Raw genomic sequence first — 486,271 nt, forward strand, 5'->3', positions numbered from 1 at the left:
GCCAAGCCATTTGAGAAAACAATCCCCCCATGTGTTTTTCCTGCTTTTTGAGTCCTTCTGTGCCCAGAGCTTTACTGGAGTAACTGGACCACAGCTGCTGCCATTCCAAGTGAAACACTCTGCTTTAGGTTTGAAAGAAGGAGGTTTTGGGAGCAATAAAAACCCCTGGTAAAATAGCCAGAACCATCATGAACTCAGGACTAGGAAGAAGGGGACAAAGAAAACATGTAAGAATAGAGCTCTAGTTTTAATGTTGATGGCATTTCCATCTGGACACTGTACCCAATGCTGTTCCAGGTAATCCCTGCCTAGTACTGCTGTTCTTGCTGTAGCTGAAAAGATTAGGAAATTCATTTAAAAATACCATTTATGTAGTCTGTTTACCTCATATATGTGACAGCAGTTTGGGAAACATGATCAGTGCTGTGGTTTATTGAGTACTCAGGGGAAGAATTCAGCAGGAACAGGAGAGCTAATCCCAAGTGAGCAACAGTGGAAGTAAGAGGAGAGAAAAGGTGAATGTGTTTAGTGGAATTGTTCTCTGACTTGTCTTAAAACCCCTTCTGAAGTGCCAGAAACTCCATTTATTTACATTTCCAAATGAGGTTGGGCTCTCTTCTCTGAAACTGTAGTGTCTCAAAGTGTTCAACACTCCAGAATCACTGCATGAGCTGAAGGAGGGAGTTTTTCCCTGCTGCATTTGCTGGTCTTGTGCTATATAAGTATATATAAGTATATATATATATAAGTATATGTTATAATATATATAAGTAGGAATGTTGTATAACAGAAGGACTGTCTGAATGCAGAGCTCCAAGACAAAACCCTACCCCATATCAGATAGCTGTTTTAAAGTCTCTCCTCTCCTTTGCTGATATGGCTTGGCATGTCTGTAGTACAGTTATAGGGACACTCTTTGGGGTCAATATGTGCTGTTTCTAATCTCAGTATTTCATGCAAATTCTCTTCTCCTTCAGCAATTTACACCTTGTCCCACAGTGCATCTGCCTGTACCATCATGCATGACCACCTGCTTTTGTTTCTTTGTTTAAGGGCTTTCTTAAGTGTCTCTCTGAAGCTCTGTACCTTGCCATGATGATCCTACACGTGCTCTGCACAAACTGAGGTGCCTAACTTATAATCCAGAGTCTTCTGAAGAGCCAGCTTGTGAAAGCAGGTGAGGTCCTTGGAGAGAAAACGTGCTCTGCTGAATGTGAATTAAGTGTGGAAGAATGAACTGTTGGAAGTGCCCACTCTGTCTGGTGACCTCATTGGAATCTGGAGAATGGACATCTCTGAGGTGCTGGAAGGGCTGATGCAAATCTGAACTGATTCTGGTGCTTCCCCCCTGCCCTCCAGTCCTCACAGTGTTCCTGGAAAGCCAATGGATGAACAGGACAATGATTTTAAAGAGTTGTGGGCAAATATTTTGAGTGGGGCAAAGAAAAAGGCTGGGGATGCTGAGGCAACAAAGAGGGGTCAGAACAGGCCAAAGAGCACCACAACACGAAGCAAATTGAGAAGAGGCAAAGCTGCTGCTAAGAGCCAAACCCATCATCACTCACCAGCAGTGAAGGAGAAAAACTTCCTTCAAAATCTGGGTCCAAAGGAGCAAACATTGGTGCATGAAGAAGATGGTGATGCTGCAGCCTGTAGTGGTGAGACTGCACAGGGGGATGGAGCAAGGAGCCCTCTCCCTGCCAGCCAGCTGAGCACAGGGACCTCTGAGGGTAGCCAGAGGTCTCTGGCAGGTAAGTGACCCTGAACAGTTCAAACAGAAGATAGGCAAGGACTGGGAGGACTCTGTAGCTCAGGGAAGGTTCTGAGAAATCCATCCAGAGGGGATGCAGCAGCACTGTTGGATGGTTTGCACCTTACACAGGTTTAACCTAGCAGTGTGTCCCTCAGCAGGGTAAAGCCTTGGTACAAAGTGATTCGTTGGCCAGTGGTTATTTATTGTTTTTTGCAGTATCAGAGCTGAGAAAAGTACTCTCAGATCATCTAGAAGCAAGCTCAGAGTATATTGTGGTGCTTTTTTGCTTTTTCACTCAGTGCTTCATTGTGTGGTGACATCCCTCACTGGATGTTTTCAAGGGCAAAAATATGAATGAGTTAAAAAAGGTGTTGGATTAATTCATAAAGGATTAGTCCTTCAGTAGCTGTTACACATGATGGCCACAATGCAGTCACCAGTGGGGAAGTCCTTAAACTGATAAATTGGGTCAGTCAGGAATGGGACATTGTGTGGTGGGAATGCTGGGAGAGCAGAGCTGTGGGACAGCCTTCCATGTCCCTGCTGGAGACCATGCAAGGCTTCCTTAATATTCCTGCCTATAAAAGGATTACAAAAGTCTCTAAATGCCCCTGTAGCACAGAACCCCAGTGTTGTTACTGTGGCTACACAAATTGTTCACTTCTCCAAGAGTGGCTGTTGCAGAACTGAGCCTGGCCCAGGCTGCTGGCAGGGAGGGGCCTCCCAGCAGCTCAGTGTCTTTAAAACTGCCTGCTAAAAGTGGTGTTTTCTCCCCCTCTAGTAAATCCTCCAAGTGGCTGTTCCCAGACTACCTTCCCCTTCCTTCCTGCTACTCCTCCAGGATCCTGCTCCTCGCCCACCCCCAAGGTGAGGGTGGCAGAGCTGGTGGTGGAGAGAATGCAGCAGTTCAAGAGGGTGGCACCCGAGCAGCTGAAGCACAGCTCAGATGGGAGCGTGCCAAAGGCTGCAGCCAGCTGGGATTTCCCTGCCAGGAGCCAGGAGCAGGAGCCTCCTGAGGATGGTACGTGTCTCCTCTTGGCTCTGGTGTGTGCAGAATGAGTGCCTGGTGAGAATGGTTGCCTCAGGAGCAGTCCTGGATCCCAGGGCTTTGTTCCTTGCTGGCCTAGTGGCTTGCTGTGCAAATCACTCCAGATCCCTGAGAGGACTTTGTTTATCCTTTTTTCCCAGCTCTTCTCTAAGGCTGAATTAACCTCATGTAAATTCTAAAGAAATAATTGTCTTTTTGGAAACAGGTTGAAATTCCAACAGGATCAGTGAACTTGGTCATCCTTCCCTTGGGACAGTGTCAGGCAGCTCTTAGGTAGCCCCATCCAAGCACTCTCTAAGGTGATATGTTCTGTGTTGATAAATGGAATTCACAGCAAATTTACTCTGCTTGGTTCTTTATAGATCAAGTCCCTGTTGGTTCTGTATGGACATGAAAATCTGCTGTGTTATTTGATGTACAAAATTCCCTATTTTCCACAGAAACTTCAGCCAAAACTGTCCCTTCATTGTCCCTGACATGTGATGCACTGTGAGCAAATTGTCACCTCCTGCTCCTGGGCTGGTCCAGTCTTGGAGTGTTTGAAGGGAGCAGGTTGTACCTTTCCTGGTGGAGATCAGGTGTGAAGATGCAAGGGAAAGATTGCAATGAATTTTTCTGTGTCTGGTTTAATAATGACAAGTGTACCAGTTTCTCACCTTCCATACAGGATTTAGTTTTCCATCTCACATCATCTCTGCCTTCTTTGCCAGATACCCAGCATCTCCCATCCGTGGAACACGACAGTGCTCTGGCTTTGGCTCTCCAGCAGGAATCCAAGCAGGAAGGCCTGGCAAGCCTGGAGGATGCAGGTTTGTTCTTCTGTCAGATCTGCCAGAAGGATCTCACAGCCATGAACAGCCTGCGGCGAGAGCAGCACGTCAACAGGTCAGACACCAGCAGGACCTGTCTGTCCTTCCATCCAGCCCCCAGAGACTGCTCACTCAGCCCAGCCAGGGGAGAAAGTGGGAGCAGGGATTCTGCATAAGGGTCTTTACCTTTAAGGCTTGAATTAAGGAGTCATTTTGGTGTGAAAGCAGAGGCTGATTGCCTTGCCCTGCAGGGCTTCTGTGTGTGTGTGGCCAGGCCAAATCTGCTTTCAGTAGCAGTGTGGCAGAGGAGCTGCCATTGTAAAGGAACTTGGTGATCTTAAAGGTCTTTTCCAACCATAGTAATTCCATTAGTGATGACTCCCTAATGCAAACGTTGAGATCTACTGATTTCAGCCAACAAAGTTGTGTTTGCTCTGTTTTGATAAAATTCATCTAAGGACAAATATGAAAGCAGTGGCTGCTTTCCCAATCAAATGGAAGCCAGGATCAGGTATGTCACTGTATCTGAGCTGTTTGCTGAGGGAAATATGATGCTGCTCAGAGAGATGATTCAGTTGAAATTACTGCCCTTCATTTAACAATTTCCTTAGTGATAAAAATCAAACACAATATATTATGTACAGGCAACTCTCTGGAAATTGAAACTGTGCTTTTCTGTTGACAAAGTATCAGAAACAACACTTTTGAATGACTGTAAATTCTTAATTCAAGCACTTCCAGATAGCAGGAGTGATGTAAATTGTCCAGTCCTACATCATGTTACTGACTGGCTCCCATTGATCAGGAGTTTGCACCTGCAGCTTTCTAGGTGTTATTGTTGTTTCTGTTTTCAGACAACTTGTGCTGCTTGAGAGACAAAAACTAGAAAACAGTGAGAGTGCTAGATATGTTTTTTGGAAAGTCAGGCTTTCTAAACTATTCACATGTAATCATGTGTTGAGATTACAAGGTTATATTAGCCAGGGATTTTTGATAGCAGCCTTCATCCCAAGAGTGGAGCTGTAGATGGACAGATGCACTGACACACCAGTAATCACCAGTGCGGAATGGTCTCTTAGCACAGCCCTGTGTGTGTGATTACCTAACCAGGGAGTGACTTTTGTAATAGGTCCTGCAGATCCAGGATTTCATACCCTGAATCTCTTTGGAAAGAACAGAAAAAGAACAAGTACAAATTTTTACCTTGTTGTGGCCTGCCAGAAGTGATTTGAAGTTCATTGTACTGCATTCTGGAGCATGGTGTCAATTCAGCTGCTCCCTTTTCTGTTAACAGGGGTTTATAAATGAGCTGGAATGTTAAAATGAATGCAGGAAGAGGGATTGGGTGATGGAATGAATGAAGTGTGTTGTTCAGAGAGGCTGTGGACTCCTTATCCAAGAGATGTTCAAGGCAGGGCTGGAGTAACCTGTTCTAGTGAAGGTGTCCCTGCCTATGGCAGGGACATGGATCAAGATATCCTTTAAGGACATGGATCAAGATGTCCTTTAAGGTCCCTTCCACCCCAAACCATGTGGGATTTTATTATTCTAAAGTTATTCACTGCACTTGCCTTTGAGCAATATGTTTTTAATGTGCCTCTGAGACCATTATGTCCATGTAACTGTTCCATATTGTGTTCATCACAGCAGTGGGCACATATTTCTTGTTTCTTTAGTTCATGGTTGTTACTGATATTAGAAGTGATTGTGCTTTCTATTAATAATACCAGTGTAATATTAATATTAATATATTAATGGCTTCAGTCTTAGCATGGACCCTTGCAAGTCTCCATAGGTAAGCTTTGCCACTGTCTCCCAGGTGTCTGGATGAGATGGAAGAAGCACAGGTGTCATCCTGCAGCAAACCAGTGGTCCCTGAGTGTCCCATCTGTGGGAAGCAGTTCCAAACCCCCCAGAGCAGAGTCAGCCACCTGAAACGCTGTGCTGTGGAGATGGAAGTGCCTCCTAACCTGCTGCTGCAGGCAGTGCAGCTGCAGGTGGCCACACTTGGTGATGCAGCTCTTCAGTGTCCCAGGTAAGCTGGTAAAGAAAAAAAAAAAGATGCTGATTGCTTCCTTTGGCCTGAGAGGTGTTGGAGGTTGGGAAGAGCAGTAAATGCAAGGCTGGCTCACACACTGGGTGAGCCCTGAGCCATGACTCAGTGAGGAGGATGTGGCAGTCAGTTAGAGAAATCATCTGAATTTCCCTCAGAAGAGGTCAGGTAGTGGATGACTTTAAAAGCCAGCAGGCAGGAGCAAAATGGGGTGTAAATAACCTTGCAGTGGTTTGTCAGAATGATTTGTGCTGTGTGAGGCAGTTGCTCAGTAAAGCTGAATGGGTGTGTTTGAGCTTATTGAGTGAGCCACAGAGTATGAGTGTGGAGCCCTTCCTGAGATCTGTGGTGCCAGTGCCTCAGCTCCTCAGTTCATGGCTGTCCTGGGAATATCCTTTCATCCTGAGCCAAAGAGGAAGCAGATGTGATGGTTTGGAATGTGCTTGGTACAGAGCTGCTCGCTTGAATTTGAGCAGAATCTTCAGAATGCTCCAAGTGGTGCCTGAGTGAGTTTGTGGAGGGGCTCATAAGTCCTGTTGTGCCTAGGAGGGACCATTGCCTGTTCCCTGTGCAAGCAGAGGGGTGGGAAAACATTTTCTGGTGATCTGGTTTGCTCCCTGCTTCAACTTGTTTGTTCCCCTTTGATAGAAAAAGTCATTCAAGGTAGAGATAACAGATGCTTACATCCCAAAATAAGACTTCTCTAAATTGCTCTAAATTCCATGAATGATAAATCCTTTGCTCTTTGCTAGGAAAGAAAGTACTGAATGGTTTTTATTATGCTTGACATGGGAATCTCTGTGAGCAAATGGAACAGCTGCTGTGGAGTACTCAGTGGTTGTTGTCTCTGATCCAGCCACATTAACTGGGGCTTCCTGCTGCATTCTTGGATTTCAGCAATCAGCCCAGCAGGGCAAAGAGGAAAGGCCCCTCCAACGAGGACTTGAGGAGAACACAGAAGAGGGCCAAAATGGAGCCCAAGGATGAAGATTTGCAGGTTGCCATGGCAATGTCACGCTCTCTCTTGGAGCAAGAAAAGCAGGAACAAGCAAAATCAGTCACAAATGTGAAAGCAGTGGCTGCTTTCCCAATCAAATGGAAACCAGGGTCAGGTATGTGTTACAGGAAGTTGGTGTCAGGCTGTGGTATTGCAGGAGTAACAGGGCTGCTCTCCACCTAAGCTTCCCTGTTGGATACAGGAGGGATGAGAGCCCTGTTCTGCTTTGTTTAAGCTGTCAGAGCTTCCACAATATGCAGTATCCAGATGCAGTCTAGAATGACAGCAGGATGTCAATGGGTTTCAGAAATCTTGTGGTTTTTTTCACTGATATGTTCTTTTGAATCTGTAAAATAGTCTTAAGCTGTTGTTTCTTGTGAACTGTGGAAGTGAGGAGAAATAATATGAAAATATGATTGCTATTTCTCCTGTAGTAGATTCTTTTCCTGTTCCTCCTGCTGCAGCCTGGATTAATGCAGCTTTTTCAGCATTATCTGATATCATTTTGTCCTTTCTGCAGTGCCATGTGTGTCCAGTACATGCTGCTGAGCAGGGCCTCACCATTCCAGAGTGCAGAAGGGTTTAGAAAGGCAGACAGCTGCCTCTGGGGAGAGAGGGGAGAGAGCTGAGAGCTGTCCAGAGGGGAGACTTCACTCTTCACAGCCCTGCTCCTGCCCATAGGTGCTCCCAGCTGATTTGGGGCTGGGCATTAGTAAGGCAAAGGTAGTAAGACACAGCATTTCCAAATGGAGCCTGCCCAGTGTTTGTGTGAGCTGTGGTTTGATCTCACCCATGACCAGAACACAAGGAAAGGACCCTTCATGGGGGTGTTGTGGAGTTCCTTTCTCCTGTAAGGGCCATGTGAGGTTTTGCACTACCTGCACAATCTTGAGTTGTGTTCCCATGCCTTTTGGTTGTCACTGGTTACAGCACTGAAGAAGCTGCTGTGCTGATCTCCTCTGCCCTGTGTGTTCAGCTGTTCACTTACTTGGGTTCCTTTTCTTTTTAAAGAGAAAAAAAGGCGTAGGAAAGGCACCAGTGCCCCTCCACCTCTGCTGCTCCAGGATCCAGAGAAGGTCCACAAGAGGATCCAGGAGAGAGTAGCCATGATGCTGACAGAAGAGGTGGAATTCCCTCCCACCCCTCAGCTGCCCATCAGTAGGATTCTGGAGGATGAATCTGGAGAAGCAGCCTGGCTCATGCCATTGTGCAAAGCCCAGAAATGCTTTTTATGGAACATCAGTGCTCTGACAGGACCCTGTGACCCTGAATCATTCTACACTGCAGCCTTAACCCCTCCAATTGAACCCTGGAAGCCTGTGCAGGTGGGGCTCTGTTGTCCTTGCTCTGATATGTGTTTGCCCTAGTTCTTGATACTTGCCCTGTATCCCTTCTGTTTCCTGATTTGGAATGTAAACCAGTGATCCCCTCTCTCTGCACACTCACTGCCTGTGACCTGTTCTCCCCTGCTTATACCCAGTCAGGTTTGAGGATCCTGAACTTTCATTTCTGCCTTTTGGAGAGGAGAACAAGGTTCATGTTACGGGGGTTTTTGGGCTTTCAGAAAGTGAAAGGGATGGGAACAGAGAGTACTGAGGAAAGGGATCCCATCCTGCTCATTGTGCCATTAGTTTGTCCATATTTACAGCAGCTTGGCTCTTGTTTTTGTACTTGGTCATTTCTAGTGTGAACTTTGCTCATGTTGCACTCAAAAATGACTGGGGTGAAAAATCTAAACTGAAACCTGATATTTGCTAGCTCAGAGAAGGTGGGAATGAATGCCTGGAGTTGTACAGCAAAGCATTTGCACTCAGGCTCCCCTGTGCATCCCTCCTGCTGCATGTGAGCTTTGGTCCAGGTCTCAGTTCCCCTCTTTCCTTTTGCTTCCACCCAGATCTGCCTCTTCCAGTGCTCTGTATTTTTATAAAAAGTGCCCACAGAAACAGACAAAGCACTTTCAGTCTATTTTTTCCAAGAAGGATAACACTTCTCTTTCTTCCCTTTTTCTTCTCTTGAAGAAGTGTTTGGTGCTCTTGTTCAAAATCTACTGTGCATATTTAGGTGCTTTATTTAATATTTCTTCCCTAGTCAAAGCCCAATGTTTCTCTGGCTTGTTGCAGGTTGAGGCTGGAGAGGAGGGACTCCACTCTAGGAAGTTTTGACCTTTCATTCAAGCCAGAAACTGCCAGAGAAGTTTAAAAATAAAAAGCAGGAATATGTTAAAAATCATGGCAAGAGTGTGTTTTTCCTCTGATTCTTTCCATTCACAGAAATGGCTGAACTATTTTTACTTAGAAATAAATGAGCAAAATTATTTTTTGGGAAACAAAGACCAAATCTGGAAAATACCCACTCCAAGGTGAAAGTTTGATTTAGTTCCATTAAAATGTAAAAATGCAAAAGCATTTCAGAACTCAGAACAGAAGAGAGAGAGAGCACAGCTGGAGAGCTTCAGCTGTGACTTTTGCCAGGAACTCCAGCTATAATTAAATATTTAGATGTTGAATTGGGAGCATTTCCCCCATCCTTTCTGTCTGCTTGGCAGTTGCCTGCACAGACATGCTCCTGGACAAACCAACTTTTCTGCATTTTCCATGGTAGTTTTCTTTCCTCTGTTCAGAGCTGTCTCATCTCTGGAGAGTCCTTCATAGAACTGCAGAGATGTTCCTCAGGATCCCCTGTACCTGGGCAATGCTCTGTGATCCTTCAGAGATCTTTCAGGAGTATGAAACTGTACTCTGAGCTTTGCAAATACATGAAACAAGATCTAATTTCTTGGTGTCTTTTTTCCCTCCTCACTTGATCAGAATAATTCAGAGAACCTTCAGCCATCAGTGGGATCTCATCAGCCAAAAGTATCCCAGCAACCTCAGCCTGACCTCAGTTCTCAGGAACCCACTTGCACAAAGGTTGGAGGCCAAACTTGTGATGGATCCAAGCCAGGCCCTGAAGGTGATGGGCAGCTTTTATCCCCAAGCCAGGACATTCAGACCCTGCAGGACCTGGTGGACTTGGCCAGGGAAGGACTCACCCTTACCCAGTGGAACCTTGACACTGGCCACGTTCAGGCAGCAGAGCAGCCAGGTGAGTTCTGGCAGCTTGTGAGCCCTGCCTCTGGTTCCTTCAGCTACACAGAGCCAGGCTGGGGCTGGGCTGACTCAGAGAGAGACAGCAGCACCCACAGGTTGTTGGTGTTGATCCAAGAGGTGATGTTGTGGGGGCACATTTTCCTGCAGTGAGATGTAGATACAATCAACCTGATCTTTCTGAAATGATTCATAAATCCCAGCTTTTAAGAGAATTTCTGGACAGCAGATATTAAATTTTATTTTAAAATTAAAGGAATCAAAGTATTTTCTGCCAGGAGGGAGCCTGGATGTGTTCAACAGCTGGAACAAAATTTTCATTCCTGCTTATCTTGGGCATACAAGAGAGCTGGAGAGGGACTTTTCACAAGGACATGGGGGATTGGCTTCAAACTGAAGTAGGTTATATTTAGATTAGATACTGGGAAGAAATTTTTCCCTATGAGGAAATTTTTCCCTATGCTGAGGAAGCTGTGGCTGCCCCTGGATCCCTGGCAGTGCCCAGGGCCAGGCTGGGCAGGGCTGGGAGCAGCCTGGGGCAGTGGGAGGTGTCCCTGCCATGGCAGGGGTGGCACTGGATGGGCTTTAAAGTCCCTTCCAACCCAAACCAGTCTGAGATTCCATGATTCTGCCTGGACAGCCTTTCTGTTCTGTGCACTGTCTTTTCAGGTCTTGAGACAGTTGGATGAGAGATGCACAAAGAGGGATGATTTTGTGTTGGACATCGATTACACAAACCTGGAGTTTATCTGTGCCTACTCAGGGTTGAAAAAATACAACACCTGGAATTCCTCTGTGGGCAGCTCTCTAAGGTCCCCAGTCACAGTTGCATGTGGTGCACAACTGCACATTTTGAGGGCACTGGTACCCCTTAAAGGGCTCTGCCTCTTCAGCAGAATCTGTTGTGTCTCCTTGTCATCTGTGAAAGAGAGCACAGTTTCTGAGCTCACCTGTCTGCATTTGCACTTGGATATAATACTCCTCATTTCCCTGCTAAACTGCAGCAAATGGTGCCTGGCCCTTTAATGTACATAAATAACAGTGAAATGGTGCTTAGGTACCTCAGCCTGTCACAACCCAGAGCCAAACCCTGCAGAAAGCCATGAGGGAGAGGCTGAGCCTCACACCCAGCCAGCCTGGTCACAGCAGCTGTCACAGCAAGGATCCTCTTAGGAGTTCTTAGGTCATTCTGTCTCACAAGGAGGTTGTGTGTGATTTGTGATGTGCATTTTCTTCCCTGAGGAGAAGAACTGACTTCCAGTGATCCTCCACTTAGTGGCTTTGTGCCCCCATCCAAGAAGAAGAGCCTCCTCAGGAGCAGCACTAAAAGAGTAAGGATAACCTTTTTTTTCCACTCTTTATATATTCATCTATAACAATTAAAAACTGTTCCCTTTGTACAATTCAAAGAAGTGTGGAATATTTCCCATTCCTGTCTGTGGAAACAAAGTGGTGCTTAAGGTTCACAGTGACTTGAGGATTCCTCATGGGCACAGGTGAGATCAGCACACCTGGGATGTTCCATCCATGCCCACGAGAGCCTGGGGATTTTTCAGTACTTGTCCTACCTGATGAGAGATGATTTAAATGCCAGGGAGCAGAAGGCCAGGCTGTGCAGGTCAGGGAGCTGTAGCACTGAGAGTGTTTGGGGGTAGGAAGCAGGGATGCAGCTGCAGAATGTTATGCAGTACTCTTTAATGCCCAGGTTATCCAGGAGAAAACTGGCAGCAGCCCAGGAGAGACAGAGCTGCTGCTGCTCCCTCTGGGCTCACACACCCAGCTCTGGCTGGTTCTGAATGGAGCTCCTTCCTCCCCACACTGTGTCCTGCACTGCAAGGACTGCTTGACTTGTACTAAATCCTGGCATAAAGGCCTGGTAGGTGATGGAATGTTGTGAGGGCCATGGAAGATGAGCAGATTTTGCTGCTAATTGAGCTTTTAAAGCATTTGGTGTAGAAAACCCTCAGCTGTGGGAACACAGAGGATCTAGTTTGAAAATCTGTGCGTGCTCTGTGGTGACTGAGTGAGAAACACAGCCTAGTAAGTCACAGATGATTTTTTTATGTGGTATTCTGTAGATGTCATCTTGTCCCACATGCACCAGGGGATGTGTAATTTTCCATGAATGTATAATCAGTTTTATTCAATTGAAGTTTATACAAAGTAAAACTAATTCATTTTCTTACCAAGGTCATCCACTTTATCTGATGAAACTTATTATCTTTTGTTTGATAATAAATAATCATGCCCTGAAAGGAAGTACGTTTTGGTGCTCTGACAACATACTTTCATATTGTGCTTAAAGGATTAAGATACTTCTAAAAGGAGACAATTCCTTGAGGTGAGAATTGGTATTAAACTTGAGGATCCCAGCTACTTGGTACAGAAACTCTAGATATTCTTTGGGAGTATTAAACAGATTTATCCTTAGCAGGAAAAGGCCTTGTTTTGTTTTTCTATTAAACCAGAGGCCTTTAGCAATACAGAAACTGTTCTCACATTGTGTTGAAACTCAGTTGCTCCCAGCAAAACAAGTATGGTCATTTTTTCAGTCTGTTTGTTTCCATTATAGTTTTCCTGAGCCAGTGAAGTGTTGTTGAAGAGCTGGATTGCCAGTGGGAGAGATTTGTGCTTTATATGAGCACAAACAGTGTAACCATGGAGAGGAAATGCACTCATTGCATTGGTAGCATGTCCCTGTGCTGGAGACCCTTGGTCACATCAGTGGGGTCCAGTCTCAGTGGCCTCCTCAGCAGGAGAGAACGTTCTGGTGTGTTCCCCAGCACAGCTCATACCTGCTCAGAGCTGCCTTCTGGCCAGTTTCTTTGCCTTGGACAGAGAATGGAGCAGCCAGGAGGTTTCTGGCCTTGTTTAATTTCCCCATTCTTGATTGATAATTTTAGCACCAGCAGGAAAGCTGTTCTGGGCTCACTGCCTGGAACATCACATCTGGAGCCTGTGTTTGCTGGCAGCCCCAGAGCAGCCTCACAGGTATCCCACCTGCCAAAAAGAAGAAAACAAGAGGAGTCAGATTAATTTCCAGACTGAGTTTCCTGCCTTCCCTTTGGAGATCAGTCCAGAGCACTGCCACAACATGCAGAATGTTCCCTAGCCCACCTCTGAAGGCTGGGAGAAGTGTTCTGGTGTGTGCTGCTAATTCCTGCTGGCTGGAGCAAGTTGAAAGGTTGGCTCTCCACAGCCCAGTGCTAATGTAGAAACCTGCTAAGAAAATGAAGAGCTGTGTTTTTCCAGGTGGAACTGCATGTCCTGCAGATGTTCCCTGGAATAAAACTTGCAGTAGGTTTGAAAAGCACAAGGTCAATGATTAGGGTGTTAACCATAAACTGCTTTTCACGTGCAGTTAGGCAGTTTCTCCACCCAGCTGTGATCTGAGGGTGTTTCAAACTTCTCTGAAGCACTCCAGAGCTGCAGCACCAGGAGGGATCTGAGTCTTCAGGAGATTGCCTGGGAGCAGCTCCAGAGGAGCTGTCTTGCCATCCTTGCTGTCTTTGGCAGCATACCCCAAGCCTGACCTTACTGTCACCATAACCAGCCACAGGTAACTCAGCCCTCCCCAGAATTCTAGCCAGGAGTTCTGGAATGGTAATAAAAGTTGTGTTTCTTTTTTAAAATGGAGTGGAATTTACAAAAGAGGTTTCAGTAGCATGCTCATAAATTCCTTTGAACTGGATGCCTACATCAGTTTTATTCTGTGGGGGCCCCTTGTTGCAGAGCTGCTCTTCTCAGCTGTCATTGACAGACAGTAAAAAGAGAGAAGAAATTCATTACCCCTTCCTGAGTCATCCTCTTTCCTCTTATCCTGATTATAGTGAATTGAGTTCAAATCTGTTGAAGTGGAAGTTACAGTTTGCTAAAATTGTGGTGGGAGCAGTAGATCAAGAGGCCAACTATAGGCTGTGGCTAGACCACAGAGGAAACGTGTGATGAGATCTGAGGGTGATAATGTGCTGTGACACAAATACAGCAGAATACAACACAACTGCCCTTTCTCCACAATGGGCAGGCTGTGGAAAAGTAGAGGAAAACAAAGCAGGAATGTTTGTTAGACCTGTCTGCTTGTCCTGTGGAAGACCTGAAGTTCATAAAGCTGATGATTGCCCTCAGGAGGCAGAGGTGGTATGTCCAGGCTGGGCCCACCCTTCTTATTTTTCTGGGAAAATGTTTGACATCTAACACCTGTCTTTGTGTTCCTTCTGTGTCCTAGGCCTCTCTCGGGCTGCTGGCTCAAGATTTTGGTGCCATGGTCAACAACCCCCACCTGAGTGATGTGCAGTTCCAGGTGGACAGCGGGGACGTTCTCTACGCTCACCTGTTCGTGCTGTACGCGCGGTGTCCGGCGGCGGCTCAGGCTGTGAGTGCTGCTGCCATCCCTCCTGCTCCTGCTCAGGAGAGCCCAGACTGCCCCACCCCACAGACAGCCAGTGCCCCAAGCCAGCACACAGCACTGCTGGCCTAATGGCAACTGCCTCAGGACCTGCAGTGGTGCTTCAGCTTAGGAAAGCAGAATAGATCCTGACAAGGTGGTGAAACTTTTGGCTACTTAATCCTGGCCAGGGAGGCTATGGGGAGTCAAGGATCCTTGCATTCCACCCATGAGCAATGAAGGATGTGGTGTTGTGAGGTTTTTAGGACGAGGTGAGAGATGAGAATTTGACTTTATGTTATCAGAAGGTTGATTTATTATTTTATGACATTTTATTAAAAGAAATTATGTACGGTCACTATAGGGCACAAAACAACACAAGCACACACACCGCTGCTCTCAAATTGAAGAAAAGGGAACTTTATTTTCTGACTCTAACATTTATAGATTTCCAAAAGAGACAGTGGATTGGAGGGTGAAAGTGCCACCTCCAATGACACTGGACAAACTAACAGTCCATCAAATTTCTCTTCTTCTATAAAAGAATGCAAAACAATCAGTTATTTACAGAAAGTGTGTGAGAAAGTTTGATACAAGAATGTAAACATCAGAAGGCTTAGAAAATCTTAAAAAATCAGGGTGACAATATACTAAAACTATACCAAAGAAAGAGAAAGGATATATCAGAAGGTTAAACAAGAATGATAATGAAAGCTTGACTGACTCCTCAGAGTCTGACACAGCTGATGGTGATTGGTCATTAATTAAAAACAATTCACGTGGAACTAATCAAAGATGTACCTGTTGGTAAACGGTCTCCAGACCACATTCCCAAACAATCAGGTTATTATTGTTCACATTTCTTTCTTGAGGCTTCTCAGCTTCTCAGGAGAAAAATCCCTAGCAAAGGGGTTTTTCAAAAAATATCATAATAACAGAAGGAACCTTTCAAAGTGCTTCCTGCCCTTGCATTTTTGTCCCTGTGCAAGCACAGACTGCCTTGTCCATCTTGGTGTGTCCTGCCTGTCACCCAGGCTGGGAAGTGTGAGCAGGGAATAGGAAGTTTCTGGGAAGTACTTTAAAATAATCTACACAGAGGTTTTGTCACTCTTGCTTTGGAGGTACCTGCACTGACTGTACTTTTTACAAGGCTAGTGAGGGAGTTCTTATGCTCCCAGAGCCTGCTCCTGTGCAGCTTCCAAGTAAATTCAAAACAGACCAGATGAAGCTCATACAGAGAGTTGTAGATGGAAATTGGGCTGGGAAGTAATTTGATTGCAAAACTAAGTGGAGAACTCTAAGACCACCTTTTATATATGTGACTAAGGCAAGTAGTTAAACAAAGTTAACAGCCACAGAGTCAGGAAGGACATGGCGTGTTCCACAGGGAGCTCTGCATAACTGCCCCACCTTGGCCTCCTGGTCCCGGGGCTGGGCACGAGGGAAGGGATGGGAGCAAGGATGAATGCAGGTGTTGTGTTGCTTTGTCAGCAAACAGGCTGTGCTTTCCCTGCCCCAGGTGCACAGCGAGGGGCTGCTGGTGGAGGAGGACGGGGCGGCGCCGGCGCGCCGGGCGCTGCTCAGCGATGTGTCCGCCCAGGCCGTGGCTGCCTTCCTGCGCTACCTCTACGCTGCTGACACCGACTTCCCTGCTGGGCTGCGGCCCCAGCTGCAGGCCCTGGCTGCCAGGTGTGTACCCTGAGCATCTCTTGGAGCCCCTCAGGCTTTCAGGCACACAGATCCCAGTTTGAGATCTTCCGTTGCAGTTTTAGGGGCTTACAAATTCCATGGGCCTTTGCTACATCTTAAATGGAGCTTGCCTGTAAGGACACCCTGCCCTCAGTTAAAAAACTGTATGAGAGTTTCTGTGTTCAGTATATGCTCAGCAGATAGTGAATGTCTTCCAGTTTGAGATCTTCCATTGCAGTTTTAAGGCCTTACTAATTCCATGGGCCTTTGCTACATCTTAAATGGAGCTTGCCTGTAAAGACATCCTGCCCTCAGTTGAAAAACTGTGAGAGTTTCTGTGTTCAGTATATGCTCAGCAGACTTGGGCTGAGTTTTGTCTCAGAATGTCTGTTGGCAGGGATGTTGAAGATGATGAGCACAACTTCTGTTATGTGATTCTCACTTCATCTGAACAGCACTTGTAGAATGTATTGGATGCTCAGGCTTTGATGTGTTGTGTCAGCCATGCTCTCAGTCGTGATCCTAGGCATGCACTGAGAGCTTGAAACAGGAGCAGTTGCTGAGATATGGGTGGACATGGTTGGGGTTTGCCATATGTATATAGAGAGGTGCCCTGTCACTCAGAAAAGCCAGGAATTTAGCCCCAGCCATTCCATGGGACTTTCCCATTGCCAAGAGGATTTAGTGTAATCAGCCTCAAACACAGAAAAGGAAGAATGTGCCTGATACTTTCATATGAGTGACACCTGGGAAAGAGTATTTGGAATTTTAGGAGTAGACTGCAACTCAACATCCTCCTGTAAATTCCTTACAAAGCTCACAAAAGTGATCTGACAGCCAAATGGTGAAGAAATACTGGAGGAAATTCTAATGTTAGTATTGTATCCCTGTAGGTTTGGTGTGAGGGAACTGATGGCAGAGTGTGAAAGCAGCACTGGAGAGAGCCCGGTGTCCTCCGGAGTGGATTCAGAAGAAGATCTTATCTCTGTGAGGGATGATGAAGATTGTGAGGACAGAGCTGAGAACTTCCAAGACCTCTTGAAGTCAGTGTGGGTGGGTGAAGATGAGGAAGAAGTAGCTATGCTGAGCCCTGAGTGCCAGAAGGAGGATGACAGTGAGGTGGGAGAACAAGAGCTGGAGGAAATCTATGAGTTTGCTGCAACTCAGAGAAAGATGGCTCAGGGTGAAAGAGAGGTGAGCGAGGGAACAGACTGCAGCATCTGCAGTGACACTGAGGCAGTCCAAGGTACAAACCAGCAAACTGAGCAGGAAGAGGTAAAGAGACCTGAATCTGCCTCAGTAAGCAGCAGCCTCAAAGATCTGAGGGATGGCAACGGTGTGGAAAGATCTAAATGTGACTTGTCTGCACAAGAAGAGAAGATGCAGAATATAAATGGGTGCAAGAGCATGAGTGATCCACAGACCTCTATTGTGCCTCACCACAGTGAACCTCAGAAATGGGATGGAACTTCCCATGGTGCTAATGAAGGAGGGGCTCTTGGGGGATGTGAGGATGTGAAGGATTCCAGGTCACCTCAGGTCTCACAGGACAAGGCAGATCACTGTGAAGAGCAGATTCCTGGTTTCCAGGGTGATACTGGTATAAATGACAGCTATGAACATTTGTTTTCTGCCTCTCAGGGGTATCACTGTGAACCTTCCCCGGTGAAAGAAGTTACCAAAGAATCAGGAAAGTTCCCTAGTGAAAAACATGTTGGTCTTAATGATTCACTTGTGTTCAGCAAGTCACAAAAAGACCTCTCTCCATGTAAGAATGGATTTTGTAGGAGTCCAACTCCCCAGCCTTATGTGTCCCTTTTTCCTGCTCTTGGCTCTTCACCTGCATCTCCAAAATCAGAGAGAAAGTTTGCCAGGGAACATGTGTCAACACCAAAGCAAAACAAAAAGGAAAGATCATTCCCATCTTATGAAATAGAGTCCCAGAAAGCCAAGGAGCTGGGTGCTGCATCAAAAAATGAGATCACAGTTTCTCCAGCAGAGCTTCCTCACAGTGAATCCAACAAGCACACACATGTCCCAGTGTTGTCATCACCAGGCAGGACTCAGGATGCTGCAGCTCAGGGGATCAAGGAGGGTGATGTTATTGTTTTATCTTCTTCTGATGATGAAATGGAGTTACAAGAAGGCAAGAAGTTGCCAGAGTCTGACTCTGCTCTGAAGGAAATGGAAGTCCCTGGGCACCTGAAGTGTACAGACACGGAACAAGGTCCTGAGATAGCAGAACCTGACCATAACTCATCAGTCCCTGGAGCAGAGCAGGGATCAGCCCAGGTCTCATGTGGCAATACAGACACAGTGTGTGTAAGTGGTGATGTAAAGGTGTCCCCTGAATTTCCTCTCAGCAGACAAACAGGTGCTTGTACAGAGATCAAACAGAGTCCAAACCCAAGCCCTGGGAAGAAGCTCAGTAATGAAATGTCTCCAGGCACAGACAGCTCCTGGCTTGTGCCAGGAACACCAGTTCTGAGCAAAAGCAGAAGCTTCTCAACACCGACTCTGGTCACAAGTATTAATTCTTTAAAGGGTCCAGGATCTAAACTCAGCACAAAGAACTTAGCAGCAGGTAATAGTAACCATGAAATGGCTGGAAATGTAATAAAAGTTCATGAAACAACACTGTCAGACAAACATTTGCCTATGGAGGACTTGGCCAGTGGAAGGAGCCTACCCAGTAGCCCAGCAGCAGAATCCTCTTCCAAGAACCCCCTTCCAGTTTCTCCAGTAGCTCCAGTTCTCCTCTCCCCTGGCCACACCAACAGGGAAGGCAAATGTGCCAATATCTCAGGTTTACCCACACTGGAAGATAAAGTCAACATCAGTGTGGTTGAGCTGGAGGACAGTGACAGGGAAGTAAGTCTGCCTTCCCTGGGCAGCAGTGTCCTGCTGTGTGAGGAGCCCCCAGTCCCTGTTGATGACTGCTGGCACGTTGGGTATCTGTCCCCAGCCAGAGGTGACAGCCATGACTCTGGCCAGGTCAGCCCTGCAAAGAGCAGCATGGCCAGCAGCCCCAGCCCTGGCTCCTGGCAGGAGCAGGGGGAGAGCCCAGCCCAGGTGCAGGGAATTCAGGGCAGCACCCCTCTCCAAGGAAGTCCTGCTGGCAGGAGAGCAGCCTTACCCTGCCCTGAGAAGAGCCCTAATGAGCCATGCTCATCAGTGGGCAGCAGAGCCAGTTACCTGGACTCCAAAATCTGGGAGGACTGGAATGGAGAAGAGAAGGAAGATGAACTTCCAGAGATTCTTCCTCTGTCTCAGAGGTTGGCAGCTGCAGCCGGGGCCGGTGGGACAGATCCTGTCAAGACTCCTGGTGAGAGCTTGTATTGATACTGGATTTATTGGGCTAGGTTAAACTGCTTTTATTTTAGTGATTATCTTACCTGTGATGCACTTGATACACTGAAAGGGCCTTTGGGTTTTCTGATGCAAAGCAGTTGGCAGGGCCAGGCTAAATGTGGGATTCCTGGAGTGTTTCATTGTCACCAGTCCTTTGGTAGTGGCAGTACTCCTTGCAGAAGCTGTGGGTTCATGGATAGAGAAAAAACAACGAAAGCAGAATAAAACACAGGCCTGCTTGCCAGTGGATTGATGTAACTGATGTTGCAGTATGTAATTAAATAATTATGCCATACTAAATGATTAGTTTAAGGGGTGATTAGAACATGATGTGTGAGACTGGCTATGCTTCACATCATCAGTAAACTGGAATCATTAAATCAGTATCTAACTCCAGACCTCAGTAGCTTTGATTTGCTCAATTTTTTTATGCATCAAGACTCGGTTAGGAAATTTTCTTCCTGGGAGAAGGACCACTGCACAGAATTCAGTAAACATGGTTTTAACTGCTCTCTAAATGTTGCCTGTTCTAACAAAGCCCTGAATGGCCTCATTTTCAGATGTGACATATGTCCCAGTTTAAACTGTTTTCTGATGTAAAGTCAGTGAAAACCAAGTATCCTGATTAAGGGGGGTAAAAAAGTGCTGACTATTCTATCCAATATGAATCTGAGTAATAACTAAAGCAGCTTATAAGGAAGTATTAAACAATTATTAGATAATAATGGATTTATACCACTAAGAGGAGAAGTTACCAGCCATTTTAAGTACTTTCTATACTGATTCTCATCACAGTAATTTCATTCTGCTGCAGAACCTTCCTGTCAGGAGAACAACAGGTCCCCCAGCACTCCAGTGACACCCATGCCAGCTTATTCCATCATGGAGACCCCACAGCTGAAGAAGGAGCTGAGCAGGTGAGCATTACCTCCCCCAGGATGGCTCTTTACAAGAGGTCCCTGCTGGCAGGCAGTGGGAAAGAAGGGGAGCCCTGGTGAAGCTCCAGCCAGGGCTTTCTGAGGTCACATCACACTTTTCCAGCTGCACTTCCTGGCCTGAGCCTCTTGCTGAGCTGTGACGATGGAAGGTGCTGTGTTACTGTAACCTAAACTGCCACCTTCTCTCTCAGATTCGGTGTCCGTGCTCTCCCAAAGCGCCAGATGGTGATGAAGCTGAAGGAGATATTCCAGTACACTCATCAGGATGAGGACTCTGACTTTGAGGATGAAATCTCCTATTCCCAGCCCCTGCCCCAGAAGTCCCCAAGGCAGCCCAAGGCAGGCCGGGCTGCGGGCAGGAACCGCGCCGGTGCCCCGAGGGCTGGGGGCAAGAGAAAGCAGCTTGCCAAGGCTGATGATGCATCCCATGGAGCAGGCTGTGCCATACCCAAGGACAGAACTGAAGTGACACATCACCCAGAAGGAGCCAAAGAGCAGGAAAGGCCATCTGTGTCCCTGGCAGCTGATGGTGTGGAGCTCCCGGCATCCCAGGAGTCGGCACGTTCTTCGCTGGATGGAAGCGACATCTCCTTTGGTTCACAGAGGTGAGGCAGAGAAATCCTACACAAAACACTCAGGAGTGCAGGACAGAGATGAGGTAGGAATGAGGCAAACAGAGGTGACTGTCCCTGTGGCCTGTAGTTGCCCTGCCACCTCCTTGAGTGTGTCACGTGGAGGTCAGCACACTCCTACAAAAGAAACAGGATTTGGATTTTCAGTCTAATTCCCACTGAACTATTCTCAGAACATAAAGGGCTGCTTATGGGCAAGGCTCAAATCTGATATGCCTGGTCTGCAGGTCAGTGACATGGAGCACTCCATGCTGCCTGAGAACCTGCAAGCTGGAGTTGGGAGAGGACAGCACAGCACCCCTTGGCAGAGCCTGCCAGGAGGGAAGGGCCAGGAGCCAGAAATTCCATACAGCTCTGGGCTGGGTGAGTTGGACCAGCGCTGTCCTGGCTGGGATGGGAAGTTTGCAGAAGCCCTGCCATGTTCTGCCTCATTCATTTTGTGGGTGCTGGTAGTGCAGGGTCTGTGATCCTATAGAGGGAAATCATAGGGCTTCACCATCAGGCATTTGGGGAGCTGTGACCGTGGTCACAAGGGTTTTCAGGGTGAAGAAGAGATGAGAATGTTGACTCCATGATCAGAAGGCTTGATTTATTATTTTATATGTTACATTAAGACTATACTAAAAAGAAATAGAAAGGAAAAGGTTTCTTGAGAAGCTAGCTAAGCTAAGAATAGACAAGAATGAATAACAAAGATCTGTGTCTCAGACAGAGCATGAGCCAGCTCTGCTATGAGTGGTCAGTAAATCCAAACACCCACAGGAGACCAATCACGGGTCTACCTGTTGCATTCCACAGCAGCAGATAACCATTGGTTACTTTTGGTTGCTGAAACTGCAGCTTCTCACAAAGAAAAATCTTAAGAAAGGATTTTTCATGAAAGATGTCTGCGACAGGGAGCTCTGGTCCTGTCCTTGTTGAGCTGTTCTTTAATTCACCTCTGGTCTGTTTTGTCCTGCTTTTAGTTCCTTTGTGAATGGCTTTGAAACCTGTGCTTTTACATCTGAGGAGGAGGAGGAAGAGGAGTTTCCAGCATCTCAAGCAGCAGCTCGGGAAGAGGAGAAGCTGGAGGCAGTCAGGTGCTACATCCGCTCAAACACGGCCCTGTACAACAGGATTCTGTTCTACGAGCCCATCGAGCTGGCTGATCTGCACGCAGAGCTCAAACAGAATGGCATTAAAATCTCCAAGGCAAAGCTGCTGGACTTCCTGGATTCTCAGTGCATCACAACCACCATGGCCAGAGCCCGGAAAGAGCAGGTGCAGAAAAGGAAGGAGAGCAGGAAACAGAGGAGGAGATACCGAGTGAAGCCCGCCCCTACTCGCTGAAACTCCTGCACGCGGATTGCTGCCAAGCTGGAGAGCCCCGTTCCTTCCCAGCTGGTGCTCCGGCAGCCGGCGATGGGTGGAGCACTGCTGCTCCTGGTGGCCCGATCCCAGGTGACATCCTGGAGAGCTCCCATTGCCAGCCCTCTGCTCCGATTGCACAAAATGCCCCGTGGCTGCCCTGCCTTCAGCACACAGCTCACCTGCAACCTCTTTTCACCCAGTTTGACTCTTGTGCCTTTTCTTTCCGTTTTTCCAATACATCTTAGATCCCCCAACTTTTCTTTGTGCTGGTGCTTCCCTCAGTGCCAGAACCCATTCCCTGGATTTGGGCTGAGAAATGCTTCACCCTTCACATTCCAGGATTCAATCCACTCTGTCAAGTGCTGCCTGTTTACACTCCTGTGACTTCCATCTTCACTTCTTCAGCACAGTTTGCACTGCTGATTTTTAAGGCAGGGAATGCTGTGGAAATACATAAAAGGCTTTTTTTTTCTTGCTTCACTTGGCAATCTCTACTAAAACTCCTAAATATGTGTTTCTGAAATGGCTGCAGAACAGGGCAGGGGTTTGTTCTGTTTGCTTTGTGACACCTCCCACAAGTGCCCCTGATACCCCATGTCATGGGAAAGCCCCCAGCAGAGATGTCTTTAAGAAAATATTTAAGCAATTTTGAGCACTGGAACTCTTCAGCACTTCTCACAGCTTGAGCTAAACCCACTGCCTGGATTAGTCCCATTGCCAAACTGGACTGGTCCCAGTTGTAAAGTGTCTGGGACTCCGAGAGAAGTCTTGGACCCTAAATTGTTGTATTTTATATATTGACCTTCATAACAACTTCTGATTTCTGTCTGTTCTGGCAGTTCTGAGTGTGCAAAGGCTCACTGAAGAACAGGGACAGAACACAAAAAGAGGGCAGATTTCTAGATATCTTTGTATATGTTGGACATATTTTTTTTTAATACAGAATTTGATTTTGATTTATATTATATACAATAAACAATTTAAATCCTGTCCATTCTCATATGGAACAGTAAACAAACACAGGATTGTATAGAAAACTTGAACTTTATTGAACTAGACTACTCTTCCCATCTTCGACTAGGGAGTGAGAACATGACTGGGAAGCCTATGCCTAAAAAACCTAAACTTGAACTCTGAAAACTTCAACTGGTGGTGAAGAAGACTTGGGGCAACCTATTTTGCTAATAACAAAGGGGTTCCTAACACCTGTGGGCGGGAATGTCCCAGTAGCCAGGCTCAGCTGGGCCAACAGATCCACACTTACAGTGCCAGCGTTTCTATATGGAAGGGACAAATCAGAGAGCAATCCTTCCTGCTGGTTTGCTTTCCATATCGTTCCAGTATAAAATTTCTTCTGGAGGATTTTATGTCAGGTGTCTAATGGAACACAAAGTGTCTGGGAGAGGTGATGCAGCCTTTGGCAGAACCATCCCTGTGATTACCCAGGGAAGATGTGGACTCCAAATCCCTGCAAACGTTCAAGGCTGAGCTGGACGGGGCTTGGAGCAACCTGGGATAGTGGAAAGTGTCCCTGCCCATGGCATGGGGTCAGACGGGATGGGTTTTAAGGTCCCGTCCAACCCAAACCATGCGTGATTGCTAAGAATTCAGATTCATGCCCAAGATCAGCACAATCTCACTGCTCCCTTCACAAGACTTTCCAGACTTGGGCAGCTCCAGCCCCTGAGAGTGCCCAGATTGGGCACCGATGTCCTGGAAGGACATGGAGCCCAGGTACAGATCTCCAGAGTTCTGCTCTGGTGTCCTCTGGAAATGTTCTTCTCTCAGAAGGCGCTGGCTGCCATCGCGTCTGGTTCCTTGAGCCTCTGCACTGGAGGCTCCGTGTTCCCCGGGGCGGGCATTCCCTTCCCGCCTGAAGCCGAGCTTTGGGAAACCCCGGGCGGCCGTGGCGGCTCGGCCGGCACACGGGGAAAGGCTCGGGACGGAGCGGGCAGCGGGGGACGGGTCCGGAGCCCTCAGGGGGGCCAAGCCCGCCGCCACCTCAGCCCTGTCACCACCTCAGCCCCGCCGCCATCATCCCGGGCCCCTTCACAGCCCGCGGGGCCGCCATTGGCCACCGTTGGCCGTCACGTGACCGCGCCTCAGCGGCCGCGGAGCCGCCGAGCGGAGCCGAGCGCCGGTGAGGGACCGGGACGGGGACACGGCGGGGCTGGATCGGGGACAGCTCCGGGACCGGGACACGGCGGGGCTGGATCGGACACAGCTGAGAGACCGGGACACGGCGGGGCTGGATCGGGGACAGCTCAGGGACCGGGACGGGGACAGCTGCGGGAGCGGGACGAGGACACGGCGGGACCGGGACACGGCGGCGCTGAGACCGGGGACATCACAGGGTTGGGACGGGACCCTCGGTGGGACCAGGACCGGACACCCTCACCTGGGCGTCCCCGACTTTCCCTCCCCGGCCCCCCCAGCCCCGCGGGTCCGCAGCGGTTCCGGGGCTCTGCTGCATCCCCGCAGAGCCAGCCCCTGCTCGGTCGGGTGAATCCCGGCCCGTCTGACCGGCCCTGTCTTCCCCCCGGAGCAGATCCCCTGAAAGCAGCTGGAGATGATCTCCCACATGGATCAGAAGGAGGAACTGTGGTTCTCCCACCTCTGCGCCTACCGAGGGAAGTCCGAGAGCAGCCCTTGTGCAGGTAAGGGGATGGTACAGCCGTACAGTCACTGAGGTTGGGAAAAACTCACTAAGATCGTGGAGTCTGAGCGTTAACCCAGCACATCTGTGAACCTGTTGGTAAGAAAAACTGCTCCAGGATTCCCATACGCTACCAGCATGCATAGGATTGGTGATACCAGGATGGACCACTGTCCTCCCACTGGTCCCTAGCAGCAGCCAGTGCTGGGTCCCACAGAAGGCACAGGCAGTGCCTGGTGTGTTCCTGGATGCTCTCCCAGGCCCTGGCACTCTGTGACTTCAGAAACTACTGAAGCAGACATGCAATGTCTCAGTATCTCACAGCTCTCTCTGTATTTTCTTGCTGTGTGAAGTTGTGCATGTTTTAGCATCCATGACAGCTTGCAGCCAGTAGTTCCACAGCCTATTCAGCTGCTTTCTGAGTTGCTGCCTTCTTTAGTTTGCTTTGAAGCTGCCTTCTAATAGCTCACTTCATGTCAGTTGTTCTTAACTCAGAGCAGATGGTGCAGGAGGGATCCCCACCCACTCCATGGGCCACTTGTGGTTTCATAGTCCTCTGCAATACCCCTGTCAGCTGCACCCTTTATCCCCAATGCAGAAGCTGTTCTGTGCCTTTTATTATTCATGTCATGCTCTGTATCTCCCTCAGCTCTACTGGAATTTCTCTTAAATGGAGGATCCATCCCTGCCCTTGCACACAGTCAGGTTGTGGGGTTTGAGCTGCAAGGGCACAATTACATTTTCTTTATTCTCTGTTTTTCCCTGAAAATCATTAACATTTGATGAGCTGTTTTGTCTGCCTGGGAGCTGCAGTTTTTGTCCACCTGCTCCAAGGGGCTATTCCAGAATGATGTCAAGAACATCCTAGGCCCATCCATGGAGGCGCCCTCTATAGCAGCTCCTGGTACAGAGGCTGTTCCCCTCTGCACTTCTTTGTTTACCTGCAGTGCATGTCCTCTGTCATTCCCCTGTCACCTGGTTGGGCAGCATCACCAGGCCCTGACACAGTTCATAGTCAGCCTTTGTGTCTGAATAGCAGAATCATAAACACCTCCCTTTGCCTTCCTCCCCACCTCATGAAGGTCATTCATCCCACAGCAGCTGAGTTTCCTTACCAGGTTTGGTGAAGGATTAATGTCTTTGAGAATGCCTTTGGACTCCAGAGCTTCCTTCTGCTAGAATTGGTGCCATCTCTGAAGAACTCAAGGTGGATTCTCTTGAGAAAGAGATCCAAGGGTACATTTAAGGTGATAGTTAGGTTTTTTCCCAATGTCTGCACTTACTCTGCTTGCCTGGAGCTTGGCTCAGATCGTAGCACTGGCACTCTTGGGTGCATCAGAGGCTTGAGATCAACCCAAATTGCATGGGCTGAGGAAGAACCACACTCTCCCTTGCTTGCTTATTAATTTTTTTGCCAGTTCAGCCTTATACTTCCAATATGAATTCCTGAGCATTGTGAACTTATTCTCCTCTCACCTAAAACACTTCCAGTGAGGTCCTGTCATTGTGATTTTGATCAAACCCTTTACAGGCACCATCAAACATCAAACCCTTTACAGTTGCTCCACAGAGCAACTTCCCAAGCTCCACTGTCTGCTCAGTAAGTTTGACCCACAGGGCAAGGGCACCAGGCTGGGCTGCCAGCAATGTCCTTATCCTGTCTCTGGATGTCCCTCTTCTCTTTTCCTCCAGATCCCACCTGGATGGAGTAGCTGCAGACACATGGCTGTCAAAGTTCCACTTTCTGTTGCTCTCATGGAACAATTTGAAGGAAAACTATATCAAGTGTCAATGCCACACCAAGCTACTGTAAAAGGCATCTCAGGAGTCACTGTGAAATCACATTGTGGTGTTTTCTTACACTGCCCAGAAAGAGGAAGATCAGATGTGATCTTAGATCATCTGGGCTGTAATTCTGGACTCTCCTTTCTTAGTTCTGCAGTGCCTCTCCTGCTCCAAGACAGCACTTTCTCATCCCAGTTCTGTGTGCTCTCCCATGCATCCATGGGAGCACAAAGTTGCCTTTCTTCTGCCTCTGTCTGGCATAAGCCATGTTTGAGGTGTCTGATTTCATTCCTTAGGGCCTCTGCAGCACCAGCAGCAGCAGATCAGGGATGCTGCCTTTGTTCTGCTGAGTAGGACAGTTCTTTGTGGCACTTCCATGACTCTCAATTCAGCTTTTAATAACTTTTCAGACATCCTAGAAGAGCAGCCATCCTTCCCATTCAAGCACTGAACTTTTACCTCTACTATGCCAATAATTTCAGTGGATTCAGGTTCTGTCAGAGCACACAGGGCTGTTCCTAGGATTTGTTCCTGTGAACACACTGAGAAATCCACTGTGTAGTTTGAAGGGAAGTATCAGACCTTTCTGTAAGAGTCAATCTGGTGAATCTTTAGAATTTGATCCCTCTTGATTTCCCCTCTTTAAAGTTTCCTGTCTGTGACTTCTATCTAGATTCTCATTTTATTGCAGCTGAAGATGGGATTGTGAGCAAAAAAGAGAATAATCCCCACCAAGGCATCCCTGGGCCAGCAGAGCTGGAGGTTTCACTCTCGGGTCTCTCCAAGGAGAACAATTCCCAGAGTCCTGTACAGGACCCAGTCATCCCATGGAGCTCAGGAAGGGTTCAGAGGCCTCTGGAGAAGAGGCAAAGCCGAGTGATGCTGCGTGGGAAAAGTTTCAGGAAGCTGCCAGATGTCATCCAGCAGAGAAATTCCTCTGTGGGGAGGCCGATGATATGTGGGGACTGCGGGAAGAGCTTCCGTGTGAGTTCCAACCTCGTCCAGCACCGGAGGATCCACACTGGAGAGAAACCCTTCCTGTGCACCGAGTGTGGGGAGCGTTTCCGGCAGCTCTCCCATCTGACCCAGCACCAGAGGATGCACTCGGGGCAGAGACCCTGCGAGTGCTCCGAGTGCGGCAACAAGAGCTTCAGCGTCAGCTCCAAGCTGCTCCGCCACCAGGGCACGCACAGCGGGGATCAGCCCTTCGGGTGTGCCGAGTGCGGGAAGAGCTTCAGCCAGAGCTCCGAGCTCACCTAGCACCAGCGGCTGCACACCGGGGAGAAGCCGTACAAGTGCTCCGAGTGCGCGAAGAGCTTCACCGTGAGTTCGGCTCTCATCCAGCACCACCGCCTCCACACGGGCGAGCGCCCGTTCGGGTGCTCCGAGTGCGGGAAGAGCTTCACGGTGAGCTCCCACCTCATCCAGCACCGCCGCTTCCACACCGGGGAGCGCCCCTTCGAGTGCACCGAGCGCGGGAAGAGCTTCCTGTGGCGGCCGGCCCTGCTGCGGCACCGGCGGGTGCACAGCGGGGAGCGGCCGTACGCCTGTACCGACTGCGGGCACAGCTTCAGGCAGACCCCCCACCTCAGCCAGCACCGCCGCACCCACAACGGGGACCGGCCCCACCGCTGTACCGACTGCGGGAGGGGCTTCGCCGTGAGCTCCGCGCTCCTGCGGCACCGGCACCTCCACAGCGCCGGGCAGCCCTAGGCTCGGATCCCCCCGGTCCCGGTGTCTCCGTTCGCTCCACTGACTGCCTGCTCACGGAGCGGAAGGCTCTTTGTTTGATGAGAACGAGTCCTAAAGGAGAGAAATGCAAATGGGGGAGAGCCAGTGCGAGGAGCTCCTCTCTGGAGAGGAGCGGGGACACGGCAGGGGCAGTCGGTGGTGTTCGGAGGGAAAGCTCTTGGGAGAGAAAGGACGTGCTTTGAAAAGGCTGGAATGTGCTTCGTGTATTTCAGAGGAAGGTAAATGACTCTGTGGCAATTAATAGACTGAAGCACACGGACCATCTTAGAGCCTGCAACACTCGCTCAAGAAAAGCTCCTGATGTGTGTTCAGAGGCGCTGAGCTCCCTCACGCAGCCCAAAGAAGCCCAAGGCCTGGTGCCCTGGGCCCCGTGCGCTGGCTATCCGTGTGTCCCCGCGGCCCTGCAGGGGCTGTGGGACGGCAGCTGCGCTGGGTGCCGTTGCTGCAGCCGCCAATAAAGCCGCCGGTACCGCAGCGCTGCCGCCACGTTCCCTTCTTGGCCGCCCTTTCCGGTTGCCGGGACGCGGCGCCACTTGCGCATGCGCGGATTTGCTCTCCAGCCCCCCTTCAGGGGCGGGGCCTTGGGCGGGGCCGTCCAGGTGAGCGTGGGGGCGGGGTCATGGGCATCACGTGACTCCCCGTCCACCTCCCACCCATCGGCGGCTTCTGCGCGTGCGCAGTTCCTCGCCCCGCCCGCCTCCGGAGCCAGGGGGGTCCTCGCGCGGCGCCTCGGCCGCCTTCGCCAATCGCGGGCGCGTGCCGTGCGCGGCTCCTGATTGGCCGCGCGGAGCCCCCGGGGCCATAAAGCCGGGCCGGCGGCACGGGGCCTTTGTCTGTCCCTGCCGGGAACCGAGGGCGGCGGCGGCAGCAGCAGCGGTGAGTGCGCGGCGCGTCCCCATGGCAACGCGGCCGGGCCCGCGGGCCGGGCCCTTCCCGGGGCTCACACGGCCCCGGGCCGGCCCCTTCCCCCGGGGCTCACTCGGCGGGGCTCTGCCCGCTCCCGGCGGCGGGTGGGCCGGGAAGCCCCCCGGGCCGCCTCAGAGCCGTGCTTCCGCGCCGCTGCCCGCCGGGGCCCGCGGCTGGCGCGGCCGACGTGACCGCCGTGACGCGGCCGGGCCGCTCGGGCCCACAGCTCCCGCCCGCGAACCGTGTGCCCGGGCGGGGCAGGGCCGTCCGCAGCCCTCCCTGCTCCTGCCGTGCGTCCCCAGGAGCGAGCGAGCGCCTGCCCAGCGGCCGGCAGCGTGTGCCAGCCCCGGGCCCTCAGAGCCCCGCCGTGACTCTGCACGGCCGCTCGGGAGCGGGAGCTGGGGGATCGGAGCCCTGCGCTGCCCGTGGCCATGGGGCCGCTTGCCTTTCCTCGGCCCCGCGGCGCTCAGAGAAGCGCCTGGAGAGCGAAGGCCTCCTGCTATTCCTCCTTTTCCATTATTGGCCATTGTCCTGTTCAGGCCTCAGCACCCACACACAGCACTGCAGTGCACATAGCAGCCCCAAGTGCCTGTCACTGGCCCTGCTTGGCTGTCCCGGGCACAGCTGGCAGCCGACATGACCGCTAGGGCAGGCACTGGCTGCCTCTCTGCTCAACAAAGGCTGTTTGGTATAACTGTGTGTGTCTGATACAATGTTTTCTTTCTCTGCCCACATCCAGCCCTGACTTATCCCTTGTCTGTTCCTATAGCCAGAGTGAGAAAATAATGATGGGCTGACACAAGTGCCACCACCACAGGGCAGCACTGGACAAGGTCTTTGAGGTCACCAGGACCTTCCTTTGATCAGTTTGTTGAGGTGCTGAGCTGCTGCTCTAGAAGACAAAAGTAGCATTTTTGTGGGCCTTGCTAGAAGTGTCTGGGACTTGAATTTAGGCTAAATTTAGGCTGTGTCCAGGTGAAATCTTCAATTTACCTGGGATCAGATAATGTGGTAATTCAGTCTATGAGGTTCCATTTCCAGCAGCAGCCAGTGCCAAATCCCTCACCAGAAGGAGATGGAGATGACAATCTCTCCTGCTGGGATTGCCAGGTAACCTCTGGGACGATTCTTCAAGCCTCTAGGCCTGGGGTTCTGAGGTTTGTTTCCACTGCAAGGTCCCACCACACTGAGCTCTGTGTGTGGGGAAATGCCTTGAAGCTGCATGCAAATTCAACAGCAGATATGAACTCTGTACTGCCTGTGAGTTACCAAACTTCTCCCAGAGTGCCCAAGCAAATCTGGGGCTTCCAGTGCTCTTTCCCTGCAGCAGCAGTGTCTTCTTCCTTCAAAAGGCTTGGGATTATTAGGATTTAATGTTTTCCTACCCTGAGAAGAACAGCTGTGCATCTGGGGTGTGCAGCTTGGTGAGGAGACGTGTGTGGGGACAAACTGTACTCATCTAGATGAGGTGGAGGTGTTTTCTCAGGGGGTTTGAACACTGTCATTAGGAAAGAAAGGTTTGGAATGCTGGGGTGTCCTGTACCAAACCTCCTCCCCACTCTCCAGCCCTGCTATCCCAATGGTGGCTGCTGGATTGCTCCAGGCAGGCTCTGTCTGGGCACTGGAAGGTGCCCTGAACATCAGCCAGGTCCTGGATGAGCAGAGCTCCCTGCAGCAAATGAAATGGCATTCCAGCCTCTGCAGAGGAGGTGGCACTGCCTGAGCCTCCCCCTTGGCCTGTGGGACGTGCCCCCTTTCAGAGAAACCAGGGCTGTGACCACAAAGTGGGGCTTGCAGTTGCCAGTTTTTGAGTAAAGGCACCAGTGTGTGGAGGTGTGAGAGCCAGTGAGGGCCTTTCCTGCCAGCTCTCAGTGCCCCAGCACAGGGGAGGATGGGCTTTGTGCTGACTTGTCCTGTTGGGATGTGTCTGTGCTAGAGACTGTATCAGGAGAAAGCTCAGCTTCCACATCTTCCTGCACGAGTTCTGCCCTCACCTGGGGCTACAGGGACTGGTGTAGGCACTGCCATGGAGATGAACTTGTGAGGCTGAACCCTGCAAAACATGCCAGGGGAAACACGGGTCTGACAATGCACCAAGGCCTTCAGTGACTTTGGACATGGTACCCCCTGCTCCCAGCAGCAGCCTGTGCTCCTGGGACAGTGACTCCCCCTGCCCATGAGCTGTGCTTCTGCAGCAGCAGTGACAGGGCTGGGGGGAGGCTGCTGAGACCCCCTGGGTGCCCTGTGTGAACAGGAGAGTGCTCAGGCTGTGCCACTGGAGGCTCTGGTGAGTGTGATGATCTCAGGGCCATCTTTGGGGAACCTTGAGCCATGGCTGCTGTTAACCACTGATTTTGAGGCCTGGCCTGGTGTGTTCCTTTGGGCTGGATTTGCTGTCAGCCTTCAGGCCTCTCCCAAGGGATGAGTGTGGCTCAGGTGCTCTGTAGCTCTGCTCTCAGCAGTGCCTGTTTCAGGCATGTGGAGACAGCACACCTCCCCTCCAGGACTCTGGCTTTCTGGGAATATAAGATAAATTGGAACTAGTTTGTCTACTTTCATTTTGGAATCTGCATCTCCTGGGAAGGTCCTGGGCTGCCATGAGCAGGGCAGGCAGGGTGTCACAGAGCTGGTGACATTGGCAGGTGACAAGTGCACTGTTCCTCCTGTGCCCAGGCTCCTGGCTGAGCTCAGCTGGCTCATTTGCCTTTGTGCTTTGTTTCCCCTGCCCACAGTGGGCATTTCCCACTCTGAGGCTGGGTGAGGAGTGAGGGTGGGTCCCTGGCTTGAGCTGCCTGGTGAGCGATCACACACACAGCACCTGGGCTGGTTTCTGGCCTGACCTTTATCCTGGGCAGGGGAGGGGTGGTGACACTGGGGCTGCCATCCTTTGTGACCCTGAATGACTTCTGTCCCAGCCCTGGGCTCCTGGCATCCCAAAACAATCCACTTGGTCAGCCTTCCCCTGGGGAAGCCTCTCTCCCAGGAAAGGATTCTGTGATTACAGGGGAGCCTTGGGCTGCACCTGAGGATGGGCTCCTGGTTGGAGTGTGAAGGGCACTGAGAAACAGGGCTGTGAAACAGGGCTGAAGGCTTTGTTGGCCTCTTTCACAATCCTTTCCTTGGTGTTCTTGTCCAAGTCCAGAGCATTCATTCTTGCTCTGTAAAGCTGCTTGAACTGCTGTGAAACAGGGCTTAGAAATCTGGGGTGAGGAACTGGAGAGCAATTAATTTCTAAGTGGTGTGCTCGTGTGAGCTGCTGTGCCAGTGCTGAGCAGCTGCTTGTTGGCTCTGCCAGTCCCCTGCTGGGGCTGAGCAGGGAATCCATGGGTGCAGCCCAGCAAGGGGGGCTGAACTGAAGTGGGGAGCACGAGGATGGTTCCCTTGGTGGGTGTTTTCTCATCAGCTCCTTGCTCCTCTCCAAGGCTGCCTGGAAGCTGCTGGTGCTGTTGCTCTGCACAAAGCTGATTACAGCTCCATTTTATAAATGAGGGGCCTGGATTTCTGTGCCCAGCCAATGTAATCCAGGTGTGTTGTGTTCCTGCTCCTGGGTAAAGCTTGTGCATCCTGTTACATCCAAGGAGATTTTATTTCCTTTTGCAAATGAGGAGGAGGAACCCAGTTACTTATGGGATTTGAAGTGAATTCTGCCAGGCAGGGGAGGAGGCTGTGAGTGGGAGCAGGAGCTGTCTGCAGCTCACTCTGCTTGGAGAGTGGCCCAGGAAAGGCAGAGCAGTGAAATCTGCCCCTGCTTTGGAAGTTCCTCTTCCCCTATTTCTGTCACAGGGAATGTTCTTGTTTCCCCTGGGAGCTGCCTGACTTCAGAGCTCAGCTGGCCTAATTCACCACTGCTTTCTCCAGGGAAGCTTTGTACTTGCACATGAGGCTTGTTCTTCCTCTTGAGTGAAGGAGAGGGGCTTCCCTTTCCAGTTACTCTGCTCAGTGTGACACTGGGGGAAATGTTTGGTAGCACCAGGGGAAGGCAGCCTGCTCACAGGTCCAGTGCAGACTGCCACCACAGAGCTCTCATCTTCAGCCAGGAGCCATCCTGAAGGGGGAAATGGAGTGCAGGCTGCTGTGTTCAATGCTTTGTGAACTGGGTGTCAGTGCTGAGGTTCACCTGAACTGAACAGGCAAATCTGCATCCTTGGAAGTGCCTGGTGGGAGGTGGAAACAGCCAGAGGCTGCTGCTCACTGCCCTGCCTGGTAGGGCTGCTCAGAGAACTCCTGGTTGGACTGTTCAGCATTTCACACCCATCCCTTTGCTAAGGCAGCTTCCCCTGACAGCCCCTCTCTGCTTTTGCTTTTCAGACTGATCCCAGCAGTGGCCACAATGCCATCAGCCCAGGAGAGCCCAGAGGGGGGAGAGGAAGACATTTTGCACTATGAGGAAATAGAAGATGATGCTGTCAGGTGAGTTCTGACACACAATGGCACAGGCACAGCCTTGGGCAAGGCAAGAGATCTTCCAGGTAAAGGAGTGATCCTCTCATCTGAAGAAGTGGGGGACCCCAATAGGTGATTAATTAAATACATGTGCTATGAAATCTTTAATCAAACTGTACTGTAAGGGTGGAAGGGATGGGAAAGAGGGACCTGGCAGGGCTGACAACAAACACTTGACTGTGAAAGTCACATTTCAGAAACACTCTTGACTATTTGGCAGCTGTGTTTGTGTCTTCCTGGCCAAGGGGAGCCTGTGTTTCCATGGCTTGCTGGGCAGGCTTCTTGTTTTGAAAACTGACTCTAGAGGTGAACTCTGCTCTGGTGAGCTCTTGCCTTTGCAGAATACCCAGGCCTAGGCAAGGACATTTTCTAGGAGGTTACTTTAAAAAACAAATTCACACACATGTTCTAAAAGCCAAGGCTTCAGACTTGGAAAACAGGAAGGGTGACTAGGGTGCTTTCTAGAAGATTTAGACAGGCTGGTTGATTTCTTTGACTTGACAGGCTCAGCTTCATGAGAAGTGAGTGTTTGCTGGCTCTGCTGGCACACTCAGTGGGTCTGGAGTGTTCACAGCCTCTCTCAGAGCTAACATGAGTGTGCTAGCTGGGGCAAAGTAGTGATAAAACTGTGGGGTGCACTTTGGCAAGATTTGAGTGTGTGTTGATACTGTACCAGTGTCCTGATGCTGTACCTGAAGGTGGCTGGAGCCAGAGGGGCCTGGGCTCTCCTCCCAGGCAACCACTGACAGAATGAGAGGACACAGCCTTGAGCTGCACCAGGGGAAGTTTGAGGTGGACATCAGGAAAAAAATTCTTCACTGAAAGAATGATTGGGCACTGGAATTGTCTGCCCAGGGAGGTGCTGGGGTCTCTGTCCCTGGATGTGTTTAAGAACAGCCTGGACGTGGCACTCGGTGCTGTGGTTCAGGTGATGAGGAGGTGTTAGGTCATAGGTTGGACTTGATGATCTCAAAGGTCTTTTTCAGCCCAGTTCATTCTGTGATTCTGTGTCCAGGTAGGTGCAGTGCCTGGGGCCTAAAATCATAGATTTTAATGTTTTGGGTCTTTTTTAAAACAAGACACCATGTCGAAAATTGAAAAACCAGTGTAATGCAGGAGAAATAAACTTTTTAAGGGTGTTTTTTGCCCTGCTTTGCCATTCAGCTCTCATCTCTTCACCAACAGTTGATATCCAAGTTGGGAAAGCTGGGGGACCTACCTGAGCCTTTTTTGTTCTCCAGCAGAAGGTACCAGCAAGGCCCCCATGCCCTTTAGCCTGCCCTGATGCTCCCCATAAGCTCAAGGCTTCCTTGTGTGGTGGTGTTGGGCTCACATGGATGAGAAGCAGAAGTTAAGGTGCAGGGATCAGCAGGTCCTTGGCAGTTGCTTCAGCATCCTGGGCCAGAGCTCCTGGTAACCCCCCTGGAGGGGCAGCTGTGGTTGGCACAGGGGCTGCTGCCGCCCTGCTGCTTCCTCCAGCAGCTGCCAGCTCAGCCTGAGGGGCGGCCTGGGGGTCCCACCTTGTACCTTCTCCAAACTGGGATGGTGGATGGTGGGGGATCCCTCCAGACACAGCAGGGACAAGCTGTGTGAGGCTGTGGGGTGGAAGGAGCTCTGTGTTTGCCTGCAGCCCCATGGACCTTTCGGAGCTGCTGAAGGAGGGGACGAAGGAATCGCACGACCGCGCCGAGAACACTCAGTTTGTCAAGGACTTCCTCAAGGGCCGCATCAAGAAGGAGCTCTTCAAGGTGGGTGTGGCTCTGCTCCCCAGCTCTTTGGTGCAGACTCCAAGGCAGAGCCCCACAGCCCTGGGGGTGCTGTGGTGGTGGTGGGCAGAGCAGAGCAGAGCCTTGGCTCCTTCAAGCAGTGCCTGCCTGGTACAGGCTCTCCAGGCTGCTTCTGTGCCAGGCCTGGGGTTTGCTCTTGAGATGAGTTGTGCCCATCTAGTGAGCAGCTTCTCACATGAGCTGTGTTCTGTCTGTAGCTGGCCACCGTGGCCCTTTACTTCACCTACTCTGCTCTGGAAGAGGAGATGGATCACAACAAGGACAATCCCCTCTTTGCTCCTCTGTATTTCCCTGTGGAGCTCCACCGGAGAGAAGCTTTGGCCAAAGACCTCAAATATTTTTATGGGGAAGACTGGAAAGAAAAGATCCAGTGTTCAGAGGCAACTCAGCAGTATGTGGACAGAATCCATCATGTGGGACAACACGAGCCAGAGCTGCTGGTGGCTCATGCTTACACACGCTACATGGGGGACCTCTCAGGTGGCCAGGTGCTGAAGAAGGTAGCCCAGAGGGCCCTGAAGTTGCCCAGTACTGAGGAAGGGATCCAGTTCTACGTGTTTGACAACATTTCCAACGCACAGCAGTTCAAGCAGCTTTACAGAGCAAGAATGAATGCTCTGGACTTGGACAAGAACACCAAGGAAAGGATTGTGGAAGAGGCCAACAAAGCCTTCAGATTTAACATGCAGGTACTAAACAAAGCCCTTGATCTGTATGTGTAGGTGCTGCAGCTTTTAGGTCTGGCCCAGGTTAATTCAGTCACACCACTCACCCAGTCAGTGTGAGTGAGACCACCACAGCCCCTCCTTGAGGGGTTGGGGTTCTAGCTGAACTAGTTTTCTCTAGCTTCAGGCAGGAATTCCTCCCATGCTCCACCGCCACAGCCAAATGCTTTGATTAAGGCAAAATTAATGATTTGAAGATTCCCACAAGCTGTGTGGCTGTGAATCAGTGAGGGGAGCAGAGCTCTTGTGCCAAGACAGCCTCAAACAGTTTGAGTGTGCTGCACCACCCTGGTTACAATTCATCTCCTGTCTCAGGTCTGACTTGTTGCCCATGGTCAGAAATGTCTGGAGCTTCCTGTCCCTCCCATAGCATTTGCCTCTCATCAAACCTGACTGAGCTGCTGCTTGCCCCAGGGGATGAACACAGATTTAGCTACTGGATGGAAGTTTTAATCTTGTGCTTGTAGCAGGTCAGTGTGATTTAAACTGGCCAGAAACATGGTGAGGTGTGGTTGGCTCCTTTGTCAGGATCCTTATGGAATCCCATGGCAGTGAGAGGCTGCCTGAGCACTGCAGGAGCTGGGATCCTCCAGGGCTCTGCAGCAGGGAGGGGAGAGCCTGTTGCCCCACACTCCCACCCACAGCAGGGTGGTGCTGCCTGGCTCCTGGCTCTGACTGAATGCTCTTGGGATGGGCTGTACCTTCCTGGAGCTGCAGCGTGTGCCAGGTGTCACCCCAGCTGTGCAGTGGATGCCCAAAAAGGCAGCTGGGGACGGGGAAGCAGGAGTGGTGCTTGCCTGCTCCCCAGATGACTGCAGGGATCTGGCTGAGAGCTGCCTGGCTCTGCCTGCTCACGTGCTCACTGTGGCCACTTGCAGGTGTTTGATGAGCTGGACAAGGTGGGCAGGTCGCTGGGAGAAGAAGCCCAAGATGGAGGCGTTCCAGTCCACGATGGAAAGGGAGACATCCGCAAGTGCCCGTACTATGCAGACAAACTGGGTAGGTGGTGCCAACGTGGGGGCTGCCGTGGCTGTGTGGCACAGAGGGACAGTGCTAACGGTGCTTTCTGTGTCCTGCAGGCACAGCAAGCCCCAGCTGCCCCTTCCATGCTGCTGTGGGCCTGGCCAGGCAGCCCCTGGTGCAGCTGGTGCTGGCAGCCTGCATGGCCGTGGCAGCGGGAGCTGCAGCCTGGTACATCCTGTGACGGGCACAGGCAGGTGTGGCTCTGCCTGGGGGCAAGGGCAGAGATGTGCCCTGCCTGCTTTCCGACCCTTCCCTTGCTGCTGGTGAGTTGGCTGCAGAGTGGAGTAAGGAAATAAACAGGAATCCTGTGGGACTGTCCAAGCCTCCTTGCACACCTCTTTAGCTGAATATTGCACAGGACTCGTCAGTGCCAGGGGGTGAGGACTCCACTGCAGCACTGCCCTGCCCAGGCTGGGCTTTTTAAGGCTAGAGATGTCCTGTCCTGGCAAAGGCTTCACATGCTTGGCTTTTCATCTCCATCCCTGAAGCAGTGTCTGGAGGGGGTTTCCTGCCCTGGGTTGCATCTGCAGAATGTGTCATCAGCCTTTCAAACAACGAGCACTTGTTTTCCTACCCTGAGAAGCTGAGGCTGTGCCATGGGGCTGTTAGCTCAGAGAAGTGTCCTGTTTGGTGCAATGTCTGAGGAACCAAGTCTGACTCCTGTTGGAAGGAGCTCCCTGGGGATGGGGGCAGGACCATGGTGGGGTATGGAGGTGACAAATCTGTACTGTGCAACTTCGGGGTTGAGGGTTGGTTGTTGGTTATTTCTCCTGAAGCCTTGACTGGAATAAAAAGTTGCAATGCCATAGCTGGAGGAAGCCAAAAGCACATCATTGTGAGAATGGAGAGGCTGGGGACTGAGGGGGGCAAAGGGAGTGCAGTCCCACCCTGTTTCACTTGTCTCTGACTCATGCAGTCCCTGAGAAACTCCTGCCCTGGCACCCCAGTGTCCCTGCTATTTTCCCTGGGCTTTCCATGTGGGGAGGATCATTGCCCTGCTGAGGACACAGCCAGGTGCTGGCAGGCCTTGGGGCTTTCCTGTGTGAGGGGGTTCCTGGCAGGGTAGAGAAGCTGCTGCTCTTCCTCCTGTGCTTGGTACCACTGTACCCCCACCCTGCCCTCATCCTCAGCTCCCCTGCAGGCACAGCTGCTGCGAATTTTGAGCAGGAGAGAAGAACAGATGCACACGAGTTCAGGGTCTGTTATTTATTTACATAAAAACACTGACTAGTGCCACAGTTCCAGCCCTGAGCAAACAGCAGCTGCCTGTGCAGGCCAGGCTGTGTTTGCAGACCTGTGTACTGAGAGACCCCCCCCACTTTGCTCTGGGAGCTGCAGGGGCAGGGGAGGGAGCAGAGGCTGAACTCGGCTCCCAGCCCCTCTCACCCCTGCCGTGGGAGCGCTGCTGGCAGCTCCTGTCGCTGCCTGCTTGCCCCTTCCTTCTGCCTCAGGTGAGTGAGCTAAAAACACCCCCTACACCACATGCAAGGAGACCCTGCCGGGCCCAGGGCGGCTCTGGAGCTGCAGCCTGGTTACAAACTCCTCTACTCTACGTGCCGGGCAGCCGGGACATGCCGGGTGTGCTTTGGTTCTCAGGGGGCCGGGGCTGCCTGGGGCTGTCCCTGCCCCCGGAGCTGGGCGGGGCTGGGAGGAGGAGGAGGAGGAGGAGGCGCATGCAGCTGGAGCGGCCGCCGGGCAGGACGGAGGTGCTGATAAGGGTGCGGTGCTGCTGCCGGGCCCCTCTCTGTGCTTAGAGACAGCTCTGCCTCCCCTCGGGAAGAGGCTTTGAACCACACGGAAACCTGGTGAGTGGCACTGCCCCGTGTCCTTGTCACTGAGCCCCTTCCTGAAAGCGCCACAAAGGCTCTGCTGCATCCCCTGAGGGCACCGTGGGCCGCTTGGCTCCCCTCCTGGGCTCCCATCCCAGCACCTCCCTGCAGCCAGGCACCCCCTGCACTGGGGGACTGGGCTGGGCACCTCCAGCAGCTGCTGCTCCTGCCAGGGGTGCTCCAGGTGAGAGGGGCCTCGCTCACACCTGGAGCCTCTTGGGTGCAGAGCGATGCCCCCCACGCCTGTGCACTGCAGGGCAGCCCCCACACAGCATCTGGGGCCAGCAGCCACCTCCCCCGTGCCCCAGCGTCACCAACCCAACTATGCCCAGTGAGGAGCAGAGCTGGGGGCAGTGGTGGCAGCTCTGCGGGAGGAGCCGGGGATAACACATACACACCACCGGCGGGAAGCGAGGGGAGGGGCGATGCACACGCGGAGACGGACGGACGGACGGACGGCAGCGGGGCGAGGCCGGCGGCGTTCCAGAGGCTCCCGGGTGCCGTTAGCACATGCGCTTGTACGTGTAGATGTAGGCCTTGCAGTTGGGACACGTGTGTGTCACGTCCTTGAAGTCATCGAACAGGCAGGGGATCAGGCAGCAGCAGAGATCGCACCTGGAGCACAGGGAGAGGCAGAGATGCTGAGCTGGGGCAGCCCCTGGGCACGGGGGCAAGAGATGCAATTGGAGGGGCTGTCACCCAGGAACCCCTCTGCTGCTCCAGTGCCACCCCTGTGCCAAGGTCCCCACCGTGCCCAACAGCTCAGCCAAGGCCACCAGCACTGGGTCACCCAGGCTGAGCACCCAGCACGAGGCCCCAGCTCTGCTTGCAGCACCTACCCCACGAAGCAGCAGAAGAAGCCCAGAAGGAAGCTCATGAGCCCAATCTCGTAGGAGATCTTGGTGGTGATGGCTTGCTGGCAGTGGGGACACACTGTCTGCACAGGGGCTCCCTGGAAGATCTCTCCCTGCAGCACTGTCACTGTGGTGGCAGCTCCCGGGGGCACCAGCACTGTGGCCGTGTGGCCACCAGGAGAGGGGTAGGGGCCTGGGGCAGGATAGTAGCCCATGGGGGGGTGGGGGCCTGGGGGTGGGTAATATCCTGCTGTGAATGAGAAACACAAACAAGTGAGCACCTTTGTACATGGTGGGAGAGCCCAGGTCCTTACTGGGGAGGCCCCCACCCTGCTGCAACGCCTCCCTTTGAGTACAGCCTTGGGGCCAGCCCTGCCACAGGCACTGTGCCCCCCACCCCATCCCAAGGAGCCTCCTGCAAGCTCCAAAAGGCAGCCCCAACCCCCTCCTGGGGGGTGCTGCTGCTGCCAATCCCCACCCCCTGTCCCCCAGCCCCTGCAGGACTCACCTGGTGGCACGTAGGGCCCAGAGCCATCCGTGGGCATGTGGGGGGGTATGAACCCCGGCTGAGAGGGGGGCTCATATGGGGGGGGTCCGAACTCAGGAGGGGGTATAGGAACCCCCTGGGGCTGTCCCACCACTGGGGTGACACCCTCTGAAAGGAAACACAGTCAGCAGCCAAGGAGGCAGGGAAGGGAGACAGGGAGACAAGACAGGGGACAACCCCTTAAGCCACATCCTCCTCTGGGCCACAAGAAACCCAAATTCTCCCCACAGCAGGGAGCAGTGCCAGGCTTTGAGCTGGGTCATTGCCCCTAGGAGCCCTCCTGCCTCCCCCAAGGGTACCATGGGCACAGAGGGAGCCAGGCAGTGCCAGGCACCCCCAGCTGGGTGCTGTGTGTGTGGCAGTGTCCCCCCAGTACCTGGTGCCGAGGGGGGGCCGTGCTTCTCCTCTATCAGCGGTGCCGAGGGGCCCCCCGGGTACGGAGGGGGGGGATCGTTGGACATGGCTCAGGCAGCCCTGCAGGGACAGAGACCTTCAGGTGACAGCAGCCCTTGGTGCCACAGGCACATGGAGCTGGGGATGGAGGTGACAGGTAACGGAGGGGCCAGGGCTGGTGCCAGCACTGCAGAAGCCTCAGCTTCCCCCAGGCAGAACCAGGGCTATGGCCCCAAAGCTGGACGGGCTCTGAGCAGGCAGCAACTCCAAGGTGTAAAATCTTCCTGCAGCTCCATGTAAAGCCCCCCTGGTGCACAGCAGCTCATCAGGGCAGCTCTGGGCTGCGTGGCCACACTCCAGGGCAGGGCTGGGCTGGAATGTGCTGTGCCAAGACTTGGCTGCATCACTGGGGTGCCAAAGGTGGGGAAGAGCTGCCCACAGCCCCAATGGACACAATGTGTGCCCTGAGGGATGGCAGGACCCCTGCCCTGAGCCTGAAGCAAAACCTCCAGGACAGAGGGTGCAAACCCACAGAGCATTTCCAAATAAATCTCTCAATAAACCCAGTGAGTGAAGGCAACACCATATTTAACAGCTGGAGCTGTTACTTTACAAGGGGTAGAATTTACCTGTCCTCTTCCCTGCAGCAACAGCTGAGAGAAGCAGCTCCTCTGAGCAGTGTAGTTGGGAAGGTGACTTCTTCCACTGGGTCTGTGTCAAAGGAATTACAAGTGAATTACAGAGATGGAGAGGAGGCACAGCTGCAGCATTGTCCTGGCTGCCACACCAAACCCCTTCTCTCCCCATGTGCCCCCTCAATGGCAGGCATGAGGCTCTGTGTCCCTGGCACGTGGCAAAGCTCCACTGACATGCTCTGAGATCCAAGCAAGTGCAACAACATCCAGAAACCTGATTTCCCCATTTCCAGTGGCTCAGTTATAGCTGGTAGGATGTGACTAAATTGGGAAATACAAGTGAGAGGCTGCTCACTCAGTGCTTGGGACAGCTGCCATCAGGCATGGCACAGGGTGACACTGCTGTCAGAGCCCAGGGAGCAGTGCTGGGAGCTCCATCCTTCACCCCAACGGGCCAGGAGCAAATGTGACTCTGCTTGTCCCGTTTGCTGTCACCAGAGCCACGTGCTGGGCAGCCAGCCCAGAGCATGCCAGCCTGCCCAGCATGGCACAGCCTGCACAGGCAGCCAGTGCTGCCCCAGCCCTGCATTGCAGCTGTGCCCACAGAGGTGCCCCTGGGGCTCAGCCACCTCCAGCTGCAGCTGCCAGGTCAAGCAGAGCCAAAGACTTGGCAAGCAAGGCAGGAAGACCCATCCCTCCCTCACCTGCATGGCTTTGCTTCATTTGACTCCTTTTTTCCTGGTTCACCCCCCTGCCCCCAGCAGCCTCCTCTAGGCAGCAGGAAATGGAATCAGTCCCTGGAGCAGCACCTGGCCTGCTGCTGCTCACTGATCCCCCCAGGAGCTGATTCCTGACAGCACAGGGTCTCCCCCAGGGTGTCCAGATTTCCTCACTAGAATTTCTCCCCCCGAAGTTGAAGCCAGGCAGCTTCAAAGAGTAACACCAGGGCAGCTAGGGGTCATCTTCCTCCTGCTTCTCACTCCAGTTTCTTCCTTAAGAGCCAGGCGAGCAGAGTTGCCATGGCACAGAGCATTTCCAGGCACACTGCAGAGCCTGCCTTCTCCTTCAGTGACCTACAAAGCTCAAACTGGGCCGTGCTCCTTTTAGCTCAGTGGGGATGTGAAGAAAAGGAGGATTTATTCTTCTCCAAGTAGCCAAGCCTGCACATCCAGGAGCCTCAGAGCTTCCTGTGCCCGTGCCTGCAGGGGTTCTGGGTGAGCCCAGCCCAAGCAGAGCAGCCCAGAGTCCTTACCTGGGGACCAGCCTGCCAGGGAGCTTTCCTTCCCTCACAGCCAACTGTGCCCACAACAGATCTCCTCCCATTCCTGCTCACATGCTGCTTTCCCATAATAATCTTTCAACACTCCCCAGCCTCACTCCCCCCATCAAAGCAGCTGGCAAGAAAAGGCAGGAGAGGAGGAGGCCTCCAGCAGCCACTCCATCAACACCCATGAGATGAAGCCACAGCCCCAGGGTGAGCCATGAACGCTGCCACCCTGCCCAGGAGGGAGCCAGCCCTGGCTCCAGAGCCACACGTGCCCTGGGATGAGGGAAGCTCAGGGATGCAGGGCCCTTCTGCTCACACTTGGCAGCCTCAGTTGCTCCTAATGCAATATTCTGCTTATTAAGAGAGATCTGTACAAAGCAAGATGTTGGCTGTGTGCCCTTCCCAGGAGGAAAATAAAGCCTGTTGCTTTTAAGCCTCTTAGAAGCTGTTTCTTTCCTGTGCTTTCTTTCATCTTAATGTGAGCAGCACAAAACTCAGCCCATTTCTGACAGAGAGCTCTGTAGGATACCAGGGGGCACTGGGCTTCCCCCTGGCACTGAGCTGCCCCAGAGCATCCATCCCTCACCATTGACAGCCTGCAGTATTCCAAAATTACCATCCAAAATTACCAGGTTTAAGTTCTGATGGAATCACCAATGTCTTGTGCGGGTCCTTTGGAGCAAGGACACACTGCAAGATCCTGAGACTCAAAAGGAGCTGGTTATCATAGCAGGATGGAGAGAGGAGATGCTATTTCCAGCTACAAATGCAGATTAGCTCTTCTCAACTGAAAGAACAGCTTTTACTGGCTTCCTCTGCAAACTAACTACAGAGGATAAATCCACTATGGAACCAGAACCAGCACAATCAGTTAAACACACAGATAGGCAAAGAACCCCCATGTCCCCCAGGGAATTGATATTTGCTAAAGAAAATGGAAAAGATTCCCATTAACCTGCTGGGGCACAGCAGTGTGACAGACAGAGCCAGGACAGCTCCATCACAGCCTCACACAGAAAGGGCTTGGCCCACCCTGGCCATGGCCTCAATCCGTGTGTCCTCCCCTGGCTCTGTGCTCCCTGACCTCATTCCAGGCAGCTCCTGGGTGAGAAGATGACAGCAGATTTCCAGGTCCTCTGTTCAGATCACAGCTCTCAGCCCCAGGAGTTCTGTCTGAGGTTCTCACACAGCCAAACCCCGTGGGGCAGCACCAGCCCTGCCTGTGGAACACAGGGCTTTATAACCCACCTCCTTCCTGTGCTCAGCAGCCCCCAGCTCAGCTAATGAGGGATTGTAGGATCCCAGAATGGTTTGGTTGGAAAGCACCTTAAAGCCCATCTCATTACAACATCTTGCCATGGCAGGGGCACCTCCCACTGTCCCAGGCTGCTCCAAGCCCTGCCCAGCCTGGCCTTGGGCACTGCCAGGGATCCAGGGGCAGCCCCAGCTGCTCTGGGCACCCTGTGCCAGGGCCTGCCCACCCTCCCAGGGAACAATTCCTAATTCCCAATATCCCATCCAGCCCTGCCCTCTGGCAGTGGGAGCCATTCCCTGTGTCCTGTCCCTCCTTCCCTTGTCCAGAGGGCATTGATCAATACCCCAAAGCTCTGGTTCCCATCACTGACATGCTCAAAACTGATACAAAGCAACTTCCAGCAGTGATGAGAGGAGCTGATGTCAGGGTCCAGCATCCCATGCTGGCTGTATTTCCCTCTGTTACATCCCTGCAGAAAGAGATTGGGATTCAAACATGGAAAGGTCTGCACATCCCACCTGCTTTCCAAACAGATAAGGTGGGCACCACTCACCAAAAACAACTGGTGTGCAGTGGGACCAGGGAATATTGTGCCACCAGAACAGATAAAACCATAAACCAGATAATGCCACAAAGTGGATGGACACAGATAATTCAGATTTGGTCTGCTCATGCCATTCTTCCCCAGCAGCAGCTGTTTGTGCCTCAGGCTGCCTCCTCACAGATGAAATCTCCACGGCTGAGACAAACCTGGCAAGGGCAGAGCAGATGCTGGCAGGTCCAGCTCACGTGTGAGCCCTGCTGGTGCAGTGCTGGCCCCAGCAGCTCTGAGTCAGCCTCACAGCAGCTCTGAGATCCATCCCACACTGAAACAGCCTGTGCTGTCCTTGCTGCTGCACTTGTGACTGAGATGCACAGCAATTCAGCTTTGCTTCCTCCATGGGAGCAGTGGCTCCAGCCCTGAGACAGGAAGCAGCATTTGTTCATACTCAGCCACGTTCAGTGACGTTGACACTTCAAAAGCTGCTGCTGCACATTTTTGGAGCTTCTTCCTCCATGATAAAAAAACCCAAACTTCTGATATTTGAAAAAGGAAAAAAACCACACTAAAATTCAATGAATAAATAAGAGAAAATATACAAGCACTTCCAGCTTCACTGCACAGATACAGATTGCAGCTTCCAGGCTTTTGGAAACACAGCTTTACCAGCCAAGAGTCCTGAAGATGCTGGGCCCTCACTGAGCCCAGCACTTAGAAATGCTTTAGAAATAGGAACAGCATTGTGGCCAACACCATCCCAGGTTTCCTGGCCCCATGAAAGACACCTGTGTGCCACAGGTTACGTGCTCCAGAAACTGGGAAATACTGAGACTAGGAAGGGTATGGGCACAAAAGGTCAATTAGATGCTGGCAAAATGTCATTTGAGCCAAGGTCTGTTACTCTTCAAAAGGAGTTTTAGGAGCAGCAAGGAGGGAGAACCGAGCAGGGTGTGCTGAGGGGGACAGAGCCATACCCTGACTGTGGCAATCCCAATTGCCCTCCTCCACAATGGCATTTCTGAACAGCACCTCCAAACCCAGCCTGGAGCTGCACATTCCCTGTGTTACACCTGTGCCCAGAGCTCACAGGCTCTGCCCCTGCTGTGCCCAGAGCTCCCAGGCTTTGCCCTCTGCCCATGCTGTGCCCAGAGCTCCCAGGCTCTGCCCATGCTGTGCCCAGAGCTCACAGGCTTTGCCCTCCCTGTGCTGTGCCCAGAGCTCACAGGGATGTTCTTCTCTGCCCCTGCTGTGCCCAGAGCTCACAGGCTTTGCCCTCTGCCCATGCTGTGCCCAGAGCTCCCAGGCTCTACCCATGCTGTGCCCAGAGCTCCCAGGCTTTGCCCTCCCTGTGCTGTGCCCAGAGCTCACAGGGATGTTCTTCTCTGCCCGTGCTGTGCCCAGAGTTCCCAGGCTCTACCCATGCTGTGCCCAGAGCTCCCAGGCTTTGCCCTCTGCCCATGCTGTGCCCAGAGCTCCCAGGGATGTTGCCCTCCGCCCATACTGTGCCCAGAGCTCCAAGGGATGTTCTTCTCTGCCCATGCTGTGCCCAGAGCTCCCAGGCTTTGCCCCTGCTGTGCCCAGAGCTCACAGGCTTTGCCCTCTGCCCATGCTGTGCCCAGAGCTCCCAGGCTCTGTCCTCTCCGTGCTGTGCCCTCTGGCACAGCATGCAGGGACGTGGCTCAGCTCCCACCACGTGCAATCCCACCAGACAGCTCTTACCTCCAAAGGAAAGGCAGCATCAATCTCTGCTGAGCAAGCACTATCAGTGGTTATTTCTGCCTGGTTTTTATGCAGAACAACAAAAAGATGTTTTTCATGCAAACAAGCCAAAGCTCCCCCTCAGCTTTGCCTCTTCCCATGCGCAGTTGCTGCCCCCAGCCTGCACATCACCTCCCCAGAACCAGGAGGAGGAATAAACAGCACAGAGTGCTCCAGTCTCCTTCAGAGAGGATGTCCTGGCAATCCTTGACCATGTACCCGCTCCTTTACCCACTGCTAACCTTGGCAGCACCTCCTCAACTCCTCATCCTGCTCTCAGCCAAGGCAGCCAGAGGGCGCATGCCTGCAACGCTCTGCAAGGCGCCGATGGAAACAGAAACCCAAGTGAAGGACTGAAGGAAAGGTCTGTTCTTTTTCTGAGCAACTCAGCTGCGTTTTCCCAAGTCCAAGTCACTGCCAGGGAGCACAAACCCACTGTTCAAGAACAGCCAGGCTGCTCCCAGAACAGCAGATTTCTTCCACACTTCTGCACTAAGATTTCAGCTGCAGAAAATTGCTTCTTCCAGAAGGGTCAGGCTGTTCCTTCAGTGCAGGCACAGAAAGCTCAGCTGGCAAGGCAGGCCAGCAGCTCTCCTTTAAAACAAAGGAATGCTGGAGAAGAAGGTTTTTCATCATTTGCAGCAGGTATGTCAGACAGCCAAAGCTCCCTGCTCTGCTCTCCAGTAGGTGAATCTCCAGAGGAGCTTCCCCATTGCAGTTGTTTACCTGGGGACCTTGCACGTATCCTTTGACCTTCTGTGTGCCACCAGCACCCAGCAGACAAATCACCTCAGAGCAGGATCCTCACTGCCAGCCAGGTGCTGTATCCAAAGCAAGATTTCTCAGGGCATTAAATCCAAAGCACAATCAGATAAATCTCCACAGCACAGCCTGGCTCAGCTGTCCTTGGCCAGAGATTCAAATTACCACATCCAGCAGCTCCTCCTCATGGATATCAGGAAAACCAGACACAAAATCCTCCCTGCTTAAAACAAGGAGGCTTCGGGTGCAACTCCCACGAAGGGTTAAGTGCGGGAGGAGCGCCTGCAGGACCTGCGGCCGCCTCTGGGATTCTCTCCAGTGCTGCTGCCTCCGGATGGGCTGACCGAGCGCTCTTGGCTCTTCACACCGGGGCTGCAGAAACAGCCTTGCCAGGACCTGCTTAACCTGGATATTTAAAGAAAAACCAGCCAAAATGAAAAGAACAAACCGAGGTGGCTCGTTCTCTCTGCTGTTGGCTCCCAGGATGTGGCACAGGGCTGTGGGAAGCATCACGGGCTGGCAAGAGCTCACGGTGACATCCAGGAGGGGCTGCAAGGGAGGAGGGGTCACAACCCCACACTTCAAAACTGGACCCCAGCTCTTCCACGTGTCAGGACAGTGGGGAAAGCTGAGGTGTAGACAGAGCACTCTGCACCACCAGGACAGCTGAATTTGGCCCCCAGAAGCCAGTTTTGTGAACATGGAGCAAGCAGGGAGCACACTGCAGCCCCACAGGAGATGCTCACTGTTCAGACCCTTCCAGCAGGTTCCTGGCTGCACGGGAGAGACAGGCTGCAAAACACCAGGTGTGCTCATGGATGTGATTAAAGCAACACTAAAGATAAAGCTGAGCTCCTCTGCATCCTACCAATGTGCTCCAGAGAGATGAGAAAAGGAGGGTGCAAGCCAAATCCCTGGGGAAGCAGAGCTCTTTCACTGCAGTTCACAAAGAATCCAAGCTAACACTTGATAACATCCATGGGAAAGCATCCAGTGATAGCAGCAGCTGTTGCCTCCAGTCCTCTGTATCTACTTAATTTCCCCCCTGAGAGGATACATCCTGCATTACATCATCCCTTTGATATCTGTTAATAATGGTGATAACACAACCTGCCAGAATCTCAAGCAACTAAACCCAACATCTACTCCAAGAGTGTGTTTTAATGGAGCATGAAACACAACTGTGCCACAAGAATAGCTGTTCATTTAAACAAGCAAACAAAAATACCCCAGCTCAAGAAGCTTAACAGCAAGCAGAGCCTCAGGAGGTCGGGAGAAGATCCACAGCTCTTAAGCACAGTCACAGATCCGAGCTCACCTCTGACAGCAGCCCAGAACAGAGGCTTAAGGATGAGTTAGGAAGGGATCAAAGGCAGAACTGTCAGTCCCTCTCACTCCCAGCACTCATGGTTTGGAGGCTGGGCAGCCTGGAGGTTCTCCATGGAGCACCCCAGGTCACTCCCAAGCACCAAGTATTGCTCTTCAGTTACCTACACAAAAAAGCATCTCCTGCTGTCAGCATCTGCTGCCTCCCATTTGGGGGACAGCAGTACAGAGAAGCTGAATATACAACGAGTACCCACTATGTCTCACAGCAAACCCCAGGGTTTTATAGATTCCCTTTCCAACATCAAACGAAAAAGATTTTATTTCTTTAAACACTCACTCTTTCATTTCTCCCTCCTTCTACAGAATTTTTTGAGAGAAAGTCAAATAGCACAGCTACATCATTGCTGAATCAGACTGAGGACATGTGTGACGTCCATTAAATGACACAGAGAGCTCCAAGGGAGGAAGAAATTAGAATCAGAGCTGATCAGCAGTTTTGCATTTCAGTTTCAGAATTAATCAGAGCCCAAGAGCGTGTTCAGAATTCCCTTGCAGATTTTGCAACACAATGAAATAATTTTGAATACATTGGTGGTGATTCCAGATCCATTTTCGGGTGCTGTACAGAACATTTGCCAGGCACTGATGTTCCCTCAGCCGAGGAGAGCAGCGGTCACTGTAGCACTGCTCCAGTCTCCAGCAGGAGCGTTTCCCACGCTCACAGCTCCCCTGCCTTGGTGCCACAGAAGCTGCTGACACTCAGATTTAACTGGTACAATGTCACCTTGCACTTTTTCTGAGGACTAGTGCGAAGTGCTCTGTGTCCCTCGGTTTTATGTAAGGCCAAGGCTCACTCTTTGCAAAGGAGAGGGGTTTGGGGTTCAGCAGGATCGTGTGTGTGAGGTCTGAGATGTCTCCTGAGTCCCACTGCCAGCAAGGAGAAGCCACACACATCCCAAGACATCCACAGGAGGAACTCTTCCATGCTGAGGCCATTCCTGTTACCACAGTCACTGCCTTGCTCCCACAGAACTCCCCAGTTCAGACTGAGACCTCTCCTGGAGCTGTCCAGAGCCACCAGCATGGGGCTGGATTGTCTCCTGGCACTGGGACAGGAGGAGGGTACCTGGCACTGCCCTGCTCCCAAGCCCAACTCATTTGGGCTGCTCAAAGATGTCCATGTCCCAGACAATGTCCCAGAGGGAAAACCCCTTGGATTAATCAACAGCCACTGAGTGTAGCCAGTGCTGGGCACCCCCAAGTTACACAGAGCTCCTGCCATCCCCAATTCTTCCCCCAGTTCCCACCTGACCTGGCTAGTCCAGTATAGCAATCTTCACTCCTCCATGACTGTGGTTTCAATTTGCAGCACCAGTTCCTGCCAACTCCTTCATAACCCCTTCCCCAAAGCTCCTACTGAAAATCTAGGACAGAGCTGGACTCCAAGCAGCCCTAACACACGGCACACCCCTCCCCAGGTCCCTGCTCTGGGCTCTTCCAAACCCTTTCTGTCACAGAACACCTCCCTGCCTTGCTGCTCCATCTCTGGTCAGGGGTTTGGAGCAGTCCTGAGGCAGGGTCACTGCTCCCCCAGCAGAGGATGGGACAGGGGAGATTCAAGCCCATAATAGCAGGATGCCCTCGGGGCAGGTGAACAGCTCAGCTGCTCAAATCCTCTCCTGAGCCTGAGGAAGGCAGAGCAGCTGCCACAGTTACCACACTAAACCGCCTGGGAACTGTTTTCTCTCACATCAGAACAGCTCAGCAGGCAGCTCCAAACTGAGCTCCCACCACGCTAAACCATCCTGAATCATGACAAGGAGAGTCTGAAAGGCTAAATTAACACCCCCTGTGGCAGCCACCAACTCTGGGGGAAACCTCTGCTCCCAAAACACAAAATATGCTCCAGATGACATCTCTGTGAAGACCTGCAACAAGCCCAGGGGAAGAGCTGATATTTAACACCAGGAAAGGGAACCTATTCCCCTTTTGCTCAAAGCCTAAGTGAAGATTTTGGAGGAGCTGAGTGGTCCCAGCAGTGCAGGTGGGAAGGACAAGCTGAGGCTTCAGCACAGGCCCAGCCTCCTGCAAGCACTTCCTGATCAAGCACAAAGCAGAATAAAGGCATTCAGTTAATCAGCAGACAAACCAAAGACGCCTCTTAGAAAAGGGCAGCATGCACACACCAGCAGCAGCTTTTTATCCAGTGCTCAGCTAAAAACACAAACCCAGAAGAGTGGGCAGCAGCCAAAATCCCATCCCCTACTCCATATTCCAGGCTTTATCCTCCCCTCCAACACATGGATCCAGCTCCTCTCCTGCCATGAGCTGGGTGACTGGCACTCCTGAGGACCTCAAAAGCATCTCAGCTTGGAGTCACTGCAGCAGGGGTGCAGCTTTGGCTCTAGTCCATGATTTCCTCCCAAGATGGAGCTGCACTGAATTCCATGGGTTCCTTTCCCTCCTTTTTGAAATAAAATGCTTTAAAATTAAATGCTTTAAAAGGAAATGCTTCTCATTTGAAGAAATAATCAATAAAATCTAACAGGCTGCTTTTCATTCATCCCCAGCCAGAAATGTAATCTCCTGTTAACAGCAGAGCCCTGAACACATCATTTATCTGCTGCGGGTACCAGCATGCACAGATTTTACAGCTGGAGAGAGTGGGGCTGCCTGCATCACAACCACTAATTTATTCTCAGAAAGGCTAATTTAATCTGGCAGTGAATGTTCTCAAAGACTCCTCACACAGAGCAGCTTTTCTCTTGGTTGGCTTAACAACAATACAGCATATCCAAAAACGTGGAGGGATGCTAAGGAAGAACACTGCCCCTGTGTTTTGAGCCCTCTAGTCTGAGAAATTTCTCTTGGTAACTACAGGCTTTGAGAAAACAAGAGTCCCTCTGGTTTTTCAAAAAGCCAACTATATTTTCAAGGCAAATATACAACAGTTTAGGCTATTTCTCCCTCACATACAACTGTGGTTTGACAGAAAGAGCTGGGCTCATAATAAAACTAAACTCCAGCAAAGGTTGTTCAGTATTAGACAACTCCTTCACTTCCAACTGCACATCAAGAGCAGCAGCCAGCACACCTGGCCTGGGGGTGCTCCCTGCCACAGCAGGTGACTTTCCCCAGCCCACACTACAGAGGAACAAACTTCAGAACAAATCCAAAAGCTTTTTGTTTGAAAAGGCTGGGTAACTGCACCATGAAGTGTTTCAGAGAGAGCATCCTTCAGCTTCTAACCTCTGCCATCTGCAGGGGGGCAATAAATAAGCCATCAGAAAGGGTTTTTTCATTGGTTTTAAATTCTAGATGGTATTTTCCCTTTAGTTGTGACAGTACACACAAAGGCAGCGTGGCACCACGTGCTGGTCCTCACCTGTATCTACCCCTTGGCCAGGAGATCACTGGAGAGCCAAGCTCAGCTCCTTGGAGGGGCTACACCAAGGCAGATTGAAGCTTCAGAACAGACAGAGCTGTAGCATCTCACCCTCCATGCTCAGGACTGTCCCCACCATCCTGCTGGGAAAGAAAAGCTGCTGCTGTGCAAGCCCGGGTCATGTCTGAGAGGGCTCCTTTGCTACAAGGGCAAAAACGTGCCCCAGATGACATCCAACAATTTAGGAGGATTCAGTAATGTGGGAAAAAGGCAAAAATCAGAGGGAAGCAGAGCATTTTCACAGGCCACAGAAGAAATAGAGAAGAAAACAACACAACACTTGCCTTGTTCCTATCTGTCAGGAATTGCTGTCCCAAGAATAGCCTATTCAGAAACCAGGAAACTCAGAGAGCAGCAGGGAAGGGCTGAGTCATGGCCATTTGGAAAAAAAAGAAACAACCCACAACAAACCAACCCAAAAGGAAGGAGAAAAACCATGGGACAGCAGCTGTTCTGGGTCTTGGAGATATGAGCAAGTCAATCCAGAACATATTAGTCAATCTTCATTTTCAAAAGCTCTGCAAACAAATGGCACTGCCATTAAATTCATCTGACCCTCCCTCTGCTTGTGGGAAGCAAATTGTTGTACCAGGAAAAGTTGCTGGTGCTTCCCAGCACCAGCCCCTGGCTGCCAGGACACAAATTGCTCCCAGTTTGTGCCCTGATTTTTGTTCCTCTGCAGCATTAGCATCCAAAAGATTTACAGGCTGTGCAGGAGCTTTCCCTTTGGAAAAGCACATCCATCTCAGGATGCCATTAGCAGAGGGTGAGCAGCCATTTCCCTCCCCCACAGTGGAAGGGCACGAGGTAAAACACACTTGGATGGGCTTCCCACAACTCTGTGAACAGAGGAGCCAAGCCAAGTGCTCCCATCTCACAACCAGCCTCAGCACAGCCTGTCTGGCCCCCAGCTAAACTCTTCCCACATGACAATCTTTGTTCTGTGACCTAAATCAAATCAATTGGACAATAATTCTCCCCAGGACAGTAATCTTGTTCACTCACCCATCATCTGAGAGATTACACCTGCTCTCCAGCTGTGGGGCTCTGGGAGGAAGAGATTTCTGAGCAATGAGGGGCTTATTTTTCATACAATTCCTTGATGATCCCTCACAAATCAGGGAAGGGGAGGGTGTTGTAACATGGCATCCCAGAGGGGTAATAATCAACATTGACTCCATGCTTCTCAGAAGGCTGATCAATCACTTTATTTTACTGTTCTTATTAAGAAACCCATCAGCCTTACAGACAGTCATGGAACAGGTGGAGCCAATTGGTCCTTGAATCCAAACACCATCACCATTGGCCAGTTAAGAAACCACCCTTTGGTAAACAAATCTCCATAACACATTGCACATGTTCACAACAACAGCTGCAGCAAGTGAAGATAAGAATTGTTTCTCATTCTTTTCTCTGATTTTCTCACAGCCTCCCCCAGGACAATGCCTGGGAAAGTTGTGTGTTGCTGCCATATCTATCTTTTCAAGCAAACAGCTGTGTTTGAAAACATACCTGGAAAACACCCTTTAATTCATTTTCTCTTGCCCTGTGAGGTACTGCCAGATTGAAGTTGCAAAGGTGGGAAGTGGGAAGAGCTGCTGCTTGTGGGGAATGGGTCCCCAGAGGACAAAGCCTGCTGTCCCCAGCCTGTGGCAGATCACCTGGGCTCAGCTGTAACTGCTCACCTCTTCCAGCTCTGGGAATGGCTGGGAAAACCACAAGCCCTTCATACATAGAGGCAACCTTGACACAAACTCCAGAATGACAGCTCAAGGAAACTGTCCCAAAGCAAACAGGCTCTCATGGTTCCAACTGTGAGTGAAATTTGTTTCTCTGCAAAATGCAAGGAGCAAAGAAAGTTGAAACACAGCTACAGCATGGGCTGATGTGCATGAGTCACAGTAAGGTGTGATGGAATTTAGGACTGTAAGACAAAATGCAGGATGGAACAGTAAATGTGTAAGCTTGAAGCAGAATATTTCTTCCAAAAACATCTTCCAAAAGTGTTAATAGGGAGCCAGGCTGTTAGTGCAAGGTAGGGAAGATTTTCCTTCTAAATGCAGAGACTGGGTAACAAAGAAGGTTCAGGAACATACACAGGAGTTCAGGGCAGTGGGACCCCCATCTCAGCACAAATGCTTTATCCTAATGATGCCTCAGGTTTTAGCTTTTATATTTTTCAGATTATGCACTGCTTTAGTGTTGCACTTCTGAGCTTCATATTAAGGGATGGTGAGCTCTCTTCATAGAGTAGGGAGCCAAAACAATTCCTTCTCCAGCTGGGGACCAAGGACAAATAATGAAAATCTCAGGCCCAAGAGCACAAACAACATGGGCTGAAGAGAGTAAAACAAGGAGGATGAGACTTCATAACCTAAAGCTGTAATTGGACAATTAACTCAAATATACAAATGGACCAGAACTCATAAAAGCGTGAGATCCCGTGACCAGTCATGCATTTTGTGCCCATTTTGGTTCATCTTGGGTGCAGCCCTGGCTGGGCTGCCCAAGGTGGATCCACTGAGGCCTTCTAATAAATCCCTGCTTCATTCTTTAACTCTGTCCAGCCTCTGTTCTAGGTCAGCCTGCACAAGACATCACTAAAATCTACAGGAGAACTGGGTATTATTCCATTTTCTTATGTATAAAGGAGGCAAAGGATAGAACTATTACTAATGCACAGTAATCACAGTAAAAATGAAATCTATTACTTAATTTGCACAGAAAGCCCCAGGTCAGCTCTTCATTTCTGATGATCTCAGGTTCCATCATGCCAAGTGGTACCAAGTCAAACATGCACTGCCAGCACCTGCTCTGCACAGTTCCTAAGATGTTAATGCCATTGCCACCTTTTGAAGCTATTTATTTTATTTTCTTACCCTCAGTGCAGGCCTGCTAAGAGAGCCCAGATTAAATACAGCTGCACTGAAGAGCCCCACGTGGAGATGTGCAGCATGCAGCACTTTGCTCCTGCTTCCATCCTCCACCCAGACCAATGACCAGAACAGGGCTGCTCTCAAACAGCTGTTTCTCAGCACCACAAACACACAAATTTAAGACTGAAGCCACAAGGCAGCTGAGAACTAAGGGGCCCAAAGCAAAACTAACAGCACCTTGAGAGTTCCATGCCAGAAATAAAATCTGAGCTCCCCTTGCCTCAGAGACTTTATTCTGGTGAGAAGATTGATTGTGGTTTCCTATGGCAGCTGCTCCAATTGCATCCCCTTTGATCAGAGGAGGAGACAGGTCCTATGCAGAGCATGTAAAGATCTGACACTGCTTATAAAGTGGCACTGCTCCTCTCCAGCTGTAAGATGGATACCCAGTGCTGCTTGGGAACAGCAGGAAAACAGCAAGTGAACATCACATCCCAAGGCAGAAGTTGCTCATTGTGTGTTTTTGAAGGAAAAAGTGTACACAGACCTCTGTGTTTGCACACTGGTGTGCTCAGGTGCCTTGCTCTGAAACCTTCAGGAGAGTTGATTGGCTCCAGGCTGGAGTCCTTTGCCTGCATAAGAGCTGCAAAATCAGGTCCTGGAAGCAAAACCAACCAAAAACCTCCAGTGTCCTGCAGAACTACTAAAGTTCCCACTAGAAACCATTACTGTTCTTGTATCAGGGAAAAGGGAAGAGTAATGCACAATTCGAGTCCTTTTGGGACATCCCTGACTGCTGCTGAGAGCCACCAGGCATATCAGCATCTGTTTGCTGACTCTCCTGCCCACCCTGTGCTCAGCACCTTTGCACAGCCCACTCTGGGAGAACACCTTCTGAGACACACCTGTCTAGAAGCTCAGCTATACTCAGTCCTGGTGGCTTTGTCATTATTTTAATCTCCTTATTATGCAAATGCTATTTATTGCCTCTGGCTCAGCTGGCAGCCACCAGCCTTTCCTGGAAAGGTACAGGAAAGCTGTCACATGGCACAGAGCCCTGCTCATAGTGGCAGGAGTGAAGCACCAGCTCCACTGCAGACCCCACAAAACCCACTATTTAAAAAAAAAATTAGTTTCTTTCAGTCCAGCATAGTCTCTCCTGATTAAAGCAATCATAAGAAATCACATATAGGGCTGTACAATGTAGCACAAACAGATATAGAACTCTGAATTTCATACTTCTCTTTACCCACAAGCAGAAAACAAGTCTTGGATCAGAGCAGACACTAACAAGTTTGTGAATTTCCTTCCAAAACCACTCATCCTCATACTGGAAGATCAACACCATCTTTTAAACACATGCATTTATCTGCTAAATTCACAGCCAAAAGGGAAAAAAATATATTCTTTTACATAATAAAATTACTTTCATCCCTTTTTTGGCTGTGTTAGTGAGTAAGACTGGCAGTGGCAACACTTCTGCAGGTGCCAACACTGTGACAAGGACCCAAACTCCCCCAAAACAAACAGATGTTGTGGACAGGCTTTAGTCTGAGCATTTGAACATCCCTCAGCTACAGGAGCCCCTTAGCTGTGCTCCCAGGATGTGTGTGTGCTCCATCCAGAAGGAAAGAAGTGCCCATTGTGGCTTCCCAGGCACAGAAAGAGCTGATTTAGAAGCAACATACACAAAGATGCTCATAAACCAACACCAGGTGCTGAGGGAGACATTCTCCCTCCCTTGGTAACTGCAGCTGAGACAGAGCAGAGCAGGAACACAAGGAAGCGAGTTTCAGAACTGAATTTGAGGTGCAAGACCCACTGAGGGAACACAAGAAGCTCAGCACGGTCTTCCATCTAATTAGGAAGGTTCTGAAATCAGAGAAGCCCCCTCAGTGTGACCTGTCCCTGTCACACCTGTGGCAGGACGTTTTGGTTCTCAGCAGGAACACACACATCCCATTCCCAGCACCACCCTGAGCACACACAGCCACCACAGCTCCACCACCCTGTAAGGGCAGCTGGGCACGACTGACCACGTTTGCTCCACTTGGCATTGCCCAGGGACATCTGGGGACACTGCTCCAGCCCCCTGCCCTTGTCACAGCCATGAAGTCACCACCTGCCTGCCTCCAAGCAGGAATTAGCTCCTCATGGAACACCTGAGGAGAACAGAGCAGGTACAAGGCTGAACACTTCCAGGGATTTCCTGGGACACATCATGTCACCACAACACTGACACAGAGAAGCCTTTGGGAGAGGGAAGTTTGCAGCCTGTGCTTCCACAGGAGTTTGTGTAGCTCCTGAACATGAATTACTGTGGTTATACACCATGCTATGTCTGTGTAATACTCACTGTAGTTTTCCCTGCTGCCTACTCTGGTCACACTCTGAAATCAGCAGGGTCCCTGCTGAAATTAAAGCCCCATTTTAAGTACTTTGAGTGAAGGGAACAAACAGGAGGCTCTTGTGCATATTCCCAAAGAGTTTCTCAGAGAGTTCTACACTCAGCCCAAACCCCCTAAAATTATAATTTAAGCATGGCTACTTAAAATCACTGTGCCTGGATCTCATCTCTACCACCTGATATTTTAGGCTCAGCCTAGAACTGACAACTGCCAGTCCCCTCCCCAGTTCTCACTGGTGCAAGGAGACCACCTCAGAGCAGCTTTTCCTCTGGCCAAGGGGCAGAAACCTACATTTGCAGGGACCTGGAGAAGTTTAACCTTGAGCATGGCTCGTGTGCAGGATGCAGAGGCCTCTGGCATGGCAGTGTCCATCCCAGCCTGCATGTTCCCACTCCTCTACACAGCCCTGGAGCTCTCCCCAGGATCCCAACCTCATTCCTCTGTTTAGCAGCAACTACCACCCCCTGGGCTTTTCCTAAAGCAAGCAAACACTGCCTTACAGCTGCTACCCTCAGCCTTTCCAGGCCCCTTGTGAGGGAGAACCCAGATCTCACCATTCTAATGGTTAAAAACCCCACAACTTCCCAATAATGTTTATTCCTTGGTGTTTGTTGCTGTGCCACACTATGCCTTAACTGAAGGAGCTCTCTTCATTTCACACTGCCAATGTGCCAATATTATCCTCACCATCATCATTTCTCTTCCTGCTTGTCAAGACACCTCAGCTTCTTTCTGCTCCTCTAAAATGGGCTCATCATCGCTGACCACTGGGCGAGCTGGTCTCTCAGAGCAGGGCTAACTGGAAACACACACACACACTCGTTCCTAGGCCCGCTTCCCTGCTCTCCCGGGATGTGTCCGGATCACATTTGCTCCTCTCTCCCAGGATCTGTCCGGATCACATTTGCTCCTCTCTCCCAGGATCTGTCCGGATCACATTTGCTCCTCTCTCCCAGGATCTGTCTGGATCACATTTGCTCCTCTCAGCTGTGCCCTCCCTGCAGCCCCCGCCGTTCTCAGCTCATGACCTCGGCCGGGCAGCAGCGCTCGCCTTACACCGGGAAGTCTTTTCCCAAGTACGCGACCTCGCTTTCCACCCGATTAAATTTCATCCCAGCCCTCCCGTCCCAACCCTTCCCGGCAGTGCTGAGGGCACAGAGCCGGAGCTCTGTAAGATTTTACAGCGCCTGCGACACTTGGTCAGCGGTAAAGGCCCGTGCGAGGCCAGGGCTGCCTCCCGCGGCTCTCCGGGCCCACGGCCCCATCCAGCCGGACCTCCCCGGCCCCGCAGCGAGCGAACCGAGCACCGAGCACCCACGGCCGAGCACCGAGCCCTTCCCTCGGCCTGCTTCCCCCTCACTGAGTTAACCAGGGCTTGATTTCCATCCTTTTTCTTTCCAAAAGCGTAGTGCTGGTCTTCTCCTGCCTGCGTCCCCGTCTGCGCTCAGTGTCCCCCCAGTGCCGAGTGTTCTCCCGTGCTCGGTATCTCCCCTCCGGTTCTCGGTGTCCCCCCATGCCTGGTGTCCCCTCCGGTGCTCGGTGTCACCCCCGGTTCTCAGTTTCTCCCTCCGGTGCGTCCAGCCGGCCCCGCTGCCGGGCGGCCGCCGCGGCCTGTCCGGGGCTGAGGGGGCCTGGGCCGCCTTCCCACCGCAGCCCCCCGGATCCCCCCGGCTCCCGCCGGTCCCGCACCGATCCCCATCGCCCACAGGCACCTACCGGCTCCCGGCGGCGGCTCCGGCACCTGGCGGCGGCGGGCGGGGCGGGCCGGACTGGGCGGGCGGTGCCGCGGCGGGGCGGGCCTGGGGCGCGCTGGGCCAGCCGGGGGCCGGGCCGGGCCTGCTGCGCTGGGCAGCTCCGGGGAGCCGCGGCTCAGGGAATCACAGCGCGGTTTGTGCCGGAAGGGACCGTAAAAATCATCCCGTTCCACCCCCTGCCATGGCAGGGACACCTGCCACCAGACCAGGCTGCTCCAAGCCCTGTCCAGCCTGGCCTTGGGCACTGCCAGGGATCCACAGCTTCTCTGGGCACCCTGTGCCAGGGCCTCCCCACCCTCACAGGGAAGAGTTTCTTCTATATATCTAACTTTAATTTCCCCTCTTGCAGTTCGTAGCCGTTCCCCCTTGTTCTGTCACTCCATGCCCTTGTCCCTAGTCCCTCTCAGTTCTTTTGGAGCCCCTTTAGGTCCTGGAAGGGGCTCTGAGGTCTCCCCGGCACCATCTCCTCCTTGTCCCTCTGCCTCATGCAGTGACATGGCTGGGGGGGACATGGTCACTGTCCTCTGTGGCACCCCAGTGCTGGCCATGCCCTGCCAGCAGTACTGGGGGTCTCCACTATAAGCCCATCCAGGTTTGGGATGTTGCTTTGCTGGGGGCCTGCAGGAGCTGGAGCTGCCCAGAGCAAAGCTTTGGTGTCTGTTTTCAGCCAGCTCAGAGACCTGGAGGACATGGCTGCCTGTCTGGAGAAGGTGCTGGGTGAGAATAAAGCAGCTGCAGGATGTAGAAGGTGCCCAGCTGCCCATGGTCTCGGGAGGTTTGAGCTTTGAACAAGCTCAGAAGCCTGGGGGCTGCAACCCCAGATCCAACTCGCCAGGAACACATTGGGGCATCTCCGGATGTTCTCACCAGCCACTCTCTGGGGCTACCATAAACACACCTGTCTGCCTTGCCTGGGTTCTGCAGCCACCCAGGCTCACACATTCTCCCTGGGGGCTGGGCTTTGGCAGAGAGGGGCTGGGCCAGCTGCAGGAGCAATGCATGAGGCTGCAGGAAGCTGTGGGGTGACACCAAGGCGAGGACAATCTCTGGGCACAGCTCAGGAGCTGCTTGTGCCATGGCTGGTGCCAGGATTTTGTCACCATGCCATGCTGGTGGAGCTGGGGACAAACAATGGTGGGTGGCTCTGAGGAGGATGAGGGGAGGTCAGGGGATGGTGGGATGGTGAAGCACCCAGGTATGAACAAGGTGCTGATGGAACAGGGCTTGGGTGTTGTGAACAAGCACTGGGGTGGTGGCAGGGCAGGGCTCTGCAGGGGATGGCTGTCTCCCTGTACTGTTTCTGCTTCTCCCCCTTCAGCAATGAAGATCCCCCCCAGCTCTGCTCCTGTCACACCACAGGGATTTGCTGCATCCCCCAGGACTCACCCGGGTGCCTGTCCTGAGTGTCCCCTGCCACACCAGCAGTGCTGCTGCTGAGGCTGTCGTGTCCCACCAGGGCTGTTTGTCCTTGTGCATTGCAGGTGCAGGTGACAAAGCCAGGCTCCTTGGGGGCTGGTGCAAAGCTCAGGGGTGTCTAGGCTGGCCACAGGGCTGTGAAATGGCATGGGGGGGATGGGGAGGGGCAATGCACCAAGGCTGTGCTGCCTGGCCTTGAGGGACTGGTGGAGTTGGGGTCACACTGCCCTGGCACCCACTCATTGCAGTGGGGTAACACCACAGGCCAGAGATGTTCCCTCCTCTGCTGCCTCCCCTAAGCTCCTGGGGACACACAGGACAGCCAGTCTGACACTTTTGGGCTGTGCCATGTCCCCATCATCTCTCTGATCAGTCAGATCACCAGGTCTGTGATCTGGCACATGATTTTCCAATCCTGTGGCTCCTGGTGATCCTGGGATGGTCACAGGCACGTTCCCCTTCTCACCACCCAAGTCTCCTTGTGGTTTCACCTGTGTTTCTCAGGCAGTTGTCTCTCTTCAAGGCTGGGGACAAATCCCTTCTCTGTGTGCCCTAGGTGGCTCTGTGCTGCACCCCCTCACCTCACAGACCCAGCCCCAGCCCCAGTCCCAGCAAGAGTGGATGTGACCTGGATGTGCCCACACTGGCCTGGATGTGGCCACCACAGCTGGGACAGAGGGTGCACAGACCTGGCTCACTCCAGGGCCCACTAGCTTGGCCCATTTCATCTCAGTGGGGCAGGACTGAGGGTGGCAGCTCCAGCAGAACTCCATGCAGGGAAGCTCACAAGGGCCAGCCCCAGCTCCAGGCCCTGCCCAGGCTGTCCAAGAGGCACCCCCGATGAAACCATCCCTCCTACATTGTTTATTTTAGCAACACAAACAAGAGACTGAAATTAATTATTGACTGGGGAGTGCAGGGGCACAGCCTTGCTGGGAAAGGGTCTGGCAAGGATAGCAACCTCCAAGGGACCTGGGGAAGAGGGGATAGGAGCCAGGTCACAGCAAAACACTCAGGACCTGTGGATGTCACAAGGGATCCTGAGGACTCAGCACAGCCCTGCCTGCTGGGGTCTCACACCACAGCTGATGTGGCAGAGCGGGGCTTCTGGGGCTGAGCCCTAGATGCACCTGGCAGTCACTGCATGGCTGGAATGGGGTGTTTGCAGGAGCTGGAGATGCAGCCAGCCCTCCTGGGATGCACTGAGCCACTGGGAGAGGGGATCCTGAAACACTCCAGGCTCAGGGCAGCTCTGCCTGCGTCCTGCCACTGCTGCAAACGAAGCAAAGACACGGGGTTCAAAGCAGAAGAGCGTGTATTGCAAGCGGCTGCGGCGCATCCGGAGAGACTTCCAGCCGCCGGGAGAAAAGAACAGAGGGGTTAAAAACGATCCCAGTCTCTAGGGTTACACTGTGTCATGCAAAACAGCCCTGGGGCAAACCCCATCCTGGGAGGTTGGAGGGGAGGGTGTGCTGGCCCAGCCGGACTGCCAGTGCTCACCCCCTGCTCCGGGCGAGTGGCCAGATGCCTCCCCGAGGGCCGGTGTCCCCCAGCCCTGCTCGCCAGTGAGGACAGTGTGTGCGGGGTGGAGGCTGTGGTGGTGCAGGAACAGCCTTTGCTCTCTCAACCCCTTACAAAAAACAAGCCTCACGGGGTGTCTGCCCCCCACCCAGTTGATCGGGGGCCAAGGGATGGGGGAAAACACTCAGGCACAACCCCCGCTGCCCAGTGGGGTGGCCCGGGGGACTCTGAGGAAGGGACCTCCTCCATAAATGTCACTGGCATGCAAACTCCGGTGTCCCAGGAGAGGAGGGGGTGCTCCCTCCCCAAGAGTCTGGCAGCGGCAGGGTCCCAGGCAGAGGCCAGCACCGGTCCCACGCAGCCTCCCGCTGTCTCTGGGGAGCTCCATTCAGCTCGAGAACAAGTAAAAACTACTTCAAACCAAACCCATGCAAGGCAGCTATTTGCTCATGTGTCTCGGCGGCTGCCAGACGCCCTGGCAGCGGAGTTCCTCTCCTCTTTGGGGAGGGGGGGAGAGAGAAAAAATATATATATACATATATTTATACGCAGGGGTCCCCGCCGCGGCCGCTCTCCACCGCAGCCTCATCTCTCTGCCTCCATGGTCACGTTGGCCTTCTGTTCTGCGCTGGCCTGCTGGGAGACGGCGGCGGGCCAGCCCGCGGGCTGCGCCGGCGCGGCCGGAGTCCACATGCTCTGCTGCTGCTGCTGCCCGGGAGGAGAGGCCGTGGGCCAGGCAGGGTTGAAGGCCCCGTGCTGGGGCAGCGGCGGGGCCGGGGGCGGCGGGGAAGTCGCCATGGAGGCCACGGGGCTACTGCTGTTGAAGCTTTCGGAAGCCTTGAGGCGGGAGAACATGGTGAGGGCGTCGGGGAAGTTGGGCGGCGTGGCCGGCGTGTTGGCAGGAGTGCACATCTGTGGGAAAGGAGACACGGGGTCAGGGGGGTCCCCACCTTCTGCCTCCCACCGGGCTGTGGCACGGGACCCCTGTGCCCCCCTGCTGTGGCACGTGAAGCCCCCAGACCTGTGCTCTGCTGGCTGTGCTGCCCACTAGCAGCTCTATTTAAGGATCTGCAGGCTCATGCTCTCCTGGCAGAGGGCCCAGACAGGACCCCCTGTGCCCAGCCAAGTCGGGGATCCCCTCTGCTCCACAACCCACTGGTGCCACCCTGGGCCTGCAGCTTTCTGGCTTTGCAGGCACAAGGCTCAGGCTCAGCTCCCATCCCCCGGGAGACTGGGCATGCTCCAGCCCTGCTGGGCACTTGCTTTGCATGCTCCAAATCCCCAATTGTCCCAGAGAGTCAAACAAGGCCGCAGCAGCCAGTAAATCCTTAAGACACATCTGCCCAAGCAGATTACGGGCTGCTGGGGCATGAGAGTTAAGGGACTGAGTCTGGGGACAGCTGGAAGAGAGCAGAGGCAGGCAGCACCCACGTGTGGGTGTTTACACACTTCCAGACACTCCTCACCAGAGCCACGCTCCAGCCATGCTCCAGTGAGCACACAAGGACCTGTGTGTGTGGCTGCTGCAGGAAGGGAAGCACCATGTATCTGTGAGTGTGTTTATGCAGCTCAGTGCTTCAGGCTCCTCCAGGCTCTCTCTGCCATGCTGGGCTGCTGTGGACCACTGGCTATGCCCAAAACATCCTCCCTCAGACTGCCCCTTTTGGAAGAGGAGCCCCAAACCATCTGCAGGGCTCTGCTGTCCCACTGTCCCACCAGCTGCTCTCCAGGAAAACCTTCCTTGGCAGGCAGCTCTGGCAGTGCCCAGCCAGACCTCCCTGCCTGCACTCCTGGAGCTGGGGAGCAGCAAGCTGGACATAAGCACCAGCCTGAAGCACCCGCCAGCTGGTGCTCTGCCCTAGGAGAGCACTGGGGAGCTGGGAAAGCACTTACCATCTGATGGTGGTGGCTGTAGGGGATGTTTGTTTCTTGGAAAAAAGCACTGAGAGCAGTCTGAAAGGAAGGAAAAACAAAAAGGGAAAGATGATGTTACTACCTGCATCCAAACTGGGCACCCACCTCACCCCTGCACACTACTAGACCCGAAAGAAGATCCAAAACAGGCCCTGGGGGGCCTTGAGGGCACAGCTGCTCCCTGTCCCCAAGCAGGGACCTGTGCCTGCCATCTGCTCACACCAGGGCAGGTGGTAACCATGTGTATTTGGGACCACCATCCTTGCAAGGAGCAGCTACTGCTGAGGCAGAGCCCAGCAGGTGTTTCACAACTCACCATGACACTCTGCAACCACCATGTGCTGGGAAACAAAGGAAACCAAATCCAACCCCAGCAGGAACCAGTTAAAGGCATGTCTTCAACAGGACACAATCACAGTCCCCATATTCCCACCAGGAGATGCCCAGGGCAGGGGCTGCAGCAGGTGCCCACCCCATATGCCAGAACATTTCCAATTCAGTAGCAGACAGAGCATGATGGGGACTGACATTGTTTTGTAGCTTCCAGTTAAAACCAGTAATAGTCTGGTAAATATGTCACATGCCACAGGCATGTGAGAGGACAAGAAGGGTTGCAGGTAGGGAAGGCCAGGGGAAGAGGATGGTCAGGAGGGCAGACACCCAGCCCAGGTCTGGGGGTGCACAGCACTGAGCTGATGCAGGAATGGTGAGAAGTTCTTTACTCAAGAGAGTGGTGAGGCCCTGGCACAGAGAAGCTGGGGCTGCCCCATCCGTGAAGTGTCCAAGGCCAGGTTAGATGGGGCTTGGAGCAACCTGAAATAGTGGAAGGTGTCTCTGCCCATGGCAGGGGGGTGCAATGAGATGACCTTCAAGGGCCCTTCCATCCCAAACCATTCTGTGATTTCATGATGGTGACTCCTGTTCTGCACCAGGCTTCAACTGAGTCAGGGCTAGAAAACAATGGTTTGATTCAGTTGAGGATGAGACTTGATGCAAAACTGGTTTGGATTTATTTCTGGTTGAAGGAAAAACCCCCTTCAAGTCCTATTCAGGCCTCTCCTCAGGGCCTTCAGGTCTCCACTCTGGGGTGTGAGGTGTAGGGCTGTGGCTGGGTGCTGCCAACTCTACCCAAGACTCTGCTCCCTTCCTGAGAGCCAGGGATTGAAGGTACCCAAGCTGCTGGGAAAAAAAAGGCAGAAAAGCCTGGAAAGAGCACAGGGAGGTTGTACCAAACACCGCCCAACTGCAGCAGCCACAGTCCTGCCACCACCCATGCTCCTCATCCCAGTGTCCACATGCTCCTGTGTCATTCCCAGGGCCAGCATGAATGACAGCAAGTCAGCTCAGCTCATTGATCCAATGGGAAAACTAATTTTGTCCCAAACATCCAGGCTGGCAGGCCCTGGGAAGGCAAAGAGGTTTATGGTTTCCTGACTAAACAGCAGAAAACTATTGGTACGACCAGGTGGCAGCCAGAGCAATGTCTGCAAACAATGATCCAGACCTGGGTGGGGGAAGCAATTCCTGCTGCAGAGTCTGGCAGCTCCCAGACCACGGGGGGAGTGTGCAATAGCTGGGCTGGCAAGGCTCTTCCCTGCAATAGCTGCATTTAATAACACAGCACCTGAACTCTGCACCCGGCCACGCTGTGAGCTCTGAGCCCTCAGCTCCTGCAGGCAGGACCCAGCAGATCCCAGAGATGGCCATGCAGCAGGAATGGGGTCTGTGGCCCTGCAGAGAGCTCTGCAAAGGACAGCACATAGCTCTGAATTAGGGAAATGTCTGACACATACACTTCTGCAGCAGTGACACCCCCTGCCACGCTACCCTTTGTCCTGGGTGAGGTTGGACGTCAGCAGCCCGAGGCCCTAACACTGACAGATCGTGATAAGAGAGGGGTAACACCAAACGGGAAACACAGGCAGAGGTGTGGGCACAGCCAGATACCATAAGCTGATTAAATCTGCTCTGTGCTCCTGTTTTCCAAGTGGCCTCATATCTGGGACTGTGCCACTGGCAGACAGTGGCAGAGAAGGTCCCTGCTGTCCCCCTGAGCTGCCCACCAATCCCTGCCAGTGCTGGGATGAAAGCTGTGACTGGGCAGAGGAAGCAGCCCACCAGGGCAGGCCCCTCTGCCTAAAACCCTAAAACAGTCTCTCCCCCTCCATCTGCCCCTTTCCGAGCATGGCAGAAACAGCCCCTGTGCCCAGCACAAAGCCCAGGACCTGCAGTCACCTCCCAAGGGACCTGCAGAGGCCCAGCCTGGTGAGGGAGGGCCCCACGCTCCCCTTGGTGCCACAGGGGCCAGGGACACACACAGGGACCAGGGACACACACAGGGACCAAAGCTCCTGATGCCACCTGCTCTCCAGACAGCGTCACAAGTGCCACCGTGACTGCTGCAACAGCAAAGCCAATTAAGGCTCCTCTGCTGGAGCAGGAGCCCAAGCCCAGCTCAGCTCTGACCCTGGAGCCAAAGCCCCGCTGCCTGTGTCACCCTGGAGTGCATGGGAGCAGGGCAGCCACGGCCTGGCCACGCTCAGCAGGTGACCAGGCCACTGTTACCCCTGCCAGAATGCAAAACCAGGAGCTTCCCAGGAGAGGGATCACACAGGGACCCTGCCAGGGTGCCAAGAGCACCTGTGGTGAGTCACAGAGAGGGTGGCTGGAGGTGTGAGCCCTGCCAGCACGGAGCACACAGCAGCAGGGGCAGCTCTGGCAGCACCCTGTCCTTGAACCACCAAGGAAGGGGCATCATGAAATGTAAATACATAGGAGGAAGTGAAATCCAGCCATAGACACAGCAAGTGAAGCCAGACACCTGCTCCTCGTTTTGTTCCCCACACACAGCCTCTCTACACTGAACAGAGGCTCTTAGCACCAGGATAAGGAAGGAATGGGTGGGTTTTTTTTAGAAGAAGTTTCTTCTTATCCTCCCCAAATAGCCCCAAGGGCAATGAGCACATAAAGCCAAATAATATCTTTCTACCAATGAACAAGCCTGATCCACTGCCCAGCCCCATGTGAGACTCTGCAAACTCTGAAATGTCTGCCTGGTAACCTGCTGGGTTCCAGCCACAGAGGAGCTGCTCTCCCTGGCTTCTCCCAAAAAGCCAGGCTCTGGAGCTGAGTGCCAGCCTTCACCCAGAGACACTCCAAGCTGCTTTCTTGGGCCTGTAAACCTCTCCCTGGGATCAGCCATGGCACTGCTCCAGCTGCTGGAGGGCTGGGCTGGCAGTGCCATTCCAGCTGGCACCCACAGCAGCCATCCCTGGAGGCATGGAAGGGCCCACAGAGCTGCAAGAGCTGCAAATTAAACGGGGCACAAGAGGATAAAGCCTGCCCAGGGTCCCTAGGAAACAGAAGAGCAGTTACAGCGAGTGGGAGAGGCAATCCACACCCTACCCATGAACTGCCCTGTTCCCAAGGGATAGATAGGATGAAAAAAAAAATGGCTCCTTAATCAACCCTGAGTATGGGACAGACTCTGATCAGCTCACAGCACAGCCAAAGATGACTGTATCCCAAATGTTTTCCTGACCTCCGACCCTGCCCACTGTCCTGGATCATGGGTCTTGGATCCTGGATCACTGTCCTGGATCATGGTTTCCAGCCTCTGGGTCTACCAGGGCTGGAAAGACACACACAGAGCAAATCCTCTCTGCAGCCCTCACTTCATCCTCCTACACACAATGGCCCCTGAGCAGCCAGCCTCAAAAGCAGCCCAAGCCCAGGGAAGTGGTCCCAAAACACCAGCATCCCAAAGCTGTCCGTGCTACACAGCAGCCTCCCTCTCCCTCCTGCTGGTGACAAACACCCCAGGGACTGTCACAGGCAGCAAGTGGGACACTGGCCCACAAAGGAAAGGTCCTGGGCAGGGCAGATGGATGCCAGGAGTGCCCTGGCCAGCGCAGAGGCACAGAGCTGGGACAACCCAGCTCCCGCTGTGTGTCACTGGGCCACTGAGCTAGCCTGGCTCAGTGCAGAACACCTCTCTGTCCCCGTGGTGGCCTTACAGGCAGGAGCAGAACGCTGAGGTACAAGCAGGCTGATTGCATTCACACGTGCCCCTGGAGGAACGTTTGACTCCAAGGAGATGGTTAATTTATGCTGCCTTCCCTCGTGCTGAACTTGCCTGAACTCCCCCGATTTATACTCACTGCAGATGCACACCAGCCAGCAAACGGGTGCTGCACTGGAATAACAAAAGCCTCGGGAGTACTCCAGAAAAGAGGTGAGAGTAGGCTGGAGCGGTCGGGAGGTGATCCCTCCCCAGCGTGGCTCCCAGAAGGAGCCGTGCCCAGCGGCCATTTTGCAAAGGGAATTATCTGACCGTTGCACCAAAAGTGAGTGGGAACATGGTAACGGCAGCGTTTGTTTACAGCCCAGCTTCCTCTGAGTCATGTGAGTGCCCAGCCGGCAGGAGACGGCTGTTTCTACTTGTGCAACTCGCCAAACGGTGGCAAAGTTCTGCAAAAAAAAAGCCTTTTGAAAGACACGTTAAAACTTCTGTCATCCCTCCCCGGCTCTTTTGCGACACGCACGGAGGTGGTGGAAGAGGATCCCGCCTGTCCCAGAGGGCCACAGTCAGGCTGTGTTAGTAAACAAACGCCGGAGCACGTTACACATGCAACAACACATCCCACGCCAGCGGTGCTCCCGTTCACCGGGCACGGCGGTGGGATCGCCGGCCCGCTCCTCCGCACATCCCTGCGAGCCCACCCCGCGCTCCCCGGCCACGCACGGCTCGCTCTGGGATCCCTCCTGGCCTGTGATAATGTGGGAATGCTGTGCCCGTACGGCGATGGGCGCCGTCCGTACCGGGTCCGCCCGGCCGCTGTGCCGTTACGGAACGGCTCCGGGACAGCCCGGGCAGGGAGGAGAGGTGCTCCAGCCACCGAGAGGAACCAACGGAGCCTGCTGCTCCCCAGCCCTGACTCCGAGCTGCTCCCGCAGCACTGCACAGACATTTCAATTACCGAGGTGCCATTAGCGTCAAATCCATCAGCTCCAACCTAGGGAGCTGCAGAAGAGAAGGAAAAATCCTATTTAGAAAGCAATTTATTGGTGACGGCCACTGCACTGCTCTTTGCTCCCTGGGCTTCGGATCCGGGGATCTCCGCAGGAGCTGAGCGCCCTGAAAGGCACCGCGGAGCTCCCGCGGCGCCCCCCGCCCCACGCGCGGCCTTAACCCCTGTCAATGTCACGGAGTATCCCGCCCGCGAGCGAGAGGAAAAAGCGCCTGGAGCCAGGAAAGCTTTGACCTACAAAGTCTCCTCTCCCACGGCTGCCCGAGAGCTCAACCTCCCCAGGGTAGGGCCGTGGGAAAGGCTGCGCTGGGGTTTTCCAGCCCACGGCCACGCGGGAGGGCTGCGGCGGGGGCGGGGGGGAACAGGAGGAGGCTTCGGCGGATTCGGCGCTCCCGGCCCGGCCGCGGTCCGGCGTGGGGCCCCGGGAGGCTGCGAGCCCCTCTCTGCGCACCCCCCGCGCAACGTGGCCTCCCGATCGCCCGCCCCGCGTGGCGCCCACGCTCCCCCGGGCACCGCTGGGGGCCCGGCCCGCGCCCCGCCGCCGCGCGTGTGGGCGGGCAGAGGAGCGGCGGCGTGTCCGTAGGGCCGGGCACCGATCCACGCTGCCCAAATACGCCGCGATGCCCCCGCGCGGGGACCCGCCCGGGACCGGTACCGGGGCGGCGGCCTCACCTCGAACTGCCAGTGGGCCGCCTGCAGCAGCTGCTTGGCCTGGTCGGCGGCGCATCCGGCCGCCAGCACGAACTGGTTGATCATCACCTGGTGCTTGAGCTCGTCCATGGCCCCGGCCCCGGCCCCCGCCGCCCTCAGGGCGCCGCCAGCACGGCGGGGCCGGCGCCTCACGCCAATGTTTACCGGGCACTGACTCACGGCGCCCGCCCAGCCCCGCCCACGGCCGCCCGGGGCGGGGCGGCCCGGCCCGGCCCGCGCGGCGCCCCTGGGACTTGTAGTTCCTGTTCACCACGTCGCCCGCCGCCCTGCCCCCGCTTGGACCACAACTCCCAGCAAGCCCCGCTCTGTTTGCGGAGCGCTCGGCGCCCGTTGAGTGACGCACGGGGCCGGCCAACCGCCGCCCGCGGCTTGGTAGTACCTGACCGTATATGGTCAACAACGGCGCGGCCCCCAATGGGAGGGCGGCGGGGGCGGGCCGCGCGCGGGGCGGGGCCGGGGCGGGGCCGCGGGGTCACGTGGGCGCGGGCGGTGTTTACAGTCGGCCGCGTGCGGTTTCCTGTTGACGTGAGGGAGCGCCGGGGCCGCGCCGGGACTGCGCCGTGGCCGGCCCTCCCGGGGGCAGCGCTGCCGCCCCTCGGTACCGCGAACCGCCACAGGCCCCGCCGTTGCCCCCCTGCAGCCTACGGGGTTTGCTGGAGACCCCTTGGCTTGCAGCTGCCCTGCAGTTCCGCGGCCCGGGAGGCGGTGGGGCAGCAGCCCCTTGGCCCCCGCGCCCTCCATCCGCGCTAATAAACTGCGGGCGCGTTGCCCCCCCCCCCCCGTCTGGTCCCGTTTTCCCTCAGCCGCAGCGTGTCCGTGCATCGCTGAGGCGCCTAACGGGAGAAGCGGCAGCGAGGGAAGGTTCTGGAAGGTGCGGGGGGCTCCCGGCGCTCTGAAAGGCTCCTTTGAGAGCCACAGCCGATGGAAGCCCGCGGGCAGGCCGGTGCTGCAGGGCCCGGCAGGGCGGATAGTGGTGGTGCTCAGGGTAAGCAGGCACAGCCCCGCGGTTCAGTGGCCGGGGCTAAGAACACCAGGGAAAAGATGAAGGGAGCTGCCGGCTCCGCCTTTCCTGAGCGGAGGTTCTGGGCTGTTTCCTGCAGTTTGGAGAGGTTTGCCTGGCCTTGAGTGGATTGTTCACTAACTCCTCTGACCCTGGCTGGCATTTTGCTGGTGTTTCTGAGCCTTGAGGATTAAATGGCTGAAGCTCGGGCAGGTAATGCACTTGATCAGTGGGGTTTGCAGCCTATGCCGTGTGGACAGGAATTGCTCTGGTATTGTCCAAAGCTAATCACCATTTTCCATGTGTTCTTTAGTAACCATTCTGGAGTTACACAACCATTCAGCCTCTCCAAGCCTTGGAGAATTTCAGGGCCAAGGGGTTTCCCTTCTCATTCTACAAATCTCACTGTCTAAATCCAAGTGAGGGCACAGCTGTACGTGGCAGTGGGACATAGCAAGAGCTGACTGCTCGTTTCTTACAAGGTCAAGACAATCCCCAGAGAGAGGTGACACAGGGAGATTTGTAGCCACCACGGTGTAAATACAGCAGGAAAAACTAATCTCCTGAATGATTAATCAGAAAGAGCCAGGCATGTTTAGAAACCTTGCAGTTTGGTGTTTGGAGGGAGAAGGGTTGGGCCTGGCCTGGCAGGGCTTTCGGGAAGGGTTGTAAACCCTCAGAGCAGGGCAGTGTTTAGGGAGGCAAAGTTCATGGGCTCACCACTCCTTCTGGTGAGCTGTAACTCCGTGTGTGTAGAGCAACCTTGTTGTTCTACACGTACCTGACAAACACAGTGAGTGGCAGTGGGAACAACAGAGACAAAGCACTGGGTAATAAACCCCAAGCAGCTGGACTTTGGATGAGCTGCTCTGGTGACCGGGAGCTTTGCAGGGAAACATATTTCCTTGTTTACATGGGTGTGCTTGTAGCTGCCTTCCCCCAACATGTCCAAGGAGGCTCCTGAAGGGCAGCTGGGGGTGGCTGGAGAAATGTGGCAGTGGGAGGGTGGGTGTCCCTCTGGCCCATCTGCCTCCTCTGGGCTGCAGCTCTGTGGATTCTTCTTCCTGGGGTTCAAAGGATCCCCCATCTTTTCCTGGATGCGTTTTGCTGAGCAAAACCACTGCAGGAGCTGAGGTCTCCTCACCACCCCTGGGGCTCTGCAGGCTCCTGGTGGCAGGAGCCCTGGCCCAGTTTCACCCTGGTCCTCCCCAGTTTGACCACTCTCTCCCCACACCATGATGACACTCAGGGTCTCAGGTCCCTTGAACCTTGTGAAAGTGTTTTCATCCCTTTCTCACAGAGGACTTCCCATCTTTGTGTCTTTCCTCACTCATGGTGCAAGCAGACCCTGGGGCTGGCAGCACCAAAATGGGGACAAACACATCTCAGGGAACCCAGAGGTGAAGGTGCAAAACTCTCTGGGGTGGCACCACCAGCGTTTGCGGGGCAGTTGCTGCTTCTTGCAGCTTCCACAGTGCCCTGGGCTGGGTGAGTGCTGCTCCTGCAGTCCACAGGACCCACCTGAGGAGCTGTGGGACCCTAGTGTGAAAAATGCATATTTTATGATTGGCTTTTTGCAAATATTAAAATGAATATTATATGTGTTGTGTTAGAAAGTAATGCTGTATTAATTCTCTTAAGTAGTGTGTTAAATATAGTTTTGGGTTACAAAAAAATGTTAAAAGAGAAACTCTGCTATGTAGGATATTTTTTTTTAAAGAAAGGACTTGTAGCAAAATAGCAGCCACAGGACACCTCAGTCTTTCAGAGAAAAAGAATTTATTGCTCTCTTATCAGAAGAAACAAACTTCTTCCCGCCTGGAAGGCGCTGTTAGGATTCAGAGGAAGAAGTTGATGATGACCTGACAGAATCCTGTATTTGAATGGAATTTATGCATCATGTATGAAGTGTATGAATAGGCAACAGGCTGTTGTTTTTAAGGGTTAATCCTCTGTTAATGTGGGTCCTTTTTCAGGCTCGTGCTGCCCAGAAAAGGTACCCGGATGTCCGTAACTCTTTGTCTCTATTGTCTCATATTGTCCTAATTCAAATTGTCCAAATTATTATTACTCTAATTGTATTACTATTTTTATAACCATTTTATTACTATTAAACTTTAAAAATTTTAAAAACAAGTGATAGGCGTTTTTCACAGTGCTGAGGGCTGGCAGGGCAGCCCTGCTCCCTGCCCCGAGGCCTCCACTCTCCTTCCCGTGCTGCTGGCAGTGATGGGATGGAGGAGGCCGTGGTGCAATATCCTGCCTTTGTGTCCCACGGGCCGGCTGGGGGCAAAGGAGCAAAGGAGCTGCTGCCCTCCAGCTCTGCTCGCTGGGGCCCTGGGATTTGGGGAGGAAGGGCTGAGCCCCGCCCTGGCACACCGCTGCTATTGGCACTGTGTGTCACACACGGCTCACGGAGCAGGGCCCTCCGGGACTGATTCCCCAGCAAAAGCCCCTGCCCTCCTCTCGGGAGTTTGCAGTTTATTGCAGCCCTGAGATACGTGAACAGTCTCTGTTTCAGCCTGCACGTTCGAAGAATGACTTGGAGTTCTTCAGTTCTCGGTCTCAGAGTTGTTTATTGTATCTTATCTGTAAAAATTTTTCTCCTGTCCAGCCGAGGTCTGCTCAGCAGGACAGACAGAGGCACTCTGACTGCCCCCAGGGTAGTGTTAGCTCTTTATACTACAAACTATGTATAACATGTTTACAATTACTTTCCAATACCTATCACCTATGTTAGACAGTGAGCCTCTACTCTAAACCAATCCCAAAGTGCCAACATCACAGCAGAAGATGGAGGTAGAGAAGAAGAAGAAGAAGAAAGGCTGGACATGCCCAAGTCCCTCAATCTTGTCCCCAAAACCCCTATTCTAAGAACCCCAAAATCTACTTTTTCACCTAGTGATAATTTTATTATTACACTACTTAAACTTCTGTGGCTTTCAGGTCTTCATACAAAGCTGGTAATTTGCTCCATGGGTCATAATCAAACCCACAGGTGTTCTGGGCTGCGTGCCAGGGTCTCTGAGCCCTCTGGCAGGGGGCTCAGCAACTCTGGACACCCAGAGGGATTTAGTGAGTTCCGACACCCTTCCAGATGGCAGCAACCCCCACGGGGCCCGACGGCTTCCTCGGAGTGCTCCGGAGAGCTGGGCAGCCCTGGAGGGACCTTCCCACTGCCAGAGGAACAAAAGCCCTCCTGCTGCAGCTCCCCGGGCAGAGCCAACGCCCCCAGCAGCGGGACCGGGCTCTCCCTGCTTAATTCACATGGCACCGAGCTCGTAGCTGCTCAGGGAGTGTGGGTTTGCAGTGAGATGATCTTTAATGTCCCTTCCAACCTAAGCCATTCTAGGATTCCACTATTCTGTCCCAAAAAAAGCTCTGGGGCAGCTGCCTCTGCATGCCTCTTTGAGCTGGAAAAGGCAGGTGCTTAGGTTGTGGGAGGAAAGGGAGATTTGCCCAAATGCAAATTCCCCTCCTCGCCTACTTCATGGTGCAAACACTACTCTGCTTTGCCCCCAGGATGTGGCCAGCTGGCCACCAGTTCTCAGGACAGCACAGGGAGATGGACCCACTGATCCTTGCTGTGCCCAGTCTGCTCCAGCACTGAGCCCCAAATCAGCTGCTGGGCTGCAGAGTGAGGCCTTGGGGGTTGTGGATTCACCCTGCTCAGTTTGGGGCTGCTGGTGGCTGTTCACATCATCCCACTGCTGCCAGGGCACTGCCCAGAGCTTGTTCCTGTGGCTGTGCAGGCAGGGAGCCCTGGACATGCTCTGGGCCAGTACACATGTCACTCTGATGGTCAACAGGCTCCATCCCTGTCCCTGTGATGGTCAGCAGGCTCCATCCCTCCCTGTTCATGTTGTGAGAAACCCTTGCTGCTTATGAGAAAGGGTTATGAGAAATGGAGAGGCTGCTTGAGCAAGAGGCACTGGCACTCCAGGTGCCAGGAGGATCCTGGGGGACACAGCAGAGAGTTCCCAGGCACAGTTACTGCCAAGGCACTGCCAGAGCCTCAGGCTCCCCTGTGCCAGGTGCAGGGTATTCATCTCTTGTGGTTGGCCAGCAGGACTTGTTGCTCATTCCCTGCTTTATCCCTGTCCTCCTTCCCAGCCCTGCTGCACAATGGGATGCAGAAGAGCAGGGTCTGCTCCTGTCCTCACCCCCAGCATGTGTTGCCCTGCATCCCGTGCCTCTTCCAGCCCCTCTGGCTGTGTTTGTGTGGCCACGGCAGCTGCAAGGATAATAACTGTCCGGAAGCACGTTTCGCCTGGGGATTGTTTGCTTATTCCTGCTGGGCGTGTTTTAGTTTGTGTTTACAGCCAGCAAATTCCACCCACTGCCTGCTCACTTGCTATCACAAAATCCTCCTGTGCTGGCAGGCTCTGCTCCCTGCTCCATCCCATTTCCCTAAATCCCAGCCCTCTTCCCTGCTCTCAAGGCCAATTTAAGGGATTTCACATGTGCCACCTCAGCTCCTTCATGTCTCTCAGTGATTCCCAACTCCACTGCCGGGAATTTGGGTGCCCAGTTCCTTTGCAGTGTGTGTGCAGGGAGGTACTTCCCATCACAGGGAGTGGCTTTTCTCTGTTCTCTGTGCCAGAGGGCACTTTGGGACTCAGTCTTGGGCCACTGGTGGCTTTTTCGTGCCTCTTCCTCCACACCATCCTCCTGACTGTTTTGTCCCACATGTGAGGCAGCCTGTGGCCATTCCCTGTCCTCACATCCAAACCTCAGGCATCTCCAATTGCTTTCATGTGTGGATTACCTGTGAGGGAGGAACCCAGAAAGCAGAGGCTTTCCCCTGGGAGGCAGATCACCTCCTTTCCTGCTGGCTTTAAGCCTCAGCCAGTAGCAGGTCCCACCTCTGGGACCTGCCCTGGATAATTCTCCCTGGGTATCCCTGTGTATGATGTGTCCCTGGAGAGCCCTGGGCATCCCTGTGCAGGCTGTGTCCCTCTGGGCATCTCCCCTGTGCTTCTCTGTGCCAGATGTGTCCCTGGGAACCCCTCCTTCCCGTGCATCCCTGTGCAGAGCATGACCTTGGGCACTCTCCCTCTGCATCCCTGTGCAAGGTGTGTCCCTGGGCATCCATCCTCCCCGTGCTTCCCTGTACAGGATGTGTCCTCGAGCATCCCTGTCTGAGCTCCCAAGGGCTTCTCCATCTAAGGTGTGCCCTGGTGATCTCCGTGTCCATGCCCGGGTCCTTCCCATGCAAAGTGCCCCATGCCCATCCCTGGGCCCACTCCTATTCCCATCCTTGTTTTTCTACCCCGTCCCCATTCCCCATTCCCATTCCCATCCCTATTCCCATTCTCCCATTCCCGTCCCCATCCCTATTCCTATTCCCATTCCCCATTCTCCCATTCCCATTCCCATTCCCCATTCTCCCATTCCCATCCCCATTCTCCCATTCCCCATTCTCCCATTCCCTATTCCCCATCCCCATTCCCGTACCCGCCGCAGCGCCTTCTGCCGGCGGAGCTCACGGCACCGCCCCCCCCCCGCTGCCCCCCCCCGCCGCCCCCCATTGGTAGATGCCGCCCCTCCCCGCCCCACCGTTGGTAGGCGCCGCCGCGGTGGCTGCCGGGAGCTGTAGTCCCGGGCCGTGAGGACTCGCTGTCCCGGCGTGCCCCGCGCCGCCGCCGTGGGTGCGGGTCCCGGTGCCGGTGCCGCCGCCGCCGCTCTGCGCCCCCGGGCCGCCCGCCCTGTCCGCGGCCGCCATGGGCTCCCTGCTCAGCCGGCGCATCGCGGGCGTGGAGGACATCGACATCCAGGCCAACTCGGCCTACCGCTACCCGCCCAAGTCCGGTGAGGGCCGCGGGGACCGGGGAGGGGGACAGGCCGTGGCGGGCCCGGTGCCCCCCGGGCCGGGCGGGGAGGCTGGGGAAAGGGCTGCCTGTCACCGGTCTGGGCTGTCACCGACTCTGGCTCTGCCCGCGGCCCTGCCCGGCCGCGCTGGCGGACAGGCCGTGGGTGGATGGCTGTCAGTGGGCACAGCGGTGGCACCGGGCCGGCTCTGCCCGGGGGTCGGTGCCCTGCTCTGACCGTGTCCCCGTGCCCGGCATCCAGGCCTCATCGAGCTGTCCGCGCCGCCTGGCACCGTGACCGCCCGTCATCCCGGGGTGCTGAGGGTGCTCAGGGACCGCTCCCCACGGTGGAGGTGCGGCCTCAGCGAGCTGCTGGTCCCGGGCTAGTGCGGCGGCTCTGCCGGTAAAGGGCAGCGCGGCGGAGTTCGCTGGGACAGGGAGCAGAATGGGGTCTGGTTGAATACACGATGGCCAAATTTCCCTTTAACTCCTTAAAATGGCAGTGGCTGTCACCTCGGACCTGTTGGGCTGACGCAGCCTACTGGGCGTCTGTTTTGCACAGGGAATTGTTCTGAGGGCTTGGAGAGTTGGGTGCCACTTGTGTGCAGGTGGGATGAGCCCATGACTCACCTTTTCTTGGGCTGGCTTTTGAGATTAACCAGGTTTAACTTGTTTAAACAGTTTTACTTATTCTTCTCAGAAAACAAGTGGTCAGGGAAATTCAGGTACTCTTTTCCCCTGCAATATCCATTTGCTTACAATTTTTCTAGGTTTCGGTTCTGTCAGGGCTTTTCCAGGCAGGCTGAAGAATTTGCAGAGCAGCAGTTTGGGTCCCCTCACTCTGAAATACAAAGACTTGTCATTCAGAGATTCAAGTCCTGTGTGTGTCCATGACCTGCTGGCTGTGACATCCTCAGAGGGGACCAGGACCCTTGTTTAATTTGGAGGGGATGCAGGATCATCTCAAACAGATTCCTGTCATCATTACACCTTGTCTTGTTGCAGGTTGGCCCTCAGCAGGAATGGTGGCATGGAGGAGGTGGAAGGGGGAAACCTGCCTAGAAAAGTCCAACAGCTGTGTTGGCTCTTTTAGGAAATTTAACTGCTTTTTTAGGGGGTTTGGGAGCTGGGTTTTTGGGCAGCTGGGAAAGGCAAGTGTCACAGTTTGGCCGCAGCTGGATCTGTGTGTGACAGCATTTTAGATAAAGAGTGGATTAATTATAACCACCATATGCAATGGACATTAAACTTCTTTCACATCACCATCCTGTTGTTCCTGTGCTGCTGAACTGGAAGTTAATGATGTGTTGGGTTTGGGGCTTGGCAAGGTAACCCCATCCCACTCCTGAGGTTGGGTTTGTGTGTTACCAAGCTCCCTGGAAGGGGATCTGTGGACCATAATGCTCCCAAAGAGTGTTCCACATGTGATATCTCCCTTGTAGAACTGAACAGCCAATGCTTTCAAGCAGCTGGTTAAATAAAAATATTTGTATTTCCTACAAAGGCTCTGGGTGCAATTAAAGGCTTGTAAATTAATTCTCTGTGGCATTTTATTGTGCTCTTTCTGAAAGCTGGTGTTAAGCCAGAGCTTTCTCTTCACATACTTTGGGTTTATCTAACAAGGATCCTCTTGACTTTGGGGAGAGAGCAGAGCTGTTCAAGCTCTAGGCAGAAGAAGAGGTGGTGAACACCTCTGAGGTGGAGGTTCAAAGCCCAGAACAGTGAGGGCTGTTAGGATGGCAGCTCCCCTCCCTCCTTCAGTGTGTTAGAGGGACAGTGTCCTTTGAGGTCCTGCCATCTCCAGAGTGATTGTCTTGGAGATGGGAAGGTTGGGACCAAACCTGGCAGTGAGGGTGACTGGAAGTGAGTGGGTATGGTTTGGATTTCAGGAAGCAAGCTGCAAGTAGTACAAAATGTTCTTGGGCCAAATGTTTGCTAATTATTTCTAACTGGACCCTGCTGCTGTGGGCCCTGTGTGGGAGAAGCTGGTTTTCCATGGGCTGTGTTGGGTGTGTGTGCTGGTGAGTGAGCCTGACTCTCACTCCTGGCTCTGAGATTACCCCTGATGGTCTGGAACAAGTGGAGATGGAGCATTACCTGAGGTCACCCTTCCTGTGTGCAGCCCTGTCCTTCTCCTTTTCCATTCCATCCCTCCTTGTCTCTGGTTTCAGCAGATCTTGACTTAACTACAAATGTCTGCTCAGCTGCTGTCCATGGTGGGCATCAGTTGGGTTTGATGAGGGAGCAAATACCCCCTGCCAAGGACACACTGTGCAAGGAAACAAACCCTAAATCCAGGTAAATACCTAAATCCAGGTGTTCTGGCTGTGATTTCAGCCTGCCTGTGGAGAGGGACACGGTGGCTGAGCCTTGGTGAGTCCCAGCTGGTTGCAAAGGCAGGGGGGAATATTCACTTCTCCTTTATTGCCTTTTGATGTGGCTGTTGCTGGGTCAGTCACATGCCCTGGGGAGGATGCAGGAGGTTGCTGAGGAATCCACCTTGGTCTGCATGAGCCAGTCCTCAGTGAAGCAGGGTGTTTAACAGCTTTGTTGGAAATTGTGTGCAGTTTTGTAGTCAGAAATCCTCAGAAAATGCCCTGCTTCTTCCTCCAAGGCTCTGGGTGGGTATCACCTACATTTTTCCTCCTCCATCTGGGTGACTGAGGCTGCTGTAAGGTGATACCCAATTTCCTTGTCTGAACCCTCTTTGCTGGTACCTTTTAACCAAAATTTCTTGCTTTAGGCATTGTGCCTGCCTGACGGGTTGGGAGGAAGGCCTGGTTTGTACAGAAGAGTAAGTGCCTCTGTGAAACAGGCTAAAAATGGTTATTTTTTCCCCTTTTTAGAGTTGTGATCTCTGTGGTGTTTCAGTGCTTGGAGCAGTGGAAGGATGTGCCATGCCCCTGTTGCTTTGGGGCAGTGAGCAGTGCCCCAGTGCTCCCCACAGCTCTGCTCCTGTTCCATAAGCTCCTCTGCAGCACGGAGCACGTGCCCTTGGGATGGCTCTTCTCCTCTGGAGTAGGCTCTTGAAGAGGATTCCCTGGAGATTCCTGGGAGGAAGAAAAGGAAGTGGATTGCTCCTCTCTGAAGCTGAACTGCTTTGTTGTTTGGGATTGAGGCTTTAATCAAAGCAAGAGCAATTTTAAATAGGAGAAGAGTATCCAGAGTCACAGCCAGTCCATCTCTGTGCTGCTGGGTACCATGACAGTGTCACTGTCCCTGTGTGCTGGTTCAGGCTGTGCCTGGGACTATGCTGCCATGGTGGTGACTGTCTGGCTGAGTAATTAAACAGAACCCAATTTCTATCACTTCACTGTTAATTGCATTAATGGTGAGAAGCCTAAATGGGCACCTAAATGCTTTCTGTTAATGAACATTGTGACACAGCCATGCTGTGATGGGATTACAGCTGTGCTCAGCCTCCTGTAGGTTGTGTCCCTTCTCAGCTTGTCTCTTGTGCATCACATCCATGTGGTGCATGGATATGGGATTAGGGAGAGGTAATTATGACTGGACAATCTGGTGCTTAATGCTGGTGCAATTATGATAATAAACCCCCAGCACTATGCTGTACTAAATATAAAGTATTTTGCTGTCATTTGATGCCTTGAAGGAGCCTTGGGTTCCAGTTTGGTTTTTTGCATAGGACAAATGAATGAGTCAGACTTGGCTGTTCTGTCCCAGTGGTCCCAGTTTTTCCAGCCACTGTAAAGTTTTCCACCACAACAATTCCTCTTACAACCACTGCTTGGGCTTCATCTGCCTCACTTGGTCATGTTCTCTTTTATCTCATGCTGCTCTGTGCTTTGTGCTGATTTACTCTGGGGAAGTGAAGCCACAGTTTTTCTTTGTTATGGCATTTCTATCCTATTCCATCCTTTTTTATTTATGTGTGATTTTTTCCTGGTCAGCGTGTCACTGCATTTTCCTGGAGGGTTTCTGTTTGTAGCAGTTCTGTGGAGGATCAGTCCAAGGATTTTTTGCTTTTTCTTTTTCCTGCCAAAGAGAATGGCACTTAGCATCCTCCTTGTGCCCGTAGCTACAGAGCTGTGTGTAAAGCTGGCCTTGGAACACCTGCTTAAGGTGGTTTTATAGCCTGGGGGAACATATGGGAACAAGGTTCCAGAGCCATGATAGCCTGGCTAAAGTTCTAAAGCTGTCTTTGTACTGGATTTGGAAATGGAACCTAGGATTCCAATGCATAGAATATATATATATATGCACGCCTGCTAGAGCCACTAAAAATCCTAAATGTCACAGTGACTGCCAAAGAGGATGCCTCATATTTTCCATCTGGAATTTTCCTTTTCATTTCAGTCCCTGGTGTGGTATTTAAGAAATGTTTTCTTAAAATGTTCTGCCTTCAACTTGGGCAAACTCTGAGATGGTTGTGATCGTGGTTGAGAGGATTCATCCGTAACTTTGGTCTCACTTGAGAGCTCTGAACTTGGGTGTCATTGTAGCAAGAGCTTTCTGAAAGCTTGCAACAGAATATCTTTTTATAGCTGCTGAAAACCGTGTTGTAAATTTGTGGAGACAGTTTGCTGCCGTTCTGGTTTGTTTGTCTGTTGAGACCTCGTGTGTGTGGCAGTTTCTGTGTGTGCAGCAGCCTCAGGGTTGTTCTGTGTGTTCCCTCTGAGAACCTCAGAGTGGTTTTCCCTGTGCTCCTCGTGCCTGGCACTGCGTTTCTTGTTTGCTTATAAAGGAAGTGCCTCGGGGGGAAAACCTCTCCTTCACATTGCAGGAGGTGACTTAGCAGGAAGATGAAGAGAGTTCAGTCTGAATGTGGAACTGAAGCTGTGATTCCAGCTACTGTATTTGTGAGAAATCCCAACAATTGGGTAGAGATGTCAAAAGCAGTTCTTAGTGGAGCAGTGACAGTGTGGCAGGTGCCTTGAACGTGCTGGTTTTGTGTCTGGGTGTTGTTCCAGTTGAGCAAGAGAGACTTTTTCATCTCTGGAGACGCTTTCAAGCCATGTCCTGGGCTGATCCCACAGCGTGGGCAGAAGGAGAGGGGGGATTCTGTCCCTCTGCTCAGGTGAGACCCCACCTGCAGAGCTGCCTCCAGCACAGGAAGGATGTGGAGCTGCTGGAGAGAGTCCAGAGGAGGCACCAGGATGATCCCAGGGATGGAGCAGCTCTGCTGGGAGAGTTGGGATTGTTCAGCCTGGAAAAGAGAAGCTTTGGGGTGACCTCACTGTGGCCTTGCAGTATCTGGAGGGAGCTTAGAGAAAAGATGGGGCAAGGTTATCTACAAGGGCCTGGAGTGACAGGACAAGGGGGAATGGCTTCAAACTGGCAGAGAGTAGGGTTATATTGGATAATAGGAAGAAATCCTTCCCTGTGAGGGTGAAAAGGCCCTGACACGGGTCTGCCCAGAGAAGCTGTGGCTTTGTCATCCCTGGAAGGGGCCAAGGCCAGGCTGGACAGAGCTTGGAGCAGCCTAGTGTCATGGAAGGTGTCCAGGGCAGGGAGTTGGATCTGTGTGGTCTTTAAGGCAATTCTATGATTGTGTAATTGTGTCTCATCACTGGATAAGAGGGAGTTCTCTGATCCCAGATAACCAGCTGCTGTGCTACTGAGACATCCTGCACAAGCATTGTCTTCTCAGCTGATCGAATAAAATGTTCCAAAGCATAATCCTGCTTGACCCACATAAAATGTGGAATCTATTCCAGCCTTCAGTGTGGTTTTCTGAACCTCAGTGCATACACAAACCTGCATGGTGTATCTCTGATGGAGAGGCAGTGTCAGGCCGGCTGTGCTTGGACATTATATACAGATTAGGTTTTTAATTTTGTTGCTTCTGGGAGGAATGGGAAAAGATTCCCTGTCATTTGGGGCACCTACATTTGTGTCCAGGAAATGACTGGATGTGGCACTCAGTGCTCTGATCTGGTTCACAAGGTGATGATAGGTCAGAGGTTGGACTTGATGATCTTGGAGGGCTTTTCCAACCTAAATGATTCTGTAGGACAGATTCTAAGTAGCTGCTGGACCTGTGCTGAAGGTGATTGTTGGATCTGGAAAGAAGGATGTGTTTCAGTACTACAAACATCTGGGTGCTTGTTAGCTGAGCTCAGCAGTAGCTGAGCCCTCCCATCATCATTAAGGCACTGCCATCTGTGCAGAGTGAAAAGAGCCTTTCTTGAAGCATAAAGGGAGAAAGCCTTAATGGAAAAAACAGAGCCATTCATGAAAACCCTTCAATTTCTGAGTAAATCCTGCTTGCTCCTAACTAGAGGGACTGCAGATCCCTCCAGAATGCCTCCACAGCCATTCAGATGATTAGTTACTGCTTCTGGAATGACTCATTTGAACACAAATTTATGCTGTCTATGCATTGCACCCAGGGAAGCAAGTGTACATTTGGCTCAGTCCTCTCATCCCCCACTCTGAAACTTGAAGAGAAGTGGCTTGGATGGAGCCTTTTATTTCAGTTCTCTCCTGATACTTATTTCTCTGAAACTGTACCTCTGTGAAGTTCACATGGGAGAGTATTTTCCTGAAGTCTTTCTAGGAGGGAGCTACTTTGTGGTGCTCTCACACACCTGAATTAATTCTGTGCATTTTACACTCAATTCCATGCTCCAGAATCCCAGGGACCTTGCACATACTTTGTGTCCTGAATTTTTCACTGTAGTGCATCACCTTAAAGATGAATGAAACAAATTCATGGTGAAACTTTCAGAGCTGACTTTCACTTTAGTCAGTCCCTGACATCCATGTTTCTGCATTTAGAACTGTCAGCATTATTCATTAAATCAGATCAGGGTGTACAGTCTCCAGCACTCCCAGTAAAGGTTTGGAGTGGTTCTTGTGTGGGATATGGGAGTCAAAGAGGGGATGAAAGGTGACAGGAGACCTCTGGCTGTGCTGAACTTTGCAGTGGGAGAAGCCTCATCCTTCTCTGAGCAGGCCTGTGGTGTTTGTGGGACTGGACTTCACACTGGGAACTGGAGGAAACAGGAAGAATTGACCAGAACGGAGCAATATTGGAAAGAGCTGACTTTTCCTGCTTCCTGTTCCTTCTCTGGAAAACAAGTTGAAGTGGAATTATGTCCACTGTAATACTTATTCTAGGTTTTTGTTTCATTTGTTTGGTTTTTTTCCTTTCTTCTCCTACTGTTGGCACTGGTGGTGAGTACTACAGCAAAGGGGTGAATAAGCAAGTCTTTTCTGTGTCTTGTGGCTCTTTTATACTTGTGAATTTAAAACTGCACTGACTTTTCCAGGAAGCACTCATTTAGAGAGTTTTTTTCCCATTCTCTTGTGTTTTTTATTTCTAGGAAACTACTTTGCAAGTCACTTCTTTATGGGAGGTGAGAAGTTTGACACCCCTCACCCTGAGGGTTACCTTTTTGGTGAGAACATGGACTTAAACTTCCTTGGAAATAGACCAGTTCAGGCAAGTTCCTATGTTCTGTCTGTTTTACTCTTTTTTGTTTCCTGCCTATTTTGGAAAATCTTGGGTAGGGTTTGTAGAGGAGAGTGGCACAGACCTGAGAGGTCCTCACTGCTTGGGGAATGTCATTCCAGTCTGTTCAGATGCAAACTGAGTTTTCCTGAGAGGCTGAATTCACCTTGGAGGCTTATTTTCACTGAGGACAGAAGGAATTAGTGGTGGGGGAGGAGGAACAGGGACTGAGGAGCACAGAATTTGGGACTGATTCTGCCTGCCTGCCTGAACAAGTGTAAAACCTGCTGCAGAGAGGGCTGGGAAGCAGAGCCTGAACTTCCCAAGGCTCCTGGGCAGGTTTTGTGTTCAACACGTGCTGTTTGCTGTGTCTGAGTGACCTGACTGGGTGTGGGGCAGTGTTAAGACAGACCTTGACATTTTGTGGGGTTTATACCTAGATGGGCTGCTCAGAAAATCCCTCCTTCTCTTTTCCTAGCTGGAACATAAATGTAATTTTGGGCCCACAGATGTCTGTGAGAGTGTGAAAAGCAACTTGCTCAAGTGATTGGCTTGTTCTTGAAAAGGGAATAATGTTGTTTTGAGGGAAAGACAGGAATTTTATGCAAAGTGTTATGTTTTGGATTTCTCTTGCATCTCAGAACTGCTTAAAAGAACTAAAAGGTGACAGAGGAGGAGCCATTTGGAGATCTTTTCTGAGTGCTGGAGAGGAAAGGGAAGAGCTGCTTGCTTTGTTCACTATTTTCCTAGTTGTTTCTGCAGCTTCCAAACATGAAAATGAGAACTAGAAGTCATGATTCTAGTTTAATTAATTATTTAATTTAACTACCTGCATGTCTCATCAGAAAAGCTGTGACCATTAATTAATTAATTCATGTTTGTAATGCTTGGTGGCAGTTTGGGATCACCCTGGTTTTACAGAAGAGGGAAACTGAGGCAAGTTGGAGTTGGAACAGTTACAAGCACGTTCTGCTTTCTGAGTTTCTCCTCAGGCTGTGCCATTGGTCATTTTAGAGCCACACTCAGGTCACAGGATGGACAAGGAGGAATCTGGAAAGTCTTTGTTTAACCAGGAAATGCAGTTGGGAAACAGAATTAGGAGGAGGGAGTTGAGCTGGAGCTCTGTGGTTGTGTCAGTGCTGGGCAGGCCTGGGGGTGCTCACCACATCCCCTGGGCCACTCTGCACACAGGGCCCTCCCTGCAGGGGCTGAGCTGGCACCGTTCAATCACCTGCATGTCCCAGCCTGGGCTTCCTTGCTGACATCCCAGCTCTGGGTTTCATCATTTCTCCAGAGGGGAGTGGGTGAGAGCCCATTAACACCGTGGGACATTTGCCAAGTGGGTTTAAGAGAAGGAGGCTGTTGTGGAATATAGTTTGCCTATGTAAAGTTAAAGCCCTTTGGCAGCTCTGATTAATCTTCAAGGAAAAAGAAAAAAAAACCCACTCAAGCACTGAGCAGCAGCACTGTTTTCTGGACATGGGCCCAGTTCTTGCTTTGGAGTAAGGGAGGCTTTGCCTCATTTCTAAGGAAATGTGTTGGTGGTCCCTGGTGCCCAGCAGGCAGCTCTGCAGCTGCACAGGTTGTGATCATCACAATAAGCAGTTTCCTTTGCATTTCTCACTGGAGATCCTGTGCCCACTAAGGAGAATTACAGTCTGAAGCATTATTGTCCCTATTTAAAGGACAATCTGTGAGAGAAGATTTCTTGACTGTAGAATAGAATGAGGCCCCCTATCCCTGTCTCTTTTCTTTTCCAGAACATTTGCCCCATTGTTTCAGAATAAAAAGAGTTTCCCCCAGTAATCCAGGGTTTCAGCATGCTGATTAGCAGTCAGATCACTGCTTGCATGCTGCAATACACATGAAAGAGCTGCATTTCTTCTGCTCAAGCTGAAGGTGGATTCTTTAGTGGAAATAAAAGCTTGGGAGAGCAAGGCTTTCCTGACTGAGAATTCAGGGTTGAGAGAAAGGGCATTTTCATGAGGTCTTTCTTAAAGTGTGCATTTCCAGTATGAGCTGTTGCTGGGCCAGAGCAGGATTTTCACCCTGAAACACACTTGATTTATCAGTAAATAAAATTTGCTATTGCTGTTCCTTGTGGCTGCTGTACTGAATACCCTGAAAGCTACATGCTTCTTGATTTGGGTAAATTGGATGCTAGGTAACATGCTGCTACCCTTTATAGTGTAATAACAGAAGAATGATTTGCCTCTTTGTTGCAGTTTCCCTACATAACTCCAGCTCCACACGAGCCAGTGAAGACACTGAGGAGTTTGGTGAACATCCGCAAGGATTCTCTCCGCCTTGTCAGGTAGTGCCCTTACCTGAACCTTTCATTTTACTCATCCCAGGGATCTCTCAGCCACAGCCAAGCTGTACTGCTAAGCTTTTGGAGAATGGCTGACATCAAGATCCTTGTTGCTAGGTCCAGAGGTTTCTGTGTTCTCTTTTGAGCTTTCAAGTGGTTTATATGCTCCTTATCCAAACAATCTGTGTTTCCAAACAGGACCAGTGATGTGTCTGTTTCTGCAGGACAGACTGGAGTGGTAAACAAAGCCATGAAATCATTAGCACGAGCGGAAGGTATTAGTCAGGTCAATAAACTTTACAGACAGATTCCTTCCTGCATTCCTGTGCAAGGAGAAGCCAGAAGGGAGCTGATTCTGGTTCGAGTTATGGGCCTGGAAGGCTGATGGGTCTTGAGTGAAACTTCCTCAGTTTTCTCCTGCTGCCAGGATGAAGATTGGTCCCAGTGTTATGCATTTGTTGAGATGGCTTGTGTGCCATGCATGGGGGAAGGACAGCCATGGGGATGGTAGCTCTCACTGCTCCACACTGAGATCTGACCCAGCAGAGCTGCATTAAAGCACTGGCTCACACTCAGACCTGCAGCTGTCCCCTTTCCAACAGATGGCTGAGGTACAGGGCCCAGCATTCAGTGCTTTGTTTGGGTCTGAGCTCTGGGCAGATGTCCAGGCAGAGCCTTTCCCAACCATCCTGGCTGGAGTCACTCTGGATTCTGTGTCTGGGGCTGGAGCTCTGGCAGGGCTCCAGCTGCAGCTCCCAGCCAAGGTGGCTCTGAGAGCCTGGTGTAACATGAGCACTTGGAGTCATAACTAAAAATCCTCAGTTTGTTTTTATGTGAAAACAGATGTGGGTTTTTTTGTTTGTTTTGTTTTGTTTTAAATGAGCAAAACCTGTGGTTTCAAAGCTGATGGAGCTTCCAAATAAGTGACCATTGGTAAACTGCTCTGAAAGCTCTTTGGTTTTTCAGCATAAGGGTGAAGTACTTCTCTAGGAAAAAAGAGAAGGAACATAAGCCAAATGGGAAATGGCTTTTTCCCTGAGAGAGGCCTGGCTGTGAATGGAGCAGTTGGTGTGGTTTAGTACATATAGTTCTGTCATTCTGCTTTCTGTGCTCACACGTCCCATTTCCCAGAGCTGCAGCTCTGGACTATTTGGAATGCTATTTGGAATGTAGTGTCCATGCACGTTGTCAGTATCTAGGTTTTCATCCCTCTAATTCCTGCTACTAGCAGTTCTTTTTCTGCCTCATGAGCTCTCACAGGCTCTTGTGCTGCTGCTGTGTCAGTGCTGACGACAACACTGCCAACATGACTTTATTGAATTTTGCACTGATGTAGACCCAAAATGAGGTTTTAATTGACAGTCCCCAAGGGTACATTCTGTCTTGTGCTCTTCTGGCCCAGAGGCTTTGTCTTCCTCCCTCTGTGCACGTAAAGGACACTTTGTGCCCTCTCCAGCCTGGCTTATTCACAACCAGTGGCTGAGGTTTGCACGTTCTTTCCAGAGCTGATCAATTTACCACATCCTCCACCAAATACAGTGATACTGAGCCAAGTGTCCAGGTGTGAAGTTCTAAGTGGATATTCTGCTGGTAACATCCCCATAAGCTTTTTCATAGAATCCCAGACTGGTTTGGGTTGGAAGGGACCTTGTTCCACCCACTGTCCCATGGGCAGGGACACCTTCCACTGTCCCAGGCTGCTTCATGCCCTGTCCAACCTGGCCTTGGACATTTCAGGGATTCAGGAGCAGCCACAGCTGCTCTGGGCACCCTGTGCCAGGGCCTCACCACCCTCACAGGGAAGAATTTCTTCCCAATATCCCATCCAGCCCTGCCCTCTGGCAGTGAGAAGCCATTGCCCCTTGTCCTGTTAGTCCAGGCCCCTCTTGAAAGTCCCTCTCCAGCTCTCCTGGAGCCCCTTTAAGCACTGGAAGGGCTCTGAGTTCTCCCTGGAACCTTCTCTTCTCCAGACTGGACAATACCAACTGTCCAGCTTGTCCTCACAGGAGAGGTGCCATAGAGGAATACAGGGAAATGTTCCACTCTGGCCTTCCTGCTCAGCTCTGACCAGACAAAATTCTGAGCTTTGCCAGATCCTGAATTTTTTCAGGATAAACAATAAACCTGTGGATATTGGTGTTGAAGTTCTGAGTCTTCAATGTCACGTGTGAGTGTTTGATCTCTGGCAGGAGGAGACTGTGAACCTCAGAGCAGGGTAGCAGGAATTGTGCTGTAAACCACTAACAGAGAAAGCCTTTCTTCTATTTTTCTTGTGTCCCACATTTGGCCTTGGATTGGAAGCTTTGTTTTGGAGCTCCAGTACCTGTTGTGCTGGTATTGGCTGTTCCTTCTTCTCCTGAAAGCACTTCCAGCTGCAGGAGGAAGACCAGCTCAGGAGACAAGGGCTGTTGTTGCACCCTGGGGCAGCTTCTCTGCTTCAGCTTCTGGGCTTTGGACAGCATTGAAGGAATCAGCAGCTGTGGTGGTTTGGGAATGTGTCTGGAGCATCAGGAGTGTCATGGAGAATAGTCATGGAGTGTTTTGATAAGGGCCTGAGAGAGGTGGATGAGGGGGCTGAGGGGAGACAGGTGAGTTGCAGGGAGTGAGAGAAAGGAAATCCCTTCTCATCCCTCTGCAGCACAGGGGGCTGACCTTGGTCCTTGGATCTGTTCATCCTGTGCTGGAGGTGGTGAGGGGCTGGGACTGCCTGCTCTGCAGCCTGGATGGTGTTAAACTGGACAGATCTTTGCAGAAACCCCAAATAGGAGACAAACACCCCTGTGTCTGGTGATGCTGTCCCCTGTGGAAGTCAGTGCTGACAGAGGTGTCACTAATTCTCATTTATTGCCTGCTCAAACACTGGGTAAGTGCAGATCTCACAGCACTCAGTCAAGGGATACTTAACATTTATCCTGCATGTCTCCTGTGTTGGTCAGACTTTTGAATCTCCTCAAAGCATAAAATTTGGTTCAGCTCAACCTAGTTCTATAAAACTGTCATGGCTGCTGTTAATTATATTTTTATCTTTTAATTCTTTAACAGACAATAAAAAGCTCCAGCCTTTCCATTGTTTTATCCAGGAGTGATGTCAGACCAGGTGGCCTCAGCTCCCTTGGTCATCCTGCTTTGCCTTTTGCATCAAAATGTTGGATCAGCTGTTTGTTCTCAAAGGTGGTCAGTCTCTTTCCTCTGTACCTGTGATTGTGAAGGCTCTGATGCACCTCTGTGCATGACCCAAAGGCACACCCAGCAAAGTCACTGGTTCCCAAATCTGTGCATGCATCTGTGACCACCCCACGTGGACACTGTCTGTAGGATTTGGCTAAATGGGCACTGTAAAATTCAAGTGCAGGTGGAGACAGATGAGCTCTTGAAGCACCTGAACCACCTCCTTGTCTGCCACGACTCCTTCAAAGAAAGAGAAATGCAAAATGTGTGATTTTTGTCTTGTTACTTCCCTGATGTTACATCCCACCATTCCTGCACCTTAAGGTGGCACATGAGATGTCTCTGCCTCTCAAAGTATGCACCATGTTAGGCTTTGCTTGTTCCTCAGGCCAGCTACCATCTGTGCACTCTTTGCTCTGGGGCAGATCATAGAATCCCAGACTGGTTTGGGTTGGAGGGACCTCAAAGCCCATCACCTTCCACCCCTGCCATGGCAGGGACACCTTCCAGTGTCCCAGGCTGCTCCAAGCCCTGTCCAACCTGGCCTTGGACACTCCAGGGACCCAGGGGCAGCCACAGCTGCTCTGGGCACCCTGTGCCAGGGACTCAGCCTCCTCACTGGGAAGAATTTCTCCCTCATGTCTAATCTAACCCTGCCTTCTGTCAGTGTGAAGCCATTGCCCCTTGCCTTATCAATCCAGGCCCTTGTAAATAGTCTCTCTGCATCTTTCTGTACTGTTCAGGTACTGAAGGTTGTGAATGATTTTCTGTGCCTCCAGCAGCAGGGGTGTGACAGCAGGAGGGCACAGCCTTGCTGTGACTGTCACCTTTTAGGCACTTGCACCTTGCCCTCTGCTCCAGTGGTGCTGTTCCAGGCAGGCAAGGCTCAGCCTCTCCTCCCTGCATCCCTCACAAACCTTCCCTCCAGGCACTGCAGTGGCCCCTCAGTGGTTTCCCAGGGCAACAGATCTAGTCTAGCTTTAACCCCTTATCTCCTTGGAAGGATGGAAGCACATTCTGAGTGCTGGCAGGGAGCTGCAGGGTGAGGTTGGGAGCAGGAGGATGATCTGAGGTGCTTTTTGTGACTTCCCTGAGAAGACGAAGCAGGCAGTGGTTGTGCCAGGGATGTGTTTGTGTGTGAGCTGCCCCACACCCAGGTGTCCCCATTGTTACTTGGTGCTGTCACAGGTATCCCAGTCTGTGCTGGGCATCTCTGTTTAGTACCTACCTGTGCATGAGGTGAGGCTGAAGGAGCCTGTGCCTGCCAGAGGTGCTGGTTCTCCCACCCTGCTGCTTCTGGCAGAAGTGCCAGGTCTGTCATAGCCTGGATCCTTCACTGAACCTCAGATCCACAGAGTGCAGCACAGCCAGAGGTGACTTGTGCTCCTTCTCTCTTGGACACACACAACACTTGTGAGTGGATTGTTGCTGTCTGTGTTCTTGGGTCAGTCCAGCACAAAATGTTGATGGTTCCTGTGTTCTCTAGGTAAATCTGCCCTTCTGCCCAGTATTTCTTCTTTACAGCCTCCAATGCCATGATTTTCATTTTCAGTGCAACTAGTTTGTGTGAAAATACCCTTTTGCTCTGTACTGTGTATTGTATCCAGGTTTCTGCAGATGTTAACACTCCAGTTCTTGGGATTTGTTTTTTTTTTATACTGGCATGTTGGGTGTTTTTAGCTTGATTTGCTGCCCTGACCTAGGTGAACCTCTGGCAAAAGCCTCTCCAAGCCCTTCAGACAGGAATGTGGGTGTGTGCCATTAGTTAGGGGTTACATTAGTACAAGTACATGTGTTGTTGGGTATTTGATTTTACTGCTCTTAAATTTTATTTTGCACCTTCTGTATCAAATTACTGAAACTGAACATTTCATTCTTGTTCGGTGTGCTGTTAAATAAAATTCAAGAACCCTCTTAATTAGGCAGCAGTTGTTATATGTCAGTGAACTTGGTAAATAAGGATTGACAGTTTTAGATTGAATTGTAGAGCTATGTCTGACCCATTTCTGGGTATTTTTGACAGTACAGTGTATTCATCAAGGCTGTTTAGCGAGGGGAGAGGCTGATACTGTGAAGATAAAGAGGATGCCAAGCTTTTCCTGAATAGTTCAGCTGCTTGGCTGTGACCCAGCCATCATAGCAATTAAGGTATTACTGATGAACAAGTGAGGCTGGAGCTGGGTGACAAGTCAGTGCTGTTACACCTCTCCAAGGCAGCCTTGCTGCCCTCACCATTCCCACACAGTGCCTGAGCTCACAGTGGTACCTGTGGTCATGGGATTTGAATTTATGGAGAATCTGCTGCTGCCCTGCCAGTGAATCACATCCATTTCTCTGTCACTTTGCTCTTTGAGGCAGGGCGGGCTTGGACAGCTCAGGAGAGGAGGACACTGAGGGCAGAGCTCAGGGGGGGCTGCAGCTCCTCCCCAGGGCAGCTCTGATCTCTGGGACAGGGACAGGGAATGGCTGGAGCTGGGCCAGGGCAGGTCAGGCTGGATTTTGGGAAAGGTTCATCCCCAGAGGGTGCTGGCACTGCCCAGGCTCCCCAGGGAATGGGCACAGCCCCGAGGCTGCCAGAGCTCCAGGAGAGCTTGGACAATGCCTAGGCACAGGGTGGGAGTGTTGGGGGGTCTGTGCAGGGCCAGGGGTGGGACTGAGTGATCCCTGGGGGTCCCTCCCCACTCAGGAAATTCCATCATTCTGTAATTTTCTTGTGGTGTGTTGTGTTGGCTGCTTGTTCCAAGATCTGCTGGTTTCTCTGGCCACTCCTGGCACTCTCTAAGTCCCCCTGGCCCATGGCCACAGCTGACTGCCCCAGAGCTGGCCTCAGACCTCTTCTTCAATGGATTTGTGCTTTTTCCTGCAGAAGGGGAAAGGAGTAACCCTGGCAGTGGTGATCACACAGTGGGATCCAGCTATGCAGGAGCCTGTAGCCAAATTAGGCTTTTACATTAATTGAAATAACTTCTAAGCTCATTCTATTGGTTATCATGTGTCTGTTTGCAGCTGGATGTGTTAATTTTTGTTCATACAATGAATGCATATGAGCTCCCTCACAGCACCAGAGTTTTAGTTGATCATTTGTACATTTAAAAGTGTTTGAAGTTCTTATATCTGGATGTTTTCTGAGCTAAATGTCACCTTCTGTGTGATACTGGAGGTACCTTTTGTTGAGCTTCAGGAGTTCTTTGTGTTACAGAAACCTTGGGTTTTTTGCCTGTCTCTCACCATTTCATTGCAGAGTTAAAAGAATTACACTTCAGATTTCTCAAGTCCATGCAGGATTTCTTTAGCCCAAATACTAAGCCTAATGTGAAGATTTAAAAGATTTAAAAGGAAGGAGAATGTTTCTTCTCCTCGGCATTTGAGACAAGAAAGGGAGGTCCTGAATGTCATCCTCTGTCCTGGCACTGTAGGGCTGGCTGAGATCCCTCACCACCAGCATTAGTTCACTTCAATAACTTCAGTCACATCTTGGAAGCACCTTCCTCAGGGGAAAGAATGGAAATCTGGGAAGCCCAAGGTGGAAGCCCAGGCTGCTTTGCCTGCCTGGAGCACCAAGGCTGGAGTACTCTTGTCTCTATTTCCAGAGTGATCTTGTTGATATCTCATAAGATGTGTTCTAATCCTGTGGCATTGCCTTTCAGGTACAAAGATGATGTTGACAGCCCTACTGAGGAGAATGGGAAGCAGAAGGTGCTGTACAGCCTGGAGTTCACCTTTGATGCAGATGCCCGTGTTGCCATCACAATCTACTGCCAGGCTACAGAGGAGTTTGTTGGTGGCATGGCCGTGTAAGTCCTGGGCTGGTGGGCACAGGAGGGGCACAGGAGCTGGGATGATGAGCTCTCAAACATCTCATTAATCACCCCTGAGGCAGGGCTGCCACACATGGTAGAGTGGGAAATTTCGTTTTTTTTTTTCCTGATGACTTTGAATATTACTTTCAATTCCTTCACATAGCCAATATCTTCTCTTGTTTCCTTTTTAGTTTAGGTATAGGGAAACCATTCTGTCTGCAACAAAGGAGAGGAACTCACAGCTGTATGTTTTGTCAGGGAAGTGTTCTGTGAAATTAAAAAACCAACCACCCTTCCCTTCAAATACTGCCTATTTTTTTCCCCCAGATCACCCAACTGACTGCCTTTCTGTGTTCCCTGTGACAGGAGCATCTGGGCCACCAAAGTAAAGTTCAGTCTGACATTTACAGAGTGAGTCTGTGGCATTGAGGCCCACCCAAAGCCCATTTTGGGATAAATGCCCAGCTCAGCACTGGCTGTTGGGAGATGGGAGAGGATTTACTTCCTGCAGCCCTGTCTGTGTGTGTTTCCTGCCATGTACACATTAGTCTGTGGTTAGCTGTGGAAAGAATGACCAAAATGACATCTGTGGGAACCTTCTCATATCCTGATAGTACATCCCTCCAGAATTGAAAACCTTTTTATCTAAATCAGCACATTTAAACCATTCCAGTCAACACTGTATCCCACAAGACTATGACAATTTCCTCTCTATGTTCAGACAAAGGTGGCTGGAATGTGCTCTGCTGATGTGAGCTGGGTACACGTGAGCTGCTGCTATGGTATGGTGCACTTCCAATGCCATGGGACAAAGAATTCCTTCTGCTCCAGGGGTAAAGGAAGATTAAGGCTGCAGAAGCTCTTGGCTTCCTCTAGCAGAGGCTTTTGGCTGACCAGAGGCTCCTGGACATAGTGCTGATGGCTTCTGCAGTGATGCTCTGGAGCTGGGGCTGAACTTTGCCTTGGTTGAAGGGACCTGCAGAGGCTTCAGCAGGGAGAAATATCTATGGCAAACCATAATAGGGCTTATTTGTTTTATGCAAAGCATAAACATCCCACTAATGATCAATGAATAGTGCATTTTTAGGAATGAGAGTGGCTCAATTCTCCAATCCAGATATGCATTCCTTCAAACTGGAGGATATCCTGATCCAGAATTTTTGTTCAGGCCCCTTTCCCTTCTTCTGTTGAATCCTATGGCTGCCTTTATTTTGGGGAGGTAATAAATGAGCTCCTTTTTAAAGTGCTTGAAAATTATCTCTCAACAAACTGAATACACTTTCTGTTTAGATCCAGCTTTTCCAGAGCAGAGCTGAATGCAGCTTTAGAAATCCTGATGAAGTTTCCATGTTCTGTCTCTTAGGTCCTTAGGTTTCCTGTGAATTTAGTGCTAGTGAAGGTGTTGGAATGGCAGCCTTGGAGATTGAAGTCCTCTTTCCCTACCACAGGTACAACGTGGAGAGGTGGCCAGTGTCCCTGGTGCTGCCCTGCAGTGTTCCTTGGGTTTTGACCTCAGAAGGAAACCATCCATGGGCTGATGGGGAGAGCTAAGGGCCTCTATGGCCAGGGTGGATGTATTTACATTGTTAGACTTAAGCCATGGCATAAATCTGTAAGGCTTGGTTTAAATAATTGATTTTAATCTTGTTTTCCCTGTTGGTTTACCCTGAAGGAGAATTTCATTGTCACTGCTCAGTAGCAATGAAACATCTGCATCTACAGCACAGGGAGCTTCATATCAAACCTTTTGCTATATTTTTATTCCACAGTCTGTAAAGAATATCCATATAATTTAAAATCTATTTTTCAGACTCCCACTTTTACATTTTATGCCAAAATGGCAATAAAAAGAAATATTTTAATTTTTTTTCAGCCCATGTCTTGAACCAGGCTGTGTTGGGCTGGAATTGTACCTGAGTGACCCAAGAGCAGCAGTGTTTGTTCTTGCTGGTTAAACTGCTCATGTTGGACTCTTAAGAGACTCTCTTGTCAAATTGTGCCTTGAAGAATAATTGCTTAATACAATTGTTTTAGTTACCAAATATAACCAACTGTTTCTGCACAGAGAGTGTTTTCAGTCCTCTGTAACTTACAGTTGCTCTCCTCTTGGGTGGTTGGTTGGAGGAAGAAAACACAGGTTTTGGTTCACTTAAAACCACTTTTTTCTGAAATTTAGTGCCATTCACTGAGCCAGTGACTGTCACCAGTGCTGTTATCTGTCCTTTAAAACTTGTGCAGCAAACATGAGCTACCCAATGGCTTTTAAATTAATTTTGAACAATTCCTAGGTAGAGTTTCTGAACATGAACAGAGCTGTTGACTTCAAATATTTTTTAAAAAATATGAGTTATTTTAATCCACCCTGTCCATGGTTCAGTGAGAGAGGGATCTCTGTTAGATGGCAGAATTGAAGCCTGTGTTCCTGAACCCTCTGCATGAAACCAGGATCAGCAGTGATTTCCCCACTAATGAAAAATTGGCCAGTGGTTCTGTGCTGTCCTGCTGGGGTGGCAGCAGTCCCTGGTGCACTAAACCTTCTAAAAGGTCAAAGCGCCCACATTCAGCTCTTTCTTCCACTTGTGACCTTTCATTTAATAAATCATACTTCCATTCTCCAAAATACAGGAATGAGGAACTGCCTGTGCCTGCTCTGGGCTGCTTGAACAATAAATGTTATGTAAATGTGGGTGCAGGGGCTGCACCAGAAGCCAGGGAACTTTTTGGAAGTCATGATCCTGATTTCGTGCAGATGTGTAGGGGGGAAGTCAGATACAAATATAGACTTTATAAGCTGCTTTAATTCAACCCAGGCTATTTTTCCATGTGGAAGTGGCTCCTGAAGCACGTCTTGGGGCCAGTGCAGCTGCCCAAGTAGGCATCTCTGCTTCTCTGGATTTGCTGGCTGCTAGTAAAAACCTTTTGAAGCTCTGATTTCAGCTTTGCAAAGCAGTTCTGTAAGGGCAATGCTGCAATTACTTTGATTTATTCTTTTCAAAATCTTGTGGAAAAAAAAAATCTGGGCTGCATTCTTAGAGCTCTGAGTGGAGCAGTGCATTTCAGTGCACTAACAGGAATGCAGCTTTCCCTGCCTGGGCTGGTGGATTTTCCTTTTCCTCAATCTCTTTTGGTGCTAACAGCTGCATTCATGGAACAAGCATGTGCAAAAGCTGTCCTGTGTATAAATTCAACACTTCTTCTATTGCACTTGATTGGGATGAAGATGCTCTTTAAAACAAAACACCTTTTTTTTTTTTCCACTCTCCTAAATCAATGCTGAATCTTAAAATGGGAGAAACTTTCTGGCCCCCTGTGAAAAGCAGGAATTTTCTCCCAGCTCTCAGCCTGCAGCATGGCTCCTTAGAAGTGCTAAACAAGTTATTCCTGCTTCCCTGCTGGAACAGCCACTGATCCTGATAGTATCAGCACTCCTGCAAAACTCCTGCCAGCAACGTGGTTGTGGTCATGCACTTTGGGGTGAGAGCAGGGAGGGGAGGGGAGGGAAGGGAAGGGAAGGGAAGGTGGCTCTCCCTGAGCAGTGGCTTTGCTTGTTGTGGAGCCTCTGCTCACCTTAGAGCCACAGCACTGTGTCTTGGGCCTGGCTTTGGGATTAGCTGGTTTCCATGACCAAGGGGAGCCTTTCTGCAAGCCAAGGAGCTTCCTCCTAGAGTTATTTGGGCTCCATTTAAAAGCTGGTGGCTTTGTCAGTCCTGTCCTGACCTGTCTCAAAGTAAGTTCAGCAGACTTTCCCAGGTAATTGTGCTGGGAGATACACTCAGCTGCAGTATTTCCTAGCCATGGGAACACATAGCTGCCAACAGCTGCCTGCCTCTTGTCCTGAACTGCTGAACTCACAGGGAGCTGTGTCATCACTTTTGTGGGACCAGAGATGACCAGCAAGGTCTGGTGAAGGTGATTGTGTTGGTGATTTAAAGGTGTGTTCACCTCTGCAGCCCCATGCACAGGGGAAGGTACCTTGCACTTTCTGGTGCTAGTGCAGATATGTGTAGAAGCCTTTTGGATGAAACAGAAATTAGTTTGAATCTGGAGAGGACTGCTTCTCTCACCTTTGAAATGCCTTTTGCTTGGTTACTTTGTGGTGAGATCAGTTCTCAGAGGATGAGCTAGTGCATCACCCCAAGGGTAACAGATCTACCAGTGTCCAAGTCTCTTTAGTGGCAAGGAATTAGCACTGACCTGCCTCTGAACAGCTCAAGACCCCCCCTCAGTATCTTCAATTTTATTTCTTTTTCTGGCTGTGTCAATTTTCTCTAGTTTTGGAAATCAGGAGAAACATGGAGATGTGTGAGCTGTGCCTCAGCTGCTCACTAGTGTTTGCCCATAATGTAATTTTCCTCCAGATAAAGGAGAGGGTACTCTGCATTGCATTTCCATGGTGGGGCTGGCAGCAGCTCACAGAGAATAGTTAAAAGACTCCCAGTTGTAGCCTGCCTCCTCCTGCAGTAACTGCTTCATGTGTTTGTACCTTAGATACCCTGGTTTGGGAGACAAGTGTGTTTTTGGAGCAGGCTGCAGGGATATTTGTATTCTCTTTTTATGAGTGCATCCCTGCCTTGTGTGGCAGAATCCTGGATGTGCACACCATTAGCCTTCTCCTGGGAGGGCCCCTGGGACTGTTCCAGCTGTAGGTGTCCTGCTGACTAGCAGGAAGGATTGTGCAGTTCAAACATGACAGCAGCAGTTCTTTCCTCAGGGGAAGAAGTCAAACCAAGCCTGGAGCTGGAAGCACTTAAAAGAGCCAGTTCTGAAAGCATGAGCAATCCAGGCAGATCAGGAGCTCATGATAAATATGACGTGAGAGCTTGGAGCCTTGCAGCCCATTCTTATGAAAAAGATCTTCCTTTTTGGACACAAAAGATTCTCTCCCATATCCCAGTGCTGTTCCCAAGTTCTATTTTCTCAGTATAAAGAGAAAACAGAATGAAAATAGGTCAGTCTAGCTCTGCAATCCTTGCCCTTTCTGGGGCTGTGCTGTTTGTGTTGCTGATGTGCAAATGGATTTATTAAAAAAATAAACCCCATTTCCTTGTTTGTTTTGCAATGCCCACTACAGTCATCCCAAACCTCCTCCCACAGTTTCCTGAGCTGATGGGAGACATGACCCTGCAATGATTCCCTGCTCTGCCTGGTGTGAAAGTTGGAAGAGTTGGGTCCCAAAATGAAATCCAAATCAGCACACGGCTGTTTTCATTCAAGCCTGCGTAGGAGACAGAGGCACTCAGCTATCCCTTTGGTTATTTAATAGCCTCTGTCTGCTCAGGGCCTTTGAAAGGTGCTCTTGCTGCTTTTGGCTGTGGTGATTAATATGAATTCTTTGTGCAGAGGTTTCTTCTGTGTGAAGAAATCAGAGGCAGTGCTGGGTTTTGCTAGGAACAAGCCTTTGTGGCTTTGATCCAGGCACACACCAGGCCCCAAGGGAACACTGGAGTGTGCAGAGTTCACAGGCTGGAGAGCCAAATTCTATAGATTGCAACAAGCAGACAAACCCTCTGTCTTTCTTAAGAGTTGTAGCCTTTGTGGCTCTGTTTGTAGCTGTTGTGTGAGTTCTGAAGCCTGGCTGGAGCTGGGAGGGTGGTGCTCCCAGCAGCTGCAGACAGAGCTCTGCAGGGGCTGGGGGGGAATGTGGGCACTGGGGTTTCAGCTGCGTGGGGAGGGGGTTGTCTTTGCCTGGCTTGGAGTGGAAACAGTCCTGGAGGAAGTAGGAGGGAAGGAGAAGACTCTCAGAGATTGCAATGCCCTAGCACCTGGTTAACCTCCAGACTCCTTGTGGGAGCCTCTGTGGGGTGGATCTTGTCTAACTCTTACTGAGACCCAGGGCTATGGCCTTCCTGTAGTTTGATAGTGTTTCTATTATCAGTAAAAGTCACTTAGAGTGGAAACATTTGTTCAGCTTCCCTCTTCCCCAAAAGCTGACCTGTGGGATCCTCCTCAAAATGAAGGGGAAATGAGCAGGTGGGAGAGAGGAGCAGAGGATGCTTGTTCAACATCACCTCCTGTCCCCTCTGAACACCAGCAGAGCTTGACTGACTCCTTCCTCATCACCTGTAAGAGGACATGGAGCCTGCCAGGCAGTCACAGCCTGTGGCAGTGATAGAATTGTTTCCTGAGTACCCTCTGGATTGTTTCCTGAGTAGCCTCTGGAGCTCCCCTGGTCCTTGGTTCACTACAGATTGCCATGAAACATGTTTAGCTGCTGCTAAAGAAAGAGAACTCTTGTCTACAGGCTCTTCAAAGCACAGATTCCCTCAGCCATTTCTAGTCAAAAGTGTTACCTAAGGGCAACATTGCTCCATGCATCCTGCTTTTCCTGAGGAATGGGGTCTGGGCAGTGTTCTGGGTAAGTCAGGCAGCCTGGCAAGGATCCCTGTGTGGCTTTCTCAGGCAGGGGTCCCAGTGGGAGCAGGAACAGGAGCTGCCCTTTGCCTGCCCAGGACAGCCCCAGTGCCAGGCACAGCTGAGTGGGAGCACAGCAGTGGAGAGATCTGCAGGAGCTGGGACTGGTGCCCTGCTGAGAACTTCCCCAGGCACAGGCCAGGGATGAGGGAAGGAGCAAACACCCCAGTGAGCATGTAGCAACAGAAGTTTAATTCTGCTTAGCCAAACTCTAGCATGGCACTTCTGTCTAGGGAGCTGCTTAGGGTCTGCAGGTGCCACAGACTGAGTTTCTCTGTGCAGGCAGTGGGTGCTTCTCTGCTGACAGAGGAAAAGTGAGACTGGGAAATAATTTTAGTTTGTTCCAGTTCTCTCAGAAGTCACTGGGATATGGTTACAGCCCTCTCATCTGCTGGTTCTCTGCTGGCTTTGGAGGGTGTGACATGAGGGAAGAAGGAGTCAGTACAGAGTGTAGTTTGCTTTTTGTGAGTAAAGGTGTTTCACAGAGCTCACAGGAGGAGATGGGCTGCATGAACCCTGAGGACAGAGCTGGGGGCTGCTGCTGCAGCCAGCAGTGCGGTGCCTCAGGCTGCTTGTGGTTCTCGTGCTGTCAGGGGTACCTGAGCAAACAAACAGGGTTAAAATAATGTGACCAAGGATTTCTGTGTGCTCCTGACCTTATAGGACAGACCCCCCTCACTTCTCCACTGTCCTGAGCTGCCAGTGGTCACAAGGTGGTTTTGTCCTCCTCTGGAGGAGGCCTGGCCCAGTACAGTCTGAGCAACAGCAGCTCAAACATTCAGCTTTCATTCTTCCTGCAGAGAGAGGCAGCGGGTTGCTTCTCTGCTGTCCTTTATTCTTTGATACATGTTCTTTTTTACTGTAACACATCTGCACAGCTCTACAGAGCTTCCCTGCTGTTGTTTGCTGTGAGCCCCCAGCAGCACAGGCAGGGAATAGATAACTGTGAATAGAGCAGATGCCAGCCAGAGGAGTAGGGGATGGGTAGAGGCCCCTTAGACCCTGATATGCAGGATATCTGCTTTGAAACAGCTTGTCTAGTTTCCCTCCTGTGTAGCACAGGGAGTGTTGTCTTGTGCAGAGAACCTTTGCATCCCAAAGGATGATCCATTTCTGTGAGGCAGTCAGGGGCCATCAGACTTGCAGGGAATTCACCAGGCCACTGGCTGGAGGTGCTCTGAGTTATCTGGGTGTTCAGATCCAAGTCTGATGTGTTTTGGCAGTGGGGGCCAGGCAGTCACACAGTCTGAGGCATAAAGCTCACTTGGGGAAGCCTCCTTAATAATTTTGTCCTACTCTTCAGCTCAGAAAATCTATGTGCCTGGTTTATTTCTTTTCCCAGGGACGGTGAGAGCAGCGAGTCAATGTGAGTATTATTCTGCCCTGTCCTTCTTGGAAGAGTGTTATTTGTTTTCCTGTTGCAGCCTAGTTTGGGTTTCTGGTGCTGTAAATGCAGGTCCTCCAGCATTCCTGGCACTCAGCAGCATCATGTTTACACCCCTTTCCCACCTCCACTCTCTCCTCTGCACTTTATTTCCAGTAAGTTCCTGACTTGCTGTCACCTTAGATAAGTCACTCTTCCATCTCCTGCTTTCCCAGCTGTGGAGGGAGAATTGTGCCTCTCTGCAGAGCTGGGAAGCTTTGAGAGCACCACAAAAGGAGCTAGATACAGGCTTGCTCTATTCATTGTGCTTGACAACTCAGTAAATAAAACTTCACTCAATTGCTCACTCTGTAATTCACATATAAAAGACCTGTCACTCTGATCTCCCCCACACCATGCTTGAAATGCAAAGGATGGAGTGAGACCTTCTAGTAAAGCAGCACAATTTCAGCACAGTACAGGATGGGCTCTGAGGGTATTGTCATAAATAACTTAATGCACCTGCCTTGGCAGGAAGAGCAGAGTGCATATGGTGAACCTGCCCTTTGTCACAACCTTCCAGCATTTAACATGGATCTTGTGACACTTGACCTTCTGGATCCTTAGAGGGTGCAAGAACTGTTGGGGCTTTCCAGAGAAAGGCAGAGGATTTTCTTGTGGGGCTGGAGCCTGTCTTGTCACTGTGCTGAGGGAGGATGTTGCTGCAGTGTCTCTTGGGCAGGGGATCTCTCACCTTCTCTCCAGCTTTGTCAGTGTGCTCTGAGCATACAGTTGGTCATTTGACAAGAAAGGCTTTGGTGGTAAAGGCAGCTTCAGCTGTTCCCACCCTGCTTTGGGGTTCACTGCCTCATCTCCTGTGCCAGAACTGGGAGAGCCTGTGCACATCCAGCTCAAGACATCACCCTCCAGAAAGGGGGAGTGGGCAGGGAAATGTCTCCTGGGGAGGACAGCACCAGGTGGGCTCAGGGTGCAGAAGATGGTGGATGGCAGCTGTGGTCCCATTCCAGATGTTATTCCAGCCTGGCAGTGCTGGTCTTTCAGTGACAAGCTTTGAGACAGTGGAAGAATTGTGACTCTCCTCTGGGTGGCTGGGTTGGAGGATGGTTGATATCTCTCAGGTGGTGTTGGTAGCCCTGCATCACCCCTGGGGAAGCACAGGAGGGAGTGAGGAGTGGATTGAAGGCTTAGCAGGATGGTGGAAGCCAAGCAGCATTTCCCACTGTGGAGCTGTCTCACGGAGGCACAGGAGAGCTTTCAGCACCGTGCTGGGCTGTCTGTTCCCAGTGTTAGGTCATGGCCAGCTTAAAGCTAGGCCATGGATTTAGGGAGCAGGCCTTTGCCAAGCTGCTGCACCCCCTGTACTCAGCACCCAGGCAGGTCAGTATGGACACGATCAGACCTTGCCTGTCTGCGCTGCTTTCTCTTTCCTATGCTCACCTTCTTGCTTTGACCTTTCCCTCCCCTCTTTGTGTCCCCACTGAATGGCTGCCAGCCCCTGCCAGCTCTGCCCTTAGAGCTGCCACTTGTGATTCCTGAGAGGCCGACGGGCGGGAGTGAGCGAGAGCCGCGCAGGGAGCAGTCCTTGGTCACACTGAGTTTTCTTTTCCCCTTCCCTCAGATACAGCACAAAGAATCCCTCTCTGCAGTCTGAGACAGTTCACTACAAGAGAGGGGTAAGCCAGCAATTCTCCCTGCCTTCCTTCAAGATTGATTTCTCAGAGTGGAAGGATGATGAGGTAAGTGTCTTCTCAGTGTCCCCTTCTTTCCACACCCTGTTGTCCCATTGCACTGGGCTCTGTTTAGTGCTGTCCCCCACTATGGCTGGGGGGCACTTTCTCCCAGCTCCTCCAGTGTGTTTTGTGGGTACTGCCCTGAGAGGAGCAGTATGGGAACTTGGCAGGCAGATCAGGCCAACTGGGAGGAAATCCAGAGAAGTGACTTTTGATATCAGTGATCAGCTGATTTAGGAGGGAGGCTGCAGAGATTGCTACTGGTGCTTTTCCTGGAAAACCTGCTTTCCTTGTCCTTCCTCTCTCTGCCAGCCAAAGAGCTTGTGGGAACAAATGTCTGTCGTGATCTCTGTTTTTGTGGGTTTTAGTTGTAAAATTTTGGGGTTTTTTGGGTGGGCCTCTGGAACAGTGGTCTCCAAAGTGAGGTGCAGGCAATAAAATTCATTGGGGTGGGGCAAGGACTTCAGAACTACATGTACATAACCCACAGATGATAAGCACACATATCTTGGGAATATGTACTCAAAACACATTACTGATGGGATGAATAGTGTGGAGACCACTGCTCTGCAAGAGTCCTGTTCTGTTGAAGGACCACATCCTGCACTATTGTCTGTATCAGTACAGTGTTGTGAAGGGATATTCTCCTTCTGGGGCAGATTTACACTGGTGCATCAATGCTGAATAAGGGAATGTTTTCCTCTTCATAATTTAACCCATAACTGCAAACAGACCAGGGCTTGGTTTTAATTAAGGTTTGTGGCTTTTCTGCATACTAAGACTTGTGAAGTCCTGTTAATTTTGGTATCTTTGGTATCTGCAAAATTCCAACATGGGCAGTAAGCCTCTCATTTCTGAGCTTTAAAACTTTCACCCAGAGGCTTCCCCTGCACATGGCATAGGGAAGGAAAGCCTTGGTCTTTCACCTGCTCTGTGCAGAATTGTGGTAAGATGTTTCAAAGGCAGAATAGTTGTTCTGTAGCCATTGCTAATATATTTGTTCCTCTCCCAGGAAGTGCACACTGATAATGGTGCTCATTTCCTGACCCAAGCCTGTGCAAATGTATTGTGTATGTGAACCTTGGTAGATAACTCTACCTATTAAAAAAAAAAAAAGAAAAAAGGGAAAAAAAGGAAAAAAGTAATCTTTCATGTATTTGAAAGATTGAATAGCTATTGTCCTGAAGTTACAGTTACAGCTATAATCAGTCCCGTGCCTTAACAAATGCTGTGGTGGTTACCAAGAGCCTGCAGAGTCTGGTCTCCTGATGTCTTGGCTTCTCTGCCAATAGATGATTTCACAAGTTCAGCCTACAAAAGCCTGGAAGAGCTGCTTTTCAATCCCTTCTGTTGTCTGAGAGAGCTCAGTTCCCTTTCTTCTAAAAGAATTGAGAAGCTTAATTTTTACTTTTGTTCCTGTCAGCAAGATTTTAACTCAAGTACTAAAGTCATATTCCTTTGACAGCTTAAAAGAAAAATGAGTTTCCAGCTCTCTTTGGTTGTTCTGCTGCATCCTCTGTTTCCTCTTTTTACATTGGTGTTACTGGGAGCTGGAAAAAATGTGGAACAAGCACTGTGATTCCAAAGAGTTTCCCCTCCCATGTCAGCTCTGTGTTACATATTGGTCCTTGTCCTAAATCTTCCCAACTGGCCACCAAAATGCAGCACTTTTATCTGAGACAGCTGGCAGTGTCTTAGCTGTGTGCAATTGACATTTCAGATTTCTTTCCAGCTTTGTTATTGGTGTTGTTCAAAACCCCCAGATTTATTTCATATTTTTGCTTAGTGTAATACTCGGATATGACGTAGATCTTGGCTGGGGAAGAAGGGAGACTGATGTTATGTTGGGTTGTTCTGTGAAAAGCTTTATAAAAGTTTATTTTATCTTCTTCATTTACTGATTTGCTTGGAAATTACAGAGTATGGCTATTGTTGAGTGAGTTGTGTTCAGGGCCCTAAAAATGAATGTGAAATGGTACCTTAAAGAGGCCTTTTGTTCAAGAGCACTGGAATTTATATGGTGAAGCAATCTCAGTTCTGTGATGTGACTTTCCCTTCAAATGGTTTCTCTTTTGAGGAACTGGAGCAAATCAGGCTGCAGATGATGTTGGGGCTGTGGCAAAGTGATGGAAACCCCAAAGCACTGTCTGAACTGCTGCAGCACCTGGAATTGGGTCTCAGTTTTCATAGAGAAACTGAAAACAGATTACCTGGAGCATCAGGGTGAAATGACATCTTTTTTTCAGTCTTGGCAAGAGATGAGACAAAACCACCCAAGTTGGTAATTAACAAAAACAACAGAAATCCAGTCTCTGAGCCACTTCCTTTCGTGGCTTAGGACAGTGTTTGTAAGGTTGCCTTTTCCTTGTATTTCTAAGATGACACAGAGCTTTTGATGTGCTTTAATGAAGTGTAGGGCAAAGGGAGAAACTGAGACTGTTTCCTTGCGCTCAAATTTTCACTCTCACCAATTAGAAACTTAAGGACCTGCATTTCATGACATGCCAAGAGATGAAAATCAGTCCTGTGTTTCCTTAAAGTGTTGTGTGAGCTTGAAGTTTTGCAGATTTTTCTCTTATGTCTTCAGGAACTTCATAGCAGAGCCAGGGTCTCTTGGTGGTGTTGGGAGCACAATGTGCTGCTGTGCTGAGGCCAATATATCCTGTTGTATGGAGGCAAAATTGTGGCACTGGATATGTTTTGAGAAACTTGTCCTACTACAAATCACTCAGAAGACTTTTAGAATCCATGAATTAATGAGAATTAAATACTATTTGGAATTCCAAGTGAGGTCCTTTGCCTTGCTTTGCTGGTGTTTAGTGCCACGTCAGTGTGTGTATGTTGGAGTTGACTCCCTTTTAAAGTTGGTGCCTGGAATTTTAAATCCTCCTGTATTGATGTAGGATGATCCCCATCTAGGGAATAATGTGCTCTGACTCCATGATTTCAGAAGGCTGAAGAAAAGCTTTATTAAGCTATACTATGCTATATTACACTACATACTCCACTATATCAAACTGTACTGAAGAAAACCCTTGACCCTTACAGACAGTCATGACACAGCTTTGACCTGATTGGTCACTCAATCTAAACAACCATCACCAGTGTCCAATTAAGAAATCTTTCTTTGGTAAACAGTCTTCATAACACGTTCTACATGTGCTGAAGAACAGATGCAGCAAGTAGAGATAAGAATTGTTTTTCTTCTTCTCTGAGTTTTCTCACTGCCTTCCTCAGGAAAAATCCTGGGAAAGTTGTGCCTGATGCTCTCTTTGAAGGGAGCTGTGGCCACACTTCTGCTCTGTTGTGTCCTTTTGAGACCAGGAGCTGGGGGTGTGTCAGAAGGATCCCTCACTGAGCTGACATGATCTCAGGCAGGTTTGCTGTGTTGTCTTCAGGCAGGTTTGCTGTGACTGTGTAACCTCAGCTCATTTCTTTTCCTCAGCTGAACTTTGACTTGGACCGTGGCGTGTTCCCTGTGGTCATCAGAGCAGTGGTGGATGAAGGAGATGGTAAGAGTTGATGTTCTGTTCCCATGGTCTTCTCCTGGCTCTCTCTGAGCTTATGTGACCCCTTTCAGGACTGGCTTCCTTGGGGAGCCTTTCCAGAGTAAAAATATTTCAGGAGTTCACCATAACTTCCCTTTATTAAAAGGGCCAAGCTAACCACATAAAAACCATACTTTTAAAAATAGCCTTCATTGTTTTGCAGGAAAAATGGCCAGGTATTTAGTGTTGGGATAGTGTTTAGGAGAGCTCCTGGCTCTGCCACCAGTGCCAGGCACACAAATCAGAGCAAATGACATCCTTGCTTGTTGGGTTTTGCTTTTGCAGTTTATGGGTCAAGGAGGGTGGAGCTGGTCTTTTCTCCCTCTTGGAGGGGTCAGTTGTCTTCCTAAAAACCTGGAAATGGGCAGGGAAAAGGAAATGGCTTTAAAGTACTCAGGTCACTCTTCAGCCAAATGCAGCTTCATTCAGCAGTTTGAAATTATGCTTTTTCTGAGGATGTTGAATGGTTATAATAAAAGAGCATAACCTTTCAGGAGAAATAATTATTGATTAAAGTTTAAAAATAATTAATAACTAATCATAATTTGAAATTATGATTAATTGATGATTATTTTTTAAAGCACGCTGCTCTTTTGGAGAGGGTAGTCCAGTGAATATTTAGACTGTTATTTTTAGATTATTATTCACCATACATGGTATTTCCCTTAGGGGATGTGTGCTTTTGGGCTCATCTGGAGTGTCAGCAATGAACAGGGCACAAGGAAGTCACATTTTCTTTGAAATTGGGGGCTTTTATGGACAGGAGGACCAGCATTTCACTTCTGTAACATTTTGTACAAACTTTAAGATAATTAGAAAAGAAAAGAAAAATCCATTGTTGGTCACATTGTTCGGGTCAGTCACTTGCTAAGTTTCTTATGTTGTAAATGTGAAAAAGCTCAAAAACTCATTACATTGTTTTACAGTCTTCCAAGCAGACAGAAATAGAACTGAATAAGCCAATTTAAAGTGTGACTAACAAAGCACAGTGCAACATAAAGGAAATTACTTCCAAAGTGCATCTATTTTTAGTGATTTCAGGCACTGTTAGTAAAATCGACATATATGTGTATTTCTTGACCCTAAATATAAAACAGCTTCCTCTGTTTATGGAACTTCTGGCAAGGTGTTTATACTCTCTAATGTTGGGCATGTCTAGAAGGATCAAAAATAGAACAGGAGGCAGTATGGGAAGCATACATTTATGCACATACCATGCCCAGCCTTAGCCAATCATCTACTCCCATCTATTTTAATAACCTAGAAAAACCAACTGCTTTTAAATCCCTTCCTGGAAAGAATATCAGCACAAAAATGTGTGACATTTGAGCGAGATTTGAGGAAATTGTGTATTTTGGTTCTTTTTTTAACTGATGGGACTGGAAGGAGCTGGCGTGGTGTGTTTGGAGCACCTGGAAAATGACAGCTGTTAAATGAAGTTGAATGGTAAATTAAAATAGCAGTCAGGGAGATGCTGGTTTGGACTGAACTCTGCCATGGCTTGCAGTGACAGCCCTGCCAGTGGGATTGTTCCCAGGGAGGGGCACAGAACAGGAAGGAAAGGTGCTGCACAGAGCAGATCTCACCACTCTGAGCTGTTACCTCTTCCTTGGCCATTCACACTGGGGGAAGGGACCTGAATTTTGCTTACTCTGAGACACAGAGCAGTCTTGCTCTTGGCTGGCAGTGAAGGCAGCAAGCAGATGAATTCTCAGTTTTAACCCCCTTTTCTGCATTGTGTTGTGTTCCTGATTCCACCCAAATTGCCTTGACCAACCTCAATTACCCAGCAAATCTGCAGGCAAATCTCCCCTCTCTCCATACAGCTGTTTCCAAACATGGACCGAGTGCCACAGTCCAGGGAATTGTTCCTCTGTTGTCCCTGCTGTTCTGGGAGCTCAAAGGAAGCTGTGGAGCTCCTTTCCCTTTTAGACAGAGCAGAAGTTGCTTCCTTGAGCTGCTCCTTCCAGGCAGAGCTCTCCTGCCTGTGCTGAGCACAGCCCTCATCACTCCAAGCTGCATGAGAGCTTCCATGCTTTCCTTCCCTCTGTGACTCCTTCACAAGCTCTGTCTCCCACTTCCATATGAGGAGTCTGAACAGGATTCAGGAAAAGGATCCAACCAGCTGGAGCTGAACAGAACCTCAGAGTCAGAGTGAGAGAGGCTGGGATTGTACCTTGCCTCCTCTCTATTTGCTGAAGTAGCCAGGAATGCAGTACTGAAACCTCTGACAGCCCCTTCCCATTGCTGTGGAATTAAAAAGGAACCCTCAAGTTTGGAAGAGGGAAAATGCTTGTCTTTGGGGAAGGCTGGACAGAGATGTTTCAGTGTCTGAAGTTGGTATGAGAAATAAATGTTTTATAAGCATATCTGACCAGACTGAAATAAAATGATAAGTAACAGGGCTGGAAGTGCTGCCAATTGCTATTAAACCAGATAGATCTGTGATAAATTCAGGTAATTAAGCCCAGGAATTTCAGGGGACAGGAGAATCCCACTGAGTGCTTTGTTTTACTGTCCCTTTCCAAGCTCTGCTAACAAAGTGGGATCTTGGAGCACCCAGGACAATGAAAGCATGGTTGTGTAGGGCTCAGCAGGGTTTTGTTCTGAACCCACCTGATGACAAGATAAGAGAAGTTCTAAATGCAGGAGAAGGTTAAAATAGAACAGATGGAAGCTCAGAAATTGTAAGTGGACTAAAATTCAGCTCAGGATACCTTTATGCTGGTACTGCTTGAGAAGTTTAACCAGTTTTGCCCTTTCTCTTTTTGCAGTGGTGGTTGAGGTCACTGGTCATGCCCATGTTCTTCTGGCTGCATTTGAAAAGGTAAATGTGGGTTTTTTTCATCCCTCTGTCCCTGTTCTTGTGAATGTAAACATTTCCATGGGTCATTAGTTTGTATTTATATAACACTTGGCACAGTAGAGTCCTGGCCTGTGCCTGGGGTTCCTGGCTGCTGCTGTAGTACAAGCAATCATTTGCAGCAGCTCCTGTGCAGCCTGTAATTATCATTTGTACCTGAGCTGGTCACTCAGGGAATGGCAGGGGTGTTTCCTGTGCTCCCATGGAGGGGGGAAGGTGTTGGCCATGGCTGCTACCATACAGTTTAACAGGGCTTCACAAGTTTTGCAGAACTGGGTCTGCTGTGTCCAGACCCTGTTGCACTATTGTTAGGCCTGAGTTTACACTCAGGACCAAGGATTGGAGTATATCCTGTATAAAGGCTGAGTTCCACTGCTTTTGAGTGGGGTGTTTGATGTAGCTGACCCCTGCCTACATGGTAAGGCCAAGCTGTGTGCACAAGCTTTGATAACAAACTCTTCCCTTGGTAACTGGACCCTGAAAACAGTTGCAATATCCATAACTGGACCTAACCCTCTTGTGTCTGGTAGTGGTAACACTGCAGACACATTTTTTTGGGCAGGTGATACTTGCAGTGACATGCTGAGGTGAGGCAAAAGCTGCTGGAGCAGAGCTGGGAATGTAGAGTGGAGCAGCATCAGTGCTGTGCTGTTGGAAATTCCCCATTTCCCAGCTGGCAGGTGGCTGACTTGTGTATCTCAGTGTGCCTGGTCCCTGCCAGGTCCTAAATCTGTTCCTCTGAGGTGGATAATGGGGATGGTGACAGGCTGAGTCAGAGGGCATGGCAAGCACAGTCAGTCCTAAGGAAGCATATGGCTGGGAGATGCTCTCAGTGTTCTAGGTTGCTTTTTTTGTTGGACATGGTCTGTGAAGGAAGTGAGTTTTCCCTGTTAGAAAGGCTGCTCTGAGCACTGGCTTTGTAGGTAGAGCTTCACTCCTGGCAATTGGGCATTTGTCAGAAATGAGATGGAGTCAGCTGCAGCACCCCTAGGACCAGGGCAGGGATGTTATTGTAGTTTCCTCTGGCTGATGTAAAAAAACAGCACACTGGAATCCTTCAGTCATATTTCAGCCACTTCTTATCTCTCATCTTCCACTGAATGCTTAAAACAAGATTAAAATCTCCCTTTTAATAAAAAGTCACAAGGCAAAGTACATGTTGAGTTCTTCATCCTCCCTGTTTGGTTAAAATATATTCCCCATCCTTAAAGTAATTGCAGCTTTTGAAGTGTAGGTCCATAAATCCAGGGGAGGTCCTTGATAAATGAGCACTGCTGATCCCCAGAGCTTGTTCAGAGGAAAAACAGACCAGCAGGACTTGGTAACTTGCTATTTGTATGTATCTTTAAGATCAGAGAAATAACCTTGATCCTGTGTGTAGTCTGACCTTGCAGCTCCTCCAAAGGCAGAACTTTTTTGCCTGAAAACAGGGCTGTTTTGTCTGGGGTGTGATGTTGTTCCTTCCTTCTGAGACTCCTCCTGCAGGCCTGCAGATGTTCCCAGGACCTGCTGGAGCATCCCCTGAGTCTCCTTTGCTGCTCTCTAGGCTGTGGCAGGGGAGTTGGTTTCTTTCAGTTTAGTGGCCCTTGTGGATGATGGGGAAAGTAGAACTGGCACACTACTCCCACCACTAATTCTGGCACCAGGCATGCACAGGATTGTTCCAGCTGTGCCTGCTGCCACTGAGCAAATGAAAGGCTCACAGCTCTGAGGATGTGGAGCACATGGGACTTGTTTCTGACTCCATCCAGTGGACAAACCTTGTCCTCAGCCTCATGGCAGCCCCTTGCTCTGTCAGGGCTCTGCCCTCGAGTGGCTCTGTCATTTGGTGTTAGGGTGTAAACAAATATTCCCCCCAAGTCTTGCTGGACTGGCTGAAAGTGTCTGCACCCAGTTGGACTGCTTGCAGCCTGAAAGCATCCAGTGTGCCAGGGGAGTTTTGTGTGGGCTCTGACCCACTTCAGCCAGGTTTAACTTGAGCCAAGCCCACCTGGCTCTGCTCTGGAGCAGAGCAGTAGCTCCCCAATACCCTGTTCCACTAACTGTGCTGGGAGGGACTGCTGCCATCCAGGCTGATACACACCCCACTGTCCCCTTAGCTAGCAAACACCAGCTCTGAAACGAGCCCATTCTGATTTGTACACTGCAGCTATTTCATGCTTTAATGTCTTTTTTTTCCCTGCTAGCACGTTGATGGCAGTTTTTCTGTGAAACCACTAAAACAGAAGCAGATTGTAAGTACCTGTTTCCTTTCTACTCTTAAAGCCTTGGTGGTGTCCTTCAGGTGCCTGGCTGTACCCAGAGGGAGGGTTTGGTGTTCACTGAGAGCCTGAGTCTCACCTCCTTAGCTCTGATATTGTAAGCAAAGGCAGCAAGCTGCTGCCAACCCTTCATTTTGCCATTTTGTCCCCCATGCTGTTGTGGTGTGATGTGCAGAAGCTGGGTAGTGTCTTATCAGGATTGAGGTTGCATCCAGTCCTGCACAGCCAGAAATACATAACCAGCTGGTAAGGTTGTCAAGAATTTCAGCTTCTGAAAAGAAATCTGGTAGTGATTCTGCTGCAAGGATCAGCTTGAAATGTCTTCAAGAAAGAGATGAAATTTTGGTGGTTGATCCTTTCAGCTTTAGCTGTGTGCTGTGTTTTAGCTTTAAATGAGTTTCACTTCATCTGCTTACTTGATAGCTAGGGGTTTCTGATTTGAATTAAGTCCCTTTTGCTACCAAGAAGGTCTTTAAGTGCCTTAATAAGACACTTTTTGCTCTAAAGATGGTCATTCCATTCCAGTCCCTGGGTCAGAAAAGATCTACAAGCATTGTCAGTAATCATAGCTCAAGATGGCATTTGGGAAAACACACAGCACCACTGAATCTGAGATAGCATCTGCACCCTTAGGAGAGCAGAGCAGAGGTGTAGAGCCTGTGTCAGGAATAAACCATCTGTATAACATTGTACATTCTTTGCCATCCCTGCTTTTCTTTTGCCTTCCCCTCCCTGCCACTGCCAGGGTTGTGGGTACCTTTTGTGGGCATTGATCAGGAAGCAGCAGTGCATGAGCTGATCAACTGTAGTGTAAGCACCAATCTGTCTGAAGAAAGTCAGCATGGATGAATACAAACAGTTGGGTCAGCAGAAAACCATGACCTGGACTTGGCCAGTGACTCCATGTGCATCTGCTGAGGCTGTAAATGGCAGCAGAAGCCTTTGGAAGGATGATGTGGTGTGGGATGGGTTGGAGAAGCATGAAGGTGAAGAATTGTGTACAACCACCTGCTCCTTCTGAATTACTCCCACTCTGAAAACCTAGAATTCTTCCCAGGAAGAGCTTTGTTGCACTGCTCACCCTTTCCCTACTGGGACAGAAGCTCCTTAGGATTTTTAGAGGGAAGAAGTCAAAAGGAACACAGACTCCTGCAGAGACTTGGGTCTCTTTCTTCCTGACCTCTTCTGTGCTTTGAGCTGACTTCTGCACTTACAGTTGCTCATCATGATCCTCTGAGGAGTCAGGATGCTGGAACAAGGCTCTCTTTGAAATGCCAAGTTACAAAAGAACATCTCCCACATAATTGTTCCCAAACTTCCTGGGTGAGTTGTGACCGCTGCAGAGGGTTTTGCTCAGCAGTCCAACAGCTGATCTCATTGCCATGAAATGCAGGCCTAGAACAGATTGTCTGTGAGCTGCACACTGAGTTACACAGGGACACTCTGGAATTAGTTTGTTATCACTGCTGTGTCCCAGCTCAGAGCATTTCTGAACTGGCAAACGGGTACAGCCAGCTCCTGCCCCCACCTTGCCGTGTGTCACCCTCTGCAGCACTGGGTGCCATGGCAAAGCCACTCCTCTGCTGAGTGGTGACAAGAGAGAGGAGAGAGGCCAGTTTGACATGGAAACTACAGAGGCCCTGGATTGATGATCTCTTCTCACATGGGGTGCTGGTGGCTTGGCTTCACTACGTGCTGGGAGCTGGACAGCTACTGGAGATAGCAGGAAAGTGTTTCCTCCCACTGTTTGGTACCTTGCAACCCCCTCAGCCTTTTACCTGTTATGAGGGTTTCTGTGCAGGAACACATCCTGCTCTGGGGAAGCTGCTGTGTAGCACCAGATCACAGAATCACAGAATCATTTAGGTTGGGAAAGAGCTGCAAGATCATTGAGTCCAACCTGTGAGTGGTCACCACCATGCCACCCAGCCTAGTCATTCCTTGAAAACCTCCAGGGATGATGACTCCGTCACCTCCTGGGCAGCCCCTTCCAATGTTTGACAACCCCTTCTGTGAAGAAATTCCTCCTGGTGTCCAACCTGAGCCTCCCCTGTTGTTACAGATCCTTCTGCAGAGCCTTCCTGCCATCCAGCAGATAAACACTCCCACCAAACTTTGTGTTGTCTGTGACCTTACTGAGAGTACATCTGATCCCCTCATCCAGATCTTCAATGAAGATGCTAAACAGGACTGAATCTTGACTGAATCAACCTCAGTGCTGAAATTCAGCTGCTCAGTGGGGTTTGCAGGCAGCTGCCAGTTTGCAGAAGTCATGGCTTGGAGTTGTCCCAGGCTGGGGCTCTGAGCAGCTTCCACCTGTGCCTTAAGCACCTTCTGCCACCACACCCCCAATTTAGAGATGCCACCAAGGGCCTGGGCATGGCAGTAAATGACATTGCACTAACACAGAGTTATTCCTTGAGTGCTCCTCCTGCTAAGGGACACCGTTTGTCTGTCCTCAGTAACTTAACCTTATGCTCCCAGGGGATGAGCAGGGAGGTGATGTGCTGCCACTGGTGTGCCAGGAAGGAGCTGTTGGCACAACTCTGAGGTTGCAAAAATGGGTGGAAGTTCATCTTGGTTGAAGTTAAGCAGGACCTCAGAGAGGAGAGGAGTGTAGAAGGCTGATTGCCTCTGGATTATTTGAGCTGTATTCCCAATGTCTGGGACAAGCAGAGTTCTTGTTTTCAGATGATTTTGATAGCCCAGCTAGCCACTTCTGTTACTCTCTGCTCAGACCAGGCAGGATGGGCTCTACTTTTTGAGCAAGGAGAGGCTCATTCTCCCAGCTGTCCTTTGCAGTATTTGTTTGTTACCTTTTTCATGTCACTATAGGGGAGTTCTGGGTGTAACATTTGACACAGGGAGGGAGGGAAGGTGGTCCTGAACCAGTAAGGCCAGAGCAGCTGTCACTCCAGCTGTGGTGTTCTCCCCTAGGTTGACCGGGTGAGCTACCTGCTTCAGGAGATCTACGGCATCGAGAACAAAAACAACCAGGAGACCAAGGTAAAGGTGCCCAGCAGCTCCCTCAGCTGGGAGTTCCCAGCCTGCACCTTCTGCTTTTGAGCCTAACAATGGGGATTGGCAGGGCAGTGTGGAGCTGCTTCCCACAGTCCAGGCTGTGTGATTCCTGCAGGCACCCAAGAAGCCCAAGGATGACAGACCATCCCTGGTGTCAGGCCCGAGCAGTCAGTGGAGTTGTGCTGAGGTAATTTTAGGCAACATGAGGCTCTTGAGGATGTTCCCTGTGGCTGGGATTGCTAGGAGAGAAGGGGATCAATGCCCATGGGATGTGTCAGAGCACTGATTTTTAGGGCTTGTAGAGAGCCAGTGTTGCTGTCTCTCTGCAGTCAAGGCAGTCGTGCCTGGTGTCTGTGCTTTGTTCTTGTATCTCCTTTGTGTTCTGGCTGGGGGTTCTGCATGTTCCTTTAGTGTTTCAGAGAACTCTCTGGGGTTTGCCAGTGTCCAGAGACATTCCTCTTGCATTTCTCTTGCATTCCCCAGCAGGAGGGAGCACAGCACCCCTAAGGGATGTGTATGCAAATGCCATAACCAGAAACTTGAGGCAGGAGCTGCTGCTGGATCCCAGCCTGCTGCACAGCCCTGCACAGGTTGTGTGACTGATTTATTCTTTGTGGAGCCTTTGTAGAGCTGCCCTTTGCTGCCACCTGGGCTGTGGAGTGTACCCAGTGCTGGCCTTGGGATCACACAGCTCTGGGGTGTGGAGTGAGCTGTTTGCACACATGGAGTAAGACAAGCAGGATTTCCTCTGCAGTGCCCTGCCCAGAGCACCCTGTGGTTCTTGTCTGCCAACAGCACCTGAAGAGGCAAGAGGGAGAAGTGTTTGCTAAGATTTTTCTTGCACAGGATTGAGGGAGAGAATTAACAGGATTGAGGGCCTCTTTTTGGGTCTTGTGATGATTCTAGTGATCCAGCAATCCTGGCCCATCAGACAAGTGGCCTGGGGCCATTTTTATTCTTCCTTATTCAGCAAACCATGTGAGTGGGACAGCAAAGAGCCTGCTCTCCCTCCAAAAAAAGGCTGGGTGAGGATGTGGCAGCAGCACAAATGCTGTTGACACTGAGGTTGCCCCTGGTCTGGCACATGTTAGCCCTGGTGACCAAAGGGGCCCCAGGTGAAGGTGGAAGGTACCCCATCCTGGGTCATCGTGGTGAGCTCTGGCACAACTTCTGTGACATCAGTGGGGAGACTGTGGAGTTTTCTGGTGTCAGTCTTGTGGTTGGAGAGAGAGTTTCTCTCCCAGCTTGATCAGTGGCTGTGAGCCAATTTGTGGGGCTCTGAGAAAGATGGGTGTGAAACACGCTCATGTCGAATGGGTGCACACTGAGCCTTTTACCAGGGTAGCTGTGGGCAGCTGAGTGCCCTGTGCTGGTTCTCCTGCAGCTGCATCAGAGCTTGTGCCAGCAGAGGGGATGCAGGAGAATCACTCACCTGCTCGGGGGACCTGTGGAAGCTGGGCTAGACATGACTGGAACAACATGCAGCACACAGCTCCTTTTGGGGCTGCTCTGTCTGTGGGGAAGAAAGGCCAGAGTTCCAAAGAGTTCACTTCCCTATTGACCCTGGAGCCACCAGGATGGGAGGCAGGAGCTTGTTCCTGGTCAGCCTCAGTCAAGGAGATCCCTGCCCCAAAATGGGCCCCCTCTGAACAGAACATGGCTGTGGGGAAGGACAACTCTGCCACGAATTCCCAGTGCCCTGAGAGGAAGGAGTGTGAGCAGGGCTGTGTGGGCTACAGTTTGCTCTCCTTGAGGAACCCCTGCTGAGAGCTGCAAAAAGAGAATTTCCAGACTTTTGGGTGGGAAATTCCCCCAGGCTCCTGTCCCTTGGCAGCTTGGCACAGCCCCCAGCACTGCCATGCCAACCCTTTGCCTCTCCTTGCAGCCTTCAGACGACGAGAACAGCGACAACAGCAACGAGTGCGTGGTGTGCCTGTCGGACCTGCGGGACACCCTGATCCTGCCCTGCCGCCACCTCTGCCTCTGCAACTCCTGCGCCGACACGCTGCGCTACCAGGCCAACAACTGCCCCATCTGCAGGCTGCGTGAGTGCCCCAAACACCAGGCCAGCAACTGCCCCATCTGTGGGGTCTGAGTGCCCCAAACACCAGGCCAGCAACTGCCCCATCTGCGGGGTCTGAGTGCCCAGCCACAGGCCAGCAACTGCCCCATCTGCAGGGTCTGAGTGCCCCAAACACCAGGCCAGCAACTGCCCCATCTGCGGGGTCTGAGTGCCCCAAACACCAGGCCAGCAACTGCCCCATCTGTGGAGTCTGAGTGCCCCAAACACCAGGCCAGCAACTGCCCCATCTGCGGGGTCTGAGTGCCCCAAACACCAGGCCAGCAACTGCCCCATCTGCGGGGTCTGAGTGCCCCAAACACCAGGCCAGCAACTGCCCCATCTGCGGGGTCTGAGTGCCCCAAACACCAGGCCAACAACTGCCCCATCTGCAGGGTCTGAGTGCCCCAAACACCAGGCCAGCAACTGCCCCATCTGCGGGGTCTGAGTGCCCCAAACACCAGGCCAGCAACTGCCCCATCTGTGGAGTCTGAGTGCCCCAAACACCAGGCCAGCAACTGCCCCATCTGCGGGGTCTGAGTGCCCCAAACACCAGGCCAGCAACTGCCCCATCTGCGGGGTCTGAGTGCCCCAAACACCAGGCCAGCAACTGCCCCATCTGCGGGGTCTGAGTGCCCCAAACACCAGGCCAACAACTGCCCCATCTGCAGGGTCTGAGTGCCCCAAACACCAGGCCAGCAACTGCCCCATCTGCAGGCTGCGTGAGTGCCCCAAACACCAGGCCAGCAACTGCCCCATCTGTGGGGTCTGAGTGCCCCAAACACCAGGCCAGCAACTGCCCCATCTGCAGGCTCCCTGAGTGCCCTGATGTCGTGGTTTGAACAGACAGGTGTCTGCTAAGGAAGGCAGGAGCCTCCCCTGAACTGGAAAATGTAAACGCCTTCCCTCTGAGTAAACGCCTTCCCTCTGAATTGTTCTAATTTTGAATTTAAGAGGGCTCTCAGCAAAGATATGGGAGCAGGAATAACAGTTCTTTATTAGGGAAGAAAGTAAAAATAAAATAAAGATGCAATAATACAAAACAACACTGGCAGAGTCAGAATAGGAGCTGACCCCCTGTGTGTCAGGGTGGTGGCACAGCCCCATCCCATGGGGGCTCAGCCCTCCTGCAGTGCCAGCTGTGGTTCTGTCAGAGCAGTGATCCTGTAGAAGGGGGGAGTTTTCCTCTGAAGGTCCAGGGGTCGGGTAGATGGGCCTGGTCTTCCTCAGAATGCAGTGGGCAAAGGCTGCTGTGCTGTGCCAGGCTCAGATTGGATCCAGGTAGGAATGCTTGGCTCCTCCCCTGGGCGCAGCATCTCCCCATGGGATGATGGGATTGGATCAGCCCTGCAGGGACACTCAGTGGCCATGGACAGCAGAGATCTCCTGCAGGGAGGATTGGCTGTAGGAGAGATAAAGAAAACTGCCCCATGAACAGCAGAGAACTGCCCCAGCTCTGACAGATGGGGATAGAACACACACCCCCATTTCCAGCCTAAGACACCTGGCCCTGCCCTGGCTCCTGGGAGGATGAGCCTCTTTTCAGTACCCCACCCCAAGGCTCAGCATTGTGCTGCTGCTCTCACTGGAACCCAGAATAAATGTCCTCAGTCAGGAGAGGAGAATGGCTCTGGCCAGTGCCTCCCTGGCCACTCAGCCTCTCCCGGGGTGGATGTGAAGGTACAGGTGCTCTGGGCTGTGCCATGTCAGGAGTTTTTGTGTTTTGGTGAAGATGATGGAAAATCCCCAAAGGAAGGGCTGCAGAAGCTTTATCCTGAGGGTATCTAGCTGAGAGAGCAGCCAGCACCACTGGAGGGGTGTCCAAGTACACAGCATGATTTTTTTTTAATCTTCTGGCAACCTTACCTGGATTTCACCAGGAGGCAGGGATGAGGTAACAGTCAGTTTGGAGTCTTTTGCTCTGCCAGGACTTAGGAGGATTTGCTTAACCCCTGCATTGCTCAGCTCCCAAAAGATGGAAAAAACTTAAATACATGTTTTGGCACTCAGGCAGCATTTGCTGAATTCTGTGTTTTTTCTCAAAAGCACAGGAGGCCCTTGAGAATTTTGTGTTTCTGCTGGAAGGGGCAGAGTGTGTGTTTTACCCCCTGGTCTCTGAGGTATTTGATTGTTTCTAAGTGACAATTCTCAGGGAAAGAAATAAAGAGCCTAAGACGGATGTTTGGCCTGAGAAATTAAGTCCAAACAGTCCAAACATGGCAAAGAGCAGTAACCAAAAGCAAGATCTCACCAGAGGAAGTGCCAGACAGCTTTGACTATAAGTAGCACATCATAAAACAGAGGAACAGCATTGTCTCATCTGCAGGCTGGAGGGGAGTAGGTTGTATTTGTTTGGAAAATGTCCCCATATCTCAGACTTCCTGGGAATCTGCTTCTGGGGAGTGCAGAGGCAGCAAGGATAGATTTGTACCTCTGTTCTCTGGCTCTAGGCTGATCTTGAAGGGGTTTGGTGCAACAAGAACTAGGAGGATGCCTGGCAGGTGCTCACAGCTGCATCAGAACAGATGTCTGGATCGTTTGTGTGTGCCCTTGGCACAGAGGAACAAGCAATATTCAAGATCTGCAGGGAGTGGAGATCAAAGCTCTGCTGGTGTTAGGACTGAGGGGTGGCTGTGCTGGAGACAAGAGTGCAGCCACTAACCCACTCCTAAAAGCTGGAGCCTTTCACCACCACAGCTGGACCCCAGGGCTGAGGTTTGTGGCGTCTGAAGGAACCCAGAGGGGATTTAATGAGTTCCCCACCCAACCTGTAGCATGCAGTTCACTCCTGAGGGCAAGCTCACGGTTTTCTTACTGTGTTGTTGTGACCTACCCTTAAGGAGAACTTCTCTGGGCCTCTGCACTTGCAGAGTAGCTGAAGCACCCTGTCCATGACTGTCCTGGGGCAGGCAGTGCCTGTTCTCCACAAGGGCTCTGTGCACCCAGACTTTCAGCCAGCAGATCCCTTCCCTGTGTAGATCAATGGGAGCCTGACCCCATCACTTGGCTTTGGGGCGCTCCATGGCCCCACTCCCCACACTCAGGGGAGCTCCTTCATGCCCACAGTGTGTCTGTGGCAGGGCAGGAGCCCTGGCCTGGCCTGGCCCTGCTGGGCTGTGCAGTGACCACCTCCTGTTCTCTCCTAGCCTTCCGTGCCCTGCTGCAGATCCGGGCGGTGAGGAAGAAGCCGGGGGCTCTGTCACCAGTGTCCTTCAGCCCTGTCCTAGCACAGAGTGTGGACCATGATGAGCACTCTGTAAGTACCTCTGACCCCTGTACAAAGCCTGCCTGCTGCTCTCAGCCTCAGCAAGCAGCTGCTGGGTGCATGAGTTGCTTGGGCTGATGGCTGGGACCTCAGGAGGTTTGGTCACACCTTTCACTGAGGGCTTCCCAAGCAGTGCTGCCTTTTCTTATCAACACAACTGGATTAGAGGAAACAAACCCACAGAAATCTCAGGATGAGAAGGTTTCTTGTTGCCTGGCCCAACAGAAAAGTGGCAAACTCTGGGCATGACAGGGTGGGAGCTGTGAAAACAGGGCAGAGGGGTTCCAGTTTGACTTGCACACACATCTCTGTGGCAGCACACAGATAAAATACCCTTGGCACTGGGGTTCCCAGCATGGGAGTAGAAAGGCCTCCTTGTGGCAGCTTCCCTGGGTGTCTTGGCATGCATCTGAGGGAGTGTGGGATGGGAAGTGTCGTGCTGGTGGCCTCAGGGCCCAGTTGCATGTCCCAGTGTGTGAAGGGCAGCTGCTCTCTGCCTGACCAGTGCTGTTGCACATCTGGCTCTGGTGAGACACCAAGATCAGAATGAAGAGAAGGACAAGTGCATCTAGATCATCCTACAGGCTTTCATGGGAACAGATACTGTCACAGAAAAAGGTTGGGTTTATCCATCTGCCCTCTGCTGCCTCCAGCTGGGGCTGAGAAATAGGGGGGTGAAGGCCTGAGGGTTGTGAAGCAGAGTGTGGTGTGTGGAGGACACGGGTGCTGTCACCTGCAGCGAGGTGAGGAGATGCTGTGTGTCTCTTCCTGTCACTTAACCTCAAGAAACAACTTCTTTAAAACATGGTTTTCTCTTGACAGCACCCCTTTAAACCCCTTAAGGTGAGCTCTGTCTCCCTGCCCAGCAGGAAGCCTAGGAGGGAAGTAAGAACAGTAAGTGGACTTGGCTGGTTGCACTTGGCAGCTCTCTGCCAGCAGTGTCACCTGCACGTGGCAGTGTCACCCACGAGGGCTTGCTGACACGCTGGGTTTGGCCTGTGCCCCTGCCAGGCTGTGACACTCCACGTCCCTCACATTGGCAGTGAGATGCTCACACCCTGCACAGATGATCACTGACATCCCTGGTTTGCCTGTGGAGGAACGAGCCAGAAGGAAGCAGCTTGGCACAGGGCTCTGGTGCTGACTCTCAGGGACTGTCCCCTGGCTGATTTATGGTTCCTGGCCAAGATGTTTTCACAGCTTCATAGGACTGTGGGCAAGCTGCAGTCCCCACAGCTCACCCAAAAGCTTCCTTGCACTTACATCATCCCCTTGGCAGTTTGGTGTGGGCACATCTTGGTGTGGTTTGTGGTGCTGGCATGTAGAGGTGCAGCTGGAGCTGGTCTTGCATTCAGGCTGGTTTGCTTTTACAGGAACAGGAAGGATGGAGCTTGTCTTGGCTGGGGAGCCTCTGAGTGGGTTTGGCAGTGTGTAACTGGAGTGCTGTGCTGGGGACAGCATGAATGGCAATTGTGGGGCTCCAGGAGTGGGAAGGGGAAACCTGAGGGAGCCCCCAGGCCAGGCAGGCTGTTTGTGCCCTCTTTGTTTACTCCCATCAAATGCAGCCATGGCTGTCATCTCTATCAAGGACGTTGCAGTTTTCTTTTGCTCAAGCCAGCTCAGATGCTCAACCTTGTAGGAACACAACTTGCTGGGCTTGAGGGTCTGGAGAAAACCTGGTGCTGGTTCAGGTTTGAACCCATTCTGGCTTGACCTGGCTCTCTGCAAGGCTCCCACAGGCACTGGCAGTGTTCCTGGGGTCGTGGTGTGAGTGTCCCACAAGGGAGTGGTGTCCCAGTGAGGGTGTCCTAGCCATTGGTGGGAAATCCTCCTCCAGCCTCTGAGCTGTGTTGTGCAACCTGAACTTTTACCAAAGCAACAGGCAGCCTTTGAGCCCTCAGGGCCTGCTCTGCACAGCCAGGAGAAAATGCCCCAAACAGGAATCCAGGGGGGTTTGTCTCCCTGACTTTTCTCTACACAGAATAGCACAGCTGGGCTGCTGTCTGCAGATGAAAAGATTTTGGAGATGGCTTTTGGCCCCACCACCTACAGCTGGCAGCAGCTGGGAACCCATTTCTTGTTTAGCTGAGCTGTTTATCTTCAAAGCTCATAACCCTCACAGGACCAGTCCTGGGATGTGGGTTGGGGTTTGACCCCACTCATTCTTCCCTCCCCATCAGACCCAACTCCTCCTGTGAGCACAGGTGAGTCAGTTCAGCACTCAGCTCTCACCAAACAGGGGCTGTGTTGGACCAGGCTGCTGGGCAGGTTCATCTGCAGGTGTGACTGGGACATGGGACACACAAGCTGTGGAGGTTCATGGCCAGCCTTAGCAGCATGGTGCCATCCTCTGTACAACTTAGAACCACCTCCTTGAGGACACAGGGCTGAAACATCTCAATTTAATGTAGCCTCAACTGTGGGAGTGTCACCTCTTGATTTGCATCAGACTGGGCTGAGCTGCCTGTGGCCTCCTGGGCTGCAGCATAAACCTCATTTTTCTCTGGGTCCACAGGGTCTTTATGATCAGGAGGATTTTTGGAGTTAAACCTGTGTTGATTTGCAAGGGTCCCTTTGAGAGGCAGCTTTGTGATTTACAGAGGGAATGGGAATTGGTGTGGTTTTCCTTCTTCCTTACAAGGTCAGTGGTTCTGTGATCCCTTTCCTGCCTTTTAGCAGAGGTGACTGTGCATGGAGCCAGTGTTAGCAGCTGAGAGCACGTGGGAGAAGTGGGGTAGGCTTCAAGAACCATCTCTCAGCTGGTGCACACATGCTCCCCTCCTTCAGCTCTGCCTTGGTGACACTGGTGGTGCTGTGAAACAGCTGCATGTTCCATGGCTGGGAGCACAAGTGGGATGTTCATTGAGCTGGAAAGGTCTCTGAACCACTGGAGGAGCTTTCAGGGGAAAAAAAAAATCCAAACATATTTTATAGCAGCTTTTTAGGAGCCTGCTGCCTCACCCTCCTTGCCCAGCTCTTGAAAGCACATCAGGGGGATGCCCAATCTCTCAAGCACTGCTCTGGGAACTTGCCTGGAGCATCACCAGCATTCCCTGAGGGGATTTTGTGGCTGTCCAGGGAAGGAGCCGAGGTGGCTGTGGGGATGGGCTGCCTGGGGGGCAGGGGGCTTTCCATCCTGGTGGTATTTCCCTAACATCTCCCCTGTTTCTCACGTGCAGAGCTCTGACAACATCCCTGCAGGCTACGAGCCCATCTCGCTGCTGGAGGCGCTGAACGGGCTGCGCTCGGTGTCGCCCTCGCTGCCCTCGGCCCCTCTCTACGACGAGATCTCCTACTCAGGGGTGGTGGATGGGATGGCCCCTGCCAGCCGCCCCCTCGGGGCCATGGACAGAGCCCTGGAGGGTGCCCACCAAAAGGGCAAGCGCAGCAAGTCTCCAGACAGGTCAGCAGGGCATGGGGTCACTCCTCTTGCAGGCCCTGAGGTTTGGTGGCCACACGCGCTGGGAGCCAGGAGAGGGCTCTGGCTGGTCCTGTCACTGCTAGCACAGCTAACTCAGAGTTTTAGGAGGACAGCAGGTACTTGTGCCAGGGAGGGAATGGGGACATTGTCCCTGTGTTCAGCCTGAGGTTACAGCTCGTGTGTCCTGAGGGCTGGCTCTGTCACCGAAAGAAAGAGGATTTTTAACAAGGAGAACTTAATCATAGAATCACAAAATGGTTTGCATTGGGAAGGGCCATAAAGCTCATCTCACTGCATCTCCCCACTGTGGACAGACAACTTCCACTATCCCAGGCTCCAAGCTCTCTCCAGCTTGGCCTTGGACACTTCCAGGGATGGAGCAGCCACAGCTTCTCTGGGCAATCTGTGGCAGGGCCTCACCACCCCCAGAGTAAAGACTTCAGATGGAAATGTCTCCTTTCCAATGCACTTAGTTCTAGAATTTACATTTGATGTCCAAACCTCATTGGATTTCAGCTTTCCATGGGGCTCCTCAGGAGCAAAGGAATGGGGGGTGACCTGGATTTCAGAGCACAAAGTGCTGAATGGAGATCTGTAGTTCTTGTCTGAAGGCTCCTCTGTTGGCCCTGTGATGGAGGGGTTAGGTGAGGATATGGGGCTGCTCAGATCAGACTGGGTTTGCTCCTGGCACTCCTCACTGTGCTCCAGCCCAGATTTTCACCTGGGAACGGGGCCCTGAAAGTGTGAGAAGCAGTGTGGGACCTGGGCTCTTGTTGCTGTGCTGGAGTTTGGCACTCTTGGCTCTGTCCCACCCTGCTGCTGCTGTTCTCTGTGTGGCCAGTACTGGAGGCCCTGGTGAATTCAGCTCCCCAGTCTGAGCTCCTGCTCATGAGAGTTGGCTTGTGCTGCCCCCATGTCCTCCAGGCCCCAGGGTGCTGGGAACTCCCTGCAAATGGAGTTTCTCTTGCTGCAGCACACTACGGTCTCCCTCATCCCCAATCCACGAGGAGGATGAGGAGAAGCTCTCCGAGGACTCCGACTCGCAGGCGGTGCTGAGCGGGGGTGAGCTGGTCCTGAGGGAGACCAGCTCTCCAGAGGTAAGAGTGTGCTCTGCTGGGGGGGCTTCTGAGCCCCAGCTCTTCTGGGGGGCTTCTGGGACATGGAAGTGCCTCCTGAAGAACCATTGCCCCGAGCCAAGAGCTGCTTTGTTTACCCCTAAGGCTCCATGGGGAAGGATGTAGCCACTCCCTGTGCTCCTGACACCTCTTGGGGAGTGGAAAACCACTCAGCTGGAGCCATGGCAGAGCTCACCTTCCCCAGCATCCTGGGCAAGCCCAGCAGTGTTTGGGGCAGGGTGGGAGCTGGGCATTAGGAGCTTCCAGTGCCCACTGCTGGTAAGACCCCTCCATCCCAGCCTGTGGTGCTACAGCACTGGGGCAGCCCCCTGCTCCTGCCCTGGAACCAGCCCTGGCCCTGAGCACAGCTCCCTGGAGGAAGCCAGAGCAGGAGAATGGCACAGCAAAGGCTCCAGCTGCAGAAATAACCTGTGCTGTCCCTCCTTACAGAGTGTGGCAGGAGAAGAGATGGAGGAGGCCTCATCGGTGCAGCAGGGTAGGTGTGGGTGCAGCCAGACCTCAGCTCGGTGTTCAGCTGTTGTGGTGGGACAGGGACAACTGGGGAATGAACAAATGAGTTCAGAAACATCCAGCCCCCTAAGTCCATCTCTGAGGCTCTGTTCTTCACCAGGGAAGGGTGCCAGGGTGTTTTCTTGGAGGTGAGGGAGTGAAATCCACAGGTCTCCCTGGTTTATTTGCCAAGCATCCCACCTTGCTCTGAGCTTTACTCGAGTAGAGCTTTCCGTGCTATGAGCTCTCCTTGCACTGTGGAGAACACCACTGGGGTCCTGGGGACAGCACATCCACGGTACTGGGCACACAGGATGGGTCTCTGGGTCCTTGGGATGGGTCTCTGGTGCTCAGTCAGCACCCAGAGAGGAGTGGTGGGCACGGTTTGGGCCATGAGGCTGCACGTGAGGAGGTGGCCCTGTGGCACTGTGACCCGGGCCAATGTCACCAGCACTCCTGGCACATCAGTGGGGCTGGGGGGGGGCCTGGGGAGCTTCCTCACATCAAGATCTGGACCCGCCCTGGCTGCGAGCGCCCTGGCCCGTGCTGGGGGCTGAGGGGCCGCGCTCTGGGCTGGTTCCAGGTAGCCGCCCGCCCTCGGTGGAAGATGTGCTGCAGGACGGCGGCTGCGAGAGCCGGAGCCTGACGCGCTCCGAGAGCGACGCCCCGGTCGATGTCTTCCTGCCAGGTAATGGCCGCGCCGTTGGGGCCGGGGCTGCCCCCAGGGCCGGGGGGTCTGTGCAGCTATGTCCCACAGCCCTGGCACGGGACTGGAACGGGTCTGGAACGCTCCTGCACCAACAGTGGGCAGGGTGGGTGGTGGGCAAGGGGGGCTTACACAGAGGTGACTTGGCCCCCTTCTCTCTCCTCCTCCTCCCTCACCCTCGTGTCTCTGTCCTTCCCCTCTTTCTTCTCTTTGGGCCACAGCTGCTCCCAGCACAGCTCTGTGTGACAAAGGCCTCCTGTGTGCTCCCGAGTGTGCTCCTGCTTTGGGGTGAGGGAGGGGAGCAGTCTGGGCCAGCAGCTGGGGGCGGGGCAGTGTTGTCACGGCAGGGAGGGTCCCAGGGTGCCGTGGGACCCTGCGCTGGCCTCACCTCTGACTGTTGTCGTTGCAGCCTGTTTTCTTCCGTAGAGTCGCAGTCTGTTCTGAGTTACCTCTCTAATGTCTCCTTCCCTCTCTGTCTGCCTTCCTCCCTCCTGTCTTGGGCAGCACTTGGTCCTGATTCCTGCTCTGTTGGTATAGAGGAGTAAGCTGGTACGTCTTCTCGTTCTTCTTATGCATCCCTGTTGTGTGGGGCAGCAGGGCCCTCCTGGGAGTGCTGGCAGAGAGCGGGGACGGGGCTGGTTCTGGCCATCGGGGCAGGGAAGGAGGGGCAGCAAACCAGCCAGGCTGCACTGCTGCCTCTGCCCTCGCTACCTTCCCATTCCTGGCACAGCATTCCTGCTGCCCCTGAGTGCCAGGACACCAGGCTGGGCAGCAGAAACCCCTTCCCGCTGCTGAGCGCGGGCTCTGCTGCCTCCTGGACACCACCAACATCCAGGCCCTGCTGGCTTCTCCCAGGCTGTGGCAGTGTCCCCCCTCAGTGTCCTGTGTCACTCAGCCTGCAGCTGAGGGGATGAGCGGTTGGCTCCAGCCCTATCTCCTGTGCTCAGTGTAGGGTGGGAGGGATGCTGAGCCCCGCCAGGGCTCCCATTGCTGGGACTGAACTCCCTGTCCTCACCCAGGCTCGTCCGACTTCACCAAGACGCTCCCCGTCCGCGGCACCGGCAGCCCCACGCAGCCCCTTCTCTTCGAGCAGACCCGTCTGCACCTGGAGGACGAGCAGAGCCTTTCGTGAGCGGGGCCGGGCCCTGCCCGTGCCGCCGGGCCCGCCGGGCTCTCCGGGACGCAGCGCGGGGTGTCTGTGGCACGGACGCGGTTTCGGCACAGCCTGTGCATGTTTCCTGGCGGTGGGTAGGGGCTGGTGTCGTGTTTGTCCGTGGGAGGTGTCTGTGGGGCCGGGGCGGGGTTTTTGGTCCGAGTCGGCTGATGAAGGACACTACCGATGTATATTTTGTACTTACCGAGCACAGCCCTTTGCTGTCACTGCCCTGTACATAGCTGTGGCCCTCCCTGCCTTGCCGGGCTGCAGGGCTCCGCGGCAGCGGGGGAATGCGGGGGTCAGCCCCGGCCCGGCCCGAGGCAGTCGCGGGGGGGACGGGGGGGGTCAGCCCCGCCCCGGCCCGTTCGGGGTGACCCCCACGCCCCCCGTTCCCGCAGAGCCCGGCGCTGCCCACGCCGTGTGCCTTGTTCTGCTTCTGCGGGGGGTCCCGGGGCACGTCCCCCCCCCCCTCCCCGTCTATGTTTGTAGTAATAAACCCGTGGAGCAGCCACGCGAGTCCGTGTGCACCGGGGGCACCGAGGGGGAGCGGGGGAAAGAAGCGCGGCTCCGGCCGGGGGGCGGGACTGAGGGGCGGGACTAATGGGAAGGGGGCGGGAATTGGGGTGGGGCCAAGGCGGGGGGAGGTCTCGTTCGTTCCCGCCCCCGCCTCCTTCCCGGCATGCCCTTCGGCGCCCCTCCTTCCCCCCGCGCTTCGCTGCGATTGGCCGCGCGCGCCGCCGGCCCCCGTGCGCGGCGCTGCCCTAATAAGGCGAGCGGCGCGCGCAGCCCGCCCGCCCCTCATTGACGGCCCGCCGCCTGCCCCGCCTCTGGCGCGCGCGGCGATTGGCGGGAGCCGCCGAGAGCCCATTGGCCCTGCGGCGCGCGGCGCGCTCCCATTGGCCGAAGCGAGCGGCGGTCCCGCCCCCGCGGCGTCGTGGGCGCGGCGCGTGCGCGGAGCGGGCGGCGGTGGCGCGAGGCGATGGCGGCCGTGGGGACGATGGCGGCCATGGGCCCGCTGCCCGCCATGGGCGCGCTGCCGCCCCTACCCACTCTCGGCGTGCCCGGCGTGCCCGAGCTGAAACCGCTGACGCGCTACGAAGCGATGCGGCTCGGCCCGGGCTGGAGCCACTCGTGCCACGCCATGCTATACGCGCCCAACCCGGGCATGCTGTTCGGCCGCATCCCGCTGCGCTACGCCGTCCTGGTGAGGGGGGGGCGAGGCCGGGCCGGGGCCGGGAGCAGGGCGGCGGCGGGCGGGCCCTCGGGCTGGGTCGGGGCCCACGGGGCTGGGTCGGGCCGCGGGCTCCGGGGGCGGCGGGCTGAGGGGCGGTGGCTCCGCGGTAGTTCCCGTTCAGGGCGGTAGAATCAGGCTGGGCCCGAGGGTTTGTGCGGCCGGGGCGCGGAGCCCCGACGGCCGGGCCGCTGTCGGTGAATGGTCCTGGATGCGCCGGAGCCGGTAGTGCCGCGACGGAGCGGCCGCGACGCCTCCCGCGCTCCTCCGAAGGCCTCCGTGACGCCCCCTCGCCCCCCGCCGGGGGCCGCGCCGTGCCCCATTAACACCCTGCGCCTCTATTGCAGATGCAGATGCGATTTGACGGACTGCTGGGCTTTCCCGGGGGGTTCGTGGATCGCCGTTACTGGTCCCTGGAGGACGGTCTGAATCGGGTGCTGGGCTTGGGTTTAGGCTGTGTGCGCCTGACGGAAGCTGACTATCTGTGCTCGCACCTGACAGAGGGGCCACATCGCGTGGTGGCACACTTCTACGCCAGGCAGCTCACCCTGGAGGAGCTGCACACCATCGAGATCAGCGCGGTGCATTCCCGAGACCACGGGATGGAGGTGGGACACCCGGGAGGGGTGTGCGAGCTCTCACTTAGCCCAGGGAAGGCGCCGCTTCCCTCCTGGGTCTGCCGGGCTGCCCTTGCCAGCCCGGCCGGGGAATGCACCGCAGGTAGAGCTGCCGGGGCAGGTGCCCGCACCGCCCGTGGCATCGGCGTTAGGGACCGTGGCCGGGGTCGTGCCGCAGGCTCCAGAGCGTAGCGAGCTTGAGCTCCAGCTTTTCCCGGTGTCCACCCACGCAGGGATGAGCCCCGTGTTACCGCTCGGCCTCAGGATGTGGGCGAGGGCCGTTTGCAGCTGGGGGGATCTCCCCCTGCCCCGGGCTGAGTGCCCCGGACTGGACCGTGACCTCGGTTGGTGATGTCGCTGTGACCCGAGTTCCTCCCCTGCGGGGGGCGCCTTCCTGCTCGCGGGCAGCCAGGTCCGGCTGGTGGCCGGGGCAGAGCGGGAGAGCCAGGGCCTCCCCCCGCGCCCCCGGGGCGCTCGGTGGGTGTCGGCAGCCGTGCGAGCTGCAGAGGCAGCGGGCTCGGGGTTGTGGCCTGGTAGAGGGGGACTCGTGGGTCAGTCGTGGTGTCCCCACGCAGGGCACGGCTGGAGGGGCAAGTGGGACTCCCCATAGTGGCCTGGGGCAGCGGGATCCCTCCAAAGGGGCAGCAGGGGGAGCAGAGCCAGGGCTGGGCTGAGGGGCTGGGCAAGGGAGAGCAGGGCCCTGGGGGTTTGGGAAGGGGCAGTGAAGGGGCTCAGAGGGGCTGAGGGCAGCAAGGGCAGGGGCTGGTGTGGGAGGGAGGGGCAGGACCTGGCGCAGGGGCAGGGTGAGCCTGGGCCGAGGGCTGGCGGGCACTGGGTGCGGGTGTGGGGCAGAGGGGGTGCGGGGCAGGGGGGGCTGGTGCTGCTGAGGCCCCTGCTGAGCTGTGCCCGTGCTGTTGCAGGTGATGGGCATGGTCCGTGTGCCCCTCTACACCCAGAAGGATCGCATGGGCGGGCTGCCCAACTTCCTGGCCAACTCCTTCGTAGGAACGGCCAAGTTCCAGCTCCTGTTTGCCCTGAAGATCCTGAACATGGTGCCGGAGGAGAAGCTGGCCGAGGCCGTGGCTGCCACGCAGAGGCCGAAGAAGGGGGCCCTCGACCACGCCGGAGGGGCAGCAGGACACCACCACAAGGCGGGCAACGAGCTGGCTCGAGCGGGCAATGAGCTGGGAGAGAGGGCAGAGCACCCGGGCATGCTGCACGGGGGGGCTGAGCAGCACCTGGTGGGGCTGGAGGGCGAGGCTGAGGCGCTGGAGCAGCAGGTGGGGCTGGGCGCTGACGAGCAGGGCGAGGGGATGGAGTGACGGCGCCGTGGTGGTGCTCCATTAAAAGTGGGTGAGCTGAGAGACTTCTAACTTTGCGACCCGTGGCTGGCTGCAGTGGCTGCCCACGAGATCCCACTGCCCAGCCGGGAGGGGTTGGGTTTGTCTAAAGCAGGGAAAAGCGATTTTATTTTTATGGCCATTAAACTCTTAGCGAGCTTCCCAGATCAACCTGCACAGCCCCTGCAGAGAGTTCATGTGCTTACGTGAGGGCGCCAGAGCCTTAGAATAACGCTTTGATTTCAGGGACACACTGCTGCTGTCAGGTCCCCCTTTCATTTGTAAGGAACAAAACATCCAATTTTTTAAATGCCCCGTCTTGACTTGGACGTGGCCGTGTTGGCACTGGGCACAGCTGAGGCCTGGGGCTTCTGGTCAAGCACCTCTGCCCATGTTAGTGGCCAGGGTGCTGGCACAATGGGGCAGCTGTGCCATGAATTCCCTCTGGGGCGTTGGGGATGCTCATATGGGTCCCTACCTGGAGATCTGTGGGAGCAGGAAAGTGGAATAAATGGCTTTGCTGAAAGTTTAACACTTGGGATCATTCTTGAGGGCTGGTGCAGAGCTGGAGAGGTGCAGGGTGTGGGGGAGCACAGAGGGCAGAGATGAGGGGCTGGAGCTGGGGCTGGCAGGGGAGGTGTGGGCTGGCTCAGGTACTGCACCACTACAGCCCTTGAGAGTTTGGGTTGCTGCAGAAGGGCTTGTGCTCCCCAGGGCTCCAGGCAGGGGCTGGAAGCAGCTTGTCCCAGGTGCAGGAGCACCTGCCCAGCACAGGCTGTGCCTGAGGGGCCTCGGGCCTGGCTGAAGTGGGCACAGCCAGCGAGGAGCCCAGTACTGCAGCTGCACAGGGCTACAAGGAAAACCCACCCATCCTGCAGCCCTGTTGGAAGGGCAGGCTCAGCCCTGGTGGAGCTGCTTCCCCTTCCTTGTCCCCCCTCTCCCTGGCTTGGAGCAGCAGCAGCTCCCCCAGGATGCTCCCAGCCCCACAGAAAAGGGTCTGTGCTCACCCTGCTGTGGGGCAGAGCACAAGCAGCTGGCCAGAGGTGGAGGCTCTGCAAGGACAGACAACTCAAAAAAGAGGTTTGGTTTAATTGAAGATGTTTAGAGAGAGGTTCTTCAATAAATAACGGGCTAAGGTGGGGACAGGGCTGACACCTCAGGACAGGGTGGTAGGAGGACACACAGACCAGTCACAGCTCCCTTGGGACGTGCTCGAGTAGTGGAGTTGGGTTGTGTAAGGGGCAGGGGAGAAACTGGGGACACAGACACACATCAGCCCCAGGCAGTCAGGAGAGAAGAGCTTCATTCTGGTCCAGAGAAAGCAAGAGCTGAGAAAAAACGGGCTTGGGCTGCTAAAGAAACTCAACCAACAGATGTGATAAGTAATAGTGGATAAGCAAAAATACCCCAAACTGGTAACAAGTGAGGCTGGAAGGGTGTCAGGGGCCCTGAGGAGGCACTGGGGCTGGGGAGGAGCTGCCTGCCCAGTGCCACTGGCACTGCTGAACTAGAGGGGAGCCAGAGATGACGTGGGATGGGAGAGGCCTACAAGGGCAGCAGCCCTGGCACCTTGGATCTTGAAGGTCTCACAGGCTGGGCTTTCCATCACTGCCCCGTTTGACTCCTCATAAACACCCCTTTACCTTGTCTTTGAGCCCCAGAAGGACCAGCACCTCCCAGAAGAGCCTGGTGCTGCTCCCAGACACCCAACGTGCCAGCCCCTGAGGCTGCCTGCTCTCCAGCCTGGCACCACTCACAGCAGCTCCTGCATCCTTTTTATTAATAAGCTCCCACCCCAGAGCTGGTCACTGACAGGGCTTTCTGTGCCCATCCAGCCAGGCTGCAAGGTGCTTGTTGGCTCTTCTAAGGCCCAGCCTGAGCCATGTGTCACCCCCAGGGCCTGCCACAGCTGGCAGTGCCAGCCCATCCAGGCCCTGCGCTGGCATGGATCCCTCTGCTCCAGTCCCAGTTAAAAAATGAGGTTGGAATAAGGAACGTGGTGCTGAGCAGAGGAAGAGCCTTGGCCAGGGAAGGGGGATTTGCTATGGGAATATAGCAGGGTCCCTGGCCTGGCTGCACATGAGCCACTCAGTTCAGCCAGAGGCTCCTGGACAGGACAGGGAGAGACTGAGAGCCTGCCCAGCACAGCCCAGAGCACAGCCCAAGGCAGGACACAAAGCAGCTGGGACACCTTCCTCAGCAAGGGAAAGCTGCTGTGAGCTCTGCACACATCCCATCCCATCCCATCCCATCCCTCCAGATCCTGCAAAGTCCAGCCTGGTGCCAAGGAAAGGGAGAAGGGCTCTGGACCAGACTCTAAGCTCCCCTCCCCTGCTACATTCGATCCTGGACAAAGGCAGAAAGATCTATACAGTATAATACATATATATTTCACTATGAAATAGCAATTTCATTCCCTGCCTTCTACTTTATGCATCCTGAATTATATGCTTCTTTTTACATCACTCCAGAGGGCTGGTGGGGCTGGGTGGGTTCTCATGCGAGGCAGTTGCTCTCCCTGGAAGTTACCACAGGACGCACCAGCAGCTGATGTGGCAGGACCTAAACATGATTCCCATCCCTCCCTTTCCCCTGCCCCAGATGCCCCCTTCCCCAGCAGCAGGGGCAGCCTCTACCCTGGCAGCCAGGGCTCTCCCAGTCCATTTAAGTGGTTCCTCAGTGCAGATCCATGAACCCCCCTCAGCTGCTCTCAGCAGCTGTGGATGGAGCGGGAGCAGCAGCTGAGCCCCCGACATCGCGGGTATGGGAGGAGCAGACCGAGGCGAGGGGAGAGGCGGGGACAGTGCAGCATGCACACCGAGTGGTGACACCGGGGCACACCGAGTGGTGACACCGGGGCACACCGAGCGAGTGGTGACACCCAGGGCCCGTCTCGCCCACGGGGGGAGCCGGGGCTGCAGCCCCAGGGTGAAGTTCTACCAAAGGTCAGGCCCTGAGGAACAGGGAGTCCCATCCGGGGCCTGGGTCACTGGCCAAGAGCTGTCATCGCTGGAACCAGTGCAGAGCCGGGTGTCAGGTGGAAGGAGAAACAATCCTGTGGAAAGAAAAGAGATGTTTTAGGGAAAGAGAAAAAAGATGTTTTAGGGAAACACTTAGGGAAGGTGTGCAGGGGAGCCACTGTCCTGGACACTTGCAACGGCACTGGCAGCACTGGGGCTTCCAGTGCTGGGACTCTGTGGGTCCTGCACGCTGCTCCAGCAGCTGGTTAGAGGAAAGGGACAGCAGGTTCCACCTGCTGCTGGGTTTGGGCTCCAGTAAACAAGGTCAGGATTTTATATCCCTTTAAATGAAACCTGCAGGAGTTCAGCTGCTGGCTGAGCTGGAGCACAGCCATGCCCAGACCCCTTGCACAGCAGCAGATGAGCTCACCCCAGGACCTGTCACAGCACAGTGGCCGTGGCAGGGACGGGAGCTGTCCCCAGCACCCACCTGCGCTTCCCGTGCGCCCCCCGTCCGTCACATGGTCCGGCTGTACTCGATGCTGCTCTTGGCAGAAATGCCAGACCAGGGCAGGAGGCTGCAGAGGAGGCTCTGGGCTTGTCTGTATATCCTCTGGGGGATGGAGCACGGGCTCAGGCTGGCCAGTGTGGAGCCAATGTGCTGTAGGTAGTCAGTGGCCACCTGTTAAGGACAGCAACACTTACACTGTAACTTAGCAAAGAACATAAAGCACTCCTGGAGCTGCCCTGCCTGCAGGGACCCTGACACAGTGGAAGCTGCTCAGCTCAGTCAGGTCTGCTCCTTGCAATCACTGCCTCCACCTTTCTATCAAAAGCAGCTCTGCTCTGCCCTGTAAAGGATGGCACTTTGGGAATGGCAGCTCCAGCTTGTGTAGGAAATACCTCCTCTAAGCAGTTCCCTTAGCACTCCACAGAAGATCCTGTGAGGAGAGCAATCCATCCCCCTGCCCAGGGAGGTTGGAACTGACCAGCTACACCCAGGAAGGATCAAGTTTCTTCTCCGTGATCCGTTGACCTGAAACAAATCCCCTAAGTCAGTGTGGGAGCAGCCTGCTGAGATCCAGGCCAGCCCAGGCTCACAGGGGATCCCAGGTCACAGGAAGAAAGACCAAGGGTTTCTCTGCCCTGTTCATGGCTAAATCCTGCACCCTACAAGCCAAAGCACACCCAGAACTTTGGCCTAACACCAGCACTTGCTCTCACTGGCATTCAATTTGCTCCAACCATCCTACATCAAATAACTCTGACATCTCCTTCCTTCCAGCTTCAGATTAAACCCACATCTGAGCAGGTTTCAGTTCCACATCTACCCACACTCTGCTGTTAACCCAAAGCAGGGTCTGGCCTCTCTCAGCAGCCTGCAGGGAAAGGATATAAGATTGTCCAGGGTGGGTGCCCGCCGTTGATGTACAGGACGTAGGTGAAGCCATCTTTGAGGACCCCTCGGATGGAATAGTAATAGGGCAGGTAGTGGTGCTGTTTAAAGTCTCTGTTCTCATAGAAGTTTATTGCTGTGTTGTTGGTGGTGAGCACGTGCAGGTAGATGGCTTTGCAGTGGTCCTGGGCAGTGGTGGAGATGTGATCTTTCAAACTCTCAAGCAAGAGGGAACCTGTTGAAGGGAAGGCAACAGGATCACAGTGGGTGTGGGGCCCAGCTGAGCCCTCCTGCACCAGGGATTGCTAATCAGGGATTGCTGCACACACCTGGAGACCCAAACCCCACCCAGTTCTCACAGGACCTTCTACATGGTTTTCTTACATGGTCTCACCTATGAGCATGGCTTCAAAACCCTGAGGTTTTAAAGACACAAACCTCTGACTCAATAACCACAAGGATGAGGCAGAACTTTGTCAATACTGCTCATCCCCAGCAGATAACTGGCTTTGGGGAAGGTCAGTGACTCATTCTCAATGGTATCAGTTGCACCCCATACATGTATTTATTTTAAAGCCATCTCATACAGCAGAGTGTCAAAACAGGACTTCACAAGCAGGTTATTGTCTTGTGTCTGCTGAGCTTGAATCAAAATCTTAAGAACTGCTGGGATTTTTTAAGACACCTCCTAAGGAGGAGTGGAGACAGCCTCATCCAACCTGGATTTGCTGCAGCCAGCAGGAAAAACCAGAGAAGGGTACAGAGGATACTCCAGCCCCAAGAGACAAAACCTGGGGTTCATCCACACCACCTCAACATGAAGGACCCAGCAGAACCTGCATGGGAGCTTCTTCCAGCAGGTGTGGCAACACCAGGCTAAAGAATCAGCCTGATTAACACCCAGGGGAGATGGCTGCTGCTGTTTCACAAACCCCAGGGCCTGCAGGACTCCCTGGAGGACCCACAGGATTTCAGAGCAGAAGTCAACAGCACTGACTTCATGTTCTCTTGATACTTAGTGAGAATCAATGTCAGCCAAGACCAAAAAACCACTGAGACATCAACAACAGAGCAGTTCTATTTTGTTATGAGATATTCCAATCTTCTACCTCAGAGAAATCCAGCTGTCCTGTGGTTTGAGAACAGCAGAGAACTAGAAACCAAACCCTTTTACAAAAATCAGAGCAAATCAGAGCTTTAGTGCTCAGAAGCATGGCTGGAGTGAAGAGCCACCTGCATGAAAGGCTACAGCTTCAAACACCACTAGGAAAACTCAAGAGAAAAGGCTCAGAAAAAGCAGCAGCAGCTTTTTATAGGTTGTGTTGCTACAGGTGCAAGCTCAAAGTTTTTGAGAGTGCACAGCAACATGCTGTGCAGATGGAATGGATACAGGAAATACTGACTCTGAAAGGGGAAAATTCCAGCATGATAGAACTGGGGGGGGGGAAAATAGGATTTGGAAATTAGGAGGAGACTGAAAACCACCATAATTTTACAGAAGGATCTCTTTACCAGCTTCTGTGATCATTCTGTGCTACCACTTTCTTCTTTGTATTGGAAAATCCCCTCCAGTGGCATTTTAATGCTCTCACCAATGACTCTGTGGTTTTTCTTTATGTATCCTTGAAATTTGTACCTCTCTAAACATGCCTGGGGGAGAAGGGAGGACTTGGAGGTGCTGAGTTATACCCATATCCTCTGCCAAACCTGGCCCATTCCCTTCTGCAGATCAGAGATCCACATCCTGCCTGAAATGGCACCACAAGGGCAGCACCTGGTGACAGAACACAACTGCTCTAAACAGAGGAAAACCCTTCTGACTCCAGGATTTCAAATGGCTGCAGGAAAGCTGCATGTGGCAGCAGACATTCAGAGCTGACTTGTACATTGGAGATCTAATCAGGCACAAGTTACACTATTTTCCAGTTCCCTTTGTAGTTTCCTCACAGTTTGTTCTATCTGTTGAAGATGAAAGATTAAAAGCAGCTCTGTTTTCTGCCTCAGGGATCAGACTGCTGAGACCCAGAAAGAAAATAATTTCAAACCCTGCTTCTGGGTGAAGTCCTTACACTTTCAGACACTCTCAGCAGCACCAGTGTGAGTTTATGGTGTGCTCAGCTGGCCCCTGGGAACAAGACAAAGGCCTGTGCTCTGTGGAAATATTTGCACATTGTGTTGTGCCCACACCAGCAAAAACCTCCCAGTGCACCTGCACTGTCCCACCTGCTGGTACCAGTCACAGGTAACCCTTTCCCATTCCCTCAGGGATCCTGCAGGGAGGTACTGGAGCTCCTTCAGTCACACCTGGCAAATGCACCAACAGCAGGCACTGAGCAGCATCTTACCTATTCCATGTTTTCTGAACTCCTTCACCACTCCAAGGCTTAGGATGTAAGCAACTTGAGTGTCCACAGGAAAATTAGAAGCTAGGATATCTCCATCCTGCATAGAGATAGGACAGGTTTTTTAATAGGGCACCTGGGGAGGCACAGGAGAAAGCAAGAACCCTGCACTGGAACACCTGAAAACAAGGCTGAAGCAGGAAACTTCTCTTAACTGAACACTGTTAGCTGAAGTTTTTGGGATAGAAGTTAAAATATCCAAGCATGGGGCTATTCCTGTTTTCACATCATCCTCCCAGAGGCAGAACACAAACCATGCTATTTCCTACCCATGTACATGATTTGTGGGTTTAGGGACAGAACCTGCTTGCTTTCTTTACCAGAAGGATTCAAAGTGCCAGTTCTGGAGCCACCCAGCAGGGTTTAGATCAACCCAGCAAGTCCTTGTGCCCTGCAAGCTGCACCTGAGCTGTGTCAGCTGGGGAGGACAAGGAGCACATTCCACAGCCCCAGTTGCCCAGAGCAGTGCCTGAATAAGCCCTTGGCTTTCAGCTGCTCTGGAACAAGAGCCTTTTGTAGAAGTTGCTGAAGATGCAGCTCCTGACTGTGATGAGCTTTGAGATGAAGCCAGACAGCTGAGGTGAAGAGACTCATGTGCTGCTCTGTGCATGTTGGGTTATTGTTTAACCACATCACTGAGGGCCTTCCAGGAGTTAGGCACTCCCTGCGCTGCCCCTGCTTTTTATTTAGTGCTCTTCTCCCATGCTGTCTTCATTGACCATCTCTTCTTTCCCTCTCTCCTGGCCTCCCAGCTCTGTTATCTCTGAAGTCCAAGCTCTCTGCAGACAGGTTAGCTCCCCCTCAGGGCTTGGGACAGGGACTGTGCAAAGGGAGGAGTTTCTGGGAAGTCACCAGAGTGACTCACCCAGAACAGCCAAGGAAGCTTTTATGAAAAAAAAAAGAGTTTTGTGCTCTCACAGCTACACCAGCCATGGCCAGGGATTATCCTGCAGGATCTGATCCCTCAGCTCCCCGTGGGGGCCATGCTCCAGCAGGAAGAGCCTCTGTGGTTCCACACAGCCCCTCAGCCCTGCTCCATTAGCTGGAAATCAGCATGGGCTTCACTCCTGGCATGAACTCACACCAAGTGTCTGAACAGGGCAGGAAAAGCCCATCCCAAAGAGGTCCATGCCCATTCCCCAGAGCAGGGGGTGGGTTCTGTGCTGGGTAGGGTCAGCACAGAAGGGTCAGGGTATCACAGGCCAGGGTGTCACATACCTCCTTGTGCACCTTGGTCCTGCTCTTGATCTCTGCCACGATCATCCCCACGATGGAGCCTCTGTAGGTGGCTGCGAGGGAAAAGAACTTCTTGTTGGAAGTGATATCTCGGTACCATGAGTCAGGGTACCTGCAAGGAACCACAAACACCAATGTCTGTGCAAGCAAAGCCCATGGCAACAGGCATTGCAACCCCTTTAGTGGGTTCTCTCATGTAATGGCCTCCTGCCTTGCTAAGAGAATCACATTTTCATCTCACAGTCTTTGCCCAGAGCTTTCACATCCATCTTTAGCAAGTTATTTTTAAATGCAAGATCAACCTGCCCTCATCTAAGAGTGTAAGGATCTCATTAATTTGATACACATGTAAAAAAAATGCTGCATATTGATAGGAAAAAAAAATCATCACACCACCAGCCTCCAGTTCTCCTCCTCCTTCTGCAGCTACTAAAGGGAAACTACTGTATGTTCATTTATTTTCATTATTTCAGCATGTCTTGCCTTTAAAAGAAATCTACAAACTCAAAATATTATGAATGCTTTTGCTGATTTGTTACATTTTATTCAATCTTAATTGTAATCTGCTAGAATTCTCTATGAAGGCAAAGTTAAAAATCCATGAATTCTAGAGCTGTATGGATGCTTTAGGCCAGACATCTGTCAGTGTCCCCCAGAAAAGCTCCTGTGCTTGTGCAGCCATGGGCATTGACCAAATGTGGGTCTGGGAGCTCCCTGGGGCAGGCTGAGATCAGCAGCACGGGAGGAGCAGTGCTCAGATCCCCAGGACATTCAGGGAGCCCTCAGGAACAGCTCTGTGCCAGCTCAGCTCAGCTCAGCTCTGAGGGGGCTGCCCCAGCCCCAGCCCCAGGACACAACTTCTTTCCCAAGCACAGGGATCCTTCTTCCTGCAGCTGTTGTCCTTCCCCACCTCATTCAGTCTTTCTCAAGAAGCTGATCCATCCCTTTCATGACAGAACCCATTTTCCTGCCCCAATGTGCACACTGGATGTTTCTGATGACTCCTGTAGGCTGCGGGACAGGCAGCAAAGGACCTTTGGATCAAAGGACCCACATTGGGCACCAATAGATGTATTTGTTTTGGTTTAGGGTAAATTTTGGAGAGAATTTTTAAGGGTTTTTTTTTTAGGAAAGTAGATTTTTTTTTTTGGTTTTTTGGTTTTTTTTAATTGGCTTGGGAGAAAATATTTTTTGGAGAAAAGTGGGAAAATAATTTTATTAATTATAAATTTAATGTAATATTTAATATTTAAATTAAATTTCAATATTTAATTTTAAATATCAATTAAATACTAAAATTTAAATTATTATATTAAATTCACTATACATTTAATATAATAATAATTTATAAATAAATTTATTCAATAATAATATTTAAATGATATTAAATAATAAAACTTTTTGTTGTTTTAAAAGAGATGATAAATTTAGAAAGTTTGGTTTTTGGGTTGTAGTTTGGTTTCTTTAGTTTTTTATTAGTTTTTTTGGTGTTGGAAATGTTGTGGTTTAGATTTGGTCTGGTGGGTTATAGGTGTGAGTTGCTGTTGTTATTTTGGGTGTTTAGTTTAGAATAGGTTTAAATAGGTTTAAAGAAAAAGAAAAAAAGAAAAAAAATTATAGTTTAGGGATTTTTTTTGTTTTAGTTATTTAACCACAGTGCACAGAAGATTCCCCCCCTGCTGCTGTCCTGGCAACAGCCCTGAGGCTGCACAGAGCTGGAGCAGTGCAGATTCAGCCCCTCTGCCCCCAGAGCAGGCACATACACATACTCTACACATACTCTACACATACTCTACACATACTCTACACATACTCTACACATACTCTATTGGGAACCAGTCTCCACAGAGCTGTTTCACCGTGTCTATGTCATCGTGGCACAGCAGGCGCAGCGTCACATCCGTCAGTGCACTCGGGGGCACCTCCTCTGTCATTCACGCCTGCAGGGAGGAAACACAGGCAGAGCTGGAACACGGGGCTGAACCACAGCACCCGAACCACAGCACCCGAACCACAGCACCCGAACCACAGCACCCGAACCACAGCACCCGAACCACAGCACCTGAACCACAGCACCTGAACCACAGCACCTCCAGGGGCTGAACCAAAACCAGGGGCTGAACCAAAACCAGGGGCTGAAACACAGCACCTCCAGGGCCTGATCCCACAGCACCTCCAGGGCCTGATCCCACAGCACCTCCAGGGCCTGATCCCACAGCCCCTCCAGGGCCTGATCCCACAGCACCTCCAGGGCCTGATCCCACAGCACCTCCAGGGCCTGATCCCACAGCCCCTCCAGGGCCTGATCCCACAGCCCCTCCAGGGCCTGATCCCACAGCCCCTCCAGGGCCTGAACCAAAACCAGGGCCTGATCCACAGCACCTGATCCACAGTACCTCCAGGGCCTGATCCACAGCACCTCCAGGGATCAGCACCTCCAGGGGCTCTCATGGAGAAAGGGATTTCCCAGGAAAGTGAGTTTTCAGGGGAGATGAAGCAAAACACAGAAACATTGACCCGAGAAGGAAATCAAAGCTGTGTAAAAGTGGCAAGCCCAGCTCCCAGCTGAGCCTGACCATCCCTCCAGCCCCAGATCCAGGCACATCCTGACCCCTGGGAGCACAGCCTGGTGGCTCTGTGTGTGTGAGGAGCACGTGGCCACCAGCCCTTCCAAAAAGAGCATTAAATGAGCCAACAGCCTGCCAAGTGTACCTTATGTTGCATGGAGCTCTTCAAATGTCCATGCAGGACCAACATTTTGTTAAAACAAACCTGAACAAACAGCTTAAAAAGGAAGCACTGCTAGGGGAACGTTTAGAGAGTCCTCTTGCACAACCCTGCCATCTCCAGTGAGTACATATGCAGAGGATTCCAACTCTAAAATGTTCATTTTGTTTAACCTGTGCTGGTGAAATGAGATCTCGTTTCACTTCCCCTCATTCTGAGTGCCACAGCTCCTCCCAGCCCAGCACAGAGCACTCACATACAGGAATCCCAGGACACCTTTTCTCCACAGTCCTGCCACCATGTGCTGAGCACAAACAGAACGCTTGCTGCAATGCCTTCAGCCTTTTTTAACAAGCACCAGAGGGAAAAAAGCAAGTGATAGCTAAAGTGGTTGTAAAAGCATTTGTAGCACTGAGGGATGACTGGAGAACACATTTTAGGCATGGCAGAGCCCCACGTGAGACAGACAAGGTGAGTGGAGACAGGAGGAGTCGTTTCCTTCATCCCTCTCACCCCGACCCTCCCTGGTAAAAGAACCAGACCAGGATGCAAATTTAAAAAAACCAAAGCCACCGCCCTTAACAAAAATAAATCACTTAAATTTTTTACTTTCTTTTCCTAATTTTTAGAGTCTCAAGTCTTGGTTTCAAAGTGCCAAGTTTAAGGGAAAAGCTGCACAGAGCAGTGTCTGTCTATGCCCTCCTGTGAAAAGGGATGCTCAGCTCTCCAGTGCTCTTGATTTACAGCTCAGAGCTCAAGGAGGAGCAGATTTAAACACACTCCCCTTTGGACTGCATATGCCATTTGAGCAGCTTCTACACAAATATTGTAACTGGCAAAGTTACAACTGCCAGTTTGGCAATTTTACATTGCCAAACTTACAATTTAGCAATTAATTATAAATTTTACAAAGTTACTAAACTTACTTGGACAAGCTCTCAAGCACATGGTGAGATTCCCTGGGTGTCCTGTGCAGGGCCAGGAGTTGGACTCAGTGATCCTGATGGGTCCTTTCCCCTCAGCATATCCTGTGATTCTACTCTGGCAGTTACAGTCACTCTGTACAGAAAGGGATCACTTGTTCCTCTCCAAAGAATTCCTTAAAAAGCATCACAGCTGTTCTAGGGCTGTGGCTGCCTGTTTACTGAGCAGCCCACAGCATTCACACTCAGTCCAGGTGCCAGTTTCAAAACAACTTAAACCCCTACAAAACCTGCACTCCTTGCTGCCTTTACAACTTCTTTTACACTCCCAGAATTGGCTCGAGCCCTCAGAAGCCAGACTTGGAATCTGTGTCCTGTCACAGTGGTGAACACACTCCCCACCCCAGCCTCTGGTGACCTTTTAATATCCTCAGCTTCACCCCATGGGACCCTGAAGGAAGAAGGACAAACATTTGCTGGCTGAGGCTCATCTGACCCACACCACTGGTTCTGGATGCTGTGGACCCCAGTCTCAGCCCTGCTGAGCCATTGCAGAGCTGTGACACCACAGGATCGTTTTCCTTGCAAAGTTTCAGTGCTCCTGTAAGGGAACACCCCTTCTCAGCATTAATAAATCAGAGAGAAATGAAACCACCATGCCAGAGCCATGGTTTTGCTAATGAGTAGAAAAGGCAGGGCAGCACAGGACACATTCCTGCGAGGATTAGTCCATGTGTATTTAACACCATGTTCTCAAAGAGCTGGGCAAGCATTACACATTATCCTGGAGCTGAAGCCAGCCTCCATCAAGTAATCCATGGTTGTTTTGTTGAACAGGATAATCCCCCTCCCCTCAAATTCAGACACCCACGGCTGGTTGTGTTTGCAGGGACTCAGCCAGATGCTCCAGCACATTTAAAGGACATTTGGAACACTCATCTGGCACTGTGTCCTGCCCTGGGGTTCAGGAGAGCAGAGCTGTGTCCCTTCCTCCTGGCCAGGTGTCACTGCTGCTGGAGGAGCTGGGGGAAGGGGCTGCTCTGAGCAAGAGAGAAGAAATTCCAGGCAAATCAATTCCCTTCATAGCCAGGTGACAGCCTCTGGGTCTGCTGGGACACCTAGAAAAACCCCCAGGAAAAAAGAGCAGATCCTGGCCCTGGGTACAGCCTGTGGCAATGCTGTCCTCAGCACAGCCAAACTCCTGAACTCAAGTCTCAGCCAACACAGTGACCTAGGGAGCATCTTTAGAGTCAGCTTAAGAGGACAAAATACATGTTTGAAAGCACAAAATAAGCCAGAAACAGTATCAGTGTAAAACAAAACCCTGGAAGTTAAAAGGGCCTTTAGGGGTTTAGAGGCAGCAACACTGAAAACACAAGTTGTGACCTTGGAGACCAAAGGGTGGCTCCTGTGAAGCCAAATGCAGGCTCCAGGGGCATGTGGTTAATTCAAGGCTGTCCATGGCCACTTGGGAAAGCCAAAGTGAAATTATCTTATTTCTTTTAATATCTTTTTCTCAGGGGTCAGCCTTTGGTTGACATGCTGGCCCTGGTCTGGGAGGACGTGGCCAACATCACCCACTGTCCCCTGCTGGGGACACAGTGACCTCACCTTCTGTCCAAACAGGGAGCACTTGTTCAGGAGGATTAGAAAATGAGCCAACATTTCATATTTTATTTAATATTTCATGCTTACAAAGGGATAGGGCAGATAAACATTTGAAAAAGCTCTGAGGACACTCTCTTACAAAATACTGCAGTCAAGAGCAAGTAGAACTAAAAACTGAGCATTAATTCCCTTTCTTACCTAAAACCTGCAGATATTAATGCATAACACATTCATTTCAAAAATACAGGAAAGCATACAAGTTGTAAGCATTTTGATTAGTTTTCTGCCTTGCTCTATTGAAACAAACCTAGCAAAATGTTTTGGCCTCAAGTGTATTGGGTAGCTCAGAGGAACTTGGGAAATTCTTATGACAAATATTTAGCAGTAATGGAAGCTGGATGAAAAGAAATAGAAAATGCATCACTAAATAAGCCAACTTGACATATAATTTTAAATTAAAGTACATTGTGAGGCCTGAACTTGCTATTTAAAAATGATGTCATGAATCTTTGGCATCAATAAGCTATAATGAGCCAAAGAACAGCATTTCACAGTTGTGTCTAAAAGGCAGCAGAGCCATGGCTGGGCCTCCAGGGGCTGTCCCTGCTCACTCAGCAGATGGAGCCAGGCACAGGCACTGCCATTCCCACCACCAGCACCTCCTGAGCCTATGGAGAAGGAGCAGCTCTTGTTTAGAGCCAGGTGCAGGAGCAGTTTATTTACATGGACCAGACGCTTCACAGCTAAGACACCTCAGCTCAAGCTTTTCTCAAGAGCAGGAGGAGGTTTTCACTCCCTCTTAGAGCTCCTGTATTAAAAAAAAATCATAATAAAACGTACATAAGATCACACTTCTAGAGAGACAGGCAGCCATACAGAACCAGCACAGTGTTCAATGAAGGATAAAGCCTGATGCTTTGGCAGACAGCTGCTTAAACGTGTTTGAAAATCCCTTCAGCACTTCCATACCTACAAACACCTGGCCAAGTGGTTCCACAAGTTGAGATTTCCCTTGTTTAGCACTGTTAGACATGTTTTAACAATGTTTTTGCCTTGTGCACCCTGCAAAAATGAGCTGGATTTCACCAGCAAACAAGATGCTGGTTTCATTAATTTTTATTTTGACTTCAGCTTCCAAGCAGATAAACTCATGAAATTCCCACGTAAAAATTTTATCATCTAGCAATAAATATCACTGAATTTCCTAGCAGAATAAAAGCCAGGTAATCTTGATTTGACTAAAGTCAAACAAATTATAACTAGGATTGTTTACAACTCTAATTCCCAGTTAGGGATGGATTGACTTTAAATTTAGTGTTCACACAAAAACCAAAGTGAAGGAATCTTCTTCACTTGCAGAAACAAAGCTGGATCGAAGTCCATCAATACCTTTTACTTTACCTAAAAGCTAATTGAGATCAATTCATCCTACAGAAAGCAGCAGAGCTGCAGGGAAGAGTAAAGAGGAGCCCTGGCAGGCTGTGGGTGTTTATAAATGGGTGCCATAATTCCGGGTGCCAATAATTGTCCCTAAGGCACCCCCAGGCAGCCCTGTGTCCCAGCACCCCCAATATTAAACAGTGCAGATCCTCAAAGACTCAGGATGAAGATTTTCACCCTCAGGAATTCAAAGCATTCACTTTGAGCACACGCTTGCTGGATTATTAAGGATTATCTGCTATCCTTCCACAGAAGGAAAAGATTAGGTGTCTGCAGTGACTCCCAAGGACACCCCACAAAGGGCTGTGCCACAGGAAGGGCAGTGACCCCAAACAACGCACGGGGCACAGGAGGGGCCGGCCTGTCCTGGCAGCCCCTGCCCAGCACTGCAGGACATGTCACAGGGCCTCTGTTTCACTTCTCAGACATTCCCTGGGAGATCTGCACACAGGGACAGAGATGGAGTCCCTGTGCCTGGATCCCTCACAGCAGAGGTGCTGCTGCAGTGTCACCACCAAATCCTTATTTGTGGCTCCAGGCGCCATCTGGACAGTCCTCAAATCCCGGTAACACAACATTTCCAGGAAAGAAAAATTAATAACATTTGACATCCTCTCTCACTTGTAAGTAATTAGGATCAAACAAAGCCCAGAGAGCTACCAAAATGCAGGATTTTAGCTGTGACTGAGCACCACAGTACCCAAACCAGCCACAACCTGCTGTTATCTTCCAGAACACGAGCAGGAATTTTCACAGCTCTAAGTCTCTCTACCTTGCGCCGTCTGGCACTGGGGATTTGATTTACATGAAACCATTCAGTCTGAAGCAGTCTAATTCCACAAAGCAGTAGAGATTTCCCTGCTGCATTTCATTTTCAGCTTGCTGTGTTTTTAGGTTACTGGTCTCGCAGGGAATGTTCCACACAGACACCTCTGTCACCAAGCTCCTTTCAATTAATACAATGAAAGTGCAACTGCATTTCAAAACATCCTGGATTCATTACCAAGAATCTCAAAGAGGCACTTCCAGGACTTAGGGCAATGTTATCCAAGCAACAGGAGCCAAATTTTTAAAGATATTTAAATACTTGGCTTGACAGCTTCTCAGTACTACTTCAAGTTTGGTCATAGAATAAAAAAATGTAGGTTGGAAAGACCCTTTGGGGTTTAACCCAACTTAGATCAGGTTGCTCAGACCCACACAATGTCAGTGAGGAGCAAATCTCTTCACTCTGCCTGGAATCAGAGCAGTCCCTTTGGATCTAAAGGCACAACTGGAAGCTGGGACATCAAATGTGCTGCCTGCACCAGCACGCCCAGCCCTGCCAGTGTGCAATGGAAACACACCTGACAGGGCATTTGTGACACTCTGCTCATCCATGGAATGCTCCTGCTCCTTCTAGAAGTGCCCATGGGTTCATTTGGGGCAGGCAGCACACAAACCCACAAGGCAGAGATCCCCTCATCCCCAGTTTGTTAAGCAAACCCACAGAGCCTGGAGCCCATGGTCACACACTGAGCACTGATTGTTTCACCTCCATCCCTGTGCACTCAGCACATCCCACAGGAGTGCTGCCCTACACTGCCAGCACTTCATTCCCTGCTCTAGCAAAAGCTTGGAGTGAGTGAGATTCTTAATGAGAAATCTGGGACAAGATTCTGTGCCTTGGTCTGAAAAACAAACACCCAGTACTGTGGGGGAAGCAGGCTCTGATTATGGGACTTCACAAGAGCCCAGAACACCTTTTGATCCCTGTTTCTCTGCCTTTTCCACTAGAATCAAAAGCACTGAGCCTCAAAGCCCCTCATGGACCCCAGGTCACTCAGGGGTGTGCACCAGCTCAATATTGGAGCTCCTCAATATTTAAATTCCTTCAATAGCAGCTTCTTTCTGTGGAGAAAAATGAGGAACACAGCAGGTTAATCCAGCCCTGCCATGTGGATCCCATCTGCCCCCAAAGCACATCTCAAGCACTAATGGGATTCTCTTGGGGACATCACTCTGGAGAAAGGAGTTTGCCAGTGCCTGGACTTTCTTGTCCAGTAAATGCATCCAGGGCAGTGTGCTTGAATAGCACCCCACAGTGGAGGATGGAAACACCCAGTGAGCTCAGGGTGTTGTAAGGAAAGCTGAACTCACCTCAGCCCCAGGGAGGCTGCAGGGTAACCCTGGCCTGAGATGAGACATGTGCACCAGTGAATTGTCAGGTGTCCTGAGCCAATTAATAAAGAATCAAATCTTCTGAGAGAGCCAGACCAGCATGGCAGGAACACACACAGAGCTGAGCCCAAAGTGTAACAACTGGACAATTTTACTCTACAAATTTACTTTAAAAAAGTAAATTTTGAAGGAAGCAAAGCAGGCTTCAATCTGTGTACTCCTTCCTGAGCACACAGGGACCAGGAACAGGCACCTGGATTTGGATCCATCCATACACTGCCATCACTGTGCTCAGCTTCTGCTGTGATTTCAGACTCCCACCTAACACCAAATACAGTTGGATTTTATACCCTCCTCGTGTGGAACAGCTACAAGAGCTTGGCCAGAGCACATTGAACTCTGACAGCCAGGAAGGCAGCGCTGTCACACACAGCCTGGCAAAACCATCCTGGCAATCAGCCCTCCTCCTAAAGATTCACCCCAGATAGCTCAGACTATTTTTCCTCAGCTCTGAAATTCTGAAAACACCATTCTAAGAACAGATTTGTGCCTTGTTTAGAGCTCCACACAATTTTCCACTCTGCCCTCATCGAGCTGTGCACAGCACAGCACTGAAAGCCTCCAAGCCAAACACCCAGAATCACTGTCATTAACACTTTGGCCTCCTGCCATGAAGGATCAGGATTTGAAACAGTCCCCAAAAGGATATTAAAAGGTGAGAAGGCAAAATGTACTTCTATCTGTGTAGCAAGCAGTGGTTATTTATTAGAAATAAAGAACACTTACTGTTAGTGAAAATCCTGTTATACCCCTGATCTTCTGCACACTCAGAGCTGGACTTGTCAGACTTCCAGCAGCAGAAATCATTAATGTTTTGTATGTGGGTCACTTTCTGGGCTGTTCTTTCACCTTACATCTCTGGAAACATTACTGGAGCCGTGGATTTCACAGGAGCCAGTCCCCAAAGGAAGTGTCTCTAAAGCACACTGCACAAGGCCTGGCTTCCTGCTGCCCCAGATCCAGCAATTCCTCTGGGCAATGGCAAACAAGAATCTCTAAGAGGGTTTTGCTGTTAAATCTTTTCTTGTTAAGAAGAGGAAGAGAAAATCTGCTTTGAGACAGTGGCACTGTGGGGAGTTCAAACCCAGGGATCACAAAAGAGGCACACTGACAACAAGCTCCTGGCTGGTGGGGAGATTTAATACACAGCAAGTTTCCTCTTCCTCCAAAAAACAAACAAAAAATCCCCAAACAATCCATCACACCTGCAGGCCCGCTGCCCTTTCTGAATTAGAATAAAGACCACACAGAAAATGTGTGTGGTGACTGAAAAACCAGCCAGAAACGCAGCCTGCAAACCCCTGGGGAAGGGAATTTGAGGCTGCCTCCATTTCCTGCACACTGTCCTCATTATGGAGCAGCACTGACAAAACCCAGCCCCTCCACCCTCACAGGAGACACCAACACAACTGCCCAGAGGTTACTGCAAACAAGGGGCCTTCAAATAAAACCTATTTTGAAAAAGCTTGAAAAGAACATTCCTTCCTCAGGTGTCACACAAGTGCCCCAAAGTGAACACCTCTCCAAGATCCCAACTTTAAAATGTGAGCCAAAATGGCTTCCTTTCCTTTCCTTTCCTTTCCTTTCCTTTCCTTTCCTTTCCTTTCCTTTCCTTTCCTTTCCTTTCCTTTCCTTTCCTTTCCTTTCCTTTCCTTTCCTTTCCTTTCCTCTTTCAGGTTCAACTCAAAAACCCCACTGCTGCTGTTTTAAACTAGTAACATTTAAAATGGATTCTGGCACAGCTGTCTGCTCTGACAGCCACAGCAATAAGCTGAAAAGCAGAAATTAAAAACTTTCAATAAGGTTGATGTTGGAAAACTGAGCAGCTCCTGTTCCTACCTCTCTGCAGGGAGGAAAGTGGGTGAGGAGACAGAGTGAAACTTGAAGATTCTTTTTGCAACACTTTTTGAAGTGTTTTTTTGAAAAGTCTTTTTGAAGCCGCCAGACAGGTCAGACATGGGGAGGGAGGAGTGATCCCACTCTGAGAGTTTTGGTTTGGACAGCACTTGGCTTCCCAGTTTGTAGGCAAGGTGCAGATCTAAGGCAGATTTTTCTCCTGTCACCCTGAACAGGAATTGGTTCTCTCAAAGCACCTGAGCAGGTCAGAGAAGGGAATCCCTGCCCAGCCCAGGCTGGGAGCAGCAGCAGGGCAGAGCTGCAGGATTTCTGGATCAGCCCTGCCAGGAAGTGCCCGAGTTTGCAGCTGGAATTCCTCAGGTATTTCCAGCAGTGCTGGCACCTGAGTCAGGCACAGCTTCCTCATGGATCACACTGGGAGTGCCTGGGGAGGGGGCAGAGAGGGGGAACAGAGGCAGGAAATGACAGCATGGCTTTGGGGTGGCAGGACCAGCTCCCATCAGCTGCAGGCTCTGAGCCCAGCACTGACTCACACACCACACTGGCCCAACCCCTGCACTCAGAACAGCCCCCAAAATCCCTCCACCAGGAGAAAAACCCCACATGCAAATAAAGATCATCCTTATTGGGAAATAAATAACACTAGACACGAGAGAAGCAGCTGACTTTGTCAATAAAAATAAATGCAGATGCTCTGTTAAATGCTAAAGAGCATTTTCTGAATTCCACTGGCAGCTCCCACAAAGTTTCATCACATCCAACTCCAGTGTGGACACCAGGAGTCAGGATGGGTGACACTGGTTTGGGAAAAGAAGTGAAAATTAAGAATGCCACAGGTTTTAAGAGGCATTCCCAGCACAGCCACTTCCCAACGAGTCAGACACAAGAAGTCAATTTGCCTTAAGCACATCAAACAATCTGCTGAGAGGAACAGCAGCAGCTTCAAAGAGCAAAAAAATATTGTCTCAGCAGCACTAAGAAATGGTTCTTCCTTTGCCACCAGGTGTGGAAACACTAATTAGAGCAGTTTATATAATGTAAAAGAATAACTTTGTAGTAATTTTTTAGCAAAAGAAAACCACCTGCTTTAAAAGCCTGGTCCCTGTCAGGGCTGCTGAGGGGGGCGAGGCTGCTCAGGTTTATCAGATTTATCTTACAAATGCTCAGGTTTATCTTGTAAATGAGCTCACACATGAATTATCACACTCTAGGGCACACCCAGCAGTGAGGTTTTGGGGTTTTTTTGGTTTGTTTTCTTTTTCACTTCACTTGTGAGAGATCTGCTAGAGTTTATTCCAACAGACAATTGGATAATCTGGAAACACACCAAGCTCTAGTGCTCCCAAAATGCTCCCATAAAGACTTCTGAGGACACTAACCTAGACTAAGGGGAGTCTGTGGCAGATTAAAATAAATTAATTACAAGAATTAATTAGATTAAAATCATTTAGGATGAATCCATAGTGAACAGAGAGTCCATTCAGCAGGTTCATAACAACTCGATGGAAGAGAAGAGGAACAGAAATACAAAAGTGGCTGAGGATCCTTTGGGACAGGGCACAGATCTCCAGGATGGTAAAATCTAAAATATTGACAGCTGCAGAAAGCTCCCACAATGCCAAAAGCCAAGTAAAACTGTAGGCTGGTAGATAAGACAAGGAATGGAGCTTGAAGGAAAGCAAACATTTCCAATTTGTGTTGAGCACTGCAAGGGGGAAAAGCATCCATGCTCACAGTGAGAACATCTGTGCCCAGCAGCAAAGGAGGACACTGAGAATTATCAGAACAAACAGAGGGGGACAAGATCCATCTAAAAGAGTCTGGCCTGAGGTAGGTGCAGGTTTTACTGCCTCTGTGTCTGTGAATTAAACACCAGGGCGGAAGGAAACGTGGCCAAGGGTCAGGAGCTTAGCAAGATCACCCAGAACGGGCTGGGAGCTGCTGTAGCACAACAGAATCGGGATAAACCAACAGGCAGGGAGCAGGCCGAGCTCAAACTCGGTTATATCGCTACCACAATTAAACATTTACACAGCGGGCAGGGGAATACAGAAATAATCTGATGCCTGTGACAGAGAGTGGATTGTCCATGACTCGTGTTAGCTCCTGGCTGGACACAGCAATGCCGGTGGGCTCCACACAGCCCCAGCCGAGCCAACAAACCAACCGGAGCAAGGCCGAGAAGCTCCGTTCCGCCGCGGGGAGCACCGGGCCCGCCGTACGGGGCACCCCGGCCTTTCCCGGGAAACCCGGCCGCGAGGGACGGAAATGGGGACGGACAGGCGACAACAACGGCACCGGACTCTCCGTTACCGGGAAGGACGGGAACGCGTCCCCAGGGCCCCGCACCCGACGGGCGGGGGGGCCGGGTTGCCATGGCGACTGCGCCGGGCCCGGCCCGTCCCGGGAGAAACCGCCATGACAAGGCCAGCCCCCTTCCCCAGCACAGAGACGCCCCCCAAGCCCTTCCCCGCTGACCTGGGAGGGGCGGCGGACGCGCCCTCAGCACATCCCGGGCGGCGGAACCGGACGGAGAGCGGCGGGCACGGACACCGGCGGCACTTCCTCAACCGGGCACCGCGCAGTAACGCGCCTCCCCATTGGCTGGCCGCGGGACACGTGACCGCGGGTACTGCGCATGCGCAGTGAGGCGCGCAGGTCTCCTGAGGTCACGTGGGCGGCGCCGAGCGGGGAACGCGGTCCGTAATTTGGGGGGGGGGGGGTAATTAAAGGAGTCCTCAAATAGCTCCGGGACCTCCAAAATCCCCTCAAGGACCCCCAGAATTCCCCCCGGCACCCTTAAAATCCCCTCAGGATCCCCGAAATCAACCCCGGGACCCCAAAAGCTCCACTCATGACCCCCAAAATCCACCCCCCAAAACCCCTCAGGGACTCCCCCGATCTCCTCATCTCCTCACAGACCCTTCTGGAGGATCTGAGACCCACAAAATCCCCCCATGGGACCCAAAAATCCACTCGGGACCCCCAAAATCCACCCGAGACCCCTAAAATCCCACCCAGGACCCCCAAAACCCCTCAGGGAGCCCCCCCCGATCTCATCACAGACTCTTCAGGAGGATTCAAGACCTCCAAAATCCCCCCAGGACCCCCAAAAATCCCCTCAGGCGCTTGGGAAACAGGAGATGGCCCCTGGGGCACCTGGCTGGAAGTTGCCTCAACCCTTCAAAGGGAAAGGAGGCAGGGGAACTGTCACAGTGTAAGGACTTGGTGCTATTCATGGGTCTAATCCTGAAGTCAGAAGTTCTGAAGGGTTTTTCCTTGTTGTTGAAGATCTAAAAAGTGAGATGAGGCAGGATCTCTGAGTTGGAAAGCACCTACAATGGTTGCCTAGTCCAACTGCCTGACCAAAAGTTAAAGATCCTGTTTTTATTATGGGTTCAGCTGAACTGGAGGTTGAACTAGGGCATCTCCAGAGGTCCCTTCCAACCCTAACTACTCTATGATTATTATTAATAATAATAATTAATAACTTCTTTCCACAGTCTCCTTGCCAGCTGTTCCATTCAAATCAGATTTTCCCACCTTAATTTGCCTTTTTTTTTGCAGCCAGTGTGGAACCACAGGTGCCACATCTCACACAGGACAGCAGCAGCAGCAGAGATCTTTGTCACCCCTCTGATGTGTAGGAAGAGACCCTTTTCTCCTGCTTTTCCATCCTGCAGAGGGGGCTCAGAGAAGCACAGCAGGACAGTAGAGGGCTGGACACACCTTTGGCCAGCTCTGCTGTCCATCCCAGGATGGTTCCATGCATTCCTGTGCTGCACTCAGAGCTGCCCAGCACAGCCCTGCCAGCCTTTGGCCAGTTTTCCAGCCAGCATTAACAAAACAGCCCAAATCTCACCCCAAATTCTCAAGAAGCACTGAGTGAGGTGTGTACAGGGTATTTCCCCAGCATGAAAATCCTAGCATGAAAATCCTAGACAGATCTTCAAACAATCTCTTTTAGTTTCTGTTGGTATTAGTTTCTCTGGGCTTCTGCTATAATACCTGGAGCCATTGGAAACATCTTCCATCAGATCTGCTGTTCTGTACCACACACCCAATATACCAAGGCTGGTGAAATTCCATTTCAACAAAAATTCATTTTCCCATGCTATAACATGTCTGGTCTTTGCAGAAACCAGGTGCTCTTGTGCAGTTTAAAAATCTGACACTCTTCACTGGCAAGAATACATCCCAGCAAAGTTATGCAGCTGATCAAAATGCAGAGCACATACCAATGGGTCACTGCAGCCCCACATGGGTTTTGTCCCCACCCCAGCACAAGCCTGACAAGTGGGACCTTCTAATCACTGGAAAGAGAAGAATCCAATTGTTTGAAATTGTTCTAATTCTTCAAAAAAGAAAGCAGCAGATTTTTTTTGATGCTTCTTAAATTGTTTCCTTTAATAGGAAGTGCTGCTTTACTCTACCTTGTGCTTCAGAAACAAACGTTTGCCTTCCAAAAATATACAGTGTACACATCCTCTGTAGCTATAGATACAAACATTTACAAAGAAACAAGCAGGCTGGAGTGGAATAGCTTGGGGAAAAAAAAAATAAATCACAGAAGGCCTTCCCAGAGCCAGAGCAGCCGGGCTCACCCTGCTGTAAACAGCTCCAAAACCCCATGGAGGAACATCAGAAAAACCTCCACACCCTGCAGAGGTTTAGGAACATCAGAAAAACTTCCAGAGCCCGCAGAGGTTTGGATGGAGGAATTGCAGAGGAATTGATGTTGTCCATTCCCATCCCCTCCTTTTGTCCCGGGATGTGCATCCCGCCCCCAGCCCCAGCGCGGCGCTGCCCGGGGCCGCGGGCGGAGCTCGGCTCTGCTGCTCCCAAGAGGAAAAGGCGCTTCCCAGGCGCTTGTTTTTTGTCTCTGGGGCTTGCCGGCACTCAGGGCTAGCGGATGGGCCGGTAGGGGAAGGCCACGCCCGGGATGAAGGTCTGCACGGGGTGCGCGGGCAGCGCGGGGTAGCCCAGGGGAGGCGTGTGGATGTGCGGGTAGAAGCCGGGGGGCAGAGCCCCGTGCGTCGGCTGCTGCACCGGGCCCGAAATCACCAGCTGGAGCAGGCTGTGGGAAGAAATTCAGACAGGAGAGACGTGATTAGAGGAGCTTTTGTTGTGGCTCTAAGGATAATTCACAACCAACTCACAGCGCTGCTGTGAAAAGTGCATATTACATGGCTCTACGCAGATATTTACCATATGAATTCTGATTAGTAGTGCTGTATTAACATTTTACTAATAAATGTAGTCTTGTAATTAAAAGGTAACTTTTGTAGTTAAAATAAGAACTATGTTAGTGGGAGTTTTTTAAGAAAGGAATGAGGCACTTGCACCAGATAGCAGCCACAGGACACCTGAATCTTTCAGAGAAAAATAATTATATTGCCCTCTTATCAGAAGAAATGAACTTCTTCCCGCCTTGAAGGTGCTGTTAGGATTAAAAGGAAGAAGTTGATGATGACCAGACAGAATCCTGTATTTGACTGGAATTTATGCATCATGTATGAAGTGTATGAATAGGCAACAGGCTGTTGTTTTTAAGGGTTAATCCTCTGTTAATGTGGGTCCTTTTTTGGGCTCACCCAGAAAAGCTACCTGGACTATCCATAACTCTTTGTCTCTATTGTCTCATATTGTCCTAATTCAAATTGTCCAAATTATTATTACTCTAATTGTATTACTATTTTTATAACCCTTTTATTACTATTAAACTTTAAAAATTTTAAAAACAAGTGATCGGCGTTTTTCACACTGCTGAGCACCAGGAGAACAGTGACACAATTCTGTTCTTTACAGCTGCCAGGAGAATTTTTTTTCCCCCTTTTCCCCCCCTTTTTGTTAAGCCCTGCTCTTTTAGCAAAAAGGCAAGAAGCAATTGCAAAGATAGAAGCAATTGCAAAGGCAAGAGCTTAGAGTCAGGTAAAACCAGTGGGGAATTAGAGATGGGATAATTTAGGGGCAGGTTCCTTGCTGGAATTTCATTTCCCTTTCCTGTGGCTTTGTTGTAACACACAATGGGAAAGATCACCCACAGGTGGGAGCATTGAAGGCCCTTTCTGTCAGGAATCAGGGAAGAAGCAGCCAGCACTGTGTCACCTTCATTCTCGTGCTAAAGTGCACATGAATAAAGGCCAAATTCCACAAGGATAAACTTTTAGAGGAGATTTTGTCTCAGCAGCCCTTGAGTGTCTTGGAACATGCATCAAAGCCAACACAGCTGTAAAAAGTTTCTTACTTGTTATGTGGTAGCCTGGAGCACACAGTCCTCAAGTCATCTGAAAGAGGACACAAGATGAACAATAAGGATAAAGCAGAAATTAGAGTGGTTTTCCTCTCTGCTGTCCTTTCTAGGAAGGTCAGATCACTGAATAATCATTAATTTTACTGATTAATTAGTGATTACTGAATCTGTCAGTAACCTGTCATCATCATCAGTCAGCAAGAGATCCAGAATTGCTCTCTCAGACCCAAAACCTTCATAGCAGAGAAAATGTTTCTCCATTTCACCAACTCTCCCCACCAGCCCCTTCACTGTTATAAATGTTTGATATTTAAGAGAGATAAGCCTTAGGGTGGATTTTACAATAGCAATACATCAACAAGAAGTAACTCAGACATAGGAAGCACAAGGTGTGACTCTGCCCAGTACCTGTTTTGTATTGGTTTTGGGTTTTTAACCACTGCAACTGTAAGGAATGGGTTGGGGTTTTCTTGCTGGAAACTATCAACTAGAAATTGCACAATTTTTACCATCTCCAAACTTCTGCTAAAGCAGAATAGCTAGAACCAAGGAATTTAACAACATATCCCATTGATAAAGTGTTTTCAGGAATAGCTTAAGAACAATCTCCTGCCTTTGCAGACACACACAACCCCAAAACACTGAAATATCTGGCATTTCAGCAGCCCCTTACACTGAACTACCTTCCACAGAAAGAGCAATGCTCAGAATGTTCCAGCTAAGAACAAACACAGCTAAAATCAGCCCTCAGATCAAAAAACTCTGATTCCTGTTTGTTCTTATAACACTCAGAGTTACTTTATAAAAGATGAGCAGGAAGAACAGTGAAATTTGACCAGCAGCACTGGTTCAGCCAGGACAAAAGGATCAGATCCCTGCTTAGGCAGAGGCAGTTGTGGTCTGCACTTAATGCCCCAGCTGTTAGAGAGCTTCAAGCCCTCTGGTATAACCTAAAATTGTCTGGTTTTAAAGAGAATATCACAAGAAAAGAGTCTGTGTGGCTGACCCTGCCCTGTGTTGAGCCACTTCCCTTTTATCTCTCTGCATGTCTTTTGGAGACAGGAAAGCCAGACAAAAGCCATGCTAGCAGCCCTTTTTTACTGAGTTTAGCTGAATTTGGACACCCTGTAATGGGGTCTCATTATAGGTGAGCTGAAGTCACAAAAGTTTCAGTTGAAGATAAATTCTTTGCTTTTCACATTCTTTGTCTAGCACACCCACCCAGGGGTTCATGTGCTTCATGGCCTCTCCTCCAGCTGCAGACTCAGAGAACTTAAACTGAAGAAAATCAAACAATGCTTTTTAAATAGCTACAGGCAATTCTGAGGGGAACAAAGTGTCCCCATGCCAGACACCAGATACAACCCCTGGTGCAGAGTGCAGGGCTGTGGACCAGTGCCCACTCTGCAAAGCAAGGCCTGACCCACCAACAGCAGTGAACTCTCCTTTCTTACTCTCCATCCAGCTATTTTTTCTGAACTATTTTGTGCACTATCACTTTCTAACAAAGGCAAACTACTGATTATGGTGTGAACACCTTGATCTTTATTCCCTCACCCCTAAACTGCCTCTTACAACTTCTGGAGGAGAAGAATCCCATGCCAGGTCTCTGCCAGCCCCACAGACAACTCACCTCTGGTGCACAGGAGAGCTCCTGATGCCATGGCCACTTGCAAAGCCTGAGCCAGCCTGTCCAGAGCAAGTTCAATCTCTTTGGATGCATTGAGAGGATTGAGTTCATCAGACAGTCTGTTAATGTCCTCCACCAGAGGAACCACGTGGTCAAAGGGTACCAGCCCCAGGCGCCCATAAAGGTTTTTCTCCGTTAAATGCCCCTGGAGCATCATAAGAACCTGCAGGACACTCAGATGCAGCTTGGAATAGAGCTGGTGGCAATCCCTGTCTTCTCCTGAAGCTGAGTCCTTGGCAATTTTGTTGGGAGGGTGTCCATTGGAGAGAGAGGCTTTTTTCTTCCTGGTGTAGGCCAGGGGGGCCTTGACGCACCAGCGGATGAGGCCGGTGAGCGGGGTGAGCTCCAGGAATCCCATGGGCAGGTTGGCTGCGATGGGAGTGTTCAGGAAGGTGATCAGGATCAAACGAGGGTCCTCAAAGATCCAGGAGACAATCAGCTCCAGCAGGTCTGAGGGAGGGATCAGGTCATCTGCAGATAGGAGAGTTAATGGTGGGTAAGCTGAGCCTTTGTTACTTTATTTATTAATTCAGGTTCTAATCAGGCTCTCACACCCACCCATCCTACGCTGTCCCAATTACAATCTCTGAACCTCCCCAGTTCTGCTGTTTTTCCCAAGACACAACCATGTTCCTGTCAGCTTCCCCACCTATTCCAAAGACACCACCAAACACTGATATTTATCCCCTTTCCCAGCCAAGATTCTCTTGTCATTTTCTTCTTGCCACCCATCATCTGCTCATTTTTTCCCTAATTTAAGTCTCCATTTATTCCTTGCCACAGGAAGTACAATGGGCAAGGCAAATAGCAAAGGATTGTTGGGTGAAGAGAAGGAAGTGCAAATAACTCATTTCTTTTAATACTTACATACCTAAACAAACGTGTCTTGCGGAAAAACACAATGCAACAACACAATTACACGACATATAAAGGATTATAAGATTATGTAAAGCTTCAGGTGAGAAGTGAAAGATGGTCATGAACTTGACTACAGACAAGAGAAACCCTGACACATCATCCTCTCACAGGGGGAATGCTGCATTGGAAGAACAAGCTCCCTTTTCCTGTGTCACCAAAAACATCTCAAATAAAATAAGGAATTTCAAAATTACTTCCTATGACTCAAGTTATTTCCTTTCTAACATGTCTTTCTGACATGATGATGGGATATAAAATATGCTCTGAGCTCTACCAAATACTTTATAAAAACAACATAAAGGCTAAGCCTGAACCTCTCTTTCACCCTCAGTAATGCCAAGCTGTTTATCTGGAGAAGAGTGTGCAAAGCATTTCCTTTATCAATAACAGCATTTGCTTTTCTGGATTATAGGTGGTGTTGGTACTTAGTGTATGGCTGTTCTCTGGTCTACCATGAGCTTTCTGTGGCTGAGTAGAGCTAAATCAATCTTATTTTAGACACCTAAAAGTGTCTGAGCAACAACCTGAGGCAGGCTGTACCGCTGGCAGGTCACACACACAGGTAAAGAGTGCACTGGAGTTATGTTGATTGTGTTTCTCACCACTGCTCCATAGAAATCCTGGTCCAGCCTGCCAACATTCAGAACTTGTTTAACCCCTTTTTGGAAGGGATCAGACTGACAGGCAGCCCTGAGTCTCTCTCAGGGCTGACTGAGCCCAGACAGATCAACTTTCACTCCCAGAGCTGCTCAGTCAACAAGGTCCCATGTCCTTTGCCCCCTGTGGAGGACAACGCCCTTTGTGTCAGGTGTTCCTGCCTCCTTCTCCAGCACAGACTCTCCCTTGTTTGGCTGTGGACTCCAAATCCCTGGAAGGGTCCAAGGCCAGGCTGGACAGGGCTTGGAGCAACCTGGTCTAGTGGAAGGTGTCCCTGTCCACAGCAGGGCATGGAACAAGCTGAGCTTTAAGGTCCATTCCAACCCAAACCAGGCTGGAATTCTAAATCAGCCACAGAGGGGTTATTTTTATTCTCAGTGCCCAGTGCCAGATGAGGCAACAGCCACACCCCTGAGCTTCCTCTGGCAATAATTACATGGTAACACCTCTTTAGCATTCGAGCAGTTACATCTCTTGCAACAGTTCACTCGTGGTGCATTACACTGCACCTCTCACTAGGAAAGAGGCACTTTTACCTGAGGAGAGGTCGTAGAGAGCTGTGACTGATGTGATGAACTGGCAGCAGAAGCGAGGGCTGGCAGTGAAGATCTGCTTCAGGGTCTGGATGGAGCCTGGCACCAGGTTGCAGTAATCATCCACCAGGGCTCGGGCCAGCCTCACACAGAACACAGCTGGGGTCCTCTGCAGGGACAGCACACAGGGGACACAGATCACACCTGTCACTGTGTCCCCACCTGCCCCTCGTGGCACTGCCTTGCTGTGGGTGCTCTCTCTCAGCTCATCAAACACCCACTCTCACAGAAATAAAATCACTGTATTGCAATGTCAAAATAGATGGTGGTATCTTGAGTTTATGTCGCAGACATCTTTTATGAAAAATCCTTTCCTTAGGATTTTTCCTCCTGAGAAGCTGAGAGGCCTCAGGAACAAAATGTAAACATTGATTATCTGCTGCTGTGGAATGCAACAGGGGCATCTGGGATTGGCCCATGTTGGATGTTTCCAATTAATGGCCAGTCAAAGCCCAGCTGGCTTAGACAGATTGTCATCTATTCTATTCTATTCTATTCTATTCTATTCTATTCTATTCTATTCTATTCTATTCTATTCTTAGCTAGCCTTCTGATGAAATCCTTTCTTCTATTCTTTTAGTATAGTTTTAATGTAATATATATAATAAAATAATAAATCAAGCCTTCTGAAACATGGAGTCAGATCCTCATCTCTTCCCTCAACCTGAGACCCCTGTGAACCCCATCACAAGTTTACAGTAGCTGTGGCTTAAAATCGAAACCTTTTAGATCAATATTTTGACTTAGAGGTTTTTTTTACTACTTCAGCAACATTTCTTCCCTGTGAGGGCAGTGAGGCCCTGGCACAAGTTGCCCAGAGAAGCTGTGGCCTCTCCAACCTGGTCTAGAAGAGCTCAAGGCCACACTGGACAGGGCTTGGAGCAATCTGGGATAGTGGAAGGTGTCTCTGCAGTGGGTGGAATGGGATGAGATTTAAGGTCCCTTCCATCACAATCCATTCTGTGATTCCATGATTCTAACACAGGTCTGTAGTTTAAATGGTTCAGCTGCCATGCCTGATATTTTTAATGTGGAAAATACTCTGTGAAATTCTTCTGTCACTTAAAAGCTGCCATCTGAAATAAAAATACACTTTGTCCTGCTGTCCAGGTTATGTCCCATCCTGCCCTCCCAAAAACTCACCACGTGGGAGAAAAGGGACCCTCAGCAAACAGGAGATCTGCCTCCTCCCCCCTTCCCTCCCAGCACAGCCTTCCTGCTCTTGCCCCTGTGTCAGCTGTGACTCCTGAACATCCCACAAGGGCAGCAGGAACAAGGTGCACTTCCCAAAGCCCTCAGTGGGGAAGGAGAAGATCTCCAACCTACTGCATTCACAGAAGATAAACACAGGTATTTTGTGCCCAAATTTCAAGACAGGGGTTTGCCTCTTCCACACCCAAACCTGCACATCAGGAAGAGTTTATTTCCCACACTCCAGAGTCAGCTTCTTCAGGCAAGGTTTGCTCCCTGCTTTGGTCAAACCCTCCACTGAGCCCTTTCAATATGCAGGGTTTGGAGGGATTATTAAAACTTTCACCCACCCAAATAATTTTTTTCTTCCATTGCAGCACATGAATGGATTGGCAAAGCTCTCCCTGATGCCAGAGCACAGGAATGGACATGAGCACAGACATGGGGCCACTGAAATTGCCAGAGAGGAGGAGCTGACTGTGACCAGCTGTGCCCCAGCTCACTGTGCCCACCCTGGAGCACGCCCTGACCCCTTCCCGCACAGGAGCTGTACCTGCAGCCAGAAGGCAGCACACTCCAGCACAGGCACCCTGCAGACAGCCACTGCCATGGAGACCAGCTTCCCCAGCAGGGCCATCCTGCTGTCATCTGCTTTGTTCCCCTGGGGGCTGAAGAGAGATGAAAAGATGACCTGCCGGACTGAATCCTTGGTCTGCTCTTGGAAATAATTGCACATGATCTCAAGGAGCTGAAGTTCCTGAAGTGGGGTCAGTCTCTGAAAGAAAATAAAAGCAAAGCTGTAAAATACACTGAGCCTCTTGAAGGACCATAAAAAAGTGAAAAGACAGAAACAGCAAAGGCTGAGAGCTTCCTTTTGGGCTGAGGGACTCAATCTTTATGCACAGCACACACATCTAAGCTTCTTGAACTACCAGTGCATTTATCTGGTGACATTGAAGAGCTCCAGATTTCATCTGAACACCAAAGACTGTGCTTACTGCACCTGCAAGTGCTGCCTACCAAGTGAGAGATGAGACTGACATTGGTGGGGGAGGAAATATTTCCTCCCTCTGCAAATAGCAGCACTGAGGGCCCTGCAGGGCAGCTGGGGGCAGAGCTGGCCTCAGCAGCACTGAGAGCTGCAGGGCCACGTACCCCAACAGCCACCAGCAGCTGTGGCTTCTCACTGCTCGTCTCTGAGCCCCAGCTCCATCCCAAACCCCCCAAACACCCTGGCAGGGCCCAGCTGCAGCACTCAGGGGCTGTGAGCAGTGCCCAGGGCCTCCATCACACCCGGAATCCTGGGCAACCATCAGGGAGACTGGCCAGCAGCCCCCTCCCTGCCAAAAACCTCAGTCACCAGCACCCCAGGGACCCCGGGCTGAAGTCTTGGGGCCTCAGCCTCCAGGAGCAGAGCCTCAGGGAACCAGTGCTGCCCATCTGAGCCCTCAGCCTCCAGCAGCAGAGCCTCATAGACCCCGTCCTGCCCATCTCAGCCCTCAATATCCAGTAACAGAGCCTCAGGGACCCAGTGCTGCCCATCTCAGCCCTCAATATCCAGTAACAGAGCCTCAGGGACCCAGTGCTGCCCATCTCAGCCCTCAGCCCGCAGCAGCAGCCCGCGCCGCAGGGACCCTGTCCCGTTCTGAGGCCTGAGGCTCCAGCAGGGATCCTGTCCTGAGCTCCTGGGCGTGCCCTCCTTGTCCCCCGTGCCTGCCGGGCCCGTCCCGCTCCGCCCGGGGTGTCGGTGCCGCACCTTGGGCGGCGCTCCGCGCTCCTTGGGGACCTGGAAGAGGAACTCCTCGAGCAGATCCGTGGGGCCCTTGTCCACGAGCGGCAGCGGCGAGTTCTGCAGCTGGCTGCTGAAGTAGATGTCCAGGTGGTAGAGCACCTCCTTGGCGGCGCTCAGCGCGTCCCGCCGCAGCAGCGAGTGCCGGATGTCGCTCATGGCTCCGCTCCGGTCCCAGTCCCCCTCCGCTCCCGGCCCCGCTCGGCGCGGCCTCCCCTCGGCGGCGCGGACGGGCGGGCGCTACGGCGGCCCGGCCAGGACAAAAATGGTCACGCGCTGCCGCCGGCGGCGGCGCCCCCTGGCGGGCCCGCCCGCGGGGGTAACGGGGGCTCGGCCGTGAGGGAACCGGGCCCGGGATGGGCGGGGAGCACCTGGGCATGGGGACAGCTTGTCCTGGGGGACTCAGGCTTCCCAACCCTGGGAGGAGCCTGGCCCTGAGGAGATCTTGGCCCCGGGGGCTGGTGCTGGGGTTGAGTCAAGGGGTCTCAGCATGGAGGGGTCTGGGGGTGAGGGGATATCGGCCCTGGGGGCTGCTCCTTGGGCTGGCTCAGGGGCTCCTGGCTTGGGAGAAGCTTGGCTCTTGGCTGTGGGCTTTGGGAAGTGCACCTTTGTTCCTGCTGCCCTTGTGGGATGTGCAGAAGTGGGGTTTAGCCCTGGGGGGAGTATTGGCCCTGAGGGTGGTCCAGCCCTGGGGGTGTTGGCATGAAAGGGCTCTGATCTTTGTGGGGTCTTGGCCCAGAAGTGGTGTTAAACCCTGGGACTTTGAGGGGATCTTAGCCTGGTGAGACAGTTTCTGGGGGGACCTTGGCTCAGGAGAGTCTTGGTCCTGGGTCTGGCCCCTGGGGGGGTTCCTGACCTGAAGAGGGATTGACCATAGAGGGTTTTGCTGAGGAAACCTGGGTCCAACCTGGGGAGCCTGTTGGGGGGGTCTAGGTCCAGCCCTGATCCCACTGTGGGGAGCACCCATTCTCTGGAGGGTGTCTGGCTCCAGGGGAGAGGCTGGCAGGGCCCCCAGCCCCCTAAGGATCACTGCACACCTTCTGGGAACCATGGCAGCTGCCTTTGGAGGCAGGGACATCAGCCAAGGCCGCTGTGTGAGTGGCTAGGGTGGAGGGCTGCCACCCCCCAGCACTGCATGGCCCTCCCAGGGACAGGGCCTGAGGCAGGGCACCGCCTGGGGAGGGTCTGGCGGTGGGCACCATGGCAGGGATTTGTTATTCTTTTGTAGCTTTTGGCTTCACACCCAAAGACCACACTGGGATGGCTCCTGCTGGCCCCAGCACACTCACAGCTTGTTGGAAATGTGGGGTGCTGGGTGGGAATGATTTGTGTTGGTGAAATAAACGCTTTTTAAGAGAATTTGTATCTGGTGATGAGTGAGAGCTGCCCATGCCATGTATTGGGAAGCTGCTGATCCCCACAAGAGATCTCTGACATTCATTCCACCTTGCAGAGCTCTTGTTAGCATTTTAATCCCTCTCGGCCTTACCTGTGGTGGGAGGCATTGGCAGAGGTTGAAAGAGCTCTTTTTTCACTGAGCAGACCTTTGCTTCCGTGAAAAATGCCATATGGAGCCTGCGGCCTCACATGATCCTTGGCTGGGCACTCACCTGGCAAGGAGAGAGTGTCCCTCTCCATAAATGCAGGTGCAGATCCTTCCCCCTCCAGAGTCCTCGGACGACATCAAAGGTAGGTCCTGCTCTCCTCTCTTCCCACCCCCTCAGGAGCTTCCCTTGACAGTGTCACCTCCTCCAGCCCAATTCTACCACAATGCTCTGCTGGGCCAAACCTGGGTTCAGCTCGGGGGTGAACATGCCCCTTGCAGGTGCTTCTGCCTGGGAGGTTCAGAGGCTGCTGTGGTCTCCAGGAGTGGGGAGGATTTATGGGGCTTTGGGCAATTTTTGGCATGACCAAATCATGGCATTGCCAAATGGCTGCATTATCAACTCAAGGGACTGTGGTGTTAGAGGGAAGAGTTTGGAGCAGGAATGCCAGTGGGAAAAGTGAGGATTTAACTAGAGCAGCTGCCCCAGAAGGAAAAGTGAGCTTGAGGCCAGCAAATCCTTCCTCAGGCACAGATTTGGTGTACCAAAGGCTGGAGCATTTGCCTGTTCTCTCAGCCCGTTTATCAGGCACTCAGGAGCCCAGGCTGGTGAAACATTACCCCAAGGCAGTCGAGTGCCAGGGGAAATCCTTCCCAAACACCTTCCCCGCGGGTGGGAGCTGCAGCACTGCCTTTGCAGAGGGTCCTGAGGGAGCCAGCTGGGTGGGGATGGGGCAGGGGCACTGCTGGGTGAGGATGGGGGGCAGGGGAGGGGCAGGTTACCCAGGTGAGGATGCTCCAGGCAGTGAGGAAGGTGGGGTGTCAGGAGGAGCTATCCCTTGCTCTGTCCCAGCACAGCTGCTGTAGGGTCTTTGGGGTCTCTGGCACTGATCCAGGGAAAGGTGGGAGAGGCACAAGCCAAGGGATTTTGGGCTCCCTGGCCACTGCTATCAATCGAGGGCCAGAAGAGGTGTCCAGGCTGAGCTCTTCCTCATGGGGAATGAGGAAGTGACTGCTCTGTGTCACCATGAAATGACACTTACTCGCTGGCCAGGGAATTTTCCACTCCAGCCTTGTGAGTGACCTGGCCTCCTTCCAGGAGGGACAGGTAGGATGAGGCCCCATGCAACAGAGGTACAACCCCTGCATCCTGGTGGTTCCCCAGAAAACAGATGGCTCCCAGTGAAACCAGTATGGCCAGCAGGAATACCCTGGCTATCCCTGTTGTCTGTCCCAAATCCCCCTCTCAGCCAGGAGGGCTGAGCCCCTCCTGCACCTCTGCACAGGATGGCAGCCTCGAGGCCGGTGCTGTCGCTGCTGGTCACAGCTCTCCTGCTGCACGTGGCCACCACACTGAAGATTGGTGCCTTCAACATCAGAGCCTTTGGGGACACCAAGATGGCCAACCAGACCATCGCAAACATCATTGTCTCTGTGAGTGTGGGGAGGAGCAGGCCTGGACATGCTCTGCTCTCTGGGATGCAGCCAGCTTGGGCAGTGGGACACCTGCTTCCTACAGCCTTCCTTCCATCCATCCATCCATCCATCCATCCATCCATCCATCCATCCATCCATCCATCCATCCATCCATCCATCCATCCATCATCCATCCATCCGTTCATCTACCCACACATCTTCTCTTCCCCCATCACCATCTCCCACCTCAGGCCATCTCCACCCTTGCAGGTCCCCAGTCAAGGCTGGGTGAATTTGATGCTGCCCAGGTTCCTCCCCTGGAGCAGCTGCTGGGTAGGTGGTGGTGGACACAAAGGGCACACCAGCACCGGGGTCCCTCCCTGGCCCGGAGGTCCCTGCTGCCCTCCCATTGCCAGCCTGGGAGCCTTTGCAGCTCAGAAGAGCAACCCCAGAGCAGCTCCTGGCCAGGGGAGAGCAGCTCTGAGCTTGTCCCCCCAGATCCTGTCGGAGTACGACATCGCGCTGGTGCAGGAGGTGCGGGATGCCGACCTGAGTGCCGTCCATGACCTCATGGACCAGCTCAACAGGTGACCCAATGGCTTGGTGTGGGAGTGTCTGCAAAGGGGACTCTGGGGTGGATTCCAGCCCTGCCAGGGCACCTCTGGCTCAGCTGGAGAGAGTCTGGTGGATGCTGGGGAGCACCAGGAGCCTCCTCTCACCTTCTCCATAACTTGCTCCCAGTGCTGGGGAGCGCCCATACGAGTTTTTGATCAGCGTCCCCCTGGGTCGGGGCACCTACAAGGAGCAGTACCTCTTCATCTACAGGTAAGGGATGCTGCCAGGTGTCACCTGCCACCTTCCTCAGCAGCCCCCAAAGGGGATGGGTACCTCTGGGGGCCTGGGCTGTGCGGGAGCAGTGCTGGGGGCTGCCCTGCTCTCCTCCCTCAGGTCAGACATGGTCTCCGTGCTGGGAAGCTACTACTACGATGATGGCTGTGAGCCCTGTGGGAACGACACCTTCAGCAGGGAGCCCTTCATTGTGAAGTTCTCCTCACCCACCACACGTGAGCAGAGCCCACCTTGGGGGATGCCCAGACCTGGCACAGGGTCCCCTCCACGCAGGGCTGAGCCCAGAGCTGTGCCTGCCAAGCACAGGGGGGTTGCAATCCTTCACCAGGGTCCCACCCATGGGTGCCCAGGGGTCCTATGTCCCTGCCCAGCATGGCCAGTAACCCCTGCTGTTTCCCACCATGTACCATCTCCTACCAATCACCTGTCATCTCCCACCATGAGCTCTCTCCAGTTGTGTGCCATCTTCCATCTCCAGCTGCTTCCCATCGTGTCCTACATCCCCTTATGTGCTACCTCCCATCATGTGCCATATCCCACCACCTGCTTACTCTGGCTGGGTGCCATCTCCCATCATGTACCATCTCCTATCACCTGTCATCCCCCATCCCTTATATCTCCCATCATGTCCCATTTCCCACTTCATTCCACTGCCTACCCCATGCCATCACCTCCACCTCCTGGGAACCTCCTCAGGGCACACACACTATCCCATCTCCTGCCCAAAACCATATTGGCTTGCAAATGCTAATGGGAAACAAGAAGCAAACCCCAAACAATGCACAAAGGCATGCAGCTCCCCACTGGAATTTCCAGTCTGAGGGACAGGCAGAGCACCAAACTCATCACACCCTTTCCCTTCAACTACTTTTCCTGGCCATTAGCTGGGGCTTGGTCTGGGGTGGTTTCCTGGGGTTCCCATTCCCTGCTCAGGAGATGCACCACGCCAGGGGCTGATGGCCAGCTGTCCTGCAGAGGTGCAGGAGTTCGTGTTGGTGCCTTTGCATTCGGAGCCCAGCCACGCAGTACAGGAGATCGATGCGCTCTACGACGTCTACACCGATGTCATCAACAAGTGGGGGACTAATGTAAGCAGCGTTGGGGAGCTTGGCTCCTCCCCAGGGCAGCAAGGGGATGAACAGGTCCCACAGGAGGCCTCTTGTACCCATCAGAGCAGGGGCCACCCCAGCAGTCTCAGGCAGGGAGCTGCTGGATGGCCCTCCTGCCATTCCTGGGGGCTTGTCCCTGCACAATGGGTCACCTCAGGGGGATTTGTAGATTAAGAAATCTCACTTAAGATTTTAGGGAGTCCTTGCTCCCTAAAGGGACAGGGACTCAGTGCAGTGCCCTGCAGGACATGATGTTCCTGGGTGATTTCAACGCTGACTGCTCGTACGTGCCCAGCTCCCAGTGGCCATCCATCCGCCTGCGCTCCCTGCGCGCCTGCGAGTGGCTGATCCCTGACAGTGCCGACACCACCGTGGCCGACACCGACTGTGCCTACGACCGGTGGGTGCCGTGCCAGGGGGCACGGGGGGCTGGCATGGGGAGCACTGAAGGGCACTGACACCCCCCGATGCCTTGGCAGCATCGTCGCCTGCGGCACTGCCCTGCGCCAAGACATTGAACCTGGCTCTGCCACTGTCAACAACTTCCAGAAGAAATTCCAGCTCCAGATGAAGGATGTGAGTGAGGGGCTGGGTGGGGCATGAGCCCACCAGCATTGGGATGTGCCCCACCATAGCTCCTGGGAGCATGGGAGGGCTCCCTGTTCCCAAGGGTGCCCCTAAGGGTGGCCTAACCCCAGCTGTTGTACCGAATCAACCCTCCACATCAAGCATTTTGGGGTATGGTCTAAAATTTGAGGGTTGGAGTGGAAGGCTGGGGTCTCAGCCAGCCATGACAGTGGCAGTGGGTCCAGATGAGCTCAGGATTTATGAGCTGACTGTGGTCAGGGTGACTCTGCTCTCCCTCACACGCAGGCTTTGGCTGTCAGCGACCATTTCCCAGTGGAGGTGACCCTGAAAGCCCTCTGAGCCTGTTCCCACTCCAGTGGCTACCAGGACACCTCAGCAAACACCTGCATCCCTCGTGGGAGCCCACGCGCCACTGCTGCCAGCCAAGCTGCCCACTGTTCCTGCAAGGAGTCCTTGACCTCCTGTGGAAGTTTTTTGCTTTCTGCTTCCATTAAAAATGAGCCTTTTCCTGCATCTGCAGCTCTGGAAGAGAGGTCCCTTCAGTATCCCCAGAAGCCCCTGAGCCCCCTGCCGGAGAACCAGGGAGGCTCCAAGTGAGCTCTGCTTCCTTCTCAGCTGATGGTGGCAAAGCCAGGACTCTGGGAAGGGGCTGGGGGGCTCCAGCCTTTCCAGGGTGCAGGATGCTCTGCTGCCAGCTCACAGGGCCACATCCTGGCAGAGCCTGCCTGGCTCTGACTGCAGGGCTGCTGACAGGGCACTGACAGGGTGCAGGGAGGATGTGAGTCAGCTCCTAGGGGGCTTGGGGCTTCCCAGGGGTTTCGGTGCCGATGCAGCACCGAGGGACAGGGGACTCATCCCGAGACTGGGTGTGAGGATACAAAACCTGGAGGTGCACATGAGAGCCTGGCAAGTCCTGGCATGAGCAGCCACCAGAGCCAGCTCTGTTGTCATCCTAGGGCAATGCCATGGGCCATGGGAATGCCATGGATTGGCATGGGGAATGCCAGCCCTCCTGGGGCTACTTTGGGTCACCAGTGGGGCTGTTCTGGGTGACACTGGGGCTGCTGCAGGGATTTGCAGCCATCCCCTCTTGCCATGGCTGGTGGTGCTCACCTGCCTGACCCACACACTGGCCATTTCCTTCTCTTCCCTCTAATTACACTGTCTGAATCACCCAATTAAGGCCAGCGCCCTTCACCTCCTGCCTGGCCACCGTGCCCACTCTATAGTCCAGGTGCCACCCCAGATGGCAGCCCCCAAGTCCCACACACCCACCCAGTCCCACAGGGATGCCCCAGCATTTCCAAGTCTCCCTGTGTGTCCTTTGCTGCGTCAGCACAGGGATGGCTGTGCTGGCCCCACCCTGTCACCCTGTGGGATTTTTGGTTTCTCAATGTGGGAAGGAGCTCAAAGTTATGTCAAAACCCCCAGGGGGTGTCAGACTCATCCTGCTTTGCCGGGAATAAAGCTGCCCTTCCTGCTGCCGGCAGGGCAGAGGTGCTGCACCTTCAGCCAGGTAAGGACGGCTCCGGGATCAGCACCTTCAACTGCAACCAGGTGGGACTGGGATGAACTGGGATGAGTTGGGATGAGGCTCCTTACCCCAGCAGTGGGGGCTGTGGTGAAGTTTAAGGATGTGGAACAGCCTGGGGTGCCTGGAATGCTGGCAGTGGTGGATGGGGCTGGTGGGCAGTGAAGACACCCTGGTGGGGTAGTGGAGCTGGGTGATCGCTGGAGCTGGAAGAGGCAGGCTCACAGTGGTGAGATAGGATTTATCTTCTTTGGGAGTGGTGAGCTGGCAGACTGCCCACACCAGCTCTGCAACCTGCTCTGGGCAATGCCCACCATGACACACTGTCACACACCAGGACTTCGGAAGGATCTATATGTTTTTTTCCTCCACCTCAAACTCAAAATAGTGTTCCGAGTTCATCTCCCATCCCTGCACCCCTGTGACCCAGCATCAATCCTGGAAGAATGGGGACTGTGACACTGGAATTGTCCCTGCTGGCTGTGGCTCTCCTCCTGTGCCCAGCCACTGCCATGCTGCGCATCGGTGCCTTCAACATCCAGTCCTTCGGTGACACCAAGATGTCCAACAAGGAAGTGGCAGAGATCATCATCAATGTGAGTGCAGCCAGTGGACCATGGGTTTGTGTGCTGGGACAGACCCCAACAGGGCTCCTGTGTCAGAGACATGGGGATGTGGCTGAGGATGGGATGGCATCGCAGTGCTGGGGATGGCCTGGGTGGATGAAGGCTTGCTGGGGTGTCAGGCACAACTTACAGTCCCTCTGAGCCCTCCTTGGGGGCATCTGCCCTGGCTCCAAGGGACATGCAAGTCCCCATGGTGTTGAAGCCATGTCCCTGGCTGGGAGGTGGCTGGGAGAGTGGCCCTGAGCTGTGGCCCTCGGCCCCGCAGGTCCTGCGCCGCTACGACGTGGTGCTGGTGCAGGAGGTGCGCGACTCCGACCTCAGCGCCGTCACCCAGCTCATGGAGCAGCTCAACAGGTACAACAGGGGCTGGGACTGGGATGGCAGCACCAGCAGGGAAAGCCAGGTTGCCTGAGCAGTGAGAGGAAAAAAGTTACCCATCAACAGAGAGTTTATTTTTGGGAAAAAAAATAGGATATTAGGAGAAATGTGCTGGGGCAAGGAGGAGGCACTGAAAACAACACTGGGGATAACCCAGTGAAGGGAATGGGGATACAAGTGATACAAATCCCTTCTGAAAGCTGTAAGCTCACCAGAGCATGCAGGATGGAAAGGAACTACAGCTCTGACAAGCTCTGTCTCCAAAATTCAACAGGACAGGGCAGAAGCAAGAGAGGGGGAGGAAGGGACAGGCAGACCTTGCACCCCAACACACTGTGAGTGGCCAGGGCACCCCAGGATGGGCCCAGCAGTGGATGGTGCTTTGAGGGGGTGGTTCTGGTACCCTGGGAGGAAAAGGGGCTGCTGAGGTGGGCTAAAACTGGCCACAGCAGGGTGGCAGCCCCTCCACCAGCTGGGTGCTGACCCAGTTTTGGGAGAGGGCACGGCTCAGGACCATGCGGAAGCTGCTGCTGCTGCCGTGTCGAAAGGCAGCTAATGCTCCTGAGCAGGTGTGCCCAGCCCATGTCCTCACCCCGTGTCCCCTCCAGCATGGTCACAAAGCAGCCAGGGCAGGGAGGGTGACGCTGGGTGCTGCAGAGCCCCAGGCTACTCACTGACCTAATTTAGCTCTGCTGCAAATGAAGGTAAGGAATGTATCTGCAGAGAAAGGGTGACAGGAGCCGCCCCACATCATGCTGTGCCCAAGGAGCCTCTGGGGGAGAGGCTTTGGGGGCTTCAGAGCTGCTCTATCTCATGTCACCCCACAACCAGGGCACTGTGAACCATGGGGACTCCAGAGCAGGACCAGCTGGTGCAAACCCTGGGGCCACCCAGCTCCCTGACATGCCAAAGCCAATCCAGGACGGTCCCAGCCACGTCACTGTCCTGCCTTTGTGTCTCTGCAGTGCATCCACATCCCAGTATGACTACGAGATCAGCGGCCCCCTGGGACGGGAGAACTACAAGGAGATGTACCTGTTTATCTACAGGTAATGGGGCTGGCAGTGCTGCAGCCTGTGACATGGCACTGCAGGGCCACCAGCACCACGGAGGGGACACAGGGGCTGTGCCAAGTCCCAGGGTCACCATCCTTTTGTTGCCACAGGACAGATGTTGTGTCTGTGGTGGACACCTACCAGTATGAGGACCCCCAGGATGTCTTCAGCAGGGAGCCATTCATCCTGAGGGTCTCAGCACCCAGCACCAGTAAGTGGGGAAACAAGTGGCCCTCATGGGTTGTGGCATGGGGTGGCTGTAGGGCTGACATCCCTCTCTCCCCTGGCAGAGGTGAAGGAGTTTGTGCTGGTGCCCCTGCACTCAGCCCCACACGATGCTGTTGCTGAGATTGATGCACTCTACGATGTCTACCTGGCCATCATCAACAAGTGGGGGACTGATGTGAGTGTCACCAGCACTGGGGGGGACACAGAGGTTGGGGGACTGATGTGAGTGTCACCAGCACTGGGGGGGACACAGAGGTTGGGCACTGAGCCTCAGGGACTGTCTGACCCACACTGGGACCCTGATTCGAGGCGGGCGCAGCCAGTGCAGGAGTGGTGGGGTGAGAACCCTGTTCCTGCTCCGTGACAGGGTGGTCCCTGCCACCCCCATGGGAGGGCTGGTGGCAGGAACAGCCCATCACCACATCTCACATCTCTCCTGCAGAACATGATGTTCCTGGGGGACTTCAATGCCGACTGCTCCTACGTGCAGCCCGGTGACTGGCCATCCATCCGCCTGCGCACCAGCGACATCTTCAAATGGCTGATCCCCGACAGCACCGACACCACCGTGGGCAAGTCAGACTGTGCCTATGACAGGTCAGCACTGCCACCACGGCACCACTGTCCCCTTCCCTGGCACCCCAGGGACCCCCTGCACTGCCAGCAGAGGCAGCAGGGGCACCCACCATCCACGCACATCTCCCCTGCAGGATCGTGGTGTGTGGCAGCAAGCTGAAGAGAAGCGTCCTGTCCAACTCGGCTGGTATCTACAATTTCCAGCGTGCTTTCCATCTGGACCAGGAGGAGGTGAGCCAGGATCACACATCTGGGGCTCTAGCAGGCACCAAAGCTGAGCTGGCCCAGCCTGCAGGGCTGTCCTTGTCTCTTTGAGGGGCTCAAGGTGACAAGGGACCCAAACGTAGAAACAGGACAAGGGATTTGGGGTCATTGCCTGTCCCCATTGGGAAGAGAGGAGATGCACAGGGCTTTTTATTGTCTTCCATGGGCAAGACTCAAGGTATGGGGTAACTCAAGCCAACCTTCAACAACCCATCACTGGCACAGAGCCCCTAGATGAGACATGGGGGCTTGGAGGGGAGGTGGCCCCCTGCCAGTGCCCACCCCAAGCCACAGCTGGCCACCTCTCCATGAGAGCCTTGTGTGTTGAGTGACTTGGGGCTGGGGACAGTGTGCCCCCTCCAGCACACAGAAGGTTCTGGCAGGGCAATTGACTGCCCTGTGAGCCCCAGTAGCAGAGTGTGGGGTGAGTGGCTCACTGAACATCTCCCACCTCTTGTCCTCCTCCAGGCCCTGGCAGTCAGTGACCACTACCCAGTCGAGGTGAAGCTGGCAGCCTGAGCTCCTCCTGCAGCCACAGACCAGGATCCAGCTCCAGCTCCCACCACCAATCCCCATGAAGGTGTTCCACTCAGCCCCATCCACAAGTCCTATGCATGGGCTGCCCCAGATCCCAGTCTGGAAAAGGATAGCAGCTGGCTATGCCCAGAGCCCACCACGAACCAGAGCCTGGGGACAGGCCACCAGCCAGGACACTGTGACCACAGACAAGCCATGGAACAAAGCATCCATCTCCTACCTCATTGAAGATTTATTGACAAACCTCATTTCACGATTAACTGTTGGACAGGAGGGAGGACATCCAAGGACCGTCAGGCTCGGGCCACGGCGTGTTGAGACCCTGTCCCTGTCCATTCCTTGGGGGGCTGGGTGGGCTCTCCCTGCCCTTGGGGAAGGCAGCAGTGGTGTCAGGCACTCTACAGGCACAAAGGGAAGGGGCAGCTGGCTGGCTGGGGGAGCAGGTGGCACGTCACCGACTGCTGGCACTGCGGGTGGCTTCGCTGTGAGACCAACAGCTCCTGCAGCGGTTCAGAGGGTGACTCGACCTCCCAGGGACCAGCTGGACCCTCAGCTCTTCCTCTTCTTCAGCATCTCCATGTACATGCGAAGGGACTTCTGGATGGACTCTTTTGAGACGAAGCTGATGAAGTTCTTGATGTCTTCCTCCCGGTGAGCTACCAGGCGGTCCAACACCGCCTTCCTCATCATGGTCTTGGTGAGCTGGCGGGCATGGTCTGCAGAGAGGACAGCAAGGATGAGCAACATCCTGGTCTCACCCCTGACCAGCTCTCAATGCCACCAAATGCAGGTCTAATGGGATAGTTCACACAGCAAAGTGCTCTTGAAAGCAGCAGGGAAAGGAGTAAGAAAAAAAACCATCAGCTGGGAGCTGAACTGGATAAATTCTCACACAATAAATTATGGTTGTACTGCTCAGTGGGGAAATGACTGATCTACTGGCAAAGATGACAAAAGTTTCATACCTCCTTCTCTCTGTGCTCTCCAGAGCCCAATATCCACCTCCAATACATACCAGCAACCAAACAAAAGTCCTTCTTATTTGAAACTGCTGTGGCTCTAAGTTCCCCTGAACCAACCCCTTCAATCCCTGCAAGACAGTTCTGCTCCTGCCAACCATGCTGTACAAAGCCAGCAACACTTCCCTTGAGCTCATCCCTGGGCCTGTGCCGCTCCACATGGAGATGTGGATGCTGCTGGAGCAGCAGGGGCTGGTGGAGCTGGCTGAGGCCTTGAGCACATATCTGCTCACACCCTCACAGAGCCAGGTGCACACACCCCTCACAGAGCCAGGAGCAGTGATGTGCAGCACATCTGGGGCACAGATGTTTTATTCATGCACTTTGTGACAATGAAATAAGGACTGACCCCCTCCATCCGCACACTGGGAACCCTGAATTGCTCCAGCACCCAGGTGCTGAAGCCTCCTCCAACCAGACACGGGTCTGATTTAGAGGAAAGATCCTCACGGGACCTCCTGGAAGTCAGGAGAGGGCACAGCTGAGATTTGCTCCCTAGTCTGGGGGGTGAGGTGTCACTCTAACACCAGGACAGCAGGGAGGAGAGGTGGCATGGGCAGATCTGTGGAGAGCCCTCTCCCAGCCCAGGAGCCTTGTGCTGCAGCCGTGGAGCAGCCCAAACACACGATGCCTGTGCTGTCTGCCTGTCCTCATCCACAGCCCCATCACTGCCATCCAGAGTGCCAAGAGTTGATTCAGACCATGAACCAGCCTGGCAGCCACCCAGGAGCTCTCACCCAGCCTGTTCACTCAGCTCCATGGCAGCTTTCCTGGGCTAACACCTCCACTGACAGACAGAGATTCAGTTTGTCTGTGGAGCTCAGACACCTCCAGACTGACTCAGCAGGGCTGGCAGGTTGAGCTGAGCTGGAGACACGTGCCCTGAACATTAGCACAGTGTCCCTCTCTTTTAGCCCAAGGCTGCTGGGCTGAGCTTTCCTACCTCCCAGCCATCCAAACTTCACCTTTCAATGGAAACTGTTACACTGTTAGCTCCCAGGCACCAGCACTTCCCGCTCAGACCAGGTCCCCTCCTGTTCTGCCAGAGCTTTACCAGGAAGGGCCAGCCACTGTGCCATGACAGCTGCAGCCTTCTCCATGAGCTTCTCCTCTGGCACCAGCTCATCCACGAGGCCCAGCTTGTGGGCTTCAGGTGCAGGGTGGAGGGAGCCCAGCTGGAGGGAGCGTTCAGCAATTCGGTGTCCCACAACATTCACAAACGTGTCCTTAAACCTGCAAGAGATGGGAGGGAAAGCCATGCTCAGGGGCAGCTCACCTGGACACCAAGAGCTGACAGCACCCTGGTCCCACTCCCCAGGCTCAGGGCTCTGAACAGCAGCTGTGGGCTCAGTCATGATGTGAAAATGGTGTGAGAAGAGCCATTTTTGGGAGTACCCTGAGAGAGTTCTCTCTCCTCTGTAAGAAAGCTGCTCTTTTTACTCTCAGTGCCTGTGGGTACCCACTTGCTGTGACTGAAAGCTCCTTCCCAACAGTACATTTACACATTCCTAGGGCAAACAAGGGCCTGTGTGTCAGTGTCTTGGTGCCTCTATGCTTTCAGAGACCTCCACACTGTGGGATTTTGCAGGTACACAGTGTGTACTCAGAGAAAAGCCTATTCCCAGACTGAGCCTGACCCATGAGACCTCCCAGCACCAGTTCTGGAGCTAATTGCAGGGCCAGAACTGGGGTCCTTGGTGCAGGATGTGAGAACATTCTGCAGCCTGAAAGCTTTTCAGATACCTGCAGGACAGGACAGAAATGAGGTGTCATCTCCTGCAGCTGCAAATACCTGACCCCTGACACACAAACCACACCACCATGACCAGCCAAACTGACTAATTAACGACTTGGAGATGAATTCTTTCTAGAGATCTACACATGATATTACAAGTGGGAGGCAGTGTCCTACCAGAAGGGAGCCACAATGCCCAGCTGGGCCTCGTTCAGGCCGATGCTGAATTTGGGGTTCTCTGCCATGATCCTGTAGTCACACGACAGGGCCATAAGGCAGCCCCCGGCCGGGCTGGACCCCTGGCAGAGAGAAGGACACAGTGAGACCAGGACATGGTTACAAACACCCCCAGCCCTGCTGATCACTCCAGAGCACAGAAGACACCAGGAAGACAGAGCAGATGTCCCCCAAATTTCTGATCACCTGATTCAAAACAGTTCTAAAGAAGGTTTCTGATGTTTATCAGGGTTTCATAGAGCCACAGGAGGGTTTGGGTTGGAAGGCACCTTAAAGCTCATTTCATTCCCAGCCCCTGCTACAGGCAGGGACACCTTCCACTAGATCAGGTTGCTCAGAACTCCATCCAGCCTGGCCTTGGACACTTCCAGGGATGGAGCAGCCACAGCTTCTCTGGGCAACATGTTCTAGGGCCTCACCCCCCTCACAGGGAAGATTTCCCTTCCATCTTTTCCACGGCTCAGTGCTGCTCAGCCCTGCACAGGATGCCTGAGAGAAAACCCAAGTGCCTTCAGGGGGGGCTGTGGACAGACACCACCGTGAGCTGCCAGGGCAGCACCTCCCTGGAAAATGAAAACAAGACACCAAAAATGTAATGACCCATCCATGGGCATGGGCATGGAGACTCCAGCAGCACTTTCCTGTTGGCCAAGAACCCCAGCTGGAGGAGCAAAACCTGCTGGAAATGCTGAAATGTAACCCAGCAGTGCCTGCAGCTTACACAGAGCCTGCAGCATCCCACGCTCCCATACCTTCCCACACCCCACAGAACTGACAGACACCAGTTTTGCCTGAACACCCCAACAGACACATCCCTGGATGAATTCCAGCCTGGTTTTTCAGCTGTCCCTGCCCACACAGCCCAGAGCAGCCACAGCAGGTGACAATGCCACCCTGAGGAAGGTGGGCACAAGGGACCTACGTTGACTGCAGCCACTGTGACCATGTTGGAGCCGTAGAGCCGCAGCCACATCTCCTGCACTGCTCTCCAGAACTCAGTGTAGTGCTCCATGCTCTTCCCACACATCTCAGTGATGTCCAGGCCAGAGGAGAATATTTTGGGAACAGCCTGGAATTGGGAAAAGACAGAGGTCACAGCCTGGAATTGGGAAAAGACTGAGAGTCACAGGGAAGGAAGGACCCATTAGCTCTCAGCCTGGCAGTTGGAGGAAGGGAAGGTGATGAATATGTGCTATAAATCAGGGTCTTTTGGGGTTCTGAAAATATCTCCCCAGTGCTCCCACAGCCTGCATTATCCCATTACCATGGCATGCAGTGCTGGGACCCTGCTTGCAACACAATTTGTTATTGTCATGGTGCCTGTGTGAGTACATCACCCACACAGCACAAAACTCGTCCTGTCCCATTGCCAGGCATCACCTTGTCCCCACACCACATCTGAAAATAAGCACTGGCATCTCCCAGCAGCTCCCTGTGGGTGAGCCAGGAGACGTCACAGGATGTGTCAGGTTGGCAGATAACCAGATTTGATTTGATTTTCATGACAAAGCACAACACTTGGTTGTCATTCCCCTGCTAGAAAAGGGCACAGAAGAAAGATCATGGCCCTTCCAAGAGCCCCCTCCCCTCCTCCCTGAGCCAATCCAAGGTGCCTGGGGCCCTCCCTTGCCAGTGACCCTTACAGAGGTGATGATCACACCACGGCAGGCCCGGTTGTTCTCCAACTTCTCCAGGCTTATGGAAAACTCTGTGAGGAACTCCAGGCTGAGGCTGTTCACTGGGGGACTCTTGAACTTCATCATGGCAACACCTGAGCAGGATAAGCACAGAGACATCAGACTCCTCCCCAGCTGCTCACACTGCCCTGCCCAGGGAAGCTTCACCCACCTCCCTGTCTCCTTCACCAAACTGTGGCTTCCTACTCCCACTCAACAACATTCCTGGCTGTTTAAAAGTTTCCAGAGCAGCAGAGCCAAGGGCAAGGTCCTATCTTTGCCCAAATCCACCCACAAGCCAGGGTCGCTCAGGGGGTGGTGGACTGGAGCACAGACCAGACCATGCATGGTGGCACCCCACGTGTCCCAAAGTCCAGTCACCTTCTGGGTCACGGTGCCCAGCAGTTCCCTTCTCTCTGGCCTCAGTGGGGAAGGTCGAGCCTGTGGCTTCTGTCACAGCAAGCAGCCTGTGTCCAGGGGTCACACACCTGCTGTGAGCCTGTCAGCACCAGGGAAGGGCTCTGAGCCCTTGTCCCTGCCCACACTGCACTACCCTACCCAAGATGTTCTCCTTGACTGCTGCAGCCATGGCCACCTGGGAACAGCAGAAGGACACATCCAGACACCTGAAAGCAGGAGCTGGGAAGCCACAGGAAGAGGCCTGGACACCTTTATTCAGTGCAAGGACATAAGCACGTGACAGCTATTCCTGGTAGCCAGGCCACAGAAATTCCCAACAGCTCTTCCCTGATGGAGCACTGCCACTCAACCAGGTGCCCAAAACAGGGACCCCCAGAGAGGGGACAATGCACAGGCAGGGAACAATGACAGCCAGGATTTGTCTGTAGCACCAACCACCTGAAGTGCCCACAACTGGCGCGACTCCCAACCCCAAGTGCTTCTCCCTGAGCCCCCAAAGCAGCTGCAACACCTGGGGCTTTGGTGACTTTCCATGCCCAGAGCCGCACATGCCACGGGACAGGGGTGGAAGGGATGTCCCCACAGTGCCCGTGGGTCGAGGGTGACTCCGCGGCCGTGCCCCCCGCCGTACCTGAGCTCTCGTCCAGCTCCACCTGGATCTTGTTGTTGCTGAAGGAGCGGCACGGGGCGAGCGGGAGGCCCGGGGGCTGCAGGGGGCTGGGGGACGGCCGGCTGGCCCTGTCCCACGCTGGGAGGCGGCAGCACAGGGGCAGCACACCTGGGGACACAGACAGGTAAGGACGGGAAGAGCACAGCCCCCACAGGTGTGAGGGGCGCTCCCCAAAACCGCTCTGCACGGACACGGAGGGACACGGGGACACCCTGACCCGCTCAGGGAGGGTACAGGGACACCCCACCCCACGGCAGGGGGACACGTGGAACACCCTGACGGTAAGGGAGGGACACAGAGAGGAGCGAGGGCTCGGGGACAGCCGAGCCCGCCGCAGGAGCGGTCGGGGCAGGGTCCAGGCGCACCTGTGCGGCCGATCCTACGGGCGAGGGCTGCAGCCGCCATCTTGTGAGGGCTCAAGGGTACGGGGCGGGGCTAAGGAGAAGGCGGGGCCCGCGGCGGCACCTGAAGTCACGCCCACTGCTGTAAAGCTCCGCCTACTTGGGGCGCTGCTGCGCACGCGTGCTGCCCCCTCGTGGTGGCTCTGCGGCAGGGCCCTGTCCTGCGGACACTGACCGCTCCGTACGACCTGTCCTGTCCTGTCCTGTCCTGTCCTGTCCTGTCCTGTCCTGTCCTGTCCTGTCCTGTCCTGTCCTGTCCTGCTGGCACTGACCGCTCCATGCAGCCTGTCCTGTCCTGCGGACACTGACCGCTCCGTGCGACCTGTCCTGTCCTGTCCTGCCGGCACTGACCGCTCCGTCCGACCTGTCCTGCCAGCACTGACCACTCCGTCCTGTCCTGTCCTGCCCTGCCCTGTCCTGTCCTGCCAGCACTGATCTCTCCATCTGACCTGCTCTGTCCCGTCCTGTGGTGTCCTGCCCTGCCCTGCCGTGCCCTGTCCTGTCCAGTCCTGCCCTGTTCTGTCCTGCTAGCACTGATCACTCCATCCCCCCTGTCCTGTCCTATCCTGCCGGCACTGACCACTCCGTCCGACCTCCCCTGTCCTGTCCTGCCGGCCCTGCCCAGCCTGTCCCCCCTGCCCCACATCCAGCCGCGTGCCCAGGATCCCCCGCACACCTTTCCTTTCACAGCCGAGCACCCCCGGCCCGGCCCCAGCCGCGGAGCCCCGGGAGCTCTGGGCCGGGGCCAGCCGCCCCCGCAGAGCGCCGGGAGCCCCGGTGCGGGGCCGTGCCAGCGGTGCCTGTGAATCTCATCAGCGGTGGAGGCTGCCCGGGGGGACACCAGGGGGGCCAGGGCCGGCCTTGCCGTGCAGGCAGAAAGCGTCCGGCGGCAGGATGGCGGGGATGGCACTGCCCCTCTGCCTGATCCTCGCTGCTGCCCTGCAGGGCGGCCTGACCCGGGCCCCGGCGCCCCTGGCCCGCCCCGGCCCCCTGCTCCTGCGGCTGCGGCGCCTGGAGGAGCAGGTGGGTGCCCGGCGCGGGGACGGGGTGCTGCTAGCCTGTGCCAGGGGGACACCCAGCATTTTGGGCAGGGCAGGGACTCGGCACGAGGCCGTGGGTTCGCCCCACATCATCCCACTCCCTTGCAGTTTCTCCGGCTCCAGGAACTGACAGTGAACCATCTCCAGAGCATCGCCAGCAACTACAACATCTCCTACAACATCGATGGACGTTTCCAGGCTCTGGCCGAGCAGGCGGAGGCGGCCGACGCTGCCCGGGCCGCCCTGGGTGCCGAGCTGGCCCGCCTGGCCACTGCTGGCCGGCGGCTACGCCGCAGGCTGAAGAGGCTGGAGGGGACGGTGGGTGCCCTGAGCCCCCCACAACCCCTGCTCACCCACCCCCCGGCCGCGCTGGTGGAGGCTGGCACCAACCCGCACGGTGTGCCAAACACCGCCCGGAGCCGGGGCAGGCGGCCGGAGCAGCAGCCCCCGGGCCAGGCTGTCCTCAGCACCCCCAGCCCTCGCCCCCCGAAGACGCGGCGGTGGCAGCAGCACCGGCAGGAGGAAGGGCACTGGCTGCCCGCTGCTGCCGGGCCTGGGGGAGCGCCCCGGGAGGATGAGGAGAGCCCTGAGGATGCAGCACCAGCACCCCCGACCGTGGTATCGATGCTCCCCACCGTCACCACGGCTCCCCAGGAGCAGCCCCCAGCCCTCCGGCAGCCGGGACAGGGCAGGCACAGCCCCCCCGCCGCGGTGCCCGCCTCCCCCGCCTGTCGCACCGGAGCCGTCCTGCTCTTCCCCGACCCCTCCGCTGGGCACGGGGCCGTCCTGGGGCTGGGCCCGCACCGGGGGCTGCGGTCGGTGTCGCTCTGTGTCTGGCTGGCCACCCCAGCCCCTCGCCTCGGTGCTCTCCTCTCCTACGCCACCGGGGACGGGCACAGCGAGCTGGCCGTGCTTGGCCACGGTGGGGATCGCCCCGGCTCTGCACGGTTCATCCTGGGGCACGGGCAGTTTCGGGAGCTGCCGGTGGCACCGCTCCTGGACGGCAAATGGCACCACCTGTGCCTCACCTGGTCCTCGGGCCAGGGCCGGTACCGCTTCTACGTGGACAGGAGGCTGCTGGCTGCCGGCTCCGGCTTCCAGCAGGGCTATGGAATCCCCGCTGGTGGCTCGCTGGTGCTGGGCTGGGGGCAGCACGGCCCCAACATGGACCTGGGCACTGAAGAAGCTTTTGTGGGTCACCTGGCTGGCTTCGCTCTCTGGAGACGGGCTCTCCTGCCCGGGGAGGTGGCCAGAATGGCGACAGGGCGGGGGCTGCCCCGAGGCCCCCTCCTCACGCTGGCCGATGCCTCCTTGCGGGGCGGGGTGCGGAGGGTGGCGTGTCCGTGCCTCCAGCGCTGCCTCTGACGAGGCTGACAGTGGGAATGGTCACGGCTGGCTCACGGTGCCGCTCCCGACACGAGCTGAACCCTCCCGGGGTGAGGGGACACCCAGCAGGGAGCGCGTCTCAGAACCGCCACCACCGAGGGAGGAAAAGGGTCTTGGCAGCCAGAGGTGGGACCAAAGGCAGAGGTCACCTGCTCCTAGAGGATGCACAGCTCATGGTTCCTATTAAAACGCTCCGAACGTTAGAGAAACCCAATTTATCTCTGTGCTGCTCATTCACTGCCGCCCTCGGTGCCGCTCACAGCCGGGCAGGAGCTGCTCAGCCCGGGCAGCCCGAGCGGGTGGCGCTGCTCGTTCCCTGCCGCTGATCAGAGCAGGGGAAGCGGAGCACGGGACAGCCGTGACCGGGGGGAGCCAGCGCCGCCGCCGCCGGCGGTGCCGTGAGCTACCCGTGCCCGCGGGGCTCCTGGCGGGGCAGGGCTTCGGCCCGAGCTGTGCTGCTCCATAAGGCCAAGCACACTCTGGGGAATTCTGTGCCTGGAGAGCTGGAGCAGCGTCGGCTCTGGCCGTTCCCGGAGCGCCGTGTTCCCGGAGGGCTGGGTGTGCGTGGGGCAAAGCCTCGCAACCTCTCGGGCCGCCGCCACTGGGGTCCCGCTCAGCATCCTATCCTATCCTATCCTATCCTATCCTATCCTATCCTGTCCTGTCCTGTCCTGTCCTGTCCTGTCCTATCCTGTCCTGTCCTGTCCTGTCCTGTCCTGTCCTGTCCTGTCCCGTCCTGTCCCGTCCTGTCCTAATCCTATCCTATCCCATCCCGTTCCGTTCCGTTCCGTCCCGTCCCGCCGCGGCTCCGGGCGCGGCCTCCCCACCGAAACTACAACTCCCATGGTGCCTCGGGGCGCCTCCGGCCGCCCTGACGGGCACGTGATGGCGGCGGTCACATGACCGCGCGGCGGGGCAGGCCCGGCGGAGCAGCCGCTGCCGCCGCCGCCCCCGCCCCGCATGGCCAACGTCGCCAAGAAGGTGTCCTGGTCCGGCCGCGACCGCGACGACGACGAGGACGGGCGTGCAGGCGAAACCACCCCGCTGCTCAACGGTAGCGGCCCGGGTGCGGCGGGCAGCGGCCGGCAGGTGGGTCCCGCCCCCGAGAGCGGGGGCTCCGCGCCGGAGGGAGCACGGAGAGGGCCGGGCCGGGGCTGTGGGCCGAGTGTGCGCCCCCTCCCCTGTCGTGTTCAACCGCGTTCGTTGCCCCGGGGCTGGGCGGGGGCGGTCGGGGTCGCTCCGGGCTGGGAAAGCAGAACCGGCCGGGCCGGGGGGAGCCATGGCCGGGGCACGGGGCACTCACGGGGGAAAAACTGAGCTGGGGCTGAGTCAGTGCCCAGCCGGCTCCATCCCTGCTGCTCCCCCGCCCTGGGACGGTCCCTGGCAGCAGCACCGTACACTGAGCAGGGCCCTGCTCCTGCCCGCTGGGGCTGCTCCTCATTCAGGGAATCACGGCGTGGATTAGGTTAGAAAAGGTCTTAAAACCCATCCTGTTCTACCCCTGCCATGGGCAGGGACACCTTCCACTAGACCAGGGTGCTCCAAGCCCCATCCAGTGTGGCTTTGAACACTTCCAGGGATCCAGGGGCAGCCACAGCTTCTCTGGGCACCCTGTGCCAGGGCCTGCCCACCCCCATTTCCTACTGATATCTAATCTAATCTTCTTTTGTTTCATTTGAAGCCATTCCCCCTTGTCCTGTCTGTATCTGTCCATGTAAAATTAATTTGTGCTAAATGAATTTCTGTTAAAAATGTCTTTCTGTGAGAGCCTGATGCCTGACATGCTGCTGATCACCAGGTAGGACTCAGACACGAGAGCCTCCAACACTGCAGTGGTGCAGGGTGTCCTGTGGGATGGATGGAGCTACTCTGGCAAAAAGCAGGTCCGAGGTGGGCCTGTCACAGAGGGAGGCCAGTTCCTTCCAAGTTCTCCTTCCAGTTTTCCTTCCAAGTTAATTTGGGGTAATTAAGTGAGGAGAACTTCTCTCCAGTGTGCCCTCAGGCCACCTGCCTGGTGTTCTCTCCCCCTCTTGCAGCTCAGTGAAGAAAACTGAGGCACTCAGCAGCTGTTCCAGAGTGAAGCTGAGGGTGCTGGGCTGTGCTGGGCTGGGCTGTGGATGGGAGGGCAGAGTGGGACCATGGAGCACTTTGTGCCAGCACCAGGTGGGACAGGCATTGCTTCCAGGTGACATCCTAGAATTCCCTGTGGAAAGTTTTCTGGGAGGCCTGAGCTTAGATAGGGAGGAGCAGTGCCAGACTGTGGCAGCTGTGAGCAGGGTTGTCTGGCCCAGCACGATTCTGTGCTGCCCTGCTCCTGGGCAAGTCAGAACATCGGGCTAATTAGAGGGAAATGCAGGGCTCGTTAGGCTGGGAGAGCCTTGTGAGTGCTCTGGGAGCAGGGAATGGCAGCTGCAAGGAGGCAGCTGTGCCATGGCAGCTGTTCTGGGGTGAAAATAAAAGGAATTCTGCTTGGCAGTGCAACAGGACCTCGTATATTTACAGTACATGGGGAGTTCTGGGGGTTTGGAGGGTGTTAGAGCAGGGATTAACCAGATCTCATGGCTGGGGGTCATTGGAGAAGGCTTTTCCTGGTGGTTTGGAAGAAGTGCCTGAGGCCTGCTGCAGCAGGGGCAGTTGGAGGTGGACGCCCAGCCCTGCCAATGTCATTTATTGTCACAGTGCAGGCAGCTCAGGTGCCAGCTGTGACATGGCACTAGCGGCATTTTCCTTGGCCAGGAGGAGAGGGAGCACCTTGCTGGAGCTCCAGAGCACAGGTGCCCCTGGCAGTGGCAGCTGGGGTGTCTCTGCAGGGCTGGGGCTGTATTTTGGTGTTGGGCAGTGCCTTTCCCTGTGCCCCAGATGACTTTCAGTTGTGTGGATTGAAGCAGGAAGGCAGGACAGCTTTGGGGGAGAGATAAAGAGAGGCTGGGGCTGCTTAGCTCAGGGGAGATTTAAACCTGGGTTGTGGTAATAAAATAAAAACGTCCCCTAACATCACTCGTTCCCTTTGTCACGTGCTTGTTAAATGGAAATGAAAGTGATCTTAAGGCACCCAGAGGAAACACGGGGCTGCAGCTCCAAGCTGAGAGGGACTGAGATGGAATTCTGCTGGGTGGGAGGTGAGGAGAGGCTGGATAAACACCCCTGTGGCTGTGGAGGGGTGTGAGGGGCCTGTCCCTGAGGTCTGCTCTGCTTGGGGCCAGCTGGGCTGGCCAAGCCTTCATCCTCTCACAGGGTTTTCTGGTGCCTGGAGCACAGCAAGGGGTGAGAGGCAGTTGTGTCTCTGAGCATTGTGCCTGCTGGGGGCTGTCCCTCTCCTCAGCCACGTGTGGTGGTTCTCAGGCTGGGAAGTGGGTGGAAAATGTTAGTAAGAGCAGCCAATTTCCATCATGAGCCATTTTTTGTGAAGGAACGTTTCTCCTTCGCTACCATCAAAGATATTTGTGCTGAAGTGCCTTGACTTTGGGGTTGGTTTGAAGCTCCTGCTTCAAAGGGTGCCTGCAGCAAGGGCTCACCATCACGAAAACCAGGCTGCTGCTGGGCAGGGTGTCCTTCTTAGCCCCTGTGTGTTTATCCTGCATCTCTGGATGTTGCTGGTCTCATTTTCTTCCATCTCAAGTAACGAGGTGCACAAAAGTGGCCAGTCAAGAAATCTTGGTGGGAGGAGGCAGAAAAAGGGAAGTGTGAGTGCTGGGTGAGCCCTGATTCCTGGCAGATGGGCTGCAGATTGCACACCCCAGGTTGCTGGCAGAGAGGCTGCTTGTGCCTGCCCTTGTGAGCCTGGAGGTGACTGCCCTGGGGTGGTGGCAGGAGCCTCCCCCAGCACGGGAACTTCAGGAAGTTTTCTGCAGGTTGCTCAAGCTATCGGGGGCTGTGGCAGTGCCTCATCCTTGTGTGCTCCTGTGCCAGGGGAAAGGCCAGGGCAATGCCAGCATTTCCCATCCTGGTGGAGGTGAGGGTCAAGCAGGAGCTGTGCCCTGGCAGTGGCAGCAGGAGCCTGGAAGCAAAAGCCGAGTGGTGACACCTTGGGGAGAGTCTGGGTGTTTTCTCCCCTGTTGTGAGCCTGGAGGTGAGGAGCCCTGTTCTGTCCTGCTGTGAGGCATTTTGGGGATGATGCTGGGTGTGTTTGAAGCCTGTCCCAGCTGTGGCTGTGTGTCAGAGGAGGGGGGTTCAAAAGCCCTGCAGCTCATCTCCACTGTTCCCTGACAGAGCCAGTGACAGGGTCCTCGTGCTGGTGACACACCAGTGACACAGCCTGGAGTCTTCCACCCAGGCTGGTACGAGGGGCAGAGTGTTCTGAAGCCAAGAGGGGCCCTGGGGGCTGGAAATCCTCCTCCTTCCCTCCCACAGCTTCTGTGGTCTGTGCTGGGCTTTATCTCATCGATAACGCAAAGTCACGTGCTGCCAGTTCCTTACTGAGCACGGGGTGGTGACAAGGGACAGTGTCCAGGGGCCTCTCCTCATGCTGGGTCCTGTCCTGCAGGCTCATCCCTGTGGAAATGGGCTGTGGAGCAGAGGCAGACACTCCCTGTTGATGGCTCTCCAGAGCAATGTTTGGGGGCCTGGCTTGGTCACTGTGCACACAGCTGGGGTTGGATCCTGGGGAACCCTCAGCCTGGCCTGGGTCATGGAGATCATGCATCCAGGGCATGACTGGAAGGTGGTGGTTGAGATCTTCTGCTAGATTTTTTTCATGTTGAGGTTGATCCTCAGTTTGCTCTTGCTGGTCTCAGAGTGGGTGCCAGCATGACAAAGGGGAAGAGGAGCTCAGGAGTCCCTGAGGGGGCCACAGCCACGAGCTCCAGTCCAGCCCCTGCTCAGAGCAGATCCCTGAGGGACACACCCCGAGGAGCTTTGGGAACTACTCTGCACCGTTTGGTCCCAAGTTCAGTGTGTCACCAGCCACAGGGTGAATGTTTGGCTCTGATATCTGAGCAGAAGTTCCCTTACTGCAGTTTATCCACTGCTCCTTGTCCCATCAATGCAAAGCTTCAGGGAAGTCTGGCTTTGTCCTGTCTGTAACCCCTTGTTGGGTGTCTGGAGATGCCATGAAGAACTCCCTGAGAAGCACCAGCTTCTCCTTGTGTATCTTGCCATGTTCTCCAGCCCCTAACTCTCTTGCTGAGGTCACTTTCTGTGCCTTTTCTGTCCCAGGAAGCCCAAACTGGATGCCAAGTCCCAGGTGTGCTATTGCAGGTGCCAGGTGGAGGTGTGGGATCCCTTCCCCAGACCTTCTGGCAGTGCTTTGGCACCCCCCAGGAGGGGGTTGGCCACCTCCCCTCCAGGTCTGACACCTCTTCCCTCACCCACCAGGTCACTGCAAGACTTTCTCAACTAAGCTACTTCCTGACCATTGGGACTCCTCCATTCCAGGTGCAGGGCTTTGTATTTGCCTCTCTTGCATTTGAGGGCTTCCCTGCAGCCTGGTGAGGTCCCTTGGAGGAGCAGCCCTGCCTGCCAACATTCCTGCCCACTAACACTGATGATAACTAATTTTAATTCAGACCAAGGCTCCAGACATCTCTTTGCAGAGCTCAGGATGAAAGGATGAAATTACCTTTACCACCCAAATGGGCTGAGGGCTGGGTGCTCGTGTGCCACTGGCAGAGTGAGGCTCAGAGTGTCCCAGAGCCTCTCCTGGGGCAGGAGAGCTGTTAACCCCTCTGTGCCCTCTGGGTTTTGGCAGCAGTGCATGCTTTTATGTGCAGATAATCACAGCACAGTCACACCAACATCACACGTCCCCAGGATCAGCAGCTGCCTTGGCTGAGTTTGAAAACATCCCAAGGAGGGCATTGCTCAGTGAGTCTTTGAGCTGTGCACAAATAACCTTTTCTCTTGGCTCCAGGCTGCCTGAATCTCTCCTTTTTCTCTTGTCTTTCTTGGGTGCTGCTGGAAGTAGCTCTTTCCTGCCCTCCTGGCATGTGATCCCTGTGGTGGTGAGACAGGAGCCAGGCCTCTGCTTGCAGATGCCACAGGGGTGCCCGGACTCAGGGGGAGGATATTAAAAATGTGCTGCTTGTCTAAGTTCAGCTTCAGGTTCCACTGCACCTCCTTTCCCTGCATCTGTCCTTGTGTCCTGCTGATGCTCAGTCAATGGGGAGTTGAGCTGCTGTGCCCTGACTGCTCTGTGCACAGGGAAGGAGGGAACAGGGTGGGATGTCACTGGTTCAGCCACATTTGGTGTGTCTGCAGACCCCCTTGCTAAGAGAAGGAGAATTTTCCCTGAAGGGCTGGTCCTGCCTGAGGGACACAAGGACATGGCATGAGTGACATTTTCCATCTCCTTGATCTTGCCTGGATGTGTGGCACCTACAGGAGCCTTAAATCCTTGTGCTTCCTCAGTCCCAGTGCAGGTGTGTTCTTTTGCAATGTGTCCTTCCCTCTCCCTGGGCTGGTGAGGGCCTGGCTGGAACCTCAGCTGCCTCCAGAGCAGCTGGGCACTGGCAGGCACTGGAACAGGCAGTTCTTGTATCCAGCTCATGACCCTAAATTCAGGGAGGTGACAGCACCTCCCAGCTTCCCAGCTCTTAGAAATCCACTGTGGTCTGCTCTGATTGCTGGGAAAAGGCTCCACCTGGATCCTTTCCACTGGGAGTGTGGAGCTATGAGGGACCAGAAGCAAAGCCCAGGCTGGTTTTGCCAAACCAGTGTGTGGCAATGGCAGCATGGAGCACTGGGGGCTGGAACTGCTGGGGGCTAAAGGGCACCAGAGAGGGCTTGAGAAGCTGGGGCAGAACCCATCTGCAGGTCAGGGAGTGAAGGGGAATGTGGAGCAGAGGGAAAAATGGGAAAATAGGTCAGACTGCAAACACAAAGGGATATTCTTCCTCTGCAGTGAGTGCAGGGCTCCCAGCAGCTCTGGCCTCACGTTCCAGACGGGATCGTGGGGATTAAAGCAGCGAGGGGCTGGGTCTGGGACCTGCCAGCAGAGAGACACCAACAGGCCAGAGCCCTGCTCTTGCTCTCACCATCCCTCTTTTATCCTCCAGTTCTTTAACCTGGCAGCTGGGGAGGGGTGAGGCACTGGAGGGGAAGATCTTAATGCTGAGGAATGGTGTTTGGGCTGTTCTTGGGGACAGTGCTCAGATCCTTGTGCATCCCTGTGGGGCTGGAGGGGTGACAGCAGCCTGCCTGCTCCAGCTGGGTCCCCCTGTGGCACTGCTCAGCTGCAGCCCAAGCCCCTGCTTGCCTCATCCAGGAGACAGAGGTGTCATCCAGGAGACAGAGGTGCCCAAAAAGTCAAAAAACTCCCGTGCTGTGCAACTGCACTGGCAGTAAAAACCCCGAGTGATCACCAGTGAAAGGAGAAGCTGCTCTCCGGAGGGAGATGCAATTGCTGCTTCCCAGCATCACACCAGGGCTGGCTCAGAGAGACACCAGAGTCCCCAGGGTTGTGCAGGAGCAGTGTGCCCACTTCCTGCTGTGTCTCCTGGCTGGCAGCCAGCCTGGCTGTCACTCTGGTCCCAGCTGCTCAGGGGGTGACAAACTGACAAGCTGACGTGATGTGCTCCTCTCCTGGCTGGTCACCACTGCTGTGGAGCAGATGGCAGAGCCAGACGTGTCCTCAGCTGTCCCTTGCTGCTGGCTGGGCCTGGCAGCTGAGGGCACGTCGTGGTGAGCTTGTGGCTGTGCAGGTGACAGGTTGTGCAGGGGCTCTGTCCCTCCCCAGCCCCAGGGCAGTGTGGAACGTGCTGCTCAGCACAGGATTGTCAGCACGGCTCCGTGCCAGGGGCTGGTGGTGGCCAGTCCCCAGTGAGCCACTGCTGCTGGCACCTCCCCAGGTGAGCTGGCTCTGCCTCCTGACAGGTTGGAGCAGCTCACCCAAACCCTGGCAGGCTGCTGCTGCCTCTGGTTCCCTCCAGGGTGTTGGATGCCACCTCCTCGGTGTGTCCTCTGAGTGCAGGGTGCTGCGTTTTGGGGGGCAGGCAGAGCTCAGTGAGGGAGGCAGAGCACGAGCATCTTGCAGCCCTGCTCCATCCTCCTGAGAGATTTGAAGAGCTTTCAGGAGTTGACCTCATTTCCCCTTCTCTCCTCAGTTCACTCCTTCCTCCTTCCTGCGCATCGGGCAGCTGAGCAATGTGGACCTCAATGAGGACACCCATGAGCTGGTGAGTGGCACAGAGAGGGGCCCCCTGTTACTGGGACCCCTTCCCTTCCTCCAGTAACAGCTGCTGCTGTTCCCTCCTTCACATTCAGCTTGTTCAGGTCTTCCTGGGCTGGGTGACCTCAGCTGATTCTGGCCCAGGGGCCCCTCTGGGATCCTCAGGAAATGCCCTAATTCGGAGCTGGGAACGGTCAAAGGCGTTTGGGAAACAGAATTTGGTTTCTGCCCAAAAACATGGGTTTGCTTGAAATAGCTCCTTGCTTTTGGCCTAAGGAATTTCCTGCTGAGGTGAAAGGTTGCCCTCCACCAGGGCATGGAGTTGCTTGTGTTCAGTGCCAGTCAGTGTGGCAATGGTGCTTGGTGAGGGTGCACCCCTGGTCCAGCTGCCTTAAATCCCACACATCCACCAAGTGGTGGAAAAGCATCCCACATCCCTGCCTGCCAGGCGGCTTGCACCTGCACTCCTCTGTGCATCTCCTGAGCATCAGAAGGAGTTAAACCAACAGTTGCATGTGGATGGGAGGGCTGGACTCTGACCTGACCATCCTGAGCTGTGCATCACATCCCACAGGAGACAGAGGTCCCTCGGCAGCGTCCCAACGAGATCCCCCACAATGAGAAGCTGCTGTCACTCAAGTATGAGGTAGGTGCCCATCTGCCACATCTTCTGTCTGCCCTCTGGGGTGCAGCAGGTGAGTTGTGAGGGCCAGGGCTCACAGCTGCCCCATGAGGGTGGTTTCAGTGCAGAAGGAGTGGAATGGTGGAAGGAAAATGATAACAAGAGCAGGGTGAGGGGCAGAGGGCAGCACTCCTCAACATGGGGGTCTCTTCACCTGGTCTTAGACAATAACAGCATCTCCCCTTCCCAAACTAGAGCTTGGACTATGACAACAGTGAAAACCAGCTATTCCTGGAGGAGGAGAGGAGGATAAACCATGCGGTGAGTCTTGCTGGGCTGCCCACAGATCATCTCAGCTGGGGTGGACAAGGGAAGCTGTTCCCCCTGCCTGGCTGCTGGGGGCTTCTCTGGACCAGAGGAGGTTGTGCTTAAAGCCTAGGTAAGGCTTTAAGCACAACCTGGGGATGGGTTTATGGGCACTGGATGGGTTTATGGGCACTGACCAGCTGGTGACAAGCTGTGAAACCCCAGGATCAAGGACCAGCATGAGGGGGTTGGAATGGGAGCTAATCTGGGTGCACATGGTGGCATTGCCTGGTGGCATGGGGCAGGTCCCTGAGCAGAGGAACTTCTGGAATCATGTGAAACATCTGCCCTGGGGGCTTTGGGAATCAGTGCCACAGCAGGAACCCCAGGAGGATGGGCCTAACGGAGGCAGTCAAGCTGGAAAAGCACCTTAGGGATCCCACAGAGGAACAAGAGCACTGCTTAAAATGAGTAAATTGTGTCCAGGCTTCGCTGGGTCAGCCAGCATTGGTGCTCCCTGGCTCTCCTCAGAGCTTCCCAGGCTTGGGAGCGTGCTGGGGAAGGTGGCAGGTGTGCTGGGGTGCCCTGGGTGCCAGGCTGGCTGGCAGCAGGCTGTGAGGGCTCCTGCCCCTCAGGCTTTCCGCACGGTGGAGATCAAGCGCTGGGTGATCTGCGCCATGATCGGCATCCTCACCGGCCTCGTCGCCTGCTTCATCGACATCGTGGTGGAGAACCTGGCTGGCCTCAAGTACCGGGTGGTGAAGGACAGTATCCTCACAGAGCATGGCCAGCTGGGACCTCTGGCATCTCCTGGGAGCTGTGACACAGGGGTCCTGGGGGCAGAGGGCAGCGCTCCCTCGCTCCAGTTTGGTGGCACAGACTCTGCTGCTCTGCAGGGCTGAGCTGTGCCTGGGCACTGCTGTGACAGAGGAGGCTCATTTCAGCTGCTCTGGGTCCTCCAAGTGACAGGGGCTTGGAGCAACATGGTCTAGTGAATGGCATCCCTGCCCATGGCAGGGGGGTGGAGCTGGATGGTTTTTAAGGTGGCACCCAGCCCAAAGCACCCTGTGATTCTGTGAGGTGCTGTGGTGGGAGGGGTGGTACCCAAGCAATACTGGATTTTCCTTGAGCTGCTGCCCCAGACATTGACAAGTTCACAGCCAAAGGAGGCCTCTCTTTCTCCCTGTTACTCTGGGCCACCCTGAATGCCAGTGTGGTGATGGTGGGCTCTCTGATCGTTGCCTTCATAGAGGTAAGAGTCTGGAACTGCTCTGGGTTCTTTACATGGGCAAAGCAGGGTCATGTTTCCACAAAAAATGTGAAATTGTGTGACCAGTGAATGTGTTTCTGCCAGTTTGGCTCCTGGTAGCCCCAGCTCCTCGGTGTTGGCTCCAGCTGTGCTGGGGGGTTCTGTGGGGCTGGCAGGCTGCTGGGATGTGCTGGCAGCCTGGGACAGAGGCTGTGCTCCAGCTTTGGGCGGGGGTGCAGCTCTCCCAAGCCTTGGCCCTAGCTCAGCCTCTCTGTGTTGGGTGTACCTGAGCACCAGCACTGACCAGTCTGGCTGGGTGCCTCTGGAGGACAAGCCAGGGTCTGGGACTCCCTGTTGATCACTCTAATCCACACTGCCTTCCTTGTGGCTTTGCCTTTGTTCTCCCTGGCCACCAAGTGTGACCTTTCTGTAGCTGTGACTGGGTGGGGAACACCTCAGTGTCCCCAGGAACCCATCCAGCTCCTTTTCCTTGGCACATTTGCCCTTAGGGAGTGGGTGTCTCCCTCAAGCCCATCTCCAGAGCCTGTTGATAAGCTTTGGCCTCATTTCAGAGCCACCCTGAGGGTGTGCTGTGTGACAGGGGTAAGGTGGCTGCTGTGTCCCCATCCTGTGTGTGACAGCTCTCCCTGCTCCCTGCAGCCCGTGGCAGCTGGCAGTGGCATTCCCCAGATCAAATGTTACCTCAATGGCGTGAAGATTCCACATGTTGTCCGGCTCAAGGTAGGAAGCAGGAGGTGTTGGGATGGCCTGGGCACACTGTGTGGTCCTGGAGTGGTCCCTGCCCACCCTGTGGCACAGCAGGAGCTGGCAGGAACTCCCAGCTCCACAGCTGTTCCTCCCCAGTGTCCAGAGGTTAAATCTCCTGCCCTGGCACCAGCAGATGGCACTGGGAAGAGCAGCTTTGGGTAGACTTTTGCTCTGGCCAAGAAGAAAATTGACCAACCCTGTTTGCCACAGTGGGGGGGATGAGAATCACAAATTCCCTGGGCTCATTGGCTCCTCCCATGCCTGGGGCCCGCTGGGTCTGTGTCCCCTGTGGCTGCCATGGCCCTGTTCCTCTGCCACCCCTGTGACATGCTGTGTCCTTCTCTGTTGTGTGGCACCCCTGTGACATGCTGTGTCCTTCTCTGTTCCTCTGCCACCCCTGTGACATGCTGTGTCCTTCTCTGTTGTGCAGACCCTGGTGATCAAAGTCTGCGGGGTCATCCTCTCGGTGGTCGGCGGCCTGGCTGTTGGGAAGGTGATGTGCACAAAGTGCTGCTGATCTGTTGGTCCCTGCTGCTGGCACTTGTGTCACAGCCTGACACCGGTCCTGTGCTGGGGACGGGGTGCTGGGGGCGCTGTGGTGACTTCCCAGTGTTATTCCCTGGCCAAGGTGACTGGCACTGCCAGGCTTGGGGAGCCCCTATGGCATGTGGTGCCACCGTGCCAGCCTGTGTGTGGCTTGGCTGAGGGCAGAGAGCAGCAGCCCCTGTCCATCAGTGGCTGTCCCTGCAAAGAGTAGATGGGGGAGAGTTGGGTGCCCCATTGGGACCTTTCTGGCAGGCTGGGATTGAAGGCAGGCAAGGGAAACACTTGTTTCCACAGGAGGTGGGTAAGGGAGGCAGATGCTAGGATAAGGATTTCATAAAACCATGGAATGGTTTGGGTTGGAAGAGATCCTAAAGATCATCTCATTCCAAACCCCTGCCATGGGCAGAAACACCTTTCACCAGACCAGGTTGCTCAGAGTTCTGTCCAACCTGTCTTGAACACCTCCAGGATGGGAAGGGGGAAAATCTCAAGGTCTGTATTTCCCTGAGAGAAATGCTCCCAATCCAGCTTCAGGACTGCAAGCTGGTGAGCAGCATCCAGCAATGCCTGTTCTTCCTTCCCCAGTCTGACTGTGCTCTCTGGCCCTTAGGAAGGACCCATGATTCACTCTGGATCCGTGATTGCTGCTGGCATCTCCCAGGGAAGATCCACGTCCTTAAAGCGAGACTTCAAGGTTGGTGTGGAGCTCCCAGGGGCTGTGCTGCAGGTGCCCCTCTGTGCTGCTCCCACTGGTGGCTTGGCATCATCCCTGTCATGCCCTGGCTCAGCCCTGAAGGTGCCCTCTGTCCTGTTTCAGATCTTCGAGTACTTCCGCAGGGACACAGAGAAGAGGGATTTTGTGTCAGCTGGAGCTGCCGCTGGCGTCTCAGCCGCCTTCGGTGCCCCCGTGGGTGCGTGTCTTATTTTATTATTTACAAGGGATTTTTTAATATTCTTTTTATTTTTATATTATTTTTATTTTATATCAACAAGGGGTTTTTTTACAGAAGAGTCTTGCTGAAATATGAGATTGTAAAGGTGTATTTTTTTTAACACTGTGAGGGAAAAGGGTTTTTTTGGAGTACAGCGATGTGTTTGGGGTTTTTTTGAAGAGTTTCAGTGATTTTTTTAAGGTTTTTTGAGTTTTAAAGGTCAAAGTTCTTGAAGATTTGATGTTATAGTCTTCTCTTAGGTATGTTCAAAAGTGGAGTAAGTTTATAATTTGTAATTCTTAAAACAGATTGAACTTAAATGATATCTTTTAAAAGCTGCTGTAATTTTGTAAGGTGTTGACTTTGCTTTGCAGCTGTATATTTTGTGGTTTGATTTTTTGTTCTGTCATCTTCTATTTTAGATATTTCTAGGGTGAGATTGCTTGTATTTTTGATGTTGAAATTTCTAGTCTAGTATTTTGAACTTCACTGATGACATTGTCCTGAGTCTGTTCAATTTCAATTTGAGTTGATGCTTTCTGGCACTGAGCAGTGCCTGGACATGGATTTCCTCAGGAGGTTGTTCCCACCTGCTTGGAGGCAGCTGTTGGGATCTGCATGGGGCACTGCAGGGGCCTTCCAAGTTTTCCTGCCAGGCCGTGCAGGTGTTGGCCCTGCCCAGATCCCAAATGTTGCCTCCCTGGGGTGGAGAATGGCAGTGGGGGGCTTTGCTGTGGTCAGTGCCTCAGTGATGGCTTGGTGAGCCTGCCTGTGACAGGGTCTGGGCAGTGTGGACACATGGCCTGGGTGCTTGGCTGGTGCTGGAGCCAAGGGGCTGTGGCATGTGCCCCTTGTGTAGATGTTGTATCTTGTGTTTGCAGGGGGTGTCCTGTTCAGCTTGGAGGAAGGGGCTTCCTTCTGGAACCAGTTCCTGACATGGAGAATTGTAAGTGCTGGAAAACAGTGGAGAGCTGCTGGGTCTGGTGTGAGGCGTTGCCTTTTCTGGGTGCCCTGCAGCCCCAGGCCTCCTGACACCCCTGCTCCAGGAGCAGCATCCCAGCTCCCCTCCTGTGCCCTCTCCTCAGGGGCTGGATTTGGGCCTGGCTGAGCTCCTTTCCAAGGGAGCTGCCTTGGGCTGTGCCCCAGGGCAACAGAGAGGCAAAAGGAGAAGCCAGACTCTGGTCAGTGTGAGCTGCCCAGAGTGCCACTATGGGGAATGTGACCTCCTGTCCCCAGCACACCGTGGGCACCAAGCCCTGCCCAAGGGCCTTGGAGGTTGTTTGGGGTAGTGTATGGAGCATGTGGTGAGGAATTGGGGCTGGGGGAACTTGGCAGTGACTCTGGGCTGCATCTCCTTCCAGTTCTTTGCCTCCATGATCTCCACCTTCACTCTAAACTCTGTCCTGAGCGTTTACCACGGCAATGCCTGGGATCTCTCCAGCCCTGGGCTCATCAACTTTGGCAGATTTGACAGTGAGGTAGGCACAAGTATTCCCCATGCAGGGCTCTGGGGAGGGGTTGGACACAGCCCTCAGCAGCTTTGGGGACATCAATTTGTCTATAATCTCACCCAGGGGCTGAGGCAGGCTCTGCCTTAGCAGCCAGTGGGGTCTGGCCAGATCTCAGCTCCACCAGCCCCAGCAGAAGGAATTTCTGGAGGCTGTGGGATGTTCAGGGGACACTTTGGGGCAGCTCTGGGGCAGAGTTGTGCTGTCCCAGCAGTCAGTCACTGACTGTGGGACTGCAGATGGGCTAGGAGATGTGAAACCCACTTCTTTCTTGCTTGTAGAAAATGGGATACACAATCCAGGAAATTCCTATCTTCATCTTTATGGGAGTGGTTGGTAAGAGAATGCTGCTCTTTCCATTTGATTTGTCTGAATAATTTCCTCTGTTCTCTGTCTGGGTCTAAAGAGCTTTGGTGTCCAGTTTCCTGGGGAAAATGGGGAATCCATTAAATTCTGGAACAGAGGCTGCTTGTGGGGCTTATGCAGGGATGAGAGCTGGATCCTGGCCCAGCCCTAGGAGCAAGTCAAGCCCCTTTAACCCATGTTGAGCAGGGTCAGTGTGTTGCAGTCCTGGGCAGCCCCTTGCTGCCATGTGAGCTGCCCTTATCCCCATGGATTTGGCCTGTCCTCTGCCTGCCTGGTGCCAGCACTGTGACATTGGCCCCTGTGCTGGTGCCAGGCTCCTCTTGGTGACAGGTCCTGCAGGGACAGCACTCACATGTGCTGCTGGTCACTCTGGATGGGTTGTGGATGATCTTCAGAGGTTCCCTGTGTGGTGGGCAGCCTGGGCCCTGTATGCTGAGCTTTTCCTCTCTCCCATTTGCAGGTGGGATCCTCGGGGCCCTGTTCAATGCCCTCAATTACTGGCTGACAATGTTCCGGATCAGGTAAGAGCCCACAGGTAATGAAGGGGATTGATGTGGGTTCTGCATTCCCTCAAAGTGGCATTCCCACATGAAGCAAGGCTGTAATCTCTCATTTAATGTGAGCAACAACAGTTCCTGAAAGGTGCCACGTGCCTCTCACTGCCTGTGGCTGTGACCTGCACTGCTCTGACCCTGCCAAATATTTCCCTCCAGTGACTGGAGGGCCCAGAGAGGTGCAGACACTGCAGACCTGACTGTCATGTGCTCTGAAAGGACTAAGAAAAGGGAGAGAGCTGCTAAAGCCTACTGAGACCAGTCTGACCCAGCCATTTTCAAGCAGCAGGACAGCGTGGCAGGGTCTGGGCAGGGAGCAGAGGCAGCCAGACTGTCATGTGCCTGATGTGACATGCCCAGCCAGGCTGTGCTGGTGCTGCCCACACCCCTGGGTGCCACTGTCACTCCTGTGTTCACAGGTACATCCACAGGCCCTGCCTGCAGGTGGTAGAGGCCATGCTGGTGGCAGCAGTGACAGCGACTGTGGGCTTTGTCATGATTTACTGCTCCAGAGATTGCCAGCCCATCCAGGGGAGCTCTGTGGCATATCCCCTGCAGGTAGGACATGATGTAGAATGCATTCAGGGTGGGGGCACCCTGAACCTGGGGGCTCAGCAGGGAGACAAGGCCCTGCTGGATTTGGGACACTGCGCCTCGCAGTTGATGCCCTCCAGTGCAGGCAGAGCTGGAGACCCAAGGATGCTGTAGGTGTCCTCCCTGCCCAGAGCTGCCTCCTCGCTGGCACACGTGCCCCAGCCTTCCCTGCCACTTCTAACCCTTTCTTATCTTGCCTTTTCAGCTTTTCTGTGCTGATGGAGAGTACAACTCCATGGCCACTGCCTTCTTCAACACACCTGAGAAGAGCGTTGTCAGCCTCTTCCATGACCCTCCAGGTCAGTGCACCCAGCAGGGAGGCCTTGAACGTCAGCAGAGAGGGTCCATGTGTGCCTTGGCCACTGCTGGGTCAAGGCAGAGCATGATCAGCCCCTGAGGCCTTCACAAAACACTGTGCTAGGGTGGGGGAAGGAGGAGGGATGGGTGCTGTGCCTGGTGGCACCTCGGAGCTCAGCCTAAGGGCTGTGGGGCCAAGGACCTGGTTTTGGTCGTGCACATTTGCAGGCTGTGCTGCTTCTGAATTGTGTGAGAGCATGTCTGACCCTTGCTGTCTGTCTGAAGTCTGTTCTGGAAATGTCACTGGGATGTTTTCTTAATTAGTAGGGCCACTTGCCCCATAATGACTTTACCCTCTGGGCAGGTTGTGGAGGTGGATCTTGGGCTTTGGATTTGCTTGGGAAATGCAGTTTGGTTCCCAGGTTCTAGCTCCACTTTCCTTGGACCTGGTGTAACCCCAGCATCTCCTCTGCCTGCTGTGGAATCTGAGTTCTGTGCCCAGCTGCACATTGGGTGGGGAGCAGAGATCCTCAGCCCAGGGGGTGCAGCTTGGCCACCTGCAGCCAGGAGATGACCAAGATGACCATCCAGTGTCTTGGGGCTGCTCCTGCAGTGCTGGCTCCTCCCTGGCTCAAGGCTTCTGTCTGAAGGAGGGGTTGCAAAGTACTTGTTTAAACCAGATTGAGCTGCTCAGCAATCCCAAAATAGCACTTAGCAGGGTTGTGGGGTCAGCAGGGTCTCACTGAGGTGGCACAGCCTGTGCTGTGGGACAGCGTGGCACTGGCTGGAGCTGCTGTGGGAGCTGCAAGATGGGAGGGACTTTGCAGGACATGCCCTGCTCAGTTAATCCCAAAGCTGGCAGTGGGATTCTGTCCTCCCAACCTTGTCCTTCAGCCCTGGCTGTCCCTCCCTTGGGGCTTTGAAATTCATCATGGGAGTCCGGGAACCACAGGGCTGGGAGGGGACGAGTCATGAAATGGGGGAATGGGATGTGAGGGCTTGGGATGGCCCTGGCTGGGTGGGGGGTGCTGAATGTGAGCAACAACAGTTGCTGGTGGAGGGGGGTGGTGGAGGGGGCAGAAATAACCTGAACAGCCAGTTTGAAAGGCTGTACCTGTGCTGCCAGGGCCGGAGGTGCTGCCCAAGAAGAGAGGCTCTCTCTGCTGGGAGTGAATTGTGGGGCTGCTGCTGCCTGATCCATGGCCACAGCCCATCACAGTGTCCCCTGGGCTGTGGGACCAGCACTGACTCTGTTCTGTCCCCACCCCAGGTTCCTACAACCCCATGACACTGGGCATGTTCACACTGATGTATTTCTTCCTGGCCTGCTGGACCTATGGCCTGACAGTGTCTGCAGGGGTCTTCATCCCCTCCCTGCTGATCGGGGCAGCCTGGGGGAGGCTCTTTGGCATCTCCCTGTCCTACCTGACCAAGGGCTCGGTGAGTCCTGCCTGGGCAGCCCTGGCACCCTGCCCTCCTCCCTCGCTGCTGGGCTGGTGGCATGCTCAGACAGCGTGCCTGGAGCTGGCTGAAAGCTCTGAACTGGGCTGGCTCCTTGCTTGATGTCTTCATGAGCTGGGTCTGGACCTCTCCACCTCCCAGTGGAGCCCTGCCAGCAGCTGGGTTGTTCAGGCAGCCTCAGGCAGCTCTCCCCACTTTGGAGGGGGTTTGGGGACCAGGACTCTGCTGACTATCTCTGAATGCCCTGGAGCCAGCAGGTGACTTGGCTCCTTTTCTTTCCTGTGCTCAGATCTGGGCTGATCCTGGGAAATACGCCCTGATGGGAGCTGCTGCACAGCTGGGTGAGTTCCCCATGGCACAGTGTTGGTTGGGGGAAAGATGTCATGGGAAGAAGCACTCCCTGCTTCCCTGACAGCTTCCTTCCCAGCTGAAGCCTGGCTGTCAGCTTCCTCATCACCCTGCCAAGCACAGTGAGGGCTGGGCTCACCCCTGGAGGGGCAGTCCTGGATCACTGGGAGATTCAGGGCCCTCAGGTGCTCTGTGATGCCCTCTGTCACTGTGTTCACAGGGGTCTTAGGATGAGGGAAGAGATGAGGATCTGACTCCATGTTTCAGAAGGCTGATTTATTATTTTATGATATGTATTATATTAAAACTATACTAAAAAGATAAAAGAAAATATTTCATCAGAAAGCTAGCAAAGAATAGAAAAAGAAAGAATAATAACAAAAGCTTGTGTCTCAGACAAAGAATCTGAGCTAGTTGACTGTTATTGGCCATTAATTAGAAACAGCTACATGAGACTAATCACAAATCCACTTGTTCCATTCCACAGCAGCAGATAACCATTGTTTACATTTTGTTCCTGAAGCCTCTCAGCTTCTCAAGAGAAAAAATCCTAAAGAAAGGATTTTTCAGAAAATATCATGGCTACAGCCCTCACTCTGTGTGGGTCACTTGGGGGTCACTGGGAGATTCAGGGCCCTCAGGTGCTCTGTGATGCCCTCACTCTGTGTTTCCTTGCCCTTCTAAACCCCCTGGGTGCCTCTGGCAGGCGGGATCGTGCGGATGACCCTGAGTCTCACTGTCATCATGATGGAGGCAACAGGCAACGTCACCTATGGCTTCCCCATCATGCTGGTGCTGATGACGGCAAAGATTGTGGGAGACTACTTTGTGGAGGTGAGGGCTGCTGTGCTCCCCAGGGCTGGGGGGCCATGGGGGCCAGGACAGGCATGTGCTCGCTCTAAGGGATGAGCTGCTGCCTGGCTGTGGCCTTTGCCACCTCACCAGGCTTCTCCTGATGGCTTGTCTCTTGTTGCAGGGGCTGTATGACATGCACATCCAGCTGCAAAGTGTCCCCTTCCTGCACTGGGAGGCCCCAGTGACATCCCACTCCCTCACAGCCAGGTAGGTGGGCTGGGCATGGCTGTGGCAGCAGCCTTTGGAGCCCAATGTTGGCCTGAGCTGGGAGTGGAGGTTGCAGGAACCTGCTGTCCCCTGGTAGCCAGTCAGCTTCTTCCCCAGCAGGGATGTGATCTGCAGTGTGTTCCTTCCTCTCTCCTGGCAGCTTCTGGGGACAGAGGAAGCAGCAGCACTGAGGAGTTATGTGTGTTAGGGAGGATATTTAGGGTGTGAGGGTGCTGAGGCCCTGGCACAGGTTGCCCAGAGCAGCTGTGGCTGCCCCTGGGTCCCTGGAATTGTCCAAGGCCAGGTTGGATGGTGCTTGGAGCCACCTGGGACAGTAGAAAGTGCCCCTGCCCATGGAAAGGGTTTGGAATGAGAGGAGCTTATAGGTCCCTTCCCAGCAAGCCAGTGTGTGATTGCAGGATTCAGCGTGTGCTGCCTTGAGCTCACCCAGAGCTTTCCCTGCAGGGAGGTGATGAGCACTCCTGTCACCTGCCTGCGGAGGATCGAGCGCGTGGGCACGGTCGTGGACATCCTCAGTGACACCTCCTCCAACCACAACGGCTTCCCCGTGGTGGAGAGCAACCCTGACACCACACAGGCAGGCTGGGTGTCCCTGGGGAGGGGCTGCAGCTGGGGTGGCCCCCGAGGGCTGGCTGCAGTGGGGACCCTCACACACAGTGCCTGTTGCAGGTTGCCGGGCTGCGGGGTCTGATCCTGCGTTCCCAGCTCATCGTCCTGCTGAAGCACAAGGTGGGTGATGCTGCCTGGAGACTCTGGGCTGTGTCTGCTGTCCAAATCCTGTCTCAGGCCCCTTGCTGCCTGCCTTGCTCAGCTGGCAGAGAGTCCCTGTCATCTCCCTCAGCTCACCCGGGGGGATGGTGGGTGCTGCCATTCGGTGGTGGGGTTACCCCACACCATCCTGCACCCTTCTGGGCTCACAAACCCTGAGTGAGTGGGCAACAGGCTGTGCTTCTGCAGATGGTCCATCTGTCCCACCCTTCTGCCCTTTTCCCTCCCTGGCCCTGTGCATTGTCTTGGTGCCTGTGAGCTCCGTGGGACAGTCCCCAGCCCTCTCTTTCCTGCCCAGGTTTTTGTGGAAAGGGCCAACCTGAGCCTGGTGCAGCGGCGGCTGAAGCTGAAGGATTTCCGGGACGCCTACCCCCGCTTCCCCCCCATCCAGTCCATCCACGTCTCCCAGGACGAGCGCGAGTGCATGATTGACCTCAGCGAGTTCATGAACCCCTCGCCCTACACCGTGCCCCAGGTAACGCCCAGGGACCCCTGTGACAGCCCCCCAGGGGTCAGGGTGGCCAGTGGGGGCTGCCTGGGGGTGCTGCAGCCCCCCCAGCCCGTTCTGCCTTGCAGGAGGCGTCCCTGCCCCGGGTGTTCAAGCTCTTCCGAGCTCTGGGCCTGCGGCACTTGGTGGTCGTGGACAATCGCAACGAGGTGAGTCCCTGCTCGCTGTGTCCCAGCAGCCTGGGCTCCTCCAGGGGACAGGCACACGCTGTCCCCAGGCTCTGTGTGAGCCTGTGAGCTCCCTGTCCACATCAGGCTGACCCTGTCCCTGTTCTGGCAGGTGGTGGGAATGGTGACCCGCAAGGACCTCGCCAGGTACCGGCTGGGGAAGGAGGGCCTGGAGGAGCTCTCTCTGGCACAGACGTGAGGCAGCGTGGCCCAGCAGAGATGTGCCCCAGCCCCTGGGAGCTGGGGTCCCCCTTTTGCAGGAGGTGGGGAGAGGACTGGGCCAGTCCCTGCAGGTGTCACAGTGCCTGGAGCACTGCCATGGCTGTGCTGCCCTGGCCCTCCTGCCTGCTGCTGCCTTCCCACGTCTACTGCCTCCTCTTGTCACCCCTTCCTCTGCTTCCCTGAGGGATCAAAATTCACCCTTGGCTCTGTTAGCTCCTGGAATAGGCTCTCCTTGATGGTTGGGTGAAGGCTGGAGTGTTCCATGGGGAGCAGGGCTGCCCTACTGAGCTGGGCACGGTTCTCTGACACCGCACGTGGCCTCTGTTGCCTCATCCACCCAGTCTGGGCTGTCTGGGACTTGTCCCTGCCCAAGCTTTGGCTGCAGGGCCTATGAGAGGAGCAGAGGGGACACCTTGGGGCTCCTTCCTGCCCCCCAGGCCCCCATTCCCTGCTGCCCTGTGGTCCTGCTTGCTGGGTTGGGCTGAGCTCTGGGGTTGCCTCCCTGCTCCTTGGCACTGAGGAGGGGGACGTGCCCTGCTTGGCTGTGCAATAAAAGGGCTCCCCTGGTTCTGCAGCTGCTGCCTCTGGCTCTTTCTTGGCTCCCTCAGGCACTCTGACCCCAACCCATGTGTGGGGAGACACCCCTGGGATTTGGGGCAGGGATGGGGAGGGGAGAGCTGCCTGCACGGGGGAGATGTTGGTCCTGCAGCCTGTGCCCTTCTGCCACTCCTGCAGTCCTCCCACCACTGCTGCTCCCACACCGGGAGCTAGAGTCACTCCTGGGGTATGTTCTGGCCCCTTCCAGCAGCCTGGGCCCTTCCAGGCACCCCAAACTCACCACCAGTCCTGGATTTGGCCGGGGGTGGGAGCAAAGCCAGCCCTGGCACCTCACTTTTCCTGTCTTCCCCCATCCTTGCTCCTCTCCTTAGCATTGCCCTGCCCCCTGCCCTGGGACTGCCCCTTCCTCACCTGGTGCCTGGAGAGGCTTTTGACTGCAGGATCTGTGCTGAAATAAAGTCTGTTTGTACTTTTAGTGTGGTGCTGCCTGTCTCTTGCTTCCCTTAGGGCTGAACTGAGCCCTGTCCCCACTCCTGCTGCTGGGAGGGCACAGGCTGGGGGGTGGGGGTGGCTGCATCCTGGGCTCAAGGCAGGGGCTGGCTGCCCCTTCCCAGCTTCTTTTCCCTTTCAACATCAATACAAAGCAGAGGATGCCTCAGCTGGGCCCTGGTAACAACCAGGCCATGGGGAAGAAGAGCCAGCCCTGCTCTGGGGCAGGGGCGCTGTAGGGCACAGCGGGTCCCCAGGGCAGCGCTGGGTCCCCCGTGTGCTGACTGCCGGGTGCTTTATGAGGCCCCGCTCGCCCTTTGCCCTGGCGCGGCCGAGATAAGGGATGGGATCCACCGCCTTGGGCCCAGAGTAAACACGGGCTGCTGGCTCCCGCCGGCTCCGCGCTGCCCTGCTCCTCCCGCTGCTGCCAAGCCGTGGTGGCCCTTTGTCTCTGCCAGCAGGGACGCACAGTGGCGGGTGGCAAAGGACACCGCACACGCTGCTGCCTGGCGGGAGTCATTTATTCACTCGTCCCATCACCGGCTTCGAGCCGGCCGCTCCGAGTGCCCCGGTGCTGGTACTGGGGCCACCGGGTTTATCATTAACCGGGTGGCACGTGGCGGCACCGGGGCCACGCTGGGGTCACAGCCCCGCAAAGGGCTCTGCCTCCAGCCCCGGGCGGCCCAGCAGCTCCCGCCCAGCGCCCGGCAGCTCCGGCCCTGGCTCCACTGTCCAGGTGGCCAGGAGGTCGCTGAAGTCGGGGGTGCCGGTGTGGAGCAGCCCGGCGGGGCCCGGCTCTTTCCAGAAGGAGGGCGGCAGCTTCCTGCGGTGCATGGGGGTGATGTGGCCGTACTTCCTCTCCAGCCGCTGGCTCTTGCCGCCGGGCAGGCAGCGGTGCACGCCGTACTCGAAGAGCTCGGCCAGCGGGCCCAGCCTGTGCACGGCCCCCGCGCTGCCCCGCGGGGCCTCGGGCACGGCCGGGGCGCTCGGGGCCGAGCCGCAGTCCCCGGGCACCGGGCGGCTCCCGGCCGCCTCCTCCCGGCCCCGCCGCCCGAAGTAGCGCTGGATGTCGCAGCTGATGAGCTCCGAAAACTTGAGGAGACGCAGAGTGGTCTCGGCAGTGCTGGAGACACCGGCCAGCTCCGGCCGCACGCTCTCCTCCACCGCTTCCACGTCCTCCTCCTCTTCTTCTTCCTCCTCTTCTTCTTCCTCCTCCTCCTCCTCCTCCTCGGAGAGGTCGGGGAAGTCGGGCTCAGGGTGCGTGGGCAGCAGGAGGCCGTGCGGGAAGGGCGAGGGCAGCCGCAGCTCGGCCAGGGGCTGGATGACACCCGCGGCCATGCCAGCGCTCGGAGGCACCCCCGGGAGTCACCCTGCGGCAGGGACAGCGGGGTCAGGGTGACACAGCCTGGCACCAGCCCTGACACACCGCCCAGGGGACCGTGCTGTGCCACACCATGGCCAAGGTGGGGCCACAGGGACAGCGGGGTCAGGGTGACACAGCCTGGCACCAACCCTGGCCCAGCAGCCCTGGGAGCCCAGCAGCCCGTGCTGTGCCACACCATGGTCAAGGTGGGGCCACAGGGCAGCAGGGATGTCCCCCACAAATAACGGGGTGTGGGATGTACCCACCAAGCTGTGGGAAAGAGGGCAGTGGGGGTATTCCCCCTGGGACAGCCCCACTCAGCCCTGGGACAGCAGGCAGCAGGGGTGTCCCCACCAAAACATGGGATATGGGGCAATGGAAGCATAACCCTGAGTCGTGGGATATGGAGTAGCAGAGATGGCATCCCTCTACAAGCAACAGGACATGGGACAGTGAGGATAGTCTAACTGAACCCTGGGACATCAAGCAACAGAGATGTCCCCACCAAACCATGGGGTGTGGGACAGTGGGGATGTCCCTAAGTCATGGGGCAGCAAGGATGTTTGCACTGACCTGTGGGACATGGATGTCCACACTAAGTCATGGGATGCAGGGCAGTGGGGATGTGGGGCAGAGGGATGCTCCCCTTCACCCTGGGGCTGTGGATGGAGGTGAATGGGGGCTCAGCACCCACCCTGCAGCTCAGGGCCCCAGAGCCCCATGCCCTGCCCACACAATGGCCCCTTGGCTTTCCTGGTGACAGAGTCCTGTCTCAGGCCCCTTGCTGCCTGCTCAGCTGGCAGAGGGTCCCTGTCATTTCCCTCAGCTCACCCAGGGGGATGGTGGGTGCTGCCATTCGTGGTGGGGTTACCCCACACCATCCTGCACCCCTCTTGGGCTCACAAACTCTGAGTGAGTGGGAAACTGGCCATGCTTCTGCAGATGGTCCATCTGTCCCACCCTTCTGCCCTTTTCCCTCCCTGGCCCTGTGCATTGTCTTGGTGCCTGTGAGCTCCGTGGGACAGTCCCCAGCCCTCTCTTTCCTGCCCAGGTTTTTGTGGAAAGGGCCAACCTGAGCCTGGTGCAGCGTCCCTGCCTCCCTGCCTCCCTGCCCTGCCCTGCCCTGCCCTGGCCTGGTGGGCTCTGACCACAGCTGGGTTTAGCAGAGCTGGATGTGGCCCCTTTGCAGCTCGTGCTACCTGTGCTGAAGGGTCCCCAGCCCTGCCTTGCTGCACGACACCCCAGGCCATGCTGAGAGGGTCTCAAGGCAGGACCAAAGCCTGAAATCCTGGGGAGCCAGACCTGCCCCTGCCACACCAAGCACGGTGCCGGGACCTGCACCCAGCCTAAGATCGTCCTTGCCATCTCTGCGTGTCCCTCTTTGTGCCGTCCCCACCCCGGTACCCCCGGTGCTGCCCCGGGCTGGGCTGTGGGGGCTCAGCCTCACCTCCGGGCTGCGGGGAGGGGGCAGCAGGGCCACCCCAGCCTGTCCTGCCGCCACCCTCGGCCGGAGGAACCCGCGGGACCGGAGGGCATCGCCCGGAGCGGCTCCGCACTCACCTTGGCGCTGCCGCCCGGCCATGCATAGGCTCCCGCGCCGCTCCCCCTGCCCGGCCCTCCACCTGGGCCTGAAGTATTTATAGCGGAGCAGCGAGCTGACGGCTGGCAAATATTTGGTAGCCGTATTGTAATAGTAGACTCGGTAAACAGAGCTGGGGTTTGCTTTAGCGCCCAGCAACGGGAGAGCGGCGCGGGGAGGGACGCGGGGACGGAAGGCAGGGCTCACCTTAATGGTTCACTCGCCAGGGGATTTTCAAGTGTTGTCCCTGTAAATTCACCTATTAAATCGGCAGCCCCAGCTGCCAAACTGCCCGCACACTTGTGCCGAGGGCTCTTATCTCCCTGCTGATTGGAGGTGAAATCAAGCTTTGTCAAATAGGCGTAAAATTAAATTTCATGCTATTTTGACTCCTGGAGTAGGGATCTTCTGAAGAACATACTGCGTATCGAGCCGTGCCTCTGCAAACAGGGGCTGCCACTGCAGTGGGCAAAGCTTTTTCTGGGGTACCTCCCAGTGCTGCAGCACCCCCGTGCAGGTTCAGGGCACTCATCTCCAGCCTTGTGCCCTTTTGAGATGGATGTTGGGCTCCCTGACCAGCCCTGGGAGGGGTTTTGGAACCTGTGGATGCAAAGGTGGGCATGCCATGTGGAGAGTGTCTGGGCCAGTCCCCTGGCAGGGACAGAGCTGGGTGACAGCATTTTCACCCCACAGTATGGCCCGTGGCTCCCCTGTGAGGACAGTGACAATGGCACTCAGCCAGCTCACGGACAGGCTGTGCCAAAGGTGCCATTTCTGCCCTGGCAGCAGGATGTGCCAGCAGGGTCATCTGGGGCAGCACAGAACAGGGCCAGGGGACACAGATGGCTGGGGATGCAGGGTGACCAGGACACAGGATGGCCAGAGGACATGGGACAGCCTGAAGGGATGGCAGGGGCCTGGCACAGCACCAGACCCTGTCACAGGTGTTGGGGACACTCAGGGAGTGGGACACCGGCCACTGGGCTTGGGGACAGCCACAGCCCTGCTCCAGAGCTGCCGTGCTCTCCTGTTTTTGGGGTGACCACAGCTCCTGGTCTCTCCCTCGGAGCCTCCCTGCCCTGAGCACCGTGTTCTGAGGTGTCTGCAGTGCTGAGAGGGGTCCCCAGCTCCTGGCAGGGTGCAGAGCCCTGGCGAGAGGAGTGTCCCCGCCTGGGCAGGGCTGTCACCCACCCGCTCCCCGGGCCCTGGGGCTCCCTGCGGGGGCAGGGCTGGGAACCGGCTCCGCAGAGCTCCCTCTCCTCTCTCCAAACACTCCCAGCGGCGGAGCGGGGCGTGAGCAGCGGCCACCCGGGCCCTGCTGGGCAAACACGGCGGATGGGAGCTGATTAACCACGGGCACCCTTCGCTCTGCTCCCTGACGTCAGCCATTGTCACCCACCCGCCCGGCACGGCTCGGCACTGGCACGGCTTGGCATGGCTACCGACAGCCACCCTGATCCCCGGGGAAAGGCAGCTCCCTCTGCTGTCCCCAGGCACCTCTGCCCCAGGCAGTGCAGGAGATGGGGAGAGCTCCCACAGGGTCAGTCCGGCCGGAGGAAAGGGCTGCGCTGACCCTTTGGGCAGCTGGGGAGGGTCTGGCCATGCTGGCGAACAGGTCCAGGTGTGGGACAAGGTGTGGGGAGCCCGTGACTTGGCTGCTGGCTCACAGAGCTGGGAGCGATGAGGTGTCTGTCCTTCGTGGGGAGGAATCACGCACTTAAGGAACACTCGGGGCTCAGCAGGACTGCTCCAAGGGCGGGCAGTGGGGAGAGACAACTCCACTGCTCCTGCAGCAGCCGTGGGCATGTGGCTTTGCACCCCTTGGAGTGCCCAGGGTGGCCATCCCTGCTCCAAACTTTGCCCGGGCCGGGCATGAGGAGCTCCTGTCCCACAGTGCAGGGGTCTCCTGCCTGCAGAGCCCCCCGCAGACCCCGCTCTGACCCTGCTCAGCCGGGATGCCGCACCGGGGCGGGCCGGCGGCAAAGCCCTGCCCGGGGCTGGCTCACGCTGCCGTTCCCTGAAAGCCAGCAGAGCTTCAAAGCTGGGGGAAAAACAGGCATGGCTGTGGCAAATCCTGCACCGGGGCTCCGGCTCTAACCCTCGCTGCCTTTGGAGCTTTGTGCCGGTAAAGAGATGGGTGGCATTTCTTCGGTACGGGGAGGGAGCATCCAGAGAGCAGCCGGCGCCGGGAGCTCAAGGTGAAGAGACAAGAGGTAAAACTCACGGGAGTGGTGCGAGCTGGAGCTCATAGAGCCAGGAAGGGAACGCAGCTCACGGCAGAGCTTCGCAACGGCCCAAGCTCCTGCAAAACCACGGCCCCGTGCTCCCGCCAGCAGCTGGGGGAGCAGCCACGGACCGCGCAGTGCTGCCCTGTCCTGTCCATTCTCACCGGGCTGTGCCCGTGGCCAGAGGGGTTCGTCCGTGCGCCCACCGTGCCTCGTGGTGCTTCCGCCTGCCCCGGCCACGTATCACCCCCACCCCAGCAGGGGCTTTCCCTGCCCCGCATTCCCCTCCCCGCATTCCCCACGGTGGCCCCGAGCTGCCGCAGCGCGGTGGGGACGGCAGCCAGCGCAGCCCGGCCCTGCTCCGGGCGGGCACCAGCCTGTCCCCGGGGCGCCACTGCAGCCTGGCCACCGTGCCCACGGCCGGCTAGTCCCGGGGCGGCTGCCACAGCGGTGCTGAGATCCGGCCCCACCGCGGCGGGGCCGGGACCGGTACCGGGATGGGGCTGCCCCCGCCCGACCCCGCCCCTTCGACATGACCACGCCCATCGACCCGACCCCGCCCCTCTGCCATCACCGCCCTCTGTCAGACCACGCCCCCCCAATCAGACCACGCCCCTCTGACAGCATAGCTTCCTCTCTCAGGCCACGCCCACCAGACACGCCCCTCGGACTCCGCCCCCTGGCGGACTACCCTTCCCGTCATGCAGCGCGGCGCAGGGCGGGGCCGCTTCCGCTCAGCGCTCGCCGCGCGTCGCCGCTACTGAGGCCGCTGAGCCGCCGCCGCCCCAGGCCCCTGTACCGGTCTCGGTCGGAGCCGCCGCCTCCGGACCGGCCTCGCCATGTCGGCCCAGGCACAGATGCGGGCCCTGCTGGACCAGCTCATGGGCACGGCCCGGGACGGTGAGTAGGGGCGGGCGGGGCCTGCAGGAAACGCCGCGGCCTGGCGGCCGCCTCACCGCGCGAGGCCCAGCCCGGCCCGGCCCGGCCCGGCCCGGCTCGGCTCGGCCCGGCTCGGCTGCTGCCGCCGCTCCGGACCTGCGGCGCGATCCACCCCCGCCCTCCCGGCTCCGGCCTCGGGGCGGCGGAGCGGGCTGGGCCTGTCCGCGCCCGGCCGGCGGTGATCCCGCCGTGCCCCCGGCCCCACAGAGCGCCCGACGCCGCCCCGCCGCCCCGGGCCCCGCTGCCGCGGACAGGCATGGGGCCGGCTCGGTGCCCCACGTCCGGAGGCGCGTAGGTAGGTGTGCCCGCAGCGCCGGGTGCTGTCCGGGACGAGAAATGTGACAGCCCGTGCAAAATACGGTCCCGCTGCGGTTTGTGTCTCCCTTCTGCGACTCGCTGGGTACTTAAATTCCCTTTGGCACGTTAACAGGGCTGTCCAGGCACTTTGCACTTTGTTTCGTAAGTGAATAAGTGCTTTTCTTTCTCTGTGTATTGAGTTGCTATTGAATTGCTTCCCATATTTTTATTTCATACAAACTGAACAATTGTGGCCCCTCTATTTTATTTATAAAGGTTCAGTGTATCTTTGCCTGCCTACATCAATCTGCAAGGGAGTTGCAGAAAAGCCTCATGTTCATCGAGCCGTGAGTCACAACCAATTTTTAAAGCTGTTATAACAAAAAAAAAAGTGTTTGCTTTTTTTCACAAGTAACTTTAAAAGTGTAGCTTAGAAAGAAAAAAAAATTAAAAAAAATTTCAGTAGACACGACATTATTCCTGGATGCTTGTGAATCCTAAACTATATTCATACTTTAGTATTACACATACCTGTGTCATATGCACAGATGAGCTTTAAAATTGTCACATACCATTACCACTTTGCCTTTACTTTTATGTATCATTCCCCTGACTTCCTTACTGCAGGTGTGGGCAAGAAAGCTTTTCCTTTAAAACTTTTCAACAATGGGCATAAAATTCTGCAGCTGAGGTCTTGAAGAATGCAGATGGGTATAGTATGTGTTGGAGCTCGCAGTGTGTATTGACTAACTTTGTTTCTTTTTTTATTATTTATTTTTTGCTTTTCTGATATTGTCTCGTTTAAGTGGCTCCTGAGTGTAAAATGTCCTCTGAGGGTGGGCTGGGGGTGGGCAGCACGTGGTGTGTTCTAGGCCAGGACCTGCCAGCTCCTTCCTTGCAGGGCCTTGGAGAGCACACCCTGCATAGCTGGGTTCCAAACAAACGGACTGATGATGGCTCAATTATCACCTGAGCAAAGAGCAGTTGCCTGTAAATTTTGCCCAGCACAGCCCTGTTTTGTGATCTGATAGCGTGGGGTTTGGTATCTCCTGCCCCTTCTTCACACTAAGAGAAAGAAAGGGTGGAAAAAAATAAACAGGTTTTGGCTGGGAGCCAGCCTGTCTGTCTCCTTTTTTCCTCTGGCTGTGCTGCTTCTTTATGTGGATGACAGGCCTTGGACATTGCTTGGCTCGCCAGCACTGTGTTTAACATGGTGTCCTGGATGAATAAATGCTAAAATAGTGTTTGTTGCCAATTATAAATGTTCCAGAATATCCTGTTACCCTCTAAGCTTTTTTTTTTTGGAGTAATTTTGGGGAGCAGGAGCACCAAATATTTTAATCTGCATATTGAGGTGAAATGTTCATGCTGATGCCTGTGTTCTCTTGGTGTTCTAATGTCTCCTTATTTAAACCAACATGAATTTCAGGAGATGAAACCAGACAAAGGGTGAAGTTTACAGACGATCGTGTGTGCAAGAGCCACCTTCTGGATTGCTGTCCCCACGATATCCTGGCTGGAACAGTAAGTGTGTCCTCTGGAATGAGGAGTTCTGTTGAGGAGGATGTTGGCACAACTCTTGTCTGTGCAGGGTGGGTGACTTCTAGGAGAGATCAGGCTTTCTGTGCTCTGGGGGCAGTCACAATCCTAATGCCACTTCCTGTGACCTGTGTATGGAACTGTTCTCACTTCTCAAAAAAAAAACCAAACTAACAAAAAACCAAACCAGGAGCTCTCAGAGTTCACCTGAAATGCTTTTTCTTTCACAATCCTGTGGGAAATTGCAAAATTATTTCTGTTTTAGCAGTTTGAGGTAGTCACAGCTTGCAACTTACCCTGTGGTGGTCCCAAGGCTGTAGCTGGGCTGCTGCCCTGGTTCACTGCTGCATCTTCAGGTTAGCAGGTGTCTGCTGCACAAATCCTTGGAGATTTTCAGTCTCCTCTCCCCAGCCCCGATGGAAGAGCAGCTTTTCTATTGTTACTGTGATGATGGTGGCAGGTCACATCTCTGGCTGAGTGTTGGTTGTTTGAGCTGCTTGGTGTTTGTGTCACTCTGCCTGACTGGTTTCAAACAGTTGTCTCAGCTCCTTTGCAGTTCCCTCTGTGGGAACAGAGCTGGCCAGTGTTCAAAGGTTTGGCTCACGTGCTGCCTCTGAGAGCCGAAGGTGATGTGGGCTTTTAGCAGTGAGCTCTTGTGAAGGAAGTGTTCATTTGAGGCTCCCAGATGAAAGCTGCAGCCTGACTTTGGAAAGAAAACTGTGTCTTTTGTCACCATCACTGTGCAGCAGTCACAGGCTGGAGGTGAATATGGATGTTTGAAATCCATCTTTGCTGTTTGTATGAAATACTGTGGCAATTCAGTGTCTGTCCTCTTAAACCAGATTGTTGGGAGATGCTGTGGTTGTTTATAGCCCTTCCTGCTGCTCCTGAGGGAGCTGGCTGGACACAGTGGCTCTCCAGCAAAGGGAGGGCTGGTGCTGCTGCCCCTGCTTGTGTCACCCCCATAGCAGCAGTGTGGCAGCACTGGTAGAAGGAGCTCTAGCAAAAGCTGCCTCTGCTCTGAGCACTCAGACTTTAGCTTCTCAGTGTCTGCCTTTGCAGAATAAGATTGGAAAAGCTGAATACCAAGCTCTGTACCTCTGTTTTTTAAAATTCATTTGAAGCTCAGATGTGTTTTGCAGTGATTACTCCATCAGCCTCCATCTGACTTCACCTCCATTTCAGAATTTTAAACTTCCATCCTTTGTAGAGATCACTGTGGTCAGGGTATGTTTTTTGACATTAAATTCTACAACAGTTTCTTGGGACCCAAAGGGTGTTTTGAAGATGAAGGCTGCCTTCTGCCTCTTCTGGCAGGTTTTCAGCAAGGGGGTAAATGGTGAGTTGAAGGGCTAGTTCAGCATAAGTGATGTGTGTGAGCTGGTGCCAAAGCATGCAGGAAGTCTGAAGTGTTTCAGGTGGGTCCTGAGTCTCCTGGGGCAGAGAAGCACCTTGAGGAATTTGTTTCTTCTGCTTTTGTTGTTACTTGTCTTGATTGAGTTGTCCTTTCCCTCTCACTGTGGAGTTTGTGCTCAGAAATTGCCGGAGCATTCAGAAAGACTGCTCCTGCACAAGTGATCTGTGGCTCGCTCACATGATTGTGTGGTGGCCTGGCAGTGGGCGTGGAGCTCTGCACCTCTCTCAGCAGGTTACTGGGGGCCAGAGCAAGTGTTTGTGCTGCAGATCTGTGTTGAAGGAACATGTGATGTCCAGAACAGGAAGAGCATTTCAGCTGTCACTGCTGCCAGTACAGAGTGAAACTTAGCTGGAATATGCAGCTCCCTCGTGATCTCAGGCAGCTTCACTGGCAGCTCACAGTGCTCTGCTAGGGAAGAGCTCTATGGGTGAATCTGTCTCAGCTGGGTGGGGTATAATCCATCTCTGGGTGTATTACTGCAGAAATCAGGACCTTTTGGAAACTTCCAACAGATGCTCCAAGCCTTCTGGTGCTTGCTGTGTTGTGCCCTCCCCTAAGGCATTGTTGCTGCTGCATCCTTCATGTGTGCAGATACTCCTTAGTGGGAAGCTGATTGAAGGCAGCAGGAAGCTGATCCCTTGGGGAGCTGTGCTCAGTGAAATGTGATGGAGTCCCACTCACTGACCTTCAGGTGCAGAGTAAGAAAAGGAGTCCAGACTGCAAGCAAAGCTCTGGAATATTCCTGAGAGCTGTAGGAGGCCTGTTGATGTTTGCTTTGTTTAGGTGCACGAGTGCTCCTGATTGTAAGAGTTGTCATTTTAAGTTGGTTTGTTCCTGTGATTATTCTCTTTTTGGCTTTAGAAACCTGTCTAAACTTGCCACTAAATAACCTACAGTGGTTCTCTTTGGTCTCTGTGGGTAAGGAGGAACATTCTGGGAGAGCAGAATTTAGTGAGGGTTTAGTGAGCCCATGGGCTGTTACCTTGTCATCCACATCCTCTGTGGTGAGTGCTGAGTTCTCTCTGCAGCTCATGGTGAGTGTATTTCTGTCAGTGAAAGTATTGCAGCACATTGAGAGATGGCATCAGCTGGCAATTGTCCTGAATCTCAGCTCCACTAAGAGGTGGACAGATGAGCCTCAAAGCTGCCCAGACTGAACATACCTTGGAAATTACATCCAGGGAATTAATTGTGTACCCTGCTGGGGAATATGAGTTGAAATCTGTAGATTCTAGAAATGTTTTTTGTGGGTTGAGAGGGAGAGTCTGTGCTTTCCTTTTTCACTTGGATGAAACTCTCCATCTCTGATCACTGTTAAAGCAATTTTGTGGAAATTTCATTTTGTGGTGAGTTACCAGTTCCGTGGAGATCATAGGAGATACCTCAGCATGTGGATTTCTCAGCAGATGTGAGCAGGACTAATTATCAGTGACATCTAAATGTCATCAATCTTCGTGTGTATGTGGAGTGAAATCTTTGCTCAGGCTCTGCCTGTCTCGCATACCTGTGTTATAATTTAATCACATACCTGTGTTATAATTTATAATCACTAATTATCAGTGACATCTAAATGTCTTCAATCTTCGTGTGTATGTGGAGTGAAGTCTTTGCTCAGGCTCTGCCTGTCTCACATACCTGTGTTATGACCCAGCCAGTGTTGAGTGGAGCAGGTTGTGGTCTCTGTAGAAAGGGTGAGTGTTCTAGGACAGCCTTCCTTGGCATGAGGGGAGGCTTTGAGGCAGGAGGGCTGGTGGTCCTACCCCGAGTGAGCAATACCTGTGGAATTATCCTTGCACTTGAACATCTCAAAGGATGTGGAGGTAGATTTGAGGTTCATAAGCTAGGGAGAACTGAATATTCTTCCCTGAGGAAGGTTGAGGGATTTGTTAACAAGCAGGGAGAGGAATAGGGAGCTTCAGAACAAGCGTTGTTGGCTGTTCTAAAGTGGTGAGAGCCCCTTCTCTGAAGTGGGGTTATTGGCTCAGCTTGCAGGAAGAGCTCAGATAAGAATATTTATAATGTCTGACAATCACAGCCAATACCATTATTTTCTCCCTATCTTGGAAAGTGATCTCAGTAGCATGACCAGAAGAATGAAAGATGTGTCACATCACAGAAAGTTATTTTTGTGGTAAAATAACAGGAACTCTCTAGCATTCTTTGAAGTGGCTTGCCTGAAGTTGAACATGATCAAGCTCTAAAAGTACCAAAGTGCTTTTTTTGCAGGCATTACATTTCTATCATTAGAGAGCTCAGCAGGAGTATTCTGGATGCAGTGTCTGTTTCTGTGGCCTGCTGCCTCTGGCTTCCTGCTTCTGGTAAATCCGCGCAAAATGAGGAAGGCTAAATAGTGGCAAGTCATCTGGATTTTTTCATTTTCCAGAAGAGAAAATCCAGTAATAGGCACCTGCTGAAAACCTGAGCATAAACTGGTAGAGTTTGCTTTAGTTGCTTTGCTTCATTCTAAACACTGCTGTGTTGAGTGCATTGTTTCATGTGAGCATCCCCAGCTTTAGTTTGTGATTTTCCACAGGGATTCAGTTTTATCCTAGCTCAGCTTTCTCTGCAGTTCACTGAGCTGACACCTGTTGTGCATTTTGAGGTTTGGGCTCCTGGGGACTGGTGGTGACAGTGAGAGAAGAGGGTGGTGAGTTGGGGTGTTCCTTCATGCAATGACATGTACCCTGCCATTCCTACAGTGGCTCACAATTAGGGCTTTTATTATTTTGGCTTTCAAAATGTCATTTTCTACTTTAGGAGTAAGAGGAAGGTTCTTTGTTACAAATTGATAATGCTGAAATGCAGCTTCCATGTCTTGAGAGCATAATTGACTGGGGTTCATGTGGCTGCTAACTGTTAGGTGGGAGAAAAAATAACAAATTCCAATAGTGGAGTGCAGTGGGAGGGAAGGGCAGCTTTCTGGGAAGGGAGATGCTCTTAAGTCTCTCATTAAATGGGTCTGTGTGTTGGACTTTGCTTTGCTGGGCAGGTTTTCAAATTCCAGGCTGCAGCTGGATATGGGAAGGGTCTGGCTGTGGAATTAACACTGTCTGTTGTTGCTGAGTGTGGGGTTGTGCATTGCTGCTGGCTGTAGCCCTTAATCCTTTTAAGTCCTTTTGTTGTTGATAGGGAGCATTCTGTGTGTATCCTACAATTTGGTATGCCTTGTGTTACTGGGGCTCATCCTAACACAGATGTGCATTTCCAGAGGAGCTTTCAACAGGGTGCAGGTATGTTTTCCTGGGCTGTGGCTCCAGGATAGGAGGCATTTGCTGTTGGTGCCTGTTGAAGGGGACCCATCTCCCTCCCAGCCATTTCTGAGGCTGTCTTGGGACTTAAAGCAGGAGTAAGACTGGACTTAAAGCATTTGGGCTGTTTTAATGTTGCCAGAACATCTACAAAACAAGTTCTGGCAAGCATGTGGTTCTTCTGGCTGGTTCTGGTACCAAGAGGTTAAGAGAAAGCTGCTTTTCTGAAAATACTTTATTTTGATACGATGCAGTTGGCAAGAGACATCTTCTGCTTGTTGCTGTAATGAAGGGTTCTTATGTAGGTTCTCCTTTTTCTTCTAACAGAGAATGGACCTGGGAGAATGTACAAAGATCCATGACTTGGCTCTGAGAGCAGATTATGAGATTGCAAGTAAAGAGAGAGACCTGTTTTTTGAGCTGGATGTAAGTATGGAGAAATTTTAGTTACTTCTGGGGAAACTGCTTCTTGAATTTACTGGGCTGAAAAGTAGAACTCAGTGGCCATTTCAGCTCATCATGCTGCTTGATGTGCTACCTGTCCAGAATGTGCAGCCCCTCCCTGAATGTCAGCCTGACTGCTGACTGGAGAATGCAGAATTAATTATGGCCTTTGCCACCCCATTAGCCCAGCGAGCTGGGAGGCTCCTGGCATTCCTTGGATCCCACAGCTGCTGCTCTGTACCACGTTCTTGTAACCTGCTGCCCTGTCCCAGAAAGAGATTTAACATTAAAAATGTTCTGCTCAGTAACTTTTGTCAGATTTAGCTTTCATTTAATCTTTCTGTGGTGGAACAGATCAAGGGGAAGCACAATTCTGTCTTTCCCTTTCACGTTATTCTAGTGCTTTTGTCTTTGTGCCTGGTGCTCCTGCATAGGAAGGAAGTTCCAGTGCAAAGCAATGTTGATGTGTCAGAATAAAGGAACTGGGTCAGGTTTACAGAGCAAGGGTCAAATGTAACTTGTTCTGCAAAGTGTCATTTGGTTTTTTCTCAAAGCATCTGTTCTTGAGGTTGTTTGTGCATTATACAGGATTGCAGCTGTTGGCTGTCAAAGCTACATCTGGCACAGAGAGCAGCTTCATTCATAATTCTTTGTCTGATCATGCAGGCCATGGATCACCTGGAATCCTTCATTGCAGAGTGTGACAGGAGAACAGAGCTGGCCAAGAAACGCCTGGCTGAGACACAGGAAGAGATCAGTGCTGAAGTGTCTGCAAAGGTATTGGCCTCTCACTGAACATTGGTTCTGAAAGTCTCACTGGGAGCCCTGGGGCTCTGTTTCTCTGACACCAGTGATACTGGGGAATAAGGCTCCACGAGGATTTGGGGATTCCAGTCATCCTCCCCAAATGGCTGCTCTGGCCATTCTGGAGACAAAGAGCACCACGGACTCTAAAAGAGATTGCTTTAGCATGGAAATAAAGCATATTGATTTCTTCCCCATGCTATGAAATGTTACCATAATAATTTAGAATAGTAAATCCATCATCCTGTTATTTTTCTTTCATTTAACAAGTGCTCATGGAGTTTCCTTTTTGGAAACTCACCTAATTGGGCCAATACAAGACATTTCTGAAGCTGATTTTGTGGCCTCTATGCTGACCTGTCAGCCAGAAATGACTGGCAGATCATGATCTCTCCACATGTCTGTGACTACGTTGACATTGGTCCACCAGTCCCTTTTGTTGGGGACTTTTGAGGATTCATGGTCATCTTCCAACAACAGATTTCATTGCACAGTATTTCTTTAAAAAAATGAAAAGTTGGCCTGCAATTTTTATCACATTTTTGTCTTACTAAAAACTACCTATTCTCTTCAGGCAGAGAAAGTCCATGAGCTGAATGAAGATATTGGAAAACTCCTAGCTAAAGCAGAACAGCTGGGAGCTGAAGGAAATGTTGATGAGTCTCAGAAGATCCTGATGGAAGTGGAGAAAGTCCGGGCGAAAAAGAAAGAGGCAGAGGTAGTGTTGGTTCTCCTGTGAGTTGTCACAGGAGCCTGGGCCAGGTTGGGTGGTTTCTGCCTCTGTTCCTGTGTGCCAGCACCTCCTTTTCAGTTCCAGCCATGTGCCAGCAAACAGGTGGCAGTGTGGTGTGGTCGATGAAAAGATTTTTAGAAACTTTTAGTGCAGGGAGCTGGCTGGGGTGGGGAAGGCTTCATCCTCTGAAATATTTGGTCACCTTGCAGGGATAGAGTTTGGGTTAGCTGTGCCCACAAAGCATTTGTGTGGCACCTCCTTTGTGTGAGGGTGGGTTTTGATTCTTCAAAGCAATTCTTTGCAGGGGTTTCCCTGGAGGGTTGTGTCTATGTAAGGGTTCCCTGACATTTGTGTGGGTTTTCTTGCCTCCCTGTAGGAAGAATACCGAAATTCAATGCCTGCCTCCAGTTTCCAGCAGCAGAAGCTGCGTGTGTGTGAAGTCTGTTCAGCATATCTGGGTCTCCATGACAACGACCGGCGTCTTGCTGACCACTTTGGAGGCAAATTACACTTGGGTTTCATTCAGATTCGTGAGAAACTGGATCAGCTGAGGGTAATCCTCTCTGTTTTAAACCACCTCTTTGTAGTTCTGAAGACCTTGAACACTTCTATTAAATTAATACAGAATTCTTTGCAGAGGGCTTGTAAAAGCTCAGAAATTTCCGACTGCAGAATCCCTAAAGCATCAAACAGAGCTTTGTTTAGCCTTGTCTTGGGTTCTCTTCTTTCTTTTCTGGGTAACTAAATGTGTTGCCTCAGAATCAGTCACTGCTATAATTTATTCCTTGGAGCTTTGGTACAGTCATTTTCATTAACATGACAGAAATTTGTTACTCTGGGTACTTTTTTGACTTTGAATCTTCTTAGTGCAATGTTTGAACTGAAGTTTCACATGGTTCTGTCAGTGAGAAGATCTTGACTAGCTGAAGCCATTAGGAGTTTGCTGAAATTATTCATAATGGGTTGTGGTATTGGCCTTGCTTGCACACAGAGACCTTTAGCTGAGTCAGAGTTGTGATTCCTGTGCCTCACTCACAGTGGATTGAGGTCAGTGCCTCAACTGAGAAAAATGAGAACCTCGACAGAGGTCTTAACTCAGCACATAAAATGCAGTGCAATGGTTCTTTGTCTTGCTATTGGAATGGTCTTCCTGCAGATCTGACCTGTTACTGTATGGCTGTAAATAATGGCTGTTACTGCAGGGCTGAAATATGATGTGGATTTATTTTTTTTCCCCCTAGAAAACAGTGGCAGAAAAGCAAGAGAAGAGAAACCAGGATCGTTTGAGACGGAGAGAGGAGAGAGAACGAGAGGAGAGGATGGGCAGACGGTGAGTGGGACCTGGGAACTGGCCTGTGAAGTTTAGAAATATCAGATTCCTTGTACATGAGCACTGCAGGAGTTCAGCATCTGCTTCTGGAGTGGCTGTTGGATGTGCTCCAGATGCTGTGTGAGCATCCTGGGGTTCAGTTAAAGATTAAAGCAATGCACAAGTCCTCTACTCCTCCATCTTAGGGTGATTGTACATGTATTTTGACCTCCATTGTGTGTCTGAAAGGTGGGAGTTCCCTGTAGTCTTCAGGCTTATATTGGTCTAGTCCCGTCTTAGGGAATCTGAATCTGGATACAATGCCCTCATCCAGAGCACCTGAGTGGGAAAGTTTAGGATAAGTGAGGACTAGGCTTTCTCAAAAGGCAGAAATTCCCTGGACAGCCCTCCTCACTGCTTTGGGATTTGGAGGTGACAACAGGCTGGTGTCTATGTGCCAAACAGTGGACTGCATGTAACTTTCCTACAATAAGTGAGGTGTTTTGGCAAGCATTTCCTAAGGAAGCTGAGGGATCCCAAGGAGTGGCTGCTTCTGGTGCTTGTAGCTATGTGTGTCACCTTCTGCTCAGATGTCTGTAATTCCTGAGCAGTGGGAGGGGCTGGAACATTGGTTTTCTCAGGACAAGCTCTTCTGCATCTTGCCAGCTGAACTGGACAAACAATTTGTACTTAAACTGAAGTGGCATCTTGTGTTTAAACAGCTCAGTTAGGCAGCCTGGTGTGGGGAGGGTGGTTATTTGCTGGGCTCAGGCAGAGGAAGTGGCTGGGTAGGAATGCTGTTCTGATTGTCACAGCATCTCCCTGCTTGTTTACCTTGTGTGTTTCTCCTCGTGTACTTCTTGCATCAAAAAGACCCCAACCTTGCTGCCTTTGCAGAGCTATTTTTGAAACTCAGAGTCAGCTGAAGAGTGACTTTGTCTGAGGAACATGAGATTTATAACTGCAGTGTACTCTAAGATGGTGCTGGCTCTGGCTATACATTGCTGGAATTGCTGACAAATACCAACATGGTCATTTTTGTGTATTATGAAGATGGGAGCCCCAAACTGTTACTCATTATCCATATAATTTTATACATGTTATGCATAACTCCAGTTAGGGTGTTTAATGTGGGTTTTCCCTGGGGATTTCCTGGTGTGTTTTGAAGGAGCAGGTCATGCTACAGCTTTCTGTGGAACTGCAGCACTTCATGGACAGCCTCACAACTTTCTGTTACCCATGCAACTGTAATGGAGTTGAGTTTGGGAGCTGCAGGATCTGGCAGTAGCTTTTGAGTGCAGGAGTTAATCAGAAGGGGCTGCTGTTGCTGCTGTTGTGGTCAGGGATGTGGAAGTGAAATAGGAAGTGTCTTCTCATGCAGCTGCTTCAAGGCAGACCCACAGCAGGACCCTGCCTAACATGGGCTCAGTTTGTCTCCATGGTGCCTCTTCTTCCTGGAGGTCATTTCTCTGTAAAAGTTGCTCAGCAGATTTGTTCAGGAAGAACCCTCTGGATCTCTTTGTTGATCTTCTCAAAATGCTGGTTTTCTTCCTCCTGTGGTGTGGCTGTGCTTTTGTTTTAGTGGTTTTTAAAACAAAAAACCTCAAGCCCTCAATTCTTGAGAGCTAAAGAGCCTCTAGTGTTCACAGGTAGTCCATATGTGGATGCATCTGATGAGGGGGTTTGAAAGCTGCTTTTGAATGTTTATTTAAGGCTTAAAATAGGAAAGCTTTAAGAACTGCATGGAGCTGGCCTAAGTTCTTGCTGTTACCATATGTGACAGTACTTAGAGACTGTGGCCTTTGCTCTGGCTCTGTGCAGAGGCACCTGTGTGCTCCACAGGAAAACTGGTTATGAAGGAGTCAGGAGTGCCCTACAGAAGAGGTCAAATCAATTGCCTCTCCAAAATGAGAACTTGACCTGAGGGAGGACAGTGGCTCTCCCAGTGGACACTGAGTGTCAGAACTGAGGTTAGAGTCCAGAATTCTTGGTCACTTATCAGCTGGGAGCTGTGCACACCATGCTCACAGAGGCATTTTTCCATCAAAACCAAATTGGTGATGTCTACCACCTTCCAGCCAGCCTGTCTTACCCAGAGTTTGGTACTTTAAGGAACCACAGGAAAAATGTTTCCTTCAGAACTCTTCTTGTCAGCTCCTATACAGCACCTTCATGGTGTTACTTCAGTAGGAGGAAGAGTATGGCTTGACTTGGGGAGTCTGTGACTGACAGGCACTGTGGCATCCCTGCAAACCTGTGCATTCCCTTGTCAAACCCTGCCTCTCAATTAATCAGTTAATTAATTTGTCAATAAGCTGTGATTCCACATAGGAATGAATGAACTGGATTCCACCCTAGTGCTAATAAACACAAGTCCTGTGTGATATTCCTGGTGGCTGATTACCCAGTAATCTCTTGAGACTGGAATTCTGTGGAGAGGTGGCATGCTGGGAGTGCAGACCTCAGTGTTTGCTTCCACAGTACACCAGCAAACAAGGGGAGGTGCCACATGGATTTCCTTTGTGTTAAGCTGGACGAAAGACAGGTTATGAAACTCAGCAGAAAGTCTCTGTGATACAGGGACAAAAAAAAAAAAAAGAGGAAAAAATAAATAAAATAGACTTGCTCAGTCCTCTTGCTCCTATGGAGAACAGTCTTCTCTGTCTCCTGCAATGATTCAGGCTAGTAAGGACAATGCTGTTTTGTTGGATATTTCCTGAATCCTGAAGTTTGGTTCTAGGGAGTGATTATCAGATGTTTTTTGTGCATGCCCCTGCTTGGATGATAGGCATGGAAGGGCAGCCAGGCTTTTCAGGGGATGTGGAAGGGCTTTTGTGGATGTGTGCATTGGTGGTTCAGAATAAAGTGATCAGGAGGAAAAAGAACAGTAAGAACTTGGAGTAATTACAACCACCAAAAAAATCCAGCTGCCTGCCAGGTATCTGCAGGAGGTCCTGCTGCTCTGTCAGGTTCTGTTACATGGGAATGGAGGTGTGTGGTTACTGCCTTCCTCTCCAGGTTCATCAGCTTCTTCAGCTGCTCATGTGTGTTGCCACAGTGCATGTTTCATTTGCAGACTCCCAAGTTCAGCTCCACTTTGTTTACACTCCTTACCTGAATTCCCTTCTAAATTTGGGGGCTTTTTAAACTTTCTACCATGACTGAACAATCCCATTTCACTAAAGAAATGTCAGTGCACATACATTTTCTTAATCTTGACTTATCCAGGCATGGTTTTAAATTATGTTATTAAAACAGATGCTTCTCTGTTGCTTCTTAAATTCTTGTCTGTGTGTAACTTTCATGTCAGGGTGCCAGAACAACTCTGTGGGGTATAAATGGAACTTACTGTGTGTGAGTCTGTGTGCAGTGGGGAGCAGTTACAGGAGTGAGACTCTTAAGTCACTAAACAGGGAGAGGAGCCACTTCTTAATTAAAGCAAAACAAGACTGTTCAGACAGTGTGTGATGTTCAGCTGGCTCTGAAATGTGGCCACAGAGGAAGAGGGAGGGTGCAGCTTCCATGTGCAGAGGTATTTTAAGTGGTGCTGAGTAATGGTGCTGCTGAAGTTGAAAGAATTCTGCTGCTGTTATTTACAAACTGTCAGGAGCTAATGCTGACAGCAGTAAGCTCAGAGTGCCACACATGAGCTCTGAAGCTCGTGGAATGTGAGAAAGAAGAGCAAGGCCTGGATCATTCTTCTCAAGTGCTTTCTAAGGATTCTCAGTTTATCTCTGTCACTTGTCAGTAATAGTTCTTCCCTTGTGGCTGTCCCCCCTTTTTTTTCCTAGTTATCTTTCCCGAAAAGGAAAAAAATACTGATGCAAATTTCCTTCTTATGTTTGGTTAACAAATACAAGGAGTGAGAAAAGGCTGGTTTTTTTTAATTAAAAAAAAAAAAACCAAAACAGCCTTTAGCATGCAACTTCCTCAAAGGAACCAAAATCAGAAAAGTGGCAGGTGTCTTTCTGATTGGAGAGTGGCACTTCTTGAAAATGTTAGAGTTGATCCAGCTGGTGTTAGACTGCAGGGAGTAAAGAGTATGTAACAAATATGCACCTGGAGAAAATTAGTTGGAAAGGTTCATTGGGGTGCTTTATTAATAGTATCTGATTTCTAGACTTTTCTGTAGTGACAGGAAGCTCAGTGTGCAGAAATTAATGTTTTCCTTTTTTTTGACAAATTCTTGATCCTAAAATTGAAGCTAACTAAAAATGTTTTATTTGCAAGCTTTTTTTTTTTTTTTTTTTAAAGTAATATATCACTTGAGGTATTGATTATTCCTGTGAAGAGCTGCCAGGGTGGATGAATTTTCCTCCTTAAAACCCACTGGCTGTATCATAACTTCTCTCACTTAACTCTCCTCTCCTTTCTAGGTCTGGATCAAGAAATAGAGATCGTCGAAGGTGAGTGCCCAGTTCTGCACTTCTCCCAAATGCCTCTTTGTGTTTCTCTCTAGCTGCTGAGGTTTTTCCTGGGTCTCACCAGTAGAGTTCACTCAGTGCCTCAGTGTCAGGTTTGCTGCTCCCTAGTGCTGCTCAGTTGGGGTGGCTCATGGGGCTGTAGAGCAGGTGCTGAGTAGCCTGGCCAGGATGGGCTCTGTGTGCTCCAGTGTGAGCCCATGGATGTCCCCAAGGCTTCTTTCCATAAATACTGATATACTTCCATGATTCTAATGTCTGAAGTATCTGTTTTAAATATATAATACCTCAGATGTGAAAATAGATTTGAGATTAAAGAGAGAGATTTGAGATTAAAACCCCCACATCTCTGGGAAGAGCTTGCCTTAATGCTATGGCAACATTCTCTGTGATAATGGACCTGGAGATTTTCCTGCCTACTGCTTTGGCATCTTTCTTATTTTGAGAGGAGGGTGAAATAAATCTGCTTCTAAAGTGCAGGAATTTCACAAGGAAGATTCTCTTAGAGTTATGGTAGTATCACAGGCCATTTCCTTTGGGCTCTCTTCTACTTACACCGGCCTCACTTGTGAGCAATGCAGCGTTGTAAGCTCTGCTCTGGCCCTTGCCACATGCTTACAATAACGGCGGGAGCTTTTTCTATAAGCTTTCCAACAAACTGAATAACCCACTGGCATTCTGTGGGTAGCACAAGGCCCAGGAGGAGGCAGCTGCCCACTGTGTGGGTGTGGGCAGGGATGTGGGGAGCAGGGGCTGGACTATGATGATGCTTTGGGTATTTGTTACTCAGGAGAGGCTGAGAGGCCCTGAGGGCGCAGGCGTGAGGCAGCTGAGGGGGCGCAGGCGTGAGGCAGCTGAGGGGGCGCAGGCGTGAGGCAGCTGAGGGGGCGCAGGCGTGAGGCAGCTGAGGGGGCGCAGGCGTGAGGCAGCTGAGGGGGCGCAGGCGTGAGGCAGCTGAGGGGGCGCAGGCGTGAGGCAGCTGAGGGGGCGCAGAGGTGAGGCAGCTGAGGGGGCGCAGAGGTGAGGCAGCTGAGGGGGCGCAGAGGTGAGGCCGCAGAGGGCGCAGGTGTGAGGTACTGAGGGCACAGAGGTGAGGCCGCAGAGGGCGCAGGTGTGAGGTACTGAGGGCACAGAGGTGAGGCACTGAGCCCATGTGTGTTCTCTGCAGATCGCGCTCCCGGGAGCGGAGGCGGAGACGCTCCAGATCAGCCTCCCGGGAGCGGCGGAAGTCGCGCTCGCGCTCCCGGGACCGACACCGGCGCCACCGGAGCCGCTCCCGCAGCCACAGCAGAGGGCACCGCCGGGGCTCCAGAGACAGGAGCTCAAAACACAAGTAAGTGTTCCCCAGTGGAGTGCTTCTGAAAGGGGAGTCCTTGGCTCACAGTGCTCTCCCTGGCCCGTAGAGCGAGCAGGAGCATGGCAGGGTTCTCCAGAGTAGCCGTGCTGGCCTGTGCCAGCTCCTGGGCCAAAGCAGGATTCTCCAGGGGTCTCAGCTGTACAGCAAGATGCCAGCTGAGAGGAGAGTCTAGGAGATAGAACAGGTTCCCTGGTTTGCAGTGCTGAGGCCTTGAGATGCTCCTTGGATGGGAAGCAGCATGAAGCCTCCGTGAGCTAACTGGGCCTGCGGAAGCCAAGTGCCTGAGAGGCAGTTTGGATATTTTCTGCTTCCCAGATTCCTTCTCTCAGTGCTGGCATTGGGAAGGAGTCTATGATTTGAGATCTGAGGGGAGTCTTCTGTTCGAAGGCTGCTTGAGAGAGACAGAATTCTTTAGGAATCAGCACTTTTTCCTCCTGAAAAAGAAGTACAGGAGGAGTATACCATTCTTCTGTCTCTGAGGAGAAGCACTATAGTCCAAAGAAGGGCTTAAAGTCTTTCTGTAATTCAGCAAAACAGCCTCTGTGTTGGAGGAAGGATGAGGCAAGTGTGTGTAGGGTATTAGAAAAGTTGACTGGAATCATTGTGTTCCCTTACAACCCTTCTAAGCCCAGGAACAAGTCTGCCTCCAGGTGCTTGCTTAGGTTAGACCTGCATTTTCTTAAAGCCTCCTGGTTAACAGGGGAGTGCTTTAGCACTGTCACCTGATAAGCCACCAGCACTCAAGTACAATTCTAGAAACAAACCTATTGTTGTGTGTCTTGTGTCAGTTTAGCTAAGGGGTAAGAACAGCTTTTCTTTTAAAGACACCTGGTGAAGGGGAGGGAAATAATGGTCTGAAAAATAAGTCTTGTTAATAATTGAGGGGGGGTGTAAATACTGTTGATTCTCCAATGGCTGAGATACTAAAGTGCTTTTTTAAATCTGTCTTGAACATGAAAAATAAAGAAAAGAAGTTTGGACAATTAGGAAGTGAGGAAGATCCTGTAATAACTATTACTAAAGAGCAGGTAAGGGATTACTTCGGAACCCCTGAACACATCCAAACCAGCCCATTGAGACTGCAGGGGGATTGGCCAGCTCACACACCTGCACAAAATTGCTGAGAGCTGGGGACAGGCCAGATCAGTCTAAGAAAACATGACAAAAACAAGAGAACAAACAGCAAAACCCTGTTTCCTGAAAGAGAGTTAATGAACTCTGCCCTCAGGTTCTGCTGGGCTGAGGTCTCACTTGCTGAAAGAGAGTGTCACAGGATGTGGAGAGCTCAGGGTAGGAGGTGTGCAGGCAGCAGGAATTGTTGTGGAAAAGGTAGAGAGTTAATGTCATCTGACAGCCTGATGTTAAATGACACAGTTTAATGAAAATGAAATGGCTGCTGGGTTTTGATGTATCAATTTTGCAGTATTTTCAAGCCTTAAAACCAACAAGAATGAAAGTGAAACCTTTAAGGTACCTTCTGTTGTGACTGTAAAAAAAACCCTGTGTACTGAGCCTTGAAGTAAAATGTGGGAGCCTCTGCTGAGCTCCCTCAGGGTCAGCTCCTTTTGAATCCTGCTATTCCCTAAGCTGGCAGGAGTCACACAAGGAACAGCCTTTCAGGTTAGACCTAATGTGAAGCCTCCTGTTTAATTCTGCGTGGGCTGACACAGGGAAGCGCTGCTGAAAATCTGGGGCTGTGAAAAGATGTGCTGTGGGCTGGGAATATAAATCTGTACCTTCCTGACTTTGAACCCAGGATGCTGCCAAAGCCAGCATTTGTCAGGATGCAAAGTGAGAAGCCCAGGGCTGAGCCAGCAAAGAATCCAGTTGGTATTTAAAGCAGTTGAGCAGAAAGCCAGTAGCTTAGGGCATAATGAAAAACTGCTCTGGAAGCCATGAAATGAGCTGAGTCGGAGACAAGGAAGAAGAGATTGTAGGCACTTCAGGATGGCCCAGAAAATTAATAAGGGGCACAGGGAAGACCTGAGAGAGAGCCCCTGTGGCAACAGCTTGGAAGGATCACTCAGAGGAAGGAGGAACAAAGGCTGTGCAGTGCATGGAAACCTCGCAGAGGGCCCAGAGCTGCTCTCATGGGGGACCTGCTCCCCCTGGCACAGCAGCTAGGCACGTTCCTGTAGGGAACCTGCATCCCACAGCCCTGCCAGGGAAAGAAAGGTGCTGCTTGGTGGGTATCTGACAGTGTTTAGTTGTGAAGCTGATAGCAATGGTTTACTTTGTACTGCAGATCTTCTAGAGATCGATCTTCAAGAGAAAAGTCCCGAGACAGAGAGAGGAAAGAGAAGAGCTCTTCTGAGAGGAGGCACGAGAGCACAAATGGCAAATCTCGTTCCAAGAGGTCAGAAGAGAGAGAAGCTGGCGAGATCTGAACTCAAACGATCTGTGTTGCACTGTAAATAGTCTGATAAACATTCTACACAAAGCCTAAATTTCCCATTTATATTTACTGAATACAACTCATCTTTTGTAGTTTGGGATTTTTATTGTTTGGCAGATAGCTGTGAGTTTGTAGAGACACAAGAGTTACGTACTGTTTAACAGGATTTTGTTTTAGTAGGAATAAATAAATCTGGATGGATGGTTTTCAGTCCAGGCCAGCGTGGACACCCCGTGTTTGTCCTGACTCAGTGGTCAGGGCCACGCTGTGCCTGGAGCCCTGAGCTGCCCTGACCTTTGTAACGCTTCAGCCCTTTCCAAAAAACCCTCCTGACCCTCTGTGAGCACACCAGTACCACTGGTTCTCAATTATATTTTTTCCTTCTGTTTATATATGTTAAAAAAAAAAAAAATCAGATTTCTTTTTTTTCTTCCTTTTAGTACTTAGCCATCTCATTTTTTTGTCTCCAGCACTTGAAAGTTGCCTCACTTGCCCAGCTAAGGCAAAAAAGATGAAATTTGGCCCTGATCTATTCTGAAAGCTGTTTGTCATTGAGGATGACCAGATGAGCTGAACCATGTTCCTAAGCTGGGCTCAAGTCTGGTTTTAGTACCTTTACAGTTCAGATAGCTGAGTTGGTGTGAGCAAAGCAGTGGAAACCTGGCTGCTTTCCTCTCTAGAGAGGCACAGCCACAGCTCCTCTGCCTCTTTACTGTGCTCTCTGCAGTCAGAGCTTCCCGCGGGGCTTTCTGACCTGCAGCCCAAAGCGTTGCTGTGTTCCAAGGCCAGTCAGGCAGACTGTGCTGAGGTGACCGGGGCTGGAGCCCGTGTCCCTCCCGGGAGAGCGGCACCGGCCGTGTCCCCTCGGCGTGGGAGCTGCTGCCGTTGTCACTCGCTAATTGTACCTCGGCTCTTGTTCCCCACGAGGGGCTGTGCCAGCCCCAGCCGCGACCCCGGGCTCGGCATTTTGTGGGATCGGTGCTAGCGCAGCCGCTGTCACCCGCCGAGGCAGGAGCCGGGCAGCTGCTCGTTAGCGCGGTTAATTACCGCCGGTAATTGCCGTTCCCAGGGCCGGGCTCCGGCCCGCGCTCCCCCCTCCCTCCATTCTCTGCCTCCCCCCGAACGCGGCTCCGGTTCCGCCGCGGTGCTGCCCCGGTGTCGGTCCCTAGTGCATGCCCCCCTTCCCTGTCCGTTTTTACGATGAATTCCGCGGTTTCACGTGTTGTTTTTGTAACCTCCGTGTGGGGCGCGGGGGGCGGCGGGCGCGCGCTCGGGGTGCCTGTACGTGCCCGTGCTGTTCTCCCGCGGTCTGAGCGCATTAAAGATCTGTGTTTGTGGCTCCCGCTGCTGCCCGGACTCGTTCTTTGCGGGCTCTCCGCCCGCGCCGCCGCCCGAGCCGGGCCAGGCCCCGCCGCACCGAGCGGAAGCGCTCCCTGCGCAGTGACGTCACCTCCGCCGGGCGGGGCGGGGATGGAGGCGGAAGTGACGGCGGCGGCGGCGGCGCGGGGTGAGTGCAGAGCGGGGCGGGCGGGGGCCGGGGGGGACCCGGGGGGTGCCCTGGGCCGCTCCCGCCGCACCATGGGCTCCTGGCGCCTCCGTGGGGGCGCACCGAGAACGCGGCAATGTCCCCGGGCCGCGTCCCCGCGCTGGCACCGGGCGATCGGCAACGGAGCCGGCTGCCGAAGCGTCCGCGCTGCCCGCGCGCTGCCGCCGGCTCCGGGAGCGCGGGGCTGGCAGCGGCAGCGCTGGGCTCGGTGCAGCCGCGGGGCCGGGGCCGGGCCGGTGAGACCCGCGGCTGTCAGCGCTTGCAGCCCGGCCCTGGGCCTGCCCTGCCCGCTCGGAGGGGTTTGCTGTCCCCAGAAGTGCCCCCACACCATAGCGAGAGGCCTGGCAAAGAATTCAGTCCTTTCTTCCAAAGCCCAAGGTGCTCCCTGTGATCCGAACTCCTTTATCCCGAGGCTGGGCGGCTGTGAGGGCTCCTGGGGAGCTGCTGACGCAGCAGCTGGGACTGCGGGGCTGGGCTTCAGTCAGAGCAAGAGCGAGCCCCTCACCTCCGCAGAGCCCAGCACAGCCAAAATCATCTCCTGGACAGGTTCAGAGCGAGCCCCTCACCTCTGCAGAGCCCAGCACAGCCAAAATCTCCTCCTGGACAGGTTCAGAGTGAGCCCCTCACCTCTGCAGAGCCCAGCACAGCCACACTCTCCTCCTGGACAGGTTCAGAGCGAGCCCCTCACCTCTGCAGAGCCCAGCACAGCCAAAATCATCTCCTGGACAGGTTCAGAGCGAGCCCCTCACCTCTGCAGAGCCCAGCACAGCCAAAATCTCCTCCTGGACAGGTTCAGAGTGAGCCCCTCACCTCTGCAGAGCCCAGCACAGCCACACTCTCCTCCTGGACAGGGTTAAAGCCCTGTTCCTCTTTCCCTCGGGAGCCCACAAGCCTGGTTTGCAGGTGTGAATTACAGGGCTTCTTGCTGGAAGAAAAACACTGCAATGTGTTCAACTCCAGCCTCATTTCCAGCCTTTTCTCCTTATTTTGTAAGGCAGAAACATCTTGTGTAACAGCTGGGAGAGAGAGGGGCAGTCTGTCCAGCAGGGAGGGACTGGAGCCAACCCTTGCCTGTACCAGGGCAGGATTGGGCTGCCTGTGGAGCTCAGGGGCTCCCCAGGGATGGATGTGTGATGAGGGAGCTTTGCTCTGTGTGTAAGTGACAGAAAGAAAAATTCCATTTCTGGGGGAAGAAAAGTGGTTTCTCTTGAAGGTATCTGTGAAGGACAGCAGCATCTGGAGGAAGGCTGTTATTTCATAGAATCATCGAATGGTTTTGCTTAGAAGGGACCATAAAGATTATCTTGCCCCACAGACCAGGTTGCTCCAAGCCCCATCCAGCCCAGCCTTTGAACACTCCTTTCACCCTGCCATAAATCTCTCCAGGCTGTGCAGGAGGCAGCATGGAATTCTGACCTGTGGAGTGAGTGCCCCACCTAAAAATGGTACTTTTTTTTGTCTTTTGAATAAATCCACATGAAATGACCAAATTCCAGGAGGTTTTCATGCACAGAGATCTCTGCAGAGTCCCTTGTGTGCTCAGTCTCTGGCAGTGAGGGATGTCACTGTGCTTCTGAGCAAGAGGGGAGCCCTGTGGGTGAGCTGGGGGTGTCTCAGTGAGAGCTAGGGGTGTTTCAGTGTAAGCTGGGAGTGTCTCAGTGAGATCTGGGGATGTCTCAGAGCTGGAGGTGTCTCAGTGAGAGCTGGGGGTGTCTCAGTGTGAGCTGGGGGTGTCTCAGTGTGAGCTGGGGGTGCCTCAGTGAGATCTGGGGGTGCCTCAGTGAGATCTGGGGGTGTCTCAGTGAGAGCTGGGGGTGTCTCAGTGTGAGCTGGGGGTGTCTCAGTGTGCGGGGGTGTCTCAGTGAGATCTGGGGGTGTCTCAGTGTGAGCTGGGGGTGTCTCAGTGAGATCTGGGGGTGTCTCAGTGTGGGGGGGTGTCTCAGTGTGTGTGGGGGTGTCTCAGTGAGAGATGAGGCTGTCTGTGATTTGGGAGGTTCAAGCACCCCACTGACAGCTGCCCTTGGAGTTGGCACAAGGGATCAACAACAGTTGGTGAGAGGAGTGGCTTGGGTGCAGTGGAGCTTGTAAGCCCAGGGATAATAAATGGCTGCTGTTTCTTCAGCACAGTTGTTATTACTGCCCTGACCTGTAATCAGTCTCATGCAGCTTTAATGCTCTTCTTCATCTGAGAATTTTGATCTTCCCATTACTCTCATGGAAATAATGCTGGGTTTTGTTTTGCTCTTCCCTGAACAGTTTGAGTTTCTGTATTTGAACTCCTGTCTGTAGTGGAAACTGCCTTGGATAAGAGTTTTCTCCTACAAATGACAGATGTGAAGGTGGTTGTGCTCTGGAGGAGTTTCTCATTCCCTTGCTGTGAGTGCTGTGTGGCACCTGCTGTGTCTGCACTGGAGGGTTAAATGTCATTTCAGAAGAACTGAGGACAGCTCCAGCAGGAGAATCCCAGAATGGTTTAATTTGGAAGGACCTTAAGGCTCATCTCGTTCCACCCCTGCCATGGGCAGGGACACCTTCCACTATCCCAGGCTGCTCCAAGCCCTGTCCAACCCAGCCTTGGACACTTCCAGGAATGGGGCAGCCACAGCTTCTCTGGGAAACCTGTGCCAGGGCCTCACCAGTCTCATTGGTGGGGTTTGGATTACAAGCTGTGTCCTCAGAAAGGCCTTAGGGGCATGCCAGGAGCAGAGGTGCCCTGTCACACAGGGAAGGTCTCCTCAGGTCAGTGTCCCCAGCCAGCCCTGGCTGTGACCTGGTGTCAGGAGGGAGCTGTGAGCTGCAGATGACCCAGCAAAATGATAGGCTTGAGTGCAGCATGCAGCCTGAGTGTCTTTGGGAGAGCAGAGCTCGTTTTGGGAAATCTTACATGTTATTTCTTCTTGTCCTGATGTAAGCGGGACTGCAGGAAAAGGAGCAGATGACCCAAGGCTGAATTCACAGCAGGTGAGTGTGACTAAATGTCACAGCCCAGTGAGTTGGCTGCAGTGTCACAGTGTGCATGGGATCAAACCCCAACAGTCTGCTCATGGAAAATAGCTGTGATGGGAATGTTGCATCTTATTCAGAGCAAAACCTGGCTGTTTTGTCTTTATTGGTTGCAGCTTGGGGCTTCAGCCATTTCTGGCTGACAGGAAGGAAACCTCTGCCGTGCTTGCACTAACCAACCAAACAGAACTAAACCAGCCAAATGCTGTGTTTGTGTTCCTAAAATGTCCAGTCAGAACCTGATTTCATCATTCTGTGAAAGATAAAAAAATGTGTTGAACATCAAATCTAAGTTACAGTACATTGCTAGAAATTTTCTGGGAAGAACTGCTGCCTGGTGACATTCCAGATGTTGTGGTTTGGTGTTTTATGAGTGGAAAATGAGTTAAACCTTTCCAATGCACGGATCCTTAAATGATTTCTGTCACCAGTCTCCATCCACCTGACTGTCTGTGGTTCTCTGTGCTTGTCAGGCAGTTCTGTCTGACTGCTGCTGATGGTTTGCCCCTTGGGTTTAGCTATGCAAGAGTCTCTGGTTTGAGGCAGATCAGATCTGTAAATCTGCACTGTGGCTTCAGGAAACAGGACAGTGGAGGTGAGTACAGCTGTGTTTGTCCTGCCCCTGTTGTTGCTGTGGTACAGGAAGGGGTGTTTGTTTCCCCTCAGCTTGGGCTGGGGACTGCTCCCAGCTCATCCCATGGCTGGGGGGAAGCAGCCTTTAAAGGTGAGTCTGAGATGCAGATCCTGGCTGTGCTGCCACACTTCCTGGCCTGTGTGGGTTCAGTTTGGGTTTGTCACATGTGTTTTCTAATTATTTCTCATTCTGCAAGGTCTTTCTCCCATGTTTTCTCCTGTCCCCAGATCTGCTGCAGGTGGTGTGTTGTCACACTGCAGCAACACAGAATCCAGTCATGCCTGCTCCCCTGAAAGGAATGTGTTGAACTTCCCAGCTGAGTTATTTTGTGTCCTCTACCAGCAGGAGACAAGATGTCAGCTGCTAGAGGACAGTAAAACCATCTCAGATGCATACTATAATTTTCTGCTTGTCTTCAATTAAACTGATTAGCAGCCCTCTTTGTTGTTGAGCTCAGGCCATTCCACATGCTGCCAGCATGTACTTTGGCAGCACAGGCCCTGGGATTTCCTGCATTGTTTGAGTCTTGGCCATTGACCTTCGTGGTCCTCGTTCTGGCACTGCCTCTGCTCTGGCAGGGGTGCAGGGGGCATTATTCAAACCCTGCAAGAAAAGAGAGAGAATTGCTTTAAAGGCATTGAGGGCTCTTTGTGCTCAGTGTCTCTGTGGGGTCATCACTGCAGAAAAGAGGGGAATTACTGGGGTTGTCAGGATAATTACTGCTTTTTTAGTGTTCTCAGCCCAGGCTAGATGACAGATTTATAGTGAGTCATAAAAAGATGCCATCAGTGCTGTGTTAGGTGGTGTCCCTTTTGGACAGAGTGGGGAGAAACCTGGGTTTGGTTTGTTTTGGGAAGTCTCATGGGCGCTGGTGTGCCCTGGATCTTTCCCAGCTCTGTACTGGGAGGCTGTGGAGGTTCTGCTGGAGAGGCTGGTGGGATTGTGCTGGAGCCCTGTTGCAGCCCATGCTGTGGGTGCTGGTTGTGAGAAGATCCCTCTCCCCATCTGCTGGAGTTGCAGGGACACACAAGCCACTTGCCCCAGCACAGGGGAGGTCACATAACTCACTCCTGCCACTGTCCCCATCTCTGTGGCCGTGGCTGCTCCTTGCCAGTAAATCATTTGCTCAGCCTGAGCCTGGAGTCTTGTACCTTGAACCTGCTCAAGGCCTGGTGCACTAAAGGAGCAATGCTCAGCTCAGGGCAGAGGCTGAAAGCACCACTTGATCTCTTGTTCCCCTTTCCATCTGGAGCCTTCCCACCCATCAGGTTCCTGCTGCTGGTCTGGGAACAGCCAGGCTCGTGTAGCTGTCCCTGGTGTGGCTGGTGGGCTGATGAGAAGGGCAGATGAAGTCCTTGGAGTAAGATCTTTGGAATAAGATGCAACTTCTGCATTATTGATTTGTTTGCATGGTATTGTGCAGGTTGAATTAAATTATCTGGAGTGAGATCCTATACTTGATGTAGAACAAATGCCAGAGTGCTCAGGTGGGAGTAAGTGCTTTTAAGTCCAGCAGGCTTTGAGGTTAAGGGGTTGGCAGTGCCAGGCTGACCTGCTGATTCTGTCCCTCAGGGCTGCCTTGCCATGGATCTGTCCCCCTGTGATTTGTCCCCAGAATAGACGAGGCCTCTGCAGTGGGACAGGGACAGCCTGGGGAGCCACAGCTGCTTGAATGAGCTGAGCCTCCCCAGGGTGACTCATCTTGTGTTTCACAGAACCTGTAAATGAGCTTGGGTAGAAACATGAGACACATGAGCCCTGTTGCTGTTGAAGTCCCATGCTCTGCACTGTGTTGGTGCTGACTTTAAAGCTCTTTTCTGCTGGGGAAGTAAATGGCTGCAGTGGACAACCCAGACACGTGACTGCTGGGGCACAGTCATGGAAAATTGGCTCGGTTGTTGTGGTTATTTGCTCTGATAGAACTTTTCATAACACTGTCAAGCAGCTTTTTCCAAGCCTACTGGAATGTGTTATTCTTTATTTCTTCCCTTGTGGTATTTTTTTTAAGAAGCACTATCAGAGAATCTGTATAAAACATGGATTTTTTACTGTTGTTGTGGGTAATGACTTACAGGCTCCTCTAACTGACTAGGGCTCTTTCCCCCACTTTTTATAGCAAATTAGAACAGAACCCCTCTGTTTATTTTAGTTGTAGCCCAAGGTTATGATTTATAGCAGGAGAAGCTAAAATAGCAGTTGTTAACTCTTCCAGTCTGATGAAATCAGATTTGCCTGATTTTAGTCTCAGCTCCTGCCTTGTTTTTTCTCTGGGGAGGGAAGTCATCACTCTTTTGCCTTCTGCAGCTCTGGGTTGCTGAACTTACCCAGTGGTTTCTCATGTAAGCAGGTGTTGAAGAGCTTTGGTTTGCTCCTATACAGAAAACTCTGGTGTTTGTTTCTCTCTCTCTGGGGAAGCTCAAGTGCACATTACAGTGGAGAACAGCCTTATGTTGGGATATAAAGGTCACAAGTGTTTCCTTTCACCTCTCCAGCTGGGAGCCAGGCTGACATACACGGGAGGTGGCAACAAGTCTTTGCAACAAAAGGAGCTTTTGGGGTGTTTTTCTTGAGGGAGACCTGCAGACCAGTCAGTCCTTTCTGTGTGGGCTCTGTACCTTCCTTGTCCAGCTCTAGCAGAGTTGATTTCCTCCTCTGGGGAAGAATTGGTGCTGTTCCTACATTCCATGAACTCTGTGTGGGAGACCTCCAGCACCAGCAGTGTGTTGTATCCAGCTCTGTGACAGTACACTGCTTTGCTTACCTCCCATTAAATGTTTCCAGAGTGAATATCAGGTAGTAACAGAATATTTAAATTGGTGTTTTTAAAATATATTTCAAAATGTGTTTTGACTTCTTTTTCCATTGTTGCAGGTGAAGGAGGAGAAGGGTGTGTGAACACCCATGAATGAGCTGTGATGGATAACAAGGACTCAGAAGCTGAGATCCACCCTCTGAAGACTGAGGATGTAAAAGCTCAGGAGAACCATGAACACTATGTGGAGAGGAGGATTATCAAGTCCTCGGGGCTGTCCCGGCTGTCCCGGTGGCGCACTGCTGCCTTCTTCATCTCCCTCTTCCTCTGCCTGATCATTGTGTTTGCTTTCTCCTTCATCATTCCCTGCCCAGAGAGGCCAGTTTCAGAAAGAACATGGTTCCAATACTACAACAAAACAGGTGAGCTTGCTGCAGCAGGATAAATACTTACCTAGAGTCCTTTTCCTTTCTGTGCCATGGATTTGGGTTGTGGACCTCTGCCTAAGCCCAGACCTGCAGGGATGCAACCCTTGGGAGCCAGAGCTGTGAATACCTGACCTGGATAAGCAATGGCCCATCATAATTGGAGTGGCCTTCCAGGAGGTGTTTACAGGATCTAGTGGAGAAATTAGATTCTGCTCTGAAGTGGTAACAAGGTAGCAGGCTGGCCTCAATCACAAAAAAAAAAAAAAAAGAGAAAGGATATCTGGGAATAAACCTCTGTTGAAGCTTGCTCTTTAAAATGTTCCTTTGGAGTTCATGCTGAGGTTGAAGGCAATTGGGCATTTTTTCCCCTGTCATTTTGACTTTCTCCCTTTTCCCCATGGCCAACATGAAGGAAAGAAGAATAATACAATCTTGTTTTTTTAATAAATTGCTCTGTAGTTATTATAGCTATTTTTATTCTGGCTGTTTTAGTTGGCTCTTCAGCCTGGGTCCTGCTCCCCAGTGGCTCTGCAGTCGTTTCTGGGAGAGCTTTTCTTTAACCTTGTGTGCAGTAGGTTGTGCTGGCTGTGCTGTAAATGCAGAGATAGTGCTCACAGCAGGGACTGAGCTGCGTGTGGTGCTGCAGGCACCCCAGGTGCTGCTACTCTCAGCTTAGGAAAGCTGCTTTTAGCTGCTAAAAATATGGAGTATCTGGGTTTTGTGGGGCTTGGGTGGGGCTTCTTTGTACTTTGAGAATAGCAGCCCCACTCCAAGATCACAGTTGTTCTTTTTTCAGCATAGTTCAAATTCTGGCTGCTTGCCTCTTAAAAAAAGACATCCTCTGGGGAACAGCAAATTGAAAAAATTGTTTGGCACTAACTTCCTGTCCTTGGTACTTGTGTATGTGATTTTTTTTTCATATAAAAGCCAATTTGTCCTGATGTTACACTGTCCAGGATGGAGGCAGTGAGTAGGTCTCTAGGAATTTGTGTTCTGCTCCAACTTTCTCTGCTGTGGGCTAAGGAAATCCTCACCAGAGCCTGGCTTGTGTTCTCTTGCAGTGCCCTACCCATTCCTTGCTATAGCAGATGTGAGTGAAGACAAAGTACAGGATGTGCTCTTTGCATTCAAATCTGGCAACAGCAGCAGATTCAACATGTCCTGTCTGGATGAAGGTACCTGATCCACAAAGGGCTGTCCTTTCTCTTCCAGTTCCAGTCGGTGACTGGGAGAGAAAGCTGGGTGGGAGGAGGAGCTGGGTGAGTCCCAGCTCCTGGGCGGTGCAGGGGCAGCTCCCTCTGACCCCTCTTGTCCCCAGGGCTGCCATCTCCCTGTGCCTTCGTCGCTGCAGTGTCTGGCAGGAACGGCAGCGTGCTCTGGGAGAGCCCAGCTGCAGAGGAGGTGCAGTGGCTGCAGTGTGACATCCAGCAGCTGGGCACAGCAGCAACCCCGGGCTGCCTCGTGGTGGAGAAGCCACTGGCCCTTACAGCACTCAGCCTGAACACAGGTGAGTGCCAGCAGAGCCCTGCTGCCACACAGGGCATGGGCCTTTTGCTTTCCTCACCTGGTGGCCTCCAGGGGGGATGTCAGTGTGACATGAACAATGAGCATTGGGTATTTGTTGTTTGGAAGCCTTGCCAGAGCCGCTTGCTGGGCGTTGAGGAGCGCGTGCTCTCAGCCCCGCTGTTCCAGAGGTTTGTGGGGGTTTGTGCCAGCCACTGTTTCATAAGACCTGTGTTCCAAGAGCTTTTGAAACAGGAGGAGCAGTCACTAGCTGTGTTAGTTTATACTCCCCAGGGTTAGGCACAAACCTGCACCTGCAATGTTTCCCAGTTATTTGTGTGTGCGTGCCAGCAGTGCCTGCTGTGGCAGGAGGAGTGGGAGTTCCAGGCATTTATGATTTTAAAGTTGTCAAGGAGAGCACTTAGGATAAGTGTTTGCCAGTCTGTTTCAGTAGTCTACAATTCTGCCTTGTTCCTCTGGAAAGGTTTTTTCCTTTCCAAACTTAGAGGTGGAGAAATTCATCATCATCATCTTGCCTGACATGGGTGGGGGTAAGGAGTGCCTGTACTACTTTAGGAACAGTGATCATCTGCTGCACCTTGAACCCTCCTTGCTGGTGAAGCCTAAAATATATTTCCATCTTGGAGGTCACTATTTCAAAGATCTAAACAATATATATTCTCCCTAGGATCCCATTCTTTGTATCACATGCTGTTTTCCAAAATGTGGAAAAAAGAAATAGCAAGAGATACAGCTCTAAGGAATCTGAGGAAAATCAGGTGTAGCTTTTCATTTCTAGTGTATAGTTGGAAGTGTAGATACACACAGAGCTAGAAAGTTTCTGTACCAGCAGAGACCTCTTATCACCATTTCCCTCATGTGTAGGCTTTAGCACAGGTTATTTTTAGACTATTAATGAAGTAGGTACTTTCAGGTCAAAGTGTAGAAAGTTGGCTGTAGAGCCAAAGGCTTGTAACTAAAGACAGCCATAAAGGCAAGTGTGGAGAGGAGGAGCCAGGCTAAGCTACAGGTCACAGCAACACAGGGAAGAAAACATTCCATAGATAACTTCAAAGCAAGAGAGGAAAAAATGCATCAGAAAAGTGAGTAACCCAGGAGTTTATGTATTTAATGCCTTTTTGCTATTAAGTAGGTTAAAAATGGTTTCTGAGCTTAGCTGACTGGGGGTTAGGAGGGCAGAGCAGAATAAAATGTATTTAAATAGGCTAAATGTATTCGAAGAGGCAAAGTCCAACTTACATCACAGTGTGCTAAAAACAGTAGCTAGCACAATCTTTAGCTGTTAATGATTCATCATCGTGGAGGATTTGGTGAGATTCCAGGGCTCTCAGGCTGTCTAGCCCCTGCCTGTAGGAAGATTGAAGGAGAGATAGGCAGATTATCATCTGAATGTGTCTGATGTGGTTTTGATCTTTAAATGCTGATAAAGTTAGTGGGTTTTTTATCAGTTGAAGTTGTTCGAAGTCCTGCTTTCTTCATTGCCACAAGGAGTGACCAGGGTGGGCAGGAAGGGAAGTGTAGGAGTGTATGCTCCTGTTTGTGTGGGACATCTAACATTCCTGCATGTTTATCTTCCCAGCAAACTGGGACACATAGGAGCTTAAGATTAACTGTTCCAGGTCAAAGCAAAAGTCTTTGTAGCTGTGTATTATTCCATCTCTGCCATGGCCTGAGGCAGAGTCTCAAGAAAGAGGACAGGAGTAAGAGTTTTGTTACATCTTCTCTCTTCATCTGATCCTCCAGCAGCCTGAACTGTGAGCCCTGTGGGTGGTTCTGGTCTCCTGAGGGATTGGGCAGAAAGGACATCATGATGATCAGATGATGGAACTGCTTCTGTGTGAAAAATCATGAAATAAATAAACCAGAACTCCAACCTGGAGAACATCTGACAGGGAGAAAACTCCCTGTGTCCTCTGCGTCTGCTTGAAGTGAGAGCTGAGCTCAGTTTTCTGAGTTCTGATTTTATTATTCCTTCCAGACCAAAACAATCCAGCCCTTTCACCCAGGTTAGATTTGCAGTCTGGGCACTTGCCTGATTTCCATCTTGGCTCCTCTTGCTGTGACCCTGGGCTCTGAGGAAGCACCGTGGCACTGCAGATGTCAGAGATGACAGTCCCATCTCCTGCTGATGGAGCAGGAGAGAGCTGCTTCCTGTGCTCTCTCTGGGCTGGGTTACAGCATGGAAAACTTCTCAAGTGCTTGGTGTTGAATCCAGCTCAGTGTCACCTGTTCCTATTAACTCAGACTGTTCTTTTAAGAGAATAAGATATTTTCTCCCAAGCTCTGTCAGCTGTCTAACCACCAAAGATTAGAGCCTGGAAAATTAGAGCCTAGAAATTCACTGGCAAGTGAATTTCATTAGCCTGGTCTTACTCTTGTACCTTTGGACAGTCCTGGAGCTAGAATGTGGTAATTTAAAACTTCTCTTCTTCCTCTGCTTGCTTATTTTCTTCGAGGGCAAAATTCTTTGCCTGGCCATGATTTCCTAAGGAAACTAGGAAATCTGCTCTCTTCACTTCACATCTGTTGTCATAGTAACAAATCCGTGGTTTTTTTCAGCTTTGCAGTAAAAGCTTTGGAGCAATTCTACTAGAAATACAGCCTGCCTTAAATTATTGCAGACAGCATCAAGTAGTAATTCCTTGGCTTTCAGTCCAGCTGCCTTCCTGACAAAGAACAGATGATTACTTTGCATTCCCGAAATGCTAATTGCTGTGTGTGATGCTGGGTAAAGGGGAGGGTAAACATTTGCCCTGGGAGCACCTAATCAGACACTGAAATGTTCATTAGAAAGAAAACCCCCCAGCAGTGTCCTCCCTGCCAGATTCCACTACAAATTCCACTGGTCAGTGACTGGAAAGTGGCCCACAGCTGTGGACAGTGGATGGATAGAGCCACTCAACTGGTCTGGAGCTGTTGAAGAGAAACAAACACCAGCCACCCCCTGTTTGTTGAAAAGCAAATCTTTGTTACCTCAATGTAGAAACAAGTTTGGGGTGTGTGTTCTTCAAACAAGGGAGAGGTGGGATGTGGCCTGAGCGGTGGCTGGTCATGTCAGTGGGGAAACATCTGCAGGAACATCTGCAGAGGGCAAGTTGCAGCAAAGAAGGTTCTGCCAGGAGTTGCAGCAGCCCTGGTCAGAATTCAGCTGTTTTATGGTCTCAATATGTCTGTGCAGATTTAAGTGCACAGCAGCAGGGATTTAGATCACAGCAAAGGCTTCTCCATGCCATGAACGTGCTGGGAAGCTTGTTAACCAAAGGCACAAGGGAAGCAAGCTGTTCTTTGTGCCAGGGTGCATTCCTGCAGGCAGCTGGGATTGCTTTCCAATGTAAGATGAAACTGTGGATGCTGGGATTCATTGGGAATGCAGAAAAGCAAGGAAGTACCCCATGATCAGCATAAATGTGGTTGGTTTGTGGTGCTGATGGGCTGGGACAGGAGCATTAATAACCTTTCAACCTAAGAATGAATGCCTTTTAATGACTGTTTCCCACTGTGTTCCAGGGGAAGTTCTGTGGAGGCAATCCCGTGACTTTGGAGCTAATTACACTGTGCTGACTCCTTTATCAGTGATTCCAGATGTGGATAATGATAGAGTTCAGGACCTGATGATCTTTATTACTAAAGAAGGCCAGGTATGTCATGCTGAAGCTCTGATAAGCCTGGTGGCTGCCACAGAGGATGGCAGGAATGCTGCTTATTTCCACCTTGTAGTCTCAGAGGAAGTGTCCAGAGGCCTCTGGTTTCTGTGGGTTTGGGGTGGGTTCTTTCCCACCCTCCAGAGATGTACTCCCAAATCAGCACAAGTGTTTTATGGTTTAAAAAAATGAAATAAATCAAAGAGCTGGGCAGTAATCCCTCCCCCTTCTCAATGTGCTCTCCTCACTGCATGTTCCTGTGCTGTCTGGGGAGTGAGCTGGGGCAAGATGAGCTTGCAGTTTTCTGCTTCTCTGCTTAGAGAAGTGGAAGTGAACAAGCCCTGACAGCTTTGGCTCTTAGATCAAAGCACAGCTGACAGTCAGTGCTTTTGTACCAGCACTGCCCTTTTCTGATCCCTTCCCTCTCTCTGCCTGTGGTCTGCTTTTCACTGCTCTTCCCAGTGTCACTGTGCTGGTTAATTCTGATCTGAGTTCATTTAGTGAAACAGCTGCTGGTGGTGTTAGATATCTCCCTCCAAATACTGCTTCTCCCATTTCTGAGAGGGGGAAAGTCATGTACCCAGAGCAGTTTTTCTGCTAAAACATCTGCATCCATGATGGAGTGGCACAGCACTGCCTGCATGCCCAATCTGTCTTGTTCAAAGCACACAAGTTCCAGCTCCCTCTGGGTCTGATGGGAGCAGTGGGAGCCCCATGTCCTCATAGCAGAGCCATGGAGTCATTGAGGTTGGAAAAGACCTCTGAGATCATCGAGTCCAACCTGTGACTGCTCCCTGCCTTGTCACCACCCCAGAGCACTGAGTGCCACCCCCAGGCTTTCCTGGGACACCTCCCACAGTGGTGACTCCACCACCTCACTGGGCTGCCTCTTCCAATGTTTAACAACCCATTCTGGGAAGAAATTCCTCCTGGTGTCCAACCTGAACCTCCCCTGGCACAGCTTGAGCCCATTTCACCTTGTCCTATCCCTTTTTCCCTGAGAGCAGAGCCTGATTCCCACCTGGCTGCCCCCTCCTGTCAGGGAATTATGGAGAGTGAGAAGGTCCCCACTGAGTCTCCTTTTCTCCAAGCTGAGCCCCTGCAGCTCCCTCAGTTCCACCTCAGAGGACATGTGCTCCAGACCCTTCCCCAGCTCTGTTCCCCTCCCTGGACCTGCTCCAGCACCTCAGTGTCCTTTTGGAATTGAGTGGCCCGGAACTGGACACAGCAGTCAGGTGTGGCCTCACCAATGCCCAGTACAAGGAAAGGCAGAAGCATTTCCTTGGCCCTGCTGGCCACCCTGTGGCTGGTACAAGCCAGGTGCCATTGGCCTTCTTAGCCAATGTCCTACATAAGAAAATAGAGTTTTGCTGTCCAAGGCATTGTTGTTGCCAGAGTCATCAGAAATTCCATCTTCTCCACCTCCTACAATTCTCTCTGTTTTCTTTCCTCCTTGCTTTTGCTATCCCAGTTATCTCAAGACTTTTGTTTTTTTAATCTTAGGCAGCCAAGAAAAGTTTGAATGTAGCCTCTGTTCTGCAAGACTGCCTTTTGATCTGTTTTCCATTTTAGCTCTCTTGCTATCTTGGTATGAAATCCCTTCCTCCCTCTGGATTTGGCAAGCACTTTCCCAACTTAAGGAAAAGTATGTTCTCTTTTGAGAATCACGCAAATGTAGGAGCTGGAGTGGAGCTCTGCAGCTTGGAAAGGGCTGGTCAGAAGGGAGATTCAGCACTCAAGTAGAGGAGCTTTGTTGCTATCCAGGGCTGCAGTTGAAAGGAGAGAGCTGTGAGCAGTCTGTGGAAGGGTTTGTGTGCAGGGGCTGAGGTGGCAGCGTTTCCAGAGAGTCCATTGACCCCTACCTGCTGCAAGCTTCAGCACAAACACATCCCAGAAAATGTGATGGTTTTTGGGATCCATCTCCTGTGGCAACACAGAGGGGTTGCCAGTGCAGCGAGGAAAATGTGTTTCTCACTCCCTGTGTAAATAAATACCCCTGGCTGTCACTGCCCAGGGCAGCCACTGGAGCAGTAAAGGTACAGCTGACCTACCAGAGCTGGTGTGTGTCCTCTCCCAGTGCAGGAGGCTGGGAATAGCTGGTGGATGTGTGGTGTTCTCCCTCTCCAGGTGTGTTCTCATTCTCCCTTTTTCACCTGCCAGACTCTCCAGATTTGCTTTGGATTTCCTTTGCTTTCCAGTCCCTCCCTCTCAAGGTAGAGGGAAGGGTTCCTGCCTGACTCAGCATCTCTGATGGATGCTGTTTCTCCTGGTCAGATGTTTCATTTGTCCCTAAAGTCCATTGCACTCCCCAGACTCTGACTGTTGCTCAGACATTTAAATCTGATCCTGCCTTTAACCTTTATTCTCCTGGGTGAAATGTTTTTAGTGGATTTTGTTACCCTGCACAAAGAATAGAAAGAAACCTATCAGCTTTTTTATCTTCTTGGACTCACATGAGCCTGAGGAGGAGTAGATTAAGGCACTTAAAACATTTAGCAGAGCTGCCATGTGAATCCAAATTCCCCATGTCCATATGCTGCATTGTTGCTGACATAGGTCATCTCCATCTTAAGCTTGCTGGATCTTGGATCTTTGCTGTTCCACAGTCCCAGTCTGTAAGGAGGGTGGGTAGCAAATTCTCAGAGCAGGTGGCTGTGCTGGAAGTGGTTTTCAAACTTCCAGAAGAATTCAGAGCAGAGGTGTCACCAAACTCACGCCCACTCCTCCAAAACCAGGGAGAGACTTCCCATCCAAGCCTGTGCTGCTCCCATTCAGTTGCTGTTTGGTACCAGCTTTAACCTTGTTGCTTGTTGTCTGTAATCCCTTCCCTGTGTAGGTGAAGGTCTTCATCTATTCAGGAAAAACTGGCCAGCAGCTTGGCTCCACGGGCAGCCTGAGGGTGGATGGAGCCGCTCGCTACGTCAGGCTGCAGCTGCACTCCTCCTCCTCCTACTTCCTTTTCTACACAGGTACAGCTCTGCTGGGGAATTCAGTCTGAAAGAGTGATTGTAGCTGAGATCAGGGTTAGTAAACATCATCTGACAGTGTGTTTTGCATTCTTACAAGCTGTGTGGAGCTTTCACCTAGTCAGAGAGCTGTTCGGAGGGGGGGGCTTCTGCTTAAACTGCAGTTTGTTATGCACTGTAGTGATTTTATTTAACAAATGTCAAGCATGAAAGGATTAGGCAGTCATTTATAGCAAATGATTACTGTGGAACACTTGGATTATAAACAGATAAAATGTTAAAAGCATTCAATAGCAGGCTTGAGTCTCAAAATACCACTACAACTCTATGATGCAAGCCCTAAAAATATAGTTGATCTGGCAGATCTGGAAAATCATAGAGTTCAGAGCAAGGGCAGGATAACTTATCTCTCTCATTCTTGTCTTTTTTTTTTTTTCCCCACAGAGAAGTCTGTCTATGCATATTCCCTGAAAGATCTGTGCAGTACAGTAGTTGGGGTGGAAGTTAAGCTTTCCAGCTTCCAGGTGGATTCTCATTTGGAGAAGAACATTGACCGTGCCACGCACCTCTTATCCCCTCTCAGGTGTGAGGTTATGTCTTGGAGGCTGGTGGAGTGGGGAGGGGGCTGGTGATCCTGACAGGGTGGCCTGGTGGGACTTTGTTCTCTCCTGGCTGTGTGGTTTTTGGACTAGGAGCACATCCAGAGTTCAGGACAAGGGTTGGTGTCAATGTTGGCTTCATCAGGGATTCAAAGAAAAGCAAAGAAAGCACATTGGGGTTTCCTATTTGGATTTACTGTGCAGGGAAAAAAACCTCCAAACCTCACAGTAAAACCATCCATGGCCTAAAAAGCTTAATAATTTCTCTGTCCTTGTTCAGATTCGAAGACATTCGCTACCTGACAAAAGTTCCTGGGCACTCACGGGACAACATCTTGGTTGTGGACTCAGAGATGGCCAAACTGATCAACACAAAAGATCTCCACCCTGTGTGGACCCTCAATGTGTCCCGTGTTTTGAGGTAGTGTTCTCACTGTGGGCTACATGTGGCATTTCCAGGTTCCCAGCAACAGCAATGGGAAGATGGATGTCCTGGCAGATTCAATTCTTTTTTTGCCTGGGTCATATCTTGATCTTGCTTATTGTGTTGTGTCCCCTCAAATGCTGGGAGCTGCTTCAGGATGGAGGAGCTCAGAGCTTTGCTTGCTCATTTTGTGCCTGCTGTGATGTGGCTGGGCTCAGAGTTGGGGTGGTACCAGGCCAACCCAGTGTTATCCAGTCAAGTCCCTTAGCAGGGCAGGTGTGGGAGGATGGAGGCAGCTGGGAAAGCAAAGTGTGCCCAACCATCAGGGTGGGTTCAGGTCTGTCCCTGCTCTTTCTCTCCCTCAGTGAGCCACTGCTCGGTTACTACAAACCTGATGCCCATGGTGTTGTCCTGGAGAGTGAAATTGGACCCAACAGGAAGAAGGTTTGAAATTTCTTCCTTTTAACTTCCCATTTCTCTGTATGTCACAGCTCAAGCAGGAATTGAGCCAAGGACAGTTGGTGGGATGTGTTCCCTCTGGCTGATTTTAGGAAGCTTTAAGCTGTGAAAGGATCTCTTTCAACAGGTTATTGAAGCCAGCTCAGGCACTTTAATTCTCTTCCCAGCAAGAGGCTTCAATGACAGAACTTTGAACCCCTTGAAGTAGCTGCAGAACTTGTGATTTTACTCAAACATGGCCAACCCCAGGTCTCACATCTCTGTGATGCTCTGCTTCAAATATTTCCCCATCTTCCCATGTGTCACATACTCGTTCCCATAGACAGTGTGAGGAGAGACAGCTGACCTGACTTCTCTCTCATGGCTTGTGAGCTGCCTTTGTCATGAGTTCCTTTTCTTTCTTCCCTGCTAGGTTATGATTGTTGAGAGTGAATCTGGAGCAGTCCAGTGGGAGCTGAAGCTGAACTCAGGACCAGGGAGCCCTGGCCCAGCCACCCTTCCCACTGCAGATCACCGCTCTGCCTTCCTCATGTGGGGGGACTTCCAGGAGCCAGGCAATGACACAGTGAGTGCTGCTGCTGGGGGCTGCTCTTCTCCAGGCTTTGGGCCAGAATTGGGTGGAATTACCCTTTTCTCAGTGTTGATATTCCCATCTGTCTGTGCCACTGACCCTGCAGCCTCATGCAGTGGGTGTGGGGTCCGTGTCCACAGCCACATCCCTGCAGGTGGTGGTGGCACTGGCAGCTTTTGTCATCCTCAGCCTAGTTATGCAGAGAAAATGAAATTGGTGGCTCTGTGAGCAAAGTCACTGCCCTGCCTTGGTGTGGCACTGTCTATGAGGTGGGAGGCTTCTGGCCTGGCACCTCTGGAGTTGCTGCTGTTTTCCTGGGAGCCTCCCATGGCAGCATTGCTTGCAGTGATCTCTGTGGCCACGTGAATATCCTCTCTGCGCCCCAGGCAGCCTCAGACAGCCTCGGTGCACAGCTCAGCTGCTTGCAGAGTGCTCGGGGCAGTGACAGGCAGCACTGGTGACAGTTTGTGTCTCAGAGGCTGCTGAAGCACCAGCTGAACTTCCTCTGCTTTCCTTGCTTGCTCTGCCAGCCCTGAGGCAGAAATCTGTCTCCTGCCTGCAGCAGACAGGCCAGCTATTTGCAGGAAGCTTGGGGTGGGAAGGAGAGCAGTAAGCAAAATTCCAGCACTTGTCCTGATGGCGTCAGTCAGGCTGAGCTGGGCTGACACGGACAAGTGTCTGGCTGGGTGTATCCTGTCCAGTGTGAGTAATAGCTGAGCCTGGTGCTGCTGCTGTCTCTGGAATAAGGTGTGAGTGTGTCCTGATCGTGTCCTGTTGGTTGCAGAGACCCAGAGCTCCTCTCCAGAAGCTTTACCTTTTCCATCCTTCCTACACTAATGTCGTGTTGGAGCTCCGCAACAGCACTGACCAAATCATTGCATTCACTGGTGAGTCCTCTCCTTGCAGCCCTCCAGCCAGGAGCTGCAGGAGGACCCTGGTCCCTCCTGGTCCCTCCTGGTCCCTCCTGGTCCCTGTGGGGTGGTGGGTGTGGTGGCCAGCCCAGCACACGAGGCTCAGGCTGTGTTTCCGTGTGCTCCTGTTGCAGCGGCGCTGTTTGAGCGGAGCCGTCACGCCTGCTACGTGCTGCTGCGGGGCCCCCAGCCTGGAGAGGGGCCAGGCCCCGTGTCCCTGATGAAGAGGAAGCTGAAGGAGGACGTGGCAGTGAGCAGGGTGCTCTGGCTGCGCCGCACACCCGGGGATGAGGAGCAGCACATCCGGGACCGCCTGTACAGGATGCGATTCCAGAGCCGAGATTGAGCTGAACGGGAACGGGAGAGGCTGCCCTGCTCTGCAGCCCTGCTCTCAACAAGCCCAGAGCCTGCAGTCCCATGGGAAGCTGCTTTTCTTGATCCACAAACCAAAGTGTGGCTGGCAGGGAAGCACCCCCAGTGTCTAGGGACAGCCAGGCTGTGGGGGCAGCCTCCAGAGTGTCCGTCCTCAGAGCTGATGGGACTTCAGTGCTTGGCCACCACTGAAGTGTCATCAGCTCGGGGAGGAGGGCTTTCCCCTCCATCCCTCTGTGCCCACAGAAATGTGCTGACTCAGGAGTGTGTCTGGAGGAAAACCATGTGCTTGCTGAGGTGCCAGAATTGATGATTTCTGGGATGCCTGAGAAGTGGAGTTGGATGTCTGGGAAGTGGAGTTTGCTGTGTGGTGTTAGATTTCCTTTCTGAGTCAGCTCTCCTGGCTGGGGAGAGGTGCTTGGCTGCAAGTTGATTTGCAATTACCCTCTCCTGGATTTGGGCCATGCTTCATTAGTGAGGGGGGAGTGTGGTGACCCCAGCCATGGCTGTGGTGTGTCTGGTGTCACTTGGCCAGCAAAGCACAGGTTAAAGTGTCATTCTACTTAGCAAATGGCCTTTTCTTCCAAGAACAGCCCCCTGTGTCCTTCTCTGCAGTCACCAGCCTGCCTGTGTCTGTGTCCTCTGTTGCTTCCTGCCCAGCCAGGCTGTGGAGAGTTGGTGGCACCAGGAGGGAGCTGGTTTTCCCCCTGATGGGTGCATCAATGCTCCTCCCTTCCCTCAGCCTGCTTATAGGTGGTGAGAGATCCACCCTGAGCCCAGGATGGCTGGTCCATGGAGGTACCACCACCACCTCTCCAGCTTTAAGGAACCAGAGGATCTGGCTTGAGTAGAATTGCACTTTAACCTTTTCTGGGAGCTGGGATTGCTGCTCTGGGAAGCCCTGGCAGTGCCAGCACCCTGCTCATTCAGCCTTGCAGCTGCTGAGGAGCCTTCTCCAAGCACTGTTCCTGCTGCCAGGAGGTGGGCAGGAGCTCTGTGCTGCCTCCCTGCCCTTGGAATTGAAGTGATGCTGGGTGAGGATCCTCGAGCACTCTCCTCTCTGCTCAGCCTGCTATCCTGAGGGGATGGGACAGGTTGCTGTGTGAAGATGACATGTTTCTCCTGGAGATCCATGTAGCACCATGAGGTGTTTGCTCTGCCCTGCCCTGATGGGTGCCAGTGCAGGCTGTAGAAACAAGGTGCAGAGCCTTGAAAACAGTTTGAACCAGCTACTCAGTCCTGAAAATAAAAAATAGACCTAAAAATAACCTCTCTCAGGCTCTGCAGTGCTGGAGGAGGTTTGGCCAGTGCCTCCCTCCCTTGCTGAGTCTGACCCTGGGGGATGTGTAGAAACACTGTAGGATGGGAATGTGCAGCATCAGGCATCAGCTCTTCCCTTCAGGCACTGCTGGGCTGAATGTGCCCCTGGGCAGCTGCTGTCACCAGCTCACAGCACAGCCCCAGCCCTCCCAGGCTGCCTGGGCACCTCCTGCTTCCAGCCCTGTCTCCCTGTGCCCCATACCCTGGGCAGTCAGGGGAGCCAGCCCTGGGCTGTCTGGCTGTGCAGGAGTGCTCCACAACCTTCAGAGCACCCTGGACTCAAAATGATGAGCTTGCCCCTCTGCCTCTCTTCCCAGCTGTTTCCTGAGGGAGTCCAGGAGTGCAGGGAGGTTCCTCAGCTGTGTCCCCCAGCTTGAGTTTCCTCTTTGCTCAGCACCTTAGGCCCGACAGCCCCCCAGGTCTCTGTGCCAGTGTTGCAGCCATGAGAGGGCTGGATTGAGGCTGCCCTTCAGCCAGCTGGGGCAGGGCACAGGGCAGGGCACCCCAGGCTTGCACTGCAGCCCAGCCTGAGTGCTGGGTGTGGATTGTTTCCTGCTGAGATTCCCCTGGCCGGGAGCAAGGGGAGTGCCTGGGCTGTGTTCTCATCACACTCTCCCTCCTCAGATCCCTACCCAGACCTGACCTTCCCATAGGCACACTGAATGTTCCTTGAGGAGAGCTGGATTTTCAGCTTTGAGGAGCTTTCCTGGCTTTAAGTTGTCCAGAAATGTTTCTGAACACTTTGGAAACACAGATTTCGCTGTGGCAGCTCAACTAAATGCATCAGTGCCAAACTAGCACCTTCTTAACAAAACCAGTCTGTTTCCAGCTTGTTTCCTGTGTAATTGTTTTGGGTTTTTTGGGTTTTTTTGTTGGTTTTTTTGTTGGTTTTTTTTTTGCAGTATTTGATGAATGACTTTGTGCCTTGATTCAATAACTCAGCTGGGTGGCAATGGCTATATCACTGTGTTATGTGTTAGTGTGGTTTTTAACACTGAGACTGTTTGGTTTGGTTCTTTAACTTATTGCAAATTGTGCCGTACAGGACTCGCTCTAACCAGAAGGGTTTCAATAAATCCTCTTTTGCATTGTTTGTAAATGGTGCCCTGCTTTGATGTTGCAGGTTCTACAAGATTTGGGATTTCTTTGTCAGCCCTTTGAGTGACCTCCCCGAGGCAGAGCCCCCCTCCTTGGGCGGGATTCAGGAGTCCTGGTGATGCTTTGATGGCTGAGGTGCTGCCTGCTGCCCTGTCCTGCTGTGGGCAGGTGACGGACCAGGAAAAGGGAGAAGCCAGCATGTGGAAAGAGGCTGGAGTTAGATAACAAGGCCGGGCCAGCCCGTCCCTGCCCCCCCGGGGCTCTGTGACCTGGTTTTACACCCCAGATTCCCTCTGCAGTCCATCAGCACGAAAATCTCATGCCAGGGTTTGGATTTGGATCAAGCCGGAGCGTGGCGGGCGCTGTCTCCTGGAGCGCGGGGCCATCTGTCACTGCCCCAGGGCCCCAGCTCCACCCTGTGACCGGGGCTCCAGCAGCTTCCCCTGCCCCGGGGCTCTGTCTGCCCAGAACAGAGCTGAGAATGCCCCTCGCTCTGTGCCAGGCTCTGCGGCAGAGCAGGATCATCCCCAGCATCCCAACCTCCCGTGTGTGTCAGCCAGGATACGGGACGGCCCCTCCTTGTCCGTTTGGGGCTGGAGCTGTGCCCAGCTCTGCTCTGTGGGTACGTGTGGAGCAGGCTGGGCTCCAGGGCTGAGCACTGCTGGGCATCAGCCCCCCTCTCCTTTATGTAACCACCAGCGATAATCCTCTGCAGCTGGGGCTGTGCTCCCGGCAGGGGAATAATCCTGCCCTGCGATGCTCAGCCTTGCTCGGATTAACAGCCCATGGGCAGGAGAGTGGCTCAGCTGCCAGCCCACAGGGCCAGCCCCATTCCAGAGGCCTTTTTGTCCCTGTCAGGGTATGGGTGGCACACCCTGAGTGCCAGCTGGGCCGTGCCAGGCTGGTGCTGCCCCTCGGAGCCCGAGATCGGTGGGTGCTCGCTGTGCCGTGGGGGAGCTGGTCCCCTCCCGGCCCTGCACCCTGGCTGGCATGGGAGGACATCGCTTCCAGCCTGGAGAGCAGCTCACAATCCAGCCCGGAGAAATGGGCAGCGCTTTGTGCCCCTCCCACCCTGCCAACGCCGCCCTGGCCCCGCTCCCCAAGAACCACGGGAGCCTCCGGTGTTTCCGCGGGGGTTTTACTGTGCCCGGGCTGGGGCGGGAGCAGGGGGTGACCCCGCACCAGGCCGGCTGGGTGCGGCTCCCCGAGGGACAGGGGCTGTGGGGATGTGAGCGGGGTCAGCCTGGCTCCGGGGGGGTTTATGGGGTTTATGGCTTCTCTCCTTCAGTGCTACTGCCGGCAGGGGCTGGCTGTGCTGGGTCGGGGCGCTCCGCTGCTGCCGGGGGCTCTCAGCTCTCCTCCTCGGGCACCGGGGCGGTGGAAGGGCTCCTGCTCCTCTCCTCGGCATCGCCCGCGGGCAGCAGCAGCGCCGGGCTGGGGCTGGAATGCCGCTGTTTGCGCATGAAGGGGAAAACCCTGCGGGCAGAACGGGGTCAGAACCGGCGGGGATCACCCGTGGTGGCCCCAGGGACAGTCCCTGCCCTCACCGCTTCTTGGTCTCCGGGGGAATGATGGCCTCGGCCAGGAGGTTCTTGTAGAGGTCCGACTTGAGGAAGCGTGGGTAGGAGTCCTGGGCGAGCAGAGAGGTCAGGATCCTGCCCAGCCCTGCTCTGCCCAGCCCCGCCCTCACCCACCTTCTTCATCAGCATGTAGATGTGCATCTGGGCATCGTCCATCACGTAGCGATGGGGCGTCTTGATGCCCTCCAGGGTTCTCTCCATCGTCTTGCTGTCGATGTTCACCCAGCGTGTGGCCCCGGGCGCCAGGAACTGCCTGGGGAGTCACAGGCAGCGCTGAGCCCGGCCCTGCCCTGGGGCAGAGCGCCGCGATGGCCTGACCAGCCCCAAAGCTTCCTCCCGAAGCCAGTGGCACTCACTGGTAGATGGAGTCCACGATCTCGGCGATGCGGGACTGCTCCCCATAGCGCAGCTCCTCACACGCTTCCCAGAAGCTCAGGTTCTCAGCTGGGGAGGGGGACATGGTGCTGGGAATGGGGACACTGGGCACCCCTCATGGGCAACCCCCAAAGGCCACCATGGCTGGGCATGTGTCCCCTGGGACAGGGAGAGCCAGCTGGGGCAGGGAAACTGGGGCAGATTAGCTGGGAGGTACTGGGATGTGGTGGGGCTGAGGAATGGCAGGATGCAGTAATGGGATTGAGCAGTAGATTAGGCAATAATGGGTTTGATGGTGCTGGGATTGGGCAGTGGATTGGGCACTACTGGGACATGGTGGGTTTGGTGGTGCTGGGTCAGAGTGGTGGGTGTGGGGTGCCAAAACTGAGGTGTTTCAGGGTTGGGGCTGGGCCCCCTCACCACTGAACTCCTTCTTGAGGAATTCCAGGAGCTGTGTCCGGCCCAGGGGGTCGTTGATGAGCTCACTGAAGTTGAAGCCCCAGCGCTCCACACGCAGCTTTGTGGGGGTTGTCACTCTGTGGGTGACAGCGGCATTGGGGCTGGCAGCCCATGGCAGCCTGCATGACCCCACAGACCCCACAGCCCTGTCCTGCAGATTGGGGTTCTGGGGGCCCTGGGGCACTTACGTGGGGGCATTCATGGCCCAGTACGTGGTGTCATCCGTGATCCAGGGGTTGCTGGGCAGGCAGCCGGACATGATGGGGTCGTGGGGCACATACTGCTCGTTGAACTTGATGTACCTGCCAGGAGTGGTGGCTGGAGGAGACCAGGGCCACCAACACCAGCCACCGTGGGGACATGATGGGGACGTGGTGGGGATGTGCCCAAGCTGTGCAGAGCCTCAGCTCCACTCCCTGCTCAGGGCTGGGGTGCAGTGGTGCCAGCACCAGCTGCTGGGATGTGGGTGCCCCTGTCACCCTGACAGGGACCCAGCCGTGGCTGGGGCAGCTGCTGCCACTCACCCCTCAAGGCAGATGGAGGATTTCACCCTGGTCCTGGCCATGGCCTTCCTGCAGTACTCGATCTGGGGCCAGGCGCAGGGGAGATGTTGGGGTGCCTGGCAGCTCGTGCCCCCCAGAGCTGCCCCCACCCCTCGCCCCACTCACCTCTCGCTTGTAGTAATCCATGTTCTTGGTCTGCAAGAGACGCACGGGGCTGGGTGAGGGCACGGTGGGGCCGGGACATTGTCCTGCCCCACTACCATGGACAATCCAGGCACCCACTCCCCCACCCTGGGACTCTGTATCCCATCCCCGTGGCCTCCAGCCTCATTCCCCCAGCCCTCCTGGGGCCAGCACAGCCCATGGAATGAACCCTGCCTTCCCCCCTCCACACCCCAGTGTGACACCATCCCTGGGTTAGTGACACTTACGTGGGCAGAGGACACGGCACATGGCGCAGAGAAGAGAAAGTGGGTGGTTAGTGAGGGCAGCCTGGGGGTGCTGGGGCAGCATTAGTGGGGTCACAACACTGGGAAGGGCTTGGTGGCTGCTGCTGGCACCCCAGGGCACGAGGGCTCCCTGCAGCACAGCTGCCCTGCAGGGATCAGAGGTGCTGGCACAGAGGGGTGCTGGGTGCAAGGACAGACACACGGAGCCTCCATGCTCAGGGTGGGGGGCACACGGATGTTAGCAGAGCTGGGGCTCACCCCTCACCCCAAAATGTGGGCACAGCCTGGGCTGAGATGGATGGGCACCCACCAGGGCAGCTCTTCACCCCAGCACAGGCACTGGGTGTGCCCTGTGCCTGCTGGGGTGCCTGGACACCCCCACTCACCAGCTGGACACGGGTGGTGTGGCAGTTCCTGCGCTCGGGACCCTGCTCCAGCACGTTAGGGGCTCCTGGCTGCAAGGACAGCACCATGCTGGGGGCTGGGGGGACCCCCTGCACCTCAGCCCCGCTGCTCGGGCCGGGGCCGTGCTTGGTGCCAGGGCTGCACCCCCAGCCCGACCCCCCCGCCCCGCGCTCACCGGGGGCCGGTTGACGAGCCAGTACGCCTGTTCCTGGCAGTCGATGACGATGCGGTCGCCCTTGCGCCGCTGCTTGGCTGCCCTGGCCGTGCAGAGGCAGCGGGGAGGTGCTGGCACCCTGCCTGCCCGGCACCCAGGCTGCTCCATCCCGGCCGCTCCCCGGGCGCAGCGGGGCCGGCCGTGCCCGCACTCACCGGAGCTGCTCCCGCGCCTGCATCACCACGAAGTCCCACGTGTGGTTGATCCGCTTGTGCAGGAGGTTGTAGTTGTCCTGGGGAGCGACAGGCAGGCACGGTGTGGCCCTGTCCCCTTCCTTGCCTGGCTCCAGCACAGGCACAGCCGCTGTCCCCCGCCCGCTCCTGGGTGAGCCGGGACTCCCCCAGCTCACGGCAGCTGCGGGGAGGACACCGCTCACCTTCTCGTGCTCGATCAGATCACCCTGCTTGCGGATGTTCTTCTTGGCCAGGTAAATGGCTGCAAGAGAAGCGGCGGCGCTCAGGGGAGCTGGAAGGGGCTGGAAGGGGCCGCAGCCCGCGCCGGTGCCGGCGGCACGGTGGTTCCTACCGTAGTCCAGCTCCGTCGCCGGCCACTTGGTGCTGGTCCAGAAATAGGGGGTCTGCGGGGAGGAAGAGGCTGAGGAGCTGCCCTGGGGTGCCCAGGCGGGGCAGCCCTGGCGTTCGGGCCGTACCTGGAAGCGGTAGGGCGACTCGTCTGCCCGCAGCACCAGCGAGCGCGGGTCCTTGAGCGGGTAGATGTAGCCGTGCTTCACGATGAGGTTGCCGAGGTGCAGCGACTCTGCGGGAGTGGGATTGGGGGGCTGCGTGGAGGCTCGACAGCCTCAGTCGCCCCCCCCGTGCCAGGGCACTCACCCTCCTCGGAGATGCCGTACTTCTGGATGAGCCACTCCACGATGTCGTTCCCTGGGGATGGAGGCTGAGTTAGTGGGGTGCAGGCGGGTTCCCCAGGCTGGATACGGGGGGGTTCTTGGCCGAGACACCTGGCACAGCATGGCAGTGCCAGGGGTCACACGGGGTGACGGGGCCTTGCCAAGGACGTGCGAGCGCCCGCCCCGCGCAGCCGATGCGTAATCGATCCCAGCTGCAGCGCTGAGCGAGGGGTGAGGAGCGGCGCGGGGCCGGCGGTGGCCGCTGCTGCCGGGCTGGGGACACCCGGGGAGCTCCCACACGCCTTCCCCACGCGCCTCGCGGGGACCCCATCGCGGGGACCCACCTGTCATGGCGTGGGGGATGACGGTGATGAGCAAGCGCTGGTTCCTCATCTTGATGCCCATGTCGGGGTCCTGCATGCTGACGATCATCCGCTCCATCTGCCGGGCAAAGAACCGCTGTGCTCAGCCCCGCGACGGCAGCTCCGGGCCTGGGCACAGCCTGGCTCCCCTCGCTGTGACCCCGGGCACCCTGTGACCTGGACACAACCCTGGTCCCGGCAACCCGACAGGGGCACCCAGTGCCCAGCCTGGGGACAGCCTGGCATGCCACAGCCTGACCGAGGCACCCAACAGCCGATGCTGGAGCTGCAGACCCTCATCCTCCGGGCATCCCCGGCCCGGGAACCCCGGTTTTGGGGAGCGAGCTCTGCCGAGGCTCTGGCAGCAGCCCAGCCCGGCGTGCGGAGCAGAGCACGCAGCTCCGGGGCGCTGCCCGCGGGTATTCCCTCGTGGGGCGGTTCCCGGTGCCCGTGGCGGCGCCGGGGCCGGGCTGTGCCCGCTGTCCCGCGTACGCTGGGCGGTGCTGCTCCCCTGCTCCCCGCCATCCCATGCCCGCTCCGCCGGCGGCCCCCGATGCCCGCGTAACCCAGCGCAGTGTCAGTGCCCGGTCCCCACAGTCCCCGCGCCCCGTCTCCGGTCCACACGGTGCCGATGCCCCGGTCTGCACAGTTCCAGACCCCGGTACCCGGTCCACACGGTGCCGGTGCCCTCGGTACCCCCACCCGCGATGCCGGTGCCCGATCCCCACAGTCCCAACACCGGGTGCCCGCGGTGCCCGCTCCCCACGTTGGCGGCGCCCCGTTTCCGCCGTGCCCCGGCGCGGTGCCCGCTCCCCGCGGGGCGGCTGCCGGTGCCGGTGCCGGTGCCGGTGCCGGTGCCGGTGCCGGTGCCGGTGCCGGTGTGGCTCACCTTGCGCAGACAGGGCATCTGGAGGCGGGGGTGCCGGCCGCGGGGGCCGCCGATGGTCATCGCGGGTGCGCGCCCCGCTCCGCGCCTCCCTGCCCGGTCCCGCCCCGGCCCCGCCCGGTCCCGCCCGGTCCCGCCCCGCTGCCCCCCCGCGCCTGCCGCCGTCTCCACCGGGAGCCCCAAACCCCGGTCCCGACCCCCGGGGCCAATCTGCCCCCTGCCCGTGGCAACCCCGGCACCCTCGGCCCCCGCCGCCCCCGCAGCCTCCCGGGGGTGCCCGGGCTGGGCCGGTGCCCGAGAGGGGACCCGCACCGCTGTGGCTGCGGGATGGCGGTGCGGGCAGGGCGCGGACGGGGCGCTGAGGGGACAGGAGGGATGCTCGAGGGGTGCGGGCAGGGTGGGACAACGCGCCGGGAGCGTGCGGGGCTGCGGACAGCGCGGTCAGGGTGCGGGCGCTGTGAGCGAGGCGCTGGGCAGGGTGCGGGCGGTGCGGGCATGGCGGGGGCAGAGCCCTGGGGGCACCGAGAGGATGCTCCAGGATGCAGGCAGAGCCCTGGGGGTACAGAGAGGATGCTCCGGGATGCAGGCAGAGCCCTGGGGGTACAGAGAGGATGCTCCGGGATGCAGGCAGAGCCCTGGGGGTACAGAGAGGATGCTCTGAGATGCAGACAGTGCACTGAGGGTACCGAGAGGATGCTCTGGGATGCAGGCAGTGCACTGAGGGTACCGAGAGGATGCTCTGGGATGCAGGCAGTGCTCTGAGGGTACAGAGAGGATGCTCTGGGAGGCACGCAGTGCACTGAGGGTACCGAGAGGATGCTCTGGGAGGCACGCAGTGCACTGAGGGTACAGGCAGGAGGCTCGCGGGGTGCGGGCAGCGCGGGGCGGGCGCGCCCGGCGATGAGCTCACTGCAGTCTCGCCGCCCACGAGCGGCGGGGCTGGAGCCGCCGAGGGGCGGGGGCGGGCGGGGGCGGGCAGCGGAGCCGCCGCGTCTGCGGGAGCCGCCGCCGCCCCGCCGGGCCGCGCCGGGCAGCGCCGGGAAGCGCAGCGGGGAGCGCTCGGGAGCAGCCGGCACCGCCGAGCGCGGCGGCAGCGGGCGGGAGGAGCCGCCGGCACCGGCAGAGCCGCGCCCCGGGCCCCGCCAGCGGCCGCCCCGCCCGGCCCCGGGGGCGGCGGGCCCGGCACGGCTCGGCCATGCTCGGCCTGGACGTGTGCGAGGCCGGCGGGCAGCTGCTGGAGCTGCTCTGGCTGGCGCTCTGCTACCGAGGTGAGCGGCGGCGGCCGGGGGGCAGCGCCCGGGGGCGGCGGGGGGCAGTGCCCGGGGAGGGAGGCGAGCGTCGCTCCGAGTCCTCGGTCAGTGAGCATCTCTCGGGCGCCCGGTGCATCCATGAGAGAGCAGCACCCCGGGCCCGGGGGAACCGGAGCGTCCCACGGGGGACATCCCCGCTGTCCCCTCGCAGCCTGTGGCACCTGGCACAGGCCACCCTGCCCTGCCACCCGCGGGCAGCCAGCGAGTCCCGAGGTGGGCGCATCCCTGGGCTGGGAGTGCCCCCATGCTGCCGTGACAGCCGAGGGGCAGGGCCTCGCTGGGGGTCAGAGGGGCAGCAGGGCCACTGCTGTGTCCCCATCACTGCCACTGCTGTGTCCCCATCACTGCCACTGCCCTGGGACCCACAGCTTGGCCAGACTGACCCAGAGTTTTGGCCCTGCAGCCCCGGGGCTGAGCAGGCACTGTCCTCTGCCCCATGCTGTATTCCCAGCGTGTCCCCAGGGATGGAGTTCCAGGGGTTTTGGGGAGCTCAGTGCTTGCAGTCACAAGAGTGGGGTGGTGATGCAGCGGGCAGGGAGAGTCAGGGGCTGTGGGGACATCACCCATGCTTGAGCCCCCCATGCAGTCTGGCAGCACCAGAGCCACTGGAGCCACCATCCCAGTGATGCCTCTTTGCCCTGCAGCTGCTGCTGGTTTGGGTTTGGGGTGGGAGATGGGGATGGAGGGTGCCCAGTGGGGTTGGAGGGGGCTGCGGGGCAGTGACAGGGATTTCTCCGGGTGACACGAAGGGGCCCTGGGGGCTGGAGGGGTCTGCAAGCGCCCTCCAGAGCGAGCCCACGGCGCAGGCACCAGCTCGCCCTGCTCCATGACCGTGCGGAAATGCAGCCGGCGGCGACACCGCTGCTCTCAGCTGTGCCACCAGGCCCGGGGACACCGAGCCCGGCAGCCTTGCCTCGGCTCCGGCAGGGGACCGGCTTGGCCTCCCCACGGGATTTCCCCTGTCACAGCCCAGCCGCCCCCAGCCCACCGGTGCCTTCGTGTCGGGGGCAGGGGGTGTCCCCTGGGGTGTCCCCGGAGCTGCCACTGCCTGTCCCCCGCAGACATCATGGCTGACAAGGAGGGGGTGACGCTATCGCTGGAGGAGGAGGAGGAGGATGCCGACGTGGCCCTGGCGTACAAGACGCCGGAGAAGAAGAGCCTGCGGGAGATCCAGGAGCTGGACCCAGGGGATGAGAGCCTGCGGAAGTACAAGCAGGCACTGCTGGGTGCCATCCCCGCTGCCGTGGGTAAGGCTGGGGCTGCAGGCGGGTTTGGGCACCTCGGCAGCCTCAGAGGGCTCGGGGAGCTCGGGCGGGCTCGAGCAGGGGGCGTCCCGTGGGGCATCCCCGGCGGGGAGGGCACATCCCGGCTGGAATCGCCCGTGGGTGTCGCCTGTGCCCCCCACCCGCGCAGAGACCCCGGCATTCCCTGCCGACAGTGCCGGTGCCCGGGGACCCCGGCAGTTGCCGTGGTTACGGGATCACCGCCGCAGTTTCCATAGGAACGGCTACAGGGAACCGGGAAATTCATGGGGATGACTGAGAGGAGCGAACGGCGGGGGCGGGGGGGAGGAACACCGGGGCAGCACTGCCGGGGACAGACCGTGCCCCCATGGCCCCCACGGGCTCCCCCACCCCAGGCTGGTGCTGGTCTGCACTGGAGGTCCCCGGGGAGCCCCACGGGCCCAGCACCAGTGTCCATCCATGAACGCATCGAGGAGGGTGCAAACTGTGGGGGGGGAGGGCTGGCAGAGCAGTGGGGCCATGGGGGTGCACTGTGGTGTGTGTGAAAGGTTGGGCTGGTGGCGTGAATGCGACCAGTGCCCACCTCAAGGGATGCATTCATTGGCTGCACGTGGTGCATCCTCCTCCTCTGCTTCCCCTTGTTCTGCTCCTGAGCCAGGGAGTGGTACCCCCTGGGAAATACCCGTGTCTGGGTCCTTTAAACGTGATCTTACCCCAAAAGGCACTGCTGCCAGTGGTGGAGTGACCTGAGGTGCACCTGCTCTCCTGTGCCCTGGCTGGCACTCACTCACTTTAACATCCCCACCATGGACACCGTGGCCCTTCCCTCCATCACAGGGCCATGGGCAGCCCCTTGGGATGGAGGTGATGGTGGGGCTGGCCACGGTGGGTAAGGTCTGGGCCCTGCTCCTTGTCCCCAGATGCCAGTGTGCCCAACGTGCAGGTGACAAAGCTGACACTGATGTGCGAGCAGGCGCCAGGGCCCATCACTATGGACCTGACAGGTGAGCCTGGGGACACCTGGGGGGGGGGGGGGAGGAGGAGGAGGAGGGGGAGGAGGAAGGGGTACCGGGCTGATGGATCATCTGCCTGTGCAGGAGACCTGGAGGAGCTGAGAGGCCGGGCCTTTGTGCTGAAGGAAGGGGTGGACTACAGAGTGAAGGTGTCCTTCAAGGTGAGGGGAGTGCCTGGTGCCCTGTGCCCGCTGGCTGGGCATGGCCCTGCTGCCCTCACACCACGGGGTCCCCACCCTAAGGGGTCCTTGTTACCCTGGGACCCTACTCCACTGGGTCCCTCTTGCTGCCCATGGGTCCCTGCCTGTCCCAGGGTCTCTGCCTTGGCACATCTGCCTCCACCCTTTACCCCTGGGCTCTGTGCCCCTCTGGGAGTCTCTGCCCACCCTGAGTTCCCTCCTGAGTCACTGCCACCCTGGGGGTCCTTGTTGTCCCCATGGTTCCTGCCACCCCAGCATCCTCGCTTCTCCCAGAGATCCCAGCAGTGCTGCCTATCCAAGGGTCTCCTAGAGGTCCCTGCCCCTCCTGAGGGGGATCCCTTCCATCTCTGAGTCCCTGCCCCTCTTGGAGTTACCTGCCAGCCTGGAGTCCCTGCCACCTTTGATGCTGCTGAATTCTGACACCCTGGAAGCCGTGGATGTCAGGGTGCCAGGGGTCCCCATGCCGTGGGGGCAGTCCCCAGGTCCCCCCTGCCTTGTGCCCGCAGGTGAACAGGGAGATCGTCTGCGGGCTGCGGTGCCTGCACCTCACCTACCGCCGGGGCCGGCCCGGTGAGTGGGGCTGGGGGCTGGGGGCGGGGGCTGGGGGTCCCCACGCCACCCTGGCCCCACTCACCCGTCCCTCCTGTCCCCTCCTGGCCCAGTGGATCGCGACGTGTTCATGGTGGGCAGCTATGCGCCGCGGGCCGAGGAGTACGAGGTGGTGACGCCGGCGGAGGAGGCGCCGCGGGGATGGCTGGCCCGGGGCTCCTACCGCGTCCGCTCCCTCGTCACCGACGACGACAAGACCGAGCACCTCTGCTGGGAGTGGGGCCTGTGCATAAAGAAGGCTTGGGAGGACTGAGCCCGCCCCGCACCCCGGCTCCCCCCGGCGCTCGGGGCCGAGGTCCCGGGGAGCCCCCGCCGGCACCGCCGCGCTTGCCCCAGTCGCGTCAAGGGTTCAGGGGGGTCCCTTAGCGAGTGAGAGCCCGTGGTCGTGGTCTTCGCAACCAAAGTTATTTTTAATTGCTCTTTTTTTTTAAATATCGACGCCCGCCTGGTCCTCACGGCGTCCCCATCGCTGGGGCCGGGGCTGTGACCCTGCCGTGGTGGTGCCGTGCCCGGTACCCGCCCGGTCGCAGGCTGTGCTCTTCCATCGCCATTAAACCCTACAGACTGGTCTCTTACTGGTGTCTCTGTGTCCCCACCGCCTATGCCTGTCCCCTGCTCCCCGTCCCCCTGCTCCCTGTCCCCATCCCGCCGGCAGGGCCAGGTCTCCCTGCGGCGACGAGCTCTGGAAAACGGCCACCTGGTCCCGCTGCCTTATCGGCCGGGCCGGGCAGCCAGTAGCGGAGGGCCACGAGCCCCAGGGGACCGGCACAACCCGCCCCCAGGTCCCTTATCTTGGTCCTCCTCCCTGGACAACATCTTCAGCGCCGGCACCATGCGCGGCTGCGGGTCCCGGCTGGTTTGGCTGCTGGTGCTGTCGCTGGCCTGGCTGGGCCCGGCTTTGGGGGGCGAGGATGAGGATGAAGAGGTGATAGAAGAGGAGGAAAAGGAGAAGAAAGAGGATGAAGTGCTCTCAGATGAGATCAAGGAGGAGGACAATGTCCTGGTGCTCCACGAGCACAACTTTGCCCGTGCCCTGAGTGAGCACCAGCTGCTGCTGGTGGAGTTCTGTGAGTGCCCCCAGGGCGGGCAGGGCTGTGGGCAGGGCAGAGGTGGGGCAGGGAATATTGGCAGGGGGGACTGGCCTGGCTGAGTGTGGGCAGAACAGGGACATGGACACAGGCACAGCAGGGTACAGGACACAGGAGGTGGGGTGGGCAGGGGCAAGGCTGTGGGACAGAGGGACGAGAGCACAGGCCATGTGCCAGGGCATGGGAGGGGGACAGACACACGGAGCAGGGACACAGGCAGAGCGTGGGTGAGGGTGCTTAGCACGGGCGTGGGACACAAGGCAAGGACACCTGGTGTGGGTGTGGGACAGGGGCACAGGCTGGGGCCCAGTGGGCTCACACAGCCATTGGGCTGTCCCCACACCTGTCCCCGTTATCAATGCTGTCCCCTACCCACAGACGCGCCGTGGTGTGGGCACTGCCGGCGGCTGGCTCCTGCCTTTGCCCAGGCAGCCACTGAGCTGAGGAATGAGTCCAGCCCAGCCCGGCTGGGCAAGGTGGATGCCACGGCACAGACAGCCCTGGCCACTGAGTTTGGCATCACCTCCTACCCCACGCTCAAGCTCTTCCGTGATGGCAACCGCACCCACCCCCTGGAATACACCGGTAGGGCTGCGGCACCACACAGTGTCCCTGACACACATCGAAGGGGACACTGCCATGAGGCTGGGGCGGGTGGCAGGGGCTGATGGTCGATGGTGGGTGGCACTGTCCTTGTGAGGGTCACAGGGTGGTGATGGTGAGAAGGGTGGCCATGTCCTGGTGGTGATAACAGACAGGTGACAGTGTGATGGATGAGGTGATGATGGTGAGCAGTGGCACGGTGCTGTGGTGGGTGGCTGAGGTTGGTGGCACAGGGAGGGGTGGCACCCTGGAGAGGGGTGTCAGGTGACATCTGTGTGCCAGGCCGCATGGACAGCCGGAGCATTGTGCTCTGGATGCAGCGCCGGGCTGGCCCCAGCGCCACGCTGCTGCAGGACACCGACACCACCGCAGCCTTCATCAACTCCCGGGACCTGGTGGCCATCGGCTTCTTCAAGGTGGGCTGGGGCTGGCTGGGGCTGGACCATGGCCATGGCCCGGCTGTGGCTGTGGCACTCACGGGTGGCTGTGCAGGACCTGAAGGCTGAGGCAGCCCAGGCGTTCTTCGAGGTGGCTGCTGAGATGGTGGACCTGACGTTCGGCGTGGCAGAGGCAGCTGAGCTCTTCCAGGCATATGGGCTGTCAGCTGACACCGTCTGCCTGTTCAAGAAGGTGAGGGAGTGGCAGGGGAGTGGTGGGGCCATCCTGTCCTCCCCTCAGCCCTCACAGGCCCCTGCCCTGGCAGTTTGATGAGAGACAGACAAACTTCCCTGTGGACCCGGCACGGGGGCTGGACACGGCTGAGCTCACGCGGCTGCTCCGCGTCCACAGCCTGCAGCTGGTGATGGAGTTCACCAACGAGGTACAGCCCGTCCCCAGCCCTGCCACTGTCCCCTGAGGGCCACGGCTGCCCTGCCCTCATTCTCCTCCTCCTCCCCAGACCTCCAACCAGATCTTCAGTGCCAAGATCCCCCATCACATGCTGCTCTTCCTCAACAAGTCCTCACCGGAGCAGCTGTCGCTGCAGGAAGGCTTCAGGGCAGCTGCCGGTGGCTTCAGGGGTGAGGTGAGGTGGCCCCAGGGAAGGGACACCGAGGGTGGCTTTGGGACTCCCCAGGCTCAGTGTCCCCTGTTCCCTGCCCAGGTGCTCTTCGTGGTGGTGGATGTAACCGGCCATGGCGCCGATGTGCTGCCCTTCTTTGGCATGACCGCTGCTGATGCCCCCACCCTGCGCCTGGTGAGGATGAAGAACAACCGCAAGTACCAGATGGAGCAGGACAACTTCTCGGAGTCGGCCATTCGCACCTTCATCCAGGCGGTGCTGGACGGCAAGGTCAAGGTGAGGGCTCTGCCCTGTGGGGAGAGATGGGCTGTTGGCTCAGGAGCCTAAGGATGATGGATGGTTGTGTGGTGAACAGCAGGGACCTGTTTGCTGATGCTCCTGCTGCCAGGCTTGAGGATTTGGGGGTTTTTTATGGGCAAGGGGGGCAGGAGATTGCTGCCGTGGAGACACACAGAGCTGGGATGGCAGCAGAGGGGAAGGTGTGGTCCAAAAGGCAGCACAGGAACACATCCCAGCCTGCACTGTGCCCCAGGGGCCTCTGGCACTGCTCAGCCCAGGCTGTGGCTGTCCTGACTGTCCCCACAGCCTCGCCTGCTGAGTGCAGAGCCCCCTGAGGACTGGGACACACGGCCTGTTAAAGTCCTGGTGGGGAAGACCTTCGAGCAGGTGGCTTTCGATGAGACCAAGAACGTCTTTGTCAAGTTCTGTAAGTGCCACCCACATCCGTCTCAGAGCTCTGCCGTGGGGCTCAGCCCCTCCAGGAGAGCCCCAGCCCTGTCCCAGCCCCCTGCTCAATGTGCCCACCCCACAGATGCACCGTGGTGCCCCCACTGCCAGGCCATGGAGGCTGCCTGGGAGGAGCTGGCCGAGCGCTACAAGGACCGCGAGGACATCGTCATCGCCGAGATGGACTCCACGGCCAACGAGCTGGAGAACATCACCATCCACGGCTACCCCACCCTGCACTACTTCCCTGCAGGGCCGGGCAGGAAGGTACGTGTGGGCACTTGTGGGGTCACCAGCACCTGGGGGATGGTGGCATCCTCAGTGCCTTCCACTCCCATGGCTCCAGATGGTTGAGTATAAGAGCACCCGAGATGTGGAGACCTTCTCCAAGTTCCTGGAAAACGGGGGCACACTGCCCGAGGAGCCTCCGGTGAGTGAGGTCAGGGGCTGGGGGATGGATCCTGCAGGATGGGGACAGGGACAGGGAGTGTGTGTCCCTCCGTGCCTCACTGCTGCCTTCTCCAGGTGACCAAGGCCCCTGGGAACGGCACGGGCAAGGAGGACCCGAGTGTGCCGCGGACGGATGAACCCCGGGATGAGCTGTGAGCCCTGTCCTACTCAGGCATGTGCCATAAACCACCTGGAAACAATGTAGGCTCTGGTCTGTGTCTGTGTCTATGTGCTGGGAGCAGCCACCTGTCCTGGGCACACAGCAGGGCCTGTGTCCCCCTGGGGCAGCCGTGCCACTGCACTGATCCTGGCAACCCTGCAATGGCACCAGGTGGCCAAGGAGCTCCCCATGCTGGCCCTCGTGCTGCACTGGTGGGGCTCAGGTGATGGAAAACCAGCTGGGGTCTCTCCTTCATGACATACCAGACCCAGGCAATCCCCAGGAGCTGCTGCCACAGCCAAGGCAGGCAACATGGGGTTCTACTGGCATGTAGGCCTGGCTTGTAGCCTCTGGCAACTCCAGCACTGTCCCCTCTCTGCTGAGCCATTCCTTCAGGGGCAACATGCTGGTCCTGTTGGGCCTGGATGTGCTCAGCCACCCCTCCAGGGAGCTCAGAGCAGCCCCAGTCCCACCCTGTGCCCTTCACCAATCCTTCCTCATCCTCTGTCCATCCCAGAGGCTGCTGAGGGCCTGGGCCTGCTCCACAGGGAAGGAAAAAAAGCAGCAGGAAGTGGGATGTGGGGTTTTATTTCATTTTATCCAAGTACCTTTGAAAAGATCATTGTACAAGTCAGCACATGAGAATGCAGAGGAAATGCCGGGGCTGCACGGCCACTGTACATATTTACAGGGACCCCCCAAAAAAAAGGGGGGGACGGAAATGCCGGGCACGCCAACAACCCCACCAGACACACCACCATCAGAACCTCAAAAAACGGAGTCAAACCCCTCGTGACACTGTTCCCGGGCTGAAAACATTTGCAGATTTTGCTGGACTTCACCCAGTGCTTTGGGCAAGTCCAGCCCGTGTTTAAAGGCACTCGGTGAGGTGTACAAGAGGCACAGCCCATCCTGGCACGGTGCCATGGGCTCCCGGCAGCTCCACGCTGCTGGGGCTGGCTCTGAGCAGGGCAGTGCCACCCTGGGCCCCCTGGCTTTGGGGCCACCCCCGGGTGGGTGGGCAAGGGCTCCCTAAAGGGGCTGGCACAGAGCTATGGCTGTGCTGGAGCAGCAGGGCCTGGGCTGGGTGAGGACAGGATGGGGGAGCACCAGCACTGCCCCAGCTTCCTTGCAGCTGAGTAAGGCCAGGAGGCTTCCCAGGGCTGGAAACTGGCATCAACGACCCCCATGGTGCACTGCCCTCCTGCTGCCTCCCGAGACACAGAGGCTGACAAAAGATGCAGGAACTCATAAAAAGATGTATATTGTCTTCAGCTTTAATGTCTGCTTCCCCATTATGGCTCTCCTAAAGAGAGCCCTGCCTAAAGCCAGAGCTTGGCCCAGGGGTCTGGGAATGTCTGCACCAGGCACGCAGGAGCCAGAACTGCAGCACCCTCCTGGGAAGCAATCCCTTCTCCACGGGGACACAGGGGACACACAGGAGTGTGCAAGCTGTGGGATGCCAGCACCCAGCCTGCCACCCCGGCTCTGAGCTGCTCCTTGCTCTGTGGGAAGCCCCCAACAGGCACTGACCCTTCTGTCCCCTGGGGATTACTCGGCTGCAAGGAAACTCAGGAGGAGAAAAAAAGACCCATCCTACCACGTCCAGCAGCTGAGCCTGCCGAGGGGGCCACAGGTGACTCCTTCCAAATGGCTCAATGATCTTCACAGCCCCTTTGGAGCAGGGTCACCCCTTCCACGCTGGTGGGGTGAGGGCAGCTCTACCCTGTGGTGCTCCAGAGCCATCCATGCCAGGAGAATGGGGCAGGGTGCCAGGAAAGCACGGAGCAGCCGAGTCTGATGGATGGCTGTACACTTTGGGTGAGTTCTGCAGTACCTGTATGTTTTACATTTACATAAGAGCACTGTGACATTGGAAATATTTTCCTTTTATTACAATATATCAAAAATATGCAGCTTTAGTAAACAAGGTCATATTACACTTTCTAATGCACTGTACAATGCTACATTACACTTATATTCGGTATGGAGAGGGAGCCCAGGCTCCCACTGGCAGGTTTGTGGGGTGGAAGGGCATCCACTGGCATCCTGGAGCTTGCCCAGATCCGTGCTGAAGGCGGAGCTGCCGCCCTCTGCCCTGGGCTCGCCTGGTGCCCGTGGTGGCAGCTCTGCCCCAGGCCTTCTCCTCCGGTCCCAGAGTCCTTCACAGTCCTGTCCTCTCTGCCCTGGAGCCTAATCAATCTTCTCCACCTTCCCAATGATCTTCTCTTCAAAGATGGGCAGGATGGTGTCATCCTCCCGCACCTCCTCGAAGACCACACCACAGTCGAACTCGTCGCTCACTTTCTTAAAGTAATACCTGAAAGAAACAGAAATGGGGAAGAGGGAGAGGGGAAAAAAAAGCAGGTGAATGGTCATAGGGCACCATGATCCCCAAACCTGGGTACAGCCCTTCCATGGCTCTGAGCTCGTGGAGAACAGGAAGCTACTCCCCCATTGGCATTGAGGCCACACTCCTGCCCCTGCCCTCAACAGTGACCACAAGAAGTGGTCAGGATCCATGTTAGCATGGTCAGGAGCTCCAGCCCTGAATCCAAGCCCATTCACAGCTCTCCCAAAAGCAGTGGTTGAGGCACTTGTGTGGATGGAGCATTTCTAGGCAGGCTTTCCCATGGCAGCTTCTACTTGGAAGTGGGAACTTGGAGAGCTCCACACCCCACATCTGACCACTTTAGGACTCTGGAAAGACCCAACCTCCCTGTCCTCACCCAAAGGGAACTTTGAGAGGAGCAAAACCAGCTCTGAATTAAAGAGGGTCCCCACAGCATCACTGAGCATTGACTGCACCTGCCCAGGAACCTGCAGCTCAGCAGCTCCTGCTGGAGGTGCAAACCATGATGCAGGACATTTCTGCTACAAAACCCAACCTCCCTCTCCCCTGCTCACCTGCCACATCCCCAGCACAGCATGTCCCGAGGAATCCCTCCTGACCCACCTGCACCCACCCTCCCCTTTGTGGGGACACCACCGCTCTGTCCTGGCACTGGCATCTGCCAGGGGTCACCAAAAGCTGCTGGCAGGCTGGGAGCAGCCCTTACCTGTAGTTCCCTTTCTTGGTCAGCAACTCCTTGAACTGTCCCAGGGTGACCACGCGGCCCTTGACGAGGGTGCGGTAGGGGATGGGCTCCCCACAGAAGTAATAGGCCACCACGATGTTCTCGCAGGGCTGCGCCGCGCCGCTGCCCGGCCTCTTCTGGGGCTTCAACCTGCTGAGCACACACACAGGGGACCTGCTCAGGGCCAGCCAGGGGGCTCACAACCATCCTGCTGGGCACCTGGCAGGGCTCAGGGCTGCTGGGTGAAGGAGCAGGTCAGGAATGCAGTGCAGTCCCTGCTCCCAGCAGCAGCAGCTCTCTGGGCACACACACACACACACCAAGATTGGTCAAGGAGCACTTGGAAAGGCTGAACGAGGCCAGGACAAAGCTACAAGGAGGGTACAGGCTCTAACTCAGCCCCCTTGTGCTGTCTCCAGGCTGTGGGACGGTATGGCCCTCCTCACATACCAGAGCAGCCCAGGCCAAGGCAGCAGAGCCAGGTCACCATCATCTCCATCACCATCTCACCATGCTCCTGGTGCCCACCAGCACACAGGGCTGGAGCACCATCCCACAGGGCATGACCATGCAGACAGTGCCCAGACTGCTTGGGATTATTGTCCCTATGGCCAGAACAGCCCAGCAGGACATTCCAGTGGCCCACATCTGCAGGCAGGATGTTCCTGCACCCCACAGCTCCCCATGGCACCTGTCCCAGAGTACCTGGAGGTCTGAGGGGATGGAGATCCCAGCATGGCATGTCCTGGAGACTCTGCTGCCTGCCCTGTCCATGCAGGGTGCCAAGGCAGCTGCCATCCCCAAAACCTCAGTGACTTTACACCTCCTGTGTTTTCCTAGCTCTCAAAATGCCGGTCTGGTCTTTGCTTCCAGCCCACACACCAGGTTCAGCTTTGTGGTGCCATCACTAGACTGAAACTGTCAGCCCAGCCCTCACCCCATTTTCAGAGACAGACAAAAGCAACAGTAATTCAGCTCAGGGTACTTTGCCCTTCTCAGAGCCTTTCATCTTGGGTGCTGAAAACGCTGCACAAACATTGGAGCAGCCTACACAAATTGGTACCTTGGCATGCGTGGTCTGAGCCAGAGGCAGCCTTCCCTTTCAAAGTCACATAAAACACATTTGGCAGCTTTAAAAAAAATATTTTAAAAGCACACTGGATAAAAAAAGATGATTTTGTATTTACATGACTGGAAAGTTGCTGTAAAAACCATAGAATCTGCCAAGCACATGAGGTAATCGCAGTTTTGGAAATGACTCTGACCTTAACCTTTAAACAGTGGCTGGCGGGCAGAGCACCTTTTCATGGTGTGCCCACATAAACACTGGCACTGCAAACCAACACCAGACACAGCCTTTCCACCTCTTCCTACAGGCATGAGAGGTCTAAAGTTCAGCTGAACAATCTTCCGGGTGCCTGCTCTGCCTGTGAGACCTTGGGAGAAGATGCAGCACTCTGAGAGGGAAGGGTCTGCTCCTGGTGCCAGCAGGGCTCCCCGAGCCTCTCCCATCCCTGTATCAAAATACAGGATGCCCTTTAGCTAGAAAAACATTAAGGAATTGAGTCATCCTTGGGAAAAAAAAATAAGGCATTTAAAGGGAAAATGGGTCATAAATTCAGGCAAATTCAGTGAATCCTGTGAGCCAGAAGTTAATTGAAGGGGTTTGGAAAACCTCAAAGTCCCTAAGCTTCTCTTAATCCTGGTAGAGACAAGTCATGACTAAGAGAGGGCTGCTGTGTGCCTGGGGACATGGTGACAAGCCTGGAGCAGGAGCAGAGCTGCTTCCTCAGGGCTGCTGTTCTTCTTTGCCTGGGGAGATGGAGAGGACAGGACATCCCTGAGCTCTGCTGTGGCAGAAGCAAGAGGGGGTCTGTGCCACTGTCCTTCCTCCTGCTGTGCACTTCACACCTGAAAGGCCATTCCTGAACGTACTCAGCCTGACTCCAGTGAGATGTGCCCTGAAAATGATGCCTGAAGCGATGCCCAACAATGATCCTGACAGACAAAGAGGGGAGACTGACCAGCCTTTAGCTCCCTAAGCCTTCCTTTTTTCCCTTTTTGAAAATGGGGGCTATGCTTTCCCTTTTCCACTCAGTGGAAACTTGTCCAGACTGCCATGACTTCTCAAATATGATGGACAGTGGCTCAGACACTTCATCCACCAGTGCCCTCAGGCCCTGTGGGTGGATTTCATCAGGTCCCATGGACTTGTGCACCTTCAGGTTCTTTAGATGGTCTCAAACCTCATCTTCTCCTACTGTGGGTGGCTTTTTTCCTCCCAGTCCCTGCCTTTGTCTCTGACTCGGGTGCTGTGGTTGGAGCACTCACTGCTGAAGACCAAGCAGAAAAGCCATTGAGTACCTCAGCCTTATGCATGCCCCAAGTAAGCAGCTCTGCCATTTCCTCCCAGACAGAGCCCACATTTTCCCCAGTCTCCCTTTTATCACCAATGAACCAAGAGAAGATTCTCCTGTTGCTTTAATTCTCTCAGCAGAACTCACACACACCCCAAACTGTAGCCATGGAGCTCTAGCAGGCTGAAGCAGAGCTGATGAATATGGAATCACTGACACAGTGATTACATTGTACATCCACTGACAATGTAATTTTCCAAGAGCTCCCCTAAGGAGAATGAAACAACACAACTGTCTCCACTTTTGTCATTGCCAAGAGATCTCCTGAGACTTTGGCTTGCACATAAAGGCCATCAGAGCGACTCTGAGCCCTGCCTCATTAAATCTGCCACCTGCACCCATCTCCTGGGTGTCAGTGTGACCCAGAAATACTGCCAGGTACCACACCCTGCCCCTTCTGAGATCACCTCCCATTGCTGTGTTTGTCACAAGCACAAAATACCATCCAGCAGGGAAACAGCAGCACTCATCTCCCTCACTGCATCTGCATCCCAGTCCTGACCCAAGCTGGGAATCCCACCAGTGCTGGGACAGGGAACCCATGTCTGGTTTGCAGCACCAATCCAACCTTGCTGTGATGCAAAGGTATTCAGCTGGCTCCAACTCAGCCCTGGGGCTGAAGAGCTCTGGAAAGCCCAAAATGCACCCAGCAGATGTTACCAACCACCAGTTCTGCTCCTCTTCCAATCCTGGGCCAACACAATTAATTCCAAAGTGATCTCACGCTAAATGTTCTCCCTGCTTGCAAAAAATCCCTTCTCTGAGGAGCTGGTATTAATTACTACAATCCAGCTGTGAAATGTGAGAGTGAGCTATAGGAAATGGCTCAAAACCTGTCTGTCCATGGAACAACCTGATGGTCACTGGGACACCAATGCTGGGCCCTGGTGTGCTGCTGGATCTGCAGGTCATTAGCACTGCATGGTCAATCCTGAATTGCTTGCCAGCAGCAGCCAGGTTGCTATCTCAGAGATCAGGGTCATTGCAAATGCTGTGAAATAGGGAGTGCAATGCTTTTTCTGGAAGAGTATTTACAATTCCCAGCACAGTCACTGCAGGTGCCTCACTGATTTTCAGTGGGGCAGTGCTGGGGTGGGAGCAGGGCTGCTGGCAGGGGGCAGTTTGGTGGGGAAGGCCACTGCTGGGAGGGCTGTGCCAGAGGGGAGTGGCTGCAGAGCTGGAGAACCCTGCTGGCAAGGCCAGTCTGGCTGTAGAAAGCTGGCACAGTGTGCTCTCCACCCACAGCCAGCTCAACTGGAGCCTCAAGGACACCCCTGGGCTCACCTCCACCTCTCTGTGCTTCCCCAAGGCTATTGACAAACCTGGGACACTGGCTCCAATTTCCCAGAGCTCTCCAAAGCTCCTGACTGAAATAAATGGTGTTTTCATGGGAGCTCCTCTCTGTTTCAGCTTTGTTCTCACTGAGCTGTGGGATCTATTTGAAGGTGGGCTCCTGGGCTAACCAGAGCAGGAGCTTTCTAAGAGCTGCCAGCTCAGGTGTGCTTCAGCTGTAGCAGTCAATCCTACCAAAATCCAGCAGAGAGATTTCAACATCCAGAAATCTTTGGCTCCCTGGGGGAGCTCCACTGCATCCACTTTTGCCTGCTACTGGACACAGACACATCTACTTTTCATAAGCAGTTCCCCACTGGTGAATGTCACTCTGGTTTTCCAGGCATGGGGCAGGGCTGGGGGATCACTGCATCACTGGGAGAAGAGCCAGAGCTCACGGAGAGGCAGTGCAATCAGAGCAGCCCAGCACTGGGACTGCTCAGCCCATCCTGCTGCTGGCATGCCTGGCATTTACCACACATCATGGGTTTCCTCTGTAAGCCACTCCTATAATACAGGCCAAATTAGTGTCAGAATATTAATTGCATAGCCCAAGCTGCTCTTTTCAAAGTGTGTACAGACATTTCTGGGGAAGGTGCATGAGTTTAGTACAACTATAAATGGCTCTACCAATAAACCCTATCCAATTACACACGCCAAAGGTAGATCACATAAACTTGGCTTAACCTGGCTTGGGAAAGCCCTCTAATTACCTGGCCTTCAAACAATGCTCTGACATGAATACACAGAAATCTGCTACGTGGTCACTGCAAGCAAAAATAACTGGGGCCTGTCAATTAAGAGCTTCTTTTTTAAATTACATTTGTGTTTCTACGAGTCAGACCACAAAGTGTCAAGTTTTCAGAGGACAGCTGGAGAGCTGTGAAAGGTTTTTAATGGACAAAGCGCTTTTAGCTGTTAACAGTAATTATCTGGCACTTCCAAAACGCTTTTCACCAGAGAGCTCCATGTGCCTTGCAAATGATGCCTCCTGAAAGATAACACAGAGCAGGAAAATGAGCTCTGCAACAGCCATTAAGCTGAGTCACAGGAAGATGCAGTGACTTGGATATGGTCACGCAGAGTCAGAGCTGCTGCAGGAGGGCTCCAGCACAGAGCTCTCATCCAGAGGCCACCAGCAGCCTTTGCTGGAAGCTTGTGTGAGATGGAGATAAAGAGCAGAGACAGACTTGTCTTCTGCACTTAATTCTGCTGCATCCTGATGAATTCTGCTCCTGCAGCAAGCTCTGAAGTCATTGTGTGACTGTGAATGAGTGGAGAGCCAGCGAGCACCAGGGCAGAGCTGTCCCAGCCTCTCTAGATGTGCTCCCTCTTCCCAGCCCCTTCCCATCCTGCCAGGAGCATTTCCAGCCTCTCCAGCCACAGATCACAAGCCCACGGCCTCAAGGGGGGTTTTGCCATTAGCACCACCACGTCAGAAGGACAGAGGAAGACTCCTCTGACCTCTCTGCATGCTGCAGACCAGAGCAGAGGACATGGCCACCCCTCAGAGCAGTCCCTCACACACAGAATCAGACCATATCATCCTACCTTTGCTTAAGGGGGAGCTTTCCAGCCCTTTTTTCCTCCTCTTCCAACCTCCTGCGAGCTTCCTCCAGCTGGGTGAGAGGGTTGGGGGCCGGGTTGGGTGGCATGGTGGGATCCTGGATGAAGGGGTGGGAAGGCTGGACGACGTTGCGGAGCTGGGCGCTGACCCAGGGGTGCACCGTCACCGGCCGCTCGATGGACAGGGGCCGCACCAGGTCGTGGGACAGCTGCTTCTTAGCACCTGAAGAGCTGCACACAAACACCAAGGGTTCACATGGAGCACTCAGATGCTCTGCACAGACACGCAGCCATTCCCAGATGGACCTGCTGCTGGATACAGGCACCACTGGGAAGCTCCTCACAGCACTGCTTTCGAGGGTGCAGCGGCAAAATCTAAAGGAGATTTTGAGCAAGTCCTGAGACAAACCCTGAAACAAACCCTGACACAAATCCCACAGATAAATGTGAGGGCTCCCATCAATCCCATACATAAAAATGAACTCAGGAAAAGGCAGCTCCATCTTTTGTGGCATTCTCCCACAGGATGCCCTCCCCTGCCTACCATGTGCCATGTTATCCACCTTGGAACCACAGCAGCAATTTCCAAGATTCCCCTGAGTTATCCTTCAGAAACAACAGCCCTCACAGCCCCCGAGTAATCCTCAGTCTCCCAAGGGTCTGAAGAACCCACCACATGAGGGTCTCCACCCCTGTGTGGTGGATTCTTGCCTTCCCAAGATGTCTGGGAGGAAGGCAGCCTGCTGACACATCTCCATTGTGCAGGGGGTGCAATACAAGAGTGTTGTTGTTATCCCTTGTTCTGCCAGCCCTTACCCATGGTTTGTTTTCTTATGCCTGCTGATCTCCTTCTCTCCTTCTATGATCCACTGAAGGATCTTCTGGTTTTTCTCCACATCTTCAGGAGATCCTGGCATCTCATAGTTGGCACCATCACTTTTCCCTGAATCAGTCTTCTTAACATTCCTTTTTGAGAGCAGACTTGCTTTCCCACTGCAAGAACAAAGACTGGGACATTAGTGCTTTGCTTATGCCAACCACCAGAGGGGCAGAGGATGGACACATCTATCTCCAAGCATGTTCCACAGCTCTCTGCTCTACCAAAGCTCGAGCCACCCATACCACAAGTGGTTTGTGGCACAAACTGGGAGTTCTTAGCTCAGGCCAAGAGTAAGACTGCCTAGACCTGGGCACAGCAACTTCTCTGCCCAACAACCTGGGGGGAGAGGGAGGTTCTCCTCTGGTCAAATGAGCCATGGCAAAATCTCCTGCCATGAGAAGTGCTGTGTTAAATCCCCAGCTCTTTGCTCAGAGCAGGAGGTTATCCATTGTCTGTCTCTCCATGCCTGACCACTGCTTGAAACCTGGGTCCTTCCTATCACCCCCAGATTCAGTGATACCCCAAACTCTGACTTGCCATGCCCAGAGTTTGCTTCTCACCCTCAACTGAACGAGGCTTCACCTCATGGTGGAAGATCACACACCAGCAGGGTGGGCTCCCTCCCAGGGGGAAGCCCAGCCACCTCAACCACCACATCCAGAGGGAAGCCAGGCAGTGGCCAACACTCTGGCTACACCTGTGGCTGCAGCAAGGGCTCCTGCAGGAACAGTGGCACACATGGCCACGTGCCCAGCCAAGCTGCACCATGCTCAGGAGGCCATGCGGAATTCTCCTGTGCTGGCTGTCGTTCCATGAGATTCCCTCTGTCCTAATCATCCTCTTGCTTTACTGCACAGGACCTTGCTCCTGCACGGTCACTAAAAATACAGGAAAAACAATCTGAACTCCACTGAGGAGCAGCAATCCCTCGGTAACTTTGCTGTGTTTTTTTGGAAAAAGCCTGGGGAGGAATTGCTGCAGATCTACAAAGGCAGGGCAAGCTGACAACTTCTCTGCTTCTCCTAACATGAGGACTACTGGGTATCAAATGCAACTCCACAGCATCAGGTTCAGTGCAAACAAAATAATGTTGTTTTCTGCAGATTGTCATTGACCCACAGACACAGTCGTGGGGGGCTGAACACCAGCTGGGTTCAACAAAGAGTGAGAGAAGTCATCACAAGAGACTGCTGGCTGCCAAACAAGACCATTTGGATGCAAATCCTTGTCTTGTGAAGCTTCTAATTCAGGGACTGCCAGGAACTGGGAGTTTGTGCCAGAGGAAGGACAGCTCTGAGTGTGTCCTTTAAAAATCTCATTAAATATATGCTGTAGCTGCTGTTAGGAGGAAATCTTGTGTCTAGATGGGGCTTTGGGTTGGCCCAGCATAGCCATGCTCACCTCTGTTGAAGCAACAACCCTTTCCCTATACAAGCATGGTGGATTTAAGTGCCTCTACCTCCTGAAGGTTTGCTTTGGCTGCTCTGCACTCTGCCTCCCTCCTGCCACCCAGAAAGCTGATCCTGACTGCTGCAGACCCAGCCAACCTGCCTTCACTAACTGTCCCACCCCTGGTACACTGCAAAGAAACATCCCAAAGCCTCAGGCCTGGGGAGCCAGACACCCTCAGGGTGAGCACAGCTTTCCCCTGTGGCTGCTCCATCCCCATCCCTCACCATGGGCAGCCCTGAGCTGCACTCCCACCTTTGCAGTCACCCAGTAACAGGACCAGCAAAACCTGCCACAGAAAAGGAGCTCCCCCCTCTGCCTGCAGCATGGAAGGGATGGAGGAATTCAAATGGCCAAAGAAAGACAGACAACAGCCAGCAATGCAGCCAAATGGCTTTTCTGGGCAGAGGGTGCTCGACCCTGGAGAACATCCCCTTGGGACTGGCTGCAAGGGCAGCACTGCAGTGTCCACTGCTTTGCCAGGAAGAGAAAGGAGCCCTCCTGGTGAATGGGTTCAGCCTTGCAACAAATAAGGTGGGAGTTTTGTCCTCTCATAAACACCGTAAGAGATCTGTTTCTATTACCCAGACCTTGAGACACAGCCCCAACATCCAACTCCAGGTGCATGGAGAAGCAGACCAGCACCTGCAATTTCTAAGCATCTCCACTGCTTTAAGGAGCAGAAAATCTATTTTAGAACGAAGGCAAATAAAAATCCTGGTTAGAGGGTGTCTTTCAGTACCAGATCAGAGATAAAAATGGCATATCCATTTCTGAAGGGAAAGAGCCCTCAAATGACCTCCCAGCATAAGCTCACACAGGAAAAGGCTGAACTGCTGTTTCCCTGACATGCTACAGCCTCTTCATGGAAGAGCTTCCTACAGAAGTCATGGCTTTGGGAATCCCACTGGGTGTTCCTTGACTCACCTGTAGCCTAAAGAGTCCATGGGGACAGGGGCCATGCCCAAGTTTTCACTGTAGTTTCGTGACTTTGTTGCATAGTTATGAGAATCTACATTCCAAGCAAAGCTGTTCTGCACTCGCTGCGTGGCCTCAGCCTCAATCTGCTCTTTTGGTTTCATCATGCTGTGGTGGTGGATGTGGTGGTAGACATGTTTATGGTGGTATAAGTTAGCTGCATCCAGTTTCATTCCTGATTTTGTAGCGTGCTTGCCATGCCCTGGAGGAATTGTTCCTAGTGTCCCTGACAGCTTCCCTAAGTGGCCACTTTCTGGGGACCGTGGCTTAGGAGAGTGGCGGCCAGGTCCTGGAGATTGGCAGCCTGGAGTTTTCATCACACGCTGCACGTGCTCATCCAGGATGCTCTCGGGGTTTTCCTCATGGGCATCTCTCATCTGCATCCCAGCACAGCCCATCTCAGCATAACGAGGAGCAAAGTGATGGAAGGCTTGGGCAGAAGGCATCTTGTGGCTCATGACTGAGGGACCAGAAGAGATATCTGCATCCTCACCTTCTTCTTCCTGCAAGAAACACAGGGACAATCAGAGAATGACAGCAGAGTGGTGGAAGGGGTCCCTAGTCCCCCCTTCTGCGTGCAGCAGGACTGCTGCTAACCCTTAGGCCAGGCCTGCTTTAGGCCACTCAGATCTTGAAAACCTTTAAGATGATGGAGATTCACCATCCCTCTGGAGACCTGTCCCAGACTGACAGGATGCTCAAGCCAAGCCTGTGCAGTCTGGGTGCCACTGAGCAGAGCAGCTCAGGTCTCTGTATCTGCTTCTGGAGCCACCATTAGCAATGTTCTCCACACACCACCCAAGGAGCTGTGCCAGGCAGCCCACACATCACAACCAGGCTTACAAACACAGCTGACAAGCCTAACAACTCAACTGGAGCAGGCACAGCCTTACTCCAAGTCCCCTGAAGGTGGTTCTGCAACCACCAGCAGCATAAACAAAACTTACCACAGAGTACCTTCAGCTTCCTACGTGCCTTTGGTGAGGCACTGCTTCAAAGCCCATCAGATAAAGCCCACAGCTACAGGATATGCAGCAAATCAGTTCTGAGTCAGGTGAGACCAGGGGGGTTTTCTCACCCAAATGACTGTTTCACAAGGCAAAGCCAAGAGAAGGCTTGAAACAGGAGGGAGCAAGTGAAGGTCGACAGCTGCATGAATGGTTTTGGAAATCAAACATTGATTTCTCCCGGGCATGCTAAGGCTGGAGTGAAACACTTGGTGCAGATAAAGAAATGGGTTGGAACTAACTGCTTGTTCTTGCAGCTCACACTGGTCTAGGACATGGTGTTAGTGACTCTTAAGTCCTTGCCAGGAAGAATTAAACTCCTCCATGCTGACAGCCACAGTTTTGATGCTGACAGACTACTTTACGCTCCAACACAAACTCAGGTATTTATGAAGTTTCTTTATTGGAAGTCAGGATTCCTATTTGTTTTAATTACATAAGCAGGATTCCAGTGAGTCCTTTAATCCTACTCTTTTCCTCCTTTGGCACAGTAAAGAAATCAGTTGCAGCCCAGGGTATCTCTGCCCTGCCAGATAAATGCATCTACTGGAAAACACTGACTCCCATCAGCTCTGCCTGTCAGATGCCATCACCCACCACTTGCTAACCAGCTTCAAAGTCTCAGCTGCCAACCACACAGCAAGAAAGCAAATAACAAACTTCCTCCCAGTGTCACACCTGGGGGTTCAGGCCTGAAGCAGGGACAATGCCAGGCTTTGTAAGCCTGGGGGTGTGACACGATGCTGGTGTCTGGAGGGGACACAGCACTTACAGATCACTCTGAGGAGCTTCAGAGGCACCTTTCATCTACAGCCACAGGCCACAGCTTGCCAGCCACCAGCCCTGGGCACTGAGCTCAGGGACAAGGCACGGTGAGGGATGTGCTGATTACATCCCTGCCACTGAGGAGAGCATTTATTAGCAGTCTGTGATACCCAGTGACACCCTCAGCACTTGGGAAGCTTTAGGAGCTGGTACCTCCCAGGTTTAAACATCAACTGATGTGCAGGGCAGGACCTGACCTTGGCACAGATCCCTGAGGAATGGCAGCATGTCCTTTCTGCTCAGCCCAGAACTCTGGCAGTGCTGAGACACCTGAGCAGGGTGGCATGAGAGTGAGAGCCTGGCTGGTCCACCCAAATGGGTGCCTGGGATTTGGGAAATCCTCTGGCTGCCCAGAACTTCATTTTGCAGGTAATGTGGACTTTTGCTTCAAGACTGAGATCAGGATGGGCTAAAGGGAGACAAGGCTCTCTCAGTTCATGTTAGCTCAGCTCATCTGTGTCACTGAGCAGATCTGGACCCCAAACAGGACCACAGGGAGGAGAAGTTGCTCTTGGGGTGGGTCTGTGGGGACCCCCAGCACTGGCTTCAACCTCCCATCAAGCAGAACACCCCAACAGTGACACAACAGCAGTGAGTGAAGGAATTGGGGTGCTTATCCCAACTTGCTGTCTTTCCTTGAGGACAACAGTTTGAGTCAAGGTTGTAGGAACCAATTCTGCTGAATCTTTTCACTGTGCTCAGGCTGCAGTGAAAAAAACAACACACATGGTGTGGGCTCCAGAGCTGTGTTCTGGGACCTCGCTGTGGTGAGCTGGGCAAGGCCTGGCAATGAGCTGGGCAAGGCCTGGCAATGAGCCTGGTGGAGATCTGGCCATAGCTTGACAGTGAGCTGGGCAAGACTAGGCAATGGGCAAAGCTTGGCAGTGAGCTGGACAAGGCCTGGCAAGAAGGTGGGAAGAGCTTGGCAGGGAGTTGGGCACAGCCAGGCACTGACGCTGGCACAGCCAGGCACTGACCCTGGCACAGCCGGGCAGTGACCCTGGCACAGCCGGGCAGTGACCCTGGCACAGCCTGGGTAGTGATGCTGCCTGGCACAGCCTGGGCAGTGGTGCTGGCACAGTCTGGCAGTGGTGCTGGCACAGCTGGGCAGTGATGCTGGCACAGCTGGGCAGTGGTGCTGGCACAGCCTGGCAGTGGTGCTGGCACAGCTGAGCAGTGGTGCTGGCTGGCACAGCTGGGCAGTGATGCTGGCACAGCTGGGCAGTGGTGCTGGCACAGCCTGGCAGTGACCCTGGCACAGTCTGGCAGTGGTGCTGGCACAGCCAGGCACTGACCCTGGCACAGTCTGGCAGTGGTGCTGGCACAGCTGGGCAGTGGTGCTGGCACAGCCTGGCAGTGACCCTGGCACAGCCGGGCAGTGACCCGGGCGGGCAGGCGGCACTCGGGGCGGGCAGGCGGCACTCGGGGCGGGCACGGAGCCCCGCTGCCATCGCCACTAGATGGTGCTTTGTTGACGCGCTATTGTCACAGAGCTCCTCCAGCAGCTCCCACAGGCAGCCGCAGGCAGAGCTGCAGCTCCAACTTCGCTGAGTGCTGAGCTATTTTTACTCCCCAGCAGGGCTGGGGGTGCCCTTCCCTCTGAACGAGGAGCTGAGAGCTGCACTGATGAGCCACGGGCAGCGATTCCTCGCTGGAAATCTCCTGCTCTGCCTCCCCCCGGTCCCACCCATCAGGCTGCTGCTGCTGGGAAGGGAAAACAGCTCTGCTAAGCACCAGAGCCTCTTCCATCATCATGCAAATGATCTCTAGTCAGGCAATGTTTCATGTTCAAATACTGAGAATCTCACTGGTGGCTTTGCTTCCCCCTGGCTTATTTCCCATTTGTTCATTTCAGAGTGATCTGTATGATCCAATACTGATCTCTGTGACAGCAGATTCCATTCATGGACACGAGGCTGAAGTGTCTCAAAAACTAATATGGGAACATGCACATCCTCTAATCTTCTCCCACGTTTCTCACAATAATTAGTGAATTCAGCATTTGCTTTTTTGTAAAGCAAAAACCTGACAGGCTTTTCAGTAAAAGGCATTTGGCTTCAAATCAGATGCCTCCTCTCAATGTTACTGCATGATGAGGCTTTGAAAGGGAACCTGCAGGCTGCTCGTTAGAGGGGAGAAAAATTCTTTTCCTCTGGCTTTTGCAAAATATTTCCAGCTTCTCTGTTATGCTGGTAACTGCCCAGTGTGACTAATGCTCCTGGTTTTCTCTGTGCTGCTGTGCAGTGAGCCATGCAGACCTGGGAAGAGGTTACCCTGCAGCCCTGGTGTTCAGGTCACACAAAAAAGCCCTTGTGATCTATCAGGATTCCAGTTCTCCCTCTTGCTGATACCAGCAGCTCTTGCACCTTGAGTGCTGACCTAAAAAAGCTACAATTGCTTACTCTGAGTTTTTCCTGAATGGCTAATGCCAGATGCCAGCCAGTCAATGAAATACATTCTGGAGACAGCAAAGAGGTTTAATATATAGCATTAGTGGGAGTCCTGGGTTTAAAAATAGATTAAGTCACACAAAAATGTGTTTAAACAGACTTAAATATATTCTCTGGCACATAGGTATTTGCTGATTTTATGGTATTGCTACTGGCAGCTTCTTCAAGGAGGCAGAGGGCTGGGATAATGTAATTTAGTGCAGGTGGGGGCTGCAACAGAGCCATGGGAGGAGGAGGAGGAGGAGGAAGTTTGTTCTAGGACTGTGTTAGCAGAAAATGCTGCTGATTACACTGCCTTTGTCTAGAAAGCAATAACCAGACAGGAGAACAGTGTAATTCCAGAAGAACAGGAATCTAATCCCAAAATAGCACCTGGCTGGCCTTTTCTGGCTGGATGCAGAGGTGGAGGGAGTTTGCTGGAAAACACCTGCAGATGGATGGGACCTTCTGCCTTCCTCTGTTCTCTGCATTTGAAATGCAGATGCAGTTTAAAGCCAAGACTACAACCTACAGCTTTTTCCTGTTCAAAGAGCTACCAGATGAGCATTTTAAAATACTCCAACGGGGCTGAAGATTCTTGGAGCCCCAGAAGCTCAACCTCCCTGAAAGCACAGAGCCAGCTGAGCCAGGCACCAACACCTCTGCTTTAAGGGAGGGCTGCAGGTTACAGAGCAGGTTACACTGAACTAGTGATGCTCAGTAAGACCATGGTGTCCTCTGGGATGTCTCCTCTATCCCCACCACAAGATTGCAGGTACCCATGAGATGCAGTGTCTCAGAAGAAAAGCTATGGTGTGAACACTGCTGAAGAGGGGTCTCACACAGGGAATACCACAGGACCGGGACCTCACTCTCTCCCTCTTGGAGCTTGTTGTGGAGCTAAAGGCCTTGCACATTTCCCATGGTTCATCTAACAAATCCTCAGGCTCTGGGGCCCCAGCAGCAGCAGGGCTCAGCACTCAGTGCCACTGGTTAGGCATCCCAGTGGAGTCAGTGTGCTTATTCTGCCCAGGAATGTTTTTCAACGCCACACCTGACCACTTCCAAAATGTCTAGGGTGTGCTAGGCACTGATGGACAGAACCCTTTTGGCTGTGGTAGAAATGGCCTGATAGCAGACACAAACACCCCCAAGCATAACATCATCTGTCATCTGGTTACTGTTTGTGGGGGAAACAGAGATCACACAAAACCTCCTACGGGAAGGTGAACCCCTCTTACACAGTCCCCAGGGATTCCTCACAAACTCAGGAGAGCCAGGGTACCAAAGAAGGTGATGGAGAGCATCCACAGCCCCTGAGTGACGGCAGAAATGGGCACTGCTGTGCCATGGCTGGGATTTTACACAAGGAGGAAGCATTGGAGCTCACAGAGCCCTCCATGGATGGGGGAACAGCACTGTGGAAGCTGCAGGGGCTACAGGAGCCTCCAGGAGCCCTGTGCCACTGATGCCCACAGCAGTGGAGCTGGGAATTGGCCACCCCAGTTGCTTGCCCAGCAGCTGGAAGCTCTCTGTGGTGGAGGGTGAGCAGAGTGCCAGGCTGGCAGAGGAGATGAGAAGATCACTGACCGCTCGAACGCGTTTAAGGCGCTCCTCTAACTTCTCCTCTGCTTCACGTTCCTTCTGCACCTCCTCCAAACGGTTGATCAGCTCTGCAGCAAACTTCTCTGGCTCCACGTGGATATCCTTTGGCATTCGGTAGGTTCGCTGCAGGGAGAGCACAGCACAGGATCAATGAGAAATCCCACATTTCTGGGGAGCCTCTGAGAACTGGAAATGCCTGTTGCTCTGCTGGGAGCTGGGGGAGGACAGGCTGGCAGGCACTCAGCTGCAGCTCAGCACCTGGGGGCTTGGAAGCTGAGCCACCACTTCCACCAGTTCCTCAGCTGGCACCAGCTCCACACACCACCCTGTCACAGACATGTTTTATGAAAAATCCTTTCTTTAGGATTTTTTTCTCTTGAAAAGCTGAGAAGCTTCAAGAACAAAATGTAAACAATGATTATCTGTTGCTGTGGAATGCAACAGGTTCATCTTTGATTAGTCCATGTTACTTGTTTCTAATTAATGGCCAATTACAGTCAGCTGGCTCGGACTCTCTGAGAGTCAGGAGCTTTTGTTATCATTCCATTCTTTCTCCTTTGCTTGCTAGCCTTCTGATGAAATCCTTTCTTCTATTCTTTTAGTATAGTTTTAATATGTATATATCATAAAATAATAAGTCAAGCCTTCTGAAACATAGGAATCCTAGGTTTAAAAATAGATTAAGTCACACAAAAATGTGTTTAAACAGACTTAAATATATTCTCTGGCACATAGGTATTTGCTGATTTTATGGTAGAGTCAGATCCTTGTCTCCTCCCTAGTCCTAAGACCCCTGTGAACACCACCACACCACCCCATCTAAGGGAAAGGTTTTCTGGAGCTGCAATTCAAAAAGCTCTTTTGGCACCAAATTCCACTCAGGGACAGAAGTGCTTGCTTTTCTCCTAGTGGACACATGGTCAGCAGGAATATCCTGGTCTCAAAGGGTGGCAAAAGAATGTATAGACCTTTCAACCTCTCAAACCTCCTGTTTATAGCAGTTATGGCTTCAGTTTGGTAGAAGGGAGGACTCTGGTGCACAGTTACTCAGTTTATTACAGGAGGATTAGTGTGTGCCAGCCAATCTCTGCAAATCCAGCCCACAGCCCAAGGTCCCAATTCCCACAAAGCATCCTCTCCTGCTGGAGGATCCTACAGGATTGCATCTCAGCTTTTCAGAGCTGTGCAATGATTCCCTGCTTGCTTTATCAATACAGCACTCTTACAAGCACAGAGGTGCCATTTTTTTTGCCTGCTCTGGGTGAATAAATGAATATTTATGGCAGTTCAAGGACATTCTAGATTCCTTATGCTGAGTTACTTTGTCTCTAAATTTCTGGGTTCTGGGATAAGAAGTTTGTGTAGTGAAGTATGAAGCTATCAGCTGCTGCATTCTCCCCCTCATTTTTATCCTTTCTGTGTTATTTTTTTAAAAGAGTAGAAAAAGTTAAATGACACAGCAGAGATAAAAAATTTAATTTGGAGGAAAAATATTTGGAAATTCAACAGCATAAAACTCTGCATTTAAATATTTCAATCCTAACATGGGAGAAATATACATTCTGTAGGACCAGAGACAAAATTAAATGTGAAGATGTGAGATAATTCATAGCAAAAGAACAAATGCAGCATCAGAAGCAGACACTGAGCTTGAAAACTTTAAAGGAGGATGAGAGACCACCCGAATTTATCCCAGGCCAGCCAGAAGATCAAAGCAGAACACTAAAATGCTGCTTTGCCTCAAAACCTGACAAAAGTATGCAAATCACATTGGCTTTTCTGTCTCTGCCAGCTGGAAGGCAGGGAAGAAAAGCAGAGGCAGCAAGAACCCACGGATGGCACTGAGGAGCTGAAGACTTTTTCATGACACCCCAGTTGGGTTGCAGAAGTCCCAGTTAAAGCACTGCTTGTTTTGTGTGCCAGGAGGGATGGGTCTTCCTCAGCCTGCCAGCAAATCTCAATCCCACTGACCCATCCGAGCTGGGAACAGCCCCAGGCAACCATTCCCTTCATCCTTGCAGCCACTGGAGAGGGCACAACTTGTGGGAAGTGATGTCACCACCCCGGGATGATGTCTTTAGTGCCACCAGGACCTCCAGCTCTGCAAACCAAAGGCCTGTATCACAAAAAGCTAAACTGCAAAAAAATTTATTAACAAAAATTATGTTCTGTCTTAAAATATTGGCAGAGGGGCCAAAGCAGCATGTTTCACCTTTGTGTAGTGCAGAAACAGGCTCCAGATGTGCTCCAGCACGGGGGAAAATGTGGCAGAGCTGGTTCCTGCTCTGTTACTCCCTGAGGAGCTTCTCAGGATGTCTCCCTGCTACCCTGCATAGCCCTGGGAAGCCCTTCTGGCTAAGGGATCCTGTTTCCTTCAGAAACCCCAATCCCGTGACCACCACCACCACCACCCTTCCTCATGAGGCCATGGCAGCAATTCCCAAGGAGGGAATTCTCTCCCTTGCCTGACAAGTCCCAACCTGCTGGGTGATGTGTTCCCTCCCTCCTGCCACCTCAGATGCCAACTCTGCACCCTGTGGTTGTTTATGGATGGAACTACCAAGCCCTGCTCCGTTAGACATTAATGAGCCAGCTCAGAGGCAGCTCAGAGCTCAGCACTCACAGTCTTGGGTCTCCCTGGTGCAGCTACCACAGACAAGCACAACTGGGAAAGAATTACCCTTTGTTTCCCTAGCCTTTGATGCAGGGCAGCACCCCAAACCAAAGTCTCTCCTAAGCCTGTGGTAGCAGTGGGTGCAAGGGCTGAAGTTTGCTCACCTGAATGTCCAAGTCCTGTCACCACAAGGTGGTTCCCTGCTGTATCCAGGGAACTCAAAATAAGGTGATTCTGGGTCTTTTACAACTGATACCTCAGCATGTTTATCCACAGTCTCTCAAAGTCTGGAGGTGACTGAAGCTCAACTACAGAAATTACAATAACTGAACCCAAGAATCTTTAGGATGAACTTGTTTTCTTCTCTCAGTTGCAGCTGCAAAACCCACTGCCCTGTCCTTGGAGCTTCCCACTCAGCACAACAACTTACAGAGGGTCTCAGCAACCTGTTTGAGGGTGCAAGATGCAGCCCCCTCTGCAAGAGTCTCCCTGAGCATCCACGATCAGTGCAACTGAAATAAACCTCACTTCACCCCATGGATACCAGCTGCACACACCCTGTGCTGTCCTGGTGGGTTCCTGTAAGGGTAACTCAGAGAGCTGGAGACAGGATGATGCTCTGAACATCACCATGGGTCTGACTTTATTCCTAGCTCAAAGGATGGGCTACACAGACTTCCCCAAAACTAACAGTATAGCAGAATAATGAATGCAAATTCCTTGTGCTGAAACAATACAGAAAACTGCTGAGAGCTCTCTCTGCCTCCCTAGACAGCAAACATGGATTGCACTGACCTGGTTCAAAAGACTTAAGACAACAAAGTATTTGAAGCCTTTATCAAATGATGGGTCTGACTTCAGAAGGGAGACAGGGGAAATATGCTCCATCAAAGACCAGCCAGGCTGAGCCTGTATCCAGAGCAGGATCCTTCAGGGCTTCAGGATTTTGAACCTGCCCCCAGCTTCCCATGGGCATTCAGAGTCCTGCCAAGGGACTTGTAAATAAGCTGCTTATTGTTCTGAAATCAGAAGGGCTCCAAATGCCTTTGTTCCAAGTAAAGGGTGCAGCACTGTCCAAGAGCTGGCTGGTTTTTGAGGATCCAGCCCTTCAGTCTGGACCAGAATGAGGTCTCTGGACATTCTACATCAAAAACTCAGAAATGAAGTGCTTAATTTTAAAGTACTGTTTGTCTAATGTTTTATTTAATTACCTACCTACTTTTATTCAATGGCACTAGTTACATAGGTCTGTCCAGAACCAAACCATGTGGAGCTGGGGAGGCTGCAGAGGACAACAGAGAGGAGGCTGAATGCCAGGTGGATTGGGAAAAATAGAAATTGCTTGACCTGCTTTAGATGGAGCAATCTTTCCTTGTGACAGCTCTGAAGAAGGATTTCTTGGGGTACCTATCACTAGAACATTGTCCTTGACACATGAAGTGTCTGAAGCTCTGGTACCTTTGTGAAGAAGCAGCCTGCTAAGAGAATGTGGGACACACAAGCTCTCCAGTAGCTCCACTAGGCAGCTGCCCTCACGTTTCCCCCTTCTTTTCTTGGAGCTGGTGGAGTGGGAATTCCATGGATTTTGCTCCATGAGGCAGATGCAGCTCTTGGGTTTTGATGGATTTCACCTTCCTTGAGAAATACAGGTTTAAGGACCATGCTGCACATCAGAACACACTGGCATGTGAAATGTGAAAAGGCTGAAAGGGAAGAATCTCACTGCAGTTTGCAGGTTCCCCATGGGAAGCATCAGCCTCAACTGCTCTAAGATGAAACAGGAAGCTTTTCAACATTACACTGGGGAGAGGTTCCTTGAGCAGCTCCAGGGATCTGTGATTTGGGCTGAACTGTTTCTGACAGATGTGACTGGGCCCAGGAATTCTGTGCTGGTAAATTTCCCTCTTCTACAAGAGGTTTGATGCCTCCATGATGCCTGAGGGGCTGCTGTTAGATCACAAGTCAGTCTTGGAAATGAAAGGAAGATGACAGGCTAGAGAAGCCAAGAGAAAAGAACTTCTGAACCTCCATGTTTCTTAGATTAATGCATTCCTCTGTGACATAAATTTTTAATGGATAAATGGTGTTTCCATACCAGAAACACCAGTGGCAGAGCTCACAGATAGCTGGATTTCAGCATCCAGGGATTAGCAAGGAGTCCTGCTGCGGGAAGGTGTTTGAGGAAAATGGCATAAAACAGCTGATGGGAATTCCGAGCAGGTTCCCAACTCACAGGAGCAGAAAGCTCATTGAGCTGCAGTTATCCAGGCAGCACGAGACCAGGCTCCTCCTGTGCACTCCTCACTTGTACAGCACAGCACAGTGGTCACTCACAACCTTCTGCTCCACTCAGGAACGCTGCAGAATCCACCCTGCAGCACCCTTGATTGTGCGGCAGGACAGGAGAGCTCCCACCCCATGACCAAGCTACAGCAAGAACATCACAAAATGGATTCTTTATGCAGTTAACAAACCAATCAAACACCAGCTCTTAATGCTTGAGGTCAGATTTTTCTGAATTTGCTGTGGAAAAGGAGGATCTCCCATCCTCTCCTGGGAAGGGACGAATGCCAGAGCCAGGTACAGCCCTGAGTGCTCTGGGCTTTCTCCCTTTCTTTGGGAACTTGCTTGCTCTTTCCTTCCTTGGTGCTCCAAGACTGCTCAAATCCAAGAGAGAGATGGAAAACCACATGAAAGCAACACTCACTCTCTGTGTAATGTGTTCCTGCCAGAGGCACAAACCAGAGGTCTCCCTGCTTGCTGGAGAGTCTCCCCCACTGCATTCCTGGGCAGAGCGCCACTTCACAGAACACAACTTTTCCAAACTTAGAGCACTGGTGACTGGCTAAGTGTGGAAGACGTGAGCTGCTAAGTGTGGAAGATGCAGATCAGGGCCATCCACACACATCCTGCTGCTCAAGAGGGTGTTCCACATAGCTAGCACATGCTGTCACTACTTGGAGGCAGCACGGCTGCTGGGACCAGCAGGCAGCCTCCTCTGAACATATAATCACTGCAGTTTATAGCTTCTGGACTTAACTACAAGTGCTGCTATTAAAAGCAATGTAAGTCCTTTCAGAATTTTGCATAATAGCCCCATAACTCATTTGTCAGGGAATGGGAAGGCCTGTAAAGGACTTCTGAAATGACTTTCGGAAGTAGGAGGTTCCCTGTTATCAGTAGGAAAACATGCTGTGCATTCTGCAGGCACTATCAGCATGGACTCTGGCTATGCTGCAGATAGGAGTCCATAAAGACCTCCACTCAAAGGTTGTGATTTCATCACTGCCACACGTTTGGAAGCTGCTAACCCCAGGTCCAGCCTGATTCAGCCACGGGCTGTGGGATAGCCCAACCACTGGCTTCAGAAAGCAATACTTGAAGAAACATTTGCATGGCTCCTTGCTAATTTGTGCTGTTTAATTCAAAGAGTGTGCAGTTAGAGCTGAATTTTAAAGAGTAACTTTATAACATTTCACACTGGTGTTGTCAAAACACATTGTCTAATTACCTTCTCCTTTCTTGGCTGATTGATAAGAGAGGGCAGAACAGTGCCTCTCTGAAGTTAATGCCAATTCTGTGTCAGTAATTGGCTGGCAGGAGGTGCCAGAGTGTCTGAACTGAACTTTTATTCCCTGGAGAAAGACTAGAACTAACCCAACTTCTCAGTCCTCAGCTCCCATATAAATATGTGTCAAGATGCCTTTTCCCCTGGGACTTAAAATTACAGTGCAGAACCTAATGGGAACAGTGGATGTTTCACAAAAAAATCCTTGTGAGGCATCTGCGTGTAGTTTAGGAGGAATATGTAATTCTAAAAGACTGTGTAGGTAAGTAGGATAATATAAAAATTTATAAGCAGCAGGTGGGCAATTGAAACCTTGTTTTTCACCCCGTTTTTAAAGCTGGTTTCCAAAAGGGTCGATAAAATTTAATGCTAAGTAAAACTAATTAGCCTGCAAGGAACTGCTGCTGGAATGACACTTATTCAGTTCAACAAAAGAAATGTTTGGCAGATGGAAGTTCGTTAAAGTAGAGCTCACTATACATATTTAATGCTCCATACTCTGAGTTTATAACCTGCAGTTCATCGAGGCATTGCCAGTGCACACCATCAACAGAAAGCCACTATTATTTTTATCCAAAAGGTAAAGCCACTGACAAGCTTTGAAGTCAGAGAATATTCAGTCAGTAGTTCCCACTGTTGGGGAACAGCAACAACAATAACAACAAAAAATAAAGGCTAAGCTTTCAAACTTCAACTCTAACAAAGCCATGCTTACAGTAAAAACGGCATCAAGTGAAATAAAAAGGCACCCAGCCAGCCTTTTCAACAGCAACCACACTGTGAAAGCAACTGTGTGAAAAGAGAGGTGACTGAGCTAGGATGGCTATGAGCGTCTGCAGCCAGGGCTTTTATTGTCAACCCAGTGATCAAAGCACAGGAGACCCTCTTAAATCTAAGGAAAATAATCTAATTTAAAAGGCAAAACAAAGAGTGGTGGTTTTGGTGTGGATTTTTTTTTCTTTTAAATCAGATTAAAACAAGGGTGTATTTCTGCTGGTATTGTGCTGCTTTGAGCAGGCAGGATGGGAACAGCTGCGTCAAGTTTGAAGACACTTCTGGAAAAAACAGATGGAGGCTTTTTCTCTCCCTATTTGATTTGTGCTGGAGTCCAGCTGTCCAAAGGGGAAAGAAGCACCTTTATTCCCTACTAGATATTAAATGTCACCTGTAACTTCTCAGAAAAAGGAAACAATAACAAGCAGAGCTGCAGATGGTGATGCAGAGCCCTAGCAGTTGTGCTCATCTTCCAAAGGCTGTTTGCTTACCTGGAGCAACCAAAGAGACAGTGTCAGATAAATGAAATATTTAATCCTGCACCTTTTTTTTCCCCTCCTGCCTTGAGTCCCCAGGTGAGCTTTGCTGAGTCCTTGGGAACAGGTTACAGTTCCTTTGGCTGCTCCGTGCAGAAATACTGCTGAGGACCATTGCACTTCTCCCCAACTGACCTTGTCTGACAGCTGCATCAGCCTCCATGTCCAACAGCCTCCTACACCTTCCACAAACACCTCCAGCTCACCTGAGGGCATGGAACTGCTTGCAGATAAATGCCAGCCAGTGCTTCCATTCTCACCCAGGAGAAACAATCAGCTACTGACTGAATGGTTAAGAAAAATTCTGTCTTTTGGGCAGCCTGGAATGGTGAGTTTGGCAGAAGGCTCCAAACCTTTTCTTAGCACAATGTATGTCATCTTGAAGCACCCCCAAGCGAATACAGCACTAAGGGGGATTAAACTCAAGCACAAGCAGAGCAACTGTCTGCTAGAGATCTCACATATTTTGCATATTTACCCCTGGGAAGGAGATAGTGCTACTTACAGGAATGTGAGGTAGTGGCACGCGTCCATTTGCTTTGGCACTTTCTTGCATCTCTCTGCGATGCTGCTTTCGGAGTCTGTACGGTGGGATCCCATCTCTGCAGGAATAAAACAACACCACACCCTGCTTTAGTGCCTTTCTCTGCCATGTTATGCTCATCCAAGCCTTGCTGACACAGAGTGGCCCCTAGGAAACCCCTTCATGTTTGCATGGCCAGAGTACGAAGGACCCATGCAGGGAATGATGCTCACACCGGTCCCTGAACCAAAAAAGCTCTGGCATGGGGGGCCAGGAGCACTTACACAGCATCCACCAGGAGCAGAGTGAGGCAGGGCTCCTGCCACTGCTGCTCAAGGCAGAGGGCAGGGAGAAGGACTTGGACTGCATCCTGGTACCTTTTATAGTTGGTTGCTTTCTATAAAGAGCCTGTAATGTACACATTAAACCACAAGGCAGGCTAAGAGAGGGGGGAGAAGGAGGAGTGGGAGCTCAGTGAGCATCTACTCCAAGGGGAGCTCAGTCAGGGAACAAGGTATATATTTTTAAGAGAGCGTGACAGCTGCTCAAATGGCTTATCAAAGGAGGTATAGGCTCCACTGCTCCCAAGGCAATCTCTAGCTCAGTCTGAAATTGTGGGCTTGATACTGGAGTTGCTGGAGGGAAGAATCAGCCCCCTCCCCAGAGGAGGCTGGATGAGGTTAGGAAGGGATGTCATGGGCAGTCACATCCAAGTGAGCCAGCTCTGCCTGGCTTTGTGCCTGTGCTGAAAGAGGTGGTGACAGAGGTCTCTGCAGGAGAGGGAGACAGTGGTGGCCACAATCCTTGGTACACAGGGGTCAGTGGGTCAGAGGCACCAGGCTTTGCTAACCACCCCAAATGGCAAAGCACCACTGCCTAAGTGTGACTTCAGGCAAAGAAAGGAAATGCATTTTTGTTCTCACCACTGCCACCACCCTGCTCACACCCCGGGACCAGGAGAAGAGGAGTGAGTGGAGCCCAGTTATGAAAGGACACAAACCCACCTCCTGGTGACCTTGTGTTATTTGCAGAAAATCAACCAATTCAAAAACAAATGCAAGCCTGGAGCTTGGCAATGTTGAGCTTTTTCATTTTACACATTTCCCTGACTCAGGAGAGGTAACTGCCTGGGAGGGCCATGCAATGCCACAGAGGTGGGCAGAAATGAATGGAGGGATTTGGTTTGTCCCAGCTACCATGTAATTCCCAGGCACATCTTCTACCAACTCTGCACCCCTTTGAGCTGTGAAAACGAGCCAGTCCTGACACATCTCACAACACGAGATGTTTGCACAGGCCAAATGTCCTTAACACCTATCCCCCTCCCCAGCTGCTTCCCCAGAACATAAACCAAACAGTTTCACCCACAGATTTTTAAAGTCAAGGTGCCATTTGGCAAGAAAAACACAATTTACTGTGGTGTTTTGCCTGCAAACCTCCTGAGTTTCAAGCACCAGCCTGTGTGAGGATGGTCACCACTAGCTTTCATTCTCATTCCCATCATGCTGGCTCCCTGGAAATGCAGGTGCAGGCAGAATTGCCACCAACCTACATCAGAAGAACCTAATTTCATGCAATAACCAAGGCATTCAAAATGAAACACCATTAAAATAAAATAAAACAAACCCCATGATTAATGACAAGTGCTTTTTAGCAGGAAGACAAACGAGGGAACAGAAAATGAGCCTGGCTAATTACAGCTCTGGTGAGTGGCTGCAGGTAATGCAGGAGGAGGAGGAAGAGTGTGTTGGGAGCATCATCTCTGCTGTGCCTGCAGTGACACGGCCTGGGAACAGGACAACTTCCCCACGTTGCTGTACAGGCATCATGACAGTGCTCATTAGGTGGCTTAATTTTCTTTAATGATGAGAATCATAATGGTTCAAGAGTTTCACCGCATTGTGACGTGGCCTTTTCTAGACTGGATGGTAACAAAACAACTGCAAGTTTTCAGAGGGAAAAATAAAAAACCTGGGGGATTATTTTAGCCATTGCTTGTCGGTATCAATAGTCAACATTTCAGCTTAACCAGTGCACAAAACCTGGGTGCCAGAACACAACTCTCACACTAAAGCCACACGGCCATTCGCAGGGAACGCGGCATTATGTTAGAAAGTGCAATTTTTCTTTCTTTCTCTCTCTCTCTCTTTTTTTTTTTAATTCTCCCCAGCAGCAGTCCCAGCGGAAAGAGCGACTTTTGTTCCCAGCACAGTAGCGAAAGGCTGATAATGGCCTCTAATCTATCCGGCTTCAAACACATGTTCAGCCCCGCTGTGCTGCCTTTGATGTCATTTTAACTAGATTCCCCAATGCCACCTCTGAACTTGGAACATTCCTTCGTTCAATGTACTGTGCCAACTCAACCAGAGGAAGCAAATTCAAAGATAAGCACTTTAATTTTATCCCAACAAAACCTTATTCAATAGATGGGGGGAAAGCAAGGAAAACCAATACCATACTTTTGTTTTCCTTTTGTCAGGTAACTTGCTTTGAGATATTTTCAATAGATGGAGAAATAATATATATATATATATATATATATATATGTGAAAAAAATTAAACTTTTTTTTACAGCACATCTACTTTTAAAATAAAACTTTCCCAAACTGTTTTTCCTTGTTTCATCACGTGATTCTCTTTAGCACCAGAAAGCTCAGTGCTGAAAAGCAACGAGGGAAGAAGAGTATTTCTGTTGCTTATTTAGTGATAATGCAATGAGTTTACTGTTGGGGAATTGTGGAGGCTTCCTCCCCTCTCCAATCTGACCTGCAAGAGCCTCTGGTGAGGAGTGGTTTGGCTATGGCTCTGCACATTGGACTCCTCTGACAAGAGGTGTCTTTGCTCCTCTAGACAGGCTTCAAACCCAATCATTATGCCTAACACATTGGAAATCATCGTTTGGGATCTTTTAAATTAAAAAGCTGATGAACTTGTTTAAATGTAGGAAAACTTGGGGTAATTCTGGATCACTAGCCTTAGGAAAGACAGGAAACAAATACACAGCCAAACTGGTATTTTCTATCAATTACTCCTATCAAAGCACCCCTGTCACAAGAGACTTTTCTCACATAAAGAAGCATGATAGGAAAATCACCAGGCATTGTGATTAAAGGCCAGTCACCCAAGGAATAGCATTTAATCTGCAAGACTTTTTGAAGGAATAACCGCTGTCCTAAACCCCTTTGTTTGGGGGATTGGCCATCCCTACTCTGGAGCAGGTTTGACAGGAATTGGGGAAGGAGCATCCCTCTGGCCAAGCCCACAGGCACCAAGGGCTTCCCAAGTGCCTGGGGGAAGGCAAAGCTGTCTCCCAACTAAGATAAGCCAGAACACCTGATAAGACCAAGAGGAAGGAGTATTGTTCAGCTGGAGCACAACACTGGGCTGAAGAGGAGACATTATCTCCTGTTTACCATGTAAGCTCTTGAAGAAATCAAGATAGATATGGACCTAAGGTGTTTCTGCATCTGAATTGGAACATCACATGGAGATTTAATGGTTTCAGCTGCTGCCTTCCTACCTACAGTTGCCTTAACTTGCCTCAAGCATCTCTGTTGTGACAACCCCTCCCACCCACAGACTCACCTCCTCCACTTGGGAAGATGCTATCCTCAAGAAGGGTTATCTGAGACAGCAAGAGCAGTTTAGGACTGTGCTGGAAATGTTGCTGCAAGTCTGGGGCAGGCTCTGAGCAGCCCACGGGGCAGGCAGAGCCCCAAATCCCTGACTTACCACTGACCCTGCAGGGAACATCAGCGGTGAGTGACTCGACCCCACCTGTGGCTGGGCCAGCACTCGCCAGAGCCTCTCACTGTGTCCTCCCCAGACCTTGCCTCACACAAACCAGCTAAAACAACACAGCTGCCCTGCTGATTATAAAAACAGGTTTCAGCAGAGAGGACCAGAGCTGTTTTGCCTACAAGGGCAGAGGAATTCCTATGACACAGGAAGACTGAAAAATAATCAGCGGAGCGCAGGCATTTAAGAGCAATGTTTTTTAAGCCACTCAAAAAGCAAATTACTCAAACAACAGGGACTGATAACATACTCGTTATATAAATTCAACCCATTACAATAATATTTAACAGTGCTTGGAAAGACATCCTGTTGAAAGCTGGCCTTTTAGGTAAGTGTGCTTGTAACATCACAGTTTTACAATCTGTTTGGTGAGCTGGCGACTCCTAGAAAATCACCCCAGCTCAGGAGCTGAGACAGGCAGAGCATCACTCAGGTCTTTGCTATTGGCTTTGCATGCAGCCAATTCCAAACCCCATGTTGCTGGGATCAATCCAACATCAAAGCTTAGAAGGGAACTGGTGCAGCAAATGCTCCGTGCCTGCTTTCTCCACTGGCCTGAGCTGGCCAGCACTGAAGATCCTGCTTTGCTCTCCTGGTTTATTAGCATTCCTCAGTTAGCCAGTGTTTGCACCCCAGTTGTCCAGACAGATTTTCCTCTGATGGAGGGTCTGAGCCTTGGATCACACCTCATTCATGTGCTGCCTTGGAGCAGAAGCCAGATTTCTTCATTATTGAGCGTGACTGCTGTGTGTAAACAGCACACAGAGGGAAGAACCTCGCTCATCAGCAAACGAGGCTTTTATTGCCATTTTCCTCAGAGAAGGCCTAAATTCAAAGCACTGAGACATGTAAGTCTTGTCAAGCAGCAGGAGTCCCTTCTTTAACTTCATCTGGTTGTTCTTCATTTTTGCTGCCTTGAGCAATTCTGCAAAAATTCCTTTGAAACTCAGGAAGAAGATAGGTTCAGCAGTGCCATGTAAAATCCGAGTAAAATCTGGTGCTGGAGTTTTAGATCATGTAATGAAGAGCAAGTGCTGAAAACAGCCAGAATCTATGTAAGCCAAAGGTCAAGGCTGTACATCCAGAATCCCAATTTTGGATTCTGCATGGATCCAGTTTGAGAGGCATAGAAAGAATGGATCACCCTTATGAAGTTCAAAACTTACTTAAAATGAACCACTAGGATTGGGTTAGTTATTAGCAGAAGGCAGTGGTAATTAAAGTCCTAAAGGCAGCCTATGGTGAGCATAGGAGGGATAAAATGCCTAAAGGAAAAAGAAGCATAGGATGGCCAGTAAGAAATTATTCTGCCTGTGAAAAAAACAAACTGTGGCTAGTGAAATAAAAATTAGGAAGGTGAAGAACTCTGGCATGAATGATCACAACTTATCACAGGTATAACCATCAGTGCAGCCCCATGAGCCCACTGGACCAGTGGGAGAGGAAGTGCTAAAAGCTAATTAATTTTGAAGAGTTCTTACATCTGTCTCTCCTGATAACAAGAAGTTACACGACTCCTGCTACCTTCAGAGCACTCCTCCATATAAATTGATGCATATGAAGAACTGCAGAAGGATGTGGCAGAGCAGCTAGATTTGTATCAAATGGAGCCTTTAATTAATGGTCGTCTACAGGGTTCTGTCCTGGGGGCATCCTCCTCCTCCCAGGCCCCTTTGGCCTAGGTCTGACTTGTGCATAATGTTTGAGGAGCTGGTATCAGGGTGCAGAATGAACTCACAGCTGCTCCTACATGGCCCCAAGCCTCCATGGAGCCAGAGAAGAGCAAGCTACAGGCTCAGGCAGGGCAACCACCACAGACACAGAACCCCCCTGCCCATGTTACACACTCCCTGTGTCACTGTATGAACTCGGGGCAGGTGGGGAGCTGTGGCAGCACCCATTAACAGCATCCACGGCACAGGCTGGAAAGTTTCTCCAATAAGGTCTGACAGCTGCTGACACTCACAGTGACACTAAATGAGCCTCTTGGAGGACTCTCTGTTTACAGCACTGCCATTAATAAAATCTTCTCCTAATTCTGTAAACCTGTCATCTCTCGCCTGAAGAATCAAAGGGTTTCTACTCTACAGAAAGACACTTTGCATTTGCACTACTAAAAACCAGACCAAACAGTGAATATTTTTCCCCAAATCCTTTTTTTGTATCACAGAGATGCAGTCACAACAAAATCTAACAACCCCTTTTTTCTTTCTTTGCAGACCATCTTTAAGGAAGGCACCTCGTGGGTGAGATACAGGGTGTTGTCATGAGAGACAGAAAGGGAAAACATATTTGGCTGGGGCTTATCAGCACAAGTTGTGTTAAAGTGCAGTGGTCACCAGACAAACTAGAATTGGTCAGTCACCAATCCTGCTGCAGAGCAATCACAGTCTGAGCTGTTACTCCATCTGCTGTGCTGTGCCCAGTTCTGAGCTCCTCAGGCCAAGAGAGACACAGAGCTCCAGGAGTGAGTCCAGAGGAGGCCAACAAAGGGACTGGAGCATCTCTTATGAGGACAGGCTGAGGGAACTGAGCCTGTTTAGCTTCAAGAAGAGATGGCTGAGAAGGGACCTCATCAATGGCCATCACCTGCAGGGAGCTTTCAGAGGATGGAGCAGGCTCTGCGCTGCGGTGCTCAGCAACATGACAAGAGGCAACGGGCAGAAACTGATGAAGTTCCACCTGAATATGAGGAAGAACTTCCCTCTGCAGTGACTGAGCACTGGAACAGATCATCCAGAGAGGCTGTGGAGTCTCCCTCACTGGAGGTAATTCAGAACCATCTGGACACAATTCTGTGAAATCTGCTCTAGGATGATCCTGCTTGAGCAGGGAGGTTGGACCAGATAACCCACTGTGGTCTCTTCCAACCTGATCCATTCTGTGATTCTGAGAATTTGGCAGCATAAAATCTCAAGAAAAATACCCAGGTAAGCAGAAGACTCTGTCTAAAATTCAGAAGATAATGTATCTCAAATCAGTTACTACAAAGTCATCCAACATTACCAATTCTTGCACCTGGCTTAAGAAACATTGCAGAACCTCTGACAGAACACCATTTACATCACTCAAAAATATTTTTAGATTGCTCAAAATTTTTTTAGATTGCTCAAAAATATTTTATGCTGCAAACATTCACAAGAACTGGCAAGGCTGAGTATCCTGCACAGTGACAAAGTTGTCACAGATATGTTTTATGAAAAATCCTTTCCTTAGGATTTTTTCTCCTGAGAAGCTGAGAGGCCTCAGGAGCAAAATGTAACCAATGGTTATCTGCTGCTGTGGAATGCAATAGGTGGATCTGTGATTGGCCCATGTGGTTGTTTCTAATTAATGGCCAATCACAGTCAGCTGGCTCAGGCTCTCTGTCCGAGACACAAGCTTTTGTTATCATTCTTCTTTTCTATTCTCAGCTAGCCTTCTGATGAAATCCTTTCTTCTACTGTTTTAGTATAGTTTTAATATAATATATATCATAAAATAATAAATCAAGCCTTCTGAAACATGGAGTGAGATCCTCATCTCTTCCCTCATCCTCGGACCCCTGTGAACACGGTCACACAAAGTGACTGAAAAGACAGCGAGAATGACCTTGTCATGGTCCATTCAGACATTCCCCCCCATCCCAAGCCTCTCTCCCAGCAGAACCCAAGGGCAGCAGTGCTGAAGGCACGTGTGGCTGTCCCCCAGGAGTCACTTACACGCTGCTGTCTGTCAGGGACATGGTGTCGGCGTCGCTGGACATGCTCTGCTGCTCGCTGTCGTTGGCGCTGGTGGCTGGTGCCAAAGCATAGCCCGTGTTGACATAGTAGGGGTTAACAGGCTCTCTCCACGAGCCATGCCTGTGAGAGAAAAATGAGAGTTAGGTTAGAAGGACACAACCTTGACCATGCTCTGCATCACCAGGCAGAAGGACTCTGCCTGGAGCCCCAGCCCCAGTGATGGGCTACAGAATAAGCTGTGTTCACACTAAGTTGCACTGACAGAGCCATGAAGCATTTGACTCATAACTGGAAGAAAAAGGGAATTCATGGAGTAATGAAGATGACACTGTTAGAGATAAGGGAGGGAATGAGACTGTATGGAAGAAGTCTTGTTTCCATCAGGGTTTATGGAGTCCACGGGCTAGCTGCATAGCATTGTCATTCTATGAGAATCTAAAAGCAATACCTAGACAGTAATACAGCATTCTTCTTAATCAAAATAGGATTCTGCTCTTCCAGCAGGGAGAGATGTGTAGCAGAGCTCACCCATTCATTCTATGCTTACTTTAACAGCCCTCCAACACGTTTGCAGAGGGAAGGAGGTGAAGCAAGAAACAGCTGTTGCTCACAGCACAGTACCTAAAATTGATCTCCAGTGTTGCACTGAGGTACACTGGACACTTGAAATTCCACTAGGAAAGACCACCTAATCACACCAGCTTTTCCAGTGGACAGTCTGCTCAGGGATCTATGAAAGCTTTGCACACAATCCATGCCTTGTTATTCAAGTACACATGCAGGCCAACCTCCTTCTCTTCAGCAAAAGGTCAGGAAGGGAGGCTGCCTGCAGGAGCTAACCTGGGAAATAAGTTCTTGCTCAGGAAGAGACCTGATGGTGAAGCAGCCTGTGAACCAAGAAGGCACAAATTCCTTCATGCTCACTCTGCCACCATCATAGAAAAGCCACTGCTGCCAACGTGCCTCCAGCTCTGCCACCCTGCAGGACAGACAGGCCATGCAGGCATCTTGTTCTCCTGCAAGTCATTTTGTAATGTGCCAGAAGAAGGAACAAGCTGAAATGTTCACATAAACCAAAGAGCACTTAATCCCCTGCTCTCCCTGCCTGCCCCTCTGCATGAAGAGCAGCATTTTTAAGATATCTTGAAGCTGATGAATTCCTGAGTTTTCCAAGCTCTGAAAATCAGAGTCTTGCTTCAGTTCAGATCACAAAGTTCATCAGCATCATCCTTTATTTAGTAACTCAGTAATCAGCACCTGGTGGAGGTGATTTGCAATGGGCCCTGTGCTAACACCTCCATGGAGGGCACATCGTGCAATGTGTGCTTCTGTGTTCTGCCAAGAAAAGTGATTCTGGTTCTACTGTAGTGGTTAAAGTCCTACAGACAAAAGAAAACAGCCCCTGCCCCAATGAGTTTACATTTAGACAAGACAAGGAAACCCATGAGAAACACACAGATGGAGGGACCAGAGGTGAGGAAGACACCAGCAAAGGGTAAAGCTGGCACTTGGTGTGTATCTGTAAGGAGTATAAATGCAGGACAGACACCAGCAAAGGGAAAAGCTGGCACTTGGTGTGTATCTGTAAGGAGTATAAATGCAGGACAGACACCAGCAAAGGGAAAAGCTGGCACTTGGTGTGTATCTGTAAGGAGTATAAATGCAGGACAGACACCAGCAAAGGGTAAAGCTGGCACTTGGTGTGTATCTGTAAGGAGTATAAATGCAGGACAGACACCAGCAAAGGGAAAAGCTGGCACTTGGTGTGTATCTGTAAGGAGTATAAATGCAGGACAGGCACTGCAGGAACTGGGACTGGCAGAGTGTCCGTCAAGGCAGAGGTTTGTGGATGCTGTTATGTAAAATATGGCACATGGTGCACCAGGATGGAAGCATTACCAAAGTATTTTAAAACCTGAACTGGACAGGGTTACAGCCTTCAGCTAATGCATTGCTCAGCCAGCTCCTATTCACCTGCTCTTTGGGTCCTCAGCATACAACCTGTTTTCCTTGTAATTCAAGGGGTCATGGATATTCACTGGTCACTAGGAAAAATCACATTGTTTCAGGTCCATTATGGGGTCAGTTAGAAACAAATGACTTCCCTACTCTCAAAAAGAGAAAACTATTCTGTGTGCCACAAACCAGCCAAAACTCCAAACTCTTTCTCCTTGGATGATGAAGCTTAGCATAGCTGCAGAATGGTGCAAAGAGCATTCAAAACTGAGCCAGCTGAGGCTTTTCATGGCTGTTTGACAGAAGGGAGCCTTGTGAGGTTTCTCCAGGTACAATACAGGTACAATACAGAGTCAGCTGGGGATGAGCACAGGGTACAATATTGACTCAGGTACAATACAGAGTCAGCTGGGGATGAGCACAGGGATGCTTTGGGATGGTGAGTCACTACAGACACCTTCTAGCATGGAAACTTTCTGTCAGTTGCTGCAGATGTGCACTGGAGCAAACTCATTTCTATATTCCATCAGATTTCTAGGGCAAGTACTGGAAATAATTGGAACAAGTTCACCCTAAAAAGCAAGGGATAATAAGTGAAAACCTTACCAGCCCCCTTCAGCCATTCTCCCTGTGCAGAACGGTCAGTTCTGAACATTAAAGGAGAGCTGTGCAGTGCAACCCTCCTGTCAAATCCAACATGACAGCAGTGTGATGGAGGCTGAGACAACCTCTTAAATTGAGGCAGGAATGATGGATAGCTCAGGCCTTCCCTGAGGGCAAAGACAAGGATGATTTTTGGACAATCCAATTAAAATATAGCACCAACTTCTAGTGGACCTTTCTCCAGGACTCTGCAAGAGGCATGGATTATTCTAGCAGTATACTAAGAAAGCACTCACATATACAGAATAAAATGCACAGGGCAATCAATTTCCCCTTTGCATCTGTTGATACAAAGAGCAGCAGAGAGCACCTGAAGAGATTGCTGGGTGTGCAACTGTGATGGCTGAAGGAACCAAGAGTGAGCAGATGGGCCCTGGAAGGTCCCTGACACCTCTGGAGGAGCTGGAATGGCTGGGCTCTCCCACAACACTCCCCAGCTGTGGTCTCCTCACTGAGGATGCAGGTTTGGTCACAACTGTTGTATTTAGCTAAAATTACACACTTAAGCATGTATACAACAGGGATTACTTCCATTTTAGCCCTGCCTCTAATACATCAATGCAAATGTAAACTTTTGGTAAGCGTAAGGAGATGGAAAGGGTATAGGATTTCAAAGCAATCATAACAGGTTACATTACTTTTGAGGAATCCATCTGTATTCAATCCTTCTCCTAATGTTCTCTCTCCCTGACAACTCTCTTCAGCTGGCTCGTATCACTATTTGAATGTTTTGTGCCGTGCCTCTGAAGAACGCTTTCAACATCTATTAGGAGGAAAACATTAAAGGAACATGGAGTCTAACAAAAAAAACTGGTCACTTCTGATCTGGGAGGGGAGGCTGCTTTAAAAGGGATTCAGGCACCCTCAGAGCAATTTGAAATGTCAGTTAAAAACCTCACATACTGAGCTCTATGCACTGATAAGGGCGATAAAAGGAAAGGTGAGCATTTAAAGTTAGACTTCACAAAAATTCCTGCAGCCTTCCAGAATTTTATTTCATTCTTTAAGACAGAAAGAGCAATGAGCATTTTTGAAATGAACACGGAACGTTTCATACATTGCAGAAATAAAGCTGCATGTCTCTTCTGCAGCTCTCAGTTGCTCAACCCTCAAAATAATCACATAGGGAACAATTATAACAGAGATCACAGCGACCTGAGTAAGTCAGCCTGACCAGCTGCCTTTTCTTTGCATAAAGCCCTCTGCTGATCACTGCACATTCTGGTAATGCTGACAAGGGCCTCAACTGCTGTAGAAAAACAGCAGGAAGTTCCTTAAGGCTTCCTTCTACCTGTTCTGGGTTTATTTTGTGTGTTGCCTTGGCTGCATCCCATCCATCCCCAGATTTCTCACTCCTGTGACCAAGCACCCAGCACTTGGGACCTCAGCATCATCAGATCTTGGAGTATCAATGCAAGTGAGCAGAGAGGTGAGGTCCTCTTCAGTACTCTTGCTCTATGTGGAGTTCCCACTGCATCCTGAGTCCCTAAGGGCATCCTTTTCCTTCCAGCCTGGGAACCCCAGTCTCCCTCACACAGCTTCCCCCAATGGCTATTTCAATTTTAAATCAAAGATGCAAAGTCCCCAACCTTTGCCAAACATGCTACTCTGCTCTATGCAAAATCCCCAGGGTTGGTGTGCTCTGGGGAAGAATTTCATCACCTTCAGCACCCACAGTGGGAGGAAGAGCTCACTGATCCTGCCTCCAAAGCCAAATCCAAGTGGCACTCCCTTTGGTTCTCACCAGTTATGTACCTCCTTCACTGATGTTCTTCATCAAGCATGGGGAAAAAAACCACTAAGGCAAGAAGAAAACTTCCTTGAAGATGAAAAGCCTCTAGGCAACTAATTTCTGTAGAATTTAAATTTCCACTGGAGGGAATAAGTTGCACAACACTCTACTGGCAAGTCTGAGAGCCATGGTCTTCCCAAGCCTGCTAGCAGTTCCAGCATGGCTGGAACAGCTCCCAGTTTAACAGGGAAGATGATCAATCCAAAGTTTTCATTGCTACCACCTTCTCCAGCTCCAGCACTAAATTTTTATGGCACTGACATTTTCTGGAAGACAATTTTTCCTCAAAAGAATTGAAGCTGTGATAGAATCCAGGCAGGCCTCCTTTTGCAAGGGTGCCCCACCTCCCTGATCCAGAAACTCTAAAATCCCTGGTGGCATGGGATGCTCCTCCAAACCCCTGCACTACCAAGGAAGCAGCTGTTTGAGACACAGTATTAGCAAATCAAAAAGATAAAAACTCATAAAGCTGACCATAAAACTCCAATGCACTCTCCCTAAACAGCTCTTGCAGAAGTTTTCCTCCCATGCCATAGTCTGAAGCTTTGGTCACCAGAGCTTTGGTAAGCAGCTCATTTTCAACATGGGAGAAATCCCATTTTCCAGATGCCATAACCCCTGAACTTCATGAGTCACTGCGGAAAGTTCTGAGCTGCAGGAGTTCTGGGGATGCTGGCAAGTCCCACAGAAGGACAGCCCAAAATGGGCTCTGGAGAAACTCCACATGTCTCACCAGAGCTGATGGCAGGTGGAGGAGCTGGGATGCCCTCCCTCCAGCACTGTGGTGAGCAGCCTCACAGCAGGACACCATTCCTCCTTTCCTCTTCTGGTGGGTGGTGTTTGGGCTGAAGGATTGTGCCCTGAGACCACAGATCAGGGCTGCAACTCAATGGGACCCAACTACTCATTCTGTGCTCCCACCCTGCTTTTTCACACCAACTTCTGAAAAATTAGCTCAAGCTTTTGCAGTCCTGTGTTTCTGAAGATGACTATTTCTAGGAAACCATCACTAAGCATGCATTACTCTTATTTGGTGTCCCTGGTCATTTTGCATTTGTGACTGGGAGGATGCAGTCTAATGCTGAGACATCCTTCCAGCTCGTTATTTTGACATGTTCCATTTATTCAGTGAGGGAAAAAAAATAGTTAAAAAAGTTACTTACTTCCATGCAAGAAACAAAAGGTCCTTCTAGAATCACAGGTTGCTGAGTCTCCAGCTAGCCACTTACTTCCAAAACTTACATCCACCAACAAGCAGGTGACTGTCATATCCTTCATGCAGTTCCAGATTTCAATATCACAACCAGTCAATCAAATGAAAAGCTGCACATCTTGGTTTATGATGTACAAGCCAAAGCAAATCCCTTCAGCATGTCTAAACAGAACGTGCTGACAGGAGTGTCCCAGCAGCAGGGCCCCCTTTAAACAAGGGATTACAGCAGCATCCACCACAGAGTCCAGCTTACAAGATTACATTAATCCACCACCTGAACAGAAAAGTCTATTTCCAATCCGTGGTACCAACAACTATCACAGAAGTTGCATCATACAGCTTCTCCCAAACCATTATCATGGGAATGTTTTGGAGCTAAGAACAAAAAGTCTATGAAAATGCAAAGCTGAAAACCTTCACTCCTGACTGGATTTGATCTATGCTAAAGATGCAAAGTTGGCTCAAGAGGTTAAAATTGGGGATTTACCTGATAATCTGATTGCAGATTGTTGGGGTTGCTCCACTTAACACTCTTCCCAATTACTCTGGGTACTCAGATGCTGCTGTGCATCTCAACTTTATCACTGCCAATGTCAGGCTAATCACATGTGTTCCAGGCAAGGGCAGCTTCTTCAAAGATCACATCAATTCTGGACAAGTTAATCTGTTCTTTGAGGTCTCCAGATGGCTCTTGCCAAGAAAGTTCACCTCCAGCTCTGCAGCCGGCGAGCGCAGCGGCCCCAGCGCTCTGCAGAGCATTACAAAGGAACCAGATCAAAGTTGTGTCTTACAAAAAAATGAAATCTGAAGTTTGAAAAGCAACAGCAGCCTGTCACTTGTAGGCTTAAAGACGACTTCTGCATGCTCCAGCTATCAGGGAATTTATGATTACAGTCTGGCTTTTAAAAGCTGATGAAAAAAACGACGCTCTTTAGCACTCCTTGCCTTTGCAAATCTGTATCTTCTTCCCTGCCTATTCATCCTCCCACACCAGAGGAAGAAGGGAAATAAATAAAAATGTAACTAAAAGTACAGATAAGGGCTCTTCTTTTTTCTTCTAAGGCGCTCAACTCCATTTTAGGACTACATGAAGATTATTTTATGGGGAGCTTCAGCAATTATTGTGAAGTATTAAAGCACAGTTACAAAAGCTAAATCCAAGATTTACCAGACTGAGTTTCCAGTTTCTAACTCCTTTGCATTTACCAAGGACATGCTACTTCTCAGGCAGGACTAATTTACAGAGGATGCATTAATTGCAACCAGTAATTAAGATCATAGGATACAGCAAGGTGGGGGAGAGGATCTAGGAAGGAAGTTGAAATACAGGAAATAAAATGTTTGCCTTAGGAGGCAAATAAGGACTAGATAGGCTAAATATTGTGGCTGTACTGCCCTATCGCCACCCTAACCTTCTTAGGAAAGGCTTTCAGACAACAGGATGAAACCACTGTGTTCCAAGGAAACTGCAGAACGAGTCCCTCAAGATTTCATCTGACTGTGAATCTCCAAACCAGCCCTCCCAGCTCCTCCTTCCCAATGGAGGGCGAGGCTGTGCTCACTCATCACCCCAATGTAATAAAGGATTTTGTCCTCTAGTTACAGATTTAAAATCAAAACTGCAAAAATCTGAGTGTGACAAACAATAAAAGCAAGTCCTTCCTGAAAACAATGCATGTCTTCCCTAGAATAAGACCACAAACCTCATTTATTTAATAGCTCAAAGCACAAGATATTCATTAAAATGAAAAAGAAAAAAAATGGGCAACACAATGTCTGCAAAACAATTAACAGGACAATTGGATCATCTTCCTGAAATAAAGCAAATGCTGCAGAACATTCTGTTCCATATCTAGCAATAACAGGTATCTGCCTAGATTAATTTCAATATATTAGCCTGAGCTTATACCATAACATAGTAGTTTTGTTTGGTTTTTAAAATGATGACATGATTCATATGAATCCTTATCCATCATGAAATGCTGACAATATTAGGGAAATTTTCTATAAAATATACAGGATATTTGGCTGCATTAATTGCAGCTGAACAAGAGTCTCACTGCTTTAGAGCAGCTGAGCTGCATCCAAAAGCTGCTGTAGTGACTTGAGAAGCTACAAAAGAAGAGCAAACCCAGCAGTGTGTGTGCATTTTGGATATCCAGGGTACACTGCTGCCACCCATGAGCCACACTCGCCTCCATGTCCTGCCTCTGCCAGACAGCACATCACAGGAGAACTGGCTTTAATATTTTATTGGAAGGGACAGAATCAATCTTGTGCAGGGAAGTGCTGAACATCCAAGCATGTTAACCCCTGAAACGAGTGGGACCTGAGTCCTCATCCCTGATTTTTTGACCCTCCCAAGGTGTTGTCCCTGGGGCATCAGGATCACGAGCATGGAGACAGGTAGAGAGGGCTGATAATGCAGTCTCCTTTCCCCTGCTAAAACTGAGAGCTGGGGAAAATTCAGCAAGAGGCTGATTGGCAAGAGCTCTCCACTCTGCTAACTGGCTTCTCAGACTGAAATGACATCTATGTTTAATACAAGTGATTTCATATATATACATATATATGTGTGGTTAAGTGGAGGAACACACAGAGCAGGCATTTCAGACAGCATTTCAGTGCCAGCTCCCTGCTCTCTGCTTTCCTTGGTGACTGTCCCAGGTAAATTGGGGCTGGTGGAGAGGGGAAACACTTTGCAAAGTGCTGTGGGAGTCTTTACATGGGCCTCTCTGCTTTTAGCCCCACGGTTTCACTTCCCTGGGAAGGCAGGCGGAGCAGCCGGGAGACATAAAGGAGATCCAGAGGAAATAATCCTTCCCAGAAGGGGCCACCATGCCACAGACGGAGTAACAGCAGTGAACCTCCCGACGTTCAGAGCCCTCCGTGCCGTGCCAAGGCAGCCATCCCTGCCTGCAGCCCGGGCTGTGCTCGCTGTGCAGATGGAAGGGGCAGCCCGAAGCTGTCCCGGCATTCCAGCCCGGCTGTGCCGACACCCACGCACGGCACGGCGGCTCCCGGCCCCTCGCCCCCTCGCCCGCACCGAGAGCGCCTTCGTGGAACAAATTACTTCCAAATGCCTGGCTCTGAGGCACAGGGAAAGAGGGAAGCCCAGGTTTGTACCTGGGTCTGCTCACAACACAAAGAAGGCAGCAGCTCCACTTAAAAACACAACTGCCTGCAAACTATCAAATTAATCCCAGGATTTCAACAGCTTTTCTTCATTATTTTTTGTCTCAACCAAACCACAAATTTACTTAATGACTAAACCAGGCGAGCGAGTACTTTGTTTTCCAGACAGCAGGAACGTTTCTAACGGGATCCAGGTTTTCAGAACACACGCTTCCCCGACGTCAGGCAAGGAGGGAGAGGTTCCATTGCTCAGATGTGTTTGATGCTTTTTTTAACTCCCCCAAACCTGCCAGCACCGTGGCTGGGGCATCTCTGAGCCCTGAGCCCGAGGAGAGGCACTGAGCGGGGTGAGGAGGAATACAATAAGAACACTGTGTTCCAGGAATGACTGAATAAAGGCAAGAGCATGCTTTTGGCCAGCAGGATTCAGCACTGTAACTCCGTCTGCCACTTTTCTTCTCTGTCTGAAGCAATGTTGTTTGTCCACGCTTCTCTGAAATGGAAAGTATTTCCTCTTGCCTGCTTGTTCCAAGGAAAGATCTGAGGAGGCCTGGTATAACCAGGCAGAACTGGGGATTCTCCAATGACTTGACTCTTCTTTGCCAAAATTTCTGCTCAACAAGAAAGGGCTTACAAGAAAGAAATTACAAGCAGATTTCTCTGCAAGTTCAGTAACTTAAGACCAAGGTCTGTAGAATGAGTAAGTTTTTGGATGGAAACAAAGCATCCAGCTTTGGCCATTGACTCCAGATCATTCCCTGCCTTCCTGCATACCTACAGAGCTTCTGGAGCGTTCAAAAAGGTACAACAGGGCAGGCACATCCACAGGTACATGGAGCACCCTGGGGAATGGGAGCCTCCGGAATCCAAGGGCTAAACAAGACCATGGGTGCTCAGTCCTTCCTTGGACCATCAGAGTTTTTCAGGAGGCATCAACCCCAGCACTGCAATTGTTGTATTGCTTTCAGGGATAAATTTCCCAATACTTCAATCACAACAGTGAAGGGGGGCTCTGTTTTACAAGGACTTTGACATTAAACCGCCTGCCTGTACCACTGGGCTGTGTAACATAAGCTGAGCTGCACAACCACAGACTTGCCAGCCTCACATGAATTCCCCTCAAAACAATGGTATGAAACTCAATACTCGTTACCAATTCATTGCCAACAAAGTTGGAATTTTAATGAAATTACAAATTTGGATGGCAGAGGAAACCAGCTGAGGTAGTATTTTGAATGCCTATGAGGCACCTAACTCAGCACCTCAACACCACTCGGCTTTGCTCATGAAGACCTTTGACAAAGCCCTGCTAATGATGAGGTGGGCAGAATTAGCAGTAATCCTGCACTAAATAAAAGACTTTATTTCACTCATTAAGGTCTGGCTCACAAGGCACATGAAGAGAAGGGGTCTGCCTCCAAGCAGAGTTGCTCGCTGGTGTCTTAACTCCTACAGAAATGATCCAAGAAACTTCCCCCATTGAACAAGAACCTTTGAGGTGAGTGAACCCTGACCTCAGCTGTTAACAAAACCAAAACCATGGAGGGCTGGCAAGACCTGGCAGAGATAAAGCTGAGAGTCAAGATTTAATAGTGCTCCCAGAGGGGAGATTCAGCTGATTAGAAGCATCCTAATCTTCTCTCTCAGTGTATATTAAAGGTCAAGAAGTGGGATCAGATATTGGCAGCACATGAAAAAACAACTCAGTCGAGCAAAAGACCTTCACAAAGACGTTTCATACCTTCACATTAAAAATTCCTGCAAAGTCTTATTTAACTTTACTTCCCTCTAGGGAACACATTCAAGTTTAAAAGTCAAGAGACCATTAGATTGGGACAGAAAAGAAGCACCCCTGCAGAAGACTTCTGCCTCCAATCAGTACTTTATAATGAGCAAGAGTTCATAAGCATCAGCTGATTGCTACCATGACAGATAAGTAGGTCTCAGAAGCACAACACCACAAAACAGAGCTTCTCTAGCAGTGCTCTGGAGTCTCACAGGCTCCCCAAATGGGGTCATTAAAGGATACTTGTTAGATGTTAACAAACGGCAGGCTGTATCAACAACAACATACTGGCAAGCTGCAAAAAGCTTTTAAACTTGCTCTATTATTTATTGCTCAGCTCCACAGAGATGTCAGCATCACAACAGAAGTATAAATCCTAACTCAGTCTGCTGGTCACTACTGGGAGCTCATAATCTTGACTTTCCTTTCACAGCTCAAGCCGACCTGGCCAATATAATGCAGGGGCTGGGGCAAGAGGAGGGTGGGCTAAGTCATGTTGTCCTTCTGACAAGGTCTATTAGAGGTTGACAGCAATGACAAATCCTCAGAAGAACTGTAATAACAACCACCAGAAGGAATGTAAAACACAGAAACTGTGTTTAAGGGAGACAGATGCTGTTAAAAAGGGTATTTCCTTTTCTAGAGATACTTATTTTATTTCTTTTTTAAGAGTTTAGCAGACTAGCAGGAAACAACTTGCTGTTGTCCCTGGAAAATAGGCATACAGAGGGAAGACAGTCTTATGAAGCTGCTACAAACAGACCTCCTTTTAAACAAAGATTAAAGTAACTTTTCCTTAGATGGTGAGCATGAAGTATTCTTTCACAGTCCTAGTTTTGGGACAGTCACCAAACCTTGCATCTCCAGCCAGACCTGGAAGCCAACCATCAATCGCTGCACCGAGGTCACACAAAGTCATATTTAAAAAGGAAGAATGAAGTCAGTGGACTCAGTTTCCCATTTCTCATGGCTGTTCTTTTACAAATGGGTCTAAATTTGGTGTCTGACTGGCAATCCAAGAGCAAAGAATTTCAGAGCAGTGAGAAAGATGGAGGAGACCAGCATCCAAAGGGAGCCAGGGCAGGTGGCTCAGTGATCCCTTGACTGTAACTCCAAGGTTGTGTGCTGGACATGCTCTGTTGCTGAGGGTGACACATCTCCAGAGACATTCTAAATAATCCAAGGTGCAAGAACCAGCTCACCTCATTGAAACATGTATTAAAATGTTGAGAAAATCAGCTGAAGGAGGAAGAGAGGGGGGAAAAATCAAAAATAAAAGAGTTGCTCATAGGCAAATTGCACAGGAGCTCACAGGGCATTCCTGGGACACAGCAATACCAAAGGGTCCAGCTAAACTCCAGACCTGGGGGGAGGTGAAACACCTTTAACTGTTTGGGAGGTTGACACTTGTGGTCCATCCCCTTATGAGGTTTAGCCACTGCTTCAGCAAATCCTGTACTTGTTTTTCCTGGGGGCACTTCACAGCAAGTGCAATTTGACTTCAAGAACTGTGCTGGGGTTTGTTGTTATTTTTGCCTTGAAGATTTTTTCTCATCCATTGGAACAGGCAGATATATGGGCTTTTACCTTTATTGCACAAATTCCACAGTATCTTTTCATCTGGTATGCATTATTGTGGTATATAGATGAAGTACCATGTCCACTCCAAGTGCCATAAAAGAACTGTTTGAAGCCTTGTTCCATTCCTGTTTATCTTTATACAATTAAAACCAGTTGACAGCTCCACATAGGAAGAATAAGTGACAATGCAAGCAATGTGCTTTTTATTCTAAACAAATTAACCACTGTTCAGATAAAAGATGACTGTATTTGGTTTTTACCTCAGTTTCTTAAAGACACAAGGCTAGATGAGCAAACTGTGTGTTCCATTGATGCCTTTTTAATCCCTCTAGAAATTCTGAGTACAAGGTGCTTGCTGACACCCAACCAAATTCAATATGGGAGGGATGCCCCAGAGACACTGTGATAATTAGTGAAAATGGGGAAGTGTGGAGAGACTCTTAAGTGCTCTGAATAACTGATCTCAGCAGAAAAGCTGCATGGAAAGAAGATCTTACAATCACTTCAAATGCTCCAGCTCCAGCTGACAACTCTCCAGACACTGAATACAGCACAGGACCATTGCAAAAGGCACATTTTTGTCACCCCAGAGGTGAGACCTGGTTTAGTTCTGCATTTTGGATGGCAGTGTGTGGGCCTACAATCACTCTCAGTTGACATGATGTGTTGCTGACACCATTTTCCTCTTCTACAGCAGGAGCAGAGCACTGGAGCTTGTCTGACCCACTGCCACATTGCAATCATGCCACGTGCCATAACCAGAAATGAGATTCCACAGATGAAGGGAAAGGCTGTTTTCTGTGTATGGCCTGGAGCACAAGAGCTGTGAAACACTGGAGCCCATCTGTGTGACACAAACCCACCATCTGTTACTGAGTGCATATGGGCCATAGCATACACACAGAATTCCACTGACCAGGCAGGTACTACAGGAATGCATCACTGCTCTAGATGTTTTCTCCTTAAGACAGCAGGGAAAAGCAATCTATAAGTAGGAAAAAATTTATCTTCTGCTCAAAACATATCTCTTCTGCTCACGTATCTCATCTCCTCTCTGCAGAACTTCATCTGCTCAGGGCATAGGATAAATGGATTCACATCCTTATTTTTCCCCCTCTTTGTACTTTAACATCACCCAAATCTTATGTTGAGTGCAGCATTACTCACTTTGCTGGAGATTCCTCTTGGCAATTTCCACAAGTGTATCTTGTATTTATTTGTGCTGCTGTTCTGGAGGGAGGAAAATCCATCATTCTCTAATGCACAAAAAGCCAACTGCAATGCTGAAATTGTCACAACTTTTTTAAGACATGGGTGCTCAATTTGAAATGCTCTGGACCTAATACTCAGTGTTTTTAAAGAGTTCTGCCTTGATGCATGCTCAGCAAGTCTGATCTGGGTCTCAAACGGCAGGCAGAAAGCTGAGGCACACACAGTGACTCTCTCCCAGGGAAAAGAGCTGTCTTCCAGCATTGCTCTGGCAAAAGCCAGCACAGAAGTACCTCTGTTTTGCTGCTTGCATCTTCTGTCTCTGCTCCTACAGGGCCTTTCAATGACACAAGAAGCAATGCAGATGTCCTGTGCACTTTCCTTCCTACCTGCTCTGTTGGCTCCTCTGGCTCAGGCCACCCCATGCATGGAAAAAGCAAGAAGGCTGAAGTACAGGCAGTTTCAGCTACAGCACCCAAAAGCTCTGGGAGGGATTGGAAAATCCCTTCCCAGTTCCAACACCCTGTACAGTTTGTCTCTTGCTAGCTCCCAACGCCACCTGCTCACTGCTGGAGGAACTCCCCCTCTTCACCTCCTCCCCATCACTGCACAAAAAGCCTTTTTTGTTTTTTGTTTTTTTTCTGAGTTCCTTTTCTGGAGGCTGTGAGAAGAGAGCTGGCTCACCTAACAATGAGTGTTGAAGGCTCCATGATCAGCAGCAGCAGGAATTGCAGTTTCCTGTCTCTGAAGTCTTAGCCATGAGCACCATCAGAGTAAATACACTTTTTGGATACTCTAACTGCCAAAATTTTAAACCATCTTCAATAGAGCTTGTGCCATTTCACAAGCTTATAATTCAGTCACATTGAATAAATTCTCACATGGATGGCAAAATACATGTTCAAGCTGCCAGCATCCCACCTCCAGCAACCCACTTGCCAAACCCCTGCTTCAAAGTGGGAAAACTGGAAGGTTATCAATGTAAAATAAATTGTAAGACTCTGACATGAACAAAACAATGTAATTTCCTCCCCCTCTGTTTTTACTAAAATTTGCCAAAATAATTCAGCCTGAGGCAGAATCTCAGCATGGAAGAACACCAAACAACACAGTCTGATAAAGATATGAGCAACTACAACAAAGTTCTATATAATGGGGAATGTTGGGCAACCATGACTACAGCCACTGCTGCCAGCTCTGCCTATAGCATAAATGAGCAATATTATAACATCCCCATTAATCCCCTCTCCAAAACTACGAGTGAGTCTGGAATATGACTCATAATATCCTTGGCACACATTTTGATCACAAAGTTGATGAAAGCACCCGTCCCTGAACCCATGTATGAAAACTGTTTAGATGAATTAATCACAACATGCAGGAACTTGTGACACCAATGTCTGTCTGAGCCTGCCCATTTGCAGCTGTGGTGGTGGGACACGATGTGACAGCAAAGTGACACTGCTGCCAACCTTTGCTGCTGGTACTTTGTCACATCCAGGCAAGAGAGGACAGTATTTGCCAGTGGTTTTTATTCTAGCAGTGACCTTGCTGGGCTCTGTGTACATCCACAGGGTGATGTAAAACTCACTCTGTAAGGCAGTGAAGAGGCTGCTCTGTTGTGTGTGCGTTGTTAACATTCAATGGCATCATCTCCTCGCTCGAGATGGTAACAGATATCTGTGTATTCTGCAGATGCATTTGCAGCTTCTAGCAAATAATAAAGGAATTTATGAATTCCACTGCTGGTGACTTGGTGCCATGGATTCTCCATGTGCAGGATCACTTTGTTCCTTTCCTGTGAGCAATAGGGTGACTGCCTGGTGGGATTGCCTACCTCATTCCAGGTGAGCAGTCAGAGTAATTTATCACACTGCTTTATCCAGAAGTAAGGAAGAGGACTTCTCATAGTGTCAGCTATTTCCTGACACTGATCTTGCAAACCCTCCTCCCTGCAGGCTGTATTATCTGGGAAAAGTTAGGGAACTTTGGAGCAAAGAAATATCTGCACAATTCCTTGACTGGGGCCAACCCCAGGAGATGAGAAGGCCATGCATGTCTGCAAGAAGCTGACCCTGGAATGAGGAAGAATAATCCTCTTCTACTGTTGGAAATGCAGTTGCACTCAAAAAAAATGTTTTAGGGATTTTGTTTTCTGCTGCAAACAGAGAAGAAACAGACCCACAACAGCTCTCAACGACTTGGGCTTCAGTTTTGGGGAGAATGCCATTGCAGAGGAAGACTTGTGTCCTGCTGGTAGTTTAGGGCAAGTTCACAAAGTGACAAAACTCTGACCTTCAGTGCAAACGTGGTAAGAATCCAGGAGACAGACCAGAACTGTGCCTGCTCAGCTCCTCACCTCAGAGAGAAGACATTTCTATCAGTCCTAAAGAGGAACCAAGGGCCATGATCCCATCAGCAGGAGAGGATGTGCTGGAGATCATCAGACCCTAGAAAATCTGATTCTGATCAACAACACTGTCCCAAGTGACAAGAACTAGCAGGGCAAGGTCACCTGTCTGGCTGAAATTCAGCCCAGGAGGGCTGGCTGAACAGCAGTAAGAGAGAGGGCTCTTCAAACTTAAGTCTAAAACGTGTGGAACTTTTAGTTCTAGAGCAAGAAAAGATTTTGACCCAGTTTCAGATTTTAAGTCCATCTCCTAAACAAAAGCAGCTGAAGTTTAAATGAGCCAATTCTGCAGATCATTATGTTGCTATTACACAATTCCTTCTAATCCCTGAAGTGTGGAAGATGTGCCAACGCCAGCCCAGGCACATCTTTGTAATTTCAGCTGGACTTCCATCCTTTCCACTAAAGATTTTGTTCTGCTAAACCATTCTTGATGAATGCCAACACTAAAATCTCCCAAATATTTATTGCAATTTCTTTGGCCACACTATCACAAGTGCCTAAATTCCCCTTCTCAGTTGGAGAGCTATCTAGACCAGAGGTCTCCAAATCTTTCAGCCAAATAAATATCACAAAGGCTCACAAGCCCTATGAGTAGTAAGGCAGAGATTGTTTGTGCTACAAAAGGAACAAAAATGACCAGCCATCCCCTGCTGGCTATTCTCCTCCCCCAAGAACTTGGTCTAATCCCCTCTACCCTCGAGTCCTTAAAAAACAATGTGCCAGGGAGAGGGAGCAACTGCTCTGCATACTGATTCCCTGCAGCTTGGACATAGCTTGTGGAGGACCACTGCCAGCCAACTGCTGAGAGCAGCCCTCTCTGAGATGCTGTGCTAAGGAAGAGGTTGCTTTTCATCCCTCTGTCTTAGGGACTGCCCAAAGAAACTGTCAGGACAGCTTGCAGCTCTCCTGGGATCATAAAACAGCAGAGCACTTCCCACATTGTCTTTGTGTCTCCTAAGCCCAGCAGGTGAAAGGGCTGTGGAGCCCACAGCCACTCTCTGTGACAGTCCAAGAAGCAACCTGGCCTCATCCAAACATTCTGGGGAGAGGAGGATGCAGTCCAAGGAGAACACTCCTATTTCTCATCCAGTGGCTGCTGACACAGCACCCTTTAGGTGAGGAGGTGCACACACTCACTGATGAGCCATGCAGGGAGCAAGTGCCTGAGCTGCCAGGGGGGAAAGGGGGGAGATGAGCCAGAAACAGGGGCTTGTGGCCACCCCTGAGTGCTCCAGTGTGCCAAGGACAAACCTGGGAGCACTGCTGTATCTAAAAGAAGCCACAGTTGAGAAAGTAACATTATAAACCTATAAAAATAAGGTTTTACTGCTGCTGACTAGCTGGGACATGCAGAACATATGTTGCAGGGAACATAGCATGATTTTATTAGCAAACACAAAGCCATTCATGCTGAGTGGCCCAAATGGGGTGGGTTGAATTAAGAGAACAATAGCAGTTCATCAGATGGCCCTTTCTTTCACATATGTGTTCAACTTACTGTGCTAGCAAATACTTAAAGCGACTTGGAAATACATTTTCATTCAAAGAGACACTATTAACACTGAAATCTGACGTTATTACACTGAAATCAAAATAATTCAGAATGTAACCTATTCCTGATGCATTAAATAACTAAATGTAAACCATTAGCACTCAGGCAACCTCCTCATTTTGGAAACTCACTTTGTGACCAAGGGCCTGTTTGCCTGATTTAGCCCAAGCCAGCACTTTGCAGCTCTCCTGAGACTGGATGGGATGGTCTTTCAGCAGTGAAGACAGTGTGTGCTGCATCACTGCCCATGTGAGTGGGTCACAGGAGAGCTGTGCAGCCCTTGAGCTGTCCAGGGGAAGATGTGCTCAAGCTCAGACCAATCTGAAAGGTAAAAACCCATCCTGCTGCATCAGAGGCTGATGCTAACCACATTTCCAATTCAGTCATGGATTCCAGTTCCCCAAATAAGAAAACAATAGACACCAAAGAGGAAAAATGGAAACTGCTGCTTGGGGAAGCTTGCCATGACAAGCTGGCTGGAAGTGTGCTGGGACCAGATCCTGCTGAAGCCGGGCTGGGGCTGAGCACACCAAGGCAGCCTGCAGGGAGGGCAGGGCTGCCTGCTGGAACTGCCTGCTGGCCCATCTGCCCCCTCCCTGCCTCCTCTCCAATGCACAGTATTTGTGCTGCTCACTCACCCCAGGGTGGGAGGGATGAGAAGGGCTGGGACAAGCCTGGAGATGGGCTGGGGAAGGACAGACTTCAGAAGTGACAGTGGGCTCTGGCTCTGACTGTCCTGCAATGGGCACTTCTGCAGTGACAGGCATCTAGAGTTGCCTCAGTCTTGTTTTATGCCCATTTTAAACACTTTTTACAAAAAAATGAAGTAGGTGACTAGAGATACTGCTGGTTTAGGAACAACCTGCCTACTTAAATTACAGATTTGCCACAGGACACCATACAAATGATAAGGCACTATGCCCTGGCTCAACCTTTGTCAAAGAATTCCTAATCTTCTCCAAGATTAGATTTTTGTTCTTAACTGCCAGCTAGACTGCAGGGGGCCAGGCCCACAAACACAAATTAATTACATCAGCTGTAATTCACACCTCTGGACGTGTTTGTTAAGTGCTTTTTCATAAGGCAGCTGGGGGGGAAAAAAATCTAATAGTGTATCACACTGAACTATAGATTTCTGTTGTGGAAGGAGCACAAGATGGGTTAGGGTTAGGGTTTATACCCCAACAGGTGAATTCAAGCAAAGTTATTTCAGTGCAGGACTGTGTCCATCAACTTGCAGAGTTCAACCAGACACCTCTAAGATCTGCAACAACAGCAACAAAACAGCCATAAAGAGAGCTCAGCTCATCATCATCAGTGGGTAGCCCAGAATTCAGTCCCTGTCACACACAAGGGCTCAGAGACACAGGAGCTTCCCAGCCACTGCTGAGGGATGTCCCTGCCCACCATCCAATCGCACCAAAGGAAAGGTGAAATGTCACCAAGGAAGATGCTGTTCCTCAGGGGCTGGAAAATCCCCACCCTAACACAAGTCCCAGCGTTTCCCCTCCTCAGCTGAGGGAGCAGGGGCCTCCAAACACCAGCGCTGTGCAAACAACACAGAAGGGTTTTGGCTGTGGCAACCTCTGCAGTATGACCTTGAGGTGAGGAACACAGGGCTGCTGGTGAGTCTGTGGAGAGCCAGCTTGGCGTCCCACTGCACCCAGAGGTGACAGACCTGTGTGTAGGGCAAGGCCAGGTAAGTCATTCCTACTGCCTAGCACCCTGCAGGGACACTGGAAAGCCATGGTCAATCTTACATTGGTGCAGGAGGTAGCCAGATGGTGACAAGTGCAGCTGTGCTTCAGCCACACCAACACCTTTCCTTTGGGTTTTCCCAAGGCATGGCTTGCTGTTAAACATGAGGAACCACATCCATGAAGCCCACAGCTTCCAAGAGAACTTTGACTATAAACCAAACCTTAAAGGTTATGGATGTGAAGCACCATATCCTATTAATATCCCAGGTCTCATGCTTGCAGTGCTGTCCCATGCCTTTCCTTGAGTTGGTACTGTCCCCTGAGCAAGAGAGGGTTACAACAGGCACCAAGAGCCTCAAACTTCACTGTGGGCTATTAAATGCAAGTGCCACACACTTCAGTACCTCAGGCCATCCTGCCCCTATAATTCACCAGAAAGAAACTGCAGAATGGCTTGGTTTGCTCAGAGAAGAATTCCCCACTGCACAGGGTGATGGCTGAGCAAGGAGAAGACCCAGCCAAGTCTGAGCAGTCCAGGCTAGTCCTGCCTAACCCACATTGTGGCAAGATCCAAAGGGAAAACTCCATGCTTCTGTCCTCTCCCCAGTTCCTTCCTGCTCCTCCATCCTGGGGACTACAGACAGAGAAAACCACCAGCAGCCCAGCGATGGATGGGCAAAACTTTGATGAGTATCAGATGATCAGCACCCGGAGGCTGATGGGGAGATAGTGGCCCCCAAGCTCATCCTGCTGGAATGGCATGTCAGAAATGCCCTGGCTTTCTGCTTCCCAGGGTGGCAGGAGCACGATGGGGTAGGGGAGCACAGGCTTTAGGCATTTTTTTAGTTCAGTATTCCTACAGCAAACACATGCTGCACAAGAACAACTTCCAATCCAATTAGAAAATGAAAAAAACCAACCAAACACTAAGGACTAATTGCTTAAGATAAAAACACCTTATCTCCCAAATGATTTCCCTGACCTTCTGATGCATGGCAGTTCTCTGAATAAAAACGTGAACTATTTACTCAGGGTGGGATTTTCATGAGGGCCTGTAGGTGTGTCAAGGCAAGGTCAGTAAGGAGAGAGGATTTTTTTTTTGTTTTAATTTTTTTTAAGGCCAACAGCTACTGCTTGGAAAAGCCAGCAAGGAAATGTCCAGACCCTCAGATCACCCTCCTGGTCTACAAGAGAAGTCAGAAACTGAAAGTCAAACACAGGCTGAGAGCAAATGTTCCAAGTTAAATACATTAATCAATTAGATAATTGGAATGAAAATCCTGCTCAGTGCCCCTGAAAAGGCCAGAAGACATTAGTCAGGGGAGACGTGGCAAAGCTGCAGAGAGGACAACTGTCCTCCATGGACATAACTGATGTTATGTGGTGATGAAGCACTAAGACAAGTCAGAAAAAAAATATTTCTTCAATTTGGCACTTTTACAATCAAGCAGAGAAATGCAGCTTCCAGGCTTAACATCAGAGGCATCTCCTGGACCTCCATGAAAATCAGAGCTGCTCCTTCCTGCTTATCCCCCAGAAATAAACAGTTTGCAACAGCCAGGTGGGTCCCCATGCTCTGCATCCTTCAGACCTTCCAAAAGCAAGCTGCTTTTGACAGAGGGGTTTGTCTGGGATGGCAAAGCCCTCCAGGTGTGCAGGGATCCTGCAGCACCAAGCCTGAGCAAGGATGGTGACCACCTCTGCCAACAGACCCTGCCTGTGGACCGTGGCAGCTACAACAACACCACGGTGCTGATGCAAACCCAAACTTCCTTTGCATAGCCTGGAAAGAATCCCAGCAATTTCAACGACAGGGCAGACTCCCTGCCTGCCATCTCCCGTGGATTTTCAGCACAGCTCCTTGAGGCTGCCAAATGCCAGCTCCATACACAAGTGAGTTATTCCAAACATTTTCAGCCCTGTGTTGTTGTGTGCTGAGGTAGAGCTGGGCGTGAAGAAAGCATTCATTGAGTTAACTCTGTTTTACTCGGCAAGTGGAACAAATTTCATCACCCCCTACAAGTCCATTCTGTTTTCTATTTATACCGCAACCATTTGGTGCAGGACTCAGGAGCAGCAGGAACAGGTGATGTAATGCACTGTACAAACAGCATTCTGTTCATACAGTGGGAAAATAAAGTGCATTCTCTTGGTTTCTTTGATCACACTTAAAACAATCAGATTAGAAGGCACAGATAACCCAATACATGCTGGAGATGAAAGGACTCTGGAGAAATAAATCACCCAAAGTTAGATATTAAGCAAGATTTCTCTCTCAACAATCAACTTATCTGCAGAGAGAGGAGGAATGACCATGTGGTTTCAAAATCCTGCCAGGCATTTTATTTATTTTTATAATACCATAAAGCTACTCCACCCACTTTTTCAGAATGAACGTTGCATTACACAACACATCAAAGGGACTTTATGGCCTAAATTAAGCAATAAAATAGTTGAGATTGTGCGTTATGCTGAAAATTGGCCTGCTCCTGGTGCCTGGGAGATGGGAGGTGAACACCACATGTTCAGAGCACCTGAAGAAAGCTTGGGGCAGGATGGCCTGAGGTACTGAAGTGTGTGGCACTTGCATTTAATAGCCCACAGTGAAGTTTGAGGCTCTTGGTGCCTGTTGTAACCCTCTCTTGCTCAGGGGACAGTACCAACTCAAGGAAAGGCATGGGACAGCACTGCAAGCATGAGACCTGGGACATTAATAGGATATGGTGCTTCACATCCATAACCTTTAAGGTTTGGTTTATAGTCAAAGTTCTCTTGGAAGCTGTGGGCTTCATGGATGTGGTTCCTCATGTTTAACAGCAAGCCATGGCTTGGGAAAGGAGATGGGAAAACCCAAAGGAAAGGTGTTGGTGTGGCTGAAGCACAGCTGCACTTGTCATCATCTGGCTACCTCCTGCCTCTCCCACCTTGATCAAAATGACAAAAAAATATTGAAATAATTAAAGCCTCTCTTAAAACATTTTTTGGCTAATGTGCATTTTGAATTAAAAAATAACCAGAAGCTGAGATACAGAAGAATGGCGTGGATTTATTTTCCAGGTCTGCTTCAATGCCCTTACAAAAGAGAGGTGAGAAATGAGAGGGTATCAAGAGAGGAGAAAGTTGGCAGATCCCATCACTCCAGAGCAGAGAAGGGACCAGGCAGAGTTTCCATTAGAACAGCTTGGGAGGCACAAGAAAAGTCAACTTGCAAGGACACAAGAGCTGGCAGGTCCCACACACCCCACTGTGTGTGTGTCCTTTCCTTCCCGTTCCCAAAACAGGGTTCGGGAAAAAAAAAAAAGGGAAAGAAAAAAAAAAAAGAGAGGTTTAATTAGTTTGGGCCCTATCATGATTTTCTGTGGCCTGACTCAGAGCGTTTGATCTCCCCCGGCTGGCGAGAGGTGTTTGAGCCTGCCCTCAGAGCCCCTGGCGCTCCAGCCAAGCACCAACAATGACTAGACAGACTTGAGGGCCACTCCTTCCATCTATCAATAGAGTCACTGTTGGGCAAGCTGACTCACTCCTTTCCCTGAGAACTGTTCGGCACCGGATCACCATCAAAAGAGCAAAACTAAAATTAAATAATTCTGTGTTTGCAGGCAGTTAATTTAGCAAGAAGATGGATTTTATTTTAAGGTTTTGTTTTCAGGAAGTTCCTCCAAAGAAAGCTTGGAGGAACCTCCTGAAAGAATTGGCCAGGAGCTCCTGGAGGGCATACTCAAGTGGCTTTCACTTTTCAGTCATGCTCTAAAGGCACAGTGAGGAGGATACGGAAACCCACAGACTGCATGTAAGGAAAACACACATACAAAAAAGCTCTGGGAACCCCAGGTAGAGAAGCAGAGCTGTCCATAAACCAGCCTGCCTTGGCACAGCACCTCCCAGACCTGCAGTGGGCAATGAGAGGGCTTCTAATTTCCCTTTGTGTCTCTGCAACCCCTTGTACAGAATGTAGAGCCCCAGCCTGGATGTGTCAGTCTATGTTATGTCTCCCTGTGCCGCTCCCCAGCGCTGCACTGGGTCAACACAGCCAAGCCCAGGTGGAGATAAAGGAGAGGTGAACATACCTGGTTCTATTCCTGCTGTAAAACACAAAACCCACCCAGAACTTCAAAGAATTTCCCAGTAAGTTCCCAGACTCATTTAAGTTCAATTAAGTAATAACGTTTAATGTCCCCGCCAGGACAGATGCAGCTTGGGAAGATGACGACAACAAAAGCCTGAGCATGACTGTGCATGGCACAGAGCCAGTGAGACAAGAGTTTAGACCTTGGTCATGTGACATATCCCCCAAGCCCAGGTCACCCCAGGATCCAAGGCGTTCCCACACATGCCCTCATCCTAGAGGAATGCTGCCACAGTTGGGTCAAGGGCAGCCAAGCAGCAATGGGACACAAGGACCAACTCCCTTGAGCAGAGATGTCCAACTGGGATCAGACATGCCTTCAGTCTGCAGCAAACCAAGGTTCAGTACAAGCCTATTCTCTACATCCAGGTACCATCACATGCCAACAAGGATTGGGATTCTCTGTCTCTATCAGCTTCCTTCAGGCTGCTAAGCTTTAATTAACTGACTTCTCTAAGGTATTCATGAACATCAGCAAGCTCTGCAATTTCTTCTAATTAACTACATCTAAGAAATTAATTCTAAATCAGCCTATTCCTCCTGAAACTTCATGCACTATGACTGAATAAAGAGATGCCACTACCGTGCTAAGAAGACAGCAGCTCTCTGAAGACAGTTTTAGGAAAGTACAAGCCAGACTTCTGCACAACAATATATAAAGATGATATTTAAGATTTCCAATTCTTTGAATAACTTCAGGACTTTACAGGAGAGACCAGTCCCATAGCAAACAGGTCATCTGATGCAATTACAAGTTGTGGTGGAGTCCCCAAACTTATCTCAATCAGACACTCTTGATTTGCTGTTTGCGGCATTGACAAATAAAAAGCTCTACATTACAGGTAATTACACTTCACAGAGAACAACAATTAAGAAATAGCCAATTACATTTTACAAGCACAGGATAATCAAAAGCTTCCTCAAATATCTAGAGTTGCAATAAGTACTTAGAAATGGCAACTCCCAACAAATTGCAGGTAATTTAGAGCAATTTACACAGATGACATATTTCCCTATCTGTGCTCAAAACCTGCAAACTTGGTTCTGAAAAATACTGCAGGAATTCTCAGAATGCAGCATTGCTGATTTCTAAAAATAGTTCATTACCTATTTCTACCTTCACTGGCCTCGAAGGTGAGATGTAGGACTCTGGTCACCACAGTGTAAAGATAAACTAACTATCAGAACACATTTTAGCTCATTTAAAGAATGGGAGGATCATAACATGCATACCAAATCTAAACAAGAATAAAAAATTATCTATTCCTTTTATTTATGTTATCTGAAAAATATGCTTGATTTTAATAGTGCATAACTTGATTTAAGCCTTATAGTTTTTAAAGGAACTGTCATGTCCTTTATTTGCAACCCAGTACTGCGGCTTGCACACAGTCAAGGCAGGAGAATCAGGATCAAACAGCAAATTAAATACCATTAAATGATGGAGAGGAAAGAAAACATGCCTTTTTCATTTACAGCTTTTTAGACAGGAGATCTAAAAGCATCCCAAGAGGAACTGAGGAGGAGAGACAGATAAGGATGCAACCTTATGTAGATAGGTTGATATAGTACAGCAATTGCATCCCTCACTTTCAATGCATTTTGGGGGGGGGGGGGGAATTGTTTTCCTTGCTCATATGGGTTGTTGGAACTGGAATTTTACCTCAGAGCAAGGATCTTGTATTGTATTTCAAGGTTCTCTGCAGTGATGGCTCCCTGTCCCCCGGCGACCAATTCAGCTGCTATGGCCTTTACTTAACCACAGGAGCATATGAATTTCTGCAGGGCTCGCTGCTGCATAAAAACTGTTGGAAGTCTCTCACAATTTCCTTGGCAGTCAATTAAGGACTAAAATCACAGAGGTATTCGTTGGAAAGGAGCTTTGGAGGAGCAGAGTAGTCTAACCTCCAGTCTGAAGTGGGACTACTGTCTATACCAGGTAAGGTGACCACTGCTGATGTTCTTACTGAGAACATGAGTATTTTGAGAAATCTGGTGAGAGAGGTAAACCCCTGATTAGCTGTGGCCAGATACTGAAACAGCCTTTTGTGATCTTGCATCATAAACACCATGGGAAGAGCAAGGAGGAAAGATTAACTCAAGGAAAGCCATCAATTTGTTTGAAAGAGCCTGGGACAGGCAGCAGCCTGACACGAATATAAACCATGGCTGCAGTGTCAGCTGGAGAGGGGGCTTGGTGCACAAGGGTCCCCTGTATAAAAAGGAGACCTCACGAACTCCTTGTGAAGGCATGAAGGGGTTGACAGCTTAATACAAAGTTTAGATCTGCAACACTAACAGGAGATCCTAAAAGAAGGAAAAAGTTATTCTCAAACTCTATTTCTACCATAACTGCATTGGTAACAATGTGGTTAGCAAGAGATCCCTCAGCCCTTCTGCAGAACTGTTTTCCTTGTCCTCTGTGCCAAAGGCAGAGCAACTCCAGGTTCTACACCCTGTTCACACTCAGCTATTGCTCAGGACTGAATATACTCCTGTTTGACAAACCTGCCTGTTTTATTAAGTCAGTAACTACACTGGTTAGATGATTTCAGATGCTTTTGCAACCCCAATTTTGTCTACTTGGCATATCAATGTGCGTTCATTAAATTAAAAAAGAATAACTATTTTTAAAATTCAAATTTTAAATGAACCAGATTTTTTTTCCCTGCTAATTGCCTTCTGTGGCTTGGAAACGTTTTTGTGGACAATAGGTGCTCCTGCCACTACTGTCCCACCTGGAATGAGGTTTGGCTCCAGTCCCACCCCCTTTCTTCAGCTCAAGCTTCTAGGATGATTTCAAAAGCTGGGAAGTGAGAGGATGATGCCACTCTGTACCACCCGAGGCAACACACTACACTGGAGTCCACAGCCCAAGATGGGCTACTGGGAGGGTTTCTGACACTGCTGGTGCCAAGCCACAGCCAGCAATTAACAAAGGAAAAGAGTTGCTCTTAGCTTGACTGCTGGCAGTGTGGTTGATGGCTCTGGACAGAAGAACCTACACCAGGTGAGAAACACAGCAATCCATGTGGAGCTGACTCAGGGCGTCACCACCAGCAACCAAAACCCAAGTGACCTCACTGAGGCCAAGCAACTGCTGCCTCTCAAGTGTATCCTACTGCTGGGAAGGCAAATCCAGTGAGCTGCAGGATGCACCTACCCCTCTTAGCATGTGGAATAGCTGTGGGCAGGCTCTGGAGGACTGCAGGGCCAGCACCCTCACTATAAAACCAGTGGGATATCAGCTCATTCTCCGGGAGCTCCAAAAAGCACTGGAGCAGTCAGGTGGGGAGCGCCCAAGTCAGGGATTTTTGGAAACAATAGCCAGGTCTTGAGGAAAGGGGCTCCAGCACTGCATTTAGAAATGAAAACAGACCACGGTAGGGCCAGTTATCTTTCTGCCTAGGCTGCTGCAGGAGATTAAAAGCATCCTTGAGCTCTTGACTAAAGCTGCAGCTACTGGCAGCAGGCTTTGGCAGGAGAGGGACTAGAACAAGCGCTGGAGTCTCTGCCTTCCTCAAACTTGCTCATCTATTCCAGCCACACAGCACGATGGAGCAGTGGAGCTGGACTGATGACCTGTCCCAGGGAGCAGGGGTGCCCTGCTGATCTCTGGAGCAGAGACACAACTCGAGGTGCCCATTGTGGAGACCCTTCCCCTCCTCTGCCAGCTGTGCCGCGGTGGAGCAGCGCCCGTGCCGCGCCTCTGGCTGCAGGAAAGCGCACCCTGAACCTGATGAAACTGCAAGGCGTTGGTTGCTCACAGTGCCACCCACTGCGGTGCCAGCTGCCCTCCCGGCCACGCGGGCACGGGCCCTGCCCTGCTGGATGTTATCTGGGCTGGTGAGCCGGGCAGAGTGCTGGCTTAGCACAAAAACAACAACAACAACCCCCAGCTGCTTTCAGGTCAGTGCAGCACACTTCCGACTTCTTGGCAATCACCGAGAGAGAAGCATGGGACAAGTAACCCTCTACTCAACAGCTCAGGTCTGAATAAAATAAAAATACTGAAAATAAAAATACTCAGTTTTGCCCAGCTGGGCACAAAGCACCAGCACCTGCAATGACACTAGCAGAGGAAAAGCACCATGACTTCCAGCACCTCTAAAATGAGACTGCTGCAGCTGAGAGGGATCATCCAAAGGAATTCCCTCCCTTCTCCCCCAGACCCCAACAATTCACACAACACATACTGCTGGAAGAATGTAGAAAAAGGAAAGCAGATGCAGCTTGGCTGTTGTGGCTGTGGGCACACAAAGCTGCTCCCCCACCATCTCTCCACTAGTCCATCAGTGTGTTTGTGCCATCCAGCCTTTGCCACCGCCTAAACCTACAGACAACAAATCTACAACAAATATTAGAATGGTGTGAGCCTTGTCTCTCTGCCCATCCTGGTGCCAGCCACTGCTACAACAGATTCCACCTCACCAGTGAAAAGCCTGGAGACAGCAAGGCCAGCAGAGACAAAGGTGTGCTGAGTTTACCTCTGAAGGGATTTAGATCTGGAGCACTCAACATGGACAAACTGCTGAGACAGGCATTTACTCAGGTGTATAAACATCACGGGCAGCAAACGCCAGCCTTGCAAGAATTCTCCTCCAAAGCTTAAGAATAAATTCAACATGTTTTTAAATAATTATGGATGAATCACTTGAAAAAACTTCCTACATTTTATCTTGAGTTGCTGACACTGATCGTGCAGCTATTTTGTTTATAATGTAATTACACATTCCCACCTACTTGCACTCTCAGTGTGCAGCTGAGTACCTCAGGTAGCAGAAAACCTAAAGGCTGACATTTCTTCCGGGCCTTTGGAAGTGACAGAACAGTTAGCACAAAACTTAATTTATTTGAGGTGGAGGGCGGGGGGTAGGGGGGGATAAAGATAGGCCGCAATTAATTTCCCTTAGAAGCCCGATGGTCCCCACCCAGAAACCTGCGCACAAAAGAATACTGCCTTTAAACTGGTAGGTTAGGTCTGAGACCAGAGCGAAGGTTTGTCAACCATGACATGCTCCAGCTTGTTTAACAGTCGACCGGAGGGTTGAAAAGTCTAATAAAACCAAAAGGCCTCCCATAACAAAGCTGCTGCCACTTAAGGAGAACATTCACACCCATTCAGCAGGGCTTTTTTCAAACATGCAGAGGTTTTTGGGGCCTCCAAAGCCAGCAAAGAACACCAAAACAGAGCAGCTAGAAACTGAAGCTGGGAAAAAAAGTGAGCAATAAGGAACACACTGGGAACACTGAGTAACTAACCATGGGAAGAGATAACAAAAATGCTGCATGACCTCCCTCTCATCACTTGGATGCCTTTCTAAAATAGACACTTCAGCCTGACCGCAAGTTATTGTGCAAGGATCACTGGGTGAAGCTGCATGACCTGTTATCTCCAGGATTACCAAAGGAAAGTTTTTCCCATGCCCATTTGGAAAGCTTCCCCTCTTCAGAAAGAGGAAGGTTTATATAGATCAGTTTTGCAGGCTGTGCCAGCCCTGGCTGGGGAAGGCCCGAAGCCAATGCTTGGGGGCAGTGGGATGCTCTGCCTTCCTAAATTCTCAGCTGGGCTGATTTCCCCAGCCGGCAGCACTCAAACCCCCCGGGTCACAAACTTCACTGCATATATCCAGAGGGGAAAATCAGCCCGGCTGTTTTACAACGTGACAAACCCTTTGCTGTAGTGACACATCCACACATCCTTTGCTGCCCATTTCCATCTCGTTTTGCCAGCACTGGTCTGTCTTAAAAGTTCAAGGAGCCTTTTCAAAGTAGCTTTTCCCAAGAGAAGAAAGCCAAGTTCCACTGAATGTGCAGATGTTCAGAAACACACGAAATCTCAGTATTTCCACAACAAAGAAGGCAGCTTTTCTTTCACTGCTTTTCCTGGTAGAGTCATGGACCAAGCAACAAAGGACTTGTGGTGATGGTCTTGGTTCAGCACTAGATGAGCAGGAGACACATGCTGCACACCTGAGGCTGCCAGCCTACCCAACAGCTTCTGTCTGTGGCTTTGCTCAAGAAGGAACACTTTTCATTTCCTAAGAAATAAATGTTACGACAGTCACATGGACTGAATTAAAAGTACAAAGACCAGACCTCTTAGCCAGAGACCCCAAATTTTATGAAAAAAATTAAGAAGTACATGCCCCTTGGAAATCCAATCTGAGCAGGGCCATAAGGAGAGTAAGAAGGTTCCAAGGTCATGTTTTACAATCTTTTGAAGGAGGAATGAAGCCGATGTCCAATGGAGACATTTCGTGCTGCCATCTGTACAGAGCTTCCCTTTCTCCAACACACTGCAAATGTTACAGTGCAAGAACTTGCTGTCTTTGCTCAGGCAGTCTTTATTTGTACACAATAAAGGCCTTGTGCAGGAGATCAAGGCTGTATTTCATTGATTTGACACGATGGTTAACCTGTGAACTTTGCCCCTGCTAATAGAATAATTTCTATTTGTTGATTCCTCTTTTGGGATCCTCAAGGGTAACAGAAGCTTCATCCCAGCTCTCATTTGCATGTCTAGTGCCAAATGGTTTTACAGCTCTTACTTCTGTGGAGCAGAGCCAGGACAAAACTGATCAAATGCAGAAACTACAGCTGGATCCTGAGTCCCCACACCTCCCTCCATGGATCCTACCTGTATTTCCTAGGAGCTCTTCAGTGACTTGGCTCTGATTCACACTTTGCTTGTGAAACCTTGGAGAGGTTGATAGAATCATGGAATGGTTTGGATTGGAAAGAACCTTAAAGCTCATCTTGTTCCATCTCCTGCCATGGGCAGGGACACCTTCCACTATCCCAGATTGCTCCAAGCCCAGTCCAACTTGGCCTTGGACACTTCCAGGGATGGTGCAGCCATAGCTTGTCTGGTCCTTGGCTATCCAAGCAATCAATCCCACAATGGACCAGGCTGGCAGCAATGGCAGAACAAGGAAGCTCCTCTCCTAGATAAACCTCTCCCAGTCCAAGAGGCTGACTGCCAGACAAGCAAACAACCAAAATTTATGACCCAAAAGGGCGAATCTGTTAAACACTGCAGACATGGTTTTCCAGCAGACCTAACCCAACCTAAACATGGAGTGCTGGAAAAAAGGCAATCCCACCTGCCCAGTCGTACTGCTCTTCTTATTCCAGCACCAGCATTCCTCTAAACATGTGCTGGAGATAAAGGACAGAAAACTGAACCTCCAGAAAAGAAATGGAGAGAGGGAGAGGACTGACTCTCTGGTCTACAACAGGACAGGGAATATATGGGAGTGGGAAGGATGCAGGATAAAACCCAGTAGTTTCTGGTCATTAGCTCTGGAGGTAGATCCAGGGACTAACATGAGGCTGTGCTGCTAACCAGTAGGTCTCACTCAGGTATTTCAAAGAGGTTTTTTCCTCTAGCTATAGCTTTGCCTCTCTCCACTGCTTATCATCAGGATAGATGAAAGCTCTTCATCTATTAGCGATTTAGATCAGATGAAGACCTTCAAAAAACTGCTACTTTGAGGACAGGTTGTATCTTGGGAGCCAGGGGACCAAGAAATTCCAGGTCTTACCACAAAAGCGTACTCTGGAGTCTTCAAAGGTAAAATCCAATTTCCATGTGGGTTTTATAGAATTCGGATTATCTGACTGAAAACTGCCGCGATTCTACTTAAATTCATTACTGGCTTACAACAGTGAGGGATCCAGACCAGGGCTGTGAGGAACGATGGTTTTGCTTTTACACACAAGTGTGACCTGCAACAATTTAATTTCTGAGTGTGACTTCAAGCAAAGCAGCTCACTCTGGTACACAGGAGGGGAACAAGACGTGTGGGTCTCCAGAAGAGTCAGACCTTTCCTGAAGTTCCCTGAGCTGGGCATTCAGGGCTGCACCAGTGAAGGAAGGGGCAGCTTTGCACCTGATGAGTGGAGATGGATACTGCAGTCCCCCAGAGGAACTCAAAGCCGAGCCATGTGTGTACTGCAAACAAGGAATAAAATGAGCCTTTTCACAAACCAATCACCTCAAAGCCAGCTGACTGCTGTGGGAATGTGTATTTCCAGGAGCATGACCTTTGTAGAGTCCAAAGCTGCACTTTCAAGTGAAGCAGGCATTAATTAACTAATTTATAGCGTTAGGATAGATGGTGTTAGACATACTTTGTATTCGATAAGTTCAAAAGTGTAGCTTTCATCTGGCATTGTTCCACTTCCAAATCATCTCTACTATCCCTGCAGCAGAGCTCCAACATCCCATTGCCATGGAAGAGGTGGATAAAGCGGCACCAAGGACAATCAGCCTCACCCACGCCGGGGTGGCACAATAGAGGCTGCTCCGCGCTGCCAGGCCAGGCTGAGCAAACCCCTGCTCTCAAACAAGTGTCAAATCTTTTCAGAGAGATGCTCAGAATTATATTCACCAGCAATTTGACTTTTTAATCATTTCAATTACTGTGACTAAAACCCTTCAATCGGAACAAAACCAGGGAAAAATAACCCCTCTCCTTCTGAAGCAGCCTGCCTAGCTTAACAGACCATACCAAATTGTGAAGGTTTTTGCTTTTGTGGTCTTCACATATTTCATTTAATGCAGATAATTAACCTCAGTTTCTAATTTCAAATCCTCCACATAAGGAAGCAAAGTGACTGAATACATTCACTGACAGATGGAAAATTAAAATATTACTACAGCTTCTGCCTGGCTCAAAAGACAGGGCCTTGCAAAAGATCTTTCTTCTTTTATTTGACTGATTAACTGTAATTTGCTTAATGGATTTAAGGATGAGCCTAATAATCCAATGATATATCCAGGAACCGATTTAGGATATCAGCACCTCTGTTCTGATTTTTTTTTTAAACATAGCAATTTTCTGCATTACACACAGTCACTTCTGAAACCAGATTTTTCCACCAATTGTAATAAAACCAGGTCCATGATTTATTTTAAATGGGTGGTGACTGCATGACTGGCCTTGCACCAGCCAGCCACAGTGCTGTAACTTCTTGGAGCACCTTCTGAAGCCCCAAATCTAGGGAAGACCCAAGACCATAACGTGTTCCAGCAGTCACTGACCCAGTTCAGGACACAGCCAGGACTTCTTGGGAAGGTGGGAAGTCAACAGCTCAAACCTAAAATGGGGCCAGCATGTGTTCCCCCAGCATCCCCACACCACTCTCAGTCCCTTTTCCACCAAGAAAGTCTGCCCTAACAGGATTTCACAGTCTGTCTCAATAGTTAATAAATCCAGAATCTAACAGACTATTAAAGGAAAACATCCAAGAGGCAGTCATTTTTAAAACATCCAATGGCAACTAATTATTCAAGGGATTAGTCCATTATAGTAACAACAAAGAAACTCTTAAAACATAAAGCCAAGTTGAACGGCAGATCAAAACCAAGGTGTTCCCACCCCGTAGCCACCTCCTGGGTGCACTTCTCAGCATCCTGGCATTGGTTCAGCTCCCACTCAACCTTTTAACATCCCATTCTTTCTGAAACCAGGCAGAACTCAAACCAGTCTTCTCAAAATATAGAATTTCATGCTCTGTGCCATCATTGTAAGCACACAACAAAACAGGACCATCCCCAGGACTGGAGCAGGCAGGCCACAGCTCTGTCTAACCCAGCTATGAGGGCCTCCAAGGACAGAGATTCCCACCCCTCATGCTCCCGAGATTTTTTTCACCATATCCAACCTGAATCTCCTGAGGACCAAAAAGGAGGACATAACTTCCCTCTTGGGCTTTTAAAAGAAAATATTCTGTAACCCAAATAAAGCTCAATCACAACAAAACAAGGCTTTGTTTGCTGGAGGAGGGAAGAAAACACTACTCATTTATCAAATTAGAGTGCTAAAAGCTTAACTACCTGTCTTTAAAAAGAAGCCAAAGCACTGATCTATAACCAAACACAAACACACCACTTCTTCATCTTGATTTGTGTGGAGGCGAAGCTATGGGCACAAAAGGTATTCTTCTTCAAATAAAATCTATTTTAAAATTTGGCAACCATTAGCATAAATACTTTACACTGCTAATGTAATGTAAGCATTTCTATGCAGAAGTTTCATCAACTTAACAATATATTTTAAAAAGCTGGCATTAACTTTTGTGCAAAAACACCATCAGTCTCTGTCCTGTATATCTTAGAGTGCTTCAGCTACTAAATTACCACTTAGAGCTCTTAGCACCAGACCCCCTCCCTGCTGGATTCACTGATTTCTCTCAAGAACAATGCAGAACCCAAACTATTCTTCTGCAACTTATTTTCTTTAAAACTGGAAATAGCCACTGCTCTACAAGGATTCCAAACAGGGTTGTACTGATTACAAATGATACTGTGGGCCCAGCAAGTTTAATTCAAGACAAGCATTCCCAACTTTACATATGGATCTAACATTCAGCAGCTGATTTATTCCTGCAAACAAGTTCCCACGAAGCTCCAACAGCCTAAGTCCAAGATGCATGTGCTGCCTCTCCAGGTAAAAGAAGCATCAGTAAGAGAGTACCACATCTTTAAATTTTCTAAATACGACTCCTCCTGCACCAGTGTTTGATTTTGCATCCTCAGTTTTCCAACCGGTCAGTACAATTAACACCAATTCCTTCAACACCACACAGTCTTGAGTCAGAGGTGTGCAATTTAATATTTAATTATGAACGAAGCTGCCAACCTCAAAATTAGGGCTGCCAGCTAAACTTCAGCCAGCTCCTTCCTGATCAGCCCCAGCTTCTGACCGCTGGACCGTTTATGCTCCCTAAGCCACAGAGAGATCCTTACTTTCCCTGAACCAGCCTCTGCATGTTAGTTTGTCATTGCATTGTCCCACACCAGAAGTTATCACATCCCTCTAAAGCGTCTTCAGCTTTTCTTCTCTTGCCTCCTCTGCACACCCCATGGTGAAGTGCTGGCTGTGTGTTTTGGGGAGAGCTGCTCTCCCACGTGTCCGGAGAGGCTGCCAGTGCGTGGGCACAGGCACAAGGACTCTCCTGGTGATTCCTACCAGCCTGGAGAACCACATCACCCACCCTTTTCATTTGAACCACCAACACTTGTGAAACGCGGTGAGCTTAGTCAGCTCAGCACTGTGGAAATTAAAGCTTGGAGCCAACTTCTTTAAAAAAACAACCAACCCCCTGTGTATATCAAATCCCAGGCTGAGAAATTTCTCCATCCGTGTCCAGCAGCTCCACCACCAAAATCCAAAATCCAGCAACTGGAGACTTCACCCACCACCACGAGTCCGCTAATCACCATCATGCGGGCTTCTTCTTCAATACTATACACACCATGGAATGGGTCAACACCTCAAAATCCAGCAACTGGAGACTTCACCCACCACCATGTGTCCTCCAATCAGCATCACCTGGGCTTCCTCTTCAATACTATACACACCATGGAATGGGTCAAACCCCGAAACAATTGGCAGAACTAATGTAAGTCTCTCAGTGTGCCTGGCTGAGAGATTTCCCAGGCTGAGAAATTTCTCCATCCATGTCCAGCATCTCCACCACCAACAGTCCTCAAGATCCAGCAACTGGAGACTTCATCCACCACCACGTGTCCTCTAATCACCATCATGCGGGCTTCTTCTTCAATACTATACACACCATGGAATGGGTCAAAACCCAAAACAATTGGCAGAATTAATGTAAATCTCTCAGTTTGCCTGGTTTTCAGGAGAGATGACAGCTGCTGGAAGGTAACACCATATGCTATTCCCACCACAGAAGACAGCAAAGGCAAGGCCTGTGAGAGTGCTGCTCTCCAATGCTTTGAGAATGGGATGGGAGCCCCTTCCCACACAGAGCTAAACAGAGAGCACAAGAAACCCACCCCAGCAAAAGACACGAGCAAACCACCGAGCACCACATTTCCAGCTGTTTCAGGGGCTGTGTGTTTTCCTGGAGCGCTCCAAGAGCAGGCTGCAGGCGGTTCTCAGGCACAGGTTTAATTTCTGCTCCCCAGCTCTGAGGAACGCTGTCCCGGCGTGTCGGAAGAAGGTTAATGAACGATTTAGCCGCCCTCACAACCACGTTAGTGTCACTTTCGGAAGCTGCGAGTTAATGCCCGAGATCTTCGGGGGTTGCCCTCTTTGAAGTTCACTGATCCATAACCAATGTCCAATTAATTTCCAGGAGCCTAACGATAATGACTATTGGCCTTTTCCGACGCATACAAAAACACAGTGGGTAACAGCGATGCTTTTGGCTTCAGGGTATTCTCAAATCTGCCTGCACATTTGCACACCTTCAAAAATATCCAGCGCTAATAATGGGTTGTCTTCTGCCATTTGAAGAATTTTTTACATTTGTTCTCCTGAGAGCAGAGCTACTGCATCAAGATTTATGAATTTCTGCTGAAAAAAAATCCTGGAGCTGATTCAAGATGCTCATTTGCTAACAGAGAAATACTTCTACTGCATTTGCTTAGATTCCTCTTTATTTAGGGTTTCCATGGAAGCCAAGGAATAGAAGTTAAATCTTGGGAAGATTAAACAGGCCCTGAGATATAATGCAAAACAGCTTATTTCAACATTCCCCAAAGAAGAGAAATGAGAAATTCTTCCACACACATGCCAAAAAAAGGGGTTTGTGGAAATTTTCAAAATAAATTGGGCCCCAGTTTTTCAAATGCTGCACACAGCCATTGCTTCCTGCTGCAAGCAGCTTCCCCAGCTTCCAGCACACTTCCTCAGGTGAGAAAGTAAATGAACAACTCCCTAAAAACCAGCTTGTTCAAGACAGCTATTGCTATACAAGATCCAGGAAGAAGGTTAATTCAACCACAAGGGCTTGCTCAAAGAGGAACAATCACCTCATAAATTAATATCTGAGCAGTCTTTAGAATTAAAAAATGCAGAACTTATGCAGTTCAGCAACATCTTCCATGGCAATGCTCTGGACACCACGGAAGCTGACAGACCAGCATTTAAAAAATAAAATATATCCCTTATCTTCAGCTTCTCCAGGCTGAGAAGTGACTCCTGCTCTGGTGAGAAGGGCAAACATTTCCTCGCCTCCGTACCCCACAGGTCAGCAGAGTGTCAGTAGCCACAATGACAGGCTGTTGGACACTACAAATTAATAGCCACACATTTTCTCTGATCTCCATCCTCCAGGTAAAGATTTATTTCACGTTGTTCCAATCTGCTATGAAAATGCCCAGGACTGATGAACTCTACTTCAAAACACTTCTATTTCACAGCACATTTCTTACACCATTTTACAACCTGGCACAGATATATTCAGATAATGGGTGAAGTGCACCTTTTTCTTGAAGCTGGAGCTAAACAGCTCAGTGTCACACAGAGGATTTACTACCTGCTCTGGTAAGGAAACTAAACACAGCTGACCCTCAAGTAAGTTATTTTCAATCTTAACACCACTATTGCTTAAATAAAAAGATACTTAAATCAGAGACTTTTCTAATCCTTCATTTATGGTGAGCACCCAACTGCTCAGTGGAATGCACTTCAAGGTTTTTATTAATTCCATGGGAAAGTCCCAAGACACTGGGGTATTTTTTTTCTGACTCCTGATTAAAGCAGCAGGAGCCCACATGAATTCCCTTTTTCCCCCCCTCCCCAAGAGTTTCACATGCAACATCCCCTCCTCAAAATCTGTAAGAAAACAAGAATCAAACCGAGAACATTTTGCCAGCTGAAAGGCGCCGAGACCTTGCGTAGGGCGGGATGCGCTTCCAGCTGCCAGCCTAAAGGGACGGCTGAGGGAGATTAAACACAGAAATGCTTTTCATAAGGCAGGAGCCTTTGAAGAGGACAGTTCAGCTACTTCATTTCGTAATCTTCACAAAGCGTCAGATTTTAGCCTAAGCAGGTCTTAAAACAAGGAGATTTTATTTAAAAAAGGGGGGAAAAAAGTAGGAATGTGTTCTGGCTGGGTTCTGTTGATTCAGCAAGGGTTAGACACACACATGCTTATTGATCGCAGAGAGCTCCCTGCTAAGTTAATTGTCTGGAATTTTAACTGAGCTCTCAGCAAGTTTCAAAATCCATGTTGGCTGGAAGTGGGTGGGGGACCCAGAAAAAAACAAGCTGCAGAACTGTGCCAGTCCTACAGTTAAAAAAACCCAGCAATTACTTTCATGATGGGAAGAGCTTCAGCAGGGCATGGTTTTAACTGGATTTGGGGATTCTGACTCTGACACCGTTAGAATTCAGTGCTGGAAATCGCATATGCAAAGCAGTACCATTATCAGGGAGCACCATCAATGCTGTTCCACTCCTACCCACATCACCAAGGTGAGGGTATCTATCTCCTGTGAGCTCCCAGTTGTGGCTCTTGACAATTTCTACACAGGAAGTGTCACCCCCAGCTTACCTGCCCATGTTACAGTACCTGAACACTGACCTTCTGCTGGTGCAGGCTACAGCAAACCTGGCACTGCAGCTTGTCCAGCCACCTGCAGTGCATGAGGGCTACCCATGGCTTTGCACTGCCCACCAAGCCCTACCTGCCTCCAGAACACCTCCAGCAGCAGTTTCTCCAGGTGAAGAACATGCTGCAGGGATGATTTGGCACTATCAGACAGGAACAGCCAAAGACACCTTTAAAACAACCTGCGATTAGTTTCAAACAAAGCTCTGCACTCCATCGACCCACTCAGCAATGCCATCCTGTACCAATGTGGGTGCTCCCCATGCTTTTCCAAGGTTTCCCACATCCCCCATGGCAGCTCCCTGGCCCACTCCCCACCTACCTGAACTCCCTGCCCTCGCTGTAGCGCCGGGCCGAGGCCGCGCGCTGCGTGGCCGTCTCCAGAAGCAGCTTCTGTGTCAGCCTGCTGGAAGGAGCCGAGTCCCTGCTGGCCTCGGGCTCGGCCTCTTGGTCACACTTCCACTCCTCATCCTCGTTCAGAGTTGGCAGATAACCAGGTAGCCCTTTACCTGTCCCAGACCCTGAGCTCGGATCGCTATAAATTTTTGGACTTTCCCCACCTGTCCTTGTGTATTCCAAATAAATATCCGACTTAAGGAACAAAGGGTAGGTATTGTCTTCTATCATGCACTGAATCTCTGTTTGGGCCTGGTCAAACATGTCAGGGTCAATCTGCAGTTTCATGACACAGTCTTTGATGAAGCTTTTTGTGGCCGGTTTGATCTGCCGGGACACAATGCCATTGTTGTCGAGGATGTACTTTTTGTAAATGGCTTTTGCCAGCTTGAGTCTTTTTTCCTCATTAGACACGCACGGCTCCAGCTTCCTGAAGCCACTGCAGGCAAACCAAAAGTCCAGCAGATCTGCACAGTCCTCCTGTTTCAGGAAAGTCCTGAAGAGGTTGATGCCATCTTGATCATCCAGCAAGGAGTGCAGTGACTCGGCCCACTTCAGGTAGGGTGGAGTTGGCGAAGCACTCCCCTCGGGCTCGTACCCCAAATCCAAATCAGAGCGCCTCGGTGTTGCTGTGGACGTCTCATTTCTGACCACATCACTTTTACCAGAGTAGAAACCATGGCTAACTGGCCTTGGGTCTGTGGACACGAGCTCCCCCTCCTCACCAGGAACTGGTGGCCTTGGAGCATCTTCAGTGAAGCTTCCTCCGAGGTCCAAGGGGAAGCCCTTCCCCTGGATATTCATTTTTCTGGTCCTTGCTTGCGTGGGAGCAGTGGGGGATGAGCGCCAATCTCAAATCACCAATATTTGTAGCTCCAAGGTGAACAAGTTTGTTTGGCTGAAACAGACGAGGAAAAAGTAAGCGAGTAACACTGGAAACAAACACTCTAAGAAAACAAACTAGTGGTTATGCTCTGCACCTTTACTGTACTAACACCTCTTTTTCAGCAGAATCAATGGCTTAGTAACTTCTGAGAGCACAGAATCGAGCTCAAAGCAGGCAGAGGCTAAAAATGACAGTTACAGAATATCCCAAAACTTTACATCCAGAATTTGCCATCACTGATACAGCTGACACTATGCTAAAACATCAGCCAATTTCTCACCACCAGTGGTTTATACATGACCCTGGCATGTGGCAGCCCACATCCAAGAGATCCATACCCAGGTACCACAGGGCACATGCCATCTTCTGCACTGCCACCAGCTCCTCTGCACTGCCTACCTGTGCAGGACGTATACCGGATCAAACAAAGGCAACATGTTTTTACCTGGCTGTGAATCTAGGAAATTCTTATCCTTAAACAGGAATTTAAGGCTTGTGAAAATTATTATTAAAGAACATCCAGTTAGTGCTGAAAGCAGGGCTGCACCTTAATCAAACACAGGTGGCTTTCGTATGCTCAAGTGACATACCAGCGCCACATTCCTCACAAATCTCTGCGTTTCAGAAATACGCCGCGTCGCCTCGTCTAGCTCTAGGGGAATCCAGATGCATCGTTGACCCTAATATTTTGGGCATCTGGACTGCATTCTTGCTTCAGATGGGCATGTTAGTACAGGAGCTCAGTTCTAGCACTGCTTTTTGTAGGCAAGCCGTTGAGAAAAGGTTCATTTACGCTAACAAAATTGCATGCTACAAGCCTGGGAAAATTTCAGGTCATCAAAGGAAGATGAGAAAACCACCTTGACAAGGAAACCTGATCAAGTACGATGTTTTTAAAGAAGAGAAACGAGTCAATATGGAGGATGGAAGGTATGGGGAAGGCAGGGAAGGAAGAAAAGAGCAATCCCTGGGTTGCTACTTCTGCTGCTCAACAAATTAACCTCATCATTTAAAGCGAGTAGCAAAAGCCTTGTGTTACAGAACAGCCTCAGCCTCTAAGCCCCAAGTACTGCAGAGCACCAGCAGCATCACAAATTACTCCTTGCACTGGATTAACTCAATTGCATGTAAAAACACAGCAGGAAAGACACATTTTAGCTCACCCTCCCTCTCAAAGCAAACCCCATACCAACGAACATCTTTGGGATGCTTTGCCATTTCTCCCCCATTTCCTGATCCTGGCTAAATCAAGAACCGCCGCCGATGCTGTACCTTACAGCCCACCTGTCCATCGTGAAACAACCCAGGGAACCCAGGAGCGGCCAGCGAGGATGGCTGGGCCCCGCCAGGAGCGCGGCAGGAGCCAGCGCCGCGCTCACACCCGGCCCGAGCCCCCGGCACGCAGCCCCTGCCCTGGCACCGCGGGACGGGGCTGGGCTTTGGCACCACGGGGCGGTTCTGAGCGCTTTTCACCCCGCGTCTGGAAGCGAGCGCAGGATTCGGCCCCCCGTCTGCGGTGCACGTCCCCGGTGACCCCCGGCCGGGCGAAGGGGACCCCCGGGGCAGCGGCACCGCAGCCCCAAAGCCACGCCGGGCATTGTTGCGGCGGGGCGGCGCTGGCTCCTCGCCCCGGCCGGGGCAGCCCCGGGGAGCCTCCCGGAGGACGCGCGAGGCGCCCGGCCGAGCCGCCCGCCCGGCTCCGGAGGGGACCCCCGGCCGGCCCGCGGGAGGCGCGGGGCCGGGTGGGCTCCGGGGCGGCCCCGCCGCTGACAGGGCGCCGCGCGGGGCCCCCGCCGCCCCCCGGGCAACTTCGCGGGACCCGGCCCGCGCCGCCCCCCCGCCGCCGCCCCCGGCCCCGCTCACCCTCCCGGCCCGCCCGGCCTCCCCCCCGCGCCCGGGGCGGCCTAGCCCGGCTCGGCGGCCCCGGCGCGGCCCCGCGCTCCCGCCCGCGGCGGCCTCGGCGCGGCCTCGGCGCAGGGCCTGGGCCGGGGCCGCCTCACTCACCCGCGCGGAGCGGCGGCGGCGGCCCGGGGCGGCGCGGGGCCCGGCCCATGCGGCTCAGCGGCGGCGGCGGCCCGGAGGGGCGGCGGCGGCACAAAGCGGGCGGCCCGGGACGCCCATGGCCGCGGCCGCAGGCGGGTGGCGGCGGCGGGGAGCGAGAGCAGCAGCAGCAGCAGCAGCAGCGAGCCGAGCCCCGCTCCGCTCCGCTCCGCCTGCGCCGCTGCCTCCCAGCCCGGCACGGCGGCTCAGCCGCGCCCCCCGCGCCCCCGCCCGGTACTGCGGGACCGGCGGCCGGAGCGGGGCGGAGCGGGCCCGGCCCGCCCGGCCCGGCCCGGGGAGGCGGCGCGGCGGCACGCGGGGCCCGGGGCGGCTGCAGGCCCCGCACCCCTGCAGGGCCGGCCCGGGGAAGCACGGAGGTCCCGGCTCGGGGAGGCCTCGATTGCCGGGAGCCGCCGCACATTGTGAAGTGCACGGGCTGAGCTCCCCGGACAGCTCCGGCACATGGCCGAGGCTTCGGGCTCGGCTTCCCGCAGAGCCCCGGCTGGGCAGGCACCTCCGGGACTTCGTCTGGCCCTGGATGAGGGGAGCCCGTGAGCATCCCGGGCAGAGACGGCCCCAGAGAAATCTCGGAGACCTCCGGGGTCTCGTCGAAGGGCTCTGCCCAGAAAGGGCATCAACCCTCAAACACCACCAGCCTCCACGGCTCTGTCCGTGTCGAACACCATGACACACCTGAGCTTTGTGCAGTTTGGACCTCGCACCATGGCCTGGGGGTGTAGGGGCACCGGTCCAGCAGGCGCTCTTGCCTCCAACAACAACTGGAGCTGGTTTGAAATCTGCAATGTGTGTCCTGCAATGTGTGTCCTGCTTCTCTGAGCCAAGCAACTGCCGCGGGGAGAAATCAGGGGCTGGCCAAGAGGTGGCACTGCATGGACTGGAAAGGGTCACACCACGTGGAGACTCCCCAAATCGGGCGTGTTTGGTTGTGTGCAGCAGGGTGCACCAGCTCTGAGGTTGCAGTACTGGGGACACACAAGGGAGAAGAAGTGAATTGCCAGATGCAGAGATCAAATGAGAGTAGCATGACAGGGAAGTGCAAAAGTGAGTGTCTTCCCTGGAAAGCAGTGATAGACTCCAAGGCAGGCAGACCCTAGATACCATCCTAAAAACTGAACATGCAAACAAGCCAATAGACAATCCTCTGAAAATCAGAAATAACTCAGAATAATTTCCAACAGGGACTGTTTCTGCTTTCTTATGTGATCACGCTGCCACAGTTGCCTGCCTCAGTGCATTTAGGGAACACTTTTGGAAATGTAACATTTTTTTCCAGCTTTGTGAAGCTCCCAAATATTCACTCTGGGCAGTGCCACTCCCCATCCCACCCCAGCATAGAGCCTGGCAGGATGATGTGTCTCCTTGCACTCTCTCATGTGAACGATGCTCGCAGCTGATTTACACATAACAGTGCAATGCTGATCTCAGGCGTAAAAATAGAAAAGCTGATGTGGGATTCAGCTGGTAAAGAATTAAAGGATGGGAATATAATTAATGCAATCAGCCTAGTTTCCAGAAAATAGCTCTTGTCAAACTGTGATGTCATCCTTTGAAGAGATTACAAGTTTGGCTGATAAAGGTTATGGCACAGAAATAATAGACCTGGGCTCTGTTCAGGCATGTGACTTAATCCATATACTATTCTGATTAAAAATTAGCACAATACAACATCAAGAGGGACACCTTAAAGGGGCTGGGAGCTGGCAAACCGACAGCCATCAATGGGGAATCCCTGCAGAATGGGAGCGCGCTCAGTGGGTGTCCAGGCTTGGATGGGAAGCCCAGTGCTATTCAGTATTTCCATCAATGGTCTAGAAATAGATTAAAAAGCCCTGCTGAGAAAAACGCCGGGGCGAGGGAAATGAGAGGGGCAGGAGACATGGACGAGGTCAAGACAGCTGTAGAAAACTTCACAAGCTGAGTCCCTGGCAAATAAAACGTGCTTGAATGCGAGCAGCTGTGAAAGGGTCTGTCCACTGAACACAGGGCCCTTCTGCTGGAAACCCGGGATCTGGCAAGGATGGGGGGAGTTTAGGAGGCAGGAGGGATAATGTGGGAGCAGCAGGGGGGATGTCCAGCTGGGACAGGACTGGGTGCCACAGCAGGAGGGTTCCAGCATCTGTGTTGTGGAAAGGATGCTGAGAAATCGAGAGAATCGAGAGAAGGTGGAGGAGAGTTAACAGTGCTTTGCAGGGGAGTAGCTGAGGCCCGCAGCCTCCCCAGCAAGTTTAAAGGAGCCCCAGATGTGTCTCCAGTTCAGCCAGTTCATGGATGAGAGATGATCAGCTGTTAGAGAGCTTTTCACCTCTCAGGGGAAGGCCCAGCAAGATTCATGGCTTGAACTGAGTTCATTTGAGAAACCAGAGCAAGATTTCTCCATGGCAAGGGAGAGCCTGAGGTGGTGGGCAATGAGCTTGGGTGCAGCAGGATGCAGGTGGTTGAAGTGCTGGGGCTTGAGATGCCCTCCCTCATGCTGCCATCCTTCCCTGACCTTCCTTATTGCTCCTCGGGTTGGGCTGGACATGGGGAGGTGGGAGAAATGCTGGAGGCTCATCTTGCTCCCACCGGCTCCTGGCACATTCCCCCAGCTCAGGGGACACAGCCCAGAGTGAGGATCAGCCCCCATCCCACCCCCAAGGCACACAGAGAGGCAGGGGACCTCCAGAGCAACTGGATGTCCCTTCCAGCAGTGCAGGATCACTCTGTGCACGCTCCCAGGGAAAGCAGAGCCACCTCTGCCCTGCTCCAGCAAAGGCAGCCAGGCAGCTGCCCCTTCCTAGGCCACAAGAAGCAAATTCCACAGGTTGATGCCAAGCCCTCATGGTGCATCATTATTTTCTGGTCCTCTAGCAGGGATGCCTGGGGCTGAGAGGGCCATGGGCTCCCTCTGGAGCCCCTTCCGTGCCTTTTACCCCTCAGGTGGCTCATGATGAGGAGGCTTAACCCTGCACTCTACCAGGGGCCAAAATAATTTCCAGATTTATCTAAGGGCATCAAACAGGTGATAAACCACACTGAGCATTCCTGGCTGTGTGCTGGAGGAATCAGACTGCAAGGTCTTTGAGGCCAATTAGCCAAACCTGGTTGTTTTTGCCTCTTCATCAGCTGACCATGAAGCTCTCTCTGCCTTTCACCCCAAATATCACCTTTACACCAAAACTGCCACCACTGAGATGGCAGTGGTGTTTTGTGCACCCCTGGTGTCACCCTGCCACTGAGGCTGGCCCCATGTGAGCCTGGGGTGCTGGGCACTTCCAGCTCCCAATGCACACCTTCTTTTCTGCCTGGAAGAAACAAACAGCAAACACTGGAGAAAAGGAACTGCTCTGAGCCTTTGGTCTGAAGAGTCTGTGCTGCATGCAGGCAGCACTGGTGCAATTCCAGAGCCTCCTTGCAAAGGGATGTGCTCTGTAGCAGCCTCCCCTCCTGCCAAGGTAGCTTGGGACCCACAAGCTCTCCAACATCCCATCTGCAGAGCCTGAAACCGCTTGGATCAGCTTCAGCACGGACTAGAGTCCTCCCAAATGAATTCTCCTCTTTGTAGCGGCTCACTGGCTCCTCCAGGGCGAGGTGGGTCCGACCGGTGCCGGGGGGTGATGCCTGGTGGGCTGCCAGCCTGCAGCGCTCCCTTCCAGCGCAGGGATGTGCGTGGGTGTAGCCGGCGTCCCTGTGGCGCTGGCGGATTCGGGAGGGAGTGCACTAGATGGTGCTGTTCAACCTTTGGCTGCCATTTAAAAGGCTCCTGCAAGGTCATCAGCCATGCCGAAATTCGGTGGTTTTATTCTAAAAGCTTTTTGGAACTAGGGGATAAATAGAAATACTCTGAAATATGAGGTCTTACGTTGATCACTGACAGAGGCAAAGCACATGTGCTGCTTCCCACCTCGGGCCTGCAGCACCCTCAGTGCTGAGGCAGGACCCAGGCTTTGACTACATGACCAATAATGAAAATAATGATTTAAAAATTTAACGATTTAAAGAAAAAAAATGATGCCAAGAAAATAATATCCTAGGGTGCAAGAGGTGGCTGACAGCTCTCTCTTGGACCACTGGCAAGATGATGCTTACAGAATAGGAGGAAGAAAATGTATTAGCATTCTAGATAAAAGTATTGGAACCCAAAGTATCCCAAAGAGCCTGGATGGGATGAGGCACCAAGAGCTCAGTAGCACTGCCACTGAGGGGACAAGCAAGCAGAGCCACAGGGTAGGCTGGGAGGAGAACAAAGCAGAGAAGTGGCCATGGATGGGGCTGGATGAGAGTGCCTGCCTCACTGGGAGGGATGGATGGAGCAGATCTCATTGTGGGCGGTGAGGATGCCCACAAACAGCTGTGCCAGGGCTGGGGGCAAGAGTGGAAGTGAGTTATGCTGATTTCAACCACCACAGCATTCCTTCTTGCAGGGCATAAAGATATCTGCCCACCCTGGCCATGCCAGCCTGCCAAAGCATCCATGGAGCTGTGGGTGCAGGTCCCACAGGCAGCCTGGGTATGCCTCCTTCTTTGGATTCCCCAGCTCAAGGAGGCAAATACATTTCTTCTAATACTGGGTAAAAAGGATGAAGCACTGTTTGGACACCAAGTTTATGCCTTTTCACTCAGATCCTGCTCTTTCATAAAGCCCATGGTGGAGCCTGTTCCAGGCAGTGGGAAGGTTGTAGGGCTTGGCTGCTCTGGGCATTCAGATCCTTCCCCTCCAGAAAAATCATCCCAGTTTCCCTGTTCGCTCCTGTTCCCACATGGGTGCTTGCTTGCAAATCCCCTGTTTATGCTGGGGTACAGGCCTGGAGCAGGTGAATGGGACAAAACCTTTACTGCTCACATAAAAATAACAAAAACTGTGGCCAGGGTGACCTTCTTCCAGGAATGTAGGGGGAGAAGGGCCTGGACCAGCTAAGGCAGCAGTCTGAACTGGGTTTTGCAGCTGCCAGTGTTTGCCCATGGTGGTGCAGATGCCCAAATGGCAGATGGAAGACCCAGTACATAATCCTGAGCCCCTGCAGTGTCCCAGCACCCTGGCCTGTTCTCCCAGGGGTTTGCTCTGCCTTCATCTCCAGGTGTTCCTCTTTGTGCTTCCCTGGCATCAGCCTCTTTCCCCCAGCCCTGCTTTGTCCTTCCTGCTGGATTATAGAGACTCCAAACCTGATGTTTCCCCCAAAAAAAGATTACAGACAAGCTCATACCATGCCTTGAGATGCTGCTCTGATGCGCTGCTCACCCAGCACCCTCCTCACAGAGAGCTTGACATGGACTTTTATTTATCTTCCCACACTTCTGTGACCCTCCTGCCACCAGCCCTCAGCCCACCCCAGCTCCTTTCTGACTGTCAGCCACCTCTAGCCTCATGCTTGGGCTCAGGACTGGAGTTTTGGTCACAGCTTTCCCCATACTCCTTCTCCTCCATTCCAGCCAGCCTAAGGAGAGTCACAGCAGCTCATGGCCACTCTCCTCTGCTTGGTTTGCACCACTCATAACCCCAGGAACAGCCAGTGACCATATCAGCTCATGTTCCTCTGCCCTGGCTGGGCAAAGCCCAGTTTGTTCACATGGGCTTCTCTTCTCACTCCTGTCCCACCCTAGATAAGCTCTGGGCTCCCATCCCAGCTCAGGGCTGTGGCATAGAAGTGTATGAACTGATAAGGGTGCCAGGCCCTTGGTGTGTCCCCCAACCCTCCCCAGTGTGCTGCTTTTGGGGAAAGGTTCCCATATCTGGCAGAGCACAGAGACCCTCACAGACCCCTGCTAGATCTCTGCCACATCCATGACCCTGACAGATCCCTGCCACATCCCAGACCCTACAGCTCCCCTGGTTTTGATCAAACTTCTCTGCCAGAAGCAATGGCACAGGAGCTCAGCCAGCACCACCAGTGCCCAGCACTCTTCATCCCCAGCCAGTGAAGGTGAGCACCCCCAGAGACACCCCACACACCTTCCTGCACCCACCTTTGGGGCCCAGCCCGGGCCTGTGCCCTGCACTGCTGCCTCTCCATGCTCCAGACCACCAGGCTCGCTGCTCCTCTTGGGGTGCCAGGGCTGGGATGCCATCCACACACATCCCAGAAATGTCGCTCTGCAGAAAGAAGAGATGTCAGCTCGTCCCTGCTGGGACCACCCTGCCCAGGAGAGGTTTCTAGGGGAGCTGGGCCAGGCAGGGACACCCTGTGCTCCCCACTCACAGGAGTGGAACCTGTTCCCATGGTCCTGAGGGACACACTTCACATCTTGCCTCTCTGTCAGAGGGAGATGTTTGGAGCAGGGTGTGCTCTGTCTGGAGCATGGGGCCTCTGGAGTGGTTATCCCTGCTGGAATGGTCCCAGCTCACAGAGCTGAGGCAGGAGGGAGCAGCAGTGGCAGGGAACAACCCCGTCCCTGTTCCAGAGCCCCACTGCAGAGCCAGGGCCCACCCACCTGCCCAGACCATTGCTCCAGTGTCCCCACAGTAGGATGGGATGGGATGGGATGGGATGGGATGGGATGGGATGGGATGGGATGGGATGGGATGGGAAGAACACGAGGAGCAGATCCATGGAAACAGCTGGTTCCTGCAGCAGGGTTATCCCAGAGCAGCCTGTGATAATTCAACCTGCTTAATTCTGTTGGGAAAGATGGATTTCCTTTAGTCAGCCATCAGTGACTGTGACCTGGGCTGCTGGAAGGTGAGGGAAGGCTGGTCAGTGCAGAAATATTGCCTGCTCCACTCTCACAGACCTGATTTGTAATGCTGGGCAAGATCTTCTGGCTTAACTGTGGTCACCAGCTTGGCTGGCAAGAGCCCCTCAGTGCTTGGTGGTGCCTTGATGTGTGTCCTGCAGCCCCAGGATTTCCAGTGTGACCCTTTGGACATGATCTCCACCAGCAGAGCAGCTTGGAGAGCTGGTCCCCACGGTCCTGGCTCACTCCTCCTGGAGGGTCACCTCTCCCTTAGAGATGGCAAAATTTTTGAGACAAGGAAGGCCTGGTGTCTATGTTTTGGCTAATTTTCCACCTCTGGCGGCCAGGCAGTGGCCAGTTGGACACGCCGCTGTTTCTGTGTTCTCTCCTGGGATGACTGTCGCTGACGGTGCCTCTGCTTTGACGAGGCTTTCCCCGGCTTTGAGGCAGACGGTCAGGGAATTGCTCTGTCCCGCAATTCTGGTTTGTTGTGAGTCCACCTAGTGGCCCACGGCTTTATGGTCGGCTTTGCCGGGTGCAGGGAGGCTTGTGAGGACATCTCGGAAACGCTCATGCATCCAGGGCAAGCTCCAGAAAGAATTTTACCTCTGCACGGTGCCTGAGGTACGGTTTAGGTCCCAACTCACCGTTGTCCTTCACCAGGAGAGCTCTGAGCCCATGAAGTGACAACAGCAGCCGAGGTTGTGGCTGGTTTGCTGAGGTCCAAACCCCAGCAGGGTCCAGCCCTGGGCAAAGGGACCCTGTGATCACATTGGGCACTGCTGAGGGAAGCCCCACAGCATCTCCACCCCTTAATTCTCCTGCAGAATGATTTTCTCAGCCTCGAGCTCCTCAGACAGGTCAGTGGGTGCCCCAAACGCTCCTCTGAGTGATCCCATACCCTGGAGAAGTGCTGGCTCTGGGTGCCCAGGCAGCCCAGCAGCCAGAATCTAATTGCAACTGGCAGCTAATTGCCAGTCGTGGGCTCCTGGTGGCTGTTTGTGCCAGGCAGGACAGCTGTGCTGGCAGGAGGTCACAGTCTGCCAGCCAGAGCCCTTCTGTGGCACAACACGCTGTGTGTGCTGCAGGACCATGCGTATTCCAGGCCAGGGGGACTGGCCAGCCCCAGCTGGGGGACCCCCAGTCCTGGCAGGAACTTCTGGGAGGCTCTGCTCCTTCAGCTCGCTGGTAGGATAGCCACAGAGCCTCTGGGATCTCCCTCTACCCACACAGAGACTCCAGCCTCCAGCACCCCTTTCCCAACCTCCTGCTTGCCAGCAGCACCTTGAAAATCCCCAGCTGCAGATGGGGCTGCTCTCCTTGGCTATCTTCCCTCTGAGGTGGCCCTTCCTTGGAGCAACCATCCTGTGCCACCTCTGCAGCAAGGGCCACCCCTCATGGCTGAGCTGGGACCCCTGGTGTGTCACCAACACCCAATGAAGGTGGCCAGGGCTCAGCACCAGCAGGTCCTGGAGCCCCTCCACCCCCAGTGACCTGCCCAAGGGTCATTGGAGGTTTCCCTGGGGCGTTCCTCCTCCATGGTGGGAGTGGGTGGAACAGGAAAGGCTCAGCACTGATGGACACCAGCTGAGGTCCTGACCAGCCAAAATGCTGGACACAGCCCAGCAGTGCCTGGGGCTGACCTGCTTCCTCCTGCAGGGAACAGTCCTGGCTGATGAGCTGGGGGTGACATTTGTCCACACATTCAGGGGAGAGTCTCCAAACTCTTCTGCTGCTTTAACTGCCCTAACACAAGCCCAGCCCAGGGCTTGGCATTGACTCCTCTTGAGGCTTTCCAGCATGAGGTGAACAGATATGAAAAGTGTTAGTCTTATCCTGACAGAAAACTGGAGAAATTGCTCACAAAATCATTTACTGTGGGAGGAAGCTCAGAGAAGTGGGGCATCTCTGTATTTGGAGGGATCCAGGACTTGCTCCACAGCCAAGGCAAACAGGCACTGGATGTCAGCCATGGGATTCCCTGTCCCCTTCTTCCAGCATTTCTGGGCCTGTCACCCATGCTCATGACTTGGCAACTCTGCCTGGCTGCCTCTCTCCTAAAATCTCCCCTTCCTGTGCCAGGCAGGTGAACCACAGCAGAGCCAAGTCCTCTCCAGGACAGAATGCCTGGGAGCTGGGGGAGTTGTGGAATTGTGATCATGAGCATCCCACTTTCCTGGGGAAGAGATTACTATAACTGCTCCTTGGAGATGTGAGCATCAGGCCAGGCCTCTCTGAGTGCCCCATCTCCTCCAGAAGCCAAGCCTTGGGCTGTCTTCCACAGAAGCTGCTTCCCAGCCCTTTGTCCCCTGTCCCCATCAGGACATGGAGGCTCCTGCCACTCCCTTGCTCTGCAGGGCTGAAGACACCACCTGGTGTCCAACCAGGTCGTGTCCAAGCACCTCATGTCCAACCATCTCCCACCCCTCGTGTCCCTCAGCCTGGGCAGCTCCTCTTCCCCACAGCAGGAGCTCACAGCAGCCAGACCCCTGCTGCCTTGGCCATCTCACCTCAGGGCTCTCCTGGTGCTCTCCCAGAGAACAGATTCCCACTTTGATTGTCCTGTTCTCCCAGAGAACAGATTCCCACTTTGATTGTCCGGCATTCTCTTACCAGTGCACCTCCTGTCAGAAGTCCTTCCATGGACACATGCTGGCTGGCACAGTGACCAGCCTCCAGACAACCCATAGCTGGCAAATGTGAGCAAATCCAACCTTTGGATTGTATTGTATTTCATCCTGATTCTTTACAGTTACAGAGGCTCAAAACAGGAGAAAACACATCTGGAAGCAGATGTACAACTCCAAATCTTGGACTTGTAGACCTTGCAGAATCTCCAGACCTTGGACTTAGACTTTTCCTGTTGGCAGCATCTTCCCTAGTGTGCCAAGGCCATGTCATGGAGAACATGTGTCACAGAGGACTTTGGTTCCTCTTCCCACACTTCTGTGACTCTCCAGGGCTGTGAGGTGAGTGCTCATGGTCTTGGGTGACCACCCTGAGGGCAATGTCCCACCAGACACCAGTCAATGCCAGAAGTTATCCCAGCCCACCTGAGCTTTGGTCTGCAGTGGGACATGCAGCAGAGGTGTGTGCCCAGGAGGTCCATGTCTCCCTCTTCACAACAGAGAGGTATTTTCAGGTCTCCAAAGCTGAATATCTTTAGCTCAGCCCATTTATCTTAGTCTTGCATTCAACAGCTGCCCAGAGACCCCTACCATGAAAATTCTGCCTGATGGAAATGAATGATTCAGCCTGAATTCTTGTCCTCTGTCTCCCAGGTGATTTGTGCTCCTCATGTGTCAATGTGGCCTGGCAGCTTCTGTGCTGGGCAGACCTCTGGATGGACCATGTGGAGCAGTTGGGAGTTTTGGGAATGCCTTGGTGATGATCAGAGCAGCTGTCTGGGCTGGGCAGCGAGGCTCAGTGAGCCCCCACTGCTCTTCAGCCTTCCAAAGAGCTTCTGCTTCAGGGTGGCACCCACATCCCTGACTCCTGTCTCTTGGATGCCTTGGTGGATCTCAGGATGGTCTGTCCAGGGCTGGTGACTCACGGCTTTCTCAGCTTAATCACTGCTTGTGCATCCATTCCCTGCAGGAGTTTCTGGCATTTAACCCTGCTGGAGGAGTTCTGGAGGATTCCCAGTGTCTGTGAGTGCAGTAAGAACAGAACAGCTTGACACAACAACAACCAAATCCCTGTGAGGCTGTTTCCTCCCTGGGTCACTTGTGCCTGTCAGTGCCTTGTAAGCACTGTCCCAGTGGATGAATGCCTGTGCCCACCTCAGAGAGCATCTGGGGGTGCAGTGAGCCCCCCACCCTCTGGAGAGGGACTCCTCTGCTGTCCCTTGTCATGAGGACAAAACCCTGGGCAAGCCCTGTCAATGCCTGTCCAGCCATGTAGTTCAGAGCTGTTTTCAACCACTGTGGGCCCTCCTGCCCTGCCGTGGGCCAGGTGTGGACCCTCACCCAGAGCTGCCCCAGGGGAGCCCATTGCTCAGCACAGGCCATACCCAGTGCCGGGAGGGGTGGGTGGCCAGGGTGCCCTGCTCACCTGCAGCACCCACAGCTGCCACCTCAACCCCTCTCAGCTCATTCCCACCAGCTCCCACCTTCTCCTGCCCCAACACCCCCATCAGCCAGGCTGTGGTCCCCACTCGTGTCCCACCTGCCCTTTGCTGCTGCTGGTTTTGTTTCCTTTCCAGGTTCCTTGGCTCTGGTCTCTGCTGTGTTGTGTTGGGAAGACAAGGCGAGTCCAGGTGTGATCTCCACTTCTCCTCCCCACAGCGCCGGCTCTTCACGGCATGGACACTTCTATTCCCACATCAGTTGTATCCCATGTCCTTAGAGGAAGGTGATTCCCCCATCCCAGGGCAACAGCACCATCCCAGTGTAAATCCCAGGCCATGGCTAATTTAAGGGGAGCCATCCCAGCTGCCAACTCCCCACGGGAACCACCACCCCAAAACCAGGCCCGGAACCAACCTGGCCTTGCAGCCCTCTGTGCCACCGCTGCCCTGGGGAGGCACTGAGGGGAGAGGGTCCCACTGAGGTCCTGGCAGGATCTGGGTGAGGTTTCAGGGCTGGCCGGAGCTGGGAACATCCCTGCCCTCTTTGTGCTCCCCTGGTAAGCAGCGCAGTGCAAATATCAGCCGCGTTCTTTGAAATGAAAACAAAACTGATGAAAGTCGGGCAAATCCTCCTGCTGGCCCCTGCTGCTGGCCCGAGCAGTGGCTCTTTCTGCCGCCGAGCCGGCTCCCGCAGTTATCAATACATTATGTATGCTGGTGTCCGTCGGCCAGAGCCTTTTGTTGATGCTGAATATGTCCTGGCCAACAAAAGTGGACTGGATTAGCCACAGTGGATTAAAAGATTTTCTTCTTGGAGTTTACCTAATAATATAACAATTGACATTGAAGGTCTCTTTGAACCCTACACGACTCTCTTATTTTACCATCTGTGAGTTTGCTCTCGGTGCCGCTGATGGGGCTGCCGGTGGTGCCGGTGGTGGGAACGCCGCCCGCAGCCAAATTTATCTCTGAGCAGAAGAAAGCAGCCCGCGTTTGAAGGGAGGCAGCAAGAAGAGAAAGTGGCACAACTTCTGTCCTCCTGCCTTTGTCCTCGGCCCTTCTGCTGGTGGCTCACCAGGCTGGCGATGCTGCGGTGTGAGGAGAGATGAGACCCAAGGAGTGGGCTCCAGCGGTGGGGAAGCCACCCGCTCATCTGCAATTCGAGGTGTCTGGAGAGGTCCCGGGCGGAATAAGCTCCTTTATTAACCATGAATTTTGGGAGAGTTGTCGAACTGTGAGCCAATGGAGTTTGCTCGTCTCCGTTCCAGCTGTTGGGATCTGGCCACTGTCCCTGGTCTCCATTGCAAGATGGGTCAGGCAGCAGCGGCAGCGACACCGGGAAACATGGAGGGCAGCGGCAGCAGGGGAGGAAGGCTCCCCCCAGCATCCTGCAGCGCCGCTGGCCCTCGCCCCCTCCTCCGGCACACCCTGGCGTCCCAGCCTTGGGCTTTGATCTCATCCGGGGGGGGCTCCATTCACAAGTCTTTCATTGCAGCCTTTGGAAATATCCGTCCTCAGAAGTCGCCAGTAATGAGATGGGGAGACGATGAGCAATTTAGGCGCCGTTCTTTCTCGCTTGCGTTTTTATCTCCATATCCCCCCCCTTTTTTTTCCCTCCTTTTTTCTTTTTTTTTTTTTTTTTTGCAAAGACACTTCTGGAGCGGTGCCGACTTTGTATGGGATCACCGCACCACCCCAGACCTGCCGGGGGGGCAGGAATATGGGGGCTCGTGCCTCTCAGCCGGGGGCCTTTGATGAAGCTGCTTTGCGAAATTTGATTTGAAAGGCCTACGATGGCAATTTGGGGAGAATGGTGGAGCCTTTCTCCACCCGCCTGTCTTTGTCTCCCACCCGAAGGGGGCTTCCATTGTGGGTGCCGGGGCGAGGGGGTCGGGGCGGCGGCGTGGGTGGGGTGGGGCGGCGCGGGGAGCGCGGCGCGGGAGAACAATGAGCGGGAGATGGGGAGAGTTGGATTCTCACCTGCCCGGGCGTTCGCAGTCCGCCATGACGGGAGCAGCCGCCCTGCCTGCCTGCCGCCGGCCGCAGCACTTTTTTTCCCCAGACTCTTGAACCTATTTCCCTTTCTTGGCAAGTGCGTGGCTGGAAGATGGGAATCTTTACTTTATATTGCAGCTTGGGCTTCCCAGCCTGATTGGCTGCAGCCAGGACCAAATGCTGGTCCTTCCATCCCATCGTCACTATGGCAACCGGCCCCGTTAGGCACCACCGATTTACTTATAATTGCTGGGTAAATAGTCAAGACAGGCCGCTTTCATCCCGCACCCAGAGATTGCTCTTCCTCATCTCCTTTTTTCCCTTCTTTTTTTTTTTTCCCCTTGGAGGAGGAAGCCCTGAAGAGCAGCAACACTTAGGGAAACTCTTTGAAGGCTGTTGCAGGAAGTGGTGCCTCCCTTGGCCAGCCTTTCCCATTGCTCCTGCTGCACAATGCCTCAGTGCCAAGGCTTTCCTGCACCATCACGGCTCATCACCATCAACCCTCATCATCCTCCTCCTCAAGGAGCTCGCTGGCTGCAGACACACGATGCCCTATCAGCCGTTTCTTCTGTTTCCCATGGGGATTACACACTGGTTCATCCCAAGAGCCAGGATGGGGCCAAGATGTCCTCCATGACCTCTTCCCCCCTTCCCCACTGCTGCCATCGTGATTCCTGCTCATAGCACTGGTGTTTTCTGACAGGGAACTGGCACTGCCTGGATCAGCCATCCCTTTTCCTGGCCTTGTGGTGCTGGCTGGAATGAGGAGGTGCTACCTTTGGCCATGCTCATCCCTGGATGCTTCCTGCCTTCCTGCTGAGCTGCTCCGAGCCAGGTCTGCGAGGCCCAGAGCCTCCCACTCCTCTGGAGGGTGTTGACCATGATGGACAGAGCACAGGGCTGGACAGCAGTCCTGTGATGTGGGCATGGGCTCATGCTCATGGCTGAGCAGGTCCTGCAGGCGGGAATGTGGTCCTGGCTCCACCCTCATGGTCCAGGGATGGATGTGGCAGCCAGAGAACAGCAAACAGCCCAGCCCAGCCCTGCTGGCTGGAACCAGCATGAGACCTGCAATGTGCTTCTGTGGGTCATTACTGGCACCAAACAGCAGTTCCAGGAAAGTGGGGGAAAAAGGGGTCTTAGGGAGAACCTAAAGACTGAAGAGATCTGGAAAAAATGGACAACAAGGCAAGAGATGAAAGCGTGGACTTGAGGGAAAGGAAGCCGAGGTCATCTTCCCTTTTCCTCCTCAAAGCAATCCAGAGAGTGGAATCCTTCAGGGCAGCTGCAGGAGGAGCACGAGGAGACTCTGCCCAAGTTCATTATTTTGTTGGGAGAACTGGGCATTCCCACCCTGGGGAGCAGAGAGGAGACAAAGGTGACCACAGATGTCAACGAACCCAGCTGAGAAGAGAGCAGAAAGGAGCTGTGGAGCTGCAGGTGTGTCAGGGCTTCTGAAGGAACTGGGGGAGAGCAGCTGATCCTCAGACAGATCCTACCTACCCACTGCCAGAAAGAGTTGTCTGGAGCCTGCCACATGTGATAATAAATTTCTTTTTCACACATCACAGGGAGAGCCTGGAAAGGACAGGTCACTGACCCCGACAGCAGTACCAGTGAGTTGGCAGAAACACTCCTGGAAATGGGGTTTGTGGGCACCAGAGTAAATACCCTCCATCTGGGAAACTGGGGTGATTGTAAAGGGAAGCCTGTCTCCTGGAGGAGCAGCAGCAGTGAATGATGCCCACAGTAAAGCTCCCATGGGTGTGCAGAGGGCTGGTGACAATGTGGTCACCAAAGGCTTCCAGAGAAGTGGAGGAGAAGGGGCTGGCTGGTGCCTGGAGCAGCTGCTGCTGACAGTGCTGGTCCCAGTGCTGGGCAAAGAGCCCACCTGGGGCCAGGGCAAGCAAAGGGAGGTACCAAGGGTGGGCTCTCCCCGCCCACGCTCATCAGCAGCCGGCTCAGGGTGGCCGGGAAGGCTCAGCTCAAACATTCCAGCCGAGCACTGCATCCCCCAGGGCAGCGAGTGGGGCCACAGCAAGGACGGTGTCCCAGCCCCAGCCGTGCTCTGGGGCAGGGATGGCTGCTCCGAGCTCTGCTGGGCACGGGGGGCAGGTTTGGGACTCGGGGATGGGACTCGGCACAGCTCGGGGTCTGTTCCCGGTCCTGCCTGGGGCTGCTCTCCTGCTTGCGCTTTCTCTGTCTATTAAAGGCAGCGTCTCTCTGAAGTGCTCCGGGGTTTATCAGGGTGGGGATCGCTCCCTGTGCCCTGAGCACGAGTTGGGACTCCCGGGTAGCTGCAGGTCCCCAGCAGGGGCAGCTCCCAGCGGCGCTCGGGCCGTGGCGCAGAGCCCGCGCTGCCCTCCGAGCATCCTCCGAGCATCCTCCGGCCGCTCCCGTTCCCATGGCAACTCCCGGCTCGCAGCTCCGAGCCCGCGGGTTTGGCCACGGCCATCACGGCTTCAGCCACACGCAGCCACTGCCAGCTGCCTTGCCAGGGTGCCCTCACCTTCCAGCCCCTCCTGCCCCCAGGACCTGCTGCTCCCCCCACACAGGAGCCGCTGCCTTGGAGCCCCCACTGCTGAGGGGCTCCACAAGCCCCTCCTGTTGGGGAAGGTGAAACAGGAAAGCCTTATAAATATGATTGTCTGGCAAAAGATTTTGAGAATATAGAAACTATAAGCAAGATTGAAATGAAAGCAAGCTTTGAGATACCTTAATTACTGAACAACTGGAAAACAATGGCATGGCCAGCTGAAGGTGATCCCCTTTTGATGGAACAACACCCTCTGCTTGCAGACAGCTCTAAGGGTCAGAGCAGACCCTACAGCTTGGTAGAGGAGGCCCAAAGAGGAGTTTTTTAGGGTTTAAAATGTAATACAGTATGGTAATGTAATAGGCTGTATGTAAATGCAATAAGATTTGTATATTGTACTAGACTGGTTAGTGAGAATCAGAATATTCAACACAGAAGAAGATTTATTGTATTGGAATGGGAACCTCATGCTCTTACCCTTTTACTCTTTTACCTTTTTTACTCCCTTACGCTCTTACCCTCTCACTCTCTCACCCTCTCATCCTCTCTCCCCCTCTCTCCTCTCTTAGTCCTGCTCTGAGCTGTGGCTGCAGCTCCCAGCAGGGCCCTGCCCCCAGGCCCTTTGCAATGAACCCCAAGTTCCATGACCTGGCTGCAGAGATCTCTGTCTCCGTCCATCCCCACCATCCTACCCCCCGATGCTCCTACACTTCCAACTAAGTATCTTTCCCAGAGCCTTACAAAGGCCTTAATTCACCTTGTTCTTCAGCATATCATGCAGAAGACAGGAAAAAAACCAACCCAATAAAAGGTGACACAGCATTCAAAGAAGAGAAGGGAGCTCAGCAGGACAAGTGGGTCTGGGTATGAGTGATTTTCACAGTACTTTCAACTCTGCACATCCCAGGACCAAGGAGATTTCAACTCTGCACATCCCCTGCATCCAAGGAGATTTCCCTCCATTTTTGGTGCTGGCACACATGTTCCACACTTTAAAACAGTGGTAGAGAACTGCTGTGAAAAGAAAGAGCCACAGCTAATGACTTCTGGAGGAAAAGCCTTGCAGCAAGACTTGAAGCTCAATAGACTGAGAGGATAAAGTGTGAGAAAGAGGAGAAAATCCCATGGATGGCAAAATTCTGCACAGGGAGCAGAGCATGACAAGGTTCCATTCCCAGAGGTGGAGCAAGGCAGCTTAAAGCTAGGAGTAAAGACTTTCCACCCCTTGAAACCTTCCAAATCCATACATGACTTTTAGGGGGAATGATTTAACAAGCTCAGGTCCTCCAGCAGCCTCCAAAGTCAAGGGACAGCACCGTAAGGAATAAAATGAGCAGCCATAGACAGTTATGGGCTGTGGGGGCAGAGTCACCTCACATCCAGTGGGCAGGTGAGACTCACCTGGGAAAGTCCACCTGGGTCTCACAACACATGCAGGAGGGGGCTGTCAAGGAATTTAAAGGGCTGTCAAGGAAATTAAAATGCCTTGGAATGTGTGAGCAGTCTCCATGGGAATAAATACCTGGCTGAAGCACAACAATCCTGGCCCCATCCATGCCTGGAGCACTGGCAGAGAAATCCCCTTCCCCCTGCTCCCTTTTCCCTAACATGTCCCATCCTGTTTGCTTCCTCCACCTCATTCCACCTCTGCTTCTTGGGGGACACATCCCTGGGGCCACCAGGGCACAAGGACCTGCTCAGAGCAGCCACATCCCTGGGTACCCAGAGGCCCTGTGAGCAGAGCCCACCTCAGAAATGCCATTTTCTGTGTTTGAGTGCTCTGGCTGGCCTGAGCCAGCACCATTTCCATGTTACCATGGCAATGGCTGCCTGGAAATGTGTGCAAGGGATGCTCAGAGCAGCAGAGTCCAGCCAGGCAAAGGCCTCTGTGGCCAGCCTAGAGCTGCCATGGCCACCCCCCTCAGCTCTTCCTCCTGCAGCCAAGGAGCCCAGCCTGAGCCCCTGGAGTGTGCCAGGAGAGGGGAATGGAGGGAACTGCCCCTGTTCTGTGTGCCCATCTCCCATGTGCAGTGTGGCATATGGAGATTTTTTTCGGCTTGTTGTTTTTTTTTTTTTTTTTTTTTTTCTTGTTTTTTCTTTTTCTTTCTCATGACTCCTTACTGTAACAACTAAGCCCCAGTGTTCCTGTCCCTCCCTCTGCTCAGGCTCAATCAGACCCTGCCTGGCTGCAGGCTGGTGTCACCCCAGGGAGAGTCCCCCCAGAGCCCTGCCACCACCAGGCCACCACCGTGCCCTGACACACTGGCCATGCCTCGTCCCCTGCAGGGCTGGGGCAGCTGGGCAGGACAAACAGCGTGTCAGGAACCAGCAGGGCTGGAAAAGCCAGTGGTCACTCCTGGAGAGCCACCAGGACCTTCTGCTGGCCACAGGCAGCAGCACCCGAGGCTCCCAGCCCCAGGGATGCTCACACAGAGCCAGGTTGGTGGCTGCTCCACTTCCCTGGGCTCCAGGTGATCCAGCACGTGGCCAGTGACTCTGTGCTGCCATCCCTGCCTGCAGCCACCTCTCCTGGAGGTGATGCTTTGGCACACCAGCAATTCCTTGGGAGGATGGGAGAAGACAGAGCACAGCACGTGGCAGCAGGAGGAGCTCAGGCAGGAGGGTGACTGTCCATGCCCCAGAGGAGGGAGGGAGCAGAGCTACTGGACTCCCTTCCCTCCAGCCAGCACCTGGGAGCTGCTCTTCCTCAGACTCATCCTCTCCTCTCTGGCTGCTTTGCAGGGAGGAGCTGCAGCACAGAACAGTGAGCTTGGGAGGACCTCTGGAGGTCTCAGCCCAGGCTCCTGCTCCAAGCAGGGCTCCAGGGCCTCACCCTGTCCTGAAAACCTCCACCTCTCCAGAGCCTGTCCCAGACTGCACCACCCTCCTGTGGAAGTTTTTTCTCAAATCCAGCCAGTGTTTCTCACTACCCATGGGCTCCTGTTCTTCCCCCTGCAATGAGCCCAGCTCCATCTTGATCCCCAAAATCCAGAATGGTTTGTCACTCATGTGGTAAATATCCATCAGGATATTTGCTACCATTTCCTGATCCCCAGAGCAAATTCCAGGGAGAGAGCAAAGCTGTGGGGGGTAAGCACAGCCCATACTTCCACCTCCAACAGCCTGAGCATCCCAGACCAGCTGTCTGGAAGGAATTGAGTCCTGTGGATCTGAAAACAAACACTGCAGTGATACTTGAAAGGGTTTGCTGGAATTGTCCAAGTGAGTTTCTAAATCTCATGTCTCTTTGATTAATGCCATAGGATGGGGGATTATTTCAGGCTCCATTTTGAGCTGTGCTGACACCAAGTTTGGGCTGATTCACACCCCTTTGCAACAGTGATTCCAAACCAAGAGCCTCCAAGCCAGGAGGGAAAGGCAGCTCACCTCTGAGACCACAGGAAAGGACATACTGCTTGTGCTATTGCTCCCCAGATATCCCTTTTGTTTGAATACAAAGGGGCTTGTTGGGAACTTACAAGGAAAATCTGTTTAATTCATGAAGGTAAACAGGTAAGAAAATGTTTGTTGAGAAGCAGAGCCTTAATCTCAAGCTGGTTTTTTGATCAGTGACTGTGACTTGCTGGGAATAACAAGTGAGACAGGCAAAATCCAAACATTGCTTCAAGATACCAGCAAACACCAGAATTCAGAACCACCAAGTCCCAAAGAGCAGGATTAGCCCAGTCATCCCACCCAAGGCCTCTCCTGCTTGGATGTTTTTTTCCCAATTAACCTTTTTCTCTGCTTTATGACTTTGCAGTGTTGGGTTTGGGGGTGATTGCTCCTTCACAACTGAAACATGGGCCCAAATTTCATATTCCAAGGGTCACTTTCATATTTGTGGCTTGTTGGGACTATTAAAGAGAGTGGCATGTTTTTGATACCTGAGGAATGAATGAAACAGGAATCCCTCAGTCCTGGATTGATGTCCCACTTCCCAGTGCTGGTGGCTGACACAGCACACGTGCCTCTCCCAGCCTCTCATCCATCATCCTTTCACTGCTGTCTTGATGAGATCATTTTTCACCATTCCCCTCTCCAAGCACTGCTATTCCAGCCTGGTCTAACTCTGCCAGATCCAAGGTGACCCTGGCAGGGCTCTCAGGCAGTTTGTTGGGGGCTGTCACATCCTTGCCAGCCTGGTGTTGGATCCTCCCCATGTTCCACCTGTTTGGGTCTGGCTCTGGGCCAGCAGCAGAGCCTGGTGACCTTTGCAGAAGGCTGAGGCAGTGCTCGGGTCTGAGCAGGGCTGGGCAGCCAGGCCCTTCCTCTGTGCAGGGGTGGATTTTCAACTTCAAGCTGACAGCACCCTATTGCACCCTGGGTTTGTGGCATCTGTGGCTTCCTAGGAACATGTGGTCATGGCAAACTATCAGCTCCTCTGACCCCCCCTGTCAGGGCAGCAGGGGAAACATTATCTGAGCCCACCCAAACAGGGGAAACCATCCCTCAAGCAGCTCCAAACTCTCCGGCTGCAAAATCAGGACAGAACTAATAACACAGAGCCCTGAGCTGTTCCTCTACCTCCTCAAGGCCACCTGGCTGTGGGGTTTGTAGCCCAAACTGCCCCAAATGCTGCACAGGAGTTGCCTCCCCACCTTGAGACATTTGCTGCTGTGCCCAGCAGCCCTGTGTGCTCCAGCTGTGCTTCCCCTGAGGCTGCAGCACCCCTGGTCCCCAGACTGCAGCTTCCCTAAAGGCAGCAGAGTAATCCATGAGAGTACATCTTTGGGCCACATCCAACATGGGTGCAAGGAAAGGAGCAAGGGGAAGGTTTCTCCACAAAGGCAGGATGGCAGAAAATCAGGATTCACCATATCCCAAATAGATCCCCCCAGAGAACCTCCTGCAGCTCCAGCTGTGCTCATGCAGTGCCCCCCTTAGAACCCTCACCCCCAGCAGGACAGGAGCTCTCCCCAAAAGCTCCTGGTACCCCATGTCACCCACCAAGCAGAGCCTTCATCCACCCCAGATGGTTGTGCCCCAAAAGTGTGACCCAAACCCCTCAGCAGGTGGGGCTGAGCTCCCCAGCACAGCTCACTAACCCTGGGGGTACAGCCCTGTTTGTGTTCTAAGTTGCTGACCTCTACATCTTATTTTGTAAAAATGTAGTTGAAGTCTTTGCTGCTGTCTGGCAACATGCTGTGCTCATGCAGTGCCCCCCTGAGAACCCTCACCCCCAGCAGGACAGGAGCTCTCCCCAAAAGCTCCTGCGGCCCCTTGTCACCCACGGAGCCCTCCTGAGGCAGCAGATCCTGCAGATGTCCCGTGAGCAGCTCTGGAGCTCAGTCAGGGTCCAGCCATGGAGGACACACAAGCAGAGCCACAGCTCCACAGAACCAGAACCTCCCACCCCTAGGACAGAGCAGCAGCTGCTCATTGTCCCCTCAGCCACTTCCAGCAGCTCCTCAGTGCCCAGGAGCTCAGGGGCTGGGCATGTTCCAGAGCAGGGCCAGGACAGAGGCATGGCTGGAGCTTTGCTGGGAGCTGCATTAAAATGCATGAGCTGAGCTGGCCCTAATGACGAGCAGAGCTGTCACACAAGGAGCTTGTCCCAGCTAATTATCTCTAACGAGGGCAGAGTGTCAGGGTCCCCGAGGAGCTGGGCAGCAGCTTCCCACTCAGCTCAGTTGCAGCAGAGAGAGAAGATAACCAAATGTCATTGTGCTGGCCTAGCTGCACTGTCATTAATTAGGCAAATATGACCTTCTGTGCCAGTTTGCTCTTGAGAACCTGGACTTGCTGGGGATGGAACATACAGGCAGGCTGGAAACATCCCAGCTTCTGCCACCCAGCCTGTTCCCCCTGTGCCCCTGCAAGAACAGCACAGCCCTGCCTGGCAGCCCCAGCCAGCCCTACCAGCCTGTGCCAGGCTCCTCTGCAGGCTCAAATACCCTTATGGGGACTCCAGCCCCTTCTCTGTCCTGAAGAGCAGCAGAGAAGTCTGGTTTTCATGAAATGTTGTTGTTCAGATCCCATTCAAGTCTAGCACCTCCCTCAGCCAAGCCCCAGCACTGCCCTGCCAAGGCTCTGTGCTCACCCAGAGGCTGCTTCTGCACCATCCCCAAACCTTGCAGGCACTGCTAATCTCTCCTCTGGGGTCCTGCTCCATTCCAGCACAGAGGGCAGAGCCACACTCTGCTCTACAAGGCCAGTTTCTCTCTTAGCAGTCCTTATCACAAACCAAGGCAGTGCACTTGCCCTGATGTGCCAGAGAGGGGGAGGGCAAAGTCTCTTCCACAGAGATGAGCCACACAAGGTTCAGCCTGCAGGCTCTGTGCTTGCCCCTCACCTCAGAACTGAGGGGAAAAGGGCAGAGGCTGATTTTGATCCACCCAGAAACTCACTGCACCACCACAAAGCTTCCAGACAACACCAGGGACTCCCAGTGCTGCTCATCAGCCTGTAATTATGGCAAGTACTTTGCAGTCCCTTGTTGCCAGACAGCAGCAAAAACTTCAACACCCACTTCAGCCACATCTTTACAAAATAAGATTTAAAAGTCACCAACTTACAATAGAAACAGGGCTGTAACCCAGGGGTTAATGAGCTGTGCTGGGGAGTTCAGCTGAGGGGTTTGGGGTCACACTTTTGGGGCACAACCACCTCAGGTGGATGAAGCTGGGGATTGATCTAAGTTACATTGTGTCTCACATCCCCTGCTACAACACACTGATAAAACAAGTATCAGAGAGAAGTTTACTGCTACTGATACCAAAATGTGTATTTTGTATCACAGATCAGCTCTCAACAGCAGCCAACTGCTGGTACAGGCACAAGATCCAAGCTGAGTCAGTCTGACAAGGACTCTCAGAGCCACAGCACAGAAACTCTTTCCTCAGCCCACAGGAGCAGGTCCTCAGTGAATTTAGGCTCTCATGGCACTTCAGCAATGTGGTTTTCACATGGCCCCTTCCCCAGCAGCCTGGTTCAGGCAGCAGAGCCCCTGAACCCCACTGCTTTCTCTGCAGCAGGGGTTTTGCTGCCAAGGTTTCTTCCTTCTACTGCTTCTGTACTGCCTGCTGCTCTCTCAGCTGGCTGACAAGCTCCTCAGCATACACCTTGAAGAGGGGAACAGGGTCCTGCAACAAAGCAGAGAATAAATCATGTGAAAGGAGTGAACCTGAGCAGCAGCAAGGGGAAGATGTGACAGGGTTTTATTCAGGGGCTGAACAAAGCAACCTGCTGTGCCACAGCTGCTGCTCAGCCTTCCTTCCTTCCTTCCTTCCTTCCTTCCTTCCTTCCTTCCTTCCTTCCTTCCTTCCTTCCTTCCTTCCTTCCTTCCTTCCTTCCTTCCTTCCTTCCTTCCTTCCTTCCTTCCTTCCTTCCTTCCTTCCTTCCTTCCTTCCTTCCTTCCTTCCTTCCTTCCTTCCTTCCTTCCTTCCTTCCTTCCTTCCTTCCTTCCTTCCTTCCTTCCTTCCTTCCTTCCTTCCTTCCTTCCTTCCTTCCTTCCTTCCTTCCTTCCTTCCTCCCTCCCTCCCTCCCTCCCTCCCTCCCTCCCTTTCTTTCACTCTCTCTCCTTCTTTCACTCTCTCTCTCTCTTTCACTCTTTCTTTCACTCTCTCTCTTTCACTCTTTCTTTCACTCTCTTTTTCTTTCTCTCTCTCTCTCTCTCTCCCTTCCCTTCCCTTCCCTTCCCTTCCCTTCCCTTCCCTTCCCTTCCCTTCCCTTCCCTTCCCTTCCCTTCCCTTCCCTTCCCTTCCCTTCCCTTCCCTTCCCTTCCCTTCCCTTCCCTTCCCTTCCCTCTCTTTTCCCTTCCCTCCTCACACTGCCTGCCATCAGTGTGTCCTGGAGCCTATGGAGAAGCTGCATGTGCAGCCACAACACCTCAGTGCTGAGCACTGCCTCAGGAAATCACCTTTTTTTCCAGGAGCCTCTGTTTTTCTATGGCTTCTTCCAAACTCAAGCCAACCCATTCAGCTTCTTCCTCTGGGATCACAAATTCCTGTGATAAAAGGAGGAGAAGGTAGCACAGTCTCTGCAGGTGACCAAGATCCAAATCCTCTCTGTGCCCAGTGTTGGAACCCTGGTTACTGAGAATTTCAGACTTTCTGTGCTCACAGGCACTGACCCCAAGAGAATACTGCATTTGACCTGAGGCCATGGAGAGAACTTCCAAAATTTAATGACAGAACCAAAATTATAAGTGTGTATTTTAAATAGAAGTGCATAATATCACATAGTACAGAACTTAAGAGTTTAAAGTTTTAGATTATAGTAATATATATAAAACCAGATAGAAGTTTTAGAACAGAAGATAGTCCTTCTTCTTCACAGGTTTAGGTGGTATTGTATATTATATAATATATTATATATTATAAACAATATGATTATAAATACTATTATTATAAATATCATAATTATTGAGTGGTTTTTTGTTTATCGGTTTTTGTTACATTATATTGTAAATGCTTTAAAGCTAATTATTTAAAATTACTCTTTGTGGGTCTTATAATGTATTTTTCATAGTTATATTTTTCTAAAGTATTTAGAAATTTAGTATATTTTTATTTGTAAGGCTATCTTTTGAAACTTGTTTTTAGTTCTATTTCTCTTAACAATGTTTCTTATTCTATGGTATTTTTAAGCTCATGTCTCTTATCTTGTCACTGTGATATTTTCTGAAAAATCCCTTCACCAGGATTTCTTCTCCTGGGAAGATGAGAAGCCTCAGCTTCTCCATGTTTTGCTGCTCTGGAATGTGGGTCTGGAGATTGTTTATCCAAACACGTGAATTGTTTTTAATTAATGACCAATCACAGCCAGCTGTGTCAGACTCTGAGGAGTCAGTCACGGGTTTTTTTTATTCATTCTTGTTAAATCTTCTGATGCATCCTTTCTCTTTCTTTAGTATAGTTTTAGTATAGCATAATATATATGATATATGATATGATATAATATGATATGATATGATATAATATAATATAATAATATATCAGCCTTCTGAGGACATGGAGTCAAATTCTCATCTCTCACCTGGTCGTGGGGACCTCACACCACCACACTTCTCTTAAGGTTTATATATAGATGTATATTATGTGAGATTTTTCTTAGGCTTTGAGAATTTTTTAAAAATTTAGTTTTTACAAATTTATTTTTGACATTTCCCCGTGTCTCTTGGCCAGAAGCACGAGAGGAATGCACGCCCAGGAGCTGAGCCCACCTTGTACTTGTCATAGATGGCCTCTCTGCGGGCTGGGTCGTGCGGGTGCAGCGCGGGGTCCCGCCGGGCCAGGCGCAGCAGCATCGTCCTCTTCAGGTCCATGCCCAGCTTGGAGCACATGTCAGCTCTGGGAGTCTGCAAAGGTGTTACACAGGTGTTTGCCCCTCTGCTTGGGGGGAAACCCTCTTGTAACAGTTTGATGGTACACAGGACTTTGTTGGTCTTCAGCTTGTTGTTTTTTATAATCTTATCTAAAGCTTTGGCACGCTGTCTGTACCAGATTCAGCACACAGGGAAAGCACTGCAAAGTGGTTATAAGATGTACAGCTTCAAGGTCTTTTAAAGTTGTTTCATCTAATTAACTCTTAAAAGGCACTTCATTTTTACTTTTCTACTAACAACTCATCTCTTGCCTGTTTATGTAACTTTTGCATTGTGGCTTTCCTCGCTGTGAAAAATGTGGATTTCATGATTGGCTTTTTGCAAATATTAAAATGAATATTATATGTGTTCTGTTAGAAAGTTAGGCTGTATTAATTTTCTTAAGTAGTGTTAAATATAGTTTTAGGTTATAACAATGTTAAAATAGAGACTATGCTATGTAAGATACTTTTTTAAAGAAAGGATTTGCAGTGAGATAGCAGCCACAGGACACCTGAATCTTTCAGAGAAAGAGAATTTATTGCCCTCTTATCAGAAGAAATGAACTTCTTCCTGCCTTGCTCAGCCCTGAAGATACAGTCAGGATTCAGAGGAAGAAGTTGATGATGACCAGACAGAATCCTGTATTTGAATGGAATTTATGCATCATGGATGAGGTGTATGAATAGGCAACAGGCTGTTGTTTTTAAGGGTTAATCCCCTGTTAATGTGGACCCTTTTTCAGGCTTCTTTTGCTTCTTTTCTGCCCAGGAAAAGGTACCTGGACGTCTGTAACTCTTTGTTTTTATTGTCTCATATTGTCCTAATCCAAATTGTCCACATTTTTATTACTCTAATTATATTATTATTTTTATAACCATTTTATTACTATTAAACTTTTAAAATTTTAAAAACAAGTGATTGGCGTTTTTCACACTCACCTAATTATTTTTGTGCTACTAACACTGTGGAAAATTGAGTAGATAAAGAAGAAGAAGACAGAGACAATGCTCAAGATCTTCCATTTTGCTTTGGTCTACATCTATACTAAAAATCTCAAAAGCTAAATTTCTCACCCAGTGACAAACTATACTACTGTCTATTATCTCTTTCACACTTTGGCAGACTCCACTCTATCTCAAAGTCTTGCAAGCCCTCTCCATGGACAAAGGTTAAAGTGTTTCTCTGGGGGTCAGAGCCCCTCAGAGCAGACAGAAAAATATTCCCTGTTGTGGAAACTCAGGGCACAGGGAATATTTCCCTGTCTGCTCTGGGGTGCCCTGACCCCCAGGGGAGCACTGACTTTGACCCTCATTCAGGGAGAAAGTTTCCTAGACTCCAGAATAGACCAGAATCCACTAAGGTGTGAAGTAAATTGTAGAGAGTAGTGTAGGTGTATCACTTAGGTGGGAAATTGAGGTTTTGGGATTTTTTAGTATGTTGTGGATGGAAGCAAGATGGAGGGCACAAGGTGTCATCCTGGGTTTCTTCTTCATCCTTCTTCCTTCTTCTTCATGGGTTTGGGTGGCATTTTGTAATTGGATGGAAAAGTCTGCATTGGGGGCTCTTTGGGATCAGTTATTGGGTTAAAAGGGAAAATAACCTAGATGTCAGTTCTTAATTGGATAGCTTAGCTTTAAAAGACTTTGTAACAGGAGATTGTTGGCCATTTTTGTGGTGCTTTTCCAGTGTGCTGAGCCTGGTGTGGACAGCATGCAAAACTCTGGATAAGATAGATAACTCTAGATAAGATAATAATAAACAAGAACCTGAAGACCAGAAAGATCCAGTGCATCTCTCTTTCCTGACACGAAACCACTCCAAGAGGGTCTCCCAAACAGGGGAGCCCCCTGGGAGGGCCCAGCCAGAGTCCCAGAAGTCGGGGAATTGGCAACAGGAACCCCAACACCCTGTGCCCTGGGCTCCCACAGGGTTAGGGACCAGCCAGGGGGCACAGCAGTGCCCAGCACACTGCCAGCACTGCCAGCTCACCCACAGCCAGCACAGGCTCCCAGGACACACGTGGGGAAAGATCTGTTGGATTTGTTCGGACAATTTGATCACAGCTCTGAGTTTTTGTATCAAGGGCTGCAGTCAAGAGAGAATTAAAGGCTGGGAGCATTAGAGCTGTGCTAGAGCATTAACAGCAGCAGTTGTTCAGCCTGGAGGAGAGGAGGACACTGAGGGCAGAGCTCAGGGGGGCTGCAGCTCCTCCCCAGGGCAGCTCTGATCTCTGGGACAGGGACAGGGAATGGCTGGAGCTGGGCCAGGGCAGGTCAGGCTGGATTTTGGGAAAGGTTCATCCCCAGAGGGTGCTGGCACTGCCCAGGCTCCCCAGGGAATGGGCACAGCCCCGAGGCTGCCAGAGCTCCAGGAGAGCTTGGACAATGCCCAGGCACAGGGTGGGAGTGTTGGGGGGTCTGTGCAGAGCCGGGGGCTGCTCTGGATGATCCCTGGGAGTCTGTTCCAACCTGTGATTGTCTGTGCCCAATTCCAGGACTCCGTGCCTGCCAGCCGAGGCTGAGGGCACTGTGGGCACAGCCCGGGAGGATATAGAAATCGGTACCTTGAGGATGTACAAATCGGTACCTTGAGGATGTAGAAGTCGAAGCCGAAGGCGGCGTCGATGAGGTCGAGCGTGCGCATGGTGACGGTGATGGTCAGCGTGGCGTCCAGGATCTCGCTGTAGAACTGACGCTTGAACAGCTGCGGCTTCCACGTCTTGGGCAGCCTGGTGGAGAGCTGGGCACGGCCCGGCCGTCAGGGGCTGCCCCGGGGGAGGCCCCGGTGACACCGGCCCGGCCCGGCCCGGCGAAGGGCGCAGCGCTCACCTTGTCGTTGCGCGCGTAGCGGAAGCCGCGCACCCATCCCTCGCCGCCCCAGAGCCCCTCGTTGGCGGCGGGCGGGAAGTACACGGGCACGGGCACGTCCTGCACGCGCTCGCGCTGCCCGGTGCGCGGGTTCCGCCGGTAGCGCAGGCCGTGCGGCTCCCAGTGCACCGGGGTGGGCGGCGTGTCGTCCTGCAGCGAGGCCAGGTAGTGCTGCGGCAGGCGGGCGCAGATGCCCTCCCGCATCCGCATGGCGGCCCAGAGCCGCGGCGGGAAGCGGTGCAGCGGCATCGCCCCGGCCGCGCGCCCCCGGGCCTGCGTCCCCGGCCCCGCCGCCGCTTCCGCTTCCGTTGGCTGGGGCGGACGGAGCGCGACGGTGGCCGGGAGGGGCCGCGCCGCGCCCGCGTTTCGCCCCGGCCAGCGCTGAGGGCAGTCCCGGGGCGGCCTCGGTGGGGCTCGAACAGGGACGGAACCGCTGGAATTCCACCCCAATGGACTCGGGGGCACGGCTGGAGCCGCGCCAGGCTGGATTTTGGGAAAGGTTCATCCCCAGAGGGTGCTGGCACTGCCCAGGCTCCCCAGGGAATGGGCACAGCCCCGAGGCTGCCAGAGCTCCAGGAGAGCTTGGACAATGCTCAGGCGCAGGGTGGGGTTGCTGGGGGGTCTGTGCAGAGTCAGGGGCTGCCCTGGATGATCCTGAGGGTCCCTTCCCGCTCAGAATATCCCCTTATCCTGTGAGGAAGAACCCATGGAGGGAGCAGAGCCCCGGAGCAGCCGCGCAGGGCAGCCCTGGGCTCTCCGTGTTTGGGCCATCCCAAAGCCTGCCTGGACACGGCCCTGGGGCTCCAGGTGACCCTGCCTGGGCAAGGGGGTGCAGGAGATTCTTCTTCTCTTCTTCCACCCCTTCTTCTTCTTCTCCTTCCGCCCCTTCTTCTTCTTCCAGCCCTGTGGTTGTGTGACTGCAGCCACCAGGCGTCTGCCCGCAAATACCATCACCTTTATTAAATTATAAAACCGTAAGCTTTAAAATTTACTGTATAAAATAATCACAGGTATTAACAGCAAAGAAAAAAATAACATTTTTTCTTTTTCTTTTCTCCCCAGACGCAGGAATTTGCTCAGATTTTACCCAAAATAATTAACCCTCCCTCCTGCAGACACCAAGGCCGGGGTCAGCAGGGAGGGGGCAAAGCAAAAATGAATGATACATAAAATAAAAATAAAATAAACAATCATGTCAGCGGGATTTCTTGCCCCAAAGCTTCTCCTGCTTCCAGCACAGAAATCCCTGAAGGGAAAGGCCCGATGAGGAATTATTGCTTTCTATGATAACCAGCAATACCTGGCCATGTCAGTGGCATCACATCACACTGGTGGCACCCAGGTCACACTGGGGGCATCTGGGTCATACTAGCAGCACCCAGGTCACACTGGCAGCAGTCAGGTCACACTGGTGGCACCTGGGCCATACTGGCAGCACCTGGGTCACACTGGAAGCACTCAGGTCACCTTGGCAGTACCCAGGTGACAGCAGTGGCACCCAAGTCACACTGGCAGCAGTCAGGTCACACTGGTGGTGCCCGGGTCCCACTGGCAGCATCTGGGTCACGCTGGCAGTACCCAGACCAGTCTGGTGGCACACAGGTCCCACTGGTGGCCCCCAGGTCCCACTGGTGGCCTGGCATGGACGGCACGGCTGTGAAGGAGCAGTGATCCCCTGCCACGGTGCTGGGGCCTCAGCACCACTGTGCAAACCAAGACAGGGGACAAAAAAAGTGCCTAAAAGTGGTAAAAGTTGGAGGAAGCCCTGAGGGCCCCGTGTCCCCCTTCCCACCGTGCTGCCCTGGTGGGAGCAGCACAAGGAAAGGCAGGGGACACAGGTGGCAGGGGGATGACACTGCTGGGTGTGGACAAGTGTCCCTCACTTGTCCTGAGCCTGCTTAAAAAGGGGGACTTTGCAGAGGAAGGGGAGGCAGAGGGATAAAGTGCACAGCTGAGCTGGGTGCTCTTCAAAGCAGAGAAAGAACCCCGAGGCGGCAAATCCTTCATTAACAGCTCTTTCCTCCCCAAAGCCACCTGAGGAGGGGCTCCCAGCAGCACACACCAGGCTGACACAGCTGGAAGGATGGAGTTGAGCCCTTATCTGTACAAGAAGGATGGGCAAAGACAACTTCCCTGGTTGCCAAGTTCTGCCCTTGCTTTCTGCGTGCCCTGGAGTAAGGCTAAGGTGAGACACACTGCAAAGGAGACCGTGGCCACCCGGGGAGCCCCTGGTGATGCTCCTGGCTGGGCTGGGGCTGCTGAGGCCTCAGAGCCTGCAGCACATCCAGGCTCTGGGGCACAGCAGGCTGGAGGAGCAGCTCAGGCACCACCCCAACCACCTGTGCTGCCCCAGAGAGAGCCCTGCCCTGCCAAACCCCCCAAAAGGAGGAACACAGTGAATCCCTGAACACCATCAGCCTGGCTCCTCCCAGAGCTGAAGTTAAACTCAGACTAAATCCTGCACTGCTGTGGGTGTCACATGCTGCTGCTGCTGCCTCCTGCATGTCCCCACGTGGGGTTTTTCACATTCCTGCCAGGTCTGATCCTGAATCCACGGCCCAAGTCCCAGCCTCATTCTTCCCCCACAGAATCAGGACCAGGTAAGAGCAGCAGCACCTGTTTCAGAGGGAGAGAGGCTCCAGACCCCCAGGGAGATGGCAGCCAAGGGCCAAGCACGTGTTGGGATCAGCTCCCTCCCTCCCCATCAGCACCAAGGGCACTCGGCAGCATTTGCTCCCCAGAGCAGAAGAAACTTCTGTTCTTCTCTTGAGTTCAAGTGCTGGCTGCAGGATGGCAGGGGTGCCCCACATCCTCTGCCAGGACGGGGTGCAGAGAAGAGCCCAGCAGCCAAAGCCTTGGCTCCAGCTCAGTGTGGGCTAAGCCCAAGCCTCATGGATGCAGCAGCAGGGGAAGAAGGGTTGGCAATCTCCCCCAGGGCTATGGGGAGCTGGGGGACAAGCTATTCCTTGATCTGGAACCACGGAGAGCCTGCCCCACCCCAGCAGAAAAGCAGAGGTGGCCTCAAACTTGCCTCCACAAGACCAGCCCAGACCATCTTCACCTTTAAACCCAGTCCAGGCTGCGCCCTCCTGCCCAGGGGATGAGCCCACGAGAGGAGTGCCGACGTGCCAGGGGCAGCCACAGGCAGGAGCAGCCTCCCCATCCCTGCAGCCAGGCCAGGCCAGGCCAGGTCAGGTCACAGCATAGAGCTCCTCACGGTCGTTCTGGCAGATCTGATAGCGACATGTGAGCTTCTGGGGCCAGGCCCAGGGCTTCTTATGCTTGTCCCGAGGAGGGAGCAGGAAAGCCACGCTGCAGGCCACCAGCACGTGCCAGATGCTGTGGGTGTAGTAGTAGTTCTCATTGGTTTCCATGAAGGCGTACACTGAGATGGCAATGAAAGCCAAGGTGATCCCTGGGAGGAGGTAGAAAACCCAGCGCTTCCACGAGGAGGGGTAGCAGTGCCTGCGCTTTGCTCCGTGGTGAACCTGGAGGGGGGGTCAGAGCACACTCTGGGGGTTCAGCAGCCCAGCAGAGGCTGGGGCAGGGGGGAAAAAGACCCCAGAGCATCTGCCAGCCCCCCAGAGTGTGGTGTTACATTTGAGTTAAATGATATGCTCTGTCTCACCCCTTGAAAACGTAGTTTATTCCAAGCCTTGAAATATCATGGATCTGTAACCCCATTGGCCCAAGTCTTATTCTGCACCTACTTTGAATCTCCCTGTTAAGCTGTGGGGGGAGACCACAGAGGCTGTCTTGGCCCTTTTCCCCCTAGGATCTCCCTCTCTCCCCCTCCTTCCCCCTTTCTCCCTCAGGAACCATGCTGCTCCTGGGGTGGGACCCCCAATAAACCTCATCTAATTAACACCCTCAGAACCGTATGGAGTCTCCTCGCCTGCCTGCTGCTACCAGTGAACATACAGCTTAGGGGGCCCCCCAGGGACCCCCTTAAACGAACTGCTACACCAGGGTGCTTGCTGTCCCTGAGGAATTTGGCCCCCCTGCTGCTTGGGCCCACCTCTGCTCTGCAAAAGCCCCCCAGGAGCTGGTGGTACCAGAGCCTGGCACAGATGCTACAGCTCCTGGCCAGGGCCAAGCCGCAGCCTGTGTTTTGGGACAGCACTGCAGCTCCAGGTGTGAGACCCAGAACCAGGGGTTTCTCAGCTACTGCAGGGCTGGAAGGTGAATCCCTTGCCCTGCTCCCTCCACCTGGGTGTTTCAGGGTTTCAAGCCATGCCTGGATGGGCTGGAGCCTTGGGTCTGCTCCACCGCCACCATTCCTCATGGGGAGCAAAGGGCAGCAGGTCCTGCCTGGCTGCCCTCACTTACCCAGGCTGTAACCATGATGAGGAGGGCGAAGAGGCAGGGACCCATCATGTTCCACACCCCTCTGCGGTCCAGCTGCAGGGACATGGCAATTAACAGGGTCCCCAAGACGAAAAGGACCTGGAAAAGAGACACCACCACCACTGGCAGGAGCTCACCTGTTGAGAGAGCACAGCCAGACATGCCAGAGGCAGGGAGAACCTCTTCTCCTGGCTTCCCAGCTCTGCATCCACACAAGAGTCAGGAAAAACACCTTCAAGAAGGAGAAACCACAGAAGCCACAAACCTTTACCCCAAATCTCAGGGGAAATTTTCAGGCCCAGCCCCTACGAGCACGCAGGCTCACAAGCCAAAGTGCTGGGACAAAACAAGCCAGGGTGGCACTGGGTGACAAACAGGCTGTGTCACCCAGCTGTGTCATTAAATACAGAGGTGAGAGGGCTCGGTGTGGTCACTCAGCTTGGCTGGCTGGGGTCTGGCAGGGCTGTGTGGGGACACCTGACACTCACGTATTTCAGGATCTTCTTGAGGCGGGCCATGCAGAGGATGGTGACCCAGATGGACACCACGGAGCCCAGGAAGTCGCAGTACTGCAGGGTGTCATAGTCCATGATGCACAGCACGGCCACGCCCGGCTGGTCACACGCGTGGTAGAACTGCGCCAGAAGGGGACAAAAGCAAAGGTCAGCACAGAGCCAGCAGCACCACAGGGCTCTTTGGGAAGGGGAGGCAGGAGAGGGCTCAGCCCACAGGCCGGATCCCTCCTGCAGTGGCTCCAGGAAGCTCCACCAAACCAGCATTGTGGAAAGCAGGTGAGAGCAGGCAGCCTGCAGCTCTGAAAGGGCAGGACACAGAGCTGGGGCAGGGCCAGAGGAGGGACAGCTGACAAGGGGACTGAAGCACCTGCTCTGTGAAAAAGTTGGGGCTGCTCAGCCTGGAGAAGAGAAGGTTGCATGGAGAACTCATTGCATCTGAAGGGAGCTACAGGGAAGCTGGAGAGGGATTCTTCTCAGGAACTGGAGTGATGGGACAAGGACTAATGGGTACAAATTGAAAGAGGGGAAATTTAGGTTAGATATTAGGGAGAAAATTTTTACTGTGAGCATGGTGAGACACTGAAACAGGTTCCCCAGGGAGGTTGTTGATGCCCTAGCCCTGGAAGTATTCAAAGCCAGCTTGGATAAGGCCTTGAGCCACCAGGTCTAGTGGGGATATCCCTGTCCATGGAACCAGGTGATTTTTAAGGTCCATTCCAACCCTTTAACATTCTTGGATACTACAAGAATGTTAAGGGTTGGAATGGACTTTAACATTAACATTTAACATTCTTGGATACTACAATGTGCCCATGGAGGTGCTTGTCCAATGATCCCAGGAGCTCTTTGTGGAGCTCCGCGATGGGCTGCTCCACCAAGGACTTGATTCTGGCACAGCCAGAGCTCAAGCTCACAGCCAGGGGGAGGTGAGGGGACACAGGGCAGCCCCTACCGTGGAGAAGAACATGGTGTAGGTGTAGACAGAGGCCTCCACCAGGTAGAAGCGATAGACAGCGACTGCAATGGCGGGCAGGAACATGAGGTTGCTCAGGGTGAGCAGGAGCGTGGCCAGGTTCTGTGTGCCCACGGTCTGGGCCTTGCTGTCATCTGTGCAGCTCCAGCCGCCCCAACCTGCGGACAGAGAGGCTTCTGTGGATCTCCAAGGCCCTGCCTTGTCTTCCCACAGCAACCAGCAGGAGCTGGGGTGCCTGAGAAAGAGCAATCCCACACCAGACTGTCCCTGAGCCTCTTTTGCATCAGCCTCTCACGCTCCTGCTCTCAGGGTGTCTCATTACTCTGCTGTGGGAAGCTGGGGAAGCCCAGCAGAGCCCCGTGGCTGCCCTGAGGACATTCCCCAGGTTGTTCCCATGTAGCAGAGGCCATCCTACATCCACACTGGTACTTTCCATCCCTGTAGTAACTCAACACATGTACTACTTGCTGGTGGAACACCAAGCACTCAACGTTCAGATGCTTCACGTGATGGTGTAAGCTGGGTGCAAGATCCCAGGAATCAGATGGAGAATGATCCCCAGCACTGAAGAAGCCACTGGGCTCCTCTCCTACAAGCTGTCATAGCAGGGCAGACCCCAAACCAGGTCAGGCTGCTCTGGACCTTCCCCAGCTGACTTTTGAAGATCTCCAAGGATGGAGACCTGGAACCTGTGCAAAAGCAAACAGCTCTGAAGGGGGAGAAAATGTGTCTTCTTCAATTTAGGTGACAATTTCCTGCTGCAGCCAATGTCTGTGGCCTCTTGCCCTTTCCCTGTGCTCACCCTGCATAGCTGGCTCCAGGGTCCCTGTAACCTCTGGGCAGCACAAAGTGTGACTGGTGGCACTGCAGCTCCTCTTCCACTGGCTGAACAAACCCACTGCCTCAGCCCATGGTGACATCCAGGGCTGCAAAGAGCCCTAATTTCCTAAAGGACAGTGCCTGACACAAAACAAAACTCTCACTCCCTGACTGGATATCAAAGACTGAACTGAGGCAGTCTCTATGAACACAAATCTGCCTCTTCTTTTTAAAAATTATTTAAATTATTTTAATTAAAGATTAAGGTGCCCATGCCCTCCTTTTGAAAAAAGGAGGTCAGCCACAGGGCAGCTGGGGTATGTGCAGGCACTCCATGGTCAAGAGGCAGAGTTAACAGTGGCATCCATCCCATTCCAGAGGGACTGGAACCCTCAGCAGCAGCTCTGCCCCGGGTGCTGGCTCCCTGCCAGGCAGAGCCCATGGAACCTACTCTCTCTGGTTTATTTCTGGGTCACCAATATGCAGATGGGGCACTTTCCTCGGGGTGATTCAGCAGAAAGCTGTCCTCAGCCTGATTCTCCAGTTCCCTTAAGGTGCTCTGTGCTTCCCAGAACCTGGCAGCCCTCGGGGAAATTGGGATGCTGCTCTCCATCTCCCTCCTCACCCATTAGCAGCACTGCAGCAGGGAGGTCCTGGCTCAGGCCCAGAGCAGCAGGGAACCACATTTTGCCTTGTCCTTGTGCTGAGAACAGGTGCACAGACCCACCCAAGCACAGCAGAGCTCTTCTTCCCTCCACCACAGACTTCCCAGGCCATTAAGATAATTAGGAGCTGACACAGATATTCCTCCTCCAGGGGCACCTCTGAGTCTCAGGCTCTTGGCAGGAGACACAGGGACTGCAGCCCAGCCTGATCACACCTCGTACCAGGAGCCCACACAGCAAACCCTGACAGGCACAGGCTCTGACACAGGCATTTCAGGCACCCTGATCTCTCTGGAGATGCTCACCAGCACTGCTCCAAGCCCTGGGGGGCTCCAAGCTGTCCTCATCCCAATTCCCCATCACCCCTGGGCGCTTCCCAGAACTTTCCTTCCCCGGGCACTGTGACACTGCCACCCACAGCAAACCCCAGGCTCCCCCAGTCCAACCCCGCGCCCCTGAACTGTGCTGTTCCCTCGGGAGGATGGCAAAGCTTCCCAGGAGGGGGCACTCACCAGCCTTGCAGCTGCAGCCGGCGTAGAGGAAGCCGTGCCTGCGCAGGAGGCTGCACTGCCCGTAGGGGCCGCAGTCGTTGAAGCAGGGGGTGAGGTAGGCGAACACCGACACTCTGCCTTCAGCACTGGCACATCCCCTGCAAGGACAGCACGTCCCCTTGCTGCCACAGCCCTTGGGACAGCCCCCTCCCTGCTCCCCATGGCCAGGCCGTGCTCCTGCCTGCAACTCCCTGGTATTTCGGGATCTGCTCCATCCCTCCCTAGAGCCAGGAGCAGAGCCTGCCCCCTCGCCCCCTGGGCTGCCAAACTGATGTGCAGGTGGGTGGCAGATGTCCCCAGACCCCCTGGCAGACCCCAGTGCCCATGGCTGGTCCTGAGGACAGTGTCACCAGTGCTGTTTTGCATCGTGCACTTAGCTCCTTACACAGAAAATCAGCAGGAAGGCAAACTGCAGGAATTCTGCACCTTAGAGACCTCCCAGGAGCGTAACAGCAGCAATTATTTCCCAATTTATCACCTCTGAATGCACCTGGGGAAGGGGAAGCTCCCCTAGGCAGGCTCTGCCATCCGCAGTCAATGTGAGCTGTGCCAGCTCAGCATCAGACAAGCTGCAGGGTGCTCACAAGGGAGCAGGGCCACCCACCTCCCTGTCCCTCTGCAGCCACAGTGCAATGCCACCAGCTGAGAGGAGCCCACAGCCCACACAGGAGGACAGGGGTCAGGTTTGCTCACACAAGGGCAGTGGGAGGTAGTGAGGTGACATCCAGACTCACCCCTGTCCCCTGGGGCAGAGGAGCTGCAGGGACAGGAACCAGTCATCGGTCTGTGGGTACAGGACAATCAGCATGGCTTCTGCAGAGGACGTGCTCACACTCAGAGGGTAGCCCTGGGAGAAAGCTGAAAAAAGGAGAGTGCTGTGATGTGCCAGGGCTTGAGGAGAAGGGCCCACAGCAATCCCAGGCTGAGACTGACCCCACAGGAATCAGCTGGCTCTTGTGGCTCCTTGCTCCCATGCTCAGGAGGCACCAGCGGCCTGGAGAGCACCCCTGATCTCAAGATCCTTTTTCTTGAGATCTCAACTTTTTCTTTCATCTCAGTTCCTGGTACATATCTGGGCAGCACAGGGTACCTGGAACAGCCTGTTGTCTTGGCTGGTCCTCCATGCACAGCTTAACTGCTTTGCACACCAGCAGTACCTTCACCATCCCCAAACCTCCTGCCAACAAGGCTGGAAGAGCCCCAGCTGGTAACCAGACCTTCCTTTGGTGGAGGCTATCTCGTGGTGCCAGGACACCACCTGCACCCCAGCATCCTGGGAATGTGCCAGCACAAAGACCTCATGAGAGTTTGTGCAAAAACTGGATTCTTTGGGACACACCATGAAGTCCTGAGTCAGTTAACAGCTTGCCAAGTCCAAAAGCAGAGCCTGGGATGACACAGCTGAGCTGGTGGCAGTGCCAGCATCTCTCCTACCTGTGCTGCAGTTCTGTGTGGCGTTGAGGGACAGCACTGGAGAAGCAGCACTCACACAGGCTGCCACGGTGGCATTGGCCAGGCTCACAGATGTCTGTGCAAACAGAGCAGTGCCCCATGTTAGAGTGCCCCAGTGCCATCCCCCTGCACCATCCCTTCCCCACAGTGCCCAGGGACAATAAATCCTTCAGGTCAAGTCACCCATCAATTCAGAAGGTTTCTGTTTGTGCTGCCACTGTGTTGTGTCATGGATGAGAGGCAAGAGACCCTCGTGGGGGACCCTGCCCCAAAGCTGGGACACCCACTCATCATTTCAGCACCAGCACAGGGGAGACACGAGTCAGAGTCTGCAGAACATTAGGGCTGAACCCTGGGCCAGCCCTCAAGAAATTTAATGGAATTTCAGGGGGCTGATTTTGGTGGTGGTGGGGTGTCACTGAAGGAGGCTGGGAATCAATGACTTGGACAGGAACATCCCTGGGTTCCCCTGCCCAGCCTCCTCTCCTGGTGGCAAGGTGCCAGGCTCCCATGGAGAGGATGGCACTGCAGCTGCTTTCCGTTTTGTCTCCTCTGCGTCACTGCCACCACACGCTGCAGGCTGTGCCATTGGAATTGGAGCTGGCAGGTGGGACACGCTGCAAGCAGCTAAAAAAGGCTCAGAGTACTTTGTAACAACAAAAAGAGAAACAGTCCCACTGGTGCCTACAACCCCTGGAGCCCTGCCAAGGGGACACAGTCCCCTTTGTCACCCTGCTCACCTTGTTGAGCAGCAGACTGACCACGAGGGATCCCCCGCTGTCCATGCCCGTGTTGAGGTTGAGCAGGAGCAGGGTGGGGGACAGGGAGCTCACGGGCACGCTGGGGCCGTTCAGGAGCCGGTAGCGCACGGACACCACGTCCAGGTCCTCCCTGACCACGGGCTGGCTCTGCAGGCAGGAGCTGCTGCGCTGCCCAGACGTGTTCTGTGGAGCTTCTGCTGCAGCCAGAGCAGAGCTGCCTGCTGCTCCTGGTCTGTGGGGAGCAGACTGGCTCTGGTTTAGGCTGATGAAGTTAAGGAAGGAGCTGGTGCTTCCTGGTCTGCAAACTAGAGTGAAAAAGGAGAGGAATCAGCACAGCCAGGTCTAGCACCTCACCCAGCAAATCCAGCTCCAAGGAGCAGCACAAACCCGAGGGGGTTTCAGGTGGTTCATGTTCTGCACAAACTGAGGGGTTTCAGGTTATTCATGCCCTGCACAAACTGGGGGGTTTCAGGTGGTTCATGCTCTGTATGAACTGGGGGGTTTCAGGTGGTTCATGCTCTGTATGAACTGGGGGGTTTCAGGTGGTCCATGCCCTGCATGAACTGTCCCTGAAGTGCCATCTTTGCAGGAGGAGCACCCACAAGGTGGGACACTGCTGGGAGCCAGGCAGTGGTAGAGTGGGTGGAAGCACCCTGGAGCTGCAGGGGAGAGGGAACAGAAGAAGGGATAGCACAGCACCATCAAGGTGCCCAGGGAGTGCTCACTCAGCACCAGCAGAGCTCAGCACTCAGCTGTCCCACAGGCTGCACAAAAGTCTCTCCCAGCTCCCCACATGTGGGCAAAAAAAGCTGAGCAGGAGGGAGAAGCCAACCCAGTGGAAATGGGCACCCTGGTAGATGGAGCTGCATGGGACACTCGGAGTCCTGGAGTCCCGCTGCTGGAGACTGTCCATTGCTCCCCCAGACTCCAGTACTACCCTCTGATAACACCTCTGCTGCCAATGCCAGGTCTTCCAGCACACAGGATGAGGCTCTGCTTTGAAGAGAAGGTGGCAGAAGCCCCAGCAGAAGAAAACTTCAAAAATGTACCTAAGTGGTGAGCTTCCAGCAGTCAAACAGGGATTATGGTCATGTAATAGGTGCAAACGTGTCTACCACAGCCACAGGGACCTTGTGACCACCTGAGCCACATGGTGTCACTGGAAATGGTGACACCCCCTTACAACAACTCCAGACATTTCCCCAACTAAACCTCTGTGGTTTCCTGCCTGTAGCCTGCTCTTGGCCAATTCGTAGTCAATACAGCCTTAGTCTGGTGTACCACAGAAAAATATTTTCCCCACCAAATTTTAAGCCAGCCACTGCTTCCCAAACAACCTTTAGGACAATAACACTGAACTTTTCACGTGTTTCCAAACAGGCAGCTCTAGAAAAAGCCTCTCTGGGATGAACACCAGAGTTTTCAATTTTGTCCCCAAAGCAAAAACTACGGCATCCAAGAGGAGGCAACCAGCATGATGGGGAGCATGGCCACCACAGCCAGGCACCCAAAGACCCAAGGGGGATACAGCACACACAGAGCTCCCTCTGGTCCTTCTCTTACGGCTAAAGAACATGGAATCCCACCTGTGAAAGAAGCCAGCATCTCCACCGACACGCTGGCGTTGGCAGTGCCGAGACTCTCCACCATGATCTGCAGCCACTTCTCCCAGGGCGGTGACTCCAGGGCCAGGCTGCAGTTGGTGCTCCCTGTGCAGGTGAGGCTCCTCTGGAAGGACTGGGGCAGGGTGATGGAGCCCAGCAGCACCCTCACAGTGCAGGCTCTCTGCTCGCTGGTGACGCAGCTGCTCAGCTGGAACCGCATCGCCGCCGCGTGCTTGGGAACGAAGACCCTGCAGGGGAGGTAGCAGCAGTTTGCAGGGCTTGTACTCTCAACACAAGCCAGGTCCCCAGGGCTTTGTGACAAGAGCTAGACTGCCCTGGTTGGTGCTGTGAAAATCCTTCCCAAGGCAAACATCTGGAAGTACTAAAACTGCTGGGAAGAGCTGGAGAAGGGTGCTCGTGTGCTCCCCGTGCAGACCCTACCACTGCTGCAGGGAGCTCAGCAACAGGCTCACAGACCCCCCAGCTCCAGCCCCACGTGGGAACAACACTGCCTTCCCTTGAGCAGCTTGTGTGGGAAGTCCCACCCTGCCATGCCCTCAGTTGCCCACCCGCTGCTCCCACTCACTTGACATGCAGTGGCTTAGCAGGCGAGACAACGGTGTGAGGCATGGGCACACCAGGCTCCAGGACAGGCATATCAGTGAGTCTGAGCACAAACATATCTGCCTGGAACATATAGGGGCATGGAGTGGAGAAACCCTGCAGGAGGGGAGAGCACAGGGGTCAGCTGTGGTTGTGATGAGACACGAGGGGCAGGGCACTGGGCAGGACCCTCACCTTGACCTCGATCCTGCCCGCAGCCTGGGGCAGGTGGGCAGCGATGAACCAGTCCCCAGCAGCAGGGGTGGTGACGTTGACAAAGGTGGTGTTTTGCACAGCACTGCTCAGGGTGATGCTGATGTTGTAGGAGGGACGGACGGTGGCGTTGGCAGGAAAGCGGGTGCCCAAAGGGTTAATGACGGGAGGGGCTCCGTGCCGAAAGTGCCTGCAAGATAAACGGGGATACAAACTGGCCTGGGACTGGAAAGGGAGCAGGCTGGAAAACCCCACATTTTCAAGTGGAGTCATCATTTTCATCTGGGGAGGATTGGCTGCTATTAGCTTATCTGGGATTTATTTAGAGATTGGTTTTACTTGGCAGCTTATTAAGATTTACATGGTTCCATCAAGCCTGGGAGCAAATTTCCAACACTTGCTAAGGCTAAGCCCCACCTACAGAATTCTGCTTTATAATCATCAGCAAATTCCCCATACAGGGAAAGTCATCTACAAAGAACTTTAATTTTCTAGCTAAGATCTGCATCTTCCCATTTCCTCTTTTAAGGAAGGCAAACAGACAGACTAAAAAGACACTTTCCAAGGAAGGCCCCTATTACAGACTTCAGTACAGCAGCACTTCTGCTTTCTAGATAAGCCCAGCATTTGAAGTAGCAGAAACACACACAGCTGAGGAACGTAGGAGATATTTACCCAGTCAATTTGGCATTTAATTTGATTGCTTTTGGACTGCACTGCAACAGGTTCAGCAAGCAGACATGACAGGTGACATGTTATTACTCCTTGGAGCTTATCTGGGTTAGCCATCATTTCTTGGATTATTGTTTAGCTGCTGCCTTGTCCCTCATGTCCCCAGACTGCTGGAAACCTTTCTGGGAAGCAGAAAGCAGGCAGATCATCTGTGCCAGGCTGCTCAGGAGCAACTTAGAGTGCCAGTCTCCCCAGGACAGACCAAGGAGGCACAAGCCAAGCAGCTTCAGTCACTCCCAGATCTCTGTGGAATGGGTGCCAGACACCCGTGTGACTCCATGGGCACAACTTGCTGAGGAAGCTTGGTGTCCTCCAAAGATAAAGCTCAAAATCTGCCAAGTTTTGGACCTCAAATCCTTCAACAAGTCAAGCACTGTTTTAAAAGAAGCATTTCTTTCACTGACATTGAGTTTGCAATCTCCTCATGCTCCTGTATCCACACGACACCACATTCCTCTCCTATCTTTGCTCCACGCTCGGCCGCGCCCCTCACAAAGTGCCCCCAAATCTCCTCAGTTCTTTTGCACTGGGCAGTTTGCCCATCTCCAGCCATTCTGGGTCTGCTCAAGTCCCTTGTAGCCCTGCCACATCGTTTGGCACCTCGTGCAGGTTCTGCCAGGCCAGGAACAGCTCTGAGCAGCACACCTGCCTCACTGTGAAGCTCTCTCCAGACTCCTAAGGGCTCTCTGGGACACCACACCTGACAGCCCCAGACCTGCTGGTAACATGAACACCAAACACTCCTACAGGTTTTAACACAGACTCACTGCTGCTGCATGAAGAAACCACATGAGGAGCTGCCCAGCCTCCACAACCAACCCCAGCCACGAGTGACCAGGACGAGGGGACAAGAAGCCCACAGGACAAGCCCTGGCACAGGGACATAGGACATACATACACAGTGATCTCCATGCTGGTGCACTCAGGGCCCTTCCCCCGGGATGCCTGCAGGAGCCAGCGCAGCAGCACGGTGTCCTCTGGCACGTGGAAGTGGAAGAGCTTGGCGTTGCCATACCAGCTGTAGAAGGAGAGCTTCTGTGCACTCTGAGAGAAGTACTCGGACACATACAGGGAGTCTGCGAGGGAGAGAGCACAGCAGTTGGTGGGGGAGCTGCTGGGGGCAGGCTGCAGGGCTTAATCCACCCACAGAAGCTCACAGGAGGTTTAATGTTTCTTGGAACAGTGCACTCTGTGTCCCTGATTTCTCATTCCAGTCCCATTAGGTATGTGGTGATCCGTGCACCTCCAGCCAGAACCACCCACGTGCCTACATCACCCTGAACCAGAGAGCACTAACAGATGTCTAAACTTCACTCTGAGAAACGTGCCCTGAAGATAAGAGATCACCAGAGACACCAAACAGGAGGAAAAGGTCAGGAGGAAAGGCTGATGGCAGAAGGAAAGGTGATGGAATAGGCAGCAGGAGCCCTGGGCACAGCACAGAGCAGATGGGTGCAGGCAGCACGGGGTGCCCTCTGCCCCAGCAGCAGTTCATGGTGCCAGGAGGCAAGAGCTGTGCCCTTGTCTACTGCTGAGCACATGGGCTGATGTTTTATATGGGCAGAGAGGGAAAGGATGGGGGATGATTTTAAACGAAGGGAGGGGAGATTTAGATTGGATGTTAGGAGGAAATTCTTCCCTGTGATGGTGAGGAGGCACAGATTGTCCTGAGAAGCTGAGGCTGCCCCATCCCTGGAAGTGTCCAAGGCCAGGCTGGATGGAGCTCAGAGCAACCTGATCTGGTGGAAGGTGTCCTTGCCCATGAGATGATCTGTAAAGGTCCCTTCCAACCCAAACCATTCTGTGGTTATCCATTAACCCAGCTCAGGACACAAGGTGCTGCCTTCCTGTGACACACAACACTATGCAAATTCATGTGCTGCAAATGTAACTCTTTCAGACATGCCTTCTAAAGCCTAGTGATTTTCCTAGCTGGAAGAAAAGCTGCTGGGACAGTGAGAACAGCCCCAGGGTAGGCTGAAAGGGTGTGCAAGAGGACAACAGCTACTCAGCCAAAGTGCCATCAGGATGAACTAGATCCTCCATCCCTCTGCCCAGCCACACATCTACAGATCACCCCCAGCAAAATATAAATTACCAAACCAGCCAGACTGCAGCTCAGGGCTGGAAAAGAAGCACCACATCAGCTGAGAAAGGGATAAACTGCACAGAGACATTGGAGTCAAGGCCATCCAAAACCAAGGTTCGTAACACTCAGCAAGAGGGCAGAAGGTTATGTCTTCATGTGTCTGTGGAGATGATGGAGCATCTTCTTGATGCTCCTTTCCTACTTTGGAATCCCTGGAGTGGGGAGAAACTGTGGCACCTTGCAGAGGCAGATTCCTTGTTTCTATCATAGAATAGCAGTGAGGGTGAGTTAACTTGGCCTTCCCTCAAAGCTGCACAGGGTCGTGCTACAAACACAGAGCTGTTATACACAACTGTGTATAAGAAAGACAGCAAAGAAAGAGGAAAACAATCCTTAGGCAGCAGCAGATCCTTGGGATGTAGTTCCTGCCGGGAGGAACCTAATCCTAACAGGAACTACGATTCATTCATGCCCCAAAGGAGGACGCTGCACCCACGGCAGGGCCGGGAGACAGGAACGGTAATCAAGGCTTTAACTCCTTGGCAATTTACCAAGGCAGAGCCTGCGGGCATCCTGCGAGCCCAGCAGGGAAAGGAGGAGACAGGAAAGCGAGAAATACCAGCCACACAAGGCAGCTGGAGGATCTGCTCCGGGAGGAAGAGCAGTGGCTCTGACCTTGCCGCAGGGGCTGCCCCGGGGGACAGAGCTGGCAGCACCTCCATGCACAGAGCCAGGAAAGGCCATAGGGAGAAGTGAGCCTTGAGCAGGGCAGCCAAGAGAGCACAGCCCCTGGGCAGAGCTGTCCCACTGCAGTCCCCAGGCCGGGGACACACTGCTCTCCAGCCAGCAAGGAGCAGAGACCACAAAAGGGGCTTTTCAAACCAAATCTCCCTGGCTGAAACGCCAGCGCAGTGCGTGGGTACTGTGGACAAGAGCTGGCTGTGATCCCTGCAAGCCCAGGGACATTTCCCTCATTGGGCTATGGAAAGGAGCAGGCTTTCATCAGTGCTGTCTGTACCCCCAGCACACTCCATACACACTTGGCACTCTCATTTCTGGCAGCCCAAGGGGACATTTGGGCACAGGAGGAGGGTAGACAGGGACACAAAGCATCATTAGAGCTGGGAGAGCCCTGGTCCTTCTGCATGCAACAGGTCCCATCAGACAACCTCCAACCTGCCCCAAGCCCACCAGCTGTCAGCCACGGCCACCACCCATCCTGCACGTCCTCACCGAGCCAAAGATCCCCTTGTGTGGGTTTGGGGGAGGACAGGGCAGGCCAAGTGCAAAATTAAAAACCCCAGCAATCAGCAGTGCTCTTTATTAAGGACTGGTCAATTATATGGAGCGAGCTCAAGAGCATTACCAGGTCAGAGCAGGCAGCCCTGCCCTGCCCACCTGCCTGTCACCAGGTGAGCACCAGCTGGGGCTGTGGACAAAGTCCACTGCCAAACAGCTGCTTGTGGTGACAAGGGCTGAGCCCCTGCTCACAGGCTGTGCTGGGCACCCAGAGCTGCACCACAGCCTGGTATGTGACTTCCTCCACCCAGGGTGACAAGGAAATACCACAGATAAGCGGGACATCAGCACAGAAAAGCCTGAAAGACAGGTCACTGCAGCCCAATGTGTGCTTTGGCAGCTCAATGTGAGCTCTGGCAGCCCATTTGCATCAAGAGAGAGTTGTCTGGCATGTGCTGTGCTGTCTTTGTGTCCATCCCCGTCTATTCAGTCTGCTCAACGCCAGCGTGGCAACACCTGGAAAGTCCCACTTGACTGTTCCATGATGTGAAACAAGCTTTAAACTGAGCAAGAGACCCATCCAGTGGATGCTGTTTTCCATCCTCTTCCATACAGATCTCGCATAAGCAGATTTCAAAGGTATCATGCAAAAACCAGAGGTGTTTTAAGACAAGGAACAGAACACGGTAGAGTCCCTGATGCACGAAGGAGACACATTATTTCAATTTCAGAGTAAAGAGTCACCTGCCACAGCTTGGGTTTGTTTGTCCAAAGATGATCTCATGGTAGTTTTAGGACATAATGCCTTGGCTGCGGGTTTCACAGGGCGCCCCATCAAAGGGAAGGAGCCCTCATTTCAAAGCAGACACCGTCTAAAGCTACAGAGTTGATGAGCCCGACTCGAGAAAAGGCTGGGCTGTGATGCAGGATGTTTTCCCACTTACAGTGTAACAGCAATCCCGTTCCTTTATCCCGGCTCTTAAAATCCACCTGCAAATGTTGCAGAGCAAGGATCCCCTCGCTCCCCGGCTGAGCAGCTGATCTCGGCCAGCGCCCCGCCGTATCCCTACGGAGGTTTTCCCTACAGAGCCATTCCCACAGCCGGCGGGACGGCGCCGGGACAAAGCCGGCACCACACCTGAGGCGCAGGGAGCTCTCCAGGGCTGGGAACCCAGCGAGCAGGATGCCAGAGCAGGGTGGGCCTGGGGCACGGGGCCACGTCCCCGCGGCTCCCCGGGAGCCTCACGCTCTGCGGACTGTGAGGAAGCGATAAGCACCATCCATCATCAACAGGACAACCACGGGCACAACGAGCCCACCCCCGGGACGGAGCGGGCAGGTGAACAACCTCACCTCCCCAAACATCTCCACCCCAGAGCAGCTCCGGAGGGGCTGCACAATCCCCGCGGGACCCCAGACCCACCGCTCTCCCAAAAGCCGCGTTCCCATCCATCCGTCCGCATGCACTGGAAGTAAAGTAACCTGAAAACAAGGCAAACCCAAGGAAAACAAGCGCTGCGAACACAGCAGAGCCCTCTGCGAGTGGCCTGACCTGCCACTGCTCCGCAGGGCCGGCACAAGCGCTGCTCCCCGGAGATGCTCCAGAGCCCCCGGCTCCCTCGGGAAAGCACGAACCGCCCCAAAGTCACCGCAGATCCACCCCGGCAGCAGCTGCGACACCCGGGGCAGCTCCCGGGGCTCCCCTCAACACCACCCTCCGCTGTCCCACCGCCGCCTCTGCCCCCCGAGACCCCGCGGATCGCCGCTCTCCGCCCCGCCGGGACTCACCGGGGCCGGCACGGCCGGCGCGGCCGGCGGGCAGCGCCAGGAGCTGCAGCAGCAGCAGCAGCAGCAGCCGCGGCAGGGGCGGCCCGGCTGCCCCGGCCATGGCCGCCCGCCCGCCCGCCGCTGCCCCGGCCCCGCCGCCCGCCCCGCAGCGGCGCCGCCGCCGCCGCCGCCGCCGCCGCTTCCGCCGCCCGGCCCGCCCCGGGCCCGCCCCGGGCCCGCCCCCCGCCGCACCGGGAGCGACGGAGCGGGGCTGGGCTGCCCGCGGGGCCGCAGCTGCCGCCGGGGAGCACCGCCCCGCACGGCCCCGCCCCGCACGGCCCCGCTCCGCCCCGCACGGCCCCGCTCCGCCCCGCTCCGCCCCGCACGGCCCCGCTCCGCCCCGCACGGGCCCGCTCCGCCCCGTCCTGCGAGCCCCGGGATGCGCCCGGCGGGTCGGAGCATCCCGGGCACGGTGCCGGTGCGGCTCCCGGCTGCGGTTCTGAGCGCCGGGAAGGCCGGGGAAGGTGGTAGTTGGGTACTTGGAGATCAGTTGAAGCTGGAATCGCAAACATGCGCATGGCTCGGTCGTGACCGGGCAGCCCACCATGCCCCCGCTCAGACGGGAATCACTGCGGAGGCTCAGCCCTTCAGCTGATGGGTGATTCAATGCTCGTTTCTGCAAAGCCCGTTGCTTTCTCACGGATCTGCCATGTTCATAGGACTCACGGGAGATGTGGCTTTCATAGGCACGGTCAAGTCATTCTCTGATTTTCCAGCTGATTTCAAAAGAGTCAAGGATTTTCTTATACCTGCGTTTTCCTTGGCATACGTCTGATGTGTTTCCCAGCAGAAATAATGAAGCTTGGGGACAATCTCGAAGTCCTTGCTCAGGCAAAAATCCCACCACTCCCTCACCAGTCAAGTCCTCCTTAGCTGAGGACTTCAGAGCTGTTTCCAGTCAGCCACGAGCTCCCTGGAGGTGGAGTTTCTTCTTCTGGAGCTCAAAGTCTTTGCTGCTTGCTATCACAAGACTTTACTCTTTGTAATAAATTCTTGGGGCATGGGAAGGAAATCCCCTGGGGAAGTGCCTGCCATTTTCCAGGAGCTCTGACACCACCAAAATCCCAGTCAGAGCAGGCTGTGTGCTCAAAGCTGGCAATGCCCTCACCCGATTTAGGAGAAGACTTCCCTGAAGTCAGCCCACAAGCTGAGCACATAAAGCTCAAAGGATGGGAAAAGACTATTCTGCTAATTTCCAGCTTCAATTTTTTTACTGCTTGTTCATTTCCCTTTGCCCCTGTGTGATACTATCCTTGGATTTTCAGAGCTCTCCTTTTAAGAGAAAAACAAATAAACCCTTCTGTCCCCATTCTATATTAATTTAGCCTTCAACTCCACTTCTAAAGATATCAACTCATCTCCAATCAGCACTTATGAATTACTTTCTTGAAATGCCATTTCTAGTTATTTTCCTCTTAAAAGAGAAAAAAAAAAAGTGAAAGACCTGAGCATAAATTAAGCTTATCTAACACAATGCAGAGTCAGATCCACAATGTGTTACAATATCTATTTTTTTCACAGCTTGGGTCCCTTGGAGATGCTTGTTCCCAAGAGAAGCATTCCAGTGTTCCCTGTAACTGTGTGGATGGATGCTGTAGGACATGCCACCTCCAGAGTGACAGCTGCTCCAAACACATGGGGACGTGCAAATGTTGTCACTGGCTCAGTGACTGTCTGGGCTGCTCCTTTTCCCTTTGGCTAAGCAGCCTTGCAGCCTCAGAAGGGGTGAGTTTGGGCCAGGGAGGGTCTCCTTTGGCTGCAGAGCTGGAGCTGGGGCTGAAGCTGGAGCTGGAGAAGCTGAAGCTTCCTCCACTTGCCCAGTCAGTGCATCACAAAGACCTGCAGCCAGGCAGAAGGTACAGCTGCAGTGGCATCTGCCTCATCCTGTGCGGCATCAAGAGCCCAGAGGATTCAGAAAATCACACAGGGGATCCTGTCTGTGCTGCAGCCTCAGGGACCGTGGCTGTGCTGGGGTCAGGGCTTCTGTCTGAGTCAGTGACACTCTGAAAGTGGTGTTGGTGTCCCTGTGATGGTCAGGGCTCACCACTTCTGCTTCCTGCTCTGTGGTCCATGAGTCCTGAACACAGCCCTTCACATCAGGAAGTCAGACAAAAGAGGAAGACTCTGTTCTGGAGAGTGTGTTTCATACAGTGCTTCAAACAAGCCTGTGGAGAAGTCTGGATTAGATACTGGAAGTATCCCTCTTTGAGGCAACAACCTGGAAAAATAAATAATGGTGGCCTGTGCAAATTGGATTTATGGAGCTTTAACAGTGCTGACCCATGAATTTTGATAAATACATTTCTACTATTAATAAAGGCACTGAGCTGCTCAGCTATTGAGGGATGTCTAAAAGCTTTCTGGATGAGCAGCTGCAATGCACATTTTGCTGTATTGCTTTCCATAAATCCATAGCTGGGATCCTCCTGGCCATGTGCAAAGGTCTCTGGAGAGCACAGAGCTGGCACAGTCTGCTCCCCTATCTCTGTTTGATCCTAGTGCAAGGAATAAAAAAAGTGTCACTGACTGGAAAACTCTGTTTTAACTATTTTCAGCTAGATCTGCATTGAATTGTGTCCACCCAGCAGCTTGACTTGAAGTCACTGTGACAGGGGAAGGAAGAGAATAACGAGGAACTGTACCCCAGGATTAGGGACCAAAACTCTGCTGTTAGAGTTGCACAGTTTTAGCTTTGGACAGAAAAGTCAAATGATGCTCCATCACTGCAGGAGGCTGCTGAAAGGATATTTGATGTACTCTGTGGAACTTTGCTATGTGCAGCTCTCAGTGTTACTCACAAAAGGAAAAACAGAAGGTCAATCCTTTCAGTGTAGATAAAGAGGGTGACCTGGATAGGGAAATGTGATCTAAAACAGGAGAGGCTGAACTTAAACTGGCTATTACAGCTCAGGAAAAAGATGCTGGAGTCCTCACTGATGGTTTGCCAAAATTGTAGCCTTGATGTGCAGAGAAAAAAAAAATACAGTGGTGACATCAGGAAGGGCTTGGGCTTGCACAATAACAAAGAGAGCATCTCCTGCCTGTTGTGTAACAGCTTGGTGCACCCACATCTGTGCAGGTCTGGCCTCTGATCATGGAATCCTATAATCATGGCATAATTTGGGTTGGAATGCACTTTTAAAGGTTGTGTAGTTCATCACCTCTGCCATGGACAGGGATGGCTTCCACTGGGTCAGGTTGCTCAGAGCCCCATCCAGCCCTGGTCTTGAAAGTTTCCAGGGATGGGGCATCCCAACCTCTCTGAGGAACTTGTGCCAATGTTTTACCACCTCCACTGTAAAAACTTCTTCTTTACATCTAATTTAAATCAAATATCTTTGTTTGAAGCCATCACCCCTTGTCCTATGGCAACAGGACATCTTAGGATGTGAGAACATTGTGGATTTACAGCCCTGAGCAGGGCAACTGAGATCAAGAGGATGGGGTAGTTGCAATACAAAGGGGTTCTAGGGAGGCTGGGATTTTTCTCTGGAGAGCAAAACATGCCAGCCCTACAAAATCATAAAGAGAACGTGGACCTGGTGCATGATGAGAGTTAGAGGCCATTGATCAGCCTGCTAGATTGATTTTAAATGGGTGAAAAGGACTTTATTTGGAGCAGGTGGGAGAATGAACTTCTGGAACTCACTGCCACAGGAGGTTGTGGAAACAAATAGGATCAGCAGGTTTATAAAAGGTAGAGCAAATTCATGAGCAGCAGCAGGCCAACAGACAGATGCTGAAGGTAACAGGCAGGAATGTAGCCTCTGGAATTGCTGTTACTGCTTGTGTGGGAGCTGGAGGAACACAACCAAAGCTGGGCCCTCCCCAGATGGCATCTCCTGCTGCTGAAAAATGCAGAAAAACAACACAAGGAGAGAGGAAGCACTGATGTCACCAGCAGACCACTGCCTACATCTCAGCTCCAAGCAAAATCAGATCTCCCAGGTGGTTGCTGTGTGGTTGGAAGACAGAGCAACCAGCAGGAAGAAAGATTTTGCATTTCTATTCAATTTCCATCTCTGTAGTGAAAATCTAATCAATGCTCATTTTCTGTCTTCTACCAGTTTTCCTTTTTCCACTGGCAAAACAGCCAGTGGAGGAGGTGGGAGGATTCCAAAAAGTTTGAATTAAAGTATATTTCAATCATTCCTTATTTTCAGATTGCTTGCCTGAGGAAAAAAATCCCCTCTACCTCAAAAACTGATGGGAGCCACCTCCAAACATTCAATATCTCTGGGAAAAGAGGGAGGGGGATGGGGTCACAGGAACAAGACCTTAGTGTCTCTTATTGTTAGCAGGGTAAAAGGAGGAAACCAAGGAACCACAAAACAGTTGGGTTCAAGTAAAAAAAACCCAAAGCAAACAGTGGGACTTTTAATCAAAGAAAGAGATGAGTAATAATCATGGCCTTTGCCAAGAATGAATCCTTTCAGATGAGTCTGTTTTCCTTCCGTGACAGATTCCAGTTTTTTGTTTACCATTATTATTTACTGTTCTGTCACCAATAACTTGTTTTGTAGTGGAGAACATCCTTATTAAGTTCTCAGATGTTCCTGAGCTGGAGGGGCTGTAGGCACTGGCTTAAAATTCAAAAGAATTCAGACAAATCAGGAGGAAAAATCTTTTTTCAGCAGGAAAGATCTGACATTTAGGAAAGACTGGCTGTCCAAATACACAGCAAAGAAGCAGAAGACCTATTGGCTGCACCACTCATGGGTTACACTATTGCCATATTGAATTCCAATATGGGATGCATAAACAAGAACAGGCTGTAAAACACATGATGTTTTCCCTCCTCATTCCAGCAAGAGGATCTCTCAACTGATCCCCTAAGATCAGCTTCCAGTGAGGAATTAATTCTCTATCTTCCCACTGCTTGTTTGCAAGATCCCCCTTGCTACTGGGAAGATAGAAAATTCATGGAGAATTCCTGTTAAAGTCCCCTAGGATGTTTGACCTCCTCCAGGAGTGTGTGTTTCTGTGTCTCTCTCCAGGACACACTCCTTAGGGACATGACTATCTAGCCAACATAATAAGATTAGAATCCAACCTATCTGGACAATGCTGTTTGCAGCCCCTCAAGAGCCTGGTGGGAGTCCTGTGATGGGGTAAGTCGTTACCATCAAGCTCATTTCCTGATGTTGTTTAACTCCTCTCTCAATAAAAATGAGCTCTGAGATGCCACTTGCCTTGGTGTCACCACAGAACAGAACACTGGAGGTGTCTTTGAACCCTGGGTGCTTTGTCCATCAAGAATGAATGAGAGCTGAGGAAGGCCTGCAGAGAGTGGAGACATCAAAGCAGGCATGACCTGGAGATACTCATCCTCTTTCTTCTACTGAAGCTGCCTGGTGTGATTCAGCTTCCTGAGGGCTGCCATGCCTGGATCAGAGGGCTTTGTGTCCAAATCCACCTCCCCAGTGTCACCTGGGGCTGTTTCAAGCTGCTGCTGCTGCTGTGGCAATGCAGGAGTTGCCTCCAACTCTCTCCTCAGCACTGGAGCTGCAGCAATGCCAGCTGCAAAACCAGCCTGGGACAGCACCAGGTAAATATTTGCCCTGCTGTGCTCCAGATCATGGCTGCTGTGTGGCTGGTAGGTCCTGAGGCAGCTGGGCAGGGATGCCAGCTCAGGGAGTGCCAAGCTGTGGTCAGTGTGAGTGTGGACACACAGCCACGGCCACCAAGGGATGCCCAGTGAGGGGACCCCTGTGCTCTGAGCCAGAGCAGGGGGGCTCAGGGCTGGAACTCTCAGCAAGGCACAGGGGCTGGTGGGGAGGGGTCCTGCACCCCCCTCCAAGCTGGCAGCAGTGTCCCCAAAGCCCTGGGGATGTGGGGCTGGCTGGAAGCCCTGGCTGGCAGCCCTGCTTCTCCCAGCCCTCTGTCTGGCCCCGATAAAGCACCACGGCTTGAGGTCCCCATCTTGTGGCAGCAGGGACAAACGGCTGGGACAAGACGAGCTCAGTGGTTCCCCGGCCAGGCAGAGCCCTGGCAAAGTGCTGGAGGCAGGACACTGCCACTGCCACCCGGGTGTCCTGCCTGAGGTCACAGCACGGCTCGGGAGAAGTCAGAAGCTGAAGCAAGCTGGGAACAGCTCTCACCACTCACATACACACTGTCCCCACATTGCTCTCACACCTTCTCTCCTGTACCCACCATGCTGGGGACCATGAGGGCCCTCAGTGGCTGGGTCTGGAGGAGTCCAAGTCCGTGCTGGATTTGATGCTGGCCCTTCCCAAGGCTTTCCACACCAGTTCACACCTCCTTGCACACCTGTGTGCCCTGAGTCCCCACCGTATCCTGGTTCTCCATGACATCCCCAGGAAGTTGTGCTACAGCTCTGCCTGGGTGATGTTCCTGGCTGGAAGGGTGCAACCTGCTCCAACACCTGCTCCATACAAAGGTAGAGATTGGCCAGTGATGCCCTGACTGGCTTTCTCCTCCTTTCCTCACTGTGCTCAGGAACAGAGGGTGTGTGGGCTCATAACACCTGTGGTGCTTTGCAGAAGAGACCCTGAAGAGCCTCCTCCTCTCTTTGGAGTTATTGGAGTTTCTCCTGTCTCTGTGCATTCACTGACAGCTCCTGGAGGCCATGGGATTATGGAAGAGGCCATCCTTGCCAGTGCCAAGGATCAGAGAAGCCTGTGGCAACCTTGGCTGGCTTTGTGAGCCACCCTGGGGCTTCCTTGATCCTTCCCCTCCTCACTAAGGACCTCCCAGCCCTTACTCAGCACCTGGCAGGTTGTAGCCTCCTGGGACTATCTGTTGCCCAGTCTCCCACCACACCCATAGCTGGAGGAGAGCCCACACGTTCCTTTATCAGCCCCCACCACGGCCACCATGCTGTGGGCTGCGATAAGGCCTGGGGGGTGCAGACACCAGCACAACTCCTGGGCTCCTTTTTGTGGGGGCCTGACACCTCCCCACACTGCTGGATCTGGAGCTGAGCCCCATCTGCTCCCCTTGGAGCTCCCCAGGACCCCTCCACAGTGACACCCAGCTATGGGCCATTTGGTGGAGGCAGAAGAAGTCTTGCACCCCTGCACAGCCCTGTGTGCTGGGTGTGCAAGGAAAGATGTCCTGGCACAGGGAGGTCCTCAGGCCATTCCCACTCTGCTGCCAGGCAGAGGGTCACAGGTGCCAGGAGCCCCTGTACTCCTGTGTAGATTTTCAGGAGGAGATGTCCTCCAGCTCTGTCCTGAACAAAGGTGCCCAGGGCTGGTGGTGCAAGAGGGGATCCCAGCGTGGAATTCTGGTGGGACAGCCTGGAGCTGCAGGGAGCCCCAGATCTTCCATGAGTCTCTCCCCTGCACTGGTGCCTAGAAATGCTCTGTTTCCTCCCAGAGCCCCACAGCAGCAAGGCAATGTCTGCCTGCTGGACACCACCCTCCAGATTCTGCCTCCTCTCAGGGACAGCAAAACCAGAGCCCATTTCCTCCATGTACCCACCTGATGGGGAAACCTCCAGTTCAGACCCCCAGAGCACATCCCTCCCGCTCCCTTCCCGCAGGCAGCACACAGAGCAGGACACCAGGGCTGCAGCACAAATGCAAGAGATTTTATTTCAGAACATTTGACTGCTGGCTGTCGGAGGGCTGGTGGGGTGTTGGCTCCAGCTCTGGCCACAGCACACGCCTTAACGGTACTTGGCAGTCAGCACGGTGCCCACGGCACACAGGAACTTGTCCAGGGAAGCGTGGACCTCAGGGGTCAGGAGACCGGGGTTGCGGGTGGCCACCGCCACCAGGAAGCACTGGCCCAGCAGCTGGAAGGCAAAATGATGTGGTGAGCAAGGGCATGAGGCAAGGGAGCAGCCAAGAGGTGCAGGAGGGAAGCTGGGCTGGTCACCCCTCTCCAGACACTCACTTTGAAGTTGACAGGGTCCACACGGAGTTTTTGGGCGTGGAGGTCGCTGAGCTTGGAGAGGGCACCAGCAAGGTCATCGATGTGGTTGACAGCTTCCACCAGGGCGCCCGCCACCTTCTTGCCGTGCCCCTTGACCTGGGCAGAGCCCTTTCCTAGGTCGAAGTGGGGGAAGTAGGTCTTGGTCGCGGGGTAGGTGGCGAACATCCTGCAGAACAAAGGGGTTCAGAGACAGGTGAGACAGGGACAAGGTGGCAAAGGACAGCGACAGCTGCGGATGGCGACAAGAGGGGGCAGATGCGAGGGAGTCGGGGCTGGAGAGAAGAGAGAGGGTCACACAGGGAAGAACCACGATACCTCTCCAGGGCATCGGCGCCATATTCGTCGGCCTGGCCGCCGATTTTGGCGAAAACGCCCTTGACGTTGGTCTTGTCTGCGGCGGACAGCACCATGGTGTCACCTCCGAGTCGGCAGCGCCAGCACGGGTGTCCCCGCTGCCCGCCGCCGCCCTTATATGCGGTGCTGGGGCTCCGCCCGGCCCGGGGGTGCTGGACCCCGGCCAGGCGGGGCCGCCGCCCGCCCTGCCCTCCCCCGCCCCGCTCCGCCCGGGCACCGGCACCGGCACCGGCACCGGCACCGGCACCGGCACCGGCGGGGCGGCTCTGCCTCGGGGGGCCGGCTCGGGGTTAAGGTCAGGGCTCGTTCCAGAGCGGGTGCGTGGTCTCTGCCCCGCGGACACATTTAAAGTTAGGCTTGGGGTTAGGATGCGGTTTAGGTTTAGCCGTAGTGCCCGGGCTGGCATGGGTTGTGGTTAGGGTCTGCACTGGCACTGGCGGAGGAGCCCGTGTGTGTCCCCTGGCATGGGACTGGCACAGCCTGGATGTGTTCTGGCCGGGTGTCGGCACAGCAGCGTGGGGGAGTCTGCGCCCGACACCCCCACACAGCCCCGTGTGCACCTGCATGCACAGCCTGACCATCCAGCAGCCTGCACGCAGCCCCCGAGCTGCCCCAGGACACACACTGCCCCTCCAGGCACTGCCAGCTGCCACCTGCACGTCCTTGCACACCGTGTGCTGTCCCTGCTCAGCCCTCTGCCGTCCAACACATCCCTGTGCAAGGCTGCCCCTCTGCACTCCCTGCTCTGGTTCCTCAGCACACCCCACACCCGTGTGCCCCAACCACCCCACAGTGTGTGCTCTCTGCAGCCCCTGCTCCTCGAGCCACTGTCAGGCCAGCAGAGCCCGGAGCTGCCCTGCCCCAGCCCCCTGTCCTGCACTGCCCTGCTGCTCTGGGGCACTGGGGACCCTGACATCTGGGCAGGGGGGACACTGGGCAGAGCCACGGGGTCAGCACTGGGCACTGCAATAGCTTTGGGAAGATACCAGGGATCTCTGTGGTCTGTGGTGAGCCCCGTGTGCTCCACATGATGAGGAATGTAACAAGGGCAAGGAAGATGAGGGTGGTGAGGAAGGCAGGGAGGGTGAGGGGGCTTGCAGAGCTCACGGTGGGCTCGGCAGGTGGCGCAGACCAGCAGTGACAGCTCACACCCGTGTTTCCTCCATGGCTGAGGTTCTTATCATTTGTGTTTGGGGGAGATTAGCTCGGTCTGGCACGGCTTCAGAGAGGGGAGGGAGGGCTGGGGGGCTGATTTTCTGGGAAGCAGCAGCAGCAGCAGGGCAGTGTCTGCTGCATGTGTGTGCATGGGGACAGCTGCCAAGGCAGCAGAGCCCTTCAGACCGGTGTCACAAAAACAAACGGGTGTAAATGCACATGAGCCCACTGGGATGTGGACTGGGCTGTGTTTGAGGATGGAGGACAAGTGCTGTGGGTTCACCTGCAGGTGCTGCCACGCTCAGGGACTGCCAGGCCTGTTTGTGAGCAGGCAGGGTCCCTGCATGCCCCCACCTGCCTCCTGCCCACACCTGGACACTCAGGCACCTCTCTCCTGCAGGATCTCATCTCCTCCCTCTGGTGTCACAGCACAGAGCAAACCCAGGGCTAATTTAGTATCTCTAATTTAGCCCTTCACCTGTGATCATTGATTCTTTTAAAATTCAGGCTCCAAAGTCCTGAAACCAGTGTCCCTATACTGGACTGCAGCTTTGCCCATCCCATTCCTACCCTGCCCAGGTCCCAGGGGAAGAGCAGACACCTGGGGCAGGTGTGGAGGTTTTTCCCTGGCAGTTGACTGGGATTTGTGGTTCAGGAGCTTGAGTCCCAGAACAGTCTTTGTGCTTAATGGTCTGCGGTGGACTTTTTTCACTCCATGAATTCTCAGATTGCTTCTGGAGCTCACGCAAGCACTTAGCTCCTGCAGCACTCCTAATAAAGCCTTAAAAAGCCATCTTGATAGATGGAGACAGGCAGGATTTATCCTACACCCCCATCACCCCCCCAGGAATCCTTCAGGGGATGCAAGGATCACATTTGGCACAGCCTTTGCCCTGCTCCCTGGAGGATTGTAGGCACAGCTTCACTCGCTGGGTGCTGCCATCAGCTGGATCCCGTGCTGGGGAGGGTTGGGAGCCAGCAGGGCCCTGGGGACACCCAGGGAGCCCAGGGCTGGTGCTGCCCTTCCCGTACCTCATCCACCACGCCCGCAGCCCCCTCCCTCCATCAGGAACACCGCCACACTCCAGCCCGGCCCAGCCCCCGGCCCCGGCACAAACGGACGCGTTGCTGCAGCAAAAGAATCTTTTTTTTTATTGATGGTACACAGGCACGGCTGACAGCTCATCTGTACTTCTCAGCCAGCACGCTGGCCACGGCCGACATGAACTTGTCGACGGCAGAGTGCACCTCGGGGCTGTAGTCCTTACCCAGGCGGGTAGCCAGCGCCACCTGCAAGCACTGCGACAGGAACTGCAAGGAAAAACGGGGCTTAGCACCGCCACTCCAGCCCCCCATGTCCCCATCCCGGTCCCACACCCCCTGTACCCCATCCCCTGCTGTCCACCCTCCCCCATCTCCTGTTCCCCCGGTTCCCATCCCGATCCCTGTGCCCCATTCCCTGTCCCTCAGTCTCCATTCCCCATCCCCTGCTCCCTGTCCCCCCATTCTGTTCCCTGTCCCCATTCCCCATTCCCCATTCCCCCTGCCTGCCTTGAAGTTGACGGGGTCCACACGCAGGTTGTAGGCGTGCAGGTTGCTGAGCTCAGACAGAGCCTGGCTGAGGTTGTCCATGTTCTTGATGGCAGTGCTCAGGGCAGCCACCACTTTCTTGCCATGGCCACGGACCTGGTCAGAGCCCGGTGACAGGTCGAAGTGGGGGAAGTAGGTCTTGGTCGGGGGGTAGGAGCAGAACATCCTGGCAGAGTGGGACAGTCAGTGGTGCTGACCCCAGCTGGACCCACCACACCAGCCCCTCTGTGGGGCTCCCACCCCCTTGTCCCCTCTCCCATGGGGTCCCCAGGTCTGTACCTTGTCAGGGCCTCGGCTCCGATTTCCTCCTCGGCGCCCCCCAGCTTTCCCCACATCTGCTGGATCAGCTTCTTGTCCTCGGCGGTCAGCATGGTGGCGGCTGCAAGAGTGGCCAGGGATTGGTGGCAGCAGCACTGCAGGGACGCCTTTTATAGCTGCTGGCACCTCCACCCAGCCTTATCTTATCACACGGAGGGGCGGGGGGATGGCCGGGCCCTGGGAGCGGCTGCAGCACTGCCTGGGGGGCCCCAGATGCCTCGGGGGGGGCCCTGCCCTAAGGAGGCCCCTGGGGGCCCCGGCTGCCCGTCCTGCCCCACTGCACCAGCCCAACACCAAATGGGGAAGGGGGCAGCACCTTTCCAGGCTGCCTCTTGGACAGCAGCAGCCCCAGGCATGTCCCAGGGGTGCCACAGCCTTGTCCACCCTGGCTGGCACGTCCTCAAACCTGTTATTGTGATCCATTATTCTCCACGGATGGGCCAGGGTCCTCCTTGGCTCTGAGGGTGTTGAGGTAGGTCCCACAAGTGTCCCATGTCCCCTCCAGACTTTGGCACAGCCAGCCCCTCTCTGCCCCAAGTCCCATGGTCTCTGGGTAGGAGCCATGGACAGGCCTTCCCAGAGAATCCAGACAGGGAACTGCCTCCTCTTTGGGTTCATGGTTTTCCCAAAGTCCATCCTGTGATGCTTGTCAGTCTCAGACTCCTTCCCTTCTTCCCACCCCAAGGTGTGCTCCTGCCTCTCCCCATAAATGCTGGGAACTCCCTCAGGCCACATGGTGTCTGGTCATACAAGAGCAGTATGTTAGAATAATTGAATTATTAATGTTGATAAGGTGTCTAGGATCCTCGAGCTGACCATTCCCCCAGCACTGCCAACACTAAGCCAGGTCCCCAGGAGCCACATCTACACATCTGCTAAATCCTTCCAGGGACAGAGACTCCAGCATGGCCCTGGACAGCCTGTGCCAGTGCCTGACAAGGCTTTCAGTGGAGAAATTTTTCCTAATATCCAACCTAAGCCTCTCCTGGCACAACTTGAGGCCATTTCCTCTGACTCTCACATCCTTCTCTCAGCCTCTGCAGGAAGGAGTTGGTGCAAACACGGGGTAAGGGACACGCCAGATGCTGACCTAGCACATAAGTCATGGATTTAAACCTCCAGGTTACCTGACACCAATGGATGCAGAAAGCTTTAAAAGCTGCTGTGGTGACATTTAGATGTTTGGAGCCATTTGATGGCCTGAGAGCTTTCACATCACCTTTCTCCCCCTTGTCAAAGCACAGTCCCTAATTTCCATGGGTGAGACAAGGACTGCCATGTGCAGTGCTGGCTGAGGGTGGCCATCAGAGCAGGCTGAAGGCTTTGCACCCACTGTTTCATGCCACAAGTCTCTGAGACAGGAGCTAACATGGTGCTGTGCTTCAGGTTTTTGGCCAAACTGCCCCAGTAAAAGTCTGATGTTCCAGATTTTGTGTGAGCAGCATTTGCACAGCATCCAGACTGTCTCTGCTTCTCACTCTGCCCCCATCCAGGGAATAGATTTTGAAGTGCTGGGAGAGGACACGGCCAGGCAGATAGGCCCAACTAATCAAAGAGGTATTTCATACCATATAGCACCGTGCTCAGCAATGAAAGGGAAAAGAAGAGGTCTGAAGGAGTTTTAGGGGGGTTGTTTGTGGTTTTTTGCTCATGAACTGGCTGAACATCAGCCTGCCTATGGGGATGTGGTGAGGGATTGCCTTTGCATCCCGTGTTTTGTTTTCTTCCTTGTACTTCCACTTAGTTTTCACTTTTTTTTCACAATTATTTCTGTGTGTTTGTTTGATCTTGACCCCCAATTTTTCTCGCTTTTATCTTCCTTTGCCCTTCACCTCATCCCATTGCAGGGGGGAGGTGAGTGGGCAGCTGGGGTGCAGTGGCTGCACAGTGGGGTTATCCCACAGAAGAAACACATCAGATACCACATCCCTACCCCATGGAGAGAGGCACAATGAGAGGACAATGCACTGCATTGCAATGCAGGTTTGGTTCCCAACAGGCTGGGATGGGTTTTGGATGGGTCCTAGCAGGGTAAAAAATCTTTCCTGGTCAGCCTGGAGACAGACTATGGCAGATATACCTTGGTGGGCAGCTGCAGTCCCAGGGCTCCAGCCCATTCTGGGCTTCTGCTCAATGCTATGTTGCTCCCACTGAATGTTTATGTTGTTATGTTGTGTTGTGTTGTGTTATGTTATGTTATGTTATGTTATGTTATGTTATGTTATGTTATGTTATATTATGTTGTGTTATGTTATACCCACTGAAGTGGCACATGAATTAGTAAGAGTTCATTAGTATATGAATTAGTACATGAGTTTCTAAAGTTTAATATTTCCCCCTCCATATTGTGTAGACATTTCAGAACACCCCTGCCTGAACAGTCAGGTGTGGGCAGAACATATTGAGAAGAAAGCACAGAGACCATAGCTCACATTTGAATTATTTATTGGTTTTGCAGATGACTGAGCAGGGATTTAAAGAGCTGCCCAGGAGGGGGTGATATCCCAGAGCCTGGCAGCAGGGCTGGGCTGTGGATGGGCCTCCCTCACTCTCTCTTGAGGTGATTTATCTGTACTTCTCCGTCAGAACAGAGGAAATACTGGCCAGGAACTTGTCCCACGCAGCATGAACTTCTGGGGTGAAGTCACTAGGATAGTGGGCAGCCACGGAGCACAGGATACAGTGGGAAAGCAGCTGTAAGGGAAAGCAGCATGAATTCCATCACACTGAGTGCCAGGTATCATTGTAGGGGTCTGCAATCGACCTTGGGCCCAGGGTGCTTGGGGATGACAGCTACATGTCCCAGCCAGGCAGTGCTGCTGCCTGAGATGGGAGTGAAGAAGCACAGTTGTCTTTTTTATAGGGCAAAAGGCACTGCTTGATCCCCCTCCCTCTTCCATGTGCCCTTTCCTTCCTCAAGTGCAACAAAATGGGACTGTTTATAATTTGTTAAAACTTTGTTCCAGACAGGTGATGTAGCTTGATGTGTGAAGCAGATTCATGAATTACAGCAAAACCAGCAGAGATTTGAGTCTGTCTAACACAAACCACAGGAGCTCCCTGAGGAGCACTTTGCCTGCACTGGGCCAGAACTTTCATTAAAAGACCCAATCTCAGGTTAAAAACTGTATGAGAAACCAGCACAGTCAGGGATCAAGCTGCCATTAGCCCACACGACTTGTGGTCTCTAATTTCGTGATGGCAGGACCATCTTTGTGATGGCAGGACCACCTTTCCACCCCTGAAAGTCTCTGTGCTCACTCACCTTGAAGTTCACGGGGTCCACCCTGAGGATGTAAGCGTGCAGCTCGCTGAGCTTGGCCAAAGCCTTGCGGATGTCATCGATGTTCCTCACAGCCTCCCCGATGGCACTCATGACCTTGGAGCCGTGGCCACGGAGCTGAGCTGAGCCTTGGCTCAGATCAAAGTGAGGGAAGTAGGTTTTTGTCTGGGGGTAGCTGAAGAAAAGCCTGGAGGAGAACGTGAGGAACAGGGTCAGCAGAAAAGTGGTATGAGATGGTAAAACCTCAGAACAAGTGCAGTGTAAACCTTCTGCAGCACATGCAAATTAGACAGCAGGTTTATCTGTCTAGAGAAGAATTAAGTGCTAAACATTACTAAAGAAGAATTAAGTGTTAAAAATTACTAAAAACTTAATGTAGTTATGGGTTTGGTTTTGTTTGGTTTTGTTTTAATAAATAAAAGCCCCAGCTTGTCACCAAATTTCCTGTATTATGTTATAATGAAGTTTCCAGGACCTTCAAATGAAAATGAAGAAACAAGAATTTATATGAATGGTACTCAGAATCCTGAAAGGAGGATCACAGTACTTTATACTGAGCTGTAAATAGCATTTAAATCACTTTGAATAACATAAAAATGTCTGATAATTTCCAGACCCTTTTATGCCAGCTTGTTTAATTGGTATGGACTTTGAATTACTGTGCCATGCTTCATGCAGGGGGTCCAGCTGTCTCGTTTCCTAACAGTTTGTTACCTAACAACTGGAACAATGAAAACTGAGCATCCAGTGAATTTAGTGGACAGCTATTCTCTTAATGCATAAAAACTGTAAGAGAAAGTGCATCACTTGTACAATAAACCACTTCAAGTTTATCCCCTAACAGGGATAATGGTGTTTAGGACACCGAGTATGAATGGCTTTGAATTCCTCACCAGTGCTTCTGGCTATGAATTCTTCTGTAAGGCTATAAGGAAAAAAAAAAAGCCCTATTAAATTGCTAAAAAAAAAATCATGGTTTACTGCTAGATTGTGAAGCATTTAATAGCACTGCTATAACTCCTGAAGATTACATATCAAACAGCACAACTCTTTGTCAAGTCTCCCTGGTCCCAGCCTGCTCTCACTCACCCAAGTTCTACATGAGATGCATCCCAGTAGCAAAGCCCTCTTTGGAGGCCTGCTGGGGCCTTACCTCTCCAGTGATTCTGCCCCAATGGCATCAGCCTGGGTGGCCACCTTGGTCCAGACGGTGACCACGGCGGCTTTCTCGGCTTGGGTCAGCGTCATTGTGCAGGAGCTGCTGGCTCTGTCCCCTTGCAGTGACCTCTCAGAGCAGGTTTGGACTCACCCCCTGGCAGCCCTGGTTATAAAGGGGAAGGGGGGAGAGGACCTTGGTGCCTGTCCACACTCATTGGTCACTGCAGAGGCCCACTGTGGACTGGGGGACACTTATCTCCCGAGGAGCAATGGCTACCCTGGCAAGGGTCAGCGCACTGTCCTCCTTGCCTGCTGGCCTTATCAGCTTCTTGCTTCTTAACCTAGCAGCTGTGTGGTCCAAAGAAATTGTCTGGACATGTATTGATACATGAGCAGAGAGATAATGCTGCAAAATTCCATTAATGAAGCTTTAGGACACACCTCTAAGCTGAAGAGCGTGTGGGCTCCAGCACACTGAGGAGCCTGGAGAGGAATCTGCATTTATTTCCTCCCTTGGTGCACAGATGTGAACACAGGACTCTGGGCCTTCCTGACCCAGCCACTTCCAGCATATGTGTAACATTTCACATAAAATGCTTTGTAGGTAGTGGTAGGGACAGGCTGGGAGATCTGTAGTGCAGCTCAGAGGAGAAATGAAATCTTGATTTTTTAAGAGTAAGTGCAGATTTTGCCATTTGCTTCAGGACTTCACTTTGCCAGCCTCTTGCAAAGAATTAGGGACTCACTTCACAATTGCTGCCTGTGATAACACTGGTAGTAAGAATTACTTTGGATACAGGAATAGAGAGTTTGTGAAATTGAGTATCGTGCTAGAAAAAAGTGTGTGTGTGTGAGAAAGCCCAGTCAGATTTCTTTTTTTATAATCCTCAAACTGCACATCTTTGATTTCTAATGATGTGATCTTACTGTTAGTTGTTCCCTCACTATAGAACACGAAATAATATGATGCAGACATGCTGCTCTTTTCAAGGTAAAAGAGAGTTTTAAAATTTTTGACTTTAATATTTATAGATTTCTAAAAGTGACAGTGGATTGGAGGGTGACAGTGCCATCTCTCCAATGACACTGGATAAACCAACAGTTTATCAAATTTCTTCTTTTCTATAAAAGAATGCAAAACAATAAGTTATTTACATTAAGTGTGTGAGAAAGTTTGTTACATACAAGAATGCAAACATCAGAGAGCTTAGAAAAATCTTTAAAAATCAGGGCGACAGTTCCCTGCACCGTAAAATAGCCCTCAGCACTCCAGTTAGTGCTGGCTGTGTTGTGCTGGACATGCACAAGAGCTCCTGGTCCCACAGCAGATGGCTGGTACCATCAGGGCATGGGCCCTGCCTGGGTGCAGGACCAAACAAGCAAAACAAAGACCAGCACAGGTCTGTAATCACAGATAAGTGGGCAAAGTGTCAAAGAAATACCCTACTGGAGATGGTTGCTGCAGAACCTCTGGGAATAAATATCCTGCCAGCACATAAAGCAGAGGTAAATCTCTTTGCCACGCTGATAAACTACAGCAGCCTCAGACATCAGACACCACTGAGAGCTGGCAGCTGTGCAAAGAGCACTGGCTGGTGCAGTCAGAGGGCTCAGATAATGTTCTCTGCCCAAGCAGCCCTTGTGTGGAGAAGGTTGGTGTGTCTCAGGCAGAGATGTGTCTGCATTTGACAGCAGCACTACCCACGGCCACAGAGGGTGTTCCCCAGCCATGGCCATCCTGCTAAAGGGAAAACCCTCCTAGGGATACTGATCCCAGGGTGGTGCATGGACTGGGGGTGCCCAGCCTATGGATACCTGTACCAGAGCACAGGTGTCACACAGGAGTGTGCCCTGAGCCCCTCAGGAGCCACAGGGAGCTGTGCTGTGCTGCTGGAAAGGTGCTGGGTTTGAGGTGGCACCCCTGTGTGTGTGTGTGGCAGGGATCTCTTCTGTGCTGTCACATGGGCAGAGGTCTCTCCTCTCTGGGCAGACTCCATAGCCTGGAGGAGTTGATCCATACTCTACAAAGAGACAACACTTTCCTGGGCTGTGCCTCTGGCACTGCATCCTGGGCTCAGGGGGAATGAACCAGTGGTGGGGTCAGAACCAGGGATGGGGTCAGACAGGAACTTCTGTATCCTCTGGTGTCCCCACTTTGCTGGGACAAGTGGCACTTGCAGAAGGACTCTGACCCATCCCTTTTACTCTGCACTGGGCTCTAATTTAAGCTTCTCTGCGTGCCATCTGTCACACAAATTAGAATAAACCTTGGGCTTTCCCAAAAGGCAGGCACAAAGCACTTGGGGCCCCTGAGTCTGCAAGCCTGGCTAGGTTTGGGAATCTTGAATTATCATCCCCTCCATGGAGGCCAACAACTCCTCTGGGATTTAATTTCAGATTGTGTTCAATGCCACAGCTCCTCCTCAGTCCTCCTGACCACGGGCTGGGTAATTCACTCACTTTAAGAGGGGATATGAAAGCAGACACATCTGAGACACAAGGAGGACAATTGTTTTACCATAGGGAATATTATCAGAGGGCTCTTTGTATACCTTCCCTTTGATAGTGCCATACACATCCCCTGAAAACTCAGAGCTCACTCTGGCTACACAGGTGCAGAGCAGTGCAGTCTCCAGTTCAAAGAGCCACTGACAGCATGGGCAGAGCCAAAGCAAGGAAAACATGGCATTTAACTTTATACAACCTAAATGCATGGCAGTGCCAAGAGAGGCTGTATTCATCATCCCTTGCTACACACATTCCCAAAACCTGCAGTTTTCCCATAGAAAATTTACTTTGAAAATAGAGATGCGCTTGTGAAATATCCATTTACATAATGTTTTTGTCTCCTCCCCAAAGTGCTGCCTCTTCTGTGTTGTGTTCATGGCAGTGCTCCAAGCTCTCCTCAGTGAGAGTGCTTTTAATCAGGGGTTACTCAACCAAGCTGTGACCCAGATAAACACAGGGATAAGGCACAGACTGTGAGGATTCCTTCCTATTCTGTGTAACCTGGGCATTGCTTCTCTGTGACTGCAGGATTAAGGTTTGTGTGCACACAGAGTGGTGTCTGCACAGGAGGATTCATCATCACTGAAATCATTATGGAATTTGAATTATTTTTCTGAGAGTTATTCCTGCACTATCTCAAATGCCAGAGCAGCCAAAATGTGACAGTGGTTTGCTAGAAGGAGCTCATTGCTCACTCAGGATCAGGGCTGTGCTGGGGATTGTCGTGGGAACAAGCCTGGTGGGAGAAGTCTGCTCCTCAACACAACGTGACATGGAAAATAACCCAGCTTTGCATGAACCTCTCAGCCAAATTCCTCATTGCAGTGCTCCAGCTACCCATGGGGTAGTGAGACAAGGGGGTCCTGGCCTCAGGAGTGCAAAGAGCTGGACAACATGATTGCTGCTGTTCCTCTGTCACAGGGCCAGTAGAGAAGACACGTCCTCTGGGAAACGCCACCAAACCTGCCTTCCTCTCTTCCTGCTGCTTCTCATGATGATCCACAGCTCCACTGCAGAATCTCAGCCTTTGGGCTGGTCATGAATCTTTGTCAGAAAATCACCAAAGGGGATATTTTTTTTTTAAATTAATATAGGTCTTTTTAAATCCAAAATCTGTTCCAAAAGCCGGCTACCAGAATTTCTCATTTTAAACTGCAGAAGCAAGCAACAGACCTATTAGCTAATTGTAAAAGGGGGATTCTAATTTCCAACATCCCTGATTATAAATCCAATTGAATGGAATCACTGTGAGATCAGGGATAACTTTCCCCACGGGCCTGTATTATCCACAGGAATTGCCTTCCCCTCAAGGAGAGTGCTGTGGATAAGGGGGGGACATTTATCTGCTCTAACTCTGAAATATTTGAGGCATATTACATTTTGAAAGTCTGGAAAGTGGAGTCTAAATCCTGGCTTTACTCTTTGATTTCCTACCAGGGCTTGAAGAACTTGCAATCATTGCTTTAAATGACAAGGCTAACTACAATTAAATGTCCAAGAGCTGGGAATGACAGATAGGCCTATAATTTATTATTTGAGAAAGTAAAATTATATTTTGAAGCAGGCACACTGAAATTTTAACATGACAGCCCAGTGCTGGTGTACAAGGAGTGCTCTGCTGTGATAACACGACTGGTCTTTAATCACCCCAGGACAAGTCTCTCCCCTCAGCATTGCCTTCTCTTGCTCAATTGTTATCACTGGCCTTGTGCAGAATGGCCCTGCAGATTATAACCTGCTGGGGCTGCTCATCTCCCTCTTCAGCCACCCACCTCTGCCCTGGGTCCCTGGGGGGACTGCAGAGCAAAACCCAGAGTGGGGATACCTCAGAGTGTCCAAGCATCTAAGTAATGCAATGAAATACAGAAGAATTTACATAAAAGCCCAGGGCATCCTCAAATATAATTGCTGATAACTTCTGATCTTGTTTAAACACAAAAAAAAAATGAAGGCACCAAGACTTCTGCCAGGGGAGTAATGTCACCTTCCTGCAGAGGCAGGAGTAAAAGCACAGGAACCATGAGGCAGGGTGTGTCAGAGCTGTGAAGTGAACATGAGCAACAAGCCCAAGCCAGCCTTTCCATGAGCATGGGGAGCCCACAGGTCTGACTTCCACAGCTGCCCCCCTGCAGGCACCCTGGTGTCACAGAATCAATAAGGTTGGAAAAGCCCTCTGCAATCATTCATCTGCAATATTGACACGCTGGATTTGGCAGCTCTGGTGGAAGCAGTCTACTGCCAGATGGTGGAAGAATGGAGAGGGACTGGAAGGGAGGACAGAGGGATTCTCCACCTGCAAATCCACCCTCAGTGGCACCCAGGCTGGCACAGGGAGGGTGGAGATGCACATTCAGCCCCTGCATCCCATCTTTTGTCCATGGCAAACCCAGGAGAGGTGATCAGTTCCTCTCCCATTAGGGAAAAAGCATCCATGGCCTCATTCCAACCCACAACAAATTCCCTTTGTTCTCACAATTAATTTACCCTTCCCCTCAGTGTGCAGCACATGTGTAATTAGCTCTAGAAAGGCAGAAATGTTATTTCAAAAAACTGTTTGAAATGTCCCAAAGAGGCATTGCAGCAGGTTTTACCCATCGTTCCTTTATTTCCATTCCCACTCTAATTACCAATGGGCCTCCTTATTTAATACTGTTTTATGGAGCTCTTCTTTTCTTCCCTGTTGCTATTAGAAAGTTGCTGATGCGGAAAAAAAAAAAAAGAGGGAAAGTATCATGAGAAGAGTCATGGCAGACTGAGCACACTTTGAAAAATCTCTATTCACACCCACAAGGTGTTAGGTTAACCCAGCACTGTCAAGTCCACCACTAAACCATGTCCCAAAGTGCCACATCCACATGTTTTTTTAAGACTTCCAGGGGTTGTGATTCCACCGCTGCCCTGGGCAGTTCCACTCTTCCACGAGGATGATAACCCAGGGGGTTTTGGGCGTGGGGGAGATGATGAGCCCTCACTGCTCTTTGTTACCACCTCTCAGGAAAGTTCTGGAGTTCACTGAACTGTCTGAAAGGCCACAAATGATCCAAAGTGGCCAAATAACAGCATTGGGTGGTCCAGGATCCAGCAGCCCCTGTGGAGGGATCCAGGGCTGGGGCCACCATGCACTCTCTGGGTATGGGGCTGAACTGGGGGTGCTGGGCCATGCTGGGGCCACTGGGCTGAGCTGGAAGGTGCTGGATGCAGGCATGTGAGGCACTGGAATAAACTGGGAGTGTGTGGAACAGGGAGTGGTGTCCATGGGACACTGGGGTGATTGAGAGAAAGTAAGCATCAGGTGATGGTCAGAACTGGGGGCATTGGGCTGTACTGGGAACAGGGCTGTGTGTGAGGTGCTGGTCTGGACTGGGAATACTGGGCTGTACTGGGAACAGGGCTGTGTGTGAGGTGCTGGTCTGAACTGGAGGCACTGGGCTGTACTGGGAACAGGGCTGTGTGTGAATTGGTGCTCTGAACTGGAGGCACTGGGCTGTACTGGGAGCAGGGCTGTGTGTGAATTTGTGCTCTGAACTGGGGGCACTGGGCTGTACTGGGAGCAGGGCTGTGTGTGAGGTGCTGGTTATAACCGAAGATGTGGCTGCGGGTATTTCTCCGCAGAGGTGCTGGTGTGAACTGGGAGCACTGGGAACGAGCTGTGGGGGCATGAGATGCTGGTCAGAACTGGGGGCACTTGCCTATATTGGGGATGGGGCTGTGTGTGAGGTGCTGGTCTGGACTGGGAGCACTGGGTTGTACTGGGGATGAGGCTGTGGGGCCATGAGATGCTGGTCAGAACTGAGGGCATTGGGCTGCACTGGGCACGGGCCGTGGTGCGCAGGGCCCGAGCAGAGGCGGCCCCGGGCAGAGCCGCCCCGGGCAGAGCCGCCCCGGCCGCGCTGTCCCGCCGGTGCCCGTAGCGGCGGCCGCACCGTGTGCCGGCGGAAGCGGAAGGCGCAGCGGCCGGGCCCTTCCTGCGGGGAGCCCGAGCCGGCATGGGCGAGAGCACCAGCCCCATCAGCGTGATCCTGGTGAGCTCGGGCAGCCGCGGCAACAAGCTGCTGTTCCGCTTCCCGTTCCAGCGCGGCGCCGAGCACCCCGCCGCGCAGGACAGTAAGTGCCGCCGCCGGGAGCTGCGGCTGCCCCCGCCCGCAGCAGCCTCCGCCGGGGCCTGGCATCCTCCCATGGGGGGCTGGTACCCCACACGGACCCCTCAAACCGCCCGTGCGGGCCCGGAACCCGCCCTCACATCCTTCACATTGTCTATGGGGGCCTGGCACCCCTCACCTGGCACTCCGTGCCCCTCACACTCTGTCGGTATCTATCATTCCCCCCAGACACCTCTCACACTCTGTGGGTACCTGTCACCCCCCCCAAACACACCTGTCACACCCTCTCTGGGTACCTGGCTCCCCTCACTCCCTCTGTCCATGAGGACCTGGCACCCCTCACAGCTCCCCATGGGACTCTGCACCTCTCAGCCCTTGCCCTGCCGTGCCCTCACTCCCCCCAGGTGCCCTGGCACCCCTCTCATCCATCAACTGAACCACATCAGTGCCAGGTGTCCCTGTCCACCTGGGCCAGGTGAATCCTGTGCGTTTTGGGAGCTGCAGGGGAAGGAGGAGGCAGGATGAGAAGGAAGGCACTGATATGGAAGAAGTGATTCAGTAAACACTATAAGCTTTAACCAATAATGGGTAGGAATTACAGAATTTTAGTCTGTGGTCTTGAATAGTGTGCTGGAGGAGGTTTAATTTCTCCTGGAAAACAGGAGCATGGGATTATTCAGGTGCCAGCACTGCTTGCACCTCTCGCTTTGAGGCATGTGATTTGGGACAGTGCCTGTGGGGTGATGGAGCTGTGTGATCTGGGTTGTGTGCTGGTGGCTGTGTGTTGGGAGAAGTTTAACTCCTCTGCTTAGGTTGTGAGACAGTTTATGAAGAGAGAATAATCTCTAATTCCCTTTCCATTTTTATAGGTGAAATATGAAAAGATGGGGGTTTTTTTGTTTTTGTTTTTTTTTTTTTTTCTGACTGCTTCCCTGCCACCCCCCTCTTTTTTCTCTGCCACCCCTGCTTTTTGTTGATAAAGGATTTCCCTTCCTATGACTTTGGGAGCATTGCAATTGTCTCAAAACCTGAGCAATAAGGAGGGAAATTGCATTGGTCAGACTTTTACTTTTCCCTCTTGAACTTCAAACTGTTATCTGTGTCAGTTTCTGTGTATGTTTCACTTTCTCCTCTTCATCCCCTGGAGGATAAAACTTTTCTCCTATTTTTTTAATGTTCTTTTGAGTGAGAATAGAAAAACATAAATACACACATTAAGCAGATTTTTTCCAGGGTAAATTTATCTTTATTCTTTGCTTCAGACAAACCAAGGAGTCGATATGCTGTGAATGGCTCTGGTGACAGCACAGAAGATCAAGATGGGGACTCCAGGTAGGAGGGAAAACATTTCTTCTGCCTGAGAGGTTGAAATGGAGGAGAGGCAGCCTCCTGCTCTCTTGCCTCCTAGTTCCTAGGCACATTCTCCTGGACTCTATGAACAACAACCTGGCAAAAAATGCTTTAATATCGAGTTATGAGCAACTTAGTGCTTAGGAAAGAGGACTGTCTCACCAGGGAATGCTGCTGAATCTGTTGTTTCCTGGGCAAGATCAGCTATTCTTGCTTGTTAGAAAGGCAATATTGCCCTTTCAAAACTAGGAGTATTAATCCTTTGGCAAAATCCCACTTTTCTTTACCTGCCTACTCCTAACTGGATATATTTTTAAGTTGCCTCAACTTCTTCCCTAGCTCATGTAATGGTCTCTTGGAATTGCTGTGCACTAATGAATAACTAATTTTGTTTCTCCAGACAGAGCTGCTGTTGTGTCAGTGGAGTGACACAGTGGCTCAAAAGGAAACTGACACTTGAAGAGAGTTTTTTAAGTACAGGAAATCAGAGGGTAACAAATGCACTGAAAATAGGCAGTGTGGTGTTCAGTATGTGTTTATTTATGGATGGACTCTCTAATTAGTTTTGCTGAACATTTGAAATCTGCTGTATAGTTCTAAATTTATCACTACTAGATATGAGAGAAATCTGGGAGAGAAAAAGGTTTTTTTGTCTGTTGGCCCACAGTTCACTAGCAGATCTTTTTTCTGATGTGTATTTTTATTTCCAGTATTAATAAAAAAGAGGTATTTGCTATTCTTCTCTTTTATAAGAGTACTAAAGAAGTAACCATCACCTTGTCAATGTAAGATTGTTGTTAACTTTATGACAGAGAATGGTTTAACTGAAATTAAAATCACCCACATGACTGTAAATATCCATAAGTTAATTTCATTTTCCAGGACTGGGATCTTATGAAAACACATTTTGCTTGAGGTAATTTGTATCTCTTGCCATTCTGATGCCTTTGAAACCTTCAAACTCAACCTTTGGTTGTGTGTCCAGTGAGTGCAGCATGGACAGGGCACAGCTGCAGGGGGAGCAAACCATGTGTATCTTTGGGAACTGGTGACTGGCTTTTCAGGCTGGGCTGTGGACAGCAGGAGAGCTCAGTGTTCAAAGCCCTGGCTCTAGAAGTTCCCTAGGTAGATTAAGAAGGTGTTGGAATGATACCAATTTCTGTCTGACACTGTTTTGGCAGGTTGGACAAAGCCCTTCATGTGTGGCTGTGTTTATTGTATGTTGCCTGTGTTGCTGAGTTAGTGTGAGACAATATGTGGTTACTGCAGTGATGTAGGAAAAGCTTTTATCATTTCAGATGATGGTCAGGTGAGAAAACTGCTGGTGTTTTCCTGAAGCAGATTTTTACATTGAATGTGCTGGCAGGTAACCTACACTAAACAAATATTTAGATTATTTCATTGTAGTGATGTCCAGGACACCAGGCATGAAAGTTCATGCTTAATCTCCTGCTCAGGTATTTGTTGCTAATAAAAATTTTTTTTTCAGATCTGTCTGTATCTCCCATGCATATGGAAAGGGAAATAGAAGAGCAGCAGCATTTCTGTTGCTCTGAAAGTTTATTTATTCTAGATGCTGGGTATTGGAGTCTAGAACACTGCTGGTGCTGCTTATATGGCTGGGCATCTGTTTTCTGAAATTCAAAATCCCTTTCAAAACTGTGTTTGTTTGCAGCTTGATTACAGAAAGCTTTTTCCCAGCAGCAATGTAAGCATCACTCTTAAATCCCCTGCATCCCACACAACTCCTGTAGCAGTTAAATGTGTCCTCTTCAGTGGTACCTGCTAGTAGAAGAACATGCTGATGCTCTTTATATACTGAGTGTTGTTAATTCAAATTAGACAAGAGAAGCTTTGTTGGCAAAGTTTGTATTTTTCACTGACTGATGAGGTGGAAAAAATATGCAAGTTTTAAGTACACAGATGCTTCTTCCAGCAGAAGACAAAAAGGCATCTTCAAAACTGTGCAATGGATTGCTCCAACTTTGATTTGTGTCAGGCAATTTTAGGAGTAACAGAGGTTGGTGCCTTGGAATAGAAGAGATTCCAAGGGGAGAGTGGAGACAGAGAAGTGCAGATCCCCTGGAGGGAGGGAGATGCACCTGCTTTGTAAGCTGGGAAAGGAAAGGAGTTTAACCTTCATATGCCATGGAACCAATATCATCATTGATTTTTTTCCTCACCAACATTATAAATTTTTGCTTCAGTGTGTGTGTTTTCATTGAAGATCAGGTTATAGAGACCAGGAATGGAGCAACTGGTTTTGTGAGAGCCATTCCTTCAGTGGCAGCTCCATCCCTGTAAGATCCTTCTGCAGTGCAGCAGTTCCCTTCCTGGACACTCAGTGCACATGGAGAGAGTTCATCAGCACAAAGTCCAGTCTGTTTTCTGGTGGTGATGATTTTCTGTCTGAAATTGTCCACAATAAAAGTAATTTATGAAGTGGTTTTGTATTATTTTTGGAAGACTTCATCGAGGAAGAGTTGGAAAAAGTTTCTTTTCAATCCCTGCATGTCAGGAGCACCCATGGGTGGTTTTGGTGGCACAAAGTGAGGCTGTGGAGTGGGCAGACTGCTGGGTTGGGTTGGTGGTATATGGCAAGTTTGATAATGTTGTAGGGTTGGGGTTTTCCCACTGCATGCTCAGTACAAAGGTTATTTCAGATTTATATTGTAGCTGCAGTAGTTCCTAAGAAGGTTGGAGTCATCCTTTTTTATACTGGATGCCTGTCTTTAATTTATTAGTAATCTAGTACCAATTGTGTCCTAGGTAAGATTTACTGTTGTTTTTTCCCCATAGCTATTGGAACCCAGATCAATTACTTTGGAACTGACCTTTCTTAATGCTCTCAGGAGGGACAAAATCAGATCAGTTTAGGTGCCTTAACTCCATTTCCATGTAGCATATTTGTACAGATAATTGGATTTCTTTTAGCCTCCAGGCTCAATTTCCTGATCATTGTTATGCTTTTTGGTTTTTTTTATAGACAATGGCAGCTTATTCATGATAATCCTTCCCCAGGTTCCTGGGGTGTGTTTGCTTGTATTCATTTCTGCTCAATGGGGCTGTGTTTGGGTCTGCAGAGTACATATTTTATTTCCTGCTGAAAGCAAGTTGAGCAGCAAAAGTGTTTGAGGTGTGTTGATGGTGGCCATGCAACAAAAAGGTATTCAGAAGACTGTCACTGTCAAAACAAATTGCTTGTCAAGTGTCTCTGTTGGCTTCTTCTCAGCCTTTCATCATTTGCACTTTTCAAAAACATCCTTCAGTTTCTGAGTGTTTTACCAGGAATACACCCCCTCCCAATGTTTATGGAGATGCCTGCCAGTCTTCTTTCTTTCCCCTGAAAAAATAGGAGGCAATAACTCCTTTGAAGCCATAAAATAATGCTATGTTAAATTGGTTTGAAATAGTTTTTTTTGTAGTTTTTTCTGAAGGTGGTATAGCCAGCAAGCAAATATTCTAATGAGGAGGCACATATAGTAACATATGTTACAGCAGACTTTGCATTTTTAGTAGCAGAGCTGACTAACTGAAGGAGTTTTAGCAAATTTAGCAAATGCTTCTGTTATAAAAACCCCAAGTTACTGACAAACAAGGGTTTGAATGTCCCTTTCTAACAAACAGTAGTTCTCCTGTGATAACATTTGTTTCCTCTGTCCCTCTTTCACTGGACTCCAGTGTTGTTCCTTGTATTTGTTCTGAAAGGCTTCCTTTCTGTAAGCCTGTGCTTTTCCATTCATGCACCCATTCCTTGAAACACCCTTCCTGTAATGTCACCCCATTGTGTAGTTTGTCATTTGGGCTCTCTAGGTTCTCTTTTCATTGTCACTGGCAGAAATCTGGGTTTTGTATTAAGTAATTGTTGGAGGTTTTCAGTTTGCCTCCCCTTTCTCATGTGGGTTAGTAGAAAGCTTTTATCAGATTAATTTTTCAGTAGATTTATGAAGTTGTTTTATGAAACAAGTCCTTTTTTAATCTTAATTGGGGGAAAAAGTGGCAGTTGGATGTTAAAATGGAAACAGGTGTTTCTGATATAAAAGTGAGTACAGGTGCTAACTCAGTCCTGCTCTGTACACCTGTTGTAAAGAAGGGTTTAGGATTCTTTGCCTTGAAAGCTTTTCCAATCCCCTTTTCCTAAGCTGTGCTTATTGCCTGGGGCACAGAGAGGGGCAGGGAAGGATTTCAGTGTGCTGTGAGTCTGGCCAGCCTTGTGTCTGCTGTGAGGATCCCTGCAGGAGCAGTGGTGGCTGCGTGTGCCAGGCCCTTCACAGAGTCCTGCAACAACAAACACTTGGCATCCTCTTTTCCTAAGTCTTGTGGGTATGGAAGCTTTAGAACCAACTGGGAAGGGCTGTGGGTTGTTTAAGGCTGCATGGGAGGTTCTTTGGTGGAAATGATAGCCATAGTGTAGGAAAGAAACTGAGGTTTAGAATCTGCTCTAAATCAGGCTGCAACCTCTGCTGTTTCTCTTAAGGTAAGCATGAATTAAAAAGTGTCCTGGAAATCAGCTCCATAAATGCTGTGTACTGTGGGAAGACACATGGCAGCAGCCACTGCTAGTGCAAGGACTAAATTACCTTAGTCTGTTTTCTCCATGCTGTCAAACAGCCTGCAATGTATCCCTGGAATTCACCTTCCATTAACTTTAGACTCTCCTCAACAGTTATATTTCCTTTACAGGAGTTTAACCCTTAATAGCTCATCCTTGTTTTTAATATTATCTCTTTTTTTTTCTCTTTTGTATTGTGTGTACTTGCCTCGTTTATTTTCTTTTGTTGTGTTTTGTTTTGTGTTTATGGCCATGTTCCCATTTCAGAGACCAATGTCCTCTAACTGATGAGCAATTGGTTTCAGGGTAAGACCAAACATTCTAAACAATCACCTTTGTCTAGAATGGCTTTCTTTTCTCACCATCCTTTTAATTGTGCTTTTGTTTCTGGTTTCTGTTTTACACTGAATGATGAGAAAATCATATACTAAATCACAGTGTCTGTAGGAAATGTATTGCTAAAGGTTTGTTCCAGGATAATTACCAAGGTCCTACTAACGTTTCTGTGCTTCCTGTAGGGAATCCAGAATGGGTGTGGCACTGTCCCCTCTGTGAATTGGGAAAAACTGGGAGGCTCTGGGAATGCAACAAGTATAGCCTTGGCATTGTAGTTATTCCAACAAGGAGCCCTGAATCAAATTGTTTTCTGAGGAGAAATGGCTTGAAAGTACAGCTCAGTGAGTAATCTATTTAATCCCAGGGTAATGATGGAGAGCTCTTTAGAGGACCCAGGTTTGAACAGCTGTGCTGGTTGCTTGTTTTAGGTGCCCCACTCAGCTGAATGGGATGAGAGAGGGAAAAGTGCTTAACTCAGGGCCCCAGAAGGAAAAAAAAAAGCATCCTTAGTCCCTGCTTAACATAAACCTCACCTACATACTCAGATCCTGTCTGAACTACTTCAAAGAAAAATTCTTAATAAGAGCCTTGCTTTGAATTCCTGTGGCATATACAAAGTTACAATCTCTTCTTGGGGGAAAAAAAAGAATTCATGTTTGAATCTTCCCCCCTTCTTTTCAATGTGCTGTTGCAATGTTGTGCTCTGGAGAGGAGTGGTAGAATATTTTGGAGAAATCAAAGCTTTTGTTTATTGTATATTCTTTCTGCCTGCTGAATTCCTTAGTACAGAAGAGGTTTGCTTCCCCCTGGAATTCACAATGCTCAGACTAATCTCATAAAAGGAGAAGGGTTACTGCCCAACTGCAAAACCTAATCTGCTTCTAGCAAACTCTTGGGCTCTGAGAAGTCAGTGTTTTTAGGTCATCTTAACATACCCCAAAGATGGGAAAACGTGTGTTGAAATATTTAAAGTGTCATTTTCTAAGATGAGGTGACTAATTGAAGTAATGGGAATAACACATCTGCTGTTCCTCAATTTCCCTATTGTCCTGAGGCCTAAGAAATGTCAAAATTATGTAGAGCACTGGGGGTTAAAAAAACCCAGATAGCAAAACTATAAATCCAGGCTGTGAGAGGAGGAGAATGGGGCTGGAGTGCAGGTGACTCTTGGGAGAGCCTGTGGTGATAGGGGGTGCACCTGTGTCAGGGTTCTATCCCTGAGCATGTCCTTTGGCTGCAATTCAGTACTCTCCCATACACAGAAGACCCTGGTAGTGAGAAGATCCTGAGGACTTTCCAAAATCAGCCTTTTAATCTCTTCCTCCCCAAAGAGCCACACGCGAGGTAGGGCAGACTGGGCTGTTGGTGTCAAGAACTCCCCTGGGAAACTGCTGAATTCCTACCTTTAGCACTACATTTATCTGTTAAAGGATCTGCTGGTGTAATTCCTTGTGGAAGTTATCAGAATGATCAGTTTATCAGCTCCCAGGTATCCTTTGCCAAGGCTGGAGGAGGGAAGGGTAACTCATTTCTTACCAGGAAGCCGACATTTTCTAGTTTGCCCTCCTTCTCCATTCACCCCCCAAAACATATGCTCCTTTTGGATCCACTGCTGTTCCCATCTTCCTGGCTCCATGATGAGCCTATTAACGAGCTGCTGAACAGGGCAAAAAGAGGAGGAGAAGCTCACTGCTGTCGTGGTGACTTTTTTTTCCTATTTTGAATGTGATCTCCAGGGACTGTCAGCCCAGGTCCTGTTCCAGCGCTTTGCCCTTTGCTCCCAGACTTCCCAAGTTGTGCAGCCCAGTGGCTGAGGAGCATGGGCTCAGTGGCCCCAGGAGTCTCTGGCTAGTCTCTGCTTGCCCTTAGCTTGGAGTTTGGAGCAGAGCAGCCAGGGATTTGGAAGTTTGTGCACAGCTGCTCCTTCCATAAACCAAACATAAGCAGAGTGCTGTGGTCAGAGTGACCTGTTTGTACAAGCACCAGGGGCTTTGGCAGTTTGGACCTGTGTGGTCCTTCATCTCCAGTATTTGTAAATAAAAGGAATTCCCCCTGTGTCCTTGAGTGCATTTGTCTTAATTTCTGTAGTGCTCCATGACTCAGAGGGAAGCAGGACTAAGCTACATTAATTGCTTCTCTGGGCATGGAGGGCTCACTTGTGGCCAAGAGATAAGGTGAGCACAGCACACACCCATGCCTGCCCTCCTCTCCGAGTGATACTGGGTTATCTGGGCTACCTGCCTGCTCTAGGGGGATGGTCTGGCAGGGGCACACATCCCTGGCTGTAAATACACAAAATGCAATAAACATTTCATTCTTAAAAACCAGCTCTCATCAGAAAGTGGTCTGAAATTCATTTGGTCAAGTAGGAGCTTCTATAAAACAGATGAGGAGAGAACTTGTTAATAACAAGCCTTGCACTGCTCCTATTTTAGAGCAACAAATTTACTCTAGCAGCTGAGTCCTCTTCCCTGTGGGTTTGGGCTTCACTGTCCCAGGGGACACCTTGAGGAAAACAAGTGTTGGTAGAGACCAGACCAATGCTCTGAGGCCATCAGAGAGAGCAGTGTGGAATTCCTCCCTTGTCACACGGGATTTTTAGCTGGCTTTGACCCCTTGTGGGTTCTTGCCCTCCTGTCTCAGAGCTGCTGCCTTGCCCTCACCAGTCCAGAGCAATTCAGTAACCCCATGCCTGGGCACTGGGAAGGGCCTGGCCTGTCATGAATGTGATTTATCAAATGAGAAAGCCCAGGTGAGGCCAGGGCTCAGCTCTTGGAAGGTGCCAGTGGTCTGCTGAGCACAGGTTGAGATCTGTTAAATGAGGCAATTGGAATGTCACTGATGAGCTTTGGGAAAGGAAGGACGAGCATTGGCTGTGTTTCTTTTAATTGAATCAGCTCTTTTTTGCCTTCCCCTCTGCCATACTGGGTGGCTTAAAGATCTCTGTTGTGCTTGAGTGACAGGCTGTGTCAATATGTAATTGCTTAGTAAGTTCATTAACCTGCAGCTAAATCCAGGCAATGGCTAACTCCAGCTCTTTTTATATTTAAGCAAACTGCATCTAATCTTTTCAATGTATTTTGCTGAGCATGTAATTAAATGAGCATGACCCTGCAGTCTTTGTTGTGAACGCTTCCTGTTTTATAATTGTGATGATCTGAGGGATGTAATTTAGGGGTCCTTAATTTTACATAATTGGTGGTACTCCAGGTACAGCAATCCAGTCACAATTTACAACGCCTTAAAAACTTTGGAGTTAAATATATCTGTATTTGGAGGACTGTTTTGGGAGTGTGCTTTTTGAAAACTGTAATAACTTCTGTTTCTGCTCTTCAAGGTTTTCAGATGTCATCCTGGCAACAATTTTGGCTACCAAGTCAGATATGTGTGGCAAAAAGTTTGAATTGAAGATTGATAATGTTCGCTTTGTTGGCCATCCCACCTTGCTCCAGCATGCCCTTGGGCAGGTAGGTATGAGATCCCCTCTGGGGACCTGCCTTCCTCACAAACTGCCTGGTTTTAGTGAGGAAACCTGCAATTCAGAATGGGCATGTTGGCTTTTGATCCTGCTTTTACTTCCTGATGCTCCAAGCTGTCTTTTACTTATTCTGGGTCAGTGGAGTGAGTGGCAAACTGAGGGAGCTGTCAGTGATCACAGAAACTCTTCTGGTTACTGTAGGGAAGCAGTGTGAGTAAAGAGAAGTAAAACTGGGCACTCCAACTCAAAAAGCTGCTTCTCACTATTTTAGTTACTGCAAGTTAGCTTTTAGCACCTCTAATTAGTGTGGCAGTTAAAAAAACACCACCAAAACCCTTCACAAATGCTAAAAACTGCGTCAGCCTTGTTTGGCTTTTAACTTTTCCTGAGGCTGAAGATGATCCACAAAACTTAGATGGAATATGTAGGATGTTGAAGGAGATCTAGAATTTTCTTGTGGACCAAGTCAGGCTGCTGTTTGCATTGAGACCTTCCTCTAAGGCCTGTATTTTAGGTGCTTAGAATGAGAGCAGTGTGCTGTCTGGGCTATGCAAAAGGCCCTGCTTAAATCCTGCAAAGAATTCACCTGCTTCTGTATTCCTGATATTCTCTGTCCTGTTCCTTCTTCCTGCTCAACTGTAGGAATGAACTAGGTTTTGGTAATTTCTGAATCCAACACTGATCCCTGTCACTGAACTTCTTTGGTCTCATTTTTCATTGAATTTGCTAAGTCATTCCTTTTTCAGGGGAAAAAGTCTGCTTGCCAATTCTGTCCTGCTTTCTAGCTATAATTAGAGGTGGAAACAGCTTGTTGGTAACTGCTGCATGATATTTAGAGGACCAGACTGCTTTAATCCCAGCAAGGAGCTGCCCTAAAGCATCAAAAGATGCTACTTTGGGAACTCAGTTGTGAGTCTGCAGGAAATGTCATGAAGGATCACCAAGACTCAGTCCTGAAAGGTTAAACTGTCTTGAAGACAGGATTCAAGTGTGCCCAAGCTGTGCAAATCCATCAGCAGCCCCAGACAAGGCAAGTGGTGAACCAGGCCCAGGGTCTGTATTGGGACCCCAGCCAGGAGCAGAAGGGGACAGGACAAGGGTGGGATGTACTAAACCAGGAGACAGACACAGATCCAAGGTCCATCCTGGACACAGCACAGCTCCAGGCCCTGGGCTGAGCTTAAATGGGGCTCCCAGGTCATGGACTTGGGGGGAATTTGTGTGGGAACAGGTCCTGCCAGGGCCATTTAAGGTGGTGCCCTCCAGGCTCTAACAGCAGTGGCCTGTTCTCCCTCAGATAATTTTTCTTTCTTTTATTAATCTCCTCTGAAAGGTTCAGCTTCCTAAATGTGCTCTAAACGAGGTTGAAAATTTGTATTTGCATTTTTTTCACCACTTATTATTGTACATTCTTTCCAATCATTTTAATCCTAATTGCACGAAATGTCACTTCAGTTTGTCTAAATAAAATTGCATCTGGGCAAATAAAGTTATAAGGAGTTGTAAACACTTTTTTGTTACTTCTGAAGGAACTTCTTTTTGGGTGTGTCTTATCACCCTAGGAGGCACCCCAGAACTTTCTAGAGTCCAGAATCTTCGAGATGTGGCAGCCATCTCTGCTGGTTTGTGTCAGTGTAAATCTGGGACCCTCCTGCAGTCAGGAGGAACCAGATGGAGCTGCTTTTCCATGGAGCTCAGGCAGTGTCTGGAGTAACCCAGCAACCTCTGCTTTGAGTTTCCTCAGAGTTCATACTGCAGTAAATTAATCCACAGGACAGCTCAGCAAATTCTTACCCTGATGAAATTCAGGAGTTACAAGAGCACAAACATTTAATCCTGTGTGCCAGATTGCTTTTTATGTAGCAATGTTCTGAACTCTTTAAATTCCTTCAGCATTTTCTTTCCCAGCTCAGTCTTCTTCTTTTTTTCTGGACATGAGTTGATATGAAATCTAGCCTGCATCCCAACTGATGTTAGTGGTGGTCGTTTCTCTGATTTTAAGGAAGGACCAGGATCAGTCCTTACACTTGGAAATTCACAAGATGTCCTGGAACCTGTAACTCCAGAACAGATTGACACAGTAAACTGCCTTTACCACTCTCCCATCACTGCCTTTCTGACAGAATGTAATTTTCACTTTAGGACAAAAAAAAAACCCCAAATATGTATCACCTCTTAGTTTTCTAAACGTAGAGCCTCCTGAATGAAAGCAGTCAGATTTTGGAGTTCAGTCCTGAGCAGTTCACTGCTGGTGCTTGGAACCTGTGGGGAAGGGCAGATGTGCTTGCCCTGGCTCAGGTGCTGCACATACTTAGGGTAGAGACCAACTTTTGTTTGGCCTGGCAGGTTCCAGCTGTTTGCTCTGGGGATGGGGTGGGTGTTGAGCAGGGAGCCACAGGGGAGGTGGGAATGTCCTCTGCATTTTGTGCTCCATCTTGTGGTGACACGTGCTCCCTTTGGAGCTGCTCTGGCTGTCCAAATTCCACTTGCTTGTCTCAGCTCCAGCTGTTTCTTCTCACTGGCAAGTTTGAATCTGCCTTAGGAATGGAGCTCTCTGCTACAAAGAGAATAGAGGGGCTGGATAATGTGTTTGAAATCCTGCAGGAAGGGAAAAATCAAACCTTTTAGTTTAGTACTGCTGTTCTAGAGCATATTTTGTGTGATAAAAGCAGCAGCTTGTAACAGGATGGAATTTGAATGAGGATTTTAGGAAAGGAAGGAATAGGTGTGGCCTGAGATCTGTGGAATCCTAACAGTACATCTGACAGTTGTGCTAAAACATTTAAACCTAAGGTCTCTAATGATGCTAAATGTAATAACAGAGACATTAAGTAAGAGTGCTGTCTTAACTGACCCTCATTTCCATGCTTGTGTTTGGTTTAAGTCTTCACAGCTGCTCACCAAAGGCAGTGTTGTAGAGTAACTGTGACACTCCAGTTAAAACAAAAGCATAGTTCTATATTTTGTCAGTCATATTTGATGTTATATATTGATTTGTCTACTCTCTTTTCTCAACTTGTTATTTAACTATATATTTTTTTAAATTTTTTTACATTACTTTCCCTTTGTTACTGTCTCCAGCTGACACTAGCCAATGGGATTTTCTAAAAAATATTTTTCAGGTATCCAAAACTGACCCCTCACCAAAGAGAGAGATGCCCACCATGATTCTGTTCAACGTGGTGTTTGCACTAAGGGTAAGGACTGTCTCCATTCCATCTGACAGTGGGATGTGCCTTGGATGCATGAGACAATGCAGAAGGCTCACACTCCAGGCTTGTTTTGTGATTAATGGCCAGTGTTTGAAAGCTGCCTCCTCTCAGCAGTGAGGTCACTGTAAAGGGAGAGTGCCAGGGAGCAGCAGCTGAACAGCTAAATGAGAAGAAGGTACAAGTGAAGAATAAAGAGGTTTCAATGCTCAGCAAAAACCCAGAACAAATACATAGTTTCTGCCTGGAATTTTTTTTCAGGCATCCTCTATTAACTAGATGCTGGTGTTAAGGGATCCTGGCTTGGCTAATTAGGTGTATAAAGCCCTAGAAATTTCATTATGTTCAAGCATGACTTGATTTCTGAGCTCTGGCTTTCTTTTCCTTTTTAAAAATAAAAGAGGGAGGTGGAATAGTTATCTTTGTGGAAATGGTTGATTTGTGCTCAACTGGATGTAATGTCATAATTTTAAAACCTCCAGCTCCGTGCTTGTGAAAGGAATTTTTCTTTTAGCACTGGTACTTTTCTTACCACTGGCTTTGCAGTGGTGACATGGACATGGCTTGTCCTCAGATGAGGAGCAAGGTTTCACACAGGACAAGTACCTGAATCAAGCCAGAAATTGTTTACAGAGCTCTGCTGGCAATCCAGTGTTCCTGTGCTTTAGGACACTGCTGGGTCAGGGAGTGCTGAATTTACAATGGAGGAGTTGATTGTAGATTTCTCATGTTAAAAGATGTTGTTTTGGTGATCTGTTAAAGCCCTGTGCTTTGCTTGTGTAGATGCACCTGCAAATGCACACATTGATGCACACTGAGCCATGTGGCAGCAGAAGTGTGGAAACCAATGCTCCTTCATTCACAGTGAAGGCTAGCCCACATTTTTCTGGAATCTAATTTCTAGTGCTTCTAGGAAAACTTGCTTTCTTTGCCCTTCAGCCATGAGATGATAGTGATTTAATTGTGTGTGATGCAGCACAAAATCCATTTGCCAAATGAGACACTCTTAGTTCACAGGGAGCAGTCAGGTTTCTGGAAAGTGTTGGGCAAGAAGCAAGTGGAAATTTTTTCCCGGGATGGAGCAGTGCAGTAGCTGGGTGGAGGCCCTCAGAGATAAAGATGAGTGTCCATCTGCAGTGGGCAGACAGAGCAGGCAAAGGCCCAAGTGTGATAATCAGCACTGATCCTGCTGTGTTTGAGCTTCAGGGCTACCAACGTGGCGTGACTCAGCAAGAACAGCAGTCAAAAAACTGATGAGTCACAGTTTGCTGGTTTCTGTGCCAAGTGGTCACTTGCCAGAACTTTAAATTCCTTTAAATGTCTTAACAAACATGAAGCAGCTGCTGACTCATGCTGGAGCTAGTGAATTCCCCCTCACCCCCCTTGGCAGCTGTACTGATGTGATAGATTTTTCCAGCACTTTCTTTCTGGGACTTTCATAAATGCAGTGTTGGCAATAAGCTATATTTATGAATTTTTTGGGAGCATGAATTCAAATTAATTCAGATTTGGGATGAAAATATTGGTCATGAGCTGGTAATTGTTACCCAATTACTGCCTTGTCAGTACCTAGGACAAACACCAGTGTGGCAACATGGAGTTAGTGGGACATGTTAAAGGCACTGCAGCCCTTGTGCTGCCAGTGAGTTTAACCTGAGCACTGGGATATTCTGCCTTTTCAAAAAGCTTGACACTGTCTTGTTGCACTGTGTGAAGTTGAGGTCTTTTCTCTCTGCTGGTAGAAGGCCTGTTAACAACTGGAAAATCAACCCAGATAGAGCTATCCCTGTCCAGGTGTGGTGTTCCTTTCACGCACTTAGACGAGCTTAGAAATCCAAATTACATTTGGACACCTCCAAGCTTCTGCTTGCTCGTGGGTAGAGAAAATTCTGTTCATTTCCAGTCAAGAGGCTGATTTTTGGTCTCAGTGGGAAACCATTTGCCTGTTCCCCATCATGGTTGTCCCTGCATGGCTCAGAGGCTGCTGGTGCTCCCGCAGGCCAACGCGGACCCGTCGGTGATCAGCTGCCTGCACAACCTGTCGCGCAGGATCGCCATCGTCCTGCAGCACGAGGAGCGCCGCTGCCAGTACCTGACCCGCGAGGCCAAGCTCATCCTGGCCATCCAGGACGAGGTGTCTGCCATGGCAGAGAGTGAGTGCTTTCAGCAGCAGGGGCTCTCAACTGGAATGCTCTTCCAGAGAGGTGCTGCTTGTGCCTTCTTGCTTCTCTTGTGTCTTGGATCACTCTGAACAAGTTTTGGTGCTCTGCAGCATTCTGAGAGCTTTTCCCTGCATTTTGCCTCAGCCAAGTTCACTATCCCTATGCAGGGATGTGATTTTTAGAGGTGTGTGGTGGTATTGTAGGGGTCCCAGGATGAGGGAAGAGACAAGAATGACTCTGTGTTTTGACTCCATGTTTCAGAAGGCTTGATTTATTATTTTATGATATGTATTATATTAAAACTATACTAAAAGAATAGAAAAAAGGATTTCATCAGAAGGCTGGCTAAGAATAGAAAAAGAAAGAATGAATAAAGGCTTGTGAATGACCGAGACAGTCTGAACAGCTGGACTGTGATTGGCCATTAATTAAAAACAACCACATGAGACCAATCAAAGATGCACCTGTTGCATTTTACAGCAGCAGATAATAAATGTTTACATTTTGTTCCTGAGGCCTCTCAGCTTCTCAGGAGAAAAAATCCTAAGGAAAGGATTTTTCAATAAAACATGTCTGTGACAGAGGTGAAGTAGTTTCTTTGATTTCTTTGCTAGTTAAGTTCAGCACAATCTCTGGAGACTGTGCACTGAGCCATCATGTTTGCCTCTCCCTGTCAGGCTGACATGGAAGAGCTCCTGTGTGGCCAGCTTCACCCAACCTAGAGCAAGTTTTGCATGCTTTAATGCTGTCTGCTGAGTCACCAGATTCCTTATGTGGAAGCTTCACTCTTATGTGCTGTTACCTGGCTAGCAAACAGTTACAGAGCATTTTTACAGACTGTACTTGGAAAATGCTCTGTAACTGTAATGCTCATAGCAGTATGTACTATTTACGGTGAACTCTGACAGTGATGCATTATCTTGCTGCAAGCATTAAAAATTAAAGCTAACATCTAGAAAAACAAAGCATTTAAAGTCATCATTTGTCCAATTTGGTTACATGTGCTTAACTGAGTTGAGGTTTAGCAAAAGTTGGCAATTATTATCATTTTAACGTGTAACTTGAGTTATTGTAAAAGATTTGAAAGGTAATTGTAGATTAAAATGATACAAATTCTGCCCCTAAGATACAGGTTGATACCCAGTGGGGGAAGAGGAAACTCCTTGATTTGAAGTCAGTTATTTGCTTTCTTGTTTTGAATCTTTCCATAGCCACAGAAGGGCCCCAGTCACCTTTTCATCACATCCTACCCAAGTGCAAACTGGCCAGAGATCTCAAAGAGACATATGACAGGTAAGTTGGATTTTAGCCTTTCAGTCTTGACTCATACTATGCTGTTTCTCATTGAAATCACTTGGCTTTGTTCCTAAGGATATTATCCACTTCCTCATGCTGTTAATCATTGGGATTTGGGTTTAAACCAGGCAGAGCAATGTGAAGCCTGGAATTCAGGTGAAATGTTTGCAGAACTGCTATCCTAATCATTACCTTGGTCTGTCTTTGTTGTCTTGTTGTTAAAAGCTGATGATGCCTGTCACAGCTTCAAGAATTATTATTTTCTTCCTTAGCACAGGGCCACCTATTGCCAAGTGAAGTGTAGAACTGACCAGTGCCATAACAGGGGCATCACAGCACTGGGGAAATGCTCTAAACCTGTAGCTAAGGGGAAAGTGCTGCAGGAGCACTGATGGCAAGTCAGGTACTGGCCTGGCCCCATTTGTGCATGTCAGGGCAGCAAATTTGGATGAGATGCTGAGACTTCCAGCAGAATGAAAAGTGTAACATGCTGTTTCTTGACTGGGTTAGAAGTTCTGGCAGAGGTTTCAAAGCAGTGTGGGGCTGTTGTTGAACTTTAGCAGGAGCCTGTGCCTGTCAGTGCTGCCTCCTGGGGCCCAGAGGCTCCTGCAGCCAGGACTGTGCTTGGGGAAGGGCCTGGACAGAGGGACACAGAATCTCTGTGTGGGGGAAGATGCTGTGCCCCTTGCTTGGGGTGTTTGTCAGGGATTCAGGGAATCAGGCTGGAGTTCCTCAGGGAACCCTTTATCCTCCCTGGGCTGTGGCTTCTCACGTACAGAGGGGATCAGAGCCCTGTAAGGTAAAGCACTGGGAGCCTAAATGGTTTCATGATAGCAAAGAGCATCAGAAAACTTCTGCTAAGCTGCTCTTTGTGTTCCAGAGCTGTGAATTTCATCTTGTTTGAAGAAATGTTGTATGTGGTTCCACACACCTTGCACAAAACCTAAGTACTCAAGTTTAAATACTAAACTTTTAAGGAAGGCAGTTTTTATGCAGCCTATAATTCTAATATTCCAGTTATATTTTTCTCTCCCTCTAGGGCTATGTATTTATGACTGGGCAAACCCTAATCATGTTTTCAAATATTTTAGGGACACAGTGACATCTTGTGGCATTTAGCTGTGACTGTAGCAACGCAGAGCTCATGGACTGTGCTGATGTGAGCCTTCCCAGAGATAAGGAGGAATAAACAGACCATGGGGAAATGCGCTTTGGTGCTGCCCCCAGCTGTAAAACAAGGCAGTTTCTCCCTCATTTAGGCATTGTGAGTGGGGAAGAAGTGGTGCAAGTTGGATTTTGACACTTTTGTATGACACTGTCAAAAGCAAATGTGAGACCTTGTTGGTGTTGGTAAAAATCTGAAGTGCCTGTGTGCTTGATTGGAAAGCTGTACTTGAAAAGGAGCTGACAGTGTTGTTGGGTGATAAGGAAATGTTCTGCAGGGCTTTTCTATTAATACTTCATATGAGAGCATAGGAAATATGCTTGTTATACCTGCAGTCAGATCAGCTGAGAGGAGCTGCAGCACCTTGCCAGGCAGGCATAGATTTAAAATTATTTTTTAGTAAGGTAGAAAAAGCTCTAGAAATACAATTTTCTCCAGGATGAATTAATTATTCCTGTGTGGCAGCAGCTCTGGAGTGAAGTCTGTGTGGTCTTCTGTGAAGTGAGGGTTAGTCATAAGTGACATGGGGTTACAAAAAGAAACCAGATAGACAAGAATTCATAAAATAAGTCTTGTCTGTAATATAGGCACCAATCCTGCTCACAGTTGTAAAACTCCTGCTGTAATGAATATTTTATCCAGTTTGGACACCACATTTCAAGAGGGATTTAGGCCACCTAGAGAGTGTGGAGGAGTATGAATGACCTCAGAGGGAAGATGGAAAGATTTGCTCTGTTGCTTTTAAAGGAGAAGGGAGTGCTGGGAAGGGTAAACCTTTGGATGCATGCAGTGACAAAGTGCTGTTCTAAATTTACAGAGGCTTCTGGCATAGCCTTTGGCTGTGGGAGAGCAGCCAGTGGAGTGGAGAGAGCACTTTGAATTGCAGATGGAGCCCAGCTCTCCGTTTGAGATTTGCTCCAACCAGCATTTCCAAGTGCCTGCTGATTTCTGCAATTCCAGCCCAATTTCCAGGGTTGCTCCAGAGGTGCTGTCGAGCCCTTGGCTTCCTGTAGATGGTGCTGAGGTATTTCAGGCAGGACCCAGCATGTCCCTGAGCAAGTTGGTTTGTGCAAAACCACAAGCAGAGGAATATTTCTGTTGTTCAAAGTGTTCCTTGGTTTTGAATGAGATGCCTGTGTTCCATTAAGGCAGGATCAGTACCCAGGACATCTTGACTAGCAATGGAGTGGTATTACAGTGACAGCTCAGAGCCTTTCAGCTTCTGCTCCCTGGGACATTTTGTCTCTAATGGAGAGAACTAGAATGTTTCTTTTTGATTAATTCAGAAAATTGAGACTCTTCATTCATCTTGTCCCCAAACTGAAGCATTGGTGTGGAACAGAAAGCAATGGTTTCTAGGCTCAAGAAATTTTTCAGGACTTCAGTGCTGAAAAACTTATTGGTGTTACAATATGTGTCTCTTTTAAAGAGCTTTCACATAGTTTTATCTGCAACTGTAGATAATATGTGAGCTTGAGAGTTACTAACTGCCTGTCTGGTTCTAGCAAATTTCTCTTAGCTTTGCACTGGAATAAAAGCAAAAGTGTGGAGAGGTTTTTGGGGAGGTTTGGATTGTTTGTTTCTTCTTTTTAATACAGAAAGAGCCTTTATAAATTTTTAGCCTAGTGAGACTCAACTGTGTGGTAAATCTAGCCCATCTCAGCTCAGGGAATAATTCTATGAGACTTAATATTATTTCTGTGGCTGTGCTGTAAAATAGAATCCAACTACAGTTATTTATCAAAGGACAGCCCTTTGTCCTTTATAAGGAAATGTGAAATCATTTCAAAGCTCTTGAGTAGTCACAACCTCTAGGAAAAACAAACTCCAAAGCTACAAGCTCACCTCCACCACACTCAAAAACATGGGGCTAATTTCTGATATAAACAGGACAGATGAGATATGAGGTGTGGACATGTAAAAGTTCATAACTCTTTTATAAATGTGAAGTGGGATTTCTTTGTTTTGCCAATAGTTATGGAAAAGGCTGCAGTTCTGGGAGATGCTGGCAAACTTTCATGTTCTCATTTTGAGGCAGTAGCTCACAGCTCAGGACACAGCAGAAGAGAGCAAAAGAGCAGTGATAGCCCCTAAAATATTCCCCAGCTTCCTGCAGCTCTGGAGGGGTTTCTGTACGTTCTGCAGCTTTCAGCTGATGTCACTGCCTGGAATTAGCCCACAGTCCTGTGAGCCAGAGTAAATATTGAACAACCACAGCATCCTCTGATAAGGAGGTCCATGTTTTAACTACTTTTTGTGTTTCTTTCTATTTCTTCTGAACTTTGCTACTTCTTGTAGCATGAGATGTCTCATGGGCCTTATGATGGAGAGACATTAAACAGCTTTTTCCTGTTTGCCTCTCCCTGTCTCAGTTTTAAACTCTGTTATCTGATCATCCTGATCCGTGGCCATATCCCTCAGATCATTCATCAGGTGTTACCAACCAGAGATTAAAAAAAGTGTTGAAACAAAGTTTTTATGGAATAAACTGTCTTGGAGGGTTTAATATTCTATTGCCTGAATGTTTGTCTCTATACTGGGAACATTATTTAACTCTGCTCTCTGGCCAAGGGCAGTTGCAAGTGCTTCTGCTGGAGGGTGCAGCTTGTTCCTTGTCAAATTACAGACACTTAATTATTTTCAATCCAAGGAGGGGCAGGTGAAGGAGAAATTGTGTTCATAAAGCTATAATGCAGGCTGGAAATTGTACAGCTGAATGCAAATGCAGAAGAATAAAATTAAGATCCAGATCAGAACTGAAAATCTGGTTTTCTTGTTGTCTTTAATTCTAGGCTTTTGTTGTGCAGTGCACTGCAGACAAAATTATGCTGTGGAGAGTGTAATTATGTAATTAAACCTTTTGCCTTAGTGCACTTGGACCAAACAATGAAAGGAACCAACTGGATCTTTGTGTGAATGTTAAACTCTGCAGGGGAAATGTCCCTGCAAGTGTTCCATGCTTTCATGCATCTCTGCTGCTCTTGGGTAACCTGTTTTTACAACCCCAAGAGCTTTCAGGTGGTCTCTGAACTCGCTTGTCCCATTCCTTTATTGGCATGTTTCCCCTTTTGAGGGTTTGGCCTGGGAGATGGTGTGGATAACCACAGCTTCAGCCCTTTTCCCTGATGGATTTTGAGGGAATCCAGCTTTATCTGTCAGTTGTTTTTTGTGGGATAAGCAGTGTTACTGGAGCTGCAGCATTTAATGAGCTAAACCAGAGGTGTTGGTGCTTTGCATGTTCCTTCAGGGCTGGGAGCCTCTGAGCAGATCAGAGCTGGTGGGGCCAGAGAGACACTGGATTCACCCTCTCAGTGCCTTTTAAAAAGAGGAAAACACACAGTATCTGCTCCCTTTGCAGCTTGAAAAATCAGCATTTTCCAGAGTTCCATGCAAGATTTGAGAACAAAACCTTTTGGGAAGTGCTGTCTGCAGTGAGATGTTCCCAATGGGTCTGATCATGTGTGAGGTGGGAGGGGATGCTGTTTGCTCCCTCACCACTCTTGTGGTTTGGTGAGTAGTTGCACCAGCAGCCAAAGCTACCCAATGTTTTTGTTTAAAGCTGAAATTTCTGCTCTCTCCAAACCCCCTCCACAGCAGAAGAGCTTGAAAAAGAGCATGTTAGTTTGTGACCTGCAGTTGAATGCTGGTTATAAATGGTTAAACCACCACATAAAGACTTTTCCAGAAGTGTATTTGCTCCTGGCCTGTTCCTGGCATGTTTTTTAATCTGTTTTGTGTAGAGGGGGAAATTCATGGCAGTTATTGACATAAAAGTCAAATTGCGAGTCTCAACACACTTTGAATTTAAAATTCAGGCTGGAGTTTTCAGAGTGCAAACTTTGAAATTTGATTTTAAGCCAAAAAGTGTTCTTTGGGAAGAAAGTTTGAAATTGAAGGGCATTGACAAGTTCAGTTCTCAGGTGTAGAGCTTGAGATAGATAAGTTTATGTGTTCCTAACTCATGACAAGGTGTGGTGGGCCTTGCTGCTTCCTCCCAGCACAGCTGTTCCCAGGCCAGCATCCCCTGCCTGTGGAATGGGAATATTGTGAGGGTTTGCAGGGTGGTGCTGCCTTAACTTCTTATGGTACATTCCCCATTTTGAGTAAATATAGTTCCCTCCTGAGGTGGATTCCACCTCTTGTCTAGACTGGCAGACTTCTGTAAAAGCACCTGAATGATGATCCTGGCTCTAATCTCCAGCTTTTCTGTTTGTTTGTTTGTTTGTTTGTTTTAAGTAAAAGAGGCTTACTGTTGCTTTCAGCCAAGTGCCAGGGTCTGACTTTATTGTCTTTATTATTCCTGGGACATCCATTGCTTCCACTCCAGTCCTGTTGGCTGGAGTCAGCTGAAGGGCTTAGCTTAGTCCCTGTGGTTTCCTCGAGTGAAGAAACCATGTAACAGGCACGTTTGTGATTTCATGTCACAAGCAGGGACAGGTTAGTAAGGAAACAAACAACCTAAGCAGAACACAAGGAGGCTGTTATTGTGGAAATGTGCTGCTTGGAACAGCCCTTGCCCAGTACAGACATCCTCTTTTCTTTTTGCTTGGAGGGGAAGATGGAAATTGGAGATGAAAACTGTGCCCAGTTCATCTTTGCAGCTTTGGCCTAGAGAATTTTCCTTTGCCTTGCAGTAGATCTTGAATAAACTACTTTAACTTGAGACACTGCTGCAATGTTAAGGGCAGAGGGAGCAGAAGGTCAGTGGTGAAGTCTCTCAAATCTCCCTCAAATGCTGTAGGGGATGGTGCTCTGTATGTGCAGCTGTCAGCTGGTCCTCAGCCAGCCTGGGCACAGACAGAGTGCATTCAGTCTTTTCCTGTCCTGATCTGATTTCTGTACAGGGGTGACCCTGGACCACAGTTTTCATTTGTGATTGAGGGTAAATGCTGTATGGATTGATTGCCTTCCTGTTTTAGTCTCTGCACAACAGGGGTGGTTCGTTTACACATCAACAACTGGCTGGAAGTGAGTTTCTGCCTTCCTCACAAAATCCACTATGTTGCCACCAACTTCATACCCCCAGAAGCAATTGAGAGAAGTCTGAAATCCATCAGGTAAGAGCAAGCTCTGCCCCTCAGAGTGTGGCCAGTCCTTGCTCCTGTTCCAAGGGTGGTGCTGCAGATGTCTGAGGTGGCTCAGGCAGGGGGATGGTGTGACTGGGCTGTGGAGGAGGGGGGCCTGGGCTCAGACAGGGCTCCCAGAATCACACAGAATCACACAGAATCACACAGAATCACACAGAATCACAGAATCACAGAATCACAGAATGATGAGGTTGGCAGAGACCTCTAAGATCCTCAAGTCCAACCTGTGCCCCAACACCTCAACCAGACTATAGCACCAAGTGCCATGTCCAGGCTTTTTTTAAACACACCCAGAGATGGTGATTCTACCACCTCCCTGGGAAGGGCATTCCAGTACTTTATTATTCTTTTGGTGAAAAATTTCTTCCTAATATCCAATCTACACCTTCCCTGCTGTAGCTTGAGACTGTGTCCTCTGGTTCTGTCAGTGCTGCCCGGTGGGAGAGACCAACCCCACCTGTCCTCAGCCTCCCTTCAGGAATTGTAGAGAGCAATAAGGTCACCCCTGAGCCTCCTCTTCTCCAGGCTAAACAGCCCCAGCTCCTTCAAATGTTCCTCACAGGGTTTGTGTTCCCAGCCCCTCTCCAGCCTCGCTGCCCTCTCTGGATGTGCTCAGTGTCCCAAGGTCCTTCCCAAGCTGAGGGCCCAGAGCTGGGCACAGCTCTCAGGGTGTGCCCTCAGCAGTGCTGAGCACAGGGGCAGAATGAGCTCCCTGCTCCTGCTGGCCACACCATTCCTGACCCAGGCCAGGAGCCATTGGCCTTCTTGGCCCCCAGGGCACTCTGCAGGCTCATGTCCAGCTGCTGTCAACCAGCACCTCCAGGTCCTTTCTGCCTGAGCACTGTCCAGCCACCCTGTCCCCAGGTTGTCCCTGGAGCTGCTGCTGTGGCTCTGTGGGGCTGCTGGATTCATGGTGGTTGGAAGCCACAGCCTTGGTGTTCTCTCTAGGTGGTTGTGGTGAGGGGATGCTGCAAAAGTGGCCTGCACTGTTTGCAGCCAGGAATTGTGTGTTCATTTTAATCTGTTGGCCCAGAAGTAATTCTGCTTTTGGAGGAAAGAGAGTCCAGGTCCTGTGACACCTTATTTCCTGTGTTTGCTTACCTGCAAAAGTAATTAACTTCTGCTTTCTTCCTTTCTTCTACTCCATTCTGTATTTCAGTATTGCAGATGAGCAGTTTTCAGACTTGTTCTCAATTGTGTGCCAATGCAGTGCAGTCTTTTTTCCTTTGTCACTGGGATATCCAGTTACCATATAACCCTCTGTCTCCTTTTCACAGGGAGCCTCTTATGCTGTAACATAAAAATAAGCTGATTTTGAACCCAGTTAGAGCAAAAGGATGATATTAGAAATTCTTTTTTTACCATTACATTGACCCCAGGTATCATGGTGTAGAAATAACAAAGCCTTCAGGAAAAGCTGCAGTTTACTGTGCAAATGTATTCTATTTTTCTGCAGGCCTTACCATGCCTTATTACTTTTAAATGATGAGAAGTCATTGCTTAATGAGCTCCCGTTGGACTGCTCTCCTGCCCTGGTGAGAGTAATTAAAACTACCTCTGCTGTGAAGAATTTGCAGCAACTGGCTCAAGATGCTGACTTGGCATTGCTGCAGGTATGGGGAGCTGTCAGCAGCTGCTGAGAGCTTTTTAAATCACGAGGTGTTTTCTCCTGCGTGCCCCTGGGCTTGTGTGGGGCTGGAGCATGGCAGCTCCTGGTGTGAGCAGAGAGCAGGGAGAAGGTACCAGCCCTGGAGCCTGGGGAGAGGCTGGAGAAACAAAGGGCAGGGGTGCAGGGACAGTGCTGGGCAGCCCTGCAGCCACATCCTGTCTCAGATGGGAGTCCCCATCCTGGGGGTCTCCAGTCCCCATCCCAGGGCTCTCTGGTCCCCATCCCCAGGTATCTCTGGTCCCCATTCCCAGGTGTCTCTGGTCCCCATCCCCAGGTGTCTCTAGTCCCCATTCCCAGGTGTCTCTGGTCCCCATCCCCAGGTGTCTCTGGTCCCCATTCCCAAGGGTCTCTGGTCCCCATCCCCAGGTGTCTCTGGTCCCTGTTCCCAGGTGTCTCTGGTCCCCATTCCCAAGGGTCTCTGGTCCCCATCCCCAGGTGTCTCTGGTCCCCATCCCCAGGTGTCTCTGGTCCCCATTCCCAAGGGTCTCTGGTCCCCATCCCCAGGTGTCTCTGGTCCCCATCCCCAGGTGTCTCTGGTCCCCATTCCCAAGGGTCTCTGGTCCCCATTCCCAGGGCTCTCTGGTCCCCATTCCAGGTGTCTCTGGTCCCCATTCCCAGGGCTCTCTGGTCCCCATTCCCAAGGGTCTCTGGTCCCCATCCCCAGGTGTCTCTGGTCCCCATTCCCAAGGGTCTCTGGTCCCCATCCCCAGGTGTCTCTGGTCCCCATCCCCAGGGCTCTCTGGTCCCCATCCCCAGGTGTCTCTGGTCCCCATCCCCAGGTGTCTCTGGTCCCCATTCCCAAGGGTCTCTGGTCCCCATCCCCAGGTGTCTCTGGTCCCCATCCCCAGGTGTCTCTGGTCCCCATTCCCAAGGGTCTCTGGTCCCCATCCCAGGTGTCTCTGGTCCCTGTTCCCAGGGGTCTCTGGTCTCCATCCCAAGTGTCTCTGGTCCCCATCCTGGGGCTCTCTAGTCCCCATCCCAGGGGTGTCTGGTCCCCATCCCAGGGCTCTCTGGTCCTCACCACTGCTCAGGACAAGTTCATTAAAACAGGCTGATGAAAAACTTCTCTTCAAATTGTGAGCACCTCATTGTGAGGGCTGCCTCCCACAGCCTCTCTGGTCCAGCACCTGACCAGCATCACAGTGAAACCTTTCCCCTTATCTAAGGGGAATTTCCCATTCTTCTCTTTATGTGTGTTGCCTCAGGACCTGTCCCTGTGTCCCTCTGAGGGCAGTGGCTCTGTCTGCTCTGTGTCTCCTGTTTGGTAGTTAAAACCAGAGCAGGTTGTACTCCTGACTGACACCACAGTGGCCTCTCTTGGTCCTGTTCAGTGATGTCTACATGCAAATGAAGCACCCAAAATGCAGGTGCAGGTTTACAGCTGCTGTGGCCAAATACCCCTGGAGCTGCCAAGATCTTTTCTACCAAAGACTTGTGAATGCCTGTACAAACCTTCCCAACCATTTCCCTTAGTCCATTAGTGCACAGACTTGGCAGTCATGGGAAGAAGATTTATTTTAGGCTTGGGCACAGATTTTGAGCCAGTCTCCCCAAGCCAGCAGCTCTTTCCAAATGCCCTTCCAGTAGTGACAGCCAGCTCTCAAATCTGAATTGCTGAAGGTGATGTGATGAGCCCTTGGAAAGGGAAGTTTGTGCCAGTGGAGGGATGAGACTCTGGCTCTCTCATGAGTTGTGAGGCCACTGAGAGACCCCTGTGGATGACTGTGATCATTTGGGATGATTACATGAGATGATCCCAGTGAGGGAAGGGCTGCTCCAGGCTCCTAAGGGTCGATCCAGACCCAGGGACACAACCTGTGCTCTGTGTGACAGGGGAAACACAGCTCATCATCACATGTTCTCCTGGTCACAGGGCAGGGCCTTCTCCTGTTCCAAGGGAAAGGTCCTGCTTTGTAATAAAACTCCAGGTCTGCCTGCAGTGCTCTGTGGTGTTACTTGGCTATGGGATGAACTCTGGAAATTCCCTACTGCTTCTGTAGTTTTGTTCTCCACAAAAAAGCACAGTTAAATGCATCTAATGATACAGGCTGGATTTTATGTCTTGTAGACACTATTTATGTGGCTTTTCCAGAGCCATTAGCAACCACTGACTTGTTTAACACATTAAAATACTTTATGTAGCTCATTACTGAAATACCTCTGTGCAGTAAAAAGGCAGTGGTGGTTTCCTTTATGTTTTTGTCATAGTAGGAGCTGATTCTTTTGTTTTATTTTTCATGTATAACAATGCATTTTGTGCATAAAGAGAAATAGTTTTTGGGGGCATGAAAATAAACTTAAGTTGTATTGATACAGTTTGGAGGAATTCCTTTGAGGCAGGAAATACTAAGTTGCTTAGAAATGTGAAGTGAATCTCTGGAAATTCATAACCTTGTCAAATGCTTTTTGATCTGCCACATGTTATAGTAAACCATGAATTTATTCTGAAGGCTGGGTGAAAGGATGGAACGTTTTTCTTTCATTTCAACTCAAATGAGACTTTTTTTGTTGTATGCAACACTTGCTGAGAGTTTGTATATTGATTTTGCTCCCCTAATTTTTCCCTGTTTTGTCCATACAGGTTTTCCAGCTTGCAGCACATCTTGTTTACTGGGGCAAAGCAATTATTATTTATCCTCTTTGTGAAAACAATGTCTACATGCTTTCTCCAAATGCCAGTGTCTGCCTGTAAGTAGAAGGAAAATGTGTTGGTGGCAGCACAGGGCTGAGGAGTGCAGATGTACTTTCCTTCCCTGACTGATACAGAGTGGGATCTTTCTTCATGAATTGGTTGAGACTGTGCAACACAAACCATTACATGAGCCTGGGCTTGCACAGCCAGTGTGGGCAGGGAGGAGCAGCAGAGCAGATCAATATTCCTCTGTGGTGCTGGAAGCAATATTTACCCTGTGGAGCTGCTGTCAGTATTTTTAGTAGTTCTGCTCACTGAATGTCCAATATGGGAACACTTACAAACCAAAATACTTTATGATTAAGTTAAAGGAGTGGTTTATAGAGCTCTCTGACATGAATCAAAAGTAGCAAAAGTTGCCATTGTGTTGTTTCACATGTTGCCATTCCATGCTGTGTGCCTTGTCACAGACAGAAGGCACCATGGCCATTTGGAGAGAGGCAGAGCCACTGCAAGGAAGATGTGGAGGCAGGGGTGGGTATTTTTGCTCTGCTGAAGATTGGCAACCCTTCCCCTGTTGGATTTTGAGATGCTTTTAGACTCTGTGTTGGAACTCAGTTATAGGAAAATAGTTTAAAATCAAAACTTTGGTGATGGAAGTATAAAAATAGGGCTGGGAAGGACCTTGAGGTCATTCAGCAACAACTGTGCCTGTGTCAAATATGGCAGTGCTGTTCCTGAAGACCTTTGGAGATGGAAATGCTAAGACAGACAGTTTTCCTGATATTTAACTTGTCTATCCTTCACTTCAGTCATATTTCTTGACCTGTCAGCACAGGGAGGGGGCACAGCCACATCTGCACCTGCAGTTGGCACATTCAGGGGTCGAGTGTGTATCCTGCCCAGCCCTGCCCAAGCTCTGTCCCTTTCACCAGAGGCTGCACAGGTCTGGAATTTTATCCCTTTCATTTTTCTCCTCTGGATTCCCTTCATGCCTTGAATGAAAGGCTGGAACTGAATGTAAGGCTGAGGTGAAAGTGCATGAGCTCCTGGCTGCCTTCTGCAGGACACAACATGCCATCAACTATGCTTGGGGTTTTCTGGATCACAGGCAATATTACACTGGGGAATTGGCACTTCTGCAATGGGATCCCAGTTACCCTGAGCAGCACTGCAGAGCTGATCTGTGCCTTTGCCTCTCTGCTGCAGGTACTCTCCCCTGGCAGATGCCTTCTCCTGTCAGTTCCGGGGTCACAACCTGCCCTCCATGCTGGCCAAGTTCTCCCTCCCGGTGTCCCTGGCCGAGTTCAAGAACCCGCTGGCACCACCCATGCAAGAGGTGAGCTGGGCACTACCCTGGGCACTGGTGGGCACTGCTCTGGGCTCCTTGGGCACTGATAGGCACTGCTGGGCACTGCCCTGGGCTCCTTGGGCACTGCTGGGCACTGCCCTGGGCTCCTTGGGCACTGCTGGGCACTGCTGGGCACTGCCCTGGGCTCCTTGGGCACTGCTGGGCACTGTCCTGGGCTCCTTGGGCACTGCTGGGCACTGCCCTGGGCTCCTTGGGCACTACTGGGCACTGCCCTGGGCTCCTTGGGCACTGCTGGGCACTGCCCTGGGCTCTTTGGGCACTGCTGGGCACTGCCCTGGGCTCCTTGGGCACTACTGGGCACTGCCCTGGGCTCCTTGGGCACTGCTGGGCACTGCCCAGGGCTCCTTGTTCTGCTGCCCACCGGGATGGTGTTGCTCCTGGAGCACAGGCTCAGGAACCTGCTGTTGCACATTTACAAGTTCCCAGTTATTGTGTTTCCAGCTTTATGATTTGTTGTTTCATGTCCTGGTGCCAAAAAGCTGTGGGGATGTTCAAGGTGAGAGGATGCTCTGTGCTGGAAAAGCACAGTCCTAAAAGAAGTATTAGAATGCTTCTTTTCATGGTGTGATTAGTAGGGAAAACTGAAACCCCATTTGGTCTGTCCCAAGCTGTTACCAGTTGGTAGGGCTGAATCAAGTTTGTGGATTCCTCACAATCACATTTGATTTCATTCTATTCCATCTGCTCCAAGCTCACAATCTGTTTTTAAAAGCAATCTGTCTGTTCACTTGGTTTTGCTGGAAAAGTGGAATTGTTAAAAGGCTTTTGGAGGAAGTATGCTCAGCATGGGGTCAGCAGAAGTCCATGTGTCACTGCATTAGCTTCTGAGAGTAAAGAACTGTGTTAATAAAATATGGATTTGGGATTTGTGAGCTGTTTTGCTTGTGCATCGATCATGGCTTGTGGCGTTTCTGGGAACTGGTGGAACACAGGAAGGAGCTCAATAATGTGAGGTCTCCTGGCTGACTCTGCTCTGTTCCCAGATGGAGGAGCCTGGACTGAGTGTGGCAAAGGAAGCACAGGCAGAGTTCTTTGGCTGCCTTCTCCTGGTGTTTGTTGCTGGCCTTCAGACTTGGGTGCCCTGGTGGCTCCATGGCTTTAGCCCCTGCTCAGATATAGAGATTATCATCACCTGTGCACTCCAGCAGAGCTGGGAGGGAAGAATTGGCTGTAATTACAGGTTCACAGAGATGATGATCAGAGATAAAAATAAGTAATGATGTAAGTCTAATTCCAGTAGCATGTACTGGTCAGCTGCAACCTTGGGAGGCAGGGGAAGAGCAGGACTCCACTCTAGTTACAGACAAATAAGTATCCTGAAAATTGAAGCTGAAGTCATAGCATTAATTTTATTATAGCTGCAGTAGCTTCAGGAGACATTCTCAGTAATCCTTTTAAAATTAATTACTTGCCTTAATACTTCTCCTTCAATAGTTCTGGTTGTTCTCAGACGCCCTACTTTTGTTTAAAATACATAAATAAGTGTCTGTCAGTTACTGCTGCAGTTATGCCTTGAAACAAGGGTGCAGTAAATGCTTACCAGAGCTGATGGAGTGCTCAAGTGTTTTTTAGAGTGTGTACCTTCCCCCTGCTGCTCACCTGTGTGTGGTGGGGTCCTAAGGATCACCAGCACAGCTTGCTTTCATCCTCCTTTCAGCCTTATTGGAAGGGTGGAGGATGATGCTGGGAAAAGTTGTGGCTTTTTGATAAAGCAAAGTGTGGCAGTTCTTAGGGGAGTTTAGATTAGAGCGAGTTTTTATGTATTTTTGTATCAGTACATTTTCTTCTACTCTGATTTACCTATGTAGGACTTCTTGTGTTATTTTTTCATTTTTCAGTCTTTTAAGAGACGTGACTCCCATCCTTGCCCTGAAGTGCTCAGGCTCCAGTTGTAATTACAAAAGATCTAATCAATACAGCAATTAATCTAATGAAATGTGGGTGGGTTTTTGTTCCACTGTGCTGTGATAAAAGATGTTGTACTCTGAACTGTAAATATTGTCAAAATGTATTCGCTTTGCCTTTGAAAAAAAATAGCAAAGGTGGGACTTCCCTCTGTAGTTTTGTTCTTTGTGTGCACAGGAGGGGATGTGAGGTTTTTTAGCTTTAAAGATTTCCAGTGGTTTTCTGTTATCTCATGCTTTTCATCAGGCTGAGGGCACTGTTTGTGCTCCTGAAGGTCACTGTGCTGAGGGGCAGTGCTGTGGCAGGGGGTGAACCTCAGAAACTGCTGTGGCCTCGTGGCATCCATGGCATCCATCCCATTTGATTCTCCTCTTAAGCATGGGATTGGCTCCCTGCTTTTGGCATGTGCTTCTGGATGGGTAAAGAATACAGAAGGCATTAATAAAGCCCTCCATAGGAAATAGGAGAGCTCTCAGAGCCCTTCCTGTTTTTATACAAAAATATTGCTTGATTTGAAAGGGGACAAAGTTATTTTTGTTCAATTACCATTACACGAGTGGAATTCCTCTCTTCCTTTGGGTAGATGAAAAAAAGTGACACTCAATTTTCTACTTGGTGTGCTGTGGTATTTTTTGGCTGGTAGGAGATGTGAACAACCTGATCAAGGACAGGGCTGCCTTGGGAGTGCATGGCTGTGTGCTGCTGTTGCTGTCTGCCTGTCAGGTAGGTGGGAGGTGTCAGGTGAGAGGTGTGTGCCAGGCCTGCCAGTGCTCTCAGTGTGCCCTGTGCCACAGACTGAAAGTCTTGGTTGTGTCATTCTGATCTCTTTTCTTGCCTGAGGTGAGGCACAGTTATTGCAGTGGAACCCAGGTCAGTGTGCACCTGTTAGTTGAGGTTTTGGTATCCTTGCAGTGCTCCCTGCTGCTTCCCTTCCTCTGTGTTTCCCTTGGATTCCCTGGGACAGCAGCAGGGTGAGGATGAGCCCATGCCCCCAGCTCAGCTGACCTCAAGAGATCTCAGTGCTGTTGAGCTGAGGCCCTGCTTTTCCTTCCCCCTCCCAGGTGTGTGCACATGTGAGCCTTCCTCCCTTCTCTCTTCCCTTTCCTAGAGCTCTGGCCTCTGTTCATTTAACCTGTTCCAGCTGCAGAAGGCTTCTGCCAGGTGAGCAGGTGGAATTCACCTGGGGACATCCAGTGAGCTGCAGGGCTGGCACAGAGTGAGGGAGGTGATTTCTGCAGAGCTTGTGCAGCTGGAGGGTGAGGGAAGCAGAAGCTGTTCTCCTCATTTCACAGGGAGTTGTCCCTTAGCTCCATTGTGACTTTGTCCCCAGGCCTTGCTGCAGTGCCTGGGTTTGTCCTGGATCTCACCAGGGTGCAGCCACAGGGTGGGGAGATGTGTGAGCTCACACCAAAGGGAACTCACCTTGCCTTGTGGTGTTTTTGCTGGAAGAGGAGCACTTTGCATCTCCCCTGCCCTGAGCCCATAGAAGCTGTCCTTGTTCTGCTGCCTGTGGCTGTGGGCTCGTGCCCCTGTGCTCTCCTCCTCCTGTGAGTGGCACAGCCTTGCTGTGAGTGCAGGGCACGCTGGGCTGCAGCTCTGGGGCTGCTCACTGGGCTCTGCACCCCTTCCAAACCTCCTGGGAAAGCACAGGAGCACCTGGTGACCCAAAGCCTTCAGGTCAGCACTGTTCACTGGCAGGATCTGTCCCAGGCACTGCTGCTGGTGCAGGGGGAGGCTTTGACCTGCTGTTCAGGATAAGGATTTCTTGATCCAGCATCAAATTTCTTTACCCAGCTACTGTGCACAAGGTGCTTTGCAAACCAAGAGTTAGGGATGATGATTGTGGCTTCCCCTCCTCTGCACTGTAACCTCAGCCAATTTATCTGCTTCAGAAGCTGTAACACCTCTGTGCCCTGCCTTGAACAAACATGGACTAGAAGGAGGGATCTTCTCACCTGTAAGGAGTGTTCCCAGGTGAATTAGGCATCCCATTTCCTTCCTGCATCTCCTTTATCATAATGCACATTGTCATTATTGTTGTGGTTCTTTAATTCTTCCTTGATGGGATGTCGATAACTGCAGGAAAAAAAAAAAACCCAACAGATGGGAAAGCAAAGACAGCTGCTGCTGAACAAAATCTGTTTAACTTTTCACTTTTGTTTCAGTCAGTCTGGGAGTCAGGCACAGGGAGATGAGGCCTCTGCCTTGTGCTTGCTGAAAACATGTCAAGCTTTGTGCAGGGCTGATGGAAAATGAGGCAGGAAAATGTGTCAGGGGATGGAGTGGGAGGGGAGCTGAGTTGCCTGCACACCCTGAATGGGCAGCTGTGTCTTCAGGGAGCCATGCTGCACGTGGGGCTGCTGTGCTGCAAGACATCAGGGAGCTTTTGTTGGCAGAAGTAGGGAAGTGGGATTAAGATGCATTTATATTCAGTTGGACTGGGTATAAAAGCAGGGGTTTAGCACAGTAAGTTAAAAGAATATGTCATGCTAGGCCTGAATGGAGGGAATGGTTAAGCTGTTAACTAATGATTAAAATGGCAATATTAGACAGTAAATGTTTCATCCTGCATCAGGAGGAGTTTGCAGAGTCTGTTTCCTTTAAAACAGGGAGAAGTTTTCATAGCTTATGTGTTTTCCATGAAACAGCATGGTTTGAATGCTAAAGGAAGGTAATACATTTCAGCAAACATCCCTGCACCCCAGTGGCTTTGAAGGTGTCAACATCCTGAGCCAAGGCAGCCCTCAGTTCTCCAGTCAGACCTTGAAGAGGATTTGTATCAAATAACTGGATAATCCAGGCTGGAGGAAAGGGGCTTGTGAGCTTCAGTAGGCAAAACAAGCTGTATTTTCACTGTCTCCTCACATGGTGAGAAACAAACTGGGATTTAGTGCTTCTAGGCTGCTGTTTTCCCTTCCCTTTCCTGAACCTGTTGCTGCTCCCAGTTACCCATAATTTTTTAGGCCTGGGAAAGAAAACAGCCTTGAAAAATCCTTGCAGGAAATGTAACACATTTCTCAAGAGTTTTACAAATGGCTCTAGAGAATAAGGAATAGTGGATCTTGTTCCTCCAAGACTTGGGGCTGAGCTTTCCTCTGGCCATCCTGAAGTGCCCAGCTGGGCTGATGTGCAGTGCTGTGTTTTTGGAAGCCAGTGAGCACAGAGCAGGGCATTGTACCAGAGCCTTGCATGACAACACCCTGGCACTGCTCTGGGAATGGCCTGGGCTGCTCTGTGCCAGCAGGAACAAGCCAGATGTGGCTGCTGCAGCAGACAGGACCCCCTCTGAGCAGGCTGGAAAGAGGCAGCACGGGCAGACAGGAAGCATGAAAGGAACATGGATAAAATTTAGATTGAATTGGTAGTTAAATTAAGCAACAGAAAATGTTTCACTTTATATTTCCATCACAGTCCTGGTGTTTCAGCCAAAAAAGGCTGGCTCTGGATTCCTGCTGTGCCAGAGCATGACTGAGGCAAGCAGTCCTGGGATGAAGTACAGCCCTGCCTGGAAAGCTGCTCCCAGCCCACGTGGCTTCAGCAAGGAGCCCAGCTCTAAGGAAGTGCCCTGAGAGCAGGCACAGGGAGAACCTGGCCCTGTGGGGAGGAGCAGCATTTCAGGCAGCACAGCACACATGGTGCAGAGAAACCTCTGCTCCTGCAGCCCTGGGTGAGCTCCATGGCAGCTTGGGAGCAGCAGATGGACAATGGATGGAAAGGCAGTGCTGGTGTCCAGAAACACAGGCAGCAGAATGTGTGTGCAAAGCCTCTGCTAGAGCTGATCTGGGAAACACCTCTGCCTTTGGTAAGAAATGGGTCTAACCCTGGAGGAAGTGGGAATGGTGTGAGGCACTTGCAGTGGTGGCACAAAGCTCATCACATGGGCAGGGGCCAGTGCACGATGCTGCAGCACTTGGGATTTTTCTAGGACTGGGTTTTCAGAGGTACCAAATTGCTGCTGAAGTTTGGCTTGTATAGAAAAATGTCAGGGATCATCAGTCTCTGGTCTAGGGATGATTGCTCAAGTTTACCTCAGGATGGAAGAAGAGTTTCCTGTGGTTCTCAGGGTAGCCCCAGATCTCCAGCTCTCCCACCCAAAGATGGCACAAAGGTGTTTGGCAGGGGCTGTTTGCACAAGGTTGTGGCTGTAAAGCTGTAACACCACTGCTGCCTGGCTTCTTGTTCCACTGGGCCATAGCTGCTGGCTCAGGATGGCTTTCTAGGTATTTCCATGAGGGTGTGGAGGTGATGGTGCACGTGCAGGATGAGAGTCTCCATGCACATGGAGCTGCAACAAAAGAAATTGGCTATTTTTGTAATTCATGGAACCACCAGAGTGCCCAGGGGAGGCTGGTCTGGGTCAGGCCCTACCCACTGCTCTGTAGACAGGTAGAGCCTGTCTTCCTGTCTCCTTGGATTTTTCCAGGGTTGTTTTGTGCTCTGAAACGTGCAGACCTCTTTCATTTGCTAATCAGACGTTGCTGCGTGCCAACAGGTTGGAAATTGAAGTAAAATAAATGAGCCATCTTTCCATCCAGACCTGCATCTGGAAGGAAGGATTTCAGCAACATAATTGCTGGAGTAAACCTCACTCTTCCAGGCTGGCTTCAGATGTTAGCAAAGCATTATGTCTTTGGTGTCTTTTGCCAACCTTCCTCTTCTGTAGATTTTCTGTTAAACATGTAAAATTAATTATGGCTTTTCCAAAAAATAGATGTTTGAAGGCGATCCCAGATGAAAAGTTTTAAGATTAAAATCCACTGAGCCCCCAGAAGTGGTAATCTCTGAAAAGACAGGGTGTGGGTCTGTCTGCAAACAGAGAGGTTTCTTTTGTGATTTGATAGCAGAGGAGGAACTGAGAATTACAAGATTTATGGAAAAAGGAAAATTATGTGGGCTGATGAACTTGGGTTTGGGGCTTTTATTGGGATTTGGCGGGGTACCCTGATGATTAATGCAGCAGGGTGAGCTTCCTTCTGAGCCTGAGCTCATGCTGCATGTGTTTGTCTCACCAAAACAGTGCTGGTTGCTATGAAATCCCCAAGCAGCCTTGTCAGGGATTGTGTTCTGAGCCCTTTGCCATGAGAGTTGCCTGCAGTGATATGAAAAGGCTTTTCATGCAGGAATCAGGACACAATGATGCATTTTGAAGGCTCCTCCCAGATTTCTAAAAGCAGACCCTACAAACCCTTGTCTCTCTCTCTGCCCATGGTGCAGGTCTCCAGCAGGTGTTGGGCAATGTTTAATGCATCTCATTGCTTTTGAGTCTCTGCCTGCCTGGAAACCCAGGTGCCTTTATTAGCTTGGCCTGTGTAGCAGAGGGAGCTGAAATGAGGGATGGTGACTCTGCATGGAGAGGGGACTCCTGGCAGCTCAGGCTGCTGTCCCCTGCTAGGGCTTGTGCTGCTGCTGCTCTTTCTGTACTGCCCAGCCCTGTCAGGCTCTGATCTCCAGAGCTCTCCCATGGCTAATCAGCAGTTTCCCACCTGACAGCAAAGGGCTCCTAGCCACATCCCCTGGTTGCTTCAGCTCTGCCCCATCACCCTGCCCTCTCTCTGGCTCTCTAGAGGAGCCTGCACTTCAGTCTGACCATGTGGGATTAACCCTTTGGTGATTTATTTTAGTGGCCCTTGTGCAGAACCAGGTCTGAGCTGAGGTGGGGGCAGGGCAGGCTCCTTCAGGCTGTGCTGGTCAGTGCTGCATAAAGATGTGGATGGATCATGAAAGGCTCCACTGCAGCCTGAGCACCCACAGAGGCTCTGGGTGTGAGGAAGTTTTGTGTCTGGAAAAGAGATAAAATAAACTCAGCGTGGGGCTAGAAGCATTTTCCACGTGACTCCTTACTCACCGAGTGTACCCTCTGTGTGTTGTTCTCCTCCTGTATCTCATTTCCCAGATGTTTAACCCCTTGTTTGTCCCCCTGCAGACCCAGCTGATCCAGATGGTGATCTGGATGCTGCAGCACCGGCTCCTGATCCAGCTGCACACCTACGTGTGCCTGATGGTGCCCCCGCAGGAGGAGGAGCTCCGAGCCCAGGACGAGGACGTGCCCTTCACTGCCAGGGTTGGGGGACGGAGTTTGAGCACCCCCAATGCTCTCAGCTTTGGCTCCCCAAGTATGAGCACACTTTGCTCTGCTCTTCAGACTCCACCTCACTCCTAGAGCTTCCCTTAGTGCTGCTGAGGCCATCAAGCCTTGGTAGTGAGAATCTCCTCTTGCTGCAGTACTTGCTAATTAGGTCCAGCCTTTCCTAAATTTAGAGCTGGGCACTGGTGAAAGTCCTAGGGGCTATTTGGCTTCTTTTTAGAAAGAAGTAATGCTTTGTAATTTGCCAAATTCTCATCTAATGTAAAAGATTTTTATGAGATGTACTTCTTTGTTTTTAAAAGTAACTTTGTCCTCCCTTGCTGCACTCAGAATTATCCCCTGTGTTCCTCTAGCAGATTTTGGTTTTCAGGCCAGAAAGAAAATGAGAGAATTTGTTCAAGCAGCATTGGTTTCTGTGGGCTGTAGAGCCATTAGAGCCACCTGAGGAGACACAGAGCTGGCTTTGTTCTCACACATGATTGATTTCTGTTTGTATCCCCTCATTTCTTTAATCTCCCCAGTGCCAGTTTTTCAGGGTGATTCCAGGAAAGCATTCTTTCAAGAGGATGAGTCAGATTTAATGCTGAAATCACCAAACTTTCCTGCTTGGGCTGTTCTGAGCAGCCTTCTCAGAACACCACTGGGCTTGGATATGGGGAGAGATGCTCTGTACAACTTTGAGCTTTACAGGAGTCATGAATTAGGGCAGAAATCTTGGAAAGTGAGTCAGATGAGTCTGTGATCTGCTTTTTCTGGCTCCCTCACAAGAGGATATTGCTTCTTGGCCTCTCTGCCTGCTCCCACCTTCTGTGCTGTTAGGCTTTTCATGTTACCACTTCATGGTATTCCAGCACAGCTGTCTGGGAATTCTCTTTTCAAATGTTTTTTATGGACTGTTTATGGTCTCCAGAAATACAGTTTTCCACACAAATTGATGACTCTGTTGAAACATTTGAATTTCCCATTGAGAAAATCGCTGTGTTGTCATATGACTAATTGCAGATTCATGGAGCACTTGGAGAGCCACTTTCTCCTGCTCTCCAGAGAAGAGGGATTAGTTGGAAAGGCTGCACAGAAACAGCCTGAATTGATAAACTTTGCATCCTTATGCTGAGGAATACAAAAATTTCATGTGTATGTGTGTCTCTCTCTTGTCCTGATAGCCAGCAGTGATGACATGACTCTGACAAGCCCTAGCATGGATAACTCCAGTGCTGAGCTGATACCTGGTGGGGACTCACCCCTAAATAAGAGGATGACAGAGAATCTGCTGGCAAGCCTGTTGGAGCACGAGAGGGAAGCCATCCTGAATGTCCCAGCTGCCCAGAATCCAGAGGATCTCCGCATGTTTGCAAGGTGAGCAGGCCAGGATGCAACCATTGTTCCTTATCCTCCTGCTTTATGGAAGGATTGGTGTGGAGTCTGAGCAAATCCTGTTAGCCTGGGCATTTGGAGGAGAAACTCTTTTGGGTTTGCTCCTGTATTTCATCTGTAATACAAACTAATATTGGTGGCACAAGAACACTTGGTAACAAAAGAGTCTTGGGTGTGTGAGGGAGCATCAGGGAGTAGGGGTGGACTTCACTGTCCACACATGGCAGGCACAAAACTGCACAGCCTAAAACACCCATCTCAGCAGGCAAGGCAGAGACCCAGGATGCTGATGCTGCCATTTTGTGTCCATTGGTATTTCCAAGCCAGCTCTCCTTAATTTTATGGTTTGTAAACTCCATGAGACACAGAGCCAGCCTGAATACTTTTCCAGAGTGTCCCAAGGTGTGTTTAGCAGTGATGAGAGCTCACTGCTTAGCTTAACTAAGCTAAAGGCATTAGGATGTGTGATCAGTAGCACACATTTTGTTGTTACACATTTGCATTCAACAAAACCAGGCACTGTGTGGTTCTGCACGTGGTAAAAGCAGAATGACTTCCTAAGCAGCCATCTGGGAAGCAGGGAGGGGGGGAAATACTTTTTCTTCTAAAGGATTTCAAAACTCAGTGGCATCACTGGAATGCAACTTCCTCTGATTTTCATACTTGTGGGGCGGAAAACCACCTGAGGCAAGGACTGCAGCTGTTCTGTATTTTGGATTCAGTTGGTGATACCTTGAAAACCTGGTTCTTGCCCTAGGATGGATACAGGGAGGTAGCCCAGGGAAATTGTAATAGCAGGAAGATGCTTTCCTTGTCTATGGCAGAGTACAGCTGAGGGACTTTGACAGAGCTCTCAAAACTTGTGGGTAGTTACTGCTCTCTGAATTATTTGTGTCCTTCATCTTCTGCAACTCTTCAGAGAATATGCTCTGACTGGGAGGCAACATTGGCCACTTGAGAACTCTGAAGTGTTTTTCTCTTTATTACCAGCAAAGTCATTACAAAACCACTGAGGAAGCAAAGTAAAAACAAAATCATATTTAATATCTTAAGACAGAATTTTTGGGGGACTCCTTGGACCAGTTCAGGGGCGATGCAGATTCTTATGCATGTTATCCTAGTGAGAGGAAAGGATGTGGTGATTGCTCCCCTATCATACCCTCAGCTGGGTAAAAGAGCCATTTGGAAGCTTGGGAATTGCAGATGCAAGAAATGACTGATTTCTTTGTGAAACCAGCTGAGTGTTGTTTGTTGTGCAGTTTGCTGCTGCCCCAGGTTCTTTTGCAAATCCCCAGGCCTTACCAGGTCAGAATTTCCAGTCTACTACAGATTGAATTGACAAGTGCAGAGTGCTCTGAGGCAAGATTGAGGGACAAACAGATTAAACAGTAAATAAACAATAAACAGATGGGTCCTGTGTGCAGATGCTGCAGTGCACATGTAGGAATGTTCATGCCAGACCCTCTTGGTTTTACACACCACAACTTGTAGGTGTATTTTCCTCCGTTTTTGTGTCATAACCATCAGAGATGAGTGAGTAAATCTGTTGCTCTCAATGAAAGAGAAAAAGCAGCCATGATGAAGCTGCCTGCAGGGGCTGATCTCCCTCATTACCCTCATGCAGGTACTGCTCCAGCCCTGCCAGCAGCTCTGCTCTCACAGCTGCCTCCAGAGCAAAGTGCTGGAAATGCACAGCTGGTGCCCCAAATATCCTGTGGTATTTGCCCTTCCCAGGATGCTGTGTGTGCACACAGAGGGATGGGCTATTTCCAGCACAGCAATAAAGCTCAGCCTGGCACATTTGCCTGTGCTGGTGCCTCTGAGTGCCTGTCCCTTGTTACAGAGACAGCCCAGAGTGCTGGTGCCTGGCCAGGGCCCTGCATAGCCCATGTTTGAAGGCAGAAGCCTTAAGGGGAAATAAGGAATTACTAAAGCTTGGCTCCAGCATTGGCTGTATTAACCCTCCTAACATGGAATGGGAATTTAAATCCAAGTTCTTTCCTAAGCTGCAATTACAGGAGGGCTGGCATGTCCATCCAGGAGAAGGAGACAAGTTCTTTTTGAGCTAGATCCTCAGTAATGCACACCAAGCCTTCCTCACTGCACATTAAGCAGTGCTTTTGAAGGCTGGATAAGCTGGAGGCTTCACTCATGGCTTCTCTCCCAAGCCATGGGTGTGGAGCTGCTTTCAGGGTTTATTTGTTTTGCTCTGAGATTGAGGGGTGAGATCCTTCCCTCACTGAGGAATGCTCATGGGCAGCACTGAGCTCTGGACAATTCTGCTCTGGTTTCAAGCAGTGCTGTGGCAGGGACAACTCCTTGGCCAGAAACAAACTAATTCTATTTGAATTGCTAGTCTGAGAGAATTCTTTTCTTTTTAGTGTGTAGGAACACTCCAGTGCTGTTGGAGGGGCAGCTCTTGCAACTTGAGGAGGGGAAAACAATGATGAGCAATGGAAAGCAATAATCTTCCATCAGTGCATCTGGATGTGCACATCTGTCAGCAGACACAGCTGTGCAGCTTCAGAGGGACTCAAACACAGTGCTGGTGCCCCAAGAAGTGCCATCTCATGCTGATTGTGTCCCATAAATGTTCCTTGCCCAAAAAGGTGAGGGCAGTGCCCACCTTCTCTGGAGCTGTGAGCCCCAAGGACAGCCTTGTAGATTCTAGTTGGACTTTTGGGAAAACCTCCTCCCTGGGAGTGTGGTGCAGCCCAGGACAGACTGCCCAAGCATCTGGAGGGATCTCCATCTTGGAAGGGTTTGAAAAAGCTCCACAGCATTAGCAGTACTTCTGCTGGAGCAGGATGCTGGGCTAGACTTTGGGGGTGTCTTCCAGCTGGCATTTTGGTGATATTCTTTAATATCCTCTCTAGCTTTTATTGGAGTGGAAAGTATTTAGTCTTGACCAGTTACAAATCCAGACTCTTTCTGAATATAAGATGGATTTATTTATTGGCAAACTGCTCAGTCTTTGCTGCTGTGGAAAGCCAGGTTGTACCATTTGCATGGGAGAGAGCTGAGGCAGGGTGCGAGCACATGGGCACAAGAGCCTGGCATAGGGAATCCCCAAAATCACTTTGTGAACTGTGAGATGAGCTGTAAAATACAAATGTTTCTGTTCACACCTGGGGGAACAGTCTGGCTTTGACACACCCAGAACTGACACTGTCCCTGTGAGTGACCACTTCTCAGTGCACACAGGTGCCACTGGCCCAGGGGGTGCCCAGTGAGCCTCGTGTCAGTACCCAGTGGGGGACAGTGCAAAAGGCAGAGGCACAGCCCAGACACAGCAAAGACTGGAGCTTGTGCTGCAGGTACAGAGTGGCAGCAGTGACCTTCTCCACACTGGTGCCAGCTTGAGAGCTGGCAGAGGAACAGCAGGAGGAGCTGGCAGGGAGCTGGGGCTGCCCAGCCCCAGGCTGCCACTGAGGATCCTGCTCTGAGCCCACAGACAGCTGTGGGGGAGAGGAGGGATGTGGCAAGTTGGGAAGCAGAGAAACACATGTGGCACTGGGCTAGAGGTGGAAACTGCAGTGGGACATGTGATGGAGGGACTCTTGTAGCACAGTGCCTCCTTCCCAGTCACCTGTGAGGGTGGTGGGTGACAGGAGTGCCCAGCCTGAGCAGCAGGAGCCAGGCAGCTGTTGGTCCTGCAGGGAAAGCAGGAGCTTTTCTCCGTCCTCCAAAACAGGCTGGAGTGCTCCAGTGGGTATTGGGAATATTTTGAGGGCAGTTCCTGCACGGGGGCTGTATGAATCCATTGGAAAACAGATCATGTAATCTCCACTCATTTTACAGTCAGCTGGCATGAAGCTGCAGCTGGGTAATGGAACATGAGCAGAGGCTGCTGGAGCACAGAGTGTGATGTGGAACACACGTGCAGGCACAGCTGGCTGTGGAGCTGGGAAGGGACTCTGGCCTTTGGGCCCTCACAGAGTGGGGAGTATTTGAGTCACAGCACGGCTGTGACACTTAGGAGGGAGTTGAGACAAGAGGCTGAGCAGTGAACTCAGGCTTCATGTGGGGCTGCCTTGGTGTTATGGCTCAGAGGGAACTCTGGGGAGGGGCCCTCAGCCACCGGGGAGTTCTGCTGTTTGTCATGGACCTACTGTGACTGACTGTGCAGGGCCATGGTTTTCTGATGGCTGTATCAAAGGGGTATCTCTGCTGTCTTTGTTGAAAGAAAACAGGGAATTTAAGAAGCCAGCATGGTTTGAGCTAGGGCTTCAGGGCATTTGTAACTCCCACAGCTTCTCTGTGGTGCCTAGCACCAAAATTTCCATCTCCCTGTTGTGACTGCTCCACCCAACCCAAGCTGCCCAAACCCTGAGTGCAGGACCTGTAGTTACAAAGCCCCTTGGGCTGCTGTGAGGGAAAATAGCTCTTAATTCTAAAAGGCAGCGCAGGTACCTGTTGTTGTTCTAGTATTTCTCTAGAGTCCCATAATGATATTATCAGACTTCTAAAGTCCATACCTCTTTGGCATATTCTCATGGCTGCAGATCTTCACTGACTCCTTCTTCTGCATGCTGTTCTCTCTCAGGTCAGGGCTCCTCCAAGGCTCTCTCTGACTGGCTAACCCGCCCCCTTTTATCCCAGTTAGCTTCATTGGTCACAGCTGCAGCCCAATTAAGGACATCACAGCTGCTGCCCATCAAGGGCAACTGGGACCTCTGGGGCAAAGCCTCTATACAGATATTCTAATACATTTCCTCTACTATAGGTACCAAGGCCCCTGATGGAGAGCTGTGACAAAGGGCAGTTATAGGCTTAGCTAAGAGAGCACAGAATAAATCTGCCATGTCCTGACTTCTCAAGGCTCTTTGGCACTTGTGTTTGTTCACTTTCTGGAATTATAACTAAGTCAAAAATTGACAGTCTTGGGAAATGCCCCAGACTGGGAAACCTCTTGATCCAAGGAGGACCTTGGCAAAGCCCCACAGTGGGCAAGTCCCAACCTTTTCCAGGGGATTTCTGTGCTAGGCATGATTTAATTCCCTTTTCATGCAAATGAGGGACATAACCCAAACAACCTTGTGATTTGCATGCCATGGGAGAGGAGACCTTGGGGGTTGCAGTATGAGTTTGAGCTGCTTTTGGCCCACGTGCTGCCTTGCTCTGCTCCCTGCAGGCTGCTGCACTACTTCCGAGGGCGGCACCACTTGGAGGAGATCATGTACAACGAGAACATGCGGCGCTCGCAGCTGCTGATGCTGTTCGACAAGTTCCGCAGCGTGCTGGTGGTCACCAGCCACGAGGACCCCGTCATCTCCGTCTTCCAGTCGCTCCTCAAGTGACTCTGCTGGCACAGAGGAGGCAGCCTGCCATGCTCTCCATGCTGAGAGTCTAAAGGATGCCTAAAAACTGCAGGAGGTGGTTTCAGTTCTGTCCAGCCACGTGACACACAGCAGGTTGTCCCCGTTGGTGCCTGGTTGTGCCAGCTGCTCTCCGAGGCTGCTGCAGGACAGCACGTGCTTGCTCAGCCTGGATCCCTGCCCTGCCACACTCACAGCCTTCCCAGGGATCCTCAGAGTGGGACAGGAGGGTTCTGCTGTGGCACTGCTGGCAGAACTTTGGGGGACGCTGGGAGTGCTTCCTGTGCCCTCCAGCACGGGACACTCGGCCATGAGAGCCTGTCCCCATGGCACAGCATGCATGGCCTTGCTCCAGGGCACAGGGGAGCTGGCCTGGCTCCTAGGGAATGACCCTGGGCACCCAGGAATTCTGTTTGATCTCACAGCAGCAAGGACAGGTGGGAAGGCAAAGTATCACAAGTAAACATGGAATCATGAATGAATGACTCAGTCACTGTGTCACAGCTCATTCTTTCCTTGCCCCAATATCCTTATTGCCAAGTGTCTGTTGGAGCAGGCTCTCACCAAGCAGCCTCTGTGTTCCTGGGTTTCCATGTTTCCCAGTTTGTGCCTGGGGGTGGGAGCTTGCTTGTTGAGCAGGACTGAAAGGTGCTGGCCAAGCTGCAGGTTCAGGGACCTGTTCCACCCAGAGGCTGGTGCTGAGGGCACTCAGGCTTGTCCCCCAGGGCTTGTTTTGTCCCTCCAGTCCCTCTCCCACAAGCATGGCTGTGGCTGCACGCAGGGATCCTGGCCTGGCTTAAAGCTACCCAGCAGGAAAGTGAGATACAGGGCTGTGTTTCCTGCTCTGGTTTGGAACTGCTCCTGCAGCTATGCCAGGGCCAGAACAAGAGGCAAGAGCCCTGGGACATGCCAGGGCTTGGGGACAGCCAGCTCACCCCTGCCTGTGTGAGGCTGGAGCTTTTCCCAGAGCTGCAGGCTCTCACGAGCAGCTTCACTTGCCCACACCAACTGGGTGAAACTGGGAGCTTTAGCTGATTTACTTTCCAACAGCCACTGGGGGAGCTTCTTCTGGGTCCCTTCAGTGAGTCTGGCCCTGCAGCTGCAGGGATGGTAGGGAAGAACAAAAAGCCATATCTGATCTAAAACTCAGATCAACACCACTGTAGGTCCTGTCTAAAGCAGCCCCAGCACCTGAGCATCAAGGTGAGCTGCTGCAATCAGAAAAAAGGCTGCCCAGAAGGGGCTGAACCCAATTCTTTCATGGGATGGGGACAAGAGTATTTAAAAATAAACTTGAGCTTTTTTATTGTATGTGAACCTTAAGGTGGGGGTGGAGGGTGTGTCCCTGTCACCCAGCCAGTGTGGCTGCAGTCCTGCAGGTCCTGCCCTGAATCCTGGAGGTTTTTCCTCTCTGTTCCTCAAGCCAGGCTGCTGCACCAGTGGGGCAGTGCAGTGGGGGTTCACACAGTGATAAATTCTGAACTGGTTTCAAAAGCAGCTGGGAAAATGAACAAAAACCCATTCTTGTTTTCCAAGCTGGGCATTAGAGATAGGTAGAGGTTGGAAGGGGTCTCTGCTCAGAGGAAAGGTGTTAGCTCAGGTCACTCAGGACCCTGTCTGGGGAGCTGTGAATGGCCCACAGCTTCTCTGGGCCCCTGTTCCAGTGTTTGACCAGCCTCATGGGGAAAATTTTTTCCATAGAGCTAATGAGAACTTCCTGTTTTCCAGCTGGTGCCTGTTGCCTCTCATCCTGTCTGAGAGCAGCCTGGCTGTCTTCTCTATGCCCTCCCCTGAGGTAGCTGCAGACAACAGCAAGATCCTCCCTTTACATCCTTCTCTCCCAGCTCCCATCCTTTCAGTCTGCTCTGCTGCCACCCAATTTTTAAACTATTTCCCTGCAGCAGCCAAGCACTGGCCTCTGCTGGGGGCTGAAGTGATGGGAGCAGCCCAGAGCTGTGACCCTTCTCCTCTCTTAATTAAGCCTGGATCCGTTGGCAAGGGAGAAATTGGCCTTCAGTGTCCAAAGTGTCCAAAACCAGCCTCAGTTCTGGCTGGGAGGCCCACGCCAGTCTCCTGCAAATAAAGCTCCACCTTGTCCCATTCATTGTGACAAAATACATTTATTGTTAAAAACCCCCCAGGCCCCATCTGCCATGATGCAGCTTGAGGCCACTGTACAGAGCACAGCTCATGTCCTGGTCCCTGGTCACTTGCAAGACTCGTCAGCTGCCAGGGGAATGTCCCTTTGCTGCCATCTCTCTCTCTACTTTCTTGTCTACAACACTCACAAATCTGTTTCCTCGTAAATAAAACCTGAGTGGTTTCTGTGCCCACTCTCCCCTGTTGCCAATGCCAATCCTGGTGGTGGCCACCACGTCCTGCTCCCCCGGCGGGTCCTGTCCTGGCACCATCCAGATGGCAGCATCCTGAGTCAGGTCCCTTTGGTCAAAAGCCTTGTCGATGCCAAAGGCCTGGCAGAGCTTGGAGGGCCCATTGCAGAGCTGCCAGTCCTTGAGCAGCCTGCTGGGTGCTTTCCTGGAGGCCCTGCGCAGCTCCCTCATGGCATCCAGGCCCTGCAGAGGTTCCAGGGAACGCAGCAGCACTGCAGCCCCTTCTCCTGTGCACAACAAGAGCTGGGGTTAGTATGGGGCTCTTTGTTGGCAATGTCTCACCTTTCAGCCCACTGCCAGCAGCACTTCAGCTCTGAGCCCGTGGCTCAGCCTGATGGAAGAGGGAATGGCCTGGTGCACCCAACCATGGGCCTGTCCTTTGCTCCAGGGGCACTCCCTTCCTCCTCCAAATCTCCAGTGTCCTGTAACTCTGGGCCCTTCATTCTGCAGTGCTGACTTGCTCTTCCCAGCTCCACCTGATGTTGCTAACTAAGTCTGGCTGCTGCTCCAAGGCTTGCCAGAGGGCAAGAACTTTTTCTTATGTCAGCACGATGTTCAGGAATAAATATACATCTGGTTCAGTTTTGGCAGAGGTATCCAAAGCTCTGCTCCCAAAGCCAGTTTTCTGGCTTTCTAATAAACTCTGATTACAAGAACTCCAGCTAACAAAGGCAAGGAGGAATGAGTCTGGATGCTGCCAGAGAAAGAGACAGCTTGAAGAGAAACCTGGGAAGGAGCTGCAGGCACTGGGAGCAGTCACTGCTGAGGCAGCCAGGGCTGGTACCAATCCAAAGTCCCTCTGGAGGTGTAAGAGCTGGGATGAGCACGGCCTTGGGTCACTGCACAGCTCCAGCAGAGTGTGATCTGGACACATGTGCCACAGAAGATCTCCCAGGGCAGGAATCTGGGGCAGGAGAGGGCAGTGGGATGCACAGCCCTGGGAGCAGCACTTAGCAGAAGAGACCTTTCTATGACAAATACTGGACAAAACTGACAAATTCTTTTCTCAAATGTGATTTGCCACCCTGTCAGAAGCCTTAGGTCCCCTGCCCTCCCAGCTATTGCAGCCAGGTGACAGCAAAGCAAAGATGCAGCTCTGAGCAGACATTCCCTGTCAGACAAGGATCTCCAGCCCAAGTGGGACAGAAACGTTTCCCCGGTGGCCAGCAGGGGCCCAGGTCTCCTCCTGTCCCTGGTGGGTGAGGAGAGCACTGGCACAGGGCCTGGGTGCAGCCCCACACAGCTCCCCCTGTGCTGGCCACCCACAGCTTTCCTCCCACCAGCATCTGCACAGTGCTGCTCCCCAGAGTCCCCTCTCCCTCTCCAGCCTCAAACATCTGGAGCCACACTCATGCCTGGCAAAGGCTTTTTGTGTAGGCACTGGCAGATCCCCAAGGACATGTGATTTCCCAAAATAGAATCCCTCTCATTTTTTGTACAAATCCCAAACTACATTACCCCTCTGGGCTCCCAGTGAGGTCCTGGTTCCTGGCTCTCTGAGGTGTGCCTGCTGCCCTGAACCATCTCAGAACCCCTGACTGCAGCTCGGTGAAGTCAACAGCCTGGATTCCAACAGCTGTCAGCAATCTGTTCCCAGGCACTCCCTTCTCCAAGGAGGAGGACTGATGCTAATCTGGCAGCCAAAAGCTGCTTCCCTGGCCTAACAGTGATTTAGAGCTCAAAGGTCATTTCAGATTTTTAAGAACATGTTCCATGTCCTAATTCTGCTTTTTATCAATGCACAAAGAAACATCCTTCCCATCATGTTGCTGCCTCCCTTGCCAGGAACAACTTGCAGGATTCTGAGCAATCTCTCATTACACTGCTTGCTTTCACCCATCTCAACTGCAAATGGAAACTGTGGTCACACTAGAATTGAACTGAGTCCTTGGGAGTTCACATGAAGAGAGATGAACACTTGGAAATCTGCAGGTGCTCCCTGAGCAGCACAGCCCAGCCAGGGGGTACTGGCAATTTCTGTCTCTGGCTGCTCTTTCTGCATTTCCAGCTGGAAGTTTCCAGGTTCTTTCTAGCTGTGTGCAACACACACCCCACTCTGCCCAGAGAACAGCCTTGGGAAGAGGTGGAGACAGCAGGCAGGACACGAGTGCAGGGTTACCAAGATGAGCCTTCTTCCCCTCATGCCTCTGGTTCCTCCTGAGCAGACCTCCACATTAGAAATTTAATTTCAATTCCCAAAAAGTGGCTGAGTCAACTGCAGAGTGCTTCAGCTTGGCTTCTTCCCCCTTCCAGCCTGCAGCAGTTCATTCTCAAGGGTCACCTGAGTTCAGCATGTGCCCAATGTGCACACACCAGCAGCAGCAGGGCCAGCTGGGGATGCTGAGTATTTATCTCTCCTGCTAAGAGTCACTCCATATAATGAGCAGCATTCAGGGCTAAAAGCTGGGATCTAACAACACTGCAGAGGCCAATTCTCTCCCTGAGCAGCTAGAATTCATAACATGACAGTGGAGTCCCACACCCCCACAGTGCAGCTTCCAGCTCCAGCTCCCAGGCTTGGAAACAGCTCTTGGCCACTGGAGAGAATTTTCTCCTCCATTCACTCACCCACCTCAGTGCTCCCCAATACTTCCTCCAAAATCCTAGTCTAGGAGCTGAAAGTTAGGGAGAAGTCCCTGCAGTGTGACCCTGGGCTGAGCATCACCAGGCTCTTGATTTTACAAGCTATTCTTTCAGATCTGGCAGCAAAATACAGACCTTAGCAAATTCCAGAGAAACAGATCACAGCTAAGTCAAAGAGAGGCATGACTGGCATTTATCCTCTTCCTGAGGCAAGGGAAGCCCCACATGTCTCTGGACTCTAGGGAAAGCTCCTAGCACTGAGATTATTGTGCTGCTCAGGATATACTGTAGGATTCATGCACAGTAAAGGACTCTGGCTGTATGTTTTCTATAAGCTCTTCTCCTCTACCACCCATGATTTCTCCAAATGTAGTGATGCCTGCTGTGGCTTCAGGCAGTTGCAGTATTTCAGTGATGGGAGGACCTCTCACAGTAAAATTCCCCACAATGAAGCTTTATGTCATTGATGTGCATGAAGTTTCCCCTTCCTCACTGACAAAGAATACTGGATCCCCCCCATCTCATTACGGTTTTATGAACACAGGGCTGTGGGTGACACAATCTTCCCATCCCTGAATGATACTGGAGCCTGAACCTCAGCATAAACCAATAAACAGAGAAGGTTTATTCCACCTGGAGTCAGAGGCTCTGAGGTTGTGTATCAAAACAAGTGATCCCTAAAGAGTCACAGCTCCACTGCTTCAGAGGATACACTTGTCTCTTGGAGCTGTTTGTCTTCAGAAGGACCAAGCTATGCCACAAGAGATGGTTTTTGGTTGGTTTGGTTTTTTTTTTGCCAGGGTTTCTTCGTATTTTTTCACAGCCAGAGTCGAACAAAGTTTTGAAAATCCCATATCCAGAGAATGAAATGCTCTGTGAAGATGTGAAGATGACTCCCTCAATCCTTCCCTCAGACTAAACCACAGCACAATAAACAACTGGAGAGAAAACATCTCGTGTGTGATTCCTCCCCAGATTTCTCTTTCAACACTTCTGCACTGGGCAAATACACAGAAGGGGCAGCTCCAGTTTGTGTGGCTGCATCAGGGGTGCACAACGTGCACAGCCATGGCACTGACTGCAGGGCTCTGACAGAGCTGGCAGTGACAGCTCTGCCTGGTGTCACTCCTGTGGGACAGCATGGGGAGGGAGTTTGTAACAAAAAATGCAATGAGTTCTATCATCACAGGGAGCCCTTTAACTGCTTTGCTACAAAGCTAAAACCAGATATATAAGGAAAAATTTCCCAAAGTGTGTATTTCAAAGAAATCTTTCTAGAATTCAAAGGCTAAACATTTTTTTTAATAAAAAGTATGACTCTTAATATTTTAATCACCAAGAATCCCATCCTGACAAATGAACCATGTGCTTTCATAATCTGAACAGATGTGGCAGAGCCACTGTAATGAAGTTCACATGTGTTCATCCACCAGACTCAGACCCTCAGCTGCAAAGTCAGGCTCTTCCCCCACACATTAACGTGGCACCATTTTTCTGCTTGGCTTCTGTCCAAAGGCCAAAACCTGAGCATTCATGGTCATAGTTACATTTGCTTTCCACTTAGGAATACACAAGCTTTTTAACCTTTAGCATTGAAATAGTGAAAAAGAAATAAATTGGGTTTGAGATTTTTCCTAGGAAACACTTGCTGCCATTTCAAGGTGTCTAATTAAACAAGAGATTCATTGCAAGGCAAATGCTGTCATTCTTACAGGACAGAAAAAAAGAAGGAAGTTTTCAGTAATGCTTCTTAAGAGTCTTGAAATGTGAAGGACAGTTTCAGTCAATTACAGAATAATTTAATTAGAGCTTGATTATTTTTTCTTGAGAATAATAAAAGAAGACTGAAGATTCTCTAACAGTCTGGGTATTTTGATTTGGGTGGGTTTTTTGGCTTTTAGATACAGCTAGACAGCTAAAATGCTCCCACTGACTCCTTGCTTAAGCTTAGGACATCTCAGACTTTTTGTTTTCCCCAACACTTCATTCAGCCTCTGAAGATAAAGGCAGGAGACAGAGGAGTTTCCTGCCATGAAAACAGACACCAAGATTTAGGCTATCATTAATGACTGGATTTTTCTCTACATCACCACTTTTGAGGAACAAGGTTCACTGTATCATATGACTGAGGGAGCAGCCCAGGTCATCGAAACTGAAAGCTCCATCCTATGCAGATTCTCCCTCATTTCTCAATCTTTGTGTGCCTGAACAGCTCCCACAGCTCCCAGCTGGGACAAATGGGGCAGCTGGAGATGGGCCCTGCCTGCTGTGCTGTCCACAAGTACACTCTGGTCACAGTGGCAAAGGCCAGGTCCCAAGGGAGGATGGTGACAGCAAATCAGAGAGCCCACAGAGAGCTCACAAGTGACCTGCAGCCCCCCTGTAGTTTGAAATGTCAGCCCCATCCTGCTGGCATTCCATCTCTTTCAGCCTCAGCTTACCTTGGCTGGAAACATTCATGCAGAAATAAATCCCATAGATCTGGTACACGTACAGAGTTCCTGGTTTCATGAACATCGCTGCGTTCCGTTGGGTTTGCTTCCCACCTTTCGAGTGGGAAGCTTCATCTTCCCCACCCAGATAAGCTTCTGTTTCAACAATCCTGCCCCAGAGCTCTCTGCCATCAGGAAGTTTGCGAACTAAAATCTGAAAGAGAGGTCAGAGTGCATCAGTTACCAGCCCTCAGTACAAAATAACCACAGCAAGAGCTGTGGAAACAGAGAAGTTGGAAAGAAAGGACCTGATGGTAGTAAATCCTCTCCAGTGAGCAGGCTATTAGCTAACTCCAACTTTTTCAGCTTCCAGAGCCCTGTACAAGGAGTTCCCACCTGTCCCTCACCCCACAAAATGCCTGGAGTGTCTAGATGAGGCAGTATGAAACAGAACCAATTTAGGATCCTACATATACCCATGGAGGTGCTTTTGTGGTTATTTTCTGTAAGTCCAATCCATCAGGTTTAAGGCAAAAATCACTGCTGATATCAACCTTGAAGCATCATGACTGTATAATCCTTAGATCAGAAGAAATATGACAGTGGCACAATTAAACAACTGCTATGATTAGACAGTTTCCCTCCCTAGAGATGTTTCAAACAAGTCCCAGTCCCAAATCACAGAGATAATCAGCTCTAGAGAGGGCATCAATGCCATTTCAGTATTTTCTGCACCACAGAGAAGGGCAGTGCAGGAGAGATGGGAATTGGCTTCAGGCAGACAACAACAGATCTTTGTTATTACAGTGTGTTCTTGCTGCTGGTACCTCCTTAAATAAAACAAAGCAGATGCAGGGGAAACAAAACATGACAGTCAAAAGATTCTCTTTGAAAATAAAACAACCACTAAACTTTGTACAAAGGAATTTGTGGTTTGACCTGATTTCTAAACTTTGTGCTTTACTTAACGTGTATGAAATACTGCAGCACAGTCTTGTTTGGGCACCAGCAATCAGTTTAATTATAACACTTTAATTATGCAGCTGTTCAAAAATGACCTTCAGAAAACAAAGCTTAATTCCTAACAGATGTTTGTGCTGGATTGCTAATGCAGATATTGATCTGATCCATAATGGAAGCTCCAGGAGTTGGTTTCCAAAGCTGCAGCTCCAGTATACCACAGTTTCCCTACAGCACTTGTCAAATTGTTGAAAATAATATGTTTATTATTTTTTATGGAAAAAAAAAGCATTGGTGTTCAGCAAGTGCCTGGGAACACCCCAAAACCAGACCCATGTGGCTGCATTTCTCCCTCAGTATGATGAAATGCAATGGTTAGGTTATGGGTATAAAAGCATCCAGGCATTTCCCTGTCTTCAGACACACCAAATATTCTGTGGAATAAAAAAGTTTAAAAATGGTGATAATTCTGAACACATTCTCACAATGAGCCATTTCATAAAGATTATTTTTCTCACTGAGGATGTTATGTTGATGTTATGGCAGTTCCCTCTGAAAGGCCATTCACTGCATGTACCTTTTTTGTTTCCAAGAACTCAGGTATCATGAAGATAAGCAAGATTAATATACCAGATTCCTCCAAAATTTGGTAGAATGAAAATAATGAAGGAAAAACTAAATTACCTTTATAAGAGAATAGGCTAGGTCATAGGCTGGGAAACTGGAGGTCATTTATAAGAGAATAGGCTGGGTCATAGGCTGGGAAACTGGAGGTTATACTTCAAAGAAAATGTAAAATTAGGATAAAAATCATGTAGTTTGGAATACTAGGCCTAAATAGGAAAAATACAGAATTAGGACTCAAAAATCATCTGCCCAAAGTAACTGAATGCATGAGGGTGATGGAGCCATTAAGACAACAAAAATGTATCAGTAATGGGAGACTTCAGGCATCCTCAGATAGAGCAGGACATGTGCAATGTTTGCTTAGACACCATCAAATTTTATGCAGAGCAAGGAATCAGGAAGCTCATGAGAAAAGACTCAGTTCTCAGCTCTGGAGCAAAACACAAAGTCTTTTCCAAAGACTTATTCCTGAAAAACAACCCAGTATCATGACCGTGAAGGATAAAGTTCAGGGTCTTTTCACAAGCATTAAAGTCCAAAAATAATCTACCAGAGTCCTGCCCACCAGCACAAAGAGGAAACTATGTAAAGTGAGGGAGCTTGTTGGGAAGAACTTTAGAGGCAGCCAAAGGTTAAGGCCTGAAAGGCAAGCCTCTAGCAGGATGTCTGCAAAGATAGCAACACATGTGGAGTATCACAGAGAGGTGAAGGCACGCCAGAAAGAAACCCAGCAGGGCTAAAAGGCAGAGCAAAGAGCACTTACAAGCAAGATATCCTTAGGAAATAAAAAAAGGCTGGATGCAGCAAAACAGGCCAAAACCAACAGTTTGTGGAACAAATTCCTGAAGTTATCTAAAGCCATGAGAATCCAGAGAGTCTGCTCACCCTGCAGACAATAAAGGTATAAAGAGAAGATAAGAGCATAGCAGTGAAACTGAACACACATTCTGCAGTTGAGTTTAGGAGGTCCAGGACTGGAACTTTTTATAGGGAAAACACTAAGGGAGCTCCCTCCCCTGGAACCAGCCAGAGTTTCTGAAGGACTCACTAAGCAGGAGAGTCAATCTCCACCACTCTGATTTCCAAAGGCTTTCAGCAAGGTCCAAAGACTCCTCAAAGTTTATGCAATGGGCTAAGGGAGAAGTCCTTGCATGAACAGGTGATGACTTGGAAACTCAGAAACAAAAGACAGGAATTGCAATATTTGGCATGAAAAGAGCCTAACTGTGGGACTGTGCAATCCTTAGCATAACAAGACAGTAAAATGGAGGCAAAGAAGATGTTGCTGACTGTGAGCATTGCTTTCCACTGGGCTAAGCAAGAAACAAAAACAAGTAAAGCAATTGCTGAAAGGAAGATAATGGGCCTGAAACAGCCTTCAAACCACAAGTAGCTAAGCACATTTTAGTAAACAGAAAAAAGGAAGGAAAACTCCACCAAAAAAACCCCAATTAAAAATGTGACAGACTAAATCTGAAAAATTACTCCTCTGACTTCATCTAGAATAGATTCAGCTACTGGTCTTTAAATTCCACTGCACTTAGCAAGAGAAGGAATGAGAGCTGTATTCCTAAAATAGCCAAGCCTAGGAGTCAAATGGCAAAAAAGAATTTCATCCTTTCACACTAAGTTATCAGCTAGCACATAATCCAGTGCAAGAATCCCAGTGCTCATGCCTTACCTGTCCCAGAAAGGACTTGGCCAGACTAACACAGGGCTGGTTGAAAAAATCTTCTTGCAGCTGAGGAGAATTTTTTTTCTCTATCACAAAATATTTGCTGCTTTTTGGAGAAGGATCTGCGCCAGGTGTAGCGTTCAGCTGCTCCACAGCATTGATCTGAGGGAAGCTGCTGGTGTTCTGAAGAGCACTTAATTGAGACAACAGCTTTCTTTTTCTTGGCATAGTTCTAGAAAATGGATATAAGTATCATTAGTATTATAAAGCTTATTTAAAAGCAACTCATTTCCACAAACTTCTGTTTTTACACATCCCTGCACAACAATGAATCTGAAAGACATGACTACATGGACAACCTATGCAAACTGCAGCAGCAGGTGACAGATTTAGCTGTGTTTGCACCAGGCTGGGCAAATACTGGGCTCTCCTGATGAGCAAACAGAAACCAGCAGTTTGAGTATTTATCTTTTAAGGACTGCAGATAAAAGCAACTCTGCTCCACTAAGCATTGGAAATAAGTTTGCTGTTAAGTTAGAAAATTCAGAAAGTAAAAGCAAAGATGAACCAGTACTTTGTACTTTTTACCTAAAGCTAACAAAATCTTTTAAGCAGACAGAAAGAACAGAAAACAAGCACTTCAAAAATTGTGCTGCCTCAGAAAGCCCACAGAAGCTGTATATCAATCATTTTCAAAGGTAATGTAACTGGATCAGAATCTAAACCTCCACAGGAAATTTAGAGATGCCCTATTCACAGTCACAAACTTATTTATCATGCTGTACAAGTGCTTGTGTAAGAATCTCCGCAGAATGATTCAACTTACCAGAAAGATTCAACCTATTGCTCCAGCCAACAGCAAGGACCTGAGGCAGCTACATCACAACTGTGCAATTGTTCTCCTGCTCTGTCACCACTTTCCATGTGAGCTCCACAAAGCTGGTGTTGCCTTTTCAGTGCTGCAGTCCTTACACCTGCTGAACAGGTACAAGCATTTATTCACTGGATAAAGTGCTTTGAAACAGGCCAAGAGATTCTGGAGATCTGATACCAAGAGTGCACCATTAGATCAAACTCCAGAATAATTTGCAGTTTTCTCTTGGTCCAGAAAAAGCCCATCTCCCAGATGGGCAGTGCTGGAGATGCTCTTAAGCCTTTGTTAGTCAGTGGGGAATAAACTTTTCCTACACTGAATACACAGAAAGCTGAAACCAAACTTTTAAAATGCCCCCATTGGCACTAAATTTGGCAAGTGTCAGCCTCAAAAAAAGGACTTTTACAAGAGAATGCAAAGACACCAATTCTAAACTGGACCCCATGTAGATGTAAGGGTCCAGTATCATACAGACTTAGAAATGGAGATAGAATCCTATAGCTGAACCTGCAAGCAAGTATATACATAAGTAATTAACGGTTGCCACTCATTTTCCACCAGATCATCAGCATTTAAAAATTACTACAAAAACTTTCAATATTAAAAGCAATCTTTATCTTGGTCTGATGATTCTCACAATGAAGTTCCACCAGCAACAGTTTATTTTCACTACAGTGAAATTCAGCATTGCTACAATCTGAATCACCAGTGCCAATTCCCCAACAGTGTTATGTTTCACTCCAGAAGAATCCAGACACAAACATATAAAAATAGGTAGGAAAAAAAATCAAATCACATTGGCATGACTGGCAGAGAGGTAGGATGGTTTCATTTTTTTCTGAACATCTAATTCTTTATTACAATAATTCAGTGGTGTCAGAGACTTGCCACAGCTGCCTGCCAGGTACTCTGCTCTGAACTGTGGCTTTTAGCTGGCAGGAATTCTTAAAAAATTTGTCAGAACTCACCAGCCTGCCTCAGACAGAACTGTCTGGTGGCCTGGGCAAGTGAATCCTGTCCAGGAGAAAGAGCTGCAGGAAGGAAGGGGCAGAGGAGCAACACCTCACCATTTCAGCCTGACCCTCTGGAACACTCAAGGCAGTACTTCCCACTGAGGACAATAGCTCCAGACTTCCCTGACAGTATTAACTGGAGCTTCCAGCTCATCAGCCACACAGAAAGACCTGCTGCAAACATGGCTGACTCGAGTGGAGCATCAACTCCTCGGGTAATTTGTGCTCTTATGGAATGCGACATCAGAAACAGGATCTGAGCTGCCTGGCACCTGCTGCACTTCCAATTAAATCATTCCCAAAGCTGCTCTCACTGACACGTTACAGCAGCAGCCTCAGGGCACTGCAACTTCACTGCTCTGGGCTGATCCTTGACACATCTCAGCATCTCCAATGGAAACAGCAGCAGGAAATTGCCTTGTAGCCAGGAGAAATGGGTCAGGACAATGAGTGCACGAGGGGCTGCAACAGCAGCTGAGAAACCCAGAAAAAAAACCCCACATTCCTAATGCTCTGTGGCCCTGCTTGCTCATAGCAAGATCTGAAACACAAAGCTCTGTGTCTCAAAGCCTATCTAAACTGTCTGGAAAGGATGTTGCTTGCAAATACAAATCTCTTCTTGCCCAAGAAAAATCACACTGTAGAAGGCAACACATACCATGGATCCAAGCCCTGTGCATTTGGAAAGCAAGAGGCTCAACCTCTTCTGTAAATCCACACACAAATTCTGCAGCTCTTCATTTCTATCTAGATTTTCCTGCTTGTATAATAAACAAATCCTACTCCTGGGCCTCAAATAATGAGCCATGGGTTTAATCACTTTTTACTAATCCTGTTGTAACCAAATGAACTACAAGCTGTTAAACACATCTGGTAAAAACATAAAAAAAAAAGGGGGTATGGAAGTCAGAAAAAGAGGATCAAGAGCAGAATCAGCACAAGTGTCTGGAGTGTTCAGGGCTGCTGGGCTAATCTCAGGCAAGTGGTTCAGAAGCCTGCAAGGCAGAATTGGAGAGACACTGCAAATCTGTGCAGAACCCAGCTCAGCAGCAGATACACCCTGTACTCAAGGCACAAGAGAGTCTACAGAGGATTCTTCAATCCTTCTAACAAGACTGCATTTGCAGGCATTTCCTTAGGTATTTAATGAGTTTTCATGAAAAGAAAGAGGGAAAAATACATATATATATATATCCCACTGGCAATTTGCATTTGTACTTTTGGCTCCCAGGTCCAGATACCTGCACAACCCTCCTCAGGTACATCAATTTTTCTGCCAGAATAATGAAGAGTACATAAAACACTGCCAGTTCTGGAGAATTCCTCACAGCAATTCCCAGTTGTACAGATTTGCAGTGGGAACAGATGCTAGGTCAGACCAAAGGATACCTCTCCCTCTATCCTGCTCTCCAGCCCAGGTCAAGAGCAGGAGCCTGGGGAAGAACAGAATAAACATCCAGGGCTCCTCCACACATCCTCCATGTCTCTGGACTGGACCCTTCTGATCCAGGCAAAGTCTTCCCTGAACCCCTGTAACACCAGCCAAAGGGAGATTTGACCAAGAAAGAAAAGTTCACAGAATCAGTTAATACTGCTCCAAAAACTCCCTCATTTTGTGTGGGGAATTTGCACTGCTCCCCACCCATATAAATCAGTTTACACCTGCACTTGACCACCCTCAGCCCTCTTCACCACCTTCAATAAGGCAAAGCCAGCTGGAAACACTGATTTTCCATGTCATCTACAAACCATCCCCACAGCACCCCAACGGTGACCTCCAGCCACCAGGAGAGCTGCCCATTTAGTCACATCCTCTTTGCTATCTTTGCAACAGCTGTGTATTTGTGACAGGGGAACTCCCTTATTATGTCCAGGTAAAGGGCTCCTGTTTAAAACCTTCCTGAAATCTGACTACAGACTGTGAGCCAGAACTCAACATGCTTACTTAGACCTGGGTCTAAGAAAATTCCAGCATTCTTTTAAGGCATGACTTTTAAGCTACATTGATTTTCCCCCCCATGATACTTATGCAGCTCTCCAATAATCCTACTTTGCTACATTTGCTATTAATTCACTTGGTGGTGGTCAAACTTCCAGGTCTGCAGTGCTTGGATTTCCCCTGGAACCCTCTTTAAAAATTAGTGACACATTTGCTGCTGAAACCATCACTAGCAACATTGTCCTTGGGGGCTGCATCTGGTTTGGTAGTTTATTCCTGCCTGTTTCTGCCAGTTTAGCAACTTATTCCTGCCAGCTATTCCTGTCTTTTTTGTTCCATAACCTCTTAAACAGACATTTTAAGGCAGATCCTTCAATGAGTTCTCAGCATAAATGATGTCTCTCTGCCTTTCCTGTCTAGTCTACTCTATTAGTTACCAGAAATAAGATAATAATGTATAGTTTTCTGGAAAACAGTGTCAGAAGCAGGAAAAAAAAAGAAAACCACACTGAAAAATGAGTGCAGGCATGAGCTAATATAACCATAAATATAGGCAATTTCTCCACAGACAGATTCTGACAGCACGTGCAACCCTAATACTGCAAAAATAAGCCAAAAAGGATGCTTTTATTCACCTTACTAAGTGCTGGGGATCTTATTTCCCTGCAATTCAAGTCCTTGCTCATAGTCCCTACCGAGCATCTTGAGCTTTTTTGGGATGAAACCTAACGCATCCTTCTGTACAGAATAAAGGAGGCAACAACGAGCAATGACGGAAAACTAGAAAAATAATAATAAAAAAACCCTTCTCAGCAGAATTTCATATTGGTTGAGTACATTCGTGATTTGGAGCGGAATCCGGGGCTGCAGCGGGAGGCGCGCCCAGCAGTGCCGGGCAAGGCCGGCCGGGCCTGTTCGGGCGCTGCCGGCGCCGTGGCCGTGGCCGAACCCCGGGAATCCGAGCTCCCTCCTCCGCCCGCCCCGGCTGTTCCCGGCTATTCGTGGCCATTTCCCGGCCATTCCCCGGCCGTTCCCGGCCGTTCCCGGGCTCCCCCTCACGCACCTGCCGGGCCCGTTCCCGCCGCGGGCGGGGCACGCGCAGCCCCTGCCGCGGCCCCGCGGAAGCCCCGCAGCTGCCGTGAGGGGCGGGGCGGGCCGGGGCGGGGCGGGCGCAGAGGCGCGGCCGTGAGGGGGAAGAGCCGGCTCCGGTGTACGGATGCTTCTTCCTCAGGGGTGTCTCCTCGTGGGTGTTGCTTTCTGGGGCACAGACCCTCTGTAAAACAGCGTTTGAACTCTCGCTGGTTTCAGCATCCACTCCTCGGTTTTTCGTGTTAATCGTTAGTTCATCATTACGAAGGCTGAGAGTTGAGAGTGTTCGGCCTGGGTTAGAGAAGGCGTGTGGAGACCTCAGAGCCCCTTCCAGTGGCTAAAGGGCCTTCAAGAGAGCTGGAGAGAGACTTTGGATAAGGGTCTGGAGTGACAGGAGAAGGGGGAACGGCTTCAATCTGACTGAGGGGATATTGGGAAGGAATTCTTCCCTGTGAGGGTGAAGAGGCCCTGGCACAGGGTGCCCAGAGTAGCTGTGGCTGCCCCATCCCTGGAAGTGTCCAAGGCCAGGTTGGACAGGACCTGGAATAACGGGAGGTGTCCCTGCCCATTCAGGGGGTGGAACGGAATGATCTTTAAGGTTCCTTCCAACCCAAATTATTTAGTGGTTCTACTCCAAAAAGGCATGAGCATGCATTCTGATGAACATGCATGGTCACAAGCTGGCTTTACAGAAAGCTACATTAATTACTCCCTCAGTTCCCCAAATAACAAGTATCTGGCCTGCAGAAAAAATTCTTGGCTTCAGCTTTTATCCAGATGGAGCATATGGTAAAAATAGGGGCAAAATACGATTTTTCCTCACAACATTCTGAGGACATGAAGCTCGGGCCATTGATTCATAAACAAGTGTTTGCAGAAAGGGTATGAGAAAAAGTCTGATGAATCCAAGTGGATTTATTCCCATTTTTGTAATAAAATACTCATACCAGGATAGCACCAGCTAGGATCCAGTGATGCAGAGAATAGGTATTTACTGTCTACCCCTTTTGTGAATTTGGAAAGAAGGATAAATTGCTGACTATAATTTTAGGGGACATTGACAGCTTTGGATGTGCAGCCAGGAGTATGAGTAGCTAAAGGTTCTTATGAAGGCAGAAATAAGAACCAGTTAATTTAAGTATGGAGTCATGCTCAAATGTGAGCAGGCCAGAGGAAAAACTCTGACATTCCTGGAAACCATGAACAGAGCCCAGAATTTCCAAATGTTACTATTCCAGTTTAATAAGAAGGTGTAAAAAAATACCCAAACAAACCATGAGTGGAGCAAACACAGAGTCTGTTACACAATATTCATTCTTTTTGACCATGAAAAAGCAGCTGATATACTTTGGAACCCAAAGCAACTTCAGGAATGCACTAAAAAGCCCTTAAATCATTGTAAAGCATGATAGCACTGCTACTGTAATGGTGTAAAAAAAAAAAATAAACAAAAAGGGAAGGAAACATGAATAAATCTTAAAGGTATTGATACTAGAGATCTCTATGATGTTGTAGTTAAAATAGATAAAAATAAGCTTACAAGAGTGAGAAACTCCTGGAGGGAGGTTACCTGCTGGCTGCACAGATGTGTTTAGCTCCAGTCTGAAGCGAGCCGTTTGTGTATTAGCAAAGAAAACAATCATTTAAAAATGATTAACAATGTTGACTGAGTGGCTTTGAAAGAGCATCTCGGACTTCCTGACTTGCATGGTTCACATCCCAGCTGTAATGTGGTATTAATATAAAAGAGGAAGACCTGGAAAGTGCGTGAAAAGGAAGATAACCAAACATCAGACCGATCTTTCAGCGAATTATGAAACTTAAAGGAGAAACTGAGCAATAACAAGAGCTGTGGGGAGGATTTCCTGGGGTCAGACTAGTTCAGCTCTGCAGACATTTCCCCTGTGGGAGTCTGTGGGACAGGCACTCTCAGGATGCTGGCTTCTTTGGCAGCAGATCTATTTCATGCCCAAAGGAAGTATTTAAAGCTTTTAGCACCTGAGGAATGCAAATTGCTCCAAGCGACAGCATATGCCATGTTCTTCATTTGTCCAATAACTTCACTGTTACAGAATCAATGCCTAAAATAGCCTCCTGTAAAAGCAGATCTGTTTGAGAAGATTAAAGTTCCCCTCCCTGTGGGGCAAAAACTTTTTAATGTGAGAGGAATGACTTGGAATCTGCGGTTAGAAAATCTGGCTGGTCGAGACCCTGGGCTCTGTGGCACAATGGCTGCACAGAGCGCGCCAGGCTTTTCTTGGAGCAAGAACTGTTTGCAGAGTGGTTCCCTACAGCTCCCAGGCTGTGCAGAGCCCTGACTTATCATCCTTTTACAGCCAGCACAGCAGAGCAGCATGGAAGCAGGACAAAGCAGTAGGGGCAGATTTTCAAGTTTTCTCTTTGTAAGGTGCCAAATGAAGCTCAGCAGTGTCTGCTGAAAGCCTCCTCTGTCCCGTTAGGAAGAGACACGGAATTCCCCACCCGCCATCGCCTGGACACTTCACGTGGCCACGCTGCTCTTGCCAGCAGCACGGGACAGCTGCAACTCATCATGAGCCAACTCTTGAAGAATTCCCGTGGATGAAAGCGCTCCAAGCAGCACAGGGTTTTTATGACATCCCCTCCTGGCCTCTCCTGACATCCAGTCTTGGCTGCTGCTTCCTACTTATCCGCAACTGCCAGTGTGTCTTATCCAGAGCTATTTCCAACCAGTGTCTGAGGTACATGCAGCACTCCAAAACCCATTGCTAGGAGGGAGAGGTGCTTGTAGCTACTTTGGTGTCTCCCACACCCAAGCTGAGCCACAGATCAAATGTCCAGGTCTGTAAACCAAGCCCATTCAATTCGTTATGTAAGCAGATGTGTGTGTATTATCCTAAATTTGGGGATATCCATGGTAGGTTCTGGTCCACCTGCTTTGCACTCAGGATGCAGGGAATTCTTCCATGTGCACTGCAAGCAATGGGAAAACTCAGTAAAGCAACACAGCTTCTGTGAGCCTCAGCTCTGGACCAGAGAGAGCAAGCAAGTCCTGTTCAGTAACCTATTAATGGATTCTACTCAGTCTTATTTGTTTGTTTGCTTTGTGTAAAAGACTTTTTTGTCCTCTGACAAGACAGAAATGGTTGGCTTCACAGGATTGCTCAATGCAGAGAAACAAATAGGTTAGATATTAGGAAGAATTTCTTCCCTGTGAGGGTGGTAGGCCCTGGCACAGGTTGCCCAGAGAAGCTGTGGCTGTCCTGTCCCTGGAAATGTCCAAGGCCAGGCTGGACAGGACTTGGAGCAGCCTGGGGTAGTGTAAGTTGTTCTGCCCATGGCAGAGGTGGAACTGCGTGGGCTGTAAGGTTCCTTCCAACCCAAACCATTAAAAAAGAACAAAAGCTAAAAACCCAAGTGAGCAGGGCAAACTGCTGGGCTGCTGGGCTCTGCTCCCTACGTCTGTGGGACTGACAGCTTACATAGGACAGCTATGCATGGGAGCCTCTCCTAACTGCACAGGAGCAATGGGAAGCCAGAGAATGAGACCAAAGGCTCAGTTAAACCAGCAGGAAGTGAGGAAGGGTGAGATGGAGCTGTACCAACAATCAGCCAAACTTTTTAAAACATGCTAGTTTCCTGTTCTGAAGGGGTTAAAGACAATTCATTCAGTATATTCTAGATCAAGATGCAATCATGCTTATAAGTAGTCAGAACAGAGAAAGGGTATACATGGGAGTGTTGGAGGGATTCGTGGAGAAATATGTAAATGTCTGTCCAGTCAGAGCATTGCAAGCCTGAGAGCTGTTAGCCATCTCCAGCTCTGCCCCTCTGCTGACAGTGCTCAGAGTGTGCTGGATGCAGGGAAAAAGCCAATTAAAGAAATTCCTCTGGCTCCTTGTCCCTAACCACTTATTCTTGCCTCTCCTTCAGAAGAGTTTCCTCTCCACTGTACCAGTACAGTGATGTGCAGAGCTGTGCTTAAACCAGGTCCCTGAGCTGGAGGAGGGTCACAACCTTCTCTGTGTCTGTGCCCTCTGGACTGAGCAACACCTCACCTTTGACATGGATGGCCTGGAGCAGTAAGAGCAGAAACAGGCATAAATGGGGTGCAAAGCTGAGGTCAGGGTAATACACTGAGGAATCACCATTTGTCTGCATCCTGTGCAATGTCAGCATGCCAGCAGACAGCAGCAGTTCAGATAAGCTCCTCCAGTGACTCATAACAGATCAAAAACTGTGCAAATTAGGATGCAGTTGAGCTGCTGATGATAATTTGTTTTTGCAGGAGTAATCCTGTACCTTTTGCAATACAGAAGTGCTGCTGGGAGGGAACTTTCAAAGATGATGCTTATGTGTGTGAGTGTACTGGGATAAAAATTGGTCACATAGTTACTGACTCCCCTGGGATAAAACATCAGAGCATTTTCCAAAGGAGACCAGAAGTTAAGGAGTGAGTGGGACTTGCTCACCCTCTGTCTCAGAGTTTCTTTACAAAACTTGGCATGGAGAGTGGGCAAAGACTGAAGAGGAAAGAAAGTGGACTAGAAAGTGCCAGGATCAAAAAGAAAGGGACAATTTACACATAGACTGAGGAGCTTATTTCCACAAGACACTGTGAGTACTGAAATGTTTGGGTTCAAGAACCTATTGAAGAAATACCAGGAAGAAAAGTCTGTCTAGGCTGTTACAGACAGACAGCATCTCTGCTTCAGGAAGTCCCTGAGCCACAAACCACTGGGTCTGGTGGAGTATTTAGGAGAAATATTACTCCATACATGATCTGTTTTCATACTGTCTGTAAGCTTTGACAGTTTGCTGCTGTAGGGGGTGGATATCTTCTGCTCTGTGGATCTGTTATCTGACTCATCCACCTCTTAGAAACATTTTGCAGGAGTCACAATTGGTTTGCTCATCTGCTTAGCTGATATCTTCTAGTAAATCTGAATTCATCCAGGAAATGCTCAGAAGGTGAAAGAGAATGCTCAAAGAGCAAAAATGCCCCAAATTCTTCTTTGGTGAAACAGAAATGCCCACCCAGGCCTTGGTGTTTGCTATCACAGACATCCAAATTTAGGAAACATATGGGCGTGGGCATACTTAGAGTCATTGACCACAGGCATGACATAGCACTGCTTACTAAAACTGACCTGAAGCTGTTTGCCTTGCAGGATATGGTAAAGAGACTTGGATTGAATATCATTGAGTAGGGTCACAAGAGTTAAGCTTGAAATAGCAGAACTTGAGAAGCTTTGGGATGTAAACAGGTGACTGGGGGAGTATGTCACAGGCTTTTTGCAAGGATAATCATTGACCAGAACTGTTGGCACAGAGGACCTGGTCTGAGAAAGGCTTTCCTGCCTGTATCCGTGCTGCCAACGCAAGGATTAGCTCTGCATACACTGCAAGTTAATTATAGCTGGAGTAATTTGTAACTTCATCCTGCTTGTCCTCTTAGGTTAAATGAAAAATTAAAATGCTGCAAGAGAGAAGCTCACCTAAACTCACAAGGCAGAGCAGAAGACAGAGAGCCCTTCTCTTGGGGTTTGTATTTCAAGTTTAGTTGTTGTCACTTAAATTGCTGCTACATTTCCCTGTTAACCTTATTTCTTAGGGTAAGAAAATTTACACACTCACCTTGTCTATCTCCTTCTCTTTTAAATCTGCAGGTTGAGTTCCTGTAGTTTCTGTAATAAAACCTAGAGGGATAGGGGGAAAAGATCTGGAATCACGCCCTCCTTCCAAAAAGAAACAAGAATGTGCTCAGCAGTTCCCTACAGTGTTTGAAGTGTTCTGGGTGATCAGAACTGGCCAGCCAGTGCATGCATTGGCATGCAGCCTGTGGGACACAGGAGGTGGATGGTGTGGGAGGGCTGGGGACAGGGCAGCTGTCAGCATCACCAGGTCCTCAGGAAAGCCAGAGGAGACAGAGGTTATTGTGGAAAGGAAGGGAAAGGAAATGGGGCAGAGGAGCCTAGGAAACTGTACTTTGTTCCATTGCTCAAAGAGCAACTTAAACATGAAGGATCTCCAGTTTCTGTCTGAGGCCTCATTTAAACAAAAGGGTTCTTGAATGCTCAAATCTGTCTTCAAACAAATCCCTTAGGTTTGATGTGATTATTTGTTTCCCAGAAAAGCACAGGCAGCCAGGGCTCCAGGGTAAGAATTCAAGTAACTGGAAAGCAGCAGGGTGCACCCTCTGCATATCAATTTTTCAGTTGGCATCAGACTTAATGTTCCAGTTCCAAGAACTGCCACAGAAAACAAACTCCTCCTTTTGAAGAGATGGGAACTCACATATTCCCAGGGAAAAAAAAACGGTCTAGAGACATAAATACAATATAGGTAAAGTTTGCTTTTGCATGTAAATCACTAATGCTTTTTGCAGTGCTCACTCATTTTTAACATCTCCATCCTCACCCGCTGCTTCAGTCAGGATGGGTCTGTGTTGTGGCTTTGCAAGACAGCAAAGCTGTCTTTTACTTTAGAAATGTAAAAAATAAATTAAAAAAAGAAGAAAGAAAATATCATTTTCTCACAAAAAAAAAAAAAAGAAACTATGTTGGTAAAGCCCCAGCATAAATGTAATTGATAATGAAAAATGAGTCCCTTTGCTAAGGATCTTACCTTCTTTGAGGTACTAATTCCTCCAAAGTAACCAGGAATGCTTCTTGGCAGGATAAGCCTGATCTCTGTGTAAGTGGATTTTATCCAGCTTCAGAGGTCAATCAAGTGCCTAAGGAATCATCTCTGCTGAGATTTCTCCTGAAACTGGGCAAAGATGGTGATTGGACTCCAGCTCTTTTGGGCCATCCAAGCCTCTCTGCAACCAACTTTCAGATGACCTTGTCTAAGTTACCAAGATTAAACCCAAGACACCTTCTCTGCCAAGCAAAGCTAAGGCAGCCTCTCCTGGCATTACTGTTCAGTTTGGGGTGATTCTACTGAAATCAGCAATTCCCTGGGGCATATCTACCCTAACCAAAGGTCTTGACACAACTGGAGCAGCCAATTTAACCAGTGCTGCTGAATCTGCTGCTTCCCCATCTGCTCCAGTGTCATGGGTGGCCAAAGAGGACATGTAAGAACTGGCTTCAGAAGCAGGTTTCATTCCCATAGCAGAATATGTGAATTTCCATAAGGGATGTAAACTGTGCTCTCTTTCCAAACAGGAATCCCTTTTCTCTACTGTGGGTTGCTGCCCATCAGAGCTTGGTTTCCCTTTTTGGTCTGATTGGGATCGACACCACATCTGCTTGCAATGATCTGAAACTTTCTTGCCTTTCTCTGGGCAGCCTCACTGAAGGCAGATCATGTGTGTACAACGTGCACATCCATGTTGCTTTAGCTGGAATATGAATCCCTTTTGGCCTCATGTTAAAATTCATCATCACGTGGTGAGAAACAGAATTTTGACTGGAAAGATAGGAACATGGAGCCAATATAAATATTCACTGAAAAAATAGGAATTACTTTCAAAAGAGCTAAACTCCCAATTTATTTCTTCCTGCTTCCTGAAAATTTATCACACTTGCCTAGCTCATGGCTTTTTCCTACTTACCTGTTTTCTCTCTGCTGATGTGTTTCAGAAAGTGCAGCAGGAGCTGTGACTTGCTACTTTTGTGGGCTACAGTAGCTATTTAAATCAAAACTTGAAGTTGTGTCTTTAGTGGGATTGTGGGTTAGTTCTACTCTTAACTAATTTGTAGTGACACACAGTAACCAAAAATACTTTGGAGTAAGTCAGAATTCCTGCATTCCTCCTTGTGTATATAAAATGACCAGAGTTGGGGTTTGGGGTTTTCTTTTTTGGTCTGAACTGCTGGAGAATTCTTCAGTGTGTCTACAGAGGGAAAGAAAAAATTTAAAACTGCCTTATTGCAGTCAACACATTTGTTTCACTTCTTCTCCACCTTTCTGAACAGTAAAGCAACCAGTACTGGAGAGAGAAGGACAAAATTCAGTGGCCACTGGGAGAGTGGTTTTGGTCACCCTGGAGGAGGTAAGGGAGGGGGATCAAATCATACCTTGAGCTGCTTCTGGAGCTTACAAGGACCTCATAAATGCAGGAAGCCACTAGTAGTAACCAAGGAAATTCTGCTTGCCATGCACCAGACAGGCCTGGAATGGTGGTGGGACCTCCATCCCTGGAGATTTTTTAACTCAGCTGGGCAAGGCACTGACCAAATTGCTCTGGCTTTGCAGCCAGACCTGCTTGGAGCAGGAGGTTGGAGAGGAGACCTCCAGAGCTCCTGTGCCACCAAAATCCTTCAATAAATTTTGGTATGACTTAAGGATCAAGCAGTCCATTGCTGTTGTCAGCCACAATCACCACTTTACCCAACTCAAAGGACACAAATTTGCAGTTTGCAGGCCCTTTGCTGCAAGAATCCCACCAGCAATGATTTCCTTGATTTCACCAAAAAGGCAACTGCTGCTCCAGCAGAAATGTTCATCTTCCACAAGCCTGATGAATGCAGGTTTCTTACAAAGAGTGCACAGAAATCTGCTCTTTCTGCCCCCAGTGGAACTCAAAGAGTAGTTGCCTATTGCCTGAGAGATTATTCTAAGCCCTTCTTTGTGAAACTCTTCCTTAAAGGGTGTCTTCCTACCTCCATGCCCCATGTCCCCTGCCGGCAGTCTCATCTCCTGAGATGCTAAGGCCCCAAAACGCCATGGTGGAGATATTTCCAATGTCCTTTTGCCTTGGCAGAAATGGCTGCAAAGGGGGAAAGGATGGGAGAGGAGCAGGGTGGCTTAACAAACATGTGGGAGTGAGGAGCAGAGAGGGGCACTGCGAATGGTGAGTGACTTGGGGGGCTCAGATTGCAGAGTGTGCCTTTTTCCAGAAACTGTGACTGGCCAGATGTCACATCCCTCCTGGGAGGGCTTGCAGTACAACAAGGTTTCATGCCTGTTTTTGCATTAGGAGGCTCCTGACAGGCACTTTATCACTTAGTGCCTTGCATCTGGATGCCCATTAATTTTGTTCTGCCACTTCTGTCATTTTCATTTCCATAGCATAGCCCATATTTGCCCTGCTGATGTGTAGCATTTCTCCAACATCCCTTCTCCAGATGTCAGCTTCAAACTGGAGATTGAAACATCTGGGGAGGAATAAAAAAGGCAGAAGCTTTGGCAGCTGAGGTGGTGCAAATTATGACAGGTTTGGAAGGGAAGCACAATAGCCTGATGTATTTGCTGCAGTGACTACAGCCAAATAGCTGAGGTGTTATTTACACATGCTATTTACACACCTCACGCTGGCATCCACACCAAATTCATTACAACCCAGCTCCTATTGGAATTGAGTTTAAGTTTTTTTGACTAAGAGGTTTAGAAGTTAAATGTTGTATAACCAATTTTTGGAGTCGATGCTGCCTGTCTGGGGCAATTTCTCTGGATTAGTTGAGCTCTCACAAATGCTTTCCACAAGCAATTTGCTGGACATTTAGAGGAACTGCCATCCTATTTTCCCAGGCTGACTGACTGAAGTTTAAAAAACCCCTGCTCTAATCAGAGATAAAGGGAGTGATCATGAGAAAGGAAATGCTTCAGTGAGTAACTCCTCTGTCCTGCCCTATCACCCCACAGCGTGCTGTTTGTCTGCCCTTTCCCAGGAGAAGGACATCCTTGGGGCTGATCCCACTGTTTTGGGATAATGTAAATTCTGGAGATTTGCTGTGGGTGGGAACAAGAGGAGCTGAGCTTCCATGCCAGCCCTCTCCAGTGCTCTCCTGGCCATGGCACAGTGAGGTGCTCCCAGGGGCTGCCTTCATCCTCTTACTCTGGCACCTGGGTCTCTGCTGCCGGAATCCACAACAGATTTTGAGCCAGCCTGACCTCTAAAAATGGAAAGGAGTTAAACTATTTTAGGGACTGCAGGGAGGAAGGTCAAGGGAGTTTCAGAGCTATGGGGAAAGAGCAGGGGTGGGACCAGTGACTGCAGCCACAAGCCTGGAATATTTCCATATTCCACAGTGAGAAACAAATGAGCTACTGGCATAGTGGGCTAGAGTAACCAAAAACCTGGGGCATTAAAGAAACTGCTGAGCAACATTTTACCCATTTGGTGTCCATGGGAATGATCTTCCCAAAGCTAAAGGCAGGTGCTAAAGTGGCATTGCAGACCACAGGAATCTGATCAAAACAAAAAAAAACCCCTCCAAAGCTCCAAGCTTTGTCTTTAACCATCCCAGTACTGTCAAAATTGCTTGGTCCATGCACACTGTGATGTGTTCAGGAAAATCCCTGATGTCTGAGACCCTCTGGGGCTTTCCAGGGCTGCTCTTGCATTAGCCAGCAGGTATTTTCTAAGAGGTTTGGAAAATGGGCAGCACAGGAGGATGTTACCTTGCAGGTGAGGGTCACTTGTCTGGACAATATATTTTTTCAATTCCCAGTTTTCTGTGTAGAGCTGTACTCAAGGTGAAACAAGTTTAACACTGGTGAAATGCATCCCCTGGAAGCTGTCTGCTGTGGGCTTTTGCAGCTGAGCATTCCAGGGCCTTTCTCAAGGAGCCTCTCTGCCCAAGCAGCTCTGGAAACCTGTGTGCAATTGATCTCCAGTGCCAGGGAGCTGTCCTGGGTGTCCCTGGGGAAGCAGAATGGGCACATACCCCTTGAATTGTCCAAAACATTCATCCAGCATCCCAAAGTGGACACAGGCCTTCAGCTGGTGTGGTGCCATCACTCAGCTGGCTGCAGAGACAGGGCTTCTCTGTGCCCCCAGGGACCACCAGACCCCCACCTGAAAAGGGACAGGGTGTGGGGCAGTGAAAGGGCTTTGAGACTTAAACTGAGCTGGCATCCTGCAGCTTTAAAATAAGCTGTAAACTCTGTGTATATTTGGAGCTAAGTTTAACCCCAGTCCTTCCAAACCTGTGCCCACATAATTGGAGATTTGCCAGACTAGCCCACTGTAGACCATGTGTGATATTTTGGGAAGAAGAAGGGATTTTTTTCTCCAGAGCTTTTGCCAAACCTCCCTTTCTGAGCATGAGGATGTAGCTTAGGCAGCAGGGTCCTGGTACAGGAGCTCTCTATGTGGCCTAGGGAAAGCAAACCAGGATGAAGCTCAGTGGTGGTGGTGGATGGCTGCAGGCCCATGGCTTTGCCAGGCTGCCTGAGCTGCCCAGCACCACTGCACTGAGGGATTGAGCTGAGGCAGGACTCGCTGCTGCTCCTTCCTGCTCTGGTCCCAGCCTGAGCTCTGAGGGAGCCCAGGATTCCCAAGCTACTCTGGGCACTAAGCCACTGGCCTCCTTCCCATTAGCCATAATCACTGGTTTGCTGGAAAATTTATGAGACCTGCTGTAGTGATATTCATGAATCCAGAAGCAGTTGTAAATGTGATTTGTTTCTAGGATTTGACACTCTTTATCTGAGCCACTTCAGGCACCCATCATTTGCAGTGGTTATGACAGAGCTTCTGCTGATGGACTTAGATAGCCCTGAGCTCTTGTCAAGGGTTGCAGGTTGATCCCTGACTCTCCCAGAGTCCAGCTTGTGCCAAGAAGCATGGCAGTTATTCCCTCTGCTTTGGAGCTATTGCTGGAAATGTTGTTGTTAGCCATTAAAGTCACTAACCCTATTTTCAGGGTTATTACAGTATTTAACTTGGCTGCTCCAGTGTGTTTTTAAAGTTGTATTTCCAACATATGATATGGGGTAAAAATAGTTGGTGTCTAATTAGAATAATCCCTGGAGAAACTCAGATTCTTCAATTGCTCAGTGAGTTGTTCTCCTCACAACATGGCAGGCACATTTCAGTCAGTGACACGGTGTCATCCTGGATGAGGAGAGGCTGCAGTCAGAGACCCCAGGAGAAAATTCCTCAGAAAGCCCTGGGAGCATTTCATATCTCAGGAGACAGCAGCTTTTCCAGGCTGGATGCTTAGGTAGGACTTAGGTGACCATCATCAACAGCTTCTGCATATACATTTAGCTTCTCCTTCCCTAACTTCCTGTGTGGGTGTGTGAGAAAAATCCCCTGCCTCATCCATTGCTGGAATTTCTGGGAATCAGGCAGACTGTGGCTGCAGTGTTGCAGTTTGGGCTTTGGGATGGTGATGATGCCAGAAATAGTATTTTGCAAGCAGCAGCACGCAGCGCTCTGGCGGGCAGTCAGATTCCACTGGGCTATCATTATCCCATGAAACATTCCTGTGTCTGCAGTGGGCCACGGGGGCTGAGGGCCAGCAGTGGCCTTGGGGCTGGCCACCACCCCGGCTCCACCCCAGCTCCACCCCAGGTCCATCCCAGCTCCATCCCAGCTCCATCCCGGCTCCACCCCAGCTCCACCACAGGTCCATCCCAGGTCCATCCCAGGTCCATCCCAGCTCCATCCCGGCTCCACCCCAGCTCCACCCCAGCTCCACCCCAGCTCCACCACAGCTCCATCCCAGGTCCATCCCAGCTCCACCCCAGCTCCACCCCAGCTCCATCCCAGCTCCATCCTGGCTCCATCCCAGCTCCACCCCAGCTCCACCCCAGCTCCATCCCAGCTCCACCACAGCTCCACCCCAGCTCCACCACAGCTCCACCCCAGCTCCATCCCAGGTCCATCCCAGCTCCACCCCAGCTCCACCCCAGGTCCATCCCAGCTCCATCCTGGCTCCATCCCAGCTCCATCCCATCTCCACCCCAGCTCCACCCCATCTCCATCCCATCTCCATCCCAGGTCCATCCCAGCTCTATCCCGGCTCCATCCCAGCTCCACCCCAGCTCCACCACAGCTCCATCCCAGCTCCATCCCAGAACAACCCCAGCTCCACCCCAAATCCATACCAGGTCCATCCCAGCTCCACCCCATCTCCACCCCAGCTCCACCACAGCTCCATCCTGGCTCCATCCCAACTCCACCCCAGCTCCACCTCATCTCCACCCCAGCTCCATCCTGGCTCCATCCTGGCTCCATCCCAGCTCCACCCCAGCTCCATCCCAGCTCCATCCCGGCTCCACCCCAGCTCCATCCCAGCTCCATCCCGCAGAGGGAGATGAGTCAGGCCCTCAGCTCTGCCGCTCTGGTAGCTGGAGAATGGTCCAGATCCTCCCATGATTCCCAAGGAGCAATCAGGGACTGTGCTCTGGGGAGCTCTGGTGCAGGTGATGAAGTCTAAGAGGTCTGGATGAGCTTCTGGCTCTGCTGGGCAGCCCCCAATCCACAGGTGGCTCCTGAAGTCCTGCTCAATCCCACATCCTTAGGGATCATGGGGAACATTCTGTTGGAGAAGATGGGGAGGCTGGAGAGTGGCTTAGCTTTCCCTCCCAAAGCCTGCCAAGTCAGGCTTACTGTGGCTTTGCCCAGACACCCTGAGCAAGTGCTCTCCAGGGCTCAGTCTTGTTTCATTTTTTTGTTCAAGACTGAAAGCAGATACACAAACAAAAATGTGAGGCAGATGCTATCAAGTTAGCGGGAAGTTGTTTGGACATCTCCTCCCTGTGCTTCTCAGGGCACTGGAAAGTGTCCTCAGCTGGCCAGGACCCCCTGTCATCCAGAATGACACCCTGGGGCTAAGAGCTGTGCTGGGATTATGCTCTGTGTGGGACATGCATTGCCTCCCTCCCCCAAACGGATGGAAATACTTCTGTTGTCCAAAATTAGTTTCCAAATGTGGTGGAATTTTCTTTCAGTAGGAATTCTTGAAAATCTGGTCCTTATTGTGAAGTGGAATGGCAACTTTTTCCAAACCCCCTTCCCTGGAATTTCTCACCCAAAGAGAAGAGCAGATTTCAAGCATTTTGTCCCAGGGCAGCTCTCAGGATATCCCTGAGAGGCTGAGGCAGGGGCTCGCTGGGTGCTCTGAGGCTGATTGGATTTTCACTCTAGCAGTGTTTTGAGTGTTATAGTTACAAAAAATATTACTGTGCTGCTGTGAAAGATGCTTCTCATTTCCTCCTGAGAGACTGGGCTGCTTGGAACCCTGCACAAGTCCCTCACGACACCCCCTCTTTGCAAAGGGCTGCAGAGCTTTGGGTCATGCACCCCAAACCCACGGCAATACAATGAGAGCACAGCAAGGCAGAGTGTCACTAATCTTGTTTAAGAATGACATATCTTATTTTCCATGTCTTTTTGTACCATCTGGACCTCTGGGGAAATATCTGGAGCAGCCTGGCAAATTCCCAATTGCACATCTGAAAAGAGTTATTTTCAAAAGGCCACAAAACCAACTGTTTGTGAGGGCTGATTTCGGAGTCTGACCTCACTCTGAGCAGTGGCTCCTCAGCGGTTTGGTTACCAGGGTCAGGCTTTTTTTTAAAATTTATGACAAAACTCAAGCTCAAGACAGAAAACACAACTGCCTTTCAACATTAAGATGGACTCTTTGGCCCTGAACAACGAGGCAGATAATTTTATTTGAAGCTTTGATTACAGAATCTCTTTGTGTGAAATCCTTCCAGAGAAGCATTATCTCATTGCACTAAACAACCAGCCTCAGTGGACACCAAGGGAGCATCTATGACCAGGCCTATTTTGGGACTCTGATCCCAATGGCTCTCTTGCTCAAAAGTAGGTCAGATTTTAGTCCTTTTCCAGCAGGAAAATTAAGAGCAAGTTCAGATGCAAGATTTCCAGGAAACCAGAAGAAATTGCTGCTTCTATTTCTAGAAGCCCTGCCAGGGACAAGCTCCTTTGTACTCACGTTAACTCCTCTCCTAACTTTACCGTATGATTGATGACTCAAGTTATGAGGTTTCATTTCCCATTTCTACCTGAGATTTCCTGTTTGGGCCCTTCCCAGATGCAATGAGAAAGGTTACCACAAAGATATTTATGGACCTAGAACTAGAGCTGCTAAATTTGTAATTGGCCAGCCCCAGGGCGGAACATGCTTTTAGCTGAATCAGTAGCTGTAAGAACACAGCACATACCATGAAAAACTGGCCTCACTTGCACCACCACTCACCTACCAAGGCTCCTTGGGGGTGATGATGTGCAAGAAAATTATATTAGACTTAGTGAGGGCTGACTCTGAGTCAGCAGCACTGGATGCTGTGGTCTCTTCATCTTCCCTGGTCCCTGACATGTCCACAGTGCTGTGCTGGCACTCTCCTGTCTTTCAAATGCTTCTCCTGAAAGAGTTACTTAAGTGTTTGGTTTTTGTTGTTTCTTGGGATTGCTGATTTTTCCTTGGAAATGTCCATTTGGAATCAGAAGCACAGCTCCTGTGCACAGCACAGTGTGTATATCAGCCAGTGGTTTATACAAGATCAGTGCTTAAGATGCTGCAGGTGAATCTCAGCTCATCACCAAGGCTGAAGAGCTTATGCTAGAGATGTGTCCCATGCAGGAGCTCTGTCCCAGTAGCCTGGGATCCCTCCCACATGTCCCAGCCATGCTCCTGTTGGAATGCTAAAGGAACTGATGCCATGAGCCCAAAGGATGTGTGCACATCTGGGATTTGGAGCATTACCCTTGGATCCACCGAGCAATATATCAAGTCACCTTTGCTAATCAATTCCACTTGCAGCTAGAGCCAAACTTAACCCAGGAAAGGAACAAAAACATTTGTTCACTCCATGGCACCACACAGAAAGGATGATGGTGGGGATAGGCCCATTTCCAGAAAGGAGGGATGCACGCTTTCCAAACAAATGAGGCAGGAGTGGCTCCTCTCTGCCAGGGCAGGAGGCCTGATCCAGGAGGTGTGAGTACCAACATGCCTTGGCTCTCTGCCTGCAGCACCCCTGTCCTCATCTCTGGTGTCTGAGCTGTCAAATCCTTCCACATTCCTGACCTAATCCACCCTCAGCAGTACTTGCTGCTCCTGCCAGGGGCATGTCTGCTCCTTTTCTCAGGAGCTCACCGTGGCAGAGTGGGATGCAGTGGGGTGCCTGGGTGCCTGTCCCGTGACTGAGGGGCCCCAGGCTCCTCTGCCCCTGTCACTGCTGCAGCAGGGCAGTGTTATGGTCTGCAGCCAGGCTCAGGTGTGAACACTGCTGGCATGTACAAATAGCCACTGCTGAAAGAGCTCAGTGAGCAGAAAGGGTCCCTTGCTGCCAGGAAAGCACATTGGAGCTCATTTACCACTGCCCTACCACTAATGATCATCAGTGAGCAGCTTTGGTGGTCAGCTTATCAGCACAATGCTGATTAAATAACTCCAGCTGAGACAGCCTGAGTCTACCACAGAATCAGTTAGGTTGGAAAAGACCTCTGAGATCATTGAGTCCAACCTATGACCAAGCACCACTTTGTCACCCAGCCCTGAACACCAAGTGCCACATCCAGTCTCCTTAAACACCTCCAGGGATGGGGACTCCACCACCCACCTGAGCAGTCCATTGCAATCTAATCATATTTTCTGTGAAAAATTCCTTCTAATGTCCAACCTAAACCTACCATGGTGCCTCTTCAGGCTGTGTCCTCTCATCCTGTCGCTGGTTGCCTGGGAGCAGAGCCCAACCCTTACCTGGCTACCAGTGTGGTGGTGTGTGCTCCTGTGAAAGAGCACAGGGCCACTGGAGTGAAATCCTGCTGGGAAAGGGCACGAGGTCCCAGCTTGCTCAGTTACAGCACCTGAGTTGGAGAGATGGTGGCACTGTGGAAGAAATATCCACCAGCACAGCAATGCTTCCCCATGGGCTGTGGCCTGCTCTTGGGAAGGCTGTCCCTTGCCTGAGGCAAGTTGTGTTCCTGGAGGTGTCATGGACACGAAGAAGTTTGTGGTTCCTCCCTGGGAGCTCCCAGTGAGTGTGGCTGCAGGGATTGCAGACACTACAGGGGTGTTTTCCAGCAAAAGGCCATGTAGGAGGCTGAGGAGGGAAACCATACTGCTGGCAGTCACAGATGGTGAAAAACCACAGAACCAAAAGCCAGCCTTGAGAAAACATCCTGATCACCTCCTGCTGCAACCAGGAGTCACCACTGAGCCATTCACAGCAGACATTCTTTTTTCTGTGAGCTTGCACAGACCCAGGGGTTCCTTCTCCTTGGCAAACCCATGGTGTGCCCAGCAGGGACACCCCAAAGCACTCCTGAGAGCTCAGCTCCCAGATAAAAAGCATCTGGATGTTCCTTATCCTGGTCTTTCCTGCACTTCTCCAGAACATGATGGAGCTGAGAGGCTATGAGGAAGGATCTGTGCCTGCCAGTATGAAGGTGGCATTGTGGTGAGCAAGGTTTGTCCATTTTTCCTGATTTCCCTGCTATAAATGAACCTATGAGCTGAAGCATAGCTTTGTCCCTGTTCCCTCAATGTCTTCCTGTAGGTTTTTAGACAAGACATTGAGTCTCTTGATCCTAGGGAGGATAATCACTTCCATGGCTGTTGGCAAGGGTAGGAGCTGGCTGCCCTCCGTGCTCAGTAGCTTGAGGCTGAGCATTTGCTCCATTCCCTTGGTGAGAGGAGGAATTATTTACTAGGGAAAAGATCCTCATTAGAGCTGGAACATATCCCAGGGACCAGTGACCTCAAGAAAAAGCAAATTTGCTGGTGAAACCAAGAGCAGAGGTGAAAAGGCCAGTCTGGTGCTGGGGTCTCTGCCCAAGCCAAGCCTGGTGAGCAGTGGCTGATGCTGTGCCATGCTCAGGGAGCACCAGGGGCACAGGGTGCCCACAGCAGCGTGCCTGGTGTTGGGGCTTGTGCCCCTGCTCCAGCCCCCCCTGCTCTGCAAACAGGAAGCTGGCAAGCAGCTGCTGAATAAGTCATTTTGGGGAGTTTGTACCAAACTGGCTTTCAACTCCTGAATGTGTAGGAAGGAAAAAGCCGTGAATGCGCCTTTGTGACCATGTCTGGCAGCAGTCATGCTCTGCAAAAGGGACAAGAATGTGGCCATTTAGAGGGGATTCAGCTGCCCTTTAAGAAATGAAATGATCCCTTCCCTTTCCTGCAAGGCTTTATTCGGGGGAGAATAGGACTGAGACAGTGAGCAGCTTCTTTCTCTTTCTGGCACTGAGGGCTGTGATCCAAACTGTTGATATTGGAGCACAGGAGAGACCCCACTCCAGGGAACTGCAGAGCCCAGGGATGACCCACAGCTCCCTCCTGCTGCAGCCTGGCTGGGAAGAAATTGGACTGGGGCAGTAAAACTCCAGATCTGCCCTTCTCTGTCCAATCACGCCCTGAGGTGATTCCAGTCGGACTTCAGCAAAATATCTGTCTGCCTCCTCCACAGGGCTCAGAGGGCTTTTGGAAACAAGCAGTTTGGAAGGTTTTGCCCTTTTCTGAAACAATTCCCCACCCAGTTTTTGAGAAGTTTCTGTATATTACATGAAAAAATGGACCGTGTCCAAGCATTTGCGGGATTTGGTTTGTTTTTATTTTTGGAAAGGCTTAGATATTTCATACAGATCTTTCCTTTGTGAACAACTTGAAATCCAGGGGCTCTGTCGTAATTTGGAATGAAGACACACTCTGTTTTATCAAACCCTTCAGGATGCTGGCTGCCTGCCTTCTGCCTAGCTGAAGCTTTGAGCACATTCACTGGTGCCATTGTCACATCCAGTGACAGAGGGAGTGGGTCTCTGGGACAGCCAGTCTGCTTTAGCCGAGGCTCCAAGGGAAAAGCTTGGTCACACATACACCCAAAAGTTTTCCAAAGGGTGACTTAGACTTCTGAATCACGGGATTTGGGACTTCATAAGTCCTGACGCAGTAGGAAGCTCCAGATGATTTCAAAATGCTTCATGTGCCAGGAAAAAGGAAAATCAAGCAAGACAGATATTAGTAGGTTGGCTAGTGCTGAACCATGTCGCTCCACTGGGATCATTTGATCCATGTGTGGACTTTTTGTAAGAAATGTTTGTAATAAAATGTAATACATGCAGTAGGCTTGGGTAGGAGTCAAGATTAACAGTTGCTTTCTTCTGGGCTTTCATTCCTTTCTTGCCTTCCCCTTGTTCGGCATCTTATGACAATCATAAACAGTGTATTTGTTAAAAACTCTGCTGGCAGCTTCCTCTTTCTGCCATGTCCTGCAGAAGGTCTGGAAAGGCAGAGACAGATCCACCAGCACTTCCTCAGCTAAGGTCAGCTCCAGCTTCCTCAGTTCCTGCTCTGAAAGTTCTGCTGGAAAACAGGGAGCCTTTACAGCTCAGTGTGTGTGACAGATGTTTGTAGGCTCACTGCTGATGGGGTTAAAGTACAAATAATCTTTCTGTTCCTGTTTGCATAGCACCAGTGTTTCAGTGCACACCACAGCATCCCACCTCAGATGCTCTGTACAGGGGAGAGGCACTGGAGAGCCCAGGAAGGGCCCCTGGGAGCACTGGGGAGGAGAGCTGAGGGGTGGCTTTGCTCTCCTGCAGGATGAGCTAGAGAGGGCTGAAAGCCAGGGGCCCTGCAAGGGCAGGAGGCCACAGGAGTGACAGGGGAACATTGGGATGGGACCTGTCCCTGTGAGAGTGGCCCAGCTCTGGGACAGGACCCAGGACCCAAAGAGATGGTCAGGAACTCTGTCCTTGGAGGCCTTTGAAATCCAACAGCAAGGCCACACTCCAGATGTGCCAGAGACAGAGCTCATAACATCTCTGGAAGCTGGGAACCCCCTCCTCTTCCCTGGCTCCTGTTTCAACCTGAAAAATTGGGAATAGTGCAGAAGGGACCAACCAGCAAAGCAGTGACAGACTGGGAAAGAGGAGCCATTTCCTGGCAGCACAGGGGGATTGGCAAAGTCTAGATCAGAACCCATAAAATTAGATTGTTTGGAATTGTTTTTACACTAAATATTGTTGTTCCTTAAGTCTAACTAACTACAGGGTGACATGATTAAATTAATTTGGGCTGGAGATAGGATCTCTGTTACCGACTCTCAGAGAGAGTTGATTTTACTTTGAAATTTCAGCTTCTTACTTTGTTACTTGCCTATGCCAAAACTATTCTTACAGATTTGTGTAAAGATTTGCTGGATTTACACAAAGCCCTGTTATTTTAGCTGAGCAAGTTCTTTACAAGCTTGTTGTCAGTAACTGAATTATTTTTTCTCCAATTACTGAGTTCATATTTTTACATCAAGATAGCATATCTCTGCACTTTCTTCAAAAAGTAGCTTACTGCTGACAGACAAACCAAAATTCCTCAGCTCCTTTATGAACTCCTTCAGTTCATTTTTGAATAACTGAACTGGGATTTTTTTTTTTCAATTCAATTCCCTTTTAATTAATACAGGAATTTAGGAGATGGTGAGCTTCACTGTGCCTGATTCCAAGCCTGAGTCCTTTCTGCAGTGTTCTGTCTGAACTGGATCACTCTTATTGCCAGTTTTGAATGTTCTCCTTGTCCACTGCAGCAGGTTAGAAGCCACCTTGGCCAACCTGGAGGATGCCCTTATGGCTGCAGGCTACCAAACCTTGCTGCTCCACCTCACAATGTGCTTTTGGGGATTCTTTGGCACCTGCAGGCTGATGTGTTCCTCTCATGCTCCTCTTCTTCATCACCAGGAGTGACTCTTAGTACCAGTATCAAATGTGACACCAGTAGCTGATACCCAGCCCCGGGGGTAGGACACAAAGAGCCCAAATGGCACCATCACATCCAGCTCACATTCCTTGGGGCTCAGTTTTTCCTTCTGGCACCCCTCCCCTGTTAGTAGAACCTGACATTTAAATGAAAGTCCCTGCTCAAAACCCAGGAGGCCCAGAATTACAGATCAACAAGTAAAAGGTAATTTGTGCAATTTGGATTCAGGCTCTCCCAGGCCTGCATTCCAACAGTGAAGGTTTGATCACACCCTTGGCCACTGCTCTCTGTATTTGACTGCTTTAGAAGAGTCCTTGTGTGCCTCTTGGAAATAAATCTGCTCAGTTTTGAAATTCTGAAGCAATATTATTTCATCTCTTGCCAAGAGTAGATTGGAAAATGATAAGAGTCTTTCAGGCTACATAAGAGATATTTTGGGAGTTTTATCTTACTTCTTCCATGACATTTTTATTCCTTCCATATGAAACACACACATATATGTATGTTAGAAGCACCTTTTTGTGTTGAAGTCAACTGGGGAGAAAGAAGCTATTTTGCTAAGTGATATTTCCTAAATATTTTGGAAATCATAGCTTGCTTACACATGCTCTTTTTTTATTTTTCTTTTCCTTTTTTTTTTTTTGGCCAATTCACTCAATGAGTTCACCAAGATGAAAATTGCCATTTTGATCTGAGTGGATTTTCTGGGTAAAATACAATTGAAAATAAATCTTTCTTTATGGGCTAGCCATGAAATCCTAGTTGTATCTCATTTCCACTCCTCCACCTCCTCCTGGCACTGCAAGCACACACATTCCCTGTGGCTACAGCCAGGAATGATTAATTGCAATTCATCTGGGCAGAAAATGAAGGGCCTGAGTTTTGATATGATTTCCTTGTGCTCTGCTGGGCAGCAGCTCCTGTGGCTGTGAGTGGTCTGGGGTACCACCATCTTCCCAGATCAACATTTTTGCTCCTCTCCCTGCTTGTCTCCTGCTCCCCAGCCCCAGGTGGACTCGTTGATGATGTCTGTGAAGGGAATCATCTGTCCTGATTTGGGCTGAATAATCTACAGGCAAGGATGATGGGGCTTGGCTTTATTTTTGAACCTCTTCCATGGGCTAAAACCCCCAGTCCCTGCAGGCCTAGTGCCAGCTCAGCCCCTGGCACATCCTGAGCAGGTGCATGGAACTGCCAGGCCAAAGTCACCTCTGTGTCCCTCCTTGCCACGGGTGTGAACCCACACAATAATGTCTGCACTGTCTGCTGCTGCCTGAGGGTGATAGAGGCTTCAGAAGACCTTCCACCCAGTTTGAGGTTTCTGAACTTCATGTAAATTGAGTGGGTTATAGGAAATGGAAGTTGCGACATAGCTGCTTGTTAATAGAAGTTGTTTGGTTCTTTGGGGTTTTTTTGTGGGGGGGAAGTGAAAGGTTTGCACTCCAAAAAATGTCAATTTTTTTTTTTTTTGCAGGTCAGCAGCACCATTCCCAGTTTGACATCTACTCTGGGGGCATCTGCACTCCAAGCATTTTGCACCAACACTCCCACGGTGTGTGAGGAAGGGCTCTGCTGAGGCTGGGTGCTCAGAGCACCCTCACTGCTCTCCCTGGGGCAGAAAGCTGGGCCAGCTGCACAGCAGGAGCTGCAGGTTAGTGAGGAACAGGGGGAGATATGGAGATATTTCTGTAGCAGCTCTGGAGAACAGATCCTGCTGTACCATCCCCACTTTTCCTGTCCACAGGGTCCCACACACACATGTGCAGCTGGGGGTGAAAAGCTGATCAGCTGCTGGTGCCCAGGAGCCTGATTTGCTCCCCAGCAAGGGGCTGCAGGTCCGGCCATCCACCCTGGGAAGGCATTTCCCAAAGGGAATCCCCGTCCTTTCCCTCCTGGCAGTTCCCTCTCTGGCTCCTGGCCAGGCCACCTGCGTTTGAAACTCCGTGGGACTTCGCTTGGGTTTCTGTGTTATTAATCCTCCCCAGAAGAAATCCCAGGCCTTTCTGGACCTCTTCCCTGTTTGCTAGGACAGCTGCCAGGGCTGTGCTGCTGCTTCATGTCAGCACAGGAGGCACTGCAAAGCCCATGTATTTCCAGAGGGCAAGGGGAGCTCTGTTTTTACTGGTCAAGGCTGCAATCTGATGCTCTCTGCTCTGCTTGCCAGGTACTGGGATGCCTTCTTGGCCCAAACACTGAACAAAGCAGGTTGGAA

The 486,271-nt window shown here is 51.6% G+C and overlaps 28 protein-coding genes across 47 annotated transcripts; 14 read left to right on the top strand and 14 right to left on the bottom strand.

Moving 5' to 3' along the window:
- The first annotated feature begins 1,086 nt into the window (after window positions 1-1,086).
- Window positions 1,087-23,080, top strand: SLX4 (SLX4 structure-specific endonuclease subunit). Its single transcript, XM_066561103.1, has 14 exons — window positions 1,087-1,751; window positions 2,535-2,774; window positions 3,512-3,686; window positions 5,430-5,645; window positions 6,561-6,775; window positions 7,672-7,985; window positions 9,468-9,744; window positions 10,989-11,077; window positions 13,972-14,118; window positions 15,650-15,819; window positions 16,713-19,144; window positions 19,985-20,087; window positions 20,300-20,713; window positions 21,706-23,080. The coding sequence occupies exons 1-14, from the start codon at window positions 1,385-1,387 to the stop codon at window positions 22,067-22,069; spliced, it is 5,523 nt and encodes a 1,840-aa protein (XP_066417200.1). The 5' UTR covers window positions 1,087-1,384; the 3' UTR covers window positions 22,070-23,080.
- Window positions 23,081-24,131: 1,051 nt separating this feature from the next.
- Window positions 24,132-28,757, top strand: LOC136563588 (zinc finger protein 22-like). Its single transcript, XM_066561055.1, has 3 exons — window positions 24,132-24,230; window positions 24,639-24,747; window positions 27,223-28,757. Exons 2-3 carry the CDS (start codon window positions 24,660-24,662, stop codon window positions 27,789-27,791), a joined length of 657 nt encoding a protein of 218 aa, XP_066417152.1. The 5' UTR covers window positions 24,132-24,230; window positions 24,639-24,659; the 3' UTR covers window positions 27,792-28,757.
- A 228-nt stretch (window positions 28,758-28,985) lies between these two features.
- HMOX2 (heme oxygenase 2) lies at window positions 28,986-37,975 on the top strand. Its single transcript, XM_066561262.1, has 6 exons — window positions 28,986-29,159; window positions 33,498-33,599; window positions 35,263-35,380; window positions 35,617-36,108; window positions 37,023-37,143; window positions 37,224-37,975. Exons 2-6 carry the CDS (start codon window positions 33,520-33,522, stop codon window positions 37,346-37,348), a joined length of 936 nt encoding a protein of 311 aa, XP_066417359.1. The 5' UTR covers window positions 28,986-29,159; window positions 33,498-33,519; the 3' UTR covers window positions 37,349-37,975.
- Window positions 37,976-38,358: 383 nt separating this feature from the next.
- On the bottom strand, window positions 38,359-58,857 carry CDIP1 (cell death inducing p53 target 1). 6 transcript variants are annotated; one of them, XM_066561269.1, is made up of 6 exons: window positions 58,783-58,857; window positions 41,420-41,501; window positions 40,774-40,871; window positions 40,359-40,505; window positions 39,836-40,097; window positions 38,359-39,611 (listed from the first exon to the last, which is right to left on the bottom strand). In XM_066561269.1, exons 3-6 carry the CDS (start codon window positions 40,856-40,858, stop codon window positions 39,500-39,502), a joined length of 606 nt encoding a protein of 201 aa, XP_066417366.1. In that variant the 5' UTR covers window positions 40,859-40,871; window positions 41,420-41,501; window positions 58,783-58,857; the 3' UTR covers window positions 38,359-39,499. The 6 variants fall into 6 exon arrangements, with proteins under 6 accessions (XP_066417366.1, XP_066417360.1, XP_066417361.1 ...); XM_066561263.1 differs by having other exon boundaries at window positions 39,836-40,100; XM_066561264.1 differs by lacking the exon at window positions 58,783-58,857 and adding an exon at window positions 57,754-58,115 and having other exon boundaries at window positions 39,836-40,100.
- Window positions 58,858-61,533: 2,676 nt separating this feature from the next.
- On the bottom strand, window positions 61,534-69,590 carry UBALD1 (UBA like domain containing 1). Its single transcript, XM_066560681.1, has 3 exons — window positions 69,374-69,590; window positions 63,651-63,710; window positions 61,534-62,669 (listed from the first exon to the last, which is right to left on the bottom strand). Exons 1-3 carry the CDS (start codon window positions 69,479-69,481, stop codon window positions 62,343-62,345), a joined length of 495 nt encoding a protein of 164 aa, XP_066416778.1. The 5' UTR covers window positions 69,482-69,590; the 3' UTR covers window positions 61,534-62,342.
- A 6,462-nt stretch (window positions 69,591-76,052) lies between these two features.
- MGRN1 (mahogunin ring finger 1) lies at window positions 76,053-126,877 on the top strand. Of its 4 annotated transcripts, none has more exons than XM_066560764.1 (17): window positions 76,053-76,223; window positions 83,512-83,630; window positions 85,865-85,953; window positions 92,766-92,912; window positions 102,332-102,449; window positions 105,889-105,955; window positions 108,766-108,818; window positions 111,041-111,088; window positions 114,053-114,121; window positions 116,022-116,181; window positions 119,342-119,451; window positions 120,283-120,354; window positions 122,640-122,863; window positions 123,855-123,978; window positions 124,447-124,492; window positions 125,090-125,194; window positions 126,232-126,877. In XM_066560764.1, exons 1-17 carry the CDS (start codon window positions 76,136-76,138, stop codon window positions 126,342-126,344), a joined length of 1,752 nt encoding a protein of 583 aa, XP_066416861.1. In that variant the 5' UTR covers window positions 76,053-76,135; the 3' UTR covers window positions 126,345-126,877. The 4 variants fall into 4 exon arrangements, with proteins under 4 accessions (XP_066416861.1, XP_066416859.1, XP_066416858.1 ...); XM_066560762.1 differs by lacking the exon at window positions 120,283-120,354 and adding an exon at window positions 125,717-125,761 and having other exon boundaries at window positions 126,232-126,346; XM_066560761.1 differs by lacking the exon at window positions 120,283-120,354.
- A 448-nt stretch (window positions 126,878-127,325) lies between these two features.
- On the top strand, window positions 127,326-130,088 carry NUDT16L1 (nudix hydrolase 16 like 1). The gene is made up of 3 exons (XM_066560666.1): window positions 127,326-127,572; window positions 127,947-128,207; window positions 129,137-130,088. Exons 1-3 carry the CDS (start codon window positions 127,348-127,350, stop codon window positions 129,536-129,538), a joined length of 888 nt encoding a protein of 295 aa, XP_066416763.1. The 5' UTR covers window positions 127,326-127,347; the 3' UTR covers window positions 129,539-130,088.
- A 2,410-nt stretch (window positions 130,089-132,498) lies between these two features.
- Window positions 132,499-150,917, bottom strand: NAA60 (N-alpha-acetyltransferase 60, NatF catalytic subunit). Its single transcript, XM_066560669.1, has 7 exons — window positions 150,804-150,917; window positions 139,375-139,490; window positions 137,533-137,662; window positions 136,258-136,354; window positions 133,913-134,147; window positions 133,007-133,190; window positions 132,499-132,611 (listed from the first exon to the last, which is right to left on the bottom strand). The coding sequence occupies exons 2-6, from the start codon at window positions 139,482-139,484 to the stop codon at window positions 133,034-133,036; spliced, it is 729 nt and encodes a 242-aa protein (XP_066416766.1). The 5' UTR covers window positions 139,485-139,490; window positions 150,804-150,917; the 3' UTR covers window positions 132,499-132,611; window positions 133,007-133,033.
- Window positions 150,918-152,701: 1,784 nt separating this feature from the next.
- INTS15 (integrator complex subunit 15) lies at window positions 152,702-161,635 on the bottom strand. Its single transcript, XM_066560849.1, has 6 exons — window positions 161,384-161,635; window positions 160,181-160,402; window positions 158,380-158,545; window positions 156,212-156,739; window positions 154,573-154,612; window positions 152,702-153,402 (listed from the first exon to the last, which is right to left on the bottom strand). The coding sequence occupies exons 1-6, from the start codon at window positions 161,573-161,575 to the stop codon at window positions 153,231-153,233; spliced, it is 1,320 nt and encodes a 439-aa protein (XP_066416946.1). The 5' UTR covers window positions 161,576-161,635; the 3' UTR covers window positions 152,702-153,230.
- A 2,611-nt stretch (window positions 161,636-164,246) lies between these two features.
- On the top strand, window positions 164,247-167,260 carry LOC136563645 (deoxyribonuclease-1-like). Its single transcript, XM_066561135.1, has 8 exons — window positions 164,247-164,393; window positions 164,874-164,962; window positions 165,117-165,200; window positions 165,324-165,439; window positions 166,197-166,312; window positions 166,579-166,733; window positions 166,813-166,909; window positions 167,207-167,260. Exons 1-8 carry the CDS (start codon window positions 164,247-164,249, stop codon window positions 167,258-167,260), a joined length of 858 nt encoding a protein of 285 aa, XP_066417232.1.
- A 1,638-nt stretch (window positions 167,261-168,898) lies between these two features.
- LOC136563522 (deoxyribonuclease-1-like 2) lies at window positions 168,899-172,098 on the top strand. Its single transcript, XM_066560969.1, has 8 exons — window positions 168,899-169,048; window positions 169,344-169,432; window positions 170,422-170,505; window positions 170,622-170,722; window positions 170,802-170,914; window positions 171,182-171,336; window positions 171,450-171,546; window positions 172,048-172,098. Exons 1-8 carry the CDS (start codon window positions 168,899-168,901, stop codon window positions 172,096-172,098), a joined length of 840 nt encoding a protein of 279 aa, XP_066417066.1.
- Window positions 172,099-172,328: 230 nt separating this feature from the next.
- On the bottom strand, window positions 172,329-178,295 carry ECI1 (enoyl-CoA delta isomerase 1). 2 transcript variants are annotated; one of them, XM_066560971.1, is made up of 7 exons: window positions 178,239-178,295; window positions 177,835-177,981; window positions 176,751-176,878; window positions 176,030-176,176; window positions 175,048-175,169; window positions 174,190-174,368; window positions 172,329-172,832 (listed from the first exon to the last, which is right to left on the bottom strand). In XM_066560971.1, exons 1-7 carry the CDS (start codon window positions 178,276-178,278, stop codon window positions 172,666-172,668), a joined length of 930 nt encoding a protein of 309 aa, XP_066417068.1. In that variant the 5' UTR covers window positions 178,279-178,295; the 3' UTR covers window positions 172,329-172,665. The 2 variants fall into 2 exon arrangements, with proteins under 2 accessions (XP_066417068.1, XP_066417069.1); XM_066560972.1 differs by lacking the exon at window positions 172,329-172,832 and adding an exon at window positions 172,842-172,938.
- Window positions 178,296-179,126: 831 nt separating this feature from the next.
- On the top strand, window positions 179,127-180,679 carry PTX4 (pentraxin 4). Its single transcript, XM_066561270.1, has 2 exons — window positions 179,127-179,297; window positions 179,423-180,679. The coding sequence occupies exons 1-2, from the start codon at window positions 179,169-179,171 to the stop codon at window positions 180,677-180,679; spliced, it is 1,386 nt and encodes a 461-aa protein (XP_066417367.1). The 5' UTR covers window positions 179,127-179,168.
- A 931-nt stretch (window positions 180,680-181,610) lies between these two features.
- CLCN7 (chloride voltage-gated channel 7) lies at window positions 181,611-202,136 on the top strand. Its single transcript, XM_066561064.1, has 25 exons — window positions 181,611-181,789; window positions 188,740-188,811; window positions 189,379-189,450; window positions 189,682-189,747; window positions 190,368-190,500; window positions 190,875-190,984; window positions 191,642-191,722; window positions 192,180-192,242; window positions 192,906-192,989; window positions 193,113-193,206; window positions 194,109-194,173; window positions 194,589-194,705; window positions 195,017-195,071; window positions 195,562-195,622; window positions 196,075-196,213; window positions 196,455-196,548; window positions 197,817-197,986; window positions 198,297-198,348; window positions 199,062-199,189; window positions 199,332-199,417; window positions 199,883-200,015; window positions 200,108-200,167; window positions 200,505-200,681; window positions 200,783-200,863; window positions 200,994-202,136. Exons 1-25 carry the CDS (start codon window positions 181,661-181,663, stop codon window positions 201,078-201,080), a joined length of 2,409 nt encoding a protein of 802 aa, XP_066417161.1. The 5' UTR covers window positions 181,611-181,660; the 3' UTR covers window positions 201,081-202,136.
- A 656-nt stretch (window positions 202,137-202,792) lies between these two features.
- On the bottom strand, window positions 202,793-205,099 carry PERCC1 (proline and glutamate rich with coiled coil 1). The gene is made up of 2 exons (XM_066561247.1): window positions 205,074-205,099; window positions 202,793-203,520 (listed from the first exon to the last, which is right to left on the bottom strand). The coding sequence occupies exon 2, from the start codon at window positions 203,486-203,488 to the stop codon at window positions 202,793-202,795; it is 696 nt and encodes a 231-aa protein (XP_066417344.1). The 5' UTR covers window positions 203,489-203,520; window positions 205,074-205,099.
- A 2,964-nt stretch (window positions 205,100-208,063) lies between these two features.
- On the top strand, window positions 208,064-227,560 carry LUC7L (LUC7 like). Of its 3 annotated transcripts, XM_066560691.1 has the most exons (11): window positions 208,064-208,217; window positions 209,983-210,077; window positions 215,085-215,183; window positions 215,868-215,978; window positions 216,580-216,723; window positions 217,115-217,291; window positions 217,980-218,068; window positions 222,424-222,453; window positions 223,637-223,801; window positions 224,792-224,853; window positions 226,071-226,272. In XM_066560691.1, exons 1-10 carry the CDS (start codon window positions 208,157-208,159, stop codon window positions 224,817-224,819), a joined length of 999 nt encoding a protein of 332 aa, XP_066416788.1. In that variant the 5' UTR covers window positions 208,064-208,156; the 3' UTR covers window positions 224,820-224,853; window positions 226,071-226,272. The 3 variants fall into 3 exon arrangements, with proteins under 3 accessions (XP_066416788.1, XP_066416787.1, XP_066416789.1); XM_066560690.1 differs by lacking the exon at window positions 224,792-224,853 and having other exon boundaries at window positions 226,071-227,560; XM_066560692.1 differs by lacking the exon at window positions 224,792-224,853 and having other exon boundaries at window positions 208,119-208,217; window positions 208,830-210,077; window positions 226,071-227,560.
- A 123-nt stretch (window positions 227,561-227,683) lies between these two features.
- FAM234A (family with sequence similarity 234 member A) lies at window positions 227,684-248,469 on the top strand. Its single transcript, XM_066561073.1, has 12 exons — window positions 227,684-227,727; window positions 234,275-234,577; window positions 235,645-235,758; window positions 235,902-236,090; window positions 239,615-239,745; window positions 242,585-242,717; window positions 243,159-243,297; window positions 243,594-243,734; window positions 244,103-244,181; window positions 244,609-244,761; window positions 245,552-245,654; window positions 245,813-248,469. The coding sequence occupies exons 2-12, from the start codon at window positions 234,319-234,321 to the stop codon at window positions 246,022-246,024; spliced, it is 1,653 nt and encodes a 550-aa protein (XP_066417170.1). The 5' UTR covers window positions 227,684-227,727; window positions 234,275-234,318; the 3' UTR covers window positions 246,025-248,469.
- A 1,121-nt stretch (window positions 248,470-249,590) lies between these two features.
- Window positions 249,591-254,654, bottom strand: RGS11 (regulator of G protein signaling 11). 2 transcript variants are annotated; one of them, XM_066560785.1, is made up of 17 exons: window positions 254,552-254,654; window positions 253,645-253,741; window positions 253,284-253,334; window positions 253,103-253,209; window positions 252,979-253,030; window positions 252,830-252,888; window positions 252,609-252,685; window positions 252,415-252,496; window positions 252,221-252,289; window positions 251,551-251,574; window positions 251,407-251,468; window positions 251,071-251,184; window positions 250,844-250,959; window positions 250,405-250,492; window positions 250,163-250,301; window positions 250,016-250,098; window positions 249,591-249,944 (listed from the first exon to the last, which is right to left on the bottom strand). In XM_066560785.1, exons 1-17 carry the CDS (start codon window positions 254,609-254,611, stop codon window positions 249,818-249,820), a joined length of 1,407 nt encoding a protein of 468 aa, XP_066416882.1. In that variant the 5' UTR covers window positions 254,612-254,654; the 3' UTR covers window positions 249,591-249,817. The 2 variants fall into 2 exon arrangements, with proteins under 2 accessions (XP_066416882.1, XP_066416881.1); XM_066560784.1 differs by having other exon boundaries at window positions 251,551-251,580.
- A 1,007-nt stretch (window positions 254,655-255,661) lies between these two features.
- ARHGDIG (Rho GDP dissociation inhibitor gamma) lies at window positions 255,662-259,499 on the top strand. Of its 3 annotated transcripts, XM_066560979.1 has the most exons (6): window positions 255,674-255,816; window positions 256,920-257,105; window positions 258,023-258,106; window positions 258,200-258,276; window positions 258,822-258,885; window positions 258,978-259,499. In XM_066560979.1, exons 1-6 carry the CDS (start codon window positions 255,744-255,746, stop codon window positions 259,175-259,177), a joined length of 684 nt encoding a protein of 227 aa, XP_066417076.1. In that variant the 5' UTR covers window positions 255,674-255,743; the 3' UTR covers window positions 259,178-259,499. The 3 variants fall into 3 exon arrangements, with proteins under 3 accessions (XP_066417075.1, XP_066417076.1, XP_066417074.1); XM_066560978.1 differs by having other exon boundaries at window positions 255,662-255,816; window positions 258,023-258,276; XM_066560977.1 differs by lacking the exon at window positions 255,674-255,816 and having other exon boundaries at window positions 256,590-257,105; window positions 258,023-258,276.
- An 11-nt stretch (window positions 259,500-259,510) lies between these two features.
- On the top strand, window positions 259,511-263,012 carry PDIA2 (protein disulfide isomerase family A member 2). The gene is made up of 11 exons (XM_066560976.1): window positions 259,511-259,991; window positions 260,391-260,597; window positions 260,898-261,031; window positions 261,108-261,245; window positions 261,319-261,435; window positions 261,514-261,639; window positions 261,718-261,912; window positions 262,222-262,342; window positions 262,448-262,629; window positions 262,709-262,792; window positions 262,888-263,012. Exons 1-11 carry the CDS (start codon window positions 259,526-259,528, stop codon window positions 262,966-262,968), a joined length of 1,851 nt encoding a protein of 616 aa, XP_066417073.1. The 5' UTR covers window positions 259,511-259,525; the 3' UTR covers window positions 262,969-263,012.
- Window positions 263,013-264,840: 1,828 nt separating this feature from the next.
- AXIN1 (axin 1) lies at window positions 264,841-347,814 on the bottom strand. 3 transcript variants are annotated; one of them, XM_066561028.1, is made up of 11 exons: window positions 347,733-347,814; window positions 342,858-342,984; window positions 333,897-334,868; window positions 296,052-296,192; window positions 288,535-288,631; window positions 280,523-280,660; window positions 274,621-275,174; window positions 272,181-272,357; window positions 271,350-271,595; window positions 266,032-266,202; window positions 264,841-265,292 (listed from the first exon to the last, which is right to left on the bottom strand). In XM_066561028.1, exons 3-11 carry the CDS (start codon window positions 334,772-334,774, stop codon window positions 265,166-265,168), a joined length of 2,529 nt encoding a protein of 842 aa, XP_066417125.1. In that variant the 5' UTR covers window positions 334,775-334,868; window positions 342,858-342,984; window positions 347,733-347,814; the 3' UTR covers window positions 264,841-265,165. The 3 variants fall into 3 exon arrangements, with proteins under 3 accessions (XP_066417125.1, XP_066417126.1, XP_066417124.1); XM_066561029.1 differs by lacking the exons at window positions 342,858-342,984; window positions 347,733-347,814 and adding an exon at window positions 336,861-336,923 and having other exon boundaries at window positions 266,032-266,199; XM_066561027.1 differs by lacking the exons at window positions 342,858-342,984; window positions 347,733-347,814 and adding an exon at window positions 336,861-336,923.
- An 11,039-nt stretch (window positions 347,815-358,853) lies between these two features.
- On the bottom strand, window positions 358,854-364,639 carry MRPL28 (mitochondrial ribosomal protein L28). The gene is made up of 5 exons (XM_066560801.1): window positions 364,304-364,639; window positions 364,062-364,214; window positions 361,332-361,466; window positions 360,027-360,113; window positions 358,854-359,250 (listed from the first exon to the last, which is right to left on the bottom strand). Exons 1-5 carry the CDS (start codon window positions 364,589-364,591, stop codon window positions 359,170-359,172), a joined length of 744 nt encoding a protein of 247 aa, XP_066416898.1. The 5' UTR covers window positions 364,592-364,639; the 3' UTR covers window positions 358,854-359,169.
- A 638-nt stretch (window positions 364,640-365,277) lies between these two features.
- Window positions 365,278-382,794, bottom strand: PGAP6 (post-GPI attachment to proteins 6). The gene is made up of 13 exons (XM_066560740.1): window positions 382,694-382,794; window positions 378,476-378,653; window positions 376,828-377,035; window positions 376,616-376,749; window positions 376,012-376,277; window positions 374,405-374,730; window positions 373,647-373,740; window positions 372,947-373,070; window positions 372,174-372,310; window positions 370,157-370,335; window positions 369,178-369,324; window positions 368,672-368,788; window positions 365,278-367,830 (listed from the first exon to the last, which is right to left on the bottom strand). Exons 1-13 carry the CDS (start codon window positions 382,791-382,793, stop codon window positions 367,534-367,536), a joined length of 2,307 nt encoding a protein of 768 aa, XP_066416837.1. The 5' UTR covers window position 382,794; the 3' UTR covers window positions 365,278-367,533.
- Window positions 382,795-390,269: 7,475 nt separating this feature from the next.
- Window positions 390,270-391,090, bottom strand: LOC136563377 (hemoglobin subunit alpha-A). The gene is made up of 3 exons (XM_066560720.1): window positions 390,953-391,090; window positions 390,599-390,803; window positions 390,270-390,497 (listed from the first exon to the last, which is right to left on the bottom strand). Exons 1-3 carry the CDS (start codon window positions 391,045-391,047, stop codon window positions 390,369-390,371), a joined length of 429 nt encoding a protein of 142 aa, XP_066416817.1. The 5' UTR covers window positions 391,048-391,090; the 3' UTR covers window positions 390,270-390,368.
- A 2,185-nt stretch (window positions 391,091-393,275) lies between these two features.
- LOC136563419 (hemoglobin subunit alpha-D) lies at window positions 393,276-394,148 on the bottom strand. Its single transcript, XM_066560789.1, has 3 exons — window positions 394,016-394,148; window positions 393,698-393,902; window positions 393,276-393,457 (listed from the first exon to the last, which is right to left on the bottom strand). The coding sequence occupies exons 1-3, from the start codon at window positions 394,105-394,107 to the stop codon at window positions 393,329-393,331; spliced, it is 426 nt and encodes a 141-aa protein (XP_066416886.1). The 5' UTR covers window positions 394,108-394,148; the 3' UTR covers window positions 393,276-393,328.
- A 2,471-nt stretch (window positions 394,149-396,619) lies between these two features.
- On the bottom strand, window positions 396,620-398,585 carry LOC136563251 (hemoglobin subunit pi). The gene is made up of 3 exons (XM_066560494.1): window positions 398,491-398,585; window positions 397,320-397,524; window positions 396,620-396,748 (listed from the first exon to the last, which is right to left on the bottom strand). Exons 1-3 carry the CDS (start codon window positions 398,583-398,585, stop codon window positions 396,620-396,622), a joined length of 429 nt encoding a protein of 142 aa, XP_066416591.1.
- Window positions 398,586-404,970: 6,385 nt separating this feature from the next.
- Window positions 404,971-448,582, top strand: NPRL3 (NPR3 like, GATOR1 complex subunit). 3 transcript variants are annotated; one of them, XM_066560571.1, is made up of 13 exons: window positions 404,971-405,107; window positions 406,366-406,435; window positions 414,679-414,808; window positions 417,942-418,016; window positions 420,028-420,181; window positions 421,402-421,483; window positions 427,571-427,708; window positions 429,195-429,351; window positions 431,989-432,095; window positions 433,249-433,378; window positions 441,240-441,429; window positions 442,565-442,757; window positions 447,910-448,582. In XM_066560571.1, exons 1-13 carry the CDS (start codon window positions 404,990-404,992, stop codon window positions 448,073-448,075), a joined length of 1,710 nt encoding a protein of 569 aa, XP_066416668.1. In that variant the 5' UTR covers window positions 404,971-404,989; the 3' UTR covers window positions 448,076-448,582. The 3 variants fall into 3 exon arrangements, with proteins under 3 accessions (XP_066416668.1, XP_066416670.1, XP_066416669.1); XM_066560573.1 differs by having other exon boundaries at window positions 404,987-405,025; XM_066560572.1 differs by lacking the exons at window positions 404,971-405,107; window positions 406,366-406,435 and adding an exon at window positions 414,050-414,093.
- Window positions 448,583-450,193: 1,611 nt separating this feature from the next.
- Window positions 450,194-463,708, bottom strand: MPG (N-methylpurine DNA glycosylase). Of its 2 annotated transcripts, none has more exons than XM_066560574.1 (5): window positions 463,650-463,708; window positions 459,587-459,734; window positions 458,767-458,992; window positions 455,508-455,712; window positions 450,194-450,710 (listed from the first exon to the last, which is right to left on the bottom strand). In XM_066560574.1, the coding sequence occupies exons 3-5, from the start codon at window positions 458,986-458,988 to the stop codon at window positions 450,316-450,318; spliced, it is 822 nt and encodes a 273-aa protein (XP_066416671.1). In that variant the 5' UTR covers window positions 458,989-458,992; window positions 459,587-459,734; window positions 463,650-463,708; the 3' UTR covers window positions 450,194-450,315. The 2 variants fall into 2 exon arrangements, with proteins under 2 accessions (XP_066416671.1, XP_066416672.1); XM_066560575.1 differs by having other exon boundaries at window positions 459,587-459,737; window positions 463,650-463,707.
- Window positions 463,709-486,271: the final 22,563 nt, after the last annotated feature.

Source organism: Molothrus aeneus, chromosome 16, assembly GCF_037042795.1.
Source record: "Molothrus aeneus isolate 106 chromosome 16, BPBGC_Maene_1.0, whole genome shotgun sequence".
NCBI classification, from domain to species: Eukaryota; Metazoa; Chordata; class Aves; order Passeriformes; family Icteridae; genus Molothrus; species Molothrus aeneus.

Coding starts and splice junctions, on each gene's coding strand:
- ARHGDIG (XM_066560977.1), top strand. CDS start 256,685: ATGACCGTGCGGAAATGCAGCCGGCGGCGACACCGCTGCTCTCAGCTG. Junction 257,106..258,022: donor TGCCATCCCCGCTGCCGTGG/GTAAGGCTGGGG, acceptor CCTTGTCCCCAG/ATGCCAGTGTGCCCAACGTG. Junction 258,277..258,821: donor GAGTGAAGGTGTCCTTCAAG/GTGAGGGGAGTG, acceptor TTGTGCCCGCAG/GTGAACAGGGAGATCGTCTG.
- RGS11 (XM_066560784.1), bottom strand. CDS start 254,611: ATGACCATCGGCGGCCCCCGCGGCCGGCACCCCCGCCTCCAGATGCCC. Junction 252,686..252,829: donor ATCTGATCGAGCACGAGAAG/GTGAGCGGTGTC, acceptor GTCGCTCCCCAG/GACAACTACAACCTCCTGCA. Junction 252,497..252,608: donor CAGGCGCGGGAGCAGCTCCG/GTGAGTGCGGGC, acceptor CTGCACGGCCAG/GGCAGCCAAGCAGCGGCGCA.
- ECI1 (XM_066560971.1), bottom strand. CDS start 178,278: ATGGCGGCTGCAGCCCTCGCCCGTAGGATCGGCCGCACAG. Junction 176,177..176,750: donor GTGGTGTGATCATCACCTCT/GTAAGGGTCACT, acceptor TCCCAATTCCAG/GCTGTTCCCAAAATATTCTC. Junction 172,833..174,189: donor ACAGTGGCTGGCCCTTCCTG/GTAAAGCTCTGG, acceptor TCCTCTCTGCAG/ACCATGCCCGCCAGCTCACC.
- LUC7L (XM_066560690.1), top strand. CDS start 208,157: ATGTCGGCCCAGGCACAGATGCGGGCCCTGCTGGACCAGCTCATGGGC. Junction 208,218..209,982: donor CATGGGCACGGCCCGGGACG/GTGAGTAGGGGC, acceptor CATGAATTTCAG/GAGATGAAACCAGACAAAGG. Junction 216,724..217,114: donor CGAAAAAGAAAGAGGCAGAG/GTAGTGTTGGTT, acceptor GCCTCCCTGTAG/GAAGAATACCGAAATTCAAT.
- MPG (XM_066560574.1), bottom strand. CDS start 458,988: ATGCCAAGAAAAAGAAAGCTGTTGTCTCAATTAAGTGCTCTTCAGAAC. Junction 455,713..458,766: donor CCAAGTCCTTTCTGGGACAG/GTAAGGCATGAG, acceptor CCTCTCTTTCAG/ATTTTAGTTCGCAAACTTCC. Junction 450,711..455,507: donor CATGAATGTTTCCAGCCAAG/GTAAGCTGAGGC, acceptor TGTTGTGCACAG/GAGAAGGGGCTGCAGTGCTG.
- LOC136563377 (XM_066560720.1), bottom strand. CDS start 391,047: ATGGTGCTGTCCGCCGCAGACAAGACCAACGTCAAGGGCGTTTTCGCC. Junction 390,804..390,952: donor GGCGCCGATGCCCTGGAGAG/GTATCGTGGTTC, acceptor TTTGTTCTGCAG/GATGTTCGCCACCTACCCCG. Junction 390,498..390,598: donor TGGACCCTGTCAACTTCAAA/GTGAGTGTCTGG, acceptor TTTGCCTTCCAG/CTGCTGGGCCAGTGCTTCCT.
- CDIP1 (XM_066561263.1), bottom strand. CDS start 40,858: ATGTCCAACGATCCCCCCCCTCCGTACCCGGGGGGCCCCTCGGCACCG. Junction 40,506..40,773: donor CGGCCCCCCCTCGGCACCAG/GTACTGGGGGGA, acceptor GTTTCCTTTCAG/AGGGTGTCACCCCAGTGGTG. Junction 39,612..39,835: donor TTCTTCTGCTGCTTCGTGGG/GTAGGTGCTGCA, acceptor CCTGTGCTCCAG/GTGCGATCTCTGCTGCTGCC.
- PDIA2 (XM_066560976.1), top strand. CDS start 259,526: ATGCCTGTCCCCTGCTCCCCGTCCCCCTGCTCCCTGTCCCCATCCCGC. Junction 262,630..262,708: donor CTGCAGGGCCGGGCAGGAAG/GTACGTGTGGGC, acceptor CCATGGCTCCAG/ATGGTTGAGTATAAGAGCAC. Junction 262,793..262,887: donor CACTGCCCGAGGAGCCTCCG/GTGAGTGAGGTC, acceptor TGCCTTCTCCAG/GTGACCAAGGCCCCTGGGAA.
- PERCC1 (XM_066561247.1), bottom strand. CDS start 203,488: ATGGCCGCGGGTGTCATCCAGCCCCTGGCCGAGCTGCGGCTGCCCTCG.
- LOC136563588 (XM_066561055.1), top strand. CDS start 24,660: ATGATCTCCCACATGGATCAGAAGGAGGAACTGTGGTTCTCCCACCTC. Junction 24,748..27,222: donor CGAGAGCAGCCCTTGTGCAG/GTAAGGGGATGG, acceptor ATTTTATTGCAG/CTGAAGATGGGATTGTGAGC.
- CLCN7 (XM_066561064.1), top strand. CDS start 181,661: ATGGCCAACGTCGCCAAGAAGGTGTCCTGGTCCGGCCGCGACCGCGAC. Junction 192,243..192,905: donor GCGGCCTGGCTGTTGGGAAG/GTGATGTGCACA, acceptor TCTGGCCCTTAG/GAAGGACCCATGATTCACTC. Junction 196,549..197,816: donor CCTCTTCCATGACCCTCCAG/GTCAGTGCACCC, acceptor TCCCCACCCCAG/GTTCCTACAACCCCATGACA.
- MRPL28 (XM_066560801.1), bottom strand. CDS start 364,591: ATGCCGCTGCACCGCTTCCCGCCGCGGCTCTGGGCCGCCATGCGGATG. Junction 360,114..361,331: donor CCATCTATGACAAGTACAAG/GTGGGCTCAGCT, acceptor CTTTTATCACAG/GAATTTGTGATCCCAGAGGA. Junction 359,251..360,026: donor AGAGGCTCCTGGAAAAAAAG/GTGATTTCCTGA, acceptor GCTTTGTTGCAG/GACCCTGTTCCCCTCTTCAA.
- NAA60 (XM_066560669.1), bottom strand. CDS start 139,484: ATGACAGAGGAGGTGCCCCCGAGTGCACTGACGGATGTGACGCTGCGC. Junction 137,663..139,374: donor GGAGACTGGTTCCCAATAGA/GTATGTGTAGAG, acceptor GGTTCCTTGCAG/GTACCCTGACTCATGGTACC. Junction 136,355..137,532: donor GGACCAAGGTGCACAAGGAG/GTATGTGACACC, acceptor ATCTCTATGCAG/GATGGAGATATCCTAGCTTC.
- FAM234A (XM_066561073.1), top strand. CDS start 234,319: ATGGATAACAAGGACTCAGAAGCTGAGATCCACCCTCTGAAGACTGAG. Junction 243,735..244,102: donor AATGTGTCCCGTGTTTTGAG/GTAGTGTTCTCA, acceptor TCTCTCCCTCAG/TGAGCCACTGCTCGGTTACT. Junction 244,762..245,551: donor AGGAGCCAGGCAATGACACA/GTGAGTGCTGCT, acceptor TGTTGGTTGCAG/AGACCCAGAGCTCCTCTCCA.
- NPRL3 (XM_066560571.1), top strand. CDS start 404,990: ATGGGCGAGAGCACCAGCCCCATCAGCGTGATCCTGGTGAGCTCGGGC. Junction 421,484..427,570: donor CTCAAAGAGACATATGACAG/GTAAGTTGGATT, acceptor TTCCTGTTTTAG/TCTCTGCACAACAGGGGTGG. Junction 442,758..447,909: donor GATCTCCGCATGTTTGCAAG/GTGAGCAGGCCA, acceptor TGCTCCCTGCAG/GCTGCTGCACTACTTCCGAG.
- LOC136563522 (XM_066560969.1), top strand. CDS start 168,899: ATGGGGACTGTGACACTGGAATTGTCCCTGCTGGCTGTGGCTCTCCTC. Junction 170,506..170,621: donor ATGTACCTGTTTATCTACAG/GTAATGGGGCTG, acceptor TTGTTGCCACAG/GACAGATGTTGTGTCTGTGG. Junction 171,547..172,047: donor TCCATCTGGACCAGGAGGAG/GTGAGCCAGGAT, acceptor GTCCTCCTCCAG/GCCCTGGCAGTCAGTGACCA.
- UBALD1 (XM_066560681.1), bottom strand. CDS start 69,481: ATGGACGAGCTCAAGCACCAGGTGATGATCAACCAGTTCGTGCTGGCG. Junction 63,711..69,373: donor CGGCCCACTGGCAGTTCGAG/GTGAGGCCGCCG, acceptor CCTTCCTTTCAG/ACTGCTCTCAGTGCTTTTTT. Junction 62,670..63,650: donor ACAGCCACCACCATCAGATG/GTAAGTGCTTTC, acceptor CCTTTCCCACAG/ATGTGCACTCCTGCCAACAC.
- NUDT16L1 (XM_066560666.1), top strand. CDS start 127,348: ATGGCGGCCGTGGGGACGATGGCGGCCATGGGCCCGCTGCCCGCCATG. Junction 127,573..127,946: donor CGCTGCGCTACGCCGTCCTG/GTGAGGGGGGGG, acceptor CCTCTATTGCAG/ATGCAGATGCGATTTGACGG. Junction 128,208..129,136: donor CCCGAGACCACGGGATGGAG/GTGGGACACCCG, acceptor GTGCTGTTGCAG/GTGATGGGCATGGTCCGTGT.
- LOC136563251 (XM_066560494.1), bottom strand. CDS start 398,585: ATGACGCTGACCCAAGCCGAGAAAGCCGCCGTGGTCACCGTCTGGACC. Junction 397,525..398,490: donor GGGGCAGAATCACTGGAGAG/GTAAGGCCCCAG, acceptor GTTCTCCTCCAG/GCTTTTCTTCAGCTACCCCC. Junction 396,749..397,319: donor TGGACCCCGTGAACTTCAAG/GTGAGTGAGCAC, acceptor TTTCCCTTACAG/CTGCTTTCCCACTGTATCCT.
- LOC136563645 (XM_066561135.1), top strand. CDS start 164,247: ATGGCAGCCTCGAGGCCGGTGCTGTCGCTGCTGGTCACAGCTCTCCTG. Junction 165,440..166,196: donor GTTCTCCTCACCCACCACAC/GTGAGCAGAGCC, acceptor CCAGCTGTCCTG/CAGAGGTGCAGGAGTTCGTG. Junction 166,313..166,578: donor TCAACAAGTGGGGGACTAAT/GTAAGCAGCGTT, acceptor AGTGCCCTGCAG/GACATGATGTTCCTGGGTGA.
- LOC136563419 (XM_066560789.1), bottom strand. CDS start 394,107: ATGCTGACCGCCGAGGACAAGAAGCTGATCCAGCAGATGTGGGGAAAG. Junction 393,903..394,015: donor GGAGCCGAGGCCCTGACAAG/GTACAGACCTGG, acceptor CCACTCTGCCAG/GATGTTCTGCTCCTACCCCC. Junction 393,458..393,697: donor TGGACCCCGTCAACTTCAAG/GCAGGCAGGGGG, acceptor TTTTCCTTGCAG/TTCCTGTCGCAGTGCTTGCA.
- INTS15 (XM_066560849.1), bottom strand. CDS start 161,575: ATGAGCGACATCCGGCACTCGCTGCTGCGGCGGGACGCGCTGAGCGCC. Junction 160,403..161,383: donor AGCGCGGAGCGCCGCCCAAG/GTGCGGCACCGA, acceptor ATTTTCTTTCAG/AGACTGACCCCACTTCAGGA. Junction 156,740..158,379: donor TCTCTACGACCTCTCCTCAG/GTAAAAGTGCCT, acceptor TCCTATCTGCAG/ATGACCTGATCCCTCCCTCA.
- AXIN1 (XM_066561028.1), bottom strand. CDS start 334,774: ATGAATATCCAGGGGAAGGGCTTCCCCTTGGACCTCGGAGGAAGCTTC. Junction 266,203..271,349: donor AAGCTCCCCCTTAAGCAAAG/GTAGGATGATAT, acceptor GTGTGTGCTCAG/CAGGTTGAAGCCCCAGAAGA. Junction 265,293..266,031: donor ACCAAGAAAGGGAACTACAG/GTAAGGGCTGCT, acceptor TGTTTCTTTCAG/GTATTACTTTAAGAAAGTGA.
- HMOX2 (XM_066561262.1), top strand. CDS start 33,520: ATGCCATCAGCCCAGGAGAGCCCAGAGGGGGGAGAGGAAGACATTTTG. Junction 33,600..35,262: donor ATAGAAGATGATGCTGTCAG/GTGAGTTCTGAC, acceptor GTTTGCCTGCAG/CCCCATGGACCTTTCGGAGC. Junction 35,381..35,616: donor TCAAGAAGGAGCTCTTCAAG/GTGGGTGTGGCT, acceptor TTCTGTCTGTAG/CTGGCCACCGTGGCCCTTTA.
- PTX4 (XM_066561270.1), top strand. CDS start 179,169: ATGGCGGGGATGGCACTGCCCCTCTGCCTGATCCTCGCTGCTGCCCTG. Junction 179,298..179,422: donor TGCGGCGCCTGGAGGAGCAG/GTGGGTGCCCGG, acceptor ACTCCCTTGCAG/TTTCTCCGGCTCCAGGAACT.
- SLX4 (XM_066561103.1), top strand. CDS start 1,385: ATGGATGAACAGGACAATGATTTTAAAGAGTTGTGGGCAAATATTTTG. Junction 3,687..5,429: donor CGAGAGCAGCACGTCAACAG/GTCAGACACCAG, acceptor ACTGTCTCCCAG/GTGTCTGGATGAGATGGAAG. Junction 15,820..16,712: donor CTGCAGGCCCTGGCTGCCAG/GTGTGTACCCTG, acceptor GTATCCCTGTAG/GTTTGGTGTGAGGGAACTGA.
- MGRN1 (XM_066560764.1), top strand. CDS start 76,136: ATGGGCTCCCTGCTCAGCCGGCGCATCGCGGGCGTGGAGGACATCGAC. Junction 122,864..123,854: donor CGCAGCAAGTCTCCAGACAG/GTCAGCAGGGCA, acceptor CTCTTGCTGCAG/CACACTACGGTCTCCCTCAT. Junction 125,195..126,231: donor GGTCGATGTCTTCCTGCCAG/GTAATGGCCGCG, acceptor GTCCTCACCCAG/GCTCGTCCGACTTCACCAAG.
- PGAP6 (XM_066560740.1), bottom strand. CDS start 382,793: ATGGCCGGGGCAGCCGGGCCGCCCCTGCCGCGGCTGCTGCTGCTGCTG. Junction 372,311..372,946: donor CTCTGCCCCAGGGGACAGGG/GTGAGTCTGGAT, acceptor CTGTCCTTGCAG/GGGATGTGCCAGTGCTGAAG. Junction 367,831..368,671: donor TCATCATGGTTACAGCCTGG/GTAAGTGAGGGC, acceptor CCCCCCCTCCAG/GTTCACCACGGAGCAAAGCG.